Source organism: Anopheles maculipalpis, chromosome 2RL (assembly GCF_943734695.1).
Source record: "Anopheles maculipalpis chromosome 2RL, idAnoMacuDA_375_x, whole genome shotgun sequence".
Taxonomy (NCBI): Eukaryota; Metazoa; Arthropoda; class Insecta; order Diptera; family Culicidae; genus Anopheles; species Anopheles maculipalpis.
The window spans coordinates 37,556,716-38,097,536 of NC_064871.1; the positions used below are offsets into that span (position 1 = coordinate 37,556,716).

Consider the following 540,821-nt stretch of genomic DNA (forward strand, 5'->3'; position numbering starts at 1 on the left):
CGTTTGGCTCGCTGCTGCTAACTGCTGCTCAGGTCGAATCCGTTCCACCACTGGGTGCACCGATGCCGGGTTAATTCCATATCTCGCACCGCTGATAGCGAACTCACATTACGACCCGGCCCGATACGAATGCACGCGTATCTTCTGCGGCCGCAGTTTTCGAACTTCCGTCGCGGAGTTCGTTCGGAACGGGGAACACTAGCGTCGGTGCTTCGGCAGACAGGGACCGGCACTAAGCGTGACACTTTTGGGGCGCCCCGGGTAAGGCTGCTCGCAACGATTCGGTTGGTAATGACACTCGCGAGAACATACCCTGGGATACGTTTGGTTACGCTTTACACTTTACACTTGTAAGCGGATGGTGCAGGTGCTGTTGGTTGGTTTGGAAGATAAGAAATGGTTTTGAGAATCAGGAAGTGATTCAAATAAATATTTTATCAGAACGATAATAAAAGGCGTGAAATAAGAAAACCGTTCTTCAATGCTATAAAATAATTTGGATAAATTCGGTCATAAAGCAAGATATTAATTGCTGGAGCATTCTGATAGTAAAAATCAATGCCATCCCTTTCCACACAGTAATTTGCACATTATCTCTTTTTTTTCTTCTCTTTCATCATTTTTTCCCTCACTTCCTCGATCACTCTCGCTTTCTTTCTTCCCTCCCATATGTCTAATTGCTTGTTTGTTGATTTTTTCTTTTTCAGCACTCAACACACTAGGTATTTCTAGAGGAATAACATGTTCACTTCACTCGATTATACACTGGGCAGTTTAATGGCAATTTCTTGGTAATGTTAAACTTTTAAAGACACACACAGACACACACACACACATAGCTGCATAAACATAGTTTAAATTGAATCAAAGATCAAACGACACAACCAGCAGCGAATAACGTGACGCGTACCAACCGAAAAAGGACGATCTGCTCGCGCCAGCAACAGGGCGAAAGCGACCGGGCCGAAGATTAAAGCGCCCAAGCACACGCGATCTCTTGCTGCTCTAATAATGCCGGACACACTATTATTAGACGGGGGTTTGCTTACTCCTCCGTTTAGGTTTGGGTACGCTTCACTTATTTACATTCTCCTTTCGCGTACTGGCGGACACAAACGCTCCCGTACACGTACGATACACACACACACATACACACGAACGCCGGGCGATGGTCACATTTCGCAAGGGACAGTGGACTGCGATTTCCCGAGTCCCACCTGTTTTAGTGCTCGTTAGGCAAACGGTGGATGCTCAAATTTCTTTGCGACAGAGATAGCGAAGCGAGATTTGAGTTGAGTTTGTTGTGGCGAAAGAGACTTTCGCGGCACTGTCACTCCGTTTTGGGTGTGTTGGAAAAGCGCCGGATAGGATCGACGAGTAAGTGGTGGCAGGGCGCGAATGCGTTTGCCCGATTTGACAGGTGGTGCTAGAGCAGAACCTAGACCAGCATTTTTTTTTTTGGCGATCCTCAGCTTTGGGAAGGGAGTAAAAATAAAAAGGAAACGATTTTGAAAGGCCACTGTCACGTTATTTTTTTTATCTTCATCCATCCACTTTCACAACCATTCAGGTCAGATCCACGTAGAATCACTTTTCATATGTTCTATAACTGTTGAAACAAAACTTCTTTTGAGATTAATTGTCACATCCTCCATTACCCTACGGTGGGCCCCCGTCCGGATATTGTGGTGGGGATCGAAGCCCCGGTTGCGATAAACACGGAACACACAACACCAGCTCGGTGACGCCACAGACGACGACGACGACGACGGCAACACTTCCTCACTCGACAGCACCTTTGGGTCGACTAAAAATAAAGTCTAAAAGAAGCTGCAGCGGAAGTCGCACCCGTCTGCTCGCGCATGCCCTAAGCGCTCTCGTGTCGCGGCCGGATTCTCTCATCATCTGGCCACGATACCGACACGCTTTCCTTGCTGTATCCGTACACCGGGACCGGGCGGCATTTAACCGTCTCGCCGGAGAGAAGCGCGTTAATAATAACCTGTATCAGCGTGCGCCAGCCAGCACCGTGGCGTCGTCCTCCCGGGGAATCGATGTGATCGCTCGAACACAACCGGGGAGCGCGAGAGCAACCAGCAGGTGGTGTTCATCCCTTATTTGCGCTCCCACAACATGTTTGTTCGCCCTCTCTCACACACACACACATTCTCTTCTAGATATTCTCTTTTCTCAACGCACACGTTGCGAGCCTGGGAGGATCCTCTCGCCTGTCTGTCTGGCACGAAGGGATGATGCTTATGGCGCGGTTAAATCGTCCTGGGATGGCGGTAAGTAACAAATGTGAAACAAACCGGCCCCGCGGCTAGCCCGATCGATAAATGTCAGCCAGCAGCGAGATTTTTCGGATCGGAAATTTATAGACATTCCTCGACGCGCCACGGAAACCTTCACTCCGGTCCCAGCCACCAACATACATCGTGGAGAGATAGAGAGAGTGAGAGAGCAAGACAGAGAGCGACAGTGAAACGCATCGGGCAGGACAGGTGTGTAATGTGAATGTTGCGCACCGTAACGGGTTGTTGTAAAGATCGTCTTCACCGATCGCAAGGATAACATTTGCCTGTTCGAAACGATGATGATTTATTGGTAGTTGAACTAAAATAACGAAATATCACTCGCAGGGAGAGAGAGGAGGGGGAAAAAATGGAACAGAAAACAAATTCCACCGATTCAAGGTAATGCACAACGTGGCAGTTTGGCAATTATAGTATGCAATGCTCCGTTCGGTCTTTTGCAGCCGGGTAATTATCACAGGTTGTCATTAAACCGTTTTCTTTCCAGATTTTGTGCGAGACGAATGGCATGTTCGCATATGGTTTTCCGTTACACAACAAACTTTTCTGCTAAAATTAAACTAGAACGTGATCTTTGCCGGCTGAATGGAGTCACATTTCACCGCTTAATGAGTGGTCACATCAAGGCCACGGCGGTATGATTATGTTAATGTTTGGATACGTAGATGGCAATCATTTTTTCGATGATGGATGTGAAAATGGTCGATGACTCGATGCGAAAAACTACAGCAACATTACAACATTAGTATTTGATTAGGTGTTATTTTGCACTTCATGTCAAAACAAACTCTGGGATTATTTCTATGTTCTGTAGAATGTTATGTAAAAAGGACCTATTCCATCCAGCAGCACAATGGTGGGCCCAAAAATGAAAAGAAAAATTTAAGCATCTTGAGCAAAATATGTCTCTCAAGCTAAATGTAAATAATCGAATGACCCTCGAAGCTATTTATCAATTCTTTCCGCACGGCCCTGCCCAGCCGTAAACTGATCGGTTCTCAAAAGTACGGTTTGAGGATACACATAAAGCACTTCAGTTTCAGCATTTCAATTGCCATCACCATCCACGCCATCCACGCTACACGCGGCTATAAAATTGGCTACCCGTAAGTCCTTCGCACAACATTGAAGGGCACGATCTTGAAGTGTTGTGTTTGGTTGGAGCAAGTCCAAACAATTACAGGATATAGCCTGGACGCTCCTGCTTACCAGCTATACTTCAGCTCCGAGAGGATGTTGATGACTTGATGGCAAAACAAGGAGCAAACGAAACGGCAAAGTCAAACTTTGCGTACTAATGCGCTTACTTTTCCATCGATGGAAGCAAGTATGGAAATAGGAGAAAAGAACAATAAAAGGAAACACACTTTTGTTCGAAACAATAAAAAAAAAGAAGCTTTCTCCATTTTTCTAAGAAAACCCAATAAAATTTGAGGGAATAGACGGTTAAGTGGGAAGGTGTTGAAGGAGCGAAAAACTTTTTGTTCTATCGGTCAAACGGTGCATCCAGTCGGGATGTGTTGCGAAGACTTTCTTTTTGTGTTTTCTTTTCTATATTTCTCTTTCATCTTGACAGCCGAACGAGCGTCTTTTCGCCGCCGGCCAGCTTGGCCGGGTGAGATACCACATCCATCCATCCATCCGAGCCGAACCGTAATTCAATTAACACTAATCAATCAACGATCGACGGCTGAAAGAAGAACGTTCTCGCCATTCTCACGTGTTTGGTTGTCTGTGAATGAACGTCTGCGTTAGGAGATGTTTTTTTTTCTTCTCTCTGTTTTGTTTCACTCTGTTAGCAGAGATAATTGGAAACGGCCCGACTTGAACCAATTGAACTTCAATAGTAAGTTTTACCATCAAACCCCGGAGGCTCTCGCTCGTGGACTAGCGCCGCATACGCCGCGGATCCAAAACGCTTCCAAGAATCATGAAAACATACGATTTGGTGTTGATAAAATGGGGCAGCTTTTACTGATGGTTGGCGCTGGCTAGACGTGTAACCACACCGCTAGCAGACGCATTTTTTCGCTGGTCACTTTTATGAGCCTTGAGGCCCGTAACTGGACAGTCCCGCGAGACCAAGGCACGATAAACACCCAAACCGCGAACGATTTCATACACTTTCGTCGCTCGTCAGTGGCCACGGTTTCGTGTTGGGTGGCAATGGTGCGGTACAAATGACCGGATGGTAAGGAGTATTTTAAAGAAAACGGATCGCTGATGACGAAAATGGCATTTGGAATTAGAAGGCAACGACTTTGCGTTCTATTCTGTAATTGTTCTAATGAATATCTTGACTGCTTGACTTTGTGTTTTTTTTTTAATTTAATCCAACGAACGGCATTCTAAAGCCAAACATTTAAAATATAACCCCATCATACGCATGCAAGCATGTTCCATTCCCCCCCCCCCCTCCCCTCCTCATTTCGCCAAAACACGTGGCGCACGCGCATCATCGCACTAACCAAAACTAAACCGCATGGACGCTGGTCGAGTTTTTTGAAAAATGTCTATTTTTACCATAACACCCAAGCCGGCGGAAGGTTGGTTACGACGCGCGTTTCACTTATTTCGGGACATGGGGTTTGCCCTTACTTTGACCACCCGAATGACACCCTACCCGTGCCACCTTCCCTACTCCTGCGCCATCCATCCAGGACACGGTGAGGTCGCAAACGTTGTTGTTGAGTGTGCAATATTTTTCGACCTCATCAGAACGCGCATCCGTCGTCTGAAGCGTTAGGAATTTAGAAACTCGTAAAACACTCACCCCCAAAACACCCGCGCTCGTGTCCGCCAGTCGCTTGCTTCCCCAGGGGGGGAGCGAAACGATCGCTAAACAAATGATCTCCCAGACAAAACGCGTGTGGTTAAACCTTTCATCGGGCGGTTCATAGTGGGCCCAACGGGATGATTAAATACTCAAGTCTCTGCCTAGTTGGCCAACTCAATTGTTTGTAGTTCTTTTCTTTTTTCTTTTGCTTCTTGCGAATCGCATGATAAACGTTCATGCTGTGAGCAAATAATAAGTTTGTTGTACAGAAAAGTGGAGCTGCTGAATTCTGGTTGAAATTTAGCTACTAAAAAGTGCACCGGAATTTGTTATGTTGCCGTCTGCATCCGTCACGAGTCCGAAATTGTGCCAAGGCAAACAACAACAATAGCAAAAGAGCTTCCCTTAACTAAACCTTTTGCGTACACAGTTGGAACAATGCAGGGTCCAGTGGCATGATACGGTAGAAGGCATTGAATTCGAGCATACAAGATATGAGATTTGCCCCAGGGCGTCTTCGTTTGTGGACAGTGCGTGCAGGATTATGGACCGGTTTTTGTCATAAGATAAAAGTAGCCTGACAATCGTGTTGGCATACGTAGCTTGCAACACCCAGCATTGAGCATGGGCGCGCACCGTTTATCGGTTTTGCTTCAGTGTTATCCGCAAAATTTATGATCGATAAGCCTGAAGGAATCTATGACGCCGCAAAGTGTGATTGATCATGGTGGGAACTGTTCGCTTTAAGATGAGAGGGTAGAGAAGGCAGCAAGCAGGTGGTGTTGGTTATGTCATAATTATAGTATCGGCTTGGGAGTGTTTAAATCGCTTGAACGGTGCCTGTTAACCTTCAGTTATGGGGATTTTGAGGTAGAGAGGGGTTTAGCACATCTCTTGCTAGGGACTGTTTTACGAGTGGAAGTTACATCGAGATGCCAAGCGTCATGTAATTGTAACAAGTAAAATATATACTAAGATAAGATACTTGAAATGAATAATTTTACTCGAGATTCGTTATTTTTTCTGATGCTTAATAATGTTTTAAGTGTATAACAAAAAATAACTCATTTCTGTCACAACTCTACTAGAAAGACTTTGTTAAGATTGTAAGCACGCATTTTAAAACAATTCTATTGCTTCTACTGCAATATTAACGAAAGATAAACCAATAATTAACTAAATGATAATTAAAGCAAAAAAAGTTCATCAAACTTATGGTTTTTTTTTTGTGACAGCAATTCACTATGGTAGATTTTTATTAAATGAAAGTCATGATAAAATAGCGTTGCACAAATGTGTAATTTAAAAAAATAAATAATACTTCTTTTTCATCGCAAAAAAACAAACAATAAGCCGAAGTGTTACTAGATCCTACTTGGAACATTAAAAATAAATTGAAATAATTTAAGTCACGTGCTGGAATGTTCAATAAAAAGTAAATAAATAAAATATATAAGAGAAATACAATCATTTTTCAGATCCATTGGGGATGCTAAATCGATGAACATTTTTTATTTCAAACTTCTAATACTAATATTTTGCCTCTGCATCAAGCATTTAGCATTTTAATTTTACATTTTCATTTTCAAAATTTATATTTTTTTGTAAGATATTCTTTGTTATTATTTAAAAATATTTGAAATACAATTTATTTCATTCTTTTGAAAACCAAATCGAATTACAATCAAAAGGCATGGAATGGCATGGAATAGGTAATATTTATGGAAAAAAATCTTATTTGCTTTGTATTTCGTAGAAGAGCTCTTGCTTTACATAATTTGAATCTTCTATAATTTGAAACGTCTACAAACATATAATTTCAGTACGACAGGATGGAGGTTTTATGAGTTTTTGTTTCACAAAATTCCAAATTTTACTTTTAAATATTCCTAAATATTTTATCTATATGTGTATCGTATGTTTGAACAAAATTATTGTCATGATCACACGACAAGCTCGTGGCAAGACACTGAAGATGTTTAGTGAAGACACACGAGGGAAAAATATTACATCTGCAGTGTCGGCCTTGACGAAGCATTATGAAGCTTCACCACACGCCCAAAAGAACATACCACCAGAGGAAAATGTTACAATCAACGGCTTAATCCCGTTTCTATTAAAATTCCCATCTCAAATCACTGAACTGAAACAATCGCCCAACAGGGACGACCGAACAACATTCGCTAGATCAGGACGTCCTTGCGGCAACCGTACGTTGACACAATCGAACCACCAACCTTACCGAATAAAAACACAAACGCACGCACACCGAGTAAGCAAAAGCTATAAAGATCAAAATAAATCCGACGCACTATCATCGAAGGATTTAGTGAGATTGTGAGATTCCTGAGCGTTACAATCTGCCCCGAGGACACGAACGATTTTACGTACCAGCGGGAAATAAGGAATTAATGTGAGCTGTAACCCTTAAAGCTGTGCCGATTCATACCGGTCACAGCAGCATAATTGTTTGCCACTGGTGCTAACCCGGCAGGTACAGTGCTTCCTTAAAAAGTGGCAACAACCGAATTGTCCGATCCATAATTCTCCCTGCGTTTTCAAACGACCGGCACAGAACTTTCATCCACGATGTTCCTTCCCGTGGTAAGACTACCGTGTCGAGTCCACTGCTGTCGCGAAAATAAAATTAAACTATTGTATTAACTGCCTCCATACACTGTACCGTGCGTGTTTCGTATGCGTCACTCCCTCTTGCTCTACATCATTTCAATTGTTCTTGTGGTGATGTCCCTTTCTTTCGCCATTTTATGAGCAAAACATACCACGTTTAGCAATTGTTTCCATTGGTGGAGAGAGAGAGAGAACGAAAGAGAATACAGGGGGTTTTCCTTACTTTCTGTTCTCCCCCCGGTCGTGTATTGTTTGCAGCATTATTTTTATGCACCTTATTCATCGCTCCGTCTGCGTTTGCACAGCCACCGCCAAGGGTAGTGGTGAACACATGCACACGATGTACGTGTGCCACAGGAGCAACCCCGCACGACTGAACCGCAGTCGGCGTTGGCGAACAGTGTGCCACGGAGGAGCTGTGGCGAGCGCATCCGTTTCGTTCTCTTGCCGTGGGGGATTTTACAGCTTTGCCAGAGTAAATCTGATTAAAAGCAGCTTCGTCCGGTTATTATGCGGGTGCAGTAAAACCTCTGGTGGAGCTCTGGTTCTGTTAGTTCTTTAGCCAGTGCTAGTGGGTGGGTGAAAATGCCCATTGCCCTGACCGGCGTGGCACCGGGATCGATGACGTTAGTAGAGAATCCTGCTGCACGAAGGATAAATTGCTTACGGTCGAGATCAAGGGTGAATCACAATGGGTATCATCACCGTGCAGCAGAATGATTAACTTCACTGTGTACGATCACCGGTATGTGGATCATCAACTGCAGTGTGAAAAGAGGTGATTCATTCGCATGGTACCGGTGTATTCTGCCAGATGAAATGCATTTATAAGCTTCAGATAACATTGCTTTGATAATGAAACTACGAAGGAGTGTGAGAAAATAGCAGACACGAGGCACTGGTTGATCCCTGCAGACGTAAACATGTCGCAGATTATACCAGTTTCTTCAGAGCAGATGCTTGAAATGTTAATTATGGACAATCAGTTTTTGTAACCATTTAACATTCTGGTTAGAAAACGTAGAATGTAAAAAATACAGAGTATTTCACAGTATCGGAAACATTTTTTATCAACAAAACAAATGCTTTGAAAAGCTCGTTCAAAAATATAATATAAAATGATAGAGTGAATAAGTCTCCTAAAGAACTACTAATATTCTTACCATAGAGACCATACGTCATTTAAGAAAACTTGTATGAATCATTCAGAGATATTAAAGATTTTTTATTTGTATGAGAGCATGACGGCTCTCCGCCGCTTTAGAACATTAAAGAATTTTTCTCATAAAAAATTTATGTTTATAAGTTTTAGCCGAAATCTTCCAAAAAGGAGATGCTTTATTCGTAACAAATGTTGCTAACACTTGTAAGAAAATCGACTCGAGAGTCGTTGTGTATGGTATTAAGTAATTAAAAAAGGTGACAAAAAGAAAGCAATCTCCGTTTTCTTCAAGTCTACTTGTAGAGTCTTGTCTGAGTTCGGTCAGTGTGCCAATTTCCTGCGGTCTTAGAGCACCATTAACAAGGTGACGAGCTCAGATCATGGTCGGTAATAAATCTTCTTTAAACTGCAAATGCTTTCCTTTATCGTTCTGAGTATTTTTCAGTTATTTATTTCTAACGGAATTAACGCAACCAACCTGTCAAACATAGTTGAACGTAAAAATAAAACATTATTAAAGCAATGTTTCAAGCAACATAAACGATTCTGAAGTGAATTCAATTAACTACACACACATATGATTCAAAAGAAGGGTTATTTGACTCTTGACTACAGTTTGATGTGCTGTTTGTGTGTTAATCTTACGCAAAACACCCGGAAGACTTCTGCCTGGAAACTGGCACGATGTAAAGATTATGTTTACACAAAAGACTAAACCCTGCTGTGCCGGTGCAAGTGCTGTTGATTGTCACAATGCAATAAAATCACGATCATCGTCACGTTTTTCACTCCAAGTCCAGTTGCACCGGCCTGTTTGCTGCCATATTTATTGAGCAAATATTGACTCCGTGTCGGTTTGCTGCCTCTGAGTCGACAGGCGATTAATGCAACCGCTGCCGGTGTAGCACCGTCTTCTCTGCATAATGATCTACCGTGCGACAAGAAATGGCTGTGTTTAATTACATACATTCTCGCCTGCCAGACGCAACGAATGGTTTTAATTCGACACCGAATAAGTTAACCAGCTACTAGCACTACCACTACTACAATCTGGTGCAAAACAGACGTACTACGGTTCGGTACTACCACAATGTTTTGCCCACCACAAGTAGTTGCCAGCGTTTCAGATTTACGTCCACCAAGAACATCGTGCGAGAGGCGTCTGTCTTCCATCTTCAAACCCTCAAGCAGGGCTAGTATGTTTGCCCGGGGCTTTGGTCAACCGTAACGCGAGCTCCGAACCGTCCGGTGCGTCAGCGAGTGGACAGAAAAGGCCATCGTGCTGCTTTGCGCTGGTGCGCGGTTTTTTTTTTTCGCGCCGAGCGGCAATTAATTTAAATCTACAAGAAAAGTGACGATCTACTTTCATGAAGACGGGAGCAGAAAAAAAAAATAAAAACAAAACCTCACCTAGCGTTGGGGATGGGGATGATGTTGGTGGGCACCTTGCCTCAAACACTACCATTTACATATGGGAAACGAAACAAAAAGATTCACGCATAAACGGGTTGACCAATATCGCTCGTACCGCTTCGTACCGCGGTGCGGAAGACAAACGATCTCCCCGGAAGAAGGGAGGGGACAGATAAAAATACACAATCTAATGGTTTTGGCCTACTGTATCGCGCGAGTCGTGACATCTTCACGACCACCACCGGCGTCCTGCCGGCATCTCCGGATTGGCGCAATCAGCACATACACTTTTGCCTTGGTCGGTGCGCACGCCTTTGCTGACAGATGAGCGTCATTTTGTAATTTTATAACCATTCCGTTTGTACGGTGAACGTAGTGCCCACCACCAACGGGTGAATCTGTCCATCAAATGGCTTTCGGACAAAACGGAAAGGATAACGTTACGCCGTTTGTCATCAATACGGTGGGCGATACCAGGTGGATAAGCTTCACCGGCGACAATGCGATGACCACGTCGACGTAAACGCATGTCGTCGATACAACCGTTCAGTTTCGGTGTCTGATATAATGACACAAAGTTATCGGTAGAGAATTGGATGTTCTAAGGCTATAATTTTTAAATCATATTATGTACGTAGTCCGATTTAACACGACGTGATAATCCGAAGCCTGAAGGTAACAGTGTTTCACCACCAATGGTCCCGGAGGACAGCATATCGCAGATAAAGTGTCCGATTCCTCGAACGATCAGTGTGTCACGCTACCCCCTCCGTTTTGATACATACTCTATGCTCTAGAGCTCTTCGCGTGATAATTACACAACAAAGACGCGCGCAACCAAGTTTCAGTGATTTGTTTTAGATTTCAGTTTGTCACGAAACACAAACTGCTGGTGCTAGTATTTTTGGCAGCAATAATTATTCGCCCTGTGGTTCGCTGAATGCGGGCAGGAGTGGTAAGCGGAAAGGAAACGCCGGAGCCGGAGGAGGAACAAATAACTGCGGAAGGTGGGCTTTAATTGCTAAATTAAGCTTGTGCTTATGAAATGTTAATTTACTCATGCTTTTTAACTTGCAGAATGGGAGACAAAGAGCTAAAGCATTTGCTTTGTAAATGTAATAGCTGCTTCTATTGGCGTAATTGTATGCTTTGTTTGTGTTATTGTGATTTAGTTTTATGCTTTAAGGTTCGTTAAAGTGAGGCAAAGTGTTTTGAATGCTTTCACGATTGATCTGAATCAACTGCCAATTTAAAAGATTAAAACTAGTGTTTACACTACGCCATTATATTTACACTTGTAACACATAAGCCATTCCAACCACAATGATCGTTTTAATGCCTGTTTTATGTCACAGTAACGCATGTAAATGTTGCCATATTTTTAGTGCTCGCCAAAGAAATGTGCGTTTGTGTGAGATAGAATTTAGAATGAAATAATTATCACTACATGATTAGCTCGCTAGCAGCGTACTGGCCGGCAAAAGGGCCGATCGTGACTACGCATCCCGAAAATAAATACCATTTTGCTTCAACAACTGTAAAACCTTGCAAAACGATGAACGAGCAGAGCCCATTAATTTATCTCGAATACTCCATTTTCCTAGCTTGGGTTAGGAGTGGTTTTTTTTTATTTAAAGAGCAGGAAACTAAATTTATCTTCACTATGATACACCACCACCCATTGGACATGAAAGTTTGCGCTTGACTTTGAACGAAACCTGTCCGATCGGATGCTCGGACGCTATTATGCTTCCACGAAATGCTTCCTTGTGGCAACAGCAGAGTTCTATGATCTGTGCTGAAAATTGACGAATATTTTAGAGTAGATTTCGAGTGATCTTTCATCAAACGATTTGCCTGTACGTACGGTGAACTGTGTTTGTTCGAGCTCACCATTTCATCCCAAGGTTAATGTACAAAAGAGGTGCTTGTAGGCAATCACTATCAGTTAGCGAAGACAAAGTTAGAAGCAAATTTTGTCATGAATTATCGTACGGCTTATAAAGTTTTTTGTTGATAACTTTATGTTCAAGTGTTACACTGAAGACGACTTTTTCACAAAACCAAGAACCGTAAATAACATATCACCCTTCCTACATTCAATCGAGCCCTCTCTGAGTGACATTTGCCACATTCGTTACACCGTTTGACAGTTTTCATCGGTAACAAACGGCCTGAAAGGGGAAAATGATTTCCCACAACACTGTAACCGATAACCGGTGGCAAAAAGCGTTAAGCACTGTGCTGGGTGTCAGCTGTTTGATCGTAAATCTTTGCCCCATTTCAACCTTGAGACGTGGATTTAGAGTGCCGGGCTAGTACTGCCCGGGAGTGGATTGCGCTACTGCTATGAACCGATGCTCGAGCAGCAACGTTAGAACGTGGGAAACACGTGGTCACCTGCTGACAGCCTGCCGGGAAGACCCATGATAAGCTAATTCATTTTCTCACAAGCACGGCTCACATTGCCGACTGTTGTGCGTGTGTTTTTCGAGAATGTCCAGTCGGAATGTCCGGTTCACCGGAAACCATTATGGGTATGATTTAAAAAATCAAAATGACACAAATCTTAAAACCCTGCTGAAGCGATACGACCTGTCGTTACCAATGTAATGGCATCAATCTCAACAGTATCCCTTTTCAAACACTGCCCAGTAGTCGAAGGAGTTCCTTAGCACACGCATTTTGTTGAGGTGAGGACCTTTCTGGTAACACCAACACACAAAAAACCTTCTCAAACAAATTCCTTACAAAACGGAACGTGAGGGACACGTGGGGCGAGAATAGCAGGGAAAACGAGCGTGCAAACAAATTATCCCTTCCCAAAGAACGAGCCCGGTTTAATGGGCCATTTTGGAGAAATTGGTTCGTTTCACCCTCGAAAAAAACCTCTGTCCGCCGGAAACGTTTATCCTCGTTCGTCGCTTCAAACAAGGATTCGGACCAAACGCCCACACGGCGCCATCTGTCGGATCTGCCGAAAGATCGAAACGTCAAGCGGTGGGACGTTTGTCGTAACTCGTAAAAAAAATGGGACACTTTTTCTCAGGCCGTTTCTCTTCACGGTAGGCACAGTAGGCCGACACGCACGCGGGAATCACGATCGGCCTATACGTATCCCATTTCAGTTTTGTTAGCTATATAAAGAAAAAAGCCACGCGTTAGCACACAGCCAAGCATGCTCACTGTTGTGGTTTCCCTTGAAGGCAAACTGAGCTACCAGAAACTGGAGCGCTTGAGCCGAACGGACAGAAGGGGCAGAGCAAAAAAAAACTTTTCACCCAAAATGTTTGATGCATCCAAAATGAAGCACCGAGGTAGCAGTATTAAGCCGGTATCCAAAAACGTGCCAGAAGACGTGACAAAAATCAACATCCGGTTGAGAAGTTGTTCTGTTTTCTGTTTCACAGTTTGGATGATGTGCGGTGATGACGATTCTTGGAGCCAAAGGATATGAGACATTCGGCCATCAATGGCATTCCGAACAGGGAAGGTTTACTACCAGGTTAACGCATTTTTAGCGTGCCTATCGAAAGCAATTTGTTTGTGTTAACATATCAGTAAGATTTCGTCTTTCGACTTCTTAAGCAATTTTCTGATGACATTCATCTACTACAAACTACTATAAAAAGTTCAACAAATCAGTTCTAAAAAGCAAAAGCAGTTATGCTTATCATACAAAAAAAGACAGCAGATTTACAACATCTCACATTCAAGGTTTCAGTTTAGTTTCAACTTTAGAAATTTAATGATCCGATTGCATGCTGGGATGGCAATAAAATTGCTCCACTTTATACGCATAACTTTATGAGCTAATTAACCTGCTGTGGTTGCAGCTTGATGTTGGATTTTGCTGATGCATTAACAGGTTGTCCGGTGAGAAATTATTATCAGAACTCACCAAATGCGGAGTCTTCTTTTTTACAGGCGGTTAAATAGAGTATTAAAATAACTTGTTAATCTTATTTTAATGTTTATTTAATTAATGAACGAAAAACACATCAAACAAGCTTGATAAGCCAGTTTCTGCTGCAAATGCTGTTTGAATGCATTCAGTGGGCCTAGCGTGCCTGATTTTAAAAAGGCTATAAAATTACTATACTCAACGTACATCAACTCAAAGCCATTCATAAGAATAATATTAAATTTTTTACACAAAAAAAATCTATTCGAAACATCATTAATCATACAACATCCTGCACTTGTAGGCACAGAAAATTAGAAAGCACATACAGGGAAACTAAAAATAAATCAATAAGCCACGTACAGCCTAGCCAGTTAGCAAAACAGGTCGAAAAAGTTGCTTGTAATATTTTCCATATAGTCAACGGAACGATATGTCGAAGCATCTTTCTACCTTAATCAGGCTCTATAAAGATAGGCTTCTAGGAATTTGCTTAATATCACAACGTCCATTGACTCTTTTTGTACTTTTTGTCAATGTTTTTTCGCCCATCCAAAAGAAAATTGGTAATCATTTTCCCCACCTCAGCTTGTCCCTTTTCCTTTTGCTATCTTCCCTCTGCGCCTGCGTCACTGTACGTGCATACATGTCCTTTCACAGCGAGCGATCCTAAAGAGGAATATTTATTGGGAGCAGCCAATGTTGTGTGTTCGTTACTGGCCCTAAATAATATTAAAGTAATATGGACGTTATTTGGGGGCATTTGTTTTCCCCGTTTACCGTAGTAAATCGTTTCATTTTACGTAAGCCAAGATTGCGTTTAGTTAATAATAGAAGTATAAAATATTTTTTAAAGTATGTTATTTAAATTTAATATTGCTACTTTATGCCGAATCCCAAAATGAAGTATTCCTCTGCACCAAACTACACTCGTAGCTTTCCATACCCAACTCAGTGATGATAATTTTCATTGAAGAAGCGGATGCAATTTATTACCACTCTACTCGGCATGGGCATGTAATTGAAAAGGTACCGCATCATCGGCAACAGCACGACCGAAGTGCATGAAATGCATTGCTCGCGAACGTCATCGTAGATCATCGATGTTTTGCGAGGCGAATAATGTCGTTCGACGTTCGCAGTCAAAACCAGTTCACCAGTGCCGTATGCTACAGGCACAGCATCCCTACCCGAAAGCATCAATTAAAGCGAATGAAACCTTGCATTGCCTTTTGTCTTCATCGGTTTCCACTTCTCGTCCGCTAAAACATTTCGCACAACCTCCCCAACTAATGACATCTTTCCGTCCGTGGTGCGTGGAGTGGTGGTGCGTATTTCAAATCATCTGTCCGGTGAAATAACGATACATCACCCACCCGAAACCCCATTGCTCCTGGCAGGTCGAATCGAAAAGCTAGTCGACAGTAGCGCAGCGTAAAAAAAAAAAAAGAAGTATGCAACAGTGCACGTGGCCATCGACACACACGTGGAGGTCGTTGTCGATACATTCTCGATACCTGCACTTGGTTGCTGCGAAACCATAGCTCAGCTATTCGCTTATTACTTTTGCTTCTGCGACTGACTCTACGGTGCTGATGACGAGTTGCGTACATTCTAGTGGAAAGGTGATTTTTTTTGTTATTTGCAAACAATTCCCCGAGCGATTTAATTCAGAAGTTTCACTAAAGGCATTTGCTTTTGTCACACTTGTGTGATCGTTACTAGTTTGTATGGAGTCGAAGAACGTATTTCAATCAGCCATGCCTTTTCACCATCAGAGTTTAAAAAAAAATGTTTTAAATATTTAAAAAAATAATAATAAAATAAAGTAGGAAAAAGGGTTGATATTAATCAAACTCTTTCTATCGTTTTTATGGCTAAATTATGACAAAATTCAAAAAATAAATTTTGCAAAGCGTTTTTTTTACGGCAACTCATAATCTCTTCATGGTTTTCTCTCAGAGATGAATATATAAAATCTTTTTTTTTCCAATTACCAGTCTATTAAGCATCATTTTACCATAAATTGATCGTAAATTCAAAGCTTATGGGCACAAGCAATCCATGTCACGAAAAGTTTCATAAAATTTCACCTGTGCTTTAAGCAATCACATGTTCATCCTTTTCCCATCTCTTCAAGAGGGCGCATTTTGTCTTCACGCTTCCAGCGCCTCAGTTTTAAGCATGCCTTATTTGCGGAATGTTATCCGTGTATCACCATCAACATCATCATCCTCGTCGCCGTGCTGCTTCATCGCGACGTGAGCTCATCATTTGCAATGCTCATCTCGCCTCATTCTTCCCATCCGGGCGACAAGCGAGCGACCCAGCACAAATGGGTACACAAAATGTTGCTCAACCGCTCAGGTGTTTAGCTAACAGGGGGCGCCCCAAAATGGTCGTTTGTGGCACCAAAGACAGGTGGGCGCGCCCATCGTCTTGGCACGATGATGACGTTACCCCCCGCCGCCGGTGTTTTTCTTTTCTTTTGTTTTCCATCTTTATCGGTACGGCTTCACGTAAGGACATACCGCTGCAGACGCTAGAAGAAAGCAGGGTTGCATGTGAAGGTGGTCGTTCCGAGCAATAATTACAAGACAGTGCCCGGTGAGAATCGTTTAAAATCGTGTTCACTCGAGTGTACATACATAGTCACGGCGAAGGTTGTTTTGTGCGGAGTGTTTCACTTTCATCTGTTGTTTAGTGCACTGTAGAACGGAGAATTGAAATCGGATCTAGAAAACGGAACCGGACAATCACTGTTATGTGTGTATGTGAATGTGAGGTTAAAGGGAAAGCGATCGATCCACGTTTCATGAAAAATCGTTTCATTTCATCGCAGAAAGATATTCGAGAACGTAACGATCTTGCGGCGATCGTAATAAAAGTGGGTAGAGGGTTGGGCGTGAAATTTGGACCATTGGACAGCTTAATGTGGTTTGACTTGAGGGGGCATTGAGTTAGTTTGCAGATGCAGAATGTTGGATAATTACTTTGAAATGCTTTTTAAATAATCCAGCGCGGTGAAAGATGTAAATAAAAAAAACCTTTTCAATAATATTTCGACTATTAAATTTCCACGTTTGAATAAAAAGAATAGGAATCTTACAAAATCTTTTCACTGTTTTGTAACGATTACTCTAGTTTCAGCTTCATAATAGCTTGAGGAATTTGTAAGAAATTCTGAAGGAAAAATTCTGGCCCTGCTTCTTGATATCTATTATTTAATATCTTCGCTTCGGAAAACGGGCTCGCCCTGCCCTCTCATAGCATAGTGGGAAAACAAACAAACTTCCTCCAATACTACGTTCATTCCAGCATCCAGCAAGCAGCAGAAAATGATTTCCCATAAACTAGATAAACAAATAAATACTCTTCATCATCCATCCACCTAGTGTGTGTGTGTGATGCTTCCTCCGCTCACGATCTCCGCTGATGGGTCACGACGATGCCGTTGAAGCATCCCTGTTGCATCGGAAAGTGATTTAATTACCATCTACCAATCGACAGCGCACCGCACCGGCACAACAACCAGCCGCATAAATCCCTCCCACTTCCCTCCGGAAAAATAACCAAACACTCACACAACAGCAACTTGATAACAAACGAACGTTAAGTGGGCAGAAGCAAGAACTACATGTTGCAGACTACAGAAAAGAAGCACCATCAGCCACCGGAATGGATACAGTGGGGGGGGGGGGGGGGAAACACCACACACTAAACGCCATTCACTTCAGCCATACGTTTTCAATGACGACTATCCGGACGCTACCATCCAGGGAAGGGAAGTTGAGCACAAAACTATCAGAAAGTGATTTATTTTGCCTCGGCACTAAGAATGCATCTTGAGAGAGGACCATTTGCATATCGATCGAACCACACGCTCCACAAAGCATGCAACGGTGCCGGTGTGTTGCCGCTCAATAATGCACATCCATACACACACACCAACACGACCAATGTGGAAGCATTCCGACGTTGGTCGGGTGGAGCAGGTGGCTTCTTACAGCGACGAGTAAATTAGCCATGCGAAGCTGAACTTATAGGATCACCACCGACACCGTTACCCGGGCTGCCCCCATTGCAAGTGACTTTCCGCGTTTTTTTTTTGTTTGCAAAAAAGAAAAAACGAAGCTTAGACACGTTTTAAAATTAACATGTAAACTTTTATCTCGACAAACAACCCGCACCCACACCTAGCTACCGGAGGGGGCCAATTATTGCGGTTTCTCGGTGGGTTTAAGTGATCAAATTTCTACCAAGAACTAGGCAAAAAGGGCAGCACGGTCGATATATAGAGAAATTTAACACGGCCTGCCAGTGGCCAAGTGGTGATATTTCGAGCAAGTTTCTTTTGGCACAGTGGAAAGGTTTCCCACTTTCCCGGAACTGCCTCCGATGGATGACTTTTCTTGCTTGATTGAGACAAACCTTCCCCGGAAGGGTAGGAAAGTAGATGGAAAAGGGCAAACACTACTACTTTGGCAAGCTTTTGCCGTCAATCATCATTTTGTGTTCGCTGGCAGGGCAGATACGAAATACTACGGGGGGTTGGGGGGAGGAAGTTAGGAAGGAAACCTAACGAAAGATGCTTTTTTCCTGTGCGTTGTCAAGATGTGTCCTTTTGCTCGTTGTCTCTACTTAAGTAGTACATGTGTATGTGTTTGTTCCTGTATGGTTGCCAATTTTCACTAGTTTCATAAACGTAATGTAATTTTTTTCCGAACCTTCATCATCCACTGGCTTCGCTTATACAATAAAAAATGGCACTCAAACACTTGCGTCGTTTTTTTTTTGCAAGATACTTCTTTTATACATCACTTCCATCACTTTTTCGACCAACTTTAGAGAAAAACCTCTCAAATGCCATTCGAAGCTTTTCCCTTCGCTTCTAATTACATTAACGAGATTAGCGAACGGTTCACATATTCGCTTACTATCGACTTGCTCGTCATGTCTGTGTGCGTAAATCGGCAGGGCTCCTCCTTACACAAAATCGCACACACACATACACACATTTGTCATACACGTGGAACGAATAAGTATTTAGTGTCTTGGTTACTAGCAATCGAGGGTTTCTCTGCTCATTTTACAAGCTGTCAAGCCAATATCCTCCCGTTTCCATGACAACATTCGTAAGAACACTTCACACTTTTCAACACACGTACGCACACACAATGCACACGCAGAAGGGCAAAAAACTATGGGGTGGCAGCTTGTTGGGGTGGAAGATTGTGGTAAAAAATCGAAACAAGAAAGCTCGCACAGAGCTAAGAAGTGTCACATTTGTTCGGCATACACATAGATAAGCGAACGGGGAGCTGTTAATCGTACCCGAACAGGGGAAGATGATAAAAGAATCGACACGTTTCTTCGTATCGAAGGGTGTTCTTCAGTACACTATACACACACACGTGCAGGCAAGTACTATTTGCAGTGAAAGTGAAAAATCACAATTCGTTTCCGACAGCAACATTCATCACACACACACACACGGTGCGGGAAGCGAAATCGCAAACGCTTCGCAAGCTCCCACAACTGACAGTTCACTATCGCGGTTACTTAGATTAAGCGCGTTCGATATAGTTGCTTTTGAATGGTTTCGTGTGATCGGGCGTCGTGTGGCAAGATGACACGCGTACGCGTCATCGCCAACCGGTGACAATCGAACATGATCGAAGCACAGCGATAATTGCTACAAGAAATGTGTGGAATTTGTCTTGTATTCTTTTTTTTTCTTTCCTTTCTTGCTTTTATCACTCTGGACACCGTCACACACATGAATTGCACTACGAACAATGTTGCGTGATAGCTTTTTGTTTTGCCACCCGAAGAGCTTAAAGATCAATCGCACACAGTCATCATCCGGAACTGCACGCTATCCTTCTGTTAGCACTTTCTGTCTAAAACGTGAAATTCTTGGTGTTGTTATCTACTAGAGAAAGATATGGGAAAACATTGCCAAATGTCTGTCGCCAAATGTTGAAGTCGAAACGCACCTCATGTTCGTGTGTTTTTGTTTCCGGTTAAGAAAATTTTACTAAGCAACCACATACACACACACATACACACTTCCGATGGGTGGAATAGGACGACCCCAAAAGGAAGCCACGGTCCGATCGAGACAGTCCAATAACACAACCTATGTCTACAGGGTCCGGATAATCGAGCAGGTTTCGGATGTTAAAGGGAGCGTGTCACGGCGTCACAGTTAGTGACATGCAAACCCAACCCATGGGGAGATAAACCAAAGAACCAACGGACAACAAGAGCTATCGCGCGCGCCCTTACCAGAAGGGAAAGAAAGAAAACGCACCGCGAACGCAAACGCACTCCGGTCGCTTCGAGCTCTAGCACCAAACTGGTGGCCGGCCTCAGCCAACCCTTGCGAGCTCTATTGTTATTGCCAGCCCACCTCACCACCCATGTTTGAAGTGAGTCCACCCTTCCCCCCCACCCCCTCTCAATGTACGATTCGAAACCCGAAGCCCACCTCGCGTCCCTCCCCACTTATAGTCGACACAGAAATGCCGGGGCCCGAAGTGAAGTTTTGAACCGAAACGGCGGCCCGAAACCGTCGTCATCCGTGGACGGCATGGCATCATCGCGCGTCTCGCCACGCACGTAGAGAGAGATCCCACTTCCATGCTACCATCCCCCCATGTAACACTAACACACACACAAACCCAGACAAGCGAGAGAGCGAGAGAGAGAGGCACGAGCTCTTCGATGCGTGAAGTCATTCGACGTCGTCATCTTTGCACCGGAAAGGGGGTGGGAAAAACAGGGTTGAAAAGAGAAGTAAAACTGTCGTTCGGAGGGACAGTCGCGTCATCGTTCTCTCATGCCTGTATCACACATCTCTTTCTTGCTTTTGCTCAACGAGCCTAGCCGTATTGCCTCTTCATTTATCTTTTGCTGCTTGGATTTCCTTTTTTTTGCAATGTTTTCCCTGGCGCGTCTATTTTGCTTGCTTTGCACTAAAAATCTCCCTCAACCCACCCATTCATATTTCTTGCAGATTTCGCTTTCACGGACAGGTTGGCAAGCGGTTGGTTCCTCTTGCGCCGTGATTCACACAACTGAGCATCCCTCGAAGAAACAATAAACAACGGTGGGTGATTTTTGCAAATCCCGGCTCTATCCGTGCGTGTACGTGGTTCGCCAAACTTTGTGTTTGGGTTTTGGCTTTTGTTTTGTGCATATTTTCCCTTGTGGCACGTCTGCGTGCTCACGAATTCCTCTTGAGCCGTGACTGTGGCCCCGCGTATGGTTGAGAACCATTTTATGGGATAGATTCATGGTACTATGAGCGTTCTGTTGGTTTTTTTTACATACATTTGACATTGGATAGTAATGGTTGTTTTACTGAAATATTTTCCATACCCATAGCCTATATTACAAAATAAAATATGATACAAAACCTCAATTTTTCTTCCATTACTTCGACATATTTTGTCCCAGAGCGTACTAAAATCAACCCTCATCGCCTAGCCAAACGTGCACGTGCACAAGTGGTCGAAAATGTTGTCTCGCGCCAAACAACTGACACACCTGTATGAGTTTGGCACGGGCCCGACGACGGCTCGTCTGAGCAGCGTACATCAGTAGTGGTGTATTTGAAACCCGTTGCAAAAATTCCTCCACACCGAACCACACAAAATGAAACCGAAAGCCTTCGATTTCGCTTCGGAAAATGTTTTGCGCCACTACACACGCAAACGGCCCATTCAGTAAACGCAACACATCCGAAGCACATCCCTCGGGAACAGGTACGCTCGTTTGGCTGTATGTATGTGTGTATTTGTACAGGCAACAAGGGTGTCTAAAATTATTGTCGGGAAAATTGTCCAGCCAGCTAGCATTTTCATTCACTCTCAGCATGTCCTTTCGTGTCTCTACACTCACACAGGCTCCCTGTTTGAAATCAGGCGTTTGTGTGTGCGTGAGTATGAGTGTATCCTTGTTGGCAAACGCTCTCATACTGGGAGAAAGTGACCGTATCACGATGGGAAAATGTCGCGTAAAATTCCGTTCATTTCGTAGGTGAAACACGAGCCTTTCTTTCGTTTTCACTTTCACGCCTCTCGTGCTGGTCATGCTGCACCAATACCAGTTACCAAGGGAAAGTACACTCATCTTTAGCCAGTGTATGGTGTCTATTTTCTATGCGTTTTTGTATTGGCTGGATGCCCGAAAAACGACCCTTCTAAATTGTGAAGATGTCCTTGAAGAATGTTCTTTAAATGGATAAAGCAGAACCCCTTTTTCTTTCAATGGAAAGGTTGTTGTGATGGTACGGAATTGCTTAACATAACTTGTCGATTGGAAGGATCGTGTCGCTATTGCGACGTACGTGCTGAGACGTATGAGGTTTACAGACAGTCTGTTTGACTGGCGAAGAAATGACGACGACATAAAGTGATTTGCTGATGCTGTAGAGCATGTTTCTCCTTCAATATGTTAGAAAAGTGGTGTTTGCTTACCTTGAATCTAATTGTGGAATTTAAATCGATGAAGTTTTTATTAAAATTGAAATAACAGTGAAAGAAATTCATGAAAAATGATTGAACACGGCTAAACATATTCAAACACATCCAGATTTTCTGCTTGTCGGTAAACACAGTGCATATTGTGCGCCTGCTAGTATGCAATGTTTTGTCGCTTTCGCATACAAGGCGTTACGCTGAAGCGTTACAAACCCTTCGAGTGACAGTGTATGTGGAAGATATCAAAATGTATGTGTGTTTGAGAAAGTTTCTCGCTTTTCAATGGCTTTTTGAGAAACTGGCGCATACACGGGGCAAAGGAGAAAAAGCCTGAAATCGCAATTGTTGTGGGGCTACGAACGGCAGCTGTTACACACGGTCGTCCTCGGGGCAACATGCGGTCACGTCGTTTATACGTTTAGTTTTAATATACGTTGTATATGTTACCTAAAGTTTAAGCGTGTATTATCTATCAGTATTTTTACGTGATATCAGTGGCTACCCAAGAACAAAAGATTTTCCTCTCAAAGACATAAAAGCAATTTTGAGATTTTTTACAGTTTCACATCGATTTCAATAGTTTCAAATTACCCGTGGCCGGGACCCTTATGAACGAAGGCGATGAAAAGGGGCTTGGTATATTATTGGCGAGCATTTCGATTGATCTAGAGCGTAATACATCGTAAATGCATCAAGCAGAATCGGGGTTGAAATCCCAACCAGACCGTTCCACAGTAATGAGGAATGACTGTTCAACTACTTGATATCAGCAAGTCTCGTAAGCCATCAGCATCGTAGATGGCCGGCGTGACCTAGAAGGTCGTTAAGCCAAGAGGAAGAACACCAACCAGTGCAGGCAAGGCAAATCGATGGAAGAACCCTGATTTGATTTTCCTGATAGCCTTGGAAAACAATCAAAACTACAAACCACGCTCTCAAGCACACCTGGGATGTGATGTCCTCTCATGGAATGATACAGATTTTCACTAAAAACTGGACTTAATACTTGGATGACGGAACAACTATCAGCGAAACGTCTGACTCCACCTAGGAAGGTGTGCCCTTTAACGGTTTAGAGAAGTAAATGTCTCCAAACCAGTGTGAATTGTATATAGTTAGTAGATTAGCGCTAAGCGATACGACCAGGCCGTCCTAAAAAAACGTAAAAAAAACTATACTATGGATATTTTTTCGGGAAAATCTGTAATTGGACTCATAACTTACCTTTCCTACACTTACTATTTTAATGATCGTTGAACATTGATCGAACGTTCCGATCAGAACAAAAATAGTTATCGCCGATTTTCCGCTGGAAAGCCCTTTTTCGCTGATTAACTGGGTGGAGGGTAGAGTGATCGAGGGGAGAGACGGACACACGTTTCAAAGACGCATCCAACTTTATGCGGAACGTAACGATCGAACCAAAACTGAATGAGTTATCGCCGATTCTCCGCAGAACAACCCTTTTTCGTGGAATAACTCAATCTGATCGGAATCACCCCGATCAGATTGAAACCGATGGAGTGTCTTCGAGTTTCCATCAGCTAAGGGAGTTCTTAAAACTCCGGAAAAATTTCTCCTGCAGCATTTCGCGTTCCACCAAGTTCTTAGGGAAAAAACACATTTCCCCCTTTAGCCTCCAAAGGCGCATCCAACGGTATGTTGCACGCCTTCATCGGACCAAAAATGAGCGAGTAATCACCGAATTGCCACAGAAAACATTTTTTTCGCAGAATAACTTGAGGAAGGGTGGAGCGATAGGGACAGTATGTTCCATAGAAAAATGCGCGGTAAAAAGACACATATAATAGTGTGTGAAACGCCCCAATCAGAAATAAAATGTCGATTTTCCGTGAGAAAACCCCTTTTTCGCGGAATAACCGGACGGGGGGGGAAGGGGGGGGGGGTGGGGAGGGGGGAATGAATCGGGATGAGGTGTTCTACAAAAAGATGTGTTCGACGAAGGGATGCGCGACTCAAAGACACATCCAACAGTATGCTGCACACACCGATCAGATCGAAAATAAGCGAGCTATCGCCGATTTTCCATAGGAAAATCCCTTTTTCGTGGAATATCTAGGCGAAAGGGTGGAGGGATCGGGTTGAGGTGTTCTACAAAAAGATGCGCGGCCCAAAGACGCATCCAACGGTAGGTCATTCATCCTGATCGGACGAAAACTGAGCGAGTTATCGCTGATTTTCCATGGGAATGCTGGGTTTTTCCTCCATAACTGGGCGAAGGGATGGAGGAATCGGGTTGGAGTGTTCTACAGAAAGATGCGTGGGCCAAAGACGCATCCAACGGTAGGTCATTCATCCTGATCGGACCAAACCTGAGCGAGTTATCGCTGATTTTCCAAGGGAACGATGGGTTTTTCCTCCATAACTGGGCGAAGGGGTGGAGGGATTGGGTTGAGGTGTTCTACAGAAAGATGCGCGGTCCAAAGACGCATCCAACGGTAGGTCATTCATCCTGATCGGACGAAAACTGAACGAGTTATCGCTGATTTTCCATGGGAATGCTGGATTTTTCCTCCATAACTGGGTGAAGGGATGGAGGAATCGGGATGAGGTGTTCTACAAAAAGATGCGCGGGCCAAAGACGCATACAACGGTAGGTCATTCATCCTGATCGAACGAAAACTGATCTGATTTTCCATGGGAATGCTAGGTTTTTCCTCCAGAACTGGCCGAAGGGGAGGAGGGATCGGGTAGAGGTGTTCTACAAAAAGATGCGACGCCCAAGGGCGCATCCAACGGTAGGTCATTCATCCTGATCGGACGAAACCTGAGCAAGTTATCGCTGATTTTCCATGGGAATGCTGGGTTTTTCCTCCATAACTGGGCGAATGGATGGAGGGATTGGGTTGAAGTGTTCTACAAAAAGATGCGCGGGCCAAAGACGCATCCAACGGTAGGTCATTCATCCTGATCGGACGAAACCTGAGCGAGTTATCGCTGATTTTCCAAGGGAATGATGGGTTTTTCCTCCATAACTGGGCGAAGGGATGGAGGGATTGGGTTGAGGTGTTCTACAAAAAGATGCGCGGGCCAAAGACGCATCCAATGGTAGGTCATTCATCCTGATCGGACGAAAACTGAGCGAGTTATCGCTGATTTTCCATGGGAATGCGGGCTTTTTCCTCCATAACTGGGCGAAGGGGTGGAGGGATCGGGTTGAGGTGTTCTACAAAAAGATGCGCGGGCCAAAGACGCATCCAACGGTAGGTCATTCATCCTGATCAGACGAAAACTGAGCGAGTTATCGCTGATTTTCCATGGGAATGCTGGGTTTTTCCTCCATAACTGGGCGAAGGGGTGGAGGGATTGGGTTGAGATGTTCTACAGAAAGATGCGCGGTCCAAAGACGCATCCAACGGTAAGTCATTCATCCTGATCGGACGAAAACTGAGCAAGTTATCGCTGATTTTCCATGGGAATGCTGGGTTTTTCCTCCATAACTGGGCGAATGGATGGAGGGATTGGGTTGAAGTGTTCTACAAAAAGATGCGCGGGCCAAAGACGCATCCAACGGTAGGTCATTCATCCTGATCGGACGAAACCTGAGCGAGTTATCGCTGATTTTCCAAGGGAATGATGGGTTTTTCCTCCATAACTGGGCGAAGGGATGGAGGGATTGGGTTGAGGTGTTCTACAAAAAGATGCGCGGGCCAAAGACCCTTCTAGTGATATGCGAAACGTCTACATCGGACCAGGAATGACCGAGATATCGTCGGTTTTCCACGGGAATGCTGCTGGCGGTATTTCCCGGGGGTTACTGGAAAATCCCCCTTAGTCCCCTACTATAACAAAAATCACGTTTGGGAGGACTTTTTGAAAGATATTTCAAGATCGAAACAAAAATGTGGATAAAAAACTTAAAATTTAAAGGCGTCCTTAAAATATGCCGGAAAAATATTTGTCATCTCGGAAAGAAAAATATTGTTGGCCACTTTTTAAAATTTCCATTTGCTACCTCTTCGGATTCATGCTCTCCTGTTACTCCTGGTCGAATTTTGCCGCATAAAAATATCCGGATTTTTGCCACAAATTTCCGACCAGGAGTAACAGGAGAGCATGAATTCGAGAAGGTAGCTTGGGTCGGCCGAAAATTTCCAAATTCAGTTTTAAAATCCAAAGTCAGTTTTAAATTTTGGTTTGAAATTTTCAGTTTGGAATTCAACTTTTAAATTTGCCTCGGGATTTTAAAACTGATTTTGGATTTTATGATTGAATTTGGAAATTTTCGGCCGATCCGAAATACCTCCTTGAATTCATGCTCTCCTGTTACTACCAATCGCTCCTGGAAGGAAAATTGGTTTGAAATCGGTGATATCGTCTCTGGGCCGCACAATGTTTTGTGACCCCTATCCCTCCCCCTCGCGCATCAAGTTATTCCCATGGAAAATCACCGATAACTCGCTCAGTTTTCGTTTGATCGGGATGAATGACTTACCGTTGGATGCGTCTTTGGCCCGTGCATCTTTTTGTACAACACCTCAACCCGATCCCTCCACCCCTTCACCCAGTTATAGAGGAAAAACCCAGTATTCCCATGGAAAATCAGCCATAACTCTCTCAGTTTTCGTCCGATCGGGATGAATGACCTACCGTTGGATGCGTCTTTGACCCACGCATCTATTTGTAAAATACTCCAACCCGATCCCTCCATCCCTTCACCGAGTTATGGAGGAAAAACCCATGGTAGAGGAGTTCTGCTACCTTTTTACGATCGTACCTTCGGACAGCAACGTAAGCAGCGATATCCGAGGGCGCATTGTTCAGGGGAATCGTGCCTACTACGGACTCCACAAACTCCTGATCCTTATCCCGAGGACTCCAACAACACACGAAATATACGATACACCGCACCTTGACACGTCCGGTAGTCCTCTATGGGTAAGAGTCTTGAAGTATGCTGACGGAGGACGTCAATAACATTGCCATTTTCGAACGGCGAGTTCTAAGGACTATCTTTTGTGGTGTTTGCGAGCAAGGCGTGTGGCGAAGGAGAATGAACCACGACCTAGCTGAGCTGTTTCGAAGTGCTGATATCCTGACGGTAGTCAAAGCTGGTAGGATAGGATGGCTAGGGCTAGTGATGACTCATGCCCCGCCAAGAAGGTATTCGTCAGCGACCCGTTTGCGAGCACAGCGAGCTCGTTGAGCAAATCAAGTGGAGTCAAATCTGTCGGAGATCGGATGCAGCCGTGGATGGAGGACTGCAGCCCTAGACTGAGGCTCCTGACAATGGATTGGCATCCTGGCCAAGTCTATTGCTCAACCCTATGCAAGTCAAGAAGAAGAAATTAGCTAAAAATCCGATTATATTGCTTCCATGAATAGCCCATCCAATTTCCCTTCCGCTTAGGACCTGCGGAAGACTACAACCGCCACTAGAGTTCATGATGCTTTCTTAGTATCCCAAATACTTACCAACGTCGTATTTCGCACCCTCTAAATAATTTCTTTCCACCCTTGGCATCCGCCTATGTTTCGAATTCTTGAGCTGTGCTTTAGTTTTGTAATTTTTTTTTCAATACTATTTCTCTGTTTTATTTGACAAATCTTTCAGGTTCTTAATTTTCGTTTATTCATTCAGAAACTATAGTCCATTCGGTATATGATGGTTCTTTGTCGCAGTTGGTACCGGCTCACACAACTAACTGCACACACACATACAAACGCCTACTGCTCTGCTTTTCCATCCTCTTTCTTCTCTACCTTTTGCCTCTCGCGTACTCTGCTCAATCTGCTGCAATCCTGCGTATGTGCGGCATATGCTGCTGGGGAGCTAAAATCCTTCGCTTACACATACACAGACAGGCTAGTCCGGAAGGCTTCCTCTTGCTGCCCCTCTCCTGCACCTTCTCCTCTCCATCCCATTTTCGTTTTTTTCCATTCAGCGGCTGCGGCTGTACCGTTCAACTGGATTTCTTCTTACAATGTACTTTTTTTTTTAGTAATTTAAACTCTGCATTCTACTTAATCGGCATACTTCTTGATCGGCTGCATTGCTCCAAATGGGTTCCATTTTTTATTATTCCTCGTGTGCTTTCTCTCTCTCTCTTTCAAGTCTAACTCTTTACCGCATTTCTTATTTCTTCACATTTTATGCTTACACTTTGTTTTTTGTTTTTTTTTTTTACGTAACTTTCCTTCGTTTATTTTGTTTTTTTTTTGTTGTGTTGTTTCCTCTCTTTTTCATCCTCACTTATAACTGTTTGTGGCTGTTTGGTTGTTTTCTTCCACTTTCGTTTCGTATGTGTGTGGTGGTGCGTTTTTTTGCTTTCTTCTTCTGTTTTGTTTTCTTTTTTTTTTAAACTTGTGTTACTTACTTTCGTACAAGAGCTTTGCTGCAAATTTAGCTAATCATAGTTTGTTTTTATCATGTATTTTGTTTGTTTTTTTTTTTTGTTCGATTTTGTTACATTTTAGTGTTTTTTACTTGCTGCTGCTGGCTTTTTTTTGTTTTTACTTTATGGTTGTTCTGTTGTTTGTTTGCTTTTTGTTTTTAATTCTCCGACCAACAATGCTGAAATCTGTGTCTTTATGAGTGTGTGCATGTGTGGGGGGCTGCTGTGTGGTAGAGAGGCAAGAGGATTACGGCAGCGGAGGCGATGGCAGCGATGGCAGCGACGGTGGCAATTCTATCCCCCCATTGTTTTGTTTTGTTTTTTTTTTTTCATTTAAGCCTATACGTGTCGGTGTGCAACGAACGAATAAACCTTTATCCGTGTACTGGTACGGATGTAGCAGCAGCAGCTAAGGTTTTGGTACGTGAACGTGTGATGGCTTTAGGTTAGGTTAGTGTTGTGTGTCTGTGTATGAGTATTGTGTTTCATCCTTGTGTAGTCTTGTAGTGGATCTCAGGTGCGGGTAGGTTTTTTATGGTTTTTAATAATTGTATTCTGCATGCTTTTATTTGTTTTTTTTTTTTAGTAGTATTCGGCAAACTAGTCTGCGTAAAGAGGCGTCATGCTAGTTTGCAGTAACGAAATAGACTCATCCATCCAAAATGGCTTTTTTTTGTTGTTGTTTCCACTTTTAGTTTACATAATAATTGCATACGACATAGTCGCGTCCATTTCTTCCAACTACCCGTGTGTCCTGGACACCTGATTAAGAGACTAAGCAGAAGAGCGATTCCACGCTGTGTGTGTATGTGTAATTCTGTTTCTGTGTCTTATCTCTTTATTATTTATTTACTTAATTACTTTCTTTATTTATCTGGGGCGTGGGCTTGTGCTTGGTACACTAGCTATGTCTTCCATGCCAAGTTCAGAACCATTTAATCACCTCTCTGTGTTCTCTGCTTTCATTATGTTCCTGTTGCTCTTTACGCTAGGTGCATAGTGGAGTTTTTTTTTGCCTTTTCCCAATGGTAATCCTCTCCCAAAGGATATAATCTTTCGTCGCGTTTGTGTTTGTGTCGCATTATTAATCTTTATTTATATAATTATTTATTCTTTTCATTTACAACAATCGGGCAGTTTTATGTGACGCGTTGCTTGTTATGTATGTGTTCTCCATGTGTCGTGTGTGTGTGAGTTTTTTTGTTATTTAAATATGACTGTTACTACTTCTTACTTCACGCAACTATCCGCTGGCATGTCTGCATGTTCCTCTGTCAACTCTATCATAGTCCTGCGATATTTAACGTTTATTAGTTCACTGGCTCTCTTCTACATCCACCCTCAACCCACCATAATTATCGTTTGTTTTATTTGATTTCATGTTTGATGGTTTTTTTTTTGCTGTTGCTGTTGTTTGTTCGTTCGTTCGATCGATCGTTTTGTTTGTCTGCTTCTCTATTATAGCGGCTTTTACTGCTTTACAATTCAAACACTAACAAGACTTAGGCTGATTTACTTTAATTTATTCATTTTTGTGTGTCTTTTGCTTCGTTCTTCCTGCTGCTGCTGCTGTATTTCGCCGTACTACATTATTTTATACTTACTCTCTGCTTTATAAGCGATCAGATAATTGGAACAAAAATGGTATAAAAAAAACAGATTATTTTACTTGCTAAACGAGCGCTACTACAACAATACCGCATCTTCTCGCTTCATTAAATCACACACACGCACACGCACACATGTTGTCACATATTGTGTTTTGCATTGTTCTGCCGCTTCATTGGGATAACAAACTATGGACAGTTCGCTGTTTGCACACACAAAAAAAGAGACATGAAGGAAGGGGGAGAGAAGGGAGCGAAGAGTTGTGAGCAGGGTAAAAATGATTTTTATACATTTAAAAACAGCAACAATCAGGATCAACAATGCCCTCCCCCATCTTTCACACAAAAATAAAACCGTCAATTTTTCCAAAACAAGCCAAACAAAACAAACAAAAAACCCAAAATGAAAACCAAAGCAGACAAAAAGAGTGAACAAAAACCAGGTCCGCGTGTTTTGTTTTTTGTTTATTTAATTCGCTACTTTTTAACGTTATCCTCTCAGCATTCTGCACTGCTTTGCGTGTGCGTGTGTGTGTGTTTTATTCTTTTTTTACTGTCTTATGAACTTAACAAATGTTGTTTCCTTTTTTTTTGTTGAAAGATGTATTTCTCGTTTCTATTTGCAACTTTCATTGTTACTCTTATCCGATGATCTTTACTTGGTTTTACCTTGTCCTCTTTTTTTTTGTATTTAAATGTTTTTTTTTTGTGTATGTGTGTTTTGTCTTTAAAGATTTCATATTGTGGCATTTCGCGAATTTAAACAATTTTAAATTAGCTGTACGAGTTTGTGTGTGGGTGTATCTGTGATTGCTCCTTTGTGTTCCGCGGGTGGGTATTTTCTTCTGCGCTGGTAGTAATATAGTTACAGCATCGTCGTATGTGTGTATGCTTATGAACTGCACATGCTCACTCTCCACGCGTCACGCGGAGAGATAAGCATATTCATCTTGCGGTGTTCTTTGCACCATATCTCGACACACTTCGACAGCCTTTTCTGTGTTAAATATTTCAATCCACACGCACACACATACACGCAAACACGCTTTCTCTCGATTTTTATTCTTTCCTTGTGTTTTCATTTCTTTTTATTCTAGTACTATAGGTTTCCCTTTTTCTTTTAAATTATGTGTTCCGAGCGTATTATTTACTTTATTACCTCCACTTTCTTCTTCAGTAACTAACAACGAATTGATTTTAAACATTTGCATCGTGTGTTCATTTTATGTGTATCTTTATGCACGTTTGTGTATGTGTTTGTGTGTGTGAGAGAGAGAGAGAGAGAGATTTCTGCATGTCCTGTCCTGTATATGAAAGTGTCTTTGTTGTTTTCTTGCCATCTAAATATCAATTTATTCGTAAAACAGAGAACAATAAAATGTGGGAAAATTCGGAAAAATCACCCACTAAAACAAAAAAAAAAAAAGACGAGTACATCCTGCAAACCTCATCGGGATGTCCTTAATCCACCTCTCTCGTTCGCAGTAACAGCAAATGACGTAGTGTCGGTAACATTGACTTGCTCTTCTTTTTTTTATTTGTTGCCCGAGATGCAATTGGGTAAGCGCGCTACTCTAGCACTGCAACCGATTCTCTTCCGGCCAGTTGGCAACGACAAATTCTCCGGCTAAAGAGGTTAACATTGGGGAAAGGGGATACGTCGTAATTGCGTTGCGTATGCTTGTAACGAAGACATACGCCATACATCTATGAGATACAACATTACATATTAACGCGTTGCGGTGTGTGTAGGTGTGCGTGGCAGACTGTAATGGATTAGGGTCATCCTACTCTCATCCTAACACATTATGCCATTGAAAATTCTAGCAGAGTTGCCAATTGTTTTTCTTATTGTAGGCAACACGGACACACGTATACCGCATTTATCCTCTGCGGGCGCACTAAGAGAGGACATATAAAATGATGGCATTTCTATGGCGTGTTTTTTTTTTTTATTGATGATTGACGCTGGTGCTTGGCAGCAAATAGTTTCCCAACGTTACCCAGAGGACGCACACAATCGGAATCGGACAGCAGACCAATATCAAGTGAAAACATAATATAACAATTTTTTTTTTGTTTGAAACAACCGATAAAAACCATCTCCTAACCATACACACACAAACACCACACGGCCACACAATTTTCTTCTTATATCATAGTCTAACAATTTGCACTATAGCTCTCGCGCTATACCAACGTCAGCAGGAAAAGCGTCGGGATTTTATAATAATAATAGTAATAGTGATATAAAAAAAACCACAAACGATCTGAAAACAGTACAAAACAATCCCCAGAGTGACGTAAATAGAGGGGAGGGGGAGGGAAATGGTTAAACCGTTCGACAGGCCCACCTGTGTCTATATATATATAAGTGTGTGTATGTATCTTTTAAACGATTATTTGTCGTACTTTGTACAACCACGTGGCGCATTGGCGCTAGGCGAAGGGTGGTTTGATTTTCGGTCCATTTCTTACTGATCTACGTTAAAATTAACAACCAGATCAGAAATTGTGTGAGTGAGTGTGTTGCCTTCAAGTTTGTTTAACAAAAAAATTTCGTGTCCTATATGAAAAAGCGAACTCTTCTCGCTAAGCGTGATGTTGTATCTTTATACAGCATCGCGCTAAATAGCTTTGATTGTAGAATAAAAATTAGAATTATACCATCGGCATTGGCATTAAAGAAGCCAACAAAGAACAAATGCACAAGCACGCTTCCAAAAGTATATGATCATTCCTCACACGCGATGATCACCGAAAGATTCAGAGCAATATGAAAGAAAGCACACCAGAGACCGAAATGTCAGCATATCCGTGACACCCAAAAAAAAGGTCTTTCACCTTAGTCAAACGAAATAACAGCAGCAAAAACATCCACCCGACAGAGATTAGTAACGAAACGAAGGAACGAATCCCCCACCGCATATGACACACAAACTACGCGCTTACCAACAGAAAAATCTCCTCACAAAAATTCGAGTTTAAGAACACCAGCGAGCGCTCATGGGCGAATATGTGTGCAAGACAATTTTGTTGCTCCTAGTAACAAACGTACGCCGTCATCATCGTCATTCTCAACTATGGTTTTGAATTCCATCCCTTCTCATTGCCCTCCCTCAAATTACCATCATTATTTCGATTCGGGTGTGTGCGTCTGTGAGGTGGTGTTTTCTCTTCCACAGCAGAGACAGTGTTTATTAAGCGCCGGACAACAACAATGCCGGATGTTTCCACGGGCGCTACCAACTATTTTCTTTACCGGACGTTCGCCAACAAACACGGCAGTTTGCACTCACACACACACAATAACACAACAAGGACCTAGCGCGGCTCGCGTTGCGTTGTGCCTACTAAAACAACATACACGCACACACATACACACATATGCACAGGGTTTCCCCCGGTCCTCGGATCTCCGATTCGCAAGGTGCAAAGAAGTTTGCTTCCTTCTTGGCCAACACAACTGTTTCCTGGGAAGGTAGCGGCGTCGTCGTCGGCGGCGGCGGTGGTGGTTGCGTGCGCGCGGAATCATTATCGATCCTATTGATGCTGTTCTTCCGTTTGCTCGGTCTCTTACCCTAGCTAGCTAGCGTTCTCTGCCTGCATTTTGCACAGCTACTTCTTCTTCTTCTTCTTGCTCCGTCTTCTGGCGTGCTAAAACTGCTTAACCGTCGTACTACTATATTCGTTCGTATTAATGCTTAATTTATTCTTGTGTTTGTGTTTGTTTGTTTTTTTTCTTCTTGTGTTTTGCTCGCAAACTATCCACACGATTTCTTATATTGGTTTATTATAATGTGTGTTGCACCGTTCTATCGCTCATACTATGTAGCGTTGCACAATCCTTCTCGCTCCCTCTCATCTTCCGACCAGGCTCCGTGGTTCGAAGTGTTTTTGTTTGTTTGTGTGTGTGTGTGCATGTGTTTGTTTTGGGGTGCGTGTGTTTGCCCGTGAGCATTTTTTGTTATGTATGGCTGTTTATGTATAGAGTATGTATGTGTGTTCGAGTGTGTGTGTGTATGTGAGTGTAAGTGTAGGTGTGTGGGGAGGGGGAGTTGGTTTTTGTTTGTTTTTTAATTAATCTTTTTAAATATAAATTTGTTGACCTAATAGTACGTTTCTTGCTCTAGCCAGCCGCCTGGATTGCGTCTCAAGTAGAAGCGACGAATTTCGTCATACACGAAGATGGACAAGCTGAACGGTAAAGCTGGGAGCCACCAAACGAATCTATTTGTAGGGAAAAGGAATTAATAAGTGACCATTAGTGACACCGGAACACACACACACGCAGATAGCTCCTAGGGGGCTCCAATCGTTACTTACTTCAGTGGGAACATGCGCAGACCCTTGTCCATGCCCGGCGTGTAGGACAGGATGGCAGCAAGTATCGTTTCGAACACGAGACCAAAGTTGAGGGCCCAGTTTCTCATGCCCTGGTGGAAAATCGAGTTACGGCGAGTCTTACAGATGATCAAATCGGCCCACTGGACCACGACGATCGACACGAAGAACGCGGTGTGGCAGGTAAACTCGAGGGTCTTGCGATCGCGGTAGGTCTAATAACGGGGCAGAGAAGGAACATTTTATTAATCGATTGTTATTGCACTTTCCATGTTGTGGTATGTTGTGATCGAGCACTTACCCATTCCTGACCGTACGAATCAGTGAGATCGTTAATGGCTTTCGAGTCCCAGCTCTTGCGGAGACCGAACAGCTTCAGCGGCAGGAATCCGTTCTCAGCCATGATGACGAAGTACACGAAGAAACCGGCCGCTGCCTGAATCATACCAATCTGACCGTAAGCCATCGAGATAAGTCTGCGCGTGTACATTGTGAGGAAAGATAGAAATTAAGGGTTGATTGGAGGGAGGGGGGGGGGGGGAGGGAAAGAAGATAAATAGTCATTAAAATGTTGTTCCAAATGTTCACGGTAATTAGTTAGTAATTATTATACGGATGAGTTTTGTTGTTTTTACGAAGCTAATGTTAGTGATCAGATATTAGGACACGTTCACATTCCAATACTCGTTGGTTGGACATTATTTTCTCTTCATGTTATGTTCTACAACACCAATCAACGAGCATGGAAAATAAACGAGGCGCCCAAATTCCAAAATACCCCATATTAGTTAAAAGCATTAAATTAAAGCAAACGGTTAAATACGGGCTTTGCAAGCGGGCTTATGATAGTTAACTTAACCGAATAGCATCATTCCTTAACCAACTACAAATCATACCACTTATGTCTTAGGACGAAGCGCAAAAAGCGTGCAAGGGCAGTAAAAAAAAAAACACTAAAGCAGATTTAATTACACTACAATAGGCTATCTACAAGCATTTGTACAAAAATATGATGTCATCGTAAATCGGTTTACAAACACTCTTGATGCTTTACTGCTAAAGAGTTCCAAATGTAAATGTACTCACGATGACGTAAAAAATAGGAAAAAGCACTCTATTACAATGTACAAAAATACAACATATATTCCAACAGGAAACAGTTTACAAATAGCAGATTAAATAAAAAATTGAGTAAAGCAAAGACAACGAAAAATGAGTTGCCTTTTGACAGAGTAAGAAAGAATAGATTGAAGAGTTTTAAAAGAGTAATCGAATATAGGATTGAAAAGATTCTTCCAAAGAAGCTTTTACAAGAGTAAAACGGGTTAGGTGAAGTAAATATAAAGGACAGTGAAAGAGAAAGAGCGAGAGAGAGAGAGAGAGTAGTTGCAAGGTAAAGAGAGTAAAGGGAACAAAAACACACTTTTCTCATACGAAATACTCACTTTTTGATCTGGTGACATTTATAGTTTGAAATATTATTGACAAAGGAGGAGCAAGGGATGAAGTGGGTATTTAAATGGGAGGGTGGATTTCCGGTCGATAAGAAAAAAAATTGAAGGAGTGAACGAACGAGGGTTATGTTTATATATGTGAAGAGTTTGTTCTATGTTGAATTTGTTACAATTTTCAGCATATACTTTCTATGTGTAATAACAGAAACAAAACGATACTAATCTAAATTGGGAAAGATCTTCCACATGAGATCGATAAGTATGCTGGGATCTGGAGCTAATAATTTTCTAGCAAGAAAATATACAATGCAAACCAAGGAAGTGTGCCTCCTTGGACAAACCAATGGACAAACGTTTGAGAGCACTTTCGGGGAGAATCATTGAGTAAACATCTAGGCAAAGGCTACACTATTTTTCAAAAATAAAAGTAAAACAAAAACAAAAGAATGCAACTCCCTGGAAGCGTTCGGGGTTGAATCAATTTAAGGGGAGAACATTGCTGCTTTATCTAAAACATCAATACATTAACTCACATACGCACACATACATACACACATATACACAGCAATAAATTAACAAAGTTGGGGAAAGGGTAGGTGAGCTGAGAGTTTTGTAAAGTCGGGGCGGACCTACATCGTTTCAGAGGGTAACGGCCGTATTACAACATTACATCTAAAAGCGCAGGAAACAACATTAACAACATACACACAGAAAACACTGCACGGGATATGTTTCACTATGGTTTTAACATGTTTGATGGGAGCTATTTTGTTTTATCAAGGATTCTCACACATTCGGTGGGTTGCGTCTTGAATGGTAAATCAAATGCATCGTTGTGGGTATCGTCTGCTTTATCTTAGTGCCACATCAGCAGCACTTGATCGACGGTTAATTTTGAATGTAAATTTGATTTCCATTTCAGTAGGGTGTTACACGTGTGATCAACTAGATTGTGATGCCTAAGGCAAATCAACATGGGTATTTGTGTTGGTGTAAAAACGTTAGTTATGAAGAAGAAGAAAAAAAACCCCATTGCAAACGATCACTATTATAATCATTCCAAACTGTTCTAAGAAAAAAATAAATCAAAACGCGATATGGTCGCGATTCTACCGTACTCAGCTAACACAACAACATCTAGAGTGTGAAGGTGAACGCAGGTGATCTCTAAATCAAAAATCAAACCATCATCTCAAACGAAAAGCGTTCGTATCGGAACAGAAGGCATATAAATAACGTAAAATAGTAGAAAATTGGAAGTGAAAATAAAATACAAATAGACATAGCTAGACCAAAAAGGTAACAGGAAAAATGGACACATTGCGGCAGTGCCGCGATAGTGTTGAAGAAGTAAAAGAACGTAATATCGAGATATTAAAACAACAGGACAGATTTGCTAATAGAGTCATTCTAATCGTTCACACTATAACATTCTAGGACACAAGGCCAACACTAGTGATGGATAGTTAGAAATGAGGTAGAGAAGAGCCAATCGTAAGTTGGTGTTTGTTGAATAGAGAAGAGTGTGGAAAACGGTTAAAGCATTCCAACCGTACAGCTGGAAGAGAGGAGGAAAACGATTGCCCTTAACGGATCCTTCACGAAGAAAGATCCCGGTCATCAGAATGTAGATCATTTTAATCGTGTTACGGTGAATTCATTTACAAGTCAAACGGCAAGGAAATCTTTGTAAAATATTCAAGACAGTGGAAAAGTTGCACTGAAAGGGATAGAACCAACCGCATACCGCAGGAAAACACTGTCCCAAATGCATGTTGGTGGTTGCTTTTGTAAGTCACCTCAACAACAAACAGAACGGTTGCCACAACTCTCGAAGGGTAAGTGTCCGGGGGTGGGATTTGTTTGGCTTAGCAAAAACAAAGTTCAAAACATGAAAAACAAACATTCATGTACGAAAGTTAGAAAAACAAAACAAAAACATCAATTAAAACATACATACAAACGAGTAAACAAATAAAAATACAACGAAAAAACTAATACTTGACCATTCTGGTCTGAGTAGAAGCAGCAGCAGCAGCGACAAACTACCACCAACAGTATCATCAAACTCGTCGTACGAATTCGAAAAAGGCAAACACGTGCATCAGCAATGTACGTGTATACGGAAAAGAAAACATAAAAACAAACAAGAGACATGTAAAACAAACGAGAAAACATGTAACAAAAAAAAACGAAACAGAAACAGACAATGTAACGCGTGTACATAATCATACAATACAATATATTTATATATCATTTTGTGTGTGAATCAACGGTAACGCAAAACGATGATGAGTTCAATTTGGTGGAACGTTTATACAAGAACGTGGCAAAACGTATCCTGACCTGCGGTTGACCAAGTTGTCACGATAAGGATCTCTCGGTCGACGCTTCATAATGTCACTCTCCGGTGCTTCGTAGGCGAGCGAAATAGCCGGTACCTGCGGAACGGGAGTTGCGCACGTGTTGCGGGTGGACATTGGCGGGAATGCACACCGCATGGTTCGCATGCACACACGAACACGCACACACACACACGCACACACACACGCGCACACACATAGGGGGAAAAAATGAAGTGGTTGAAAATTTTACATGTAAGTAATTAGTATGAGGTAAATTAAACGTAACGAAAATGTAGAGTAGTAGAGCGATAAGATTTAATATGCTGCATTTGTAGCACGAGGGCCTCCCGTCTCGGTCTTCTGACCGTCACGATGATCGCGCATCGAGACCACAATGATTTTACAGCGTGCGATTGATTGAGCGATGATGCACATTCTTATTGTTGCCGTGTACTGTATGAGTCGCAGCGACCCATCTGACCCACCTAAGCGATTTCATTACAACTAAACGATTCGGTTTTATCACCAGAAAGAGCGAGCAGCTAGCTAATAGATCGTTTGAACCATAATAAATGTACTAAATAATGGATCATAATGAGAAGTAAAGCAAACACTATTGCAAGAGAGATAGACAGAGAGAAACATTTTGTCCAAGATGTAGAAAAATAGGAACGATCAAGACGAACAGATCTGACCGTTGCAGTGTCTCAACTATGCAGCAGTAGATTGCGTGGATTGCAGTTGTATCAAAGAAAATTTAATATTCAACTAGCACAAATTGAGTGGATGTTGTGAGAGAGATAGCAAAAAGTTACAAAAGAGTTATACATATTGTTGTGAAGATAGAGAGGGAGAGAGAGATAGAGAGAGGTCGTATTCTATTCTAGCGCACTCCGGGGGATGGATGCAGTTAATCTAGGTAATACAAAAACTAAACTCGAACCAGAACAGAAAATCAGGTGTATCACTAATGTTTCGTTCCAACTATATCAATAGGAGAGGTTATCGATAGTGTGTATCAAGAGAGAGAGAGAGAGAGGAACGTAGTGCTAAGAAGATCCAAAACAGAAGTTGACTGATACGAGCAGAAAACGGTAGTAATGCACGATTCACGGTACACGATCGCTGCCGTAAGAACAAAAACCAAACACACGCACTCAACAAAACAATTGTGAAGGCATTTGGATGTGCTAAGTATTTCTCGGTATGTGTTTGTATGAACTCGCCTATAATTGCGAACTTGACTTGATTTATTGTTTAGTGTTGAGGGTTGAGTAGGTATGAATATGTTACTAGGATCAAGAAAAAGGAGGACCGCAGCATGAACGAATGATCGAGATGGTTTCGAATGATAGCAGGAAAACTGTCCCGTCAATGCAAGGACATACACACGAAAATGGGTAGCGAATGTAAATTGATGCAAAAAAAAAGGAAATCCGAAGTGTAAGGACGCAGGAAAGGATGTACATTAAGATGACAATTTGTTGATGAACCGGATCGGATTGAGACATTTCCGTGGTTTTTGCCTTGTTTTGGGTAGGATGAAGAAGGAGCAGGAAAGTCGAACTTACCTTGGTTGTGGTTTTATGGTTTTACTTTTCTATTCTAATTAAATCGCATAGCGATTTTTCTTTTCCAATTTACTCATTTTTTATCGATAATATTAAAGCGAATAAAAAGTAGAAACAGTGTCCAAGGGGAATACAAATCGAAAAGTAGATTAAGTAGCGTTAGAGTTAAAACAGAAACAGTAGAAGGAAATAGGAATAAAGAGAGAGAGAGAGTGAGTGAAATAGAGCAAAAGGACTAAGAAGAATAATGCAACGGACAACAATCAATGAAAATCTTGAATGTTTTGAAATGTCAATATTTTCTTTGATCATTTCTCGCAGCACGTAACGAGAGAGTTAAGAAGTAAAAAAAAATACTATCCAAAATTGTCAAAAATCAAACGGAGCTAGCCAATTTCTAAGTTAAACCATTATAAAACCATATGCCCAACACCCGAGTAAAACACGAGCAAAAAATAAAACTTACGGGAAGGATAATAGCTTAGAGAAGGATTATTACAAAAAAAAAAACAACACGCGCACACGAAAACAACAGACACGCACACATAATATTAGACAGACAGACAGACAGAGAAAGAGAGATAGAGAATGAGCTAGAGAAAATGTCAAAACTAGTAGAAGGCGGCTTCTGATCGCCTGCAAATTTGGCTTAGAGGCCGGCACAGATTAGAACAATCAGTTTACAACAACACAAAAAAGAGATATCACGGTTAATAGAGTATTACAGAGAGACACACACACACATGGTAGGATATATTTGAAGAAAGTAAAAAAAAAGAAGATACAACTGGCAAGCGTATCCCGTTGATATCTGTGCATCTTCCTTTTCCTTCGCGGAGTGCGTCAGGATAAGTGTTTTGCCAGAAAGCACGTGAACCACCTGGCCAGTGTGTATTTGGGGTGTGTGGTGGAGTTTTGATTTTCTTTAAATCATTTTTTGTTTTGTTTTGCTTGACTTAATTTTGTGATACCGGGGGCAAATGGATTACCTTTCGTTGACCAATTTATCAGTGAACGGGTTACGGGGCTGGCGTTTCATGATATCGGATTCGGCTTCCTCGTAGGCAAGTGAGATAGCGGGAACCTGCGTACATCACACACATACACAGTGGACATACGAACAACACGCACATACGCACACAAACATAGCGCAAGGACCGTTGCAGTGTGTGGTGTTAGGATAGATCAGTGCACGTAAACGATGAGCGGGCGATTCATTTGACAGGATGAGAGATGCGTCGTAGTACGAGTTTTGTATGAAATGGCGGTAGTGTTTTCGTTCGACAAACACACACACACACGTACACATGAAGTTTGTGAATGTTTTTTTTTTTTGGTTGTTGTTGATTTTAGCACGAAGCGCACGCACAGGAACACGGTAGGGCAGAATGGCAGGTGCCCCCGCCAAAACGTTAGCAGGATACGATGATGCGATGAGGTAGGCATTAGGTATATAGAACACACATACACACATCATCGAAAGACGTTCGATGGAATGGTAGAAATTGGTTTGAGTATGTGAAAAAACGCGGTACGCGTCCACACGACAGATCGAGACGATATTGTAGGGTAGTGTGTTACACACATAACATTTGGCACGATTAGTTAAGATCGATAAGAAAAGAAGAAGAAAAAGATTGATTGATTACTAAGCGGGTTACATAGTAGAAGGATGTTAACATATTTATAAATCTTTATCGGCAGAGAACAAGTTCGATAGGAGGACATTTTCTTTTTTAAAACCGATAGTGGGATTTTTCGTTTCTTCATTTGGCGAACCTAACCAGCAAAACAATACGTTCACAAAAGCATTGAAATTTGACGACTAAAAAACAAACGGGTGGATAGATTTCATCGCTTGGACACTAGTGAGGGCATTGAGTGTCTTCTCTTTCAACGTTGGAGAAGCATGATGGACCAATAACTTTATAAAATGATGACATGATCGTAAGCAGATCTTACAAAAAAAAAAACTTTGATAGGAAAATATGCAAAGGGAGGATATGTGGCACGGTAAAGTTTAATGATTGTGAGCGAATGCACGAATGATAGCTGACTGCTTTTTGAATGAGTACTAGGTTTTGGGCAGGACATTTCGAAGGACAATTGTGGGATAGAATAGAGTGCTAGTCTGTCATGGTGTTGTTCGTGTGTAGTAATAGCAATGAGTGGGGTTTTAGTTTGTTTTGTACATCGAATGCATGGTGGGTTTGCATCCGCAGGGGATTAAACTGTTGTAAGATCTTATCTTCTTAGCTTAGCCTAAGTTAAGGGCTATAATATCAATCATATCGTAACCATGTTATAGAGTAGACGCGTTAATGAAATGCTTCCTTATTGTAAGCAGCATTCACACACCAACCCACTGGACTGCCGCCAGAGTATAAGATATTTAGTTCCCAATAGCATATGGAAGATAGGTTATGCGGATCTTAATTTAACTCCCTTGGTTCATCTCAGACCGGGTGCATAGCTTCGTTAGTTGATATATTAAGGTGCATTCTCTAGAACGTTAGAAGCATCGTTGTTTTGGTTGGTTGGTTTAAGCAGCGGTTCATTCCAAGGTAAAGGTTTCGTTAAAGTTTAGTATGGAAAGTTTATCAAATAATAAACCCAAAGTAGAAAAAAAATCAAACTAAAAAATAAATAAGAACCTTTCATTGACAAGTTTATCGTTGAAGGGGTCACGCGGTGGTCGTTTCATGATATCGGACTCTGCATGTTCGTAGGCTAGCGAAATGGCAGGTACCTAGATAGGGAGGAGACGTCGTTTGGGTTCACAGTGGTGTATATGAATGGAGGAAAAAAAATGAAATTAAACTATTTTATCTCTGATACTGAATTCCGTGTTCGTAGCTTATCGCATATTCCCTTATTGTCCTTGTGCAGCATATCGACATTTTACTACACAAAAGGTAAACTGGCATTGCACTAAGACTCGGGTATTTTGGTCTCCCCCATCACAAAATTCCACTAAACATCGACGTGTCTGGCTATTTGCAAAAATAAACAATTATTTCTACATTTGTTCATTGGCAAACATACCTGCTTTTTTGTTCATTCGACAACAAATAACTAGCCTTGAACTGTAGCTAGCATCCGTGTATATATATTAATAATTTCAAAAGCATATCAAGAGCTTCTCTAGCATCTGGCTTGCACCATTGCTTACTACATGGCAAGTGACAGTCTAGTTGTAGAATGCAATATATATATATAGTTAAGATAGGTATATATAATAAGTAAAGTTACAAATTGAAACTATAGAAAGGGCAAAAAAAAACATATGGATAGCGATAGAGTTAAATGTTTAGTACGAAGATTTGTAGAATTAGAAAAAGAGTAAGAGAAAAATAGAGAGAGGCGTAGAGTGTGATTTATAAAGTAAAAAAGTGAGATAAAGAAAGATACACCGCAGCTGTAAACATCACCGGTGTATGTAGATATAGTAAAAAAAAGAAGTATGAAAGAAATAGAGAAACTCGATCAACTAGCTTCGTGACAGCTAGGTAGCTGTCTAAATAGTTAACTACGTAAATGAAAATTAATGTTTCAAAATATATAGAAACAAAAAAATAGCAGTATAAGAGACAGTAGTAAAATAAAATGATGAAAAGAATAATTACGCAACCAATCATGGTTACCTCTCGTTCACCAGCTTGTCTTGGTATGGATTACGAGGCCGTCGTTTCATAATATCGGACTCGGACTCTTCGTACGCCAGCGATATGGCCGGCACCTAGAGCAAAACAGAATGCACGTCGGGTTCGAGAATTCGAGGGGGGACACGATGGTTTTGGCATGGAAAACCCCATTGCAGATGTTACCCAACGAGGGCAAACATTATGCAAAGAAATAAAAATGTACGAAAATAAAAAGAAATAATTGTTAAATATATCTCTCAATATAGGCTTCACAGTACAAACAGTAACGCTGTCAGAACCCGAAAGGGCGTGTAGAAGCAACCCGTTTAGGAATGTTAGGTAGAATGGGTAACCGTACGCTAAGGTAACAAATCGATTCTATTAGCTGTTACTGCCATCATTGTAGTTGGGCACTGCCAAAGAACTGTTTTTCACGATACAATGCGTAAATCACCATCATCGTCCAAACGGTGTTTGAAATGGCTTAAAAATACTTTAAGATTATCGCTTCCTCGTTAAACCACATACGCAGTCGCTATGGCGGATCATTCCGCTCAACATTGTAGGAAGAAAGTAAAGCAACAGCCAGAAGGAAAGTGGAATCGAGCAAACTTACCATGTCCGTGCCCAAATCGATACACAGAATAGTGACGGTGCCGAGCGGTAGCGGAATGTCGCACAAGATGAATGCCAGGAAGGGCGAGATTTCCGGAATGTTAGATGTCAGCGTGTAGGCGATCGATTTCTTCAAGTTGTCGAAAATCAGACGACCCTCCTCGACACCAGTAACAATCGAGGCAAAGTTATCATCGAGCAGAATCATGTCAGCAGCCTGGAAGAAGTGTGAAAAAAGTTGCAATACGAGGTATTAAACAAAAGCCTTATCTTAGACATCTGTCTGCGAGAATGTCCTGCAATTAAGCCATTACCTGCTTCGACACATCCGAACCAGCAATACCCATAGCAACACCAATGTCAGCCTTCTTCAGGGCAGGCGAATCGTTTACACCATCACCAGTTACGGCTACAATAGCACCCATGCGCTGGCAACCCTCCACAATGATCAGCTTCTGCTGGGGCGAGGTACGTGCGAACACAATTTCCGTATGGTAGCGCAGAATTTCATCCATCTGGTCCGACGACAGATCGCGCAGTTCCGAACCGTGCACAACAGCGGCCTTTGCCTCACGTGGGTTCACCTCCGATACTGGGATGTTCAATCGCTGGGCAATATCCTCAACGGTTTCGTTGCCCTCCGAGATGATACCGACCGACTTAGCGATAGCCTTGGCAGTGATCGGGTGATCACCAGTAACCATAATGACCTTGATACCGGCCGAACGACACTTGGCGACGGCGTCCGGGACAGCAGCACGTGGCGGATCAATCATGGACATCAGTCCAACAAAGCGCAGATTTTCGACCTGGAAGTTTACTTCGTCCGAGTTGAACTTGAAACCGACAGGGTACTTGTCCGATGGCAGTAGGAAATCACAGAAACCGAGCACACGCTCACCGAGACCGCCCAACTCCAGGTAGGCATTGTTGAACGCTTCCTTCATCTCTTCGTCCATGAGCTTCTCCTTGCCGTTAATGAAGATGGTCGAGCAACGTTCCAAAATACGCTCTGGGGCACCCTTCATCACCAAAAGATAGCGCGGATCGCTCGGGTCCTCCGTTTCGTGAATCGATACCTGGTACTTGTTGGTGGAGTTGAATGGAATTTCGCACACCTTCTTGTTGCGCTTGCGGATGTTCATTACGTCTCCGAGGGCCAGTTCCATACACTTCAGGAGAGCAGCTTCGGAAGCATCACCGCTCACTTCCTTCTTCAAAATTGGAACTCCATCTTGACCTCCCTTGAATTCAGCACGGTTGCACAGTGTAGCGATGCGCGACAGGGCCTTGAAACCGGGGCTAGTGCGATCGTACTGCACACCGCTTTGATCTTCCGTGGTATCGGCTTCAATGATCTGATTGTCAAACCACATATGCGCGACGGTCATCCGGTTCTGGGTCAGTGTACCAGTCTTATCCGAGCAGATGGTCGAGGTCGAGCCGAGCGTCTCTACGGCTTCCAAATTCTTTACCAGACAGTTCTTCGAAGCCATACGCTTGGCAGTGAGCGTCAGACACACGGTGACGGTGGCGAGCAGACCCTCCGGTACGTTGGCGACGATGATACCGATCAGGAAGATGACAGCGTCCAGCCAGTGATAACCAAGGATGAAAGCGATGACGAAGAACGTCACACCGAGGAACACAGCGACACCCGTGATCAGATGAATGAAATGGTGGATTTCCTTTGCGATTGGAGTCTCACCAGTGTCCAGACCTGAAGCCAAACCGGCAATACGTCCCATCACGGTGTGATCGCCGCAGCTGATGACAACACCCTTAGCAGTTCCTTCAACAGCGTTGGTCGAGAAGAAGGCCAAGTTCTTGGTTTCCAGCGGGTTTTCATGAGTAAAATCGGGTCCACGGGACTGAGGCTCGGATTCACCAGTCAGCGAAGAGTTGTCCACCTGTATTGGATTAAAGCAAAAACCATAAGTCAAAGTTTTGCATACGTAGTGTTTCAAATGTGTGGTTACTTCAAGCAAAGTCACAAACTGGGTTTCAATGGCCCATTTCAGAACACATTCGTTTCACAATTTGTTGTAAACCTAAAATTATCACATATGAGCAACATATGATTTCTTCACAATAACTTACATTGTTTGTAAGAATTAATGATGCATCACCAATTCTTGCTCTGAATGTGTTTCTGTCGGTGCCTCTCAAATAAAAAAGCAATATTTCTCGTGTCATAACGCCAGAATTAATAGGGGTGCAAATAAACATCCAGCACATATTGTTTTATGCTTTTGCAACAGCCAACATCCCTCTTCACTCTAACGTATTAAACAGCTGGATCCTGCTTCAATGAAAACCAGCACATCCTACGGACCGGGTCGCATTGAGTATGTGCGTCCGTTGCACAATCAACTCATTTCCATTCTGGTTCTGTTCATTCATTCAGCAGATCGGATTGGCCGTGCTCGTGTATGTGCGATACATCAAACAGTCAGAATGGAATAGATCGGGGGGATTCCAACAGGGTGTGATGGAAGCGCGGTGAAACCAATCAAAACGAATCATCATAAAACCCGACAATCGGGGTTTTGCTGCCACTGCAACACAATGACCTCCCCCCTCACCGGTAAACACGCACGACGCAGCCGACCGAACCATGGTAGCCTTCTTCCTTCCTCCGAGTGAGTGTTGTTTTCCGAGAGAGCATCGCTTCAATTATTTTGTGTTCCACATAGTTTCCTAGCATGATTGAAACGTTTCGCGAATGCCGCAATTGAACAACTAACCTCACCATTTCCGAGTTCTACACCCATTCTCCTGCCCCTTCGTACGTACGCACAAACACACATCTGCACTTGTTTTTCCTAACATTCCATCCTTACGAAAAATGACCTCAATTCAAAGGAATTAAATTTCATTATTAATGAACGACGAGTGGATGGGCTAGATAAGTTCGCTCGCGGTCTGTACCGTCCACCATGTGTACACCGAGCTACAACCCATTGCTTCATAATACCAAACCTCACGGCGGTCGCATTTTCAATGGCACAAAGCGAATGCCGAAATTTAACCGATTTGTGACCTTTACGTTGATTACCACGACCACGGTTTAGTGTGCAGTAAATGTTACCTTGAAGTTGCGCGCTTCAATGATGCGAACATCAGCCGGTATCCTATCGCCGAACTTGACCTCTACAACATCACCGATGACCAGGTCTTCAGCGCGCAGCGTCAACTTCTCACCCTCACGCAGAACGGTAGCGAATTGGGGCACCATGTTCTTGAACGATTCCATAATTTTCGAACTTTTCGATTCCTACGAAGATATCCGAGATGATAAAAATACAAAAATTAGCATTAAATATACAGAAAGATTCCGAAATGAATAATTGTTATTGTTAACTTTTCCTTACCTGGTAGTATGAGAAAATGCCGGTAACTATCACGACAGCGGCCAGCACAATACCGAGATACAGGTTATCATCGGCCGGTTCCTCGACGGTACTGGCCTGGATCGAATAAGCGATGAAACATAGGATGGCACCGATCCACAGGAGCAGAGCGAAACCGCCGAAGAGATTCTTACAGAACTTTACCCATTCGGGCGTCTGTTTGGGTGGGGTCAGGGCGTTTGGTCCATCGCGTTCCAAATTCTCCTTGGCTTTTGCGTGACTCAGACCCTGTAGAGAAAACGGTGAAAAATGATAAATAAGTAAAGTAATACGAATTTCAAGAGAAAGAAATTGATTTCGGAACGTCGGGATAACCGACAATCATTCAACTCCACCGCTGATTGTTGGGAAGATGCTTCATTCAATAGGACCCATGGTATTTGGTTGGAAGTTAGTCATGTACACAGCAAAGTGATAATACATCTCGCTAGATAGATAATACCAAGTTGCAAAACAATAAAGTACCTGTCCGCTTTTCACTGGTTCAAAACGTTTACTACCGCCATCAACCAGGTCAAACCTGCAGCCGGTATCATAAACCGGTACGATTTAAGATAGGTTTGACGGCTAAGATTGATGAAATACAGCTTACGGCACAGCGTGATAAGATGATTTTACTAACTCATCGTGCGATGTTAAGTTTGCAGGTAGACCGCAGAAAATTGTCTGCAAATACTTCTGGTATTTACTTTATGATTTGCATGATTTACCCACCAACTAAGTACAATTCCAACGCCCAGTAAAGAACCATATTCCATCAGCGAATATACTTACATTTTCCGGATGTGTCTGTAGTCGCTGATACAGTTCCTCCGGTGTGATCTTGTGGTAATCGATGTCGAGCTCCTGCTTCAGATCATCTAAATCGGTTTTCTTTTTTGGTGGCATTTTGCGTCTTGACTGTTAGCCCAAACCGTCGAGTATCCGGATGACGATAGATTTGAAGAAAGAAAGCAATAAAATATAACGATTAGCATACAAGCTTTTAGATCACTCCACTGAAATATTGTTAATCGAACAGTACGACTGAACACCGAGACATTCTTGCTCGATCGAACACCGGACTTCGACTGACAGAGCACGGAACGATTCCGAGTCGTTGGTATCTCATCGTTACCGCCCGAGACGCATCATTAGTGCTCGATAACCCTTCATGATGGTATGCTCATATGATCGATAAGATACCGGAGTGTGTCAATCAAATCGTTCGGTAAAAGCTGTTAACACCAAGCAGATCCGTACGTTGGCCAAAAAGGCATGCAGAGAGATAGAGATAGATATTCGACCTTCTTCACTTACCAACACCAGATCAAACTACGATTACTTATAGTACTTATAATTCAACAACCACTACTATGATTACTACCACTCTCACCGTATTACTAAATACACGTATAACCGTTTTACACCCGTCGTAGTTCACTTGTGTTTCGTTTGCAATCATGAGCCGAAGAACGTAAACGTAACGTAAAATATACTAAACAATTATTAGTTTGAACTCAAAACTAGTATTCCTATCGCAACACGAGAGCCAAGCCTCGCAAATGGTCTCTAGGGCGTCAGGTTACAAATAGGAGGTAGCATCAGAGCTGACATACTCTAGAATTACGTCACACAGTACACGCACCCATTAGAAGGTGTTTGCATTTCTAGGATTGGTCCCGCCAATAAAATCCCTACTGGCCTTAATATTCTGGCCTGGTTCAGACGGCTCATACAGCACCATACCACGCCAACAACGCACACACAGCGTCTGGTGTCCTCATCACAAATTCAAACATGTTCATTAATGGATAGTTGTTCTCTAGCATGCCGCTAACTCGTACGATGCCGGGATGGCACGGCTCGATGAAAATGAGTTCTTTAACCGTGCAGCATGTAGCGCTATAGCAATTCAATTGTTTCAATGACTTGCGAACGATATTTACAACCTTTTGAAAACTAGAAGCGGCCCTGCGGTTGTAAATCCAACAACTGGAACACCAAGTCCAAGTGCAAGAGGTATTAGTGTCCGCCAGAAGTGTTTGGAGATTATAACCAACTATCGAGCGCGAATTGGATTAGATGTGCCGTCAATAAACACCATAGTTGATAATAATGCAATTCAGATACTGTCTTTTGTAAGGTAATCTTTACCTTTCAAGTGTTTTGTGAGGAATTTCGCAATACAAATAGCTCCTTTATTAACGTCACGCGATACATAAAATCTTTAAACCCCACAAGTATTGCTTAAAGTAAGTTATAATACGTTAACTACAAAGCGGAAATCCTTACCTTTTCATGATACTCATGCAACAAAAATATAACATGCATAAAACTAGGATAAACAAACTAACATTCAATAATCGCACACATCTATATACATGGTTACGTAAATGATGTTTTCTAACATGTATTCAATCAAACACGAAGTAAATGGTGGATGAAGCTCAATTACACTTAGTAAAATAAATAATAATTGACATGGATTCATTTTACCTTCGCCGCTTGTTGTGTTATTGCACATTAAAAAACAGTTTTTTCTACCTATTCTTTGTAAGTTTAAATAAACAATACCATTATTCACGAAGTAGTCAAATTTTGTGGGATGACTCGCATGAATGAAATGGTCGGTCGTCTGTCAGGCGTGACGTGTTTCGGAACGGAAATTGTTCAGGTCAGTGTCTAGGCGAATGTTTTATTACTATCATTACTACAGGCCTGGGGCCGATAAATGAATTGTCAATTATTAACCGACGTCATACACGTCAATTATAGGAAGTTAGTCTTCCACACCCGAAATCTATTATCACAATCACAAAAAAAAAAAAAATATCGAGACACCAATTTAGTATAAACGCCGACCTAGGAACTCCATAAAATTGGCAGTATAATGCCAAGTTACATAAGTAGCGTACCGCGCCACATTTATGGATGCCCTATACGCTGGGATTATGTGCCATTAGGGTCCATGCCGTTGTAACGGCACGATAAAAAGAGAACAGACTGTGGTGTCATTTGTCCGTGCACCAATTCTAGCCACGGTATGATTTGTAATGTGTATGAGTCTTTTTTCTTTTTTTCTTTTTTTTTGACTGCTAAGTCCTAAGCCCTTCAACATCGACGACGCATGGGACAGGCGCATGTACGAGATTAGGCAAACTGCCAATCGTGGCATTTGGTACGGTATGAATATCGTGTTTGGGGTTTTTTTTTTTGCAACAGTTGCCCCAACTAAGCCTGGACAGTCGTCCGAATGATCTGCCGGAATTTAGCTCTGCAAAGCAAAGCGCTGCTACCAGTGACGGGTAAGGGGCGCAAGGTGTAAAAATGGGCGAAAACATACAAAAAGTCGTACATGAAAAATGACTCCTTTCGACTGTGATGGATACGATAGTACATCATTGCATCATTACAAATAATTGCACATTTGCACTGCTAAGGAGAAAAACAGGTGAGACAATAAATTGCCGAAGCTTTGTTAAGTCCAACGTGTAAGCATGAAAAGTTATGTAAATAGTGTTAGCTTTAAGGTTGGTTTTAAGTATCGCGAAACGTAATGTTTGTTAGTAATTATGTATAAATAGTAAGAACTTTACTGATAACATAATCAACTACATTTAATAAATGATTACTTTTTTGTGCTAGTGTTCAGTTGTGCAGTGATGTTGGTTAGTGTCTAGTGTTTTGCGTGTGCGTATAAAACAAATTAAGCATGTTGTTGTTGAAAAAAAAAAACATAATGTCAGTACTACCTTGAACTGGCCATCGGCTGTGCGATTGTCATCCTTAAGTGGGGCCACCGTGGCCACACGGTACGAGTCCGTCCTACCGGTCTACAGATGGGATTTGATGATGAATGATTATGTGTTCGTTTGTGTGTTTATTCATGAGTGTGTGTGTGTTTTTTTATGCGATTCGTTTATTCGTAACACAATGTCCAACAAAACGAACATTGATTGGATTGTTGCGTGCACGTTTTTTTTTAAACGATACACAAAAAGACATTTGTATGCAACGATAAGCATTAGCAATCCGACAAGAGATTCGTAATATTGTAGAAAAAAAGCAAAGGCAATAAACAGCAAACAAAAGATGGTAAAACAAAATTACACAACACACACAAACATCAGTCGAGCGCACAGATACACAAATACAGCAGAGCAGCATACGCAGAGATCACACACGGCAGAAGGTACACGATATCCGCGAATGCATGCAATATGTTGTGGGACGACACAAATCAGCCAGGCATAATTTTAGGAATAAGGAAACATGTAAACAAAACAAAACAAAAATGAAAATAAAATAAAAACATATTAGAATAAATTGAGAAATGAACCATGGGAATGGCACAAAACATGCATGCACGAAGTATAAAACAATCGGAGAGCCTTTTGTTCGGTGAGTAACTTACAATCAAACAAAAATCTGAAAAAAAAACCAACCGTTTATGTGCAACGAATTAGCGAACGAACTTAATATTTTTTAAACATAGCATTATTTGATGTCCTATATAGAAAAATGCTAACAAAAATTAGCGAAAAATACTTCCAACAAAGTATCGTGGTTTCGCATAGCGGGTGGTGTAATATATTTGTGGAAAAAGGTTAAAGGTAGAAACACTTCCTATGACATTACTCTCTTCCTGCTCCATTTATAGCTGAGTACCGCAGTCACGTAATGTAACTGTTTGTGGGAAGTGCGGGACACACAAATCTATCCGTACGGTACAATTATTGTGCTGGTATGCACGTAGCTAAGTATGTGGAATTTATAAAACCCTTTTCCGACAATAGCTGCAAAGTAATTATTATAACTGACATCGATCTACCAAGGAACTCACCACGGTGAGCTGCTTCAAAGATTGGCGAGTGTTTATGCAGTGCCAGCTGCTCCACTTTTTCGGTTGGAGCCATTGCTTACGGGCAGGAAGGTCGGCCAGACGTAAGGAAGGTTGATTTTCCGAGAGAACCCATTACAAATCGCTCAAGAAAAAAAAAGAAGACCGTTCCTATAATACAGTCTACGTGCTCTGCGCCTGTAAGAGCGGACATGCGCAGTCACGATTTTCAGGTTATATAATCGGGAGAATTGCTTCGATCGTCTCATTTTCTGCCGAATTTTCCCATGGTTGAAAATTATGTATAATACTGGTATGTATGTTGAGCACGTTTCCGCTTCGAGCAAAATGAACAAACGTATTTGCTGGAAGCATATCACAATTCCCATATCGGTGTGGTACATACCTAAAGGATGGATCGTCAGTAAGGGATAATTTTTAGCGGTGACCTTAGACTGTACCACTCTGTTCATTGTTTGAAATTCTTATGGGACTTAAGGTGTCGCCATTGGGAATCATGTGTTTGTGGAATGTGGAAAACCAGAAGCAGGGCAAACACCATTCCTTGGAAAAAAGCCCATCCACTTTGTTGATAGTGTTGAAATTCTGGTTTGTGAGTCAATGCCGATGACAATAATTACATGATTTCCTTTACATACTAAACAAAAACTACATCACTCATCAAACAGTACCATCAATACACCTACGAATGTGTCGTAAGTTTGGTGAGACGCTAGCAGCCGCACTGCAATAAAACCACTACCGTTGCACACATCGCAACTGCGTCCAAAGATCGGCTTAAGGTCAGTGTCGTAAACTCCGCCAAGCAGATGCGCAGCAAAAAAAAAAAGTAATAATGAAGCGGTACCATCTCTCGATTGCGAGATCAACATCACCAGCACCGGGCTTCAAAATTAAGATGAGGGTTTCAATTTGTTTTCGAACGTCCTGAACTTATGTTAAAAAATTTTATTCCTCAAAATCCTCAAAGTATTATGCGACCAAGATCTTTAAAGCGGATCATCGTCATGTTCTCTCACGGACATGGGCCTTTAGACGGTGGTGTGTGTTTGGATGAATATTTCCACGAGCTCTGATGACCGATTGGCCAGGTGCCAAACGCACAGTTAGTATACTTTAACACCGGTGTGAAAATTAGAAGAAAAAAAAAGCATAAAGCAAACACGTATCGAGCTCAGAAAATTGTTGTCATTTTTCTTCTAATAATAAACGGCATCATCGGCTAGCTCAAACATAGCGAAGGAAAAAGACATTTGCACGCGCCACATTCTGTACTGGTTATTTATGATTTATTAAGACCAGTTTATTCGATTTCTAATTTCAATGTCAAATTAAAAAAAACTGTGTTTATATGAAGCTGTTTTGATGGAGGCGCCCAGTTTCTTTTAGATTTGTTAAATTTTTATACCATTCTTTATGAATGAAAAAAGGAAAAAAAACTATTTATACGGACTGCAATTTGTTATTTATTGCATGTAATACTATAGTTCAACAATCGCTTCTTACATCTCTGGAAAATTACCCGTCATCAGTGTTGTTAGTGCACAACCAAAGGTGCTTTAACACATTTGTGTCAGTCTCTCGTATTAATCCTTCTATCTTACTATAATCCATGCTCAAACAACCACTTCACTCATTAACATCTACGTTGATAAACGTGCCACCATCCAAGATCAACATCAACAGTACCGTCAACTGTTACAAATGACCGGAGTGTGAATGCAAACAGCAAACACATGCTAGAGAAGCCTACCCTAACGGCGCAAGCAGGTTCGTATTGCTACACCCTTCTTCACTAGGACCGGGTTTCATCAAAACACACCATCCGTTGTCAAGTGCCGAACCATGCCACAAAAAACTAAGACGACCCAGTTTAAGTTTGCCGCTGCCTCAGAAAAAGATCGTACAAGCGTGCTGCGCGATGAATTTACGATGGGATTTTTGCGCTTTACAGCCCTAAATCTTGACAAGCATGCCGAGCCGGGGGACTCTGATAAGGAATGCTTTCCCAGCGAATGTACACCTCCCCGGACAAACCCGTGTTGGTAGACACGGGTAAATAGCGCCTATCGCCAGGCACGACCATTTTCCAGTGGTTGTGATCTTTGTAAAATCCGGATGATGATGACGATTCGCACACACGGCAAACTTGTATTGTTTACGTTTCCTGGTTTGGTCCGCCAAACTGCTCGTATCAACTCAAAACGGGGCAAAACGAGCGATTGAAAATTTGTGAGCAATCGGGTAAAGAAACCTTACAACAACACACACAGCGAGTGATCGAAAATTGCTAGTAAAACAGCAAAGAAACATTACCATCACGTTGAAGCATTTGCAAATCAATCAATGGCCACGTGTTCTGTGTGGAAGGGTTTTGCTGATTATTTACATTTTGCAGAATGTTTTTTATACACCGATCCTCACCAAAGCCGGGTGCACACATTGTTGAGTGTTGGCTGTAGTACGGCAGATGTTGATCGACCTTTCTGTCACGACAAGTAGTAAAAAGCCAGATGATCAGCAACGGTAACATATTGAGCGGTCACTTCTCGTTCGTAGTTTAAAATGTACACGGAGGATGTATGCGCGAAACATCCTCTCAACGCATCATCATCATCATCCGTCTTAAGGTCTAAGATTAACTGAGCCGCTGTTCGACTTACGCTTTTGCCCGATGGTTTGTTTATTTTTCGTTTCACTAATAAAACGTTGCACATACCATTCGACACTAGGCGCAGGCATTATGAAGCTGGCTGTATTTAGCTGTACAGCTTGATCACTTCACCCCGTATGAAATCCCGGATTGCTGGCAGCATAAAGGCACTGGTGGAGCATTTTCGCCCAAGTAAAAGCCATAAACCGTGTAAATACCCAAACTAACTTACATCAACACAGGGGCTGGGCGTACGATACTCGGCCTGAATCCCGAGAAGCGCTGCTGTCTCACATCTTAAATGTTAAATCAGCACTTTGCCAATCATTCTACTCCACAGTTCCAGTCGTAGCTGACTGATTCTTGCTCCTGGACGAAGGAAGCACCAGCAAAAAGAATGCTACATTGTAGCGAAAGAAACTGAATCTTGGCAAGTGGATTCGTTAGCGTGCTCCGAATAGGAGGAAAGCATCCACTACCTACGATGCACAAAAAGCCATTCACGACCGGAAACCTCTTCAAAAGGTTCAGCCACAATCAACCGAATTAATCTCTTTCCATTCCCCATCATCGTTTATCCGTCGCTCCATTAAAAGTTCCACCCACGTGACGGCTATTTGAGCAACCCTTCGTGCGGAGGGGGCATTGGCAAGTGTCCGTCACCGTACTCGTTTGCGGTAAGAAAGGCAGAAGTTTGAATAAACCTGTTCAACGCAAACAGAAGCCGTCAACCCTGCGCGGCGGCTGTCGTGTATCCCGAACGCGAAGGAATCTATTTCCGTTTCAATCCGGTTGCTTCCGGTTTCGATGAGAAGCACCATTAGAGTTAAGGGCAAGTGTGTCAATATTTGAACAATTTGCCATTAATAGGTACTGGCGATGGGGTAGAATCTACTACCAAAAGCGTAGTTTTCGTGTGTCAACAAAAAGAAGCATAGGCAAATGCTACCTTACACCACAAACTAAATATATTTTATTTATTAGTTGCGTGTTCGTTGAGGCTTGTCTATTTGGAGTTGGACAGGGCAAGGCAAGACGTAAAACGTACCTACTTAAAAAAAACCCAAACGTTTTATTGCCCTACGCCATAAAAGTAACTTGCCGTCTCTGTTTTGTACGATTTGCATCTGTCACATCAGGTCTCTCTCTCTCTCTCTCTCTCTCTCTCTCTCTCTCTCTCTCTCTCTCTCTCTCTCCCTTCCAACCCAAAGTACATATACAAACAACTTCAATCGGTCAGTATCGGTTTCAGGGTGTAAGGGGGCGGAGAAGAGTGGCAATGTAGACAAAGCTAAACGTGACAAGCAAAGTGCGATAAATGGTGCCCTACGACAGGGTGGGTATGTTGACCGGTAAACGTGCTATTTGTTCGAAAATAACACCACTTTTAAACGATAAAACAGTAATATGCCACTTTACAATAAACAAGTCGATTTTAAGTTGCATCAGAATGGGAAACTTACTTAAACGAATTCAAAATTATTGTTTTAATCGTTCGTATAAGGAGGCCTTTTTTATTTATTTGGATAATTCATTCATTATTTCATGGGTCTCTAACGCTGTTTCAGCATTGAAGCATTCATATTTCCAACCAACTATTCTTATGAGTAACTACTGCTGATCGTTGGAACTGCATTTGAATAAACATGAGGCAAAACTTAATCTCGGAAAACTACCTCTCTGTTTAGTTCTGTCCTTCCCCTAGGTACAAAAAACACACACTGCGCAAGGGAATCAAGCCACTCGTTGCACCACATACTGAATGTGATAAACAAGATCAAGTCCAGATCATGATCGCCCTGCTACAGGTAACGAACCGATATTTTATCGTCTGCTCGGAGGCAAAATGGAAATGTGACTGTGGTGGCAGGAAGCCTCTCGCACTCCATGAAAAGCTCTAAATTAAATCTCAACGTTTGCATCCTTCAGCCGGCGGATGTGTGCAATCTGATTCGATCGCACATTTCGCGGCCGCCGGGGGTGAACTCGGCTGGCGGGCTTCATGTCGCCTTGGTTCGATTACATCGGAGGTAAAAAAAAAACACATTCCAACACACCAACACCCATTTAGAGCAGTTTATTAGCATCAAGCCGTCACCCGACTTGTACCCACCTCCCCACATCGGCTCGCTAGGTTAGCGGCAATGTCGAGAACGCTTGGTTTACATCAATGGGACGTGATACATCCCACACCTCTGTGCTCACAGACGAACCGGCGAACGACTGTCATCTTCAAAGTGTTCAGATTTGAAAATTTATGAAATCGTAAATCTGCTTCCACGGAGAAATGGACTTTTTTATGACGAACATTTGCTTTTTTTTTAGCAAATGCTAAAAATTAAACAGTGACCTACGTACACAGAAACAGACAGACAATGCAGCTGGTTCCAATCAAGCAAAGGCGAATGAAAGTAAAATATAGCTAAGCAACTGTGGTCACTTTTTCGCTCAGCAATGTCCTCCAAAATGTAGACAATGAATGTACGAAAAATGAACATTTGCGATGTGCTTGCCGGCTGGTGCATACACACACACGATCAACAACCTTTTTCTATATAGCTTCACGGACCCGCAGCTAGCGATCCGGCTAGACCACAGTACACCGTCATCGAGCAAAAAGCGGTTTGCGTTCGCATGGCCATCCGTTCTGCCATCATCATTGACCCACAATCAAACAAAACGTGCTTCGATAATCGAAGTGGTGGGAATAGGAGCAACCGTATGGGCATCATCTGCACACATACACACACTAGTGGCCGATGGTTCGTGTTTCGCGGTCCAATCTATGTCCAACGAATCGTAGCGTCCCGATCGTGAGCGTGAGCGAAGGTGATTGATTTGCTGCTGCTGGAATGTTGTTGTGCGTCGGTTAGTGATTTGCGTTAGAACACTTGACACCATGAATGGGTATTTTTGTTCATGTAGACTGGTGAACAGATTGTCAACGAGCTGTATGAACTGTTGTCATGCATTAATTCATATGTATTCGTTATAGAGCAAGTGTGGGAAATAGAGTAGCTCGTACTATAGTCCAAATATTAGACTACAATTCGTTTCAAACATTTGCAATATTGGTTGTTAATGTGTAAAACGTTCACGAAAACTCTGCTCAATTTTTGAATGCTCGTCATTAGAAACTTGCCCCAACAGAGTTGCCGCATTGTTATGTAACATGCTTGAGTATGCTGCAACATACTTCAACGCAAATTGGTCCATGAAACGGCACAATTTTTCGGAACATTTCCTACAACTTTCCTGTTTCAAACTTGATTACAGCGGTTGATTTCTGTGGATCGATTAATTGCTAAGTTCGTTCGACAAATTCGTTGTACTACCGAGTTAGTTGTGTAATAATTTTCTTGCATTTTCAATGTTCTTTTTCAGATTTTGTGTGTGTGTGTCCAAGACTCTCACCCTCCGTAGTACAGCCACGGACTGGAACCTACCTGAGGCATTCTGCTCTCTAATGCCTGTCGAGAAGCGGGAAGGACACTACCAGCTGTAAGTGTGTATAGCTAGCGCTATCACACACCACCGCAGTGCAAATTTTACAAGTACGTACGTTAAGTCTCACTATTACGAAACATAAGATTTGTGGACAGCGAAACATAAGAAAGAAAGATAAATAATTGTAATGAAATAATAGACGCACACACATACACTTAAACAATCGACATGTAAAGCAGAAATATATATTTCAAAGCAATGTTAACATTGACAAGTAGTGTGGCCACTCCACACAAGGACGACACGCATACAAGCGCAGGGATGGCCACGACACGACACAACTTTATCCTCCCCAGTGTTCGTGTTGCGTGTACGGAACGAGAACACACGCCGTCGATCGAAACAGTTGCGCAACGCGACGTTTTCTTTTCCATCGGTGCCATACGCCTCCGCGCCGAGACGGTTTTTCTCTTTCCACCATCCCCAGCTCATCTCGAACTGGTGAAGGTGAGAAATTGAGATGAAAAACAGGAAGCGGGAGAGCTAGAATACTCGCAGCTGGCACCTTAAAAGCTCCTGTTGGAAAACCCATTTCCCGCTCGACCGATTCTCCGTATTCACAATCACGGTCACTCATCAGCGCCAGTCTCTCACGATTGCCATGTGTTTCCACTGAGGAAGGAACAGCGCTTACCCAGCTCTGCTCTTCGAGTTAGCGTAAAAGAGAATTTGTTACCTCGAAAAATGGCACCTGCCGACGGAGAGGAAACAGAAAAATAACACAAATACGTAACAGATGGGATGTACCCAGTACCGCAAAAGATATTCTGCACGTACAAATATTGCCAAAAATATTATTCTAACATGTTTTTAAGCAGACGGGAAGGTTGCTGTAACCGGAGAATAGCGACAACAGCCTGTAGATGACGTCTAGTGGCCAATATGGCCAAACAAGTCAAAGAGGAAGCTCAAAGCGTCCAGATAGAGAAGCTGTTCAACACTTTGGCGACTTAGCAAACAGCTGAACATAGCTATGTTTTTAGCATTGCTCAAAAATAAACTTTGATTTAGGATTGCCATTCGACTATGCCAATGGCTTAATATTTTTCCGTGTTTTTGGTCCGATTGTAATATCTGTTCTTACCAAAAGATCATATGATCCTCAAACCCATTAGTTCCCAACTATTTTACCACGAAAATATAATGCTGAATACGGTATTTACTGTTTTGCAGTAACAATAGAAGTGGCAGTAGTAATAATAGTAGTAGAAGTAATAGCAATCGTTGAAGGTGTTGGTAACAGTTGATGATTATGAATGATGGCGCATACATCCGGTGGAACGGGCAAAAGGTTCACGAATAGTGTTTCACTTCCTTTCAATCGCACCTTACAGCAAGCACTTAATCCTTTTCCATTCTTCAATCGCTCTCTCCACGCACTGTGTCAATTTTTGGCCCAGCCCGCAATACTACACACGTCCTCCTTTTCATAACACTTCTAGTGCACGACGAGCATCAAGCAATTCACTATTCCATGCGCACATCCTCTCATCACAGATCTCGCAAATGTCGTACAGTATAACAAAATGTTTGAAATTAAAATAAAAAACTCTAACGTCACGTAAGAAACTTTAGTACATTTTTGCTTTTTTTGCCCTCTCGAAAATCCACTACACCAGACGAATCACAAGATACACCCTTGCCGTCGCGTTAAGCAAAAGCAAAACATTATATTTATCACATCTCGCTTCTTCTCGCCGTAATTAACCATTCTTTCTTTTAGCGTTGTCGCATGTTTTTTAGCACTTTTAAATCCGTTTTTTTTTTAATCGAGTTTTGCTCTTCACACGGAATGTATTTCTGAGTTGTTCGGTGTGCTACTACTGCTCGCGTCGCGGGAGACTACAGGAACCGCTCAAATGTCGGTGGTGAATCTATTTTCTGCCCTACTACCATATTTTTTTTTCTGTCTGTCCAAGGTCTGCTCAACCCGAATGAAACTGCGACACGGGGACGGAGGTGGACATCACACACATTTCACGTTTTACTAATGTGGTGTGGACAGTTTTCTGCTATGCATTGCTTTTTTTTTCTCCACTATAGAAGAAACATTCTAGAATAGCTTTAGATTTTCAACGCCCAAGGACATCATTATGTAAAGCATGACCAAATTCTACTCCCTCAAACTGCATAGCTGGCTCTCTGCTATGCCTACCGGAAAATTCCACTATTGTTTAACCACGAAATTCTGGTATCTTTTTGCGGTTAGCTCAACGTTCTCCGCGATCGATCGAGTGGGTGTTGTAATGCTTCAGAATTCGCAAAAGCGCGAAGCGTATAGTGAAAGAATGTCGACTGGAATGAAACCTTCACTAGTTGGTAGCGTTTGCGTCCCAGCCGCGAGACGCGTTCCCTGTCGTTAAGTCGACCGATACACGAAGGATCCACCGTCCTTCAGGATGAGCGAAGTTGCTAGTTCACCAGGAACTGACGGGGTAAGAAAATTCATGCTCTAGATAGGGAGTGCAGAGAGAGAGAGAGAGAGAGAGAGAGAGAGAGATAGAGAGAGAAATACAAAGGAGCGAGAGATATCGTCCCTTACACTCTCGTTAAAATATTTTGAGTTCTGTGCTCTCCTCTCGAACAGCACTCATTTTCATGCACCCATTTCCACCATTTTCCGTGAGTGCCCCAGGCAGGGGAATGCTCTCTCCGGAGAGAAAATGGAGTTCTCTCCATTTGAATGGGAAGGATAACAGTGTTTTTTTTTTATTGAACCATATTTTCACCTTACTCTAACTGTTCCTATGTCCTTATGTCGTAACCGGATGGTTCCGTGTTGGAAGAAAATTACAGTGACGCTCAGGTCGACATAATTAAGACATACAATTTTATTAAAAGAAAACCATCACACACACGCGCGCACGCACGCACGCACGCACACACACACAAACGCACGCTCGTACTCCTGTTGTAGGTCATATTTGGAGGTCATAAGGTGTAGCTACTTTAATTTTGGTGTGCGTTCCTTTACTAAATGGAAGTAAAAAAAAAAAAAAAGCGAACTGAGAGACTCAACACACTGTAGGAGGCGACCCCAAATTGGAAAGAATTGATCATGTGTCCTTGCTGTTCTAGGGATGCCATTCTTGTATATGGAAGAGCAACACCAGCGCTCACACTTGCGTTCACACAGCGTCCATCATTTTCATCCACTACACAGTTAGGCGAGAGCTCTGCTGAGTTTTCACACTGTTAGACACTTTTTTGCTTTTAGCACAAGTCATAGTCCTCTCGTAACAGTTACGCGATACTGCTTGGTTTGTATTTTTTCTTTTAATCAAACTGTACTGAGGACGTCGTCCAGTACCGTTGGTTAACGACCACGTCCAGTTGAGGGCACCTAATGGCTATCTATTACAGTAGCGCACAGACGCAACGTGTGTCACGAGCTCACGGGTCGATCTGCAGCAGCACCTTAGTACGCACCTATTGATATTTAGCTGAAAGACTCTTCTTCACGTTGAACTTTATAAATCTCCGCCGACCGGACTAAACGAACGAAAGGCTGGTTGGAGGTGGTGGTGGTGGGATTGAGCGGCACCAACAGCCACACACACGCACGCACGCACACACACGCTAAGGATAGGTGTGTGCTCGAAATACACACACACACACAAACGCGCGCACTTGCTATTAGGCGCACACCCAACTAAAACACACTCACACGACGCACGCACGCACACTCACGCGCACGGTACGCGCACACGAAAGCCACACGCCACAACGGAACACACGCTCACGACCAGCACACTGTGCGCTGAAGGGCGGACCAGTCCTGCTCCGGGGAGGGGGGTTGTGGTCGAATCGAGAGAACACCAGTAAAACGCGACCTTCTTCGATCAGGCACGGCGCTCAACTGAGCAGCATCAGTGCGGTGGCTTTCGTTTAAGCGCTTTCGAGCCGGACTGGATGCGTTCGGCGGTGCTGACGGTGGTGGACGGAAAAGTTACAGCGGCAGAGCGGGTAGGACGAAACGGCACAAGAGAACTATGGAACGGATTTGGGAGAGAGCGAGAGTCAAGTGTCTACTACCAGAAACCCCCCTCCCCTTCCCCCCTATTAAAAAGGGTAGGGGGGGTGGCCCATACCAACATCCTTTTCGATGGTTGGCCACTACACACATCGTAGAGAATCAATTTTTATGCTCTCGCTCTCTTACTTTTTTTTTCTTAGTTCTATCTCCCTCTCTCTCCCTCTCTTGTGCTTGTGCTCTTTTCTTCTTAGTAATCCACCTCCTGAGCCTCGTGTCTCAATCTAACCCACCACCTCCACCTAACCGTCCACAGGCAAATGCATGCACACACCGACATACTCTCTCTTGCGCTTTATCACTCGTAATCGAAAGCTTTCTGGAGCGCGGAATTGAACCGCGTGAACGACGAGTGCGCCAGCTGTATGACGTCATACTGCGTCACAAAATGTGTATGATGTTCGAATATTATACTCTAGGAGCATTACATTCCCTATTAGTGTCAGTATAAGTATAAGCAGATTTTATTTGCTTTTTTGTAACATAACTTTTTTCGAATAAATGCTAAGCAATTTTTTTAATACAAATAGATTTCTACTTTCTAGTACTGTCAAGCATTTGTGAGAGATTCTCCACGCTCTCGTTCGTGGCTACAAGTTAGGAGAAGGTATAGCCAAACAAAGCTTTCCGTGGAGAAGAAAAAAAAAGCTTTCGAAACACCAATATGGAAGACAGAGGTTTGGCTCGCGTCAGGAAGTTGGCATCGAACGAGCAATCGTGGCTCCACCAACCAACGAGCTGGTTAAGAATAAAATTGCATAATCTCATTTTCCACTCCAAGCACCAAGCGCCTCCATCACTCGCGCTACCAAAACAGCTCCTTTAGGTTATTAAGAAATCGAACATACTTCAACTCACCCATACAATTGCATCGGTTATGTGAGTTGCATGTAACAATCAACACACACACACAAAGACGAGGCGAAAAAAAAGCAATACACGAAGCAAACGCTAATGGGAACCAAGAGCGTACAAGTGACTGCTTAGCCTAACCGGATAAGGCACCGTGTGGAGCAGCGGCTTATCGCTAGATCGCGAGCAGTTCGTCCCGTACGTAATCCACATCTGATTGCACAATAGCAATACGGCTCGAACCAGCAGATTTGTCCACCGGCAAGCAGACATACCAGTGCTGTCCGGATGGGTAGTGACAGAAGAGACACTACTTTCAACCAATCTGGGACTATCGGGAGGTGCTGAGGGGCAAGATTTTTTTTTACGGTCCCACCAAATCGATTTGTTCTGTCAGTTGAACATTAAAAAGAAGCGAAAAAAAAAACAATGCCAGCACTGCACGTAGTTGTGTCAACCTTTACCTAAGCTTTACCATTTGAGCATTATACTTAGATACCGCATCGACAAGATAGGACCGAAGCACCACGGATTGGGAGGTCGCCCAAGAACATGGGCTTACACAACACAACAAATTGCCACATTTGCACAGCAACAACAGGGCTAGGGCAGGGGCATAGGCCCAACAAATTCGAGGGAAAGAAATAACAGCAACAAAAACACGCCAGGCAATCGGAAACTGTCGCTCTCTCCAACATGTCCTTGCTCTTTCCACATAACACTTCCACAAAAGGGCTGGGACAGTGTGCTGTGTTGCTACCGCTACCATGTTCCATTTACCGCATTATTTGTCTTCTCTCAGGGGTTCCTTTTTATAGAACAACATATCAAATGTCATGAAGGTAGGGATTAAAAATTGGATTTTCCCTTCATGCCCAACCCCATCGCCGTACGGATATCCGTCCTGATTCGGTTCTAATGCTGCTGCTGCTGCTGCTGCTCCGGAATGCCATTTTCGCTGTCCTTCTGCGCGAGAATGCCGGAGGTGTGTTTGTGTGTGTGTGCCTATGTGTTTACCATTGGATCATCTCACAATCCTTCGGTTCTGTTCCGTTCAACAGCCAGAACACATTGGAAAGGTTTGCCACTTCGTGCGGGATTTTTTTCCTACCCTAAACCGGCACTCTAGCGCGGTAAAATTGGAAGAAGTTTTATTAGATTTCCGCTTGCTTGCGTACTTCCGTGTCGGTAAAAAAAAATGAACAAAAATGCTTGGCACATCAACCAATACCACCCGATGACACCTAACGACAAGACAGGCCAGGAATTTGATCTTAAGAAATCATTAAATGTAAAACTAGGAAGAATCGATCAAATTTTAGTTTGGAAGGCTACAAATTATTGTTCGAATACATCAACGCATTTGACGCTCACTTTCACAACATGAGATAATTTTTCCAAAAATTTCGGAAGGTACGGCTATTGGAAGACGGTAACAGAAGTCGAGCCGGGCATGCAAGAAATAACCAATAGCGAACGAGTGTATTCTCAATTTTCATGTGGATAATAATTTTCACAACTTTGACCCATTCGAGCGTACAGATTGGCGAACGGCAAACAAACTATTAGCACCAGTACTGTAAACCACCACCACAACATATTATCGCTAGTATCATGATCGTTGGCAAACATCACCACCTCTTTTTCACTGTCCTTTGTGCGTAGCCATCTCTCTCGCACAATCCTCCCAATGATACACGGACCAAGCTTGTCAAAATTGGCATAAGTTTAGCGAGCGATAACCAAACACCCAATATCGTTACGTTCATTAGAGCTGTGCAGGAATTCAAGCAAGAATTCGAGCACGTGTTTTCATTACAACGTTTTCTCCTTGCTCGCTAGTATCGGGGCTGAAGATTAGCAGAAAGGTTTTTCTATGCCTTGCGATTATCGTGCCTCGTGTCATTATTATTTGGCGAACCAAAATCGATTAACGTGTCCGGTGTGTCCGTCCATTGGTCGCCTACGCGTCGTCCAAGTTGAAGATAGCGACAGCTCGTAGGCTCTCGATGACGCTTACTCTTCTCTCAACATGACGCGCTATCGATAGACTTGCGTGAGGCAATACTTAATCAAGCACTCAGGGTTTATGTTATCATCCATCTGCAGTAAACAGACGCTAAAAAATTAATGCGACTTTTGTTCAGTTCGCCCCATTTCGACACCTAACGAGTGGCCCTTGAGATTAAGTCGCACACACGGCGCTAACTTCGCTTGCCTTGGACTATACTTTGCACCGTAGCCCCGTTCTACTGCAGTGCATGTGTGGCCACTTAGCACGGTTCGGGAAGCATAGAAACACAGCGGGATTAAGGCAGCAGTTGCAAAATTAAGCCACTGGCCGAAACAACCACCATACCAAGCAGCGTATGGATTCGTTTCGCTAGACTCTATTCTAATAGGCCTCTTTTCCACAACTCCCGACAAGACCTTCGGGACTAGCACAAATCCAGAAAATGGACACCGTTTCTAACAAGGAAGACATAAATATTGAATTTCACAAGCAGTCTCCTGCCTGCCTGCCTGCCTGCCACGGGATGCATAGCATTATGCCATGTGGTGCGCCAACAGAACAGTGTCGTCCCATATTTACTGTACAACTATTCGCAACAAGCCGCACCGCAAGAAATATGGTCGGCTGTTGGTGTGCTACCGTCAAAGCGCGTGTTTCGCTTGCCACTCCAAACCGGCCACAGTTTTCAATTATGATGATCGCACTGATTGACCATGCTCGAGAACTTTATTCTGCCTGGTGCACGTTCCGGTCCCGCGGTACCGCGTCCCGCCCGCCAAGACGTTTTTCGACGCAATTTTCGGTACATATTTCAGCTAACTCGTTTTCAACGGGACGAGAAGCACGAGAAAACTTCGGCCTACAGCAGTGATGAGGATTTTGTATGCACGTTTATGCCTGACATAATTTAGCTCCGAGCAGCCGCCACCGTATCACCGAGGGAAATTGGCGCGCAAACCGAGGGCACACATGTCATGCAATATACATACGCATATATTGAGCGGAATCAGCAAAGGCTATTATTCAATTCCTCACGAAAACGATGCGACCAGTTAGCGGGCAGTAATATGTCCGCGGATACAAAGGTTCGTATCACTACGCTCCGCGCAATGGACGAACGCAGCTTTGCAAACTCGGCCGTAGTGTGAAGCAGGGAAAGGCAACAAACATCTGCAAGGTTGGACTTAACCTTCAATTTTCGGTTCCTACTTGTTGGTTGACCCAAAAAAACTTATCCCGAATAATCTACAAGTGATAACATGGTTCTTGTATTTCAAAATTAGCCATCTTACGAAAGGTAATGGTTTGCTACACATTCGATCGTTAGTTTTGCGAAAGGGGAGGCGATCAGTACGAGATTCGATACCCGATCCTGCCACTACCGTCTCGGCGACACCGTTTGTCTTAAAAGTAATTTGAACTTCATAAAAAAACACCATGACGATCGCAATATTTCACCAGCAAGAGCTTAAATAATGCAGCAATGATTTGACACTGCAATGGAACCTTAGCGCCTGTGCTCAATCATTCGTTGTTAGGGTTTGCAAAAAGGCAACGACTCCAACAACTGACGCAATAACCACCGTAAGAGGATCGATAAGGATGAGGTATTGGAGCATTTTCCTTCCACTAGTGCTCCATTAGCCTCCACCACAGCTTTTCCTACTGACGCGTACCAGTGCAGATAATGGAGTAAAAGTACACCTTCATTCCCCGCTTATCAGTGTTATCTTATCAGTTCGTATCAGTGCAACACTGCAGTAGCGCTCGACAGCAAGTGCGGACACAAACACACATGCAACGAGGCGCTTCACTGCTGCAGCCAACGGTGCCACGTACACCTTCCTCCAGGACGTTCCAAACTTCCTCTTCCGATGCCAATTATCTTTTCCGTCATACAACCATCGCCCTCCGAGGGAACGCTAAGGAAATGACGTAGGAAATGAATGCTCTCATTCCGGCTCTCTTGTCAGTTGATTCTTGTACGAGCATACAAAACCCATGATGCACAGGCATGCATCTTCCCTTCCAGCTCCTAAGTATGGGTGGCCCCACATATCTTCGGCGTACCTTGGCTGGTTGCCTTGCATGCGAACACATCAGAGGAAGATACGGCACGAAACGTCCTGGAACGGATGAGACCACTCGACGATGACTGAGCTGCTGTACTAATGAAACATGCTTTCCAAGCTGCGGCAAGCGAGACGACCATGCTCCATAAAGCATCACCATTACCATCATCGACGTCATCACCGGCTATATTGGCAGGCAAATGTCGAACGGGGCCGTCGACTGAATCCCGCATGCTCAGGTAGAAGCAGAACAGGAAAATTGCCATCGATGCTGATTCTTTCCCCAAAGTTAGGGTTGCTCAACAGCAACATATTTGTTTGCTTCTGTCAGCAAACTTCCATCTTATTGATGATTTTCCCAATCGTTACATATGCAAAATTGTTATCATCCCACCTCGTATACAACCATCTTTTTTTTCTGACGGGTATTGTCGTCACCGGCACGCTGTCAGGGTACGCGGGGCAAAAACCCCAAGATCCCCGCATGCATTACTTGGTGTGTCTATTTCCAATTAGTTCTAACGAACCTTCACGGTCACCGAACGTTAGCATAGAGCGTCCGGCTATATGTAGTACACACTCACACACACACACACACACCTTCATGTACATAGTGTGTTGAACATAGTCCGGTTACTTTTCGCGATTCTCTCGGAAGTGTGATAAACGATCTCATTTAGATCCGTACTACTGCTGTCCTTCATTCCCTCAATCTCCAGCTTCATCTTTCTCGACCTGTCTCTGCCTACACTACAATGCAAATGGTAAGTTGTGCTTTAACGTCTGCTTGTGTCTTAGCCACATCCGTGGATGCCCTCGATGCTCGCACTGCTAATAACTAATTAGCTTTCATTATCCACTGGCTACTATTTTTGCATAAACAACAAACACCTCCAGCACCGAAGCGTGCGGATGTATAGTGCTTAACACCTAAAGCCTAAAGTCCACTTCATCTGTCTAAAAAATAGTTCGGAGCACATGTGAAGATGTTACATTTCGAGCGCTTGACATGATCGCGCATCCGCCGCGTGTGTGTAGCTCAGCGATTATGTGCAATAAACCAACGGATCTAGGCGTCAATTAGCATTCGTTTGAAGCCGTGCTTCTGTCAAACTGTGGCCGAGGTCAGAATCACACACGGTTCTCTCGATGAACCTTTCATATGTATGTTTATGTATGTCGTGCTCGTCAGGGAATGAAATACGATTCGTTGGTAATATTAACGTTTAAGACTTTTCAATAAAATCAAAGAGGTGTATCGTGTAAGCAAAGATATTTCTTTAAAATTCTACCTTCTTTTCCACTTGTCTTGTCTTAACGACCTGTTAGGGTTATGTCGAGACTTATTGATGCCACGCAGGATAGTCGATCACTACGTTCGAACGGTCCAGATGGGATTTGTTGCCCAATCTTGCCGTGTGAAGACCGGCACCACTATCATCACTACCGCGCCTAAATTCTACCTTAGGTCTGCTTTTTATCGTACCTTCGAAACGTTTAGATATCAAGGCCCAAGACCAAGACGAACTGCAATTGGTCATTTCCGTTGGCTACGACTGCGCTGCTTGAACCACTTCTACACAACCGTACCCATTTCGTCCAACTCGTCCAACCCCAAAGAAACAAAATTCTGAGACCGACAGTTGTACCACACGTACGGAACTCCGCAACTCTTTCCTATCCCCTTTCCATTCCCTTCATTCTTAACCATACTAGTTTCGATTGGGCAGTACCATCGTTTAAGACAATTTACTGCTAGATTTTATCAATTTGAGCATATACCGTGGTTTAAGACGCGAAAGACACATTCGTGTTGAGATGGTTTTGGAACAACGATTCCATTCCTTCGAAGACCTTTCTCTCACTCGTGCGCCACAAGTGTGCAGTAATCGTTGCCCAGCTTTGCCAGGGCTGGGGATCATTCGTACACCGGCTCATGTTTACGCTGGAAATTGTCATTGTCGCACCAGCATGCGAACTGTTGAGATGAAACTGTGCTAATAGGACGTCGGCGGGCAAATTACAATGGTCGATAATAATGCTACTGAAAATGGCAAGGTTACACGGGTAAAGCAAACTGATCGTACGATCAATTCCGTACGGGTTATCTAAAGGTTGAGACGTTCCGTGCTAAATTGTACAGGTATCATCAATCGTGTAGGAAACGCACCCCCTATACGATGGAGGCGCCCAGCTACTTGTTGCTATAATAACTGAAATGCAGCTTTGTGCACAAGGCATGTAATTATTTTAAGCTCAGCCTATTGCCAAAATGTATAATTCATAAGGGGCGGCCCGGTGGTACAGACAACGGCAGCACCGGTCTTCAAATGACAGAACCGGGGTTCAAATACCATCCGGACCGTCTCCCCGTAGTAAGGACTGACTATCCTACTACGTGTTATCGGCAAGTCCGTCTAGCGAGCCATTTGATGGCCGGGGGGAACCTTAGAAAAGGTCGTTAAGCCAAGAAGAAGGAAAATCGCTCCTGCGAAATCATTTATTTTATTTTTACATTTGATTATTACGGTCCAGTGCCGTATTGTCAACTGCGAAATCATTTATCAAATGAAAAATCTCATTACTTGTGTTAAATATTGAACAGCCATAAAGCATATTGAAGAGTGCAATTTAATACGAAAAAAAGCACATATTGTTTATTTCTTCGAATCATATGCCTACTCATACGATACCTTATTATCGACCACGCGATAAATAGTCCAAACGAAACTCGTGCACGGTGGTGCTTACACTGAAAGCTATCAGCCAGCTAACAGAGAGACCACCGCCGTAGGGGGGTATGTTTTCTAAACAAGTAATCCCCCAAAACAAACAGCTCCACAAATACAGGTTTGATCTGGTGAAGGGCAGATTCTCGAAATAAAAAGCAACCGGTTCGTTTAACCGCGAGCAATGACGGTTGACTCAATCGGCGTACCGTCAAGAATCGCAATGGATACGTCATCCTACAATTACACGTACATGAGGAGGGGATTTTCTAAAATGCAAGTGCAATTGATAAGAGGCAAATTGGATCTATTTAACATCCCAAAATTGCAAAACGTTATGCTTTAATAGTGCTTAATTGAATCTCGTTTTGAAAAAAGATTTTTAAAAATCAATCGACGGACGAAATGAAAATAATTCATATGCATAGCGAGTTTCAACCGGTGCTGTGAAAAGCTCTCGCTCTATTTTACAGCTCACTACTACTTCCATCGCAAATCACCGTAATCCGCGTGTGGCGAATGCATCTGAACGATCAACGCCATTCCGTCTGGCAATGTGAGCGAACCATTGCAAACCCAAACAAAACATCCTTTCAAAACATCGGCTTTCTCACCCTTCGCGAGGCACCCTGAACCAGGGATCAAGCTGGCTAAACCAGTTCGAACCAGACATCCTTTTTGCTTCGCCACGCTCGCGTCTGGCTCTTCCATGGTCGCTTCACATGCCCAAACACACCGTCGTACCGTTGACAGCCTATGTCGAATGGGGGTTGGCTTGTCAATGCGCCCCTTTCGTGCGTGGCTATATCACTCGCCTATCTGCAACTCAGCAACCTGAATGCGGTGGTTTCGTCCGGATAAAAGAAGCACTAATGACCCATTTCTGGTTACGGGTTATCTTTGGTCCGAGAACAGCCGCTCGTATGGTTTAAAATATCGTTCGAAAAATCGTTTTCCAAAACTGGACGAATCCGGATGGCGCATAACATCTTTAGATTACGCTGGTTTCACACGGCTGTATCTGGACTACACCTGAGAACCTGATTCGTTCAGATGCATTCATACGCTATAAACGGTAGATACGCAGATCATGCCCACGTTGGGATGATATCAATGAAAGGCCAGGTACAAATTTGCCCCAATAATTGCCTGTTACCAACGTTAATTTATGACGTCAATTAGGGTTCTGCTGGGTCGATACACTTCTCTGGCAGGCAGGCAAAACTTGACGCTAGTGAAGCATCCACTAAAATTGTAAGAAACAGTCAGCCAATAACGTCATAACGTCAACCATATTCACTTTGCCACAATTCTTGAAACTGTGGTCTAAAAATTCACACATCAAGACCCAACTTCGTTTCCAATTATTTTTTCGCATATTCTGCTCCTGATGGCAGAATTGCTGTGTGACACTTACGCTGGTGATGGACCATGGTAAAAATAGTCACATTCTCTCCCTTTCTGCTTATTAAAAAATCATACATTCTATCTCTCTAGATCTCTCTCCCTCTATCTGTCTTCTTTCCATCTTGGTTGCACCAACATAAACACAAGCCTGTATTATGTCCTTCCCGGCATGCTTGTATCTTACCCCTTGTGCTTGTGAAGGCAACAGTGTACCCAGTGTATCGTCATCGATTTAACAACGGGCGACCCTGCCAAATCTAGAGCGCACAAGCATTCGTCGGACCTACGTCAATCGGACGCTGGTCGACCAGCTGCCCGAGTTGGTTTGGCCACGCTCTGGTCCGGTACGTCACAAAATATCGGATCAGCACACGTTAAAACCAGAATCGCAGACTCCCAAGGCATGTGGATTAACCTTGGATTTGTTGTTGATACTCTACCACGACGACCGTACAGCTGTGCCGGCGGGGTTTCCCTCGGGTGGTAAAAGCAGCACCAGCAGCAAACCTCTAAGCCGTAAAGCACCGGGGAGGATGATCACCCACTATCAACGGACGAGCTCTGACCAGCGTGTGTCGGAGCATCTTGATCCTCACATCCCGCAAGCGTGATCGCGCACTCTCACTCACTTTACAACCATTGGAGGTGTTTTATTTTCGGTCTAAAATGGTACAGCCTATAAATAGGTTTGTCTGCCGGATAGCGTCCCTGTTGAAGAAGATGCCGGGGGTTTGTTGTTTGTAATGATTCGCCACCTCCTATCTTCACAGCTTTTCAGCTTCGGTTGGCACAGTTCCTTATCCTTCCTCCAAGCAGCTTTAATGAGTGCACAAACATGGAGTTAATTCATAGCAGTTGCGTTAAGCAAACACCTCTCTCTCTCTCTCTCCCTCGACGTTCAAAGAACGGTCCCTCCTAAACTGAGAAACCATTCTTCACAATCTACTATCTGTTTTTTTTTCTGAACCAGCATGGCTACCATCGGGTCATTCCTCGCGTGAGCCGTAACACGCTTTATCATGCCGTATTTTTATCGCTATGCGTGCGTTACACCTCGGCTAGGGTGCGTAATCGATCTTTCAAGTTGCACCAAAAATTTCAACCCCTTACGGTGAATTTTTTTTTTTTTTGGCGGTTCTGTGCTTTTGCCGCACCAGTAAATGAGGAAACATTTATCAATGTGTCCGAACAAATGTACTGTGTGCTGGTGTTTGTCGGCGTCGAACTTCAATGTTTTGCCATTTATTTCCAACCCATAACCGAGCTTCATTTTGCACTGCATCGCTTTAAACCTTCGGAAAGACTATCAGATAAGCCGATAAAAACGGCGCTCTATCTCTGCCTTGAATTCTTTGCCATTTAAGCGCCTTTGCCTACCGCATGCGCATCACATGTTGCCGCAATGTTAGCGTTCCCGTCAGAGGACAGCAACGGCAGATACCAAGCAGAAAACCAACATACGAGTGGGTTCCCCAACGATGAATCATTGCGTGAAAAATTAGCCGGACGGTATCAGAGAAAAGATGATAAAATTATTGTTGTAGGAAACATCTCCGGTTAACATTCCGGTGAATAAGTTGAAAATTAATATATTCTCATTAATGCATGTTTAAGATAATATTCTTACGATATTTCATTATTCAAGGTGAATCGTTCAGTTTTTAGCGTGTATCAACAAATATATACTTTACTGCAATTTCATGGTGTTTTCCGTACCGGTTGTGGAGCCAGTTCATTTGAAACATCATATGACTATCGTCCCTCCCCCTCCCGACACAAACACACTGAACGCAGATGGATAGAAAACATCACCATGCACCGATGAAGGCACACACCAACACACGCTTACAGACCGCTCATGGTCACACCGTACAACAAAAACGGCTTGATGGTGTATATATGCTGCTGCCTGCTCGTAGCATTACCTTCAATTTATCGATTTTATGAACCGTACACAGAAACGTGCGCCCGTGTGAATGCTTTTTCACCACCGGTAAAACTAGCAACTGCATTTGCCATTACATCCCCCACTACAAAACCTTTGCTGCATATCGATCAGAATGTCTGTGTGTGAGTGTTGGAAGGGTGGCAAAGTGGCATGTATGGGGGGGGGCAGTCTGTGCAGGAGGCATTTTCCTTGTAAAAAACCATTTGTCGGGCGCAATGCATCCGGAAACAGAACTTCTGATGAAACAAGCATGTTTGCGATGGTGGCAGCTGGCGACAAGTTGCCCTGTGCCTAGCCCACATCACACAAACACAGTCATATAGGTACATATATTCGCAAACAAATCGAGTGAAACAATGTGCACCAACCCATCAACTTATGCTACCGGAGACCGTTTATCGAGACACGGACATTAGCCAGGCGGTTACCCATCTGGCCCTACCCAGCAACGGCGGCAGGAGTGGTTTAAATTGTCCTGTGTGAGAAGATGGTAGAGCAACAACATACTGTACTGTAAGTAAGCCACAGGAACAATGACAACTGGCCGACGGAACACAAAAGTGGAACATTAGCTGAAGTTGGCAGCAATAAAAAGGCTTTCTGCTAAGATGTACACACGCACACACACACACACCCCGCACAAGCCTCTACACTTTTTCGCAAGCCAAATCAGACCAGGCGAGTACGAACAATAGGCGAAGAACAAACAGCTAGAGACAGGCTGTTGGGACAAGCTCCAACTCGACGCCACAAGTATCCTTGTATCCATTTTTTTTCAAGTGGAATTCAATCGTTAATACTTCTCTCGCTTCACTATGCTTCGCACTTCTCTTTTTCCCCACGAGGGAAAACGTTGATGACCTGCCGACCTGATCGAGTGCTACTCTAAGTGGATGTGTGCCTGTGTGCCCTGAATGCTTCGCATGAGGTTGAAATACGATTTGGCATTGTGTACGTAAAAAAAAGCATAAACGCGGAAGTTCGAATTGCAATTTTCCTTCGATCGCCCAAAAGCAAAGTTGGCGAACATGTGAAACATGGCGCACAGGAGCGTAAACATTCACAGCAACAATAACAAAAAATGTTGTAAGAAAAAAAAAAAGAAATTGGAACAATCTGGGAGCCGTTGTTCACAAGGCATGAAGGAGAGCAAGTGTAAAAAACCTCGGTCCCACTGTTATTCGCACTACCAAGTTACCACCAAGAAACGCATGCACAGTGGTACGGTGATTGCAATGGCGTCAGCGAGGAGCCTGCTGAAGCTGGTACTGGGCTGGCTAGTTTAGACTATATATGCCCCTTAGCAAATATACGTCACACCACCAGTGAACAGCTTTCGTCCCTGTTCAAGCTCCCGAACAGTGGACACGCTCAAATGGAAGCTCTCGTGTGTCATTCTCAACGAAGCGGATACAGGATTGAATAATAATGATGGTACATTTTCTTGGGCGTAACAGGATTTGAGGGCAGGTTAGGAACATACTTCCTTCCCCATTTTCTTCCCCCCTTTTCTCTCCGCTTAGCGTATTGATTGAACCTTACCAGATTCGTCCTATCCCAATCAGGTAACCAATGCGCGGAGGCTCGGCTGGAAGTTTGGAAGAAAAAAAAACTTATTTACGACTATCACACTTTCTGCCAGCATGGGTAGAAAATATCATACACCAAATAGTTGGAATCTGCGCTCCAGTCTGTAGATTGCCAGTTACATCATCGACTGAATTGGAGTTCTTCAATGTAGAACGAAAAACTTTCTACCAACTGCCTTGCTAAGAACTGACAAACAAAACGACTATTTTCCCATTACACATAATGCCCGCAAAATTCACCTAACAAAGTCACGGAAAACAGGATGAGAAATGGGTTGTTTTTCAGGAAAAAACTGCATAGAAAATTGTTTTTAAATATTTGAAAAAAAAATCAACCCTAGGGGGCTTGTTCTGGTGCTAGTGGGTGGGAGTGGACAACAGTTAAATTTACCTTCCCGCAAACTGCTCCCAATCATTCGAAAGCTTATTTGATGACGTCAATTAGAAAAGCTTCCCACAGGACTCGTCGATTTTTCATACCATCCCTTTCTTCTCACGCTCAGCTCCTTCAAAAACCACGCTCACTGTCGTCAGTCGTGCAACTCTACCTTTTGGAGGACCTCGCTCATTTACCATCCCGGAGAGTATTTCCACACTTTCACAGAGAATGCCAGTGAAAGCTCAAGCTTGTGTGTGGTTGTAAGTAGGCCATCCGAATTTGGTTCAGTGTTTGTGTGTGAGCAATGGGACACATGGAAAATATTACATAACCCTGAATGATACAGTCGGTACGCTCTGAGGATTGCTGCAGCAACGGGAGCAAAGCGACATGTACACTGGTTTCCGTCTGCTAGTTCCCGTTTTTCCCGAGAACACACATACACACTCAAACATTGCACCAATGGTCGGAAAAGCCGGGAGAAAGCACATTCGTCCGCTCAGAGCTTATCAAGTACCCTCCAGAAGGAGCATTCGAGAGACTTTCCGGACAAGGTTTTACACCTCAGAGAACCAGCGCATATCAGTCCAAAAGTGTGGTGTGCCAAAAAAAAAAATCGAAAATAAAAAGAACATCTTTTTCTCTTCGTCACAAAAGAAAACTTACATTGCAACTGAGTTACACAATAAGCTTTCACAGCACATTGCTCGCCGTGAAAACGATACCAGCTTTTCCGACACACTCACTCGGCGTGGTGAGTAGCTGAGCGACCGCAAGCTGGCTCTCGCAGGCTCTCCGTTCGCTTCCGGTGTACGAGAGCAGTTCGATGCTCTCGCCTCGCAAAAACCGGATCACGAAATTTTCGACCCAAGTGGTTACATAATTTGATGAAAAGGCGCTACTCGTCTTACGTACCATGTTTGCAAAGAGCAGCTTTCATTCCACACGAAAAAGAACCATTCCACTAAATTCTAACTCGAATTCCGGATCCTAACGAAGCTTCCGAGGTTGAAATACCGTCATCGTTACCCGTTCGAGTCAATCCGTTTCCATAATCTAGTCGTTAGGTATGGCTCAATGTCACCGCTGCCATTAAACTTTGCATCAACGACTAGCGTATGGCGTTCGACCCTAGGGCTTTAGGCCAAACTTGTTAATTTTTACTCCACTTCAAAGAAACATTATTCACGCCCCAGCTTGCACCCTCCCTGTTTTGCTGAAGAAGCTTCCCACATTTCCCCATGGAGCAGGTCCCACTGTATTCCTGTATACTGTGTTTCAATAAAAATGTGGAACATTTGGCATCCAGTTCGGTTATGTCACACTGCCAAGAAAATTTCAAGGATGTATGTAATATATATGGGAAAAAACAACACTAGAATAGGTTGGAGGTCGTGGCATGAGTCGTGGCAATGTTAACGGAAAGCATAAGTTGTGCTAGACAAAAATCCGCTCGGAAATTTAAGGAAGAAAATATTCTATTCTTGAGAGGAAAATCGGCCTTTTTGTAGATGGAAAGGTGTGAAGTTGGGTCACACTGTGATTGAATGAATAGCAGCAGCAAGTAATCTGTTACCAAGTGCCAGCTTGACAATCCAGTTACACAACAACTAGCGCAAAATCTGGACCCGAAAAATAAAGGCTTTGCGTAATGCCTTGCCCAGAATGTAAATGCGCAATGTAAATTCCCAGAAATTCTTCTAACACAAGTGTTAATTCTCTGGCACCACGATGATCGATAAGGAAAACTTTGAAACTGCCCTTGTTGCTAATTATCGCAACAGATTAGCTTTTGTCTTAGAGTTCTATTTCGGTGCCCATTATTATACGGACCATATCTTCTTCGACTTTATCCTTCGACACCTGTGATTAGGACAATTTGAACATCCAACACGAGGCCATCGAAATAATAGTGCGCGACTCCAGGAAGCAACAAGGCAATACACCATATCAATTTCATCAACCCGGGGCCCAGCAAATGGTCGTCAACATCCGCCAAGGAACGGGAGTATTGAATTTTTGACATCATCGCGTTGATTAGTCTGGCAAACAGTGTTACACAACCAACGGCATCAGCATCGGTCAGTCTACCATCGTTTACCCTTAGTCTATCGTCACTAATACACGCCTGACGTATGCAGAACTCCGCTCTACGAAAGATCAGCCCACGAACGTGTTTCGTCTCGCGAGCGAAAGAAAAGCCAAACTGGACCAACATAAGGAGGTAGGAGGACGATGCCCAGGAAGCAAAACCATGGGCCGCATATACAGACTATCATTTATGCATACAGATATTGCTTTCAATTGAAGACATCCGCGATCAGCGCGTCGCCTTATTGTCCAGTGTAGTCTTATTATTATCATCATCATCCCTCATGCCGTCCCCGCACAACAGCATTAGAAACAAAAGGTTTGCGAAATACATACTACTTTCTTCCACTGCCAGCTCGAACAACTGCCCAAAGGTGTGGTAGGACTCTCAACTTCAACAAACGCCCTTCAAACATCATTTTAAGACCATTGCAAATGCTCTGCTCGCCCGCCACGTTCTCGCTCTGCTCCTTCCCATGTATGTCCGTACCAGCAACCGCAATCATTCACATCCGAGAACAACTTTTTATGGCCTTTTCACGTGTCCCATTGTTGTTTGCACCATCTGCTGCTCCACTCCAGGGCAGTTCTCGAAATCACTATCCGCCGCCTGTTTGAAACCGTAGCAACATTGCTCAATTGCTTACTTTACACGTACTAACAACATTTTACACTTCAAGTTTGACCCCGCCTGCTGCTGCTGGTACACGTTCCCTGTGGGGGGAGGCAGTGAGTGAGGCGAAGGTACGACTGTATGGAGGAGGATAGTGTCGACTATCGCCTCCCTGTAGTACCGGTGGGCTGATGATAATTGTTTGTAAAGGCTCAACCATACCTTCAATGCCTTCCCAACCAGCAGTGAAGTGTGTGCAGCGGTGGCGTAATTGGTCGTTTAAGTTTCACCGTTCTCATTGTCAACGTTTGCCCCACTTTATACCCTACCATTACTACCTTTTTGCACGAAACGGAAGGATAGCACCGCCGTTCCACTAACATCTCTTCGTTGCATGCCGTGTGTGATAAATAAAAATCAATCTTGTCCACTTATACTCCCAAGAGGGTCTGTGGATTTGGAGGCAGTAGACAAACTGATGGTGGATAGATCGGTGGCAACACTTTTAAAATGGTTCAACAATGGCCGCTGTGGTCAGCCGCTATGTATTACTGCAAAAATCAAGCACAAATAATTTATTCTACACTTGTGCCTCTAACGTTTTAGCATATTCTATCCAGCAACGTATGAGTAATGCTGTGTGACAAGCAGCACGCTCAAATTTTCTAATCTTTACAAAAGATACACATCAGTGGTGTCTGATTAGGGTAAATTATCTCATCAGAAAAGTGCGTTTGAACAGCATCATCGCAGCCAACACAATACCACCAAACCACACACTACTATGTTGTGATGAAGCCAACAATTTCGAGAGTGACAAGTGCGACGAGAGCTCTTCTCTAAATTGATGCATCCGCACTTTTATCCGCCGTGGGTTTACTTCACTGACCTAACACCAGCTTCTTGGCCGGTTCTTCCCCCGCTAATGGTGATGATAATCGAGCAGTCCAGCGCGAGTCTGGAAAAGCAGTGAGGGGCACGAAGTGGAACAGAACAGCCGTCAGGATTGGCACGCGCTTGGAGCATGAAGCATTAGAAGAAGATGCTTTGCGTCGCTAGTGGCGGTAAAAGTTCGCCGCCACGCAATCATACTAAGTGCGATCGTAAATCTTCTAGCATTCTAACTAGCGCATTGTATAATTCGTTGTCTCTTGAATGTAGAATACGATAAAGGATGCCACCAAATATTCACTTCCGTGTATCATACTCTTGTTCTGCCAAGGTATTGCAAATCGGTAATCCTTTGTTTGAGGCATCGATTATCTTCTCGTCCCGATCATAACCTCATGTTTTTATGAACTTCATTTTATACCACTTTCCTGCACCAAATAGCAAGGCCGTGGAATTGCATCGGTGCCTTTAAAGACTGCACCACATTATATAACCAAAGCCAGACACCATCCGGCAAACATTAGGCCCACACACGTGAGCAGCGAAGAAGCTTTTTCCTTTCTTTCAACAAGGCGCGGCGGGGGCCCATCGAATGAGTTACGAATTTTCTTATGCCGTTTTGCGAATCAAGGACCCAACTAACTATACCCTGCAATCATCCGTTTGGTTGCATTGCATCCTGATGCATCCAAAAGATCAACCTACACTCGCGTTTGATTATCTACCTTTTTCTTTTCAGACTTGTAGAAAATGAAGCGGTGAAAGGTAGGAAAAACGAGGGCGTTTTAATTCTTCCTGTCCTGAGAAGCAAGACAAGAAAACGTGCCATCGTGCGTGAGGACGTGCGTGCGTGAGTAGGTGTATGATGGATACGGACAGACACATGGAGGGCTCGTTTACCAATACAAGCAGCACACCCCATTGCGCACTTTTCATCTGTGCAGTAAGGATGCGCGTCAAACGTTTCATTTTCTCTTCCTCGTTAGCGAGGAACTCATGAGTTCCTGCAGGATGTTCCACCGCTAACCTTCGCTGGTATTGGTGGATTAGCGATTACTGAAGGACACCGCCATTGAACACGCACGCATCGCTCTTTTGCTCTCACTAGAGTCACATTTCACACAAAAAAAAAACAATATAACCCTTGAGGAGTCGAGTCAGTCGAGCAAAAGGAGGCGCATGATTCTTCTGGTCTGTCCAAGTGCTCTAAAAAAAATCCCCAACATGTCTCTCTTCTAGTCGGCAGAGATAAGTTGGTTCGAAAAAATCGAAGCCTCATGAGCACAGCACGCTTAAAAAGCTAGCTCAATACCCATACAAACAACTCCTTCAAAGCAGGCACTCGATGTGTGCGTGGGAGTGACTGGGACCCCTCTGAAGCGCGACCCCAGCTTTGGTTAAAAGTACGAAACCTTTAATCGCATAACGATCGACCCGGGGGCACATACGCGCCTAACACTGAAAACCTTTTTACTCGCACGCAGTCATGTTACGCGTAGATTTTTCCTTTGTTTTTTTCTTTCCTTTACTAGGATTTTCTCTCCCTTCTCTGCGGACAGTTCGGTAAAAAAATAATGCAATTACGTCCCCTCTTGCGGACCAATACAAGGGCAAGGATCATTCGCACTGCGTACCCCAAAATAAAAAAAAAACTCCCGCAAATTAACAAGAACTCAAAGCATCAAGTTACGGTTGCGTAACTAGATATGGATTCGCTTTAAAAACACTGCATGCAGCACAAAACCGTTGGGCGGTATGCGTGCTATAAACCCCCAGCCCTCCCAACTCCTAGGAAGGTGCTTTGGCTTTGTAAATTTATCGCACCTCGACCTTGCAGATTTTTGGACCACGGTTGTGTCTATGGCTCTGATAACGGCAAGCGGCTGTCCCTTCGGCGATACCTGTGTCTGCATCGGAAGGGACAGTTCGATAAGCAACATACCCCATGCCCTACACACTCCTTCACCTACTCCTATGACAACACACGATCCAAAAAAAAAAAAAGACGTGAGTTGCGTGATTAAGGTGTCGAAAAGAGGAATATAGCCAGAAACACGTCATTACTGTCGGGTGCACGGCACCAGAGGTCCGTGCGATGAAAAATCGATAACACCGTTATCGGTTTGCTGTAGAAGGCAAGCAGTTTGGGATACTGCCACCTCTCGTCTAACATCCCCGAGCCACCACCTTCCTCCCTCCGGTGGGTGTCCGGTGTCTCGTTCAAGGCGAATGGTTTAATCCTTCGCACCGATCCGTATTCAAACCACTGGAACCGGTTAACTGGTTGCGCGTTGCCCAGCAGCGTAATGCTCTGCGCCACCCAATGCGGACAAATCGATTGCACGCACACACACACGCACACCATACGGCGTCGTGTGTGTTTTGTTGTAGTTATTGTGTTTGTTTTTGTTTTGTTTTTTTTTTTTTTTTTTTGTTGACCTCCCAAGGTAATCCCCATCGTCAAAGTCGCCAATAACACGAGGGTGACATTTTTACTGTGAGAAGCACCAGTGGAACATAATTGATAGATACGACAGACGACAGTCTGAATTGAATTGTTTTATATGCACCATACTGAAGATACATGCTAGTGTTCTACCGGGTACCGAACTAGTGCAAGAAGCTTTATGTAACAGGTCGATAATTCACATCAAGGACTTCCCCTAATTTGAGTAACAACCAATGGCACGGATAAGGCAATTATTCAACTAACTGTAACTGATCCGCAAACTAATTATTATTCTCCATCGTGCTTTATAATAAGAAAGGCAAACAAGGCCTCCTGCAGTGAATAACTTCGTACGATATAACAACTAGGATATCGATAACAACCAGGACAAAGCAGGTGATCGCAGACAGAGACGCCGCCCACAACGGAGACGGGTTGTCTGGCTAGCTACCCAAACCTTTTTTGTAATTCCTTTAGCCCTTTTTCCCCTTTCCAGTGTAGCACGTCATGGCACGATATTATAGAGCCAATGGAGTGAGACAAAACTAAACTATCAACATATCGTTCACACACCAGCTGTAAGGCGAATTTTCCCGTGAAATAGCTCTAGTAACGACGAACAAAATGGCAGTAATTCGATCGCTCCGAGCGGAAGCAAAACTGACAACATTTTTTAAAAAATCTTTTCCATTCTACTCCGGAACTCTCGTCCTGGTTTCTAATGTATAGGAACAGTAGTGAAGAAAAACGAACGGAAAACTATTTCATTCGCCAAACATTATGCTAACCTTTGGCTCGGTGTACATCGCAAGCATAATAAATGAGTGCTTATGATGTAACGGTTCACAATCGCCTCTTTACGTAACACGCCGGTAGTACGGTATGCCGAATGGCCGTCCTTCCTGCCTTGTCCGCCGGCACGTGTACGTTTTCCTCCTTCCCTCGCGTTGCTTTATTTGGAGTAAAAAATCAATAGCTAATAGAGTAAGTATGCGACTAGCCGGGCTCAGCCGTGGCATGTCTAAAAACTATTCTGTATTCGATTTGCTCTCCATTTGTGTTTCCAAACATTACTTTAAAAAAACGATAAATCTTGCGTTGTTAGGTGCGTGAAATTTAATATAAAAGCTCTTTATAGAATACATTTTATATAGTTTTAGCAAAGCACATTTCGAAAAAAAAATCACCAACAAAAAAATCTATACAAAAAATACTGACCACGTCGCCCTGTTTAATGCTCGTGCCGCTGTGCCACCACCCCCGAACAAGGCAGAAAATAATCAACTAGTGCGATGGAGGCTCACGTCCGTGTCAATCGCTTTCGCCTGTCTCCATTATCATCAGCAGGTTCGGTTGTTGTGCAGTTCATTAGAATGCAGAATAATATTTAGCAGCGGCAACGAGGTACGATCCCGGCCCGTACTGCACCAGAGCAAACCAGCAGCCTTCGTAACGAGCACGGCACGGTTTATGTTTTTTATACTTGATGCGCTCACTTCATCGCACGTCTTCGCGCGATGACGTCACCATTTTTTATGGATTTTATATAGATTTTTTTTCGTGCCAGTTTCGCAAAACTGCATCGTCGGAAGTAGAATGCATTGTACATAGAGTGTGAGAAAGAAAAAAAAAACGGTGTCATCGTGTGCGCATTGGGATGGAGTCACAAGTGTACGGTGCAAAAGGAGTAAAATTAATCTAAAGAGTGAGAACCAGACAGAATGTACCATTTGAAGCAGGTTGTGTTGCTTTTTTCCTTTCGTTCTTAATATTTCGTTAGTATTTGCTATCAGCGCAAGATATGCCGGAGATCAATAATGGGATCCGTTGTTACATAAGCGAGCGAAGGTGGTAACAACTCTTTCTTCTGCTGGTCTTTTGTTTTCCTCCTACAAGTACAGCGGAAGTACAAGCAATGTTGCTGCTGCCGGTCTACAACCGAGCGATACTATCGGCAATTCGGTGCCATACACGAATCAGCTCCTACTGGCAAATTTAAAACTGGTGTGGATCCCATAACTCTCCCCCCGCGCCAAAAAAAAAAAGGGGGGCCTTCGAAAAGACACATTGATAAGCAAGTGTTGTGTGCTTTTTGTGTTTCGTGATTTCCCGATACGTTTTAGTCGACAAAAAATAGCTCCGGCTTTGATTCCAACAACTCGTCGCTTACCAATCGTGTGATAGGCCCCTATTCAAAACTAACAAATGTCAAACAACGTCCAAAAATTATCGTTATCGATATTATCATTTGCACGTTATCAGTACATCCCTGGTAACGGTATCACTACCCCTTTTAGCCATGAAAACTTGCTAGAAGCCACTTTTCTAATCATTAAGGCTACACACACACACACACACACGCGCTCATACACCTGTAAAATCGCCCCTCTCTCGAAATGCAATGCATAAGCAGGAACCTTTTTTTTTTAAATAGCAGTTCAAAATCGATCAATCACAAGACATGCTGCGGTGGGACTTCAACATCTGCCGTCGGCCGTAGTTCCCCCCCTTTTTTGGTGCTTAATAATTAATACACACGCGAGCAAGCATGCTGTCGCTTGTCTCCTATACGCTCTGTGTTCAGTGTTTTACGGTGAGCGTGAAGAGTTTTATCTCCTAAATGATGCTTGCTACAATCTAGCACATGATGATGACTAACTGTTCAAAGCCGCCGTTGCGACTAATGAGTGGAAATTTTCAAACATAAAAAGCGACATAAAATTATAAACACGCGTTATCACCGGACCTATCACAAAACAGAAACATTTATGTCAACATTGACAGGCGAATGTGGTTTTTTTCTTCGCGGAATTTCGTTCAATTTTTTAACGCAACCCAATAATGCTGCATGCTTATCAGCAGGATGGCATCAAACGGACGATAATATCCCAATGGAGCCCATCCTGTACGCACGATCTGCCATAAATTCGACTTCTTTCTTTATCACCCACAATCGGGGGGTTATTCTTGTATTTCTTGCACCACTAGCTAGTATAATCTTTTACAACTGATGTACAGAAGCATGATTGAGCACCGTACTCAAAAAGACAGGAATTCATGAAAATGACGGGAAATATGATATTTCTTCATGAAAATGCCATCTCCATCGAGCGGAAGATTTCGTGCGAGACAGGAACATACACACACACACATGCAGGCTTAAACATTGGCGTACTTTCCAATGGCCCAATCACCAACGCGATCATCATCACGCGACTGAAACGCGTCATCGTGCCGTGTTTTGGCACCGGTTGTGAAAAACTCTATCCAACCGTGTCGCGACGGGACCGGGAGATTCGACGTGCCATAGATGCTGGCTAGCAAAAACACGTTTCAATTTCTTGCGCTTTGTAACAGCAGCAACAAAAATATACACACAGAAACTATTTTACCACAGTGGCGAGATGAAGCGGGCAAGGTGCGAAAGAATTAGTAAATATTAATTTTCTGATTGGCATTTTATATTAATCAATCTCAACCATACACTCGAAACAATTCGAACCATTTGGGTGTTTTTTTTTTTTAATTTCATCCGTTCTTCCTCTGCATGCGTGTATGGGTATGTCAAATGGTGAAAAATAACGTTATTTATAACATAAATATCTACCGGACCGGTGTACGGTGGGATCGCATCTAGAAGAAAAAAAACCTTCCTACTGGCGGTGCGCATAGAAACAAATCGCAAGACCATCAAAAGTCGACTGGCGCGATGCGTTTTGCTACCAGCATTGCACAAATTATGGCACATGTGTGTTGATGACGACGATCTTTGAGCCCGTCTCGCTCACGTTTGGGTCATGAATCAGAAAAAAAGCGCAACATCGCTATCGCTTCCGTACGTCATCAACACCCATCCCGTCATGCTGTTTACATTTATCACCTTGCTCAAATATAAACAGGATGAGTTAAATAAAAAAAATCCAAAAACGCGTATGTTGCTGAAGCGAAAAGTGAAACACTAAACAATCGACGCCAAGCAACGTCGCTAATAGAGAGCGCGCTGTGAAACGTCACCACAGTCGAACGGGGAGGGGGGGGGGAGGGGGGGGGGTTTCGTTTTTCGATTACACCGGCTTGATTGTCAATCATTTGATACATCATTGGACGGACGAATTGGTTTTAATATGTATTCCGTGGCGTTCGTTTTTTTTTTCTTTTTTATTCCTCCCGACGATCGCCGCCGGTACGACCTTCACAAGTGGAACTTTGACTTATTATTTTTGCTTTTTCCCACCCACCCCCTCTCCTACCACTACCATCGTCTCTATCACGCAACGTTTTCTTTTCGGCCGTATGTTGTTGCTCTATCATCATCACCGGTCAATCTTTGTACATTTCGACTATCTGTTCGTTTGGTGCCGTTTTGTGACTGTTTGATTCGCCTGGTAACAAACGATCGGGGTAGTACGGCCGCTGAAGCTATAGCAGGCTACAGCCGCAAAACGTACCACGAGAATGTGATAAATGTACAAACACCACGGACAACAGGTAAACGCTGTGCAGTTCAGTGAATGTGTTTGATGATCGTGTGACCGTTGAAGATGTACCGTAAATATGACTGACTGTGTAAGCATTGCATCGGGACGATAAACACCTATTTTGTTCATTAAATATTATTGCAGACTACTCTCACACCACGCAACAACTGATTTGAGCATTCTTGGTTTTATTTTCCTTATCGGGTCATGCTTTGTTTCAAGTACCAGCAGTATGAAACATTACAAAGCTAATATTTGTGGCAGTAAATGGCAAAGCAATGTTCGTTATAGAAAATTGCAAACAAATCTGCAATTCAGTCGGGATGCGCGCTAACATCAAAACACAAACATTCAAACTGTTGACATTATCGTACAAAAAAATCCCAGTCTATGGATTTTCCATGTCAAACGAGTCAAGTACAATCTGCTTCAGGTGATTTCTATCGATGTCATTTGAGCAAAAAGTTGTATTAGATCGAATACACGCCTTACAGCATCGCAATTATGGCTGATTTGTCAATAGAATTTGAAATATCTTTTATCCCCCAGTATTATAAAATGTTTTTAAATTCCTCAAAAACAATAAAAACACTACACAAAGGTAAATCATTACACATAACAAAATAAATCAGCAACCCACTCTCATTCAGCCTCATTTTACCCATGCAAGTGCTACTAGCGCCATCTGTTGCTCGGTACCCCAAGTACACACTACGCGCGTACGCACACGCAGCGCACCACTTGACACAGCGCTCGAATCGAACACACGCGTACGAAGCAAAAATCTAATCGATCCCTCACCGCATTAAGTGTTCGCATGTCGGTGCTTCTGGAATGGGTGGCAGTTTTGGAGCAGCTGGTGGGGCAAATCAGCATGTGATGGACTGGCAGGCTTGAGAGCTCTGAACCTTGAGCGTGCTTACCACCCCCTAATCATTACCCTGCTTCCTTCCTGCCAGCAACACACACCGTTCTCACACACAAACGGGCAATCTTCTAGTAAAAGTGACCTAAATAAAATCTATCAAACGTGCGCGCACTAAGAGCAAACGTGTGGCCACCATTCACACGCATACCAGCACGAAGACCCACCGTTTGCACGATCGGTGTTGTGTTCTATCGCAAATAAATATACGCGCGGCGGGCACTACTTGAAACTGCACGACCCAGTCAACATTTCCACTGCTGGTCTTATGCTGAGGATGTGTGGACACAGAGAAGAAGTAATTCGTGTCATGTGCGAAGAGAGCAAGTGTATGCTTATGCGATCCCCACATGTTTCAGGATCGTATTGAAGAAGGTGTGATGATCTGATGAATGTTAGTGAGTGACTTTAAAGCAGCACATCATCGAATATCACAGGATATCGATTCGTATAGTAAGATTACGACAAGCGTAATGAAATTTGTTCCTTTATTGTTGTTTAATTTGCCACAAATCTTTTCCCTTTTTCAGCATGAACAGCAACAACCAATCGTTTTTGCATCGCTTCTCTCAATCATCGGTCAATCACTTATATCACCAATGTAAACGCGGATGATTGACCATCTCAGCGCAATAGCAAAACAAAACGAAAAGAAAAAAAGTTGCTGAGATAAAAACATAGCAAACATAACAACACCACACTACACCCAACACCCCGACGTCACAATCGTATGCGATTAACCCATCGCAGTCGATGATCGTTTTGCACCAACAGCATGCGCGTCCGTTTAAAATTGGAAACCGGCGACATCGAGAGCTGGCGCTGGAGGTTCCCTCCAGCGGTCAACCGAAGGAGAGGACACACAGTTGCTAGGGTAAAAAAGACCGGTTCTTACACCCTTGTACGTCTGTTCCCGTATGCCGCCGCTGGCTCGAAACAAAAACCACACTCAACAGGTAACCGCCGGGTTTGGCCAGCCCCGGCCAGTTACCGATCCTGCTCCGATCTCCCTTTTCTGTTGCCGCTTCCCTGTGTGTATCCGTGTTGTTGTCGGTTGGAACTGGTTTTCCGATCGTTTACATACACACAAGCGTCAAACTCTTCCCTCCCTATTTATTATTCGTCAAACCTACACCCTAACCGCTGTGCGTCCCGACCATTTCTCAACGCCCCGGCGCTGTCCCTTCTTTGCGAGCGGATTATTTCAATTTCGCACCACTCATTTATATTTGTATTTCACACAAACCCGGCACGACACGGTTCGCGTTTGCATTCTCAAGGCACTCTCGACACAGCAGACACAGGGTACACGGTCTCCACTTCCATCATCCCCATCAACAAATGTCCCTTTTGTCAAGCAACGGAACACCACCGCTGTGTTATTGTCTGCTAATGCTTTTCGTGGGGATTTTTTGGGACACCTCCTCAGTAAGGGCCAGCTCCAGGTGGCAGAGGGTGGGTAGAAACGAAGAGAGACAGAGAGCAACAAGAAAAAAAACCCGCTGATCGCGAAAATCAGGTTTTACACCGTCGATCATTAAATCTTGGGGTTTCTTTTTCGTTCAGCAGTAGCAGCAGGATAACCCCGCAACCGAGCAGAGTTAAACATGCATGACGTCAAGATAGGTGAAACGCAACGGAATATTTGATTTCACCACCGACCGATCACGTGCAACAAACGACCAATAAAAACACGTGGATTTCCAAAGCTATCGAGTGTGGGTAGAGTTCAGAATCTGCAACGACTTAAAAATCTTCTTTCTGTTCCAAGACCCCAAACGACCTTAAAAGCACAATATTGGGGAAAGAAGACACGGAAGGCAAAAAGTAGCGACAAGAAAGACGATTTCGCTTCGCTCAATGCCACAAACAAGCCCGCGAATGCATTTTAACTCAGCCATGGTCAATGTCAGCCGGTGTAGGTGACTGGTGCATGCGTCGTTTGCTCCACAGCTTTATGGTTAGTGGTGAAGGGATGCTAGCTGCCATAACCACGAAGGATATCGCGCAATAAAAAATAGTGCAAAAAAGCGATACGGAATAATCGGAAGGAATTTCTAATTGAAAATTAACTTTTTATTGAATTATTCAAGGTAGAACATTAAAATGTAGTCATAATTTTTTTCCATTTGCTCTATAATTTGAACAGAAAAAAACATATAAAAATATTATTTGATTACATTCGTTATAACAATAAAATCCCCAACACAAAACATTCCGAGAGCAGTTCAATCTAGATCGTTACAAGCTCGAATATGGATGTACGGATCGTGTGCATCCGAACGTTTTATTACGGCGCCCACCAGCCCTAAACGGGGGGTTTTGTTTTGAAGGGGGAAGTTGATGATGACGTTGGGGCTGAATAGGGTTGTGTGTTTTCGTAAGAATGCGCAGACGCCGCACCCCACAGTAGCAGCAGTACTGCACACTTTCGCGGCTCACGATGTGTCAAACACGGTCACTGAAGGCGTGTGCGTGCAGTTTAGGTACGGTGCTCACTGCAATCCAGCCATACCCGTGCACAGTACAGTGAACAGTAACTGCTATCGGCTAGGTGCATTTAAATGCACTTTTGTAATTGCTGTTACCCGGTCATTCGTGTCTTTAAAAGGCTCATTTGAAAACTAACAAAAATTGAAGCGAATTTAACTAAAATAAAATATATTTCCCTAAATAAGCATTAACCGAGACTTCAATCGGCTTCTTCTTAGCTTCAATATAACAACTAAAAACTATTATGTTGCCATTCTAACAAGCGAGCGTACGACATTGACCACTCGCCACTGTACGCCAAACAGGCAATCTAGTTTATTCTGGAAGTATGATTCATGTGCTGCTGATAGCACGCGCGTGGTGCAAGCAGAAATGAGTAATGCTCGTGTGGCTGATTCCAGCGAAAACAAAAAAAAATGATTTAAAGTTACAACTAACGTGTAAGCGGTTTCATAAATTATCAAACAAATATTTACATAAGCAAGATCCGTGGCACAAAAAAAAATTAATAAAACAATCTTAAATAAGAAATGATTTCCTCTTTCTGCACAACAAAACATTCATCTTCCTTCTCACATGGCCCGGCGGTTACAACCGCGTGAGGAACTGCCATGTGGTTCGTAAATTATCAGATAACACGTATCAGGTGTTGGGTACTTCGGCTGTTCGTTTTTCGGTCGGTCACAAGCAGCAAAACCTGGGACTACCTCAATGATGTGATACTCCGTGCAAAACCCGGAGGTACGATAACGAAAACCACGGCTACTAGAATGTACCGGCCACTAGATGCAACAGACGAACGTGTCTGACACCTGCCCGAACCTCGTGGGTTGAGGGAGAAACCAAACAAACGGTAGTCAAAGCAACCGGGTGCGATTTTTACAAAAGTTTTGCTACAATTGAGCATAGATGTTTGCTTCATTTTATATTGCATTTTTTGTTTCACCACCAGCAGTAAAAGTGAACTCATTCATAACGACAAATGTCATCATCGTCCCAATCGTCCCACGACGGACGCAAGTCATTAGCAGGGTCATCAGCGTCCGGACAGTTATGTTGCTGCAGCAAGACGAACCCATTACTTCGGGCGTGTCATCTAATACGTTTCTCCATATGTGCGAACGTCATTAGTTTGATCCCGGATCGGTCAGTTCCCGCCGGTCGTCCGCCGCTATCGCTGACTTTACCACGGCAATGGCACCTCGAAACGACGTTAGACAAATTATGTATTCGTGCTGTAACAGCAGCACATACCTCACACACACACACGCATGCACACCAACAGAAACGCAGCTCGTGAGAAGCGCGTGTCGCGAACATGGGCGTAGTCTCGGGTGGCCCTGTGCGATCGGATCGCCTCTAATCGGTGGTCGCGGTGTATTGCACGGGTAAGCGCTATTTCTTCTACACCTTCATCAATTGACGGCGCGGGTGTTTTGCATGCTCTGCTGTACGGTCGACATTAGGCGCGAGACAGACGGTCGGAAATAATCATCCCATGGCATGCTACGGGTCGGTTTTTTGCTCGATATAAACTAGCGATGCTGCGCAGAGCGAAAACACACCACCACCATCAATGACTGCAACCGATCGTAGCAATCCCAGTCCGCCCTTTACTTCTTCCTCTTCCATCGCAGCAGGCCACAGGAAGGTCAACAAGATCCGAGTTCAGTTTTAGCAGCTGAACCCCCATCACATCTTTCGTACCACCCCTTTGCCAACCGCAACTAAATACAATTACACTTCTAGCTGTGGACTGTTGAGACGAGCTGCAATGAAAACGTACCTTTCTTACACATGTCCTCTCCCATGCTACATGCTTCTTCCTATCGCTCGTAACATAAAAGGCTCTCCGATTGTGCATACTAGCGCGGACCATATTATTCCGCAAAGTTCTACAAGGATAAGTTAAAGCAACCACTTACCTCTTCATCCATCGACCGCGCCATGCTTCTTGACGCCGATTGCTTAGTGTGTTTCTTTGCCCTTTGCTAATGAACCCACACACACACACACGCGCGCGCGAGCGAACACCCCAGAGGAAAAGCAACCCTTGGATCTACACCTCGCGTTCGTTCTCACCTCTTATGCTCGGCTCCGGTTGGAACGAGCCCCGTTGGAAAAAGGATAAGCTGCCCTTTTTTCCCCCGACGACGGATGATGTCCTTCACGCGTTCACGCACTCAGTAACACCCACCAGCCACACGCACACACGCGTTTCAAAATAACACACACACAATGTGGGGGGATCGTGCCCCGCCAGCGATGGCACCGACCCAAAGCGTACGTGAAGATGGAGCGCAAACGATTGCGACGGTATGGCTGCTTTACAGGGTCTTACTTGATAATGTTTTGCTTTGCCTAGCGTTGCACAGCGGCCGTTCGCTTTCGCTTTTCGTTCACCGTTGAATTTTCACCTGTTTTCCACACCACGGCAAGAAGACTTAAAAATCTAACAACACGAACGACCAAACTTTGGGAAAGAAAGGTACTGTCATGCCAAACACACGGCCCAAGGTTAATGCAGATCGATTACAGGTGTGCAGGGTGTGAGTAGAGCGGTTTACTTTTCTTGATTTCTTTATTTCGTTTTAGTTTGAATCTTCTGAAGTTTACATCGAGACAAAATGAGACGAAAAATTTGAACTTTTTTAATGAAACAGAACACCATCACTTTTGGAAATTGCTGTAAATAATAAAAAAAAATCTTCAATTTGTATATAAACCATGCTTCCTTCCACTCGATAAATTGAAGCACTGAACTCTGTACGCTGTAAACACTACATGCGACCATTTCCGAAGATTGCCGAACGAAGCCGATGCCTTTCGATATCGAAAGTTCCCTTTCAACGATTTTTGAACGTGCCGTTTTAGATTGACGAAATGTTTTAAAATAATGATTGCTAAATATGTAAATTACTGAAACTCTTTCGATGCAATTGAAAATTACATGAGCCACAAAACATAAGAATCTGAGAACTAATATTGAACTCATTCAATAGTTGTAATCATTGTGTAATGTCGTACGTTGACAAAGTGCTACCCATTCATTGAACTTACCAGCAGAACCGGTTATCGAATCTAATCTTAGCCCTTAACTAGTAAGGGCTGCCTATCCAGTTACTCGTAGTAACTATACCTCTGGTAAGTCGGCATATATGGATATGACCTCACAGGAAGAGGAGGAATTGTTGTACGCAATTTTCATGCTAGATTTTTTCAGTTGGTATGTTGTGAGTCATTACAACAATATAATTTCTTTCAGGAGCACGACTGGGGTTCTAATCCCATCTGGACCATTTAACTACATGGTAGAGGCAAGTTTAGTAAGCCAATAGACGGCCGGCCTGACCTAGCAGGACGTTAATTAAGAAAGAAAGAAAGAAAGAAAGAGAGAGAGAGAGAGAGAGAGAGAGAGAGAAAGAGATTTTTTTTTGTTTTTATTTTTTTTATTTTTTATTATTAATAAAGGACGGCCAGCCCGTATTGCTATATTATTGAATTTAAAAAAGTAATAATAACTTTGCCATATATTTTATTGTAATTAAAGGGACTTCCATCTCTTGCTTCTTTCATCTCTTATTTTGCAGTATTATTTATCCGTTTTACCGATGGAGTCTTTTTTACTTCATAAAGCGTGATTTGGCCTTATTGCTATGTAAGTAGTTTCTACGGACGTGAAATAATACAAGTCCCATTTAACACACAATTACCGAGTTTTTATTCAAAGTATTTCTTTGTATAGCATCATAAATAACTCTCGCCTGTAGTTGGGCATTATGAATCAAGCAAAAAAATCTTGGGCTTTAAGAACACTTTTAAGATAACCTACCGCAGGCCTACGTGACTGTACCAACTAACTGCCAGTTTGCTGAAAAGGTTAACAAAGCGCGTAATATTATGCTGAGAACACTCGCCTCTAACACTACAAAGATTGGAGCCACACTGTTCTCCAGACCTGGAGCTGTATCGAATCAATGAAGGTCATGCACGACAGACACAGTATTTGCTTGCATTGTGAATCGGGATTTTTGCAAAGATGTTGCCATCATAACCGGGCGTTAAGATTTCACGGTCATTGTAATACGTTCGCGAACAAATGCTAGCAAGTAGGAAATGGAGACCCGGTGTGTAGTTGAACACATTTACTATGCTTATGAGCAGTTTCATTTCCGCCCACAGAAAGATGAGCAAACTGGAAGCGGTGGCTTATCGGTCAAGCTAGTTTGTTGCGTTTGTGAGTATTTTCTCCACAAATCTCGCTTACCTTGGGGGGGAAAAAACCATAGGCTAGACCTGACCCGGAGAGCATTGGTTACGCACCGCAACTGCCGGACGAGAGTGTGCGGCCGCGTTCATTATACACCGAACAAGGAACTCCGGTTAGCCCCCGCCGATGTAGCGTTTCTAGGGCAGGGAGGGTGTAATCGGTGCAAACATTCAAGCACGCAAGGCTTTCGTCCGCCTGGGGTGGTGGGAGACAACCCGAACCGGCCGTCAGCTACTACTAAGAGTCTAGAGTTTTCGAGCCCGAACTGTGCAGCCTTCAGTAGCCATCGGACATCGCCGACGAGTGCAAGGTTTTCGCGTCGTCTTTCTAGCCACTGTGTAAGTGTAAGTTTTCAGTAAGAGATTGATGGAGATTTTCTAAACTTTTTTTACGGTCCTCACAAGTGAAGTAAAATGTTACCGCAAGTGTAGGAAGGTGAAGGGAGCAGTAAAGTATGTCAAACCCATCTGTTGCGATTGTTTGTGATGCATAAAGAAACGGGGAAGTGTTAAAACGTTTCAAGTTCACTGGACGTCCGCTGATGTGATGGACGGTACATACAAATGAAGCGTTACGGTAAAATACGGTATCGTCGCACGATGTGATCACCACTGCAGATATTCTGTTCACGTAATGCATTGATTTCGCTACGAGTGTACATCAGATGAATTTCCGTATCAGATCAAGACATTTTTTTCGTCTTCGTTTTTGCTTGCATTTAAGACAGTGAGTACTTAGACAGTGAGTATTCCACTGTTGTTCGCAGTTTTTTTTTTGTCAAAATAGGATACTAATGATCATGCTGAACTTGTGATCGTTCAAAGAGATCATTGTGACACAGCCAGTGTATTTCTAGCTTCTCGCATCTGTTTATTTCTATTTATCACACAACATAGGCATGAATCACACAAACCAAGCGGGCAGGAAGTGATGATCCGAGTTTTTGTTTGTTTAACAATTTTTATTTACCTTGCGTTAGAGTATGATCAGCGAAGCAAAGCGCTTGCACAACAATAAGATATCCCTCGGTCGACTGATTTTGTGACTGTACAAAAGTTTAGCCAACTGTTGATTTATTTTTGTTTATACAAAAAAAAACAGACATTTCAAGGTAGGTAGGGTGTCCAAATTACACTTTAGAAGAAAAATTAATTCAAATCCATGCTAACCGGGCTAGGTATCATGGCGTTGTTTACTTTGTGGAATGGAATAATCTAGCCACATCCGCATATATTGCCTAATTATGCACATCGGCCTGCTTTGCGCGGTTCCATACTCCATAAGCTTAAGCTTGTAACGCAGCACCAACCAAACAGGCCAACAAACCCGGCAACAGCTTAATATTCTCAAGGATTTGTAAAACTAAAAATAGACTACCACACTATATTCCGCGCTGGGAGAGAGAGAGAGAGAGAGAGAGAGAGAGAGAGAGAGTGAGATGGTAAGAAATTTAATGATCATTCTTTTTTTTACCAAAAACACGTCTCATTTTGCTTCCCGTGCGATCGTACGACCCAGACCGTATGATCGACCATGCATCGTACTCCTTAACCATGCTTTAACCAGATCCTGCAGGTTGAATTATGCACCGTACGTTGCACCATCCGCTTTGATTGGATTGCTTTTCATAGAGGCTGCACGCGGTCTAAGCACTCCTGGGGGTCTAAGAAAACGTTTCCGAGCCTTGTTTATGGTACAGCATATATGGTACGGAAGTTGTCTGCAAAGGGTGTCTGCCGGAATGGGCAGAATAATCCAACATTGACACATTCCGCTCACGTACGTGTACGAAACGGAAGAAAAGGACCAGCAACCGGTAAAGGCAAGTTCAGGGCAAGCGCGATCTTCTCTGCACGCTAAGCACACACCCTTCGCGATCACGGAACGATTCCTACGCAGGGGGTCGTCTCTGCTTAGCTCGCCGGACTGACTGAAGGCGATTATTATAAATTTAAAACGCGCTTTTAACATCGCCATACCTATCATTCGTGTACGAGCATTCTACCGGTGAGGAGAGTCCTGAATTTCGGAGAGCTTCTCGCCTCAACCAACAAAACGTTGTGCTGTACTGTTGAGGAACTGTTGGCTGTCTGTGTGTTACTGAAAGTGAAAAGTTAGTGAGCAAAAACAAACCAACAACCAACGTAAGTGCTCAAGTGCGTGCCATGGTAAACAATTGAAGGTGTGCTGATGAAGCAACTGTCTTCCCTTCACCTCTAGTGCCTGGCCAAAGGCTTGTTGTGGGGATTTAAAAGTGTTTTGTGCTGCTTCTGCTACCGTTATTATGTCATACTTTTGGAACCAGGGACATAGAAAGGTTGAGGGATGAGTTTTTTGAAGGTGCAAGCTCTATCCTTGGCTATGAAGGAAAGGCATGAAAGTAAATAGTTGCCAAGATGTGCTAAAGGTCAAGTGTGGTTTATTCGGTTGTAATTCAGCGCCGTCATAAATAGATAAACATTTCTTTTAATCAAACGCTGATTTGAACACTGAACTTTCAAAGGCAATTTATAGAGGCTTGAACAATTATCTCCACCAGTTGCTGTTAAACTGGCTAAATAACTAGTGATAAATAATTCATGCGGTTGTACGGTTACCTTTATCAGCAGCGGTTAATTGCCTCAGGGATTACACCACTCATCTTACAGTCCATCCCCAACAGACCTGCTTGCTGCGTTGCAGGGTACGATCGTTCATTCACTTTTTTGCTCTACGATTAGTGTGCCTATTTGCGGACCTGTTTCACATGCTTTGGATGGAAAAGTACCAGTATATTGATTTCCAAGATTTATTCACACATTTACACACACACATATCTAGCTGGTAGATGCATCCAACAACCTGTAACTATCGATCGCTATAAGATGCTCTATTAGATGCAAAGTGAATGTGCTCCTACAGGCGAAGGATGGGAAATTAAAGCATGTGCTTGGATCATTTCGAAACGAGTTTAAAACCTTTGTGCCTCTCATATCATCCCTCCTTGCCAGTTAGTACTAATTAAAGCTCATCTTTGCAATCTTCCGTATAACTCATTTTCTCCCCTTTAGATCTTATCCCACGATCGGACTGACTACCGGGCAACGTATTTTTTCCGCAACCGCGTTCCATCGAGCTTTAACCCTACCACAATCATGAAAACATTGCCTGCACTTTGTGTCGTCGCTGCCTTCGTTGTAGTGTGCAGTTTGAGCGGTTCCGTGCAAGCGACCGTCGTAGAATCGTGCGGCGGTAAGTGTTTCGTCGCTTGATCGGCCGTTGCAGTCCTTCGTACGGTGTGTGTTTTTTGACAAAAAATTTACCTTTTTTTTCTCTCTCTCTCGCCTACAGCCACCCGTAGCCTAGTGCCGATCGAGGAAAATGTCGTGGAAATTAGCAGTTGCGAGAAGGGACCCTGCAAATTGAAGCGACGCTCAACCGTTAGCATTAACCAGAAGTTCACCCCAAGTAAGTTATTTCCAAGGCATACGTACGTGCATGTGCGTATATTGATTGTAACTTATGATCATACTATGGACTTTTCTCTTATCACAGCTGAAGATGTCAAGAGCCTTAGCACAACTGTGTTCGCAAAGATCGTTGGACTGCCGTTGCCGTTCGTTGGTGTCGATGGCACTAGCGCCTGTCCGTATCTGTTCGCGGAAGACGGTGTTACTAAGCAAGAATGCCCACTGAAGGCCGGCGTGCCGGTGGTGTACAAACGGAGCTTCGATGTGCTCGAAATCTACCCGAAAATCCCCAGCATGACCATCCACTGGGAGCTACAGACGAAGAGTGGCCGATCGATCACGTGCTTCGAGGTGCCGGCCAAGATTGTATAAGACTGTAAGTGCGCGATTGGTCCGTGCGTGTCTACATATTTCGTCAGTGAATAGCAGAGCTGTACGGTTGGGTTAGCTTGCCGAGTGATAGGGTTTAATTTTACGAAGACTTTTTTATCAAACATAATGCACAGTGAAGTGTGATAAAAATTTTATTCGAATAGTAAGCTGTGTTGTTCTATAATTCCTTTTTTCGTGACGGTGAATGGCCTGGCTGTGTTGCTAGGTTATTATGTTATGCAATGATGACATGTATAGTCTATAAATGTGGCCGAGAGTACCACATTATTACGTGGTATAATACAAGATTAAAGATATGGAAGGAAACATCAAATTATTACAACATTATTTTCTAGTAATCTGATGAATTCAGTCTAGCTTAAAAGGTAGATGTCATACTCGTGGAAGTAATAGTCAAGACTCAGTGTTTGGTACAGATATTCAACGGTTCGATGCTTGATATCTGTTTAGGTACAATGTTGCTACAACTACGATCGACCAGAATACCAACGATCATGCTCTGTGCAGTGTTTATGCTGTCTCTGATGGTTATGGAACTATACAGCGCTGAGGTCTATGTAATGTACGAACGATTTCAGCAAATCAGTCCATCTGATGTATTAAACGCAGCCAAATTGCGCATTCGGAAATTCAACCGAACACTGACTGTGTTTAATGGAACCTTTGACTTGCTTCAAGATTTGGATGATAACTACGCTGTAAGTATAGTGTTAATAATAGCCAAAGTACTGGGCCTATTTTTGATGGTGACTGTTCTATTTTGCAGTTCACGATATATCTATCTTATAGTACGCTGGGGAACAATCAATTTATCCGGTCGCCGTTCCGTTTACCGATGCAGAAGGTGTGCACGTTTTTAAACACGACCTATCGCGATTATCGAGAGTTTTATCGTAAGATGACCAACTTTCCGGACGTCGGGGCTTGTCCAATGCCCAAACAGCAATACTACATTAGGAACAAAGTGTTGGATTCTAAGATTATCAACAATTACTTTCACCCAGGTCTGTGGAAAGTTGACATTATAATACTGAGGGTAGTTGATGAACATCCCGTATTCAGTGGGGAAGTACTGTTCAAAGTGTCACGAGAAGACATTCTTTGAAAAAATATGCTTAAAATTGTGATTAAATAATAATAGGAATTCAAATAAAGATATCGCTTAATAGATAGGTGTCGAATAGTTCAAATGGTTGTAGGATTTTGAGCCAAATGAATTTCATATTCTTGTTTACATTGCTAGACCTGATCGTTCTAGTAATACGGTCAGGCCATCCTCTAGAAAAAAGACGTGATCTGTTATGTTTTTCCGTACGTATTCTTGCAACCAATAACGTTTATCTACGATGGAGTACTCTGTTGTCAATTGGGGCTGCTGTAGCGACGCTCCTATGTCTTCGTCTGGTCTTGGGGGTTCTGCTGGCCGCAATGTCCGCTTAACAGCAACGATAACAGAGTAAATTTAATAAAAGATTATCGTGCCCTTTTGTATCCCTTCATAAGAGAGTTGAGAGAGTTTATGATTTAAGAAGTAGCAAGTAAGTAGAAATGATTTAACAGATCTTCCTTCATCAATGTTTACTCTTTCGATGGAATAGTAATAAACCGAGAACAGTCTTTTAGAGGTCTATGTGTAGTATTTGATAGCAGATTATCTTTCGTAGAACATATCGGCACCAGCGTGAGTAAAGCCCACAACATCATAATCGATCGATTGGATTCGTAAACGTAAACGATCGTAAACGATCGAACTCTTTCCGGGTTCAATCATTTACGCGATATTTTATTAAAAGTATGCCAGGCATCACTTCGGAGCCTGGGAATCTGAGCAAAGATGTTAGCAGTAAAGACTCGATACCTTAGCTAAACGGCAGAGTGTGTCTCTAATCATGCTTAATGCTACTCTTATGTCTAACGCTGTTGATGCTCCTAATCTTGTTAAATCCCTATCTTTTCACCAAACAAATCGTTCTCTTCGTCCCCGTGCTCGTCTTTTTTGGATGCGGTACGATTATTTAATGCATATGACCACCTATTTGACCATCACCTTTCATTAACTTCCTTCCGATCCAGATTCCGAGATATTTTTTGAAATAGCGAAACTATCAATCTATGTGAATTCTCTAATCTTCTAAGCAAACCGAAGAAAAATCTTTACCACAAGTTTTTTTAGGCAATTCATAGTCATTATCTACTTTGCTCTACTATTCTGTATATTCAGACAGTGGAAGCGTTTTGAATTCAGTTCTTGTTTGTAACCACGCTACGCTTTATTTCTGCTAACAGAATCGGCATTATTTAAATCAGTTTAAAACTCAAAACAACGACAAACATTTTCCTTGCTAGCACGAAAGCTCTATCTGATCGTTCGGATGCAGTGAGAGTTTATCTGATAATATGGCAAATAAAATGGTTAACAAGAGTAACACAGTGTGCCTCAACATGTTACATTTTATAAGTGTATGAAGCGAGTCGTACTATTCAAAGCTCTTGCGGCGTGCCATCAGCAAACAATATGCACTCGATTCTGCTCACAGTAACATTTGCCTTAGCCCTTTTTCTAATCGATCCGGGTGATGGATTAATTCGTGTGATTCTGGACTTTGATCGATGGGAAGTGAACAACGGGTCAGCATTCTTCAACATGGAAAAATTTCGCGTTCGAAAGTATAACCGTACGCTTTCGGTAATGAATGGTACTGGTGTGCTGCTGGTTGATTTGGACAATCGTTACACGGTAACTATTAATTAGTACTTTAAACTACTTTAAATGTATCAACGTGCGCCTTACAGTGTTTCTCACTTTCCTAGTACGGAATACACTTTGCCCGCAGTGCCCAGGGTAACAATCAGTTCAATGCATACCCAATGAAACTGGCCGCGAAACCGTTCTGTGATTTTATCAACGGGTACTATCGGGAGTATCAGCATCTGTTTCTTCAGTATACCAATCTACCGTTTGTGTCGCCCGAAGGACTGTGCCCATTCCCGAAAGGAACATACTGGGCGAAGGATGCACACTTCGACTCGTCCGTTATTCCGGTGGTCGTTCCGGAAGGGTTGTGGCGCTGTACTACCGATCTGGTCGATACGGTTACCGGGGAACTTGTCGCCCGTGGTTCAATGTACGTCCGGCTAAGTAAAGAGCTCATCTAACTCTTAGTGAGCTGTGAATAATCTACAAAAATAAATGGAAAACATTTCTATTACAACTATCTCAGACAAGCAACAGTTCTGCTTCTTCTACTTGGCTTAACGAACTTTTTATATAGTTGTATAGTCAGTCCTTAACTACGGGGGGACGGTCCGGATGGGATTTGAACCCCGGTCCTGAAGGCTAAATTATGTATTTAATTATCTGTAATGTGATTAAGAGTATGGGGTGGCCTGGTGGTGATGCGACAGCGGCAGGACCTGAAGCAAATCTCATCCGGACAGTCCCACCGTAGTGAGAACTGAATATCCAACTGCGTGGTATCGGCGTTTCAGGTTAGCCATTAGATGGCTATAGAGTGACCATAAGGGTCGTTAAGCCATGAAGAAGAAAAAAATTAAGAGTGTAGGGTAGACATTGCTGATTTAGAATAAATACCTATGGTATACGAGTTTGTTCGTAGCTTTACAAAGGAAAGTAAGCGAGGAAAAATATATCAATCTGGATTACATCAACTATATAAAACCTAAGTAAAGTTTATAAATTCTTTGGGAACGAATAACTCAATAATTCGAATAAATGATCAAATGAAAATAATAAAAACGACAGTGAATTTTCCATAACAGAGCAAAAATGAAATGGAAAATAACAGCTAAAATATCATATTTTGGATTCAGTTTTTCATGTTCGAAAAAAGATCTTTCATTAAAAAACTCTCGTTTTGTGAAGCATTTTTAATTATGTTATCTTTTTTATCTAATATAGCTTGACTTGATACATCTTTACTGGACAATACTACAACGAATAATTAACTACCAACTCCGATAAAAAAACCTGCAATAATAAAACCGCTAACAAGGTATACTGTCACAGTAAAATGACTAAAAGCCTGAACAAATAGACTAATTAAATCAGTATGCTAACAGCACTTCTCTGGGCCGCGTTTCAATCATGACCAACGCCTTAAAGCTTAATGTACTGGCCTTTGTCCTGCTGTTCTATACTTGGAAGCGTTGCGATGGATTGGTGAAGGTGATACTCGATTTTGATCGCTGGGAATTAACCAACGGGTCGAACATATTCAACATGGATTCGGTTCGTGTGCGAAAATTTAACCGGACGTTATCGGTACTGAACGGTACGGGATCGTTACTGGTCGATCTTGACGATACGTACGAGGTAAGAGGGAGAGAGAGTACTCCCGTAGTGTACACAAATCATGTTATAACAATGTCACATCTTCTTCGCACCAGTATGGCTTTAATTTTGCCCGTAGCGCACAAGGAAACAATCAGTACAATGCATACCCGATGAAATTAGCTTCCAAGCCTATGTGCGAGTTCCTCAAAGTGTACTACCGAGAGTACCAGGACCAGTTTCTCAAGTTCACCAATTTACCGTACGTACCAAAGGAAGGATTGTGTCCATTTCCGAAGGGGAACTATTGGGTGAAGAATGCGTACATTGATTCGTCCGTCATACCGCTCGTCGTACCGGAAGGATTTTGGAGGGCCAGCCCCGAACTGCGCAATGTCGAAACGGGAGAGGTGGTATCTACTGGATCGTTTTATGTGAAATTAACAAAAGAGTATGCTTGAGAAAAAACATTTAAATAAAGAGTGTATCGGATGGTTCATTGCAATTTAAATTTAAAATATTGAAACAAGTTAGAAAGTGTGAGTTAGACCTTAAAGAAGAACAAAGCAATCCAACTAACCGCGGACAAAGTCACCTTCACCGACAGTGCCGGTGTTCTGGTTGCCTTGGAACAGGACACCTCCAAAGACTCCCACATTCTACTGCTAGATTCCATGTCTGCGTCCCCGACGGTCGTTTTTTGCTAGATTCCGAGCCAACAGAGGTCAGCTTCGTCTATCACAAGCTCACAACATCCTTTCCCTTCGAAATGCCATGCACTTTAAGAACACCATAATCTCCCAACATTGGAAGATGGTGTTGGCACAATAGAGACCTCAGCATCAAACTCTGCTCTATCAAGCACAACACTGCTTCATGGGAAGATATCGATTCCAGCCACCATCAACGAGTTCTATCGTGCATTCGAATAGGACATACATGCCTGACCCATTCCGACGTCCTCAACAAATCCAGCTTTTGTGGCGTTGACATCACCGTCCGCTACATCCTCACCAATTGCCATCCACTACACGACACACCGGTCCACCTGCCAATAAGATACCGACAGCAAGACGAATCCTATCATCCGACAAACTGCGTCAAATCCTTATTATATAGATAAATTTAAGCAATAATTTTAACTATTTACTAACTACAATCGCAATAGTTTTCAATAATTAATAATCCACATCTACAATAGTCTTGTATTAGTATGAACCATTTTTTGTAGAGGCGAATGTAGTCTCAGAGACTCAAAGTATCTATTTCTATCTCTAAACGAAAAAAAATATTTAAGAAATATTAAGAGATATTTTCTACGCTAGATAGAAGGAGTAGCTATCTAGAAACGGGTAAATTAAAGCCACGAACCCAGGCAATGCAGATCAAGACCTCAGGAGGTTATTGTCTCAAAGAAGAAGAAGAAGAAGAATAAGAAGAAGAAGAGATTGATAAAGGAAAAATCAAAAACGCGCATCAGCATTGTTTTAATCACCGTGTTGAGCGTGGCTCTCTTACAGATCAATCTATTGTTTAATAACTGATCACTTGTTTTCATTACTATTTGTAATCAAACGCGTAGCAATATCATCTTTGATATGTAATCAGTTAACTTACTATTGAGAATATAATCACATCATTCCAGAGAGATGATTCCTTCAGAGCCACGAAAGGACAAATAATGTGTCATCTAATTATTATTTAACGATTTTACTGGCTGCTGTATTTGTCCTTGCTGTCCGTTTACGTAATATCAACAAGATCTCAAGAATACATCATTCGCAGGTAAACTATCATCCAGATTTGAATCATCACGGTGTACATGTAACTCACCTCATCACGCACCGGTTGGCGTGTGAATTTTATCGCTAGTGTAAAGCATGTGTATGCATTTTCTTTTAAAAAAGCAATATACGGTATAAAACAAGTGGTAACGGTTAGCATTTCGTTCCCGCGACAGCAAAACCATGCAATCATCCATCGTACTGCTGGCTACCATTGCCATTGGCTGTTTCTTTCTCGATCCGAGCGCAGGACTCATGAAGGTGATAGTGGATTTCGACCGGTGGGAGCACGTGAATGGTTCGGACATTTTCAACGTGGAAAAACTACGTGTACGCAAGTTTAACCGCACACTCTCGGTACTGAACGGAACTGGAGAGCTGCTGATCGATCTGACCGACAAATACGAGGTAGTTATCTTCCGTTGCGGTAACACAGTTCTTTCACACAGGTGATACAACGTAACTCGGGTTTCTGCTTTACATTTCTAGTATGGGCTTAGCTTCTCCCGTAGTGCCCAGGGCAATAACCAGTACGATGCGTACCCGATGAAGCTTGCCTCACGACCATTTTGCGAGTTTATAAAAACGCATTACCACGAGTATCAGCATATATTTTTAAACTTTACCAATCTGCCGTACGTACCGGAGGAGGGAATGTGTCCATTTCCCAAGGGTGAGTACTGGGTGAAGGATGCGTATATAGACTCTTCCGTCATACCGATCGTCGTGCCGGAAGGGTTTTGGCGTGTTACGACCGAGCTGCGGATCATCGATACGGGTGAGATTGCAGCACGCGGTCACATGTATGTGAAGCTGACTAAGGAGTATGTTTGAGGAATAGATAGAATAGCAATACAGAGTCAAATAAAACACTTTTTTGCTTCAGTCACTTGCCAATGGAAAAGTCTATTTTTTTTAAGAATTCAACAATGCTACCACTTCCCGATATCATTCAATGCAATGCACGATATCATTCTAATGATACGACCAGTATCTGGCGAGTCTAATGCTCTGCCAAATTGAGGATGTCAAGAGAAGAGCAACTGTCATCAACTTCGCCTACAAACAAAAGACTTAAACGAGACCAGTTCACGATAGGTGTTTGATGCATTATCTAAGAATTTATTTTATCAGGAATCCGTGGTGCTGTGTCTCAAACCACACTATCATGGAGTCATGCGAACAATCTGTGGACCAAATACTTCATGGAGAGCAGAACTGCCGTCAAGTAAACTAACTGCTTGTAAAAGAGGACAATTTATTTTTCTACGCTCAGGACACGCTTCAGGACAATCAAAACTCGCTAGTGTCGCTAGTAAGCTTTTAAAATATCTACTAAACTAACTAAAAACGCGTATTACTGCACACTACATCTTCTTTGTACTACAATCGATTTTAATCATAAACCAAAGCATTTCATATGTACTACAACATGCATGATTAACTAATTTTTTCAACGAACACGGGAAATCTATCTCTAAGCTTTCGGTTTCACCGTGGTCATCGTAACAATGCCGGAACAAACCTGATCACCCTTCATCAGCATCATTTCCATCTTCCATCGACCCTCGGACATCATCTCACTGTACGGTTCGGTATCGAGCACATAGTTCTCCACGACGTACTCGGCCACCGGAAGCGGACACGTGTCATAGTGGGGAAAGTTGCTCACCTGAGCCAATTCCTCGTAAAAGTACGTTTTGTAGATCGTACGCATCCAGTCGCACAGTGTCTTCTGGAGGTCCATCATCACCTCGTACTCGCTACCGTCCGCCAGTTCGGCACGAGCAACCAGTGCCTTTACGGTGTAAGTATCGTCCAACTCTTTCAGCTGCTGTATTTGCGCTCCCATCGAAAACTTCATGTCGGAGATCTTCTCGTAGGTGTAGTTGTAGGTAAAGTATTCGCCCGTATCTCCCATACGTTCCATCTTATCGATGTGCACATCATAGTTCTAAAAAGAATAGAAATTTCGAATAATTTTTTCTTTCTTTTTAAGTTTTTATATTTTTTTCATTACAAGACAAACCCTTCTCACACTTACCTTGTTTGCCGTGGCCCCGTATCCCAACACAATGCAGACGAATGACAGAGCAACTCTCCAAACCGTCATCTCCGTCGCCTTCAAATCCGTTGCTGCAACGGATTTATGTACAGAGAATCTGCATTGCACACCACTATATGTACTGTTGAGAGAGGTGACCTACTCGATGCGTGGCCGGAAATTTCATGTTTTTTTTACGATTAAAAACAGCATATCGTAGTGTGGTACGACTCACGCAACGAATGCACTTGATGTCTGTTCGCTCGACGAGAGACCGTCGAAAACGAGGCTCCTAATCGTGATGGAAAACAATCAGCAGTGGGACCTACCGGACGGCTCAAATCGATTGTTATCAGTGTGATTTAACGTGGTTTCAATGTCTATAACCTGCGGGCGCAATACTGGCCACTGGACTATTTGTGCGCGCGTTAGTCTTGTATCATCATTCGCGCGCGTCACTGCAAACAAAACTGGCAGTTTGGAAGTCATTGGTTTATCCAAATCTTGAGTGAATTCTGCGTAAACATCGAAGGAAAAATAAAAAATTGTGAAAATGAAAGTGTCTGCACGTATCCTAGTGGTGTGCTGTGTGGTTCTTGCAGGTTCCGTCGATGGGGGTGTGCTGCGTTGGTGGAACCGTTGGTGGAAATTCCATCACCATCCATTCGTCAGCTCCAGTCTCATCTTCGAAGACTGCGGTAATCAAACGTTTGATAGCTGATTAGGGTAGTGTTTTTAGCGGAAATTCTGTTGAAGATTGATTGGTTGCCGCTGCCAACATGTTTGATGTTGTAAGTGCCAGGAGAAAAGAAATATTAAGAAAACAACACTTTTGAAGTGTTTTTTTAAGCATTCTGAGTGAGTTTTATGATTGGAAAATTAAACAAAATTTTTTTTGTTATAGTTTTAGCTGGAAAAGAAAATTAGTTTTGTATTAGTACGGCTCAGAGAAGGAAATGTCTCCCAGCAAAGATGAAAGGAATATGTTACTTTTAAGTTATTGTAAGCAATACGGCCTGGCCGTCCTTTATGAATAACAAAAAACAAGTGTTATACTTGTAATAAGCAAAATGTTTCTAAGAAGATATAAAATGGGTTTGATGCATTTAGGCAATTGTGCCATTGGGCGTTTGTTTGACTCCTCTGCTTCCTGACTAGACGCAGAACCTGTGATTGATTGATTAATAATAGAACTGATAACCGATTTCTGGAGTTCTGTTGTTCCCATCAACTCGGTGCAAAGTACATGTGTGACTGATAATATTAAAATTTTACACGTAGTACGTAGTATTTGTTATATTAGAAAAACCTGGAATTTCTTTTTTTCCAAAGTGCTTTTATCGCACTTCGGTGTTCACAAGCTTTAATAATATTCTTAATCCTTCTGTGTGTCTTCTTGTTGTCTTTCTCCTATTTCAAACAGGCACAAAGTACGATGTCATATCTATTAATCTGTCCAGTTGTGCAACCGCACCCTGTACGATGCATCGTGGAGCAAACATCACCGTGAAGGCTGAATTCAGCTCCAACGGTAAGTGGGTCTTGTCCCGGATTGGCTTTCTTCCCCAAACAAACGAACGAACGCGCTCAACAAACGCGAAGAACAAAGCCACAACCTTGTCCACCGCTAGTAATTCCCGCCATTTCGTCCCATTCTCCAATGGAACTACATCGCAAAGGCCCACCTATTACCAAACGTCTGAAGTGGCGCTTCAATTATTTATTATATAGGGGAAAATGACATCGATTCTCAACGTTACCGGACAATCGTTTTACAATACGAAGCAAAATATTTGCCGAGTTGTAAGGTCTTGCCTTATTGATCTCATTAAGCGTATCGTTTTCCCACTAGGTGCAACGACGGATAGTGTGCTTAAGCACGAAGCGTACTTTATACTGAACAGTGTCAAGACGAAAGCCGTTATCACCCCGACCACCTGCGAGGGCAGCGTCTGTCCGCTGCAGGGAACGCACGGACTACTGTTCTCCGCTAACGTCTACGTCAATGCGGATCTTCCACCGGTAAGTTTTCGAGTGGGCACTGCTTACGTTGCGAGCAGTGCGGACTTAGCTCGGGATTTGCTACTTGTATCGAATGCACCAGTCACTTGTTCTTCCTTCTCTCTGTGACTGTTCAACAGATTAATGGAAAGCTTCGCTGGGAGTTAAAAAATAAATATGGTGATATGCTGCTCTGCTATCAGCTACCCGTTTGTATCCAGTAGTACCAGTGTCCCAGTGGCGCAGCAGCAACCAGAAGACATTATTCAAATGTAAGGCGTTACATTTCCAACCGAAACTGTATCAGTGAGATTGAAGAACCAATAGAGATTTTTGTGAATAATTTACTTTGTTTCAACTTTACTGTAGTTTTTATTTTTATTTGTTGAGTAAATATGCTTTTCTTACAAATGTAAAACATGATAATGTATGTGTCTATGTTTCATTAAATCTTTATTGTATGCTTTGCGTCAATTGAATATCGATAGAAATAGGGAAAATAATATGAGTTTTTTTATGAAAAATACGTTTACGTTTAAATAGAATAAATTCATTGGATTTGTATTCATACTGAAATTGATATCATTCAACGGTTCATTCGAGTATGTTGATTTTAAAGTTGACAAATAGAGGGCGCTCTAGTCATCAAGCTGAGTGTGGCAGGGTTCGTTGCGTCAGAAATTAATTTTGAATTCAAAATGTTAAGCTCACTGCCAATTCAGTTTGAAAAGAGCAACAGCACATGTGAATAAAAACGATAAAGTGAGATAAGACTTGTCTAGTGCAAGAAAACCTAAAATCACCTAAAATAAAATTAACGTTATTCATACGTATTTGCAAGTGTACCATAACTTTCATGGTGTCTTGGAGTATTGTGGCCGCTGTCGTTGTCAACAACGCACATGCTATCTAATACCCTTTCAAAACTTCATTACGCCTGGCTTCTAATCACGACGATCCTTTGGCAAGACCTCGTTGAATTATGCCCCTTTTACTGTGTAACCCATGATAGCCATAAAAATTATGGATCTCGAAATTCAGAGATCTTAAGCATAATAACGGCTTCAAACGGCAGGACCGGGGTTCAAATCCCATCCGGACCGTCTCCCCGTAGTGAGGTCTGACTACCCAACTACGTGGTATTGGCAGTCTAGTAAGCCATTTCGATGGCTGGCATGAACATAGAGATCGTTAAGCCAACAAGAAGAAGCATAATAACTTTGATTTTAGTCATAAAGATGTCCTGGAGTAACAGTGATAAAATTTAGTTATCTCAAGTTGAGTGGTGATGTGTTTAATGGCAATCCACTGCAAATAAATTTAGTCTGTCTTTTGTGCCATGCAATTTTTATTGCAAACTCTAAATTTTCTTATGCAAATTCTTATTGCACATACATGTTGATTGGACAATACGGCACTGGACCGTCATAATTAGTTATAAATAAAAACATGTTGATTGCCTGTTAACTTAAATAAGAACATGTACGGTTTTTACACCGTTTACTATAAAAAAAAAAAACAAACAAACATCCTAAACAATAAGTGCGATGGCCCCTTCAATCGCTTCAACACTTCAATCACCAGATGTTCATATTTTCTTTTCTTGAAGTTGTACAATCGTTCCTAATCTGAAAATCCAAATGTTTAAGTGTGAATCCTCTTGAACGTTGTGTCGCATCTTTACTAGTGGAACCACCGGTTTGCGGATATTTAAGCGATGAGTTTGCACACTTGCGTTGCACTCGTATTTTCGTTTCCCCATCTACCACCATGCAGCTGCTGGCGATTGTGTACATAATTTCCTTTGCCAGTCTGGCCGTTGCCGACGTAGTTACAGTACAGCAATGTAAATAGAATGGTGATATTGTTTCATAAGTGGTTAAAGATGGACTAATTGTTATCTACTTGCTTTCCTCCAGGTACGGAAGGATCGCTACCGCTGTCAGTGGATGTGACCGGATGTAGAGCGACGCCTTGCGAACTACCAAAGGGACAAGATGCGGCCGTACTGGTCGACTTTACAGCTGATCGCCATCTGACAGCACTCGTACCGAAGGTACATGCCAGTTTTGGGGGAATGACGGTACCTTTCGAGCTTCCCGATGATCGGAAAGATGCGTGCCAGTGGCTCGTGGGTGGTATGTGCCCTGTATCTCTTGATGAGGATGTTACGTACGAGCTTCGTCTACCAGTGCTCGCAGTGTACCCTTCGTTAAGCCTTACGGTGGAGCTGAAGCTTGCCGATCAGGACAATAAGGTCGTTACTTGCTTCCAGCTTCAGGCGAAGGTAGTCTAAGTGCTAAAAGTAGTAAATAAATTGAAGCCTTTCATTTTAAAATGTATTAGTTTGCTTTTATTATCACTTAGTTAGCCGCAACGACTTGAGCATCAACCAAGAAGCAAGTGACAGATTGGTCATTATTGTCCACAATATCGATTTCAATGACCAGACTAACCAGCGGATAGATTGGTAACACCGGAATCGTTAGACGGTAAGTAACGTCTTCGTTGGCACTTAACGGACAGCTGGAGCCCTCAAGCCAGGCGCAGGTATCAGCGAACTCAGCGGGTAACGGGTAGGGTGCGGTAATGCCAAGAGCAGTGGCCGTCGGGACAGTTCGCATGCTGGTCACAGCACGGTCTACCGTAATGATCGAAACGAGTGGTACAAAAATCTGTCAAAGAGAGAAGTCATGCACGCAACTTACCAGTGGTGAAATCGATGTAAGCGATCACATCCTGGCCACGAACCAGATCGCATGGCGGAGTGCTGCATCCTAAAATGTTCACATTGGTGGCCAGCGGACGTCCGCCGGTGCAGGCACGGCCAACGTTACCGTACACAACGGCCGGCACGAGTGCAATCAGAAGAATGGCACGGAACATTGTTGCTTGTTGAGTGATGTTTGTTGTGAAAGGTTTTCTAGACTTGCTGCTACCGCCAATGAGCTGCCACGTTTGACAAGGTAGCCAAATTTTGGCAGTCGTTTTTATACGCTAGCTCACAGTAACTGCAACTGAGCTGTTGTTTTTTTTTTACGAATTTTAACGCACCTTCGCACGCGGTTTTTTGGATCGGGTCGTTAGGTATCGATGAGTTCTCGCGTACGTACCTCGTCTGATAGGTCTGCCAATGAGCGAAAGTTTTTTTTTGTTTTGCGGTAATTTTATTTTACTTTTTCCCTTTTTTTATTGAAGTGAATCCCATGATAACCTACCTGCCGCGATAAGCTCAACGATAGCAGCGAACAGGTGGTCCACTTGAGGCACCGAATTGCAATAATTGTTGCTGGATTTGCCAAATCGACCAGTTATTTTACTTTTCTTGTTTCTATTGGAGCTTTGCTTTCGTGGCGGATGAGAGGATGGGTGCTGATTTCTTCTTTCCGCTCCCGGCTATTCGGTACGTTCGCGTACTTGCTGCCGAATCTGACTGACGTTGGGCCGATTGCATGATAACGCTAACTTCGTTACGCTACCGATACGGAGCGGTGGTCACTAGGAGATTCTCAGATCGTTTAGTCTAAAGTTCCTTCAACGTTTTATTGAGCAAAGCTTTACGTTAGTAGTTCAAGTAGAACAAGTCATTATCGCCCTGAATGGTTTCAATTGGAACAGTGTTAAATAGCACGCGTTTTGAGGATGTACGACACGGTCATGTATAAGCAGTATTTACAATACTGCTATGATGCATATAATGATAAAAAGCATCAGCTGATGCACCGGATGCCAATGGAAAAGAATAAACAGGTAAGAATAAGTAGTAGCATCGTATACAACTCGCTTTGCAAAAAAAAAAAAAATCTACGTAAATTTATTTAAACAGAATGGCGCAGGTACAGTTTAATGACTCAGATAATGTATTTTTTATATTGACAAAAAAATTGTATATATTCGCAATAGCGGAAAGCAATACGGCCAGGCCGTTTTTACGAAAAAAATCGTATTTTGAAAGGTAATCCAAAAGAAGTCAATCGATATTTGGTGGCCTAAAGTGAAGTATAAATGAGGCAACATGCATAATTAGTGTCACAAAGCATTTCGATGTACACGGATTTATGTGCTTTTTCGTTTAAGTTAGAAGCGTACTTCATATCGAAGTTTTAAAAGGATCGAGTACTTCCCTGGGTCAACTTCTATGAAGATGAGAACATTATCAAACAATAAGATTAAGGCCCACAAGTCTTCTAGAAGGTTTCATGAGTCCATAAAAATGCATCGTATTCGGAGCCCTAGACGGCCGCCTACTCTGCCAACCGTTAAATACACCCCGGTTAAAACGATAGCCCATTAACTGAGAAACCCCTTATGAAGATAAACTTCTCGCTCCTTTATTCCTGATGCATCACGATAACATTATGAACCATAAAATCTAATGCAGCAAAAAAAAAAAAAACAACACCCAATGCTGTATTGTAACGTCCTATGTACCACATAACCTACTGATTTGTATTGTAGGCTCTTTGTTTAGTTTTAGGCGTCTCGGTAGTTTAGGTGACAACAACGCCGGTCTTAATACGGCAGAGTCGGATTTCAAATCCCATCCGGACCGTCCCACCGTAGTGAGGACTGACGACTATCTAACTACATGGTGTCGGCAAGTCTGGTAAGCCTTTCGGTGGCCGGCGTGACCTAGTAGACCGTTAAGCCACGAAGAAGAAAGAGAAGAAGAAGTTTAGTTTTTGAATTAAAATATTTTTCAACGCGTGATTTCAGTCCGCCTCTATCGAATCTATGAAGTAATTTTTTACAATATTTTACATTGCTACATTTTACAGTATTTATGAAGCTTAAAAAATCCAACAGAATTACAATCCGCAAAGCGTTCCCTACAATTAGGCGCATTAAATATCTCACAACTAGGTGGCGCTGTAAAAATAAAATTTACACAATGGGTGTATCATTAATTTTTACTGGTTAAATTTAAAAACATAATCACGTACTCAAGACCTGCCGCCTTAACACGGCAAGGACTAGGGTTCAAATCCCTGTAAGACTGTTCTCCCTAGTGAGAACTGCCGTACAGACATGGGAAAACTTTTTTTTTTTAGGTTTGGGTGCAGTACAATTCGTTCTGTTTCGTGAACTGATCGCGTGCAACAGTTCTTCCGCATGCCGCACGTGCGGCGACAGTTCTATGTACCGATGGGGACAAGGGAGCTCCATTTTGTATTACGTGACAGAAAGCAATAGGTAATAAAAATTTGAGACACGTTTTTTTTTATTTAAGTCGATTGCTAACAAATTATAATTTTACTTAATAATAATCAATGTTATGACCCTTTGTCCAATATCTCGTCGTTTATTGTACCATATCTCTTTGTTACAATCAATCATTTACAACTCTCTTTCAGTTCTTCTACCACTGGACCAATCACATTTGTAATATTAGCTTTAAAATGATTAATGAACCTTACATTTTTACCCAAATAAAATGATCTAGAGTATATTTGAACTAGATCATATGAAAATATTGTATGGAGATTCCTTCCAGCGTTACGTTTTGTTACGATAGGGCGGAAAGGGGTAAATCCCGATTTTAGCGTTATGTAATTTATGAACCACCCCCAAGTGCTGATCCGAAATTAGGTCACTACTATGCTACCAAGAGTTTACTTGAGAGTTATTGATCTTTTTCTTCTTGTTTTGCTCTAGTAAGTCCAAGTGGTGATGGCACGGCCAGGCCTCCATTTTGTACACAGGATACTCAGTGTAGGGCTGCAGTATTCTACTGCAGTTTGCACCACGAGCCCCAATCATCGTATCCATCAGATTTTGACTACAGTCAGGATATTAACACCGCCAAACACGCCCTGCTTGCAAACATCGCCCTAAATAATCCTAAGCATCGATCTACATATGGTTGACACCTTTCTAACGCATTATCCAGATGTCGTATCTTGGGCCTTGATACGTTGGAAGCTCACCGTATGATTGCTGCCCTTCTCTTGGACTGCACCGATGCCTCCGATCAAATCTCTGCGATTCCTTCATACACCCCCACTCGTGTGCACCGTCTTCGTCCTCTCCTAACACCCCTTCATCGCGCTCCGCAGTCGGCCATAAAAAACTCTGATGCATGCCATGCGTCTGTTCAATTCTTTGTGCAATTTTTTTATTTTTATTTGATTTTTTCTCTCCCTCCATAACTTTGCTAATGCCAATTTCACTTAAGCTCTTGATGTGTTAGTCATAAACATAGTTGTGACACATAGTTTGTGTAGCATAAGAGAAAACATACATATATACATACATACCCATTATAATACAGCACAATACGACCGAACGAGAAATTAGCAAAATGATTTCTTAACTAAATGAAATCCAATCCTGTTTTACGTGTATTCTATTCCATTTTAATTTACATCACTACATTACATATCACGATTCAATTAAGCAACAACCACACGAGCATCCACAGCAAAGCACGTGAGTGTACGTGCCTGCTCGTCCAGCACACTAACTTCTACGACTAAGGAAACCAGCGGGTAGATCGGCAACACCGGCATGCTGAGAGTGCTGACAATGTCTTCACCCTGGCTGATTGGGCAAGCTGATCCCGAGAGCCAGTTGCAGGCAGCAGCACGATCCGGCGGCAATTCATAGGGGGCGGTGATACCGAGAGCCGTAGCCACCACGCGATACTGCAGTGTTGCGGCATTGAAAGCTGCAAGAGAAAAGGGCAATAGTTGAATGTATTTTTCGTTCACACAGTCCACATAACTAGGTACAAATAGCTCGCTACACTTACGTGATTCCCACTCTAGACGCATTCCGACATCACTACCACGAATCAGATCGCAGGGCATCTGCGAGCATCCGGTGATCTCCACACTATCTGGATGGGGACGTCCGTTTGAGCAGGGATGAGTCACCAAAGCCTCCGCGAGGCTACTGCAGGCAACCAGGGCCACTAGCAGAACAGCAATTCGGTACATCTTTGGGAGAAGTGGGTTCAGTGTAAACCTTCCTTGTATGTTGTTCCAAAGCTTGCTCTCTGAGCCTCGTCGAATGGTCTACTCGCTGGCACTCTGCACTTGACTGTCCGAGGATTGGGTACGCATGTTTTTATACCAAGGTACATCTGTCGATGGTGCAAATCACCTTGATGGGAAGACTAATCTTATCCATGCCGAAGTGCAGGTGTTCGGGACACCTGCAAGGTGTTGTGGCCCAGTTATCGTACGGAGAGGATCTCCCGTACTTCTGCAATGGACGAGATGCCTTACGTTTCTAATTATACGAACACCTGAACGGTAGCCCAATCAATCGCCTCGATAAGCGTCATCGACGGTAATCACGTTTTTCGTGGTGCCTTTACAGCTTGTGAGTCAGTTTAAAGTTCATAACAACATACAGGGGTTTGGAGATTAAACTGTTACGTTGTGTAAGAGAAATGTAGTCTTATCATTGCCCTGCATAAACCGATAACAAGTCAAACACTGCTTATGAGCGAGTAATTCATTGAGGAACAAAACATTCATTAAGTGAGATACCTTACTTTGGTTTTGCAAAAATTCCAGAGTCGTTCCGTGAAACTTTTCGCGAAGTGGGCTTTGCTATTTTAGTACATTTTTTAGTACAACACAATTATGATCGATAGCTTTTAGGTTCCGAAGACTTCCATCAGGCGTGTTTGCCCTGATTTATAGGGTATGTAATTACAAGCAGAATATTTTAATTGTCATAACGAAATTCGTTATGACAAGTAGACACAACTTTTTGTGTGATTTATTTGAAGATTTCCGATAGTGCTACTCGAAAAACTTATTGGTAAATTTTAAATAATACTTAACCTTGCTCTCGCCATCTATACATCCCTGACCATGGTATTTTTTCTTAGCTTTTTGCAATAATTTTTTTATTGGCTTTTAAAAACCAAAGGTCAAAAGAATTGACGTCAGACAAAGCGAGCTATATTTGAGTCAGATTGTGTGTTATGGTTTGTATTTGTTTTGAATTAAATGAAACATCTGTTCATATCGCGATAAGCGATCGAATATTTTCAGGATCAATAATTCCATAAATTGAGCTACAGATTAGGAGCGACCTTCTGAAGTAAACCACATTCTTTTTCTTGTTGGCATAACGACCCCTTAGGTCACGACGGCCATCTGATGGTTTACTAGACTTAATAATACCGTACTCGGATAGTCAATCCTCACCTACGGAGGAACGGGTCGGATGGTAATTGAACCCCGTTCCTGCCGTTGTTTTTTGTTTTTTTCGTTTATTTATAGAAGCTTTGAGTCTCTGAGACTACCTTCGCTTCTCTTGCCCTCAAAATGCCTCTTCATAATAACGAAAAAAGAAGAAGTACAAAAAAGAAGCGAGAATTCATACTCATTTCAATATAAAATGTTTCGTGATACAAAGTTGTATGCCAAAGGATTTATTTTATTCATGTTCCTACTTCCATTTTTTGTAGTTCCATTTTTTTTTCAGTTTGCATTTTTACATCATACATCTTTGCACCTTAAAGCAGCGTCACTGTAGCAGCAAAGCAAACGGCAACCTGGCCACCGTCGCCAGTAATTTCGAATTCCATGGTAACCGTGACACCCGTCAACGGAGCCTCTACCGGCGCATTACCCGTAAGCGTTACAGTCTGACCCGCAGTTAGTGGACAGGACTGGTTGATGTTGTTGCATCCATTGCGCAGATGTTCGGGTACCTCGTACGGCAGGAAAAGGCCCAACAGTGAAGCACGTACGTCCACGGTCAGAGTGTTGGTGGGGAAGGTCGGTGCAAAACGTACGCTAAAGTTGAAGTCCGACTGGTTCGGAACCGAGCAAGGCAGGCTACTGCATCCCGGTATGATAACTTCCTGTGGTCCAGGCCGATTGTTGGAGCCTTTTCAGAAAAAAAACACACGCTTTACATCTTATTCCTGCAGCAGCAAAACACTGTCGAAGCATTACTACTTACATTGAATAGTTTGCAAGCCTTGGGCAACTGCTGAAAACAACAGCACCACCGCTACGATTTGTTTGAACATTTTGATTTTTTGACGACCGTGCTACAACCGCTACCTTTCGGAGTCTACTGAGCACGCTTCAAGTGAAGGTGAAGGTGATAAACAGCTCGCATAGGTGCATAGCTCCGAGCTTAGAATCAGATAAGATAAGTTGTGTTGCATACTTCGATGGCGGCATGTACAATGGGTACCAAACCGCCGATTAAGAGGTTTTCCTCAAACCCCTTACCAATCCATTTTATTATGCTTTTAATTGTACTAATCATTCACACATGCTACCGAGTACTACATAGCAAAACGCTTTACACAGCCACAATCTGAGCAGACGAACGGAAGCAGAACAGTGGTTGTCCATCAGCGTCGGTAAGCTGGAGCTGCAAATCAACGGTGATGCCCGCGAACGGTGCCGCCGCCGGTGTGTTCAGGTGGTAGTTGATGAACTCACCCTGTGCCACCGGACAGCTGCCCACCTCGAAGAAATTGCATGCATTCTGCTGAGCCACGGGTAGATCGTACGGTACACGGAAATCTCCCAAAAAGATGTCGAGCGTTGCCTGGACTGTTGGCGTGGCACGGGGCGAAACGAAGTCACAGTCCATATCGACCATACCTCCGATCGGAATGACACACGGTTCTACCGAGCAGCCGATTACGCGAACATCCTGAGGAATGGGCGCATTGTTGGCACCTGTGGAACAAACGTCGTAAAGATGTTATAATACCTCCTTAATGAAAAAAAAAGCACGGAAAATATTATTCTGCAAAACAACAACTTACAAGGCCGCACCGCTAGTCCAAAAGCTAGCGCTGGAAGACAAGCAACTACGAGTAGAATGGTCTTCATCGTGGAGTATTGGCTGTCGAGATCACAGGTATCGTTTAATGCGCACTGTACTGCAGCGTTTGTTGTTATGCGCCGGATTTTTAACAGCAAAATAGCCAATTTCCAACTGATTCTTTTGTATCTTATCACGCAATGGCAATACTTTTTTATCGCGCAGCTCAACCCCTAAGAGCCCTACGAACGTCAGTTAACTATCAGCCAGGATTAAAGCTTTAGATCCAACAGATTAGATGCTTTGCGGGCGGAGCGCTCTCCGCTTCCGCCGATGGAGCAGAATGATTCAACCTTTTTTCACCAGAACCATACAGCATGACTAGGCTGATATAGCTGCGTAATGAATCAAAGCCGTGAATAAAATACATAAGATATCTTTATTTTCATGGTACACGAAGGATCACTATGTTGACACTAGCAATTTCGATAGTTGTGAAATGATGATTAGCTCAACGCTAAAAGCTTTTTTTCTGCGACTTACTTTGCGAATTATGACGGTGTATATGTTTTAAATATAGAACGAGTCATTTTTAATATAAGTTTATACGAAATCTTCATCGTAAAGTCACCCGCAAAAGAACCTAGGATATCCGAGGTTATTCTCTAATTCAGACCCATAAGGACCAGCGTAACAGGGATTCAAAAAAATTAAAAGTCAACCCAAGACCAGCGCTCCTTCCACATCACATAACTTCATCATTACGGAGAATTAATATTGTAAGATAACCCACGGTCTTATTGTGTTTGCTTGAGTGCTTGTCAGTGGTAGTTATAAAGCTCATCTCGGGAAGTTCTAATTTCTTTCTCGTTCATTCAGGCTAACCTTACCAGCTGTTTTGAGAACGCTTATTGATTCGATCGGTACTAAAAACAGCAAACGATTAAACGAAGTACCTTTTGGGCTATTTTAGTTTGACAATAAACTAGCCAATGAAGGCAATACACGTACCAGTGTTTTCTATGATTCTTCGGAATTATTCTATAACTTATTCGGTTAAATTATAGTTCATACCACGATGGCAGCTTGGCAAACAAAACAAGGATAACTTTAACAAGAATTGTGAATGCCACACTTCTACTAACTTTACGCAGGAACGATTCTAGCCGATGCTCGATAGCAGATCGTAGAAGTTTTAGCTGCTGATCGACTGTAATTCCTGCAAACGGTGCCACTATTGGTTTGCTTAAGGGATAGTCATGATATCGCAGTATGATATCGTTGATATCGCAGTCCAATAACTATCGTCGACAGCAGCTCATCATTAAAAGGTTACATGCAATCTGCTTTTCAGCCAGTAGATAATATGGTGCGCCCAAGTCTCCAAGGAAAATGTCCAACCCGTTCCAATAGTTGCACGGGGTGACACAAAATCAAGATCCATGTCCTTGATCCATGACCAGATCATCAATCTGTACAGTACATGGACATGGTTCTGCCGAACACCCAACATATATTCTGCGGCACGGGTGCTTTGTTGGGACCTGGAGCAGCAAGTATTGTATAAAATTTAAATTTTGGGATAGAATCCCATGGAAGATGATTGTTTGTTCTACTACGGTTCCTACTGTTGTTGTAACTTTTTGAGACAGAATCCGATCGTCAGCTGTGGGAGATTTTACTACAAGATCTACGTGTCTGTGCTTTCACAACGAACATTTGGTTGCTGTAGGTTATAGTTACTTATCTTATCACACACGGTAACAGTACATGCCGAAAGACTTTCATTACGCCTTCTCAATGCTTTCGATTAGATGGCGTTACACGTCATTGAACATCCCGTGTAATCACATTTTCTACCTTGGAGCTTATCGACATTTCTTTGTCCAATTTTATGATCCACGTTAGCAGGCAACATAATACAATTTTTTATTCATAAAGAACGGCCTGGTCGTCTTGCTGCTTTTAATACGTAATGCATACATAATGCATTATCTAATATTATTTTTATATAATCGGAGGTTTTGGGTTTGCTCATTTTACGCAAACGCTCACTTGTTTCTTCAGCCATTTTCATAGAAAATAGCATTTTCGTTAACACAGGAAGTAAATACAATTTTATTTGATTTTATTTTATTTTGATGGTGAATGTGGAAGAACTTTAATCAAAAGTAAATGAATCAGAAAGAAGAAAATTATTTTTTAAATCTTATCAATTGCAGTACTTTGCCATTTTACACATATAAGTCGCTACTCCATCCATCAAACAACAAGCATTAGAAAGGATTAAGAGAGTTCTAATCCAATATTTTACCAGCGTTATCATACAACCTAAGAACACAGAGTAATTTAAACAACCTACAAGCTAGTAACGACTGATTCCGTTCACCAGACATACCTACAATAAACAAGCGTACGTAACTAATACTGCTATCGGTAGTTTTTGGCCAGAATGTTTCCACAGTAAAACTATCCACATCGAAAACCTCATTCAAAACAATCGAAAACACGAACGATTTTTTGTGTTTGTTTGCCCTTTTTGTTTTCCCATTGCCAGATTCCAGGTAAAGCCGCAACTGTTGTGTAATCGGACACGATAATGGTAATTATGAGCGGGTTCGATGTGAAACAGTGGCCACGCTGGTACGGTTTGCACATCAGATTTGGCGTGTAATTGATACGCTAAAATATTTGCTCAAACTAAACGGTTCGCGTGCAGTTGCAGGGGTGTACGGAATTGCTGGAATACTGGGTAACGGGTCCGAAGGATGTTCGTGGCCATGGCTCGATGTTTGCGTGATACGATGATTTGGCCCCGCGGGAAAATCCTTTGCGCGTGGTTCTTTCGCAAACCGGCGTCCTGCTGCGTCCGGAGCGAAATGCTAATGGTGGTTTGAGGCACACGTTAAAGTCTTTGGAAGAAGTTTCTGTATGTTGTATATGTTCTAACGTTCTAACGTATATTCTATCCTGTCATATTACGCGTTCTTTATTTTCCAATCGGAATTCATTATTTTTATTAAACTGAACATAAAAGTGTTAAACGGATTGAAACATTTACTTGCGAAAATAACAGTGTGATTGTAAAATAAATGCAACGATGTTTTTAATAATAAAACGTTCGACGATCTGCCACGCAAAAAATAAATATTATTAAAATAAAACTAATTATATGGAAAAAAAAAGCTTCCAAAATTATTTGATGGTACACTCGAGTGTATAATATCTAACCGGGAAAGACCACTTGTAACAACTCGTTACGGTTTATGAATATGCATTGCCTTTCAACACACTTTTATGCCGATAGCGTAATTCGAAATTCTCGACAATATGTCGCTCGACAGAGATGAGCGATTTGTGAGCAGCTAATTTTCAATATTTATGCAAACTATATCAAGGACACCGAACTTAGCACTTCAACCGGGTAAACACTTTACCACTTTTCGCCCTTCACATTGCTTACGGACAGAAGGTGTTACAGTACGGATTGTACCAAACGGGTGCGTCAGCCTGATTTACCGTGGAACAAACGGACTTGGCTCCCGTCCAACAGTTTCCCCTTCGGTAGCGAGTGTGTATGTTGGTTTAAGCTGAACCCTTATCCTCCCATATTTCAAGATGCTGCTGATTTTGACGGCCTAAAAAGCACGCTTAGGTACAGCACATTACAGACACATTACAGCTAGACAGCGGGTAGTGAAATCCAAGCCTCATTTCCATACTTACATCTCATCCCGTGGTCACTGTGACCTTTTCTTAATTTGTTAGAAACAGCAAAACGACATAGAATGTGCATTTTCTGGCCACTGCTGGGCAGCGGTAAGCTTTAATTTTATTTGTTACTTCACGCCCACACAAACACAACCACACGCACGCACGCACGCACGTGCACACAATAACACTGAGTTCGTTTTGATAGGAGTCCGCACAAGACACTAACGGACAAAATGATCGTCTTGGTACCAGTTCCTTTGCTACCGATCGGTGTGACGTGCTGGTTTGTTTCCACCCCATTCCTAGTCCCTTTAAAACATAATACCTTATGTATGACTATATATATACAAGCCTAGGCTACATCACTTACATACTACTACAGCTTGTTTGCTTTATGCCACTTATCCAAATGTCAACATTAAGATTTACCAGTGCGTCAACGAGAGTACGATAGATTTAAATAAAACGCTTAAATGTACAACGCCACACGAAAACAGCTTCCCGCCGGAAGGATCGGAAGGATCAGAAAGCGGGCGCACAGTCACAGCAGAAGTTAACGGCCCGTTCCTCCCATACCCATAGCTCGCGCAGCTCGCCCGGCAATCCGTCAACACCGATGCGCCGTAACCGGTCGCTCTGCACGCACTCGCCGGTTCGCCGTCGCAGGATCTTTACCGTGAACGAGCGTGGCTGGCAGGAGTAGTGCCCGTACCAGCAGTTTTGCCTCGTACACTCTACCGTCCGCAGGAAGCGCGGAAAATACTCCGGACCCAGATCGATCCAGCGTATCTTCGCTTCACACTCCCATGGCCGTGGTGTACCGCCCGAACCGGTCGTTCGCGAGCGGCCCTTACCACCGAATGATCGTGCCGTACGCTGCTGTGTAGTGTCTTCTGTCGACGCTGCAGATGTTGTCGCCGGTTCGAGCTTGTCCAGGATGTCGTTGAACAGGTCACGTCGCGTTCGAACCTGACCGACCAGTTCACCGTGCGGAATTGATTCGGAAACGTGTTTCACCTCCCAGGCCGGTTTGTGGCTGAGCTCGAGCGAGTACTTATCGTCCACGTAGAACGGTGGAAACGGTTCCGCATCCCGCTTTCCCGCCGGATTCGATTGGTCAACGCCGTTCTCCGCCACCGGTGGCTCCTCGATGCTCATGTAGCGTGGGTTAAACGCCGGTCCAAGTATTTCGGTCAGCACCGGCGGTGGTAACTGCTCGCAGGCATTCTCCGCGGATGGTTTCTTCGACAGAAAGCTGTAACCATCGTCCTCTGGCATGGATTTGTCACGCTTCAGCGCACGCCCATCGCACTGTAGCAGGATCAGCGTCAGCAGCAGCAACATCGCGGTCAGCAGTGCTTTCAGAAACATGATATCGGTACGGTGTCGGGAATATAAATTGTTTTGCAGATCGCTCGGATCACCAACGATGCCTTATCATAACACAAACTTAGGCACACTCACACACACATACACACGAGCACCAGGGAAGAAATAATGAAGATGAGGCTGTCAAGCAGGTCTTTTATGTCACGCACTCTAGCTAATATGTTTGCACTTTAGTGTATTTCACTCGCGTTTTGTTTCCCCGGCGTTATTGCACTTGCTCTACTAATCTAGCTAGTAAGCAGCTAGTCGGCCGACATATGCACACTTAACAGCAAATCTGCTAAACTCTCCACGTCAAGCGCGCTGGCCCTTTCCCTTTCCGTGATCTTGTTGGTGCCAAATTTGATGGCAGACTGAGGACAGGCTAGCAGCGTTAATAAAGGGCAATGATATTGTGCGAACAGTTTTATAGCAAAAAGCAACCATCTCTCGCTTTTACCGCAGCAGGTGATAGCCACGGGTTCAATCGTTTGTCCTCCTCATACCCAGCAGGCCCGTTCGACCACCGGGGCCTACCTGTACCTGATCGTTTACCACCTCAGCTCTCTGTGCGTTTTGTGCCTGTGTGATTACATGCTCTGCCATAACCCGTCTGCCTGCGTTCCGCACGCTGGCCGGGGTCCATCCACCACTACCTGCCCCGCAATGTGCCCTAAGCTTGTCCCGTAACGGCTAGGCAAAAGGGGGCCGAACTGCAGGGTATGTAAACTTTTGCGAAGGGTGGGCGGTGTTTGTTTACTTTGCAAACGACTTTGACGTTTCGCTTTGAACTCGTCCCACACGGTTCTACGCGGGGATGCAACAGGTAGGCTGTATTGATCGCGCTCTGCGAGTACGTGGCAAAGCGTGGTGCTGATCAAACGAATCCCCACAGTAACACCACAGAACTTTTTCGTTTACGAGGGTAGCGATCGCGTGTCATCACGCCGGGTGCCCTACGGCTGCAAGGACAGTAGTGCGCGGAAATAATGGAAATCACATTAACTTTGTGGTAGTCAAATGCATGCGCCAAGCACGTAGCGAATGCTGGCAAAAATTTGGAAACATATACACCCTCTCCCGCTTGCATTTGCTCTCACAAGCGTGAAGAATTCAAGGTTAAACTTCTTTTCTTATTCTGCCTTTGTATCGTGGTTGTCTGCGAACTCCGAACCAAATAACAAAAATGAAAACAACAATGCTTACTGATAATGCATCAAGGAAGCTGAATGTTGTAGGAATAACGCGATACGGTACACTGGGCAGTAGGCTCACGTTACCGAAATTCTCTCATCCCGAAAGGTACACCTCCAGTCGGTGCCACTAAGCAAGTAAAAAGAAATGTCACCGGAACTGTCTGTCTGTTGTGATCCGATTAGTTTCGGCTGCTAAACTTCAATACACCCTAGACAGCGAGCGAAACACGGTATCAATCTCGCCAAAAAATATTGAATTTACTGATTTCTAGCCGATTTTCGACACCGCACCTTACCATTTCGTCCTGCTTTTCCTCTAAAAGCGTGCTGGCATGCGAGCGTGTTCACCACTCGCATCCATCCACGCGCCAGTGAGTGAAGAAATATTGACAGTGTCGTCAGGCGCCAGCATACACACACATCCCACACCTGCCGGCATGCCTACGGGATGTGGGATTTAAGGATAAATTTAATCTTCAGCACCATTACCGCCTACACCAACATCCCCTCTGGTTTCTAGTGCTCCGTAACTGGGATTCGACGCTGTAGAACGTGCCGGTTCTGTTCGTTTGATGCACTGAAGCTATCAAAGAGATCTTTCCGTAATTCGATTCCGATATCTTCTTCATTCCGGCAAATGTTCTTTTTGAAAATCGTGTATGTACGTTTCTTTTTTCTGTGCTTGCTTTACAGCTGCCTAAGTCGTGATGCGAAATTGATTTCCGTCTAGCAAAACTACACCCAACACCCGACCTCGACCCAAAGAGCGTCCCGATTTTAATGTAATTTTTCAAATAATAATTTTCAACGAACCCACACACTCACACACGTAGGTCCTAGCAGAATGTCAAGAACTGTGGAAGGTTTCATTAAATTCATTACTTTTCACACGTGTGCTCGAAAACAACCATATATACTATGGCTTGCTGCTGCTGTTCTTTTCTTTTCGTTGCCCGGTACCGGCGTTCTGCTATTTAATTCCACTTCTTCAATCTGATTTCTGCTAGCGAGGGTTATGCTTTCTCAGCACGGCACCGTAGAACCTTAGACCCGTGTACGATACTCTGCTCCACAAATCCGAACACGCTCTCACAGCAATTCGTGTGCGAATGCAATCATAGAAATTACATCCGGCTTCACGAATCGGTGCAAGTGTTTCGCAATGAAATTAAATGAAGTGTTCATTTTCGTTTTTGTGCAGTGATATTTCCCATTTGCCGTGGAAGTGAGTCCTTTACCCTTAGAAACAATGGGAGATACTTTTGCATTAAGTATTGCGTGTTTGAAGGCGTGAATGTTAACCACTAGTATTGGCTAATTAAATTCATCAGTGCGACGACGAGTAGTTGCTGTTTGCGAACCAATTTACCACACGATATTGCATCGGGAATCGTTAGGGTGGTGAAATGTGAGAGAGAGCTATAATTTTTTAGCTAATTGACGGGTTGATAAGCAAATTAGTGACCTCTGGTACTATTTTTTCACCAATGTTTTATACGTGTTTTTTATACATTTGTATTATTTGTCAATAATAAACACACATCACAGCAAATAAATAAGAATTAGTAATTAATTTGCCTGTCACTTAATTCAGTTACTGAATGAATGAATCTGCTTGTCACTTTATCAACTTTATACTTGATTTAATTTCAACAGAGGCTTAGGCTGTAGGACGCTAACAGCGTCGGACCCGGGCTAAAATTCCATCCGAACCGTTCTCCCACAGTGAGGACTGACTATCCTACTACATGAAATCTGTAAATCTAGCAAGCCTTTCGATTGCCAGTATGATCATATAGGTCGTTAAGTCAAGAAGAAAATCATTTCAATAAAGACCTACCACGTCTTTTCTGTGTTTGTAAAGGCCCTTTACGACCTCTACGATTAAAGAGATACAGTCTTAACTTAAAACAATGTACTTAAATAAGTTACATCTGGTAAGTGAAGTGATGTGAAGTTCCACAAATGTTGATAATACATCCTGGGACAGAAGGACTATGAATATGCACGGATTTTGTTTGACTTCACCAAAGTGATGGGAAGCGTACCTTGATCCCTTTGAATTGGATCCCTTCCCCTATCCTTTCCCGTAAATTGTACGCACTATCGTCCTGATTGTAGTTTGTTAAGCTTATTTTGTTTTTTTGATTGTTATACATTCGCAACGATGGCATCGACATGCGCCAGGCGCTATTTCGACCCCAGAATCGATAAAAATTGGTTTTGAAGATCTAAAGTCGTAACTGGTGACCATTCTGCAGTAACCTTACAAGGTTATTGTGGCTATCGGTTCCATGCGTTTCACTGGCGTCAGGGTCGCCAGCGACAACATTAGATCACTGAACCAATTGAATTAGGTTTGGACGACGTGAACTTGTGACTGGTGGCCAGCATTAAGCTGGCGGAATGCGTGAGTTAGATATTATTGTAGCTTCACAAAGTTGTAATGGCTTTCGGATTCGCGCGTTTTGCCAATGGTGGGACCGCCGGCCACAGCACCCACATGTCGGCAACGAAATGTAGTTGGTAACTCCACAAAGTATCTGCAACAGAGTGGGTTTTCTTGGGTGCCAGTTGCCTGTCCAAAGAGGCGCTCATCCGCTAGAACTAGAGAACACAACAACATCAGAACCATACCTGGCCGCAACAACATCCACAACCGAGCTTACTCGAAAATGTCATCATTACTAAATAAAAAAAAAAGTTGTTAATAATAAAGTGAATACATTTGCAATTTCTTTTAGTTTATTCCACAGTTTTTTAAACCCACTGCATGCAACAAATGTATGTTTTATTGTTTCGATTTTTCTGCAAGTTCCACTCTTAACGTTGTCTACTATTCTTCACTCGAATTCTTTTGATTTTATGTTTAGCCTTTCTCTAACTAACATGTAGTAGTTACTTCTTTCATTTGAATTTAAGTAATTATTATTAATGTTGCTCGAGGAAGATGTCCAATTCATGCCAGAATATGTTTGTACTACGTGGGGTATGGGCAAGTAGTTTAGGATATGTTTGTGTATTTGTTTCGCTGTTAATTTTACGTTTGTTAAAGTGGGAAGGTAAGCTGATTCTTGGACTATTGTGGCTATAAATGGATAATGCTTCTTGAGTCTGGAGATATTAGATGGATTTTCAATACTATTCAAAAATGTTTCAGTAAATGCCATGTATTTCTTTCCATTAAATGTCTGCAAGTTAAGGAGAGATTTCAGTAAGTAGTTCACAAATTTAAGCCACCTTTCGCTTATTGTTGCATGCTGACTCTGAATCCACCTCTTGGCCACATATGCATAGTATTGTCTAATACTAACGGGGCCATTTGCTAGCACAAAAGGACTGGCCAATCTGTGTTGCATCGCCCCTCTCGTGCGCACGCTAAAACAGATCAACCAAAACACATCTAGGACGTTTTTATAGCATTGCTAAAAGAGAAGAAGTAGATTATTCATCTACGTACTGACTGCTTTGACATTTAGAACAATATAATTCTTGAAAAAATATTTCTTGTAAAACAATGCATTATGGGTTAAAGCTTTGATGAGGCTTTCTATCATATTTTCTGTCTTTAAAACCGAATCATCAAATTGTAGACAATTTATATGATTAAACGCAAATTAATAATAGGAAATCATTTGTAAACAATATTTTGACATGTTCATCATAATCTGTCCTGCTTCACAGCAAATTTCACACGCCTCATCGTCGGTCCATCCGGTTCGAACAACAAGTATTGACACCCGTGACCTCCATTATAATAAAATTTGTACAACATCTCCTGAAGCACCGTAAAACACCCTTTACAGCTGTAAACAAATCCCGACATCACTTCAACACCCGACGACTCGCATAGCCCAACAACCCCTATCTATGCCGTAACGTTTCCGCAGGAGACTTTTCAGTTTCCATCGGTGCGCTCAATTAGCCTTCTAAAACATAGCCGATTCCGTAGTCCCCTCATGTTTGGGAACGAATTTTCCAATGCCCGAGGAACCTGCCGAGGGTGAAAAACAAACCACGTTATGCAACAGCTTGGTGTAGCGCAAGGGTGCGCAAGGATATTTTCACTCGCAACCCTCGAGTTTTTTTTTTTTTTTTTTGTACATTTTGAAATCATCGTCTTTCTATAGCAGCAAAAAAAAAGGTTTTCTTTGCTTTGCTTGCTTCACACGCTTTACAACTTTATCGAGTGGATGGAAAGACGATTTTGTACTAGGAAAATCCCGTATGGCACCAACCAGTTCCACTGCAATCTGTTGCACCGGATGGATATGCCCGGTCGGGGTCCAACATCGATACGCAACGCGGTGTGTGACGCCTCGTGGAAAAGTCAATTGATCGCGACGCTGATAATGATTATGCTAATGAGCTTGTTACCGGTCGTTCTGTTGTGCGAAGCTGCCCGACCAAAGCCAATCCTCGCGTTCGCTGTCAAGTGCAACCGTGCTCGTTACTGGTGCGAATTGTACGAAAACAATTCATGCAAACTTTTCCGTTTACAACCTGTTCATTACAGAAGATAAAATTACTTCAAGCCTTCTAGTGAATCGAGACAGCATTCCGCGGATGTCTGTACGTGTGTTTAAATAATGGTTTTCTTTGTATAAAAATTCTCACTGTTCGCTCCAGCTCTTGGGTTTTCCTTTAAGATTTTTCCCAGCAATGAAATCAGACAAAACGGGTGGAAAGCAAGCTGAAAGTTCCTGAAGGTGAGAACAATAGTTGATTGGACGCTGTCGACTTTCCTTCCTACTTCTCACACCAGCGTTAGTGACGACACAGCTGAAGCTACACTGTGGCAAAAGGATAATCGAACGCTCGGTTGGGATTAAGGCTTTGCAATGTGGCAGGATGATTTTTTTCTTCTCTTTGTTCCATTGCCCCCTTGGAATCACAAGAAGCCATAGTTGTTTCATTGCTAGAAGCAATTTCGTTATGACGGTCGGTTCGTTTTTAATCCTGCTTGATTCAGTGTAGCTAGCTTTAAGCTAGATTTTACTATAACTTATGGCATTCTGTGTAATATGCAGCATTTGTGAAGTAACTGTTTTGTAAAGAAACACATTCTTTGTATCGAGATGGTTAAATACTATCCGCACTATTGGTAACAACATAATAGCTAGCAATTGTAGACCTCCTCCCAGCTTATTAACTTCACTAAAGTGCTTTGCTAATGATCTCTTCAAAAGTTGGTCGTTCACGTGCAAAATGCATCATTTTTCTCATCAGACCAACACGACAGCTTCCATTAGAATGTTATTAAAAATTCCATAAATCCCAAACCACCATCACCACCACCACCAATGCGCGTAGCTCACCTAGGAAGAACTCCCTCCCCCGCCAACATCCACCGGACATCATACACTTCAAGCGCGGCTCTTCAATCCGCCACTACAGTTTTCCTTATTATTTTCACCAATACATCTGAGTGCTATATTTTTTTTCAGTGTTCTTCTTCATTGCCATTATCGCCTTTCGCATTCTTTTCCCGGCTGCGTTTGATCGTAATATCTAAGGTCCAAGCATATCGGCGATCCGTATCGGTGGAAAGTTTCAATTTCGGTGTAATTAATTATGACACACCTTGGACAGTTTTGTCCTACCATCGTTGGTGCCGGTGGTGACGAAACGTGGCAAAGAATATCGCTAGCTAAAAACTTATTCCTTCCAACGACCAGCAGGCATTCGATGCAACGCAACGAAGGAAAACTGCGGGACGCTTAATGAACGATCCGAGCCAGCACCTAATTACCACGCAGATTGGCATAAATTTTCATCTACATTCATAAATCAGACGCGCTTCGACAAACCTGTGGAATGTTTCATTTTTTCATGCTTCTTCAGGGTGTTATCAAATCAGGTCCGAGCGTGTTAATAGTAGCCAGGATTCGAGGGTTGAACTGGACGAATTTCAATGAAATGCACACTCAAGTAGCTCGGGCAAAAAATAAACCCTGTTTCTCCCTTTCGCTAGTGTTCCATTTCTCCAATCCGGAACGTTTACTATTCCCTGTGGCGCGGGCGACTTACAGGAATTTACCACAAATGTCACAAAAAGTCCAATCCCAATGAGATGTGGCGCAGTGGGGAGGGATTTATGTTCCACAACGGGAACAAATTGTGTTCACATACTTTGCGCCATGGGAACTCAACGAGGGAGATTACCGTACCGCAGGTCTATGGGTGCTGTAAGACCGAAAATACTTTGATGGTACGACGACATTCTTAAGATGTGGTATGTGTATGTAATTGTCCTTTCATCTTTGTCTGTCTCCCCCCCCCCCCCCCCCCCACACAAAAGAGTGGTTCAAAAATTGTACACATCTCTGAGGGAACTACATACTTCACTACGGCTAGCGATCTTCAGATGTCTGCTAGGGAAACTACAATTTGATAGGAAGAGAGTAAAAGAAGATAAAAATCTGTCACCCATCGTCACCTGATCTTCCCACCCTATGCTTCATTGTGCAAAATCAATTGTGAAAAGTTAATACACTCGTACACCGATTCGATGCGGCGTTGGGAGTCTGGTAGGGATTTGCCGACACCAATGGACAAAATGTTCGACCAGTGTCACACATTCCTTACTGGCACGTAACGCGTGTCAAGAATGTCGTAACTAATTGAGATGTTATTGTTGGCAGATTATCAAGCCACCAGGAAGGGGACACACATGCTGTTGGTCATGTACACACACACACACGGTACCGTTGATTCCGTCCAGATGGTTCTGTAGGGTTGGTCCAAAGCTCCAACAAAGAATGAATTTTTCTTCTCAGGTGTCTCCATGCGCTTACCGAGACAGGATGGAAAGAGAATTTCTTAATCTGATTGAAAATATGTCATCGTATTTCAGTGATAACAAATGAAAAAGGGAATTTGGTTGTGTGTTGGTCACGTGAAAAGCTAATAGTATTTGGAAGTTATGACGAGTAGGTAAAAATAACATGTAAAACCTTAAAAAATCCATCTCAAATAATGATAAAATTCATAGATCAAAATACAAGGATCTAAAATACGATGTAGAATGTTAACTTGAGCAACCATTTCCCACAGAACATATCACAAACGACCCATCAGGCGATACTTAAGGCGATAGAAAGGAAGAGTATTGCCAACATCACATATCGATTTAAATGGTAAGATTTAAACCAGAAACACTGATGGCTGCCTCAATAAATAATAAATAAGATGCACCTCTGTGTATGTCTTCTTCTTCTTCTTCATGGCCTGCTCAGGGTTGAGCACGTCGCGTAGACATGGCCAGGACGCCAATCCATTGCCAGGAGCCTCAGTCTAGGGCTGCATCCGATCTCCGACTGGTTTGGCTCCACTCGATCCAGCCAACGAGCTCGCTGTGCTCGCAAACGGGTCGCCGACGAATACCTTCTTGGCGGGCATGAGTAAGCCATCCTCATCACGTGCCCTAGCCCTGCTATCCTACCGGCTTTGACCACCGTCAGGATATCAGCACCGACAAACATCTCTGCTCTGTGTATGTATTTGAAGGAAATTTGCAAAGTAATGGAAGTAAAGAACTCATGCCTGCTTCTCAATACAGTGTATTAAAGATGGGGTTTGATTATTTTAGCATTTTTTTTAAATTATATGGTCGCACGAGTGATCATTCATTTGTTCGCTAGCTCACTTTGCACAAATTTCCGCACAGACACAGTGTTCGTAATATGAGAAATTTCAAAAGGAAAACTAACCTGTTAACAAACCCTTTAGCTTTAAGAGAATCAACTTAACATCAAGTGCTTCTCAAAGGGCTGGACATCAAGAGACGTATATAAGCCACGGTTAGGTTGTTAGACCTCACATCCGTCAAGATCAAGACTGTTCAGAGTCAGAGTCAAGACTGTTCGTTTGTGCGATCCATAATGGAGTACGCATCTGTGGTCTTCGGTGGACATAGGCTGCTCGCTCCATAGCGCGCTTAAAATCCATTCTGTGTAAATTCACCCGCTTTGCGTTGCGGACTTGAAGTATCCCGCATGACTACGCTCAACGATGTGTGCTACTCAGAGTTGAACCACTGGACCAGAGCACATGCAACACACGTAGGCTATTCGTCGCAGGACTTCTCGACAATCGGATCGACTCGCCGGTGCTCCTTTCTCGACTTTGTACGCCTCGCCGCGATCGTTCCGTGCTCGATCGTTACTCGACGTTGAGGAACGCCTTACTCGCTTTAGTTTATTGTTATGTGCCGTGAGTTCAATGTCGTTTGTAATCGTTTTGAGCCTGACTTGTCACGGACCACCTTTCTTTATTATATATGTTCTGTATGTACACTAATTAAATAATGTAAAACTATACGACTGCTTCAATGGGTCACTTATGGCCCGTTGAATTTAAGCAATTTATATATTACAGAAGAATTTAATAAACATTCTCCTAAAATGTCTAATCATCACTTCAAGTTAAGTTACTTCTTGACGATGCTTGTATGGTGTAGATTATTATGTTGGTGTCTTCTATTTTTGAGCCTCCAATCTTCATGATTTTTTACACCTAAAAATTATGCAATCTTTTGATTATTATTGAACTGGATACTAAACAACACGGCCAAGCCGTTCTACCCATATAAAAAATGGGAACGAAACATACCTTTCATAAGGCTGACACGGCAGACCGACACAGGTAACTGGTCAGGAAAAGATTCCACCGTAACTAATGTCCGTTCTCGGTTGCTGCATTTGTTTTGAAATAACTTTATTTCCTTAACCATTTTCAACACCCATTACAAAGGTGACAAGGCTACGAATGTTTGTGTAATTTCTTTTTCATACGATTTTTACTCGTTCAACCGTCCCTACACGGGTCGTTATGGATTTGCATTGTTGACCACATTGTTAAAATGAGCACACTTCAGCAATCAGCAGCATTTGAAGGATGTGTTTCAAGTGAATAAAAAGGACAATGTGTTTCATGCCTGTTCGTAGTAAATCTACCCATCAGTCAGTACAAAGCACAACTAACGTGTTGTGGTGAAATGATACAATTACTAAATTTCCCGTACTAAGGTAGCGTTTCTCTTTCATCTTAGAAGTTAGACACGTGGGCTGAAGAAATGAAAAGACATTCAGAAGAAACTGGTAACCAGAACGTCCTGGACTTCTACTCCAATTTCTACTTTATCTGGTGCTGCCTGTAACGATGCTTCATCAAAAAACATTCCAGATTCATCTTGGCACGTTCCAGATCCGGATAGCAACAAAAAAAAAAAGGGTTTCCCAAAAGTATCCCTGATGGACATTCCGTTCCGCACCACATATGAACCAGACCGATTTGCTTCCATGTGCAGGATGTCCTTTTTCGGTGTCTGGCATACTCTCCGGTCGTCTCTCTTCAACATCTCACCCCTCCAGTTTGAAGGGTTGAATAACGCCAGAGCTCACTAGCCGGGAGGGAAATGAAGTTATTAGTGTCGCAATTTAATTTTCACTTTATGCTTGTGTTTTGCCGTAATTAACTGTACAATGTTCGAACGGTGAGGAAATTCTAGCGGTATGAACACAGGACTAGGCCGGTAGATTCTATGGTTGATGGCAGCAAACAATGTGGAATTAATTGTTATTAAATTTGTGACCTTTGGCTCTATCCCGGTTGGCTCGCTCGCTCGATAGGTTTGCAGGAAGCGTTGCTTTATTAGCTGTGTTGCTTCATAATTGGAATGCTGTCGGAAATTGAGACAGTCACTAATGAACGTGGTGACTGTGAAAATATGTCATACTGTTTTGGATGAGCTGTTGATGCAGTGACAGGAGTGAAGGAGAGTTTTAATGGGAGCAGACTAGCGAAACACTCTGGGATTGGTCTATTTAGACTAATAAACTCATTGCTATTTGAGCAATTCTTTGAAAGGAGTGTTTCAGTATTGATGAAATGCAACTCCGGCATAAGGGAAATATATGTTTACTAAAATATTAAATATTTTAAAATATTGATTTATTGATATATAAATGTTATTAATAATAACGATTTATTATGATACAATTTTTCAATAAACATTTTTTTTATCGATCGATTATGCTCCTCACCTACCTGCAAGTCCCATTTTATTAATTACATTTTCATAATAATAAGCACGCTAGCAAATCTGTCCACTTACTCACGCTCAATTTTCTCATCTTACCGCCTCTTGTTGGTCGTCGTCGTCGTCGTCGAGCGATTTGTCAAAAATTGTATGCAAATTTTTAAACCAATTCCTAATTTCATGGTAGCATCTTGGTTTTGGCCCCTTAAACTGTTTCACTTCATTTTTGCTCCCCTTGTTCCACATCAAGCAACGCGTATAATACAGATTGTACCCGAAACAAAAATTACCTAAAATTTCAATTACTATGCAAACAACGCGATTAAATTACGCCCACTTCATTATCGTAGCGCGTTGCTAGTGCATGTCGGATGCGGCCTCAAGGGAAACAAAAATCATGGGAAAATGGGTGGGAATCTTCCAAACGTTGGGATGGGTACGACGAAGTGTTGCTGGTTGGCCACGGGCCAACATTTTCGTTCGGCTGTGCTGTTTCTGATCTTGTGGTTTAGCTTTAGGCAGCAGGCTGAAAACAAATTGTTCGTTCCGGATCGATGGAGCCGTTTTCAATTATCCACACCAGGTTGCTTTTTCTTGGCATGTGTCCGGCACGAAATGACCGGGCCCATTTCAACGTTGGTGACCTGTCGATAGTGCCACTGTAATCCTTACGGATGTAATCCACTAACGGCTGATGGTACCACCGCATCCATTATCCATTGTGCGCCACCAGGTTCGTGCATGTTTAATAAATCATGCCAAAAGTGCGTCACATCCTCGATGGCAAAAGCGAAATATGGGGGAAAGGGGGAACCAGTGTTGTGCTCAGCAGGAAGTAGCATGCAAAGAAAATATTCCACACAACGCCACTGCCGTGCCGTATGATAATAACAATAATAAGATAATCTTCTTAAGCGCAATATGGTATCGGTGAATCGGCACTGATGGGTAAAGGACATCCGACGGGAAGGTAATAGATGAAAAAGAATCCCACAAGTCCTTGGCAGGATCTGTACGGAAGCGCCATGGTTCGTACTCACCACCCTTCAGACCGAACAAAAGAACAATCTCTCCGCAAGCAAATATGCAGCGCGTAGATTTTGCGGAAAATGCGCTTATAATAGCGTTCCTGAGTTCGTACGATGCCATCGATGTTGCACGATTTTACCACCGTGTAAGTCCTCTTAGCATACCGGAATTGGAAAGAACATCGAGCCGGAGACATGTACATGTAGGTGCGTTGTCTCCCTAGGCGTACCGAAACGGAAGCGAAATGTTGAACGCATGCTAGAACGGAGCATGGCAATTGAACGGATTCTAACGGAAGGCAACAGTGTACGGAAGGGCAAGGGGATGAGACAGAATTTTACATAATATGCGCCACGCTGTACGGGTAGTGTACGAAGTTACGCTTATTGGGAGCTTGATTCGGTTTAGTATTGTAATGCAGTTGATCGATTTTTTTCTTCTTATACAGCTTATACTCTTAGAAGGCGATTTGAAGTGACGTTGGAAGCACGTTAAAAAGAAGAATTAAATTATTAAATATCAAGTGGCCAACATACATGCGATAATAGATCGCTAATCGATAGCTGAGGCGAATGGGACACTGGTCTACACACGACAGACAGGACCAGGTATCTAATCCCATCCTCACCGGGGATCCTCATCTCCGGTGAGCACGGGAGATCCTCATCTCCCGTGCTATCTGCGGCTATGTGCGAGGCGTACATCCGACTGAAACGCGAGGACAATAGAATTAGGTTTAAGATCAATGCGACGAAGATAAAATACCTGCTTGCCGGAGGCTCTGACCGTGATAGAGCCCAACTCGGAAGCAGAGTATCAGTTGACGGCGACGATCTCGAGGTGCTAGAGGAGTTCTGCTACCTTGGTACGATCGTAACTTCGGACAACAACGTAAGCAGCGAAATCCGAGGGCGCATTGTTCAGGGGAATCGTGCCTACTACGGACTCCACAAACTCCTGCGATCCAGAAGACTTCAACAACACACGAAATGTACGATATACCGCACCTTGATACGTCCGGTAGTCCTCTATGGGTACGAGTCCTGGGCTATGCTGACGAAGGAATCCAATACACACGCCATTTTCGAACGGCGAGTAATAAGGACTATCTTCGTGCTGATATCAGCCAGTAGTCAATCAAAAATCAATCAAACAGAAAAAAATGAGGTTTTTAAACTGATTTTTATGAATAAAAATTGTATATTATAGTGCTATGATCTGCAGAAAAACATTGACAACATCTCTTCATTTGGAACCTCAAATTTAAGATGTATTGCATCCTGTATCCATAATTATTTTGAAATTATTAACATTACAACATCTCAACATCAACAAATTAAAAACATTGACAACATCTCTTCATTTGGAACCTCAAATTTAAGATGTATTGCATCCTGTATCCATAATTATTTTGAAATTATTAGGCTCATGGAATTCAAAGCCTATACCAAACCGCAATCCAAGCTATTTAAGTCCTAATATTATTAAAGTATGTCAACTGTTACGATCATTCCTATAATTCTTAAACTATTATGATGAATGCATCATCGGTACATTACTGTTACCAGATGCCAGAACGCTGTACTCTACAACTGGCAAATTTTGCACAGTTGTTAAACCCATGTTTTCTTCTATGTGCAAATAAATTCGTACTTATGCGGAAGAATAGATAAACTCTGTTTCTTTCCAATGTTTCTCCCAGACCAGATTACGTACGCAACTTTTTCCACCTTTTTTGCAACTCACAGTCAGGCTATTTTTTCGTAGGGTCGATCCCTCTCTAGCGCTACACCTTTCTGAGCAATCTTCAAAAGTGATGGATTTTTGATTGCGTTATGGAAGGAAAATTCGGATTTTTGTTGTAAGTAGTGAACTCACTACCTATGGTAATGGTTGGTTCTCTGGACGACAATCGAAAGAAGTGTTAGGGAAAGAAAATTGAAAGGATTTTTTTTGTTGGGTAAAGGAAAATAGCTAGAAAAACAGAATTCTAAGCTATAGGAGCAACTAGCAACCGAAAAATCTTGCACACAGAAGTGTGTAGCATTTTTGCAAATCTTTACATGGGAAAATCCCGTGCTGAATTGAATTTTCCACCCCATTTGGACGGCAACATGGTATCGACATTTACACACTCTATTAAACCCTGTGAAGGTAATTTCATTTCAAGGGTATTTGTGATTGAAAATGATTTGATAACAATCATTCTTATGTACCAAAAAAAATGAGCATTGTCCAACGATACCGATACGATGAGTTATTCCTATTTACGTAACTGTTCCTTACGTTAATCAATAAACGGATTGGCACAGTTCTGATTTGTGAACACAACTGAAATGTGTCTCTCTTTGTTTTACTTTACCACTCAAAAAACATTCTTATGACATCGTACACATTGCCTAATGCTAAGGACCAAGGCCGTGCAATTGCGAACATTGAGACACAATGGGCTTTCCTGCAAATCCCTGCACCAACGACAATGCAACTAACACATTTTTTCTTTATCTTACCCGATTTAACACTGCAACGGCCTGCATCGTAACTGCAGCGGAAAGGAAAAAACGATCCATCCTTAATCACCTCACCAGTAGCTAGTGCCATCACCCAACGAAAGCTAATTCCTTCTTCACTACCTTACACACTTCTACATTGGACTAGGCCAAAGCACAAATCAAGCCAATTGTACCATATTTACTGGGCAGGTGGCTGTCAGCCACGAAGCCACAAATCCGCGTGATATATCGCCACATGTAAGGTGGCCACCGTTCGGTTTGAGTGATAAATCGATACATTCAGCACGCGTGCACGATACGTGATGTAGTGCAAACAAAACACACAATCATATTTCCATGATCCAACGCCGGTGTGATGTGCCGCACGGGTAGTCCCGTTACTCACCAGCTCAAAACTTTTAATCCGCATTCAATCTGGGAAGGCATGGGTTCGGTTCGGAAGTGCCGATTTTACAATCTCCGCCGAAAAAAATGCCCATCTGGCATATCCCGTCTGGGATCGGCATGTCTGAGTGCTGCCGGATTTACAACATCGCGTCACGTCGTCTGATGATATTTTGGACCATAAATCAACGATTTGCACTTCGGTTGCTACACGCTGCCTTTTGGCTTTTGTTTTGTTTTCTGCTGTGGTTGATTAATTTTTTGCTCTTCATTTTTTTGCTACTTTCAATGCTGTCGCGTGAGGTCTGATTGTCATTTTTTTGTGTGTGTTTGGCTGTCGACTGAACAGGTTGATACCTTGGCTGAGATTATAAGATTACGATACACAGGCAGGTATAAAAAGTATGATAGATAACGTAAATTCATAACCGCTTCCAATCGATCATTGCAAGTTTGTATGAATATCTGCTTTAAATTTTTAATTTTTCATTCACCAATTTTTGCTAAGCGACATTTATAGCTTATCACTTTTGCATTGGTTTAGAATTGAGGAAAAAATATTTGTTTTTATTTAACATTTAGTTTAACATCTCAGCGTTCTTCAGCCCTTGAGCCCTGCTGATATTGGAAATTGTTGACAAGGCATTTTCTTGTTGTGTTTATTGCCTTATCCTGGGCATCCTCGGTTATGCTGTTGCTGATATTATTACATACACTTTATGGTAATAAAGTCAGTCCGGTTTTGATGCTGGAATATTGCGGGAGGGAATGGATGGATTTCCTTCGTTCAGACCTGTTGCGATGAAGGGACTGGAACAACACAAGCTTAGTTAATGGACAAAACAAGCACACTTATTTGTTTGCCTGTGAACAGTGCGCTCCCGACAGTCCAGCGGTGACACCTCAAGCTCGACCAGGTCAGTATCACATTGAAGAATGATCAGCGAGCTCTATCCCATAGCAGCACGAGCGACTTCGCTAATGAACTGCACTCGCCACTTCCGAACCCAGCACCAGCGCAGCCTTCATTTCCACTGCCAGATTTAATCGCCTGACTCCATTTTTACGGCAATGTTGAAATGGTAATGGCACTACAAAATTATTTAAGACAAAGACAACACAACCTGTAACAAAATTGGAATGATGAAAAAGGAATAAGAATTGGAAGGATAATGGAAGGTATAATGGGGATAAGAACTCATAGAGCAAGACATATAGGTGAGGTCCCTGGCAGCCAGTAATAGTCTGATTCATGTGCCCAATCATATGGACAAGGGTATCAACATCAACGACATCAACAAGAAGGGTCCGGCGGTTTAGAATTTTACGCAGGACCACAGAAAGTGGTCCACATCGTGGAATTCGACACCTCCACCACACAACTTCGTTTGAGCAAGAGTTATACGCTGTAGATACAAAACAATTTGGCAATAGTTGCAACATCATTCGTATGATTTCCCGGTCCAAAGAGAGCCCATCGAAACAAGGCCGCAGGAACACTTGCACTAAGGACGAGAAAAGGAAACCCAAGGAAGCTCGGGTACAAGGGTTCTTGGTCGGTCGTAAAATGTCGTAAGTCTGCCTTGTCTTTGTAGTGGATTTCGCAACGAGAAGGGACCCAAATTAGCGAGATCCTAAACGCCTTGATGAACATTGAGCTAAGTAGTACAATGATTTGTATGGCAAGGTATTTCTGACTCTTAACAGCCTTTGAGGATATCAGCGCTTCTATAGCACTAAGGCTATCAGTAAAAATGAAGTACTGGTGCGACACCGTCAATAGTGCGTACAAGATGGCGGCTAGCTTTGCGGTGTAAAAACTACACGGCTGTCACAATTTGAAATATGCTCTGGTAGACTTGACGTGACTCTGAATGACCAAACTTGTTGATGAGAATTCAAATGGAAATTAAAATTCTATGCGCACAGCTATCCGATCTCCTGATCTGTTCCTCTGTATTTGCCGTAATTTTAATGATGCTTCTGATGCTTTCGAACCTTACATTTTTAACTCAGTATTTGTGAACAATATATATGTCTGCATGCGTCGCTGTCAGAGCTGTAATTTTATTTATTCTTCGCAGCTATCTTGTGGTCCGTCGATCAACAAGCTAAACTATTGAACTGTTCAAAGACCCGGAACTACCCTCGGGCGAAGATCATTTGGTCTTCGAATCCTCAAGGAGTCTGTTGTTAGAAGAAGGTTAGTTGATAGGACTCAGGAAGGACAGAACGGTTTAGTGCATGTGGAAAAGTCACAACCCGGGAGGAACTGCCTTCTTGAAGTTTGTGGTGGTAAGTTAACACACGCGGTGTTAGCCATTCGAAAATAGACCGTATTATTGCAATGCGAGAATAATAAAAAAAACATATATTTTAGAAATAGAAATAATTAAATAAAATTTGCTTTAGTTCGACAAAATAAAGAGCATAATGACAACTCTAAATAATTTGAAGGTTGAAGCTCATTACAGAACACATAATTATTCAAAATTCATTATTATTTAAGCAGAATTTTATTGTTTAATAAATCGTTCTATGAAAAGAAGAATTATTTCCTATTAGCAGCAAAACAATTAAATTAGTAGTAACATAATTTGTTAATCTAGAAAACTTTCAACTGAGAAAATCGGTCTGTATTGCACTTTTATTCAACTCCTTCATACAAATTTTTCTTGAAATTTGTGCTTCGTACAATACTATTTTTCTTACTTGAGAAAAATTCAAACATCGGTTACGGATGGTTATGTTGACTCGTTTGCTCTTAAATTGCTTCTTAAAATTCTATTTTCACTGTACACTTTTAGGTGAACTTTACCGGACACATGTACACAAATGAACAATACTCGGAAGAAAGCAGAATATTCATGAAAACATCTTTACATGAATTACTAGTGGGAAATATTGTAAAAAAAACCGGATTTATCAGTTTAAAGAAGCTGAAGGGACAAACACAATAGTGTTGGACACAATGTCATAGATTGTTTTAAGGTTTTTTTCATACGATAATGATCCAATAATGATCCGCTAATGCTGAAGATCTAAAACATAAATAAAATTTATTTGTTTGATTACAATACAACTTTCAAATACAAGAGCAAAAATCAAGCTTTTTGCTCTGATTTTACTCACGTGCTCCAGTGATCAATGTTCTAGCACTCAGATTCAAAATTCTTGAAGTTTTAAAATATTTAAAAAATCATTGATTTGTTTAAATGTTGTTTTTATAAAAATTAGACATTTTTTTCTGTGCAAATATATAAATTAAAATTTTTTTAAATTCACTTTTTTCCCATTTTTGTATTAATCTCATCATATAAACAAATAATTTTGATACCGCTGTAAATTAACTCACTCATTCCATAAAAACTAAAAACACAAAAAAGTTGAGGACTTGTGTACATATACATTCAATAAACAACTTTAAACGGTTTCCAAACAATTTGCAACCGACGTGTCAATTATCTCACATGGTCCGATTCGGTACAGTGCAATCTATAGTAACGCAGTCAGTTGCCAAAAAACTTCCTTTTACAACCTCGCTGAACATAAACCATTTTTCCCCTTTTATCCGGGAAAAGAATTACAGCCCACACACACACACATGCACACATCCATCTGATGACACTACACATTCGTGTCAAGGCTCACGACGACAGACCAGTCGATCTAAATACAAAAAGTATGTATCAAAAACCTCACCATTTTGCTTCCTTCTTGGAACCCTCGTTTCAGCGTGCCAACGGACCTGCCACCTGCATACCGGTTTGGCGAAATATCTCTAAAAGCATTCCCATTCTAGCGGCGGTCCCAATCCGATGGAATCGGGTGTTCAGATCGGAAGACCAAGGAAGACGATCCAATGGAGCAATTCCACTGTGGCGTAGCGTACGATTCGAGTTTCTTTCGCGGCACACATGTGCACCAAATCCACTTGGCCGTAAAAAAAAGGGTGGCTGAGTTTTTTCGCCCTTTATGACCGAGCTCCTGGAGTATGTATGTATGTACTGCGGTTAATCCGGACTAACCGCACCCACACCTTCCGATACTGCCGTGCACCGTGCTGTATGAAAGCGCATTGCATTAGTTGGTACAGTGCAATGATTTCCACCATTAAAGTCCTTCGGTAAGCGTACGTTGGCTTCTGGTTCGTCTTGTCGGCTTCTCCAGTGCTATGTACCAGTGATCCACCCGGCTACCATGCCCAGATATGTTTAGAATGGACCGGAATTACTTTTACTTGCTAACTTCTGCATACCGCTTCGGCATAGTCTATGTGGATGGTGAAACGGTATGAATAAATAAACATCTCCACAGAGTGCCGGCTGTGAGAGGTTATCTTCTGGTTGGGCGTGACCAAGATGGCAGGTCTGGTGACTACTACTAATTGTGTGCATATCCTTGAGTCAGAGGATGCGGTTCGGATCGAGTTTATCTGCAGGAGAGAAAAAGAGATCCGCTCACGAATTGTTCGCGTCCAAGACTCACTTGTTGCGTCTGCCATGCGCCATACCGATAGGTCGCACAGGATTGCTTGTCAGAACGGGTGTGAGGCATATTCGTCCGGGTTTTTGCATTCGCAATGACGTAGGCGTTAACGAGTGTGCGCAGTACGTATCGCCAAAGGAGTTATCTGCTATTGGTTGCGTGCTGTTTGGAGTATCCTTTTGCCGAGCCTTGTTCTATGGCGTAAAGGAACACTTCAGTTGCTACTATGCTGTGTAGTGCGAAGGACGCAACCAACCTGGTGCTGGTCGTGTATGAGGTTATTGTGTTTCCGTTATAAGATCTTTGAGGTTCTTACATTGGAATCGTTTGAAAGTGTACTCTGTCCAATAAAATATAATAGTGCTCGTGTTGAAAAAGGTGTCGTGTGCGTGAGTATGAAGCAGTGAATCGATAGTCTAGAAACAATGAACAGCTTGGGTGTTGTTAGTGAAAGCCAAGGAATGCTACTGCCTTCTTACAGTACCACACTTGACTATATCCAGAAGCAATCACAGCAACAGGATCCACAGTCCGAGCTTACTTCCGCCAGCACACCACCAGTGAGTTACTTTCAGCAGTTCTTCTATCCCGCCGACGGAGATCCACTACCGTCGCGAACTGTTCGTCCGAGGGAGTTTCCAAGTCCCCTGGACCTTTCGCTGCGTCCGACGAATGTGCCCATGACGCCTCCTTCGACACCATCTCCGCCGAGAAAACGTTTAAAGTCGTTCGACGAATCAACGGCCGTGATTCCCACCGTAGTGCCCGAAACAACAAATAGCTGGCGAAGCGCTAGGAATCAGTTCTCAGACACAGTGTGCATCGATGATAAGCGTTATTATGCCAACACTACGCTGAGTGAGCGTGAGCATCGTACGGAAGTGTTTCAGTATTTCGATGATAGTGCAAGGTCGGTTCCGTTCAAGTATCCTTCCGTCGATGGCGGTAGGTCTGACACCAATGCGGACACGCCATTCTCGAAAGATGGTGTAGATCGTTCACGTGCCAAAGGAGATGAATTTATTGATATTACTGGTGGCACCGAACATCAGGCGAAAGATCACTTGGACGATCACGATGAACGATCGACGAGAGATAAATCGGATTGTTCCAATATTGACGTAGAGTCCCTAGATAATGATGAGGACGATAGTAAAGAATCGATCAACATAATAGACAGTGAGGAAAAGGAAAACGAAGGTGCCGCTGTGTTAAACGAGGGTCAGCGTTACTTTGCCGACGAGCGACTGCACCTGCAGGCTATTGAAGGATTTGCACGCCTATTCGAACGTAGCTTTCCGTCAACTAGCAACAAGAAATCGCAATCCTCTACAGGTAGTGGTTCGGGTCCACGCAGCTCAGCGTCCAAGAGCGAACGGCGTCGCACGAAGGCACGACGGCAAGGTGCTGTAGACGAGGACAACACAAGTCCTGTGTCCGGTACGATCATCCGCAAGCTGCAGGATGGTGAGGAGCTTGTCGTACGGAAGGGTGACATCGATCCAGCCTTCAATGTGGTCGAGATTACGGATGAAGCGAAGGAGATCCTGTCAAAGATTGACAACAAGATCGGTTCATACCTGTGTCAGTTGTGTCGTGCGCTTTATGACGATGCGTTCGGCTTGGCACAGCATCGCTGTTCGCGCATCGTTCACATCGAATATCGGTGTTCCGAGTGTGACAAAGTGTTCAATTGTCCAGCTAACCTGGCTTCGCATAAGCGCTGGCACAAACCGCGAGGAATGTCTGGCGAAGGAAGGAAAGGAGGTGCGAAGGCTGCTGCCGTGCGGCAGTCAGAGCGAAGCGGAGAGGATGAACCGATTGAAATACTGGACAACTCGAACGATAACCACCAGCCGGTTACGGTGCTACCAACCGCATCGACAATCGAGGAGGAATCTTATCCCTGCGGCCAGTGTGGAAAATCATTCCGCAGGTACTGTGTTATGGGAATGATCTCCTTGTCTGGTTCTTCTCGTTATAAGATCCTGTTCTTTATTGTATTTGAATCGTATTTGCAGACAAAGCTACCTAAAGAAGCATGCCGCTTCGCACCAGATGGAACCATCACTCCTGCGCAACATGGATGTACGACCTGTTACCTTCAACTCCGACACGTTCAGTACACCCACTTCCTGCAGTTCGTCAGGTTCGACTGCTCTGGGTGCAGCATTTCCCACTAGCCATCACTTGTTATCTAACTCCGGACCGCCGGCTGGTTGTTTTGCGGCAGCTTTCGACAAGTTGACGCGTCCTTTAGTGGCGCCGACTTCTGCCACAGCTCTATTCCCCTTTGCCGCCTGTTACGGTAGTATGGCCTCTTTGGCAGTCGGGGGTGGAGGTGGTGCTGGAGTCGGTGGTAATGTAGCTCCGAATGTAGCGCACTATAATGAGCTTGAAAAACGTCGCTGGCAGTCTCTTGGTGAGCTGTATCTTCAGCAACGGGAGCGTCTGTCCGCGTTTCAGTACGTTAGGCAGCATCAGTACGAGGATTACTTGAAATGGTAAGCTTTGATGTTTGATTTGTCCTTAATTGTATGATACGAATCCGCATCGCTCCTGCAAATTGTAACTTTTTAGTTTTTTTTTGTCTGTATGCCAATCATTATTTATTGTTTATTATATTTTCTCGTTGAACAATGGGTTGGGTTGGTTTTCTAGACTTGGTTTTCTAGATCTACCATGAAATAAAAATTAGTTTTTGCTACTGTTAGATTAGCTTTAACACTGCGAATGAGATGATAAGTGAAACATTTTTCTTGGCATCGTTTTATACCTAGTTGTTATAAGTGTTAACCAAAACCGCCTAAATCTCAAATTAAGTTCCTACTTAAACTTTGAGTTTTCGTTGCTAAATTTTGTTTACACGTCCACTGCAATGGTCCACGAATACTACTACGCCAATGTGACTACAAATGTAGCGGCGTATAAAATAAAGGAAGCAAGAAACCTTCGGCCTAGTCCTTCTAGTACCAAGACAGATGATCAAATAACTAAGAACAAGAAGAAGGGATAACTTTCAATATTTTTCAATTGTCATCTGAATCTTCCTTTAAAAACTATTTTCTTGATATAAAACTGTTTTTCCAACATCATATTGTGGCTGTGGCAGCGGCAAATTTAGCCCCTCGAACGTCCTAAGCAAAATAGAACTTGGGGCGCCTCAACACATTGAATCTGTTGACCAAGGGGGAAAGTGCTTTGTGAATTCGGAGCCCCTTACCAGCTCGATACTTCCCGTGACTGCTTACTGCACTTACCATTAAACCCGCCACTGGATGCATGGTTATAGAAGAAAATATCTTTAACAGTATTATAACCAGGACAAGAAGACTAAATAACTAAGTTTTACTTTTAATTTTCAACTTAATTTACTTTGCATCTTTACAGCTTTCAACCTTTTCAGTTTGCGCGTGATAAAACCTGACCCAACATTCTGCGGCCAGTACCACGGCTGGCCGCAGCTCCTCTCTGGCCAACAGCACACCCAACTGCAACAGCACCACCTGGTCCCACTACTACAACACATAGCACAGCGGTCACAACTCCAACAGCTCCACCACCAGCATCATCTTCGCATCAACCGAACGCCACCACAACTTCCCCCAGCATGATCATCCCGTCCTCAAACCAACAATCCTTACCTCTAGCAAATGATCATATCCCAAGCCCACTCGGTCAATCGAATTCGGCCCTAGCGTCAGTGTTTGGGGCGATGCAGCAACAAATACCAGCCGTCGGGCCAACGCAGCCATCCCAGCCACTGCCAACTTTTTCCCCTGCTCGGACAATTCTGCAACATATCCAGCAGCAACCGACGGCATTTAGAAGTGAATGAACCCATCGGCTAACCGTCTGCTTCCGACTAGTCTAGTCACAATTCGACAGCAAAGGAAAATCGTTATTAGCTAATACATAGTGTCTGTTTTGTAGTTTTAATAATTTTCCCCTTCAAAACAAGCCGCATCGTTTTCCTTCTAAAATGTATCTATCAAAGAAAACATAAACGGATGCCTATCCGGTTTCCGGTCAAACTGTGAATCAAACAGTTTGCTATCATTCGAAACAACATGACTAAATAAACCACAGTACTAAAACAAAGTGGCGTACACATTGCTTACCTTCGTTCATGTGACAGTCCTAATCCAATATCAACATATGCTTAACCTGTCAAAGACAACAGAAGAAACATTCGCGTACCGGACAAGACAGAGCCCACAGACACATTGTCAAACAACCCTTAGTAGTTTATCATTCAATTTCCGGTCAGCGGTATAACTGGTTTCGTATTCCCAGCACCAACCGGGGAAAAGGTACATCGCCTGGTCGTAGTGCAGTTCAACGGATATCGATTCGTGATTGACATTTTTGCTGCCACTGACCACACACGACCAGTTGCGTTTTTTTTTTTTTTTTGTTTGCCACGAGGCAAGGGAGACAACCAACAGAAAAGGACACCGCACTGTTTAGTGATTTGATTCGATCGTTTTAGTTGTTGGTTTTACTCTGATTGCTCGGTTAGGATTCTTTTCGGAAGGGAAACCAGTATTACGATGAGCATGGGGAGAAGAAAGAAAGAAACAGGAAGCACAGTAGAAGAAACCAGTGTACTGGGTGTCGCAGGGAGAAATCAAATATTTATCGTACATTAGACGCCCCAGGGAAAACGGGACACGCTAGTCTATTCAAAGGAATATGTCTTATAGGACTAGCAAGAAACAAAATAAGGTAATCGGGAAATAAAACTGTCTTTGAAGAAGGTTTTGCTGCGGCTTGGTAAGTAACGTGGGAAAGATCTGCGGCTTCTTTATTTTTGTTTGATGATCATGAAGCGATTGTGGCGCGAGGGAAGACGACGGAAAATGAAATCACGAACAAATTGGCTTTTATAATGCATTTCCTATTTATCAAGGAGCTGGCTTTCCGTTTTTGTCGTAAGTGCTGGAATGAAGTGGGTGATAATCAACCATGATGGAATAACTATGGATAGAAGAAAGAGTAAATGTAAAAGTACTTTATAATTTGCGCAATATAGCGTAAAGCAAAAACAAATCTAAAACTTGACGTAATGACTTGTTTTGTTACTACTATTCATTACTTATTACTTATTACTTTTTAATAATTTTTTATGTTATTCATTATTTACACAGTAAATCACACACAGTACAGTCTGTATTTTTTTTCAAAAATATTTAAATTTTCTTCAAGCACATTTAGGAAATGGATAACCGAGTATGCCCGGGATAAGGCAAAGAATAAGGAGGAAATGCCTTATCAAGATGATTATAAAATTTACTCAACACAAGCGGTGTTGACAATACGGCACTGGACCGTCATTATTAATTATAAATAAATAAAATAAATTTAGGAAATGGAGACACCTGGTGGTTTACTAGCACACTTTTAGCAGATCAACTATTTAAATCATTGTTAAGATGGTTAATGTATCATTTCATTATTTGTTCTCAATAAATAGATTAATGCGATTCTTTGTCTCTGATAAGCACCAGAAAGTTGAATGAAGGAGAACGCTCCCACATAGACTTAGTCTATCGCACATTACAGTTAGCTCGTTCTTTGTCTTTCAATGTGTTCTGTATGAAGTTTTTTTTTCATATTTAGACACTAAAATAATATTCAAAACACAATATAGTAATATCGTCCTTTATGAATAGTAGTTTGCCAAAGTAACCAGGCGCTCGACCAGGCACATCCTGCCCGTTTATCACCAAGCTTCTAAGCCATTTCCTTTTCTTTTCATTTTCATTTCACCTCTCAATGGACAATTCCTTGGGAACCCTTTTAAAATTCCCTATGATACATCTCGACTCTTTCGTTACTGTTTGTCCGTTGTCTATTTGAATTCAACCATTCTCTCTCTCTCCCTCGCTCCCTCTCTATCTCTCTCTCTTTCTCTCTCTCATTGGCCTGCTTACTGCAGTGCACGTTGTCGAGAACATGCCTGGTAACCGACAAGTTTCATCTGATCATACTTGCTGTACTCCCCGATTTGGGAATAACAAGAGGAGTCGCGGAAGAATACCTTCTTGGCTTTACCATAAAATGTCTCAGTCCTCGCATCCTGCTGGACTTCACCACCTTCAGGATGTCCGGTTGGCCGTACAGCTAAGCAAGTTTGTGGTTTATCCTGTTCCTCCACACTCCATGCTCGAGCCTATCGCCAAGGATAGCCGATAGTATCGCCTATCGCCAAGGATAGTAGAGGATACGTCGCTCAAACACGCTAAGAGCTTTCCTCCATCCTCCGCTCGGTTGGTTCAACACTCATGGTCATAGAGGACCGCCAGGCGAATCAGTGTGCAAAATATCTCTGATTTCGTGCGGTCCCGAAGTTTCGTGGTTCTCAGCAGACGTTGAAGGCTGTAATATTCAATGGCTCCGGATTTCGCTGCCAACGTCGTTATCCGAAGTTATGGCAATTCCAAGATAGCAGAACTCCTCTACTATCTTCAGGTTTAAGCCGTCAACCGGGCCCAATAACGGCTCCTGAGTTGATAGCTCATTCCGATCTATGGTATCGTTGGCTACCTTGAAATCGACAGGTGGTTCGTAGAGATTTGAAGCTCTTGGCGCACTTCTGGAGGATCTGCTGAAGAGTGCAAATTTTGGTCAGAGGTGGAAATGTCTCCAAAAAATCCAGTTTGGAGCTGCAAACGGTTTTTTTAGGAAGTAGGCAAGTCTGAATAAAAGATTCTGGGAAAGGGTCTTATACGCGGCATCCCAATGCCTCCAGTAGTTCTTCATGTTCCCAGATTATCATGATCGGCTGGTACATTTTGATGGTAAGCCTTTTACACCGTTGAAGCTCGAGCTCCCTCGACTGAGAGAGCTATTCCATCAGTTGTTCGTCTAACTCTTTAACGTGCTGGTCCTGAAAGAGCGGGGTCTGCTATCTCCTCAGTCGTTTGTAGCTTTCCACATTCTGACGGATTTGATGCTTTAGCATGAGGACACGCGCTGTATTCATCAGATAGTTGTACCAGTCGATACATAATTAATTTTATGTGTGCGTTCTTCATCTCTAACAGCTAGATGAACGACCAACATCTTCCTTAGCTGAGTGTAGGCAAACTAGTAAATTTTGAGAAACAGAAACTCAGATACATTTCCTGTAATATCATAGCTTTACAGTATCCAGTGTCCTGGAGAACGCTTGGTTTGTTAAAACAAACTCTGTGTCTGACGGCTCTGTTCTAATCGTATGTCAAATCGTCGCAGGAGTACTGCTCAGTGCTTTACTAAGGTTCACATTGAAAGGTGTCGACTGGCTTACGCATTATTTAAGATTGCTGCTTCCTTTCTCAATCCTCATTCATCGCTACCCTTCTTCTGGGTCTCGAGAATATCTCTGCTCTCCTATCATCAATCCATTTTTATTTTCTTTCTAGTTCTCTGCGGTCACTTCCTCCACTAATTGTCCCTACAAGGCGCTCTGTGGTTGGTCGCAACGATCCTCTGTTGCATGCAATTGCTCGCTTTAGCCTTTCAGCTACTACTTCGACTTCTATACTTCCATAGCACTATTTTCGTTCCCGTTCCCTTGTTAGTTAATTAATAGTTATTTAAGCTGATAGGTTAGATTTTCTAGAGCCACGAAATGAACAAATTTTCAATAAATAATATTTATAATCATAAAGAATCAGAGTACCATAAAAAATATACTGTAAAGCTAACAAATATTGTATTTTCAATTATATCAATTGTATTAAAATACATTCTAAATATATATAGTCAATAACAAACACATCAGCCAACAAAAAACTACCAACCATGACGTGACCATGACATGTTGATTCACACTGTTGCAATCCATCAGCTTAAAGAAGATTCCACACGTCCGCGTTAAAAACTATACCGTAATTTATTGACTTTCCTAAATATTTATGAATCGTGCAAATGGTACTACTAGCGACCGATTCTCACGACTTCCCCCGTCTTTTCCAACCGATGCAAACCCGAGCCAGTATTTGCTGCATTTGCTGCAAAGTGAATCAAGCGAATAACCCCTGTAGCTGGCTGACACAAACTTGTCACAAAGATGGTTCGGTTGTTTGTGGTTTACGCGAACGTGAGGAACATCAACAGCAAAAGCACCACACACAAACACGCACCTATAAGCTCGACTGTTATTCCATTAAAATGACAGTCTTTACCACCTCGCATACCTTTCCAATTAAAGCCATTCACAGGCGCAGAGTGCAACTGCAACCCGGGCTCAGTAGCGAAACGCCATCGTTTGGACATCGTTTGTTTTTTGCATAATTTATGCCCCGTTGACATTGTGCTGTAATTTTTGCAATCCACATCAGTGACAGTTCGAAGAAGACACACGGAATTAAGTTCTTACAGAGCCGTTGAATAGTTTATGAGCAGCCAGGACCCTCGGGGTAAGGAGTTTGGGAGTGAGAGGTTTAATGATGTCTCCACGGCCTGGTAGCTAATTACCGAGGGGTTTTTTTTTGTGGGGGACTTGCAAGCCAAAGCCCCACATATGGGAAGACCTCGAATGGTTCTGGCCAACACATGGCTGTACGCGTGCATAGGTTGTCGAGACCGATTTGCATCCGGCAGCATAATTGGGGGTGGACAGTACCCGTGTCAAACGCCAGGTGGTTCAAAGTACACGCCTTTGGTGAACTGTTTCAAGGTAGGTCATCATCAAGCGCTTGCCAGCAGTATAGATGATTAACTTTGATAACTCAATCTTAACTTACAAGCTGTGATTAAACGAGGTTAAGTTTATTTTGGCATGTCGTATTGTTGTCTCGTTTTTTAGGATAATCGAATGCTGGCTCTTTTGGTTTGGATAGTTTAAAAAAAAGGATACGTACAGTTTATTTTTAATAGAACAGCCTGGCCATATTGTTTTGTATTAATCTTGCATGTTGTAAAATAAAACATTTCTGTGGTGTTCCGATATGATACATGGTAAACACTTACTTAAACTTATCTGTATTAAAAATTTGTTTTTATTTAATAATTGGCAATACAGTGACGACAAGTTTTATTTCATAATAGATTTTTTTATTCTAAGTACAAAATTATTCTAATACATTACATATTTTTCGGTTGCGTGAGTTAATCTGTTAATCCGATTTGAAATGTCTTGGTGTACTTTCGTTGCAATTATATTGGGGGTGGCGTAGAGGAGCATAGCGAGCTCGTTGGCTGGATCAAGTAAAGTCAAACCTGTCGGAGATCTGATGCAGCCGTGAATGAAGGACTGCAGCCCTAGACCGAAGTTCCTGACAACGGATTGGCGACCTGGATATGTCTTCGCCAATCCGTTAACCTGGCTAATCCGACAATCATGGGAGCAGAAAGTCGCGAAGTGGCCATACCAATTATCTACAAAAAATAAGTCAGTCAACTCGAGGATCAGACTGGGAGACCTGCATGCGCCCCAAAGGAATGAGAACAGGTGTGTGTACCTGAAAGCGGTAGGATGGAATATAAAAAGGGACGGATGCCAGGAAGGTGTTGCCAATGAGCAACTTGCTAAAATGACAATGGCGATTCTTAAACTCGACCAGTCCTAGCAATTGATACCACACCAGGTACGAGGGAAAAGCTGCAATTTGGTAGTTCAGGAAGCGCCTATCTTCAGCCTTTCCATAGCGATGACGGGGAGACAATACTGACTCAGCGGCAGTGCAGCAGATTACAGAACTCAGACGCCGTACAGGTGATTGAACTCGATGACTAAATTCAGATGGAGCGGGAAGGCAAGCCCAGACGGGATACGATACCCGATCCAGCAATGTGAAAACTGTTCGCTATTAAAGCCTCGATGCGGTATAGATTATGAAGCAATAATAAAACCAACCATTTCGATTTTTAAAACAACAGTTTGTTTAAATTTAAATTTAATTTCATGATATTTCAATTTCACAGCACCACCTAAATGTAAACGTTTCAAATCCACTAGCGCCACCTACATGTCAAATGTGGTACATTGTGCCATATTTTTCATTATATCCTATATTTTATAGCATTTTGAATCGACCGTTTCGGCGTGAAAGTGATGTGTGCTTTAAATCAGTGGTTGATTTTACTTTTTTATGAGTGAAATATAAGCAATTTATTGCTTTTTATTTTTGAGGATAGCAATATTGACCTAAACGTAATCAGTGAGGTGAAGCAAGGCATTCAGCGAATCACCTGTTCATTATAATTATTTGTTTTCATTCTACAACAAACCAAACCATTAAATGAAACCATTTAATTCCGCATAAATGGATAACTTTTCAAAAATGTTTTAAATAAACCAAAAGGAACCGCAACAATTAAAAGCTAACTAACCCTTTTCTGCCATGGATCTATAACTAACCGCCTTAGGTCCAAAACAGTTTCTAAAACACTCTTACACCATGAATTCCGGAAACGAATTTTAACCTCACAACATTTCACAGCTAATTGATAAAATTATCAATAGCACAGCTGATTCCATGTTTCCGGTTGAATTTTGCTTCAAATTCATACGCAGCATCCTGCCACGGTGATGCCATTTAATCCCTCGAGGTCGAAAACGACAAAGCGTTTGGACCGTGAGCCAAAATTTGGATGAATTCCAACGTACACCAATACCATGACGTCGCCAGTACTGTGGCTCAATTGCTACTTCCCCGGATTCTAAAGGCCAAGGTCACACCTCACATACACACACTCACGCACATACTTGTACATACACACTTCCAATTCATTTCAGCACACAGCGCGCAACCGTGCCAGAGAAGCTCAAATTTGCCAGCAACCAGAAAGAGACTATACGTATGTACACACTACCAACAACTCATGCAATGAAAGCTGCTTGCCACTTTCTCCCTTCCGGACCTCGTTCCGCTTGTTTTCCATCCATTTTCCCAAAATGGAAATGGAAAATCTATCCTATTCTGTGCCGAACTACTTATCATGCCGCATGCCGTCACATTATGCTGTACACGCATCGAACAGCGCTGGGGTCAGGGAAAGATTTAAGAAAATTCAAAACGGTTTGTTTTTCACGGCCAGGGCCAAACAACAGTTTCTTTAATCGTTTTTTTTTTTTTTTTTTTGCTAGTTGCGAAAACGTTGCATGAACAAGAAAAGAGGAATGAAACCCAGTGCCAGTGTAGATTTATTTACATTTATTTTCACGTTCGGGTACAGATAGAGAATACACAGAAAGTACAATCAATCGTACAAGCTTCTTAGCATTTCTTGCAATTATCAATTAGTGTATTTTGGTAAAATCTACCTACCCTCCCAAAGCGGAAACGAACGTTCAGTTTTATAAATACCCTTGCTTGATAGTTGAAAATTCCAACTTTCTGCTTCTGTGTAAATGTTTTTGTTTTATTCTCCAGAAAATTTCCCCCACTCATCAATGTGGTACAAACGCATGCGTCTTTCAAGTAGAAGTTTAAAAGCAATGCAAGTATGATAGACCATAATGCACTATATTCCTTAGGAAATAAAGAGGGCAACACAAATGTTTTAAGAATAAACGCTATTTATACACATGTTGAGCTAAAAGCTAAAAACTTTAAAACAAATTCAAAAAAAACTTAGCAAAAAAACTTTATACAAGTTCATCAAAATACTTCAGGCTATCCAGTGGGTTCACTTATTCTTTGTTGCAAGATCTTTTCATATCATTGACACCGTGGAATGTGTTATCCATTGGACGATATGCTGGTGTGGATGTGTACAGAGAGCAATACGTTAATCGTGGCACATTAAAATGTTACCAAATTCCATTTGTCCTATCAATTACACATTTGTTACTTAAATACAGCGTTTGTTTGCCTATTTTTTATTGTTTGTAGTCACATTTCCTCTATGCAATAAAATCATTATTTGGTCTACTAAAGTAATTGTACCAAGAAACTGAATGACTGTCCTAAGCTTATGACTGCTTAAGATTGGGTGTCGCCGCGGAAACAAACCGTATACAAGATCCGTCGTTTGATGAATCGATCACGTGAAGACCGACTGCTTCTAGAACCTTTCGCGCTAGATCCGTTTTAGCGTTTGTAAATTACTCGGGAAGAACGTTAGGCATTTCGTGGATTAAACCAGGAATAGTTCCTACCGGTGGACCTCTGCAATTGCCAGTGGCAGATCAAGCAGACCTTGGCGGTACGGATGATCGGGGCGAATAACATTTGAGGTCCTTTGAAGACTTATTGCCAGCAAACAATTTGCACGGTGGCAACGGACTGCTTCATTCTACTTCTGCCCATTAAAAAATGTACTGAGCGGGGGATGCTACTAAGACAAGCTACAACGAGTCCCAACACGAGGGGAGCAAATGTTTTCGTTCAATGGGGCCTAAAAAACACAAGCCTAGAACGATTCCCTGCAACGAAACTACTGCAGCGAAGCTTCCAACACGGGGCTGCAGTAGGTGATCGGCTACTCCGTACACTGTTAGATCTAGCGGCGTTCGGAATTACAACAGTCGGACATGTAACCTTTTTTATTCATAAAGGACGCCCAGGCTGTATTGCTTACACTTAGCTTAAAAGTAAGATATTCCTTTCCTCTTTGCTATGAGACATTTCCTTCTCCGAGCACCATATCCCGGGCACCATATCCCGGGTGTGCTCGGTTGTTCCGTTGCGTATATTCCGTCATCCAAATCCAACGTCGTGTTCATAGCGAGGGTCTTATCGTGTGAGGGCACCTTTTCGAGTAAGGCTCGGACAAGAAGCCTTGTCATCTGGATAAAACCAAAACAAGTATCTAAATGTGAAACTTCCGTAAATCCGATAGCCAAACACTAATGACTTGGCAATACCAAATCCAGGTTTGAGACCGGCCATCTTATGGCTTACGAGACTTACTGATGCCACGTCGTTGGATAGTAAATCATCATTGCGGGAGAACGATCCGGAAGGGATTTCAATCCTGATCCTGGCATGTGAAGACTCTCGCCACTGTTGCATTTATCAATCCGAAATAAAAAATTACCCTAAATTTATTTACATTCCTTTCTTGTATTCAATTCCATTCCATGTTTATACTCGGAGCTGGAATGCACAATGTATTGCACACCTTCCAAACTATTCCCATTACTAAGCACAGTCCGCTGTACTAAAGCTATTGGTTTACAATATTCTATCCCTGTTTACACATTTTTGTGGGCGGCAACCACACCGAAATGTGATCACTGACCTTTACATTATGCACACAGGCGAAATGATTTAGTGCAAGTATGCGTCAAGCACGCTACACAGGACATCCTGCAAAACGTACAACAACTGAACGGTGCATTTCATCACGTACAGAGTTAGCTTTCCTCTTAGTTGACCCTACCAGATCTGTGTGTTTGTGTGTGCACCTATGGGCGCATTCCAGTGCATCTAGTTGTTCGATGGTGCAAGGTCATTGGATAAAACACACAAGCTGTGAGTTGTTTATTACTACGGAAAACCAAAAAATGAATACACGTGCTTTCAGTAGAATTTTCAAATTTGAATTTATAGTTAGAGTTAGAATACTCGTACGACAAGAAATTATTTTCATTCTTCCTTAATCTCCTTCCGCTCCCACATAAAAACCTTTCTGTATGTTTGAGAATGAGGTTACGTTAATTATTTATTAAGTTACATTTGTGTAGCCACAAGGTAGATAAATTTAAAATTTCAATAAATATAAATAAACATAAATATAAATTAATTAACAATATTAAGTCTTTACCACGCGGAAAAAAATGAATTTAAACCAAACAACCAACCATAACATTCTACGTATGTTTGATAGGTAAAAGAAGGAAACGAACCATGAAATTATTGTTTAAATGAAAAATAAATACATTCACTAAAACCTGTTAAAGTTTGCTAATATATCGTATAAGATGGTCCAATTTTTCCTGCGACGCAATTCGCGAGAAGAAATATTTTTCTCTCTGTCTTTCTTTTTCCCCCCCTCTCTCTCTCTCTCTCTCTCTCTCTCTCTCTCTCTCTCTCTCTCTCTCTTTTGCCCTGTATCCCTAAGTACGATTCGTGTCAGAGATTTCTCGTCCCAACATCTCTTCCTGTGGACACGTCCAATCTTTCAAGTTTGGCACGCTGCCACATCCGTTTCCGTTCCGAGATGGCCATTACTTGTCTTTCTCAGTCCACTTCCAAAAACCCTAAGCGTTACATTAAGACGCACTACCCCTAGCATTTAAGTGGCTAATGTAGTTTTAGAAACTCTATACCTCTATAAATTAATAAGACAAACAAAACCACTGTTACAACACAGCCCGCATGCCACGCTTGTACCAACCAGAAACATCTTTCGATCGACGTGCAGTTCGTGGTTTGGGCACTTTTCTGGCAACTTTTCCTTGCTCCCAAAAAAGCGCATTTCGTAAGATGGAATCGTTCCAAATCGTTCCAAACGGGACAGCGTTGTCGAAGCGCATGGGCCAACCATTGCCAAACGCAGTGTATGTTTGCACACACTCTGCACCACACCCGGTCCCTGCACGCCGGATAGGATCCACCATTGCTCAGTGTCCTTTTGTATCCGAGCAAGCTGGCGTGATTTTTTCAAAACAACAACAAAACCGATGGAAAATATCGAAATAACAATCATTGCCCCTTCGCACTACTACCAGTACGTTGACACATGTCAGAACGATTTTAACGGCCACTGACACATGCTAACACTTGCCCCCTTTGCCGAACGAAATCGTGTGAACACGTACCAAACTTATTGTATATAGCAATGTAAGTATGTGTGTCTTTGTAAGCTCGAAAAGCTCATTCACGCACATACACACACATAGCACGTGTATGGAAAATTTTCAAGCTCAAGTTCAATCGATTTTTCCACCAACTCGACATCCTGGCACGGTGGTGCGCGACCTTCAAATTTCCATCCCATTTCGGTCATCCTTGGCCAGCGCACTAACACAACCATCGTCACGCAAACGCCAGCAAAGCTTCCTCCCCACGGACGACGATGAAGGGAACAAAGGGGTTCTCACGAGTACTGGCGAACTGGTAAGAAAAAAATCGATCGGATGGAAAAATGTCACGGCATAGTGTGATTCGTTTTCGGGACAGGAAACAGCAGCTTACTGGCTGGCATACACGCCATTAGCGCGTGTGTATGTTTTGGGTAGGTGATGTTTTATTTAGCGAAAGCTTTCCTGCGTGCGTGATAGCACGAATTGCCCGCGAACAAATTGTTTCAACTGTGTTTCTCTCGCCGGCCTTTATGCCTTTACGGAGCTTGGTGCCGAGCGCGGTGGGTTGCAAATTTATCGCGCTCGAAGTACTCGAACAAGCGGCTGTGTGTTGTGCGTCCGTTCAACATCCCTAATCGTAACATGGGAGGTGAGTAAAGTTTGCTGCCTCGAGATAACACTTGCAGGTTGGTAACGGTGTACAACCTTAGAGATGGGACAAGGTACTTAGGGCTGCAAGGGAGAAAGAGATCGCTACGGGGATGCATCCATCCAGTGGAGAGTTTCTGTAGTGTGCGTGTTCCTAGCTGGAGACGATTAAAATAGTTCACAGTGTAACGCCTGTCCTGTTTTACCAAGGCCAGACCAAGGATGTGGCGATAGTTTGTTCCCGAAAATTCTTCCATTATTTTCTCAGTGCAAGTTGACCACAAAAGGGTGTTAGCTTTTACTTGAAAGTTTGTTTGAAGGGTTTCTGAGCTCGCTTAATTATTAAGTTATATCGAAAGTGAATATAACAGCAAACTGTTCTTATTGAAAGTAAACTAAAACTTTTAAAAAGTCATCAATAAAAATAGCACATTGCTACAACAAAGGGTAAGCATCTAGATATTATTCCAATATAATAAAGTAGCCTAAGTTATGCTAAAGAAACTTTTAAATTATACAACTTTTGAACGCAATTTAAATCGACGCCCGGTTGCTATCGTTTGCACGCCGCTTCCCTTAGAACACATATCGATCCTGCCCTTACCCTCAGGGCGGTACGATTATTGTCTTTCCCGTTGCCACCTTACGTAATGACGCTTGGCACCCATCCCAGTGCCAGTAACAACGTCTCGATATTCACAAGCAATGAAAACAAAGAACTGCATATACGTAAAAACAAAAGCAAAACCTTCCTTGGAGAAAAATGATCGAGATGCGTCAACCAAAGGGTGAAATAAATGCCACTGTGTGGTACCGATTGCTGACTCAATTCCAGCGACCGACAGACACACATTATTCACGCGATTCGATCCATTAATGGCGTTCGTTGAGGTGCTGTTTTATTTCAATGAAGCACACACACACGCAACCGAGCGAAAACCACAGTGACTAGCGTGATGTTTAGTGTTATAGCCACATTTGAACTTTGTCCTGCTTGTGCTGCTGCAACCATACATACAGAAAATACTTATTTTATTTATTACCAACATTACAGAGGGAATATTAATACAAATATGGTTACTAAATAGACTAATGCCTTAATTCGATGGATTGCTTTGCAGTGCACTGTACGTCAGATGCTTTGCATTAAGGTAAGACATACGCGACCGGCTTCCCAGTTCCTATCCATTGACATGCAAATTGCAAACCCCCTTCATTCTTCCTCCCACTCCCTACTCGACTGCATACTAGCATCAAACTGCATCGATCAGCATCACTGCCGACTCGCGCCTGCAGCATCTTGCGATTACAAACTTGTGACACTTAATCACACCCTCGGATGGGTTTCGGATGAACCCTGCTAAGAGACTACATCACTGCACAGTGCAGCTGCGGTTTGCCTTTGTTTGTGTATTAAGGGGAATTAAGGAGCAAACAGTGAAATGCGGAGTAGCGAACGGAGAAGCAGCAGAAGAAAAATCACACACAAAACCCGGGCGAGGAACAAGAGGAAAAATAATTACATTTGCCACTGGCCGCTACAGCTGCGACTACGTTCCCGTGGTACCCAAGTTCTTCCTTTCTTCTGCTTCTCCTTTCCGCCCCATTTCCGCCTACGGTTGTCACCTGTTCTGGCGCGCACGTGCCCGCATATGCACGCGCACATGCGCCCATTGCAAGCCGTGCGCCAGCGCAGTGCAAACGATGCAACTGCCAGCGTCATCTTCGAGGGGGGGGGTTTTTTTTGCCAGTGCCCCACCGTTCAAGGTTATAATTGACCGTGCATTTTATTGTGATTTCTACCCTTCTCGTAAGCTATGGTCGCGATCCAAAACCCGCACCATTGTTTGCTGTTCGGTATGTATGGAACACATCGCGTTTTCTAATCACACTTTTTACTGAGTTTTTATTTTCACTATTGCCTTGTGACTTTTTTTATTAATGAAAATAAAATTAAATACAAGCATAACTCGATGGAAATGTATCTAAAACCCATTACTTACATCTTGCTAAATGGTCAAGCACACGGCAAACGTTTTTTCCCGCATGCATCGAATGCGGCATCCCACCGCCCAAAAGGCATGAATCGATCAACCTGCAACCCAGGGTTTCGTCCCAGGAATAGTCAAAGCTAAAAATAAACAATCCAGATGGGCGAACCGTTGCAACCGTTGGCCGGTGAGCGATTCGTTCGGGTTCGAGCTCGGATGTTTGATTTGTTTTTACTTCCGTTCCGCTTCCGATTTCTTCTGCTATCATTTGCTGTCAGCTGTAACCTTGTCAGTTTTGCGCGTGAGTACTTCCACGCCTGGTGGTATTGCACTTTTGTAGCTATTTTCCATCCGTGCTAGTGTTGCATCCCTTTACAAAAGCAAACTGGGAGGTTAATGTTAGCGACTATGGCTTTACAAGATGGGTGATGGAAAGCGCTCTGAAAGATCGTAAGGGAAAGAGTTTAAATACCTAAAGCGTGTGTTGCACCACAACGACGGTATAGTTAATTGATGAAGAGCAGAAGGATAAATTGGTTTGGTATTTTCACTTGTGAAGAATGGTCGTTAAAATTATGTTATAAGGAGTAATTTACGGATAAATTCTCACCGAGGTTGATCAATTATTTGCAGACCATTGAAACAATCAGCAGAATTTAAAAAGCTACAGATCAAATTATGTCTAAAAACGCATCATATAATGTCTTTTTCATATGTGTTTGTGTACAAGAACATATTTTTTGCCTGTTGACCAGCTTGATTCGCTGTTTCTATTCGAATCCATCATTTCATAAACATTCTATTCCAAAACCACAAAGATATGACCAAAGCACCTACGAACTAGCACAGGTAGCAGCTTCATGCAGCCGCTACGGCTGTACCCTTCGCACACTGTACGATACTGGGCAGCAAAGAGCAGCTAGCCAAGAAGAAAACCCCCCAAATCCCCAAACCATACGACTCACCACTTTTGCACGAGCGAAACCAAAAATCAGAGGTCGCCCTCCCCAACCCGGATCACGGGCACAAGGGTGCACGAGCTGCCAGTGGAAGTGGGTCGCTAATAAATATGACAGAGGAAAATTCAAGTTCACTGTCAAGGTCGTGCGCGATACGCAGGCGTGCCAAGCGCGCTCGGGAACATCGCATTGCAGGAGCACGCGAAACGGGCGAAACGAAACAAGAACGTCTACAAAAACCATAGGAAACAGCAAAGAGGGGGGGGGGGGAGAGCGGGGGGGGGACGAAAGACACACACGCCGATGAAACGCACACCAGCTCAAAAGATAGGGTGGCGCACAACCACAGCACAAACACTACGGCAGAGGGATGGGCTGAAACAAAAAGAAAACAAAATGAAATAACATCTTGGAGCACAGGGGGCGCTCCACCAATACCGTACCTACCACCAGCGGCCAGCGATGTGGCCAGCGCGGCAAAAGAAAAAAAACAAGATGGGAATGGCAACAACCACAACAACGGTTAGACACCACACCGCACACATGCACGGGCGAACTATTGCGAATATTATTCCTGTGGGAACATTCCAGCACGGGAAGACATCTTGAAATTGATCTACTCGATCATGACGCACCCGCCTTTTTTATTGTGCGTGTACTCCACTGTGTGCTAAGCGTTTGTGTGTGGTCGTATTCCTTGCTCGATCACTTACGCTGGGAAACGAAGCTACTTCCAATTATGGGCAAAATTGTGACCAACTCGCCTGTCGCTTGTGTTTTGCTATTGATTATTGGTGCAGATGTGTCTTCGTCTCCTTCAGCCGAACCTCGTTCGCGTGTGAGAAACCTTAATTACGTAGATCTTGTCCGCCACCAGATCAACCTCCAGCTGCGGGAGTTCGGGAGAGGGGGTTTAAAAGCAAATTAAACCAATCGTTTCCACTAACGTGCAGTTTCGTCCATCGGCCATAGAGTCACAGCGGGCACGCTGGTTTTTGACTGGTGCCATCATAACGGCACTGTTTACACACCGTGCATGATGAATGCAGTTTTATGTGCCGCATTCTTCGCTCTCGTGTCTTCTTCCTGCTGGCTTGCACGAGTTAGCATAGGTCAGGATGGCGATGGATGGAACCACAGCTGTCAAGTTGCACCGGGGTGTATGGTTGGAAGCCGGGAAACCGAAGGAACTGGCAATCTTAAGGCATCGAACCGGATGACATCATCACGGTGCGCATCAATCGCGTTTGTTTTATAACTTTTTTCTTGCTCCCGTACTTGCTCCCGCCACACCGTACGCGATCGAGACGATAGGAGATGTAAATGGCGATGTTGATGTGTGTTTTGAGATTTGCTCGATGGGAACGCTTACATTAGTATATAATTGAATGTGACTTTTACTGCTTAATTTCTGCTTACGAACCAACACGTAATAAGACATTTGTAAGAGTAAAGTATCGATTATTCTTTCGATTGCAAAAATTATCACTAATAACAAACACGTGTGCATAGGGTGATTCGTAAGAAATGGGGAGAATCTACGAATCATGTAAAACCAGCTAATAGTGCTCATAGAATTGTTCCGAACACTAATTTTGCGCTCCGATGGTTTCTTTACAAAATTCCCCAACATTTGTGCTGCTGCTGACACACCACCCTGTTTCATTCGACAATTGCACAACACACCCCGTTTGGGGGAGGAACGTTGTTCCTGTGTTCATCCCGTTCAACACCATCAACGAAAAATACATGCACGCACACACACGCACACACACATACACACTTTCGTGTGTACTTTGGGAGTGCATTGACGGTGTGTTTTATTTGTTACTTCTAACATTATCACCCTCTCTCACGCTCATGGCTTTACAGCCGCATTATTCTATATTAACTCTCTACCTCTCACTCTCTCACTCTCTCTCGTTCGACATCGCACTTGTTCTCACAAAACCCCTAGAAGGCTCCCCGTCGGCTGCCAACAGTAACGACCCTAGAATAAATCGGATACGGGGCTCTGGATCTGGCGCAACAGCCAGAACCGGGTGGCGACAGGCGGGGAGGCGAAAGCCAGCAAACAAAACAACAAACACTGGGTGGTGCGTGTAGATGTGGGTTACCCACACACACACACACACACACACTGGTACGGGTTGGGACGCATTAGAACGCAAATTGGAAATCAATTTTCGGCCGACGCATGCAGGGACGATGGTGCAAGAATTTGCAGCCATTTTCATTATTGCCGCGGCAGTCGAACGGTGTGGTCGGTTAGAAAATCTCGGGCTCGAAGGATCGGAAGTCTTCCCCGGCAGTGGTGTCACGGTTTGCCCGTCGTCGGGAAACACACAACAACAATTATACGCCCGAATCTGGAATTTTCCACCGTACATGGACAATTATAAATTGCGCTGGCGGGTGTATGTGTGAGCTTGCAAGTGTATGTGTGCATGTAGGAGTGTTTAAACTGCATTTTAAGATCCCAAACACAAAACAATTTCCCAATTTCACCAATTACACTGAGCCGCGTACGGGATGTTTCGAGCTCGAGCAAAAACCCTTTATTGTGGAAAATATATTAAATTTATTCGAATATGAAATAAAACCCACCACCCAGCACCCTTCACTTCGGTGGTGGATCAAAATTGTGGCCAAATGGAAGCAAAAACAACAACAAAAAACAGCATCCCCACCATCGCGTGTGACAGGCGCGCGCGTCGTGTTCGACGACGACGTTCGGGAATGTCAAGAAATTGCGTTGTACGAAAAAGTGTGCAAATTCCCTCGGGAACATCGGACGATACAGGGACACGGGGGAATGGTTCGGGGGGAAAACGGTGATAGGGTGTGCCGGTACGCCGCGTATGCGGGGGAGGAGGAGGTGGTGGTGGTGAATGATGATCGGCGGAGATGCTGTTGATGTGTTAGTGATAAAGCAAGCAGTATGCACGTGTATGTTGGTGTGTGTGTGTGTGTGTGTGTGTGTATGCGTACTCGTTATCCGTGTGCTGCCCCGTATTGGAGTAGGGATTGGATGTTGTTTGTTTTGTTCCCGCACTCAACCATCGTCAGCCGATTGGAGCAGAAGCGGTTGACGTTGTCTTCGCCTAACCCGAAAACGGCCTCTCATGCCACCGGAACACACCTGTGCGCAGTGTAGCGAGTTAGTGAACGACAATTAGTCGACTGACGTACATTTCTGCCAGAGTTCCAGCGTTGCTGGAACGATTTCGAGTGTGTGTTTTTCCTTCTTTCTTTGCATTTGTGATGTGCTTGTGACGATTACTAATGTCTGCATGTGTGTTACACCACCACCAAAGCTGACGTTACCCGTGTGTTTTAGAGTGACCGAAATAAATAAAACAAATTTGCCATCATCAAACGCCAAAACCAGCTGTGCAAAGTGGAACAAAAAGGAACAAATTCGGTGCTAATTGAAATCGAAAGCCACCACGGGTCGCAACATTTCTGCCGTGCTGCGATGAGTGCAAGTGAAACCGTGTGCCGTGCTCGATCGATCGATTTCATCATCTGATACGGTCTTCCACACCGCATCCCAGCTGACACGGACGGAATGCACGCGAATGCATATAAACGCCCAGCTCAGCTGCGCAATGCAAACGGTACGCTCGAGGCAGCTATATTGTTGCCTCTCTTTCGATGCAATGGGCTGCAATGTATGTGTGTGTATGTGTGTATAAAAGGTTAAACAAGAGGTAAGTGTATAGAACGGGTTGAAAATGATGAAAAAAGCTAAGATTAATTGATAAATAATATTATATTTGGAGGAATAAAATGGTTCTCTTTTAGAATTTCCTTTATGAGCATTCTTTATGGATTTAGTGAGATTATTTCGTAAGCATTTCTATTGATTTCATTGCAAATGTTCGACCGAAAACAGATCTATTTTGTTGTCAATCAATCCAAAACACGAACCCGGCCCCGATGCAACATTGTGCTGTATGCGCTTTCATTATTTTACCCTCGCCAGAAGCCCTTCGAACTGGTAAATTTGCATGCATTCTACAATCACCCCAATGTATGCTATGTATTTTCTGCTTGTAGCCGTAGTGGTAGTAGTGCACAATACATTGCCAACAAACCCGGTAAGGGTGTGTGCGTGTCGGTTGATATCGTCGTCGGGACAAAACGAAATGCGCACACCGGATCGGAACGCCGAACCAGTGCCGTTTTCCAAGTTCAAGTTCATTGTGTTTTTTCCCTCCGGTTCATTCATACACGGCAACGGATGTCTTGCGGAGTGTGCATGCCTGACTCCAGCTGGTGCTGGAAGCCGCGCGTATTTTGCCCTTGTGTGCACGGTGTGCGCTGAAGATGCAGGTTATTTCTTTTAGGGAAAATACACTTTTCGGTTCAGTTTAGAATGCTGGTTGCTTGTCCCAGTTGCTTACAAGTTTTTATAGTTTCATGTGAATGTGCTTTTAAGTGTGTTTAGGATTAACAAGTGACTTGTGATGATTATATAGGACGATTGAAAATTGTACACTCCAAACGTGTTTTTTATTTAATAATTAAATTTTCTAGCCTTTTTCAAGTAAGTGTAAATTTTCGTATTTTAAGACACTATTTTCTTCTCATTTAATAGTATAAAGTGAATGTGAGTGTGTTTAGTGTAATGATGAATGAAAAAAAACAAACAACGCTTCATAACTTTCAAACGCACAGCTGACCAGGCGGCTCCATCGCTTGCAACAACCCTTAAACACGTGTACAACTTCCAAAATTCTTTTTCAAGTAGAGTGAAAATTGCATTTTCTTCTTAAAACAATTTTTATGAAATATAATAAAAGGGAAAACAAAGCTGCGTCCTTCGTGGCACATTTTGTTAGAGGAGACCTTTTCGGCCAGTGGATGAAGATTATATTGTAGTCTCCACGAGAAAAATATCTCGTATCCCGCTTTCTGTCTCTAGAGTCTTCTCACTCTCTCGCTCTCTTTGTCCATCTCTTTGTCTGTTTTTCTCTATCTCGCTCTGCCATTGCTTTTCACCTATTTTTCTCTGCCATCATACTTTGAACCATCGTCACCGTGCTCTCGCTCGCACTTGATTATTCGATGCTCCCGGTGAATGATAGCGAAGAAAAGCTGCATCGGAAGTGCATTGCCGTGCTAGTAGAGGAAGCGCAACCCAGGGACTGCTTATCCGCTCTCGGTTGTTTCTAGCCCTTAACGACAAAACGCTATCCTAGTGCAAGGTACCGTGTTGGCGTAAATGGATCCAAGATGGCGTTGCCAAGTGAAAACTCTTCTTGTTTTGTGCTAGCGTCATCTAGCGGTAGTGCACTTGAAACGAAAATTCAATTTATATTTCTTAATTTATGGTTGAAAAAAAAAACAAACAAACATTGCAATCTACATAAAGGGTAGTCAGGTGTGAAAGGTAAACATCATTATACAAAACGACGTTCAATTTAGGTTTCCATTACCACTAATCGTATGTTTATACTACTTTTGGTGCTTATTGAAGTACTATTTGACCGATTTTTCGAGTTTTGAAACATCTCACGTTTGAAAAAATTTCTTTTGCAAACTCCTTGAGTCCTTTCCCGAGCAGCGGTAGGTTTCTAGCGCTTCCAAGACGTAATGGGCGATAGGGGCGATGATGACGTACGAAAATATGCCGCCCACAATATTTATCAGCGGTGTGACAACAAAATGCGCATATTCCAGTGTAGCTCGATGGTTGTATGATGTACTCACTGTACATGTGTGTTGGTATTCGTGACCAGCAATGTTGTTCGTGCTCATGAGCTGCAGTATGAGTGTGAATTTTTATTTTCCAAACAAAACACTAAACACTAAAATGAGGCAATATTTTGAATGATTGATTTTGTCAATTATTTTCGAATAATTTATCTGCAAAAACGCGCTGTTTCTCGGCATAAAAAAAGAAACGATAAATCTAACATATGATGCAATTTTCTGCAATCTATGTTGCCGTTCTCTGAAAAAAATCGATCTTGAAAGACATTTTGCATCAAAAAAGATGACGGAAGGTGAAAGATATACACTTTAAAGCGAGACAGCTGTACGGCGAAAGGATTGCTGGAAAGGGACAGCACATAATGCGAGAGGGTGAGAGACACACAATGTGGGAGACAGGTACACACATTCGTTTCAATCGCTCTAAATTATGAAGAAATGCTGCTCCTGATAAAGGTATTGCATGCTGCTGCCACTGCAGATGATGATGGTGATGATGAAAATGGGTTCCATTTTGTTTTTCAACTTTGCCAGTAGTGGTGTCGGTAGTAATAATAGTATCAGCAGTAGTGGTAATAGTTGAACCCTTACACCAGTACGACCAATGTACGACGGTGTGCAATCGATCGACGATATAACAACACGCTACAATGAGTGCATCGTTTCCACCACAAGCTCCATCCTCACTGCGTGTGATCTAATTATCGACGTTAATGACAGCCAAGCCCAACCACGCACACTCACGCAGAGATGGGACTAGGGATGAGGTACATACATATGCACAGTGCATGAGATTTGGACGCTTCCATTTTTGCCACATGCCAGGTGGGATGGATTAAAACAACAACAAAATAATCAAACGTTTTCGGTTGGCGTTTTTATTTTGTGCCGAGTGAATCTGTTGTTTTACGATAAAATTAATGAAATTGGATTTGGAAATCACTCTATAGAGTTATGGCTCCCTTAAAAGCTCAAACAACATACTTTATTGTTGAAGTAATCATTCAACTCACTTTATAGCATCCGGCTTTTAAGCTAGTTTGTCAATTGTGTGTGCAAAAAATCTGTTTCTCCTTTTTCGTAAAAATACTTTTGGAAAAATAAATTATTGTCCTACAAACACATGTGCCTTCGCTAAACGTTGTTGCGTGATTAACGAACATACATTTGACATCCAATTTCATTCCATAATTACAAGATTTTAAGTGGGCTGCCATACTCAGCAGTCTTATTTTCCCTCTTTTTTTTTACTCACAAATGGAACACAACTAAAACTCCTACTGGCGTGGCACAACGAGAATTTTTTTTTTCATTTATTTTAAATAGACAATAGATGTCCGTTCCATCCGGTAGCTGCACGCACGACGAAACGCAAAGCTTCGCTTTCAAACAATTCGCAGTTTTAGCATACGAGCAACACGAAACGAAGAAGATTTGTAAGTTTTTTTTTTTTGGTTTCCTTTACATTTGTCTCCCATTTTTTGCAAAGTTTCGTGTGTTTGTGTGTATCGGTACCCCGTTCCGGTCTTAGAATCTTTGAATTTGACTCCCTTTTTGGTGCGGGGTGGAACTGGTTTTCTCATGTACACAGTCGTTGCATAACAGGCCAGGCGTTGTAGGGTGTTGTGTTGACTGTTAACGAGTCATCAAACCAGCAGGCGATCAAAAAACTAAAACCAGAAACGCGGCATTCGCTCCCAAAAAAAACCGGTTTGCCGAATGTACGCTTTTTGCCGAACGTCTGCATAAATTAATGGGTCGCATTTGTTTGTTTTGTCCCAGGCTAATCGTTGTATTAAAACAACTCTCTTATAATTAATATATTCTTCTTGACTGAAATAATTCACAGAAATAAAATAAAGCAATGTTTACTATCGAGCAAGAAAGCATAAATTTGGAGCAACTAATTACGTTAAATAACAAAATAATGCTAGAATAAAATGAGCTAACGAATAAACAAACATAGAAAGAGCTAGACGATTCTTAAACAACAAGATAAAGTTGAATAAAAAAAAGCAGTCTTACAGTAAGCTTCTCAAACAAAGTGCTATACGATCGCCTAAAAGCTCCACCCTGTTCTAAGCTATTACGTAAGACTTCTTTATTTTCTGATCATATTTCTTAACTTCGCTTTCGCTTCTCCATTTCATTCTTAATACGTTCCATTTTTAACACATGTATGTATGTGTGCTGTTGCATTTCTTCTTTCTTCTCGCTTCTTTCCTACTGCTGTTAGCTACTTTACTGCCGATTTCTTTCGGTTTCACTTTATCTCACTTTTATTGCCACTACATCCATCGGCTTTTGCTGTTATCTTCTCTTGTTAAAACCAACATTAGCTTGCTCCTAAAATCTACCTTTGCTTCACTGATCGACTAGTAGCTTTCAATGTACGAATTATTCTAGTGTTTCCATGCTTTATTTCGTTTTTCTTTTCGCAACTTTTCTTACTTTACTTTACGACTTTTCTCTCTCTCTCCCACCGCACAGTTCGCCTTTGACTTTGAACTTGACGCCCAACCTGGTTTGATGCTGACAGCATGTGAAACTTTTATTTTCATTTTTACCTTATTAACTGCTTCGCTGCGTGTTCGTTCAAGCTAGTGGCGATCTTACCATATTTTATTGCAAACCGCTTTCGTGTGTGGTTACAAGTGTTGTGCGCTAACATGCAATGTTTAAGTCGTTTATTGTGTCTTCTCCACCATAGTGATTATTATTGTGCTTTTTCTTCTGCTTCGGTTGATCTGGGCAGCACTAAAGCATTTTGCTGGTGAAGAGATACGTGATTTTTCTCATCTTTTGCTTCGTCTTCGTCTCATTCGACCAGGTGGATCACAGAACAGTTACCCATTTCGCAAACTTGCAAAACTCGTTTCGTTCGTTTCAAGCTTGTCTATGACCCTGGTACATTTGTTTTATTGTCTACGCTAATGACGGTGTTTTAGATTGAATTTTTACATCTGATCTTTGTAAGATTGTGATAGAGCTTCAATTGAAGCATTTTGAACAAATGAAGTTAAACAAATTCTAATATTTTTCCTTCACCTTTTTATTATATCTTTTACAGAAATAAACAATCGAAACCTATGGCAACTTGAAGCCAATTATTTCGCTGGCTCCCCGGTGCCCATAGCTAAAAATGAACCAGTTACAAAAAATTTGCCACTCACCACATCACATCTACCACCGTGCGCCACAACATTTACATTTGTAAAACACAAAAATCAACCCCAACGTACACGCAAGCAAAAGGGGACACTAAAGTGCGAAGAAGTAGGCCATCATGAAGAAGTTTAGCGAAACCTTTTGGCGGCACATAAATTGCTGCGGGCAAGAAGAAAAAATCCCCCTTCAACATGACGTTCCACCGGGGGAGTAGAAACGATGTATCAAACGATCCCAGAGGGAGAAAGAGAGAGATATCTTCAAGCGAGCAATGGCAGCAAATTGCATATACCTTGAACTTGTAACGGAAGAGCGATGAATGGTGACCGCGAAAGAAGTGAAACCACTGTGGCGAGAACGGGCAAGGCAAGAGCTACCATCGTACCCTTACACATCCTTCAATGGTCACCGTTCCAGCGTCTTCAGATGAAAGCGAAAGACGCACAGAGGGAAACAGTGTGTTTGTGTGTGCGGCCCCGTCCACCATGCAAAGGAAAGAGCGAGCCAAATCGTTCCAGATGTCTTTATGTGCCACAACACACGGAGGGAAAGATAATGTGAATGTTGGGGCAACAGCTGCTACAATCCCCGACGGCACCGCCGCACCCGGCACCCGTGTGCAACGATCAGTGGAGCAAGAAAAACCAGGGGAACCAGATAATGTGCCATAGTTGTTAAACTTGAACTTGAACGTGAAACGACTGGTTTGATGGTAGCACCAACATGCGCAAAGCGCACCAGATGCGTTAGTATTGGTGGCAGCATGACGCTGCTCCATTCTGTTGCTGCTCCACGCTCCCGGTTCTGTTTCGCCTCGCCACAGGGGTCTCATTCGAATACACTGCCAACCAGTAACTTGAAACACGCACACACACACACCGCCAAAGCGAAGCTCAGAACGTGCCAAGCAAACACTTGTCTCCATTCGAACTTACCACCCTCATCCCCTGTGCCAAAACGTGAACACACGGGCACGATGGGGATGATTCATTTGCAGGTCTCCCCTTTCGGTTGGGACCAACAGTTGAGTGCCAAACGAGTGAGTGAGTGTGAGTGCCCACGGTTACATCACATCAGCAACGATGCGAATGGCAAAAAAACAATTGTCCAACATTGAATAAGTCTTCTAAAGATCTGATCACACAATGGAGCGCGCTGTTTATTAGGTTAAACGCGTCGAAAACATTTACTACCATACTCCTTCAACCTGCCCTGTCCCACCGCGCTCTAGTTATTGTCCCACCGCACGAACACACGAAAATTCCTGTACCAATTAGAAACAGCACGTGTATGGCCGGGCGTGAAACGTGACTCGTGAGTCACACGGCAACATCGACTATCGCTAATGGCACTGTGTATGGCGTCATGTGGGAAGCGATTGCGCAAAAACGTGAGTGCAAAATATACCTCCGACAGCACACACTCACTCCCCCTCACACACTCACACGGCTCACAAAAGGGCAGGAATCGTCTTCGTTCCGGTTTCATCACAAAGGGCGTCCCGCGAGTGGTTACGAAACGCTAATTTTGATATTCAATATGCAGCGGAGATCATACACAAACAAATCGAGCAAGTGTATCTGGTACATCGTATGAGCTGTACAGCGGAAAGTTTAGATTATTGCGAATTTGTAATTTTACTTGCACGGTGCCCTATTTCACCTTGTCATAAAATCTTTTAATCCGTTTATTACATAAATTTTATTGAGCTATTTTTTTTCTATTTTAGGAATACATTCTCTTATTCTCAAAAACGGAAATGGAACTCGTTTAAGCTAAACACGAACCTCTGCCACTGGGATACTCCTTGTGCTCGCTGTGTATATCGATTCGAACTAGTGAACACATCTGGTGGTATCTCAGTGGCAGGGCTGAGTTCATACTGCACCGAGGAATGCATCGCTGAAAGCAGAAAAATATTTCACCTTCACCGCCTCCCACCTCGTCATCCAAGCGAGCGCTCAGCCGACAACGATAATCGATCCATCCGGTTGAGTACTTCAAATCAGCACATCGAACTGTACAATGTATATTTTCGTGTGTCGGGGAAATGAGTGACCGATGGTGGAACTCGGGAAAACTCAAAGCTTTCCACGGAAAGCTTTTTCTAGCCTGCATGCCTTTCACTGTAACGATGCTTTCCATTTACCTCGATCGTTGATAAAACAAGGTTACCCTTGTCCCTAGCCGTTGCAAGTTGTATACAAATTTAAACCATCTATTGTGTACAATAGCATAGTTTTATATTATGAGAACAGTTTTCCTCACATTAGCTGGGATGGGGGCGTTTTCCTTTCCGATGCGGTTGCCACGAACGAACAGGTAGCTTAGAAAAATAGCTCAAATTAACCCTCGAGGATTTCAGCCAAAAAGTATGCAACCCGCACTACACACCGTTTCAATAGATTTTGCTTCGCATCAAGCAGAGGAAATGATCGACTTTTGGTTGTCATACTGGTATGGCTTCTAGAGGTGTTCTAGTATACATTTACTGCAATATACTTATTCTCGCTCCTTATGATTGACTTGAGCAAACTACCCGTAGGAAAAGGTTAACAGAACGAAGATAGTGTCCATTGCTTGCGCACAGCCATATCCCCCTGGTGATGAATAATTAATTTAACTATCCCAACCAAAATACTGCCGACCACCCTTCCCGCCACGGAACACCTCTGGCCGTCCCAAAAACGCTGAGCAAACAAGCCTGCCTACTTGGCAAGTGCAATTATTTTATGTAATTACGATTTATTTTTATCAACACGAACACACCATCGTGCACCATCACCACTGGGTGGGCAGCGATCGGGCATCACCAAGATCTATGACTTGTACTATGGAGCGCGAGGAGAGCGCTGCAAAACCCGGTCAGCAGCGTGGTTCGCTTTAATGCATTAGACGCAAGTGGTCGCTGTGCAGTGTGCAATGGGTGCGCAGCGTTGAATGCAGCAAGCCGCGCACGGGGCAGAGCGGCACGTAAATGGCATGTTTGTGCCAAATCTTCATCGCGACACTTTCGACCTATCACCGATGCCGAGGACGTTCTCATTCTCGTATACGTCACACGTCCCCCCCCCCCCCATAAATGCACCCCTCGCACACCCATCCTGGGGTGGCTTCATGTTGAACGACTTTTTTGGACGACGAAAGGTTTTCTCCTGGTTTACTTCGCGAACACTTCTCGCCTTTTGCATCTTTCTCGTAATATTGATAATCGTTATTAATCTATCGAATGAGACATTTTGGTGACATAGTATGTACGAGGCACGGCTAAAAGGCACAACCATACACACGCAAGCCGCGTGCTTGCATGTGTTGCAATGGTTTCGGATGCAAATTGTTCGTTGGGTGCTAATTCTCTGCTTTTAATTTGCCCACAACACTACACGGCTGTTGCAGGTCGACGGAGGTTATGAGATTTCGAACCGATGCAAACATTCTTCTGGCTTGGCTTGCACTTGGCAGAAAAGAGGGGGGTAGCAGAAATGCAACACCCAAACTAAACATCGAGAAAAGAAGTTTTCCTAAAAATATCCACCACATGTTGTTTGTATGGTTGGATGTGGGCGTGTACATGTGGTGGTGTTCGAACAAATTGCAGCAGCAAGCGAGTGTTAGGTTAGTGACCATTTGATGGCAACTGATAGTTCGGACTAAAATTAGTAATGGTCAAATCAAGCTCTATTTTCTTTGCAAATCCCCTTAACAAATCCACTGTAAGGTCTTTCCTCGTCCTTTTTGGCAGGCACTTATGTTCCCCTTAAAAAATGAACTGTAAGTTCTCTCCTCAACCTTTTTGGCAGATTTGAGGTGGTTTGAATTTTTTTTTTTGTGTTTGAAAAACTGATCTTTTATAGTCTACAAAGTGAGGTGGCTGTTTCCCCATACAATCTTAGAAAGACCCTTTGGCATCATGCCAGAAACTATAATTCTCACACATTGCTCCAGCCCGTTATTGCCAGATTCCATCTCAAGAATAATAATTGTCGATAATTTAGATTTTTGTTTCTCTTCCATTTTCGATACGATCAACAACCGCGATCGCTTTCTCCAGCCTTCACAGTACAAGCTGCAGCTAAATTTATGGACCGTGGAGTTTGCAGTTACTAAGCGAACGGTTCGCCAGTCACTACACCGCGAACCGCGTTAGTGCACGCTTTGTTACTGCTGAGTGATTTTCTCTATGCACCAGATAAAGTGCATCGAACGGCGGGATCTCGCATGCAGTGAAGGTCCCGGATCGTCCCAGTATTGTCCGCGGCCGAGTGCCGCAACGGTTTTATGCACGATCAGAAGCAGGGGGAGGAAAGTTGCCACCACTTTTTGCATGCAACACCAACATACCAGCGGTTGGTGTGCTGTTGTACTGCATGTGTTTGGTTTTTTGTTTGTTTCTGGCATCATACAAACGATGATATGTTTGATATCGGAGGGATACCGTATTGATGTAGAATGGCGGCAGCCTTAACAGCTGCATTCCGTCAGACGTTGAGTTGTTTCCACCCGCTTGGTAGGTGGAATTCCTGTCCGGAAGGTGAAGGTAGCTATGCGTATTGTTTCACGGTCACAGTCATATGGAGCACTGGTCTAGCTTTTCTAGCCAATGCCAGCAACAGTGCAAAGGACACATCGTTTATGTTAACTAAATCACTGTACAATTCTAACGATAATCATTTACACAAATTTGGAATAGTTTCACTTTTTTTCTCAGGTTATATTGTTACTCCAGAATGGTCTCGCGGATGCTCGTGGAAGATAAGCAACACTTGTGGCAAAACCAATAGAATCGACATACTCACAGGTGAGTGCAATCAAGCTTTAATTTATTTTTTTTAAATGTTTACACTTTAATGATACAATTTGCAAGCAAACCGTGTTTTCAGGAACGTTTCTTGATCAGATCGCGTTATTTGTTTTATGTCTTTAAAGATTTAATTCAATTTTTATTTCATTTATTCATAAAACATCGACCAACCATTACTGTTCTTGAATTGCCCAAAACTGCTGCTGTTATTGTTGCTGTTGTCATCTTCGTCGATAAGAATGTTCTTTGTAAAACATCCCATACTCGTCCAAACAAAATTATTCCTGAGACTACAGTCTTGTTCTCACTATTGTCTTCGTTTGCAGACACTCAACAATCTCTTGCGACAAATGTCTGCGAAGCATAACTCCCTGCACACCTGCGTGTCAGCGTGTCTCCGAGGGAAAGTGTTTCTGCGCTAATCCACATCTAAAAGGGCGTGAGACTATTCTCCACCTCGGTCGGTAGTTTCACTTATGATAGCCACAAAGAAATGCCACCAGAACACATTTAATTGCGATGAATAGCATTGAACTTCCCTTGGGGAAGGTTTGCTTAAGGGTAAATGGGGTGGATGCGGGTTCGGGGAAGCATTTTCCTACCTTCCGCTACCCCACACATCCACACCCATCCCTTTGATCTAAATGAACTACAGTTTACTGCACTTGTTGCCGATGGATTTAGTCCGCTCGGGGGCGTCGGCACTAGCTTATGCTGTCTGATGTAGTAGCGGGAATTTTGCTGCCCTTCCGCACCCCCCCATGCCTGAGGGCTCAAAATAAGGTATCGTACAGTGCCGTGTTCCGTTTGATTCACTCCATCGCGCATTGGAAACTAGAGTGAGCGCATTGCCTTTTTTTTTCGCTACTTAAAGCCATTTGGCAGACGCGCGAACGCATTCACTAAAGCGTTGATTGTTGTGCACGGGAGAGCCGGTGCATTGCAATATCGGTGCAACAGAAGCACTTGTTAACTTACGAGGGGAAGGATTCACCACCATGGTGGTGGGCTTGGTGGTGCAAAAAATAGTAATTGTGAAAGTACAGTAGAAAATGGTGTTACATGTTTACTTGCAAATACTTTCCGATTGTCAGTTAACACAATGTTTAAATATTAAATCCCACCCGGATCGGTTCCCCGGTAATGAGGACGGACTATCCAACTACGTGGTTTCAATAAGTCTAGTCGGTCATTAGATGACTGCCATGCCGATGTAGAGCGTTAAACCAATAATAAGAATATTTATTCAAAACAATAATACTACTATGGGGCGGCTGGGTGGTATATGCGACAGCGGCGCCGGTCTTTAAACGGCAGGAATGAGGTTCAACTCCCATCCGGACCGGCCTCCCGTAGTGAAGATTTACTATCCAACTACGTGGTATCAGAGAGTCTAGTAAGCCATTCGATGGTCGACGTGATCTTACGACCGTTAAGCTATTAAGAAGAACACTACGTGAGAATCGTATGAACTGAGGATTAAAAAAGGTTTAAAAATATTCGGCTAAAGTTTTGACAAGGAAGAAATTTTTTTTATTAAATATTCAAACCTACGTTTGGCTCTTGTAGTTCTAAAAGACTACACAATCATTTAAAAAAAACTTTCTAAAATTGTTAAAAGGAACAATTTTTAACTGATTAATTCATCAAACTGCAATTAAATATTGAACCAATCCCACAACATCGTGTGCGAAAATTATGATTTGGGAGATACGCCAAAACAACGCCTCATCTTTTGTTCGACTCAGTTGACATACATGGCCCCATTGCGTAAAAGAGCACTAAGAGTGACACGGACTCGCCCTCTGCGCCTGTCTTCGTGTGCGTTTTGTTTTTGGATGTTGGATCGTTTTCTTGTTCGCTGTTGTTCTTTTCCTCGAGTGCATCTCTTACCGTGTGCAACTCGGCTGCACATTAGATCATCGACTGTTCGCTTCGCAATCGTTCTACCCTTCTCAGCAATCCCCCCGAGGGGGGTTAGGGTTTTCCGGGGTCCGGGGACGGGACGTGGGAATGCAAGCGCTCTAAAAACCTCAAACGCTCTAGCCACTATCCCGTTCCTCACACCATTGCAACACCCGATGGCAAACCCGAAAGAGAAATGCATTTACGTTGACGAGAGCGTTTCTAGAAGAAACAGTACGATCGGATGCGATCGGTATAGAAATAGGAACGAGAGATCGAACGAGGGACAGTATTTTTTTTTGGGGAACAGTATTGTCTGATGCACACACCCTCCGCAACGTTCGCTTCTCAAAATGCAACGTTACGCACAATCCCTGTACGGCTAGTAGATCCGCTACGCAACGGAACAATACCAAAGCACGATAGAGAGAGAGAGACAGTTGAGTGCAGCGATCGAAAACGGGAAAGCGATAGAAGGGGAGAATGAAAAACCAACCCCCCCTGGAAGGAAAGAGAATAACGAAGAGAGATAGAGAGGGAGAATAAGTGTACTGTTAAGTTTCTAACTGCACATAGAGGCAAAACAAAAGGAAAATGAAACACACAACCGCGTTAGGCCTGCAACGTGCAAATGAGACGGAATTGGGTAAAATATGTTAATAATTGCATTTAAACAGCTTCTCTACCATTCGGGACCTTCTTCTTTTTTGCGTTTTACTTGCCGTGTACACTATCAAAATTAATGTTCCAGTTACACGATGAAGATCCATGTCCAGGTTCGGCGGGATATCAGCCTGTCTAATGAACCGTTGGTACTGGATTTCTCCACTTTTTCGCATACAATTATGATTCATTACCCGCGCCACAACACATTCGATGTCCTATCTACATTTTGCATCTATGAGATTATGAGATGTGTTCACAATTTTTGTAGCGTTGTTTCTTTATTTTGCTACTTGGAGTTTTAATACCGCTCAATTGCGCTCCAATTGCGCACGAATTTACCTCAGATTAAGCCACATTAGCTTCTGGCTGAACGGCCCCCGGAGTACATTTTATTGGTTGCGTTTGTGTGTTGCGTCTATGGAATGTCAAAGCCAAGGTGTGTTTTGATTTGTGTGTGTTGCATTTTAATGAACACGTCGCAGAGCAATTGTGGAACAATTGCTTGTTGCAAGTCAAAACGAGGGAGTCTTATCACCACTATTCGCATTACGTTTTTTTTTTTTGTGTTCGATGAAAACAACGCTACAGCATCAAACTTTTGCCTTATTATAGCACAACCAATCGTTTAAAAAGATTCGATTTTCTAACACAAAGATACACACCTTTCTCTTACATCTTACAAGCGCATCAATTTGCCATCGCTTCTACCATCAAACAGTCGGCAAAGAAGCGTAACGGATTCTCGGAACGCAGCAACGCACCGCTGGCGAGCTTTGTTTGGTGTGCCGCTGCATTGCTGCGAGCATCGAAAGCCAACAGCCGAGAAAGCATTTTCCACCCTCAACACTAGCTTTTTTTTTTTGCCTCGTACAGCGTGTTCGGATTTTTCCCCAAACCAGCAAAGAAAAGTGTACGAGAATGCAAAGGAAAGGCATGTACCAACGACGACACGCAAATTGAAAAGCAAATCGCACGTATTCGTTTGCCTTTTCCCGCGCCATCGGGAAACTTTCACCATCGGGTGATTTCCACCACGACTTTTTTTTTTGCACTGCATTTGAGTGTCGGTACAACCATGGACCGATTGCGAATTGGACCGAAGTATAGACCTTTTGCGGGTTTGGTAGATGAGTTCCACCATCACGAAGAGACACTCTTCAAAGAATTTTCCGAACCCCATCGTAAGTGCGCGTGCTGTTTTTGTATTATTTTTAGTCGCGCTTATCCTCGGAATGTTTCAGTTGGTATCGACGGCGTTCGTGGTTTGCGTGGAGCGTTTTCTCTTAACGTGCGAATTGTTTTGATATTTTTCTTCACACACAAAATGAGTTGAAGAATGGTTGCATTGTTCACGGCTCGATCGGTCATCGATCACGTGGATTCGGTGGTCCCAAGATTCTGAACCACCGTTTGAGTGCCCAGCACCGGAAGTCACATGAGAGTGTGCGGTGTAGACAGCTGAGAGGCAGATTCTTTCGACTGTTGTCGAATTCGGTTTTGACCGCTCGCAGTGATCGTGGTGCCCGCGTTCGGCCCTTTACGGCCCCATTGATGCAGGGAAGGGCACCACGACTGCTCTCTCCGTCTCGCTCAGGCTTAGGGGCAGGCAGTGTTCAGGAACCGTAGCTGTGTCTCTCGGTTCCTCACGGTTCGCGCGGTTCGCGTATCGATGGACGGAGATAAATCCGTTGTTCTGCGAACAGATAGAGAGCGAGAGAGAGAGAGAGAGTGTTTCGTGTGTGCACGAAATAGAGAGGTGGCTATTTAGTACGCATGTATGCGCGCACTTGAAAGCTATTTACCCGTTAGTGCGCGGCCAGGCCATTTCAGTGCTTTTCCACTTGGCACCCCGGCAAGGTGTGTGCCGTACGCTCCCACATAATACAATCCGGCCCCAGCACAAACACGCCCGTACGGTCTAAGGGAACGAGCGCACACACACACACCGAATGTGTGCATAAAGACGTGATCGAGAAGCATGGAGGCACCTGTAGAGCGCGCGCGAAACCCCCACAGGAACGGTTGGTCCGGTGGCGGTGGCTCAGCTGTTGTGTGCGCGCGTTCCCATCCGTCAGTTGGTCGCGATCACTGCTGGGATGCGCTCGTCTTGCTTGGCGCTACAATCGTACTCATCGTACCTTCGAACCGGATTGGGTAATTTTGGGCAACGGACTTGGATTCGCAAAACACCCTGACCTGCCCAACTGGATTGCGGGATGGATGCTCAGTAGTATCGGTCAACGGTTCCAGGAAAGCAGCTGCACAGGGGTTGCTCTTCATCCGGGAGGAACTTCAATTAAGCGCAGCACAATACGCGATCGTAGTGTCTGGTTGGCTGCGAGTGCAATTGCAAAGATCCGGGGCACCATCATTTGGGGGTTTCTCATTGTAACGTTCGTGTGTACGAGTGTGTGAGTGTTTTCTGTGACTGTTCAATTGTGGCCGCGAGGGCCACGTGAAACTATTCAAACAGGGCAGGGAAAGAAATCGTACAATTTCGCAACGAACGGTGGATAGTTTTTTTTTTTCGTTAGCGCTACTATGACGCACTGCTATGGACCCGCGATCCATTTTTTTTTCGGATGGATCGAATCGATCGTTGTACATGTGGATGTGTATGTGCTTGTATATGTGTGCGTGCTTGTGAAGCTGAAATCAACGACAGGATACAGAATAAGCTGGACAGGAAGTGGCCACTGTTGTAGCGTTTTTTGTTTAAGTCGTATTTTCTTCTCAAAAAGCGCTGACGTGTTGGACGCTTCGTCCTATAGCCTATGTCGTAGGGTGCACCCCGAAGGGGTAGACGCAAAAAAACAGCACACAGCAGCTAGCAAGATGTGTGCTGTGACACTATTAAGCATTCACAACTGAACGTCAAACGTCATCGTCAGCATCATTCGCTAGTTGGCAGATAGTAGTAGCAGCAGCAGTCGTACTTTGATTACCCGTGGTTGGTGACAGTGCTGGACATTCTCCACCGAAAACGGAAACCCCCGAAGCGATTCATAAACAAGGAATTGATGTCCCCTGCGCTTGATCTTCGTGATCATGCGTACGAGACAGCATGTCGAAGCTGGCACACACCTTTTCACAGTTGATGATATAACATGCCCGCACTGCCCACCCGCGTGGCAACGTGGACTAGAGGAACACAGTAAAAAAAAAACACCCAGCAAAAACTTCTTGATCTTTTGCTGCCGATTCAACGATTTTACAATCGTCACACAACAAGCTTGGCTCTCATCTGTGTCTGTGTGTGTGTGTGTTTGGGGTAGCTCGGACGACGTTTCTTATCGCTTTCTCCACCACCGAGAGTGTCGCATACTTAGCGGGGTTGAGTTTTCTCGCGATTCACAACACGGCGTCCGATACGCGACGTGTTTTGCCTTGTATTCCGACGTGTCAACTCTCCACTCTTTTGGTTGTGGTATGCATCGAAACCGTTGCTGTGTGCATCGTGCTGCATCCTGTTGTGTGTCGATGCAATTGTTTGTACACACACACACACACAGTTTGATAACGCACATACACTCACACACATTTGAAGTGCGATCAGATGAAATGAAGGCCACCGGGCTTGAGCAGTTCGAGCGTAATGCACCCAATTGCCATTGGAAAGTAATATTAAGCTACAAAATGTTTTAGAAAAGGAAAAATCCAACAAAGGGTAAAGAAACGACCGCAACAACAACACAAATAAGGTGGAAAAACCGAGCGAGAGTTGGACGGGACCGCGTGGACAAGTAGTTGGCGTTTATTTTCACTGCTCCACTGTTGCCTGGTGTGGTTCCGACCGTTTCGTCAATGTGGCTAAAGAACACAACGAAGGAGGAAGGAAAAAATAGGTCGGTGAAAAGTGCCTGTGCCTGTGGATGTGTGTGTGAGTTTGATGTATTTTTGTATGGCCACGATCGTACGGTGGTTTTGTTTTCGGATCTTTCGGAGCGCTACCGTTTCGGTGCTGTACAGCGGTGAAAAGCGGTACACCCGGGTACGTACGAGATTCGTCGTTCGATTGCACAAGGTCCCCATCGCCGGAGAACGGGCCAAGCCCGTGGGATGGAACGGACTTACGGCCGTAAGCGAGGCGGTGCAGTGCGTGTGCGGCCGTTGATCGCCGCTCATGTTTGACCAACCGTTTCGCCAGCGCCATGGTTTCCATGGAGTGTAATATATTTATGTGTATTCTGCGGCACGTGAGATATGATGGAACGGGTCGTGGGGGGGGAAGATCGTAGCGTTACACCTTTTTGGATCACGTCTTGATCTGCTGCTGTACGATGTTTATTTTCTCTCTCAAAGCGTGTCATTTTGTGTGAGTGTGAGCAGCGAAAGCTTCTTTTTTTTTTCTTCCCCACGGGGTGCGTTGTTGAATGGTTGAAAAAACAACCGTCACCACAATCGAATCGCTCAACTTGAGCTGGCCTGTTGAGAAAGCTTCTTTTTTTTTGCTGCTGGTACAAAACACTGGCATCTAGAGCACTTCTTAAGCCAGGAAAAGCTGTGACGGAACGAGCGGCTAGCAGCACTGGTAGTTAACACCGGAGCTCTAATTGAGTTCGCGAACCGTAATCCATCCGTGGGGGGGGAAGCTTATAGAAGAAAATTATGTAGAAAACTTCAGATTGAAGCTGGGGACATGGGCAGATTGCATAAACGCTCAATTGCAATAGGTGTTGGTCGTGTACGAACGATCATAATGTACGAAACCGTCGTACAACTTACACCACCGCTAACTAAACATCCAAATAACACTACGCAATTTCTCCTCATTTATCCAGCTCACCTCCAAGGGAAGCTAGAGAAAAGCAAAACGCAATGGATCTTATTACATCAGAACGTTCAAGGTTTCAATGGTGTTTCGCTGTGTGTGTGTGTGTGTGACTGTGCTAGGGCTTTTCTAAATAAAGCCCTAGCTCCCTAAACGTATTCTACCAACCGGGGGAGCTAGACGCGCTTACAGTGTAGCGGTAGTAGGGTGAGAAAAAAGGGCAGCCAACGTACGGCCAGGAAGTAGGAATGCGAAAAAAGCAGCCTTCAAACGGCGGTGGAACTCGTCATGTAGTCAGGCCGGTGTGCAAAAATTGTGCAATAGCAAATGAAGGTCAGTATGTTGCAGCTGCAGTGGCAGACGTCGGCTGCCACTTTACGCTGCTGCGAGTGTGTCTGTCAGCGAGATATGCCATCCGTTCGCGTTGGTGTATATTCGAGTACCTGCCCCGCTACCCCGAGGGGGGGGGGGATTGTTAAAACAAAAAAAAACCACACTTTTCAAAAGAGCAAAACCCCTTCGTCCGTCTAACATCCGCCAGCCGTGCTTCTTGGATGGACATGAGCCAATAGGGTAAAGCTACGTTCTGATAGCCGGTAGCCATTTTTTATTGCATATGGCTAGCGTGTGTTAGTGTGCGCGGTGTATCCGAACCAATGGAATAGCAATAGAATGCTAGAAGGATGCATTGTAACTAGCAAACTGGGCTTTTGTTTTTCTCATCCCATATTTTCATCCAATTTTTATTATTCTGCGTGGAATTTTTTAGTGCGGAAATGTATGCAAAAAACCTTCCACGTTTCAGCTGCCTAGCCAGCCTAACGCTCCCTTCCCGAAAATTTCCAACCATATTAATCGAAAAAGGTGCACGAAAGATGTTTGACTGCTGGTGTCTAGCTGTGTTAGGAGGGCATCGGGGTGTTCCCCATGATATGTGCCTCTCCCACCCACCATTCGCTCATTGAAAGCGATCGAGCTGAAATAAAAAAAAAAAGCGGGTTAGTAGTGGAGTTGCCAGGGTTAGGCTACACGCGTTACCGGTGTGGGGTGGCTGTTAAAAGGAAACGGGTCGAGATAGGGCACGTCGAACCGATGTGTGTCGGAAGCCGTCATCGAGAAGCCATTTGGGAAGTGGGAAGTCTCACACGGGGGTCCCCACGAGTGTATGTGTTTGTGTGGGAGGTCACATGGAGAGACACAACCTTGCACAAAGTCGTCCTAGATGTGGAATGGAGCCGTAGTGCCGGTGCCGGGCGATTCGAGGAAACACCTACAACATCGGTTTGGGAACAGCACACGATGACAACCGAACGGTGGCGATGGATGGTTTCCCACCTTTTATTTTTTTACTTCGCTTAGAGCTTGTGTCCAAAATAAGCCAGCGCAACTAGGGCACCACTAGACTACACTCGTATGTTGATGTTGCTTTTTTTTTTTGAGCTACCGGTTCCGTACAAAATGCATTGTGAATTATGCAAGGTGCAAGAATTTTATTGCACTGACCACGTTGACATGTATGTTTCTTCAGTTTTGTGTTTTGTGTTGAAATGCCCGAGTCATAAGAAAATTCGATAAATGATTATTGCTATTTAACAAGCCGCTCATCGCCTCGTTTTGCACTCGAGGATGGCATAGGAAGCGACACAAATGCAACCCACTTGTGTGTGTATGTGTGTGTTTGGCAAATGTCCCACCATAATGGATCCTTTTTCGAACATGCATTTGGCTGCTGCACGGGCTGCAAAATGTATTTGTCCTTCCTCACAATGACGCATCGTGACATTATGTAGGCGCGCGTGTATGAACGTTTCCTTCGTCATCGCACATCCTTCAAGTGTTATTGGCAAATGCTAAGCTTAGTGGTGGCCAAAGAACCTCCACCATTGGCAATCAAATTCCCTTTTGTCTGCTCGTTATGTAAAACTTGGCTCAAGTTTCGTCCTTCACATAAGGAACGCTCACAGTTTTGTTTCACTGTTCGGCCAAGAAGCGGTGAAATGTGTTTTCATGTGTGCCAAGTATCTGACACTACTTGAGTCATAGTTTTTCAAAAGACGTCAGAAGAGTTTGACAACGTCCCAGCACGCATAATAATAGCTAATCATTCTCCGTACCGAATGCTCGTTATCAATCAAGTTTACTACGCGCTCAACAATATGGCGGCTTGTTATCGTACCGAACGACTCGATGGCGAATTTCAAAGGTCGTCACCCAGATTTTATCATGACGCTTAAAAACAAACCTTTTTTTTTTTGTTTGCTGTTGAGGACGGGAAATTTGCAAGAATGTAACCATGAGAAGGCATCATGCAACAGATAAACGCCGATAGAGCGCCGGCAAAGGTGCAAACTGAGTGTGATAAGATAAGACACACGAACGATTAAGTGTGTGTGTGTGTGTTGTAGCAGCTAGACTTTTGAGCTGTATTTTTTGCTAGAGACCGAAATACACAAAACCGGACCTCACATCCGGATTGATCTGGTCGGATGGATTTTTTTGGTAGTTTTTTTTTTTAAATACATTTATTTGGTGGATGAAACGTGTTGCATGCCTCTAGCTAAAGCGGTTACAGGAACGGAAAGGTTATCAGGCACACACATATTAAATAATGGCCCAGTCTAGGGATGGTACCAGTGTCACGTCGTGCTGCTATCGCACGGTTCAGACAACCCTTATCTCCATTCGGTGGGAAAACAATGGAACTCTCAGCGCGTGTTTCGATGCACACTAGGCTAGGGACGACTTGCCGCCATTCTAATTATTGTCTCGAATATGTGTTGTGACACCAATCACACACACACACACACACACACACGCATACGCACGCTCACGGGTGAACATTTGTGGAACGCACAGGAACGAAACTCCCGTTACAATAACCGATCGAGGCGGCGGGACCTGTAAAATGTAGGTGAAACAATACCGCACCCCGAACTGGACGCACCGTATACAGGAGGCCGCGTCGGTTAGTGATTTCAAACCAAACATCAGATTTCGATTTGCCCATCAGTGTTCGCTGGCCGGGTTTGTGCTAGCGGTGTTTGTGATACCGTTCGGTCGAAAGCTGGCAACGGAAAATGAAGGAATTGATTTGGACCATCCTGTCTGTGGCTGGGTGGAAATAGAAACGGTGAAAGATCCACAGCCCGCACTATCGCGCTTGTGATAAGCGCCGGCAAGTGACGCGCTGCAAATCCCAACCCAATCTAGCCCAATTTCAGTCTTCCGGCTTGGTGGGTGGATGGAAACAAACGGAAGCTGGATAATTGGCCGGAGGGTGTAACTGTAGGTTTCGCAAGCCTTACGGCCTTACGTCATGCTGGAACTGGTGGCCAGAAGAGATGTTACGGACTTTTTCCCATGCTACCAAGAAACGCAGCAACGCTACCCCCCACCCAGACAACCCTTACCGTTGGGGAAGATCCGTTTGAAAGCTCGTTTTTGTGTGTATTTCTTCTAGCGAGAAAACAAACCGTTCGAAGATGGTGCGTAATTTTAAAGCATAATTATCATATTATGATCCATCTGCCGCTGAAGCAGTGTGTTGCTTTCGAGCGTAGTGGGTGAAAAGGCGGACTCATCCAACTAGAACACCGACGCGCCGCTCTGGTACCGCTAATCGTGTGTGTGTGTGTGTGTGTGGAGTCGGCAGCAAACGGTTTGCTTACGGTGAGGGAAAGAACATCAGACTGACATGTAACATGTGCATGATGATACAGCTACCACATTCCAATATAACCTAATAATCAGGCTACGGTAAGCGGGCACACGATAAAGATGCTTTGAAAATGTGAGCTGCTAGAAGTGTAAAAGAACAGTTTTTCCAACTTGCTTTTAGCAAACCACCCTGCTGATGTTCAATAAACCGTATCAAATGGCGTTATCGTGTAGCCGAATGTTATGTTCAAAGCTAGGCACACGTTTAGTGTGTTCCAAGCCAAAGGTGTAGTCGTGTACCAAACACATAACTGTGCGCGTTGTACTTATCCATTCGTTCAGCTGCACTAGTATGCAGGCGCAGTGCAAAATTTGCAGTGACCTTGTGACAGAGACACTCCAGACAAGGAAGATGCCAATGGCACGTTGTTTAATTTTTATTCAGTCATAAAAATGCAACCCTAAGATCACATTACATGAAATCAATTTGGCAATTTGGCTATATAAAAGCTTGCTATAAAAGGATGCGTCCATAGCTAGGTAGGATCAAACGAAACAGCTATAAAATCGTATAACGATTCACTATTGAATCATCAACAGAAATACAAACAAGATCTGTGTACTGATGCACACACAGCGAATACTTAAAATGCAACTTAAGATTGTACTGATGAGGTTGAGACTTGGCCTCACGACGACACACAGTATCCAACATGCTCTCTCACGAAGTAAACGAACTCATACAATGCATTGTTGCAAACCGGGTTGTGTTGGCAGTATAAATGGAATACTTTGTACGATAATACGTACAAGTGTTGCAAAATGCAGCTATGGCATTTTCTGCCCAAACACTTGAACCTAGACATAATTTTTCTAGATCAATGCTCTTCCTGGTGTTTTTAATCAATCCACCACATATTGAGGGGTTCTTTTAGATTTATAAAACAACGTATGCGTCACAAAACTTATGGCGTAACGTTTCAGAGAATAACCTCACACACTTCTTCTCAGGGACTCTGGGGTAAAAATGTGCGTAGAATGCAGTTTCGTGTTGCACCACTTGCAGCAACGCGAACCTGTGCGTGCGTGTGTAGGTTTTAGAAAACAAGAACACATTCGTACACTGTGCGATTGCTTCGGCGCGACTGGATGCTCTTTTGTCACATGGAGCTGAGCAGTCGAAGATCATGATAAGGCAGCAGATAGCGAAACGACTATATTTTTATCACTAGAATGATGCTTACGGTGACGGTGACGATGCAAGTGAACATATTAATAACGACACTGATGATGATGATAGTTCTGGTGGCTTACTTTCCTGTTGGTTAAGTTTTGGGGTACGTGTCAGAGGTGCATTTACATCGAGCTATTCCGTATTGAGGTATTTGTAAATGCACTATCTGGTACGACATTCCAGAATCGATATTCGTCGTAACGGGAAGAGCAAGAGAAGTAGCCGCCACCGTATAAGAGGGCAGATGATTGCCCCAGACGAGGGCACGGTGGAAATTTACATTTTAAACGTGCGCATGGTGAATCATCGATGCGCAAACTGATTGGCGCACAGCGTTAGGACGAGAGTGTTTGTGTGTCTGTATACGAGTGTTGAAAATGAAATATGAAATGATGGTGAAAACAAAATATGAACATTCTTATTATTATGGCTAATGACAGCAGCAGTAAAGCAACAGAGAACAGTAATAGTTTAAGCCCTACGGTGGCAACAGTGTGTGTTTAGCTTATCGAAATAAATTGTGCTACCAGCTCTTGGATTATTCGCACACATTTTTAACTCTATATATTTTCATTCAAAGAGCGTAATAAAAAAGAATTCTTGTAATAATGAAACCACTCCATAAATATCCTTTTAGTTGCGTTTGACAAGTTTGCAAATGAGCTAATAAATATCACAACGGTCGACATCATAAAACTGTTTATTATTTGACTATGTTTTCTTAAACTATTTTTCCTCCCTCCAAACACAACTGATCAAGAAACTATCCGAAAGAAACGCGGTAAGGATGCATCTGTGCATCTCTTGCATCAATTATTATCAGAGAATATTTCAAAGTATTATTCGCACGATTTCTTCGATGCGAAATCATCCAACAAAATGCAAATTAAATATAAGTAATTTCTATGCATTCTCGGCCACATGCAAAGAACCTTGTAAAACATTTCACATGAAATAATTTTGTACTTCACGAAGGATGCACATAGAAACTTTGGGTGTAATACTTTTGGGCAATTTGGCACCAGTTACTGGGTGCTCCCAGGACGCTGACAGTTGCAACGCTTACAGGTGGTACCCATTGGCAAGCAAGATAAATTATTTATAGCCCAACCGTGTTTCCCGCGCCAGGGACGAGATCGGGCTGCATCGCGATCCGTGTGGTTGCATCTGTTTGCATTCTGTAGCGCAGGTTTTCGACCGACCTTTCGACGCTGAACGACACATGCGCTCGTGCAACGGTGGCAATACCGATCGAACGTGCCGGTTCACTTTTGCGATGCGCGAAACCGCTGAATAATTGCACCATCAAAATCAGCCAAACAGTTAAAAACAAAAATTGAACGAAATTTTCGCAGCAGGAGCATGCAGCATGCCCTCGATCGATGGTGAAATAGTCTCGCAACCATCCCCCGTGGGAGATTTGTGTCGATTTCATTTTTATCGTTTTTTTTTTTTTGTTCCCTTCGATCATCCAGAACGTTCAGAACGTTGCTCGCTCGTGCGGTAGGAACCTGGTGCCAGTACGGCTGCCAAGGGCATCGGGTTGCTCTGACCGTAAGCAGATGAAGACATTTGAATGTCGCCAAAATGTGCTCAGTAGCCACGCGCACGTAGAATGTAGAATTTAGAACCATGCGGTAAGCCACCCGAACGGAAACACTTGCCCGATCCCGGTCAGGAGATTGTCCACTCGGCAATAAATGGGCTGTCAATCGTTAGACGATCCTTCCTCGTACAACAGCATTTGTACGTCCGGAACAGCAGAGGCAGTGGGCAACATTCCCGTTCGCGGTAAGTATCATCAGTAAGCGATTGATCGTCAGGCAGGAAGGTGTCATTTTCTCCAGCGGACCTGATCGTCGTCGTTTTCTGTCCAAGCGGCAATATACGCTCTGGCAGTGTGGTTAGCTGGTTGTGTGGTATTTTACATCTTCACAGCCACTATCCGCCCTGCCGTCGCGATAATGCCCGATCATTCGATCGAGGAGTAGTGCGTGAAGATTGTGAAAACCTTGCGCCTAAAGCTGTGCTTTCGCTACGTGCCACAAACGATCATCAGATAGCGTGCACACAGGCGCGTAAGAGGTGCGTTACGCAGTGTTTGAAATTTTCGTCGCTCGGTTGTGTGTACTAAAACGTTATATTTCAATGATTGAATCCAAAACAAGTGAACAAATTTTATCTTTAATGTTGCATTTATTCCAATTCGCAAGTTCGTTAGTGGAAGAGATATAATAACACGAGGAGAATAATAAAATTCAGTGAATTTTAATTCAGCAGAATTTAATACACATTATTATTCCATAAGAAAGAAATGAATAAAAATCATCTAAATTTTTTAAAATCTTTTTTAAGCTTGGAGATGATCAACAAAATCGACATCCATTTTACCGTTGTTTTACTGCGCCGTAGCTATAAATACACCACAATACTTGCACACGGCATTGGGCGTGTGTTGTTTACTTCGTATCCTGAAAGCAAAGCTCCAAATTTGCACTAGCAACAAACAAAACAATAACAAGCTATAAATTATCCGTTTTGTTTTTAAGTCTCTCTTTCTTCCAAATCGTGAGGTCGCGCGTGGTAGCTGTTTTTTTTTTTCGATTGCAGCCTCACAATCTGTCAAATATTCAAACTTGTTTCAGCGCTTACCAACCACCTTCTTTAGGCGCAAATTAACACATCGGATTGTTTACACCGAACAGCCGAAAACTGGCTCATGCATCGCAGACGTGAGGCGCAACTAAACCACGATTGTTTTGTTTGTCGTTCGACTGTTCCTGGTGTTGATGTTGGTACCAGAAAAAGTTTTATAGCCGGCTGGAGAAATAAGTTCATTCACATTCTCGTTGTGGTAGATATATTCAGGTTTCAATCATAGTTATTACAATTGTAAGGAAACGAAGATCGATCGCAAAATATACGTTAGTATTAGTAAAGATTGTCGCCATGCTGAAAATACTTAGTGGCTTAGTCACTGAAGAACCAACAGCAAAAAAGCTTTTGATTTGATCCATCTTACACGATGGTGCACGTGATTAAAGTTCTTTAGACGAACGTGTCAAAAGAATCCTTCAGTTCACCAGCCATTGACTCCATCTGGTATCATTCTTATGACGTGAAAGATAAATGCTTTCAACATTAGTGACGTTTTCGTATGGACTACGTTCTTTATCGTTCATAAAAAAGCTTAACTGGTTTGAAGGCTATTTCAGCCCAAACGCTAATAATAGATTGTACTCCCAACAGGTTTATTGAATATATTAAAATGTATCCAAAATAGAACCATCCCATGAACGCACAGGATCCTGTTACCATGCTAGCTGCACAAAGATTAGCCAAACCCGTATCAGATCCGGTCACATGCATTAGATTCAATTACAAACTGTGTACAAATTCTCTCTGCTTGTTTTGCCACTGACCATCGATGACTTGCATGTTCACATCTTTCACATCCAGCTCTTGTACTCTCTTTTATTCTCCACACCTTTCGATTTGGTTTTCATGAATGGACCGGATCTACCCAACCCAGCGGACGGTGACGATGGTTGAAGGTACACGCTCTGTACATTGATGACGACAGTCGCAGCATAAACCTACGCATCCGTGAACGATTACGTCGCATGCGTCATTTGTGGTTTGGTTGTTGGCCGTGTTGACCTCCATCTTATACTAGGCCGGACTAGACGCTAGCTGTACGTCACCAAATTTCATAATAAGCGGCGATTGATATATTCGGCACGTTCAGTACGATCGGCTGATCAATGAAAGGTACAGCATACGGAACACGTGGAGGAACGATGGAGGACATTGAGGGCAACAACAATTGATGACGTTTTCGATTAAAGACATAAATTTCTTCGTCTAAAAACCGCCCTTGAATAAAAATAAGTCAATTCGCACAATTCGACGGTTTGATAGTTCAAAATAATAATGCCCAAGCGTTATTAAACCACTACTCACACTGGATTAATTTTTTTCTGCAGACTGTTACGAGAGAAGGCGACTGCAGTTGATCCAAGCAATTGTAATGAGTAATTTAGCGTCAATCAGTTAATGTTATTTCACCCAACACCCTAAACGACTCAAATGATTCATCAGGCTCATAGATGCGCCTTTGTGGCCGTGACATAAATTATTTATCTAATAGTTAATGTGATTTCATAGCTACTACTGAAGCGAAGCGCACGTCAATATCATACAATCAGCGTGAATATCAATGTAGCATGGGCGCATAATGAAGCGATGTTGTACTATTTAAACGCATATGAAACAATTAATGCATCAAAACCATCCGAACCGGACCCGCCATACTGAGGATTGACTATCCTACTGTGTGATACTAGCAAGTATGGTAAACCATTCAATGGACTGCGTGACCTAAGTAGTTCGTTAGGCGAAGAGGAAAAAATGTATCAAAATATGTTTTATTGTGATAAAAAAATATGTCTATTCATCTGATGACACAGGAATTTCACTCTTCAACGACTTTATAACAATTTGACTAGTTTTGGGTTTTTAAAGTGAGGTAAATATTTTTTTTTTTTTTGGTGAAATAATTTGTACACTAAATTATTACAACTTTTATTGATCCATTGAAAATTGTCTGGATTTTCATTCTCATTTCATTCTTCGTCTTCTTCTTCTTGGCGTAACGACCTCTAAAGTCATGCCGGCCATCGAAATAGCTTTCTATAGACTGCCGATACCACCTAGTTGGTTAGTCAGACCTCACTACGGGGGGACGGACGGTCCGGATTGGATTTGAACCCCAGTCCTGCCGTTTAAAGACCGGCGCCGCTGTCGCATACACCACCGGGCCGCCCTCTAATCTGGTGACTGGTTGAGGGGAAGGTGCTTTGTGGACTCGAAGTCGCTTACCTCCTGGAGACATCACTTCGCAAAAATTACTGCCATTTTGATTGTTATGAAGTTAGTACAGTAAAATGTTTCCGTTAACGCACTGTTTAAAATTGAGAGGCAAATGTGTTAGTTTAAAAAACCGTTTTAGCCTGGTGATGAGCCTGGTTCTACCAACTAAGATCTAATGGTCTATTAATTAGGCAAGTTCAGTTCAAAATGACCGAACCAGTCATTTCAGGCTGGTTTTAAACAATTAAACAATTCGGCCGATGCTGATGCATGACTTTTACACAAACACATACAAAAATTAAAAATCTAATCTAATATTGATATTAAATAACATCATGCGCAATTCTACCTTAACCAACCAGTTTGACTGATGGTTTGTGGAACGATGATCAGATGATCAACGTATTTAAATTAGAGTAGAGTAGAGTAGTGCAAATTTCTCCCAAAAAAGTTATTGTTTATAACCGACAGACGAATAAAACTATAAGATCATATATAATATACAAGAAATAAAGTATAATTTAACAGTTTTATAAGTTACAAGGCTGCAGTAAAATGATGCTTTGATCATTTTGCTGTAAACGATTTGAATCTTCGAGGTTGCAACACATCAGGTAAAATTATTTATTGGTTCTATTTGATGGTTTTTCCATTTGGTGTATTGTATTGTTTAGTAAGAATTATCCACCATTGGTTTAGCAATATTGTTAGTTCTTAAGACTAAACGTAGGGGTTGGGGATAGATAGGGAACACTTATGAGGAAGCTGGAAAACGGAGGCGTAAATGGAAAGATGTTAAGGAAAGGCTAAAATCGAACAGAGCATAATTATTGTTGAAGCAACGAATGCCACGCAAGAACAGATCGCGGGCACTTATTGCCGTACGGCGAGATTCTACAAAGATGAGAGGGCGTGGGCGCAGTTGGTGCACGGTGGTGTAGGCGACAGCGGCGCCGGTCTTCAAACGGCAGGACCGGGGTTCAAATCCCATCCGGGGACCGTCCCCCCGTAGTGAGGACTGACTATCCAACTACGTGATATATCGGCAGTCTAGAAAGCCATTTCGATAGCCGGTCTTGACCTTAGAGGTCGTTAAGCCAAGAAGAAGAAAAAGAAGCATCATATGGTATTCGTAGGCATTTGCTTTGCAGCCCGCAAAACGGGTAAATTTCTTTTGGATGCGTTCGATTCGAACAATATCCGAAGCAGTCGTTGGGTCGGGTCCAAATGTTAGATGATTATTCTAGGATCGATCTAACCATTGAACAATAAAGTGTAAAAAACAACGAGTCAAATGTGTATTAAGATAAGGATACGAACGTAAAGAAATATGAAAGTGTTAGTCAGATCATAAAAATTACTTATTTGATGACCTCCAATTATTTGCACTGGTCGCGGTAGATTTGCACGCGCCAAAATCGCAGGAGTTCTAGGATTAATAAAGCAACATTGTAAAGAACCGGGGCGCCCTGTGGTAAGGCGACAATATTGCCGGTCTTCACACGACAGGGCCGAAGCTTAAATTCTATCTGGACTGTTCCCCTGTAGTGAGTGGTATCAGCAAAGTCTATGATCTGTGATGTTGTTAGCTGTAAAACGTGCTCAATTTCGTATAGAGATAAAAGATTTTTTTTAATTAGAACTCCCGGGTCGTGTTGCTGAAAAACAAATTAATTTAAGTATTGCTCAACACGTCAATACTGTTGTTACGGCAAATCTAACAAATCCAGTTTTAAGCCACTGTTTTAACTCTTCGAACTAGTTCACTATCCATAAACTGGACGCACACAGCAATAGTACTGATAAATTTTAGCATGTATGTACAATAACTATTACACACATGGATGAATCACAAAGAAAGCTGGAATGGGGCAAAAAAAACAAAAACAGTTTATACTTACCATATGCTTACCCCAAAATTAATGTGATTTTTTTTGTATTAATTTGCATCCATCTTTGTGCAAAAAAAATTGTATCACGTGTTTATGAAGCATGCTTTAAATGTTCCTGGAAAACGCTATCTAATCTATCATAACAAAGTCTACATTCCATTGCTTCCGAAAATTTCGCTCAATATCCGTCTCCCATTCAACAACCGTTGGCCTCCATTTGAGTACTGATGATTCATACGTCGTTCACCCCAAATGCACCCTTCCACCATCTTCACGTGTGACCTTGCCAAATGCAGCATCCTCTCGGGCGTCACACTAAGCAAAGCTCCAATCGAGCGGATCGGTCAGGCGGCACATAACATTATGAAGGAATAGCTTCGGCGGAGGCTTCCGAACCGTTTCCGGTTGAAAAGGGATCGCACGGATGGAATGTAACATACACCAACAGTGCACCGAATGCCAAGCCTTCAGCATCCAAAGTTCACACGAGCTGCCACGTCATTCTTGCGGTGCGGTGCGTAAACAGGCTGCTAGGCAGAGTTTAAAAACGAGAGCATAAAAAAGTAAACAAGACTTTTGTGATCCTGTTGGTATCGATCGGAGAGCTTTTACTTGGTCAGCAATCCGGCAGCTTTCCGGTCTGTTGATGTATTGAAGCCGGCACAGCATAACATACCCTCGAATCGGCCTCCTTCCCCCCATTTACCCCTCATTCACGCAATGCAATGCAATGTGCGTACATGCTTGAACAGTGTCCACTGCCGCTAAGCGTCGTGGCGAGTATGATTCATGGGCAGCTCCACCGCCAAACTCCATTGCCACCGTTCAATACCACCACGCTTCCCGCTAATGCATTCGCCTTCTTCTTTCAATATTTAGTGTGTAGATACACTATGGGCTAGGCACGTGACAGGTGTTTGGTCATGCAGGCATATGGAAATGCAAATTTATACGGTTCGTCGCTTTTTGAGAAATTGCTAAAATCATTCTAAAATATATGATAACGTTCAGTACCATGTGCAGGAGCTCACGTAAAATCTAAAAAAAAACATTCGTACCAATCTCGACAGACAGGATCCACCCTATGCATCACACTGGGTGCTAAACCTTTCAATCATAAAGCTGTTAATTGTAATATTTTCAAATTTATACAAAAACATTAGATTTAGTTTAGAAAAACTAATATAATTTTAGGTTTATGTACTTACGTTTACATACTTAAACACGAATAAATTGAAATGAAGTTACTTAATTGACAGACATATCGACCCTTTTCGCTCGATACACTCTGTAGTTCTAGCTTTTGTAAAATAGAAACGGGTCGTCTAAAAATAGCACCGAAAAGGCACGAGCCGTTAAACTACAAGGGCATCAACCAGTTCGGTATCCAGCAGAAATGATAATAGAAATAAATCCAGTTTTTAACCCAGATTGCAGCTTCCCCATTCACAAGATTATTTTATGAAAATTCGTTCAAAATCTAGCAAAGGACTCATACTCATTAGCGGCGAAGGTCACTACCGTCCCTATGTTACCGTTTTGTCCATTCACAGACCTTCGCCTCACACACGATGCAACTCCAAAAGAAGTCGAGCTTCTTACATACTGCCCCACCACTTTCTTCTCCCCTGAGCCTGCTTCTCTCGTTCAATACTGCTACTGGCTCCCCACCCATCCCTTTTACCCTGCTACGTTATCGTTCGTCATGAACCATGCCTTGCCTCACTGTGATCGCAATACCTCCGCAGTAGTACGCGCGAATACGCAACCTTCAAAGCTCCTTTGGAACGCCGAAGCAAAACGAAGCTGTGTGCGTGCGTGCGTATGGTCGGCCGTAAGTTCGGGGCGTAAAGCTTAGCGCAGTATCAAGCCGTCTTCAGCAGTCCATCTTCGATCGTGTCAATTCTTGATCTCGGCACGACACCGCGAACGGACACAACGATGACGCACCATCGCCGAACGCTTCGGAAAACGCGTGCGCCCGCTCGCTCAAAACGCGCACGGTCATCGACGGTTCGCTCATTTCGCATCGACTGGAAGAACGCAACGGATGTGCTGTGTGTGGCGAAAAATGTTATCCTTCGGCAGGATGCTGCCAGCTGACCCGTGAACACGCTGTTAGTAAATTGTGTCAACCCATCGGGAACAAGGGTGGAGTTCAAATGTAAGAAACGGTACAATAGTGTTAAAAATTCCTAGAGTAACATTAGAGTGCGTTGTTATGATTGTGCTTGTGCATCAGAGAGAGAGAGAGAACAAAAAAAAACTTTCAAAATCAAAAAGATCCTTCATAGTGCATCGGTAGTGTATTACAATTCAATATATGTTCGAATACCTGTAAACAGACAGGGTGATCTCCATCAGAATGAGGTGCAGACAATGGTGTATGTTCGTGCTCATATCGCTGGTGCAGTTCAGTGTGTACCTTCATCTAATACCAGTGGTGGGTGCAATAGTGGGTGGCGAAAGTGCGATCGACGGTGAATACCCTCATATGGCCGCACTTGGGCGGTCCTGTCTCTATCCTGACGGTGGCGGATGTGTCGGTGGATACGAATGGTTCTGCGGTGGTTCGTTGATATCGGAGCGCTTCGTCCTGACGGCGGCCCATTGCGCTCACGTCGGCATGTCGAATCCCCCGTCGGTGATTCAACTCGGAGCTAACGATCTGCTCAACCCGGCCCTGATCGTTGCTGTGCGGGCGATTGTACTGCATCCGGGATATGGTGGCATACTGTCGTACAACGATATCGGTTTGATAGAGCTGGCATCGCCTGTAACCACCATACAGCCAGCCTACCTGTGGCCGAGTGAGACGCTTCCGGAGAATGTACCGCTGGTCGCTACTGGGTGGGGAAAACTTGGCCACTGTAAGTTATTGTGATGAACTTCTAGTGTTTCTGCCTTTGGCATTCATGTTCTATGAAAATGCAGTGCTTATAATGGTGTCTGATAAGTTTTTCGGACAATTTTATGAAATTAAAGTTCCTCTTATACATTGGATGGTGCGACAAAATGTTACAAAACCTCTAAAAAATGTCCAGTTTTTTTTTTTAAATTTAACTTACTGAATTTAATTAGGCCTACGTCACGACATCCATACTAAAGTAAGCCTTCATTTCCATGCAAACCAGTTCCCATCACGAACTTCATCTACGATAGTGAAGAGAATTTTCAACCTTTTGCGGCACACATCAACATTCGAAGCATAGAAAAAGATTTTATTTTGAGATTTTTTACAATTTTATGAAAAATCGACAATACTGGATGCTAGTGTTGGAGCTGAACTATAATATTTTAACTGTAGAAAATGTGCTGAAAAGTAGAAACTTTGAACAAAATTAGACCAAAAAAAAAACTACAAAGAAGCAGCTGAATTTCATAGTGGATGTAATTTGATACGAAAAAAGCGAAAACTTCTTTGTGCACAGAATGAGTAGTTTTGTGTAATGTTATGGATTTTTTTTTAATTTTTAACTGTTAGAGAACTTACTTCATAAGAGTGTAAAAAGAAAATATATGTGTGAGGATTTTTTAGGCCAAGGAACTAATACTAAAATCTCACTGTTGGCGCACCATCACATACACACGTACACGTAACACGTTTGAAACTTTGTCCCAATTAATCTATCCCCGCTTATCGTTTCTATTCCCTTCCCTTTCGTTTTCCTTTATTAGCTAAAGCTTTAAAGAAAAGCAATTACTCAACATTTTTGTTTGACAAATTTTATTTAATATTAAGTATGACGGCACGTTGTCGCGTTGTCCTTTGTTTGACAAATATTGTCAATTTCTTACAAGAATATTTTTCTCCCATTTGCAGTTGAAGAAACATCGATGACTTTGCAACGTGTGCAGATACCGGTCGTGCCAAACAAGCAGTGCAACCAGCTGCTGTACCGCAACCGACGCCTCCGTCAAGGTGTGCTACCGACCCAACTGTGCGCCGGAGATCCACACGGTGGCAAGGATACGTGCGAGGGCGACTCGGGTGGACCGCTGCAGATGAAGCTTCCGCTCGCTGGTGCGAGTGGAAAAGCTTACCGCTACTATATCGTCGGAATCACGTCGAACGGTGGCATCTGCGGTACGGTTAATCGGCCAGGACTGTACACGCGCGTTTCGTCCTACATCGGTTGGATCGAACAGGTGTTGCAGATCACGCCGGACCACTAGCTCCAACAGGAGTAGTAACAGAGGATCGCAGCTGAATATCAACCACGACCCAGTGCCAAAGATACTTGAAGAATGCCTTACCAAAACATGCCATTTGCTTCTTGCCTTATGTGCTGCCCTGTATGTGTTCCTAATAGAAAAGCTTAACTTATATACGTAAAATCGTGCTGCCGATCAGCGGAGTAAGATAAAAACCATTTACCAACACACAAAGCTACCTAATCGTTAAGGCGGAGTATTGACTGAGGGGAAAAGAATATTTAATATTTGGGCATTTATAACATCATTCATCACAAATTGTCATTTAAATTTAGGCTTTTAACCAACAGCGTTACGTTGTTCGAATCATGTTGGTAGTTGTATGATGGATTTGAGTATGATTTCATTTCCAATCAATTTTTTTGTAATTTGCAATCATACAAGGCTCTGTTTTTTTAAATGTACAATCAATAAAGTATTTGTATGCAACACTATTACAAAGATCGTTACATGACAGTAGTAATAATGACTCACACTAGAAGGCTGTAGCAATTGAGGGTTAAGTTAAAGAAATTGTCAACGGGTTCTGGTATCCCTTTGGATGTTTTACGTACAAATACAATAACTTCAAAAGAACTGTTTTTTTATGCAAAACAATAAACAAATAAACAATCAATTAGAAAAATGAAAAATCACAAAAAAATCACCTTTTTTATAATATTGCAGTATTCCTGCGGCACACTTGCTAGTAGCAAAACATTGACATTATCACATAAATTTATTAAAGTACAAGCATGTTATAGCTATACAAAACAAATCATTTATTGATTAGTAGATGAACTCTTGTTACCCCATGTTGTACACCAACAAACTGATGGAACTCGCTATTAAATTATAGATAAATAACGGTAAGATTGTTAAGATGGATTGCTATTCAAGGTTCAAGGTTTCAAGTGAAGGTTTGTACTGAAGAAAAACTGTTATGAACTTAAAATTTTTATTTTTTTTTTAATAAGAGAGTCAACGTTAAAGGCGAAGTTTAGTAATTTTTTTTTCCTTTTTGATTTAGTTTTTCATTATCTTTGATCTGAAATACTATCGACTGAATAAGCCATTTACCATTTATGGGTTTTACATTTTAAAGATAGAAACTCTTTTTCTATATGACATACACTAAAACAAATACGAAGAAAATTATCACCTACACATGATAAAGCAAATAACAGCAATTTCAAATGTTTTATTTAAAAGAAGGTACCGCTGGTCCAATCAATGAGTTATCACAATTTGCTTTCCAAACCGTGCACTGATCCGCGATCAGGACAACCGTTTTAATATATCAGGACTAAGATATTAAAATAAATCAACTTTTACATATGTATGTGTGACAAATTTGATATTCGATTAAATCAAAATACCAAATAGTAAACCAACTTTGAGCTGTTTAAATCTATTATCAATTCATGGTGAACCGAATAATCTCTGGTTGCTTGCTTGCTGTTGAGTGATTTGTCTGAACCGCTGTAACGAGTGTGCCGCTGTACAAGAACAGTACCAAGTACAGCGTAAGGTATTGCTCAATCTTCTAATGAAATTGTTTGAGGATTTTCCTTTTAAATGAAACAACGTAACGTTATGAAACTAATTAAGTAAGGATGTAAACGTTTGTGAATGAAATTTTCGGACAGGACGACTCTGATCGACATTGATAACTGCTAACAAAGATCGGTGATGTGGCCGTTTGTAATCAATGACTCAGCAACATATTAAAGATTTTGGCGTATGAGTTACAGCATCCTAAAAATGATTTCATCTTTTTAGTCTAGGGCTGACTCAGTCTAGTGTATCTTTGTTTTTGTTAAAGGATCAAAAGGATTTGGCGGACCAGGTTTATAGGTGTCGTTCTCATGACATGAACATGTTACTGACAATCGAATGTTTGCCTGGACAGCAAAATATTATTATGTTACCGGTCTGGATTCAGATGAGTTTTGATAACGAATTGTTTGATAACCGTTGAACCGTTCAAACCGAACCGTTTGAAAGGCCGGTGTTGCGCTCTTCCCGTATTAACCTCAGATAGCAGAAACATTAAAGATATAGTGATATAGTTGATATAGTGTTTCACTTAGATGTATGAATACTTATTTTATATGAACACAAAACTTTGTCGAGAAAGCTTAAAATTATGTTCTAGTAAGTTGTTGATAGTAATAAAACACACATTTGATTTTTTTGTATAATGTTACTCACACTTTGAATTCTTTCGCAAATAAAAAATTCTTCTTACTCTACATGACGCAAATGTATGATATAACTTATAGAACATAATTTACTCTACAAATGAGAGAGTAAGTTTTATTATTGTACGTACATTTTTGAATCATTTTAGTAAAGGCTCCCTGCGATGTACCTTTTAAGACAGTCAAAATCTTAGATAACATAGTAAAAATAGAGAAAATTCATAACAAGATCAGAGCCAACAAACTACAACCTAAAGTTAAGTTATCTCTTCTAGTTTTTGTCTCCTTCTCAAAAAACAAATATCAAACAAACTTCACAATAGAGCGATATCCTCAACACTATACATAAATTGGAAAAATGATCGTCAAACGATCAAACATACTATGTTTGTGGTTGGTATCGATAGTATAAGAAAAATAAAAAAAGTATATGTCCTAAGAGACACAGTTGTGGAATGATCAAGAAAACCGCAATAGAATGAATGATAATTTTCCCGATTATCATTCATTCTATTATGATCTATTCATTCTATATGATCTTAACTGTTGAGACAATACTCGATTATACTCAATTATTAAATAAAATAATAAATGGCCTTAGTTTTGAAGAGGGTACTATTTACTGCTAGTTGGTTACTTTGATCCTGCAGAACTGTTTATTACTTTGGCCTCCATAGTCCTGTCATATACCCTACCTCAGTGTACGCGTTTAAGGTATTAATTTTTGTAATTCACTGGACAACCGAAGATTTCGTATCTTTATTTTTTTCTGTTGATCTTCTTATTATTTTTCTCGGCTTAACGACTTACCAGATCAAGCCGGCGATCAGATGACTTATTGGAATGATAGATATCACGTAGTTGGATATTCAGTACTCCCTTGGGGAAAAAGGTCCGGATGAGATTTAAACCCTGGTCCTGTCGTGTGGAGTCCGTTGTGTCTCTTCTGTTGGTCTTCTTCTTCTTTGGCCTGCTCAAGATTAAGCACGTCGTGTCGACATGGCCAGGTCTCCAATCGGTTTCCTGGAAACTGGGTCATGAGTCCGGCAACCTCATCACGTGCCCCAGCCAACGTATCCTTACGGCTTTGACTAGCGTCAGGATATCAGCACCGCCAAACAGCTCAGCTAGCTCGTGGTTCATTCTCCTTCGCCACACGCCCTGCTCCCACACACCCCCAAAGATAGTCCTTAACACCCGCCGTTCGAAAATGGCGAGAGGATTGGCGTCCTCCGTCAGCATAGTCCAAGACTCGTACCCGTAGAGGACTACCGGACGTATCAAGGTGCGGTAAATCGTGCATTTCGTGTCTTGTTGGAGTCTTCTGGATCGCAGAAGTTTGTTTGAGGGGTTGGGGGTAGGTGTGGCGTAATTGACATTTTCATATCCATGGTGATACCGAAGCCATGGTGATACAAGTATTTACAACAACTGATTCAGCATTCGTTTTGCGTTCAGCTCGAGGCCCCATTTTAATCGGGCCATTTCCACTCAGTTCGCTTATAGTAAGATCTGCCTCTGGATACCAGTACTCCTTTACAACTCTCGTCCATTTTATAGTGGATCCCCTACCGGGTAATTCATAACCGCCCCGCTCTATGGCTCCATGCCCTTCGCACCTGGACTGTTCGAAAAAAAAAATCCTTTTGTTTGTCCGATTCTTCATTTCTACTTAGGGTTACATGAATTCATTTCTACATACACATGAATGTTGATTTTCCACCAGAGCTAGTTTTTCTTCGATGCTTGTCTCAGATTCTTTTCATGATTTTCAACATCCCTTTAGCATATTTGTCCTGAGCTTTCAATAGCATTTGACAATGGAAAAGAAACTATTGTGCAACCGAAAAGCATGCAAAATTGAGTTAACTAGACAAGTAACAAATAGCAATACTATTTTACTTTAATTTTCCAAACTTATGTGGACTCACTCTCAATTTGATGTCTTCCAGTGGCCAAGGAGGAAGCGGCGACGGTACGAAATAAAGCAGGCCATGCCATTTAGCATGACTAAATATCCAAAGGCCTCTCAGGTGTGCAGAGCAAAACGAGAAAAAGAAGTCTTTATTCAAGTTATATCAAGTAATTCGAACGATATATATATACTAACAAGAAACTCTGTTATCTGTACTATGAAGACTTAAACCACGTGTTGCAAGTTGGAGCACGTGTTCATGATAGCGTATGAGAGATGTAATGATTTTTAAATGGTTTTTGAAAAAATACACGAAACAATTTTTTACATTTACCAGATAAAAATACACACTGTTTTGAATAAATGATTTGATCAGATTTTTCAAAAAATTTGTGTATAAAAAATGTTATGATACATTTTTCTCTAAATTATTTTTTTACACAAATAACTGTCGCCACTTGGTACAGGAACACTGCCGATGCTGCTTTTCCAACAAGGATTTGAACCTGAATCTCTGCTGTATTAGACCGACTGCATGATATGCTGCTCCACAACGGGATCGCCTCACACATACATTGAACGTAATTTTATGTACAGCCAAGATGAAAATCTAAACGCGCTTTCCTATCCACCCCAGAACGAAAACGATACCTATCCAATTTGTTGGCTCAAATGTTCGTGTCGAGTGGCGCGATAAAATAGAAACAAAATAAATTACCTGCTTCCAACGTTTTCCCATCGCTCGTGTCCTTCGTTCGACCGTTCCACACTGCCTCGCCTATAGTGGGATCGTTCTTTGGCTTGTTTTGTTGTCATCTCTGTGGCGCAGGAAACTGTCGCGGGTTGTGGTGTGTGTGTGAGCCTGTTCCCTTGCCAGTGATTGTTATTGTTGACGTAAAGTAGACCAACCGAATCCATCTTCCCGCAGTCCGCGCACTGGTAAGTGTATACAGTGTGCCTGTTCCGATGCAACCACAAACAGAAGACGCACCCCCATCCGGCGCAATTGTTGATATTGAACTTTCTCATCTAAAATAGAACGTGGCGCACGGGCAAAATTCACAATCGGGGGCGGCACACTCTCAAGACGACGTCGAAAAGTATCCAACAGCAGGAATGTGGTTCCGTATGGTGGTCCGCATGCACCCATCGTAGTACACTTCTCTCGCTAAACTTCACCATTCATGAATGCATTGCTCAGTGAACTGCCACAGACCTTAGCGATACTGTACGTAAAAGACTGCGGAGTATTTGAGTGTTTTGTTACCCTTGTTGTGTTGTGTGTAGTGTACAAAACGGCAGCAAACGGCAAGCAACCGGAGCGTACGAGCCGCGTAAGGATGTTCTCCAGCAGTGGACGGATATTGAAGCGGCTTGCGGTACTCGATTTTGATCACACCGTCTGCGAACACAACACGGACATAGTGGTGCGCGATCTGCTCGGTCCCGGGGGCGTTCCACCGGATGTGCAAAGCATACTTCGCTCGTGCGGCTGGATCCCGTACATGCAGCGTATCTTTCGGCTGCTGCACCAGCACGGATACAAACCGATGGACATAGCCTCAGCAATACGCGGTATACCGGAGGTACCGGGCATGAAGTCCTGTATCGGTAATCTGGTACGGCATGGGTTCGATGTGATCATAATAAGCGACTCCAACTCGGAGTTTATACGCCTGTGGAACGATTTCAATGACATCGGTCCGTACATACACACAGTGTTCACAAATCCGGCCCGGTTCGATAGCAACGGGCTGCTGGAGCTGAAACCGTACCACTTCCAGACGGAGTGTTCGCTCAGCTCGAAGAATCTTTGCAAGGGAAAGATTTTGAGCGAATTTTTACGCCGCCAGCACGACGAACGGCAGATAGAGTACGAGAAGGTGTTTTACGCGGGAGATGGCAAAAACGATGTCTGTCCGATGCTGCGGCTCGGTAGCAACGGGTACGCCTGTGCGAGACGTGGCTACACGTGCCACGATGCGCTACAGAATGCAATCGGCAAGCTGGAACATCCGTACGTCGCCAAGATACTGCAGTGGACGGATGGGCACGAGCTGAATGACCTCATATGGACTGAACTGGAGGACTGAGATATATATGTGTTCTGATGGCCTGTTTGGTATGCTATTGCATACAAAAGGATGCAGTGATTTTAAAGGTTTGAGACTCGCAAAAAGTGCAAAAACTTTTGCTAATTTCCTTTCATTAATAAAGAGAACATTTTTGGTACAAAATCTGTCTGTTTCTGTGGTGTGGGAAAGGAAGATGATGATGAAAAGGAAACAAGAAATCGGAAGAAGGGAGTTTGTTTACATTTTGTATGAGAAACGTCAAACGGGCCGCGGAGCTGTTTGTTGTTTTGCAGCATCTTCCTGCAAAGTGCACAATTATTATGTCGACGGCGGCCAAGTTAACTTTTGTTTCCGCCTGTATTGCCAGCGGTAGTCTGATTGCTTACGTACACTACAGTCAAGCGGCTGACCGGTAAGTTGAAGCAAAAATGTTGAAATTTCTCACATAAAACACGTATAATTCTTCCGCCGTGTGCATTGCAGGGAACGATTGCATGAAGGAGTGCGACGAGATGTGGAAAGACAGCGTTTGAAACACCTCACCGCTAGTGGAGAAAATGAAAGGAGCGGAGATTCAGGACCAATCCCATCCAGTGGAACAATTACAAGCTGATGTGTTTACTCGCCGGAGTAGTAGCCCAAAAATTGAGGTAGTGAAGTGTTGTAACCTAATCCACGGCAGAACCATGTAAAATATCGAGCCTTGGTTCAAATAAAATCGAAAAGAAGGTTTTTTCCCCGATATTTCGCTGCCCATGAGAATGTTAAAACGTGCTCTCTTTAAACCTTATTCCTGTATAACGAGCTTCATTATGTTACGATAACTACGGAAAGTGGCAGAGCATTGTTAACGGTTATCCTATTTAGGTTTCGTAAAATCAGGTTAATCACATCCGGGCCGTAGCCCTGGTAACAAAGACTGACTATCCAATTAAGTTGTATCTGGAAGTCTAGTAAGTCACTCGATGATGGCCAGCGTTACCTAGTACGTTAAGCCAAGAAGAAGAAATCGGATAAAAACCAAAAATTTGCGTAACTTGCGGTCTTCTGTAAGGAATGAAGGTACTTGGACGATGATATTGAAGACAAAGCTCTAACAACTCCTGCATAGACAGACACTTTGAGGGTTTTTTTATGTTTTGTTGAAGTAGGCTCAAAGAATCTACTAGGCTCGTTCCGTTCCTTTTTCAAAATCTGTCCAGTTCCGGAATAAGGAGCTTTACCATCAGTACCCTATTATTTAACAAATAAATTCCAGATTAGAGAGAGTCCACTGTAATTCGTTTGATCTCCATTTTATTTTCATCAACACAATTCAACTTTGCAAATATTCTTTTCGTATCTCATTTCATTTAACCCACTGTAAATAACAGCCAAAAACTTCAGTTACGATATTTCACCCGTCGGGTAGGTTCGTTAAACCGTAGCATCATCAATTAAAGACTGTGTACTTTTTCAAATAAATACAAATATGTACACAGGAAAGGGGAAAATCAGCTTATCGTCGTTAGCATAAAAAAAAAAACATCATCTCGATAGTATTTACACGGGCACACGGGTTGGTACGGATTAGCTGGCATGCTGTGGTAGCGAGGTAGGGCACACGGAAATTGAACGCAACCGATGGCACCTGCTGCCAGCCTGGTGACGCTTTTGATGCTGCACCGAGTGATTTTTCTGGCAAGCTGTCGTACAGTAGAACGTGTTCCAGCAACACTGAATCCTTGCCTCCTTTTCACACATGACACACTGCGGGTGGGATAAAAAGTTATAGCATGGTTAAATACGAATACGCTGCTGCAGAACACAATCGACTTACCCATTGTTTCTTCTTTACTTCACTTATTTCCTTGCGGTGTTGTATATTCAGCAATTCCAGCTTCAGTGCAAATCGTTCTTCGCTCTCCTGAAGAAGCTGTAAAGCTTTTGCCTTCAGATCTGCTGGGTTGGTAAAGCGGTCCAGAAGTTTTCGTTGCTTTTGTAGGGACGCAGCGATGCTAGACTGTTGACTTATATTAGCACGCTTCCTCGTTACCGGGCGTGAAATATTGAAGCTAACATTCGAGGCTAGTTCGTCCCATTCACTAGGCAAAGGTGGTCGCGTTTCCGTACTGTCCACCGTTTGCTGTGTGTTCAATACCTGCGGCACCGGCTGTCCGACGGTGGACGAAAAGGCAAAATATTCTCTGTTCTCAGACAACGATTGGTATCGAAGCATTTCGGTCATCGCTTGCTGGAATCCACGATGCTTCACATTAACCTGCAGCGTGCGGAGATCCGTATCGATCGGCTTTACACAATCGGCATTCACCAGCGCGCGCAAATGTTTGTCGCCAAAGAACCGCACATCGTACTTATTGTTTATGACTCGCACTACTTTCGCCGGCCAGTACTGGTAACTTCTTTGCTTGGCAAACACTAGCTCATGACGCGTTCGGCATGGTCGTGCGAACCAATCTGGGACCGCTTTGTCGGCCGAATGACGATAGCAGTCGGAACATTGGCGTATTTCTCGTACCTCATACATGCAGTCTGCTAGAAAATACATTGCCGCACTGTAATCCAGCGAGTTAACTGCAAAGTATAGGGTTTAAAATATTATAGGATTTACATGGCTAGAGATATAAGGCCTCGAGAAATTTCAAAACGTAAATGTCAGTTTCTCAGGAAATCAACAATTTTAAAGTTCCCGTTATCCTAGAGCCTTGCAGGATGGTCTGGCCTTACCTCCATGGATAATTCCTACGTTGTGCACAATATCCAGTAAATCAACATGAAACTCTTCCAGACTATTGTACTGTTCGTTCACGATCTTTGACTGCACATCCAAGAGCGAAGTGGGCGTACGCAGCAGCATGCTTTTTAGAACATCAATGGTTTTGCTTGACAGCACCGACTTTTGTTTGTCTCGAAAAAGTTTCGATGGCGAAAAAGTATCTTTTGGAAGCTGGAGAGATGATGATTATGCGTTATTACGATCGTGGGTCGTATTCAAAGCGATTTATTCCTACTCACCCATGATTTGTACTGCTCCACTGCGAACCCTAGTAAGTAGTTTAGTTCACGCGTACCCACATTAGGGGGTACATTGTGTGCACTGTTCTTCAGCACATGGCAGGCATAGCAGTATCGTTTTGACATCGTATTATTTTCAGTCGCTTCCCCTTCAATGTCGTCGCTGTCTGTTGACACTTCCGGTTTGATGATTGGTACGTTAAGCATTCGTTCCAGCCGTCTGTTCGGCGGTCGTACCATACACACAAACATGGGCTCGTCCGTAAGCAGCCCTTCTTTTACGTCTTCCTCTAGCTTAATGCTCTGATAGGAACCGTCCAAACCCGATTCATGCTTTACCACCGATGCGGGTGTGTTTTCCTCCGCCGCTACCATCTCATCCGAATCGTCATCGGCTGACCAACTCCCGTCCCCCTCATCAATCACGGTAACCGATGCAGTGGAAACCCGTCTGGCTGCTCTTGTCGGTGTTTGATGCGCGTTGTGCTGTTCGGAAGCGGATATTATTATCTGCTTTTCCTTCGACACAAACTGTCCCAGCTCGAGCAGCTTCTCGTCGGGAGATTTTATGCAGTGCTCGTGAAAGCTTCTGACACAACCTTCACACTTTACCACTCGGCCCGTATTGTGACATTCGTAACAACACCGGTCCGGTTGTTCGTCGGGCACTTTATTCATCGTTGGAATGGTGTAGCTCGGGGTCGATTTCGGTTTCCCACGTTGTTTTGCTCGTACACTCAAAACGATTAGCTGGTCTTCTAGCGCTGTTTTAATATGTCGAAGGGCCAATTCTACGCAAGAAATTGCACGACACAATCAGATTTAGAGGCAATTGGCGGAGCGTATTCGAGTTACCCGAGGAAACAACTTACCTTGGCTATCCAAGTGCAACGCTTTGCAGAGCTGCTTAACCAGTCGTGTTTGCTCCATTTCGCGTGTTGGGGTGGTTATGATACTGCTCCAAATAGCACTAATCACCCCGCTAGACGTCTTTACCTGCCAACTCTCGGACATTTTGCTAAGAAAGAAATCGGTTTGCGCTAGCTGTGCGCTTGGAAATCTTCCTCACTCGATAGTGTTGCTTCTATATGTTCTCACCATTTCGACGAAAATATCCCTGCACAAGCTATCATTGAACTGTCAGACGACGAAACGAACGAAAATATCACTTGCGCCACCTGGGGCAGCTTTGAAAAGTACAGCAGCTGCCCGATATACGCCATACAAGGCATCTGCCAGTTTAAAATTGAAAATTAGCAACATAAATTGAATTATTTAACAGCTTGTAACAATTTCTGAAGCATTCTACCATTCTGCATTGATAATAGGAGCATCCTGCCAAAAATGGGAGCGAAATTAATGGTTGAATTTTAGCAACTGTTTCTTAAAAAATTGGTTTGAAATCATAAACCAGGTACATCGAAATTCTTCGATAATTTAACAGCGACAACGACGCCAGTCTGCAAATCCCATCCGGACCGTTCCTCCATAGTGTGTGGTAAATCTAGTAAGGCCTGTGGCACAGCTCAATCGTTTCGATTTTTCGCATGACCCTGACCAAATTTTATATGGGAACAGACAGATACACAGGAAAAAATTGTTTCCAATCGACAGCGTATATCGAGGAGCTGCTGTACCCCCGGAAACCGGTAGTTTTGAACTTCGTGGAAACAGTGCATGCAGCATTGTGTATTGCGCCGTGAATTCAACCAAATGCAGAACGCGCGCACTCGAGGCATTTTCGTTTATTCGTTTATCTCGGATACGCACAGTTTATGGTCATAAAAAGAACACGTCGCTATTATCCTTCTGCCAGTGCGATAGTTTGTTCCAACCTGTTGCCAATCGCACCCGTAGCAGATGCTTTCATGTTCCTCGTACTGACCGATCAATTTGAACGAATCGTCTGACTGCAGTTGGACCACACTAAAGTTGTGATACATACAACCGCACAAGATTTGATTCGGCTCCCTGTGCGGATTCGATCGTAACCGCCAGACACCACCCTCTAGAGCAAGTTCCGAAACATTGGACTTTAGCTGACGCTCATCAAACAGGCGCACATTTTCGTCATAGCTTCCGGTGAGTAGTGCGTGATCCCGTCCAGCAAACGAAAGCAGCGAGGTGACGCCCGCTGAATGAGTTTTATTCTTTCCTTTCATAATTGGTTCGGCTGAGCAGCGTATGTCGTGCAGGCACAGAAAACAGTCGTCTCCTCCTGCCAAGATACGGAGAGCATAAGGTTAGTGGTTTTCCAATTTCCAATTTTATAGTAAATTTATTGACTTACCGCTAAAAACGACATTTTCGTTATGCCGACTAAAAGCACAGGTCCACGCTTCGAATCCGTGCACGTTCCAGCTGTGTATGGATTGTAGTCCATTCTCGGTGCTGAATAGTTCCACGCAACCGTGCGAATCGCTTGCAATGATCCGCTTTCCGTCGTGTCTCCAATCCAATGCCAAAGTCAACAGATTTCGGTCGATGGTTGCATCGCCACACAGCGCGACACTTGTTTGGTGTTCAAGCAGAGGTTGTCCGGTTTTATCAGTCATTGCGAACAATGCAAGCATTCCATCTGCTCCGGCTACAGCTAATTGATTCCTTTGGGCTGGGTTCCATTTTTGATCCAACACTGCCGATCGGTCGATTGTTTGCAGCAGCTTTAGGGATTCGTTGGTAGAATCCACGTCGAAACGGTACAACAGTATGCGTCCTTTCCTGCTTGCCAATGAGGATTGTTGGTCATGTTCCAATTGATAGGTGCCGCAAACGAACAAGTTTTCCCATCCTTCCTGTGGACACCATTCGACGGAATCGGCCGGTTGTTCGGTGTCATATGAAACCAGCGTATGAATGTTCAGTTTGCTCATTGTAATCTTCCAATAGTCCAGTTCCAGCGTTTCTTTAGTTCCGGATCATTTGACTGTAATGAGTCGGCCGATTAGTTTTTACGTACTTATCACTTAGCCATGTTTTGATAGAAGAATGTTCTAAACAACATAAAACACGTGCTATTCAGATCGTTCACCATGTTTTTCAGAAAATTTAACTGCATTTTCTACACCTATCTTTACTAGTCCTTACCATCTTTTACTAGTTCCTTACCAATCCATATTGGTAAGGAGTCCAATTGTTAGTCCAATTGATCTTGTAGATTAATGGCAAGCAAACACGTTTCCTTCTTCAACTTGAAACAGTTAATAACAGCAACAGCTGTGTTGTCATGTTACTATTTACACTGTGTCAAACAATTGTTCGTACAGCACACAGGACAGCGATATAAAATAATTGATAAAATATTTTCAATCTATCAATTAAATATATGCTCATTCCACAAAGCAGTATAATATGTATCATTATCATCAACCAGCTTTGATTTTATCAAAAAACAATTCTATCTGTTGATAAAAATAATGAACCAATTTTTAACGAATAAACACACAGTTTATCTCGATAGATCAAGGTAATACTCTGTTGATGGAAAACGAGTTTAATTTTTCACTTATTTCAGAGGAAATTTTCCCCAATTTTTGCATGAGAAACTCTTTCAGTTAGTTTTTAATCTGGATCTGGAGTTTTAGAATTTTTCGCTCAAAAGGCCCTACAAACTATCAAAGATCTAAAGACTGGGGTGGATGCGTAAACACTGTTTTGAAGTTGTACAGCAACCATTCCTTGACCAGCCTAGAAGTATGCTTCGGATAATTATTTTGCACAAGCTTTAAATTTGATCCATGCTTTCAAGTTATTTTTCGGAATACCCAAATACATATTTTAATCGATCGATCGTAGAATCAATGAACGTCAAGTTTTCTGTGCCATTTGCTCTAAAGGCACTCCATACCATTACATGATCGCCACAATACTGCATAGTCGGCCAGAGAATTTTTGGATTCAATTGATTATTTGGATTGCGCCACACATTCACTAATCTGTCTGACCCAAAGATATAAAATTCGCTTTTCATCCGCGATTATGATCATCTGCCCAAAACTCACTCGGTTTGATTTGGCAAGTAGATTTGGGCATACTCTAACCGCTCTTATAAGCTTCTTCTTTTCTGCAAAGTAAACTCGATACCCTACTGCATGGATAACATTATGTACTGTTAACAGACTGATTTTCATGCTTGTGTGCAGTGCCAGGCTGTCTACAATTTTGAGAGTGCTAAATTTAGGAGTTTGTTCTATTTCCCATAGGCGTTTGTGAAGTTTGGTGAGCTTATTTAAGTAGAGGAGTCCCCATCGATTTTGTCCTCTAGAAGGTAAAATCCACATTGTTTAAGATCGCTTTTTCAAAGGATTCTTTTCATTAGCACTGTATGGGAAATTTTTTGACACAGTGTATGTTGTCATGTTATTATTTACATGTTTTATGTTGACTCACCTGCGTTGTGTTGAATACATTTTGAATTAAAATAGAAAAGGAAACGCTTTAAAGATTATAATACCGTTTTTATTTAACCTTTCCTTATGCTGAAAATGACTAGGATAAATAATTTACCTCGAACACAGCGCTACCTGTTTGCTTACTATAATGACACTGCATTCGAAAAGATTTCTTATCATACAGTAGTAGCTGGCCGCTGACCAGCACTTATTCTATCCGTTGCGGTGCAGCGCTCCTATGTATACTAATTTTGCACGACTACCAATAAACACGAAGTGCACGAAACTAAGGTCCTAGAAGAGTGATCGCGCTTGGAATGAAAGATGCGTGTCCTCCTGCGATCTGTTTCCTAAGCCCAACGAAAAATGTAATTTTAAGCCAGTAGGAAAATAATTGCTGAGAATAGTTCCTTACGTAAAAGTGACGCTGCCAACTGCATTTAAAATTAACCCTAATTTAGAGTAAATTAAACGTTAAAATTAGCAAACGTTTTGCTCCGAAGCTGTGCCAAGGAGCTAACCTGGCTAAAGTACGAACAAGTACGGGGAAAATGGTTCCATCTTAAAATCTATTTTCCTTTGTAATCGGCTTGCGTCGGGTGCACTGCACCGGCCGTGGGAGAGAATGTGTACGGTAGTATGTGGAACTTGTACAACTCCGGCTGCATAATGTGAGGAGGGCCCGGTTGACTATTATTGCTGGTTAAAAATTCAGGCGGTTTCAGGTCGGTCCCGTTGAAGGGAATGTGTGACGTACTAGTGGCGTACAGTTGCTCCGGCAGTTGCAACATTTGACCGGGCTTCTGTGCCGTTATTAGCTTGATGTCCTTCAGGTTCGTCGTCGACAGCGAAACAAGCGACGTTTGCGACAGCGCATGGCTGGGTTCCAGATTGTACGTCGGATTTGTGGTTGGCGCATGGGTAAACGTTACCGTATCGCCCGGCGTGGACGGTACGCTAAGGCTGGTGGAGCTAACACTGCTGTTGGGCGAGCTGCCGGTTGCCGATAGGCCCAGTTTGGCGGCAACCGCAGCGGCACTGCGCTTCTGCCGTGCATATTCCGCCTTTTTTCGCTTCCGCTCGATCCATTGTTCCGGTGTTTCGTTTAGCAGACGTTCCTTCGCTTTGGCCGCATTTTTAGCTAACCGCAGGGCGCGTTGTTCCGGTGTTTCGTTGGCGCGCGAAATTCGCATCCGTTCAGCCAGTTTGGCCAATCTTACTGCTCGCTGTTCGGGTGTTTCCATTGCGCGACGTAACCGCTCGCGTGCCGCACTACGGGCCCGCCGTATGCTACGCTCGATATCAGTCTCGTTTTGCCGTCGCAACCGGTTCCGTTCAGCATTTTTCGCTAACCGAATCAGATACTCGTCACTTGACTTGCTGTCCGCATTACGCTGCATCCTGTTCCGATACTCTTCCTCCGTTTCGGCGGCACGCTTCTTTCGCATCCTTTCTGCGTTCTGTGCCATTCGTTTGCGATACTCGTCGGCCGTTTCTGCCGCACGCTTTTGGCGCATTCGCTCCGCGTTCCGAGCGAGACGCTTGGCACGGGCTTCCGGACTCTCGTGCAGAAACCGTCGCTGGCTTTTGGACAGTGAGTGATGGATGACGCCTAGGGGAAGCCCGTCACTAGCACCGTTTGCGGACTGCTGCTGGGGAGGGATGCTCGGTATTGCTTGCGGTAAAGTTGCGGTTGCAACGACGGGTGCTGCTGCTGTTGCGTATGGGGCCACGATTTCCTGCTTAATGTCATTATAGTATGGATTGATCTGAAAGAATCCATTCATATTTATTAGCTGGTAGTGTGTTTACATGCTTGCCCGATGGAACACATTCGCGGCCAGCGGGTCCCGCTACGTTTTTTTTTTTTGCTTTTGTCAAAGGATTCTTCGTGCAGTAAAAACACTTTTCAAAACAACTTTTCTTGTTCACAAATCGAATCGCACACAAAACAATTGCAGGTTGAGCTTTATTTTTAGCTACGCTTCTGACACATGCACTGCGTTTACAAGTGTGTGTCGATAGATTCGCATTCATCTCCACAGGTACAGAGTGGTGCTTATTTGTATGATTGCTTAAATTAAATGAAATAGAAATCGTTACTTGCAATTTTTGTTTGCATTGTACACTAAATTATGCAGTGTTTGTATTGCTATTTATTATTATCTATCATACCATTTAAAGATATTTTGTTTCACCTTATTTGCTCTGGTAGTTTTCGTATTGCTCTTAAGCAGTAGCAAGCATTAATGTAACTTACTCAACTGTATTCGATTTCATTTAACACCTAATGATGAGTCCCAGAAAAAAAGTTTTATGAAAGTTTGAAAAATGGTTAAAAATGTGGTGTTTTTTGAGTATTAGGACAAAAGGGCCATCCATACGGTGCAAGACGGCCATCTAAATAAAATAATCGAAAATTATGTAAAAATGAAACGTCCGATTACTATATGCTAGAGACAAATTGGGTTCACCAATTTCCCCTCTTTTGGGGGTTTAAAATAAGTTTCATAACGATCAAAAAGTACCTCCTTTTTGGTATTAGAATTTGCCTCCTAGGGATTGTAGCATTTCACGTATGCTATCGCTGTAAACTTCGTGTTCTAAAGCGTGTTTTCTCACAGAAGTGCTCCCTTCGGTCACGGATCTCATTGCCGATTCCATTCTAGACCTAGGCCATCTTTTTTTTGGGACTTATTCTGATTATAAGCACACACCATCCTGCTTCTCTTTCTCTCTGGACTAATGAAAACAATAGGAATCTGATTCCGTAATTAAATCCCAAGTCGTATAAATCGAAGATGTTAATTCCAATCCTAATTTGAGATCTTGTGTTTGTAGACATTTTTTTAAGTTCAACTGTCGTTAAAATCAGCGAAAAAGTTGCGGCACTCTTACCCCAAACAGTGGTGGTCCTTTTGCTCCAAAAGTTATTTTATTATTGAATTGGGATTTTTAGTCGTTTACTTGGTCGCTTAACTGAATTTTTACTAAAAAAAAAAAACAAAAAACTTGCCCCAACTTAGCTACCGTATGAACGAAGTTCTTCGTCAAAACAATAGCCCGTAAAGAGAGAATGGAACGTAATGTAATCACTGTAATCCATAAGTTTATTTTTCGTTACTTTGCTACAAGTATCGCATTGCGAATCATCTGATGAATCTTGCCTGATTGCATGTACATACACACTCATCGATTAAATGGTATAGGAATTGATGAAGGAAAAGGAAAACTACGTCCTGCTTGTTCACTAGAAACATCCATTTATTGTTTCCCCTAGAACGGCTAGCAGTGTAAGAGTAAACAAATAAAATTGTTCCTCGGCCAAATTGATTGCACACATCATCGGTATCTCAAACCCTTGGAAGATATTCCGTTGAAACGTAAATGATATATATATGTGAAAAGTTTAAAATTATCAGCATACAAAATAATCACACTATAATGCATAACGTTCAACCGATGCGTATCGGTTGAGTAGTAGGTAATTTAAATTTTCAAATTCATATTTGCTGCTACCGGGATGTAGGTTTCCTTGCATTATTGCATTGTTGCGGCCCAATTGGCTGCATACAGCAGCAGCTTTATTGGCTATAGTGCCGCCTACTTGTCTAAATTATTACCATTTTTTCACGACTTTATGAAGAGTTCGCTCTTCACCAGTATATGGCCTCATCAGTTTTTTTTTCTTCGCACATGCTGGATGTTTACTTGCTTTTGTACGCACTCGTTTGATCCATGTGCGGCGTACCGGATGCAGTGGATGTAGGAAACGGGTACGGCAGTATGTGCAGTTTGTATAGATTGCTGGGACAGTTCGGATCCGCCTGCATCACCAAATGTTGCCCGTTCAGTAGTTCGTGTGGTTTAAAATCACCACCGCTAAATAAAACCTGCGGAGTGCTGTAGATTTGTTCTGGTTGTGTGGACTGCAAGGCTCCGCTTGATGATGTCGTTCCGTGTTTCGTCGATATGGACGAACTCTTGCCAGTTCCCTTTGCATTCAGCGCGAACGAAGAAGTTGCTCCACTGCTTGTGCTACTGTTTGGAGGTTGCTGTGACCCACTCGTATGTAGAATAGTTTCCGGCAATGTGGCAGGTGTATGGCCCGGAAAACCAACTGCTGTGTGATGCTGCAAGCTAGCTCCATGACCGATGGATGTACCGGATGGTGCTCGACCCGACGGACCGGGGGGCCGAGAGGTACCATTTCCACTGGGCTCACCTAAAGCAGCTGCTGCCGCCCGTTTCTGTCGTGCGTATTCGGCCTTTTTTCGCTTCCGGTCGATCCACTGTTCGGGAGATTCGTTCAGGAAGCGTTGGCGTGCCCTGGCCGCATTCTTTGCCAACCGAGTCGCACGCTGTTCTGGTGTTTCGTTCGCCCGCGCGTAACGCATCCGTTCGGCCAGTCTTGCCAACCGTTCTGCCCGCTGTTCCGGTGTTTCAATCGTTGTCCACAGTCGCTCCCGGGTAATACGCATCCGTTCGGCCAGCTTAGCCAAACGCACTGCACGCTGCTCGGGACTTTCCATCGCACGGCGCAAACGTTCCCGTGCGGCGCTCCGTGCCCGCCGTATGCTGCGCTCCAGTTCAGTTTCATTCTGGCGCCTTCGTCTGTTGCGTTCCGCATTTTCCATCAGCCGACGCCGATACTCGTCGGTCATCTTGAATGCCGCGTTTCTCTCCATTCTCATTCGGTAATCTTCCTCCGATTCGGCTGCTCGCTTTCGTCGCATGCGTTCCGCGTTTTCGGCCATACGTTTGCGACTTTGCTCCTCCGTTTCCATTGCCCGCTTCTGGCGCATACGTTCCGCGTTCCGGGCCAGGCGCTTCTCCCGGGCGTCGTCACTTTCGTGCAAAAATCTGTGCTGGTTTTTGGACAAATTGGTTTGCTTAGGGGTTTGGTTCAGCGCGTGCTGCTGAGAGGACGTGACGCTACTGCTACCGTCGGTTACGGCAAGTGGTTGTTGCTGTGGAGGCTGTCGTTGCGATTGTTGCTGCTGCTGCTGCTGCTGGGTTTGCTGTTGTATAGGTGCAGCGGCATAAGCAGCGTTGACCTCTTGCTTAAACTCATTGTAGAATGTATTGATTTGGAAAAATCCATTCATATTTCGAGACGATACACCTCTAACATAACTAGACACTGGTGGAAGCGCTAGAAGAGCAAGTGTTTTCAAAATAAAGCACCCAATAATTCGCACGCCCGCACAATTCTACTGTCAACTTCACGCGCTTGCATCCGATCAATAACACTTTTGCGAAACTTGCATTTTTTTTACTTTCCCCTTGGCTTTGGAAATTGATCTTTTCTAAACATTCACCAAAAACTTTGCACCAGCGTGTATATACTGCCGTGTGCAATACTTCCGCTCGGCAAACGCCACAGTTGACAGACGGTTTACAGTACTGGACACAAAAAAAAACTCGTTCCCGTTTTGATTAGAATTAGTTTAGAGAACAACTCATTTCAAGGAATTAATCCTGTCTTACTCACTCCCTGGGATTTAATTATTTTAACAACTGTTTCGGGAGTCGAAAGGCACAAGGGCCTCAAAACTGGGCTGGGTGAGAGGTAACCGGTGAAGATATTTTAAATATATTTCTAAAATTAACTTAACTTTTAATGAGCGGAAGATGAGGCAAGGGCTGGAGGTTAACTTGGTTATTACCTCGCAGAACAAAGTCACGCCTCTCATAAGCTGTAATTCGATTGTGCTACGAACCCCAACATAATTTTCAAAACTGTATGTTGCGATGGTAAGAGTTTAAACACTCTTTGCGATTCGAGTGCTTAATCAAAGTTTAATATAAACCCTCTTTTTTATCGTGCAAAACGTGAAACACTGATTTTATACACGTTGAGTAGAGATTTGCTGTGATATTTCAAATTCTTTTATTTTACAATTTGAGTTGCGCGCTACGAAAGAAACTAGCAATGCTTAATGCTTTTCGTCGAATGCAGCATACTTCCTCTTGCATGTGTGTGTGTGCAATAGTTACATATTGATAAATCATAAAAACAAAAACAAGTAAGGACTCCCTTTCTAACGCCCTACACAGCTATTTCTACGATATACACCTTACTCGATGTACATGAATACAAATACTTTCGTATATGTACTTGACCGTCAGCTGCAAATCTATAGCAATCGGTCTCAATCGATTAGCGTATATCGGGGAGCTGCTGTATTCCTCTTAAAACTTATTGTGTCTGTTATAGATAGTTTTTTTTTATATTGCCTAAGGGGTTTGTTACGTTGATGTTACTGTTGTTGACTGTTTGCACATTTTTTAATTGCTGCCTGTTGCTCCTAGTACAACAAATGCACTATAGCTACACTGTCTAGAAAGATTTACTTACGATGTACACAGGGACATTTCAAACATCGGTTTTGCCTGCTCGTGATCTTACGCTAGGTTCGCCCGTTTCACCGATCATTTGCTCTTGTACTCCGTCGGATGCCCCGGATGATGCATACCAGGACCAGCCGTTGTTGGTACTGCACCGGGTGGAAGTGAGTAGGGTAGCACGTGAAACTTTAGCAGATTGTTTGGACAGGACATGTCCGGATGTAGCGTGGCCGAGCCCGGGTGGTGGGCGCCCGGCAGAAATTCGGACGCTTTTACCTCGTGCTCCATAAATGGCAGATGAGGTGTGCTGTAGATCTGTTCCGGTTGCTGATGCACGTGGTTTTGCTTGGGTGACGCTATCAGCTTAATGTCCTTCACGTCCGGTGGCACCCCATGGCCAAGGTCCGGCACGTAACCATGGCTGTTGCCTACCTGACTGAAGGAAAGCTCGGGCGAGGCAAGATTGCTGCTGTGTATGGCGGCATCATTACTGCTGCTACTGCCGGCCGAACTCGGATTGCCGCTCCGTTTGCGCCGTGCGTATTCCGCCTTCTTTCGCTTCCGTTCGATCCACTGTTCGGGCGATTCCTTCAGCAAACGTTCTTTCGCTTTGGCCGCATTCTTTGCCAAACGGATCGCTCGCTGTTCGGGCGTTTCGTTCGCTCGTGCAATACGCATTCTTTCGGCCAATTTCGCCAACCGCACAGCCCTCTGCTCGGGAGTTTCCATGGCCCGCCTTAATCGCTCCCTGGCCGCACTGCGTGCATGCCGGATGGTACGTTCCAGGTCAGTCTCATTTTGACGCTTTCGCCGATTGCTTTCGGCATTCTTTGCCAACCGCTGGCGGTACTCTTCTTCCGTTTCGTTGGCACGCTTCTGGCGCATTCTTTCGGCGTTGCGGGCTAACCGTCGGGCCCGGGCTTCTTCGCTTTCGTTTACGTACGCTCGACGTTTTTTCTTCTGGCCAGACGTGGGCGAAGATTTGTCCGAGCCGGGTAGTAAGTTGGTGGTGGGTGGTGCGGGCAGCAGGCTCATAGGCGGCCCCGGTATGTCGCTAAGATCTGTACGTAGGGGTAGCGTGTAGGAAAGAATGCCATGCTTGATGTCCGTATAGCAAGCGTTCGTTGTCGGATATGGTGCGTTCATAATGTTCAACTATCCGGCCGGACAGGTAAATATTGCGATGAAGCTGCCGAACTGCTATGGTAGAGTATGTTTTCCCGTCAAACATCTACCATTATGTGCGGATAGCTTGGTGTCCTTCTGCCCGAATCGTTCAAGAACTCGGAACCGTTTCAATCGTTCACCGAGCGAATATGTGCACCTTGTTTGCGTATTTGTTTACGCTGCTGCTTTGCTTTCATTGCATCGTGAGGCACCTGTTTCAACCTTTATATAGAACAGAGGTATTGTTAGGATGTTTACAATGTGGGTGAGTTTCACTCCGCCGCCAATATTTCGTATCTCATCACAGACACTGAACGACGAATGTTTTGATTCAATAATTCCATCTATGCTCGGCACAGCTAGTTCATGCAAAAACATTACGATTGATCGACTTTTTATCAGCAACTTGAACAGCTTAACATCATGCGCATCGTACCACGGACGAATCGTATATGCTACAGCTGTACTTAGCACCACCGTACTTACCGTATTCGTGATGAAATTACTCGTTTTCAATCTAAAAATGATCGTGCAAGCGTTCCAAACAAAAATCTCTCGTACCAACTTTTTGCCTATTTTGTTCAATGAAAGCATAAGTTTTTTTAACGAAGCTGTTGTCAAATTTTCGCCATTTTTAACGAAACTTTTACGAACGAATAATCCGAATGCGCTGCCCACTGTTGTTTATCAACAACCAGCCGTTTACAGTCGCTTGTTATTACTTCACACGCTGCAGAAGAGCGGAAAAAATGTACAATTTGCTTGAGATGCTTTTTTTGGTTCCACTTTCCGTATTGAATGCAAATCGATGGTACTTTAAATATGCATTTATTTCTTCATTTCAAGTCCCCTTTTTTAACGGGGCATTTCTACACAATACGTTTGTATATAGTTTTAAAGGCTACACATTGTTTCGTCTTTTATTACGCTTGCTTATTATGTTTTGTAGAAAAAAAGAGAGCATTTCACCAGCGAGATCCGTCTGCTCTCGTTGCAAAATCTGTATACATGCTGCTGCACTTTTGATGGGTTTTGTGGTTTTGGTATACTTCGTTCAGCTTGATGCAATGTTTGCTACCATATAAATACACAGTCTACTATGTTAATAGCTAAGGCTGCTCCCAAACTCTCTATCGTTAACTGATTACGCACACTGCCGGACTGTGCACCATCCATCCCATTCCCGCGGTCACGTTCCGTCCGTTCCACTATTCTGCTTTTGTACTATTGATTATGTTGCACCGTTACCGTTCGGTATCCGGTTCCGGCACAGAGTCGTCTCCAGAACAAAAAAGCCCCGAAGACTGCTTACGAATGCACTTGAAGAAAGAGATGAGAGACCGATTGGGTTGGTGTGGGATAAGTTTGTTGTTTGGCTAACCCCACCAGGCATGGTTCACTGTCTGGCGGATCGTTCCGTCTCTACCAAGCACTCGCGGACCAGAATGCGTGCGTGCACGATCAATCGTTTCAACCGTTCGGCTGAATTCCTGCTGCCGGAGTACGTCGGGCGCAAATCTCGCCCCATCTCCTCGATTACCATTAGCAGCTGTGCGTACTTCGACAGTCCGGCATTGTTGGGGAAGTGATTAAACGTGGTGACCGGTGCGACAAGATTCGCGGCACTGTTGTTTGATGCGACGGTTAATGCTAGCGCACCCGAGGACATATCGTTGACCGCCGAGGATAGGCCACTGTGATGGTTGTTGATATTGTTACTGGTGCTGTTGCTGCTGCTGCGATGATTAACCTGCGGAGTAATCGTAATGTTGGCCGTGTTGTTGTAGTTACTGCTGCTGCCGCTACCGCTGGTGTTGTGATTGGTGTGTGCATTCTTTATCATTGGTATCGGAGTGACCGTCACGTCGGTAAGCTTCGATTCGACGGCCTGTATATCGACGTAATCCATTGTAAAGAAAACGGGATTTTATATTATACGAAACAGGAAAAACAACAATCCGGAACGGCGCAGGCACAGATAGCACGCAATAGAGACCGACGAGGAGAAGAGAACTAAAACAATATTGTTGACAGATAAATGCATAAAAATGCAATCAAATCTATGCTACGCGTTACTGTCATTATGTCACTGTTAGGATGCGTTCTACTGTTGCTATAGCTAGGATTTTTGATAGTTATGCTAGGCATACAGCGTTTATCAAATGCATTCCGAGCTATGTCCTGATAAGCTGCCGCATAGTACTGATGCCTCACACTTAGCCTAGGATTTTCGATAGTTATGCAGGCATACAGCTTTTATCAAATGCATTCCGGGCTATGTCCTGATAAACTGTCGCATTGTACTGATGTCCCACCCCTAGCCAAGCTCTTTTCTGCGCTTCGCCAAAAGTCTTCGCAACAATAATTCATCCTTCTATTCTTTTCAACTGCCAAGACATGGATTAGACCTACTCAACATGACTTTATGTCCGGTATACCACATCTAACATATTTTGCTTTGTTTCTAATGTTCCCCATCAGTTAGGCTGCTGGTTATCAAGTCGAAACCATTTACCCTTTCATGTTGGGGTTCTCTCAAGATTTAATGCCTATGGAGTCCCCCAAGGAAGTTTTAGTTCTTGGTCCCATCCTATTCCTTCAATTTGATAATGACATTAGATCAATTCTACCTCCTAATGGTTATCTGCTTTTTGTCGATGACCTCAAATTTTCTACCCTATCCGTGGTGTTAATGACTGCTCTCCACTTCAATACCGCACACATCATGTAAAAGACCTAAACTGAACTTTGACGAACAATGTTCTGTTACTGTGACCAAAGCCTACAAATATTTAGGAATGATACGAAGAATAGCATCCGAATTCAACAATCTAGTCTGTTTTAAAGCTTTATATTGTTCGTTGGTTAGCCAAGTTGTTGAATGTGCATCCCTAATATAGACTTCTACCACTGCTACAGCTATCCCAAGATTACAACGTGTACGAAATGCTTTTACACGTTTTGCCTTCCCCAAATACTTTCGTCAACATGGTCCGTTGCCGCCCTACGCGGTTAGATGTCGAACGCTGACCTGGAATCGCTTGTATCCCGTCGAATTATCGCCGAAACATTATTCATATCCTCCATCCTGACCCACAAAGGCGATGATAATTTTTATGATTTAGAAGTAATAATAAAAATTTAATAGTAGAACTGTGCATTAAGATGATCATCCTCCGCTCGGATCATCCAAGACTCGTGTCCATATAGGACCACCGGGCGAATCAGTGTGCGATATGTCTCACATTTTGTGCGGTCTTGAAGTCTTCTGGATCTCAGCAGACGGTGAAGGCCGTAGTAGGCACGATTCTCCTGCACAATGCGTCTCCGGATTTCACTGCTGAAATCGTTATCCGAAATTACGACAGTCCCAAGATAGAACTCCTCTACCACCTCGAGGTTGTCATCGTCGACTAACACGCTGCTTCCTACTCGGGCTCTATCACGATTAGAGCCTCCGGCAAACAGGCATTTCATCTTCGTCGCATTAATGATCAATCCAATTCTTTGACAACACAATTGACGACACAATATTTATTCTAATTACACACACTTACTGCTTAAAACATGTAAAATTCACTAAAGGAACATAATGGCAGGAAGATGCTGCATCCGCGCTCTTACTATCTCTCTCTATCGACGCTTGTGGTGGTGGTTGGCAGCATTGCTGAGCTTCTTCAACTGTCGAAGGGCACACTTCGCTGCCGTACATTTGGCGATGCGATAGTTCCTGCCAATGCCACGGAATGTACCTTTGCCGAATACTTCTACCGTTACACGTACGCGTCGCCCATCTGCTAGTTTCTCCGGTTTGCTGTAGTAAGTAAGCAAATAAATTATTAGATAAAACTATACAAGTCAAACTAGGTTATTGTTAGATAAAACTATACAAAAACTAGGCCGTCCCCCGTAGTGAGGACTATCTAAACAACTACGTGCTATTGGTAGTCTAGTAAGCCATTTTGATAGTCGGGATGACCTTAGAGGTCATTAAGCCAAGAAGAAGAAGATACAAGTCTACAGATTAAAGGATTCCTTACCCAAATTTGGCCGTTTCCGGTTCCATTTCCAACAGTTCGCGTATTGGCGATTTCGGCACTGAGCTGCTAAATTTCTCTATTTCTGGACCCATCATCTTACGATAAACCTATTCCGAAAGAATGCAGGAAATTAACTCACTTTCATGCTTGCCGTAGTTCAGAGCATACAAATTGATTACCTTCCACACGGTATCGAGCGACATGTCCGAGTCTAAAAATATGGCACCGGCAATCGATTCAAACACATCGCCCAACGCTTTTGGCACCTCGACGTCTTCCGCTTCACCGATGCCTCTGCCAGCGGTGATGCCCTCCTCACCGATACCACCCCCACCCTGTGCATTCGGTGCACCAAATTCGCCCAATTCGTCATCTTCCCCTGGTAGATAATATTCTTCCTCCGTAATCCGATGACCGTTCTCCTGCTGGATGCGTACGAACCGATCAATTACCTCTTGCAGACCGGGTGACAGATGCAGGAAATATTTGTGAAACCCGTGCCGTACGGCAAGCGACGCAAAAATTGTATTGTTTACTAGCGCGGACCGTAAGTCGGTTAGCGCACCGGGCGAATGTTGTCGGCGATCCTCGTACAGATGGCGCGTTATCAGGTAATCGAGGATAGCATCGCCAAGAAATTCTAACCGCTGATAACAATCGGTTAGGCGGTTAGGGCTGTAGGAAGCATGTGTCATGGCTTGCAGCAGATACGACCGATCCTTGAAGCTGTAGCCTAGTACTTGCTCAAATATGTCGAACCCTTCTAAAAGTTTGGCAAGCTCGCGGGCCGTTGCAGTGGCACCGGTTTCGATGCCACCGAACGTTATGTTAGCTCGGACCATCGGCGAAGGCGGCGCAACCCAATGTCCGTACTCAGAAATTGTAGCGGTAGAGTGTTGGAGCGCATCCTGTTCGATCGTTCTGTACCGGGAGGGTACGGCCGCATCCTGGGTCTTTTGAGATGGCGATGAAGAGAGTTCCCGAATCGGTAGGACTCGTATACCAAGCCATGCCATAAACAGTAAGGCTCCGCGAGGTCCACATTCGATCAGGTACGCGCCAATCAGCGCCTCCACACAGTCGGCCACCGATTTGTCGGGAATGCTGTGCTGCGTTACCAGATTGTACGGAATGAAGCAGGAGAAGTAATCCATCTCGTCTTCGTTTGTCTCGTCGTTGAGCGTGTCTGCTACATCGTCGTCTTCGTCACTTTCCTCATCGCCGTTGCATTCGATGGTTCGATGGTCTGCCGTTTGCTCGAGCTCTTCCTTCCGTTTGGCACGGGCGCGTTCCTTGACTAGTTCACATATTTCTGCACACGACAAACGCTTGATATCGGGCAGATCGGCCAAATTCCAATGACATGCTGGAATCTACAATATACATCGTATCAAACAAAATTAATAGAAAATCATACCAAGAACTCTAATACCTTTGCATCGATCAACGTTTGCTCCAAGTCTTTGGGTACGTAGTAGCAGGGCGGTAGCCAGTTGTCGTGTGGTTCAAATTTGGCCGCAATCATACAATCGCCCAACCGTTTCCGTCTACCCAATCGATAAAGGTTCAGATTGGACACCTGCTTGGACCGCAAATGGCTAAGCTTGCCCTCGTGCACATTGTCGTACCGGCAGTAGAGATAAGTCGTGATCGCATACTTCAGAAAGGAATCGCCGATCGTTTCCAAACGTTCCAGATTGATACCATCGTTCGCGTTCGACATGGTAAGCGCTTGCAAAATGATGGCCGGACTTGGCCCGGGATGTTGATTCAAATCGGGCTGATAATCGAAGCTGAAACAATCCCCATCCGTCTCCATTAAAGTTGGGGTCAAATTGTTGGTGTTGATGTTACCATTGCCCGTTGCTCCATTGCGCATGGAATGTTTCGGTTTGTAGTTGCACGCCGTCTGTCCTGCGGCAATAGCCGGAAAAGGATCGCAAACCATAAGTTCGATCACTTTCGCCTCCGCTGGATCGGATCGTTCTTCGCTTTCGTCCAGAAAATTATCAAACTGTGATCCACCCCGAAGTACCGTATACCGCTCGGGGAAGAAACTTTCATTCAACACGTACAGATCCTGCAAACGGAGCCATCGTTCGCCATTGCTTCCATTGCGTACCAGCAGCTCGAACAACTGTTCCGGTTCCACGTACGGTACGAACTCCATGAACGGTAGCCCACCAAGATCGTCCATCAGAGCGCTAAGCGTTGCTAGTTCTTCTTCCTCCAGCTTCGATCGCCAATGGCACACGGATAGTGATTCGTTCCAGCGCACTAGCGTTCCCTGATGTCGGATAGCGTCTTTGGTGTGATTTTTTTGCTCCTCAAATTTCTGTTCCGCTGTTTGGCGTTCATCCGCACACAGCTGGTCCGTTGGCGAGTAACAGAACCCATCCACAGCGTTCTTGGAGCTTTGATAGAGCATATCGTTTTGACGCAAGCGTTGGATGATGCTCTGCTGCGTACGCTGACGCTGCAGATCACACTCGGAATCGATCGCTTCGGCAACGGTTTCCGATTTAAATTCAATCTTTAATCGTCCGCCCAAGTTTACCGCTGGATCCTGTTGGGTTACATTCTGCTTTTTGCTCGCTTTATTGTTTGATTCGATAGCCGTGTTGTTTGTTGCCGTTTCTGGACCTTCGATAGCTAGCAAAGTATTTGGTGGCTTTTCCGAACCATCGAACAGGTAGTAATCTTCATCCTCGTCATATTCATCGGACGAATAGAAATTCGCGCTACTGTTGCTAGTACAGTCCGAATCGTATCGAAGAAACGAAGGTGACGATGCACCTCTTCGGCCTGGAGCAAAATAAAGATTTTAGATCGGCTAAGCTGCCAATTATTGCACACCACTACCCTATGCACACTCTGTAAAAATTCTTGTAAATGGTTAGTACGCATTAATGACTGACGTCATTTTTTTCCCGAACTAATGAAGATTTCTGCTGAAGATAAGTTATAGCCCTGACGTCGTGATTGCGAAACAAAAAAAGGAATTGATATTTTTGTCAGTTTTGGCCAACCCTACCTTGAAAACACACGGATTGGGTGAGTCTTCGAACGTCGCTTAGTTGGACCCATATGAAATCTCTGAAAATTCTGCTTTGGTGTGCTATAATTGACGAAAGACCCTAATTGTTTATATACTAGGAAAGATTTACATACCCGCCTCATCATCGTTGTCATCACCGGTTCCCACTCCAGCCGCCATTTCGTTGGACCATGTACCGATCTCTAGCAGCAGCGCTCCATCACCATCAGTCTCTTTTTCTTCTGTCTTTTTGTCTACACTGACTTGTCCACCATCATCATCGGCTCCATCGATCACGCCATTTTCCTTTTTCAAACCATCTTCTTCGTCGGCCTCTACTTCCATAGGATTTGCCACTTCCGTTTCGTCCGGTACTGCCTGTGCTTCTACCAGTTCGTTCACGATCGCTTCTGATTGTGCTATTTTCTGTTCCTTTGTTTTGCGCAGCACGTCCGCCAAGTTCCAGCCAAAGCTTAGCATTGGCCACTGAAATTGGCCATCTCGAAGTTCGTCGACATTTTCCCACCCTAGACGCAAATCGCGCGCCACCTGACACCGTATCTCGTCCGCCAACAGTAGTGCATTGATGCGATACAGTACGCACGGTAAACAGACTGCAGCACGCCACAGTGAGGCGGGAAAAGGATGAATCGTGCAAAGTTCGGGGACTAGAATTTGTTTCTGCTCCAGATTTTCACGTTTCGCGCGCTTCGTTTCTTCTGAGCTTGTCGGTAGCGCTACACCCTTCCGGTTCACGTATCGTGGTGTGAGAAAGTTCAACCGGGCACTGGTATGATCCACGTCCAGTAGCGGTTGGCGCAGATTTTGAATGTGTATGCTGTACTTACGATGGTAGTACTCCTCGAACGTGGCGTAGTTAGACCCGGGGAAGGCACTTTTTGGCGACAGATGGTTACAGATTTCCGCCACATAAAAGTACTGTGGTTGGTCCCGATTGCGATACCAGGGCATTACGACGGCGTCCCGAAATTTGCTTACGTCGAACGTGTAGCCTTGGCGTGCCTCGTCCGGAATAAACGTTGGCCCACTGCGATGCACGTTGGTGGCAATTTTCTCCACAAATTCCCAGTCAACCATGACATCGTCCGATGGACCGTTGCCAACGCCATTCGGTACGGATCGTCTGACGGTCGGTACGATAAAGAAACAGTTTTCCGTTGCATTCGCATCGTAAAGCATGAGGCTCTTCTGCAACCGTAACACCTTGGTAAAAGTGTACTTTACGAAACAGTTTACCATTTCCAGCTGTTGCACGGACAGCTGCACACGCTGAGGACAAAGATCGAGCGATACTTTCACCTCGCCCGAACGGGTAAAGATGGGAAAAGAGCTTATCTTCGGTATCAGTTTCGTTGTCAGGATGCCAAACCCTTGCGGAGAGTCTTCCGGTGCGTAAATCTTGCGGCCACGCGTATTCTGCTCCTCCGGAATGGGACAGATCAGCTCCATGCGTATGTGGTACATGTACGCTACCGTATCCACATCCGGTCGACAGTCGTTAAATACGGAGGCAATCTACAAAAATGAAGGAAATATGTTAGAAAATCAAAATCTTACAATTCGACGAACGACAGGACACACTGTACCCTCTTGTAGTAATATTGTCGTCGTTTCGTTGTACCCGGCCGAGGGTCACTGTTTTTAGACAGTATCATCGCATCCGTCTCCTCTAGCTCAAAGTTTTCCCAATCGGCTTCAAATGCACGGAACGCTTCTTTGCCGTACGGCTGGAAAGAGTTGTCCAGCTCTCCAGCGGCGTGCAGCATCCGGCAGGTAATGTATGCAGCTAATCGGCGTGCCAACGTTTCGGTGGGCATTGGTAAACCCTTTTTTTTGCAAGGCAAAGAAGTAAAATGTGTTAGAATACATAGCAATACAAAATGGTCGGCGGTCATTCTTTTTGGGTTACCAATATGTCTTCCTTCCAGGGTGAATTAATGGGCAACCGGATGGTGTATTGGTACAGCTTTCTGCCTTTCCGGACGGTCGTTGCACAGCGCCAGATCGGTGTAAGCTTGGTGAAGGTGTCGCTTGGCAGTTTTGCGCAGTATTTGTTCAGTGTTTGGACGGCATTTCCAAGCCATAGGGAGGCTACCGGTCCGTTCGTTGTACTTACGTTCCCTGGTCGGTACACTTCGATACAGTGATTGAAGCACTCGGCATGTTTCAGTTCCCATTCGAGCGGTTCTCCATTGCGGCATTTAGCGAGCAGTAGCTGTAACGAAACGTAGGAAATTTTAGTTAATTAAACCGTTAAAAAATCAGTTACACGAACATTCAACACATACGTCAGCAGAAAAAGCTATAAAAAAATTAGCTATCCTCCTAATAAAGTGCTCAAGTTCTGCTTCATAACCTCTAGTACATCTGTTTCAGCTCTATCTTTCTCTCTACTTAGCTCACAGTATCTCATTACCTGGAAAACTTGTAAGACTCATGTTCATAAATAAGGCCTGACACAGGTTATATTATCGTGGTGTAGCTTCCCACACGTGTTGTTGCAAAACTAATCGAAATTCTAGAGCAGGGTTTCATACAATTGATAACTATACCAGTCAGTTTAGTTTAGTTTAGTCGTAAGAAGGATCCTATGTGTAATGAAAGAAGGATTCTATGTAACTACACTCTTGACTGTTGCGTCGATTTTAAAAACACGACAGAATCACGTTTAAATGCTTATGGTTATGTTTTAATTTGTAATTGCCTAGTTTATCCTAAGTTTTAGTTTAAAGTATTGCAAAGGCTTTTTTATTAATAAAAAAAGAAATAATGAAATGAAAGACAAACTTTTTCCACTTCTCTATAGATGGCAACTCGTTCAATCATCCGATCGGTACATTGTTTGATAATTTCTTCATCCGGTTCCGCCTTCATATCGCTCATTTTATCCGCCATTACAGCATCATCGTCCAGTGAAAGGTTGTCCATATACTCCGTTTCTTCCAGCTCAGCCGAAACAGCGGTCAAACGTTCCGGTGTGACGAACAGTATATGATAAGCACCCGGTGCTTTCGCACGACCCTTACATTGAGCGTACGATCGATAGTTTGAGGGACTGTTCCAGCGGATAACGAGATTGCACTTTGGCAGCTCGATACCTTCCTCCAGCACGGACGTCCCTATCAGCAGGTTGCACTCGTGCATTCGGAAGCGTTTTAACACTTCCTCCTGCTTGCGATGCTCTAGTGCAGCTTGCTGTGCATCCGTCTGTGGATTGGCCACCTTGTCGACCGTGTACTGTGGGTTGATGAAATCAAACTCACGCTGCGAGCGAGATACTTCGTACAGCAGAACGTACAGTATGCGTGCCATTGATCGATTGTTGCAAAAAATCAACCCACACAGTGCGTCCGTTGTGTCGGTAGACTTATGGTGCGGATTTCCACCACCACCGATTCCACCGCCAGGGAAGCGTTTTCTACGAAAATTGTACACGCGGCCCTCGTGTCCGTGCCGAGGCGATGCGATTCCACTACCACCTTCGGCGGGTGCCATTTCGGTAGCTTTATACTTTTGACTTAACTTTTCGGCCTGCTTGCGAGCGCCATTTAGCAACTCTCCCAACCGTGCGATCCTTTCATCAACGTCCAAAATTTGAGCTTCAAATGAGTGGTACCGTTTTTCAAGCTCGTTACATTCGGCGTTGCGGCAGAAGCAGTACCTCATTCTTTGCTGGTGGTGCACAATTTGTTGATGATGAAGGGAGGACAGCTGGCATCGTTCTTTCGGCCGGTTTCGCTGCTCTCCAAACCATGCCAGTACCTCGAGCAGTCGGCTAACTTTCGGCGTGGAGAACCGTTTTATACGCTCCAGCTCGGTTGAATGTTTGGCGAAAACTCCTGCAACGGTGGCTCGCGTTGTAACCAGCACGGTGGACACTAGTTGAAGCAGTAGGAAATGGCGTTCGTAAGGTGTGTGAATCTTTTCTCGCTCAATTGTCGTTAGCAGCTCCAGCGCACCACGATCCGCACCCCACGGACCGAACTCGTCCAACAGATCGAGATATTGGTGAAGATAGGCCAAGGGTGCTACCGTTGGATCGGGAATAGACCTTAACTCACGGCGCAGATCGTCTGCTTCCTCATCACAGTCAGATTTCCCCTCGGCGGCCAGCCTATCGCTCGAGCTTTCACTACTCTCTAGGTCGTACAGTGCTAATGGATCGTACCGATGGTTCTGCAGATAGGATATGTGATTTTGTACAATCTTTCGAAGATATTGACTAAGTTTGGATGGTTTTGTTGGGACACATTCCAGTATCAGTTCGGTCGGCTTTGTGCTGAATCTAAAACATTAACACAAATAAAACTGTAAGCCAACTATGACCCACATTGCGAAGGCAAACTAATCCTTACCTAAGAACGCTAGTAATGTCGCTCGCAGTTTCAATACGCGCTCCCAGACACCGTTCAAGGTAATGCAATTCCCAACACAACCGTTCGGGCGTACAACCGGCACCATGTAAAGGACCTGCCAAGCCGAGAATCCTCGTCCGGTGTTTGGGGTTGCTTTCTTTCGTATTTCGACCGAGACGGGAACATATTTCCCACAGTTCCTGATGGCCATAGCTTTTGTGACATTCTTCCACGATCAGGAGACTTACATCTTCAACCTGAACAATGCCTTGCTCTATGCTTTCCAACAGCTTCAAATCACTGCCAAAGAATAGCACATCGGCAGATGCCACATCAACTGTTGTAGTGCCCGTTTGTATACAATCAGGCTCGTGCGAATCACCGTCACCGTGTTCCGTGCCTACATTGATCACTTTCAGATCGGTTAAATTGGATACCATCGACGACAGCAAGGTTCGATCTGCACGCGGCGTTAGGTAAACAGTTTTCCGTGGTGCTTCCGGGTGGCCCCAACGCTCGGACCGCATCGATTGGATTAACTTCACGGCAAGGAACTCTTTGGCCGAATTGTGTGCCAAACACACGATCAGATTTTCTTCCCGAGCCATGGCCAGCAGCTCGGTTTGATAATCGCGTGGTGTAAGGGCCGTGGTGTGGATGTTGCCATCCGTCCAATGAAACAACGACATTGTGTTTGGTGTGGGAAAGGGTATACGCTAATACTAGCTAGTAAGTAAAAAGAGTTTGATTGAACTACAACAGTGTTATTGCACAAGTTTCTGGATAAACGGAATGTTTAGGCCGATGCGTTGTGTACTTTCAGGTATGAATTGTGTGCATCTTCAAGTCGAATTATGCAAATGTGCTGCACACAAACAAATGGTAAACATACTTAAAACACACCACAGACACTGGGCAGCGAGCCGTAGACAGCGTCTATTTTTTTGCTTGGGATTTTGTTGTGATTTGTTGCTTCACGCCGGGTACATCTGTCAGTGGGGAACAGCTGTCAGCCATGCGGTCTATTACCTTGACAGTTCTTAAATAATTATTTATTAAGGTGTATATATTTGGATGGTTTTCGAGTATATACTTGTGATGGGTCATACGTTTCTTTTTACCGATGGAACCGGAGCTAGGTCCGTTCCTGTAGGAATCGATTTCAACTCGTGAGTGTAATGAGTTCAGATTGACCTGTAGGTGAAGAAAAGTGTATGGTCATCCGGAACCCAATGCACCTAGAAAAGGAACGATTGCTGTTACTTTAACTCTAGCAACATAATTGTTGAAAAAGACCTATTTACTCGCATATTTGACATTCCTTTTGGTCTTGGTTTCATTTCAGTTTGTGGTTTTCTGATGTTAGAAAATTGTTTTCGGATCGTTTGAATTAGATTCTTTTTTACAACCTCGGTAATATTACAAATATTACAAAAATCTCAATTTATTTCATTACAATCCCTTAAAAAACCCCCTTTTATAATGCACTCATAATACTATCTATACTCTTGTCATACAAGGTTCTAGAATAACAATATAAAAATGTACACGATCATACAGGTAAGCATTCTGGAACCTAACAACGAATTAATCAATTTCCAGCTTTCGCAGCGTACCGCAGAGATCATTGCCATTATTTCGGCGCGATTCGTCAATCTTCCATCGGCTTGCATCGTTGATGTAATCACTAGATGCGAAAATATGATAAGGAATCTAGCTAATGCTTAGTTTAGTTGGATTTAGCTACTTACCGGTGCAATCTGATTCTGTTGAACCAATCTTCCTTGTGCTTGATGATCGACTGTTCGCCACCGTACTCGTCCGGCAGGGCAGCTTTAGGAAGGTGTGCATAGATCGTTTCAGAATTGGGCAGATGGAAATGTAACTAAAAATGAGAGAAAATTTATAATGCGTCACAACAATCAGCAAACGTCGCAGGCTTTCTTTCCCGTTTATCGTACCATCTCGGCCACACGTTTCTTCATGAACGGTTTCACCAAACACATGACCCGATCGAGAAAAGGTGTACAGTTGATCACATGAATGGCCTTCAGACGGACGGGGTGTGCTTCCTGTGTTTTGGGGGAAATAGTAAAATTCTCTTTCCAAATACGGGCGTTTTTGTAGTCGTTACCTGTGTGTATCGCATGTACACGCGCAATGTCGACAGTACGACCTTGGTCAAGTGCCGAAGCGTGAAGCCATTCATGTCAAATATCGGCACGTCTCCCCCATCGTTCATTGGAACGTCCGGTTGAATCATGCGAAGATCAGCAATGATGAAAAACGTCTTAATGACATCGTTGAAATCAAACTAAAATAAAGTGGAAAATGTTTTGCACGTTCAGCAACAACGTTGGTTCAGTGTCCTTTTCGCCGGCAGCCATACCCTATCAGGATCACAATCTACCAAACGATAGTAGATAAATTTATCCTCACATCCTGCCACAGACGGTAAGGGCACCATATCACTGGAAGTAATTTAAATTGTTAAATTATCCTCATCGCTGTTACAAGTGTGCTATTGCAAAAGAGCAAATCCCATACATTGATTTTAAAATGCTCATCACATTCGTGCTGAGCGGATCACGGTTATCGAATATGGCCGGATTGTTCTGGCGGATGGTGTAACCGAGAACGAAGATCTTCTTGGCGTACTCGAGATCGCCACGTGTTGAGTGAATATATCGCTGCAGTAGTGTTGGATCTTGGAAGGTAAATGAGAGACAAACATAACAAAGCTGTAAATATAACAATAAACCTAAAAACAACGAGCTGCTTACGTATGTTTTGTGGGAGATGGGGTTGTGTGGAAATCCAGTCCTTAAGCCGTTCTGCGCCCTCTTCTAGATTAAATTCCTTTTCGATGCCCATGTTTCACTCCGGGCCTTTTGGGGAAGGGAACACAAAAAGGGGTTTTAAATGAATACTTAGTTCTTACAAATTTAATTCGAGACTAGTGTAAATGACATTATACATCAAGCATAAATCAAATCCAGTAAGTTTAGTTTGTATTAATTTTAAATTTATATATTAAAGCATACACAAAAGGATCAATAAAACAATCTTACAGGGCTTCGATCCATATTCATTCATCACGAATCACTTAGTTTAATTTTTCAAATGGATAGTTGAGTATTGCAAAATCGTCGTGGAACGTTGCAATCGCATAATAGAACCTTACATTAAATTAATTTATTGGAAAATTGCAATGATTCAGTGGAGTTTCTGCAGTGCTTGTTGTCAATAGCTTGTTTATATCAGAAATTAGAACGGGTTGAAACGCAGAAAGTAGTAGCAAAAGTTGTTCTAATTACTGCTGCTTTTAACCACCTGCTTTGCTAAATTTCTCAGTCGCGAAGCCAATTTTCCTTCAGTGAATGCATAATTCCATTATATGATTGCAAAGTTCTACAATGTGCTTGCAGGATTTAAATACTATTTACATTTGATTATTACGGTCCAGTGCCGTATTGTCAGGATTTAAATACTAGTTTGATATATTTTCCTAAGTGATTGTACAATTATATAGGCCTCGGGCCACGGGAAAATTCAAACTGTTGAAATCAATGCAATTTCAGAATTTTCTCCATTGCCCGATGCATTCACCAGGTTCTTAAAAAGCGATTTCAAAGCATGGGAATTTCACAATCACTCATGAGAACCTTAAAATTTTTATTTTGAAATCTCACGTGGTTCGTGGCCTTATTATATGAATCGAAACCCTGTATATTATTTCTGTCCAGTAGCAACATAATCTCTGTGATCCTAAGGCCTCGGGCCACGGGAATTTTCACACTGTTGAAATTGGTGTGAAACTGTAAAAAAATCTTAAAATTACGATTTCAGTTTTATCTCCATTGTCTAGTGTAGGTTGTTTGTGTATGAACCAGGTTCTCAAAAAGCGATTTTAAAGCGAGAAAATTTCACAAACACTCATGAGCACCTTAAACTCTCATTACGAAATCTCCCGTGGCCCGCGGCCTCCAGGTTTCGATCCCAAATCTTTACTTACGGCAAACACGTGGCCACCGCAAACCGCAAACCATTGCATTTTAAAATCAACCAAATACAGTTTAAAATCAGGCAGAAATTCCCTCGATTAGCCGGCGATATAGGCGTTTCTCACTGTCAGATAAATCACTGGCGCGGCCAAGGTTAATGGTGGACCTGTTTTGCATACGCACGCGATCGAGCGAAATTCGTACCGGTTTGTTTGGATTTCGTACTCCGGTTCCATTGTGTGGCGTCATTTGTTTGGCCACCGAACGGGTTTAAAAGAATGGTAAATATTCTTTCAGCTTCTTCGCGAAGCAATCTAACTCGCTTACCGGTTTTCGAACATTTGTCCATAACATTTTAACGCGCACAGTAAATAGCACCGGTTTTCAGGTCGTTTTTTCAAATTTACTTTGTTTATTACGTGCCGAAAAGGTAGAAAAGATGGGATTGGGGGTTTTGTGTTTTGCAAACATTCACGTTAAGAAAATGTGATTTGAAATGATCCCATTTTTTTGTAGTATGAAGACATACACTATTGTTAGTGTGTTTTTAAACTATTGCTTTACCATACTACCTATAACGTAAGAATGATAAAGAATTAAGAGTTAACGAGGAATGTTCAAACTGTATCACTTCAAATAAGCCACCACAACGAACTCACATTGTTTAAGATAAGATGGCCGGGTAAGGTTATTCCCTACAAAAGGTAATATAAGACTCTCGTGGGAGCAAAGCAAATCTCTGTTCCCAGACGAAAAAACTGTAGGGTTGGTACATTAATATCATCTTTAACCTTCACCACTGTTTAGTAACTCGGTGGCCTTTTCTGTGAACGTATCGAATAGTGGTCCATTGTCAATCACCTTGCCGAAAGACGTTAACGGTGACAAAATGACTTTTGGTAAGCAAAAAAAAAAAAGAAAAATTAGGAGGCATGTTTCTCATTCTTTGGAACGGTATTCGGCACGCCACATGTTGACATGACGTGATCGTGATGACGGTGACCCGAGAGCAGCAGCAGCAGCAAGTTAAAGCAGCGTTTAAATCGTGATGTTTAGGTGCAAACTGTTTGGGTCTATTGGTTTAAGACCACTGTGACGCCCGGTATTGTGATGGAATGGTATGGTCCAAGCATCTTGTAAACCTTCAATGTTCCCTTTCTTTGAACGTGGGAGTAGTGGCTTTAACATCATCAACAAAATGCAATTTTTCGCGATCATTGGTAGAGAAGGAAAACTATCATTTAAAAAAAGCAATCTAAATCATGGGACGCAACAGCATGCAATCGAGCACACGAGCACGGAATCGGAACCACCGAAAGTGATAAATTGAGCAAACGAAGCATTTCACCATTCCATCGTTCGTCATGGTTCGATCGGTCGACGTTATCGCAAAGTACGAAAAGAGAGGCGAAAGAAAAGTGCCAAATATTTAGTAAATCCTAAATTAGTTTTGTTGGGCTGAGTGTTGTAAAAGAAGGAAAGGAGGGTGTGAGTTTGTGTGGCCTAATCAAAGTGTGATCGAAACAAAATCCATCAATCTGATCCGAGTGATTGACGGTCGTCTGATTACGACAGCTTGATGTGGTTGTCGAAAATGAGAAAGGTTTGATTCTAGTGTACAAACCGCCCAGCAGCGCGTTTGAAGCAGATCGTGGTGTGTGTTTAACTATCGGGTGACAGAGGACTTTAGTATCACCTCGACCTTCGGGGTCAATACGAACTACGTGGGCATGTTAGCTAACATTTAATCACTGTAACTGAGCCGTAGCCTTGCGATCAACTGCGCCATGTTTGATTTGCTACGGCATGTATTGGGGTTGAAAGTCAAAATGATTTGGCATTCCCAAATAGTGCGAGCCTATTATGACGTTCATCTAAAACAATATTACCAGACTTTTTTAAGCAATTCTTTGTGAAATGCTTCAATAAAATGAAATTAATATAAAATTAGCATTCTAAAATGACTTCGCAATGATTTAACTATTACAGCATGCAAACGCCGCAGTTGATTCCGCCACAGCTTCTCGCGTGCAGCAATTAAACATAATAGAGAAAAAGAAAAAGATGGGTGTATAGTTAATGGGGTTTATGTTTTCTGTCGTGCAGGTTAAATATGTATGCTAACATAACGACACGATGGATGTTTAGCATCTTCCAGCTAATGAAACGAGCTACGAAACGAAGTACGAAGCACAACCGGAGGGACACCTAGGTGTGCAGCGAACCATCGTTAATGATTACGAATGAGCCAGCGATATAGTAAACTTTTTTACGCAGTTTCGCGGAATTTTATTCCTTTTTTTTCGGTTGCATCTTGGTTACCTCCTACAATGGGCACTACTGGCTAGGCTGAACGGCCGGTTAAACGTATACCGATTAGGTAATGCATCCGTGCAGCTACGAATCGGTTTATGAAGCAAAGTTAAACCGTCTTGATGAAATATCTGATACGACGGTAAGATGTCAACTACTAACTAGGTTTGGAGAGTTGTTTTTTTTTTTTGGGCGCCACGGTATGAAATAACAAGCCTTTAATAAATACACCCATGAAACAGCCGAAAGCCGGTGGGAAACGCTGTAGAACGATTTCATTATCACCTGCTCCAATAGCGGTGCTATTTCACACTTGCTCTCGTTTTGTGTTCACCAAAATAAGATGGGAAAAAAATCTTCCTCAAAATTTCACGGCTCAAAGAGCGGCCACTAAAAAGCGACCAACGGTGTAATCAATCTGGTGGCTGGTCGTACACTTTCTTTCCTTACAAACACAACACAACACACACACCTCTCATCTGTATTGTGCCATTTTTCTCCCCCATTTTACCACCCGTTTGCTAGTGCTGTAATACACAGAAAAAAATAACGTCCATCTCTGGCGTTTTAGTGGTTAGTCGTAGGCACTAAAGCACCCGACCAGACCAGACCAGTGCGCGGGTTCGTCGCTTATGAATGTTTGCAGCACGCTGTTCGCAACGGTCAAGCTAGTTATAGGCATCAGCTTCACTCGCCTAGGCTAGAGAGTGTCGGTAACCGGGATGGTTTAAGAGAAATCTATCCGCCCGGTTATTTTAAGCTGTGTTTTGTGTGTTTTGAAGTCTTTTTTTGTTGTTGTTGTTGCTTTGCTCCATTCTTCACTTGCTGTTTATGACCCTCCCCGTTCGAACGAACCACCATTGTCTGTAAATGGAAAGCTGCAGCCGTAGATTGCTTGTCTCCCCCCTTATCGCTGGATGCAGTTCCGTGTACCTTGGATGCAGCGATCTGCTGCAATCTACTCGCCGAAGGAGTGTGTCCAACGAAAGGGAAAACGAACGGGCATGCAGCGATCGTCGACACACAACATGTTTCGTACCAAAAGGGTAGCAATAACAGATAAAACAGGTTACATGCAGTGTTTGAGGTCCGGTGTCTCTTGATACACTTCCTGCTTTTGCATTCGTTTGGGCTATTTCCTTGCACACTTAATGCAGGCTACATTCGAAGTCTTAGCCGAGGCTTTCCAATTGCTGCAATTATTAGCACACATCAGTGCTTCCGGTTGACTGATCGTGTGCCACCCACTTAGTTGAGATAAGTTTCAGTGATGTTGCTTAGAAAAATGTCTCTTTCTCTCTTTTAAAATCTCCGTCCTTAAATGCTTTACTTACACTGCACAATTTTTATGTTTATTTTTATGAATTAAAACTCTCTCACACACACACACACTTAATGCTGTACGATCGGCGAAAAACGACACCAACAAACAGTTTGAACCAACAAAACACGTAAACACACGAGCAAAACCCTTCGAGAAACCGTGTCCGTTCGGGATCGCGTCTGAGCGTGTTGTGAGACACAGAACTAAGCGACACGTACTGCCCACTTGATCATCAAAGAGATCACCATTCGCGTTGGGAGCTTTTCGCACCATAAAGCTTCTTTTGCCAAGACAAACATACTCTCTCTCTCTCTCTCTCTCTCTCTCTCTCTCTCTCTCTCGCACTCTTTCTTGCATATGTTTCCTGTGATAAGAGTACAGCTTTTACCGGAGGTTGCATAAAAACTGCATTAATGAGCATCACCCACAGTGATGTTAACCATCCGTTGCTCCGCTAGGATTGGTTGATTTAGTAGCGGAAGGTCAGCATAAACAATGCAGAAGCCGGTTTACGGATGGCGCGTGTATCAGGTGGGAAATGGGGTTAAAGGGTTGGCAAAAAAAATGCTACAGCTGAGCGAATTTTGGTGTTGTGCGGGTTGGATAAACATGCCACCTAGCTTAGTGGGAGGTGGCGTGTGCGTGCTGTTACATTGTGCAACAGCTTTATGCTTGAGTTTAAAAGATAAATATAAATCTGAAAAACTCTCTTTTGGGCTCTCCGTCTTTCTTTGCTACTTTTGGAGTGGAAAAGTAGCCAACATGCCCGAAGCGTGACCTTCAAGGTTGGTTGTGGTTGAAATGCGCGGCTGATTTGTGTTTCAGCCTTTGCTTAATGCTGGTTAAGAACATGCTTAAAGCTAAACCCTGATATGGTGTGTCGCTCTATCCAGTAGTAAGCATGGCATTGTGCGGAGCATGTTGAGTATTTGAGTTTAACCCTTTGAGCTTTCTTCAGAAGCTTTTGATGCTCACGCGGCATTATGGCCGTGCCCTTGGGTACCGATCAAGGGTGCTCGATGCTTTAGGAAGATGACGTTTACGATGAGTTTTTAATTGATTTGTGTGTGCCATGATCTTTCCATGCGTAAATTTACACGATGTGCTGTCGTTTAGAAGAGGACAAGAGCGAACGCTCAAACACATTTTGATGGGTTGAAAAGAAAATAAAAACAAATCAGAAACACGTGAGAAACTGTTTAGGAGAAGGCAAACAATCGTCTCCGTGGAATAATGTTTCTGCGTGCTGTTTTGAAACGGATCTATTAAACAAAAAACCTCCCGGCACGTTCACCTTTGGCCGTGTACGTTGTCAGTGAACTTGAGCGCGGCACATTGCAGTATATACATATTTATTAGAAGAAACAAAATCACCGTACGGGATGAGTGAATCATTTAACATCTCACGTTCTCACGTTCTTACCTCATGGAATCGGTGGATCGGCGATCAGGTTGTATTCAATTATACGTCAACTAATTCCATCTCATTAGATAGCCTAACAGCTTGCGCTGGTATATTTCCGACCCTGATCTCAGTGGATTTGTGAATCACATAGTAAAATAAGCGCGCTTGTTTCCGGTTTAGATAGTTCGTGTTTGGTAGTAATGAAGACGAATAAAGCTTTAATTTTGTTTTGTACATTTGTGTTTCTTAGTGAGGTTTTGTTACGCTATTTTATCCAATGCCAGTATAAGTTTTACGGACGGTAATAGTTGTCGATTGCATTATTATGTCATAGTTTGTGAAAGAAAAATAAAATCAATTCAACGTTCACCAAACCATTTTCCCAGTATCGTAACTGTTTTATTCGCTAATGACATCGATCAGCTGTAAGATTAAAAGTGTAAGATTGACCTAAATTATTTTTTCCCTTCAGGTGTTTAGATAGTGGCTTTATTAAATGGCTGGATTAAAAATTTACCTCTAAAATCGAAACACAATAAATAATACCTCCAACACGACACGACGTCTTGTGAAAAGTGGGAATGGTTTTAACCGATATTAACACCCAGGTAGAAACGGCTCGTAACTGCATCCTGTAGCAGTAGCAACACAAACACAAAGCGACGGTCGGAGAGGGTTAAAATGATTGATCCGGCGAACGATTAAGCAAGCTTCCTTTCTGTCTGCTCGTGCATGTGAAGAAGGTGGAAAGATAATGGAATGCCCTTTGCGGGTCACTTCACGTATGCCAAGGTGAAGGAAACGCATTTTATCGCCAACACGTGCATAGCGTATCGTTTGTGTCACTGTATCTTGTAGTATTGGCTCGTATCGTATAGTAAAGACTTTATCTACAGTCAGTGTAATGATGTATTTTGATTCGATTATTTGAAAAAAGGTTGAGGAGCTAAATAGCTACAGTCCAACGGGCCAACATTTTATATAGACTATTAGATTTTTTTGTAGAAAGAATTTCTACAACATATAACAAACATATTTCCAACATATTTCCTTATATTTTTTTAAACATATTTCCTTATATGTTTTGTTGTTGTTATAAATTAAATGTGAACAAAGTTTCAAAACGAATATCTAACAGATTTAGCGGAAAAAATCCGGAACTACCTCTTACGGAACCTCTTAGCCGCCTTCCAGAGGAAGATGCTCAGAAGGATCGTTGGCCCCGTATGTGTGGAAGGACAATGGAGGAGCCGCTACAACGACGAGCTGTACGAACTGTATGACGACTTCACCGTCGTGCAGCGAATTAGACTCGCCAGGGTCCGATGGGCTGGTCATGTTATACGCATGGCACCGGACGACCCAGCTCAGAAAGTCCTTTCAGGCCGTCCACACGGACAGAGGAGGCGTGGTAGGTCCAGATTGAGGTGGGAGGATGGCGTGGAATCATCCGCCATCAAGGCCGGAATAACAGAATGCCGGACGACGGCGCGGGACCGTGAGCGGTCTCTGATGCGGCAGGTCAAGCACGCAAAGCACGTTGTAGCGCCTGATAAGTAAGTAAAGTAAACTAACAGATTTTGGGAACCAGAATTAAAAAAGTGAAAATAATTAAATAAAAATGAATTTGCATAAAGAGTTTTAATAGTGTATAGTATATAAACAAATGTGTATTAAAAAAAAGTTTTTCGAAAATAATCGTATGTCCAAAATGCTGGTAACTTCACTACTGTGCACCATCACAATGGTAGGCACAACGGTCATCATAGCTCTACTACACTGTGTTTCAAAAGTGAATTGGTGCGGTTATAATTTATTTCGAGCTTTTAATAAAAACTTTCGTTGGAAATCTTATTTATCGGAAATAAAACGTGAAGGCACGTCACACTAAATTATAAAACAGTAAAAAATATAATCCCTTTTTCGAGTTTGGTTCGTTTGAAATTAAACTCATTCTAGCAAAGATCAAGGGTGTCGAACGGAATATATTTTAAATTTAAATTTTTAAACATTCAAACATTTTTATATTAAACAGAAAAGTACGTATCGATTGGTGACTTAACGTAAAATATGTTGTATTGTATTGCGAGGCAGTATTGTATATTTCACTCGGCAGGACCGGGGTTCAAATGCCATGCAGTCCGCTTCCCCGTAGTGAGGACTCAATATCCAACTACGTGGTATCGGCAAGTCTAATGACCCAATAAATGGACGCCGTGTTCTAACATGTCATTAAGCCAACAAAAAGCCACGATGTTGTATAATTAAAGGAAGAAAAAGTTGTCATAATATTTGTTTATTTGTTTATTTGATACATACATTCAATGGATAACAATGATCCTACGAACGATCTTAAGTGTAATTTAAATATATTTATAAATGTTGTCTAGTTTTAAGGCGGGTTTTGAACGATTCTATAGGTGTATTAAAGTCAAAGAGCTGATAGCTTTCATTAAATGCAACATATATAGCTATTAGAGGGTCTCTAGATCCATAGTTAGTACGGCTATGGATCCCTAACAACGGACGCGGTCGCGAGGCATATTGTGAAGCGTATAAATCGAGTCGTTGTAGCAATGTTGACCAGACGATACTTCCAGTGAGAATGTTAACAAAATTGTTATGTTAAACAAAATAACTTGGCATAACAAATAAGTACAACGGTGTTTATATGTTTATAATATATATTTGTCGATATTGAATACTGAATATTGCAATCGGTTCTCACAACATGTAATTAGATGTGTTTTTTATGTCATAACTACGGCATTTGGATTGATTCAGATTGTTTTTAACAGATTCACTTGGAATCAGATGAAATGCACTACTTGTAAAATCAGGTACTTTGATGATTGATCTAATTGGACGTTTTGGAAGATAGCCTTCAGATAATTAATATTAATTTATTTACTATTATTTCGTATTATTCTGTTGGTGACTCAATATACATTCATTAAGCTTCAATTTACATAACGACAAATAAAAAAAAAAATCACATAATATCGTCGCGATCGTAACGCACAATTCGTAGTTTATCGAATAACATCTTGGCCTAATGTAACATGCTGGGTAGGACACCACCTCTAAAACCATCATCGAACATTGCTGTACTTTATCGAATCAGAATAATTGTATTCTACGATGCTTATCGGCTACGCCGAGCGCAAATGATTGATGTTACTCGAATGCACCGGCTCATGAGAGCACGGTACCGTTGAAACGTTACAAGTTCGAAGGTAAGCGGGCCGATTATCTCAAGATGATTCGAGAGATGCCCGGTAAAACCGTACGGGCGCCGCAAATGCTGGAACGCCGCGGAATTCATATTTGTCGATGGAACAAAGCAATCCACACCGTCGTATTTGCTTAAACCAAACTGAAGCAATTTACCTAACCATGATTGATGGAGTTTATCGATTGCTCTAAATTTCTCTACAATCGCACGATTTATTGCACCACCGTGGTGGTAACCAATACGAACTAAAAGATCTTTCAGCTTATTCTGCTTGGCGATGATAGAGAGTGTGGTGAGGGAAGGGGGCAAGGTTTATGGGTGCACAACAGTACAACAGTGCGCATTGTTCCGGTACGTGCGAAAGCGATATCGATCGAAATGAGTCAAAGCGCCGTAATCAAACCACAATTCTGAGCCATTGATTATGCACATTTATTCGGTTATGCATGATAAACTTAATTAGGACAGTTCGGCCAGAGCAAGTGACGAGACTCTGTGCAGCGAAACAATCGCTGTGCTATCGCGATCCTGCCGAAGCTGCCATTAGGCGTCGGGCGTTCTTCGGTTGATCGGAATCAGTTGTGCCTTTAAACGGGTTGACAGTAGCGCGAAGGAAGAGCTAGTTCAAATAGTTTCAAAATGTTGCTTGCTTTCGAGCACTAATTTAATGTACATAGATAATAATAAAACAGATATGAATGATATAGCCGTTGAAGTGGAAACATTCTAAAGCACTAAAAGCATTAAATTAAAGGCGGATTGACGCTAGCAAACGTACGACATGCAATAAAGGCAAACAAACTAGATCGTTAAGTCGGTTCACCAAAGAACCATAGAAGGATAGGAGTGTTACCAAAGAAATTGCATCGTTGCAAAAGCGACTCCATCGGTAAAGTTTACTTTCGAGCTCATGTTGCCATCGCATCCGGACCGAGATCGTGCTGCTAGCTCTCCGGTAATAGCGAAATTTGTTTGGTGCTAAACTCCTTAGCTAAAAGTGTACTGTGCCAAGTGTTCGACAGTCAAACAAAGGGAGCGGACTGGCAATGATATTGAGCAAAGCGGGAATAGTGAACAGAAACGAGACGTCTGGCAAATGAAGTAGAACACATCTGTTGGCGGTCGGTGGTCAGTAGTTTATTCCATTTTATGCTTCACCATTTGGCATCGGGCACTGAACAGAGGGTATGCAACAGAGCGTTCCCTCGCCATTGGTGACTGATTCAAAGGGACGGTACCATTCGTTTGTGTTTTGCAAATGGGTTGATGGGTGAATTTACTGTGGCATTGGGAGTTTTTTTTTCTCATTGATTTGGTACAGTTCTTAAGCGTATTGAGCTACCGTAGATCACTTCCTGGACAACGTTGTTATTACCGGAGATTATACAAAGTATGGTCTGTTCTTTAAACAATGCGTGTCTTAAACATAGTAGTAGCTGTAGTAGTATTTTTTTAGAAGTTATATATATTATGTGTTAAACAATGTAACAATATAACTTTTCATATATTATGGGTTCGAATTTCGTGCACTCCGCATTTAATTATTTTATTTTTTTTTGTTATTTTAGCGTATACTGTCTTGAAATGTTCCTGATCAATAATAATATTAATTTGTGGGTAAAAAACTGAAGACAAAAAAAAAGAAACAACATTCTTAGAATCTAAAATAAACTAACTAAATTAGATAACCTAAGCTTAGTCTAAAAGTAAGAAAAAAAATACTGTCCAGAATTTAACTGTCCGAAAGACAGTTGTGAATTGTATCAACATTATTGTACTTGTTGTTGAACAATAGTGCTGCAGCTTTGACAGCATCTTATGTGATAATTTACATGAATTTTGTTAATAAATTCATCAATTTTTATAACTTAAACTATTCTGTGTAAATCGTTTATTCTGAACCACTGAGGGAAATATAAAATGATTTTCAGTATTTTGTTTTGTACGACCTGTAGTTTTTGACCTCTTGTAGTTTTTTTTTTACGGTGAACAGAAGCACACAACTACTCCAGGCAGGTGCTGCATATGTGAGAATAGCTCGAATGTGCACTTTATAATAGTTGTAATATGTTTTTCACGTTTAATTTTGATTTTTTTTTCAAAAAAAGGGTAAAGTGATTTAATTAAATTTTCTGCTCTTTCCACAATGTCTATGTAAGTTTTGAATGACAGGCATTTTTCTGAATGAACACGTAAGTATTTAATAGTGTCTTTCTGAGGTATGGTTCCACGAATGAATTTTAGTTCACTTTGAATTAATTGGTAATTTATGCAAGCTGGTGTTGCTCGTAAAGTACTATATTGCTTCAGATTTCTCGCAGTTCGATTTCATTTTCCGGAATTTTTTCGGAATTTACAGAATTTTTCATATGCTTTTAGTGATTTTTATTGATGAACTAAGAATGAGTCTGGGATTTTTAACTGCTGCTGTACTAACGAAAAGGACGGCCCGGTGGTGTAGGTAACAGCGGCGCCAGTCTTCAAATGGCAGCACCGGGATTCAAATCCCATCTGGACCGTCCCCCGTAGTGAGGCCTGACTAACCAACTATGTGGTATCGACAGTCTAGTAAGCCATTTCGATGGTCAGCATGATCTTAGAGGTCGTTAAGCCAAGAAGAAAGACTAACGAAATCTTCGGCATACAGGTAATTTGAGCATTTGGGATATAAATATTAAAGCAAAATGGTGACAGGATGATACCCTGGGGAGGGCCAGCTAAAGGTTCATATGGATATGGAACCCTGTTTTCTCTTTTAACAAGGAATGGTCGGATTAAATTGATTTTGTGTTTTGGAAAATTATCATCCGTTATCTAATCGTCTTCAAACTGTCGACATCTAGCCGATTTTGGCGTACAAAATTATTCTAATTTTGACGTAAAATAAAAGAAAAATACTAACGAAGTGAAAAAGACTTTTAACCGAAAAACCTTTTCAAAGCACAATAAAAAACATAGATGAAAAACAAAATAGCAATGATTCAATTGTAAGTTACGAGTTTTAGCTTCAATCGTTTAATGCTAAAGTATTTGTAATGCTGTATTTTTGATATAAGGATCGACTGAACCAAATTTGGTCGATATGAATACGGAGCTAAATAGTGGCCTAGATCGTAAATTCCTACTAGAAGCCTTGCAGTTTATACTTTCAAGAGTTTAAAGGGACGTCAATAAATCCGCTGATGAGCTTATGTAAAAAAAACGCACTGCGCCGTCCTTCGTCTATGTTGAAGGGATTGCAGTCCAAATAACAGACATCTGGTACGGGATAGGGTAGTGGTGCTACGAGACCAAGTCAGTAGATAAAAGAGCACACATGTCAATTTTCTTCGCATTGATATTATTATTAAACTTTCCACGAATAAAAGCAGAATAGCCCTGGTAAGAACAACTATTGACCCGTGTTTAATAATGTTAGATAATTACCTTAAGCCAAATTCATGGCCATGCTGCTTTTTGTTGATGCACACCACTAACTGCACTGCGAGTTTCAAAAGAAAAGCCTTCGAATTGCAGCCGTCACTGAGCGTCAATATGTCATTGAAACGAGTACTGGGCGTCTCCTTCTGTTAATAGAGATTATAACAGAAGTTTAAATATTTAATTTAAGTTTTATTTAAATAAAGTAATAAATGTTTCGTTTTTGGGCACTAAGAGTTGTACAAACCGTAAACGGTGCCGTATCCATTTTGTAAAACACTTCGATTCCTTTTACCATTTTATGCTTTGCTTTGGTCGATTAAAGTTGAAGTAGTTCCGGGTCTTCTTTGTTAGCGGTTGAATGCACTCTAATACACAAACTCTTTACATTCCACAAAGGTTTTTTTCCCTTATTTTCAAGCGCCTTTACCACACAGTGTAATGTGCGTAGGATTGTAAAACAAACGGAATAAATTTCCATCAAAAGGTAATGCACAATTGGCGAGACGGTTGTGCGAAAAAAAAAAGCAGAAACCTCGACCCGGAAACCTCTACAAACTGCAACGCTTTGGTACCGGCTTCCGAGTGCAGTGTCAAGAAGCAGGAGGAGTATATTTTTCACTGAAAGGAAAAAAACTTTTCCCACACCTGCAGTAAGCACCGCGAACTCCTGGAGTACTTTTTTTTGTTGTTTTGTTTTTAACTCTTGTGCGCGCTGACGGTGTCTGTCGGTCCACCGGGAAGCCCGACACAATGCCCAGCCAGTAGTGTCCATTGCAGTGCACGTTGCTGCCAAGGATGAGAAGAAACCATAAATTATGCTTCCACTCCAGCAACGTTCCATTTCGGCTGGTGGACCACACTGGACCGCACTTAACCGACCGAGACTTTTCTCTAGCGTGTCCGGTATGGTATGGGCAAAGCTCTGCGAAAAAAAAAGAATGTAAAACATTTCTTAAAACACAGCACAACCTGCGGATTTGAGACAGCGGTGTGAAAAGAAGTCGAAACTGCCGGCACCGGTAGCAAATAGGATGGCGCAGTGATACAGATTACGCTAGAGTAATTTATATGCTTCACCTTCGTTCGCTCGCTCGGCAACATTATTTAGCATCTGTGATTTGGTGTATTTTGCGTTGGTTAAAGTCGTAAAAACGTAATCTCTGTATCTCTTCTTCGCTTTCCCTTAGCCCGTCTGCAGCCCAGTCTGGCTCCTGCCCGAGCAACGCACCAACAAGCAACATAAAAAGGGCAAAAAAAAAAAACGTATTAACGAATCGGAGAGACGCTACTTTTGGTTTGATTTTTGTTTTTTTTTTTTCGGGATGCTCAGTAGCGTGACAGGTGTCTGGACGTAGCAAACACGCAACCGGAAGCACGGAGTCAGTTTGCCTGTTTTGTAAATTAACTGTTTCAATTAACGACTTTTCCACCGAAGCGGATGGACACCTCCGACATTGACCTCAAGGGTGGATTTAAATGGTGGCCCGTATGTAGGTGTATTAGACACTGCTAATTTGCACACCGCACAAGTCTACTTTGCCCGTTTTCTATGCGTTCCCCGGAAAATGGCAATATGTACGTCCAGCGCTCAGCTGGTCGAAGGTGAAATGGGAGGATTAAAGCATACGGCTTTGCCGATGCGTGCTGGTATGTATGCTGTGGGTACGTTTGCGACGTTGCGTATCGTGAAGCTTATGTGTGAACAGACACACTCACTCGCACACTCGCGGCACGGTCGAAACGGTAAGCTAATTTATGGCAATAGTAATTATCTGTCAGGACAGTAATGGGTAAGAATAGGCAATTAAACGCTTGCGGTCGATAGTGCCAATAATGAGCATTTGATGAGATCGCCATCGATCGGATTACCATCGGTTCGAAAGTCGCTCGATCGTGGGAAGCATTTTGTTGGCGTGTGTGTGTGTTATGGATGCGAAGTTTGGCCCCTTAGCAGCGTTCGATTTTAAGGGTAATCTCTACCATATATCTCGCACACCAACCCCGCAAATACTAATTATCTTTGTTCCCGGCTGTCCGCCGCCATGAACTAGTAAAATCTTCAACATTTAAATTTCTAATATTTTAATGCTTGAATGGTAATTATTTAGCAGTAACTAATTCAAAGCATAGTATGAAATTTCAAATTAAGCAACCTTAGTGCTACAAATTTTGGGAATTTTAAAACAATAAATATTTTCATTGGACTTAATGATCGATTTAATTGAATTTTGCAACAATTTGCTATCGATCGTTTGGAGCTCTAAATCCTGCTCTTTTAAAGAACCTCTCCGCAAAAACCTATAGTGAACAATCATAGGATCTGATACGATAACCGATACAGTCGGACGCTAGGCGAAACTTTCTAACCTCAAAGTGCACTTCAACACAGATAAGATTAGCACTGAAGAGTGAGAGAGATTCTAGGTCCTTAAAAAGCCTCAAAGAATCTTTCCATCAACACGTTTTGGCGCAAGGGAGGGTAAACGTACTTTACCTCCTGAAAGTTAAAAATAAATAACCAGATAATCAAACTTGTTGGGGGTAAGAACATCCCCAGTTTTGCTTCGACAAACTTCTCGAAAGGCTTTACCAGAGAATAGCTCAATGAACAGCACATTTTCCCGTGGCTTTTTCTCTTAACATCTGCACACCCTGCTCACCTGCTCCGCTGGTCGTAGAATATAGGCATCAAGGCAATTTGACCGAATTAGAATTCACTCTTGACGTCGAAAAACGGGCACGGCGTCCAAATTCATTATTCATAGCAAAATTGCGAGCACTAAGCAGAGGTTGCACCGAAGGTTCAAGAGGGGCAGAGCGATATCGATATAGCGCTCCCCCTTCTTGGTCAACATGGGAAAAGGGAAAAGTCATTAGTCAATAATTAGCATCGATAAAAGCGGTCCATTTGAAGCAAATCTGCTTCTGCATATGTTTTGTACGTCGGGGACGCCTTGAGAAACGCTCCGAGTGTGAGAAGCAAACGGGGTGTGAAGTTCTGTCGGAGGTTAAACGTTTCGGGAACCGTTTGTTGGGAAAGTTTTTTGGGTTTTTGTTTTTTTGTTTTGTCCTTCATCATCATCCCCTTGAATCAGAATATTGATTTCGGTGAGAATATTGAGTGGAAGCAATGAAAGTGGTCGTCGGCGTTGCTTATGCTACCATCGGTGCGTTTTGCGGGAACTTTCTTTTACGAGAAATGCAAATAGTCAAACGGCAACTTTCGGGACCGGCCGGCTCAAGTGGGGCCGCTTTCGCGGCTTTCATCGATCCGGAATGCCGTTGACCGTGATACTGTCGGAGACTCCTAGCAAAGGGAGTAAGGGATTTCGAAGCTACGACGCTTGAAAGGGCTTCAAGTGCCAGCCGTACCGAAAAGTGTATCGGAATGGAAGATTGCGTTTTTATTTACATTTGTATTCTTGGACTCCCGTACCTGGACATATTTAGGGTTACGTTTTTCTTCGGAGCGACCGGCCTTAAGTGCTCTCCGGAGTGAACCGGGTGGAGGTAGAATTTTATTGTTTATCTTGCAAATCCTTTTCCAATCGGGCAAGGTAAAATGGTTTCATTTTCGGTATGGCCTACAAGTTAAGTGGATGGAAGGATTAAAATGGCTGTTGGTTTTTTTTTGCTACTTTTTATCCAGTGACAAGTATCTGACAGTTTAGTGTAATCGCAATATTTAAACTGCACAAGGAGATGTTTCGAATAAATAAAGTACTTACGGTAATTAGTTTTCCGCGAAGTTATGAAAGTATGTTGCTTTTCTTTTGTTACCTATATTACCAGCATTTATCTTAAGCCATCTTGATCTTTAAAAAATATGTAAATCCTATGAAAGCTCATTGCTTTAATGTACATTTTTTTCAATAAAAAATTTTAATCGTAGCAATTAAAAATATCCTGTACTTCTACAATGTTATAACTCCAATGGAGAAAATTATTCACGGTTCGAAATAGTGGCTTGAAAGGGGACAGACTCTCCTGTCTACTGTTCAATACAGCATAGGAGGGTGTCGTACGAAGCGCGGGGCTAGACAACGACATCCGTGGCACGATTCTCTACCGGTCTCTTCAATTTCTTCAAGACGACAGCAAAGGTGTGTGAGGCGCACATCTGACTGAAACGTGAAGCAGCAAGAATTGGATTGATGATCAATCTGACGAAGACGAAATACCTGCTTGCCGGAGGCTCTGATGCCGGAGGCTCTGATGCTCTGATGCCGGAGGCTTGGCGACAACCTCGAGGTAGTAGAGGAGTTCTGCAACCTTGGGACTGTCGTAACTTTGGATAACGATGTCAACAGCGAAAGCCGTAGACGCATTGTTCACGGGAATCGTGCCTACTACGGCCTTCACCGTCTGCTGAGATCCAGAAGGCTTCGAGACCTTTTGTGCGGTCGCGAAGATGACCTTTTTGTGCGGTCTGAGATATATCGCACACGAGTCTTGGAGCATCCGAGCGGAGGATGCAAACCGGATGAGCTATCCGGACAACCTCACGGTAGCAACGACCGGCAGGATACGATGGCTGGGGGATGTTATGAGGATGTCGGATTCATGCCCCGCCAAGAAGGTATTCGTCAGCGACCCCCAGCTCGGCACGAGGCGTCGGGGAGCACAGCGAGTTCGTTGGCTGCATCAGGTGAAGGGAGATCCCTGTTGGAGATCGGGTGCCTACATGGATGGGAAGCTGCAGCCAGGGATCGAGTTTCCTGGAGATCTATTGTTTACCGGGCCATGTTACGACGAAGTGCTCTTGAAAAGTGCAGGGCAACATGATCATAATGATGATGATGATGATGATGATGATGATAGATTTTTATCTTCGGATTGACCATGCCCAGTAGCATGAATTCGAAGTCCACTGGAAAACAGTTTAAGGTGGTAAATTGATGGGACTCATGTCAATTATCACAACTCTCAATCAATGCTGAATATATGCAAATAACGGAAGAGTTTGTAGCATTGTAGGTTTGAGGTTTTTTTATTTTGGGAAAAAGCATTTAATTTCTACCGCTTATCGCGAATGTAAAACCAAGGAAAATAATATTGATTGGTTGCAAAAAATAGAGTGTCACTGTAATAGTCCCAATTGATCCTATCACATTCCACTAAAACTGTTGAAAAATCGGCCTATCATGTGTATTCCACGAGTTATATTTTTGATTTATTTATTATTTTTGTATTTTTTTATTATTTTTTTTATAGTAATACGGCTTACTGCCGTGTTGTCCACCCTTGTGGGAACTATGTGTAACATACAAAACATTTAAAAAAGCATTTCCTTCTTGTTATTTCCTATATTCCGGACATGCTCGGTTGTGGATGAGTGCTGAATGCATGAGTGTATGGGATATATGATATTTGTGGTTCGGTGATATTGATGTGATTATTGCATCAATGGTTAGTGGTTGTTTCCGATTTTTGGATATTATTGTGTCATAGCTCTTCTTTTGACAAGCACGAACTGTATGTTCAAACAGAAAAACTTGAACAGTTTTTCTTGATTTTGTATGAAGTATTTTTAAATAATGAATTCCGGAGACTTTGTCAAATATATTAACATGTTCTAGTTCAGACTACAGTTCATTGGGACAGATTAAAAACACATAAACGTTGTAAACAGGGTAATAATTACACATAACGACAACAACAAATTAACGAAGGATTTTTTTTTCTTCTAACGGAAGACCAACCACTGACCAGATCATGCACAAAATTATGAAGAAGATTATGGATTATGGAATTATGGAGATTTTATTCATCGATTTTAAAGCGGCAAATAATAGCATAGTCAAGGTATAAATTTACGATTCAATGAGCTTTTTTGAAATCTTGGCCAACCTTAGACTTGTAAGAATCACAAACATTACACGCCTTTGCTACCGCACAAAGCCTGCGTCAGGGAGATGGCACCACCAGCGGCCCTGCTAACAAACTTTGATTTACCCAGAGAGAATGTGCAGATAGGTGATGGTACCTACGAAATCATACAAAACTTTACCTATCTGGGCTCCGAAGTTAGCAAAGATAACAACATAGATGTTGAGCAACGCGCAAAGGTGCTGATTTTCAACCGGTCGTACTACAGCTTGAGCAAAACTTCGCATACTCAAAGTACATGGATGGCGATGGACGAAACTGGAACTGTGCAGAACCTTTATAGTCTCAGTGCTTACGTACACCTTTAAGACAGGAACTTCACTCATAACTGACGAAACGTTTATTGCCACATTGGAGAGAAAGATTATTTTTAAGTCTCGAAAGGGTGGAAGGTTAACAGGGGAATCACTACAATGACGAGCTCTACGAGACGTACGGTGATCTTACCAACGTGCAACAAATTAGAGTTACCCGTCTCCGATGGGTTGGTCATGTCATGAGAATGGTACCGCACGACCCAGTCCGTATAGTACTTTTCGTTTTGAAGAATTATTGAAGCAAGCCAAGACTTCGAAGCGGTTTAAGTGCCTGATAAGTAAATAAGGCACTACATTGGGGCGGCCCGATGGTACAGTCGACAACGGCGCCTGTCTTCATACGGCAGGAGCGAAGTTCAAATGCCATCAGGATCGTCTTCCCGTAGTGAGGACTGACTATCCAATTACGTGGTATGGGAGAGTTCTAGTAAGCCATTCGATGGCTGGTGTGACACTAGAGATCGTTAAGCCGAGAAGAAGAAGTAAATAAGTATTAACATTGTGCACAGGTAATGTAGAATTTATGTAGAATTAAAATCAACATTATACATGTCTCAAGGCTCTGTTCTGCTCATTGGTCAGGTCATTGCTGGAGTACTGCTCAGTTGTCTGGACCCTCTCTGCTAGGGTTCACATCGTATTGTATCGTATTGAGCGGGTTCAGAGGTCTTTCACCAGGTTTGATACTGCTCACTTTTTCTCAATCCACTTCTATGTGCCTTGCAGCTTTCTGCGCCCTCCATTCTCCTTTAATTACCCCTAATAGGCGCTCTGGGGTTGGTCGCAAAGACGAAGTCCTCTGCTTCGTGCTATGGCCTGTTTTAGCCTTGCAGCTCACGGCTTTAATTTTCATTCTTCGTTAATCTCCTTTCGCTCACACTTAAATACTTTGCTTTAAGTTTAGGACCTAGGTTAAATAAATAAATAAATAAACTAAAATAAAATAATAATAAAAATAAAAATGTATATCAATATTTTATTCATCGTTCACGCGCTTGCGTTACAAAAAAAGACAGTCAATAAAAAAACTCGCAACTTTACATTAACTGATCTTAACGCAGGCACCGTTTATTTGGAGCCGGTGGGAAAATCAACCAACGTAAACCTCACTGAATAGTTCATCATGAGCGCTTTTTACATAATTCAGTGCAATGATCGTTCATTTAATTACATTAAATTTTCACTGCTCACTGCACCGCAGGGAAAATTACACACAAACACACACACACACACAGACACAAGCCTGCACACTGCAAAACATAGCACCCGAAAGGTGCACTAGCAGTAACAGTCAAACACCATCACGAATCGATTCAATTAGTGGAAACTCGTGAACAGGCTGCAGCCCGGTGTAATTTACGCTTGTTGCCAGCTACTGGCTCTGGCGACTGTTGATGGTTGTTAATAATCGCTTTATTACGCAAAGCAAGTAGCAGCTGCAGGATGATAAAAACGGCGAGTAATTCCCAGCAGCTTTGCCAAATCCTCTCGGCGTGGGAAGTGAGTGCATTCAGTACTGAAGTACGTTTTATTTTTCCGTTTGCCTATCTGGTAAACCATTTCGTTTCCAGGGCTCTATTTTTTTTTTCAACACCATAGAGAGCTATTTTGTGCCGTTCGGTATTGTGCAGTGGCAAAAAATAAATCTATAAGCAAACGCATACTTACACTTTGAGAAACGTTTCACTTTATGGATCAAAATTACAGCTCACAAATACCTTGTTGCTTTACCAAGACGGTACCGAAATCAGTGCAAATATAGCGATAGATTATTGTAGGAATGCTCTTTTTTTTCTTCTCCTGGTTTGTTCCGTTCATCACGCTTGCATAAATCGCTGTTAATATATCCCCTCCATTGCAGCTATCCGTCGTTTTACAATTTCACACTACCTTCCCAGCTAGTGCAACACTGCTGGCGGCCAATACAAAAGCACTGCACTGCACTTTGGTGTGTGTGTGTGTGTGTGTGTGTGTGTGTGTGTGTGTGTGTGTGTGTGTGTGTGTGTGTGTGTGTGTGTGTGTGTGTGTGTGTGTGTGTGTGTGTGTGTGTGTGGTTTGTGCACCGTGCCGTGCTTGTGTCGTGCACTTGAGCAAAACAGTCCATAATTCATTCGCTGCCGCCTTAGGTTTTCGGTTGAGAATTGTATCGGGTGACGCCGGGCGAGGCGAGGTGCTGCAAGATATAGGCGCAAAAGGAAATCCTATTAAACTTTTCGCCATAAATATGAATTAATGCATGGAAATTCAACAAATTCATTTGCCATTTTGCGTTTTCCATTTGAACTGCTTCGCCCCGGAGTAGAATTCAAATTTGGAATGCGTGCTTGTGTGTGTGATCGTCGAGGATATGGCACCAAAAATGAGCATGTGGTGCAATAGGGAGTGAGAGAGAGAGGTGTTTGAGAAGTGTTTGAAATTATTGGAGTGAGAAAATCGAAAGCTTGCATAAGAATCGACAAGAACGATAATCTCTCTAGCCGCTCCGATGGAGACGCCTGGTTGCTCTGCACTGGGGAAGTTGTGGTATGAAGATGAAACTTATATCTGCGCTTCGGTTCTATCACCGAGCCACGGGAATAAGGTAGAATGTTGAAGCTTTTGCGTTTTTCAAGTGTGGCACATATAAGCGTGCACCACCACGTACATGCTGGTTTGGCAATTTTGATTTTTTAGACAAAATGTTATGTAGCAGAACAGCTCGGTTGGTGCTTAGTTTTGCACGAACCCGACATTTTACAGGCTGTTGGATTCAATGCTACAGGAAATGAGCAAACCAACAACCAATGGAATGATACGTATGAGTGAGTTTTCGTGCAATAATGAGAACTGCTAGAGAAATGGAAATGTTGCTATGTTTCACTGTTTAATCTTAATTAAACGGTATGCAAATGAAACGTTTTGTTTGAATGGTTATATATATTTGTATGTGCAGTGGATCGGCCAGGGCATTCTATTGTTATTGAAAAATATATTTAAAATAAAATATACATTTATTACAATATATTTTTTCATACAACTGATACTTCAGAATGCTCCAAACCCAGTTGGATGGTAATAATCTCACTATCCAACCTCGATAGCCAGAGTGTTTTGCTAACAGTAAAAAAAAGTGGAATGTGTGACAAAAGATTCACGATTGAAACGAATCAATATTCCGCTGCAATCAAGATTGATTCACTGCGATTCAATTACGAAACACCGTATCTTCAATCACACTCCATCGATCCCAGTGGCGGGTGATAGCGAGCCACATTTAGACCCGGTACCCGTTTAATGAACGCTCCAGCTGGTGAAACAATCGAATGTTCGGACCGATTGCAGGAGAAAAAACAAAAATATCTCGGCCATGGTGTTGGTGGAAAGGTTTTCGAAATTTGTGCTGCAACAAACTCGTTCTGCCACCGGATACTCTAACCTTACCCTGCGGTACACTGTAGATTGCCAATAGTTATTTGTTTTTATTTTATGTTTACCTACCTTTTGGTTTACGACTCTATTCCGCTTTTGCACCAATGGAAGCTGCGCACTGGAATGCATGCTCTGGTGCAGCGTGTTATGAATATGATTAAACATAACGCAGCTTACGCCGGACGCCATGTGTGGTGACAAAAGGTTGAGGAAAAGGGAAAGAGAACGGGAGAGAGAGCTTGCACAAAAAACAAAAAAAAAAACATTGTGAATTGAAAGTTACTTCCATTTGAAAACAATATTTGGCCTTTCGGTCAAAAAACCCCGGTCGACTTCGGACGAGAACGGTGGTTTGCGGGCAAGAAGGGTGCGGGCCAGCGCATGGTTGTGGAAATGTATAGACCCAACGGCACCCGACCAGCTGGCAAACGAAGAAAACGCGACAAATGTGGGAAAATCAAAAATAAATAAAAGTAAAATGTCACCGAAAGCGAGCAGCCAGAGCGTGAAAATGAGATAAAGTACGGGTTCCGGCGCGGTGGGGAAGGATGACTGAAAAACTGAAACCATGCCGCACCTGCACTCCACCATCAGGTTAACCAAACCCATGGGAAATGCATTTGCAAATAAACACACGAATTCCCCACGAAACGCAACGGATCTTGCACACAACCAAAAAAAAGGAGCGAAAACTCATTCCACACGCTCATTCCCGGTGCATCAAACAAAGGCATCGCGTGCACTGTTGCATTGCCGCTCTGTGTGTGTGTGTGTATTTGTTACATTTTTTGTTGTTTTATTTGTTTTTGGGTTTTTCTCTCGTTTCCTCGTTTTCTCTCTCTCACTGTTAGCGTAAATTTATTCTGGCCGCCTTGGGGAGTTGGGGTCGGCCGAACATGGCAAAAAAAAAAAAAAAACCCCAAACCCGAGTCGGAAACCAAAGCCCGAGCTTCATCATGGCGAACAATTTTGAATATTTTATTGGATTTATTTTCGCTTATACGGTTCGTCTGGCACGTGGCACCGGTGGCCGGCTGGAGCCCGGAGAGCCGGGGTTGCACTGAAATTAGAACGCTGGCGGGTCCAGCGACAAGAAGCGTCATGAAAGATGGATGGTGCTAAAGTGTTTTAAAACTTTTCATACCATGCGCTGGCATGAACGTTGCAACCTGCAATAGGCGACCTCATCATGCATTTGTGAACAGGTAAGCCAACCACGTGAGAAGTGGCAGTTTTGTGTGTTTATGTACGGGCAAGGAACGTCCGAAACCCGCCCGGAAATGGGTACGAGCGGCACACAGGATGGAGTTTATCCGTGAGTTTTTATGTTTATTGATCTTTACCGGGTTCGCACAGTGAGGCTCGGGATGGAAAAGCTTACGACGCCATAATTGCCAAGATTAACGCAATGGTACCGAATGGTACTAGGCTTCGAAACAATTTAGAAGGTTCATTTAGGGCTCGGGGCACTTCGTCGTGCGATGCAAGTCTGAGTCGTTTTGAAGCATATTTCTGCTAGTATCTTTAAGCGATACAAAACAATCTACTTTGTTATTTTAAAAATTCAAACCGTTCGACGTTTGTAGCGAAAGAACACGTGCGAGTATCGTGCTAGTATCGCTGGTATTTATCATAACGATGTTATTGCAGCGATACTATCTATTATCTTTCCACTTTAGCGGGAGGTAATTTACCAAAACATAAAGATAATTACATTCCAGTGATTGCCGCACGCAGCAGATAGATATCGAGGAATTAAATTGACATTGAGCAGTGATAATATCTCTATTTAGTATACTTGAATGAATGAAAGCTTCCTAACATCATAAACAGTGTACTGTGTGAGAGGAACACCATGTAAAGTAAATGTTGCGCAATTTGTTATGTGGACAATTGCATACCTGTACCTAGAAATAGTTATTCGAATATTACATTAATAAGAGAAATATTGTTTTCCCAATAATGTGCTAATAACGAGAATTGTTGATGAATAGAAATACTCCGGTACGTTTGCAAGGATTCTTTTGTTCTTTTTAAAGAATTTGTGCACGTGTGGCATGTGCAGCAGTAAAGCAAAGCTTTACGTGCTCTCAACGCACTATTTTCAATGCTTTGTTCGCAGTACTCATTAATGGATATACCCGTCGTTAACGATACATAGCTTTGTCGAAGCAGAACATGCATATAGAACTGCTGGCATATAGTTATTCTATTAGTAATTCTGTACAGAGAGCATCAAAAATAACTTTTAATTTAGATGTGTGACGCATTTACAGAGTTTTTCACACACAATGTGTTTATAAACATTTTGAAAGACGTTTTAATTTGGTTTTCTTTTGTAGAAGATTGACAGGCAGCAGAACTCCTAAAGAAAGAATCATGTATTTCGTTTCAGTTTAATAAGAAACACGCTTCTTAACACTGAATTATGTGCGAGTTGGATTTGATTAATGTGATTTTTGTGTAAGCATAATATAGATTTGAAACTAAAAGCCCTTCAGATTATCTACAAGGGCCTAGAAGTAAGTAACACTAAGGATAAGAACTCCGAATGGATCTGATATCATTGCGTCGACACGATCGTGGATGCATTTGCTAACATAAAGAATTTATGTAACACATCTAGAAAATAGTTTAAAGAGATTTAACCAAAAACCAAGGGTCCTACACATACTTTTTTGTAGTGCTTTTATGTGAAAACAAACGACAGTTTTCATTTTAAATTACACTTGATATGTGTTAGCCATGCGGTATGTATTGATGGGTACTATCGGTTGAAAAACTATTGGGATGCTACATGTCTTACCTTAAATGATGGATTGCGAGCTCAACCTGTTGCAGATTGATGAATGGGATGTATAATATCAAATGGATAAGCTGCTCTCTGGGACGAAGGACTCTGCAAAATAACAATGCAAAAGAACAACCCCTGTGGGGAGTGCATATTTATACGACCAGAACTCCATGTCAATGTTGCTATTTAACAGTAACGTAGAAATTTGGTATGTTAAAATATTTTGCTTTATATCAAAAGCATGTGAAATAATCAGCGAAGTAGTGTGTGTATGAAAAATCTACAATAATTGAGTAATAAGTAGCGAAAGTTGGGATGCATTAGAGCTTACCTGTACGTAAAACTAACTATTCAACATCATGCTTCAATCAAAGTCAATCGATTGATGGATTGCTGCTATAATGCTAGTCTTTTATATTACTGCAAAATGTCAGAATGCTCTAGCGATCGGGAACGAAGCACTAGAACAGCTTAAATAATACTTTAAAATAAAAAAAATACAAAAAATACTTTAAAATACTTTACAAAATTGTGAAAATACCTTTTTAATAAGTTAATCGAAACAACAGAAACGTTTAATTAAATTAATATTTGTTTAATGGTACGATTTTAAAACAACCATAGGAAATAAAAAATATGTTAAGTTTTTTTTCAATATGAACATCGGTTAATTTTATTGCTACTACCATATTGATTTTAAAATTGCTTGTTGTCCTCATCAACCTTACAAAGAAAAGTTCCTATAGAAATACATTTTTCAATACCTCCTATTTACAGGAAAAGCAACTAATTCCCTCTCAACAACCGACGTACAGAAAAAAAAACTAGGCACATTTCCGTGCCATCTTCCCCACGTGAGATGATTCTTTAGACGGGGTCCACCGGAAAGGAAACACGCCGTTCGCCTATCATAACAATTGCCCGACGCTCGAATGCTCAAGAAAAACAAAGCGCGAAAGCCTTTTCGCTGCAAAACGCCCCCGCGCCGGGGGAATGTGCATAAGCGTCACAACGGTTCGTTGAATGTGAATGGTGTCGCGTCCAACCAGCCATTTGTTGTGCTAAAGTCTTCCCATCCTGTGCGCTTATGGCTAAGGTTTGGTGAATGGGGTGATAGGGCTGAGCTGAGTAAAAGAAAACAGAGAGTTTTCAAATTCTTGCCTCGCACGGTGAGAGGCCCAAGCGCTAGCGAGGAGTGTGAAATGTAGCGTACATGAGCATGAGAAAAACTGAGCACGAATGGGAGTGAATTAGATGAGAGTAGAGCGTAAGGTTCACCGATCCGGCTCAACTGCTCGAAAAACGTCCACCAACACCGTGCCGCTTGTGAGCTGTGAGGCTGTACATAAATCACACACAAATCGACCAGTATCAATCAACTCTCCTGCTGGGCCGTAATTAATAAACAACGCCGTAAAAACGACATTTCCCTTCAATTCGTGTCTTTTTGACGGTGGAGCGTTACAGGTACAACGGTGTGAATATTATGCCTGCTGGCTTTATGTTCTGATCATTGCATAACTTTTTTTTTGTTACAGATCGATCGCCGTAAACTGTACGGTCGAGGCAGCACACCAAACGGATTAACCGGTCAATTTGTGGCAACATAACGGGTCTGTGTTGGTAAATGTCTTTTGAAGGTAGATGCAATTCGGAGCTTACAGTCAATCAACACCCGGGGAGCTTGCGAGCAAATGGAAATCCCCAAATTAATTAACTGAATTCTCATGCCACACCGTCCAAAGTTTCATCTGTCCAGCAGAGGGAAAGCGCGCCATAAGGGCAGGTTGTAAAAAAGTTGAAAACTCGTGTTGGGCTTTAGTTGGGCCGTAGCCAAGGGTGATTCCCAATGGGCGGTATGGTTTTAAGGTTGAAAAACAAATTTTCAATTATGAACCTTACGATTGTTCGTTTATCTCATATGCTTAGATATTGGGCGAGCAAAAACATTGGGAACTAAAAGGGCACAAAACAAAAAATGAGTGTTCCCTCAGAACTTGTTACCTTGGTGCTATACATAACCATTGCTTTGCCCTGCAGGGACACTCGTTTTCCTCATTAGAAAGGTGTTGCCTGTACACGGAGTAAGTGAAATAACGCAATAATAATTTACATCAATATACACGCCTTCACAGCAAGCATCGTCTGGTTTACCACCCTTATTCCGGTTCCGAAGCGAAACGAAACACGATCCTGTTATGAAGGACGAAGCTTTTGTCTGTTGGGGAAATATCTTACAAAGTGCTTTCCACTTTCCATCAGCATGTTGAATTACAATTACTCGTCGACCGCACTCCCGTTCCCAACGCCACCGGCGTACCCCGTGCCCGTACAGCCCTTCCTTATATCTCGGCAATATGGTTGGCTAAAGCTTGCCTCTTAGCTGTCCCGCACTGAGACAGAGAAAAATGATCTGTTTGATTAAATATTCAACAAGCTGCATGCGGCTGACCCGATAGCCCACGTTCGTTACCGGAAGACGGATGCTTCGGTTCACCCGGTTCACCGGATTGCTGCTGCTGCTGCTGCTGCTGCCTGGTATCCGAGCGAGGGATGAATCTTTGCCGATGCACACAGGATTTATTTGAACGTCTGTCGCTTTCCTAATGGCCGACGGGGGACGGGCACACGAGGTTTTCGTTGTGTTGTTCGTGGTGGTGGGGTGGAATACATTTCGTGATTGGCAGGGATCCAAGCGAGCACCGGGTGATACGGAACTACGGCCGGCGGTGGTCCGACAAGTTGGGATGAGTTCGGTGTCAGTAATTGATGGGCAGCAAGCCGGCATGCAAACTGAGAAACCTGTAAGTCAGTGCTACGGTGCCCGCAGCTATATCCGATAATCGGGTGATTAATCCTGGGACAGGTGAAAAGATGTCCTTCGTCCTGAGAATTGCCTTGCTAATTGGCGAAGTTCATTGTGCACACGCATGGCTATGAATGTGTGCGTGTGTGCGTGTGTGAGTGCGCTATTCTTTTCTGTCCAGAGCAAATAAACACACATCCAGGTAAGGCGCAGAAAGCCATCGGCAATTCGATTAAATGAAGATTTTGTTCTCATTCAGAAGATGCTTAAGGCAGCAGTGATATCTTTAACATTTATCGAGAGGAGACGGCAGGAGAATCTTTATCAACAAACCACAAATTACAAATAGACCAGTTTGACACGTCCGAAGGTCAATTTGCAGTATAATCAGCAGGCTTGTTCTTGGAAAAGGATAGTTGACGCTCATACAACTTATTGCAAAGTGTACACAATCGCCGGGGGGATAATATAAGCGAACCAGTCCAATTAGTATGAACTTTCATCTACAGTCATGTAAATTGATGTTTATTGCCTTAAGCCACTTCTATCTGCCAACAGTTTTCATCGTTGGAAGGGTAGGACAGTGTAGGATATGAGAAAGAAACTACTTCAGTGCACCAGGTAGCATCAAGAGAGGAAGAAGATGTATATTAACATACACTTTGGTCAGAACTATTTGTGTGCACTTTATTTTTTGCAAACTGATTACGATTGTCTTCATGCCTGTACTGTATTACATCTGAGTGATTTTTATGCAATTTATGGAGCGTAAACCCTTCCGAGCGAAACAATCTGCTAAAGCATTTATTACTTTTCCTATGTTGCGATCTTAAAAAGTTTTAGAAAGTCATTTCAGCGTCACTTTTCCAGATACACAAAATTCTTCAACTTGGACACATACACTGCGTCACTCGTAGCTACGCTTTGCAATCAAATAAAGTAAGTTTTTGATATTTTTCTTCTCCTTCTTGGCTTAACGACCTCTAAGGTCACGCCGGCCATCGGATGGCTTACTAGACTCTTGGATACCACGCAGCTGCATAGTCAGTCCTCACTGCGGGGGTACGGTCCGGATGGGATTTGAAGACCGGCGCCGTTGTCGCCGTTTTGTGTAATACATTTGAATATAAATTAAGTCGTTTTCGTAATGTCATCGGTCGTTTTGAATTCAAAACTATGTTCCTAAAATGGATCTACTGGGAATTAATAGTTAATTTAATCAGTTTGGTTTGCATTATACCTGGAAAAAGATATATCAAGCGTTCAGTACATTTTGTATTGCTGCTATAATTCGAAAAGAACACAATTTATTTATTTATTTATTTATTTAATAAATACAGTTATAACCTGTTGTTCAGGTTATAAGAACATAATTATGCTCAGTGTGACTGTCACGTTTTCTCAGGAAAAGAATAAAAGAGTATAAAAATTCTTTTCTCGACCAACAGCTCAGTGCATTTATCTCTTCCGAATAATCCTGCTAGCTTACTATCATCGCGTTTAGTTTATTCCGAAGTGTTTTTTTTTTCCTGCCACCTGTAAAAAGGGATCTCGGATACGAATCGAAACCTACCGAGAGGGTTGCATACGGTGACTGTTATTTTTCTAAATTCTCCTCATTACCGGAACCGTTTTTTTGTTTTGTTTTACTCCTTCCCTATAATTTGTTTCCATGGTCGAGATTAGCTCTCGTTTGGCAAAGCATTTTCATTGTTTTTTTTTTGTGGGTCTTATCTGTAAAACATCCTGCACGGTTATACGGCTAGGCATTGGCGTATGATGCGCGTAGAAGCGGCATTATATATTGCCTGTGTCAGTGGAATTTATTGTCTCAATCGAAGCCGGAAGCAAATCGGAAGAATCTGGGTTAAACTTGGCAAGCAGGTTCAAATATCGAATCGGTAAGATTCCGCTTCGAAGCGAGATTGATGGAGATCATTTGCATTGATTGTACGGCAACCGTGTTCGTAACCGGCCCCCGGGGGGTTTGGTTACTTTCGGCCCTTTCGGTTTAGAGCACTTCGCAAACGGTAGATTCATCTATCGGAGCGGTAGAATTTGATTTCGTGGAAAATAGATTGACTGTTTTGGAGGAAACCGTCCAGCATCCTGCCGAGATCCGGCGTGCTTGCGTCCATCGCCCACGACCGACTGCTGTATCGTTCCATTGTTGGGTCGTTCGGTCCGGCTGCGGATCGATAAATTAGATCAATGCAAAAAGCGGTCTCCTTTATTCATTCGCAATAATTTAATGTGCCCCTACGCTACGTAAACAAATGCCGTATTGATCGAGATTTTATCGCGAAACCCCTAACCGGGGACCGTCGATGGCTGCGGCAGAATCGTTCGAATGCTGCAGTAGTTTTATCTATGATGGAATGCGCAGCCCTGTCCTGGGTGGACAAACAAGCGCAGCGTTTGAAAAGATCCTTCTTCCAATGGTACTACTGCCCAGGAACGAACAGGCAACAAGTTGCTAGTTTTGTTATATTATGTCGGAAATGGAAGGAAGCTGTGGGCTGCAAAATTAAATCCAGCGTTGGATGTGTTGGGATTCAGACGATTGTTTACTTTAGCGGATTTAGATTAGAATTCATGACGCAGTGTGAGTGGTTTAATGTACTTCCACCAAACATTGAGCATTGTTTTTTCACACAATAACTCTGTTGAAGTGTAAGTAGTCAACTGTATTTATTATATATTATCATACCCGATTCTACTTTGGTACGCAGAAAAAGTACGCACCAAACAGCTTTCGTTTTTGTATGTATTTTTTGTACCACGACAATAACCATCCCCGTCGGACTGATAACGATGATTACTCTCATAGCAGGGTACAATTAAAACGATAGTGTTTAATGTGATGCAAACGAGAATCAGGGGAGCAGTGTTGCATTACGAAAGGATTATCCACTGGACACCCTGCTGCGTTGTAAAACACTATTTTCCCGTGTGTATTCGTGGCAATCTATCCATCGCACACGTTCAACTTTCCCTCTACCTTACTCTTTTTCTCTCTTTCTCTCTCTCCCTCTCTCTCTCTCTCTCTCTCTCTCTCTTTCTCTCTCTCTCTCTCTTTCTTTCTTTCGCATCGTATCCATTTTTCTGCTGCTTTCCGCCCGAGAAGGATTTGCAGTGCTAAAGCACCTTGTCAAAGAGCGGTACACTACACGGTGTTGAAATTTTCATTGCATGTGGCACATTATTGTTCGCCGAGGGTACTTAATTAGTTGATCATAGGGTTCCCCACCGTTTTCTAAACGAGTATTCCTGCCTTCGAACAAAGCTTAGTGAAATGTGTGATGTAAACTGCATTAATGGAAACCGATAGGCTAAAAATAGATGGTGACTGTTTCCTTTGTGCTGCTATCAATTGATCGATATTTTTTTCCATAAGTTTGGTGATAGGAAGCTATGAGTTACGAGCAGTAATCCGCAAAGCTAGAATTGCAAAATTAAATAATCAAAACGCTATCGAATAGCTTAACTTCATTAGTAGAATTTACGCTGCTGAATAAATTTTCTCTTGCTCTATTTTTGAAATTTGTAGTAGTTATCACCTAGTTGGTTTGACGATCGACCACTATTGGCTGCCACTAATGGTAATAGAATGGCTACCGTTATTATAAAATCAACCTCTTTACGATGATTGGTGGTCAATTTTAATTGATTCTTAAAATCTCGATCGTGAGCTTTTTTCGAGCTTGCAGTTGTTATAATTTTGTAATTGATATCAAAAGCTATCTGACAACACGGCATTGTACCTTCATAATTAATAGTAAATAAATCAGTAACGATCTGCATTGATTGTTACCTTCGATCGAAGCGGTGTGTACAATGACAGGCTTTTGAATTGGTTACACCCCAGCATAAGCTTCTTGGAATACAATTTTAGTTTACCTTATATCTGCCGTTTTTCCAAGGAATGAACCTACAGCTTTTTGTATCCATTTATTTTATTTATTATTAAGTATAACGGCACGTTGCCGTATTGTCAACACTATGTGTGACTGAAAAAATGAACATTAATAGTAAGGCATTTCCACCTTATTCTTTGCCTCATCCCGGGCATGCTCGGTTATGGATGTGGGGTTGTTGTCCAGGTATGTTTTGGTTATTGTGTGTTGGTATGTATTGCAGCGATGGAAGTTTTTAGCTTCTGGGTTGGCTATTGTGGTTTGGTGGCTATTGTGAATTTCTGTAGGCATTGGGCTTTAACATATAAAAACATTGTTATGACAGCACAAACAATTATTTTCCTGTGCACAGTCCTGTCCCCAAACAGTCCAACAGTGATAGTTCCAGTTCCAGTTCCAACGCTTTGCATAGCATTGATTTTTCGTTCGCTTCTAAACCAGATTTATCACGATAGCGAATTAGCTTTAGTGCTACCGTTCCTCCTAATGGACTTTCCGTAGCACCTATTAGTCAGCGCTCCCCCAGCTGCTCTTTGATAAAGCTCCATTTAGCGTCTTATTACTCAGAACTATCTTCGACGACACCTGCGATACGTAGATTGCATATCAGCCTCCCATAGCCGACGATTCCGACGAAGACACATTAACGGAACACTTCTTTCCGAGAAGGGACGTATTGTGCGATCGATTTTTAGGTTTAGGAGCAATACCGATAGCAATTGAATGTTTCTCTTCTCCAATCGAGATGTTCTTGAGTATACCATCTCACTATCATTGGACGCATTTCCATCTCCGTCTTCACTTCCCTGATACTTAAGAAGGCGTTTCCTTGCTTCACCGGGTTTCTGTCCATCCCGAGGCGAAAGCGTGAAGGGTAGTGCCGTCGGGTGCGGCGACAAATGGGTCGGGATCTTGTTTGTAAAACTATTTCAATTTGCCTGCTCAGACAACCGGTGTTGCATTCCCAGGGTGTCAAGCGATGTTTGCATCGTGGTGGTGCATCGCGGCCAACGCGTCGGGCGGGTCGATGTGAAGCGTTCCGGCTGCAATATTGGCACAGTACAATGCTTTTAGTGGGTTGGCTTCGTGGGAACAACAGGCTTCCCTGTCGGCGAGATACTAATACACTCTCGAGCAATGATCGCCCTCGCTGGCACTGTTGTGCTGATAGCGATGTTGGTTTCTCCATTTTCCACCTAAATAGGCAAGCTGCCTACTTGTACTGCTCGCGTTCAATCGTTCTAGGTGTCGTCGAGTGGTAATGAACTTTCTCCAAGTGGGTCGTTGAAAAACGGTGGTGGTGGGCCAATGCCGGAGCACAATGCCATTGTCCTGGCGCTGCTCGAAACTGTGCGTTGTTGATCGAGTACAGATGGACAGGCGAAATTGGTTGTGTTTCGTATCTATTACAAATTCATGCCGATTATTTCCAGTATGGGTGTTCCAGAGTATTCGTAGAACGATTGCATCTTTGGTGTGGATAACATCCAGTGGTGGTAATCCTTCATGATTGGATGGAAGATCGAATGTAATTTGATACAGTTCAGCAGCACGTTTTGCTGCGGTTTCCTCTTCAACTTCCCAACCTTAGAGCTAGTATATTTGACTGAAAGTTGAGCTTTGTGAGATTAGGGTTAGATAATCTTAAGTCAAGTTTACCATTTGTGATTTCGAAGGTATTTTTTATAGCTAGCACAACAAGGTTATTTATCACTACCGTTTTTTTATATTGAAATATATGGTAATGAAAATAATGGTCGATGAATAATTATGCAAAAAAAACTTTAGGTTCTTATAGTTATAAACTGTACACTTGGTTATTTATTAATCGCTGATTTATTTATATTAAAATAACGCAAACGAAGCTATTCGTAGTAAAACAAGTGTATAAATATGTAATTTTACGCAAAAAGATAGTAAAATTTCACTCACACATGCAAAGCCCGTATACAATCCAATGTCTCCCCAGCAGGGACAATGGTTTTAGTATCATCGCTGGATGAATTTGCACGCGAAACACGTACGTTACGCCACAAATTGCGAGAGACGCCGATATGATAAACTTAAAACGCTACCTCAAAGAGTTCTCAAACAGCGGTCCGTAGCGTAGAGCACACTATAATAGCGAAGCATCCACCCCTATGCAAATGCATTTACCGCCCAGATTCAATACGCTCGGTGCCTGGCACTGCCCGGCTGTCCGGCTGTCTGCAGCGGTTCCGGCGTCAAACGACTCTCGACCTGAAGTTTGCCCGGGATGGGTTGGTTCCCAGTCGGCACTTGTTTGACTCGGAGCTCACTCGTTCTGTTTCAATAAATGATGAAGTATAGCTTCTTGTCGCCCACCTAAACACAGCAGTATTATGACCCTGTGCTGAGCGCGCGGAATGCCAGATGAAGGGTTGCAGTGCGGCGTAACAGGGGTTAGTGTTGGGGTGCGATAATCCATTTCTCACTAAACCGGAGTCTAGCTGGCTTGATAGAGGGGACCTTGCATTTGTTGAAAGCTTATAGTATCGCCGTTGTTCCACATACTACAGCCTACAAAGTGTCCATGTATGTGGTTGAGTGTGCATATGAGAGAGAGAGAGAGAGAGAGTTGCATCTTTTTCCGTGATCGGAACGGAACCTAGCCAATTTGCGGAGTACGGGGAATTGCATGAATCTGAAGGTTTGCACCGTTGCGCTTTTGGTTCGGTCAGTTAGGCAAACTAGTCGCTGGCCATGCAATTATTCAATCGAAGAACTACGCCGACAAATTTATCCATGCAACAATGTGTTGAAGCAATACCGACGACCGGTCGGGGTAAAATTCGACTCATCATGTATGGGTAATGCACAAATTAAGTAGCCCTTCAGGCAATCAATAGCTGCCTACCGCTATGGACGTGGATTTGGCGCAGTAGCGTTCATTTTCGAATGACTTTCGGATGTTTCAGATCTTGCGTAGTGATCTTATTTTGGGGTTTGAGGCAGCATTGCGCCAGTTTTAAGAAAAGTGCATCTGGAATATACTGTATACGGTACACATACACCTTTAAAAATATTTATGTACTAATTTATACATTTGTTAGTATATCAATATAGTATGAAATTGCAACACAAGCTTTGTTGAAATTTATGCATAATTAAGTAGCAAATAGTTCAAAGTTTAACAATAAAATTTTATTTTAATTGACAGCGGCGCCGGTCTTCAAACGGCAGGACCGGGGTTCCAATCCCATCCGGACCGTCTCCCCGTGGTGAGGGCTGACTATCCAACTACGTGGTATCGGTAGTCTAGAAAGCCATTTTCGATGGCCGGGATGACCTTAGAGGTCGTTAAGCCAAGAAGAAGAAGAAACTAACTTCATTATAGTAATTTTTCTATTGAATATTTATTACATCATAACTTATATATAGTAATAAGGTTTTAAGTATTTTAAAAATGTAATTCTATTAGCGTTTTTCTCAATTTGAAATTATATGTTGATTAAAAAAAATCTCAGATTGTATTGTAATGTTATGCACGTGTGCAGCTAATTAATAAAGCACAAAGCACGAAGACAAAAATGTTTAGACCATGTGTTTGATTTTTGAAAAAAAAAAATTTTACATATTTGTACATAAACGGTACATGGTAACGACTGCCGATAGCTGTATACTCAATTGTTCCTGTTTATATGCACCATTGTTAACAATACTGCACTGTTTGACCGATTGATTAGTTTCAAATTGCTTTTTTATTTACTTAGCCAACTTTTTGCTAGCCATGATCAGTTCATTTGAAATATTTAAAACAAAATTCTTTTTTTGCATGCAAAACAAGCCATCAACATCCCTCGTCTGTCAACGGTCTCCGCCACCGTCCCACCGTACATTCTCCGTTCAGCAGTGTTGTTCTTTTGAAACATCGAAAATAACAACATTAATGTGTGTCTCTGGTGCACTTCGACTCTTAAAAAACAAATGGAAACGAATGCAAGCGTTCCCTTGTACGAGAACTGCAAAATGTCGTAGGGAAAATAATAACGACAGCAAACGACACGCATTGTATTGCCCCTTGTGGGGTGGTTGCTGGGGTTATGCCATTTGCCCGGCCGGCATGTATCATCGGAATTATGTTTCGAAAACTATCCCCTCCCTGCTCACTTCCTCATTCCTTTAGCTGCGTCTGTCAGTGGGATTTGTGCACTGTGTGTGTATGTGCAAAAACGGTGAAAATGGTGACCGTTCTCGATCTTCCCTGGTACCTCCTGATGATAAGTTTCAATAACGAAGGCATCAGAACAAAGGAATTAGCCTAATAGGTGGGCAGACGGATGTAGAGGAAAGGTACGGGGGATAGAGCGTTCGTTTTCTGCCACTGGTTGAACGACACAAAACGACGGGGAGGAGATGCTTTCGATAGCATTTCTTTCACGCATCCGTGCATGCATATGAACTATGCAGGCGTAATGCAAAGCGTTATGAATGCAAGCGCATGAATTAACAGGAATGAATGTGCAAGGGCCTCTCCCGATGCACAATGGCGAACGGTGCATTGAGGTGCTGAGAATTTATCCAGCTTTTCCATGCTGCCAATCATGTACACACCGACGAACGTTGGGATAATTTTTATTGCATTAAGCTGGCGCTGGGTGGGTGTGTGTGTGTGGGAAAAACTATTTAAATCATATAATATTAAGCATCGAGCAGCCGCTCGGTACAATTCATCAAAGATTAATGTGATAAAGAAGCACCAATAGTTTAATAGTAAATTATGTGTCTACTCATTTAACTTATATCCATATATAAAATAGTTTCATACATCTTACAAACATCGCTACCCGTACAAAGGTTTTGTATGCTTGCATCACTATGCCGCACTTCCTTCTGTCTGCTCGTCATACATCGCCAGGGAGATGAAAATTATCAATCGATCGTGCTAGCATGTTCCGCAGCACCTAAGGCGATGTAAAACGATTTCTCGGTCACATCCGAAACTTATGTACGCAGCTCTTCTTCAGCCACGGGACCAAAACTTTAAACGCAAATTTATTGACTGAACTTCCTGATTTCCGCCTTCCACGTGGCTTCCGGCGGTTAGGCGTGTGCGCCTAGGTGGAGAGACAACGCAAACGATGTCAGTACGGCTTCAAAGTTGTTCGACACACGTTAACATGGCGTTAGGTATGATGGCACCTTCTTAACAATAGCATCCTGCCACCATGCGTCTGCGATAGGTGTGCACGGACAAACGGGTGATGTTTCAATTGCAGACCAGTTTTGAAGCTTAGTCGTAAGACGACTGAAAGGCCGGATAGCATGTGGCTGTGTGTGTAGACGTGTGGTCTGTAAAGTTACAGGATGCATCCACAATGTGTGGTGGAATGCGATTCTCTTCGGTTCATTTCTAAACAAGAAGCCGAGATCTGTAGCTCATTCGACAGAGCGAAATGCAATTCATTGAGAGGAATGGTAATGATTTTATTTACATGCTCGTGTTAGTTTTCCAGCAAAGCTCATTCCACAAAAGAGGCGGCGAATGTGTTTCGTTACAGAAACCAAACAAACAAACAAAAAACGGCACAGAAAAAACTTTTACAATCTGCAAAAACACAAACACTAAACACATAGCGTTACAAGCACAAACAGGAAACTCAACCGTGCATGCAAAGGTGGCAAACAACAACACAAATGCTCAGAAGTTTGCTCGGTGTTGATACAGGAGATTAGTTGCGATCAGATAATTGTTTGAAAACGGTCAACCTTTGTGCTGGCGGCGCATGCCAATGCACTCGAGCAGTATGCGAACGGTGTGAATACGAATACGCCACGTACCGTTTATTTGCCTGGAAAAGTTGTAAAATTTATCATCAAAGGCTTCCCTCCTTGCCGTGTGGAAGACGGTGAAAGTTTACTTTCTTTTTTCGTTGGTGCAACATTTTAGATGAAGTTTTGAAATCACTTCAAAAGCGGCCCAAAGGCGGTGTAAAGGTGGTAAACATTGAGCGCAAGTTTGGTACAAAGGTGTGCGCTACAAACAATGTGGTATTAGTAACGGGGTTTTGCTTACGAAAGGCTCAGCTGGTTCGGTTCACTGCGATACATAAGCGATGTGAGATTTAACGAGATTTACCATAAAATAGTGGAGTGGTGAGTTTTAAATGGAGTAGGCAACTGATCAGGCTTTGGAAGTAAGACAGGGGGCGTTATTTGTGTGAAGTTAAATTAAGAAAGATTTTGTTTTAAAATTATTATTGTTTTCTTTGAATCGCATCTACAGGACGTTCGGGATAATTTTGACAGTTACATTTTTGTTTATAACTCGTGATGGAGTTGGCATAGGAAAACAAGCAATACGTCATTCGACAGCTAAAAGTGTACGGAACAAGCAGCAAAAACATCCCGAGATAAAAAAAATGCCAAAAACGAGTACATTGTGGAAGCGGATCACTTGCATCATGATGATCTGCGCCGGACGCGACAACCGCCGACACGGTTAACACCCAAAACAACCGGTGGCTGGCTTACTGCCCGGCGGACGTGCCACGGGTGCCGCAAACCAAGTTCCCCCAGGCGGTGATGGTGTTTTCCTGCATGTCATCGGAAGGGGACGCGATGCCGTCCCACTTTTTCGAGCAGGGGCTGAGGCTGAACGCGGACGGGTACATTTCCATGCTGGACACCGTCGTAAAGCCTTGGATCACGAGAGTGGCCAACGGCAGACCGTACGTGTTCCAGCAGGATTCCGCTCCGTGCCATACAGCCTCCAAAACGATAAAGTGGTTGGCTGTCAATTTCAACGACTTCACCGCGCCGAATGTGTGGCCTCCCAGCTCCCCGGATCTTAATCCAATGGGTTATTTCGTGTGGGGCGCGGTGGAACGGGACACCAACAGAACCTCCAGCAACACCAAGGCGGAGCTCAGGTCCGTTTTCGCGGCCCTACCCCGCGAAACTGTCGCCAGGGCTTGTTCCCGGTTCCGGAGACGGGTGGAGGCCGTAATAGAAGCCGAGGGCGGATATTTTGAATAAAATGAATAAAATACATGGTAAGCTACTATTTCAAAAACAAAAAATATTTCCCCGATCATTAATTTTGCCAAAAAAATTTTTTTCTTTCTCCGTAGGTGACTGTCAAAATTATCCCGAACGCCCTTAACTTAAACAAATTTTCCCTTAATATTTCAATGCAAACCCAATTGTGTTTTGCTATATAAATTGATTAAAAACTCTTGAAACAGTTTATAATCAACTTTCAGAGTCAATTTTCAATCCTTTCCGTCCAAAATTCATAGTTGATATTCTTGTAACAAATCAGTTTTCTAAGAACGTTCATCAACCAAAAGAAAAAGTTCCTTTTTCAACCATGTCACCTCGTTTGTTCACACTTGTAGACAAATCGTTATCTAGCCAAAAATTTAAATTCTAGATAATACCGAAATTTGCCCGTACATACAGAAGTGTTATGCAGATCACGGTCGCCCTGGCCCGTGATGCATTGCGATTGCCGTGTCAGTAGCAGTACGCTGAAGAAAATCCTAGCCTTTCCCGTACGGGCAGAATGTAAAGGAGGTAAGTGTGAGATTAAGAAGAAGCATGCAAAGAAAATGGTGTTAAAAATAAGTTTGCAAAAAATAATATCGCCGTACATTGCATCGGCAAGGAACTGTCGCGATCAGCTGGAACCGTTCGGTAGCTCTTCTCTTACCCGCTCGTTACCCACTCGTCTACCGTCCATTCACAAATGTTCTCATCTATCCGTAACTTAAGCGTGTTACATACGCCATTCCATGGCACGGAAGTGTATGGCCGTACGTGACTAGTGGTGGTTTGCATTGTTGCGGTTGCCTACGGTTCTACTATGGCTACGTTACGTGGCGAGATGGTAAACGCTATCCCACAAGTAATGCGACCGCGTGCAACGAACGCAACATGGATGATGCTCATTTTCGTTTCCGGTCACACGCAATGTTAGTTAAATTGAGTGTTAGGCAAAATAGAGAGAAAACTTTGGAACAAATCTTAAAACTAGATTGCATCAGATCGGGAAGATAGTGTGAGCATCTCGGATGAGTGTTTGCACTCTATCGATAGAATAGCGCTGTTCGAAGAAAACGAAACGACGTTACATGGTTCTGATTTTCTGAACCAATGCATTCGATGAATTATTTTGCGCACGACCATCACCGTGTAGCTGGGGCCAGTTGATAGGGCGAGTGTATCTGAAACTTTCCCGTCCAGTGGCTATTATGCCTTCGCCCCATGTCTCGGCGGCAACCATTCGCGGGCAGAGTTTGCTTCAGCCACAGTCTAGCGTTGTGCTTTTCGTATAGGTAAGCAGATAGAGCACGGAACCACCTACCCACTGCTTGCCATCCTCTCAGCTCGGCTTGACCGAAGTCGATGCCTTCCCGTACACCTCCTTCCATGGGCGCAGATGGAAGATTGGTGCACGGTGAACTGCACTGGCAAATAAATAATGGAAAAAGCGACACCGGTGCGGTGGGTACCACCGCTGCCCAGCGCATTGACACCACACTTTAATTAAAGAAGCTGGCGAAAGTTTCCTTCCCTCGTCACTCGCGTGCGCAAGGATTATCTTGTTTTGAGTTTTCGCGTCAATTAAATTAGGAAAAGTTTTTCCTTCATTCGCGCGACGAATCGGCGGATAAACCCATCTCTCAATCGCTGGTTGCCGCACTGCTCGGTGCTCGGTTTAATTTCAAAAGAAACATCCGGCCCACCATCTTCCACCACACTCCATTTACCCGTTTGCCGAAGGGACGTGCTTTGGTGGAAAAAGTTTCAAGCAGCTTGGTTGAGACTTTCTTTTTCTTCCTTGTTTTGTATATAGTTCCGTTCTGCTGTTGTTGTGAGTAAGCTCGTGTTTGTGGTGTCCGTCAGGTCCACGGGTAGGGTTGTAAGTGGCTACAGCGCGGGGCAGGTACGCGTTACCTTTGCACAGAGTGTTTGGAATCGTTTAATTTAGCGCCCAAACGAGATCTTTACGGTTCGCTGCAGCAAACTAACACTGTTTACAGGCGACGTTAGGATAAATAGGAAATGTGCCCTTAGGGCGTCCGACGCTTTTCAAAACAGGCGATGATCATGTTGTTGGTATCAAATAATGATCATTTTAATTAAATTAATGTCGTTAAGAGAAAATCTGTGATTGTGTGATAATACATAACAAAAACTTTAGTTTTGTTAATTTTATATCTAACTGTTCATACCATCAATCGAGAAAACAGTTGCTTGCGAGAATGCTATTTCAGTAAAAATATATTATGCTGGAACTAGACAGGCTTAAAACATGATTTACAGGAACTCACTTACATTCCCTTAAACCCTCTAAACTTTTATCAGTTGAGACAAGAAATACGTTGCCTTTAAAAGCTCGACAAAAGACAATTCCTTTCGTACATGTATTGTAACTTGAGTACGAACAACTCTATGATAGAGTCCTACAATCTTATGGATCGTATGAACGTCACGAACATTTCACAACGACAGCTCAACAAATCCTTTGATCATTAGAACTAACCTGTTCCCTATCCTAATAAAATATTTCCTAAAAATAATCCATCATTGGATAGAAACGCATCATCATCATCCAAGACCAAGATATATTTAGGAGAAATAATAAGGAATAACAATTAAAAGCCTCAATATCATATTAAAAAGTGATTCGGCATCTTCCTTCCGCAGTGTCTCCAAATTTATTACATTTTTCGTGCATACTAAAACCGTGCATATTCCTTCTTCAGCACAAACGCAAACGTCGTTATTGCTACTGTTTTGTGTGTGTTGTTCTTCAATTAGTTTCTTTTCTAACACAAAAAGGGGTCGAAAGATCAAAGCAGATGCTGTCCTTACACAGTGCGTTTGTCCGTCACACGTCGTGGAAAATTCGGTTCTCATGCGAACCTAAACCGACCGGCGTTAGAGGGAAATGTGTTTCATTGAATAATATAGCCTTTGAAATGCACTGTACCGTAACAAAGGTGCACGTGAAGAGAGGAATGAGCCCTGTGCGCTCGTTTCGGTTGGCTCCCTTACCGGGCATTGGAGTTTTGTTTCAGTTAACTGATTCACAGGGTTAAGTTTTAAGAAAATGGGATATATTGCTCAGTTTTTGTTTCCTGTTTGATGTTAAAAATTCAATTATAATTCAACAAAACCATATTACTTCTTGCACAACATTATTACAATTGATGAACTATGCTCACGCATGCTAGCAAAAAAATATTAATAAAGGTAATTAATATGCATTGTTTGTGATGAAATTGATACACGTCGCTTTGAAGGCATAAAAACTAGCATTGTGCCAGGATTTCGTTACCTATCTCACACAGTTCTTGCAATGGAAATTCCAATAAGCACGTATCCATCAAAGCATTGCTATGAAACGTGATTGTAGTTAAAATATGCATTTCCGAATTCGAAAATTCGTACACTTACTTGCGATTGATTGAATGTAATGAAGTTAGACGATCTATTTCAGCAGAATAACCTACAGAATTATGACCAAAAAAGTTATCACAACTCACAAGAGCATTAATTAATTCGTTATTTTTTCAATTCAACCCATAAATGAATTGATCTGGATTCATATAAAAACCAATCGAAATGGTACTTGATGATTATTTTTATTTTATTTTATTTATTTATTAGAAGTATGATGGCTTGCACCGTATTGTCAACGCCGCATGTGATTACTGTGTATATAATTAACAGGGCGTTTCCTGCCCATTTTTTATGCCTTATCTCAGGCAAGCTCGGTTGTCGATGTGTGTTGAGTGTGAGGTTGATATCTTAGTCTATTTTGATTGTTGTTGGTAGATGTATCTGCTGTTGATCTGATAGTTTTCATGCGGCTATTGAGTTGATGAAGGTTGAGTGCCTCCAATTTGTCTATTGTGGCGTGTTGTGGCTATTTTATTGGTGACATTTGGATTTTCTTGCCCAGACTAAAACACTAAAACAAGGATAATTATTTCAACAGCACAAACATTGATTTTGTCTGTGTAACGTGTCCCCAGTTCGGCCCAGCAGTAATAGTTTAAGCTCGATCAGGTCAGAATCGAATTTAAAAATGAAAGGCAAGCTGTATCCCGTAGCAAAGGACCTCCTGTTGCTACAGGATCCGATACTCATGAGGCTGAGCCCGCCTAAGTGGTTACCACTGGTAACCACTGGCTTAAGGCGTTAACGATACTCACGAGACAAAAATGGATCCTTATGTCAACGCTGTATAGGCGAGAGAGTTCTTGGGTAATTACTAAATGATCATCTCAACCAGTAATTAGAGGCTCTGTTAGCAGATGGTCGAGATATCGTGTTAAGAAAAACAAAGCACCAATTAATGCATGAAAATTAGCAGCATTGCTAATGAAACAAGTTGTTTATCGTGTCTTATTCGCTCGTGATCTCGAAATCCACAAAATTCTTATTGAAATCATGCGAACATACGCAACTTTTAACGGAACAATGAAAAACTAGGTGGGGCTCTAACCTTTGCAATTCATTTAGTTTATTTACCTGTAGCGACAATCGAAACCAGGACTATAGATACAGATATTGTAAAATCTCAGTCCTGGCTGCCGGAGGCTCTAACCGCGATAGAGCCCAACTCGGAAGCAGAGTATCAGTTGACGACGACGATCTCGAGGTGGTAGAGGAGTTCTGCTACCTTGGTACGATCGTTACTTATTTATTTATTTATTTATTTATTTCAAACGAAATATCTGCCGCTAGGGCTACATATAAGTTACTTAATTGCTAAATAATTTAAAAATTAAACTAAACTAAATACGCATAGGCTAAAACGGACGACAATCGATAGGCTTCGGTCAAACTAGGCATTGCAGAAACAACAAACAGAAAGCAAAAAAAAAACAGAAAGGAAAAAAAAAAAAAACTACTACACGGATGGAAAGAACGAATCAATGAATTGTAGGAGGAGGCGTTGGAAAGACTGATGGGAAAGATGAAAATCAAATAGGTGTGAAGCATTGTTAAACGCCTGAAAACATTGAAGTAGAGGATCACTGGAACCATACATCGTCCGTCTCGAAGGGATAAACAAAAAATTCCGCTGCCGCAGCACACGAGATGGAGCGTACATATGAATTCTAGATAAGAGAGCAGGCGAGTCAATAACGTTTCTTAGCAAACCACTTATAAAAGATGCTTGAGAGAAAGCACGGCGATCGTGTAGCGACATTAAGCAAAGTAACCTGCAACGTGCAGGGTACGAAGGAAGGATATTTGACGATCTGCCTAAAAAGCGTTTCACTGCTAACCGCGTAAAATTACGCTGGACTTTTTCGACTCTAGTGCTCCAAGTCTGACTAGTCGGGCACCAAACAATGCTTGCGTATTCAAGAATAGGTCGAACCAAGCTGCAGTACAGAGCTTTGAGACAAAGTGGTTCCCGAACATCCTTAGACATCGTACAGATCATTCCTAAAACCTTGTTAGCTCGGCTGACAGTGTAATCGATGTGATCACTGAATGTTAATTTATCGTCTAGGAGAACCCCAAGGTCACGAACAACATTCACACGATTTAGAACCGCAGAATCAAACATGTAATTGAACATAATACAATTTGTAGAGCGAGAAAAAGATATACAGGAACATTTATCAATACTTAAGGAAAGAAAATTAGAGGAACACCAGGAGGAGAAACTGTCTAGGGAGGATTGTAAGGACGAGCACGAATCAAGATCGGTTATACGACAAAAAAAATTTATGTCATCCGCAAACATTAAGTGAGCCGATGAAGGAAGAACATAACTAACATCGTTAACAAACAGAAGAAAAAGAAGGGAACTCAGCACACTACCCTGGGGAACCCCAGACGAACAGTGAAACTCGAATGAAACACATGATTTAAACTTAACTCTGCTTACACGATCATGTAAGAACGACTGTAACCAAGCCAGTAAACCAGGAGAAAACCCCAGACGTTTCAGTTTGGCTAAAAGCAATGTATGTGGTATTTTGTCAAACGCAGCTTTAAAATCAGTGTATACTGCATCAAATTGGAAGCCTCTATCAATGCTGGTTAAAGCAGAGGAAACAAAATCAACCAGATTAGTGGAAGTGGAACGACCAGGCATGAAGCCATGCTGAGTGGGACTAATCCAAGAATTGACTTGACCCATCAGTTGGGTGCGTATTACCGATTCAAATACTTTACTAAAGGCAGACTGATTTGTAATACCACGATAATTATGGATGTCAGCTCGATCACCCTTTTTAAACAGGGGCCTTATCCATGTCATTTTCCAAGCGTTTGGAAAAGTACCTAAGGATAAAGATCGCTCAAAGAGAAGAGTAAGAGGATAGGCAAGAGACTCACGACAATAAAACAAGGCTGCAGCGGGAATACCATCAGGACCTGGGCCATACGATGGTTTAAGTTTTACTAAAGCACGTGAAACACAATCAACACTAATAGGGAAAGAATCGACAGGTAATATATTCTCAGGAATATAGGAAAGACTAGCTTCCAAGCATCGCGTGCCCGATAATGGTTTCTCAAAAACACTAGAGAAATGGTTGGCGAAAAGATTACAAATGTCAACTGGACACTCAGCTTGCATATCGCCTAGGTACATATTGCAAGGAAAGCCGTTGTTTTTTCTACTAGAATTTATGTAACGCCAAAACGACCGTGGATGCACGCGGAAACGAGATTGAAGTCTCAGAACATACGCTCTATGGCGATATCTGTTATGTGATCTATATGCAGCGGCAGCAATTTTAAATAATCTTCGAGAGAACGGTGTACGTCCAGCCCGGTACATGCGGGCAGCACGATTACGTTCACTCCTCAATAAGCGCAACATGCGGTCCGACCATGGGGGACGGTGAGGTGGCGTGTAGAGAGGGGAACAGGAGTTAAGTGAGGAAATGAGAACATCGTTGAACTGGGATACCGCATCATCGATTGACGCACAAGAAAACAAAAAAGACCAATCGATAAACGACAAGATTGACCCAAGCCTACCGTAATCCGCCTTCTTATAATCATACGCTAATTCTTCATTCTCATTACGCGCACTAACGGAAGACACTTCCTTCTTTGTTACTAAAAGAGCTAGCTCAAGTGGTGGATGATGAGAATCAACACTCACAAGTGGATTTACCGCCTCATTAACTAAACACCCAGTGCAATCAACCGAATGCAGCAAAATAAGATCAAGAAAACGATCGTTTACGTTCGCCACACCATTAAGTTGAAAAAACTCCATAATATTAAATAAGTCCATAAAATGGGCATGATTTAATAAGCTGTTTTTTGGAATGAAATGCTGAAACGGTAGCAAACTTCGGACAACAACGTAAGCAGCGAAATCCGAAGGCGCATTGTTCAGAGGAATCGTGCCTACTACAGACTCCACAAACTCCTGCGATTCAGAAGACTTCAACAACACACGAAATGTACGATATACTGCACCTTGATACGTCCAGTAGTCCTCTATGGGTACGAGTCCTGTGCTATGCTGACGGAGGAAGCCAATACACACGCAATTTTCGAACGGCGAGTGATAAGGACTATCCTTGTGCTGATATCAGCCGGTAGTCAACGCCGGTAGGATAGGATGGCTAGGGCCACGTGATAACGATACCAGACTCTTGTCCCATCAAGAAGGTGCTCGTCAGCGACCCGTTTGGCACGAGGCGTAGAGGAGCACAGCGATCTCGTTGGCTGGATCAAGCGGAGTTTACCCTGTCGGAGATCAGATGCAGCCGTGGATGGAGGACTGCAGCCCTAGATCGAGCTTAGATTGAGCAAGTCAAGAAGAAGAAGAAGAAGAAGAAGATAATAATCTCAGTTCTCACAGATACCTCCAGACATTTCGGAAGGATCACCATGTCACACAAAAAAAAAAACAAAATAGGAATAATCAGACAAAAAGCATGAACATCAGTTATCACCTCGTACGTGCATTACAGATATTACTTAATCACAGCCTCATTAATTCCTCTTGCTTTACCAAACGAGCAGCTAAATCCCGCCCAAAGCATTGTATCTCACCACGCTTAGAAGGCATACAATTCAGGTGCACGCCGATGAAAAGATTATCCGGATTTTAACTTGCTCAACAAGTTACATCGATTGCTGGTCCAGCATTTGAATAATTTTCATCCCAGCGCAATGCCGCTTCCTGTGTATACACCACGGAGCCATGTTTTGCGAACACAACCCACGCGCAAAACGGTCAGCAGAATGCTTGACTCGCACGGAACGGAATCATCTCTCTTTAATTATGGCATAAATTTGAATAAATTGTCCAGTGCGTACGAAATTGGGCCATCGGTTCGAAAAACCTTGTTTCGTGGTCCATTCCGCTGCCAACGGTCAAAACTTCGCATTACACACCGGGCCTTGATGCACGATGCTGTACGGATGGGATGAACCTCTGTGGTTGCAATAGGACGAAACTTCATTACCACTCTCGGGCAAAAGTTTCGGTGGGGAAACCAGCCCGAAAAAGATATATTACTTAAGTTAATTGTTGGCAAATTATTCTCGCAGCATTCGCTTTAATTCCCGTCGCCCGCTGCGTTTGGTTCAGAAGATGGTTTGACCTGAATGTGGCAGCGCTACGTGTGTTTCTGCTGCGTGTGCCTGCGAGGGTTTGAGCAAAATATTCATTAGTATACGATGTGGAGCTGTCGGTACGCTTAAGATCACATTTAGTACTTAAATTTACATTTTGTTTACGCCAAAACCTGCCGACAAAATCTGTTGCAAAGTGATGTCTAGATTTCAACACAACAGAGGAACCCACCGAGCCCCACCAGCTTACTTTTGGTCCTTTCCTCAATATCTCTCCTCACGACCGGGAGAAATGATTCTCCGTGCACGCTCGGTACGATGCGGGGAGAAACGACCGTAACCCATATGATGTTTTAAATATTTTAGCATCAGAATCTAGCGAAAATATGCAGACGGTGACCGAGCCCAGGGAAGCCGGGTTTGGGGCTGAAGAAATTTCACAGCACCACAACGCGCTGCTGTTGTTGTAAGCACAGGGACTCGATCGAGCCGTCCGTCCTACCCAGTCCGTTCATCACATTCGGAGCATTAATAATGTACACCTTTCGTTCCCATCGGAAGTAAATAGAAATATTTTAAGGCAGTACCTTCAGCACGTGGAGGCTTTCCTTACTACCTGCTACACCACAATCTTTGGTGTAGCGTTAATGTTTTTTTTTTGGTTCTGCCCCTCCAGACACGATCTGTGCCTTGTTGGGACGTAGTGGACGAAGAAAACTAGCAACAACAAAAATACACATCACAAAAGACAAATAAAAAAGATCGCTTCCGCTTGCCCGGGCGGGTGTGTATCCTTGAACTCAGGGGCATCCACTGCGTGTCCGCGTTCATCGTCCGTACCCTGCAGGCTTTGCCCATCGGATTGACTTTTGCCGGATAGAGCAAGCATCGATAGCTAGGGGATGAATAAATTACAGAAATTATTCTCCAACGAAACCTAACCGCTTCGGTAAAACCACCCGGAACACCGCACAGGCCAAGAAGAAAGAACGCGGAACAAAAAAGTTTTGAAAAGCGAAGAAACAGCGTAGCGAAAAGTTCATACCATCCTTTCGGGCGCCACGCATCCAGAGGCCTGGGTGTTGTAAGATGGCTTTGCGTAAGTCTATTTTTACCATCGCCGGATTTGCCGTTTTAGGATTTCATAAGCGTTTTCCCCGGCGTAGGTGGTATGCAAAATTGTCCACAAATTGCACCTCCCGTGTGACACCAATAGGGTTCCAAGATGGTTTCTGTACCATTGTGGCGAATGGGGCGAGTGTTTGAGTGCTGATAATGAGCGAGGGAATGGGGGAAAGCCAGAATTACATAATCAGAAAACGACAAACAGGCGGGCAAAATAGATAGAATCCGACAATCCGACTGTATTTGACTGTAAGCAAAAGAGCCAAACGTAATTATTATGTTTTTCCTGTGCGTGATGTTGACCAAATATTCATGCGACCATTTGGTCCTGCAGCCATTATATCGCTGGACTCAGCGGATTTAACAGACCGTAGCAAATAATCTATTTTAAGTTAGTGGAACAATTTTCCCTGTCCCGCATTGTCTGCCTGTTAAAGCTTGCCTTTGTGTGTGAGTGACTAAGCTCAAGTGAGATCTTTCACTCACGCTTGGCATCGCCTGGAGCATCTGAACGTTGTACCTGACCGCTAGCAGCGATCCTGATTTAATGTGAAGTCTATACATACTAATTAATCATAAATTAGAGGAAAATTGTCTTAAATGCTTGTTTCTCGCTGGCAACAGTCCGCAGTCTTTGAGTGCGTATGTTTGTCTGTAACTATATAATGGAAAGCTGTGGCCGTAGCAGCGAAGAAAGCGTACTTCTCGCGTGAAGGGAAACACGAGATTCGTGTATGGAAAGCGTGTACAAGCGGGAAATTTATGATGTGCTGCGCCAAGTTCAAAGCAGAAAGGGAATCATTCGCGTAGGCTAAGCGTAGGTACGCAATCTAGGCGCTAGGCTTTTATGAAAATTTATATTGATAACGATAATGATAACAGGCCTACACCTTCCGGGGAGGGGTCGTTCGTAAAGCTCTCGGTAGGCTCGATAGATTGAAGGGGGCTGATCGGTTCGAAACAGTGGGTGGGCAATTGTGTCTGTTAATGTGTACGCTATGGTTAATTGCTTAATTTGCGGATGAGTTATTGAAGCAATCGGTTCCATTCAGCAAAAAAGCTTGCAGCGATTTAGCTAATTTTAGTGAATACGTTTATTTTTAAATTATTTCCATCAAAGTCCCATTCAAAGGTTTTTCTTTTATGTGAACAAATAAAGGATAGCATTGTATTAAGCCATAAAAACGTGATTTTTTGTTGTTTTTTGCCTCTGGCAAAATCATGTTCATGTCAGCAAAAGACATTGTTGAAATGTTCTTAACCTTTGTTTTGTGAATAAGGGAATAACTAGATATACTATCAAAGCATTACATATGTATAGAACATGTGCCAACATGTACTTTCTTACTTTTGTTTGAAGGAAAATGTTCAGCTCTATCGACTTGATAACTCAGCTATGAGCAAAATCAACATGCAGGTAAACCAGGCCTGACGGCCAGTACTCTACCACCATTATCAAGTGGTAGTAATTACATCGGTAGGCAATCAATTGTTTCACCCTTCACCCATCGACTACCGCCGCACAGGACGACACCTCAGGTCATTTCGCTTCCGTTACCGACAGATTCGCAGCCTTTCATCGTAATTACAAATCGTGCAGATGGAGCCAGCCCAGCCGACAGGCAAGGATGGTAACAGGAAATCACGTTTTCAAGATTAATCACTCGGCGAGCTGGAGGCTGGTCGGAAGATGGGAAGTTCGGAAAATTCCAGCATGCGAGATGGAATGTCGCACAGTAGAGTAGACTCGCATACAGGATCAGGGCATGTTTATACTTAACAACAATTAGCTATTCTGCAGCAAGATAAACATTGTTACTTGGCCAACGATGATGACAATGATGGCCACGGTGACCGCCGCTTCCGTAAAACCGTACAGTGTCAAGGGGAATGTTGCTGTCCTTCAAGCAGACCAAGTTGACTGTACCATTCCTTGCTGGTGGTTGTGGTTTGCCGTTGCGGTAAGCCACGCCAGTGTTATCTGACCAGAACACAATGCGTGGTAACGGTGTACGGTGGCGTGAAATGGAATCACGTCCCCTCTTCCTCTCCCGCTCATTCCCGAAGCGAGTTATCATCCGGAAGGAAAAAGGCACCACACAACGATAATACTGATGGACAGGCTCGTTCTTCGCCAGAGTACAAGGACCAAGACACTAGTCAACACAACCAAACCCGCGCGAGCTCCAACCGACCGTCCGTCGACGCTGTTGAATATTTAATCAAATAGATCATTTTCCGGGCTATCCGTTACTGGGAAGCGCGCGCTTCCGCAATGCTGCCGAATGCTGACCTGTGTTGACCGTAGCATTGATGAAATTAGTGTGTGTGTGTGTGTGATGGCAAGGATAGCGAAGAGGGGAGGAATGCTGATTAAAAGAATAACAAACACAATTCCCCACCAGCGGTCGACGGTTCGATAGAAATGTAAAATTGACGATATTTACGTATTTGTCTGGTGAAATCGAATTTCGGGTCTGGTTTTGCGTGGCGTATATTACGATAAATATTTGTTTCCTACAGAATCATGCTGCCAGTGTGTAATATAAAGTTCGTCTCGCTATACTAAGTTCCAGGCCCCCAGCCAGGGAACGCCCCGGCCTCCACCGGGTTGTATCCTTCGCTCGGGATGAACATGCCGTTCTATGTTTTCTCGGGAGCATACACAGCAAACGTATGCAGGAAGCGAAATTCGCTCATGGCCACTCCATGGCACCATGCCCATTGGTGGTATTGTTGTTCCTGTTGCTGCTGTTGGAGGGGTACCTTTGGGAAACGGATTCCATTTGGCATGTGGCGAAGGTACGGTTGTTCGTGCACATTCGGGAAAACCTATCCCCGTGTACATGTTCACGGATGATTGGATGTAATTGAAAGTGGAGAAAACTTTGCCCGACCGCTGTCATGGCTTGTCCGGCGTTGAAACCGGCGTAAAATAATTAGCATCCGAATTTGTGTACACTGTTCGGTGTTAGGCATGATTTTAATAAGCACAACATGGACAGAGATTTTTGCGCCGCCGCCACTGTTGTATATTTTACTCCACCATAGTTGTTTTACAACACCTCCATTAACATGTTCATTTACTTGTGTTTGTGTGTTCTTTCTGCTTCTTTTTCTTCTTTAGAATAGTGCGGTCTTGTAACATGAGCTTATCTTTTCCCGCACCAAAGTGAAGTGCTATCTTCATCTGTCAATGCTAATTGAATGGGGGTACCTGGTAAAAAATAATTAAGTGAAAATCATCGCTCTTTAATGGGTTTCCCGCACTTTAATGCTTCACCACAGTATCTCCCCCCTTGATATTCCGATTTGTCGATGGGTACAGGAAATGGGTGAAGCAAGAGATGGGCAAGGACAACAAAAAGGAAGAAATAAAAAACACACTCGAAAAAGAAAGTCCCGGCATCATCTAATCCTTAGCCATAAGCCGAAAAGTAAGCGCTGTTTTTCATTGCTGTTTCTTTTGTCCCATTTCCGCCCATTTGGTGTCTGTATCTGTGTCTTTCAGGCATTTTTTTTTTTTTTTTGGCAAAGGTCGCATACACAAAACAAGGCGCGTTTGCTCTCGAAACGTTGCTGAGCAACCGAAAATTGCTGTGAACAGTACACAGCTGCTATACACAGTGCTTCGAGCAGCTGTAGTAAACAGTCAGGCTCCCCTTTTTTCGAGCAGTCCGGTGCTCCTGTTTGCTGTTGTAAGCTAGCTCTCTGCGCTCTTTCTCACGCGCTCTCGTTCTCTTGAATTTTCCAGGTGGAACGGAGGCAGTGCGTCAGTTGTGCGCTCACGACATCGAGCTTCCGGTGACGGAGTCCAGTTTTGTTCCGTTCAGTACCGTGTTATCCTTGACCGCGTTCGCGTTTGCGAGGGAGTAAACCGTGCCTCTCGTTTAAAGGAAGCATCTGGCCAGTCTGGTGGGTGTTATTGGATTGGCACGGTGGCAGAACACACCGCCCCATTGCTTTGTGCGCTTCGTCATGCGTTCTCAACGATCACGTGTGACGCACCGGTTCTAGTGTGTGTGTGTGTGCGTGCGTGAAGATGTCTGCCATCGTCTGTTTTTCTGCTGGTCCTTGTTGATATCGTTTTGCAACTCCCAAAACGCACGGTGTATGTGTGCGTGTGTGTAGGAAGGCGGAAGTATAAATAAAAAGAAAATGTTGCAATAAAATGTGACAGCTCTCACTTTCGCTGATGCCATCAGAAAAACGTACCAATGTCAACAGTCAGCGGCAATGTACCGTGTCACCGGTCGCTGAGGCCAGACAAATCGACGACTCGCAGCTTTCGGTGTGGAACCGCTGGCCATGCCTACCGTGCTGCCAACCGCTGTCCCCGCCTCGTCCTGTTTCGCCGTGTGAGAGGTTTCGGGTGGAAAAACAAGTGTCAAGATCCGTTGTGTAAACAAAGGCATTCGCACGGCGTAGCATTGTTTTGAGTGGTGTCAGTTAAATAGAGTGTACGGAAGTGACGGAAATTAGCACGCCCAAGCATTACGCAAAGTAAAAAAAAGCAGTTTATCTTTCTGGTGTCGATAAAACGATGGTGAAAACAAAATTTGAAGAAAAAACCCAAAATATTACCGTGATATACGCAGAGTGAAGTGCAAAAGAGCAAAAGTGTGCGTCTGTGTGTGATAGTTTCCAACCGAAATGAGCTTATATGGTGCAATAAATAAAAAAAGTAATTAAAAAGTGTACCCACTAGAGTGCACTTTAGTGAAATAATTCCAATAACCATCCTATTGTGGTAGTGAAATTGTTACGAGTGGCAAATTGTTCCCTACCATAGTGTGTGCTGTGTCCAATGCCGTACTACGTTCCAGGCATTGGCATGGAGAGCATTTTGAAGCTGTATTTTCATTTCACCCGCCAGTACGCTGCTGCGTGCGCCTAGTACGCCTTCCGTAAAGGCGTATCACCCTGCCCGGGCCAATAGCGGATCAGAACGGGGGTTCGAATTAGCATAATAATTCAACTTCAGCTACTGTCGCAACGGTGTGCGGTACGCAGCGGAACCGGAACCGAGGAAATATTCATCCGAAAAGGAGGTTTTAGGTGTGCGGTGTATGAAATATCGGTCACATTACCGCTAATGTTGCTGCCTGATCCTTGGGACCGCACCGAACCCTACCGTAGTGTCGCACGGGCTGGTCAGGGTTCGCCTAGGAGGCGTTGGTGCACAAGTACGGTGCGATAGTGGCGAAGAACGGATTTCTTTCACTTGGATGCCAACAGACAGCACCAGCAGCAAGTACTGTACTGGTTCAACAGCACGGTCATCGGTTCCGTAACCATGAGGTATTCCATCGCTGCGAAGTGGAAATTTATCGTCTGTGGATTAATTTTGGCAGCATCCTTCATTACCGGTTCCGGCACGAGTAGAGTTTTTGGTAAGATTGTTTTGTGTGTTCCCAATCGGTGGACGGTGACGTCAGCGGCGAAGGAACGATTCTTTAAGCGGGCAGCCAGAATAGAAATATTCGAGTAGAGTTGCAAACGACAGAACGACGAGCTGACAGTTGATGAAGTCTTTGCCGACAAAATGACGAGCTGCTTAAAAAAGCTATTCTCGATACTTTAGTTGCAATTTGTTGCTTCGCACCAAACCTCAAACCAAGTGCTACGAATGTGTTTCAATGTGGCACTACTGCGTCGCTTAAAGCACAATCTGGCGAAGATTTTCGGTTTATGCAGCAAGAGTAGCAGCAGTAGCGGCAGCAGCAAATGAAATGCTACAACAATTCCCCGATGCGATAAAACACACTCCACTGGGAGGGAATCGAGAATCAAGAGCACATGGATGGTTGCCGGATCCACCGTAGCCGTTACCTAGAAGCACTTCAGGTCGGTACACGTTGGAAGCAGGGAACCTGCCCTTGCTTGCCGAAACCTTTCTCCATCTTCCGTTTGTCTTTATTGGATTTTTATTAAACGTTCTCCTTAAACTTTGAAGCATCTTTCTAACGTTATTACGTGCATCATATCTTGAAAGGGATAGGCATTCGATGCTCTGGGTTTTGATGATGTGTATGTCGATGCTACTTATTTCTGTGCGTCCTCCACATCTGCCCCTCCCAGTTACTGGCCGTACCCCGTTAACCTTCGGGCCTTGCGCAGCTTAGTGTAACGAAGTATTGGATGGATAACGAGCCGGTTGTAGCAAAACAAGAGTGAGCTCCTCACAGGTGAAGTATCCTTTTGGTCGGTGAAGCTTGACACAGGTAGTGTTTGATCCGATCGTATCGCGTCCGCGCTAAGGGATGCCATCAGTTTTATCGATTGTTCATTATCGACGCTGTTACTGTTTGGCGTGGTAATTTAAACGGATAAACGTTCAAACCGATAGAGCTCCAATCCAATGCTTTTTTCCATACAATTTTTTCTCAATTTCAATCGTTTCAGTCGAAATTTAATAACATTTTGACAATTTTCTTGGTACAATGACATTTTCATAACTTGTGAGAATGCGTGAAATCTTGGCTCGCTTATTTCTGTTATTTTGAATACCTGAAAAGCACTCTAGAGATGGCGTACGATTCTTGAATGGCTAAATATAATGTTCAATTATTTATCAAAAGTTCTCAAAACCGAGAGATCGGTATTGTGACTGTTAAATTGGCGATTCGTTCCCTTCCTAGTTTGGACGTTTCACTGTCCATTTGGCCATGATAGTTAGGTATACAAGGATAGCATGCTTTGCCAACTTGGTTATAATAATTTAGATCTTTAAGACGAAAGTCACACATCTGCTGTATCTAAGATTAACAACAATAGAGCCTACAGGTAAACTTACCACTATTTTCAGAAGAATTAGGAAATAGTGGCGAATAATTAGGACACACATAGTATGAAACGAAATCTTCAATCGTAGGTTTTCCAATGTTTTGGCCATTGCTAATCATAATCTACAGTTCGTTTTCTATCTCGCCCGTCTTATGTATTTCATCATTTACTTACTCCAGTGGAATTATCCCTTTACTCCACATGTCCTTCGACAAAACACTTAGTCATTAGTCAATTACTAGAAATAAACAATATGCGAAACTGCAACGCCCGAAGGTTGTTTGTCGTGGGACTCCTGGACAACCGTATTAACTCACCGGGACAACTGTATAGCCTCTTAGCCTATACATTCCACCGAGATCGCTTCGCGCCAGATCGATGCTTGACTTAGAGGATCGCCGTACTCGACTAGGCGCCTCTGATCCGTTTTTATGCATATGCCATGAATTTAACGCCGTCACCAAGCGGACTTGTCATGCTCCAAATTTTTAAACTACATTCCTGATGTATAGTTGGTCACACATTTATCTGCGTTATTCTATTTCGTCCGCGTTTAAATTCATATACTGTGCACTTGTTTTGATATTTCGCTGTAAGAGGGCCTCACGCGGTCCGTTGAATTTAAATAAAAATAAACAAATAAATAAACATACCTAGTACAGAGGCTACAAAGAGTTAGATTAATCCATAATATTCATGGACATAGAAAAAATCATACATAATAAGAGAGAAGTATTTTTATACGTTGTTTGTTGGTGACTTCCATTATGTATAATATTTGTAGTTTCAGAACTACCTTCATCGGCAAATTTATTTTTGTGTTTGAATTTTTTTTTTCTCTCAACAACGTTTTTGACATATGAGGAGTACTCAGAAATTTGAGAAAATTAATAATCAGCAATTTTTCAATTCTTTGAAGATGCTTATTCATCATCAATTCAACCGTATTGTTGTTGATATGTTGATGTTGATCCAATAGCATCCGACAGATAATCAATTGGCAGTAACATTCGTATTTCTTTCATTTTCAAAGTATAACTAAAAGTAAGAAAAGATTCTTTCGCTTTGATTTCGCATTGATTATCGATCCTATAATACAGTTAGTTCTGTTTTAATATTATTGTTAAATTCTCTTCATTATAGATTAATTAGCGTTTAGAGCCGTAAACTGAAAGATAATTCTGCTTAGATAGAACTTGCCTGAAGAGATAGAACCTAATTGTTTACGCTTCTACTGTTCAATTTGGGCAGCAAAAAACCTAAACCGCAAGGATGATTTAAAAATTCAATAACCCATATCAAACACGCAACATATTAAAAGCATATGATATATGTTGCCAAATGTGGCTTTTTGTGTTTGTCTAAAGCCATGACAATGTAATCAAAAGAAAGGTATGGCCGTACGCTAGAAACCCTTCCGTACAACAAAGGTTAATCCATGCTGAGCTCAATATTTCCCCCAACAAGCATACATTTCATTCCTGCTGGCGCGTAGCGATTGGCGTGGGTTCGCTTTCCATCGGTCTAATATTTCAATATTAGTCAAATATAATCGATTGACTCGCGAGGTTTCGAGAGCAAAATCAATTGGAAGCTAAACCTCCGGTCGCCGTAAGTGTGTTGTTCGGTGTGCTCAGGGCAGCTACTCCACACGCTTCACCCCCTTTGTTTCGCAACACACAAACACATAAAACGAGTTTACGCAAAAGATGAAACACATCATCAAATTTCCAACATGCAGACGGCAGAGTCTGGCATGACAACAGCACCATTTTCGTCCCCGGTGGGAGGAACGATACATCCTTGTCAATATTAGCAATTTAAATACACATCGCCCCAAACGCTTCGATTCCACACGGTCCCCGATGCTCCTCGGGCCGCAGCACGCAGCGAAACGCAAACGATCCGCCACCAAATACGAGTGGGAGTTTTGGGGCCACTTTTCGTGTACTAAAATGTACTGGCAGGGAAAAAAGGGAAAGCAAAATAAAAGGAGCACATTCAATACAACCCCTTCGACCATCGGGGCAGCTTCTACTCCTAAATTTCCCCCCTGTTAAAACCTTCGTTTACTTGGCACTTCCCTTAAGGTCCCTCCCACCAGTTGAAAACCCCGCCCGGGTGGGAAAGTTTATTCCGGACATTTAAACGAGCTTTTCAAACCATCCGTCCGAAATCGGCACCAGCAGCGGCAGGGCAGCCGCTGTATCTCGGTGAAGTGTTTCGACAATTTATTCGACGATACATTACAAATGATTGATTTCGGGACCAGTACAACAAGGACGACCGTGTTTGGGGGTTTCTTCTTTTTCTGCTTCGTGCCATGGTGAAGATGGTGGGGATCGGGCCATGTTTGGCCGTGCGCAAGCGAGGCGGAAAAAAACCCCATTTTCATTTCCTTTGCTTCGTGCCAGCTTTCTTGCGGGCAAAACCCCCTACTTTTGCGTGGGTGGAAGGGCCGCTTGCTGGGCAAACAAATCACAACTGAATTAGGATGAATGGTGAAGTATTTGGTTGAATTATGGTTCACAATTTCGGGACGCATCGTCTACAGTTTGGTGTCGTCCCAAGGTTTTGAGGGTTGAAATGAGCGTCTACCGACAATCGTTTCAATCATCAACCCTTACGAAAAGAAGTGGAGGTACGATGGGTTCTTAGTTTCATTCTCGGCTGGAATGGAATATAATTAATGTACCGCTTTTTGTTTATGCCATTTTTAAGGGAGGTGAAACATTTTCTGATGAAAACGATTCAATGATCTCGTTTCATTGTTACGAAAGGGATCATTTTTCTTTTCGAAAATTGTTCATAACTTGTGAGTTCATTTCTCAAATATGCAAGTGTTGCTGGTCGGCAGAAATGTGTGAAGTTTATATTCTTCTTCTTGGCTGAACGACCTGCTAGGTCACGCCAGCCATCAAATGGAATACTAGACTTGCTGATATCACCTAGAGTTTGATAGACTTTGCTTCACTACGAGGAAAAGGATGGGACTTGAACATCGGCTCTACCATCGGACCGACATGTTTATAAAATCTTGAAAAAAATATAATTAATTGCAAAAATTATCTGCTTACACTTCACGAAAATGACATCATTAGTAGCCAACAACAGTGGGCAGAATAACTTCAATGGTAAAAAAGCATTGAAGTGTGCCAAATGCAGTAAAGGATGTAAGCTACCATCATTTACATATTTTCCAGTAAATTTGTGCATCGATGTATCCGGTTTCCGGGATCCTTCCACATGTACACAGCTGACAAAGTTTCTTCCTCTGGCAGGAAGGAACCACTTGCAGTTTAATTATTGTCCCACTAAACGAGTACAATAACAACTAAAGTAACCTTTTATTGTAGACCAGTAAGTACGTAGCATTAAAGCATTTCATTACCATCAATCGGATGTATCCGATTCTTCCATCTTTCGCCACATAATTGACAAATGGCTTACGACACGAATCTGGGACGCTCATTTGCACCTTCTTAATAATCCAATTAATTTAACCCGAGGTCCTTCGGCAAACAAGATTATCCTTAAACCGAAACGATCCCGACTCCATCCCTCGTGCCGTTTCCCAGTATTCCTGCTGCCCTTATGATTTGGTAATTTGATTCTAGAGAATTTTCCATTCAGCACGGCAACGGAAGACGCAGGAAGCAAGTGGACGAACAAGTAAGTCTGTGACCCGTGTTCGGCGAACGGGCTCTGCACCCCAAGCTAGCCATTTGCTCCCACTTCGGAATGGCTACAAAATGGTACCAGCGTGCTTGTACTCTCGCTCGCCGACGTCGCCATCGTCGTCACATTGTCTCCGGCATCCAATCAGGGTGGACGAAATATTTATAATCCTACAACCGATTGATACCGACCCGTCCGACGAAACTGGAGGAGCTTTGCAACGATGTGTTTTCTTCGATCACTGTGTGAAACGAAAGGTTAGCAATAGTAGTAGGTTTACTTTTCTATTTTTTGCCCGGGTACGTCATGTCGTGTGTCATTCCAGTTTGATAAAATGTCACAGCCGGTTCGGTGCGGATTCTGCATTCGACAGGTCTTGGTTCTGCAACGTCAAGCACCCGGTACCAGTCGTTGGCCCACGTAAGCCTTGCCGCTGCTAGCGGTGGCATTCAGTTGATTTTATTTTTTGCTTCATACGAACGCGAAGAAAACGAACTAAGAACAGTTGTCTGCTCCAGACGCGCTCTGAGCTACTGCTTTCGAGATCGAACGTCTTAGTTTTGCCGTTCTTTACGAACTCTCGAGGGTTTGCGGATGTATGTATGTGCGCGTTTGTGTGCATGTGTCTATATATATATATATTTCCCAGTGAGAAGATTCGTAAAAACTGATAACACTGCGCCGTGGCGAAAGGAGAAAGTTTTGCCCCTGAAAGAAATACCGAATCCCGCACAACCATCGGCCGCGCGAATGTGTCGCCTGCTGCTCCAGTACTTGCTGATCGAAGAAATCTGTGTTCTGTGTTCGCATCTTTCGCGTTCTACCGCGGGTACCCGGTAAACGACGGCCACCGTAAGCCAGGTCAGAACAAAGAAGCACTCGCTACCGTTGCGTGTTAAGGGGGAGGTATATCGGCGAGAACATGGGGCAAGTTCCGATGGGAGATCAGAAAAGATAAGTTTCACTTCAAACAAGTTTTGCGAGCAACTCAATCAACCGGTTAAACGAAACCTTTCCACTTCAGACGCAGCCGAGCCGAAAAGGCAGTGACGCTTCTTGAGCCGGGGGTTTTTTTTTCTCCTGATTCTCCAATGTGCGTTCTTTGCGCGAGGTGAAGTCAGCTGTGAGCAAAAAGCTGTTTTCGAATGACTAAGCATTCGCGTAAAGCACTGCGTGTGTATGTTGTTGGGCGTGTTATTGAAGCTTATCCCGAAACTTGTCCCGCTTTGGCATGCCCAGGGTGTGTACCACCCACAAGCTCAAGCAGTAGTTGCTGCTGTTGCTGCTGCTGTAGGAGAAGTTGTGCAGATCGCTTCTGAAACCGGGGCTGGTGAGGTTCGTTTTATCAAACAATTATCTGATCCACTTCCTAATCGTAGTGCGGAGTGTGTTCAAACTTTGGCTGTCTTTGCTGTCTGCACTGATTTAGTGTTAGGATTTAGTTTGGTGGGATGTGTTGTTTTTCTTCTTTCCTATTTTTGGAAGCGTTGTATGCACTCGATCAGACATGGGCAAAATTTGTGAAACGATGGGTAGTTTGTATGGCGATTGGTTACGTGAAAAGATTGCTGAAATAATGTAACCATGTTGGGCGAAGTTTGAACTCGTTATGATAATGTTAAGCATGGTTATGTTGTACAAAAAACCGGTCGATTTTTTTTGGAAACAAAAGTTTCACGTAGCTTTTTTTAAGCGTATCATATTCTACATTGGGTTTAATTTTTCAAAATGAATCCTTCTTTTTTCTGGGCTTTACGACCTATCGATACACGCCGGCCATAAAATGGCTTGTCAGGCTTATTGATATCACATAGTTGAATAATCTGTCCTCACTACGGGAGAATGATCTGGTTGAAATTCTTTTTCAACATTTTTTTATGCTAAAATATAAATAAACTACAAAATTTGTAACTAAAAAAATTTGTCTCCTTATTGTATAAAGGACTTTAACTGTGACTTAGGACTTTGGCGCTAAAGTATTAAATCTATAATTGGTAATTCCCGCTCAAAAAAAAAAAATACTCCCCAAATTACAAAGAAAAACACAAACATACCCGGTTGTATTTAGATATGATGTCAAAACGCGTAAGTAGCTCAAAAACGAAACTCACTATTAAAGCACTCAAAACAGTTTTAAAATTTACTAACATCCAGTCCAGTGGTGTAGGTGACAGCGGCGCAGGTTTTCAAACGGCAGGACCGGGGTTCAAATTTCATCCGGACCGTCCCCCTCTAGTGTGAGGACTGACTATCCAACTACGTGGTCTAGGCAAGTCATTCCAAACCAAGCCAATCCAAGAAGAAGATTTCCTACTGTTTCAAAACCGTAAAACAACTATAGAATACAAATTGTATTTAGTAAAAGTTTCTTAAAAATGATCCATTCATATCCGAGTTGAATAAACGCCTACGCATAACGTTACAAAAAAGTGCAAACCCTACAATTGATTGTTTTCGTACCACGTAACACTTTGAGAAAAATTCCAAACAACTGACATTGATTCGTTTTCTTCAATTCCGCTTATAAGACTGCCTATAAATCAAAGTGAAAGTTTCATTCCATCACACGTGAAGTCATATGCTTGGTGAAAGGGTTTCCTCCAGATGAGATAAGTTTTTATTCGTTCAGGTTTTTTCACACAAAAAATGGTAGCAACATAAAACCGATACGGTAGCGCATCGCCTTTTTTTTGTGTGGAGCTATATGCTTGTGTTAGCAAAAACCAACGAATGATCCCAACAATGGATCACAAGAAATATCTTTTCCAGGTATTACTGGTTTGTGATCCCGACTTTATGTGTTTTTCTTGATAAATTCTATCAAACTAACAATCGTTCTTGATGCGCAAAGAAAGGAAATCTAGTGAAAAAAAAACATCGATTGATATGTAATCTTTAGCAAAAAATGCGTCTTTAAAAAAAAACGAAGTTTCCAAAGCACCATTACCATACAAAATATCAACGAGAAATTAATCGCAAATTCGTTTAAAATTAAATTATGATTACATATCGTTTCATGCTTAACGAAACGAAATCCCTTCCACCTGTCAGTATTGCTGAAATCTGTATCAATCAATGTATGCTCTCAGGATAAGTTTCCCATTTGCAAGGGTCTTACAGCTTCGACAGATTGTCTTTCGGCAGAAAAACTATTTCAATTAATTCCAAAAGTTATCAGTCATTAAGTTGCCATTCCCCGACCGTAAGCCACCGATCGCCGCAAGTGGCTCCATGCCACGGCAATGGAGTGGTAAACAGAAACCAAAACTTTCTACCGTACAGGAATCTTCGCAGGCTTTCCGGTTCGAAGCGTCTGCAAGCGATTATACCCCATTGGATAAAGAATGAGGCACTGGAGAAGGGATAGATTTTATCCCTGTATCGGGGTGTAGCGTTTGCTGGCATCAACAAAACAAAAACACTCTCTCCCCGTGCGAAAGGAAATAGCCGGGATAGCGTAACGTAAGGGCGTAAAAAGAAACTTCCCGACAAACTAATAACACCACACACACTCACGATCGCTTCTTTGCAATGGAATGGATTCGATCGCAGGCGACAGATTTACAGTATAGTGCAAAATTCGGTAGGTTGGGCTGCGTTGGATATAAACTAGGCGGGCAAAAAAAAAATGGAAACCGTACAAAATTCAGACTGTGTTGGTGTTGCTAGAGATAGCTGGCTGGCCGTGTGTATGTTTTCGATGATAACAGTTTCTTGACGGTAAAGGGATGTAATTTTCGGAATAGGTAACATATTGTTCACGAACAATGGTGCTGCCTGCTGTCGAGGTGTCCGTTTTTAATCGATTCAAACACAGCAAACTGTACACCGATGTCTGGCAAGAGGGCGTAAGTTAGCTTCAATCTGTGTATAGGCCTCCGGCGGGTATAATGTGTTGATATTGAAATGTGTAATTATATCCATTATTATTAATATGCGTGATGGTGGGCTGTTAGCGATATTAATAAATAATTGCAAACATGATGCTCATTACAAAACTCAATACAAATCATTTGCCTCTGTTTTGCAAAATAAAAATGAACACAATCTGATATCTGATAGTGCTTTTAATTCATCGTTTAACTTTCGTTCCCGGCACTCACATTGTGAAGCCCTGTTAAAGTTAAAATATATTATTCCAAAGCAATAAATCTAAAGCTGTTCCCGTGTTATCCGCTTTGTTGGCTGAACCACGATGCTCCCTCAGCTTTGCACCGAACTCGAACATTAAATTATGCCGGGCGGAAAGCCACGGCTTTAAATTTACGCATGTTTGATGTCACGAAAACACGAAAAAGAGAAATCCCACAGGTCAAGTGCAACACATTTGCCATGACGGCCATTAATCATCGTACGAAAAGTGGCAAGCAATCGGTAAAGCATGCGAACGCAGGGATAGAAAAAATAAAACCCATTGAAACGGCAACGCGTTCGGGCCGCGTTCTGTAATGGACATCATCATTTTTCACCCAGCTCCCGACGGTCGTTCCTTCGTTGCGTTTGCGTACATTTTGTGCCACGGTGCGACCAAACAGTGGATAACTCTTTGTGCCCATATTCGTTCCCTTATCGTTGCAGATTCTGAAAACATTCCCGTGATCAAGTACGTAGCGGTAGCTGGGAAAAACATTACCCTCGACTGTCCGGGCGTTAACGAGCGTTCGCTGGTGGAGACGCTAGTTTGGCGTACATCCCATACCATCGCCGAGTACGTCAACGGCTTACCGTTGGTCAGCAATCAGCGGGTAAGTGTGGTGAGGCTGTTTATCGAGTGTGTGTGTGTGTGTATTATGTTGGGAGGTCGCTATCGACAATGAGCAGGTAAGATACTGTGGGTATTAAAGCTGGACGAAACAGGATGGTTTGGTAATGAAAAACTTGGATCATCTCCGTTAATCTGCTTACGGTGATGAAAATAATGGTCGACACACACAGTCATGTTTGACGCCAATGTGAGACAATTTTACGAGCTTTTTTTTTCAAACAAGCACAATTTAAATCTAAAAGAAATGTGACTGTCGTATCTATATATCTTAAGGATTGATTTTTCGCTTTAGTGATTATGAACTGTACTGCATCACATTAAACTTACAGTTTTTTTTTTGTGAGAGGCAAGGTATTTTAATGGTTGAATTTAAGTACCAATATTTGCTAACTATATTAAATGTTTTTATTTACCTTATGATTAAAAATATACTAAATATATAGTATACTATCTTGTGCACATGCTCTATGTTTATTTCAAGCACTGGGCGCCTCCATTAGCGGTAGATTTTCTTGTCAAACACCAGGCGTCTCCATTGCTGGTGTTCTAAATTCGTTAAAAGTTTGCTAATGCTGCAAATGGTGTAAAATAACTAAAGATGCAATATTTTTAGACATCATGCTGCACATATACTACAAATGATAAAGCAGAAAAAACTAACGAAGTAAATTCATCCGGTAGCATCATGAATAACGAAAATGTTCATTTTAATAACATGGCTAAAGAAGACATATAATATTCTGCTTCACTACCTTTTAGTTACCCACAAGTTAGTAATGTAACACAAAGATTCACATTTGATATTGAACAAATCAACCCGTGTTTCAGGAGCACCGCAAAAGCATCAGAGTTTAATTTTTAGGTTTCTTAATTCTAAGAAATAATTTCAGTCCGCAAAAATAAGTAAAACACGACTGAATATCGGATCTCACTTGAACAGTTTTTGCTTAACAAGAAATAATTATGCTGCTACGTACTATGAATAAGGTTTAGCAAGCTTTTACATGATTGGCATGACCCAGCATATCGTTACACCAAGAAGAAGAAGAAGAACACTTCAATGACTGTAATCGTTATTGAAACATACAAAGTGTTTGGTTTATTGTCCAACGGTTCAGTAGTTGTTGTTTTTCACATAAGGAAAATTACTTATCCGAATGTGCTCACAGAGAGAGTAATCTAAATAAAGCTCGTACAATAATATCCTGGGCAATTCTTTTCATGCGAGCATCATTTAAGCTCGCGTCCGTTATTACCGTTGTTTACTTTGTTTTAGGATGCTCCGTAGCACCTTGTGGCTTTCCTATGGTGGTATTATTGCACCGTTTCTTGAACAACGCAGTGCGTATAAGATTAATTAGTGCGTCTGCAACACTCGGCCAGCGAATATCCTAATGAATAGAATTAGTCCAATCGTCTACGTTTCACCAGCATCCTTACGTTGCGCTGCTCAATCACAGCGTACCTTCAAAACACACTTCATCCACGCAGCTTAGTGCTGCTTGAGCAGCTATTAACGCTCAAAACCATAACCTATAAGCTCGGCCCAGCTCGGCTACCATGCGTCCCATTCATTACCGAGCTAAGCTGACGGTTGGTTTGCTTGGGCGGAATTTCGCTCATTTATCCCAGCCAAAGACACTGACAAGCTTGCTGACCCTTTGCTTCAACGGACGCCCCTGGAACGTTTCTGCAAGAAAGCAACAACAACAACAACGGCAATAAAGAGAAAAACCCCTCGACACATCCGCATTCAGTGAAATAATGATGTAACTCATCATTTCGCTTCACATTTTGCCCCGAAACAAAGGTGCTCACTTAGTTGTGGAGCCCGAGTGTAATGATGATGTTCGAGTGTAATTATCGTCAGCTTTATCGACACATTTCTGCTCACACTCTTATCCGCTTCCTGTTCACCCTGGCTGCGGATTCCGTTCTGGATGGGTTGCGTCGTTTTTTGTCACCTGCCGGGCGTTTCCAGGCAGTCGATGGCAGTACCTGTGCAATACACTAATTACTACAACGACTTCTTTGTTATTACCCTTTGGTTCGTTTCAGCTCACACTAGTGGCTGATAATTTCAGCTTGCTGCTCAGCCCTGCCACCGCGTCCGATACGGCCGAATACAGCTGTCTGCTGAACGACCGGCACAACCCGGAAGCCATCGTTGACTTGCTGGTACAAGGTAAGCATAGTACAGCATAAACCTTTTGCGTGTCAAGCGACGGTACGCTACGGTACCGGGCTTATGTGGTGGCATCGAGTCACCCTCATCACAGTCCACCCAACCAATGGGCGTATGAGCGGCCGGAGTGGCAGTAAATCTCCTGTAACGTTTCGAAAGCACGTGAGACACGCGGACAGTACAGATTGTCGGCATTCTTCTGGCCACACCGGCTGACAAGAAAATGTATCATTTTCTTCCGGTTCCAGCAGCGGTTCCAAAGCTAACGATCTGACTTCATCTTGGCACAGCAACGACCTGGCCCCACCCTTGTTTTCTTGAACGATGCTCGGTTTTTGTTTTTCAGCCCTGTTTGCTACGTCTACATTCTTCTGCCTTTGCTTCACAGATGTACCTGACCCGCCCGGACGTCCGCTGGTCGTAAGCTTCACGTCACGTTCGGTCGATTTATCCTGGGCCCACTCGCAGGACCCTCGAAATGCACCGGTTACAAATTTCATCATCGAAACACGGTAAGGACAAACGCAAAGGAAAACCATTTCGTCGACATTATGTTTAGATTTACACCGACTTTCGTTCCGAAGCTCCCGACGGGACGGTTAGCCCGTTACGTCGTCTTCGCCGTCGGCCGGGAATACTTCCGGGAGCTGCTAGAATATTTATTTTACAACCTTTTCCTCTTCAAAACAAAACAACAAAAAATAGTCCCACTAAAACCACGGTAGCACATACCTTCGCAAACAACGAGTTAAGTGTAAGATAAATTGATTCCACTGGCAACTGGTTTTACCGGCCAAGCCGTCCTCCGCTGTGTGCTGCTGGTGCTAGTGAGGTATTTTCTCAGGCGCCGAGATGCCCTTGCGAGGCTATAAATTTCCTTTCGGTATTGATTTAGGCAAGATCAGTGAGAGAAGGTCCTGAGAATTTATGGTAAAGTACGGCCCTGGTGTGTTTGTAGAATGAGTTGTCTCGTTGCGTTGAAAGGAGTGGCAGATCAATAGCCGAAAGTAAACACTTGCAAAGAAATTGGGTAAGAAATGTATCCTCTTTTTTTCACTTGACGTTGAATGTGAAGGCGTAATAAATGAAGACTTTACTGCTTTTATTATGGAAAATGTAATCCATCATTAATTTTAATCATTCAATTAAATTACTTTCGATAAATGAAGACGTATTATTTGTTCCGTTAGAACATTGAATTCTTTCCCAAAAGTAGAATTTTTCATCTAATTTCCTCATTAATGTTCAACTTAATATTGAACATTGAAAAAGCTTTAAAAAATTTTGATCACTCTATTTATAATAATTCTGGTATGACTATGCTAACTGGAATGCTAACAGAAAACATTTAATAGCAAAATTACGATTGCTGGTTCCGGTTCATGTTTAGGCTCATTCTGTGCTCGAAACAAGTCTTAAAAAGATTTGCTACTTTATCATGACACGTTGGAATTGTTTGAAATTCTTGGAAATTTTTCATGGACAAATATCGTGAAAAATTCATCCCGACAAGGGCATCACTTTCGTTCATCGTTGCCACTGTTGCCCACCTCCCTGAAATGTCCCTACAGGGCATAAATATAGCAAACCCGATGGTTCGTAAGCCCTGGCAAATCTGCATCCCGAGCGAATGAGCATTAGCAAAATGGAAACTTTGGAACAGCCCCACGGAGGACGGAAAGTTCGTCCGGATCTCTTTTGTTATTATTTTCCACCTGGCTCACGAAGCAAAGACAAACAAAGCTCGGGAAATGTGATCCCCTAGAACACGCACAATCACGCACATTCACGCACACACGTACATACGTTCGGTGCGCAACGCAGGACACATGTCCTCCGTTCCCGAGGCCAAAATTTGCTGAGCAGAGGTGGCAGATGGGAGGGAACGCGTTCTTAAAATGGAGGATTATCAAACATTTTCCACCACCGCTCAGAAGCAAACGTTCACTTTCTTCACTACCGGTTGTGTCGTAACAAAAGTTATCTCTACCGTGCCCGCTCAGTTTTTGGCAAAAACCGCAACGCCAGGATGAAGCGGTTCGGTGGAACGGTTGGGTGAAATTTTTAATCTTCCCATAATACCTCACCGTTCTCAGCTTTGCAACGCGATAGGCTTTCGGTTTATGTGTCTCGATGAGGGTTTTTTTTTGCTTCGCGTATGTTTGCTTAAGTTTTGCGTTTAGTCGGATGAGAGAATACTTTTTTCTAGTTCCTCCCTTTTTGGTGGTCTATTCACAGGCGCCCAATACTCTGTGGTTTACTTGGTTGTAAATGTGTCATATCATATGGTAGGACAAATCAAGAAGCGGTTGAAGGGTGGGCAGTTGTGGTGTTTTTTTTTTTTTATTTTGTTTTCGAGTACTGCTGCGAGATGAAATTTATGACCGTTGCTGCACAGTACTGCGGATTGGGAATGTTTGCATGAACACATGCAATCGATTTGTGGCTTGTTTGCTTATGGTTAGAATATTGTATCGCAACACTAGTTCGTTAACTGTGAAATGGATAGTGGATAGTGGATTTAATGGCCGACACAACACTGAGTAGAAAGATAAAAATCGTTCCATTATCGAATATAACTTTAAACACAAAACGAGAAAAAGCAAGAGAGATAGAGAGCGATACAGAGAGAGATAGAGAGAGATAGAGAGAGAGAGAGAGAGAGAGAGAGAGAGAGAGAGAGAGAGAGAGAGAGAGAGATGATACAAAAAAAAACTAGACTAGTAATCATGAATAAAAAGCAAAATGAAGGATCATTTCACAAGTGTGAAAATTTAAGATTTTTATTTTATTTTATTTTATCTGAGTATGACGGCTATACAATATAAAAAATTTTAATGAAGTAAAAAAATCATTTATCTAGGAGGGCAGACTTACTAATACTAACTCCAATCATGGAAATAGCAATACAAATTTTGATTTTTTTTTAAGGAACAATACATTGAGCATAGGATTGAATTAAATGTATTTTTAGGTTTTTGCTGTTCGGTTAGCTCGACTTATTGATATAATTTGCTAAATAAATAAATAAATAATTTTCAAATAACATAATGTTTTTGGAGAGCCTGTTAACATGTATGTAATTATTGGATTACAATTATTGACATTTGAGACAGTATTAAATTAATTATGTTGAATATTACTAAAGATTTGAAGACTAACGAACCAACTACGTTTCATCGATAAGTTTAAAAAGCCAATTGATGGCCAGAGAGAAGTCCTAAGCTCAGTAAGAAAAAGATCAACTCAATCATTTAACATTGATTTTTCGACAAGTTTTTTTCTTCAAAAATCCAAAAATTATTACGTCACGAAAGCTGCTTTAAATTAATTTGTGATTTATTAGGTTGACTTCGAATGTAATATCCAGTTTAAGCAAAATTTGAACTGTGCACGACATTATTGAATTTAGCAAATCAGGGCTTTAAATTATTTCATTGATATTATTCACCAATTCAATTCACACTAATAACAACAGAGTGAAGAGGTTTAAATTGCTAACGATTTGGTCCATGTATTGATTTCAACGTAATCGATTAATATTGCCAATTTAGACCATAAAACATTGTTAAGCTAGGTTTATTACCAAGCAATGATGCAGCGATTTGATGCAGCTAAAGTATAAGTATTTATTCCATCATTTGTTTCAGAATTGGCGAAAATGGTGACTGGGAACAGGAACCACCGATACACACGAAAAGCAGCCAGGCAGCGTACCAGGTGACAGGGCTGCAACCATTCACCGTTTATAGCTTCCGGGTCATCGCCGTCAACAAGCTCGGTCACAGTCAACCGTCAAAGGAATCGTACTACTTCGTAACATTGCGTGAAGGTACGTACGCACCAGTCGAACGATCGTTATCCTAAGCTAGTGGTGTCTTTGCCCAAATATTTCTTCGCACGCTCCACCATAATTCATCCACCCGTACATTGCCAGGCTCTCTCCAGGTGGCATCCAATTAAGCTGTTCAAATTGGTAACCTCGTCCGCTACGGCCGAGGCACACAATTTAAATTGACCCAAGCACAGGAATGTCGACCACGACTGTGGGACGGTCTCGCCTCCTTTCGCTGAGAATGGCGAACCGAAAACGTGGCAAAGTAACACTTAAATTCCGCGCGTACAGGAAGCGTGAAATGTCTGTGCTTATGAAGGCGTCCTATGCCACGGTCGTAATTGTTGAATAAATTTAAATACATTGAATACCTGAACCAGTCGTATCGGGTTCCAGCATGAGCGGGGGGAGATTTTTTTTTTGCTTGATCTTTTCAAAGCATTTGATGTTTGGCGCGTTTACCAGTTGAAGCAGTATGGCCGGATGAACGCTGTAGAGACGTGCTGCCGAGTTGTACACAAAAGCTCGACCGGTGCGATCTGTTCGTTCGGTCGTAGAAATGTTCCATTTGGAAGGATGGACCGATTGTTAGCGCGTCTCCGATGTCCGTGAGGCCCGGCAAAACCGTCGTAGCGTGAAAATCAATTAACGTTGCCCGTAAGTGTCAGGCAAAGCTGCTTAATTTTCGGCTATCTGGCCCAGTCAGAGCCAGCTCGTTTCCGTTCGGTAGAAAATGGACGACAAAAACTCATTTCAATGGAATTGGAAAATGGTTCATTTGCTGAATTCTTATTTGTTAAGCGTTCACCTGCAATATAGCGCTATCGTGTAATGAGTGTTTCGCGAATGTTAATGGGCAGTTTAACAAATTAAAAAGAATCTATGGTACTTTTTTTTATTTGCATTATTCTGTACCATTTCCAAACCATCTATCAAACATCGCGGCTTCGAAAATCAAACGTTTGTTCAAGGTAAAAATTCAATTAGACCGTTTCAAATTGATGAGCTCATGTCTTTAATATAAAAAGAGAAAATAGTTTCACATATTCCGCATAACTACGAAACAAACCAAAACAAAAACTTGTATGCTCTTCTAACACCCAGTAGTACATTTAATTAAATTTAATTAGCGTTAAGTACGTTTCAAGTTGCCCCAAAACGAGAGAAACAACAGACAAAAAAAACTACACTAAATGAGCTGGTATTTTGGGATAATTTTTCCCTTCCGGACTTGCTGTGTGGCGCATTTGCGGTTGTATACCACCGGAAACCACATCCTCGACGAAAGCGGAAGTACGCTAAAATAGATAGTCCACCGGGACCTGTCCTAATGATCAAACTTACCTAATACCATTACCGGCCAACCTAACCGAGACCCCACACTGGGCTGCTGTCGACTCCGAACCTTTGCCGGACCAAGCACGTTGCCCATAATAGCGATGAACCATTTTTCATTTACGTATTCCATTTCGCTTGATATTGATTTTTTTTTTCTTTCGTTGTTGCTCTCTTTTCAATTTACTCTTCGTTTCCAGCTCCGACGGGAAAACCGGTAACAACAATCGCGCACAACACGTCCGCCACCTCTGTATATATCTCCTGGAAGGCACCACCGCCAGAATCGATACTCGGCGAGTTTCTCGGCTACCGGATAACGTACCGGCCCCGGGACTACCACACGGACGACGTCAAAGAGATCTACATTCGTGATAGCGCCGTCGAGGTGAGGAACGACAAAATTCGATTTGTTCGTGCCGGGTTGCTGGCGCCAGCCGGTCGTCTGTCCTCGTGGATAGGCAATGGGCCGGGCTAACGGGATGAACCTCGGGCATTGCGGTGAGGTGGGCCGGTAAGACACCCGAGCAGAGAAAGTGAACAGCTTTTCGGTCGAAGTGCACCGTCCGCGCACTATACACAAACACACACACACACGACCATGAAGTGCAGCTGCGACTGCAATTGCATCGAAGCGCACGGTGATGCACATAGCTGCTCTGCGCTGGGGCCCCATAGTTCACTAAATTATCCAATTTACAAACCCATGCTCGTATGCTCCCGGTCCGTCGTGCCCACATGGTTTTCCGCGCTCCAGAAATTGGAAAGTTTTCCATGCTTTACCTCGGAAAAAGGACTAGCTAATGGCAAAAGTGAAATAGAACGAAACGACGAGAAAAAAAGAGTTAATTTCTAATAGAAATTATCACCGTTTTCGCCTCCCCATGACATAAGTGTAAAGAATAGCCCTTTTTACGTGTAGGACGGACTCACACACCCAACTCTCACGGCTGCCCTCCTCCGAAAAGTTAATGTTTTTAGTTCGGCTAATCCATTTTCCAACCGGATGGCAAACCCAATTCGAACAAGTGCAGCACTAGTGTCTCGGGGTCGAGTTTGGGAGCTCATTTTTACATGAAATCATTTTGGGAAAGGGACACAAAGCGTGTCGGGGAAAAATGGGGATTTAGTTGGCAAGCAGCGTTTTTCTTTTTATCCTCCTTTTTTGGATCGTTTTTAATAAAGATTTATCTCCGTACCATTTGCTTGCTGGCTTGTGGGCCCATCGAACAGCATGTACTACAAAGTTTAAATGCTATTAAACTTGTTCATTTGCCGCTGTGAAAACTTTCGACACAAAACAGCTGAGAGTAGGCAGTAAAATGACTTTCTAATAGGTGCACATGATGCGCCACACTGATCCCACCGCATGGATAAGATTCTGAACAAAGGTTCGGACTTACGTAGATTAGGTACAAGCTACTAACCGATCAGTTCAGTTCAGACTAAAGAGAGTCTCCGATAGTATTTGGCTCAACAAAACGTACCACATGAGTAAAAAAGTCGGCTGGATTGTATCTTCTATACGTGGCATTGATGATTGTAACGCTAATGGGTTAAAGTAAATTATCAAAAAATATTTTTTCTATTATTATAGAAGAGATGTTTAACAATCTTGAACAAAGGCTTTTTAATTGTTCAGTCATAGCTATGAAATGATTATAAACTGTTTGTTTGATATGATCAACTTTAAATACTGTTTTGGATGTTAAAAGAACACATTAAATTGTGCTTTTTTGCGGCCTGTATTACTTCGTGAATAAATATGATTTACATTTGTTGGGGTGCATGTTTCGAAGTATGATCCAATGGCTTTTTACTTTACATTCAGACCATGTAGACTTCGTGGGCCTTCGAACTGTGCTGTGCTCAATCAACCATATTCTCTACATTCCATTAAATAGCAATTATTGGATTGTTATTTAGAAAATCTAATCTGAAATCGCTTTGTTTTTCGACGTTGGTCATAAATTAAGGTCACTTTTCAAATCTTCAGGTGCAATATATACGTTGATTATGTACTTTCTCATGTATATTTTTCACTCGTTCCTAGGGTTTTTGATGCGTGCCCGTATATTCTTACATGGGTATGGAAATACATCCACTTAATTAAATTTTATTTACGCTACATCTGCCATGCAAGTTAAGTAATATTATCTGAGAATAATTTATTTATACACCCTGGTTAGTTTGCATGCTAAAACAAGTAACAGCTTTACAGAGTTCCTTAAAGTGTTCATAAACTTTCAAACGAGCAATTCACTCTATGGTCTAGCATACCAATTAAAATTAAGAGATAAGAACCAAAATATATGGGCACTTTACAAAAAACCTCGTGACGAGAAATAAAATGTTTAGACACACTTAAAAAAATCCCAAAACGAGAACAAAAATATTTGGGCATTCAACAAAAACTGATTTGAAAACTAAATTTGAGGTAAACAATTTATAAACAAAACTATTCAGATTCTGAGATGTTGGCCCTTCACAGCTGAAAATGGAACCATAATCTAAAGAAGTTTTACAACGATTTTATAATTGAAATAAACCTTAGTGACAGCTTATCGTTTATTTATTCTTCTGTAAGGCGACGAAACATGCATTTTTAGGGCTGCCACCATAAGCAGCTTCGTATGAAACCATTTGATCGCGGAAACGCAGTTGTAAAAGGGAAGAAAAAAAAATTAAACCACATTTTCTATGTACACATGTTTCGCTTGTTCCATTGTCGTAGCAAAGTGTTAGTTAAAAATTAATAGGAACCACACTCACACAAATACGCTACAACGCAACATTAAGAAAACCCGTCGTCCAACGGCACGGAATTCAATTAAACTTTACACCCCAGCGTGATTTGCGATCACTCATTGTTTGCTGCTCATTGTTAATTTTCCTCATTTTTCTACGGTTTTGCTTTTGCTTCTTCTTTTCCCAAAACTTTTTGCTCTATTTCAACACGAACCCTTGCATTCGAGCAAGACTTTCCACGCGAGAATGTTCTACTGTTCGCTAGGATACCGAGCTCCGGTTCGATACCAGCATACCAGCAATTCCTGGTACGCTTCTCGGCAAGTAAGCTTTTGGCGTCCGTATTTGCACAAAAGTCGATGCTCGACATGGTGTTACCCGGTGGTGCTGGTTTCGTAGCAATAGGCATGGCCGTCGAACGATACCCCGCACAGTACCCGCACCACGCTTCCCGTGTGCTTTGGAGCAGAAAATGCATTCATCAGCAAACAATGCATAATAATTCTGTTTACACACGTAAATGCACCCTGCATCTGTGTCCCCACAGTCCACTCCCAGAGCGGGTGGGGTAGTGCAGTTGCTGCAGCCCGTGTCCTGAGTGTACGATCGAAATGCTTCTTTTATAGAGCGTACCTCGCTTCCATCGTGATGGGTGTTGGCCTTGCACAAAGATCTAGCTTTCTGCCCCTTCTAAATATGGTGCTCTGGACGAGTTTAGATAGCACACGAACTGCCACCCCACTAACGGGGTAGAGCGAGCGCAAGGGCCCGCCTGGGAACGGTCCCGGAACAGGAACGAAATCCTTGAAGCCGGTGTTGAGAAGCCAGCAGTGTTGGGCCGTATGTTTTATGGTTTAATGGCTTCCGTCGTGCAAGTGGAAAGTCATGTTTTCGGGAGCTTTCGACATCGGGTCCGATGAGTTGCCCTCACCAAAGGTAAAGTACTGTCGCAGGTCGCTGGAGGTGATTCGTACGGTGTAGCAGAAAATCATAATTACCACTAATTTAATGGTGCAAATTCTAACCGAACTGTAACTGCAATTTCGACCATTGCGGTAGTACGGTAGTATACACACCTCTACCGCCTAGCAAAAGTTCACCCGGGATGGTGATAGGTGGTCGATTGGAGAGGACGAAGAGAGGACTGGTGTAAGTTTTTGGGGTTTACAAAAAAAGGGGGAGGGTTCAACCGAAAAGTACGTAGCAACCGTCAGGACGATGGCCTCGGTAAAAAAAGGTTATGCATTAATTTCTCTTTCTTACTCGTACTACCTTCCTCTTTCGCTCATGACCTTTTTCTGTTTACCCAACACCGTTACAGAACCACGAAATTCATAACCTCGAAACGTACACGCAGTATCTGGTCTCGATACAAGTGTTCAACCCGGAAGGATTAGGACCGCCGACGACCGTTCTGGTTATGACAGATGAAGGAGGTAAGTGTAAACCTCATGGATGTTGTTGTTTGGTTGCCTGTTTTTTCCTCTTCTATCTTTCTTCGAGTGTTGTATTTGTTCAGTCTATTCCTTAACGACGCGTGTGTCCCTTGTACCGTAAAGAACCATCCTAATGGAAGCAATTAGAAGTGCAGCTCGAAATGGTTTTGGGTATTTTACATGCATACAAACCGCTTAACGTCCATCATCGGTAACATGGGAAAGAAAGCCGAGTCGAAAGTACATTTTATTCACGCACACGCACACACTTTACTGATCCGTCACCCTTCTGTTGCATTTTTGGTTAAACAGAGCTATTATGTTAGGCACTTAAACGTTATTCTTGAATATTGATTTTTTTTGTCAAATATACTTAAGTTTTCATATTCATATCAAAGCCTGACGATATGGTAGCAGCGGACATCGCACATTTGTTTAAAAAAATCGGTTTGAGCCTATGGGTAATTTTGTCTTTATCTTAGCTTAACGAACTTAGGTCACATTGGCCGTCTAATTACTTACTAAAACTAGCTGATAACAACTTAATTGTATAGTGAAGATCGCCAAAACTGCCTAAACTAAAATTTCTAAATACAACTCCATATATCCGTAAAGTTATTACTTTGCTTAGATAAGCAGTGCAAGAAACCTAATGTAGGCGAGAGATAGAGAAACGTGAAACCAATCAAACTTTTACTTTGTAGTCATTTAAATCTGAATCGATTGTTGAAATTTGTATAGTCTTTAAACGTTCTTGATTTTTATTTATTTTTTTCTAAAGGAATCTAGGAAAACAAATTTCCTTTCCTAGGAATCTATGAAAGGTTCGGATGGCGGTAGAAAAATGTTCAAACAAATAAAAATTTTTGAAAAATTTCCCATCAAAGGTAGTCATTTAACATTTGCCATGGCCGGCAAAAACATGCATTTGGGCATATTTATGGGTAGCTTTTTCATTTTATTTTTTAATTCCTCCTCAGTTTTCATGACTAAATTATTGGAGAAGATCGCACGCTTGAAGTTAGCACAGAAATTCTCGATAGGACGCAGCTGGGATAGAACGTTGTGTGGGTTAACCGACTTAGGTACCACATCGATGTTCTGCCAAAGATGGCTTTGAGCAGTGGCTGACGCCAGATCCGACCGAAACACCGTGTCTTTGCCCTTATGGTGTTTCTTAATAAACGCCGAAAACTCTGCCAGGCATTTCGTACTAAAAATTTCCCCGATCATGTTCAATTCGTAGCGAAAGAAGAGCGGATTTGACATCCCATTCTCGCTGAATGTCAACCACATCAGCAGGTTCTTGGAGAACAAATGAACTTCCTCTCGGAGCAAACCCCCTTCTTGGGGGTAGTAAAATGCGAAGTGCTCTGAAAGTCATTGCCACCCAGCGATCGCTTCCTTCCGCTTCCTGACATGTACGTTCATGTTCGCCAGGTACCAGTTTCCTTCGAAGTTTCTTGTCACTCAGGGTAATCGGCCGTCGGGTCCGCTGGTCTGATTGGTATCCAATAGGGTCAAGATGTTATAGATTCCGTAACGAGCGTACCGGGCGTTCACAAAGTACCGCACGATATACATTTTTGACGCGGCGAGGTCCCGTTCTTGAATTGTGCATACTTCTGGACAGAGTTCCTGTCAAATTTTGTCCACTGGCTCTTGGATTAATATGCGGTGCGACTGAATTCATGAAAATTAGGTAATTTTGGTCCATTTTGCTCAATGCAAACGTTGCTCGCTTTTCATATCAATTTTGTTTTAAGGTGAACAATTGAATTGAATTAATAATACAAATGCAAGAGTATCGAACATACTGGGAAAATGATTATGGTGTACAGAAATACCTTTGAAATTATTATTTTTATTTAAAATAATTCTAAATCTACGGCACGCAATGCTGCTATGCTAAAGGTCATGTAATATATAGTTAGCAGCATATTTCCAACATTCTTGCTGCATATTAACATGCAAATAAATTGTTTGCTGTCTCAAGATCCGGATTTTACCTAGCATTCTACCATACCTGCTTTTCATCGTAAGATACGTCCGATGGCTCCAAAAGTGAGAGGACAAAAACATTTTCCAGCACATCTTTCACGTGTTAAGCGAAATATGCTATTCATCGTGCATCGCGCAATCAGCTGGAAGGGTGAAATTTTTGTTTTACCATTTTCAAACATTCTTTTCCCACCCAACTGGACATAGCACAGCGGAGAAGGGAAATAAAATTCGACAGTACTGTCCAGGATCTGCTTGCTTGTTTGGGAAAACAAAATCTTCCACAGAAATAAAATACGGGATGCTTAAAAAACATTCCGCACAAAATTGGACGACACAAATTCTTGTCCGTTGCGGAATATCTCACTAAAGCGTGCTACCAAAGCACCATGAAAAGGCTTTTTATTATACTTTTTTTTTAGCATCTGTTATTAATTTCACACCTTCGTGTGTACCTTAGGTGTTTGATCGGATGGTACGTATCGGTGGTATCGTATCGAGAATAAAAAAAAAGTACTGAGGAACGTTTTTGTTTACATCACACTATATTTTAGTGTGGAATAGAACTAAATGGATGTAGCGTTCCCAATTTTTTTTTTCCAGCTATACGACCGTCCGGAGCTTATGGAATGCTTTAGAATTGTGCTACCCGTCCAGGATCGGTACACGAAACATCGATCGTGTACGCTGTGTATCTGCATCGGTAACGGGGAATTCGATTGACGGTGAAACGTTACCTTCCTTTTGCAATGCTGTTTTATCGAACTAAACCATTGCAGGCTCTTTTTTTTAATGCCTCGTTATTTTTGTCTTTCTTGTTGTCTTTTACAATCATTCCGTTCCGGAAAAGTGTCAATGAGAAATAGAGACATCCGATGGCAGGGCAAACCTTACCCTACGGGGTACGGGACAAACAGCTTTTACAAGCGCATGTTTGAATTTTATGAGCTGTTGTGCGGATGGGTATGCTGGGTTTTTTTTTGTTTTTTGCTGCTTGTCCATCCAGCAACGACATAGCAGCGACATGGAATTTACAATTTTATGTGATTGCACGATCCAACAACGCAAACGCAATAACAAGATCATCCGAGTACGCAACAAACCGGTCGAGGTGCTTGGGTGCGGTAGAGAGATACCGGAGATACGAGAGACAAAAAAAGATGCAGCTTGCAACGAAAACTGCAGCAGTGTTCCATCATGATAGTGCAGCATTCGACCCTATGGGGCCCTGTCCGTCAAATGCTAGAAGAATGCAGCGTTCTGTAGGGCAGCGATGCATCGTGAATTTTCCATTTTGGTTTATTTGCTCGCTGCAGCACATGGCACCGATCGCGGGATCATTCGTAAAAACCAAAAAAAAAGGTGACCAAAGATTCCCTGGATCAGTGGACGTTCATGGCCGAGATAAAATTGACCCGTCGTGTCAAAAACGTTTGTTTTGCCAATCGTTTGATTCTTCGTATCTACACGCTTTTTTTTTTGCGTGGAATGAAGCAATGAACTGCTAGTAGTATGCTGCAAAAAAAAAGCGGATCGGCAGAATATCTTTGCGTGGAACCTTTGGGGGTTTGGGATTACGCTTTTAATTTTCGACCCCATTCTGTCCGTTGCATATGCAAATGTGAGAAAAACAGCCGAAGATCCATCATTGGGATGGATGGATCGACGACGCCGTATCCAAGTCACAGTTAACCGTTAGTTCGTTAGTGCATGGAATCGTTGCTCGTTCCCACTAGAGCTAGGCAATACTATTGCACTGCGATCGTGGAGCATCCTGGCACATTTGCATCTGGCATGACGCTTATGCAATCCATCTGTTATGCAATTTCTTCCGCTGCGAAACATAATCATTACGGTCGAACAAAAATATCTTTTTCCATTCGCATGCTTTACATCTGCCCCTCGCAACAGTGCTCCGTACCGGTGACAACCCGCCTGGGACAAGAAGTGGAACCTTGGTACCAAAGCAAAGTGCAAAGAACGCGCGAACGCAATCGGCCGGAAGGCATGCAATGCGATGGCAAACCCCCCCCTCGTCCCCCAACCTAAAACAACCGACAAACCGGAAGGGGTGTGTCGTAGAGCATTTGGGGGAGGGGGGTTCGGATAGTGGTTGGTTTGCAGCAAGGTATAAATGCCTGCACTGCAGACGCTTCTAATGTTGAGTACCGTTTCGGGCGTGAAATGATGTCAACGGTGAAGGCAGTAGTAAAAGTTGAAAGCAACATCAACATCTTCCGCGCGCGCCGCATTAATCCTCGGGATGTGTAACAGTTTTGCAAATTTGCAGCCACGAAAACTCCCATCCCACGACCATGTCTCGCCAGCTAGGAGGCAGAGGGGGGAGAGGAGGGGGGGGGGAAGATGAAAAAATGGTAGGCAAAGGCAAGCATTGAAGTCTTGCGCTTTGTCTCGTTTCTGTTGGAGTGACGTGTTGTGTCCTCGCCGGTGTCATCGTCGTCCTCGTGCATATGTTGAGCGATGAAGACAAAGGATATGCTTTTTTTTCTTCTTGTGCCACCTCCCATCATTGGTACAACCCTTGGCAAAAGGCGAAGGGGGGAGGGGGGGGGGCGGTAAGTCAAGTTGCCAGGTTGTCGTGGGGAGGGGGATACGAATAAATGGTTCATCATTAGCAAAGTACATCTCCCAATGGAAACACTAAACTCAGACGAATGAAATATGGACAAGAAGGCACATACAGCATCGTCATCATCATCCTTGGCTCGATGCAATGACGTTAAAAGGTTGGGCACATCGTGAAATGGCGAATCCCGGTGGACGACCATCACGGATTGCACGACACGCCAACTTCCCGGGCATGTTCTACAGCACGCGAAGATACTGGGTGATGCGAAGAAAAAAAAAAGAGGAAAGAAAAAAAAAGCCCCTACCTTGAAGGTGTGCAACCTACTACTACTACTTCTACTATTGCATCATGCACCAAGATGAAAACCAGTCTCTAGATTAAGAACGACGACTCAATGCTCCATTCGGCGTGAGCTGTTACCCCGCAGCAAAACATCCTGCCACTTGAAGCGGTGTCTCCTTGTGCCATTCGCCTGCACTTCAAGTGGACCAAGTGGGCGTAGAGACAGAAGAAATAGGAAAAAAGCTATACACAACTGACATCCATATAATGAGCTTTGTTTTCCATTCGAGCTATGATTGCAACGACTAGCCATCCTTCGCTGCTTTGCTAACGATTGTAAGGAAGGGATTAAGAATGGCGGAAGCTGGCTTTTCTTCTTGGTGCTCTCGTGCTCGTTTTGCTCCAGCAAACAGTACGCAGGCACGCACACACACACACATGCCAGTTTAATAGGGTCTTGTGGGCTGGGATGGGAAATATTTTCCTACGTAAGAAGGATATCCTCCTTCAGTCACAATCCGATCACAGAACTAAGAAAATTAATTTAAAAATACTGCTCTATTCATTGGCTAAAAGAAATGGGAGCTAGTAGTAGTAGTTTTCGGTTGTATTTTGGAATTTCGACAACAGCAACGTGCAGTCAAATGCAGCTAATTAACCACGACAGAATTCAATTCGAAGTTATTGCTTTTTTTTTTTATCCTTCTCATAAACTTTATTGAAACGCGCACACACGAACGTGACAAGGAAGCAGACTTTGAAGGCGCCCAGCCACACACCAAACGTCTCAACACGCATCAGGGCCCAAGAATTCAAAATTCCTTGAACTGGAATCGTCACGGTTTTGACCGTGCCAATAAAAAAAAAAATAAAAACGTTGGCCGAGCTGGATGTGCACAGACCTCCCCTAGACTCATTGGCAGCCCGTTAACGGGCGCATCATCGATTCCACTTTTCGTACTGCGGGTTGCCTAATAGGATTACCGCGGGGATGGTTCACCGTAGCGGGCGCTCTACTCTGCACTGGTGTGAAAAATGCCCCTCTCAAACACTTTCGGTACATAAGACACGGAAAAGCGAGACAGGAGGTGAGGAAAAAAACACACAAACCCAGAGAGCAATCATCTTTTCCATCGAAGCTGCAAAATAGTATTCTGCAAAAAAAAAAAAAATGTTTGAACGAATTGAACTTTCTACTTTACCAACCAACTCATTCCATTTTGCTGCGGTGGGATCTGGTTGGATAAGTTTTTTTTTCCTTTTTTTGAGTCTGCCGAATTTTGATTACCCTCAGATCGTAGGATTGCCTCCCTGGGGGATAGCTGCCCGTGTGGCGCAGCGAAGGTGGAAAAAGATTGGGCATTCAATTATAAAAGAAAATTATCACATTTCCACATCTCCCTCTCTCTATCTCTCTTATATGCCCAATGTGTGCTGTCTTCATCTCGGAGGGTAGCTTTCATGAAAACTCGCTTCGTTTAATTATTATAATCGTTTTATGTGTTTCTGTTGGAATCGTATAGTGGTGAGAGGGGAAAAAGAATGGTGCATCTTGGGATCTGCGGTAAGAATTTCAAACCGAGTTCACGAGCTAGCATATAACGAGTCTCTGATGGTTGGAAATGTAAGCAAATTCTAAAAATACATTCGCTTTTAGCTGGAATCAATTTATTATTTTACCCCTTTAAGTACGTAAAAAATGTGTCTAACATGTGGGGTAATAATAAAACTTCAAAATCGGATGAAATAATCACAATCGTTTCCGATGGACGTTCATTTGACGGTATAGTGTTTTACGAATTGCAAACATATTGTAGTTCATAACCTCACCACCAGAGACCGCTCGGTGCGTTTGCACTCGGATGCGAAGCGTTTGCTGTTTGTTCACCCTGTGTCCGGGAGTGGCATCAAGCGTTGAGCTAAGCACGATAAACATGCAGCTGACAGGCTTACTGTCAAAACAAATATGGCTTTCGAGCAAGCTCGTACCGTAGGCAGGGTAGTGTTTAAATATGCTCAAAGTTTGGTGAAAATGCGTACAAGAAAATGTTTCAACCGTAGTAAATAAAGCGAGAAAGTTGTTCGCTCAGTTATATGCCTGAAATCGTGCGCGAAACGCGGTGTCGTGCTTTTTCACACCATTAGCAGGAAAATACAGCGGGTGAAGAATAAGAGTAAGAAGAGCCAAGCATTGAAATCGATCGAAACACCCGTGCCGCCTCCCCGTACGCTGGAGAGCACACCATACGAGAGCAAAAGGAGGAGAAAAAAAACCCGCCCCGAACCAGAACCGTGAAAAAGTTTGCACTGGTTTGGCACCCTCTTCCTCTTTCGCCGCAAGTAAATCACACATTCCGCATTTCTACCGCCGTGCAAACCGTCGTAGATGTCCCTGCCTGTACCGTGACACCGTTGTAACGCTCAATTGATGGCAATTGAAACTGTGAACGAAGCATCCGCCGAGAATTAGTGTGGGGCGTCCACTTAACTGACCTTACCCCCTGCAATTGACTTTTTTTCTTCCTACTGCACTATAAACTGATTACTGGTGGTGGCCGTGCTCTCGAGAGAAGGAGCATTTGGGGAAATTTTTGTGTGGATCTGCTGATGCGAGACATATGTTTCAAACGTGTACAATGAAACGAAAATCGAAACCTGTGTCTTGTGCAAGTTTGGCACCGCTTGCCACCTCTGCCCTGCTGCAGACCGTGATGCGTTGGGAATAGAACAAAGAAGCCAGATAATCTGTAGGGTCGTAGGAAAGAAAATTCGGCAACACGACGATTGTGCTCCAGCTGTGCCAGTACCACCAGACCTCAGACCGGAAGTGTGGTGGACAAAGGGACCGGCAATAGGAGTGCGTGGTTGGTGTCGAGTGAAAAAAAAAAATTGCGAAGAGTTGCAAATTTACTTCCGAATACCGGCCTACACAGACGCATACGAAGCTCACGCCCTACACCTTGTGTCCCGGTGCGAAAGGGTCCCACTCGTTGTGAAAGAGAAGGAAAAAGTAGCATTGAAAAGAATTGAAAATGAAGATAATAACTATTCACAACATGTTCGCGGTTCTGCGTGCCCTATTGATAATGGTCGCTGCCTTCGCTAGCTGCACTGTCTGGGCACTTCCTACGGAATCGACGGTTCCGACACGCTCGAATAATTTGCCGCTGGAAATAATCTCGACCACCTCCACCACTGCCAGACCGTTAGCATCGGAAGCATTGGAGAGCACACCGCCTCTGGCCGCAATGGAGCACGAACCGTACCCACCCTCCTCCATCCTCCACCCGTACGATGCCGGCGACGGTAATAATGGTGAAGATGGTGTGTTGGATGAGCTCGAACAAGACTTTGAGGAGCCCCGAGTACTTCCGCTGAAATCTTCCTCCACGCCGGCAGTGGTGCGTGTAGTGCCGATAGAGCAGGCGGCAAGCAACGATGAACCGCACACTTCCACACACGATCCAACATTTTCGGCCGATGACGATATTGGTAAAATAGCACTTTGGACTACCACTCGGGGTCTATCTTTATTTTGGAATTTATTTGGATTTGTATTTGTGGTGGTTTATGAGTGTAATAGGGATTACATCAATTTAAATTACCGATAGACGTGAAATAATTTTGGTTTCACCATTTTGGGATTAATCTTTTCCATATTTTGATTATGTTTCTCAGAACCGAGCCCACCCCAAAACCTGACCGTGCTGGAGGTAACCTCCACCACTATCAAACTAACTTGGCGCGAACCGGAGAAAGCAAACGGAGCCATCCACGGATATCGTGTGTACTATATCCATCAAAACCAAACTGATCTGCACATGCCAATCCTAAAGCTGAACGAAATGCAGAATTCCGTCTATCATTACACTCTTTCGAATTTAAGTAAGTAATCTGTAGGACAAACTGCTCCACTGCAATGCTCCTCATAATGGCTAATATATGCTTTCACTCTATTTTTATAGAACCTTTTTCCGAGTATCGCATCTTGGTGACGGCATTTACGAAAAAACACGACGGTAAACCGTCCGAGGTGACGCAGCGTACCGACGTCAGTGGTCCGAGTGCACCGAAAGTGGTCAACCTGACATGTCACTCGCACAACGCATTGTACTACGGTTGGCGCATACCGCAGACGTTTTACAACACGATCGATCTGTACATCATCAGCTATCGGAACATTGCGTACCACGAATTTCGTGAGATTCGTATCACAGTCAACGCTTCCATCATGGAAACTTCGGTACGTTTGAATCTTGCCGCTAGGGTTTGCAATGTAAGATGAAACTGATTTGTTTTGTGTTTCTTTTACTTTTTATTGCTAGCTGATCATTCCGAACCTTACGAGCAATGCGGTGTACGAGGTGAAGGTACGTGCAGCATCGGCCAGTGTGATTAATCCCAAGCAAATCATTCTCGGATCGTACTCGGAACCGCGTAAGGTAAGCCTGTTAAAGACGCTTTTGTTTAAAAAGTGAGTTGCATGTACAATTATTTGAATGTTTTTTTTTTTCCTTTGCTTAGATATCTCTTCAGCCGAACTGTGAAAAGGCTCCTTTAAAATCTCAACGACAGGCGTACGATGATTATGATTTGGCTGTACTGGCTGGGATCGTGTTTAGTTTCACCGTTCTGCTGCTTATCGTGCTGGCGCTAATACTGTGGAAGTAAGTGACTTATGATAATTCTTAAACTGATCGTATTAACATTACCAAAACCATTTCAAGCATAATTCAAGCATATCGTTTAAATATTTGCACTTGCCGGCATAAGTTATCAATGCACACACGACACGCGTATGATAATAACTTTCCGTATGTTGAGGCGTAGCGTGCCAACTTGCCAAATCAAGCGTTGGTACGATTACGCGTGACAAGTTTAGTAAACAATTATTAGACGCGTGCTGCCGCCGGCTCGTGCCAGCAGTTCCGGGTTTTACTTTCGTTTTTAGATTCACCCTCGAATGTGGTATATCGGTGCATACCATTGCTTATCGTTCGCAGTGCGGAACTTTGCGTGAATTTGGTGAACATTGTTAGCATTAATTTGAAATATCAATAAATAAGTGCAAGGAAAAGAGAACCTGCCGAGAAGGAGAAAGATTGAGCCTGTAATGATAGAAGCAGTAAGAGTGGCAATGGTCTGCAATTTTGTCACGGAGTTTAGAATGGGCGAGAGTTGTACCACTTGCGACTGAACACTGCACGCGTATCCAATTTCAAACATTGTCCGGACCTGTTCAGTTGAGCAAACATGATCCGTCTTGTGTCGTGTTCGTAAACAGTGCGATATGATAACTTATGGACGCATGGATCCACCTATGAGTGATGAATTCTACGGATATGTGTATTATTTTCCCCAGCTTACAGGGTTTAGATCTATACAATGGATACGTTTTTGAATCACTGAGGTGAGTTTTTCCAATCGAAAGCGAATTGTTTTAAGCTTCTTACTGAAATGATTCTGCAAATCCGCTATTCGCAACTGCTGCAATCTAATGAATGCTGCAATCTAATTTGAAACTATTTGAAAATACTTAATGGACCGTCATAGTTAATTATAAATATTTGAAAATATTTTTTTTTATTCGAAAATTACGAATTGTTCGTTTCTGATACTATATTTTACACCAAATAGTTAGTTGTCGTTGCACTCTATTGTGCAATTAACACATTTCATGAATGGTATTTCAAGTTTATTTGAATTTAAATCAATATATCAAAGTTCTTCCGAATGACGTTAGAACGTGCTCGTTGCTCGATCATTACGATCATTATTAGTTGTCATAAGAAAGATAAGAAAAACCACCACCTTTGCGAATCTCAGCTTCGGTACTTCTCCCATATCTCTGTTTCTGCTGTGGAGAAGGCGAGCGAACATCGCGAACGGCACATGGCTCAGTTTTTGTGTGACATCGCGCGCTTACGTACAGGCAAGCGAGTATCGGCGTCCGGCAAGTGAAACCGGTCGTTCGGTTCGACTGCTAAGCGATACCACCACCCTAAACAACAACAAAAACGACGCAACGCAACCGTCGGGCAGTAGTGACAAGGACGATCGTAAAAACAACCTTGTACCTTCAGAGCGCAATTGAGAACGCGAAAACGTTTAACGGTCGAATCTGTCCGGAACATAGTGTACTGAAAAAATGCGTGCGATTTAAATCGCAATTTTCAGCTTTGTGTTTTTAAATGTTTTTGGTAGTTTACATATACTGCCTTCCGTGCTTGTGCAGCTGTGACTACGACCGAGAAAACTTACACAGAATCAGTAAATAATCGCGATACTCTAATAGATGGAAAGCAACTCAACATTTATTTGCGTCTTTTATATGCGCTGTGAGAGATGAGGGAAATATTTTTGCATTTATCAGACCATTGTGCCTGTATTTAGTTTTGAGTGAGTGAGGATCATTTTCAACTGTCCAGTTCATGCAAACCGCAATGCCCCCTTGGTGTGGATGGATTAGGTGAGTTTTAAAACCCGTTGCACGGTGGTGGACAGTTCGTGGATTATTCTTGTTATGTGTCCTAGAAATAATGGCCTGTTTCAAGTTACTATCAATCAGAATGTACGAATGCGTTCTAACAGTGCAATGACGACGATCACATGATCTCCATTATTATTTACAATCGATTTGTAATCTGTGAAAGATACATACTCATACATTCTTCGCTTCGTCTGGCTAGCACACAAAAGATCACACCTACAATTCAGGTGGCAAAAAAACAGACTTATTGACTAAGCGCAAAACCATTTGTTCAAACACCAATGTGTTCGCTAATCGTTTCCCGTCACGTCAAGCATTTCAATTACGATGGAATGAATAATTGCATCAAATGGTGATGTATGATTCATCAACAATTTATTGGCCTTTCAGCGAGAGAGAAAGAGATAAAAAACTCAAATATCATTATATAACGTTATCTCACCTGGTGCCAAAAGCTAAATTAGCGTTAAATAATTACTCCGCCACCAAAGCGGTCCTGGATCAGGGGTCGACAGAGTTTGAGATTCCAGTCAATTTAATTCTTTTTTTCTGCGGATGGTTTAATGCTACCTTAACGGTAGTCTTCTTACTATCTACGAAACTACAGATATGTAACTAAACAGGACTATCTAATCGTAAACAAAGTTTGGAAGCAATTTGCTTTCATGTAATGTGCATTTATTTTTCACTTATTAAACAGTCCCAGAAAAAAGCCGATGTAAAAATAAATAACTGTTTTATAAAATTTTTTATTATGTAAAAATGGAATAGTAGATCAGATGTTTCATTGCTATATGCTAAGGGTAAATTTGGTTCCCCAATTTATCCTCCTTTGAGTTTTAAACATAGTTTCAATGACCACAACAAAGTACCTTGCTGGTATTACGATTTACATCCTTGGGCTTCTAGCATTTCACGTGTGTTTTCGTGTCACCGAAGTGCTCCCGTCGGTCGCGGGACCTCACTGCCGATTCCATTCTAGCTCTTGCCTATAATTTTTTGTGACATATTCCGCCTTTAAGTACACACCGTCCTGCTTCTCTCTCTCTCTGAACTACTAATGAAAAAAATACGAAACTAAAACTGAAAACGAAGCTAGGATCGTTCGAGATGTTAACTCCAACCTAGAATTCAAAGTTTTTTATAGCTCAGCTCAATTTTTTATACCAGTTTTTATCATCGAAGAATGTGCGGCACTCTTGCCCCAAATAGTGGTGCTCCTTTGTGAAAAAATAACTAAGCTGTTTTTTGATTCGACGTCTATTTATCTCAACTTTTTCATGTAATTCACATTTTTTCTAAATATTTTGTTTCTTTGTGTTTTGTGAGAGTTTATTTAAAGAAGTTTTAACATATATTACAAGATTAAACTCTATTTTGTTGATCACCAGAGAAAAGGCGATAAAAGTGAGAAAAACGACTATTTCTCATGAAATTTGGTATACTATACATAGTCACATTCACTTGGACGCCTAACTGAATTTTTACTGAAACAATACTAGGTGGCTCAGTTACCACTATGTTACACTTGTCCCAACATTCGCTAAGAATAATGTGAAAATCTTTGATCTTTTATAATAATATACGTATACGTGAGAAGTCTTGCTCATTTTTTTGAATCAGCTTTCATATGGCTCGCTTAGGTAATTAAGCTAATACGTCTTTCTTTTTTATGACTCGGCTTGTTGTACAGTTTGTCACCCCTGGAGCTGTATAGTTGTGTCCCCTTCAACATTCAAGATCAGGGCAAATGGTCGGAAGTGCAAGATAGGAGCATTACGGAGAGGCGAAAGACGACGTGGTTGTGTTGGACGCATTAATTTATGGGTTGGTTCGGGAAGTGTAGGGCAGAAACATTACCCTCGTTAGACACTAGGGCACACAGTATGATGCCTCTTTCCTCGGTGGGCTGACACACTGGAATGGAAAATATCACACACAAAGATATTCCTTCACGCATTCCGTGGTACTTTTACTGCTGCTTTGTTAGATAATATCGTAACAACGATCAAGTTCTTATCAACCATTCTCTTTCTGTTCATAAGATCGCATCACTTACAAGGCCGGTGGCAAGAATGAGATTGCAGAGCTCGGAATTGCTCCCATATGTTTTCAAAAATAAATTACATTCCATGTTTGTTGCACGGCCAGTGGCGGTAAAAGTGAATTGTAAAATAGTAACTAACAAATAGAGAGATTTACATGAAAATACTGCAAAAGAGCTACGAATCACCATTATGTGCGCGTATCGGTCAAAAAACATACATTACATGAAATGTACTTTCTGGTGTGGTTCAATAAGGCCTCGCACAATTCTAGGCCTTCTCACACAATATTTTGGTGTTGGAATGATGACCAACTTCGTATCAACTTGTCTTGTATTGATTTCCGCATTGTTTTTATTTTTTAGGAAGTGCTTCCACGCTGCATACTACTATCTGGACGATCCACAGCCGTGTCAGGGCGCGCAGGCCGGTCTCATCGACTGGGAAGGGCCGAGCGAAGTAGGTGGCGAAGTACGCTGTCCCGTTGCAGTGGCAGACTTCGCTAAACATGTCGCTCAACTGCATGCCGACGGTGATATCGGCTTCAGCAAGGAGTATGAAGCGATTCAGGGTGAGGCACTTAACGATGAGTACCCGTCTGAGAATTCGCAGCACCCGGAGAACAAGGGCAAGAATCGTTATTTGAATGTAATTGCTTGTAAGTGCAAAAGCGATGTTTAATCAAACGAGTAAATGCTTTAAGGTTTGCATAATGCATTTGTTTATAGACGACCACAGCCGGGTGCATCTGCGCCAGGTGCCAGGACAGAAGAAATATCTTGACTACATCAACGCTAACTTCATCGATGGTTACCAGAAGCCTCGCGCATTCATCGGTACGCAAGGCCCGCTGCCGGGCACATTCGATTGCTTCTGGCGCATGGTGTGGGAGCAGCGTGTTGCGGTGATCGTAATGATAACGAACCTCGTCGAGCGAGGCCGCCGGAAATGTGATATGTACTGGCCGAAGGATGGTACCGAAACGTACGGCATCATACAGGTGCGGCTGGTGAAGGAGGACGTAATGGCGACCTACACCGTCCGAACGCTTCACATCAAGCATCTGAAAATGAAGAAGAAAAAACAATCGCAAATGGAGAAAACGGTTTATCAGTATCACTATACGAACTGGCCCGATCACGGCACACCGGACCATCCGCTGCCGGTGATAAATTTTGTGAAAAAGTCTACGACCGCTAACCCGCCCGATGCAGGCCCGATTGTGGTGCACTGTTCGGCGGGCGTTGGACGTACTGGGACGTTCATCGTGCTGGACGCAATGTTGAAACAGATCGAAGCGAAAGGTTCACTGAACGTGTTTGGCTTTTTGCGATACATTCGTGCACAGCGAAATTATCTAGTGCAGACGGAGGAACAGTACATTTTCATACATGACGCACTGGTGGAAGCGATTGCAAGCGGGGAGACGAACATTAGGATGGAAGCGATCGGTGGATTAGTGAATCATTTGGATTACATCGATGCACAGTACAAGGTATGTTTCGCAAAACACATTTTAACTTTATTTCTTTATTAATTTATAAATTTATTTATTTATTGACTTACAAAATTATCTGGTCACATACAGCCTGTATAACATGACTTATCCAATTCAAACCTAATCTAACCTAGCGTTTTCGCTCAACTGAAAAGAAATGACAAACAAACATAAAAACCATCAACATATTCGATACATAAAACTAGAATTCAAAGTGTATAGAACGGAAATTCGTCGTTAAAAGAATCCAGGGCTTCAACGTTCAGGGACTGTGAGATCGATCTTATAGCGATAGATGAATAGAGCCGTCCTCCTTCTTTGCTTTCCAGTTCCAGTATTTCCAGTTTAAATAATAACCATCTCGAACGGTATCAGGAGCAAACGATGCTATCAGACTGCTATCATAGTAGTCGATAGTGCATAATCTTCGTTATGTTCTCTTGAATATCTCCAATTTTGTGGATTATGTTTTGTTGTTGTGATGATCAGAAAATACTCGCAAATCCTACTAAAGAACGGACTATAGTACAATACAAAGAATTTAAACGAAAAGGGGTCAGTAATTTTGTTGGACACACGTATTATAAAACCAAGGTAACGTAGGACTTTGGCGACTAGTACCGCTTGGTGGCTTTGCAAAGATAATTTGCTGTCTAAAATAACGCTAAGATTTAGCTTTAAGCAGTCATGAATGTTCAAACAGATTGTTAGATCATCGGTAATTTTTTGGCTTCGGGGGATGTGCTGAAGTATGTCTCTAAAATATTTCCTTGGGGAACGCCCGAACAGTTTGAGAATATTTGTGAATGCGATGATCCGATTTTATTGTTATGCGTCGGTTAGTCAGAAACTATTTTATACACTCAACTAAGTCACAATTGACGCTATATTTGAGAGGTTTCGCTATGATTGGTTATTATATGTATTAATTTTTCGATTCGAACCGTTTTTTCTCTCTTTTTCCCTGTCAGCTTATCGTCAGCTATCAACCGAAAGAAATCAATTTGACCTCCTCGTTGAAGCCGGTAAATGTAATCAAGAATCGCAGCTCTTTGGTTCCGCTCGAAGGTAGCCGTGTGCATCTGACACCAAAACCAGGTGTTGAGGGAAGCGACTACATTAACGCCACCTGGTTGCACGGATTTCGCCGGCTGCGTGACTTTATTGTTACCCAACATCCGTTGATTGAGACGTTTAAGGATTTTTGGCAAATGGTATGGGATCATAATGCTCAAACAGTGGTGCTGCTGTCCTCGGTGGATAATATGGTAAGCATATAGTAGCTTGTAAATAAATTGAAAATTGAATAATGACGGTTTTAACTATGTTCCCTCGTTCTCTAGTCTTTCTTGCAATTTTGGCCTAACGAATCGGAACCGATCGAAAGTGATTACTATCGCATTCGGATGGTATCAGAAACGTCGGAAGATAATTACATCGTGCGGAACTTTGTCATACAATCGATACAGGACGATTACGAGCTGAGCGTGAAGATGCTGGAAAATCCGGCCTGGCCCGATATGAACAATACACGTTCGATATTCGACTTTGCCGTGCGCGTTCACGAACGCTGCAGCGAGTACAGGAACGGACCGATCGTGGTTGTGGACAGGTGAGTGTACAAGTTTAACACTAGTAAAACCATACCAGTCATTTTGTTGTTTTGCGGTCTTGATATTGAAAATAACATAGGTTTGTGGCACTTCGACTGGACCAGTCAAACTGATTCGTTATTTCGAGGACGGATGTCTCGAGTTCTATTCAACCGATTTTTTATTTTTTATTTTTAGTAATAATCATGAACTTTATTTCCAACATAACATAGTTTTACTCATCATTGTGGTGTAAGGGAAAGATTCAGGAAAAATATTTATTAAGAAAAAGCTATAAAGATTGATAGAAAAGTGTGTGTTTTTTTTCGTTTATTTATAGAGGCTTTGCATATCTGAGAATACATTTGCCTTTCCGTAGAAAAATGTAATGCTACCAAAACATAGGCACGACACCAAAGTACAATGAAAAAAATAATTCACTGTTTATTTTTATCTTCAAATAATGATTCAATTAATTTAATTTCATAATTCAATTTGACGAGGGACGAGACAAATTTAATAAATTGTCTCGACCGTTACACTACAAATACGAGTAAAAATATTTTCTGTTGAAAAAAAAGTATATTTCAAACGATTAAAAAGATAAAAATCGTTTATATAAAACTCGAGATATTCACCCTTAAAAATGACCAGCCATTTTGACTGATGGCCGGTCATAATATCACTCTTCTAATATTGATTGTTTTGGTGTTAAGAGTGGATTTTAATATGAATTAAATAAGCGTTTTAAACAAAAATGTACGCTAAATACTGACGAATTCGTTGCTGTGCTTAGATACGGTGGGTTCCAGGCATGCCAGTTTTGCGCCATAAGCTCGTTAGCCATGCAGCTCGAGTACGATCAGACAGCGAACATTTACACCTACGCCAAACTGTACCACAACAAGCGGCCCGGCATCTGGACCTCGTACGACGACATCCGGCAGATTTATCGGATACTTTCCTACATGCCTAAGGAGCTCGGTCTGCTCAAATGTACTGAGTTGCGCACCGAGTTCGACGATGCCGCGATGATGACTGCAACACCGGACCTGTACAGCAAGATCTGTAGCAACGGTAGCATTAACAATCAGCTTACGGGCGGCACGCCGGACGGTGGTGTTGGGAATGGTACCGCGACCACCACTACAACGACAACATCGATTAATCCTCCACCAGGTATGACGATGCCGGGTGTCGTTGCAGGCACACCGAACTCCGTTTGTCCACCGATGGTAACGTTAGGTACGGGTGGAACGACACCTCCACCACAAACAATACAGAACGGCGGTACGGTGATCGTAAAGATGAATGGAGACGACAATGACGAACTGTCGGTTGTGGTAGCTACCGGCAACCATCACCTTAATCTGGACCACAATCAGGCGTAAACCCGCTAGCCGCCAGCCAGCCAAATGCATCCTTAGGGTGTACGTGTGTGTGCGCGTGAGGAGGGAAAACAAAAAGTATTTATTTGCATTTTACAGACACACATTTCAAACTTATCCGTTTTACGGGGGCATGGGTTTATAATTGTGAGAGTGGCGCAACGCTGTTTCATTCGTTGTCACTAACCCTTGACCACTACTTTACCGGTTAAAGGCATCGCTTTCGTCATTATTTTACAACAGGACCGGAATGTTGCTTTTGTACCGTTTATAAATACGACCAATTTATCGCTAAGTTTAAGAGCAGTATTTAGTATACCCGCGTATTCGTAACACACGCACACAGGTGCATACGCGCGCATTCGTGCTCATTTTTGTACGACAGTACGAGTGACGTGATGGAAGCGCCGCTGCGCACTTGCTGTGAGAGATATTACCATTTTAGTACTCGTTCATCCTTAAAGGATTCGAATCGCGAACAATTATATTCCTGATAATAACTGCGTAACACTAAATCTAGTCGTCGAAAGTTTGATAAGAAAAACGCGAAACAAACGCGCCATAATTGCTGACCGCGATTGTGCTTCTGATAGAGGATTGTTTTTTTTTTTTACACTAGCTAGCAACTAACACCGTATACACTCCAAATTATTTAAAAGAAGAAAAACAACAGCACACTTCTTGTCTCGTCTCGTTGCCAACAGACATGTCTGAGCATGTATTACACACACTGCTCCTCCATTGATTGTATTACATTTTCTTCTACTTTTACCCATTTAATATTTACGTTGAGGAAAATTTCTATCGATAAATAATCATATTGATTATATGATGAAAGCACAGTGTTTTTTCTGTTTTATGTTTTTTCCACTATTCCGTACGACGCTCATAGTGTCGATTCTTAGGGTATGATAGATACTTGGCTAAAACCATGTACCACTTTCTTCCGAGCGTTAAGTTCGCATTGTAAAAAATAACACTGATGAATGAAATGAGTGTTGTTCGCATTCGCCAGTTAAGCACGCTTAAGTTTAGCTGCTTAAGTGTGTTTTTTATGATATGTTTTCACTATGTAAATAGCATTTAATTTAAGGTATACAGCTAATAGGCGCATTATACGTCTGCCGAAACTTGCTGCGAAAACAGTAATTTAATTGTGGTTCTGTAAACGAAAAAGAACACTGACAAGATCAATCAAACCCAGGACTTGGTTGTGCGCTATACGTAAACCGTTACTCCGATGATAAGGGGCTGTAAGAAATCGAAATGTTAAACCCCACTACATCTCATTGGGATGGAGTAATTAGGGCTCCAGTTAGCTACCAACCGTAAGCCATACATAATTTACCATTGACAAACAAACACATACCGATGCGACGAATTGAAAGGGGTAAAGAATGTGTAATTGTAAGCAAATGAAATCATACGAAAGTCCGCAAACGATGAGATATAAAGACTGGTTTTCTAACTGCTTCTTGCTCTGTTGACTTCACATCAAGCAAATCTAGGAAAACGGGCGAAAGACACACACACATACACACACAAACACAACAGCAGCACAAAAACAAATAAAATCGTCACACCATGCAGATTGAACCGAGTAACAAGTATTTAAAAGAACAAAAAAGCGAACAAAGAACATTATCGTACATTAGTGAAAATTAATGAACAATAACATAACAACTTAACGAAACGAAAAGAAACTTTTTAGCTAAAAAACAGTGAATGCAGCAAGTCTTTTGCATATTCTGGAATCACGAGGGAAGGATTTGAACGGATGTTCCTAATATAAGCAGAACATTACATTCAAAACATAGAGACGTGTGCGTGCGCCCGAGTGCCAAACAAACAAACCAGAACCGCAGGAAACGTAGACTCATTTTATTAGAAAATCAAAAATCACAACAAAATAGAATATTTCATCCGTTGCTCTAACCCTTTTTCGATGCATCGATTTGAGCTCCTGCATGTCTGCATGTATTACACAAACATCTTAGCGTGTATGATAAGACGCAACAGAACAAAAGGTGCGCGTGAATTGTACGGTTATTATACAATGTGATTAAATCTAGTTTCTATTAGGAGGACCGTCGCAATTTAGACTCATAAGAGTTGCGATTGACCAGGTTTTTTTTCGCTTCGTTTTGTTCAAACCACAACCATCATGTCTTATATTCGAAAAGACTCACAGCATTATTTCCCTGTGCCACCCTTGCGTACTGTACCGGTTAGTTCCCTCTATTTCTAGGAGTACAATGAAATTAGAATAGTTTAGAGAAAACGGACGGAAATTAGAAACGGACGGAGAAATGGACGAAAATTAACATTAGCTTACGAAGTAGCACGAGCATTTCCTATCATCTCTAGAACAAAGATACACCCAATCCGTAGGAAATGCCGTTCGTTCGACCTTATCAAACGCGCACGATAAAGTTAGCAAAACGGCTACAGCCAGTCGATTGATTTAAATCGAATCATGCAATCAGCAGTTATAGTTCCTTGTTCGTACTAAAAAACAACAAACAAACCGATCAATGAATTTTTTTTAAATCATAAAACCACTTTCCTTCCTACCCGGTTCCCTAAAGCCGAGGAACCGAGATGCAACTTCACGTGATCGTGTTCAGATCGTGTGATTCTGTAACTACATTCCGATGTACGATCCGTGGCTACCATTCCATAAGGCACGTGGAACACAGTATTAGTAGGAACTGAAGCCCCCTCTTTCCTAGCCAAGTCAGTATTCCGGTAGATACAGTACAGTTACACGTCCGTTCGGGATTAGAAAACAAGAACACATTTTTCAGGAAAATAAGGAAAGGCGTAAAGGTATGCGACCGGCAGTGTAGAGGGCAGTAAACAAATAAACAAATAAACAATTCACAAGCGCGCGCCCAATACACTGTAGCGTATAATAAAACTTCTTCAAAAGTATCGTAGCTAAAAAATTGCGACATTCGGAATCTAGGAAAATTTTGCAGAATTTTGCACACCGACACAATCCGGGACACAATCTTCCGTTTGTTGAAGCGTTGGTAGAAGATGTAACGGGAGGGAATGTAAAGTAAATTTAAAAATGTCTCATAATTATTAAATGAAAAAAGAGAGGACACTCTGGAATGGTGGTAGTGTGTACGACAAAACAAAAAGAAAACCAAATTTAAATTAGGCTTGAAATAAACAAAAACGATAAAAACGAAGGAAGAGGAGTGAGGTGCAGTGAGTATAGTAAGATCGCAGTCGATTTGGTAGAGAAGCATATAAGCAAATAAATGTCGCCGCGAAGGGCAGTTAAAGGGTAGAATGTGGACTGAACCGGTAGGAAGAAGCATAAGTTAGTTTGTTTGTACACCAGCAGGCCAAACTGTTCGATTTAACAGTCTGAACAGATGGACCCGGGAAAGTGATGAAGTTTTTCCTTTTTTTTATAACTACCGCTCAAGGAAAATATGCATTTATGAATTTAACGAGGTTATGAAACGAACAAATCATTTGATCATCGAGACACGCTACCGTAGATAAAATGGGGTGGAAAGACTAGAACTGTGGCTGGAGGAGTAATAGGAAGTTATTCGACTAGAATAGAATTTAGATGGACATGTGGCTGATGCCATACCTGAAAGCACAAACAAAAAACCCGGGCAAATCGCGCTGGGTTTGCCGACGAAATCGCACGCGCAATAATCCTTGCCCGAGAGAGTAGTGTACCAACCCCGGGGGGAGTAGTAGAAGCGTGCCAGATCGAAGGAGAAAAAACCCCGGGCACAATGGAGAAGGGTGGAATGCTTCTTCCATTTTGGCGGTGCAGTAGGAAATCGAAATAAATATATGTAATATTTTATGTGAAAATTAAAACACAAACTGATAATACAAAACCGTACCCAAAGTGTGTTAGTGTTTGCGCACGGTCCATTCATTTCATGTGAGAAAAAATTATCATTGTAGGGTTTTTTTTGTAGCTAGAGTTTTTTAGCATGTTATTTCAATAATTCCAACATGCAGCATGTTGGAATTATTCGAAATAACCACCCTGGACATCGATTAACGCCTCAATCCCGCTCCGGAACCTGGAGCAAACCCTGACAACCGTGGCGCTGGGTTGCGGAGTCGCAAAAATGGACTTCCTTTTCACCATTAGTTTCGCCTTGGTGTTCCAAAACGATCTATTCATCACATCCCCTTCTGACGACACGCATCCGAATTCCATTCCGTCTGGGGAATGGGATTTCTTCGCGTTCTTCCTACGCCTCTCACGACCTTTCTCGGAGAGCAACTGACCACTGCGGCGTTTGTACGAGGAGTATCGAAGATGCTCGTTCCAATCCAAAGCCAAAGCGGACGGTACCACACCTGTTTCTTATAGACCAGCCATGGCGAGAGTTCCAGAGCAACATAGTTGCCAGCAGTTGACATCGTAACATAGTTGACCAGCAGTTGACAGCAGTTGACCAAGGCCTAAATCAAACTAATCGCAAAGACGCTGTATACTGATTTATGTGCACTATGCTCTCACAATTTTTTGTTTGGTTTATTTTTCGCATGAAACTTATTAACTCAATCGTACGGCGGCCCTTAACTTCGCGGAACGACTTCTCGGATTTTCAGCCACTTCAGTGTCCGTTGGCACCAGCACATGCTTATTGATCTGCTTCCAGTTCGGGCGCATCATCTCCTGCATCGTGTCCGTTTCGTGTGCCAGCGTGTGGCTTATGTACTGCAACGGAACCTTGCTGGCAACGTCATCCACTACGTGCCCGGTCAGATGCCGCTTCACAATCGTATCCTCCAGCGAGTGAAACGTGATCGTAACCAGCTTTCCGCCGGTCCGTAGTAAGTGTTTTGCCAGCACCATCCCATAATTAATTTCGTTCAGCTCGTTGTTGACGAAGATTCGCAGCGCTTGAAATGTTTTCGTAGCTACGTGCGCTGGCCGGCGTAGTTTATCCTGGCGGAAATCGATTGCTGGGCCGGATTCCGGCTGACTTAAGCAGTGCGCCACGATGCTCGCTAGTTCGGCCGTCGTTTCGATACGCTTCACCGTGAAGCGTGCGTTTACAATTGCTCGAGCAATCTTTTTGGCCTGCTTTTCCTCACCGTAAACCTTCAGGATGCGTACCAGATCCGGTTCCTGTATGCGAGCCAGCACATCGGCCGCAGACAGTTGCTCCGGATAACGGTCACTATCCATGCGCATATCGAGTGGACCATCGCGTGACAGCGAGAATCCACGGGACGCTTCATCGAACTGCATCGATGAGCAACCGAAATCGAACAGAATACCGTTAAAGTAGCGCTGCCGGTCGTAACCTTCGACTGTGCGCAGGAGTGCCGGAAGTTCGGAAAACCTACCCAGCAACGGTACGATACGGCCGGGAAACTGATCAGCCATTTCACAAGCCAGCCGATAAGCCAATGGATCACGGTCCAGGGCGATAACCGTCGATCCGGGTGCTGCTTCTAGTAGTGCTCGTGTGTGACCACCGGCACCGAAAGTCATATCGATGAACACCTGCTCGCGCTGGGGTTCGAAAAATTTCACCATTTCTGCGGCCATCACTGCACGATGAAGTGTTGTTGCTTTGTTGCTGCTGCTGGCAGTCGAATAACATCTCTCTAATACGTTTAACCTAACTACACTACGTAAGCTGTGCCACAACATCGTTCTGTGTGCTAATCCTTCCGCTGCAGAATCTGTAAGAACTCGGTAGATAACACTTCCCGGCACTGTTCACCGGAGAGTCCAGTTGCGGTAGAATTTAGACTGCGCGGATAACGATTCGCGTGCACGTCGTTTACGATGTTCTCCAGCGAGCGGAACTGTTTTTGGAGCCTGTCGTCCTTTACAGCGACAATATTGGAAGAGCCTAAGACAGCGGTCAGCTGATCTCGCAAATATTGACCCAAGTCACGGCCCACCTTACTTTTGTCGAGAGGCCACCGCTCCAGCAGACTAAGAAAATTCTTGTAGTGCTGGGACATAATTCTCTACACACGTGCTAACACGATGGGTACAGGTAGGCGGGTCTGTAAAAGTGAAAAAAAATGCTTTAAAACTTGCATTGCAGAAAAATATCGACAGAAAACAACTTACTTTTGTTGTAGTCTTGATGAAACACTACATTTACTAGCAATTTTTCGATTTGGTAAAAGATTACGCCAGAGATGAAATCTGCTTGTTTAGAAATGAGAAAAAAAGTGCAATGCTTTGTTTTGACGACCGCACATTGAGCGAAGTGTAGGTTGACGTAACGGTCATGCTAGGTGACAGTTATTTGAAATAATAATCCCGGTCTAGTCGGTTTGTCGGTTAAAAACTAGATCATTCAAATATATAACAGTTTGATTTCAATTTCGAGCTTAAAAAACATTAAATTTCTTAAAATGTTTTGGAGAACCAAACTTATCCGCAGGTAAGAACAGTTTTTTTTATTCCCACATTATGCTTTGCATTCATAAATCAATTCTATTTTATGCATAGCACGTATCATCCCTGTACGCAATAAACGAGGTGCTGCTGCAGGCGCAATTTTCCGTATCGCGCTAGCCGCTCACATATCGGAAATGGGTAGCTAAAGCATATAGCAGCGATACAATTACATCCGACATCTGAGACCTGACCGGCCGCCACATTATGACACGCGATCGGTTGCTATTTGGCTGACTACGTCACGCTTCACATCGAACCGCGACGTTGGCAAGCGAATTTCACAAAATCTGGGACGTCTTCGTCAACATCGATATCCGATATCCTGCGGGCCGGATGATCGAATCATCCAAGCGAACGAATCGTCGTGACCAACAACTGTCGCCGATTTCCCGTTGGTCGGTGTTTGTTCAACCGCATCGAAGAAAAGTGCTGGATGCATTCGGGCATAGAAAAGAACGGGCCATGCGAGTGCCAATGTTCAACTCAGGTTGATTAATATATTATTACTATTACCAGTTCCCCCAACTCCTTTGGCACCGACAAACGGTTGCTGACGGTTCCTGTCAGGGAACGATTTTTCAAATGCAAATCCTCCCAGATGAAACGATCGTCACTAAACTGTCGATCACATGCAAACGGAAGATTTTGTGTCCGTAATTCCCCTTTTTGAAGTGCTATTGTGATACAGGTATGGAACGCATGTGCCGTTTACCTGATACTTGCGTGCGTGTGTGCGTGCGTAAACATTATCTATGCATGAATTCCTAGGGCAAGTTGGTTGCAATAGATGAATCACGCAGCCCTTGGTAAAAAGCGCGCCAAAACAGATGACAGTTGCACCGGAAAGTGAAGAGACGGTCAGTGCGTTTTAACAAAGTGCAGTTACAATTAGTTTATTTTGTGTGTTGAGTGTTGTAATAGCAGGTGAAATGGAACGCTTGGGTAAGCCAGAAGATAAGTTTATAGTTTTGATCATATACATTCTGAAGTTCGAACTACAAGCAGCGTGTCTTAAAAGTGTTTTGTTTTGATACCAAATGCAGTTGTAAGTTGTAAACAATCTGCACTTTTTGTACCGTTGTTTGTTTGGGGTGGCCTTTACAACGGGTTCGGATCCCATCGAGAGCATCCTGCTGTTTGCTAAACTAACTATCCAGTTACTAGTAAAATAAATCAAATAAGCCTGGACTGATGGCCCCAAGGCCTCTTGAGAATGTAAAGCCAAAGAAGAAAAAAGGAAGAAGTTTGTATTACATGATTAATCTTTATTTCAATGACCACCTCATATCCGGGTATGTTTTGCATCTTTATTTTTCAATAGCACTTAATATAATGGAGTTGACAATACGGCACTGGACCGTCATTATTAATTATAAAATAATATAATGGAGTTAGCAGCTTGAAATTTTTTAAACAATTTTTGTATCATATATCACAAAAACAGTTTTTTGTACATTTTTATGGGAGTTTGTGTTTTGTAGTATTATAAAGCTTGTAGCTTTCGATCTACTCTTCGTATTTGCATGAAATTTTCATGAAAGAGGACACTATTTGATGTTGATCGAATAACATTTAGTTGAGGAATTTAAAAATTATTATTCTTTTTGTTTTGCACTTCGAAAGATGTATCGACGATAAGATGCATCGACGATAAGTAATTGTTCGCTGACCAGTTACTTGCGCTGACGCTTTTTAATTGAAAATTTATCAATCTTTACGTTGTAAAACTCACTTCTTCTTCGTCTTCTTTTTCTTGGCTTAGCGACGTTCTAAGCTCACGCCAGCCATTGATCAAAATGATTGTATAATATAAAATTTTGCTAAAATGTTTCCCGTTTTTCTTTTACTTTATTAATGATTAATCCATGCCTTGGTGATCAATCGCTTTAATTTGCAGTGGATTTTTTTTTTTGGTGGCAGATGCTTGTGTTAGAAGAGATTTAATGCTTGATTAGGATTACGGATACGGGTGAAAATACTTTTGCCAGTCTTCACTTACGTATGCCTGGGTAATAGTTTAACTAAAGCACTAAAGCAACCAATAAGCCATTCGTTTGAATTGTTTGGAACTACAACCAGGGCCTTGAGAATGATAATCCGACATTTCTGCGCCTATTTTTATCGTCTGTATTACCTGGCTTTATAAAAGTAAATAACAATAATACGCAGAACTATGTTGATTGTAATTATTTACTTTTCACATTTATAAAACGGAAAATACATATTTTCATACAAAAAGTATGTTTGATGCTTGATAAACTACTTTAAATGAAGATGTTATAAACAATGAAAACAAAAAATAAATAGAAGAAGATTTTTTCAATTCTCAGCCAACCTTCATTAGAAAGACACCGAATAGCCGCATCTTTTTTGAAATTTTCATGTAAATATGACGAGCAGATCAAAAATTATTAGCTTTCTTATCCGGGAAATGGCAAGCTCCCATACAAAATATATGACATACCCAGATAGATGGTTATAAAAGAAAGGTTATATTTTTGGTAATTTTAGAACGAATTCTCTATACCTTTCCCCAATATATCACCATTAACGTAAATTAGCCGTAAGTTTATTCTAACATTTAGCTACAGTAGTTCTCAATGTTGTAGTACATTGTTGAGACCGTACCTATAATTTAGCATATTGCATTCCAAGCCCTTATAAGTATTCTCAACGTTTGATCATCGGTGGTATTCCATCGGATCATCGTTTCGATACTCAAAAATACGTTCGTCCTTGCACACCCGTTCGGCCATTGGCGGTGCACATAATCAACCATTTCCTGCCACTGGAACGGCCACTACGCAAGATTAATGCACCACACGTCACCATCGCCTTGTGCCGTGTCTCACGTGTCCTAATGCTCGAGCTGGGGAGCGTTTTTTGATTAATTTTCGATCGCATCTTCCATCATCCCCATTCGAAATGTGTGCTCCTCCTGCTCCCCCTGTTCACTTCTTTGCTTTGTGGCGCATTGGAAGAAGTTGTACGATTAAACCTAATTTTAACCACCAACCTGTCGCGTTACATTATTGTGGTGTGTGACCCGCTTACGATTGCAGATGAGTTCGAGAACCAGGGGATTGCTTTACAGATAGCAAACATGAACTCGATTCGTTGTGGACGATGTTTGAGCAATTGGTATGATGAGTTTTGATGTTCCTTTTACAAATTTGCGAAATATCTTCATGTAAAAGAAATTTAGATGTAATGACAAATTGTCCATTCGATGGTCAACCACAAAATGATTTAAAAAATGATAAAGATACGCTAATTTATCTATAAATTCAAGTATACTGGAATAATGTTACTAACTATTTTTGAGCAGAGATCGACTTTAAACTGCATTTGAATGTTGTAAGCGTTATATTCGAATTCAAATGTTGCCGTATATGCCCTTTACAGTCCTTTTAATTATTTAAACTCAAGTAAAATATTTTCAAGGCATCAAATCAGAAACATCTAACACTTCTACTCGTTGACGCTGTAAGGGAACGGCCAAAAACACGAAAGCTAAGCTTAGAGAACAACATTTTTCATCCTAGCCGATGTGTCCGATTTGCGAGGAGATGCGCCTACCACTCTTCCCCACCAAACAGTATCATTTCTTCCCTAGCGTAACCTTTGATAGGAGACCCCATTACCTTAACCCAGTCTTACCCACGAACCCCAACACCCTCTGATCATCATCTGTCTCGTTCGATTCAACAAACCCCATCATAACCCTGCGATTTCCTGGTTTCACACGATCGGATGGCCGTCAGAATCGGCAGATGCAGATAAAGCAGCATGATTGCGAATGACACTCTCGGTCCGAGTCGTTGCGATCCAGTTGCGCACAGTTACCGAAGCTTCTTGCGCGATTGCGATGCTCCACCGGCTCCTTCGGGCCCTTCGGTCCGTCCGATGGAAGCAAACGTCACACCCTCCAACAACCCTTCTAACCCACACATCGGCTATCGGCCACGCTGCGTTCGATTTCGATTTTCAAGCTCACCCAACGGCGCTCAGTACCATCGGAACACTGGTCGACATCGGAACGGTAGCACTAGAAGCGTCCCACAAGTTTGTGAAAGATCTAGCAGTACCGGACGTTGCTGAGACTGTACCACGTACGAAGGCACCTGGTGAACGATACAATTGTACAGACAGTATGCTGAGCGGTGCAAAGATCCTGTCCGGCACGGATGTGGCCAAGTGAGTTGCCGGCTTTCAGCTCTATTGCTTTTTAGGATCCTATTATCATCCCGTGTGCTCCATTTGTGTGTATGTGACATTTGTGCGTGTGTGTGCTTTTCACAGGGAAATACGAGAGCGGCTGAAGAAGGAGGTGGCCGAAATCAGGCGCCAGGTACCGACGCTTGTTCCCGGCCTAGCGATCGTACAGGTCGGTGGGCGCGAGGACTCGAATGTGTACATCCGGATGAAGATTAAAGCGGCGGAAGAGATCGGTATGTACGCTGAGCATGTTCAGCTACCGCGTTCTACCACGCAGGACGAGCTGTTGGCAACGGTAAGTGTTGTGTTCGCCCTTTGATCGTATTCTTGATAAGCCACAGAAGCAGCATTGCGGCAGGCAACTTCCAAACCATTTCGATGCAGTTGTTTCCAAAACATCTCCGCCAGCAGTGGGGAAAATGTATGGGGAAGCCGAATGCATTCCATCCAGGGGCTCTATCACACTTCGATCCGCTAATTTCCTGCGTAATGAGAGCGTGTAGCAATTTGATGGAAAATCTGTTGACACCTTCTCAGGCCGGCTCGACAGTTTGGTTAAATTAGATTACCGCCACAAGAAGTGCAACGGGGAGGTGTGTGTGTGTACTGCATTTCGGTGCTGCGTTCCCTTTGCATGGTAACAAAATTAATGTTGTATCAGACATCGCGATCATCCAAAGGCGGAAAACATGAGTTAATCCGTCGGTTGACATTAGACCGATCGTGATTACCACTTTTTCAGGGAGCTATGCTTTGCAATGTAGTATATTGCTGCGGGCGACATTGTTGCACACAGCTGGTCAATTCGATTAGCTCGATCGATCTAATATTCAGTTTGTTTGCGATCGTTTGGATGAAATACGTAAGATCAACTGCTGACGTACATATAGCTGGGGGAACGAAGTGTAAATATATTCCCATCAGCGAGTTTACTCTAATCACAAGCATATAATCGTCAAGGACACAAGCACTATCGTAAGAATGATTTTATGGGAAAGTGAAAGTAACGTTGTAAATGTAAAACAGGCATCCGGTATAGACAAATGGTTTTTTCGTGTGTTTCGATTTTTAAAAAGTAATTTTGCATAACGATCCTCTCGATCATACTATAGTCACGTATTTTATTCTTAGGTTGATACTGAGCATATAATCAAACCCAATCTAGTTGTAGAACGGTTGAATTATTTAGGTTGACATAATTTAGTAGGAGTTTAAGGGCAGTCAGGTGGCCGAGGCAGTAATGGCACCGATCTTCACATAATAATCGAATCGGTCGGTAAAAGGCGGGTATGGAATCCCTTCCGGACTACTTCTCTCAGCTCAGCTCAGGACTATTCCAACCTCTTTTTCTTGGCTTAACGATTTACTAGCTTACGCCATCCATCGAATGGCTTACTAGACTTAGAGCGAAACGGTCCTGTCGTGTGAAGACTGGCGCCATTGTCGCATTTCCACGAATAAAACGATCATACAATTAAAATGAAGTTAATGTAAGTCCGTAATGGCAGACCAAGAGGTATTAAATACAAAATTTTGCTGGTGTTTAAAGGTAATGAGCATAGCAATATTTACATGTTTTTTTTAAAATAAATTTAAACGACGTTATCGACGACCAGCAGATTCCAGCGTCCTATTAATGGTCTACTATAGAAAAGGCACAATGTTACTGAGCCGGGCCCTTGTCCCGTTCAACGGTTTGAGACCGGAAGATACCTCCGACTCAACCTTTCAAGACCGGAGGATGCCTCCGACTTGAAGAAGTAATTTCGGCTAGTATCCGACCTAGTTTAACTGTTTTCGTTCGCTCGCCTGATTATTATATCTTTTTGGTTGATCGCATGTTTGCCATTAACATTTTGCCGCGTCGGTAGCATACGGCACATCGATGCGTAAACAACACACAAAATGATCGAGAATAAATGTAAAATCAAATATAATTACTATATAGATTATGCTTACTGCTAATGGGATATAAGTAAACTTCCTTGATAGAGATATTTTACGTTAAAGAATCCGGTTGAATGACTGAATCATCAATAAATTTATTAACATTTGATTATAAAGTTAGAAGAGGTTGTGTAATCTTGAGCGGAAATGGGAAATTGGGAGATTATAGTTGAAAGCATGGTTTGAATCCTGAATATGCTCGTAATCAGGGATCATTCTGGCCAAAAATCGAACGATGAGAAAGAATAAAGATGGGAGGCGTCAGTAAAGATATTGTGGAGACAACGGGAAGGAACATTTTAGGGGTAAGGAAGAGCAAAGAAAAGTGCGTTCCTTCCGAACTCTAAGGAAAGGATACAGCCAATGAAGTAAGAATGCGGGGCGAATGTTTTCTCAAGCTCACTTAAAAAAATGAAGTACAAAAAAGAATGAAATAGATCGATTTCAATCAGCATCTTAATTACATTTAACTAACCAATAGTGGGACACAGATGAGTTTGGATAGTTTCTATATTCGATCACACCCCAAGTGTCCTTGAAGCCTTGATTTGACGGTATCTCAAGAGATCGTGCGTATCGATCCAGCGTATAGGACCGTGATTTGGATCGTCTTCTATAGTATTGTGCGGAGTATGTGGCTGCCCGACCTACTTTATTGGACGCAGTTACAGGAATTGTTAGATCGCCGAATATTCCTATCTGCTTGGGGGCAGGGATAATACCTATCTAAGAATAATTTTTTGGGTTTTTCCGAGCGAATGGTTTAGTAGTTTGATTTCTTTCCTCCCTACAGTCCTATCCTATTGTTTGTCCATCGAGTGTTGTATATCGCTTGTATGCTGATGAATGAGTGAGGAAGAGTGAATGAATGTATGTCCGAGTTCTCTCGGGATAAGGTGCCACGGTTTTCACCGGAATCACGGTTTGGAAAAGGAAATGTCTCCAAACCAATGTGTATTGGCAAAATACTGCCAGGCCGTCTCTTATGAAATAAAAAAAAAACAACTTACCAAGAGCGATTTTCTTGAAAAGATGTGGCATTGGAAAATTTTGAAAAACACCCTTTTCTACAGCAAGATGTGCAAAATTGAAAAACCCAAAACAAAACTAATGGCGAGCAACAAGAATAGCACTACTACCTCAGTAAACTTTTTTTTTGTTGTCGTAAATTATAAGAACTCACATGCAAACAAAAACATCCATAAGAAAACCGTTCAATTATCAGCAAAGTTTGACTACCATGCGATTAAAACCGTTTAGCCAAACATTTATTGCGTCAGTACCAGCGTTTGATGTGCAAACATACGGCACGTCATAAACGCCAAATAGTTCAATTAATTGTCCAGAAAATGAGCATCTCCCGGTGTCGATGAGCATGGGTCCTCACGAGCATGCCAATTTTTTAGCTCCTGCTGCACAGCACATAAACTAAGTGCGCGTTTCAAAAATAACGCCACCATAAACCAATCACGCGAAACAGTTTTTGCGATCGTGCCAAAACCTGAACTGAACATCAGCCTCATGGTCGTGTGCCCGAAGTGCAACTGCATTCCATGTGCTACACCAATGTGCAGTATAACGAATGGGATCGATAGTAAATAGCATCTGTCCATGGTTTTGCCTCTAGCGATTGTCCCCTTATCTGAAATTAGTGCCAAGGGCAATCTCGATCCAACCCTAACGTTTGCTTTGCTTCACACCAGGTCAAACGACTCAACGAGGATCCCTGCTTCCATGGCATCATCGTACAGATGCCGCTTGACTCGGAGACACCGATCGATGCACATCTCATCACGGACGCCGTCTCGCCGGAAAAGGATGTCGATGGGTAGGTGTATGCTTTTGGGCCATTCCTTCACCATTGTTGTAACATCTTTGCAAACCGATCTGTTTCCAGACTGAACACCATCAACGAGGGACGTGTTGCTACCGGTGACATGTCCGGCTTTTTGCCCTGCACACCCAATGGTTGCATGGAACTGATAAAACGCACCGGCACTCCGATTGCTGGCTCGTACGCGGTGGTGATCGGACGCAGCAAGATCGTCGGAACGCCGATGTCGGAGTTGCTCAAGTGGGCCGATGCCACCGTTACTGTGGCTCATTCGAAAACGAAGAATCTTAATTTGCTGATCAAGAAGGCGGACATACTGGTGGTAGCCGTCGGACGGCCGGAAATGGTGCGGGGCGCATGGATCAAGCCCGGTGCCGTTGTAATTGATTGCGGCATCAACTCTATCCCGGGTGAGTACCTCGGCTATTCGTTATGAGATTTTGTATGTTATTTTTGAACATGACTCGCTATTCCGGACCTTTCTAGCATCATGTGTTGGACATATATAAATTTGGTAGTTAGGCACCAGCATCCTTTGCTTGATCTCGCAAGTTGGATAGTCAATCCTTACTACATGGGAACGGTCCGGATGGGATTTAAACATCGGTACTACCGTATGATGTCTGGCGCCATTGTCGTCTCACCATCGGCCCATTATGATAACTATTGCTTATATTAAGCTGTGATCAAACCCTAAATCCATTTCACCAAACTTAAGCTACTAATATTCCAAACCAACTTGCTTTGAAACGGTTCGTAGCGCTTCTGACCAATCCATGTTGCACGTACAGCCACCAAGTACCGATTACAGCGGCGCTGGCTGTACAAATAGATTAGAATGTCATTATCAGTCTGGCTGCTGGACACACATGATTCGGCACTCAGCCGAATGTCCTCCTCGTAACTTTCACCGATCGTCGGTTGCATTGCCGTTTCAACAACCCGTAAACGGGAGGATCAGTTTCAACGTGTACCATTTGGCAGGCCGCTGCGAGCACCAATACATGCAATACATTGTCTCGTTTTACCTCTTACCTCTTATTCTTTAGACCCGACCAAGAAGAGTGGCCAACGGTTGGTGGGTGACGTGAAGTACGAGGAAGCACTGCCCGTTGCCTCGCACGTTACACCGGTACCGGGAGGCGTTGGACCGATGACGGTCGCAATGCTGATGCAAAACACCGTTCAGTCTGCGCAGAGAGTTGCTCGACGATTGATCGAGATGGAGTTCCGCTGGTGCCTGAAACCGTTGCCCCTCAAGCTAACCGAACCGGTTCCCAGGTGCGTCAGTGATTGTGAGCTTGTGTGCGTACAGTATTTTCTAATGCTTCTAATTTTTCAAATCCCATACACACAGTGATATCGACATTGCGCGTGCACAGGAGCCCAAGGATGTGTCGATACTGGCGCAGGAGATAGGTTTGATCCCGTCAGAGGTATCGCTGTACGGTACGAAGAAGGCAAAAGTATCGCTGAAGGTGCTGGAGCGTCTCCAGTACGAGGATGATGCGAAATATGTCGTGGTGGCGGGGTAAGTTGCTCCCCAAAAACACACAGATCGCGTGATGACCTTGAAAAGGGAACAGACAGAAGCTGTTAGCTGCCTGCAGCAGTTGATTAGAGCCACTTAAAAATGCTTTTATCATCGTGTTAAGCTACACGACCTACTGCAATGTGGCTGTTAATCGAAAGATCAACCACGTTAAAGCCGTGCTGTTATCAGAAAACGCTGCGCAAGGAATGATCACGGATCTACTGTGAATATTATTTGGCTGACTGTTAGATTGGTTCTTCGTCTTGGTTATTTCTTAAGAGTGCGTAAGACGCATTTTAATACAATCCAATATGTCTAGTATTATTGGTCGATTGTATTTGTAAAAACATGCTTTCAACCTCAGCCTATTAATAGCCTATCTTCTACTTAATCACGGAATTCCTCTTGCCCGCTAGCACCCGGTGTTGCGGTGCTGAGACTAATATTTTTTCAAGACTTGTCATTGTGCTCTGTGCTAGAGGAAGATAATGGTTGTCCATTACGTGATACGTTCGCTGACGTTAGACGTCATGATGTTTATGAGAGACATGTTCCTGGTTACCGAATAATTTCAGCGGCAAAAGAATGCGTTAGAATGATACATTATTTTTTCGTCCACTCCAGAATAACGCCAACCCCTCTCGGTGAAGGCAAGAGCACCACTTTGGTCGGTTTGGTGCAGGCTCTAACAGCGCACAAGCGTTGCAACTCGATTGCCTGCCTGCGACAACCCTCACAAGGACCAACGTTCGGTATCAAGGGTGGTGCAGCCGGCGGTGGCTACTCGCAAGTGATCCCGATGGAAGACTTCAATCTTCATCTGACCGGTGACATTCATGCGGTTACGGCGGCGAACAATCTGCTCGCAGCCCAGCTGGACGCACGCATCTTTCACGAAGCGACGCAAACCGATCAGGCCCTGTACGAACGTTTGGTACCGGCCGTGAAGGGTTCTCGCAAGTTTGCCCCTATTCAGTTGCGCCGGTTGAAGCGGCTGGGCATCGAGAAGACGGACCCGTACGCGCTTACCCCGGACGAGATCCGACGCTTCGCTCGGCTAAACATTGATCCGCACAATGTCGTGTGGACGCGCGTGCTGGACGTGAACGATCGGTATCTGCGCAAGATCACCATCGGTCTGTCACCGACGGAGAAAAATTTGACGCGTGACACCAGCTTTGCGATTTCTGTGTCGAGCGAGATAATGGCCATCCTGGCACTGGCTACCGGGCTGGAAGACATGAAGCAGCGTTTGGCGAAGATGGTGGTGGCGTTTGACAAGACCGGTGCTCCGGTGACCGCGGATGATTTGGGCGTTACGGGCTCGATGATGGTGCTGCTGAAGGATGCGATCGAGCCGACGTTAATGCAGACGCTCGAAGGTACACCGGTGCTGGTGCATGCCGGGCCGTTTGCCAATATCGCACACGGTTGCTCATCGATCGTGGCCGATGATATCGGTATGAAGCTGGCGGGCAAGCGCGGTTACGTTGTAACTGAGGCCGGTTTCGGCTCGGACATAGGTATGGAGAAGTTCTTCAACATCAAGTGCCGTGCATCGGGCAAGGTGCCGAATGCGGTCGTGCTGGTGACGACGGTACGAGCGCTTAAAATGCACGGCGGTGGTCCGATCGTGACGGCCGGCGCACCATTAAGACGCGAGTATATGAGCGAAAATCTCGATCTGCTAGAAAAAGGACTGCCGAATCTGCTGAAGCACATCGAAAATGGTCTGAAGTACGGTGTACCGGTGGTGGTAGCGATCAACGCTCACGGTACAGATACGGCGGCCGAACATGAGCTTGTACGAAAGGCGGCGAAGGAAGCCGGTGCTTTCGATGCGATCGTATCGAATCACTGGGGGAAGGGTGGAGAAGGAGCGGTCGAGCTCGCCCAGGCCGTCATCGATGCGTGCAATCGTCCGTCGGAGTTTAAGCTACTGTACGAGGTGGACATGCCGATCGAGGACAAGATCATTCGTATCGCTAAGGAGATGTACGGTGCCGGTACGATCGAGCTGAACAGCAAGGTCCGGGACGCCATCCGTCTCTACACGGAGAAGGTACGTGTGATTCCGACCAGATCGGCAAACGATGCTCTGGGACAAAAGGTTTTGATAAGTACGGTATATTCACAGGGTTTCGGAAAGCTTCCAATTTGCATGGCCAAAACGTCCATGTCGCTGACCGGGGATCCGAGCGTGAAGGGTGCTCCGAAGGACTTCAAACTGGTCATCAACGACATCTGCCTATCGGCTGGAGCTGGGTTCATTGTGCCAATGTGTGGGGAGATATCGAAAATGCCGGGTCTTCCAACCCGTCCATCTATTTTCGACATTGACCTAAACACCGAGACGGGTGAAATCGAAGGACTCTTCTGAGCACTTACTCCCTTTTGCAATGATACGAGGAATCACATGTTCAACACTTTTTAGTAACGACCACCGGTGATCCGGTGGGACGTACGGCAATTTTCAAGTGGAAGCTTATACGTATGCTTTCTTCCCGTTTTTTTAGACTATAGAACGTAATAAAAACATCATTGACGATTGTTCCTAATCTCGTTTCTGGTTGAGATTATGTTATTTTCATCTTCATGATGACATAGATTGGTTTTTTTTTATAAGATTGCTTGCTGCTAATAAATTGCTTCTTTAGCGCTAGAGTGCGCCATTTACATCGAAAAAAATAGCATAATTGTACATCCGGAAAGCACTTCCAACGGAAATAAATAAATATTTCAACTTAATGCGCTTCTACGTTGCTCCGATGTATTATGGCACTTTGTTAATAGCAGGCTTGTCAAACTCCGCGTACATGATGGCTCCTTTTTTTCTTTTCTATTTCATTGAGCGTTTAATCGTCTCAATCAATAATAAACATAAAATTAAACATTTTGTCACGAAATAGCAAGCAAAATAAATCAAATGCATTTTTTATCTTTAATTTTTTATAATCCATAAAAAAGAAGAACTGCAATTCGACATACCTGTTTTATAGCAAAATGTATTGACAGATGCATTGAAAACTGTTTATTATGCATTTTCGCAGAAAGCAAGTGATTGCTAGTGCGGCCCAAATTAAGAACTCTCTTGGCACATAATAGTAATAAGAAACGCGATGGAGGACATCAACGATAACGTTGATCCTTTGGTGGATTTTTTCGATTTTTCCAAACCATTCGAACGGAAAGTAATAAGAAGTCTCCGTACAGACGACACGAGACGTTCGACAAATATCGATATACAGACTATACCGGTGCGGCATGTTCAGGGTACCGATTATGCGAAGCAAATCGCCAGGGAAGAAGAGGCCAGAATCATGTCGGTAAGTATGAGTGTTTTTTTTTTCATGCATACTTCCCGGACGATAATATTTTGATTCTATCCAGGATTGGGTTGATCAAACGATGAACAAATCATCTGGCTCCCGGCTGGACGACGTAGACGACGCTTGCTCGATAGCGGATGAAGACGACGAACACTTGGGCCAGGTACGGGCGAAGGAGCTAATGGAGCCGATCTTTAGCCGCTACAACCTGACCGTCACTCCCAACAAGCTGACGATTCACCGGTCGAAGGAACTGATTTTAAAAACGATACGAGAAAACCCGGTCGTGGTGTTGCAGGGTGCGACGGGATGCGGCAAAACGACACAAGTCCCGCAATACCTGCTGGAAGATGCGTACAAGCGACGTGAGTGGTGTAACATCGTTGTGACGCAACCGCGAAAGATTGCCGCGACCTCGATCGCACGGCGGGTCGCAGCGGAACGTTCCTGTGAGCTCGGTTCGCTGGTTGGTTTTAAGGTGGGCCTGAAGGAAAAGATCAGCGAAGACACGCGCCTAATGTACGTGACGACGGGTGTGCTGCTGAACAGACTGATCAATTCGAAAAATATAAGCAGTTACACGCACATCATACTGGACGAGGTGCACGAACGCGAGGTAGATATGGACTTCCTGCTTATCATTGTGCGCCGTCTGTTGACACAGTCACGTCACACGAAGATCATCCTCATGTCGGCCACCATTGAGTCGTCCGCGTTTGCGCAGTACTTCAAGATACCGGGACCAAACGGTCTGTTTGCCCCGCAGCTGGCCGTTGGCAATCATTCGCAGCATGACGTGACGGTGTTTTATCTGGAAAATTTGGAAAGGCTACGGATCGACTTTTCCATCAAGTATGAGCAGCCGGAGGTGCACGAGAAGATGTACTTTGTGGCGGCGAAGGTCGCGATCGTGTGCGATCGCTACATTGACGAGTGCGAAACGGCGTCCAGCATCGAATACAAACCGTCGATCATCATGTTCCTGCCCGGTATAAACGAAATCGAACGAATGGCGGAAGTGCTGCACAACTTCGTGGGCGACAACAATCCAAACTCGCTGCAGACCAAGTTTACGATACTGAAGCTACATTCGATGCTGCCGTCGGAGGAGCAGGCACTGGTGTTTCGTCCACCACCGCCGGGACACCGGAAGGTCATCCTTTCGACGAACATTGCGGAAAGCTCCATCACTATACCGGATGTGAAGTTTGGTAAGCTTGGTTCCGATTGGTTTTTGTAGGTTTAGTATCTCGCTTGGGAAGACCCCGGTGGTAATTTAACGTGGTAGAACCTCATGGTAGGTTTCAAATTAGAGACGTGCACAATGAGTAAGAGTGATTAAGTGAGTTTGATCGGGAATCGGGATGATTCAACAAAATCTCGCTTCCAGTACAGTGAGAAGTACCCGTTCACTACAGTGAGTAGTGAGATTTTGTTGGATGTGTAGGTTTCTAATCTCTAGTTCAAATCCCATCCTGATCTTTCCCCACAGCAAGAACTGACTATCGTTTTGCTTTGCGTTTTACAGTGATCGATTTCTGTTTGCACCGTGTGCTTGTTGCTGATACGTTGAACAACTTTACCACACTGCAAACGCAGTGGGCCTCGCGTAACAACTGCATACAGCGAGCCGGTCGTGCCGGGCGTGTGATGAACGGTCGCGTCTATCGGCTTGTGAACAAACACTTCTATGAAAATGGTATGGCCCAATCGGCCGAACCGGAAATGGTACGCTGTCCGCTTGGGGCTGTGGTGCTGAAAACGAAACTGCTCGACATGGGACCACCGCACACCATACTAGCCCTAGCCATGTCTCCACCGAATCTGTCCGATGTGTCCAACACGGTGTTACAGCTGAAGGAGGCCGGTGCACTGCTGCGCACTGCCAAGGGTGTTTATGATGTGCAGGACGGTGATATAACATATCTCGGCCAGCTAATGTCACTAATCCCGGTTGACATCTCGCTGGCGAAGCTGGTGGTGCTGGGTTACGTTTTTTCCGTGCTGGAAGAAGCTATCATCATAGCGGCCGGTTTGAACGTGAAGAACGTGTTTTGTGCGATGCGTTCCGTCGAAGCATTGCGCATCAAGCGCTACTTTGCCAACGGTTCAGCCTCCGACGGTATTGCAATCCTGAATGCGTACACCTGGTGGCGTTCGGTAAAGGAACAAGGTACGGGCGGAGATACAGTGGGCTGGTGTCAGCGGTACATGCTCGATCTGAAATCACTCACCGAGATGGCTGAGCTGGTGCAGGAGATAACGTACCGGCTGAAGAATGCGAACATACAGGTCGTTGCCGGTGCGCGGAATGCTCGCTGGAACGATCGCGAACGAACGGTCGTGCTGAAGGTGGTAATGGCGGGCGCATTCTACCCGAATTATTTCCTTCCGCTGTCGTCGAGCGAGCGCGACCTCGGTGATCGGCAGGTGTACACCGAGATTGGTGGTCGCAATCCGTTCCGGACGGTATTTTTCTGCGGGTTTGATCATTACAACTACATTGGACCACTGTACCGCAATCAGATCCGTGCACTGCTCACCGAACGGAAAGCGGACCCGGAATGGCAAGCGCTAATGAAGGTAGAATTCGAGCGAAACACCAACAAGATATTCGTCCAGTTCGAGTATCCGCCCCATCTGCAGCCCGGTCAGAGTCAGATTCGGTACGACGAACGTAACATGGTGGACCGCATCCATCCGGGTGTGTACGAAGCGATCAAGCTGCGCCAAGTGCGCTGCAGCAATTCGGAACTGTTGGTGATGCATCACAATGATGCGGTCACCTTTGCAACGGAAAAAGGTCTCGGCGTGTGGAAAAACAACGAATGGCATCCGCGAAGCATCGAGATCCCAAACGTGCAGCTATCGGTTGAACCACCCATCTACTGCAAGGAGCTGATTGCCACCGTTACCTACGTGCAGGATCCGAACAAATTTTATCTACGTCCCCATGGCGATAACAACATTTACAACGACATCGAACGGCAGCTGAGCGAAAGCGCTGCATTTTTGCGTCCCTTTTCTGGCCAACAGTTACCCAAACAGCGTGACATTGTGGCTGCTCCATTGCCGCACAAAACCGATAAAGCTTTGGGTCGTGCTAAGCTACTGAAAAAGTACACGATCCGTGGCGTCCCGAGCTGGGCGGTCTTTTTCATGGATTTTGGTAGTACGGCTATCATTCCGGTTGAACAGTTGCGCCAGCTGGAAGGTACACCGCTGGCCACGCTTACAACCATTCCCGATCGTGTGTTCGAAGCGTCCCTGGCACAGGTACAACCGAGCGCAATACGATCGCCGAAAGACGTTTGGACGGAAGATACGATCAAGCACTTCCGGCAGCTCGTACTCGGCAAACGGTTGCACGTTGAGGTGTACTCTGTGGTAAACCGGATGTCGATGGTGGTGTTGCGCCGTGCAAAGCAAGATTCTGTCGAGCAGACAATTAATAAAGAACTGATCAGCCTTCATCACGCCCAAGAGTCGGAGGAATCGTACGTGTCGAAGATGAACCACGAGAAGCGGCAACGGGTGCAGTGTGAGATGGAGTTGGATTCCATGTACGCGCTACAGATAAAAAACGATGACTCCGAACAGCAGCGTTACCTGGAGGATGATGATCCGGGAAATTTGCATCTGCCGCGCGATCTGCTCAAAGTTCGGCTTAGGCTGCGCGGTCCGTACAGTCCACTCGAGATAAAGTGTAGTTCGACCGTGTTTTCCGGCTACCGAAAGCCGGTCAGTATTGAAAAAGCTTCGCTGAATTCGGTGCTGCTAGACACAAATCCGCAGAACCCGCACAGCAAGCTGCTGGTGGCGGGTTGCGTTAATGAAACATCCGGCAACACGTTGATCGCTCGGCAAACAACCATGATGCCAAACATTCCCGGCTTGCCAATACTGATGGCACTCATCTTTGCGCCTACCTGTCAGCTGAGGAAGGATCCGGAGCAAACGCGCATTGTTGGGCTGTTGGCCGGGCTGGGCATCGATCCGTACACGGGCAATTCCATCTATCCCGAGCATGATATGTCGCTGGCGGTAGACATTTGCATTGACGAGGAGGACATCGGAGATGTAAGGCGGGCGGGCTCCCGTTTAATGTACTGGAGGACTATATTTTTTTGTTTGGTTCTTTTTTCCGTTTTTTTCTAGATCAATGCATTGCGTTATACAATGGACTCTATCCTGCACAGTGGACACAATAAGCAAACACAGCTATTTGGCGAGTACAGCATTGAGTCTCTGATGGGAAAAGTGAAGGATTACCTAATTAAGTAAGTTTGCTCCGTTTGTATCCTTCGGATTATGCTATGCTAACTGTTCTTCTCCCGTTTTTATAGAATCCTTCAACGTGAACGTGCGGTCCAAGAAAATCGGGGTATGATGCACGATTTCCGATGGGAGACCGGTGGTCAATTTGCTGGTTCAAGCAAAAAGTCACCACAGAATTTAATGATTGACATTTATTCGAAAGCTATCTTTCCACTGTACGACAAGCTAAACCTTCGTCCCTTGCCGGCCAGCAAAATAGAGTTTATGCGGCAGCATTGCGCGGAGTTGCATCTAATAACAGAATCGTACGTATATAAGCTTGCAGATCGCGTCCTACTCAGTTCTTGTGTCCTTACACTCATACATTTTCAACTATTGTTTTCTTCTTGCTATTTTCCATCTAGGCGAGTGTCGTTACCAAGAGGAGGCATATTGTGCCAGCTGTGTGACGTGAATCTCGAATCGGAGCACGCCTTACGGATTCACTTCTGCTCCAATCTGCACCGCGAGCTTGAGAAGAAGATTCGTTTCCAAATTTGAGGGAGTTATTTCATTTCTGCGTACACTTCATTTTGATTTTCATATTTTTTCTTTATTCTTTATAATTTTCCCATCATTATTTTCACAACTATTTTTGACAAACAATATGCTTAGCATACGTAATGCTTTATTTACATTTGTATATCGATAAATTTTATTGTTGTGTAAACAAATTGCATTAGTTTTGAACTTAAACTGAGATAATATTTTCTTCCAGTTGAGGTTTGATAAAAAATAATAGCCAGAAATCAACACTCCTCCAAAGGATTCCCCGAAGTGATAGAGTTAAAAGCGTATAATAGATTATAATAGATTCATTGTTTTCAATAATTACAAGATTTTTTTTTACAAGAGACCCAATCTCCGTCAGGTCACCCTTCACCTGATCCAGCCAATGAACTCGATGTGCTCCCTGACGCCTCGTGCCGAACTGGGAGAAGCTGGTAAATACCTTCTTGACGGGGCATGAGTCCGGCATCCTCACAAAATGCCCCAGCCATCGTATCCTGCCGGTTTATGCTACCGTCAGGATGTCCGATTCTCCGTATAGCTTAGCAAGCTCGTGGTTCATCCTTCTCCTCCAAACTCCATGCTCGAACACACCGCCAAAGATGATCCGGAGGATGCGACGGTCAAACACGCCAAAAGCGTTTGCATCTTCCGCCCAGATGGTCCAAGACTCGTCTCCATATAGGACCACCGGGCGAATCAGTGTGCGATATATCTCACATTTCATGCGGTCTCGAAGTCTTCTGCATCTCAGCAGACGGTGAAGGCCGTAGTAGGCACGATTTCCCTGAACAATGCGTCTTCGGATTTCGCTGATGACATCGTTATCCAAAGTTACGACAGTCTCAAGATAGCGGAACTCCTCTACTACCTCGAGGTTGTCGCCGTCGACTAACACGCTGCTTCCCACTCGGGTTCTATCGCGATCAGAGCCTCCGGCAAGCAGGTATTTCGTCTTCGTCGCATTGATCATCAATCCAATTCTTGCTGCTTCACGTTTCAGTCAGATGTACGCCTCACACACCTTCGCTGTCGTCTTGCCAACGATGTCAATGTCATTCGCGAAGCCAATAAATTGAAGGGACCGGTAGAGAATCGTGCTACGGATATCGTTGTCTAGCCCCGCGTTTTGTACGACACCTTCCAAGGCTATATTGAACGGTAGACAGGAGAGTCCGTCCCCTTGCCTCAGACCCATGTGAGATTCGAACGATTCCGACATCATGTTCGATACTCTCACTCTGCACTGCACCCATGGTAGCCTTTGACAGCCGGACCTGCTTCCAGGAAAGTGGTGCCGCTGCATTATGATCCATAGCTCATTTCGATCTATGGTATCGTAGGCCGGCTTGAAATTGATTAACAGGTGGTGCGTAGGGATCTGGCGCTCTCAGCACTTCTGGAGGATCTGCCGAAGAGTGAAGATTTGGTCGGTTTTGGATTTGCCTCCAACAAACCTTGCTAGGTAGCTGTCGACGAAATCTGTAGCAAGGGGTTCAAGTCTGCAGAACAAGATCTGCGACAGGGTCTTATAGGCGGCATTAAGGACTGAAATGGCACGATAGTTCGAGCATTCCAGTCTGTCACCCTTTTTGTAGACTGGGTCAATGACGCCCAGTTTAAACTCCCTCGGTAATTCTTCCTGTTCCCAGATTCTCTTGATCAGCTTGTGCATTTCGACGGTAAGCCTCTCCGGCCCCATCTTGAAGAGCTTGGCCGCCAGTCCATCACTACCAGCAGCATTGTTGCTTTTAAGCTGCTTGATGGCGCTGGCAACCTCATCCAGAGATGGCGGAGGCACTTCGTCTTCTGCACTGTTGCTGTCACTGATGTTGTTGCTGTTGTTGGCCTGTTCTGCTATTTGCAATTGCAACCGCTCCTGTCTCTGCTCCGTTCAGGTGTCCACCTTTCGATCACCTTCCACTTGACTGTCAGAAGATTTCCGTCTGCGTCCCGGCATATCGCGTTTTTAGGAGCAAATTCACTCCGTGCCTCTTTCAACCTCCTGTAAAACGAGCGGGCGTCCCTCGACTGAGAGAGCTGTGTCAGCAGCTTTTCATCTGACTATTCTAAGCGGCGCTCCTTGTCCTGGAAGAGTAGGGTCTGCTGTCTCCTCAGACTCCTCGTTTGTAGTTTTTCACATTCTGACGAGTTTCATGCTGAAGCATGAGGGCGCGTGCTGCATTCTTCTCGGATAGTGCACGAGTGTGGTAAGTCTGTTGTTGCTGTCTGTGTGGTAAGTGGTCAATTTTCAGTTCGGCTGCGGTACTGATGGCTCGTTTCACCATACGCCTGTGGTCTCCGAGGGGCAATGCGGGATTGTTGTCCGAGAGCGCTTCCCCGAGCGTTGCCGCATACCCCTCTGCCACATCAGCTTGCCTCAGCCGATTGCCAGATTGAGCCTTGGGGTAGGCTTGCTCCGTTGGTTGTTGACCACGGAGAGTTTCTGCCGCAGCTTTACTATTATCAGGAAATATACGTGCAGGAACGTGGTCGATTTGGGAATAGGTTTGTAGTCGTGATCTCCAGGTGTAGCTGAACCGAGGGGCGTGCTGGAAAAAGGTGCTGCGACTGCTCATGCGCTTGGAAGATGCAAAATGGATAAGCCTGAGGTCGTTGTCGTTTGTCAGCGCTGAAGCTTCCAATTGTTGGTTTATATGCCTCCTCCCGTCCGACCTGAGCATTAAGGTCTCCGATGACGATCTTCACATCATGTTGTGGGCAACGATCATACTCCAGTGGGAGTGGGATCACCCGTTGTTGCATCGCACCTAGCACCATGAACGCCGCACCGAGCTCACGCGTTTCTCCATCACTTTGGTAGATTGCGCAGTTGCTACGGTACTGGCGCACCATTGTACCCTTCCAGCGCACCTCCTGAAGTGCTACTATCCCGAAGCCGCGGGCCTGAACCTTATCTAACCGGAGTCAGGTGCTTTCATCAGATGTAAGGGATCTACAATTCCAGTTTCCGAGCCTCCAATCGTAAGTCCTTTTTCCTTGTGGGGGTCTGTATCGATTGGTCCGTTGCGGTAATATCCGTTGCTAACTTTTCGTTGCGTTATTTGTTTTCTTGGGGTGGCTTGTAAGGCCTCTCTCCCAACCCGGTGCTGTCAGGATATCTGCACCGCCAAACAGCTCAGCTTGCACGTCGTTCATTCACCTTAGCCACACGCCCTGCTCGCACTGCCCGAATCTTATAGGCAGCATTAAGGACTGTGGTGGCCCGGAAGTTATTACAGTCCATCCTGTCGCCCTTTTTGTTCACCGTGTGTACGACACCCAGTTTCCACACGTTCGATAATTCTTCCTGTTCCCAAATCCTAACAACATAAAACAGTTCGGCCGCCAGCCCATCGCTGCTAGCTGATTTGTTACATTTAGGCTGTTTGATGGCGCTGATAACTCCGTCCAGGGATGGAGGAGGTACCTCGTCATCTCCGCCCCTAGGTTAATGCTGCACCGGTAGTTGAATAGTCAGTCCTCATTAGGGAGGAATGGTCCAGATGGGGTTTGTACCCCGATTTTGCCACTGTCGCCTTAACAACAGGCACCACCAACATCTGCTCGGATAATCATTCATATGCTATATATGTTTTAGATAGTAGTATTAATTACTAGGACATAAAATTATTCACTACGTAGTTGGATCGCCCTACAAGCTTGCATTTGGTGCCGTGTCATTCCATGATAAGAGCAGCAAGATTTATCAGGATTCTGAAGCCTTCTATTGGTTAAAATATAGCAACTGAAACCCGATTGGCTGCTATTTCTAATCGTAAAAAGTTATCTAAGCTGTATCCTATCGCAAACGAACCTTTTGCACGGTTCATGAAATGATGCTGAATGAAATGAGAGATAAAAGTCTATTACATGCTTGTGGTTGTTATGTACACGATCCATTAGTAGTAATTACATTATTAAAATTTAGTATCAATTTATGACATTATACACACATGCTTTCAAACATTGACAAAAAAGGATACATAACTACATAACTTTTTAATGTACATGTACTTCAAATTGAAATCAGGCACTTTATATGCAGCTGGCTGTGCCTGTGCGTATCGTGATTGCGTCTTTTGCAGGGAAGCGAATATTCCACGAAAAATAAAGACCCAACTAGTCAACGAACCTTTGATAACCCGGGGGGGTTGTTCCTTTGAAATAATCGGGCATCGAATTCGCCAACCAGGCAAACATCCCGTCCCTTGCAACCCGATGCTAGTGTGGGCATAGATAGATCCATATTTTATCTTCTGCTCTATGCGAAGTATCCGTTTTAATTTACATAAATTTTATATTTTCCCCCCATTTGGGACAAGAAGAGGCCTAGCAACACTATTTCGGATCGTTTGAACAGTATTGAAAGAGATGAAAGGATGAAATGGGCAAGGAGAATGGGGAATAAAAAACATTCGCAGAGCGAACCACAAAGTCCATTTAATCTTCGTTCGTCGTCTTTATTAAAAAAAACCCTGTCACAGCCGAACCTAACCTAACAGGCAGTTAAGCATTGCGGCGCAAATTCGTTGTATCATCAAAAGACACAAAACTCATTTCATGTTTCGTATATAACTCTCGCACATAAAAACACACTCTAACTTGTTTGACATCATTTGTAGTGGACGATGCAGTGATTAGAGAAACATCGTGCGTGCCTTTACAGTTCTTTTATGCCGGTTGAGGCCACAAACATTAAGCTACAATTTTATCCAATAATAAAAATAAAGCGTATTTACAGCTAAAATTAATACAGCAAAACAAGCCAGTTAACATTTCGAATTGACGCCATTAGAACCGATGGGACAGCTCGTCGTCGGTTTCGTCCAGTTTTTTATGATTAGGACCTTCCACGATTTCGATGCTCTTGTCCATACCGTTCGCCATTGGATTTAACGAGCGCTGGCGCAAATGTTCCAGGAAGGCAGGATTGAGACTCTCCTGGAAATTAAAAGGCAGCCGAAGCATATTCAATTGTTATCTTCTGCACTCTGTGGTACAGGCTTACCTTACGCTTCGGTGAGAAGATGTCCCGGTCCATATCGTTGAAATCTGATTCTTCCGATTGAAGGCTATCGAGGGAAGGGACAATGCAGTGGCATTGGATGTATCACACCCGAGAATGCAAGTTAATCGTGTTTAACTGCTATCTGCTGTTTCTAACTCACCTAAGATCATCGTAAACTCCGCCACCGCCCATACGCCCATTGAACTCGTTATCGTTCAGCACTGGGTTGGATCCTTCGATGGAGAAGATATTCGTCGTAGGAACGTTGCGCGCCGGTTTCCCATTCAGCTCGGACGAAATCGAACCAAAGTCCGTGGCGGACAGTGCTTTCAGCTGTCGGTTAAGGCTACGAATCTTGATGAAAAATGCCACAAACAAAATCAAGCACAGTACGGCTAGAGCCGCCGATACCACAATCAGGATTATCTGCAACGTTTCGTCGGCCTCGGTCAACGATTCCGGCGTCAGTGGTACATCTTGCAGGGAAAGGTTGCGGAGACGGAGGGTGGCCTTCAATTCGGTGACGAAGGTACGATCGGAGGAACGCTGCTGTATACGGCTTGCCTCCACCGCCTGATTGTCCTGGATGAAATGGGTCCGGACGTCCGTCAGGGCGCTGCTGCTGGAACCCCCTTGCCGCTCACTCTCTAACGCCTGATCGATATCGTCAATATTGCACTGCATACCGTACGCTGCGGTCAAATGATCGGTAAGCTAAAATCGTAATAAAAATGGAATGGTTATTGTGGGATGGAGGAAGACGCTTGGAAGATGGTCTTACAAACTCTCGCACGTCCGGCTGATCTATCTCTTCGACGCTGTTCAAAAAGACAAATGTCACCCGGTTCGATTCGGACACGATGTACACCTTCGCCTGTACCGTGTCGTTGTGCGTGTCGTCCTTATCGAACGCAATAATGGTGAACTGATAGTGTCCCTTCTGGTTCGGCAGAACCTTTTGTATCAGCGTCAATTCCCCGGTGGATGGATTTAATCGGAATGGCAAGGCGTCGGATGGCAGATTTTCACCTTCTGCTTGTTCCGACCCGCTCACCACCTCGTACCGGATAATTTCATCCTCGTCCGGATCTTCAGCGTACACGCGAAACAGTGGCTTCGGTACCCGATCGTTAGTGGTGATACCGGCCGCGTAAAAGCGCTGCTGAAATACCGGCGGATTATCGTTCACGTCATTCACCTTGATCCGGACAACCAGCAGCGAGGGGGACGAGTCGACGAGCGTTGCCGGTGGACCGTTCTCATTATTGGTAGCGACGATTCGTATTTCGTGAGACGGTATCTCTTCCCGGTCGAGTAGCTGGTCCAGCCGAAGCACATTCGTTTCCGGGTCCAGTGCAAACAGGTGGCTCGCGTTGCCGTACTTCTCTGTTCGGGGTTCGGCGATAGGATTAAAGGAAAATTGGAATCAAAAGCGTGCGGATGAAATTTAAGTCTCGTTGTCCTCGCTGCTTACGGTCGATGAAGTAGAACACGTTAGTCTGTGCGCCTGGCGGCAGGCCAGCGTTCTTGGGATCCTCAGCGAATGGAAGTTGCCTACGCTCGTCCAGACCCTCTTCATTTTCTGGGAAATTAAGCAAAGCATTTATTGATTAGTTTGAGGTAGGTCTTTTGATGTATGTAACACTTTAGCATAAGCAAACGGCTTCAGTAAACTATCCATTGGCTAGGCTGGTATCGCTAAAGATCTAACTGTTTACCGTACATACTATCTACAAGGTACAAGTGAATATGCTTGCTTCTGACGTGTTTCACAAAAGATGTGTCTTTACGAGGTATGAGGTAGTGATTTATTTAAATTGATCATGAATGTCATAACTACAAGGCAACATATTTGCCAGAAAAGCACCTAGACAGCTGTGTGGCGAAAAATGGTAATTCTATGCACAGAATTCCATGGAAGTGAAGCTCGGGAATTGTCCCTATTGCGGCAAGGAATAGGGATAGGATCTGCTAGCTTTGATATACGTTGAGCTAGTGAAGCTAAGTGAAACTATTACAGGGAAGGCATTAGATTTTGAGAACTTCTGAATAATGCTGTGTGAGCTCATACGAACTTTTGATCCGATTGTGAAGCAAATTTTACGTATTTTAGCAGTTTTTGTTGCCTTTCGTACGCTCTTATTAACGGAAAGTTGATCTTGCAAAAGACAAGCACCAAAGCATCGCTCCATCAACCACTATTGCTAGGAAAGATTGAAGTCTTCTAACGACAGGACAGGACAGGACAGGACAGGACAAGACAGGACAAGACAGGTATCGGCAGTTTAGTAAGCCATTCGATGGCCGGCGTGACCTTAGAAGGTCTTTAAGCCAAAAAGAATCCTGATGAATTAGTATCAAATTATTAAATTTGAATAAGGATTCATTAGTGTAAAATATCGATATTCGATTGTAAAATATCGATCCAATATCAAATATTTTTTTCATAAATAATTACCGCACCACATTAAAAGTGAACATAATACGTTCTAGAAGTATGTCATTTTTTAAAATTAACAATTCAGTTAACTGTCTTGTTTCAGCTGCTCAAAACCCAATTTGTTAGTCCAGCAGCAGCCATTACCTGTAAAATCCGTATCGAAGGTCGGCTGTAGGAAGGCCGGTTCGCCCGTCATATTGATAAAAACGATGTAGATCGTAGTTTCCGACTGCTTGTCGCCCCCATCTCTGGCAATCACGGTAAGCTAAGGGACGGAATTGTGTGTCAATAATTGCGATGCTGGCATTAGAATCGCTACCGGCATTCGGCTCGATGTAAAATGGTTGTGTGTACGTACGCTGTAATTTTTCGGAAACGCCAGCACGGCTTGCTCATTTTCCAACACCAGCCGGCCAGTTTTCTCGTCCAGCTTGTCGACCCGGAACACCTCGTGGTCTCGGTCGTTATCTGCGAAGAATCGGTTCATTAATGTGAGCGAGCAATTTGATTTGTTTGCATGATTTGCCGCTTACCGTTGGTGCTGCGAAGGGAAAACGTAACGTCACCATATATGCCACCATCATCATCAACCGCGACAAAATTCGGCAAATTAGATCCATTCGTATCGACCAGCGGGCTACCATTCTTTAATGATTCGTATCTTTATGATAATATGCAAAAAAATAAAAGAAAAACTTGCCATGAATCGACTTATCGCTTTGTTCAAAATGCGGCCTCATACTGGCAGCAGCTTACTTCAGCCGAATCTGTGCATTCCGGGTCGGGTATGTGATGGTGGGACTGTTGTAATTAAACGGTGTAACCACCAACTCGTAATCACGCGTCCTGCATTTGCTTTCGGCTGGTTCGGGAAGCTCAATAATCGGATTGTACTCAATGCCTCTATCGCATGCCTGTAAGGAGAAGCAAAAATATCGTGTTTTTTTTTGTGTGTTACGTAAAGGGTTAATGTGTTACGGGCTGTTGATGCATATAGATAACAGCTCGACCAAATACCCACCTCTACTTTTAGAGTCCATGTTCCGTGGTAACCTTTTAAGTCCTGTGCCACTTTTAGTGCGGCACTGTACTCGTCCACATATTCCAGGGAGAATATTTCCGTTTCCCGTGCTATTGATGGCGAAAAGGATTAACGTTGTCAGTATCAACGTTCGGGCACTGTTTATGAATGATGATGCGACATTCAGATGTATCGCATGCCATTTAAAATAATGCTTTTGAATTTATTGACTTTTGGAAGGATGTTTCAGAATTCCATGCAATCGCGCCACTAGAACGTTCAACGTTGTTCTTGAGCGCAAAATGATTTTTTATCTCTTTGTTAAAATTAACGAAAAACTTAAAATTTATCGATGGAACATACTTTGAATAAGAAAGTTTACCTTCTGGCAGATCTGTAAAAACTATACCTGGTAAAATCTGTCGCACATAATAATTGATCTTAGCATTCGCGGTTTCCTTATCATCAAGATCAACTGCAGCAAAGTCTGGCCGTATAGTGTACCCCTGTTTGCTGTCTTCCGATATTTCCAACTCGTCTGACGATAGCTCAGGAAGTTCCGGGTAGTGATCGTTGATATCAAGCAGCGTGACGCGAATGTTTGTCGATACACGATTTTGGACTGTTTTGCAAAGACAGAAAAGGGCGCCAGTTTGTCATAAGTGTTTTTCGTGGCATTTAACAACACTCATCATTTTTTTTTTACTTACTGCCAAACCCTCCTGCATTATCCACCATGACGATGTTGATCATGATGCTTTCCAAACCACCATCACGATCGAGCAGATCGTTGTTTTCCTTCACGTACACCCGGCCGGTACTGTCGACCTCGAAGTACCGCTGAAGCTGCGGGAAATCACGATAGTTGATCTCGTACGATACCGTATGGAATGGTACATCACGATCGTGGTCCTTACCCTCCACCAACACTATCTCGGTGTTGGAGGGTATTTTTTCAAACTTATACACCTGACCATCGTTCGGGAGCGGATCGTGATAAGGTTGCTTGTTGTTCGTATCCATCAGATCAATTTGGAAAACGTGCCAACTTCCCCATTTCCAATCCGACACGGTAACATTCTGCATCACAAACTCGATCGGTGGTATGTCGCAATCAATCGATTGTGCCGCTTTAACTCTTATGATACCGTTTTGATCGATATCCATCCAGTCTTTGTGGGCAGGATTCAAGGGTCTGTAGAGATTGGGAAGAAAAAAACAAAACAGAATTAAGGGGAGGGTTTTTCTTCTTCCTCCTGACCGGCTACTGCTTACTCCATTGTGAAGGTCATTTCGTTATTGCCTGGTCCGTCAATGTCGTACGCTATTATGTTGCCGATAGTGACTCCAGCATCGGATTGTTCCCGCACCGATCGTACCACCGTCAGTGTGTCCTCATCGAAAAAGGGACGATTATCATTCTCATCGTCAATTTGTATCGCAACCACCGTTTCTACCATGTTGGGCATAATGGTTTGATTTTGATCGACAAGACGAATCGTCAGGAAGAGTGTATCATACATTTCGTAATCTACCTCCTGATTGAAAGCCGGATTCACCCTTATGGTTGCTTCGGTTCGCTGTCGATTTACCTTTACTTCGTGTATATAGAAACAGCTAAAAGCGGTCAATTTATGAATAAAATTAATTATTGTTAAATAGAAAATGATAGTCAGTAAAAAAGATTACTTTTCGTAAGTTTCAGGTTTCGCACGAACTCCACTCTTGGTGCCATAGCTGCTGCTCCAATCGATGCTAAATACTAGCTCCGCCTCCGTATCTGGATCCGTGCCGATAATCTGTGCGACTTGCTCCTCACCAATAATAACCTCACTTTCGGCGACAGAATTTTCCAAAATGTGCATCGTACCTCGAGGCTAAAACAGTGCCAATAGTAACATTTACATGTAGAAATAACTAATATTGCAACACCAAATGACTCCGAAGCTAACATACCAAAGTAATCTGAGGAGGTTTGTTGTTTACATCAAGCACGGTAATGGTCAGCTGTGAAAAGATCTGATGAATTGGTTCATTTTTCTCGGTCCTCAGCGTATCCTCGCCCTGCAGCTGTACGATCACCTCCTGCGCAATGTCGTAGTCGAAAATGTCTGCTCGTTTGGTGGTAAGATCAAATTGATACATCGGATCACCGGATATCGGATCGGTACCGACTGGCAACTGTACGACTGCCAAACTTTCCGACAGACGTCCCAAAACGATTAGCTTGATGCTGTCGTCTATATCACGATCGGTAATGGTGACCGTTACCAACCGTACGTCGGCGCCGACCGTTTCTAGCACGCTAGATTCATAGATTTCCTGACTAAACTTTGGCACCTCGTCATTCCAGTTACGAAGCCGTATCGTAATAGTTTGAGTGTTTTGGTGGGCAGGTTCGATCGGCTCCTGGGCGGTTACGTGGAGCAGAAATGTTTGTCGCTCAGGCAACTCGTAATCCAGCTTGGCAGCGTTGATAATATTAATTGTAAACGATACCAGCTGGTAACCATTCTCTGGGATTATTGTAAAGGAAGTCGTTGGTTGCTGTATGCTGTTTACCGTTTCTGCCAACCGTACTTCGTACCGTGCATGTTCACCTAGATCCCGATCGTTGATTGTAAATTGATCGAACTCTAGCTCCATTATGGTGTTTTCCCAAATTTGGAGCTCCACCGGGTACATAGCAATCTCGGGCAGATTATCGTTTTTGTCCTCTAAAATAATTGCACCTTCGCTGGATGTGTTTAGTAGCCTGTTGTGACATTTGTAGGCTATAATCTATGGGTTGGAGATAGTTTTTAAGCAAACGTATGCTAAAAATGTACTCAGGGTGATTAAAATACTCGAATTAGACCTACCGCAAATGAGTACAGCTCGTTCTGTTCCGCGTCGCGATCGATAGGGTGCACAGTTAGCAGACCATCAGTTTGTCCAATTTCGAAATATTTCTGATCTATAATAAATGAACCGTGTATTCAACGTAAGAAAATGCCGCTTGTAAAAAAAAAGCAGAGTACATACATTTAGGATCGTTGGTCGTAAGTTCGTAGCAGATCGGTTTGTTCAGACCAGTGTCTCTGTCGATGGCGATCACGAGTGTTTGGAACATTTCCTTTTCCATGATGCGTTCGGTGGTGAACGGTCGGCTAAAGATTGGTGGCCGGCTATCGACGTTGCGCACCTGCACAATCGTACTCATGCTGAACGAGTGTGTTCTGTCGAGATCGTACACGGTGGTGATGAAGTTGAAAATCGCCTTCTCAGTGTAGTCTAATGCTTTTTTAATTCTGTAAATATGATTGTTTAAAGTGCGTTAGTTTTCTTCTTGCAAGCATGTGTGCTTTTGAAAACACAACGAAATTTTAGTAGAATTTTTTTAAAACCCTTACAATTTATTTTCCATTTGAATTCCCAAGAATAGGCGCAGCATGGATTTGAGTTTGGATGGTTGGAAATTACCATGCATCAAATAAACGCCATCATCAAATATTAAATGACAAATGCTTATGTTTAGAACGCCACAAGGCTTTTTGTAGCTAATGAAGGAAATTCGTGCGTAAAATTAGGTTTATTACTCCAATATCATTACTAGAACGTAGCTTACGATAAAACCTAGATCAAAGCCATTTCTTGGATAGACACGTTCAGAGAAATTGACTAGAATGTACGATGATATTAATTACTGTGTGTTTAATTAGCATGTTGAATTGTTGAGGAATATGTGTATAAATAGTGATAAATAGAGTATTTAATTGAGTAGTGCATAATTTTATTTTAAGTGCATACGTGGAATTTGTGAAAGGCTTTACTGAGGAGATAAATACAATGTAGTTTATGGTTGTACACAGGAAACATTAATTAATACTGTATCCTGTAACATCCCATTAGGTTATGCCATAGGCATTTTAAAGTAAAATGTTATTTTGTAGAAGAACAAGTCGAAAGTTTAGAAAGACAGTGTAAAGATATATTTATAAAACTAATTTCATATACGTTTTTAGTTTAAAAATGCAGTCTTAAATTTTGGAATAATAACCATCCTCGAACAACATTGTTGATATATCAAGACGGACCCCAGAAACAATTGTCCTACTCAGCAGCTAATCATTTTATAATTAAACATCAGTTTGACTGATAGAATTTTTTTTAAATTGACAAAACGCTTGCCAGGTACAAGTTTAGAAGGATCTTTGTTTCTGTTAGTTAAATACATAATAAGCGAATCGTTGGATATCCGGATACTTTCAAGTAAAAGTTATTGCACTGTGTTGTCATTCAGTTTTGGTATGGCATTAATAACAACCATAGTTAAAAATTACAGTATAGCTCTATGCAGTATAGTATAAATCGCAAGCTAAGCTAGTGTTCAACTTGGACGACTACTTTATTTTTACTCTTCACTACCTTAAACAAACATTTTTAAATGAACAGTCTATTTTAATCTGTTTCCACTACATTTATTTCAATCTTTTGTCGGTTTTGTCTACCTATTAGCCGATATTTATCGCACAAGACTGATGTTAGGAGACCCCTTCTCTAAGCAATGTAGTCATGTTTACAAGAAATCACTTATAGTATAAGACTTGATAATCACTTTCGACTCAATTGCAGCACGTTTTGCAAACACTTTTGCTCACCTTTCTATAACACTGTCATTCAGGATACTCACTTCAAATTGTACTGCTTGTTATAATTCGGCTGGGGATGCGTTTTAGCTGCGACCACGTACTCAAAATGTTCCCCAGCACCGGACGCATCGTCGATCGCAAACGACAGCTCGTTCGTGCTTGAATTGCCGATCCCGTTCACCTCGAACCCATCCGCGTGGTACACGTTGAACAAACAGTCGGAAACGAAATCGTTGCGCTGCTCCTCAATTTCGCAACTGCCTTCCGCCGTCATGACGGGAGCATTGTCAAGAATGTTTACCAGCGTCACCAAAATGGTGTACGGTATGGCGGGATTTTCCACCACTAAAAGTATGATGTTGCTGCGCTTGTCAACCTCGTAGTCCTGGCGCCGATTGATGTAGATACACCAGCGGCCATCGTTTGCCCGCTTCAGCTCTACCTCGAGATTGGCAGGCGCCTGTCTTATGGTGGGTTCGGGTGGTCCTGAAGAAAAGCGTGGCCCGCGTCGTGAGTGCCCATCTGGCGCTGCTTAATGATGCTCGGTTGCTACTTACCTTGGTAGTTGAGGCACAGCAGTACGAATGGTGGTTGTATCTCTTCCACCATCCATACATCTTGCTGCAGCAGCGTGCCGTCGAACGCGGCCAGTGATATGTTTTCCGCATTATCCGTTTCAAACTTCGGTTCACCCCACTGCTGACCGTGTACCTCTACTGCTGTGGGGAGTAGCAGCATCAACAGTACGGACCACAACAATGCCGACCACTGTAAAACAGTCGGCGAAGGTAATTAGAGATGGTTGAGAGGGGGGGTTGTGGTTGTTAATTTACGCAAACAAACAAAGGCGCACATGCTCATGAAACGCTTTAATCTTATTTATGCGACCCACCGGGTAAAACTACCGAAGGAGACATAAAACATGCTGTTAAAGTCATGTTTATTCGTTGTATATCATTCGGCAACTCGCCTGCCACCTGTGCGATGCCGACGGTGACGGTTTTCATCAATCACTGTGTGAGTGACATATGACATCGAAATGATCAGATATTTCAAATGATGAAGAGATATATTGTCGAACAACTGGCACAACACATACACCAGATAGCTTTACCGAGGAGGAGTTGGCTCATCAGTGAACTCAAGATGCTTGAATTCGCAAACCCAATTCAAGCGATACGGTCAATCCAAAGAAGCGTCCTATCACACTGCATTTGATACATGTAGGCGGAAGCGAACGGTCGTAAAGATTGCTGTCAATTGCTGGCTTTTTGTGATAAAGAAAACAACCCGTACAACAATAGACCGATACTTTCAAGTGCCCACTGGCTAGTAGTCACCCATTTAGTCACCCGGATCTACGGTTTCTGGTTGTCGGTTATCGATGATAACCTAAATGTTTCATCAAATGGCTTAATTTACAAATAGCTTTTGCACGAAATTACACCAATGAACAACACTTGTTTAGGTTAAATTCGAAAAACCATATAAAATCGTAAAGTAACTTGGAAAGAATTTCACTTGAGAGTTTATTTTCCTTTCAGCAACCCACATCACATTACTCTAAAGCACATTGGGAAATTACCATGTCGGAATAGCTACTACCACATTTCATTGCTACGCACACGCACTGCTCACATTAATGTGGGACAAGCAACACAATTTGATTACAGTAAATTGATGCACTGAACACTGAGCACTGGGGCGTAGAAATAGTACAAGCAACACTTCTTTTCTTACAAACACAGAGAGCCCTCCGGGAAGGTTTCGTTCACGATTAATCATGTGCCTGCAAAAGACAGGTTTCGACTGCTGGCTCTAATGGTCTCACTCGATTGCCATCGATTGCTCTTCCCCCAAGAGGCCGCTAGATAACATCCGTGCTATCGGTGATAAGAAACGTCGATTGCTTTTCACTATTAAAAACAGCCTCCTACAAGATAAGATAACGACGCTGGTTGTCGAATACTTGGCGCTACTTGCTGCAGATGATGAGATGGTGCAGAGGTAAGTTTAGTTTGAAGATTCACCCATACAGCAGTGCTAGGGCAAGAAAGAGAAAGTTTATGTGTGTGTGTGTATTTTTGTCTCATATCATCCACAAGCTCAATTGTGCCTTATTTCCCCTGCTGATGGGTCATAGGAAGTTATGTTGACTAGGAAAAGATGCATCTCGTACTGATACGGCAATTTGATATCAGAGCAATAATATCTTCCATTGCCGACGTGCCATTTTTTTACCAATTAAGAAACCAACAACCAGCTGTGTTTCGAACACTATGTATTATTTTTAATAAAAGCGGTTGTTGAATGCGTGAAATGCGGGCTGGAATGCAGTTAAATGCGGTGATAACTAATTGCCCGTGATAGTAGATCCCAGCATGCATAAAGTACATCACCAACAATAGCCATTAAGATACTCTAGGGCACTTTTTTCTTTTGCACTCCGCGAAAATGTGCTTTTATTTAAAGTTTTCAACAAACAGCACTTGCGGCAGGCCAATTAGCAGGAGTATAAGTTTTACCAAACCAATCCTTGCTAATAAGCTCGTTATGAAACGATTCATAATTATAATTCTTTTCACATTGTTCTTGCCCATGATCTTTTGAAAGTTAAGACAGTACATAAGGATTTATCTTTGTAGCAAAAAGTTTGGAGTAATTTAATTTAATGTGATTGCAAATGATTTTTACTAGACAACCTTTACTAGACATATGTTGATTTCAACATCTTCTTTTCGATCTATTTGGCTTGCTAATACCATGATTAGTTGGATAGTCAGTTCTCACTACGAAGGAACAGATCAGGTGGAGTTCCAGAACTCCAGTCGTGACGATATAAGCAATAAGAAAGATTTTATACAGCTCATCAATTTGTTCTTGCAGTTATTTATTTTGACTTTTGGCGGGAATATTCCTTAAATTCTCTATCAAATCTTTTTGACTCATTTCACCATAAAATTGAAAAAAAAAAAGAATTCGGTTTTAGGTCAAATATCGAACATCGAGGTGTATTAAGTCTCAATCTCAATTTATCAATTAAGATAAATTATGCCATCGATCGCGGGGGCTGAATAACTTCTCTTTAGAGAACATTGCAAGAATATTCCATCCAAAGGAAAACGAATTATTAATAGCTACCGAGATTTTCATTCAAAAGGTGAATTTTTTGAAGAAGTGGATCATAGTTGAGTGTACGCTATCGGTGCCTAGGAGCATGTAGGACGTGCTGAGGGCGATAAATTTATTGACATGGTCAGCCACTGGGCGTCTCCATGATTTAGAGCAGTGTACACTAAACGGTTACAATTCGTTCTATTGAATGGAATGCTGCTACCGATAGAAATCACACAAAGTCTTGCTAAGTAATATCAGGGAAGTTAGATATGAATTTATATTCCCAGTAATTTATATTTAAGTCTGCAGCACATTTCCTTTCAAGAGGACACGATCAAGTACTGTCGATTGCCTGTTTATTTATTTATTATTATTATTACAGGCGTGCCATATTGTCGTGATTTTTCTCGACAGGGTGTTTACAGGTGATTTTAGTAGTCATTTCCTCCGACTGATGTGTATGTATTTATGTTTATGTTATTTATGCATGTATTTGTTTTATTTCGCCTAACAATTTACTATTCAATCGTGATCATTTCTGCTCGGTCTAGGGTGAGGAAACCATATTTAGCGAAGTGCATTATGATTTTTTATTGTATGTTTTCATTCTTATTTAAACGATAAATTTTTTTAAAAATAATGATAAATCTACTTTTCTTATTTTTTTATTTTTTTAAAAGTATTACGGCTTGCGCCGTATTGTCTATACAACATGTGATGACTATGCGTATGAACAAGATTACCAGGGCATTTCCTTCCTGTTTTTGCCTTATCCCGGACATGCTCGATTAATTGACTTTAATGAATAATTTTTATTTTCATTTAATTTTTATTTAAATTTATATTTGCATATTTTATATTTATATTTCTTATTATTTTATAAGTTTTTTTATAATATTTTAATTATTTTATTTTATAGAATGGACAGGCCTTTCTACGTCAATTGAATGATTAAAAGCTATTCTAAACACATTATCCTCTCAGGCCAAAAAAGCCAGTATTAGATTCAATTTTTAATCGTTCAGAACTACTAGACTTAATACATTTTTATCACTGGTAATATTTGAATTAAAATAATAACTTGAAAACGGTTTCATTTACATCATTAGCTCAGATTTCGTTTGGAGCCGTAGTGAAATATAAACAAAATTAGATCAGATTTCTTTATAGCAATCATACTTGAAACGAGTTAACTAACGTATCATCATACCCTTCTTTGTAGTCCAAATAGTAAACTCTATGACATTACCTAGGGTAGGTATCTACTACGTACCACAACGATCGGCCAATGGTTTCAAAGGATGCTTAACCAGCGCTTAGTTTGTCCAGTGCCATTATAATTGGGTCTGATTATCTTATTAAATCACTTACCTTTGTTTTGTACATCCGCAAACCCGGCCAAAGCAGACCATTCTACGATGGGTGGTATCGTTAAGTAGAAAAGTTACACCACCTCCCCGTTCCGTGAAATAACATCACACCTCTTAGCGTCTCAGCATTCCCTCAGAAAACTCATTTTAATTTCAACTCTTGTTTTAAGTTTTCATTCTAAGAGCATGAAACAACGAATGAATTTGGCCGTCCCGACAGTCAAACTCAATTAATCTCAAGCATTCGAATAATTGAATTACCCTTTGCGCGTTGTGAGCGTCTGTCGACGCGTCAGTGACACTTGACGTTCACATCCGCCTTTATATGTGACGGATAGCAAGAATCTGGGTAGCGCCTTCTTTTCACATCAAATCCACGGCGAACGTACCATCATCGATCGGGCAGGGGGTGTTGCTTTGGTTCGTACAGCTCATGCACTCTCCGATAAACGTCCCAACGCTTGCCCGGCACAGTGCGATGGAAGAAATGCTTTTGTCTGTACCGTACCGCCAGTTGACGATGGCGCTCTTCGCACATTCCAATTAGGCCCTTTTCAAGAATCCCAAATAACCGAAAAGTCCTGGCTCTTGAGGAAACGAGCATGACATAAGTTTCGCTGTGCAGGTGGTGGGTTGAACTTTTGAGTTTAATTTCTTTCCGAGATATGGGAAGGCAGCCCACTTGAAGCTAGAATTCTAGGCATTGATGCCCAACTCACCATTTCAGGAGTGAATTTTTGTTTTGCTTAAGGTTGCCGTGGTGGCATAGTTTTCGTAGAATATTGTATCCCAGTAGAAAGGCGGAACTTTCCAGTGGAAGGATAAGTTATGCGCGTTTGGGTTGGCGCGCTAGGTATTAGTTTTAGTACGAAAAGGAATACCAAAGGCTTGATGAAAAATCATTCTTTTATTTAGATTTTGAATTTGAATTTGGTAACTATATTCTCTATTTATTTAGCAGTATTTTTCAGCAGAGCAAGTATTTTTCAAAAGTAATATTAATGGACATTCGCCACACATAAGACATCACGTATGATACATATGAAATGAACCAATAATTTGGCAAACATTCAAGCGTTCAAACTATCCAGTTTTTTAGTATTATTTAGATTCGCTTTTCTCGTAGATCTTTGAGTGATCTTTTACAATCATATTTTAGAAATTTTGCTCAAGTGTTAATTATTTTTCAAAACCTTGTCATCTTGAAAACACGATTTGTTATGTGCTGAAGGCACAACAGTAAAGGTTGAAGATTAAAATAAGAATCATAGATAACATTTATTTATTTATTTATTTATTTATTTTTTTACAATTGATTGTTACGGTCCAGCGCCGTATTGTTAACACTGCTTGTGTTGAGTAGATTTTCACATATTGATAATGCATTTCCTCCTTATTATTTGCCTTATCACGGGCATACTCGGTTATGGTTGTGGTGATGGTGATGATGCTGATGATGATGATGATGATGATGTATTGGTGGATGATGTGCGTTTTGATGGTCCGGTACTATTGTTATGGCTATTGTAATGATGGCGGTTGGTTATATCCGAATTCCGGCTATTGTGGTGTTGTGGCCGTTCTATTGTTGACCTTTGTGATTTGGTTTCGACTGTAACAAACAAATAATCACTGTTAAGACAGCACGAACATTTATTTGTCTGCGTACCGTGTTTTCCAGTGCAGTCCAGCAATGACATTCCAAGCTCACTCTAGTCAACGTCCAATCAAAGGATGATCGACAAGCTCTATCCCGCAGCAGCGAAAGCGACTTCACTACTCCCGAGACTGAACCCGCCAACCACCCCGAATCCGACGCCAACGCTGTCAAACTCAATGTGTCAATGCTGGACTGGAGTAAAGAACACTGTACTGTGGACAACGCCTGCCTCCCTTTTACGGCAATGTTGGAATCGCCCTCGAGTGCTGTTGCCCAGTCATCGGATCACCCGTGTCACTACAAAAAATAAACTTAAGACGTAGACAACAAAACATTTAACAAAAAAGGAATTGGGGAATACGAATAAGGATTGGAAGGATACTTGGGATGTGGAATCATAGGACAAGACCGTTGTCTCTGGCGAATCGGAAGATGGTCCTCATGTAGGGGAGGCCCTTGGTAGCCAACATTTCTCTAATTTCTGTACCCGGTCGTCTGCCGATATTCTCGACTGCGCTCAACAACGAGGGTCTTGCAGTTTCAAATTCCACGCAAGACCACAGGTGATCCACATCGTGGAATCCATCACCGCAGCCACACACTTTTGTCTGAGCCAGAGTTATACGCTGTAGATGAGCATTCAACGCAAAATGATTCGACATCAGTCGAGACATCATCCGTATGAATGCCCGGTCTACAGAGAGCCCATCGAACCAAGGCCGCAGGGACACTTGCGGAGAGATCGAGAAGAGAAAAGGCCCGAGTTCATCCGCCTTCCACATGCTCTGCCAGCGAGACAGGAAAAGTTGCTGTATAAAACAGACAGGAAAAGTCTCCGCAGGAAAAGTTGCTGTAGAAAACGAAGGAACCGAGATGGGCCGAGATCGGTCGGTCGTAAAAAGCGCCTTCTTGGATGCCTGTTTTGGCCAGTGAGTCTGCCTTCTCATTGCCGGGAATGAGAAGGCAGACTCACCGGGAATTCTACAATGAGAAGGGACCCAAATTAGCGAGATCCTATACGCCTTATCGAACATTGAGCTAAGCAGTTCAATGATTTTTATGGTGAGGAAATCCTGACTCTTAACAGCCTTCGGAGATCTCAGTGCTTCAATAGCACTAAGGCTATCAGTGAAGGTGAAGTACTGGTCCGAAGGTCTCGGTGCTATCATCGATAGTGCGTACAAGATTGCTGCTAGCTTTGCGGTGTAAAAACTACATGGCTGCCTCAATTTGGAAAAAAATCAATTATTTAAGGAAAAAAATAGTTTATTGAGTCGTTCTTGCTCGCGAGTTTTCCACCCACTAGTAGAATAAAATATAATATATTTCTGCGCTAGTTAATGTTCTTACCATTTGTTGACTGGAATGGAACAAAATTTTTATTTTATTTATTTATTTACAATTGAATATGACGGTCCAGTGCCGTATTGTCAACACCGCTTGTGTTGAAAAAAAAAAATACAATTATATTGATAAGGTATTTCCTCCTTATTCTTTACCTTATCCCGGACATAGTCGGTTAAATGGAACAAAATTTAATGTTTTCTTTTAAATAAAACACTCACCACAGAAAGGTTTTACCTCATGGACAGATATGGGGGTTTTAGAATTCTATTAATCCAAATGGCCCTTCCACCCATTCGAGGGGGGGGGGGGGGGTGGGGGGGGTGGGGGTCTCAATCTTTACATTCCCGCCATTATCACAACAGCGTTGCTGGTGAATCGGTACGTTGCTGAGTAGGGATGCCTAAAATTCGGGCCTCAGCACATTGATTGTGCTGAGAATCCCCCGAATATAGGGTCCATTGCCACAACGTATCCGTGCCTTCGGGTGGTAATTCAGCAGCTCGCATACCATCCGGTACCTACAGTCACAATGATGGTCGACAGACTTCCAGACTAAAAAGTGGTTATGGAGTCACCACGGATTGGCGATGGGTCTGGAAAACCCTACCAGCTACAGACTTTCATCAGACCAACGCTCGATCATGTATTTGCTGGTGCACAACAAGTTGCCACACGAACTGCTCCTTGACAGGATGAATCGGGCTCCTTCAGTCTGTTTAGTCTGCTCCCATGTAATGACTCTGGGGCACAAGTTTGCCCTGTGCGCTAGGGTGTCTAGCGCTTGAAGCATACTGATGCAAGCTATGGAAACCATCTTCCCAAACCACAACCCCAAGTTCCCTTCCCTCCTCTTATCTTTTGTAAGTCACATTAGCATACGTAAGAGGATTCCCTTCTTACGTTTGTTTGCAAACTACATCAACCACCTTATTGGAAACAACGGAATGTACGTCATCCCTACATGTACCCAATTTTTCTTTTGCAAACTAGTTTTTGATTGTATCAAATTAACAATTAACAATTTTTATTAAAAAATGGAACAAAACGTAATGTTTTTTTTATAAAAACAATCACACACGCCACAAATAATGTATTGTTGGTAAATCATAGATTATTTATTGCATTTTATTTTCCACAATATGAGACATATTTTATTTGAAAGAAACTTTCATGAAGGTTGTCTCGTATTTCGTTTAAGGTGTTTGCCAATGAAAATAAAATTTAAATAAACGTTCACAAATAACTTTATTAGCAAAGATCATGTTGACTGTGCGTGACGTTCCACACAAATTCTTTTATACTTTATTCTTATGATTCAATTATTCGCTACCATAATTCTGCCTTACGATTGTGTATGACGCTAAACGCTAGTTTGGATGGTGGCGAGATTTGCGTTAATGTACCAATTAGCCCTCCCCGGTTGGCACGGATGATCGCGTGGCGTTGGTTTAATATTGATTGAGCAATTACGCCAGCGTAAGCTTTCGCTGTCCGGGTTGGGTTTAATTATTGGAGCGGTTTCTTTACGGTACGGGGCAGCAGGCGCGAAACCATGGCAACAGCTGGCACAAAAGCAATAGAATGATCAAGAATGGTGCATTAGCGGTTGAATGGGACAGGTTTCGTACCGTCCGTGTGTACCCCGTTTCATAACTTACCTATCACAATCGCACCGATCATGACAAACGGCGGCAAACACCCGAGAGCCATCAGATAGGGAAACACGACGTTGCCGATGATGGAACCCGTCCGGCCAAACATCATCGTTAGCGAGACCACCATTGTTCTGTGTACCGAACCCATCGCCAGGCAGAAGTGAAAATGAAAAAGGCCAATGAGGGAAGAGCCAAGAAGCGATCAAAATAGGAAGAAAAAAGAGAAAACCATCAACAATCGACCGCAAGCTCAAATTGGAAATGGCCGTGAGGCCGGTTGCCTTTGTCCTAATGCTGCCAAAATACTGACCTCATCGATGTGGGAAACATGGCGACAACGGCACCTACCAGCGCCGTCGATGCTATGCTACAGATGGTGATGTAGCACGACGATAGGATCAGCGTTACGAGTGAGCTTCGTGCCCAGTACAGAGCGGTACCACAGGACCCGGCCAGCACCAATCCGTACGCTAAGGGAGTAAAGAGAAAAAGTGACCAAAATGAGAAGCTGAACACGATTGAGCAACCCCCTTGGCCTGGTTAATGTGTTTGTTATGGATGCTAATAGCTCCACTAAATCATACGGCCGTTGCCCGGAGCTTTCGTGTTTCGATTTCGATTTGTCTCACCTACTTCCAACGCGGGAACCAAGCGACAAATGAAGCCATGCGAACAGTGCTACAATCTGTAAACGGGTAACCTAAAGGAGGGAAGTGGCGGGCTGTGGGGTTGTTGTTTATCATACTCCATTTCCGTCTGGTCTCGGCATGGGGAAAACTTTCGCACGGTGACATCTTCGCGACATCACGTACGTTGGCGGCATCATTGCAGGTGGCAAGATTCTCAAGCGAACATAAACTTTCGACCACCATCATCAACGCCCGTGGTCCTCGGTTTGTGCCAAAATCCGTAAAGTGATTTATAAGCAGCTACTGCCGCAAGGGTTTTACCGGCACGGCACGGGAACTGGGCAGCGTGAGGTTGGAGCTTCGGTTGGTATGGTTAACCTATCGCCCTTCGATTGGTGAAGCGAACTGAATTAACCTAAGGCCTACCACAACCAGGAACGGGGGAGATGAGGTTTGGTTTGTCAAAACGTTCGTGAGGAAAACCTTCGAACGTGTCGGCAAAATTGCTTTACTTCATGCAACGTCTTGGTGCGGTTGCGTGTGTGTGTGAGGAAGCGTGCAATTCTACTCAATTGTGCTGGTTCTTTAGTGAAGGTGTCGGCATGGAGAAAGTTTTCTTGCGTTGATTGACACGATGTGTGGTGTTCGACAGGCAATACGGAGCGATTGGCAAGTGTTGCAAGAGCAACAAAGAAATTTCACCATCAGCATCTGAGGTGCGGAGTGACAGAACTTGAATGACCACTTTAAGGAACTTAATAGGGCAGTCAAACAACAACAAAAAAAAAAGGTAACTGTTGAAATGAGATCTTTAGGATACCAGTCAAAGGCTAACTTTGTACTTAATCGCTTCTTTAAAGATAACAATACATAAAAAAGAGATTCAATCAATATTACTCCCAAAAAGTTCTTTTTGGCAGTGCAAGCAAACTTTGTACACAAACATAAATGTCGGAAAGCTTCTCACAGAAACAAGTAACGCAACATAGGATTTGTCGAATCAATCACAGTCGAAACTGTTTTGGCAAACATCGCCCAAAGCCAGAACCAGGGTATGACGGGTTAGTGTTGTTGTCGGCGAGTTTGTTTTCTTCCCTCTTTGTACTGATACAACCACCATAATATACGCATTTACTAGTCGCTTCGTGAAATTTCGAAGAATTCGTTGAACATGGTAAAAATACAAAACAGCAAAATTTTCACCAGAAAAGCCACATTTTGTCTAGAAGATGTTGATGGTGTAGAACCAACAATACATCCATATGTATGTGTTGGACCCACAGAAGAAGAAAATAAAGCATTTCAGTACAGTGGGTTCTATTGTTGATAAAACCACACCATGACTATTTATATCAGCATTCGTCAGCACGAGGAAATTTTGGCTAAAGGAAAATGTTTTCAACTTGAAAGCAAATTCAAATGTAGCCCATGGTCCTTCTAACTTTGTACTTAATCGCTTCTTTAAAGATAACAATACATAAAAAAGAGATTCAATCAATATTACTCCCAAAAAGCACTATATAGCACTATCGGACGGTCAGTGCAGAATATGATGGTGGGGTGGCGAATTTTCACACAAACAATTGTTTGACGCTTCGCAGGTTCTCGATAAAAGCAGTACAAATTAAACAAAAACAAATGTGCGCCATAGGTGTCCAGTTTTCTGCAACAATAAATTGGGTGTTTTTTCTTTTCATGCACTTCTTTCATTTTCACGCAGTTATTGTTTGTTTTCCATTTTCCATTTTAAATGTTACAATATAACGGCAACAATGGTGTCCGTTAATTAATGCAAATTAAATAATAAAAAATCGTACTAAATGAAGCAAATGAACTCTAGCAGGGATGACGGCTTTCGTTACGGTTGAAATATTTTGCACCTTTCGCAACCGTATTCGTATCTGTTTTATAGCCAATTGCCCGTCGGCAAAGAGGAGCTGCAGATTTGGCAAGGAAAAATGGAAAAAAAGGAAAAATGGAAAATATTTTTTTATCGATTTTAATCCATCAGCCTTCAACGGTACGACGGCTTGATGAGATGTTCTTGTGAAATCCGTTTCATTCTTTTGATTACTTCAGCTTTTGCTGCTGTGTTGGGAAAGAAAAAGGAGGGAGACCGAAAAAAGCTGCATCAACAGAAAAGAGCGTTAAGTGCAGATTGAGATTCAAAGACAGTAGGTTATCTGTGCCAGACTGGCTGAATGCCTAATACACACGACTGCACGAAAGAGTTAACTGCCCTGCCAAAAATGGTAAAATCGGACCAGATAATGGCACCAGTGGTAAAACGCACATCACCGGCACCAATTGAGCACGGGCATCGAAACATCGAAACGCACTAAATGTCCAGTCAGTCTGGTAAACGTTATATGCCTCACGTTGCCACTTACTGAGTATGTTCCGGTTGCCGATGGAATTAATCATGACGGTCGTAACCGCGTACGCTCCGATGCCGACACATCCAATGATTAATGAGTACAGATAAACTCGACCCTCGGTTGTCTGCATGAAGCGTTCCGGCGTTGTTCGAGATGATGCGTGAATGAAAGGACAAGAAGCAGATCAAGAGCGTTAGTAAATAGCGATACAGGGGGGTTAGTTTTTTGTGTGCCTCGATATTATATCACTTTTATGGTCGGTTTGAAGGCAACACAATTACTATAGCCAATTTGCCATCCCGACACAATAAATAACTGCATCATTCAACAGTGTAGTGGAAAAATGAAAAGACAAATAATTATAAAGAATGAAAAGCCCTGTCAATCAGCGCCTTGCTAACGTACCGCGGTGCACTTGAGAACGTCGTCCAGCGGCTCCATTGCGACCGGATCGGGACCGTGAAGCGCTCTAGATACCTCATACTCCATCCATTGTTGTTGTAACTGCTCAGTTTTGTTGACCTTATAGGCTAACATTTCGCAGAGCGTTGCCTGACCAGCGGCCATGGAACCGTACGATGGTACCATCGCACCATCCAGAAGTAGATGCTGCTCGTGCTCAAACTCCTCGATGATGGTGAACAGTTGCGGGACCCAGAGTCGGAATGTGTTTAACCTAGAAATAGATACGAGCGGGGTAGTAAGCTGTTCGAGCCGAACACAAGCAGTAAACACCCCATCTAACCAACCAACCAACTAACCAACGGACCACTTACCCGAGCAGTATACCGAACTGAATACCGTACACCAGACAGGCATTCTTCAGATGTGGCTTCTGGAACATTACAGCTAGCTGGCGGAACCCTTCACCCACACCACCGCTCGACGCTGGCTGGGTGGTTTTGGCGGATGATGGTAGTTTACCGGACGTCGGTTCGCTGCTCGATGCTTGCCGCAGCTCATCCACCAGCTCCACGATCTACAACGCAAGAGGCAAGGTGGTGAACGGAAACGTTCGGATCACTCTCAAGCAATGGTATGGAAGCGGTGGTACAATGAGGGGGTGAAATCGCTCATTTTGAATTCTCCTACTCACCGGAAACTCTTGCCGGCTCCCGGTGTTGATAGCGTACAAGCGCCGGAAAATGGCCATCGCTCGCTCGTTCTGCCCTTTGGACATGAGAAACTTGGGGCTTTCGGGAAGGAACATCACGCTGATACCGCTCAGTACACCCGGCAGACAGCTTACGGCCAGGAAAATCTGCCATGAATGTAGCTCTGTGGAAAGGTAAGGGATACGGGAAGCGTGTGCCATTTACTTCGTAGCAGACAGTTTGAGTGGGTGTGTCTGTGTGTGTGTGTGTGTGTTTGTGCGTCGTTCCCAGCAAACTGAGCGATGAATGTCATTTGTCAACTGGAGACTCACTCCGGCTAATGCCTCTTTTGATTAGCCTAAATCGGCATGTCAAGGCGAAACCATCAGATGCTGACGATGTAATGCGACAAATATGGGCTCGTTTATGCCCATGTCCTCGCCTGACACTGCAATAGCAGCCAGCACAGTGCCGGCGTCAGCACCATAACTCAATAGGCTCATCCCGGCGGGAAATTCAATTGCGCGTCACACCACAGCGGCAACACAGGTAAATTAAATATTCACACGCGCGCGCGGTCCCATCGCTTCCGGACAGTTTTGCGGACCATGGCAGGGCGCTAAATAGCAAGGCGCTAAGTGTGTCGTAGTTGATTAGAATTCAATTTACATCCTAATGCCGCTCGAATGGAGTGGTTCAGTCGTCGTGGCCCGGCAACCCTTCGCCCCGACTTGTGCCACGTTCTAGGATTTCATTTAGGCGCCTGTTCGGTTGAAAAGTGTTTGTAGTACGACACGGCACCTTAGAATTCGTTCGCTCCCGTCCGGAGGCAGCGACGCAGTTAGGCTTCTTTTGATTTCAAAGAAACATTGAAAGTAGATAGGATAATCAGCACTAATTAGAGTACAAAGATTCGCTTAGCCGTAGGACGGTCCGATTGACACTTCCGGGAAGTTTGGAGATATCCATATCCCTCCATCATGCGACAAGACGTTTGGGTCCGTAAAGGAGTGGTTGAGAACGAGGGAATCAAGTAGCAGCTTGGTAATGGAAGCAAAGTGTTGATTCGAGTTAATGATAGAATTTTCCTTCTTCTTGTCCTAGCCTTACGGTGCATGTTTTGGGCAGATGTGATAGGAGTGCTATTTTTGGAGATAAACAAATTAGTAAATAATTTCTACTTTGAAGCACGCTATTTTCTTTTGCACTAAAATGTCTTGAATGCAGGTAACCTGATACTTGATGTAGCAAACTTTGTTTCTTCTAATGCTTCTTCAGTTTGTTCTCAGCAAGAGATTACGGAACGATCATAGGCGCTATGGTGAAACGAGTTGAAGCGATCGTTTTTACCAACATAGCAGGTGTATTGATTTATAAGCAGTTCACTCCAAACACAAACACCGGAAACAGCGGCATTTTGTCTGTTTCACAAAATCAATTTCTCTTAGGGCGAAAGACGTCATAGACAGGGGTTGGAGAAGTCATTTGAACTCGTGCCATCGAACCATAAGCTCCCGATCGTCACGAATCGAAGTAACGTATTCCTCGAATCACTTGATTGGATATTTAGCTCGTTTCATTAGCAGCAGCAGCAGTCGTAGAAACCAGGGAACCTGCAACCTGATAAAAGACACGGCAGTTTTTAGCTTTTATTTCCATTATTATGTCCGTCCCTCTGCCGGTTTTTTGGCTTTTTATTTGGTATTCACCCCGGTAATTTAATTCGCCTTCCGAGCAGGTGACTGTAGGTTGCGCTGAAGCTGAAGTTCGAAACTTAGCAAGAACGGAGGAAGCATCCGTTCTTAAGCGATTGCCTGTTTACTTGAGCCAAGGCAATAAAGCTTCTTTCGTTGGGGGATCGTTCGGTTCCTATTATTGAGCAACAGTGTTTCATTTCTACGAAGTGTTTGATACGTGCTCGTTTCGAGTTGTGAAACTCCTGGTTTAATGGCCCGGAGCGAGTAGTATTACGTTATAATGGGATCTTTTTAAAGTGCCAACAATAATTGTTGAAAGCGTGAGGGAAGAGTGAACTGAATTTCGCTGTTTATGGAGTGTGTTGCTCGGGGAATGTGCTGGCAAAGTTTTGAGTGGTAAGGTTAGGTTGCACAGCATGAATTGTAATATTGTACTCGAGCAAATGAGGGGCAAATGTGAAGCGATTTTGATTTTTATGTGAATAATATACGCTGAGTAACTTTGTTTTCTATACGCTTTTTTTTTTAGTTGGACTGTAACATGTGAGCTGTTAGACATTATGTATTCTAAACGAATGATCCATTACAGGGCTTTGATCGATAGAATAGAGCTTTTGAATCACACTCAAAATTTTTTTCAAATACCTTGCAATCATGTAGTGTAATCTTTGATTCAGTTAGGAAAAAAAGAAAAGAAATTAAACTGTGGAATACTTGCAATCAGCTCCGATGCAACTTATTAGAACATTGAATGCAAGCATACCAATTAGAACAGTGGGTTAATCAGTGGAATAGATGATCAAGGTGACTCTTAGCTAACAAGAAAACAAACAAAAACAGATCTGATCACATGTAGCTCCCACGAGCACCAAATTTCAAGAATGCGCCAAGACATCAAGGAAAATTCCTTCAAACTCAACCAAGCAAATTCAGTTTCCACAAGCATTGCAAATAATTATGCACAATGTCAACAGGTTCAAGGAACAAACTGAATTACATGTACATAATGGCTCACACTGAAACATTAAACAAAACATGCGCCTTCGCCTACAGCCAACAAAAATTAAGTAAAAAAAATGGATCAAAATACAAGAAGAATTTTCCCACACATCCATTAACCTCAATAATGTTTGTTAAAGGAACGATTTGTCCCCAAAACATCCGTATAAAATAAAGAACCATCGTTCTAGCAGTCAGTCACGTAAAAGAGGTCATTCATAGACAGTCAGTCGATTGCGAACAACACTCAGAATGGTCAGTCCGGAATAGGCAGTCGTGGGCTAGAAGTCGCAGATACGTAGTTGTGAATAAACAGACGATATTTGAACGCCGTGGCTCATCCAAAACAAAGAAAGTGTGTTTTCCTAGGAAAAAGCGAGTGTTGTAAATATCACAGTGCCAATGGTGCCAACAATTTACACGGTGTGGGATCTTTTTACCATTACATGGCAAATGTGATTCTCTTTACCATTACAGTGCTCGTTTTTTATCATTACGCCGTATTAATCATTTGGACGGGATTGTAAAAAAAAAATAGTTGGAAAAGTTTTTATTTAATTATTACTACTTTATTTGGTGGGATGAGATTTTGCAATATCCCACAATCAATTGGAAACATTTCACTATAACTTTATACACTTTCTCTATATCTAGAACAGATGAGATACTGGGCGCCTCCATGGGCGAATATTGAGGAAAAAAAACTGCACGACTGTTTTTACAATATGTGACACAATAAAATTGCACATTAAAGCTTTAAAACCCCCATCGTTCTAGTTGCTAAAATATCAGCAATCTCATCTTGTTAACATTTCCATAATGTTAGCCCTTAGCAGAGTATTATCGACCCATTTCAGCTACCAGAAGACTTCGGCTCGGGTTCACAAACATTTGTCCATTTTTGGTAGCTTTTAGACGGACTGCATGAACCGAGAATACGAATTTTCAATCGCACACCATTGTCTAGAATAGCAAAAGTCTCTCCGATAATCCGGATGAAAGCAGACTGGGTAATCACTCACTCACTCAATTCCACACACAACCACATGCACTGAACGGGGTTTTCTCCCCATCAGCTCTAAACTAATCCCCGGTCTTGACCGGTCAAACAGTGCTGGCAAATACTGACGGACAGCTGGAAGATGGTAATGATGGTCACATCATGACGTTGGTAGGCTAAAGCTACTTACCGAGCACACCGTCACCGAGAACCAGGTTCCAGGACTGTGGGATGATAAGCCAGGCCAGGGCGGGGAGCAGCATGTTGGCAGCACTGTAAAACACTCCCAGCACTATCATCACGCGGGATCGATGCTGCAGGCTGTGAAACTCGGACAAGTACGCCATCAGCACGGCAAACGGTCCACAGATGCTGTTTTGGGCAGGGGAAACGATAATACCGATAAGAAGCAAGAGGAGTGTTAACTTTGCGTGGATGAAAATGCAAACGGCACACATTCGCTGCACGTGGCCCACATCCGCAAGTGGCGCTATCTGCTGAACGGAATCTGACGCACACGATCCCTCCCCCGGAAGTAGTCGAGCTTTAGTGCAAAGAGATAAATTACGTTTACTTTTGCTAGCATTTATTCTTGCCATTCGCAAGCATTCTTCGCAACCACTCTCGAATCGTATCCGATAAGGGTTTGAGTACGATAGAATCGTGGCAGATTTTCTTACCTTTTGCCAGCGATGACATTTAATCACGGGCACGATGGTCGTGAAAAACTTTGCCACAATCCAAACACATCTCGACGAAAGGAAGAGTGGCAAATGGGGGAGAGAAAGAATGGGGAAAGCGACACTCATCAAACGTCTAAATCGATTGACTTTCTTCGTAATGTAAGTGAAACGAATTTAGTTAGTTTATTTCTGGTGCCGTAAAGAGAGAAGCGTAAAAATTCAAGCGCTCAACTCAGTCAAGCTAGATTTTTTTTTTCACTTCCTGTCAACAACCGAAAATCAGGAGTTCAAGATGAGGTTTTTTGTTGTTATTTTGTTGGTACAGTAGGAAATGGGGCAGTGTTTTCAGTTTCACGACTTCCGCAGCGCTGCGTACTGAGAGTTCTTATTTACTGCTTTTCACACTTTTACACTTTTTAATAGATCGATTACGCTCGTTGCGAACGAGCTTACCTCGGGCATCATTTCGCCCTCATTGTACACTCTGCAAATAGCCAATCTTTTTTATTGATCTCCCTTTCCGGTTGTACCCTAGGCGTCCGGAAGTGATTGCATCACACAACAGCTCTAGCCTTATTTAATTGCTTCTAGAATCGTTCATTGATTTGTTAAAAGAGTGAGCATAGCCAACAGCAATGTGAGCTTGTCCGTGTGCTTTCAGTTGGGAGTTAGCACGTTAGCAGTTAGTAATTTCCATACCACACAGATAATCTCAACCAATTGTACCCAGGTTGGTCAGTAGCACCCCATTTCACACGTTGGTTCCCAATTGGTCAGCGGTGAACGATAAAATTCCTTACCCGAAAGAGAAAGCTACTTACACAAAGCCACCCATAAATTTGAAAACCATTATGGCCACCATGTTCTGGCTGAGGGCGCACAGGACGTTGAAGGTGCTGTCCAGAAGAAAGCCCACCACCAGCAACCGTTTCCGACCGTACGTGTCGGACAGGAAGCCCCAGAGGAAGGCAGATGTTATCATTCCTGGAAAATGTAAGCAGGGAGCGAGTGAAACAATCAGTTCGTTGTCGGAAGTCGGATTTAGTCGGCACTACAAATTGGAGCTGCTTGTTACTTGCATCCGAAGGGGTTGGCCATGCTTACCAGTGTAGGTGATGGCATTCAGCATGCCCTTGTCAGCGAGGGAAAGGTTCAGGTCACACTCGGCGCTCGGCAGCACGTAGGACATAGTGGTCGTCTCGAATACCGTCGTCATGCAGCACGGCATCGCCACCAGCAGCAGCAGGTAGTTGAAACGACCGTAACCAGTGGCGGCAATGGCCGTCTCGAAGTCGGCCGGTGCATGCACTGTTGCACCAGTGGAGAAAAGAGAGTGAGAAGTGGCTCCTAGTAGAGCAGGCGAGTGAAGCTTTTAATAATAAACTGTTTATTAACCATGGCATCGCCACAGTTTCTTTGCTCGTGCTCAGCTGTGAACCCGGTCCCGGTGGTCGAGTCTGTTTTGAACGCACGATGGACGGAAATTAATTTACCATGGCTCGGTTGGGCTAGGTGGGAATGGTTTGCAGGTTTGCTGAGCTTGATCTTGGTACAGAATGGCTACGAACTAGCAGCTAGACGCCAGAAACTTTTACAATATCAGCATGCTGGTTAGATTTTTGACGTCAAAACTTGGGGCATGGTTCGCTGTACTCGCACTAGCTAATGCTTACCATTGCTACCATTGGGAGCACAAAGGGTAACTAACATAGGAATAGCGTCTAACATTAATCATTGTTGAACTTCATTTAATATAAGCACCGAGGTAAAGTATACTATGCATGATATAATTATTAATAAAAAATGATCCTCATCTGCTGTAGGATGCTAGTCTAATTTGGTGTTGAAATCGCCCAAGCGTGCGGTTGTGCAGTTTGGAGGCTTTGTAAAATGAATTGCAAATTGTGTAAATTAAAGACAACTTGATCGAATTTCTTCGCAATCATGCAGACAACCCAAAGTTATACACTTTGCAGGTCTGTTTTGCCCTGTTGATGGTATGCAAGAGGATCATTCGCAAGCTACTTCAATTATGCAGCTGATTGTCTATTGCTACCGGAGTGCCTAAAGCTATCATCTGGGCGTGGCTAATTAGAATTAGGCAAGGGTCGATGAACCATCAGTATCCTCCGGCCCGTACAGCTGTTACTCGCACAATCGGAAAACGGAAGCATTAGCCTCGCAGCAACCACACTGACACTTTAATTTAACGATTATGTTCGTCCTGTCGGCACCATTAACTTTAAACTCGTAACAATATGCCACTCACTGCTGGTACGATCATGAGAGATCGGCAAAACGAAACTGTCACCGTAACACTTACCTCCATCCCCACCAGCCACACCATCGGGCGGAATATTGATTTCCATCACTTTCGGCTGCTTATCCTTCGGTGGTTCCATCGTTTGATGTGTTGATGTGCTGATTCGTTCCGTTTCGATTGACACTGAAGCGCAATTTCAAACTGATTTCCCCGCACGCACCGTAGTACTCTAGTGCGTCTTGCTGCTTGTGGATGAAGGCGATATCGCCGACACAAATGAATTGCTCATCGTTCACCGGCTGCTACACCGTGTGCGTGCAACACTTTCCGGATGATTACTGGAAGCTGGGTAGATGCTGCGCCAATTGTGCCACTCACTTGCTTGCCCTAACGAAGTATGCCCGTTATCTACAGCTAATCCCACACGGTCACGGTGCAGCAATGTTTTGCCAACGTTAGGGGTTGGTATTTTTATCCCAACCTGACGCTTTGGTCGTTAGCAGGCTGTTGGTGGTGATAACGATTGGGCGAAGCGATTTGGTCCGGTCGGCGTGCTGGACGGTTCCCGAAACATGTGCCTACCGGATGGTTCCGCCGAGCAACAAACAAACATTTGCCTCTAGCTCGCACTCTGCCCCGCCGGTGCGTGGCGATACAATAAACGAGGCCAAGATTTCGATGTCACCACCACTTTCAGCCTGTGCTCGACGGAAAAATACTGATGAAAGCGTGAGATTTCACCATCGCGCCAGGTGTTTACAAAATTCCGGTGCGTCATCCGTCATCGGTGTTAGGTGAGTTGCTATGGAGCTAACCGTGAGGGTCCTTAAGGATCAAGCACCGTTCCGAATCTGGCTTATTTCTTTGAGAATAAAAGAGTTTCCTTCGTTTGTTAAAATGGGAAAGTTAAAAGTAAGCTAAAAATAGCATAACTCTTATCAGAATGTAAGATAAGTTGAAGATAAAGTTGAATGTGTACTGTGTGTTATTTTTAAACTGTTTTAGATTCTAGTTCGTGTTTTACTGGCAATCAATCTGCAATTATACTAGGCTGAGCTTTTTATTCTTCTTGTCCAAACGAAAGCTATACACTTCTAGAATATTATATGTAATATTTATGAAGTTAAGATCACACCAATGTTTCATGATCATTCGTGTGACTGTAGTGGCAGCGGCGATGACACGGTAAGATTTACTATCTAATCACATCCGGACTCCCATCTTTACGTACGTCCATCCATCTACGGGAGAGCAGAGTCAAAGGGTGTGCAAAGAAAGTTTTATATTTTCTATAACTGTTTTTATTTGCAAAACGATTAAGAAGCTACTACGCGATTTATGGCTGACTGATAAGAAGAGCCAACGTAAACGGATGGTAATGAAACTATTTTCAATAAAATGTGATATTTACTGATTTTACTGTTGTTTTGTTCGACAAAATGTATTGTTGAAATGTAATTTGAAAGATGTTTTAGCTTACTTTATAGAGATGAATAATTATCTTGTATTCCCATAAAGAACCTGCAGGATGTCTATCGCAAGGGTTGACTATTTAGCCGGCTAGCAATAATTTATTTTCATCATATAATTAATTGTGATCCTATTTTTAAGGTTTTAATTGAGTACAATGTAAATAAATAAAAGTGTCTGTTTATTTTTTTTGTTTTTGCATTGTAAACGTTTTCGCCCGCCAAGCATTGGCGCCAAACGTGGAGACACCGGTGCCTCCACGTTTAAGCAAATAAAAACCAGTATGAATGATGGATTTTCAGGCTTCGTGTTACAAATATTTTGCACATACTACTACTCATGGTATTTTTTGAAAGATATGAAATACGAAAAAATGTTCCGTTCTTTATCCACCGAGCGCTGAAGCACACAATCTTGAAGACGAATTGAAGGTAACGTCGCTGAACCGCAAGTTCATCGGTATAAGCTGTTTAAAGGAATCACAATAGCTTAAGAGTGTGTGATTTCTACTGTGCGGCCAGAAACTCCTCTACGCCACTACAAAGCCATTGCATTATTCATCCCACGAACGGACGCATCACGGATGGATGAACCGGATTTACTCACTCCCTCCCAGTGATGAAAACTTGTCATAATTCGCCCCAAGAGGTACACTGCACAGCCATTCGTCTTGTTTTTGGTCGCTTGCTCGTGGCCATATATGATTGACCTTTTCTTTTCGTTTTGCCTTTTGCTTAGACTTTGGGCTAATGTGTGTGTGCGACTGTTGTGATACGAAATTCTCTCGTTAGCCGTTTACCCAGCCCGTGAGGTGAGGATCTGGCCAGGTGCAGCTCTGTCAAGTGGTTCACTTTGTAGCAAGATTATTCGATGGTGGTGCTTGGCAGCATGCCAAGAAAATAGTTTTGCACAACAATGTCCCCCCTGCTGCATCATCCAATCTCGAATAGAAGCACTCCAATTTGATTGTCTCTGTCAGCACGTATCTGCATTCTGGTCCGCTGGTCTGTTGTGACATATTTTTGCTATGCAGCAACGAGCGCAAGCAAAACATTGGTTAAGTGGGCAGATATAGCAAAAGCGGTGGTTGGAAATAGTTGATTTTACCCAAGCCCGATTGAACGAAGAATGTATGCCCAGTGGGTCCGGTGTTTCTACAGTCTTGGGAGCTTACAGTGAATGGTCTTAAACATTGTTGCACTTGATGGGATGCAACAACTGTTAAATTATACTGCAGGATTCCCTAGCATCCACTGCACTAGCTATTATAAACGATTTTTCATAGATCAAATTGTGTATCGTGTACGAAGAAGATGATTAATCGTGTTTCGTATGCCCGGTCTACAATCGATTGCACCATCATCCGTACGGCACGGCAGCTCGGTGTTTCAGTTCGTGTACTAACATTTGCGTAACGTAGCATTATGAGTCACAATACAGAAGCTTAGATAATGACATAGATGTTATACACAGCCTCAAGCATTATTATTACGCAAGTTAGGGACGAGTTCTGTGTACGGAGAGGAAAAAGAAAGTCCCATCATAAAAGCGAAACATGATAAGCTCATCATGTCTGTCTGCCAGCATCTTTACGTTCGGCAGAAAAGCTGAGCATGTCGGAATTAATAGGGCGAGCCCAGTTTTTGCTGAGCCGGAAACTTTCTATCCGAATCAGCACGAACTGATTTACTAGCTCGGTCAGCTAGCCAGCCAACCGTCCCAAACCGATTGATAAGAATTTTAATCAGAACCGAAGCGGCTTTTCTAACGCCGCTGGTGTGTTTCAATAATTGTTAGTCACCTTTTTTTGTGTGTTGTTGCTGGTGTTGCTGTCGTCGAGAAAGGTATAACAACATTGCACACATCGTCGCCGGGTATGTACCGAAGAGTCATTGTTATGCGTTTTCTTTCGGAATCATGTGCACAGCCAGTAATATGTTTGCTCGTGTACCTTCGTTAAGCGTCCCCCAAAGTTCGCACTGAATAGCCCCAGGCGTGTGTTCTGATGGACGCGGGTACTCTGTTGCCGACCGGTAGTGACATGATGTCTTTTCGATTATCACTAACCAAACAACTGGACCGTCCCGAGTGTGATGGGAAACGGGTATGAATAAACCCGTACTCCGCAGTGTACAGTATAGAATGAAACCTTCCAAACCAGGTAGAACGTACCGATGGCAAGCCAACAGTCACACACACACATATACGCTGGCCTGCGTCCCGTCGGTATCGGACGAATAGCGTGATGTTGATTGTTATCTGGAACTAGCCCACTTACCACTGGTCCGGAGATGATCGCCACACGCTCAGGACATTTAGCCTTTTTTTGTGGGATGGGAGGCAAAACTTTATCTGGCGCGTATGACACGGTACAATATAATTTGCATATTCTATCTTGGAGCGAAACCAAAAAAAAAAAAAAGCTGGCTCTGCCTTGCTCGTTGACGTTCATTGACTCCCGTTTTTCTCCTTTCGGAAGACCCACATCGGCCGAAATCCCTCGCGTTGACGAACGAGATGAGTTTTGCATCCTTGTAAGGGTAGAGAGAAGATCGACATTCTTTTTTTTTTGCCAAAGGAAATTTCGGTTTACCGACCTGAACGAGTTTCTCCACGAATAGGAGCGAAGTTCAATAGTAGGGTTTCGATACTGAATTTGATGCGGTTAGCATTTTCTTTCAGAATGGTCCAGTTCAGTTACGGCAAAACTGAACGGTGTGTGTGTGAGTGTGTGTTTTTTTTGCTTCGTTGATGAGATGATGTAAACAAATTCATGGACGGTGTGGTATCAACGAAAGCTTTTAATGGAGTTGATTGTGATGAGGAAATTTGCGATAGTCCACTCTGCTGACGCACAGGGTGATGATCGGCGATGATTAGATTAACGTGTGGTTGAGGTGTAGAACCCTAAAACCGGGTTCTGGTCGGGGTGTTACCATTTTGGCAAAGTTATCTTGGGAATTATACGATTTCGCTTGACCATCCCGGACACGGAAATTGTGTTCCTTAATGGTGGGCTCTACCTACAGAGCATTTATGGACGAATGAGGCAGAATAGGGCAGACAATTTAACGGTAGGTTCAATCCAGACACATGAAAATATTGTCACGTGAATGAGGATCCATTCAACGCCGTAATAGGCTACTACCGTGTAATTAGGCAATGACAATTGTCAACAAAGTTGACATAATCAAACGCTTTGTTGGAAACGTTGTTTATTTGAAAATTGCTGTACCGGGATGATGGAATGTAGAATTGGTTTTTGAAATATATTTGATAATTATATAATCTACTCGCCAAAGCGTGATACAGACAGGCAAACAGCAAACAAAACATTCGCTTCGATGGAGGCGCCCAGTACTTTATGCATATTCTATCGGATGCAAGGTGCTCCAGGGAAGTGTATACTGAATGAATAAGTTAGCACAACATTTATAGAGAAATTCGAAGGAATTTGGAGATCATTCAGCCAAATTGTGGTCATCGAAGTGAATACCATTTCAATACAATTGATAGTATAGTAGAGTAGCTGCTTCCAGGAAAATTTTGATTTATCAAAACTTGTCTCTGAAATCATATGCCAACAAACAGGGTAAACATGATTGAATGAGCATTCACAAATCTTCAGGATGGCAATCACATTCACCATTTCAAATATGCTTGGTAGACAACTGAATGACACCCACTGTGCACGGTTACAGGACAACCACTAAATTACAACTAGCAATCGAACGTTAAATCAATCAGTCCCTTAAGCGTCTTTAAGCAGAACAAGATTCGACAACGGTAAAGCAACCACAACATCAAACGAAGAGAAAATCGAACTCCATTCAGCTCCAGAAGCAGGTTAGTCGAACGTTTGCTTCACATAAATTATGCAGAGGTTTATGTATATGCTGTCCCCTTTTCAGCGAACGGTAGCAGCTGTTGTCCTGTTTTGTGTAGTCTTGCAAATCAATCGGGAGAGAACTATTGGCATTTGTGAAAGGGTGCTCAGGATTCTTGGAAATTCTCAGGATAAATTTCATTCAAGCATAAAAAAGTTGTTTCGTTTTAAAAATACTCATATAATTGGGGGTAAGTTGAACGAACCTACGTTGCAATCAGTACAAATGTCTTTATTACTGGAAGAGAAAAATAAAAATTCAAAAGCCTTGTTGTAATTCATACTTGAGTTTCGGATGGCATATAAAAAAAAAGAACAACAGTTTTCAGTTCATCAATTCACTATGCTTTGTTGTATTGTTGTTTTTTTTTGTTGTTTTTTTTTTCGTCTATGTGAGCTTCAAACCGTTTTTAACCTAACATTTGTCACAAATTCTTCTAATTCGGTTTTGCGTTCTCTCTTTGTACGGATTCCCTTTATCGCCTTCTAAATTCTAACTGGCTCAACAAATTCTATCCACTTCTTATCCACCTGTCTGTCCGCGCTTTCTGCTTACTTTCGTCATACACATAGGCCAGTGGGGCCAATAAACCCAACACAATCCTGTTCTATGGGACCGGCCCAAGAGAACCGTGCGCCCATGTTTGTACCATCACTTGATTTTCGTTTATTCCATCGTTACACGGCCATACTAGCTACTACAACTAGCTTCTGCCCGAGCTCTACTTGTACAATATGGATATCTCTCTAGAAGAAGGATAGTTCTTTATCAACTACATCACCACCATACATCGCATTAAAGTAATGGTAATGGTTCACCTTCCAATAAAATTCGCAAGAACACGAGCGATCAACATGATCTAGGCTATAAATAAACTTTGTTCAATAATCGTCTCACTTGATAGGTTTTTCTTTTGTTTTTTTTTGTTGCGTTTTATCCACTAAGAGCATTACTAGCAGCACTAACAACACCTGTCCAGCCACCCGAATATTTCTTCTCTATGCTGTACCGCCGGTTTAAACTTATTTTCAACTAATTTAAAATCCTTCTTTAGAAATACCACTTCACCGCACCACAACCTCTAAGTGTTCCCCAATCGGAAAGCTTATCATCAACGACCGTTCATTGACTGTGTACGCCGAAATAAGCAAACCAAGTGAATGTTTCATCAGTACCATCCAGTTTCTCTTCTATTCGGCTGCATCGGTTTCTGGAATAAGCCCCTGGGGATTGTAAAAACAAAATAAGAGCAAACAAAACGGTTGCAGGTGATTATACTAGCGCTACATGATTGCAAACATGTCAGGGATTAGGTAAGGGTGTTCTTTTTCGGAGAAAGGTTGCCCCTCGTCCACAAAAGCGAAGCAATCACGAAGAGCGAAGTTCTTTGAGCTGTTTGAAGGTGTCTTTTTGAGAAGGTTTGAAGTACTAATTGTAGCTGGAATAGATGCTTATAAGTTTTCAACCAGATTTATCGTTTGTGTATGGGCGTGTGTATGAAAAGAATGTTTTTTATTATACGAATGTCTGCCTAAATGGGTTCTTCAGGTTATTTTGAATGTTTCATGAAAGGAACTATTTTTTGGAAAGTGTTATTATTTTGTTACTTATTTTAAACAAGATCACCATGTAATGGATGATTCGAACTAAACCACATAATTGTCATAAGTTAATGATACAAATAATTTTATTATGATATACTTTGTTATTCCTGCTTTGTGTAAATTTTTAAAATTTCAAAAATCGTGAACATTACATGAAAAAAAAGCCAATCATTTTTATCTTTTGATTAAGGGCAATGTGACAAGTTTTTGTTCAGTTTTTTTAAAAATTTATATGTCTTTTATTTGAATGATTCCTTTTTTTAAATCCCATTTCCTGTTAGATAATTTGCTTTAATATGGTCCAATTCAACCGATAAATACGTTCTGCTATGATAGTTTGTAATTGACTGATACATGGAGCCAAAACCTTGCATGCTATTAGCTCGTTTAAAAAAGGAACGATCAAACGACAAGAAATTTCCATTTATCCCTCATCGAACTAGCGGTCAGTTCCAATCATCTCTCGATTGAAGCCCGACACAATCACTGGTTCGGTATCACCTAGCTACTAAAGGACTCTAACGTTGTTAAACGTAATACATATGTGTGTATGTGTGTGTTTGTGTGTGAGTGTCCGGGGAAAACCCACATAGGCATTGGTTCGGGTGGAAAATTGTAATCGGATCGAAAAGTCTTCATCGACTCATCGGTTTTTGTTGAGTGTCGATGTTCTGTGACGGTAGATCGTATATTGTTTTTTTCTTCTTCTTCTCCTCCGATGCGGAAATGAAAATTGGTCATGGTTGATGATGGTTAACAAAAAAAAAAAAAAAAAAAAAAAGCAGACAGAATTGAGAACGAATATATTGGATCAATCAAAACGGTCACCATCAAAACGGATGGTCAGTAGTTCGAACGAGAAATTATTCCCGGCTGAACACCTCCAAACTGATGGTCGTATGTCAACTTACACTCGTACTGGCAGCAACAGATCGGTTTGTGCGCTTGTGTGTGTGTGTGCGTACGTGTGTGACCACCAACCGGCCATTCGTCATCTTTTTCACTGGCAAAATCTCGTCTCTCGAATGGTTCGTCGCGATGGAACCGAAGCGACGGTCGTTTGCCGGTGATCGTGGGCTTAATCGTACTGCGGATGTCAGGAGAATTCGTGACTGTTGGAGGAGCTGTGCTGCAGCTCGTTCGAGTTGTGGTTCAGGTGCAGGAAGTTGATGGTCTGCAGTTCGGCAATGTCGGCAACCGGCTGCTTGTCACCACCACCGTTGACCGCACTTTCTAGCACGTTCACGCTCAGATGAGCCGGACGGGGAAGGCCTGTTCGCATCCTATACTCTTCCGTGCTCGGTGGCCGCCATCGTACCGAAACGGACCGTTGTCGATCTGGGCGTCATGAAACGGGAACGGAAAGGGAAACAAATTTACTACATGCGTGGTACATATTGAGTTAACGTGCTGGGTTTCAGTAAAGCGTTTAATATTATAACCCAAATTAAATTGTTGAGTTATTGAAATCTTCTATTATTCTTCACAAATCGATTTTCTGTGCCGGAATAGGCGAAAGAAAAGGTATTTTCTTTTTTCACAGAATCCTTTCTTTTATAGGGCCTTCCATAATTCAAAGATAGAAGGCAAAATTGTGCCCTATTCATAGTAAATGGTCGTTGGTTTATATTTTTTTTTTTAAAGATAGCTCACTCCAAGGACTTAATTTACGGCCGTGAATGGACGTGTAGGTTTACCAAAGGCCATGCCTTTTTAAGTATTTCACCGAGCCCTGAACGGATCTTTAAGGTTTTCCTTTCCTAACAACCAACTTGATTAATGATGTAAAGTTGAGACCTAAATTTTTGACAAATATCGATTAGCGGGACCGGATTCTGGAGTTTGAGGAAGTGAAGAACAAGAAAACAAAGTTTAGGTCAATGCTACCCATCAACAAGAAAGGAAAGCTGAAACCACCCAAAAATTGTCAAGGGCAAACGGTTTCGCTCCAGTTTGTTAAGTGCTTATCGGTTATTTACCAATGAATGATCCTTTTAATGATTTATGAACTTAAATATGTATCTTTGTTGATTAATCGGTAAAGCATTCACTAACCCTGAAAATAAAACGATGTTTTTGTTTGAGTATTTAATTAAATATTCTTTTGAAATATTTTGTCATTTTTTATCACACCCTGACCGGGCCAAGAAACTCACAAAAATAACGAAAGCAGGCTAATAAAGTTGAGTCGATGAGTTGTGTACACCCGTTAGCGATTAAACATTCATCAATCCCACTTCAGCACCTTCATGAATAATCGTACATGACAAGCAATTGCAGGTTCTCAAAGCGATAGTTATTGTTGTTTACTTTCTTTCTGCTTCTAGGCAACTTCCAACCAGCCAGCCGTTTTTCTCCATTGATTTCCACCAGATAAAAAAAGTAGGAATAGATAGCAAAGGAGAAATAACTGGAAAAGCTTCCAATACGATTCGCCAGCACACGGGTGCGTTTTCCGGGTAGCGTTGTGTAACGCCGTTCCCGGAAGGTTTGGTTCTTGTGAGGCGAAAGCTAGTGCAGGAAAGGCAGGAATGAAAACCCAATTATATCATAGATTTCGGGAGAATGCAGGACTTATCGACACCAAAAGTTGGTTGATAGGTTGATTGAGATGTGACTGTGTGTATGCGTAGGTTAAATACACTGTCCCGGGATGGATTCTATAAGGGGAAGGTTGTTTATCGAGCGTGGCACAAGTTCGGGGAAGGCAAAATAAAAAATAAATAAAGACATGCAGGGGTAAATGGTCTTCTTGCGATATCGAACCAACCAAAACACTTTGGCCAGGTGATGGAGGAACAGTTTTCAGCAAACCCCTCGGAGGTTTAGCTTATGCTCGTTTGAAAAATGTCTTACACGAGCGAAAGCACATGTAAAATTCATCAACCAAAACCAAATATACTGTCGGTGACACACGTAGTACGTGCAGGTACTCGTACAATCGACAGATAGCATGTCCGACCGTAAGGGGTATTCTGCCGGCGGATGATATGGGTAAAAATATGACTGGGTCCAGTTTGTTGGCTGGTGTCCTTTCATAAATTTTCCCCGTACAAGTGGTCGGGTCAAAACTTTCTTCTGCTTCTGTAATGGTTAAACCGTTCTCGGGTCATATTTCACCGTTCCAAGCTGGTGAAGGCAACCCTCATAACTATCGTTTTAGTACTAAAAAGACAAGTTAGCAGTGAGGTGCTTTATACAAAACACTCGTACTCTATCACAAGCCTAGCTCTGTTCAATATTCTAACCAGCTATCGGGTGGACGATTTTGGCTCCCTTACACCGTAACGTACCCTTGGGAGGTGTTATTTTTGGTTCTTGATTTTGCCTGGATTCTGGACGATTTGTGGAGATTTACAGCGGGTGAAAACTTGATTGAATTGTACAGGGGGGTTTTTTTATACCAGTTTCCCGAACCCAAAACAGGTTCTCGGCGCTTAAATAAGCCTCCAGCTTAGCGTGAATTACTTACACGACCGGTACCGGCCCAGCTCGGAGTTGGAATTTTTGTTTAACAGCACACCCTGGGGCACGCCGTCCCGCATACGCGAGTTGATGAACTGCAGGCAGCAGAAGCATATAATTTCCTGGAAATACACCCGGAAGCTGGAACGGAAGAGAGTAGGAAAATGAGATAGTAAAGAATGGTTAGAGCATTTTTGCCCGGGACAGGTTGCATCCGGAGCACCCGTACTGCCCTACCTACCGGCCATTCATCCAGTAGTAGATGATGGGGTTAACCATTGCGTTTGACATGGCGAGCCAGTAGAAGCCCAGATAAAGCTGCTGTACGTAGCTCGACGACGTCATCTGGTTGTTGTGGTACGCGTACACGAAAAACAGATGATACGGCAACCAGCAGATAGCAAATATCGTTACCACAATTATAAACATTCGCACAACCTGTGTTAAAATTGGAAAAGGAAAATAAAATAAGCAAACGTTTTGGTCGGATGTTCATAGAAGTGTAGGGTGCTGTTCAACAATATTCAACGATTTGTGGGCTGTCCAAACAAGTTGAACCCTATTGCTCCAACGGGAAATAAATGTTACATATACATGTATCGATCAGGGTTCAATGTGTAGCGCTTATATTTTTGATTGACAATTTTTGAAAATACTTCCAACAGTTTGTTTTCTATCGACATTTTTGGAAGAAAGTGCTATTTCCAGGATTTTTTCTTGCCCATTTTTTAAACCACTTCTGGGAATGTGGCGGACACGCTTGACCGTGGACACAAATAATATTTTTAACACTGGAAGCTGCCGTTATGGCCCCAACGGCCGTTGCTGTTTGCATGCTAAGCAGCTCCAGGAAACGAATCCCGGATAAGCTACGGATAAGAAGGAAAGCAGAGAAAATGTTTTTTCTTTTATTTACTGCTTCCAAAAAAAAAAAGGGAAAAATGATAGAAGCCGCCACCGCGCCTGGGGCGAAAATTTCATCATATTCCACCCCTCCATTTGCTTTTTAGCTTTCAGTCCAGGCTCCAGGACAAATAAAACGTTAAAGAATGCAAATTTTGCAACTTCCAACATCAGTGCGGGAAGATAGGTGTAGCTAGAAAAAATGGCACACTCCTTCCGTTACCATAACCCTAGGATTTTGGTTCCTTTGCGTCCGTACTTCTAGTGGCGCGGATCGTAGAAAACATCGTGTAATAGGGACAGCAAACCAAGAGCAAAGCAAATGTATTAAAATCTACGTTTTCCGTAGCTACATGGTGTTACATTTTAGATTGAAAGGACTTGGGAAACGAGTTTAATGGAGGACTGTTACGATAAGTGGACCTCCAAGACTTGACGCTCCAAAATGTCAAATGCACATGACATGGTTAAAAATGAAAGAAACACAAAGACAGGTAATTTTCATACGAAACCTATTAGCACGAAGCTTTAAGTGGTTGAGGGCGCATCCTTCCGCCGAAAAACTGGTACAAGATTTGACCTATATAGGAAGGTGCACGTTTATGTATGCTGTACGCATTTTGTTTCTGTTTTGCATTTTAAATTATAAATTTTACACTCACAATTGAAAAGTTTATGGACAGCAGGATTTTAAAACTGCAAAAGGCATCAAAGGGACTTACATTGCGTGAATTAACAACAATAAAATATATAATAATATTCTCATAATTTTTGGTAATTTTATGTGTTACATGGAAACATATAATTCATCTACGTGAATTTTTTGAACTATTTTTCCTCGTTCACTTTTTGAGTAACAGCCAAAAAATTAACCCCTGATTTCATCATCCGTCGTTGTGTCGTAAAATAGTGTTATGCACTTTTTCTCGCTTTATCACTTCTGTGTGATATAGATTCCGATACGAACATCAGCATTATCTCAGGTTTATGGTAGGTGCTAAACAAACTGCCAACAAGATGGTACTGAGACTTCCGTACCCGAGGGGAAACTAATTTTGGTAACATGTTTTCCCTTTCGCATACTGAGCGAAGCGAGCGAAAGTTAGTCGTGCCAGAGAGTCTGTTAGATCATATGATATGATTATCTTGCGGGTAAAGGCCATAAAATGGTACAGTAGTCGAGCTACTCGAAATTATTACTTCCCTGCAAGTGTCAGCAATTGTGACGCTTGTAAGTTTTTCTTGCCAACGCGAAATGCGAAAGCACAGTAAAATAGAGATCGTACCATTGTACCTGTCGCCGGTAGGTTGGTAAGACGCTACCGAAACCTACAGACATAAAGTTCGAAACGAACTTCGTTTCTGATACGAGGAGCAACTGGAAGTAAACAACATGACAGAGTTGTTGCGAGACACTTTTTTTTTCGAACAAAATGTCATAACGTACGTACAACGTTCGGTGTTTGTGCTGTTATGTTTCGATCGGACCGGATGCAATATTAATTGCAAGGTGGCAATTTTGTCATCCTTTGCGAGTTGTTCAAGAGTGCACTCTGACACTGAAATACGCGCAAGACAAAAGCGTCAAATGGAAAGAAAGTTATGGGTTTTCCTGCATTTCCTTTTTTTGTTATTGTGTTTTTAGTTTTTACGTTTTAGTTTTAGCAAATAAGTGAGTTATACGAGAAGGCTGTACAAAATATAAAGAAGGACTGAACATGAATTTGTGTGCTTGTTTTTTTTTAATGAAAAAGTATGAAAAACTTATTTAAAGAATTTTCATAAAAATACTTGGGCAGCAATATTTCATTCGAAACAATTAGAACTCCACCCTCAGGAACTCGGTCACTGTCGGAATGTACTTTTCATGAAAGAAGACTTTCGCTGCGAAAGTTGCTAAGTGGCAAATTTTCTAGATGCAGTCCTGTAAGTGTTGGTAAACCGTGAACAGCGGTAAGTCTGTTTCGATAACTATACAAGAGAGCCGTCGAACAAACGAATATTTTATGATGTTCTGATAGAACGGCCAGCCTGTATTGATTACAACTTATTTATAAATAACACACCATTTACTTTAGTTGGAAGACATTTCCTTCTTCGAACCGTAAAAGGGTACGTTTTATCGGGAGAGCTCCGATGCTTCGTTATGTGGTGTTCCATCATCCTTAAGAAAATTCCTGTTCATAGGAAGGGTTTTTATCGTGGGGAGACACCTTCGCTAGCTCCATTGCCACTGAAGATCCTCCGTTAACCATTCCATTGTGGAATGTTTCCTAGCATCTGGAAAACTTCATGGCTAACTCCTATCCACAAAAAGAGCATTGCCTCTCCCAGATTTTGTGCCATAGTGTTCGAGCTGTTCAACTATGGCCCCTAAGAGCCTTTGCTCGGAATCATATTAGCTTGAACCAGCATGGTTTCGTATCCAGACGACAATATGGTACAAAACAACGTTTATATATAGAGAGGATCCACTTGTCCTTTGACAGAAAAAAAAAAAACATTATCATAGGTGTTCGTTAGATTTTCCGTTGTTGATCATTATGTAGTCCATGAGAAACATCTTGTCAATTGTGAGGGGCTCAAATCCAAATCCGATGAATCGCAGCATGGGACTTTAGGTGCGGCCTCTTTGTTATTTCACGCTAAACAAGGGACAGCGTTTGATTTGTGCTTCACAGGACCCTTCGCACATCGTACGCATTCATATTTTCTTCCATTCATCCATTCATACATTCCTTCATCACTCATACAAACGAGATACAACACGTACAAAACAGACAAACATTTAGAGAGAGCAAGAATAAGGCTTCACAATAGTCATTCATTCGCTCGCAATTTAAACATTTCATAAATTAAAGATCATTCTTAACATTGCAATGCGGATTGAGTAGCAACGTACTCGACAAAAGACCGTAAAAGATGATCTATTCGAGGCTGCAGCCTCAGAATTTGGAGTCAACTTGTACTGTACGCTGGAGATGCACGTCTAATGAGAAACGATTAGATCTAAACCTAGACATAATTCGAATGAACACACGATCTCCTGAGATGCTAAACAAATGTTCAAAGACATTGGAGGGGGGATCGAACATAAATCTCTTTAGAGTTCCACAAACTCCGCTTGTGGCACGCAAGTGCTCGTGATGTGGGCATAGCCTATCAAAAAGGTCCCTTCCGAAGCACCCCTTTTGATCAATTTGCCTGTTTTTTCACTGTCACTTCAATGTCCTTGCCTGTGTGGCCGTCCGTGCCAGTAAGCGAGCGCAGTTCCAGTACCTCATCGAACAGGCTGAAGAGAATGAGTTTGGTGCGGGTTATCGAGTGGTCATGTCTCGGCTCCGCGGCAGCCGTGTGCCGCCGGAGACTGACCGCTCGACTCTAGAGCGGCCGTTAAGGCAGCGAGCAGGAAGAATCCGGCAGTTTTCTGCCGTGTGTACCAGGACTGTCTGGACCGCGGTGTGTTTCCTATGCCGTGGAAGAGGCAGCGCCTGATGCTACTACCAAAGCCTGGCAAACCTCCCGGGGAAAGCTCCTCGTACCGGCCATTGTGTATGCTGGACGCACTTGGCAAGGTGTTGGAGCGCCTGATCCTTAACCGGCTCAACGAACATCTGGAAGAGCCAACTTCACCGTTACTGTCGGACGCACAGTACGGCTTTCGTCGTGGGAGGTCCACCATCAGTGCCATCCAGCGAGTCGTCGATGCTGGGAGGATGGCCATGTTCTTCCGCCGCACCAACCATCGCGACAAACGCTGCCTTATGGTGGTAGCATGTTAGATGTTCGCAATGCCTTTAATACTGCGAACTGGCAGTCCATCGCAGAGGCATTACGCGACAAGGGGGTCCCGTCTTCACTACAGCGAATCCTGCACAGCAACTTTCAGGACCGAAAGTTGCTAATCGCGACAAACGAGGGCCCCGTCGAGCGAGACATCAGCTCCGGAGTTCCGCAAGGGTCCATCCTGGGCCCCATACTTTGGAATATTCTCTACGATGGGGTCCTAAGTGCACCACTGCCGCAGGGAGCCGAGGTTATCGGATATGCCGACGACCTGATTATTCTGGTTCCGTGAACAACACCGCAGACAGCTGCGGCTGCAGCAGAGGAAGCCGCACTGGTAATAAGCGACTGGCTGACTCGACACCACCTAGAGTTAGCACCGCACAAGACGGAAATGACGCTGATCTCCAGCTTCAAGCGTCATCCACAAGTCTCCATTGCCATCGGCGGTGTGGTCGTGAACTCTTCCCGATCCATTCGATATCTGGGCGTGAGGCTGCACGACCACCTATCCTAGCTGCCACACATTCAGCATGTAACGGAGAAGGCCATGCAGGTAGCCGCGGCAGTAACGCGACTAATTCATAACCACCACGGGCCAAGGGCTTGCAAGTCCCGTCTTCTTGCAGCAGTGGCAGAATCTGTGGTGCGCTATGCGGCTCCTGTGTGGCGGGACACGCTGGAAAAGAGGGAATGCCGCAGGCTTCTTCGCCGGGCCCAGCGTACGACTGCTCTTCAAGTTGCGAGATGCTTCCGTACCACCCGGTACGAGACGGCGGTACTGTTGGCCGGTCTCGTGCCGATTTGCCTGTTGGTGGACGAGGACAGTCGGGTCAACAACAGGCTGCACCAGGTGCACAGTCGCTTCACCAGGTGGTCCCTCCGCACTATCCCAGACACCAGGCACCAGGTGCACAGTCGCTTCACCAGGTGGGCCCTCCGCACTATCCCGGACATTAGGGCATGGCAGTCCAGGAATCATGGCGACGTGACGTTCCAGCTGTAACAGGTGCTTTCCGGTCACGGATTTTTCCGCGAGTATCTGTGCCGTTTTCGCTTCACGTCGTCCCCAGACTGTCGTGGATGCCCTGGGGTGGTGGAGTCGGTGGAGCATGTTGTGTTCTGCTGCCCACGGTTTGCTGCGGTTCGGGAGGATCTGTTGGGCGTCGGGGGACCGAACGAGGTCACCCCAGACATGAGCAGTCTGCTCCAGAGCCCCGAGCGTTGGAGCCAGATCTGTGAGGCGGCAGCGCGCATCACTGACGAACTGCAGGACGATCGGGACGCTGAGAGGTAGATGCTGGCCTCACAAGGCCATCTCTCGCTAGCTGCCAACCGGTCCGATCCAAATACAACTCGGCGTAGCCGGAATGAAGCGCGGCGAGGTGGACGGCCACCATCTCCACCCCCGTCACCGACAACGGCTGCTCGACGCGAAGCAGCTCGACTGCGGGTTGCTTGATGGAGGGAAAGACAGAGGGCAGACATCAATGTCCGAAGTCTTTTCGAAAGGGAAGATGTCGGAGTATATCGAACAGATTGGGAACACTCAAAAAAGTATTAATGTGTTAAATATAATATTTAACAATAACAATGGGCATTGCAACAAGCAATCGACAAACACCACCCCAGAAAAAGAGCCCTCGCAGGCAAGCACTGAGGTTGGTTAAGGCGAGGAATTTGTAAAATCTATAGGATGAATAAATTCCGTTTTGAAAAGGCCTGGGTGTCCGTGTATTTTGATGGGATTTTCGTACTCCTTGTCTGAGGAGATGATGCAGCCAAGCAAATGTTACATATGTATAAGATTATCTTATAATAAATCCTCAAAGTCAAAATTTTCACCGCTTCTATCGTTCATGCCATTATTTTGTAACTTCTATGTAAGGCCTATTCACAGAAACTCTGACTTTCATGCACACTTGTGATTGCAAATGGTAGTTTTAAATGGTTCAACCATTAAGCTGGATTCTGCTTCAGCCAAACCACAGTGAGTGTTACCACACGTTAAGAGCGGATAATAATGATTAGTTAGTTCCTCGGTTGTTAGCCATATTCTGAAGCATTTGCTTCAGTATATGGCTAAGTATACCGGTAGTTACTCATTATTGCCATTAGAAGTGTGTTACTAGGTTAACATATCCTTTAACCTGAGCCACAATTTAGTCCATTTTGAAGGATGTATCTTTGCTTCATTTTGGTTGAATCGATAAGCGTGCTTTAACCGTAATCTTTTTGTTCATGAGTAAAATATGGAACTAATCAATATGAATATCTCATTAAGCTTGTTGTTCTCAAAACAGCCAAATTGAGCGATTTTGAGGCATACCTTAACCATTGAAGCTCCACTTTCTATTACTGGGGGTAAAACCATCCCACATAATTAGTTCATATAATATGCAGAACAAGTATTAATTACATGGACGTTGTACGAAGAGTTTCCATGCTTGACCAGCAAAAACAAGGTAATAAAACAGTCTACACCCTGGCCGATGAAAAACGCACTCGGCCGTTATAGTAAATGATTAAAAAAGTTTTAAAACCAAAGTCATCTAATTTTTTTCACTGCTATCTACTCACCAGCAGATCGGGCCGTGCTTGTCCTTTTCGCCTGAGGGCGAGAATCTCTTTGAATACGAAAAGCAACCGCCATTTGTAAGACGGGCCTTGAGACTGTTTTTACTTTACACCTCATGGCTGGCAGGCATATAATGAGAGCGCATTGTACGACATTAAGGTACTTGTAGGAAGAAAAACGAAAAGAAATTTAATTTCAAAACATTGTTTGCTTCTTTTTCATCTTTTGCCTGTACCTTTGCTGTGACATTCAGTACAATTTCCGACCAGTTTTCATAATCAGCTTTCCTAGCCGAAACTCTTAGAAACAGTTGAGCGAGGTCAACAGCTAGTTAAGAAGCGGTGTCTGGATAATTGTTGATGTTTTTTTTCTTCTCATATTTCTATTGTCAGCAAAGTAATAATCATTTTGTTTTTCTTTTTTGAACATTCAAGCATGAGCATGAAAAAACTGTAATGTAAGTCCCAAATGTGAGCTTAAATGGATGGACCGATTTGGAAGTGTTAATAAATAATGAATGAAATTCATAACGAATTGAGATTGAGAGGATTGATTGAGAGGAAAACTATTGAAAAAAGCTTGTGGTTGCAGAAACGAAACGTTGCGAAACATTCCGCAAGAAACTATTCTTGCGTAAAAAACTTTCTTACCCGTCTACTATCATTTGGGTTGAACATTTTACGGATCTTGAATACATAGGCTTTGCATGGTTTTAAAGGGGGATATAAAAATAGATAAATAGCTCCATAAAGTTCGTCTTACACTTCCTGCAGGAAGAAGTTTCCATCCTTGACGCCGTTGAAACCTTTCACACGAGTCGTTGTTAAGTGCTGCCTTAAAACTATTGCCTACTCCCTCTCTTTAACAAATTCTTCAACACATTCTGGGAGGTTTTAAGTGGTTAGTTTATGGTTTTCCGAACAATTCGATACCATTCAGCTACATTGAGAGCCGTCTGGTAACAAGCTTCATTCAAGAATGTACAAACATAGAAAACGTTTTTGCTGGACGCCTCTGCATCGTCGTACGTTCTTGTGCGAAAACGTATTCAAGCATCTTCACTCACTTCGGCAGATATTTTCAGTCTTTTCCCATCTCGCCTCACCATCATCTTTTAACAAGAAAAGCTACTTCGAAAGCAGCTGACATCAACCTCTGCTAATTCACGATGACATTTGTGTACAGCTTACTTACAAGCATTGCTATAAATGCCAAAAGTAGGGCATTTATTGCTTATAACGCAACGGTGCAACGGCACTATGAGAGCGGAACGCTTGAAAGGAATACAAAAAAATGAAGATATTATAATAAAGAGCTGTGGACGTTGTTGTTCAAAATATGCAGGGGACAGTGCAACTTAAAAGCAGTTCTTATCTGTCAAGAATTGTTACTTTCAACTATATTGTGCACAAACTTTATATTTTATGTGCAATATCCATGAGGTTTCTAGATGTTCTGATGAGAGGGAAAGAACATGTTGCTTGACCCAATTAGATGGTATATCTCAGTCTTTTTGCTAATATCTTCAAAGGAGCTGTAAAGATGTATAATTTCTATTAAAGTTTGTTTCAATAAACATTTTGAGGGTTCTTAAATGTATTCAGTTTGCTCTAAAGCATCATCTCCATCATCATTTTTGACATCAACACTACCTAATGATACCGCCTACTTCTCGAAAGTTTCATTTACATTGCAAACCATTTTCCTGCGAGACTCGTTTGGCAATGCGAACACTTCTTCACTGTTTTCTGTCTCTTGTGTTCTGTTTGTCGTCCACCTGCCGTCCATCTAGCCACCGTCAAACGTACCTGATTGAGACAGATAGAGTGTCAATTTGTTTGACGGCCAACTAACCGGTATGATTTCATAATAATTTATTTATCAAAACCGGCAACGAAATCCAACCCAGCGCCGTAACCCAACTCCTGGTAACAATCGGACCGTCCTAACGTTGACCGTCAGTCATTTAATTTATCTCACTAAACTCTCCGCTTTTTGTCCACCGCCACGGGACCGGGATGCCGGAAGCTTTGTCGCACCAGATTTTGGGGATTTCGCTTTCACTGATGAAGATTGTCACGTGCCGAAACGTACGGTAAAAGCTTTCGATCGAACGATGCCGGGTGGCGTAGAGTGTCTGCTTTTGCATTTGTGACTGACCGTCGGGAAGTGGTAATTGATTAGTGCGCGGCCAACCACACGGTGTGACGGTAAGCTCTGATGAAGGATCAGGAAGGTTTAGTGTAATTTGATTTCGGAAATGAATCACTCTCCAGCGGTTCGGCCACCCAAATAGACGTGCGGCATTCAGGTCGGTTCGACGAAATTAGATACCACCACACGTTTAGTGTGAAGTGAAAAATCGATTTCCTTTTGACTTTTCCAACACGATGCGACGATGATGCGGCATGATACGCTGCTGACAAGCTTTTTAATGCTCGGTACCTGTACCAAACCATTTTTCATAGCACGATTGGAAATAATCGTGTGCACTTTGCCAGTCATAGAAAATAAATGTTGTCAAATCGATAGCCCTTATAGTGGTCCGGCAGGCAAAACTAAAAGTGAAATATGATTTCTTACCAACTAAGCGTTATGAAAAAATCTAAGTTCAAGTACAAAATCTTGATACTTTGTTAAAATATTTTAATTTTCTCCGAAGAGCATGGATACAGTATGATGTACTGCTTGTTATCAAGCTACACCTAACATGAACTTTAATACACCGTGCAAACCGTATGTAAATTTAGAATACCATCGTCCATCCTCGATTATCACACGTTTTCAGTATTTTTGTGCCCTTCTTCATTATTCTATGCCCACCCACAGCCGTATTAGTGACCCAACCTTGATGCTGTAGTATTGCTTTATTTTCCACTAGAGCATTAAAATTCAAAAAAGGAATGTAAAATTTAATTTCCATTCAACGCGCGCTTAGGGGAACATCCGGTAGGGAGCGTATCAAGCTCAAAATTCTAATCATCCGACGTCGGCAGGAGGGAAGTTAGTAAAGGAACACAACAGGCAACCCAAGGAAACTCATTCAAAAACACAGTTAATAAAAAAAAGGTGAATAAACGAACCTTAAGAAAGAGGGGAAAGGAAGCCATAAACGAAAAGAAGGAAGAAAAGTGGTTCAAAATTAAGAATTAAGATTCGTTTCCCAAATAATTTGTATCACGGGGGTGCCCAATCTTACCATTTATGTTGCACGGCGCATTTTAAACGGTGAGGGCTTCAATACGGAAAAAATGGAAGCTAAAACGTTCAGCATGTGCTTTTGTGTTTGAATGGCAGTGTAATGTTCCATAGCAATGGAATTAATCCCGTATATTTGCACGTTTTATGTGACCCATATATTGTGCTTCGGTCATCGCCGGTTGCCAGCGAGTTTAAATATTGATAATTGCCAGAGCAAGGTTCGTGAACTGCGGTGTGCGTGGCCTTTGATTTTACATTTGATTATTACGGTCCAGTGCCGTATTGTCAATGCGTGGCCTTTGAACTAAAGATTATAATTTACATGTTACCGTAAATTAAACAACTATTAAACGGCAAAGGAAAGCGGTTTATTTCTATGAACGATTCGTTTAAATACCGGAGAAAGGTCAGCTTACGAGCGTGATAAAAAGAGTTAAGTGTTATTTTACTGTTTTTAATCGATTTTCTTCCTTCAGTTTCATACTTTCCCCAAAACCTTGCACGCACGATTGGTTTTGCTGATTGTCAATCGATCGATTCGATACAATTGGTTTGCTTTCATTTCGTTTTGTTCATCTAATGCCAGACTTCAGGCAGCGCAGGAATCCATTTTTAATGCCATTCCGTCCGCCAGCGCGGACAAGAAACATGTAGAAATAGAAAAACAGCGGATGCCGGAGTGTTCCAGAAGGGGCTTTCATCAAGGAAAATAATACCCAAATGAGTTAAGCAAAACTACACAAATGAAGAGAAAACAAATAACTATACGCCTGTGCAAAAACACGGATTTCTTGATCAACCGGAAGCAAGTGTAGATGTCAACCCGTGGGAAAGAATTCCCCCACCGTCACTGCGTCAGCTCATACATTCCACTAGCTCACTTACCTTTTTTTTCGATTTCATCGACTCAAGCTGCCGTTCGGTGTGTTCGCCAATGGAGCGGCTGCCCCACAGCTCGCGGCCCATCAGTGAGTAGCAGACGATCATGATCAACATCGGTATGCCGTAGGTGAGTATCAGGAACACCAGGTTGTAGCTGTCACGATGAATGGTCGGCAGACGCGTAGAGGGAAAACGGAAAAGATTGGGAAAGAAAACAACAGTGTGAGCAAAACCGAGAATGAAAGTGCTGTCGGAGTAGCTAATTGAGTTATTGTCCAGAAGCACCAGCTTAATTGAAAATCCAGCGCTACCGGGAAGCACGGTAGCAACCACCACGGTACAAAGTGATGTATGTAAGCTTAGCATGAAATAGCGGATTGAACAAAACATAAAAAAAGAAGCATGAACATGTCGTATGAGAATGTGCTAACGGACGAAAACAAAAAATCGTACCAACTCGCTTGCGTTGGTATGTGAGAGGCGAACAACTTCGACAAGGGAACTCTTCTTGGGGAAGATTATTGAGTTAGTGAACGAACGAACGAAGAGGTGGAGTATGATTTCTGTAATGAACGCTATTACTATTCCAGCATCCATCGTGTGGCATTAGTTAGGGAAACGAATGATTCGGCGAAAAGTAAATTAATGTGTCCTGTGACGCTTCCCAGCAAAACGTAATAATCCCATCAGAATAGATGATGTCTTAACATGCGAAATAGAAGCATCAATAACTTTACTCTTTTACGCGAAAGCGAATGTATGGCTTCGGCAAAGAGCTTTTAATAGTTTTAAAAATTACCATACAATGGTCACTACTTCCTTATAAAAACGAGGAAAAAGCTTTTCTCTATTACCAAAAACAAAAAAAAAAAAGCTAACTCATTTAGCATAATTAAAACGTCACCCGAGTCATACCACCTTCATCGAAAACTGACACTTAATAATCTGACCGCTTAAACACAGCGTTCTCCAGCTGGTCATTATTTTTCGTGCCGCAACGAAACTTTCATTCCCTTTTCTTCGGTCTCGGTGTTTCAATTAATGCAGTTTGTTCGCCTTTTGTTTCAAAAAGTGAACTGCAGCAGTGTCGCCACCGTCGTATCCACCGGCAGCAGCGTGTTGGTTTTGCAATTAGTGTTGCAGCTTCTTATTTGGGAATGATTTCATTTCGCCATTTTGCGCGAGAGCAAGGTAAGGTGAGCCTGGTAGTGAGTTAAAAGTTACCAAGTAGCTATTAATTTGCATAGCACCAGTTTGCGTTGGTAAAGGATTGTAAGGCAAGCGAGCAAGCGAAGATTCCGTTCGTGGAGGTTTTTCGGTGGGGGATATTGTTTGCTTTTTCGTAAGAAAGATTGATATTGTTACGACGGAAAGGGCTGAGCTTCTCGGGTTGCAACGTTTCTACGTTACAAGGTACAGCGCTATGCAATGGTAAATTTGCATCTTTCATGCTTCCTTGCGAGCTTTAAAAAGTGCAACACGGAAAAAGTTCATTCGTATCGTATTGCAAAAGCTGTAGAAGCCAGAGTGCGATCGATCGTTTTCTGCCAAATTGGTCATCTGCTGCACGAAATAAACCGCCCACAGGTACCGATAGATGGCATACATACGGTACGAAATTGCAACGGGCGCAGGAGATATTAAAAAAAACCCACTCCTACATACACACACACACACACACATAAACAAGCAGCAATCATCCTGTCGACCTATAAACAACCAAGAACAAAGAACACTTGTTTGATCTTTTCTCGTCCCAATCAAAGACAATATCCTCCGGAAATTTGTACCGAACGTTGATGAAGAGAGCGAAAAGTTGTTTGGTTTAGCGGGGGGAAAAAAACGGTCACCGGATGATAAACGTTCATTATTGTGCTGCCAAAGTTGTGATGTAAATCGCACTGTTTGACATCGGACAAGATGGAGGCAAGATTTGGAAGTAAACAGTTGTTATGCAATGTTTGTTTTTTAGTTTCCAATTCGAATGGCAAAAGTAAAGCATTTTATTCTGGTGCGTTACAATCGATTCGGTTAAAAAAAAAAACAGTCCTCTTTACAACCAATCAAGCTGTTCAGCTAGAATGTAAATTTTACTCTTGAAACGGAGTGACACGACGCCTAACGTTTCCTTCATGCAAATGCTTCTGCTTTAATGAACGCTTCCATTTAAGCGACTCTTAATGACGGTCCCACTATCAGAATTCGCGGATGGGTGCGTCTCGTGGCAAGTTAAGTAAGCTATTTAATAGGTTCAAAACTGCTCCCGCTTCCAATGGCAACAGACCCGGGTTGGCGGGAAGTTTGTTTGGAAAACATAAGCCTCATCCTCAAAACTTTACGCCGAAAGCCTGCAGACTGCTTGAGCGTGTTGAAGTGATTCTTGAGCATCCCAAGAATTGGTTCTTTATTTTTGACACGAACAATCACTTCTTTCGTACGGTTTCTGGCTCAAGTTGTGTTTGTACGGAAATATCAACATCTTCAGATTCATTGATAAATGAGCTGGATAAGATGAAGTTGTAGCCGGTTGGCCCACCGTTTGAAAGATGGATTCAATTTACTTTCCTATTTCTGTGAGCTCGTGTAATCAGCTTTCGGTGAATGGTTTGCTAATGAATTATTGTCAACCTGTAAAGTCAGGGGCGGTGTAGAAATGTGTCTTGTAATAATTTTTTCGAACCATACTCTTCCATTTTTTTAAGATGTTGAGACGGAGTCATTTAATGATCTGCACACAGATATCGTAATGAACAAATAACAAAGGTATGTTTCTTTTGTCGTGAAGTAATAATTGTATCTTTGCGATGCAGAATAAATTTAAAGACTACACATGCTTTTAAGATTTAGATGTAATCGGAGAGGAGATCCCATCCCAGATTTCATCCCTTTTCCTGTCGTGTGAAGAGCGGTGACACTATCATCATTACCTCCGGGTTGATCTTAGAATACGTATTTATTTTATTTTCGTTTCATCGTTAACCTGATTAGACTGCTTCGGGAAGAACGGGTGTTGAAGACATTCTCGGAGATATGTTCGCCAGATTTTCAATTTTCCCAAGTAGTCAAAACACCTAGGCGGGTGGTGATGGAGGCGATTCCGGCCCCAGCGGAGGACACTGCAGGTTCAGAGGGTTCAAATCCCAGCTGGGCCGTTCTGCCTTCAATAAGTATGGTAAGAAAATCATTCTACAGAGTGTCCTAGAAGGTTGTTCAATCAAGAAAACGAAAAAGTACACAGGCTTCATAATTTGTAGAGCAACTGAAATACGATTAATACCAAAAAAGACAACATGCATCACTTGACATTCAGTTGGATTCTTTGACCTTTATTCTTGTGAGCAATTCAATCTCAACAGCCGCCATTTGAAAGTGTTTGGATCAAAACACATCACATCTGTTTTATTGATATCCTACACATCGGCAAGACAATTTACAATAATTACATTTTCAGCCCACTATCTTTGCGCTTACATGTAGGCGACAGAATTCAAAAGCCACACAATTGGGTGGCCAGACAGGAGCTTTTCCATCAACTGCATATTCATGAAAGATACTCTCCAGACCAAGGCCATACTGATGATATACTTGGAAGAATCGAAAAAAATCTTACAAACAAATACACCTCCTACATAGTCGTCCCAAGCAATTGATTGCATTGCCAAGTGGAAAAAATCAAAATTGATTGCTTAAAAAACGTATTCCTTTTCAAGAGCCCTTAGAGAATGTAGTGCATCACAGCATTATAGCACTAAGCTAAGGTGATAATGATCAATAATAATAAGAATAGAACGCCTTATGCGAAAGTAATTTTATTTAAGAACTTGCCAGTAAAGTGAGTTTCGATCTTTTCAATAATTGTGAAGCACAATTCCATTTGGGTATGATTAAATTCTGTCCTTCGGTTATTAACATTCGCATTTTTTTTTTCTGTAAAAAGAGCTATGGACGCGTTGAACCTGCGTACGGTGCAAAACACTATCAAGAAATGCCACAAATAATTTCGACCCCATACCTTTGTTGCGTTCATTTTAAAACCAACCATTCCATAGCCTCGTCCAACAAGCAGAGAGATCATTTTTGGGACAAATGCGTTTCCACCATTCGTTTGTGTTGGCATTCAAGAAGAATAATTGACCATCCGTTGAACGCGCTCATCACCTTCACCCATCAGTACGGGCGAACAATGCGATGGAAAACTTTGAAGCCGACAAAAAGTTTGCTAACTCACGGCCAATTCCTCTGTCCCAACGTCAAGAACTTTTGCGGTGATCACGTTATGAGGTAAGGAAAATAGCGCCGGTTAACCGCACACTTTGCTGCGTAGGTATTCAACCACCCGACCGGCAAGCTGTGGGGTTCGTAGAGAGATGAGACTAGAAACTGAATAATGGTCGAGTTTTAGCGGCTTTGTTCTTGGGCAGTGGAAGAATGTGGCCAGCTTAAAAATGAAGCCATGCGACGAGTAACACAATTTAAAATTTCGTTGATTGCATTCAAAGTCCGGAGCGTGGCATTGCTTTCAACATTGGTCAGATTTGTTTTGCACCTCTGTTGAACAAATACACGCTTTGCGAGAATAAGGAAAAAGGAACCTCCGGATGTGATGTCAGTTTAGCTTTGCTGGATGATCTGATCACAAATAGATTATCTGTCATAATATTTCTCCCCCGTTTACAGTGTGCCATACGTGAAAAGGGGAAGCATGAATTGAAATGAATCCATTTTGCAAACCATGATGGCGCACGGAATGAAGCTGTCACGGTGCTAGAGCGTGTGATTGATGCTAACGATATGGTGCGTTTCGGATGGGATTTTATTTTCCATTTAACCGCCTTTAACCACAGAAAGGAAGCACGAAACAAAGAATCGTATAATGAGTTCTCGCTTCACGCTCTTGCAGCCATCGGTTCGTCCAACCCTGTCGATGGAGCACAAGGATGAAATCAAGGAAAGAATGGTAGTTCATTGTTTGTCGATTTCCTTCCGGTCGATCAACCGACCGATCGATTTGGAAACGTTATCCCTCACTCGAACAATGTACAATCAACACCCGTAAGAAGCGTGAAATGAAAAGCAAACCAACAGGTCTCTTTAAACAGGCTTTCACAAACGAATATGCTGTGCTTGGTGCGGGATGAACCGTCGCAAATCGCTGTGCTTTAAACGATACCATTTTATGATGTATCATTTTTCTTCCGAAACCAGACTACAAATTCTGTTTGGTGAGTTTCATTATCTCACATTCTGCTCCGTTCGTATTGTGTTGATAATATTGTGCCGTAACGCGAGGTTTCTTTCCGATGACCCGAGTGAAATGTATTCATTTCATCGTACTACCATACCATTGGATACTTTTTTTTTCGCTTGTGACCCAGGAAATCGGGTCGAAAAAATATCTCTTTTTAATATGGAAATGTGTCACAAAAAATATCGACAGAAGGGATATAGTAGTGAGGTGATGCGATAAAAAGGTCAGCCCCGACAGGGATCGATAGAGGGTAACGATGGCCTGATAATACCGATGTTTGAATATACGTATAAAAATTTATCAAGATAATTTTTAATAGGACCGATGCGACGCTCTGCGTTTCCCTGGTGTATCGCCCGAGCTGCATCCCAACTGTCGTTAATTTTCATGAAAGCTTTTTCGTCCTACAGCAGTAAAGCGGTGTGTCTTCTTTCCCATTGGCGTTTCCGCATGCCCGATGGCCTTGACTGGAAGTGATGCTACTTTTGTTTTTTTTTTTTTACTACCATCGTCAACCAATGTTCCACACGCTGATGGAGCGTGGCTCAAATCTGGGCCCGAGTTCAACTTCCAAATTCACCCGAAATTGAGTTTCGTGACGGTATTAACGAAACTCAAATAACATTACAACACGCGGCACATAATGTGTCCGTGGTGGCGACGGCCCAATATTGGAGAAGACAGCAGGGAAGATGCTGTGACGAACAACACGGACTGCTTATTCAATTATCCACCCGGATCATGTGCACTGATGTTGCGCGAAATGTTTTCCACACAATCGGAGCCGAACGAGCAAAAAAAAAAAACAAAAAGCGTGCTGATATTGACATGCGGTCAAAGAGTTCCTAGACGAAGTTGGACGCGAATCTGTTTCTGTGATTATTTTGTGGGATTTTGTTTACGGCACATTCCGCAGAACAACGTGAGAACAAATCAACCCCACAATACCTGGGCATTGTCATGCAGGCTAGGCGTCTTACGGAGCTCGCCTGACGCACTTACATTTGTTTACTTTAACAATATGGTGCTCTGGCTGACTGAGTGAACTAAGCAGGATCCACTGGGAATGGTACCATATTTTGCTGGCTCACCAAAAATGACGGTCTAGCAGCAACTACTACTTCGAGGTTTTATTTTTTTTCTTTCTTGTGTGTGTGTGTGGGCGCACGTTGTGCTCATATTATGGCCAATGTTATGAGCATAATTGAATTATGCCGAGAGTTTTGGCTGTGTTCTGTAGGGATTATGACGTAATTGTGAATTCATTAGCTCATCCGGATGCCACGTGTCGAAGGTGTTGGCCCGTAGCGTGGTGTGCATGCATTCATTCGCATAATAGATTCTGCAAACTTTGTACGATGCTGCCGAGTTCATGATCCGTCTACGAGTCACCAGGCATGGTTCTCACTTAATGGGAGGGCTTTTGTCAGGCTTATGTGGTTTGATTCGAGTGCACGATTCAAACCGCACCAATTCAAAGCAGATTATAGTGTTGGAACGTTTCATCGTGCATAAGTTTTACGTAGAAAACTTTACAGAGTGAGAACATTTACAACTTATTTGTTCTGTAGTGTTGTAAAATTCTCATCCGAAGTTGGCAAGGGATTGAGCAACTGGTTTAACACACTTTCGCGATTTCATATGTGTACACTAAAGTGCATTTGACGTTGCAAAGACAGACGAACTCGTTTAATTTTTATGTAGGGAAATAATTTTGACAGTATGGAAAATACTCAACTAGCAATACGGCCAGGCCGTCCCTCATGAATAAAAAAAAAAAAAAAAAAAAAAAAAAAAAAATACTCAACTGTTTATGATGATGATAGTCCCACCTCTTACCCCAACAATGGCTTGAGAGGAATGAATTCATCTCTAGGATAGCTTAAATTATTGTAACCACTGAAAGGCCAGAATCACGAAAATCCAGGAATTATAGTTCCATCTATCAGATCAGATTAAACCATTCAGTTTGGTGATTTGGACGGTTTACAGTTGGTAATTTAAGGGTGGGAATTTAATTCCAAAATGCTTACATACAATCTACATGAAAAGGTAAAGATGCGATCAGTTGATTGTGATCTACAACGAGTTGCTGCAACCGTAGGAACGAAGGTCCGTCTATTGACGGCTGTCGATACATCAGCGGTACACAAGCAAGACCGATTTTGAAAAAAAGCTAACACTATAACATTTTCATTATTGATAATACTTTATGAAATACGTAGAATTTGGCACGATTTGGCAAAGAAACGAACCGTTTAATGAAATTTAGTACCTTTGATTTTCACGGAAAATATTAAACTTTCATCAAACAACGCAATGTGGTTTACGTTAGAATTTGTCTTCCTCCCCAGGGACAGGTGGTTGCAAAGGAAATAAAAACTTCCCCGTCGAATACTGCACGATTGCAGGAAATAAAATCCCTCGGAGAGAAGCTTTCCAGTTTTTTTTCTTCGCTTCCACACATTGCTGCTCAGTATTCTCATACCATCGCGCCCAATACAAAGCGTAGCGGTTCGTCAACATGGTGTTAAACTGTTTCTTCCATTCCAACCACGGTTGGCACGGTAGATCAAGTTTCTTGTACTGCTACCGTTCCGTGAAAGGTTTTTGGGTAAATATTCTTTTCAGCCATTTTTTAGCATTTAACAACTTTTACCTCAGCCCGCATCAGCTTCTGACAGTCGGTAATTTATTTTGCAAACTCACAGTCTTCAGGGACGGTGGGTATAGTTTGTGTTCGTGCGAGCGTAAATTTACCACCAGCAGGCTGATGGGCGATCGGAGCAGAAAAGGATGGAGAAACGAAAGAAAGGAATCCCTTGCCATGGGATGGTACTTCATTCTCGACAAGGAAACTTTAGGTTATCCTGCATGCTGTCTTAACACTAGAATGTTTCGTGCCTCAAATGTAGGATTTCCGGTTTTTTTTATTACTTCTCCTCGCATCTTGCTGGTGCTGCTTGCTCTTGGGGAGGAAAATTCAATTATTAACATTCGAAAGATTTACGCACCAATCTAACCACTCCCCCTTTCCATTCTGAAATCCAACAATGGCATTCGGAACGCGTCCAAATCACGATGTATTCATTTCTTTACCACATTCTACAATGCGACGCAAACTGCGTTCCATCATTTCGAGCCCTCAGTTCAGCGAATTGCTCGGTTGGAAGTTTGGCGAGCGGTCATCGGACATATTGTCAGCCTTGTGTCGTTTCTGCTTTTGGGTAGCACTCGGTGACACACACACACACACACCATCACTCGAGTGACAATTCCGTTCCCTATGGCTGTATCGTTCAGACCCAACACGGACACGAACGCGTTTGTTATTCGAGTGGAAAAAATATGTTTCAGGCATCATATTTTAAACCATGGCTGACCTGCTGCACTGCCAGCTGACGTATGCTGTGCTCGTTCGGTTCGTTTTCGACATTTTTGACGTGCCTTTTCAGTGAATAAATTTGTGTATCATTTGGTTTTCGTGTCCTGTCGAACGGTGGAGCGGCCGAGGGTAAAGTTTACCGAAAAGTAGGAATAGATTTCAAAGTACAACACGTTTGAAATGATTTGGGAATATTTAAGCTGTTTGGCAAAAAATTGTCAAAGTGTTTTAAGTTTAGATTTTGCAATTGTTTAGAATTAAATTCAACAGTTTGATTACTTATTTCCGAATCGCGTTATATCGAAATTTATTCTGTGTTCGATTATAGAAACAATTTTGATAATCAAACACAGAAAATGTTGCTACAAAGACACGAAACCACCCCCCCGCAAAACTCTGTACTTAGGCCCGGCGAACTGAAAAAAAGCGTTAACCAAACGCTGTTTATGTTCCATTTTTCCAGCCCAATACGCCCATTGATTGTTGTGTCGTGACCAGTCGGTGCCCCGGTATGCAGATTTGCTGTCAAATGCTGTGATGTTGACCAGAAACGAAACAGTGAGCAGCCACAAAAAATTTCCGGTCTCCGAAATGTGCTTCGGAAGTTCGGTTCGGCTAAAACTTGTCACCAGGCATTAGGGGAGGGTGGGCGGAAAACAAAGTGATACAAAATTTTGCTGTCGCAAATCAGAACTGGTGTCGGAACTCTTATCGGTGGAGAAAATGTATGAAATTCGAATGAAAAAATAAACACTGGATTGATGTGTCTGGGTGTAATGGAATCGTACATTCGGTGAGCTACACTGGGCTGTATATGTGGCAATACTTACATGTAATCTGCCATGGATGTAGGATATCGTCCGTCAGGCCACAGCATGTAGCATACGGTGCGCGTTTTACCATTATTATATCTTTTGGAAAAAAAGCACACAAAAATGGGAAAGGTGTGAAAATAGACACTAGGATATTAGGAAAGCTCTGTTGTGGAGAAAAGTAAACGTAGTGAAACTGCCATTCATTCTCTATTACTTAAACTAATAACTTTTTAGAAATACAGATTGACCGTTTCGAATAAACAACATAAAATTAGAAACTAAAGATTTGACACTTTTGTTATTGCATTTATTTTTAGCTCCGAGATTCTTTTCCAGCAAATCTCGAAATGGTTCAACAAAATCACAATTAAACCAGAATTAAACTGAACAATCCTTTTCGCACTAATTCATAGGAACAGATTCATCCGTGCTGCGCCAGCTTTATATAATTTAATTCAACTTCTGCATAGTAAACTATCGAGTTTCATCTCCAGAGCTAGCATCGAAATGTGTCCTATTCAATTTTATTTGATCCCTTGCCGTTACTCGGTGCAGCTAGTGCCAGCCTTTGCCCCTTCTCTAGCGTTCTTTGTCTCTCTCTCTCTCTATCTCTCCATCTCTCTGTCTCGCTCTCTTGTGGCTTTCTGTTCCACGCCTTACTTGTTAAAACTTACCGCTTCGTCATCACAGTCGAGTACATCAGGCACGGTGCCGCCAGGACACAGCTCAACGCCCAGATGATTAAAAGAAAGATCCGGGCCTTCTTCCTTGACGTCCGGTGACGCAACGGATGCACTATCGCTATGTACCTTCGATTGAGCAGGACGCAAAGCAAGCAGGATGTTGCCGATGGAGGAAGAGCGGGGAAGCGGGAATGGCCGGGTGTGGTGGAAGAAAAAGATAAGAAGAAAAGAGCCATGAGATGGGATAACATTGTACCAGGCTGGAATGCGATCCTTTGAAGACAGCTGCCAACCTTCGTCCCACGGTTTGCCGGATTTAGCATTACGCAACGCTGGCAAGGCTGGTTGACTGGCGATCCCGTTTCCAGCATCACATTTATAATCGAAAACAGAGTTTAGTGATTGTGTTAGCATTCCAGATTGGGAGGGGGGGGGGGGAGCTGCGATGTGGAAGTGACGTCGAACTGCAGCACAATCCGTACATCGCTTTACTCGATTATGTTTAGTGGTTGGTTTTTTCTTGTGCGTTATCCGAGAAATTGCACGAAAGTGTATCGAATTGCATGCGTTACATTTCGCTTTCCATACGGTGAACGCAATTACAGTTGCATTTAAAAGTGCTACACTGAAATCTGATCAGCAAGTTAATGATCCCTTTATGAAGCATGCATACATTATAAACACATCCACACATCGCAAAACCAACAATAATTGATTTCTCGAAATTCTTCGAATATCCATAAAGCTATAGCAGTGAAACGTTCGCAATGGTTTAATCGATACTTCTTCTTAGTGTGTATGAAGGGAACATTTTATATCGAGCAATATTTTCGCTCCTTATTATACGCACTCTTATTGACGGCACGTGTTCGAGATGTATTGTTCAATAATGCTCACGCTCGTATTAGTTGGAATAACCACTCCTTTTCTTCACAAGAATTCGACTTCCTGTCAAGACATATTACGATCTAAAGGAACGAAACACGCGAACATCCTACGCTTCACCAATCCGCGGATATCTTTAAAAATAATCTACACAACAAGCCCACGCTAATGAAATTCGATCAAACCTCACCACACGTCCGTGCACGCCAGGTGAGCCGAGTATTCGAGCCACCGCTAGCGATAACGTACACGCTACAAGCAGACGCACTCTCGCAAGCATTATTCAGACAGCGAGAAGAAAAGAGGCATATAAATTTCACGGTCGTGCAATTGTGCGAAATTCCAGCCCCAAATGCTTTGTGCTTCTATGTTTTTTTTTTTCAGACTGTGCTACCGGGCGAAGGGTTTTTTTTGCTAGGGCAACTTTCACGTCAAGCGTGTGTGTGCGGTGGGAATTTTGAGCATGATAAAATCGTCACTGCGCCTCGTCTGATAAGGAGTAAGAGTCAAAAAAGCCTCCTAGCGACACATTATTTGGGACTAACCGCAAAAGGCGCGATAGCGACGCGTCAGTTCAGATATATTTGGACCAGGCTGTGTTTTCGTGCGTACAGTCTAGAGCAGTGGTAGGTAAACTTGTAGAAGAAAAATGTGTAGATTGCATTAGACCAGAAGTCTAGTTGTTAAATATTGTGGGCAGCATTAGAATTTCCTTGGTAAATTCATGTTTGATATCTTCCTACTTTATTGTTTACGAGCATGTTCTATGAATCGCGTATTTAATTTTTGTTTAAATTGTAAGCTATAAATAGAATAAAATACGTAATTGTTGGATTGCAAGTCGAATTTTGTCGACCACTGATCTAGGGAAATGTGTATGTTGCATGCTGTGCTGCTGCCAGGAACACACAGCCTTCGTTTGTTTTCCGGGGCTTGTTTACTTTCGTCTTATCCGGTCGGTGGGAGCGATGCGTGAGATGCCTCACGCAAACCATGACCTATGCAGTACGCTTGGATAACATTCACAGTCTGTTGTGGTTGGGGAGCTTCACCGCAAAGAGTACGATGTTAATGAACTTCTACCGTTTGTTGTACTGGCGCCGTCCCAGCGCTGGCCGCCATTGTCGATAAGACATTCATTGCGATCGTTGAAAAATATTATCACAGATTTTGAGGTTCTTCTCCCTCACGCAATTCGTGCGTATCATTGACCTTTCGATGCGTAATGCTTCTGGGTCGTATAAAAGAATTTGAGCCCATAGCTATTGTCGGCATATTGTGCGAAAAGTTGACGCGTCTCGGTTGCTCGTGAAGTTTCCTGTGTATCGCGTATCCTTGGTATCGTCCTTGGTGCAAGTTGTGAGACGCAAACGTCCGGTGTGTGTGTGTGTGTGTGTGTGAGTGTGCTAGCAGAATGGTGTTCGATAAGAAGCATTTGTTGTTGCTGCTGGATCGGCCCCGGGAACCGGTGTTCATGGGCAAGGGTCGCGTAGTGTTCGACGTACCGGACAACTATCTTACCGATCGGTATCGACCCATCGGTCCCGAAATCCAGAACCGATTCGGCGAGAACGCAGAGGAGCGCATCCCGGTCCGCAGTATTGCCCTGCCGGATCTGCGCATTCCAATGTCGCTCGGACGACAAGAACAGTTTTCGCTCTTTATTCCACGCCATCGAAAAATTGCGGCACGCTTGATTGACATCTTCATGGGTAAGCAGCAGGGGCGTACCGGTGGGTAATGGAAGGTCACTGTACAACATATTACTTTCTCCTATTGCACACCATCTTTGCGAGTGGTCCCGAATAGCTCCCACCATACAGCGACCTTGAAGCGAAACGCTCATCCACCATCAAGGGCATGGATAAAATATTAAGATAAATTGCTTTCCTGTTGTAGCGCTGGACCATGCATGGCCATCACTGTTTCGTAGCACATTCTGCTGTCAGCTGTGTCATGCTGCTTTCCAGAGTACACGTGAAATTGCTTCCCAGTATGCCTTTCCATTGCCACGTGCTTTCGTTTGGTCGCAATTGTGACTAGGACAAGAGCTGGACGCTAACTTGTTGGTTATTTATTTCGAGCATTTGGTCAAAATTGAAGCCTCTGTCTATTATTTCAAAGCGTCCAGGAAGTCATGGAGATATGCCAGATTGACGATATTATTATGAGCAAATGATTGCCTGTGTGGGATGAATGAATTGGTGGGTGTATTATGTACACAATGTTACTCAACAACAAATTACAGTCAAATTTTAATCATAAAATCAAAATCTAGTTTCCTAGAATGCTGCGCAGTGGTCAGTGTCATTATAATACATTACATATGACCTTAACATTGGATGTAACTAAATCCACGGAAATCAAAATAGCTTCCTGGTTGTTTGATAATTCAAATGCTAACGTATCAACGGTCAAGCATTCACCCGTCGTTTTAACGTTGATTAATTTTCTTAACTGAATGTTTGGTCTCCAGTTTATTTCTTACTTTAACTAATATTCAATTTAAAAATATTCACTTTTAAATGGGTGCCTGAAGTGATATTAATATTCACCTGTACCTGCAAACACCAGCAAATATCAATCCCAAGACAAATTATGCAGATGCTACCCTACGTTTCGCAGTGGTTTCCAGCAACAAGCAATTCATTTCATTCTTCGACACTTTTGATCGATTTGTTACTTACTGTCATGACGGCTTTTCATTTGGCATCGATTATGTCCCTGCACATTGATTGGAAATGCCTAGCCGGAGTACAGAGAGCATTGTGAACAATTTTCCTAGAGCACCCTGTGGTTTCAACCGTTCGTTTGCTGCTTTCCTCGGGTGTAAGAGTTCCATGGGAAGGTGCCGGAAAGAAGCGATAATGTATGCAAACCACGATACGCTTCCTATTTTCGTTCAAAACCCTTCGTGACGCCGACCACAATCAATAGTTGGTGTCGGTTGTGCTAGCATTCATTATTCACAACACAGCCTCTACACACCACGGACACCCCGTTGGCCGACATTAGCGCAAAAGGGCATACGGTACGGAGCACCAGGACAATAAATAGCAATCGGACTAATCAAACGTCTTACACTTTCGGTATCGAAATGGCTTTCCACTAGATTGCTATCCGTTTTGTTCCAGCTATATTGGAACATCCTCGATTCCGTTCTTCCCTCTTTAATTTCTTGAAGGGGTTAGCTAATTAAATCCTGTTACGTACGGCCTCTCTGACACCATACCCAAGCAGGCAGGCAAAATGAAACTGTCAGTCAAATCAGCTGAAAAGTGTTCTACATCTAGCACATAGCCCCACATACACACATGCAGACAATCCTGGTTGTGAAGGTTTGAACATCAAAGCTCTGCATAACAGAAGAGCGATATAACCGTTTGCAGGCAAAAGCTTTTCCGCGCGCATACAAGTTCACGTGTTTCACGGGTCGTTTGGTGTGCAAAAAAAACCGATGATAAACCGTTAGCACTTTAGCGATAAGAGACACTCGGGGTTAAAAGAGAATCATTATTTTTTTTTTTTTATTCATAAGGGACGGCCAGGCCGTATTGCTTACAATAAACTTAAAATTAGTATACTCCTTTCCTCTTTGCTGGGAGACATTTCCTTCTCCGAGCTGTGAAAGGGCACCTTATCCCGGGTGTGCTCGGTTGTTCCGTTGCGTAAGTTCCGTCATCCAAAGCCAAAGTCGTGTTCCTAGCGAGGGTCTTATCGTGTAACTTATCCCGGGGTATGTCAGGCGTTTCCATGCACGTGGTCCAGATGGTAGCGGGGGTCTTGATCGTTTTCCATTTCGAAGATTCCTGATTGTGTCCAATCTTGAAGTCTTCCTCTCCCTTTCGCTGGGATGTCCATCCATAGCATTGGCCGCTGCAACTGCTTCCATATGGTACCCAACCCTTCACGCATCGTACTCATTCATACATTCATTCATTCATTCATCCATTCATCCATCATCATTCATACAAGCGAGGTACAACATATATAAGACAGACAAACAGTGGGAGTAGTGGGGGGGAAGGGGATCACACTAATAATCCGTTAGCACGGCAGAAGAGAAAGATTACTCTCAGGTAGACCTCGTCGCAGTCTCCCAGCAGGTCCCGAATTGGAGTATCCGGCAACTTTCCAATGCCCCGGACTGCGTCTAACAAGGCGGGTCGAGCAGCCTCGTATTCCACACAAGACCATAGAAGATGATCTATGTCATGGTATCCAAGGCCGCAGCCACATACTTTGGAGTCGACCTGTCCTATACGCTGGAGATGCGCGCCCAAAGCGAAATGGTTAGACCTAAGCCTAGACATCATTCGAATGAACGCACGATCACCTGAGATGCCGTGGAACCAAGGCTTCAAGGACACTTGGGGAGTGATCGAATAAAGAAACCTCCCGAGCTCATCGGTGTCCCACAAACTCTGCCACCGAGCCATGCAGAGAGACTGTGGGGCACGCATGTACTCGTGAGGTAAGATAAGCCTGTCGAAAAAGGACCCTTCCGAAGCACCCTTTTTGGCCAATTGGTCTGCCTTTTCATTGCCGAAGATTCCGCAATGTGCAGGCAGCCAAACAAGAGATATCCGGAATGATTTCTCAAACAATGAGCTTAAGACCTTTAATATTTCTTTTACGAAGTAGTCCGGGCTCTTAATAGCCTTCACAGATTTTAATGCTTCGACAGCGCTTAAACTGTCGGAGAATATAAAATATTCATCTGGAGGACAAGCACTTATAATCAACAAGGCGTAAAAGATTGCGGCGAGCTCCGCTACATATATCGAGCATGGCTGGCGTAGTTGGAAATATGCCTCGGATACAATGTTATATACGCCAAAACCGATGCCCTGCTCTGATGAGGATCCGTCAGTATAAAAATGGTTGCTGTTACAATGGCCATACTTTTCCACAAAAATGCTGGGAATTGCTGTCCTGCGAAGACTATCGGGGATAGACTTGATTTGCTCTCTCAACGAGGTGTCTACTCTAAACCGGGAACTGCAGGACCCTGGTAAGCTGGCACGATTTGAATTAGCTTGAGTGCTAGGGTGTACCTGTAAGGAAGTAAAATCATGAAAGGTTTTCATGATTTTACATTTAGAACCTATCTCATGCAGTGTTCGAAAGTTCTCGATTATCAATGGGTTTGATGCTGTAGAGCGTACGAGAAGGCGAAGCGACAGTAGCTCAAAACGGAGCGGAAGCGGCATCACTCCACACATCACTTCGAGCGACATCGTGTGGGTTGATTTCATACAACCCAATGCGATTCTAAGGCAACGGTACTGGATACGTTCAAGACGGATCAAATGCGACTTGGATGCCCAATGGAAGCATATGCATCCATATTCCAAGACGGACAGTATCGTTGTCTTATATAGCTTAAGGATATCTGATGGGTGTGCACCCCACCAGAATCCTGTAATTGTTCTGAGAAAATTGATTCTTCTAGTGCATTTTTTGACGAGATAGTCAATATGTGCCCTCCACACATTCTTGCTATCGAACCAAACGCCTAGGTATCGAAAAGATCTGGCAATGGATATCTTTTTGTTATACATATGTATATCAAAATGGGGGTTTATCAAATTATTGCGTCTATTATTCTCTGTGTCGTAGAAAAACGAGAAAATGAGCATTTCTGTTTTCTCGGGCGAAAACTCGATACCTAGGTTTCTGGCCCACACTTCTAGGTTGTCCAGTGTGGTTTGCAAAGGCCTTTGAAGATCTGCGATGTTGTTGCTGGCGACTGATACAACACCGTCGTCCGCCAATTGCCGTAAGCTGCATCCGGGAGCTAGGCATGTATCTATATCGTTGACATAAAAGTTGTACAGCAAGGGACTCAGGCAGGACCCTTGTGGTAGTCCATAGAAACTGGCTCTTCGAATTTTTAGATGGCCGTTATCGAAATTCATCGCCTTTTCCGAAAGGAGGTTAAATACGATGTTATTTAATTTCGGGCTTAAGCCCGCAGCTTCTAACTTTTGACACAGCACATGTACTGACACTGAGTCAAAAGCCCCCTTGATGTCAAGAAATAGAGATGCCATCATTTCCTTTCGGGAATGCGCCAGCTCTATTTCGGATACAAGAAGCGCCAAGCAGTCGTTGGTACCCTTGCCTTTGCGAAATCCAAATTGGGTACTTGACAAAAGGCCGTTTGACTCGAGCCAGTTGTCCAATCTAAAAAGAATCATTTTCTCAAAAAGTTTTCGCAGACACGACAACATCGAAATCGGTCGATACGAGTCGAACTCTGATGCGGGTTTGCCAGGTTTCAACAGGGCGATAACCTTCACCTCCCTCCATTCCAACGGGACGGTATTAAGCTCCAACATGATGTTGAAAAGCCTCAATAGCCGTTTCTTCGCCAGATCTGGAAGGTTATGGAGCAACTTGTTCCTGATACGATCCATTCCTGGCGAGGAATTGTTGTTGGAGTACAGTGCAAGCGAAAACTCGACCATTGTGAAGGGGGAATCCATTGAGGAATCACTACCAGGAGCACTCTGAGTGAAAGGAGGTGCTTGAGCGAAGTCTGGGCAGATTTTCTGAGCAAATGGCTCTAGCCATGCCCCGGAAACTCTTTCGCTCTCGTTGGACGCTCTGCTATTTCGCATCCTTCTCGCCATGCTCTGTAGCGAACTGAGCGAAGTGGAAGGACAGAGGTTATTTACATACCTCCTCCAGTAGCTTCTCTTTTTTGCCTTAAGCAAGTTTTTGCACTTGCGCTCCAGTCCTCTATATTGATCATATAGATCTGTGGAGGCAGTGGCTCTATACTGGGCAAAAGCCTTCCTCTTCGCTGAGAATGCCGCTTGACAATCCGCATCCCACCAAGGAGTAGGGGGTCTAAAGAAATTCCTTGCCTGTGGGGGCGGCCTTGTTTGGGCACCAAGGGCGCACTCATTTATCGCTAAAACGAGATTTTTGTGCTCCTCGTTTGGAGAGAAACTGGGTTCAATACGGCGCAGCCAAGCAGACATTAGATCGCCGTATTTCGTCCAGTCGATGTTCCTCGTCAAGTCACATTCGACGGGAACTGGATCGGCTGAACGAATCCCATTGATAATAGAGATCTTGATTGGCAGATGGTCACTGCCAAGCGGGTCTTGGATAACCTTCCATGTTGAATCCAACCCTAAGGATGACGTACATAGAGATAGGTCTATTGCGCTATTCCGTGCCATAGGTGATGACACCCTAGTTGCTTCACCAGAGTTTAGAATAGTCAACCTAAATGTGTCGCAGAAATCCCTTATGATTGGTGCACGGTTATCATCGTGCAAGCATCCCCAATCTTGCCCATGAGCGTTAAAATCGCCTAGGATAAAAAACGGCTTTGGTAGAACCGTAGCTAGCGTTTCAAGATCCTTTTTGATCTTCTCAGAGTCAATGTTGGCTCCCGGTGGGATATAAATAGAAGCAATAGAAACGTCAAGATTTCCTAGCTTTGCCTGGATCGCGACATATTCGATGCCCTCGGGTGTAGGGAGGGGTACTCTGCTGAAGCTGTGACTACTTCGAATACCAATTAATACTCCCCCACCACGCCTATTACTAGTTGGGTCAAAACGATCTTGACGTATGATGTTATATCCCGGGAAGGTTATTTGTTTTTCTGGTGAGAGCCAAGTTTCGCTTAGGGCAAACACATTGCAATTATGATGCCCTAATAAAATTTTTAGTAGGTCTATTTTTCCAATAAAACTTCTGCAGTTCCATTGTAGTATGGTAGCCATTGGACATATTATTCGTCCATACGGACCATCATACTAAGACAAGGCCATTGTTGCAGCCATTGTTTGACCATTCCTCTTAGGAAAGGGAAAGCCAAAGGGATCATACCCGCAAGTGGTTGCGGGAGGTGGAGGGACTCGATCAGAGATTGGAGAATCTCTGTTAGGCTAGGGATCTGGGAGAAGGATGTGGGTTCACTTGGGAACGCCAGGTTTTTGGGACTCGGTTTTTCACGGGATTGGGAGGGAATACTACGAGAATCACGTGTGGGTTTGTCCCGTGGGGGGAGTGGCGTTGTTTCCACGTGACGCCGTGGTGCCTTTTTGGGTAAAGATTGTATCTTTTTTAAGGTCTTTTTTGTTGGCAACCTTGGGAAGATCGATCGTTTTACTCCCGTGAGTGGAGCCAGATTGGGCAACGATTCGTTTTCCGCTGCTACTGAGAGCGGGTCGAACGGATTCACGCTTGGGGCCGTCTTCAAAACATCGGCGTACGATCCCCTGGCACTTTTTATTGTGGCCCGCTTGTGCTCTGCCTGTCTTCTACGGTAGACAGGACAGGAGTTTACCTCGTGCCATTGCTGATTGCAATGCAGACACTTTTCGGCTGCGGACTTGCACTCTAATGTGGAGTGCGCTCCTTTGCACTTACTGCATTTTGTTGCATTCGTGCAATAAGGAGCGGAATGCCCAATCTGACTGCAGTTAATGCAAGTCGCGATTTTAGTTACAAATGGTCGACGGATTGGTACTCGAAGTCCCTCAAAAAGAAGGGAATTTGGCAGGACTGTACCCTCGAAGGTGATTCGGAGCGAGGATGTCTCGCGATACACCTTCTTTCCGTCAACCAAGCTTGAAGCGTACAATTTTTTTACCTCAAGGACCTTGGCACGAGGAGTTGATTGGTGCAAAAATGCCCCCTCTCCGTATTTTAGGATGTCCTCTAGGGGGTATTCGAAATCATCTACAACACCGATGATTTCCACCAATCCACCGGGTATATATACCCGGTAATCCTCCGTAAAGGACGGGTCGGCCGCTATCATATTGGCCTGTGCCCGGTCTTTTGCAGAGACCCGCAACTTGTTCGGACGCAGCCGAAGAACATCCAGGACCCCTGGATATTTTTTATAGATCGATGCTGTGATCGATCTTACATCCAGGGGCTTATTCCTGGGCATGAAGAAAATATCATGCACCCCTTTATAGGATGCATGATACGCCCTGCTTCTCGGTTTCGGCTCCACTGCGGGAGACGCCGACGAGGCCCCGTGAGACAAAACCGTTCTTTTCTTTGCCGTTAGTCCTGGATCAGAATTTTTGCGCTTCACTGTAATGAAGCACGTTTCTGATCCATCGTTCGGCTCTACCTCCATGGTAGAGCCGGTGCTAACGGATCAACACAGAACAAATGAGAGGGAGAGGGATGACACGATACGTAAGGATAACTTACCGGACGGCACTTAGTGAGAGAAGTAGTACACCGCGCAAGTAGCGAGAGTACTTATACGCGGCACCGCTCTCTCACCTACACACACAACACTGCACGGGGACAACTACGCACGGAGAGCACAACTGGACACCAAACACACGGTTCGCTTCGCACTTGTTTCACTCTCTCACTTACGATGCGTGATTTCTGGGTCAACGGCTTTGCTGTTATCGCAATCTCGCCTATTTCGTCGCCTAGGAGCGCTTTAAAAGACGTCTTAATCGCTCGGTGGTTGGAGACGGAATGAGAATCATTATTTAATACTTTTAGAAAGGTGAGGAAAGGTTTTGTTCGTGCTGTGTGCTTGTTGAAGGCTAAGTTAAACAGATTTATTTGAAGCGGTATATGGACGGAATGTTTAATTACGAATTATGAGATTCAACAGGGAAAGATTATGTTTCATGAGGTGTGGAAAATCAAGATTTCCTATTGAATAGATTAAACAACATTGAAAACCTTCCCCGCATCCGTATTGCGCTTGCATTGCTAGGTTTGCAATGCTAGGTTTGCTTGCTAGGTGTTGCGTGTGCTACGGCAACACGAACAAATACCCACATGCGCGTTATTTCGTTTGATTCCAGCACCCTGTTGAGTGATAAATGTGTGGATTGAAGCGGCAACTTTTTCTCCTAGGCGACTGCTCGGCCGTATTCCTTGACAGGATCTGTTTTAATCCTACGCAACGATTTGAGGCGCTACGACGAAAAATCAATTACCGTAAAAGCTTCTCCGTGACAAAATTTGTTGATATTAATATTGCTGGAACAGCCATCAACCTTTCATCTGCCCACATACCCTCACACAAGCACATAGTCTCACCGTTTTCAGCTCATATGTTCGCTTATCTTGGGTCCTTTGCGGAAGAAGAAATATAAACGCTAAATCAAGACTCGGCCTAACTTTTTCACGCAACCCTGTAGAGCTGTTGAAGGTCTCGAAATCAAATCTATCCTTCCCAAGAAAAAAAAAAACGTCCCTTGGCAAGCCCGGCCCAAAGACTGTGCGATATTGTTCAATTTTTGCACCTTCCACGGACATCTTTGTTCCTTTTCAAATCTAGTTAAAAGTTAACAAACCCAGCCCGACAACTTAAGGTGAAGATATTCCAATGGATCTTGGGTACGTTCCCGCACACTTTCCCACACTTTGCGCTTTGGACCTACTTACTCGGGAAAACATTTATCTTCGGTGGACTAATGTTTGCGAGCAGCAGTGAGATTTTTTTCCATTAGCTGTGCTGGTGTACCCGGGCAAAAGGACATAGGACGTTACATAGGGCAAGGCGAGTTTGCACAGACAGATGAGGTTAAAAATATCGACAATTGTTTGCCGAGCAATTTAACCATTTTTTGTGTTTGTTGCTGAACATTTTCAAAGAATCTTCCAGGAAGGGTGGAAGAGTGGATGTTTCAATATCGGTACTTACATTAAATGTACGCAAGAATTAATGTTATGAATGAAGTTCCATGAATGCATTTTACACTGTATAGCAGAGGGTAGTTAATTTTCATTAATCCTGCTTTGTCTCGCTCCTATCTAAACACTGCGTAAAATTTAAAATATTTGGTTTCCTTTTGTGGATCGCTTCCAGGAATGCGGAACGTAGAGGATCTGCAGAGCTGTGCCGTGTTTGCACGTGACCGCATCAATCCGTACCTGTTCAACTATGCGCTTTCTGTGGCGTTGCTACACCGCAAGGATACGCATGATCTCGATCTGCCCACCATCATCGAGGTGTTCCCGGACAAGTACGTCGATTCGAAGGTGTTTTCGCAGATTCGCGAAGAGGCGACGGTTGTGCCGGAAGGGATGCGGATGCCGATCGTAATCCCGAAAGATTACACCGCTTCCGACCTGGACGAGGAGCATCGGCTGTGGTACTTCCGCGAGGATATCGGTGTCAATCTGCATCACTGGCATTGGCATTTGGTTTATCCGTTCGACGCTTCGAACCGTGCGATTGTGGACAAGGACCGTCGGGGCGAATTGTTTTACTACATGCATCAGCAGCTGGTGGCACGGTACAACTTCGAGCGGTTCAGTAACCGATTGCAGCGCGTCAAGCGGCTAAACAACCTACGCGAACCGATTAGTGAGGGCTATTTTCCCAAGCTGGACTCGCTGGTGGCTAGCCGGGCATGGCCGGGGCGTGTCGATTCGAGTGTGTTGAAGGATTTGAACCGTGAGGCGGACCAGATAAAGCAAGATGTGGCCGATCTGGAGCGCTGGATTGATCGTATCTATGAGGCGATTCATCAAGGATTCGTTGTTGATGTGAGTACGCATTACTGTTTACCGTGCAATCCTTGGCTGGCTAACGAAACGGGTTTGTACTTGATTAGGAATCCGGAAACCGCATCCCACTGGACGAGCAGAAAGGAATAGACCATCTCGGTAACATCATCGAGTCGTCCATCCTGTCACCGAACAGACAGCTGTACGGTGATATGCACAACATGGGACACGTCTTCATTTCGTACGCTCACGACCCGGACCATCGGCATCTCGAGTCGTTCGGCGTGATGGGCGATGTGGCGACGGCCATGCGCGATCCGGTGTTTTACCGTTGGCACTCGTACATAGACGATATCTTCCAGGAGCACAAGAACAAGCTGCCACCGTACACCCGTTCCCAGCTGACGTTCGACGGGATCTCCATCACCGGCATTACGGTGCAGCCCGAGGACGGTCAGCAGAACACGTTCCAAACGTTCTGGCAGCAGTCGGACGTGGATCTGTCACGCGGCATGGACTTTGTGCCGAGGGGAAATGTCTTTGCAAGGTACGTAAAGGCGTAGTGCGAGGCGGGAAGACTGCTTTTGCTCTAGGCACTCAACAGTTTCCCAGCAATCGACTAATTAACGTTCTCACGTGTGATGCAAAATTGTCGTCTTGGTTGTTGTGGTACTGCGTAATAATTGTTTCTATGCAATTTGATTACTGCTAACGAGTTTCTAAGTGGATAAATGCTTACAGCTATCGGCCTGTGACACCGATTCCAGTGAAAAAACGTATAAACATACGCGTTTGAGTTGACGTTGGGCAAAAGCATCGCAAATAATCCGACACAAAAACGCCAAACATTCACATCAAGCCATTTCTCACTAATCCCCGTTCTTGTTCGTGTTGTTTGCATGCTTGCACATACCGCCACTGCTCTTTGCATCCCCACTAACCGATACCAAATGTCGGGTGTCATCAAATGTGTTTCATTTTTCACCTCCGGCACCACGGTTGGTTGGTTGGATCCATGCCTGCCCATATGGTTGCCACGTACGCTTGTTCGATTGAAATTTAATTGAATTAACATGACTTCCCGCTCGGCACGGTGGGACCGGTGTACGGCGGAGGTATGAAGCCACTTGAAACGCTTCCATCATTTCTATATGCACCGACGGGGCTGGAAAAACTGTAATACCAGGAGAATGTAAAACGAAAATTCCGGTACGCTCGAACACCCGGCCGAATGATGGATGTGCAGCGAAGCGTGCCTGTCAGGTTCAGTAGCTTTCAACGGGAATAACATAACCTAACGTACCATTTGCATGGCTCGCATGTTAAACGACCATTTAGCGTTTGCTGATCGGTTGCAGCAAGGTTTATACGCTGCATAACACACTTTTGCACTGGGCGTATAAGTACGTGGTTCGTATTTTTTGTACGAAAAATAAAAGGAGTGCTTGACTGGACCGAAACATGATGATGGGAATAGTTTGCTGGGTAAATATTGAAGCACAATAAGTCTGATTAGCGTGCAGGGTAGTAAATCATGCTTTTAGTGGAGATAGCCCCATGGAATGAATAATCAATGGTTCAAGAGCCAGTCAAATACGGTTGTGAGAATTATACATGTTTATGATTTTCAATTAAAATTTTACACCTTTTTTAACAATATAAAATGTGTTTATCTAATGAATGATAATGCACGCTGCTGTTTATGCTGAATACTTCAATTTTTACCCATCGTCTAACACTCGTTATGTAAAACAAATTTGCTTACCTTGCCATGCTGTTAATGCTGTTGCATGATTACACCCAATTCTACCAACATAACGCTGGATGTTCTGGAATGCTCACTCTGACCCAACCAAAAGATTACATAAACGCACGATGAATAGTTGTTCCACGTACCATAATCGAGCATCGTTTCACAGTGTTTTCAAGAAAAAATATTATTCAGGCCACATAATACGTTTACTTTGTGTGCATATAATAGCTACGCGTCCACAAAATGTTTGCGCCTTCGGTTCTCGCGATTGAGAAATAAAGCAAAGGAAGGTTGGTTGGTGAATGGAAATTAAGTTGGCGAAAGTAATTTAGCTCGGGAAAAAGGCGCATCACAGGCCGAGGATGGAAAAAAGTTTCTTCGCTTTTAATTACCGTTTTTCGTGAACACATACGAAAAGCGATGCGAATGGCGAACTAGCAACGTATGCGAGTGTACGAGTAAGCTGTGCTGTGACATAATCTTGGAGCTGCTACTGCGGAGCTGCGTAACAAACTACGCTCAGTTTGAGAACAGTTCAAGAATCGGCCCTACCGTGTCGTGATTTGATGCATTGTTTTTCTCTGAGGATTGAGATTTATGTTCACTTGAAGGACTTCTACTCCGGTATATTACTAAAAATTTGTCATCAAGCCACTTACATTTGGAAAGCGTAATTAAGTATTCGCCCAGATTTGGTGCTTTACATAACTAATGCGTGACACTTTTTTGGCTACGGTTATTCATTCACGTTGGAAACTTTGTCTCTGTCGAAAGGTTCACCCATCTGCAGCATTCGCCGTTCGTAACGACCATCATGATCGAGAACGAGTCGGACGCCCAGCGCATGGCATTTGTGCGCGTTTTTCTTGCCCCGAAAAATGACGAACGTGGCACACCGATGGTTTTCCGCGACCAGCGGCTGTTTATGATCGAGCTGGATAAGTTCCTCGTTGCACGTAAGTATGCGCTGCTTTATGCCATTCATTTGTGCTTATACATGTTTTCGTCGTCCTTGCCCTTAGTGCGACCCGGCTCGAACCGAATCCGCCGACGGTCGAGAGAGTCCACCGTAACTATTCCGTTCGAGCGCACGTTTCGCAACCTGGACCAGAACCGCCCCGAACCGGATACGCCCCAGGAAGCTGAGTTTAACTTTTGCGGTTGTGGATGGCCGGCCCATATGCTCATACCGAAGGGACTGCCCGAAGGTTTGCCGGCCGATCTGTTCATCATGGTGTCAAACTACGAGGAGGATCGTGTTGTGCAGGATCTGGTCGGTACGTGCAATGATGCCGCATCGTACTGTGGTGTGCGGGATCGTCTTTACCCGGATCGGAAGGCTATGGGGTATCCGTTCGATAGAGCTGCTCGCAGTGGAGTGGATAGTTTGGCCAACTTCCTCACGCCTAATATGGCCGTCCAGTCCATTACGGTTGTGCATAATGATCGCACCGTAAATAGGACCGGTTAAACAGATGCATACACTAGCAGGGAGCAATATATAGTAGCCTCAAGAATACTTTTCAAAAAGCTTTTTACCCTTTATCTCAAAACTTCTTCCTAGCAGTTGTTTCGATTTCAATTGGCTGAAGGCTGCATCAACACACGTTGCAAAACGAGAGATTTGAAAATGAGAATACCTTTTACGACTGTACTGCAATACAGTAATTACTTGCTTTAAAAGTGCCACACTATCTTATGAGCACTTTATTCAATTTATAAATTGCTCGGATCAGTTTAAAATCGCAAAACAAAATAAATAATTCTTAATGACCATGTACAATTAGTTTTCTCTACAATCGTTATCAATAATACTTGCCAACCTTTTCTACTATCCGATAGATTATCATTTTTGCCAACATTGATGTATCGCTTAGATCAGTTTAACACATATGTAGAGTTATAGGGGCCGCTCGGTGGTAGATCCGACGACGGTGGCGCCGGTATACACATGGCATGACTTCTTCTTGGCTTGACGACCTCCAAAGTCACGCTGGACATCGAATGGCTTACTAGACTTGCCGATACCACGTATTAGGATAGTCAGCCCTCACTACGGGGGGGGGGGGGGGATCTGGATGGGAATTGAACGCTGTCGCCAAAACTACCGAGCCGCCCCTCATGACTGGGTGCTCAAATCTTAACCGGACCGTTCTCCCGTAGGAGTGACTATCCCACTGAGAGGTATCAACAAATATTTCGATAAGCCTTTTGGTGGCCAGTATGATCTAGTGGGTCGCCAACAAGAAAGTGTAGAGTTCTTTCGCTTAAATACCTGTTCTTTCGAAAAAAAATATTATAAAAAGATGTATTGGCGACTAATGGTATGCAGCACCTTCGTTCAGCATCTTAAGATATCAAATACATTTGAATTAGATACTGCCCAAACATCAGTCTAGACCAGTTCAAATATCATGGTTACTAAACTGAAAGACATTGAACAAAATCAACAACTTATCAGATGGTTAGTGTCAGTGAACTCAAAAAAATGTTTACTTGCTTATTCTTTATTCATGCCTTAATACTCAATATAATAGCATACAATAAAATAAAAACACTTTACAAAATTAAGACTTCAAGCATAATAACTCAGTCAGAGTTATGTGTGTAATAAAATGAGTGCTTAAGACATGGTAGGTAACATGCTTCGATAAACTATGACTGTGCAATATATAAGCACATAAGAAGCGTTAAACTTTGATTGGTAATTTGTAACACAAGCTCAAACCTGTTTCACTAGACTATATCAATGGCCCAATTGTCAATCACGACTGAATAGAGCAACTTGCTTCGTATTTTTGCAAAAATGTATTTCAACAACTTGCCATCAATATTCATGATAACCACCAAATGTGTAGCTAGGTTTAGACATTACGAACAGAAATCGTCACTATGAGCAAGTGAAATCTATATGGTAATGGGATGCTTACAAATTCCACTTGTCGTACCCGCACCCGTGCAGAATCACGCACGCTTCAGAAGTGTCGCATAATCGTTCAGATTGCTAGCGAAACCACTTCCTTTCCTCGCAGCACTGTAAGTGAATGGCAACGTAACCGAAGACAGCTGTCACCGTACGATAGCAATCGACCGAAAGCATGCCGCTTCTAGGTGACATTCGTTATTTACCGACAGTAGACGATCGATTGCATTATCAAAATATCGCAGTCGAGCCTCGAACGTGAGTATGCGCCATCGGTGCCGTCAGGTTTTTGCCGAAAGTTTTGGGCTCCGTTGACGGCATTCCTTAACACGGCGATAGCTGTTCTATTTATCATGGTAGGGCGGGTACAGTTGGCATTTTATTCGATCCGAAAGCGTCTGACGGATACAGCCCGAATCTGATCCGACTTGTACGGTTTTCAAACTTAATTTTCAACCTAGCAGAATCGAATGGTGAAAACTTTTGTTATTATATTACGAACATTCAATCATCGCACCGGTGCACGGCAATCAGTGCGAGTTTTTTTTTAAATTCAATTCCTTCCCACGGCACAATACACCAGACATCCGATACTACTAGGAAGATGCCTTAAGAGTTGCACAACTTTGCAGGGTCATTTCAACGCAAAATGTGTCGTTACTTTTGACAGCATGTCGGTAGCAAGCTAGTAATAGATGTTCAACCCTTCCAACGATGGTTGGGATTGTGTCAATAAACACAGTTAACAAATAAGATACGAAATTATAAAAATCCCCCCCCACAAAAGCAACTTACCGATCGAAAGAGATTGCCACGAGCGTAAACACGGACGATGCGACGGACATGTTGGCCATGAAGTTGTTTATCGTGCAGTAGACCGACCCAAACGGCCAGTCAGAGTTGAGCATGAAGATAAAGTTAAACGAGCAGTTCAGCGAGGACATCAGCAGGTCGGCCACACTCAAGTTCAACAGGAAGTAGTTTGTTACGGTGCGCATACGACGATGGGCTGTAAAAAGGAGATACGGACAAATGAACGTGCAATTAATTTCACTCTTGCCATTCAACACTGCAAAATTCTTGAGCGGTGGCGGTGAAGGAACTTCAATAAACGAAATGTAGATTACATGATTCTTTTGTTACCCACGCTTTTTCCATTAATTAGCTTCAGGTTCATCTGGCATTCGGCGATGTGCTCGTACGCAGTGCCTTACTGTGTATACGATTAACGATTCTCGAAATTCATTGAACCATAAAAGAGTGTAACGATATAGAGGGCTTTAAAAAAAACAGAACAGAATGTGGATAAGAGCAAATTTATTTTTAATTCTATTTTTGTTAAACCTTCTCTATTCACTCTCAACCAACCAAAAACCTGTCCTCATAGATCGGTACTTGCTGCTGATGTTCCATTTTTGCCCTTTTGTTACTTGTGCTTAAATTTCAGTGTTCGTAAAAAAAAGAAAAAATACTTACTGAAAAAAATGGTGAATTATAAGAGTGCTGACATGCTACACTGCAATGGTGGAATGGAACGTGTACATTTTTCTTGGAACACAGATTCGTTCCCGTTGTTATCCTAAAGCAAAGAATACGCAAAAGCAAACTAAAGTGCATGATGGTACGTGCTACATGTGAACGTTAATAAATTGCACACAAAAAACATACAGACCAAAGGGCAAGCTTGATGCGCCGTTTACGTTCAGGTTTTTGCAAACTGGAAGCAACTGCACATATATTGCTGAAGTTGGGAAAATTGAGAACCCAACAGCTATTGTAGCAAAAGTTTATTGTTGAAGTATCACGACTATCAGGTTACACCGTGCGTACAAACATTCAAGTTGAGGCTACAAATTGCCCCATAAAGAAACTTATCAACAGTATACGATTTGCACAGCTTCTAACACAGAAATGTACAACATTTTTGACAAGGAAGTTCATCAGAAAAGTAAATATGATTTTCCGATTCAAATCAAATTTTCCTACTCATCAGGATTCTTCACAAACACGCATTCCGACTTTTGCTTTCTGTAGTAGTATCGCATAGTTTTGCTATAATGAAGCCACAAAAGGAATAGTTTAACAATGTTCAAGTTAAAGTACTTCAGAAATACTTTTCACATTCATCTACGTGTCGTTGAAATTCCGGATAAACTTTTCGAATGTTTGCACCTGTTTGCACCGATACAAAGCACTATGGGACGGTTAAGAATAATTTTTAAATAATAAAAACAGATTATGCGTACTCTTAACCTTCTTTTTGCTATGAAACATTATTAGTCAGTTAAAGAGTTAAGTGCATTTCATATAAGTATAATAGAATGTTTGCAATTTAGAACCTTCGAGTCAAGCACAATTGCTACCGGTAGTCAAGTACTGGGCGCCTCCATACCTTAAAAATCTGTTTAGTTGAATGATCAAAATTTATTACGTCTAATTACATCTTGTGTAAATGATTTGTAAAGTAAATGATAAATAAAAATACTTGATTTTATAACCGGGTTTCTCCCGTTTTCAGCCATTGTACTTAGGCTAAAGGTTGATTTTCCGTAAGTGGCAAAAAACATGCTCTTCAAATCAAATTTTACAGACTAACAACTTTGAGCACTGTCATCATCAGCATACTAACAACATGCATGAAACGATCAGAGTTTCAGAAAAGGGAAACATACAAAAAAATCAACAATCGAGCTAACGAGATGATAGTCCACGCTCGCTCTCTACCAGACGGCACACCTTTAGTTTGGGCCGTGCGGTGTTGCCAAAAGTTCGACGTCGTTAACAGCCAACCGTGCTGCTTGTCAATCGAATTTACTTTTGTCGTTGAGCAACTTTTTTCGTTGTTGTTCCATTTTATTTTTATTTGGTAAAATTTCTTTACCGGATTTATCGACTTTAATCGTGCACGCATTTTTTGCTTTACCGTAAAAGATCAAATTATCCATGTTTCATTTTATTGCAATTTTCGTAAAATTTTCACACAAACGGTGGAGCTTATTAGTTTTACGATGGTGTAGTTAATAATTAATTTTCAATTATTTTAATCTTTTTTTTTGCGCTTGGTGTAGCAATATGTCGTTATTTGATCGATATTGAGCATGTCATAACTTTTTTGTTTTTTCTTTTTATTTTGGTAAAAGTTTCACGTTTTGACACTGCCCTGCAAGATAGTGTAACGATAATTTTAAAACAATTCTCGTAAAATTGAAAAGGTCAACAAACCCCTCCATTTTGTAACAATTAAGATTGATGATTCTCTTATCCTTCGTCACGCTCGTGAATGAATACAGCTGTCCCTTAACGATGAATTGATCCTATTAATTGACCGTAGAATGTTTCTAAGCAAACACGTAGCCAAATAGACACGAAATGGTCCTATCCGGGATAATTGATTGTATTAAGGATAAGGTTGTAGCATGAAAGTCTTTTCAACACTGCGTTATTTCAGCAGTTTCATCCATAATGTGGTATCTTGTTTCAAAAAGATTAAAACAACGTTGGCCTAACATTAAACATAATATGCTACGGCAAGCATCTAATGTGGCTCTGCTAATAAACCTACCATCTGAGGGTGATGTTACCTTTCTAGCGTGTTGACTAAAGGTTTGGTTCAACTTTATCAAGCAACGTAGTGAATCTTACCACTTTTTCCTGTCTTCTACGATAGGTGACAAAGTTTTGCAGCCCTTGCCCAATTAGACCGGGTTGACAAGGATGCCGTGAAACTATGCTATATGATCTGTTATCTTCCACTCGGTCCCGGGCTTCCGATAACGACCGCTTTTGCAAAAACTTGAACGAACATCCCATTCTTACTTTGAAAAACCAAGATAAATACAGTTCGTTCCAACCTTTGATGTTTGGAGAAGCTTCGTTTCTTCACGCAGGCAAGCCGATAGCAAAGCATGGTTATGTGTCTGCCAAATTTATGCCTACCCGTTGCCATGATTGGTTGAGCAAAATTTGTTCCGAAATGTTAGTTGAGCACGAAAGCTGCCGGGCAGATTGAATGTGTGAACCTACTTGAAACAGTTTAAAGTAAGACGAATTAAAGTGTCCTCGATTTAGCTGAACTCTAAGGGACGCGCAGCGTAAACGGAATGTAGCGTTTGAATAATTACACGCCACACTGCATTTTATTATTGGTAAAACGCATGCCATGCAGCGTCACAGATTTGGCATTACAACACCAATCACTGATTTAAAGCAATATTTTCGTACGGAGAGATAACATCCACTATCATCCGTTTTTCGGAGGTTTTTTTTTTTTGCATGTTGGCACACTTGCCACCAGATAAGGGCATTAACAATGCATTTGCAATGTCACCGAGCAATTATGTATCGATTATATTCAATTTAGCAAATTATCATCGATCTCGTGTTGACATTGCCTCCGAAATCAATTACCATCACCTCCGGTCCGGTTCTCGGCCGGCAGGAGATCGTTCCGATAAAATAAATGATGACATTTTCACTACCCATCGTCTTTACACCCACCAGACCAGATGCAGCTGACCCTAATTAGCGAGCGATGCAGTTAGTATCCTTTTGCTCGAGTGAGCCAGCGGTTCTGTGTGCAGTGAGAATGAATAACAATGGAGCTTCATGAAGCTTCGACATCGATGTTTAGCGGATGCGTGTAATGGCTGTGCATCAGTTATACAAATTAAATTTATCTGGTAGCTTATGAAATTATCAGCCGTAGATATGGAACACGGATGGATGGGCTCTTTAAAATAGATGATGTGCATCATTGTTTTATGACCCGCTTTCCACGCTGGACTTAAACATTTAGCTTGCAGTAATTATTCGGCAAAAAAAAAAACACAAAATATATGTTTTGCAAGCTTTCGTTGACTGCCAGCAGATAGTCAATCTTGCAAACGTCCCTATGATTCTGTTTCTGGCGTTTGAAGACTGGCGCCGCTGTTGCCTCTTTCACCGAACCGCTCAATACCTACTGGTCGTAAAACTGTGTCTTTCCGATCGAGATTAAGCAATGAAATGTAAATATGCTTTGATCTATTTATTGCGCTTACGAAAACAAACTGGATGTGACATCCAAAGTGACAATGATAAGCAACTTTAATTATGCTAATCTTCTTGTTTGTCTTTAATTTTCATTCTGCTTTCTCTAAATCAATGCATTATCCTGGCGCGATTAACAGAACACGCTGCTGGCTCCTGGGCACACGGATGAGTGTGTAAAGCATGCCAAACTTTAGCTGCTCAACTTTGCTAGACAACGTTGAAGGACTATGCTCGCTAGATTGATGCTTTCTAATTACTTGTTCCATCCAAAAGCGCAAAAGCAAATTAATAGATCGGATAAATACCGACTGCCGACTGTGGCACTGGAAATCCACTTACCGAGCACGATCCACAGGACGATACAGTTGCCGGTGATGGCCACGAGGAGCATCGCGCCAAACACTACGCCCCAGGCGGTCTTCAGCTGCCAGGGCAGCTCGTAGGGGCTTTTGGTGGTCGGGAACAGGCATTCCGTGATGAACTCTCTGCGAACGAAAGAAACACACAAACGGGTGAGCATCTTGTCACACACCTTCTTATTGGGGTGTGTGTGTGTATATATAGGCGAGTATGTCCTTTTGTGAGTATGTTTATTTGAGGAACATCTACGATTACCAAAATAGATGCCCCTGTGTTAGAATTAATCATCACTAGCGTTGTACGTCGGACAAAGCATCGCTGACAGACGGGTGGTTACCAAGACATGGTACGTTTTCCATTGGCAACCACAACCAACAAGCCGATTATGCTGGGGCGAAGTTGTGGTGACCCGTACGCCGTGCAACCCATCTTCGGCTTGCGTAGCAGCACGAAACACATTCCCATTTGATTTGATGGTTCGCTGTAGTTTCTGCCGGTCGAAATACCCTACCAAAACCCATTCACATCACGTCCGGACTTAACCGCAAAGACGACGATATTTCTGTCGCTCAATTAATTTCCGTTTAGTGCCTGACATGGATAAAAGCAAAAACCGGGAAGATGTTGCCACGTGTTCCTTTGACATTGCCGCACGAGCTTGAGCAGCATTCGATAAGAACGCTGGTGGGAACTTCCGGTGCTACAGCCGTCATTCGCTGCGCCCATTCTTCGTTTGGGCGTGTGTGTTTGTGGTTGTATTTTGCTCTGGCGCATATTCGATGCTTGTGTTTGCTGGAGCTACTACACAAAACCCTGCACTCCCTATTCAGCGACAGAAAACATGATAAAGCTATTTTGCTGGCTGGAATGTATCATGAGTCGCTCGCCTCGCCTCAAGCACACACAACACCACACGCGGGTGTGAAATGGCTTTAGACCGCGTTACACAACCAATGAATGTAAATAAATGGCAAGCAACTATTGATTTGAATTATTGCCATTAAAACTATAATTACTTTCCATCGCATCGCAGCATACGATAATGTGGTTTGACTTATTTAAGTTGAATAGTTTTCCCGGCAAGTCATAAGGTTTTCGTGGTATCATCAAAAAAACTTGGCCTACATTTTGCTGGAGCAAAATCAAATTGATGAAATTGAATTCATCAGACTCATAGTGTTGGTGAGGTTTTTTTTTATTAAAGTTGGGTTAGGTTGTTGGTCCGTGTCCTTTGCAGTATGCAAAGCTGTTTTTTTTCTTTCTTTGTACTGCAAGTCATCCAACTAGGATGGTTAAATTTATGCCATCTGAAAGCGATTCAAAATAGCCGAATGCAAAAAAGCACTCCACGCCTTGCTTACGTTGATAGGATTTTTGAAATAGTGATCTTGGAACCAGCATGAACCCGAACATTGTGATAGAAATATTCTGTGATAAAGAAGCAGTTCTTGTTCTCACAACAATAGCCGGAAATTGGAAGAAACCAACCGACATCGATGCAATAGCTCCAGCAATATAATCGGAGCAACAACAAACACACCTACCTCTGCTCCCTCATCATCAAAAGCTTCGCATTCACCTCTCATCCACAACTTAGCATGCCCGAAATTAGCCAAACAACAGGAAAGAAATGCCTTTGAACATTCATAGGACGTCTATGGCACGCAATGTTGACAATGAAATAAAATATACAAAATGTATTTCTTGTTCTACTATTTCTTCATCTTATATACTGGTTCAAAAACTTTTAAAACTCTCGGTATGCCGTTTCTGGACGTTTAATGTCTTTTCCTTGGCACGAATGACCCGTGATTGGAAAAGTTCTCAATGATGCATTTTGGAGAAGAATATTGGCCTGATCTAATACCGATTTCTTTTACCGAACTGTATCTTCCTCGGCTCAAATTGGTTCTTACAATAACAATCAAGTGATGACAACATATGAAAATTATAAACATGTTGTAGAACTATAGGCTTGCTGCAGCGACGTAATTAAAACTTGGTTGATTTTAAATGCAAAAAATAAAAATAAAAACAGAGAACAATACGTTATGTGTACGTAAGGATTCATTTATAGAGGAGTGCGAAACTACTCCAAAATACGTAAGAGTTCATTCCAAGTACAAATCACATAAACTGCAGTCGCACAGTGCTCGAAAGCATTGCAAACACGCTACTAAATAAACTATAATAAATAAACACGTCGAACCAATCGAGCAATTTTACCTTAACTCACTTGTACGTCCCATTGTTGCTGACACTGCCAACGCGAGAAGCGATTGAACGTTGGCTTTGCGTACGGTTCTGATAGCTAATAGTCATTGGTTATGGGGGTTAACCCGTACCCGAATGCATCCCATTTTGCCGAAGGATCGTTTCCAGGGCCGTTGATCTGCATATTGCATACTTTTTTCGATATGAGCCTGCTGCTCTCCTGCACGTTGCAAAAACTGCACCAGAAGTGGTTCACGATGGCAACCGTCCAGGGAGTGCTGTCATTGAGAGCAGTATCGTGCCTGCCTGTACGTACCATACATGCATACGTGGACGTATGTACATTCGGTATCACGCTCGGACATGGTATGGACATTTTTGGCTTTCCCAGCTACGTTGTCTAGGAAGCCAAAAACCTAAAAACCCAATGCAGCACCGGGAGTCGTGAGCTGCTCGTGGAAAATTGACAACAGGGTCATACATTGAAATATCGCTTCGGGGAGCTGTCGATCGAAAGCGTTTCGTTTTGCAGCAGCACCATCAACAATCGCAATATTATGGCATGGGTGTGTGGTGCGGAGAGTAATGTGCTTAGTGAACTAACTGTCGCAAACTGTCGACTGTGTGCTGGGTGAAGGAGCATTTACGGTACCTCATCAATTATTCGGTCCATGCCGAGTGTACATAAGGCTTCGTACCGACATTCTCCAACACACATTTTAATTTAAGCTATTCTTATTTCGAATGTGAAATTCCCGTGTGGGAAACGTATTGACGGTACTTGCTGCGGTGAAGCTATGGAGCAAATGGTACTTGTCTAAGTGATGCCGAGACCGAACTATATGCCGTCGAGGTTTACCTTATCTGATAGAGTGCGTTCTTTGTTCTCTGGGGAATTTAAGACGCTTGAAAGGTTCACATTTGATGCTAAGATATTTCGCTTTTTCATGTGTACGATCCTTATATGCTGGCAATGAATAGCTGCATGGAAGAAACGATGTGTGTTTGATGAAGCTATTCATATAATGACCAGAAAAAAAAAATTGGCAACAAAAAAGCCTGATGAAACTCGACATAATGATATACAGAAATGAGTTCAAAATAACATTTCTAGCAGCTCATGTAGAAAAATTCTTTTTTCTGGATCTATATTACACTTCGGTTTATTTTGGGGGGATAATAATTGTGATATCTCAGCGGATAACCTAACGCAATGTACTGAACACGGTAATCCTGTACGCACAACTTTATTGGTTGCGACTTAACTCATTCGCGTTTTCATCAGACTGACTCACTCCACTCGGTCACAAATAAATTTCATAATTCCCTCTCTTCTCTCACTCTCTCCTTATCTCTTCATTCCCTCTCTGTTCCCCCTTAACGTGGTCCGGCGAACAGCCGCAACTCGCTTGCCTCGCTTCTCTGGTCCGTCCGACCACACAAGCCGCCCGCTTGCATTCTACGGTGGGTTTCGCGGAATTCTGGCCGGTGTCGATGAGATCGAACAACAATTGCGGGTGCCGCCGTTCCAGACAATTGTCGCCAAAACAGATGCCACTCGGACAGCCTTCCGTTCGCTCCTCACCCCGCACCTCTCTCTCCTTCCTCAGCCCGCCATTCTCGCCCGTTCCTTAGACCGCGCATCTCGCTCGTTCCATCGAAATGGAACATCCTCCCGGCCAGGTTGATGCTACGGATCTATAACTGGAAGAAGAGCTAATTTATGAACAGGACGTTTAAACTCACCACTCCTTGTCTTCACATCCACTACCCGGATCAATCCGTCCTCGCCCGGGAACACCCTTGCAATGCGTCCCAGCTTCCACAATTGCGGGGGCGTATTATCCTCCTTTATTAGAACCAATGCTCCCTCCTTTACGTTGTCCTTTATTTTGGTCCACTTGTATCTAGTTTGCAGTTCGCACAAATACTCCCTTTGCCATCTATTCCAGAATTGCTGCCGCAGTTGTTGGATTCTCTGCCATTTATTCAAGCGACCTTCAGGCATATCTAAATAGGATGGTTCTGCAACTCCAATCAAGGGACGATCAATTGTAAAATGAGCTGGAGTAAGGCATTCCAAATCGTTAGGATCATTTGAGTGAGCATACAATGGCCTTGAGTTTAAGATGGCTTCAATTTGGCATAGAAGCGTGCTAAAATCAGTTATTGTTAGAGATGCAGATTTATAAATCTTCTTCAGTACACTCTTAACACTCTTGACCCCTGCCTCCCAGATTCCTCCAAAGTGAGGGGCACCAGGGGGTATCATTTTCCATACGATCTCCTTTTCTTGGCAATACTGGAAAATGCCTTGGCCTGTCGCCTCCTTCCTAAACATCTCATACAGCTCTCGTAGTTCATTTTTTGCTCCGACAAAATTTGTCGCATTATCACTGAAGATTTCTTCAGGTATTCCTCTTCTTGATACAAATCGTCTCAAGGCTGAGAGAAAGGCACCAGTTGATAAGTCCTCCACTGCTTCCAAATGGATCGCCTTAGTCACCATACACACGAATACACATATGTATCCCTTTATTGCCGCAACACGACGTATACCGGATTTCAGCATAATTGGCCCAGCAAAGTCAAGCCCAACTCGTTGAAAGGTAGGAGCAGCTGTTACACGGTAGCTAGGAAAATCACCCATCTGTTGTTCCAAAGTAGTTGGCTTGCTTCGGAAACAGGTAATGCATTTATGCAGAACCATTCGAACCGTTGATCGCGCATTGACAACCCAAAATTGCTGACGAAGAATCGCAATCACTCCAGATGGCCCGACGTGCAAATTTTCACGATGAATTGTTGCAATTAAACGATGTGTAATCACATTTCGATTTGGAAGAAGAAGTTGATGCTTGTTTCCAAAAGCCAGATTTGCATGTCTTATACGACCTCCTACCCGCAGTAACTCACCATCCAAAAAAAGGTTAAGGTCTTGATAACGTTGCAACGGTTTGCTATTTTTTACGGCCGAAACTACTTCCGGTAGATCCTGATGCTGAATTGCTCTAATGATCCAACGCATCGATTCTCGCAATTCGGGAATAGTAGGGTTTGGATCATTAATGCGTTCGCCCTTGCGACGCTTTGTGTTTTGTTTGAACCGCACGATGTAGGCAAGTATTCTTTGTGTCTTTCTAAAGGATTCATATTTCTCCAAAATTGGGAGAACTTTCAGCGGTACGATAACATTGCAGATAACCTCGTTGCGCAATTCCGGAATTTCATCATCATTTAGTTCATCGATGCAAACATTTGGTATCTCACAAGTACGTAAAAACTCCGGACCATTCCACCACATCTCATTTGAAACCAGTAGCGACGCCGATTGACCCCTTGATATAACATCCGCAGGGTTTTGATGTGTCCGAACATAACGCCAAATGAACGCTCGGTTCTCGTTGATCTCGGCTACACGATTTCGTACAAAAACATTCAGGCACTCTATCGGCTTTTTCAACCATGCCAGAACTATTTGGCTATCCGACCACAAGTTAATCGTTTCGAAATTAAAATCCTTTAATGCTTCCAGTACCTTTTTCACTAGACGACAAAGCAATGAAGCTGCAAGCAGTTCCATTCTAGGAATTGTCACGTTCGATAAAGGGGCAACCCGAGATTTGCTGATCACTAATCTCAATTGCGCTTCACCATTCCTCTCTATTGATCTTATATAGACGCAGGCTCCATATGCCTTCAAAGAAGCATCCGCAAATCCATGGATCTCTAATGAAACTGCATTTGTACTTACTACATGTCGAGGAATTCGAACTTGATTTTCTGTTGGCAATGCTTCCAAAAAATTATCCCATTCTTCTATCAACGGCTCAGAAATTTGATCATCCCAGTCCAACCTTGCTAACCATAGCTTTTGCATCAAAATCTTTGCCAACACAACCACTGGAGAAATAAGCCCCAATGGGTCAAATATTTTTGCAATGGCAGACAGAACCTCTCGTTTGGTAGGTGTTCTGCCCTTAGACGGTACCTTTGTCAAAAATATAAATTCATCATTCATCGGATTCCACATCAAACCTAACGTTTTGATGATTTCGTTAGCTTCACAATCGCCGATTTTTGTTAGAGCATCCCGATCTTCAAATGGTATCGATTCCAAAAGCCTTTCATCATTCGCTGACCATTTATGAAGTGTCATACCCGCCTTTCTAAACACCTCAATGAGTTGCACTTGTGCAGCATGGACAGTCTCGATATCATTTGCCCCAAACAATCCATCGTCGACATAAAAATTCTCTTCAATAATGCGACTGGCTAAGGGAAAACCTTCTCGTTCATCTCTCGCTAGCTGCAACAACGTTCGCGTTGCTAGAAAAGGTGCTGCTGCCGTTCCGTAGGTCACCGTGGTAAGCTCAAGCACACGCAGTTGTTCATTCGGCGAAGCTCTCCAGAATACTCGTTGTAGCGGGCTGTCGCAGGGATCCACCTTTATCTTAGGGCCGGTCATCATAACGTCGTTCAAAGACAAGCCGTTTACCTTCGCCGAAGCATCGAACACCACACGGCACTTGGTAGTGTTCTTGGCCGGGTTCAATACAGCATGATGCGGCAGATACCACCTTTTCACGGAGCCATCGTCCTCACTTTCATCAACCACTCTACAATGCCCTAACTCCTCGTATTCACTCATAAACGCTTGATATTGTTCACGTAACGATGGATTTTTCAACAGTTTTGTTTCCAACAAATAAAACCTACGCAGCGCTACACTTCGCGAACAACACAATTGGCTTATCGATTCCCTTAAAGGCAACTGCACAACATACCTGCCACTGGATTCACGATAATGTGTCTTCACAAAATGTTCTTCACATATCTCGTCTTCCACCTTCACGGAACGCTCACTTGTCACATCTTCAACTTCCCAAAACCTTTGCACTATTGTTTCCAAATTTTCTTTTGTCACAACATTTGTGTACACCTCACGCTCTTTGTGTATTTCCGCAACACGTCCACCTATCACCCATCCGAAATGAGTGTCCGTCATCATGGGAAGTGTTTTTGCCAATTTCACTGAACCAGATGCCATTATTTCCGAAAGACAATCCATTCCCAATAAAATGTCTACACAACTTGGATTGTTGAAATATGGATCGGCCAACATCGATTTATCAGGCAAATTCCACTTCGACGTATCGAAATACACAGAGGGTATTCTACCTGTTATTTCACGATACACAAAACATGTCACGTCCATAGCAAAATCACTACACCGAGATTTCACTGTAAAAGTACACCTTTTCTTCACCGAAGATTCAACGTTGCCAATCCCCTTAACCGGTACGTTCACGTTTACCAAATTTACGCCTAATTTCGTTGCAAGCGCTTCAGTCACACAACTGATTTGCGATCCACTGTCCAACATCGCACGACACAACAACACCTCTTTGTTTGGTAATTCCGCGTAAAGCAAGACGGTTTGCAAGAGAACAATACTTCCCGCCGCATCGGTATTGTTCACATGCTGGCTCGCGCTCACTTGTTCGGGTTCCCTTGAAACCGGTTCTGGACCGTTGTCCCAATGCAATACCGTGTTGTGTGGTCTGTGGCACCTGTTACATTTCAAATGCGATTTGCAACGATTTCGCCAATGTCCCGGTTTTAGGCAAATTAAGCAAAGACGCTTCGATCTAATAAAACTTTCCCGATCCTTTCCATGCAGTCGCATCAGCTCAGAGCACTTGAACGTTTCATGGGCACCCTTACACAATTCACACACAACTACACTGCACACGGTTGTAGCTGCATTCGATCTCATAGGCGTAACACCACTTGAGCTGGGCCCTTTCGAAACAAAACGTCCCCTTTGCCCCGCTGCAACATTTCCTTGGCACCTTTCTAGAACCGACACTCTTTCTTTTAGGAAGCACAAGGTTTTTTCATAACAAGGAAGTTCGTTTCTAGGGACACTCGCTTCCCATAGTTTCTTTGTTTCAATATCTAACGCATTCGCTATCAAATGTATCACCATCGCACACGACAGACCAGTAAAGTTTTCACCTAAATACTTTAGATTTTCCACGTGACTTTCAACCGATTCAACCAAACCGCGCAAACCTACATAACTTTCCTCATTCACTTTTTTCAAATTCAAAAGTCCACTAATATGTAAGTCTACCATACGCCGTTTGTTATCATAACGTTCGGATAACAGTTGCCACGCACGTTCATAATTACCGTCGTTTATTGTTTTCTCATCTATTACCTTGGCAGCCTCACCACTCAAGGCCTTTTCAAGATGATACAACTTGATACGCGAATCTTCACTACTTTTGTCAACAATATCTTTGAATATTGTTTTAAACCGCGCCCACTCCTCATACTTGCCACTGAACGAAGGTATTGGCCGAGGAAGCGGAGCATTCACAATCACTGACGAAACGCTAGGAGCAGGTATCAATGCTTTTGGTGAAATGGACTGTGCCGCAAGGGCTTCAGATGCACTTTCTATTTCCATCATCACCTCCTCATGCAATTTCACTGTCTCCTTAAACTTGTCGTCATGCACTTCACTTTCGTCATGTTTTATGATCTCACCATAATGTTTGTTGTGTTCTTCTAAAGCACTATCTGCCTTCTTCCCGAACACTTTGCACTGTACCGCGGTCAGCGCCTTTCCCTCTTCCTTCGCCTGCACAATGTTGTCCCTTATGCGAATCAATTCGCCATACGCAAGGTCACGCATGTGCACATGCGGCCTTACAGCAACAATTACATCCACCCAACCGGGTTGTGGCGCCGGCTTTACGGTTGGAGTGCGAGACGTCCGAGGCGTTCGAGTCATGATGATGCGATTTTTACCGATATCCAAAGCACAAAGGGTCAATATCCGAAGTTCGAAGGACCAATGTGATATCTCAGCGGATAACCTAACGCAATGTACTGAACACGGTAATCCTGTACGCACAACTTTATTGGTTGCGACTTAACTCATTCGCGTTTTCATCAGACTGACTCACTCCACTCGGTCACAAATAAATTTCATAATTCCCTCTCTTCTCTCACTCTCTCCTTATCTCTTCATTCCCTCTCTGTTCCCCCTTAACGTGGTCCGGCGAACAGCCGCAACTCGCTTGCCTCGCTTCTCTGGTCCGTCCGACCACACAAGCCGCCCGCTTGCATTCTACGGTGGGTTTCGCGGAATTCTGGCCGGTGTCGATGAGATCGAACAACAATTGCGGGTGCCGCCGTTCCAGACAATTGTCGCCAAAACAGATGCCACTCGGACAGCCTTCCGTTCGCTCCTCACCCCGCACCTCTCTCTCCTTCCTCAGCCCGCCATTCTCGCCCGTTCCTTAGACCGCGCATCTCGCTCGTTCCATCGAAATGGAACAATAATACTTTGGGAAACTGTTTTAGCATCTTAATAAACTCTATCATACAGCTCACAATTACTCTCTCCACTCAATGTGGTTACTATATTCCTATCGCATTGCTCTGTTGACTTCAAAATTCTTTTTCCGTCCCAAAGCACCGCTTCATAAGACGGCGCATAACAATTCGCTCGGGTTCATCTCAATGTCTACGTAGCGAAACGAATGGCAACGAACTTCAACACGTAACAAACAAAAGAAAGGAAGAAAACGCTTTCAACTTTCACGAGTTTGATACTGTAATCCAGGCCGAAGTTGGAAGTGTTTCAAACAAACGGTGTTACTCGGTCAGGCTTGTGTTTATTCGAAAACTTGACAGATGTAAAGAACCCTCTTCGGCTTCGCAGTTTTACTTCAGATTTTTTTTTTGGATTATTTGCCGATTGAAATGGTAAAGGACTGGATGAATAATGTATCGGTTTGGGGACGGTTTGTTTTTCCTTCGGCATTGTCTGTCATTGCATCCTTCCGGCAAACTTGATCCGCTTTATGATGCGCTTGTCACATGACTTTTCTGCGTATCAACTAAAGAGCTGAGCTCCAAAAAAAGTGTTTTTTCTCAGTTTAAGTTGTAAACAAATGATTTTTTTTTTTACAAATTGCTGTAAACAAGCTGTAAACAAATGCACCACCGTAATTAATTGCATACACAACAATTGACCAAAAAGAATGGTTATAGAAATTAAAGATTGTTAAAGGAGAGCCAACGTTCTACAACGTATAAAGACAAAAGATAGCTGGAGAAACTTTCAACCAAAGCAAAATGCTACACCGCTTTAAATGCAAAATCTTCCCCGTCTCTTGAGCGCGAAACAGGATCTTTTATCAGAAGTCAATCATCATGGCTGCATTATATCTTGACATGGTTCAAATTGCGATAAATCGTGCCCTAATCCTAACGTTGTTTGTTCAAGTTTGTAAAGCGCAACAATACACTTGGCTGAGCGTAACCGATTTGCAATTTTCACTATCGCTTAAACATTCTTCGGCGCCATCGTTCTGTTTGCGATTTGCAAATTAATTTACCTCTTCAAGCAGTAAAAACTCGTTTAATTCTGAAAATATTCACATCATAAACAAACTTTACGTCAACAGATTCCAAAACTAAGCGCACGACGAACACATAATACCAAAACTGCACTTAACCGTTCGACACTGGTAGCCTCGTAACCTTCACAAGATTGCATAATTTTTCAATCAACACAAAACCTACACCAACATGCTTTTCCTTTGCAGTTTCGATTGTTAAGATAATTTCCGATAAATTATTCAACAACCAACACAGCCAAAGCATTACAACAACCTTCCCCACGCCTTCGCTTTACCGGATGTACGGGAGATAGTTACAAGGCAAGCCTTCTTACCTTAGCGTTAGCAGGTCGGCTGACTTTGGCACGTATCCACGGCTTCTGGTAATCATTTCACCCAACACGTCCAACACTTCCGTCCGATTCAGTTCGCCGATCACGGTTGTATTGAAGTCGGTCGACCAGGGAAACCGCAGAACGGTCGCCTGGGTACAATTTATCAACAGCTCCAGCTCGACCGACTCGCTCATTTTGGGCAGCGTGGAGCGTGTTGTACGGTGTGACACGGAGCGATGGTCGACGAGGTTACGACGGGTGCTTAGCTTTCGCACCTTTTTTGCCAAGCTTCCGGGTAAAACACTCACTCTTATCACACAGAACGCACCTCAGCATCCGCCGCCCAGCCTGTCCGGTACGATCGCTCCGAACACCGAACGGACCATCATGTCCGGTTTGCTGCGGTTAACTTTATACGCCGAATGCATAGCACAAAACATGACACAAATCAGTTCCAGCAACACGTACAAAACACGATTGTATCGCAATATGTTTCCCTATTTTGCGGGCAGCCCTGTCTTGTGCTTTACTTTTCTATTTTAGGCCACTACTTCTTCTTTCTTTTTTTTTTTTGGTCTCACATGGCAAACTGCTGACTAGATAAAAGGATCGGATTTAACTTTTCAACATTTCGGTCACTGGTGCACACACTCACTAGAAACCGGGTCACTGGTGTGCTGAAATCGGAAACCAAAGTGCCACTCAGGGAAACTTTCTCTCCTATTTTTGCACTGTGTCACTGTGTGCTTTTAGATTTATTTCATTCACAACCCTGCTTTCACAAACACACGCAAAATACAAACGACACACATACACACTGCTGGTGAGTTTGATTGCACGTTTTGTCGAGAAAAGTTGAAATGATTTGCACTGTTAATTCTATTGTTAATTTTATCTTTTATTCAGAAAGAGTATAATAGAAGGATTAGGGTTTATTGTTTCTGATTTTTCTCTCATTTTTGGATAGCTCGTTGCGTGCTGTTTATTTGTTTATTTATATTTGTACTAATTATTTTCTAAATGTCTTCCTTAAAGACTTAGCAATGTTAACGAATTAACGTCAAGAGAAAGATAAGGAAGAGGAAGCACGAAGACGGAAACAAAAAAAGTGACAACGGAACATGATAGTCAAAAAGATGCTGAGAGCTGTTGAATGCCTCTTGCGCTATAAGAAAAGGATCATTCTGACCCTAACGCGTTAGCCTAGCAAGGATATGAAGGGGAAGGAGAACGCACGTGACGGGAAAGAGGCATAAAAAGATATCGAGGAAAGAAGGAAAGGTGCATCAATGGAATTGTACAGAAGTTCAGCAAAATAGGAGGAATGGATATGTGAATGACAGGTCCGCAAAGATTCCAGGCCTAATAGCCATTAGCTTAGCTATCCCCAACCAAAGTACAATACCTTCAAACATAATAAATCACGAACATTGGATGAGTAACGTGTAATGAGGCACAACATGATTTTAGCTTTGCCGAGAATGAAATCCAAATGACCACTGGACGTGAGTTTCGTATCAAACACAGATATTCTTGAATACCCGAAACCTAAGAAATAGAAGCTACCCAATGGATGTCGATGCTACATATTGATCTTGTTGTGAGCACGACCAAATCATATCACATTACACTTTTGAGGACAAAGTAACAGTCCATTTGAACCACACTAGTCAGTGAAAGCATCGAGGAAATTTTGAAAACGACATCAATCTCCGAAGGAGGGATTTAAAAAGGAAGACTTTCAGGACATCAACATGTGGACACCGTCCGAGTAAGGCACCAGTGGTGGATTTAGCCTTTCGGCGGCGGCTTAAGCGTAGTGAAAATTGGGGCTCTCCATCCATCCATCACATTGAATCTACTTTCGGTAAGTAAGTTGATTTTTGTTACTCATTTGAAGTCATGTAAGCGAGTTAATATCTATTCTCTGCAATCAAATATCTAATATCAACATCTTTCCCTACAAATACTATGTCAATTATCGTTGAACATTTATCTAGAAAGGACAAAAACTGCAGAGAAATTAAGGTGGACGTATCGGTTTAAGTTGGTATTAAGCGGTATGCATCACGCCATGATCGGACCAACTTAGCGAGCTATCGCCGATTTTCCACGGGCTGTTGTGGTCCCAGAAACTCCTGGAAAATTCCGCAAGCAACATTCCAGGCGAGGCTCCTGGCGACAGCCATTTAAGCCGCAATTGTTAGGCACATTGGCATAGCCATCAAAATACAACAGTATTAACAAAGTACTCAAAACACTACCTTAGGAACTCCTGACGAATAAAAAAATAAACCAGTAAACGAAACCGGAATTCTAGCTTCCCATTTATTTTCAAGTATAATAAATTAAAACAATGTAAATAATTATCAATAATGGTAAGTAGAAATAAAATTACTGTATGTACTCGGATTGACACAGTAGAATTAAAGCCAGCTACAATTAAAGTAGAAAGCATTTTAATAATGAATTTTATCCAAATTGAACTAATAGATGAGTATGCGAAAAGGTTATGAAAAGGCGTTTTGGTTGAATGTCTTCTATTACAAGAAGTTTCTGCAGTGATTGAAAGCCATTTTTCTCCATTTTCTAATATCAAAGTTGGGTTTTTTTTCCAAATTTGCGATGTCATGTCTATATTTCCACATCGAAAATGAAATAACGTTCAGGGCTCGTCAATAGCAACGCATAGTGAAGTTTCCTGTAGAAGAGCTTAAATGTGCGTAGATATTCAGGCATATCCCCATGGTTTATGCGTTTCCCACGCAGTTAACGAAATGTATTGAATGACAGGTCCACATTTGCGACGAATATTCAAGCGTAAATGTAGACGATTTGTAGGAACTTTTCCTAATTTGGATTGGCCGATAGCACCAAATTATGTATGAATAAGAATTTGTTCTACGATTATCAATTAAGGTTGAAAAGGAAAACCTGGAAAGAAAAAGTATTTTATTTTTTTATTGGTAAAGTATAACTACTAGAAATACAGTAAGGCCGCTACACGCATTAAAAAGCAGCACTTTTTTAAGGGAATCTTAAGTTAAACGTTCAGTGAAAGCTTCTTGAGCAGTACTTAGCAAAATTTTCTATGAACACTTCAAGCTTATTTATTTAGGTTGGAACTTGATGTCTGACCGTCTTTTAAATGCTTAGCATTACGGCCAAGTCGTTCCTTTAGGATTAAAAAGGACTAAAATAATGCTCGCTTAATATGATGGCTTCGACTGCTGATAATAATATCAATTCTAGTCCTCTTCAATTCCATCAATTGGAATCGAGGCCTCATTTTATTATGAAACAATATGTCTGAATAACGCATCTTCCCGATCATGACCAGCACGAAATCGATTGAATCAATTAAATTTTCTCGATGCGCCATATTTGCGAAGCTCTCCATCGTGTATTGGCCGGAACGCAAAGAAAACCCTCACCACGCTTGGTTGGCACTGAGCGGTGATCGTTTTTCCGATCTTATATATCATGTCTACCCTTTTTCCAGTCACTGAAGCTGAGACAGATTCTAAATAAATAAAACTCCGTTTAGCAGGCATCCGGTCCGCACATAGTAGCCGGCTTTTGTCGCCGGCTATTTGCTTACCTTGGCTTGGCACAATTCTGTTTGTTATGAACGGTTAGGTTAAGGGACGGGATTCAAACCTAATTTCCCTCAGGGTAAATACTTTGCTCCGAAAGGCAGCTGCTTATCAAGGTAAGCAAAGTTGCTACATTTTCCCATCACTCATTACATTACCGTACAATGTAGAGTGCAATTATCGTCCAAGCTTCGCATTCGAACGCTAATTAGGAGTTTGGCGTAAAGTGGCAAAATAAATTCATGTCAAAATAAATGTCTGTCGGGTACATCGCACCTTGCACGTAATCAATGCTTTAATTGGCCATTAACCTAGGCTGAGTGTGAGTGCGGAGGCTTGCATGGGGCATGATCCAAATTGTCGCTCCTTCTCATGCAGCCATATACGGTTGAAAACAACCGACAACCGAATCAATACAGCACGAACGGCGCACATCTGGATGTTCCTTTTTGTTTTGTTACGAAAAGTGTCTTCCGAAAGAATGTGTTGAACGTTGAAGGGTGCTATCAAGTTGCCATTCTTCCAAGCAGTAATCCAATTAGGTAAGCATCATGGTAAATTACATGCAGTATATGTATGTAGCAACTTTGACAAACCCTATCGAGCGTGAATACGCTAAAGAAAGTCGAAAAATCTAGCGTGAATTTACAGTTTTTCAGCATACACTTTCAGCTTCAACACAAGCTTCAAAATTGGAAAACATTTTCGACCCGTCCACGGTGACGGTAGTGAACGAGAAGGGCGGTAGACGAGAAGATTACTGATAAAAGTAAACTAATGAAACCTGATGAATCAACACATATTTTCAACAATTTTGTGTTGGTTTTCTGGTGGATGAATTGAAAACAAATCACTCAAACCCACAGTAAATTAGGAAAGCTCACCTCGAAAAGCTCAAAAAGTTGTGTCCCTAAATACATTCACCCGCTTCGCTTGCACACTCCCGTAGAACGCGCACATCGGTACGGCAAGGCCATTATGATTTCCCGCTAAACGCTGCATTATCGTTTGCCAAACAAACAAATTAAGTGATGTTTTACTGCCGTTACTTCCTAGCCACGATAGCCCGCTTCGTGCTCCAGAATGTTGAAACGCTGGACCCGACCTGCATGACTACACACACACACACACAAATACTTTTTTGGTGTGCGTAATTGCTTCCAGTGATTCGTAGGGAAGCAAGGATACGCTGCCGTGCCGCAACCAAATCGCAAAGCGCACCGATCATTTACTGTACTGGCATAGTCGCTGGTTTATGGATGCTTACCGTACGCCATTTATCGTGCAGGCCAACAACAACAAAAAAAGGCGTTTAACCGTTACCTTGCTGTTTGTTTACGAGCCCTCGAATCAACCAGGCGATTTATTGCCTATTCGCACCAGCTTTGGTTGGAGATTGAACAGAGACGGCAGCCGAGCGGTGTAAAGCCTTCCCACATCGAACCTCTCCGCTGTATGCTAATGGCGTTCGGAGTGGTAGGATGAATGACATACACACACTAACACATACACACACACACACACATATCTGCGGCCTCACACATATGGTAAGGATTTATGTGACGGACGAGCCCAGTTAAGGGAAACTCGTAAAATAAACCAATCGATGATAGTAAACATAAAGCCATCGTGTATGATTTAGTTTGTTGATAAGGTTTTAACCTCCCCAGGGAGGCTCTATGTTGTGTGTCGTTTTATTTAAGTCACCGGGAAGCTTTCCTTTAAGGGGGAAAAAGGAAGAGAAATCCGTGGCATTTGAATCCCACTTATGATGGCATTAACATGATTTAGTTAATATTATCGATCGGTTTAACGGAATCATGGGATTGAACTTAAATTTTGGAAGGGAGTTTACTTTTCTGAAATAGTAGAATGTAAAGTTATAACAGCCAAACTCTTTGCAATGATATATTTTGTTTTTGGAACAGCTTTAAAGCTTTATTTTTGCAAAATTTAAAATAAATTTCATTACACGAAAACAACCATGTAAAGTATTAATCTGCAAGCGAAGAGACAATATATGAAAAGCCTTAAACCAAAGAAAGCTGTTGAACGATTGCTTTCGACTACATTACCAACTTTTTGTGACATTGCAATGTGGCAAAAAAGATTTTAATGAAGCTTTTTCTCGCTTTTTGATACAGCAGGCCTAAGCCTGTACTTATATATTTGATAAAACAGCCAACATAAATAAACAAACAAGCAAACAAAACGCAACCAACAGCATTTGAACGACCTTTTACGACGAAAAACTTTTTTGCCTTGTATTTTTTGTTGTTTGGTTTTGTTTCGTTGATCTCATCCCCAAACTTCCCACCGGCGCTTTATGGCTCGATGGGTTTTGATGGGTTCTAGCGGGTACCGTTCTGACGGGCGCAGATAAGCGAACTGGTTAAAGAAACTTCATTTCGTGCAAAAGGTCGTATTTGCACAATTTTATCATCTTCACCGCTTTCATTCGCACACTGCCACCAATTTACTACCCGTGGCGTCAATGCGTGTGACAGAATCCCTAATACACTCATCAGGCTGCGGTTAACGGCAACGCCGGCTGGTTGTCAGATTCACTGCATTTCGCTTGAAAATCGGACGGAGAGCCGGCTGCTGGGCGAATGATACACAGCAAACAGGTTTCATTTTGCTTCCAGTCGTTCTTTTTCTTTTTGCACAATCGTAAAGCAAGTCGTTACAGCCGGCGTTGATGGGTTTATTTATTTTTATTTTTTTGTAACACATTTACACACTACAGTTGACTTTCCTTTTTGAAAGGCAAAATCATTTTGCACTTTGGCTACACTTTTGTTAAAAGTTATTTTTTGTGTGAAATATTATCTTTCGTGAGGAATCTGTAGAAACGCCGTTTTTAAGTTGGAATGAAAGACGGAATTAGTCTGTCTAGCGAGGTCAGACAGCCAACACTTAGACAGCAGACCTACGAAAGTTGAGTGCCGAGTTGTAGACTCTCCTTGTTTAAATAATAAAGCTACTAAGCCGTTTGCTATGGATAAGTACATATTGTTGTTGTTATTGTGTTCTTCTTGTGTTTTTAAGAATTAAGAACAGTTTTTTACGGTTTAAAATCAGTTTCACAACACTATTACAAACATGGGTCGGGAAGTTTGTGCATTATTGTGTATTAACAAGACAATAATAGCATTATGTTAAGGGGGAGTCCAAAAATTACGAAACACTCGAAGATGGGGGAGGGAGGGGTACTCTCAAACTTTACGATTAGTTGCACAAGGAAAAGGGGGGGTGGGGTATCTTTGTGTTACGTAATAAAATAATGGCATTTTATTTATAAAATCGGTGTTAAGACCAACGCCGCAGATGCTTCTACCACCAGGACCAACTAAGGTGGGTAACAAAATCACGATTTTAGCGTTACGTATTGCGTGAACAACCACTAAGGTCTATTTAATATACAAGTCTCGTATTAGTCATATAAGCGTATTAGTGTATTGGTCATGGTGGCTTGTTTATTAAAGCCCAACCAGATTTAGAGCTTTAACACTGTAACGCCGGTGAATTGACCACTGTCAATTATCTCTCAAAAGAAAACGTATCATTGCATCTCACACGTTCAACACATGATTGTAGTTTGGTGGGAAACAGACTAAACTGTCCCAAATAAGCTCTCTCTCAGCTCTGCTCAATTCGAGCGCCTGTCGGATAGTTTTTCACTGAAAACCAGATACCAATTCGAACATATTGCTCATTTTCTCATATCTTTATCGATGGCCTGGCCGTATTGCTACATATTGCTCGAACTAACATTTAAATTTCAATATATTCAAGATGTATTCAGCAAAACTACCATCTTACATTTCACTGTTGTTCCTAAAGCTGCCAAAATCTTTCTGTTATGAGACCTGGATTGACCTTGCATCCTCTTGACAAAATGTCACTTTTCAAAAAAGTGAGCTTACACTTCTCACTAAAGTGAGCTTACACTTCTCACTATGGCGAATTAGAAAATGTATTTTAGCTTCTTATCTTACCATACTTGATATAACCATACATATCTAACCAACTTGAATAACTTGAAAGCACTTTTAGCTAACAAGCCTCAACTGTATCTAAGAGCATATGTAAGAATTTCAAAGACATTGTTTCAAAAATAAAACTTAAAGAAAGTGGTCATGCATTCACATTATCCATTTAAGTGATTACAACCTGCATCATGCCTGAAATGTCAAAATGTAAAAAAAAAACACCACGAAGTGCCACAGATGTGATTCAAATGTAAGATAATGCTGCATATTTCACTCGCAGCGCAGTCCGTAACCAACTCCTGTGTGTGGATTTGTGTTTTTTCTCTCCCGAAATTGATAAGCATGAGGAAAAACATGTCCAAACCACATTTCCATTCAAGCTCACACGCCACCATTACACTAGCGATGTGTACTCACACAGCGATGTTAATCTCATGCTCACGTACCGGGGCACGGATGCGAACGGTATCATAAATTCACCATCGAAAAAGCTATCACAAAATCAACCGAATGGTGATCAAATCATCGAAGCCGAACCTCAAACATCAATCAGTTGCCGTTCCCGGTATTTCCATCTAACCAAACGAGACGAGCCAACGGAGTCAAGGAAGATTTAGATTTTTTGTTGTTGTTCTCTTCCATCTACCATAACTCGTGCCGGCCTGCACATTTCACCACCACAGACAGTCATTGTGGGGAAAGAAAAAAGAATGGGTCCCTCTTGATCCTCTACATAAAACAGAATCAGATGCGAATCCATGGTTTGGTTGTGGTTGTTCTATGAGGCGAATATCATAGTCAGGATAACCCGGAACAGATGCATCCTGCCTTGATCGAAATTTTGTAGCCTGGTGAAGCGTATTTGATCGGTGCGGGGCATCAGAAGGTGCTGGAAATAATCATACCAAAGTGTGTGTGTTTTTTTTTTTAGTCTTTTTACCATATCTTTGATGGCTTATTTCTTTGGCGGAAGGTTTGCGTGCAAGTAGAGTAACGGTCATCGTAAAAGAAGCCTGCCCGTCATATCATAAAAGCGAAGGAATTGGAATTTTTCCTACAGCTTCCATTCCGATTCCACATCTCCACAAGCGAGCGGGGAGCGGGTATGCATCGGTGGGTCGCAACGCACCGAGAAATGTAAAAACGATGTAACGAAAGCCACACAGAACCAACCCAATAAACCGAGCTCTCCAGAACGAAGCACCAGCTACGAGCTTTGCGTTTATTTTTGCATTTTTATTTGACATTCATTCCATGTCCATTTCATACATTTTTCCGTGCGTCGATAGGTGAATGTGTATACGTCTGTAGGAGCTTGAATACAAAAGTATGTAAGGAATATTCATGCCGGAGACCTTAAACTGACTTCACTGGGGTAAGGTAAATCCGCTTGTCCACCGGTACACGTACACCACCAGCCCCACCCATACTAACGACAATTTGTGCGATCAAAATCTTCACCATTCCACCAGCAGCTGGTACTAATCCGATGAAAATTTCCCAACCGGTGGACCAGGAGAAAGTTCATCTGTAAATATCATCCATACCAAAGCCGTCGACACAACCGGAATGGGAGCGGGACCAGCTGGCTGGCCGAAACAATCCTACAACCCAATGTGCGATTTCGTTCCCAACCCGCACAAACCACACACTCAACGACCACTATAACGCACTTGAATCCGGGGATGGTTAAATCTCATCCGAACGCTCCATTTTGCCGGGTATCATACTTTAGCCTGATGCCGTGCTGTAGGGCCTGCTGACGAGCACTGTGGACCCTCGCGCCCAGACCAGCTAAATTATAATGAATGGGAAAAGGGCGACACACGGATTGCAAAGAAATTTGTCCGGGTTTCATAAACGCCGTCTTCGTATTCACATGCTAGCACATACACATGCTATAATCCATCTGACCCGGTCGTAACATTAATTATGAGAAAAAGCATAACAAAAGCATATGCATCTGTTAATGGCATTTTATCTATCTGTGCTTGTGTTTTTTTGTTTGCTTGTTTTGCTCTTCATCTGTTGGGAGATGGGCAAAATTGAATAACCCCATTGTGATGTAGATCACCTGTCGAGCCGTGTGAAATTTAAGCAAATTTATTCATAGTTTCATAAAGTACTGGGCGCCTCCATCAGGATGACATTTTCTTCTCACGTTGTTTTGTTTATTTCTTGCTTTCACTTGTGCTGTACAGGACTTTTCCGTATGGTACCGGCCATGCAAATAAACTTTACCGCAAGTGACCTTTTTTTTTTGCTATTGGGATGTGTTTTCTGTTACGCCTCTCTGTTACCTTTCTTCCTACAAACAAACGTTGATTGAACGTGGCGAAAGGCTAAACTTTTTTTTGCCGGCCATCCCGACGATGGTGTTTGCATTTTCAAATAAGGTAATCCCTGCTTTCCAATTTTTTACTTCCTTTGCACCTGGCCTAAAAATTAAAACTTTTGACAGTAAGAAAATTAAAACCGAAACCACCTTGCGGCAGCAGCAAAGTACCAGTTTTGCTGGATGAGTACGCCTAATGGTTGAGCACCAGCTTCGCGTTCATTAAAGTTTAATTTATACATCATCTCGAGTACACTGTAAATGGACACTGAAAGCTACCGGGCAAGCAAAGCAGGCTGTTCACAGGGCAATTTGTACCGAGTAGCGATGCAAAATAATGCCGCGAAAGGGAAAACGTTTAAATAACTCATTTCAGCAAGCTTGATTTGACCGCAGCGTGGAAGTTTGGCGGGATGTCAAGAATTTAAATAGATACTTTGCCGCTAGAAGAATTCTGACCTCCTTTCCGCGAAAGGAAAATATTATTCTTGGTAGTGAAAAATAATGCGCATTGATGGTAGATTGCATCGTTATCTTGGGTCTTGGGTTGCTGTAAAAAATTGCTTTTATGTGATCTTTCGTAATTGCTAGCTATGTTTTAATGCTCTTTTTTTTCTGTACCATCCATATGCAAATATTCATCTTCCAAATGCACTCGATGAATAATGCATACTTATTACAGGTGGTTTTCAAACTTTCCATGCTTTTATGGAATGGAAAATTTTCCGTCCGGGCAGTTTGATAGTTAAGATGCATAGATTTGTTTTCATTTGCAGCAATCTTATTGTTAGTGTTAAGGTTGAAACTACTCTTAATCAAACCCAACTCAGGCCGTTCTGTTTAAAACTGTGCTGATGCTATTGTTAATATGCTCATCGTATTTTGCACGCTTATTATTGTTAGGATGGAAACTGTTCGATATGTAATTTTAGTTATTTCATACGTTAGACCCAGCATAAAAAAACTAAAACGAAAAATACGCATTTCATTCTTACCCATTATAAGCGAGAATTCGGAGCTTTTGTTTACGCAGAAAACGTTTTCAGCAAGGCAGTTGAAAAAAAAAACAAATGCTTTCTTCCCGTCAAAAATACAAACCTCTTTAGCTATAGACCACAAAATCCATTACCCGGGCACGACGGAAACAGTAAAATGAAGTGGCTGCAGTCTCACTCATGAATCATTCAAGCCTTCCCACCAGCAACGGTGCCCACACAACATGCATAACGACGATGCTATCGTGTGTGGGGTAATTGCTAAAAAATTACCACCAGCGCTGCCAACTCCATCGAAAACCGATATTCTCACCATAATTTCAGCTTGACGGGAGATGAGAGAAGCGGGTTTAGTGAAAAAAAAAAATTAAGAAGCTAAATGTGCCTGTCCCATCAGAGCAAATCTGAATGAGTTTTGCTTAGCTAAGTACATATATGGCTTAACGAAAATCAAGAGAATTTTTGGTGTTTAGTAAATAGAATTTGTTGTTTGTTCTACAAAATACATGTAAGTCCTCTACTAGCAATTAATTAAAGCCACTTTCTTCGCAATAGAAGTTCGAATCCTATCCGGTCCTTTCCCTCATCCATGTACGTGGTAATAACAAGTTTAGCAAGCCATTCAATGGCCGGCGTGACGTAGTGGGTCGTTTAGCCAAGAAGAAGATGAGCCGTCAACGACTAATACTGCCAAACCAACTCACTGTGTTGACACTGAGGGTAAATTGAATTCATTGCGGCGCTTCATCGCTTTCCAATGTCTTTGTGCAAATAAAAATCGAAAAATGAGAAAAATTAATTAAACTTCCTTACAAACACTTCTAACGGCAGAGCAGAGTAGCGACGACACATGCTTCCAAGCACCTACCGAACCACCGCCTCGCCAAGCGTCACACCCGGTTGAATTGAGTTGAATCGTGGCACACTAGCCCCCAGGACACGTTGGCCATCGTAACTTGTTTGCAGTGTTTGTACGGGCAACATACGGGCAAACATTTCAGCTGCTGGAAATGCTTTAACTTTCACTGACGTTTGTTGAACTTTTTTTTTCCTCTACTCCTTAACCACATGGTGGCACCCTGTTACCGGGCATTACCGAGGCCAGGACGAGCAAAGGGGCTCAAAACTGTGTGCAAAACTTTTGCCTACCGAAACCATTTGCTTACGCCAAACGGGACACCGTCACGTGCCTACTTACGGCTGTGGCTTACGGATCGGTATGAAAGTAGGGTGATTATTATTATCGAGTGCTTGCCCTTGGGAAGATACTGCAAGAAGGAAGGTTTTATTCCTCTTTTGCTTGGAATATTGTACCGTTTACGCAACAAAAGGAAATGTTACATCAATCAAAAAGCTTTTGGTTTTGTTTGGCAAATCGATTGGAAACTTAATGTGCTTTTTCCTTTTTTGTGATTCTTCTCAAAGTTGGGGCATACGTTTTATGTGTGATAAGGCTTTATGACAATGCGGTGGAAATTCTAAAAATTAAAATATAAAAAAAGAAAGAAAAAATCATATACATAACTTTAACTTTTTTGTGCTGAAAACAAGTGATAGGGAAGGATAAAACCAAAACCAATATTTCTCATTTTCCAACACATTAAACGCTTGGCATAAATGAATCAAGATTGTTCGTTTTTGCACATTATAACTCCCTCTAGATGACAGATATCAATCAATAAATTAAGCTTGATCATCAGTGCACATCACTGGTGGAATTCACCGCGGGGAAATTTTTCACCACACTCACACACGCACACACATTTCACTATATACAGCGTGCACAGTAAAGGTAATCGACCAGAAGCACAGCATGCAAGGATATGTGAAAATATTTTCACAATATTGCATTTCCCGAGCATTCGATTAATCTTTTCTCACACGGTGGCCTTCCTTCGTTCAATCACTATCACGGGAAACTCTTTTATTTTTGCGCACACATTTCCACTCTAAGTACCGTCACTGCTATTTATCCTGCTGTTCTTTCGTGCTGACATTCATGATTTACCTTGCGTGTCTAATTTTTCTTCTCGCCTCACAATGCCACACATGGGACAGTTTCTTCTAGAAAATGAGCATTAAAAGCAACAGCCAGCTGGGTGCAAATGGAGAGGTACGATGGTATCACGACAATAAAAACCACCCAAAGGGCTGAAAGAACTGATCGAGATTTATTCCTTGATGGTTTGGTGAACGTACGTACAACATCAATTGACGCCACGGTACGATGGAGGCGCCTGGTTGGGATTAGTATTCGAATTCTAGATGACACACACCCACATATACACACACACACATCACCCCCCCCCTCAGATCAATACCCTCCTACTCTTTCTTTCTTTCAGGATAGCTCACTTCACTTGCCATTGTGCTTTTTTCTTTAGCTTTTATTTCCTGTTTCAGCAGCGGTTTCAAGAGTTGGGCACACTTTCTATTCGCCCATTTTGGCAAACAAATTGATTAATGAATTCCTTGTGGCTTTGCGGCTTTGTGCATAATCCAAACCAATCGCTCCAAACAGGCCTGTACAAACTCCCGAAAACATCAAACACTCGCACACACGCGCACAAGCACCTTTTTTTTTTTTGGAAAACTTTTATTCAGCGCCTGCGAAGCGCAAATTTCAAAGCTTGTTCAAATCACTTTATTATTTGCCGACGAGTTTGGCAGTCAAAGATTGATAGTGTGCCTTCGAACTTTCCGCCCAGTTACGCTTCCCATGCAAGGAAGGTTCAGCCACCGTCGACGAAGGCTACCGTCAGACTGAAACGCTTCAATTCTTTAACCCACTTGATCCCTGCTAACGTACGCTTGCGAAGCGACCTGTTGTATCCTGTTGTACCGTACCAGTACCACGTGCTTTCTCGTATCAGCTTCGGCCTCACACTCCCCACACAACTACCCCAAACGTTCATGCGCAGTGTACGTAGCGATGGTGGGAGAGTTTTACTCCTGGACTGTATTATGAATGGAAACTGGGCTGGCGAGCTTGCCCAGGTGTGTTGAACCATCAGGCGAAAGAACAATCAAAATGGATACGGTAAATGTTGAACCAGAACAAAACAGTGAACGAACCCTGCGCTTCACTGTAAGTCATATCTTGATGGATCGGAAAATCCATTACGGGGTTAAGTTTTGGCTACCGGACTCGATGGCAGAAAGTAAAAGTTCAAATGAAGCGAAATGTGAGACGTGTTAGCGTGTCAGTGGAGACCGATAGATACACCATTTTGTTCCGAAAACGTATAAAAAAATGAAGATTGAATGATGAAATATAAGGTTTCAAACGTTAGATTCAGTCGAGCATTGTTATGCAATGAATTGCTGTCGGTAAAATTGTGTGTTTCTAATAGGTTGGAACAAGTTATTCAGGAAGTAAGAGGTGAATAATCGAGATTTGATAAGATGATTTATTTATTACTCCAATATGACCCACTTCGAATGCCCTGCTTATCCCAGGTATGTTCTTGACCAAGTTTTTGATGATTCTGGCAATGAACGAAACTCTGCTAGGTGCCTATGGTGCCTAGTATGCAGATGTGTATTTAGCGTTTGTAAGAAAATGGCAGGCTTAGTTGTATTGTTTAGCTTCGATTAGTCAATTCTACAACTGACGTGTCGTTCTATTAATGTATGAGCACATATTAATTTAGCTAGTGCAATTGTATGTACTGTATTGAAACTTATAAACAAAATAAATAGTTTTTCAGTTAGTATTCATAAGATTTTTATTAATCATATAGGACGGGCCTGGCCGTCCTGTTGCTTACAATGAAATCAAAAGTAAGATACCCCTTTCATGTTTGCTGGGAGACATTTCCTTCTACGAGCCGTGAAAGAGCACCGTATCCCGAATGTTACGACAGTTTTGAGAGTAACGGCTGGTGGTGATTTAAATTTGACAGGAGAAATGACAGAACGGAATAGGAGAAAAGGAAGAAGAATCGGTGACAGCGAGAAGCACGGAAACAAGGACGGTAAAAGGGTGCACCGATTTTGAAGTTGAGTTTTGATTTGGATTTGTTTGGAATTTGGTGTTGGGCGGTTTAAATTGGTACGGCAAATAAACGGTCCCGGTAACGGCGGAATCAAAACCTCCTACAAAACACTCTATCAGTTTCCGCGGCTACACCGAGTGTGCTTGGTTGTTCCATTGCGTAATATTCTGTGATACAAAGCCAACATTTTTCAGTTAATAAATAATAATACTCACGAACAAATTGAGTTAAGATCTGCATTTTGTGAAGCCCGAAACGCTGACAATCTAACCACAGATAAATTATGTCAAGGAAACTAGTTATCGTAGGTTATAAAGGTATAGCCATAAGAAGATCGAAGGACAATTGCACTTCGATTATTAGGTTTTTTATACGTGTCGGTGATGATCCAAAATACTGGAAATGCTCGTAATGCTTTGCAGTAATGTTCAAAATAGATACATTCTTTGAGAGACTCCGAACCGTGAAAGAGTAATTTATTCTGCGTGGGCTCGGTCGTTTCATTGATTTCTATTCTTCTTCGTCTTGGCTTAATGACCTTATAGGTCACGCTAGCCATCGAATGGCTTAGTCAGTCCTCATTACGGGTGGACGACCAGTACCGCTATCATCTGTGCCACCGGGCCTATCATCTGCCCCTATTATACCATTCTTGATGTTATAGTAACATCATTATTATTATATCATCCAAATTTTGAATACTGTTTTTGAGCGGATGCCACAACCCACAGGATTGTAATAGAGAACGGCCGTATTGCTTTTTATTTTACCTGAACATTGTAGGATTTAAAAAAATATATTATTGTTGCTCAGGAATGACGCTATTGTTCCTGTGTTTTATGTAAGCAGAATAAATTGACTTCAATCCGTTATTTAAGTAGATTTGCTCCTTCGTTTTCCGTTACAACAAGATATTTCTTCCAACCGCGCCAAGGTTGGAGCCTTGAAAAGCCCAGTAGATGACGCTAGTGTAAGTCAAGCTTGAGCTTCGGCTTTGTAAGCAGCTTTACGTTCTGTCCAAAAAGGTGTTTTCTGTGCACGTAAAACTGAGCTTTTTACACGAATGGTGCTATGGAAAGTAAAACAGCTCCATTTCTTTCTCGAGTATTTTATACACTCTTGTATAACATTGGAAGCGACTGGACCAGAAACAACACAAGGATGTTTCATACTTAACCCCATAAAACTAAGCCAAATAAGTAGGATTTGATATTTTATTAGGTTAATTTACGGCTCCTTCTTAACTTTCATTATTTTGTTGTTAAATGGAATAACAGACGTACTTCACAAAACGAAAAATGCAAGATGATCGTCAAATGCTTCTGCCTTGACTCTACATATTGAATTGAATTGATTGAATATCTGCCTTCCTAATGGGAGTTTTCACGCGTTGCGAGAGTCGGTTAGCAAAGCAATTATTCAAAAACCTTTTATATTAACAAATGCTTTACATTTAGTTTCCATGATCATTTAAATTATTTTCGGATAGATAATGCCACAACATTGTAATTTTACAACAGAAAAAAATGTTTTAACAAGATTCTCAGAGATACATTTACTGGAAGCTGGCCAAAACACTGAAGTCATAATAGAAACTTGTTCGATTAAATGTCCAATATATCATCCAGCCACTGTTGAATATCTTCCTTTGTGTCATTCGTTGAGCTAGAGTTTGGCTTTGTCGCGACTGGTTGAACAGTTGGGACAGAAGTAGGCATAACTTCAGCGACCTTTTCTCTCTGTTCTGGATGAATTTCCAGTTCACTCATTTTTGTTTCTATAGGATTAATCGATATCATATCTACAGGCACATGTTTCGTCACTGGACTCTTAATGGTGGTACTATCATCCTTCGGTTTTGCAAACGCACCAACTAAACACGGCGTTGGTGAAGGTTTCTTCGGCAGAGGCATATTCTCCTTGTTACTCCGGGAAACTGGACCTGACTGTGTATGCGAAGAGAGCTGGTCCGCAAACTTTTGCTGATATTGCTTTGTATTTATCTCTGCCTTCTGTCGCATTAAGTTGATTTCCAGTGTGCTAAACAGTTCAGGGTCATAGCCGTGTCTTTCGTAGAACGGGATACACCCCAAACTGGCGTTCAGCAGTTTAGTATCGATTCGGAAGTACTCACTGTAGTCATTCTTTTCATCGTCTCCTGGAAGTTCCGTGTCCGGTTGCAGCCAACGTTTTTCCGAACTGAGAAGAAAGTGATTCGCACTCGATGGAGGAAGTTCGAGCAGCTTCTCAAAGTCTGCTGCTTGCAGTTGCCCGTCGTCCGCGTCACTGTCGCTCGAAGGTAAATCCCGGTCTTTGGTCCAGTTTTGTTGCAGTTGACGCTTACCGTACCGATCGTCGTAGACAACGAGTGGTGCGGTGTGTTGCACTTCAGGTGCCTTTTGTTTGCTCTTTTGCTTGGTCTGTTTTGGCGGTGGTGGTTTCTTGTGCAACTTGTCTTGCCGACGTTTTGCCTGAAATTGAAGGTACTCGTAGAGTTAATCATTTCAGTTTAAAAAGAAGATAGGATTTCTCACCGCGAAGGCAGCTTTATCCATATTGTATCAATGAAAATGGTTCGATTAAGAGATAAAAATAAAACTGAACAAGAGCAGAACGAGATGAATCGCCTCTATTGATGTTAGAACACAAAAACAAACAGTTTTGAAATGTCAACAAACACACCTGCTGTCAAATTCCAGGGGTTGCGCACTAGGTACGCACTAAATGAAAAAACTTTGAGGTTGAAAATAAATTTGAAATTAATTTCAAACTCGCTGAAAATAATACTTTTTTCACATAAATCCAAATAGATCAGAATGTAAAGTAAATAGTATTTCTTGTATTATATTCTCGTTTTACATTTCGGTCATATGTAGAGACCTTGGCCAGCCACAAAGGTAGTGCTTATGGACATTTCAATGTGGATTACATTTTGAAAACTACAGTAATAATCGTTACAAATTTCCAACGGTTAATATCGATTTAACCCATTTACATTGCATATTTTATTACCTATAGTATTTATTTCTCATAAATGGATAGAAATTATTCTAATAAGTAGTACGGTACAATTTTATCATCTGAATTTCCTTTGCCATGAAATATCTTCAATGCACTTTACAAAACACTGTTGAATGCCAATGTATTTAAAATGGGTTCTATTTCATTTATCTATTTAACACTTTGAAGCTTTATTAAATCGTAAGTATATTTTTTTTTTTCATTTAAACAGTATGATCCATAAAAATATCAATTTTAGGCGAAGCAGTTTTTGTAAGTTAAGCTCTAGTTATAAATAAAGTAAAATATACAAAAATATTTACTTTTTTAACTTTATTGATTTTAAGTATTTTTAAGGATTTTAAGCTTGCGCCGTATTGTAAACACTGCAGATGAATACAAAAATACAATACAATACACAAAAATATATAATGCACAAAAAAGTTTATTTATTTATAATTGATTATGACGGTCCAGTGCCGTATTGTCACACAAAAAAGTTATTTGGTTTATTTTTTTATGCTCCAACATTATTTAATCGCTTAATCATTATATTTTTTACGGTTTTAAAATTTCTAGATTAGCACCATTTACTGGTAGTTTGTGAAAGTGTTACACTAATGTTTTATAGCATAAACATTAGGCGCAGACACAGCTTAGTTATTAGGGGCAACATTTACAATGTTGCAATTATGAGCACAATACCAGTTACCACCATAGAGCATACATAGATGCTCTATCTATGTACAAAAGAACGTAAGGGTAACATCAGCGTGCGTGACGCACCCGAAACAACCCCGAACCGAAATTCGTCATCGTCGTCGTAACTTAGCAACAGTGAGCAAGCGACCGCAGAGAACGAAGAAAGGAAGGAGAGAAAGGCAGGTGTACCTCCCTCCAACGAGAACTAGATTGCTCGATTGAAGATTGTCAAATTAATATCCAGAAGCTCATACGGGAACGGTTTTACATTAATTATGAATTTTTTATGCAACAAATTCGGAAATTCTCGACTCGAGCATTATTGGAGCAAATCACTAATTTTTTTTTAATTCATCCAAAGGAATAGATCAGGGAGGGGAGCTAGCTAGAAAGGATGCACGAAAACGAGCACGGAAGGAGGATAAGGAAATAAAGAAGTTAAACAGATTAGAAAAATAGTTAAAACAATAATCTTTCCCACCAACAGAAGATATCCTTGATGCAATCACGACAGGAAGAGGAGAACGAGTTTTCGTCCCCGTTCGGTGTGTGGGTACGTATAGATTAATGGATGAGAGTTAGGAAGAAACATCAATGGCATTAAGGAGAAGGGAGGCAGTATGGTATGCTTGACTATGTGTGCAGCGAGATTCTAAGGATTCCAGCTTGGTTTTTTTCGCAATAACTGGGCAAGAGGGTGGAGGAATCGTGTTGGAATATTATCCAGAAAGGTGTGCAGCCCCAAAACGCATCCAACGGTATGCTTTTCATTTCAATCGGACCAGAAATGAGGGAGTTATCCTTGATGTTAGACGAGAATATTTTGATTTTTCGGAAATAACTGAGTGGAGGAGAAGGGATCGGGTTGGGGTGTTCTACAAAAAAATGCGCGGGCCAAAGACGCATCCAACGGTAGGTCAATCATCCTGATCGGACGAAAACTGAGCGAGTTTTTGCTGATTTTCCATGGGAATGCTAGGTTTTTCCTCTATAACTGGGCGAAGGAGGTGGTGAAATCGGGTTGAGGTGTTCTACAAAAAGATGCGAGGGCCAAGGGCGCATCCAACGGTAGGTCATTCCTCTCGATCGGAGAGAACTGAGCGAGTTTTCGCTGATTTTCCATGGGAATGCTAGATTTTTCCTCCATAACTGGGCGAAGGGGTTAAGGGATCGGGTTGAGGTGTTCTACAAAAAGATGCGTGTGCCAAAGACGCATCCAACGGTAGGTCATTCATCCCGATAGGACGAAACCTGAGCGAGTTATCGCTGATTTTCCATGGGAATGCTAGGTTTTTCCTCCATAACTGGGCGAAGGGGTGGAGGGATCAGTTTGAGGTGTTCTACAAAAAGATGCGCGGGCCAAAGACGCATCCAACGGTACGTCATTCATCCCGATCGGACGAAACCTGAACGAGTTATCGTCGATTTTTCATGGGAATGCTAGGTTTTTCCACCATAACTGGGCGAAGGGGTGGAGGGATCGGGTTGAGGTGTTCTACAAAAAGATGTGCAGGCTAAAGACGCATCCATCGACAGGTCATTCATCCCGATCGGACGAAAACTGAGCTGATTTTCCATGAAAATGCTGGGTTTTTCCACCATAACTGGGCGAAGGGATGGAGGGATCGGGTTGAGGTGTTCTACAAAAAGATGTGCAGGCTAAAGACGCATCCATCGGCAGGTCATTCATCCTGATCGGACGAGGAATGGCCGAGTTATCGTCGATTTTCCATGGGAATGCTGGGTTTTTCCTCCATAACTGTGTGAAGGGGTGGAGGGATCGGGTTGAGATGTTCTACAAAAAGATGCGCGGGTCAAAAACCCTTCTAGTGATATGCGGAACGTCTACATCGGACCAGGAATGACCGAGTTATCATTGGTTTTCCACGGGAATGCTGCTGGTGGCATTTCCCGGGGGTTACTGCGAAAATCCCCCCTAGTCCCCTTTTATAAAAAAAATCACGTTTGGGAGGACTTTTTGAAAGATATTTCAAGAACCAAACAACGAACGAATGAGGATAAAAAACTTAAAATTTAAAGGCGTCCTTAAAATGTGCCGGAAAAATATTTGTCATCTCGGAAAGATAAATATTTTCTGGCCACTTTTTAAACTTCCATTTGCTACCTCTTCGGATTCATGCTCTCCTGTTACTGCTGGTCGAATTTTGCCGCATCAAAATTTCCGGATTTTTGCCACAAATTTCCAACCAGGAGTAACAGGAGAGCATGAATTCGAAGAGGTAGCTCGGATCGGCCGAAAATTTCCAAATTCAGTTTTAAAATCCAAAGTCAGTTTTAAATTTGGGTTGGAAATTTTCCGTTTGGAATTCAACTTTAAATTTTGCCTAGGGATTTTAAAACTGATTTTGGATTTTAAGATTGAATTTGGAAATTTTCGGCCAATCCGAGCTTCCTCCTCGAATTCATGCTGTCCTGTTACTACCAGTTGATCCTGGTAAGAAAATTGGTTCGAAATCGGTGATATCGTCTTCTGGCCGCGCAACGTTTTGTGACCCCGATAACACCCACCCACCCAATTGTGACCCACCCAATCAACAAGTTATTCCCATGGAAAATCGACGATAACTCGGCCATTCCTCGTCCGCTCGGGATAGATAAGCTACCGCTGAATGCGTCTTTGGCCTGCGCATCTTTTTGTAAAACACCCCAACCCGATCCCTCCACCCCTTCGCCCAGTTATGGAGAAAAACCTAGCATTCTCGTGGAAAATCAGCGATAACTCGCTTAGGTTTGGTCCGATCAGGATGAATGACCTACCGATGGATGCATCTTTGAGCCGCACACCTTTTTGTAGAACACCCCAACCCGATCCATCCAACCATTCGCCCAGTTATGGTGGAAAAACTTAGCATTCCCATGGAAAATCAGCGATAACTCGCTCAGGTTTCGTTCGATCAGGATGAATCACCTACCGTTGGATGCGTCTTTGGCCCACGCATCTTTTCGTAGAACACCTCAACCCGATTCCTTCTCCCCTTCGCCCAGTTGAAGAGGAAAAAACCAGCGGTTTTTTGGCAAAAATATTCTCCTCGACAAATGCAATAACATAACAACCTTTTAAAAGCACAGGTAGCTTAAGCCGGCCATTGTTAAAGGAAACATATTTTTGAATCATTTTATTGAACGTCTTTGGCTCCTCGCCAAGCAGTTCATACAGTTAAGATACGATTATTGTCTCATTTTTATCAACAATCAATAAAGAAATAAGTGAAGAGTAAGTTAGATTAAAATGGTTTCACAAAGGTAACAAAAGATGAACACTTAGCAAACTTACATTCAATGTGATAGTGTGATAGCTGCCTCATCACACTCCACTTAGGGCCTCCGTAAGTCCATATCCTTCACTGGCTTTATAATGTTTGTAAAGCACCGTGCTAGACTACTTTAAAAATGTTTAAGGTAGCTAATATGCATTGAAATTTGCTACCTGAAAGGTATGTTAAAGTGCATTAACTAGCTTTTATGTATGTGGCTCCTATTATATGAACGAACCCGGCGTAATAACGATTAGCGATAGAAAAACACAGCAGAGATTAAAAACGGATTATTGCTTGGTTATTTGTTCATCTTCTGGAAGTGTAGTAGGGTGTCCGTTAATCCCTATTTAAAGAAAAAATCACCTCGCACTTGTTGTAAATCCTTTCACAAATGCTTGTTTAATGAAGTACAGGTAAGGTCATGTAAATCATGGCTTTACCAACGGTATCGAATATTAATAGAAAGAGCACTGTAATGTAAAGAGAGGCAATCTGATAACAGTACCCGATTTTCGCCTGCTGGGACTGGTTATCGACATCCCATCCAGACCGTATACAGATTATTCTGGCTACAGATAAAGTAAGGCCAAGTAAGTCAAAAATAAAATGCCAGGAGTTCTCAAGGTTGTGCTGTCTAAAAGAAGATATAAAGGCGATGAAGTTTATATTACAAGACAGAATACTGCTTTTTTCCTCGTATTAGCTTTTTAAGGATGTTAGCAGTCTTTAATGTTGCTACTGATGGAGATGTAAAACATACTTTACCTTAGATACTTTACTTTACTCCATAGATATGGAGATGTAAAACATACTTTAAACAAGCATCAGAACTGCTACAGCGTTCAGATAATACTCGCAATGTATGTGAGTAATTGTTCAAGACATGTACAATTAATGAAGCATTGCTGAGCTGTACACAAGCGTAAAATAAATTCCCAGGAAAACGCACAATGCTCTTGGGAGCAGATAAAATCTCAAACAGTCACAAACGTCTCTAGGGTGCCATAATGGCAAATTGTGGGCCCCAGATCAATGCAGAGTTCTAAGGAATTGAATTATTTATCAATTTGTGTTCAACTGATTACAATTTATTAACGGCATAAGAAATATGTCATTTCCTTTCATTTTCGCTATTAGAATTGTATGATTTTGCAACATATTAGTCAACACTTTTCACCTCTAAAACCGTGGTTCTCAACGATGGTTCTTAGAGCAATAGTAGAGCAGAAGTTGGAAACTAAAAGCATGTTGTAGCTTTTCGTCCTTTACTTTCATCACATAGTTTTCCACATCATGTCGCGCGACTTCAAGAGATTTTTCTCTCCATTTTATGTGTAGTACGCTCGTCAATGAGTCGCCCGACTGCATTCTGGTGGGTGGTAACCCGGTGTACGGTACTTGGCGCGTGGCCAGCGTCTGCTTGCTGGTGTAGATTTAATTGGCAGCCAGCGATGGCGCTAGCGTAATAGGATCAAGAGATTTACGGTAAAGTAGATTATTGATTGAAATTAGACGCCATTGGCCAAGCATGGTTGAGCTTGTCTGCCTGTGAGAAGAATGTATGGTAATAAAGACAGAGAGAAAGAGGATACTAGGACAGAGAGAAGCGGATATGGCACAAGGGCTGGCGGCAGTAGTAATGCGAAGATAAAGCACTACCGGATGAGATGCAGGTTTTAATAGGATTCTTGTTTGGCTCCAATACTACCATTGCTTTACCATTGCTGGTACTATTCAGGAAATGTTTTCCAATTGATGCCGGGGTAGGTTAGTTAGCTGTCTAATCAGTTGCTTTACTAATGACGATAATGAACTTGCTACAAAAAGTGATGAGCCGGAAGCTTGTAAAATCGTTTGTGTGGTCAAGAGAAGGGACAGTTTCTACGACATTGATGAAATCGATAAGGATGATAGGAACTCAAAATTCATCCTCACTTAATAACCTATAAAGCATCGAATATATTGCCAAAACGAATGGGAACTTCTGATGTTGCAAATTGGCTCGAGCAAGAAAGTATGCAAATAAATAGACTGATTTGGAATCTGGGTGCACTAAGGCATCAAATTGTGAGCTTCAGAAACCATGTTGCTGTACGGACTAGATGGTTTTGAACGTTGGCTAGTGAATGGCACGAAATCTAGGAAAGTTAATTTCCTGGCATTCCAAACATTTATGGGTTATGGAGATCCGAAAGAGACTTATTTAGGCTTCGTTTAGAGGTTGAAATGAATCCCTCATAACGTTAGCAATTGGTAACAGGGAAGTAGAAAAAAAAATTGGGAAAAAAATCAAACGGTTACTTTTGAAATTCATTTGCTGTTATTTAATCTTTAAACTCATTAAGGTTCAGCGAATAAATTTTCACAAATTCGTGTACATGAACAATCCTATATGTCTTCATAATTCATAAGGATTTTATTTAGACGAATTGATTATGCTTTCTTAGAAAATCATGCAGCTTCTTGCCAAAAGTATGGCCATGGCTCCATGTAACGTTGACTTGAGCTCCATCTACACTTGACAAGATTAACTCCTTCTGTCCATCTAATTCCATCAGTTCTTTTCGCCTGCCTTGTTGCTACCGCTCCGCCAAAAGATCACTCAACTGACATACGGCATGAGCTTCCTTCGCTAAAAGACTCTTTCACTAGCTGTAAAGAGCTGTGGTAAAAGTAGAGTAAGAAAGATGTTGTTTTTAGTGCATCGTCATTGTCGACAGTCGCACAATCCAGACAGCATCATTACGCTGTTTCGAGGTTCGTTTCGCGTAGGCAGCATTATCACTGGAACGGAAGCTTTCAGGTGACGCATCACTGTTGTCTCTGCACGGTAGGAAATTGTTTGAGACCTTTGCCCCGTGACATAGGCAGCAAAAATATATAACACAAACAAAAAAAAGCTTTACGAAAAGAAGTTAACAACGGGACATGCATTGCTTGGCTAGCTGTAAGTGACGTCTTCTGCTGGAGGGTGGTAACTAGAAAAACAAGCATCAAAACTTGAAAACCGAGCGACACGGGTGTCCCGATTTCACCCGGTGTCGAGCCGGAGGAGCAAAGCAAACAGCTACATTCGGACGGCTTCTTTCACTGCCTGGAAAGAAGTCTAAGACATGGTCTTATTAGGAAGGACCGAGCCACCCAGCCCGGACAGGTTATGTTTTGCGTCTATTGTTGTGAGACGCGAAGGTGAACGAGGACGGTGCCCGAACGCGGTTTGTGTCGTTTTGATCGCCGACGAGCTATCCCCGAGAGCGTGTCTGTTGAAGGCTAACGCAATGGGGCGTTTGTTGAAATGAACAAACAACAACCGTATGAAAAGAGGTGCCACCAGGGAAAGCTCGCTAGTCGCCATTCGGTCACTGGGAAATAGTTTCTTTATGCAACGAATGCAGAAAGATTAAAACAGATGACGTTGCTTTTTAATATTCGTAATATAATCATAAATTAGCAACACGGCCTGGCCGTCCTTTATGAATAAAAATAATAATAATAATAAATTAATTATATATTTAGATTTACTCCAACACTTTATCAAACTGTATTAGCTCAGAGCGATTAAAGACTATACTTGTAGAATGGATGGCTCCTGCAGGCTATACAATAATTTAGCAGCCATTTATAGGAACGCGGACACACGCACACTGTCCCCACCGCGGGGCGTCAAAGCTGTTGCCCAAAATTGAATAACGTCTAGCAGTTTCTTCAGCGCTTTCCTCGAAGCACACGCGTTCCCAGGACCATCAAAAGGGCAACGGGAAATGGGGCGAACGGAAGAACGCTTTCGAAGAATTTAAACAAATCCTTTGTATCGTTCGTCGGCCGGGCTCTCGTTCGCCAGCGATTGCGATCGATTTTCCACATTGCTTCGAATGCGGGCTCTAGTACGTTTGGTGGTGTGTGGTCAAAGAGTGGAAAATCTACAGAAAATATCCAGCATCGCTGAAATGTGTCCTGCCAGGTTTGTTTGTTTCGCTTTCTTTTTCTACCTTTTTTTTCTGTGCCGGATATTGATGTTTTCCTGTGGTCACCGCGTTACGCGTGTGCTGGGATTTTGTGACCGATGGTGAAACCCCTTTTTCCATCGTGCCCTGCTCCTGGGAAGCGTGGAACGAGCGGGACAAGCATCCGTTTGGGAGCTGTCCATTCTATTTGAACAAATTTCCCCCCCGGGGGTGAGTAGAAAGCAAAAGCAAATACTGTCACCCGCCCGGATGTGCCCTGGATGCGTTGGTGCGGGCTTTTGGTTTCCGATGTGACCAACGTGGACATTGCTACCTACCTGTTGCACCGTGTTCTTCCAGGTGGAGATTATGCTCCCGATGGCCCCGTTCGTGCTTTTTTGGTTTGTTTTTATTTTGAGCACGTTCTTTACCACTCACTGGTCGACCGTTAGGTGTTTGTCTTCGGAAGTTTGTTCGGTCTGTTCGATTCGAAAGGCGATTGAAGAGTGCCACACTTTGGCCAAGTGTTTTTCTACCCATTTCGCGCCCAGGATAAGGCCTACTTGGGCTCTGGTGCATGAAGAGGAACCCTGCTGTTTGCACATTTTGTGCAGAAGCAATTTTTAAAGCAAGCAAACCATGATTTCAATGCCGGCTTTTTGTTCCAGTTCTCGGAAATGTTGATTGTAGTAATGTGGAGTAGCTAGCGCGAGTGCTTATCAGTGTGGGCCGCTCCGATCCAAGCGGGTCGCTGAAATGGTCATTTGCTTAGGATCGGTCGGTTTAAGGAAACCATTACGATTGAGTAGATGAAACAGCTAATTGTGTTAAAATAATCGTGTGCTTGAGCTTAGTGATGGAATAATTACAGTGTCTACCGTTCCGAACGGACTCTTGAAACCGGAACATTTGCCAGAAAAATAAACCACGATGAAAATTGGTCAAAGTGTCGTGAATTCTCGGAATGGTTGAGTGTAAAGTAGGCACCATTATTGCTGGCAGCAAGACAAGAATCAGGGGCAAAATTGGCATTGAGCATATGTATTTTCCAAATGTACCAACAACTAGAAGATGTTAGCAATATTCATTTTGCTGTTCTTCCTGACTCAACGTCCTACTAAGTCAGGTCGGTCGTCGTATGGCTTAATAAGCTTGTTCATACCAATCATTACTATGTCAGTCAGGATCATTCTTACGAGTGAACGTTACAGAAGAGATTTGAACTCCGGTGGTGCCGTTTGAAAATCGGATAGAACCACCCGTTGGCTCATTGCTCCACGGTACTATGCTGAGTGTGACATTCCTGGACATTCCGGCTGTACGCTGATGCCTTGACACGGGCCCGAGGTGTCGAATGCAACCGCAGTATGGGATAATTCACTTCAAAAATGCATGCACTTAAATAAAAAATAACTGAATTTATTGGAAAACTAGAGCAACATGAATTTTAAAAACTAGGCATATCAACAATAACGTTAGCCAGACAGCAGGGAGGACAGTTCAAGTGAGATTTGATACACGATCCTGTCATGTAAAAAATTGGCACCACTGCAGCCTTGTGAGTAGTGTTGTGAATGACTACCTCAATCTAATGAGGTGAGGAGGAGCAAATGCTTACTCAAGTGAGGCGAGAAAAGAGGTACCTCTTATCTCACGAGCTGAGATAGTGTCAGACGCATATCCGAACAGCAAAAAAGAGATACCTAAATGAGGTACCTTTTTTCTCGCGAGCTGAGATGGTATCCCACGTACATTCAAACAATAAAAAAGAGGTACCTCAGTTCACGATGAATGAGCAGAGGGCTCACTCTTTTTAATAAGGCGAGTGAGTGAGGCTCAGTACTGCTCATTTCACAACACTACTTGTGAGGCGATAACAAATTTCAAATAGTTTTATCTTTTATTTTATTCCGAATATGCCATAAAAATTGGAAAACGATAGATCTATATAAATTAGAATCTTTCGTAACATAAAAAGCATTGTAAATATTTTCAGCATAATACTTTACAATACTTTTTTTTTTAATTCCTGTTGAAGAGCCACACTTCTATTTTACTTTATAATACTTATAACAAATTTATTATGCATTTGCAACACTTATCTGCATAAATCCTGTGCTATGATTATACATTTAAGAAACTGGTTGTTCTCGGAAAACTGGCCAAAACTCAATTCATTCTAAATTGAATACAGTGTGCATTCCATGCGGTGTTCCACGCAGAATGAAACGTTAACATATCACACGTTTAGGGTCATTTTTTTTAATTCCAAATGAAAAGAACTGACATTGTTGTTGTTTAGGGTAAATGTATTGAAATCAAATGTTATGCTATTCTACACTAAAGAATGGTGAGTGGCAAATTGCATAAACTTGCGCTTAACTCGCTCTTTTCAAGTGTGTTCCAGCATCTAATAGGTTAATTTGGTCTTATGCTTTTAACTGTCAGTCTTTTTGATAAAAATTTATAAAAAGTTTTATTACTAACATAACCTGAATATCACCAAAATTTGTAACAGACATTTAAGTATAAAAATTAATAAATTGAAGCGTTCCGTTGTACATTTTTTTAAACAGTTTACAATTGAAAACTTTAAGGTAAACACATAAAATGGAAAACAAATGTATACCCCAGGACTGCGGTGGAGAGATGAAAAGATCGTCTCCATGCCTACTGCAGGACCATGAACGTGTCTTTCCATACCTGCTGTAACGCCGATTGGAAACGTGTCATGTCACACCCGAGTTGGTTGGTTCAACAAATAGATAGACGAGCCAATGTACTGCTACTCTTCAGAGAGCTACACGCTACCTTGAAGGAACGGACCCATGGGATAAGAAACGTTTCGTTCCGTTCGGTTCGGTTCGCTTGACATTCTTGGAATGTTTTTTTTTTTATGCATAAATGTTGGCACAAGGAAGCTATATTTATAAACAATTGCTCATTGGCCAATCTTGTTTATTCCACGCCATAGTCGTCGTTGTCGTCGCTGAGGTGTATAACAGGCATGCGAACCGTGTAAGTGGCCATCCTGAGCGTGTAGTAGCGCAGCCTTAGATGATCTTAAGTGAAGGCGAACCAGCTACAGGATCCATCTATAGCTATCTTTATACTCGAGTCGCTTCCCATTTCGTTTATTCGTCAACCGTCAAGGAATATCTTGATGGTTGTTTAGGGTTTGTTTCATCATAAAACGACCAAATTATTCAACACGGATGGTTACAGATATTATCGCTGAAACATCTTTTAACCAATATTTTGGATGATTATTCTAGTCGCTCTAAAATAAGCAACATGACAGCAGTTCAAGGTTGAAGATTCAAAATATCTTTTCGCTTTTTATATCTCGTAATTCCGAGGCAAAGATAGAAACCGTTTGTAGATGTGTAACTGTTGTGAATGTTGAAAAGCCCAAAATTTTAAGTTTCATACATAACTGCATAAGAATCATTTCAAATGAAAATATTAATAATAGCAATACGGCCTGGCAGTCCTTTATGAATAAAAAAATAAATGTTAATAATGGTTGCTGTAAACATAATTAATTCAGGAACTTTTCCTACGAAAGTAAAGGTAATGGTATTTGAAGTAGAGCAAATAGGATGCAAATGGAAAAGGGTTTAGGTTTGTTGGTAGTATCATAAATACGAGAAAATTATTCTACAATGGTATGAAGTTCCGTTGAAAATAGCTTTCTTATTAATGTTTAAGTCTCCTTATTTATTATAAGTTTCCTATAATATAGGAAACCAATCGAATTTACAACCATCGGACTTGGGTGAAATAGTGAAATGAAACATCATACGGTTTTTAATTGTGTCTTAAGCGACAACAAATTAAGTCGTTCCGGCATCTATCTGTTGACTGATTCAGATGAACTCCGCGAGCTTAATCCTTCCGGCTGGTGGTCTAATTCTTTATTTATACCCATTTTTGTGGCTGATGTTGCTGTCACTGTCTTACTTCCAATTCTCATGCTAGAGTGTGTTTTGGGTTCTAGGTTTTGCTGATTCAAATAAATCAACTGAGTGTGTCAAGGTTCTTGGCTTGGACTTCCTATTGACCGATGCACATTATTTCCTATGCACTTGCGCTGTCGGCTTACCGTTACAATTGTTTGTGGGTTTAATATACGTGCGTCAATATATGGGTTTTTGTTTATCGGGTTTTTCTTGACCTACCTCAGCTTGGATTGTTTTGCTGATCGAGCTTTCTGTGTGGTTCCTGTACTTCATGTGTGTCACATAGCTTGAATGTTTTTGCAAGTGAGTTGGATATTTATTTTTTTATTTTTTACGAAAGTTAATTGTGGAAGCGTCGTCTCTCTAGTAGCTCCGTATGTTTTTCTAGAGGTTTCAATTCAACGTATGCGTTAACCGTACTGTAAAGCCTATTATACACTGTACCACACTGTAAATTGTCGAACAAAAGCAGGTTGTTATTTTTGCAACTGTAAAGTTTATTATACATTGTACTGTTATAAAATTAGTAGTATCATAAAATATAAATGTACTTTGCCGTATTTAACTACAACAATTTAACACACGAAGAGGAAACTAATGATGGAAGCGAGCAATTTAGAAAACTTAATGCAGTTAACAGGAATGATGTGAGGGAAAATTGTGCTTTCGAGTAGAAGAAAAACTGGTACCAGTTTTGAGTAGCTGGAAGTTTCCTGGAATTTTTTGATCGGGCTAACGAACAAGTAAGGGTGTTGAGTCCCGTGACTGTCGAACCACCCTACGTTATGATATATTTAATTTTTGAGTCCAATAACCAGTCACCTTTTCTAACTTTTGTTAAGCAGCTATTAGCGTGCGCTTTATTCTAACGTTTGACATCGACTGACCTGGACTGACAAGAGTCCGGTCATGTCACCGCTCACACCAACACACTCTCTAACTCTCCCATCTACCATCCCATACAAACATACGGACCCGAACAAAGGGTTACATTATTATTTTTAGAAATAAATAATAAGTAATTATATTTATGTTTCTTTTTGTATTCACTTAACTATGGCAATATTGTTTCACTTTATAAGCAAAATAGAAAGAGCTGTGTTAGTAACGAGAAATCAAGTCGCAACTAACCAATTTTATCTCCGTCCTGATGAGATTTAAAAGAAATTTCTTTTGTTAAAACATATTTTCTTTTCCTGAGAAATTACTTTTCAAAATGGTTCCATGGAATTCAGATACTTTTAACAGTTGTTTTGTGTTTGCTATACAACGTCATGAGTTAAGATGATGTTCATGAGTATCATTTTTTACGTGAAAGGTGTAGCTGATAAAAAAAGCTAATTTAAAAGGAAGCAAAATGTTAAAAGTTCTGTTCATCTATTGTTTAACTTACTGCTGCTAACCTGCCTGCGAAAAAAAACAAAATTGGTAAATATTTATATTTAAAAAAATACATAAGCATCGTGATCAACAAACAACAGTTGTACTGTTTTGTATTTCGTCTCCTACTTAACCAGACTCGATGAAATGGAGACGCGCTTGGTATTTCACGCTGGTTCGCCTAGTTGTCTTTTCCCAAAACCCTGGATCTGGATATTGTCAAGGCAATAAAATTTTACCTTCGCTAGTGCTATAATACCTCCGGACATCCTTTCCTAGCTTGAAGAAACTTGCAAAACATTCTCTGTCCATCGTAGAAGCATGATCTGATTGAGTAGGAAGCTTCCACTGCCTTCAGCCCTTCCGGCTGTTGGGTATGTGCGCGTATACGTGTGCCTGTATTTGTGTGTTCCTTATTGGGCTATGAAATTAATTATGCTGTCATCTTTGACTGACACACCCTGGAGGGCAGCTAGGCAAGTACTAGGCATTAGATTTTTTTTAAGTATGCTTGTTTGAGGATAGCTTCATCTTACGCTTGGGCAGTTTGGCAAGCTGTTTGTTAATTTGCTTTATTCAGTATTTTCATAGGCTGGAGAAAAGCTATTCTGTTACATCTCGATGGTGAATCAAAACTCAAGAGTAGAAGGTTTTTTTGCTCAGTGATTCAAGCATTTTCTCAAGGATGTACACTAAAATAATTCGACCGATATTGAAATAGAGTTGTCTCTTTTTCACCTGATAAAACTGCATTTAAATTGCCATTTCAAATACAAATATTTTGGTATCAACGAAACTTATAATGCGCTCCAAAACATAGAAAATGACTGTTGAACTAGCTCATTAACTTTTCTATACTCAATAGTAAAAGTGACGGAAACGCTTAAATTACTTACTTTCGTGGGTCGAAACTAATGTTCGGCTGCCTGTAGCAATCTTGGATTGATTTGCTAGCCACCGTAATTGGCCGCGGGATGTTTGCAAAGGATGTCTATCCGACCATTAGTCAAACGGTTCGTGGGCTGCAAGGTTTAGGTGTAGGTGTGGTTGGACTAGAACGGTAGCAGTTCATTGCAGGTAAGCTGTTTGTATGACTGAGCTTTTATCGGTTACGTGAAATGGTCATCGATAAGATTGCTTTTATATTAACAAATGGATCCAGTGCTTTTACAATACACCTTGATGAAGGTTGTTTAATAAATGAAAGCTTTGTTTTATTTTGGAGGATGATTTCTTGGACATTACAAGAGCACTGGTATTTAAATGCTTTAAAGATTCCAAACTATTTTTTTTCTATATCCAGATTAGTTCCCAGTAAAATTTCTGCCTGCAAAACAAAACGATTTCACTGTCGAAAGGGCAACAACTAAGAGCTAGAGAAAAGCACACACGTACACAGGCGAAAACCAATCACGGTTACATTTCACATTCGACCATTGCATTGAACTGACGGCTGCACACTATGTTACCGATCCATCCTTCATCCAACCCGATTGATTGAATGCAACGGCATGCACAACAAGGGTTCGTGCACTCGATTTTTCTGGGAGACAGGTTAGTCAGGTATGTTGGCCTGCAAAAACCGAATCCAAAATTCATTCACATTTGAAAAGGTCAGAACGCCTGTACCCTCAGGTGGTTCTATCTTTGGTCCCGCAGGGTCATATTGCAATGCTGCGTTACTCCCTGTCACTCAGAGGGGGAATGGATAGCGCCCATGGTACGTTGTGCGGGGTCATTTCCGTTACTCGGACAAGGCTTGCTGGAAGCATTTTGATTTAATTAAATTCTCTCCCTGTTGCGCTTCGGTGCGTTGGTCAGCTACAGGAATTTAATTTCACAAAATGCCGTCGTAAGCGCCGAGGTAGCTGGGGAAGGGTGTAAAGATGCGCGCGGGATGGTGTAGTACAGTCAACTCTCCGGGTACGGTTGATTTCCTGCACACGATGTCCTGTGCAGGTGAATCAGTACTTTATGTATCTCTCTTTATCTCTCTATTTAGCTTGGTGCATCAGGAGTGATGCTTCTCTTCTTTTTTTTTTTTAATGATGAAATTATTTCCACCACCAAGCCGAACCCACATTCGGGCTCAAGAAGAATGAAGAAACACCGGGCGTCTCCATTAGCCCGCAAGAAGTGGAACGATGGGTTGTGATCTCTGAATTCACTGCATCTCTGTGTTGCACTGTACCCTGTATGTTGTCGTTTTCTTAAAATGTCCACACAGACAATCTAGCTGGCCAGTCCAAGATTGCATTGGTTCTGTATAATTCGCTTTAGTGCCTCCCACCTGGACGGTGAATGGTTTCCCTGCCAGCTACTGGTATTTCTGTGTTTTTAATTGGCTATCTTAATTAAGGTAAATAGATAGCTTTGCCTTGCCCCAACACCTCAACCACCGCCGGTGCTACATTGCAGTAGATTGCATTGCACGAACCCCGTGCTTCTTTAACCGAGATGGAAATGAAAAAAAAACGCAGCAAAGCAAGCGCGATCTACGTGGCTCAGTTTCCGAGCCGGTGTAAACATCCTGCACTGGAAGTAATTCTCAGTTTTCGCTTTGATCTGCAGCGCATTGCATTGGGCAGTGAGCAAGCGAAGCGAAACAATTTGCTTGGCTTTGTGATTCAAGACGATCCGACCGACCGGCGATGCAGGATGACTAACGCGATTGTGATGACCGCAATACTAATGCCAACGGAACTGGCATAAATTCGATAAGAAGCTGGAAAGTATAAAATTACAAAAAAAAAAAGTTGCACTTTTCAGTACTGCGAACGAATGATGAAAACTCATTAGTTTATTATGATAGTTTATGTGGGAGCGCCAGGCAAAAGAGAAAAGTGGCAGTAAAAGAAAATGAAAATCTGATGGCTGTATTAGTTGGCTGAGCTGTGTGATGATGACCACAGGAGTTTGTAATTGATGCCACTAGAATTTCACCATTTTAAAAGTGATGTTTAAATGATAAGATTTACTTTGTACTAAAAAACCTTTTTACTAAAAAATAGAAGTATTCATGAAGTGAAATTCCTCGCATTGCATGGTTTATCAAAGATTTCAAAGTGCAATATCTGTAGTATTATTGACTAGTACACTAACGAGTAGCGGTAGTGAAGAATTCCTCAGCAGAGTTTGAGTTTAGTTATTTATAGAATAACACTTTTTTTTGTAACCGTGTGTTACAAAGGCATTTTAAAATTGCTTTACTGATAACTGGAAGTTTATTTTTATTCATAAAGGACGGCGTATTGCTTACAATAAATTTAAAAGTAAGATACTCCTTTCATCTTAGCTGGGAGACATTTCCTTCTTTCTTGATTGTGTCCGATCTTGAAGTCTCGTTCGTGTCCTTCTTCTCCGTGTCGCTGGATTATCCATCCATAGCATCGGTCGGTGCAACTTTTTCCCTGTGGTACCCAACCCTTCACGCATTGTACTCATTCATACATTCATTCATTCATTCCTCCATTCATCCGTCATCATTCATACAAGTGAGGTACAACATGTATAAGACAGACAAACAGTGGGAGTGAAGGGGGAAGGGGATCATACTAATAATCCGTTAGCACGGCAGAAGAGAAAGATTACTCTCAGGTAGACCTCGTCGCAGTCTTCAAGCAGGTCCCGAATTGGAGTATCTGGCAACTTTCCAATGCCCCGGACTGCGTCTACGAGCAGTCTCGTATTCCACACAATACCATAGAAGATGATCTATGTCATGGTATCCGAGGCCGCAGCCACATACTTTGGAGTCGACCTGTCCTATACGCTGGAGATGCGCGCCCAAAGCGAAATGATTAGACCTAAGCCTAGACATCATTCGAATGAACGCACGATCACTCGAGATGCCGTGGAACCAAGGCTTCAAGGACACGGTGTCCCACAAACTCTACCACCGAGCCATGCTGAGAGACTGTGGGGCACGCATGTACACGTGAGGTAGGATAACCCCGCTTAGCCTGTCGAAAAAGGACCCTTCCGAAGCACCCTTTTTGGCCATTTGGTCTGCCTTTTCATTGCCGAAGATACCGCAATGTGCAGGCAACCAAACAAGAGATATCCGGAATGATTTCTCAAACAATGAGCTTAAGACCTGTAATATTTCTTTTACGAAGTAGCCCGGGCTCTTAATATCCTTCACAGATTTTAATGCTTCGACAGCGCTTAAACTGTCGGAGAATATAAAATATTCGTCTGGAGGACAATCACTTATTATCAACAAGGCGTAAAAGTTTGCGGCGAGCTCCGCTACATATATCGAGCATGGCTGGCGTAGTTGGAAATATGCCTCGGATACAATGTTATATACGCCAAAACCGATGCCCTGCTCTGATGAGGATCCGTCAGTATAAAAATGGTTGCTGTTACAATGGCCATACTTTTCCACAAAAATGCTTGGAATTGCTGTCCTAAGAAAACTATCGGGGAAAAACTTGGTTTGCTCTCTCAACGAGGTGTCTACTTGAAACCGGGAACTGCAGAACCCTGGTAAGCTGCCACGATTTAAATTAGCTTGAGTGCTAGGGTGTACCTGTAGGAGGTAAAATCATGAAAGATTATCTGATCCTCACGTAATCTTGATGTAATGATTAGGAACATTTGGGAAATCTAAAAATTAAAAAATAATCAAAGTTTTTCCAGAAATCAGTTGCATACTATATCAAATTTAATTAAATATTCAACGAAATGCTGTTGGATGTGGATGTAGCTTAGCAACAATATTTGTGAAATCCATTACATGATTGTCATTGGCATTTGGTGTGATAATTTGCTGCATGTGACACTGCACAGCACAATATACAGTAGTTTTAGATCAGAATGCAACTGCTCTCATGAGCCCAATAATAACACATTGTATTGTAGACAAATTCAAAATTCAAGCCATTCAAAAAACGTAAAAATAAAATACATAAATAAATAAATAAATTAGCTATAGATGATTCTTCAAATGAGCATGGCCGGGATAAGGCAAAGAATAAGGAGGAAATACCTTATCATTATGTTTATAAAGTTTAGTCATCACAAGCGGCGTTGACTGTACGGCATTGTACCGTCATAATTAATTGTAAATAAATTTAAAAAATCTATCGACGATCACTTTCAAACAGAGCGTTGGGATACAAGTAATAGTGTGCGATTAAAACTTGTTTCTAACGGCAAAATAAATTACCAGAATATGTGAAAATATATATAAGAAACTTATGCAAAATAGACCTCCTTTGTAACACGAGTACTTAAAACATACAACTTCTACTAGGTCACGCCGGTCATCGAATGGCTTATTAGACCTGCTGATACCACGTAGTTGTATTGTACGCTCTTCAGTATGAGTGAACGCTCTGGATGGCATTTGATCCCGGGTTTTGCCGTATGTAGACCGGCACCCTTCTTTTATCATACTATTAGATTTATTTGTATATTCGAAACGCTTTCTCGCAGTGATAACCTTCCATTGGCTAAAACACCACCAGCTAGTACATAGTTTATGTTACTGTTTTTATACATTACGAATTTCCCAATACCATGTAGATTCAAAAAACAAAATCTGTTGCTAGTACGATAAAAGATTATGATACAAAAACAACAATTCAGATGGTTGATTTTTGTTTTTATATTTAAAATAAAACGACACAATATGCGTAAGATTACTCTGGCAAACCTCTTACTGGTAATAGTGCATATTATGATGAAAATATGATGAATATTGTTGTTGGTCTTCTGTTATTTGCATTTTTTTTTAGTAATATGCACACTCAAATTCGTGTCGTTTGCTATCAACATAATACGCTTTGATGATATGGAACGATGCGAGCGACATTGTTTGATCGTGAAGCTCGGCTGGGTACGTTATTGAATTTACATCCATAATCGGCCGATGGTCTTAACCTCCCATTCTTTGTTCGTTGTAAAATTGCGGTTGCACTATGCAGGATGGAAGGACTGCGAATACATAAAACAAAAACAAAAAACAAAAAAAAACATGCACAAACTCACACCCACAACCTACGTAACCCACCAGACTGCGGTGGATTAATTTACAGCGTAGCAATATCGATGAGTGTATCCGCTTTTGTGTATATGTGCGGATCGTTCAATGTTCGAAGCTGTAGGTGATAATCAGATAATGGAACAACTCGGCTGCATCGACAGAGTGATAACAGAAATGGGGTTTTACCGAAGCGAAAGATGGTGCATTCTGCGATGGACCGGATGTATTGGTATGGACTGTATGGATGCGACGGTTGATGTAATTGGAAGTATGGATGCATTGGAAGTATGTGTGAGTGGGTGTGTTGTGGGGTTTGTCTCTTGATCTGATGGCATGGGATGACAGGTGGATGAATTACTTTCATCAAAAGCGGAAAGCTACTGCAGGTTTTGCTGGTCGTGCAGTTGCGGCTATTTTCGTTCACAATTTCCTGTACTAGAGCTCTGAATTTTAGTAGCACTTTGCGTAAATGAAATAACAATAAGCTGGCTCGGGGTAAATTGAAAATAAAACCATAAGAAACCTATGCTCTATGCTTTAAGATTAGCTATTAGCTAGCTCGGTGCCGGTCATCAAACGACAACACCGGGTTTCAAATCCCACCCGAACCGTCCCTCTGTAGTGAGAACTGACAATGCTCATTATGTTGTATTAATAAATCAAGCAATAAGACCTCAGGCCAGCCCGTTTCTCAAGGGAAAAAAATACTCCAATATTATGAAAAAATAAAAAAACTTCTCGTTTCATTGAAAGTGTTGCGCTATTTTACAGTTCTTAAAATCTCAAGAATATTAGGCAGCTCACAAAACAAAAATCAGTTACAACTAAACATCTACAGAAACAGCAACTGAGGAAATGGATATTTTTTGGTGAGATTGCATAACAAAAGAAGAAAAATGTTGTATGTATGTACAGTGGGTTAAAAATGTATTTAACCCACTGTCGCTCAGGAGTCTGTCTAACATTTCCACGCACGAGAAAAATCCTTCGAACCAGTTTAAGATCTCGTTTTAAAATGTTTTCTTCTTCTTCTTTTTAATATCCAAAGCACTCAATCTATAACCAACCCTCAAGCAACGCTGGTTACATCAATAATAAATCAAACATGTCGTGTATCGAACATTTTGTTACACTACATTGTTGTTCTCTTTTCCTTTGGTACCAACTATCTCGAAAGCCCTTCGTCTGCCTTTTTCGGGAAGTCAGTACAAGGCAATGATCCGGAAGGAATTAGATGCTGTACTCTTTCGGGGTAATTTTCTTCCTCTTGCCTTAACGACCTTCCCATCAGAAGGCTTACTAGACTAGTCTAGTACCACGTAGTTGCTTAGTCAGTCTTCACTATGGGGGAATGATCCGGATGGGATTTGAAGTCTAGTCCTGCAGTGTAAATATTGGCGTCTCGCTGTAGCACCTACCACCAACGGCCTCCCGGTATAAGGGTAATCTTCTTGGCTTAACGACCTCTAGGTTACGGCAGCCATTGAATGGCTTACTAGACTTGTCGATACCACGAGAACGGGGGAACGGTCCGGATGGGATTTGAACCCCAGTCCTGCCGTGTAAAGTTGTCGCATCACAATCTGGCCTCTTGGTATTAGGCTAATATTATACGTAAAAAAGAAGTCATAAAGTAAGGCAAGAAGATGCTACTGGATGAAAATAAATCATTTTAAATCTGTAAGTAAATGATTAGCATTTTTCTATAAAATCTCCATTTAAATGCAATGTACACTTAATGCATTAATGATAAACTATATCAAACGTATTTTAAAGCAGTAGCAGTTGGAATTTTTCAATCATAGCACAAAGGCCAGAATAGAGTGGCTTCGGAAGGATAAAATGAAAAAAAAACAACCACCAACTGTTGTTAAATCCTATCGGTAAATTGCACCGAAAGCTGTAATGGAAGCCAAACACACCAAACTGGCAGCCATTGTAATAAAGCGTTCTGTGAAGCACAATAATGGTATGGTGTGCATCGTTGTGTTCGTTTATTTTCATTTTTGCCAGAAAGCGCATTTAGCGAATCCTTTTAAGCAATTCAGCTTGTTTCGCTTCTGTGTATGGTTTGTTATTTTCTTTACGATTTTTGTTTAAATTGTTCGTTCATCTAACCGTTTATTATTCGACAGACTTTCTTCAGTAGCGTTCGACAGACTTCCTTCAGTAGCTTGAGAGGTTCGGTTAAGCTTTTGCAGTATCGAGGTTGAAGCAAAAGAGTAGCAAAACAAGTGGGTCGGAATAATAAAAACGAAAACACATCAAAACCAATATCAGCAAAACGATGAAGCGTCGTAATCTAAGTCCCATCGAAACTCGGAGACGCTGCCCGAAAAATGAGAAACAAATTAAAAAGTCGGTTTCGATGATCGTTTTAAATGGAGCTCCACCCTTGTTACGTACGGGCGGCTGCCTTTTCTGGCCCGGCGGTGGTTGCGTTACCCATTTTCTCGCCAGCAGAGAACGAAATAAGCAAGAGGGGGTTCGTTTTTTGGATCGTTGCTTTTTTTCTCTTGTTTGCTGCTAACATAATCAGTAAATGATTATGATTACCCGGTTTATTTTATGAAAGCAGATTTGTGGTGGCAGTTTTTTGTGACACCGACCGAGTTCATTGTGCGTCGATTTACCTTTAATGATTTTTGGGAGTGACTTGACTTTTTGTTTTCTTCGGTTTGGATTATCTTCGCCGATCGGACGGAGCAAAGGTTCGCTGATTGGTAAGGGAAAGAAATTTTTAAAGTATTCAAAACGATAGAACTAATGTTGGAAGGTGAAGAAACACAGCGTTAAAAGTATTTTTATATCGTGTCACTGTAACACTCGCTCCAACCGTGAGTAGATTTTTAGTAGATAAAAAGGATAACCTGCTTTCTTTGCGCCACATTTACCATGTAGTAGAAGATCAAAGGGGGAACATTTTGATGGATGACTTAGAATGGAAACAGGAGAAGGAAAGAATTGAGTTTCAAATCTGTCATAAACACACACACGCTCAAAGTTGTCGACCGTTGTGCTGCCGTACCATGGATACGACAGACACCGGTAAGCCATCTTCCAGTGCGACATCGAAGATTGATGGGTTGACGGTGGGTAAGGCCTAGATGAATTAAGGACTGGAACGCTGCTGTAACAAGCAGAAACGCACGGAGAAACAGGATACCAGAAGCACCACCGCAGGCTCAGCAATCCAACCAACAACAATATAGAAATGATGAGGAAAAACGTGTTTTTAATTTAATTTCGATCGGTAATTGTTATGAAATTATGTCCCAAATCCAACGCTTGTTTCTCACCTGTCCCACCGATATAATCCGCCACGGAATAGTTAAAGATACGCACCCAGATTAACAAAAACCGTCGGGTTTATTTTTCCAGCTTGCACATTGTACGCGCTGGAGTAGATTGAGCGAGAAAGCACCAAAAACCGAGTCTGAGACACGCTTAGCAAGCACCTGCGTCCACGTGTTAGTAGACGCGAAATCGAATTAATGTGAAATATTTCCATCCAGGGTGAAGAGTGTTGAATAAAAAGCAAACTTTTATCATCCTGCACCGTATTAAAGGACGCAGAACGAGTTCGTGCAGGGATTGGAGGATCGCCGAAACTTGACAATAACAGTAAAACACACTCGCATTAAACGGTCCGAGTGTGGCATTTGCGAAGGATACCGGAAAATGGACGTGAAGAATGATATCCGTAAAATTTCAACACCTAACTTGCAAAACGTAAAAGTTCATGCCCGAATAATGATGATTTAGAATGTGTCGTTCCCTCGCGTACCTTCTCCTTTGCATCTCTGCCTTCGGCTTTGCCCAGCTGGTGCGAGAGCCGTTGCTGAGAATTAACTCACCACAACCTTTTGGCGACAGCTGCGTCATCGGGATCGAACTTGCCGAAGCCGAAACTGAACATCCCGCACCAGAGGAGGACTCTTTATAGGGAGGGGAGATGAATTTGGTCAAATTTAGTGATCATTTCTGGTGGGCAGTCGATCCCTTTGTTGTGGGAGTTTGTTGAATTTATAGATTACGGTAGAAGGCGTTTAAAGATTTAACATTGATAAAGTTATGTAGTTCATAAACAAGTGAGAGGAGTGCAAGTTTTTTTTACAAATGAAAAGAAGGTTGTTTGTTTTATTTTTGATAAGAGACAAATATTTCTTGGTTTGTTTATGTTTTTTTATTTTCAAAAATAGTTTCCATTTTGTATCAAACAATATATATTTTTTAAAATTATTCTAGCAAAGAAATATAAGAAACAAAAGCAGAGCTAGTTGGAAGATGTTATACACATTTCCTTTTTGATTTGAACAAATACACTCGCATTTCAGTTATTCAACTAGTAGAAAAATATGTCAACTAGTTTCTTAACTCCGTATAGAGTTCCTGCCACTACTATTAGTTTATCCCACAGCTCATATGCAGGAAATTGCCTAAGGCAATGACAAGTTTTTGCGTTGGCAAGGATATTTCACAAACACAATTTGCATATATCCCTTGTGCAGTAATGTTAATTAATATATACTATTTTAATATATATATTTATATTTGTAATTGCTAAAAGTCTCAAACTACTGATCGATAACTGCTTATGCGTGTGGAGCTGAGAGTAGAACACAACGCACGAGCACCTACCACTGCTTAACGCATGCTTTTATGTGTGTTGTTGCAGTTTGTCGCCTAATATATGCTCCATTTGAGCAATACGGCTAGGCTGATCCTCATGAATTAGGAAGAAAAAAACGTTCCAATTTCATTAGGTGTAGTTAGTTTCATTCTTCATCAACTATTTTATGTGGAAGATGCAGCTGAAGGTTCAAGATGCCACAGTAATCTCACCAGATGCAGAGAAGATATTTTTTGCGGGTAACGTTTCGTCTCAGTCTTCGAAATATCTAATGAGTTTAGAAAATGTGCAACAAATATGTATTTTTAAAATTTATAAATCCTAATTTATAAATTAAATCTTGATCAAACCATGCCATCCAAAAATACGCTTATTTGAACACAATGCTGCAGGTATAAAATTTAATGAAACCTTCCGCGACTGAACAACACTCAATTTAGACCACCAAATAATCTATAAAAGAAAGACATATCAGACAACAGAAAACAAAGGAAAACAGTTTCAAAACACACCAACCGAAATACAGAAAAAGTTCCCTTCAAAGTTTCGCCAAAAAAAAACTTTATCTTGCAAAGCGAACGGTACGCCTCACTAGATGCATCATCGTGCCAGACACCAACATAGCGGGGAACGGACACAATGCTAACGCTAATGAGTATCGAGTATAGTAGACAGGTATAAATTAACCGCACCGTCAGTCCACCAGCAGGATGTGACCTGGAAAAGCTGATAACCATGTACAAACACACGACACAAGCGGGACGATCTGGGCCAGCGACCAGCTCGCATGGTCCAGTTTCCAGCGTGCCAGCCGCTTAATACTCTGGCGGGAGGAACCTGCCTGTTGTTGCTGCTGCAACCGAAGGTCATGCAAAGACCACCACGTTCTGGGTTGCATTTACGCGCGTTTCCATCCCACTGGCTGGACTACCCATCGAGTAAATCTTCATGACTGTGTGCTGTTGAATTCACGTGACGTAGCTGCTGCTTTCCCTGGCTGGAAGCTTTAGCAAAGAGGAGGAGAGAGAAAGAGGGAGAGAGAAAAAGTGAGAGAGAGAGATAGGGTGGTGAAGCTAGCTTTCAATATACGTTTATGCAAGCTGACGCGTATGCATGTTGGATCTCGTTATTGGTTCATGGTCGTTGGCCTCGTCCCGAGCGGCACTAGTTCGGTTCTTGTTCGGAATAGCAACAGCCAGACGACCAGGAACCCGAACGCAACGACCATCGTTCAACAGGCGAAATGGCGCGAATGTGTATCGTTTTGCTCGTATGGCTGGCAGGGTGGACTAATGGCTGGGTTGATTGGACCGCCACAAAAACGGAATACGTCACTCGCTGCCGGGCACCACACATTCGTGGCACGTCTGGCCGAAACCATGCCAAGACCCAAGAACACGTGCACGGGGAGCATCGCCTGATGATATCCGAAGCAACGAATCTCGCTCTCTCCCTCTCTCGCGATGGAATTGGAGAGCTTTTTTCCCAATTGCTAGGAAATGGTTCACCGTTTTCCCGGGAGACTTGTTGAGGGATGATGAAAATCCCGAAGCTTGCTTGGAGACGATGCTCTCCGAAGCTCGGCTTCGAGCCGTCACTCGCTCGCACTCTTTCGCTCGGTGGCAACCAGTTGCGTCCGTGTTCATTTCCATCGACTAATCGCCCGGTACGATGGGTTCATTCCGGTGTGCAACACGTGAGCACCTGTGGCGGAAATGAGCACACAGCCACCACCGCCAACAGGTGCTCTCCATTTGTGGTACCGCGAGGCACACGAAAGTACCGCGATGTTCGCCTTTAACACCCTGTTGCGCTATGTTGTGTCCGTGTGCGGTGCGTGCCTTGCTGCGTGTGTATTTGTGTAGCCATTGCGCAATGCGTGCGTTCCCGGGCAGACCGTTTCGAGGTATCTCCTGTTGCGCTTCGGAACGAGGAGAACCCACTCATGAACGCTTCGCTCCGGTTATATACCTTCGAATGCGAATTTCCGTGCGCACCACGGCCTTGGCGGTGAGCAGGAGGGGCGTGAGATTTTTCCCGCACGATCTTCCTGCAACAGTTGCCTGCGGGTGGGGCGTGTAGGATGGGGTGAGGTAGGATATAAAAGTGAAATATGAGGCTCGCTCAAGCTCAGTCGCGTACGAAGGACTGCCCTCGGTGGATCGGTCACGGGCCCGGAGAAAGAAAATTGCCACCCCAACCCTAGTTTGGCGGACTATCATCGCAACGGCAGTGCTGTGTGAGAACGAGAACGAGGTAACGCGAAGAAACCACCATGGGCTGTTAGCACACATTACACAGCATCCATTCGACGGGTGTAGTTGTAGTTCGGTGTGATTCCTCTGAGGTACTTAAATCTCAGCTCCATTAAACGGGCTTGTGTCGTGTAAAGGAAGCATGCAGTACACTGTGCAGTGTTGGTGACCATTGCGGAATAGAATACGTAAAGACACGGTGTCAATGTGATGAAATCGTTTTTTCGTTCTACAACAAGATCGCAACGAGCAGTGTTGGTAATTTGACTTGCACAACGGTGTACAGTGCGGGAAATTTGTGGGTGCAGTCAACTGCAGAGTGTCGAGTAACTTTATGGAAACCAAAAACCCAAATGACCCGACTGCCGATGAAGAGGGATAGAAGAAACTATAATTAATATTCTTATCAGGTGCTTTACGACCACGATAACAGTAAAACGATTATTTGAGGTTCAAAACATTTGGCCATCACGAGAGAAGTGTGTGCATTAGTGGACGAGTGCTTTGGACGAGCTCCATGACGATTTAAATGCCTTGTGCAATAAATTTCACCTTTGTGTGCATGTTGGTGTGTAACTCTCGAGCGCAACTAGTGGTCAATCGTTTCTTACACTCATGCATTAACCGAAGTTTATCCTCGTGTTTCTCCATACATCAACGCCAAGTGGTTATGAACCAAATTTGTGTGGTGTGTACCAAACTAAAACAAAACTAACTGCATGTATCAAACTAACGCGTAGTGAAGAGATAGGCTAAGCTAGTTGATAAGAGAGTGCGGAGCAGTAGACAATCTTGGACCGTACCAGGTGCTAATTCAATCATCTAAACGGACAAGGGCCGCAGCCAACTTAAGTCGCCAACATGTATGTAAACACGAGACTCTAATGTAATTTTGTGTAAATCTTTTCTCATCTTCTCTGCAACATATGGATCCATTATCCAGGAAACTAATCCTTGTGAATAGTTTTGCCCCAACTAATATCCTAATATCCTATCCTTTTTTCCAAGTGACCGTGTCACTGCTCTTTTACTATTCACTATTTACTAACTTTCCTCATCAGATCGAAAAAATTTCTTCAATATTTCGATCAGTTTCATAAACTTACTACCACACATTTTAATCCTATTAATATCGACAGGGAAAGAGGTGAATTGGGAAAATAATTCATATTTAATTTTCTAATGCCTCTGCTTTTGTGGTTAAGTCGCACAGGACATCTGCTGGTGACAGCTACTCTAGATAAGATAAAAATAATAACTCGGGAAAAATAAGTCATCCAGTAACATAGCTGCCCAGTTTTTTTTCAATCGATATACATGGGTCGTTTTTGCTGCACTCTCCAAATGTGATTGTGAACCTCGAAAACCTAACCGAAACACGAAAGAAGTATTTCTAGCTTAGGAACTGGGAACTTGAAACACACAAACACACACGCTGGACGATGGGTTCGATCACTAACCTGTTGGTAATTGCGGTTAGAAAGTGATGCCATATCTTTCCGTCCTTGGCACAACAGTTCAATCGAGCGACAGAAACAAAATGTCCTTCTCTACTCGAGCGAATGGCCTTGGATGCAGTGGGATTTTTGCGTGTGTTCAATATTCAACCAAAGGTGCCTGGACATTGGCTGGGAAGCAGCATTCAAGGTTGTATGCGTAGAAAGTAATATCCCAAGGCGACGATAAAAAAAAAATAAAGTTTTTAATAACAAATGACAATTTCCATAACGACCCTCCAATTGCAAATAAATATTGGGATGGTATTTAAAATACTGGGTAAAATTATTTAAAAACAGTTCATTCGAATGCAGTTCAATGAGTTCTGCCATTATGCTGAGTGTATGTTTAAATTTCATAAAATGGCAACAGCTTGATTGAATGGTTCGGGTTTGATGTTTGAAATACGACCCCCTCATTTTGGGCGGTAAGTTTACACAACCTAGCATACTCGGAGTCGTGTGATGTGTGGAATCTATTGTCCTGCGAGGGACAATGATCAAACCATAATGCTACACCAGTTGCCATCGGATCCCGTGCGCTACCACCGTGCGTCGAAAAACCTCAACCCATTAAGCCATTGCACAACTTTATGGTTATTTGAGCACCATTAAAACCGTGTTCCGCAAATTGTATGCTACCACGCGCAAGCAGATTGTTGTAAAACTTGTACTGCTGTCATGGTTTGTGACAAGAACAAAAAAAACCCAAGCACAACTTGGGGAATGACCTAATTAAGACTGACAAAGTGCTTATGGTGCTGCTACTGCTACAAGCTAAGGTGTTTTTGCATGGTACGTCGTTTATGATTGGTGTGACCTGTGTTGGCAAATAGTGAGTTGCAGGCAGCTTAAATCTTTTATGCATTTTTACCACCTATTTTAAAAGCTGTGGAAAGGAAAGTCTTTCCCCAACCGTGCAAAAGGGGTTCCTCTAGCATCGCCACTTTATGACCGCACAAAGTCGAGAAAATACATCATAAAACATTGAGTCAGTGTACGTGCCCGTGGACGTCTTCGCTACTAGCCTTGGCGTCCGTTTGCCTTTTATGTGCCACGCTACCACCCGAATCCTTCAGCTTTCATACCCTTTTTATAAGCCCAACACTTCATAAGAACTTAAAGAAAGTTGAAAAACAAGCCACACTCTTTGCATCGCACCGTTCGCCACATTCCTAGCAACACGGCAGAAAGAATCCTTCGACAGGGACAGCAGCCGAAGCCGAGGCATCTTGGCGAATGAAAGTTCCGCCCGTAATCCGGTAATCTCGGAAATCGCACAAAATGATCGCAACAAAGAACGGTTGGCCCGATTGGTCGAGCAATGGAATTCATTTTGCAAATCTCTAGCAGCAGAAAACAAGGGCAACCTTTTATCCGTTGTTTGACCCTAGCTTTCTTGCGTTTGGGAAGAAAACACGGTCCTAGACGCTTGAAATTCCACCGAAGCGGCTAGCGCCCATTCAGTTGCAAACGAGCGCGTCGATGTCTGGCATGGATAAGATTAGATGAAACAAATCCATCGAGAGAAATGTGCGAAGCACTATAACTCAACGTTTCAATGGGTGTGCTGGACAGATGATTTTCCGGCCAAATGAGCTGTGCGCGCTCAGCTAAGCCCATGCCATGCCAGGCATGCGAAAAGGAGAGTGGCAATGATGGAAAATGATATCGCGAAATCAGATTCCGGATGCAAAATAGAAAACCGCCTAAGAAGCCAACGGCAAGCAAGAAAGCTCAAAAGACAAACTTTCTTCCTACCGAACCGAATGGATGGCGGCGTGGAAAAGATGTAAGAAATAAGCTGCTACGTTTATTTTTTTCCATTAACAAACCATATCTCTCTTCACGCAGAGATCGCTATCATATAGCCATGGTATGGGAGGGTGGTCCAGGAGTAAGGGCCACGGTACCCATTTCCATTGCTGATGATTAATGTTAATTGTGAAAAGTGCTTTGAGATGGAGATGGAAAATTTCAACCAGCGACGGGTCGAACCGGTCACGTGCTTTAGGACGAAGGCGTCCTAATCCCGTTCCCTGTGCCATTTTAATCCCTAATGAATTCGCGCGTCAGCTTTTCGTTGGCTGCAACGCCTGTCAAGGTGAACCGAGCGAGTTACGGCTGTTAAGATTCTGATGGACTTGATTCTCAGGAGATAGAGGAGTGGAGAGGGAGAGAAGATGAGAAGGAGAGCATACAATGTTTGCCACTTTTAGGGTTATTAGAGGTGATAAAATAATTCACTTTGTAAACGTGCTATCCAGCAACTGGCGTACAATATGCTTGCGGAATTTACAACTCAATAGAATGAGACAAGCGGAACGATATAATTAGAATAACTGTCTGGCGTTTCATTTGTGCTTTCAATGGGGTAGTAATGTGTTTTGGGATGCGCTTATATTTCATTCGTATTAATTACCAATAATTATTAATAACCATTTAAAACGAGAAGCCAACAGTAATTCATTATATGCGGTTTTTATACGACAGGACCTTGGTTCAAATAACATCTGGACCAAGTTTCGCTGTAAAGAAATCTGTCTATCCTACTACGTGGTATCAATGGTATAGTAAGCCATCAGATGACCAGCATAACACAACACATCGTTGGGCTAAGAAGAGAGAGAGAGAGATATTTTTCAAAGTTTGAAAAAATAGAAATACTTGCCATTTTTTCAATGCGTTGCAAATGTTACAATGCGAAAGAAAAGTGAACCGTTTAGATGTAAAAAGTTAGAGCAGCTAATTCAAAATTGCTGTTCTTGCTAAAGTGGAAAAGCTTTTGTGTCGAAGTTTTGCCTTTAATAAGCTTCCCTCTCTCTTTCTCTGGAAACTGGGATGAATACATTTGAATGCTACAAATTCAATCACTATCATTGAATCGATAATGGAGCCTAGAAGAAGAAGTATGGCTGATTTCCATCGGAAGGACTCTATTCACCTTTTACTCCTCACTCAGCTAGCAAAGACCCGTCTATGGACGGGAAGCTTAAATTCATCCACTTTCGGTTCGAGATGGAGACGCCTGGTAGCCCTGGGAGCGCTCGTGCTTGGAAAGAATAATTTGGCACAATTTTCGCACGCCTGTGGGTTGACAGTAGCGTTGCGAACTGTGATAGAGGCAGGGCGAAGAAATCAGTTGAACGTGACGGACCGATGGCCAGGGTAGGAAGACTGGGTGCCAGAAGGTGGTCATAAAATATGCAAATTGAATTAATATGTTTTATGAATGCTGTTTTGATTTAGCTGACGATGTCTGGGCTTGTGTTTCGTGCATGGTAAGAGCAAAATGGTCCTCCCGAAAGTCCGGGTAAGGCGATGGGGGACACGCACCACCACACACATTTGCTAGGTAGCTTCTAGTTTTTATTGCCATCCCGGATGCGTCTAGTCTCCGGTTTCCTCACAGGAAATGGAGTACGTTGCGTGTACGACGGTGAGAAACCGTTTTAGAGGAGGAAAAGGACGTGAACATGTCAGTTCGGTTGTCGAGAGCATTTATGGGGCACAACCGCTGTGGATGGTTGGGAATGGCTTTAAAAGGACTTTTTTATGAGAAAACAATGCTTGAAAAATGGCTGACGATTGCATGCAGCAGGTTACAGGTCGACAACTGGAAGCAGCCATCTAAACGATGATATTATTTTCGTGCATCAACTTCGTGACACTTAGCAGAACTTTCCTGCTACCAAACGAACGGATCATCGCTTTTGGCTTTTATCGATTGATATTTTGCCTTTCAGGCACCATTCAAACGGATTCAGCATCGGTTCGGATGAGGATTTATGGTAATGTAATGATAATGATTTAGAAAAGATGACGAAACTTGGCGTTGAAATTGAGCTTAAGCATAGCATAGGAATTATTACCACCCATGCACATTCATTTCGGTACATACTGCCAGAGCAATTGTTTAAAGAACGATCAGTTTTGTAAAGCGAACTAAAACACCGTGAGCAGAATGGTAAATTACAAGCCCGTCTATGCCGGCGTGTTCCTGGCATTTAAGAAAGTAACACCATGTTGACAGCTATGTGCCAAAAAAGGGATACTTCATTATGCAAAGTCAAGTTTGTGTGCTGAAGGCTTCTGCTATAGCTATTATAGATGTTGTGGATATACATTTATTTGTGCTGTGTCGAGAAATCGCTTCCAGAAAGATTATGGAAATTGGGTAGAACATAATTTAATGCTGCTCATCGTTCTGCCATGCATGGCCATTGTTAGAAACTTTGGAAAAGAAAGCAGAGGGAACAGTGTTTTATTGTAGGAATCTCTACAAATGCTTTATAGTTATGGAGTGTTTTAATGTTTGTTAAATACACATACTAATATCTTGTTTTTAAGAAAAAATCAGTCAGTCAAAAATTAAATTAATATTAAGTAAATTAAATAATATTCTTGCGTAAATAAAAAAAAATTTTTAACAGTTTTTGCAGTGCTGTTAAAATGTCCTTTGATCAAAATGTGAACTGCTAAGCTTGCCATATACATGCTGCAAAATGTTTGGAATAAAGATAGCAAGCGAGCAAATTCAAGTGGATTATTAATTATCTGTTATTCTTCTTGGTTTAGATTTCTCGCAGCATTCTATGCTTTAGAGCAGAGTATTTTTTAAAGAGTCAAGCTTTTCCACAAAAACTCATAAAGGGGAGGAAATTCGAGAGATGTATTACAAGCTGCGCTGTTTGGCCCGTTGGAATATTATTTGAGGTGAATTTAAACTAACATTCAAACGCACAAAGCAAACATCATCCATATATGCTGTAGTCAGTAGTCTACGGAAGAGAACTCGTAACTACGGAAGAGTACGCCACACATATAGGATTATGCGGTCAATCGGAAGTGCAAACATTGATAGTGGCAGCTTTCCACGAAAGTGAAGGCTATCAAGAACATAGACGTGAAAACCATGCAGCACTTGTACACTTCACTCTAACGCTTAAACCGTGCTTAAGTGTAATGTGAAAATAATAAGGACAAATTCTTGATGTACAGTATCTCACGCTTTTAAACACTCCGAAACACAGCACAAAACAAAATGTCAGTAAGACAATTTTGGCTGTTGAAAATTGTAGCAAAAAAACCATTCAGTTTTGCTTGTACATGTTTTCCAGCAGCATCTTCCGTGCCAACGCGATCGCCTAACGTAGCGGTGGTGCTTGACATTTCACAAGACAGCGTACAGCATCTTGGGAGGTATACGAACGGAACGGACTTTCGTTTGATGTTCCAAAATCTGCCTTCTATTCACGCCAAATGCACACCAAATTCGAGGCACAAATACGCTCTGAAGATGAATTAAACCCGACTGGTCGTGATGTAACAAGCTAAACGTCGTGCCCGTGTGCCCAAGCGTCTAATAGAAATACAAGAAGGCGAGAAAGACGAGCGATTAGGAATGCTTTCTAGTATTTGAATGGAATTTTGTTTCCTTGCCTTCTTTACTTTGCTCGCTTTCCTTTGTGAAAATAAAACAAAACCCCGTAGCTAAACGCCAGCTCGCTAGGACAACGAAACCGGCGATATGGCGTTTTCTTTAAGCGCTTTACTTTTGTCGGTTATGAAATATGCAATGCCCAGAAGGTTGGGAATATCTTCAAGGCGAAATAATTTTTCTCATTTTTCGATTCATTTAGGGTTGTTTTTTTTAACAGCAAAGTATTTTCTTTTTTTCCGCTATTGATTACAAGCAAAACATAAAAATAGGGTCTTGATTCAGCAATGCAAAGAAAGGGAAACCCCATAATAAAAGTTGCTAATTTCAAGAATGAATGATGTCTCTAACCCTTTAAACACGGTATGGTTTGCTTGAAAACGGGAACAAAAACCATGTTTTGAATTTTGAATCACCTGAGTTTTCTATACTCTTTTACGAGAGAGCTACCACGGTGGCCGGACGCAAAAGAAGACAAAAACACTCCCGGGAGAACTCAGGCCCCTCTTCTGTGGATGGTGCGAAATCGAACCGGTTGGTGTCTCTCTGGTCCGAAAAGCGCACACAAAACAGGCTAAAAATAAATCAAAGCATCGTTTTGCTTTGCTTTCATCGTGCTTCCTTTCACCGACGGCCAAACCTTTCAGATGGTGTCGATGGTCCCATCCAGAAACTACGTGTCCAAGCTCGCCATGCCAGCACGTTTGCGATCCACCACGGAGGAATGCGGGCGAAAGGTGGCCCCCCAGGAAAGGGAAACTTTTCCCTCGATTCTCCTTCGCAACCATCAACGGACGAGGAGGATAGCGTGACGGATTTTTTTTTTTTTAGCAGTCCCTTCCCTTCCGTCATTCACACCATTCACCCTCGTATGTTGCGATGCTTCGCTGTTGCTCTTATTTTGTGAAACATTCCACGGGTTCGGATTTTTGTGTGCTGCTCGGTTCGGTTGGGCTGCTGCTGGCTGTCATCGATGTTGCTAAAATTAGCTACATAAATCATCATCCCACTGGAGCGACACTGCATATGCGTGTGTGTGTGTATCAGGAAGAGGGAAAGAGATGGAGGGAAATCGAAATAGAATGTTAAGATGAGATGGAAAAAGGAAGCGGTAGGTATTAGAAGCATTAGGAATGTGGTTGTAGTAGAATAAAGAAAATCCGCCCATAAGTCATATAGACGTGCAGAGGTATGTGTGCGGTTTGAAATCGATCGATGTTTCCACTTCGTAAATGGTGACAAAGTAATAAAAAAAAATACTTGCTTTACGATCCTCCCTGCAAAAGCTTGTTTTATATCTTTATGAAAGCCGTTTTTCTCTCTAAACATAAACGTTATGTTTACAATCATCGTTCTGAGCTGTGCATCGTAATAAACGAATCATCAGTTTCGAGCGTAATGTATGAAGCAACAGGAGTGCTTTTTGCTGCGACGAACAAAGTTTAGGCTTTGCCAAGCTTTCTGTAGGCTAGTAACTCACATAAATCCGTCTTAGCTATAGAAATAAGAAAATATAAAAGACTTTTCGTCCTTAAAACGGTTTTTGAAATTAAAAAGTGCATGAATTCTCACCTAACATTGATAAAGCGACGATCCGTTAAGCTTGAATTACAAATTCTACACATCTGAAACGGAGCAAGGGGAGCCATAGTTCTAGCACGTTTTACAATACTTTAAAGTGCAACGCTGTATTATGCTCATTTACTAAGCTTAAACTATAGTATTGGCGTACTGTGCTTTTCTAGCTCAGGCTGTGCTGTTCTAAATAATGCAATTCATCCACCAACATCCATCGTGAAAACCGTAGCTCCGATATCCTGCCAAAACTTTCCGCCTTCAATCAACCGTTAACAAAGTTTTCGTAAAACGTATCATGCGATCTGTACCACCCTCGCCCCCAAACACCGGAAACCTACGTTCGTTCTGGTCTATTGAAGCGCGAAAAATAGTACACCAGCTCAAGCCGCCGGAAAACTCATAATTGCAAGCACGGCTCGGCACCGCCATCGTTACCATCGTTACGGACCTACGTTCATTATGCATCGTTTGCCAAGATTCAAACGCCGCACGCCAACGCAGGCAACAGGTTCTGGCCCACCCGTGCAGCGTAGTGTGTGAGCCCCGTGAAACGGTGAGGCGGTGGGTGGGATGTAAAACTTCTTACACGGTGCACACGATATTTAAAGTGCTCGTAAACGCAGCCAAGCGTAAGAGTGGGACAGTGTAGTGCGTGCGGAGGTGGAGCGCTTCACGCGATGCGACGTGGGCACGGTTGATTATGGATTGTGGTACGAGTTGAGGTTTGTATCACGCTATTTGAGTTTCGTCTAGCTGACTGAAGCGTCCAGCAGCGTTGTGGTGTACCGTAGCAGAGAATGGATGCTTCACGCTACATCACGAAGTAGGTAGACTTCTCGGACAGCTAGTACCTCCCTTTCCATTGTGAATGTTGCTGTAAAAAAGGGGTCGATATGCTTTATTTAAAGAAAAGGCTTTGTAATAAGTCGTTTAACTGCAGGTGTGTATGAAAAGGATTAAAATAGGCTTAGAATAGGAGAAACATACTATCGATTTTTGGAGGACCAAGAAATGTGTTATTTAAGTATAATTGATGGCTATTTTCAATTTGCTGAAACATTTTCCAACCCCTAAATGGACACGAAGAAACGAGGCGCATTAAAGGTTTAACAGCTTTCTCTTTCTCTCTCTCTCTCTCTCTGCCTAAAAAGCCGTGAAAGATTTCGAAGATGTGGTGTATCCTAGAAGCTCATAAATCGCTTTCGTCCACTAATGGGGAAGAGATTTAATTTCTTTCGGTCCGCCGTCCCCGCATCAATACACCCGATCGGTCATCCACCTAGAAAAAAGGCACCGTAAATTGATGAAACGTTTCCACAGGCTTTACCATGAGATGAGATGGATGCAACAAAAAAAAAAAAAAAAGAAACACGAACATAAACGAACGGCTATGCCACACTAAATTCTAGAGATTGCGTACCGTAGCGTACCGGTTTGCCAATCGTCAAGATGGGACTGATGGAGGTCGGGATATTTGATATTTGCTCCGGGAATACCTTTTAGCGTTTATTGGGTGAGTTCAGGTTACCTATCTACTAGCGAAAACTAGGGAAAGGTAGCCAACATTTCGAAATATTTTGACCAGGATTGATGTAACGATGCTACGATTTTGAAACCCTAAAGGCGATTTGCTGTTGTGGTACATATTTTTATGAATTTTATGCTGTGTTCTGTAGCCGGCAAACAGCCACAGTCCCAGACTATAAATCATGACCGATGGTTGTGGGTTGTTCTCATTGGTTTGCGAGGATGATGCGAAATAGAAGGAGTAAAATACCAAGAAGAAGAATCTCCATTTAAAGTTAAAGAACGTTTATAATTCATTTTTATATAGTTGAGGTTTTGATATTTTCTTAAACGTTTGAGGATAATCAAACGTTCCAAAACATGAAAACAAGTTTCTGGAATGAAATGTTTTGATAACATTTGTTTCTGATAAGTGATTTTTCTTCTTCTTTTTTGGTTAACTGTTGAGTCTGTTATTTTGATACTATTAGATTTTTTGCTGACTTGTTGTGATATAATGTGTTTTGCTAGTTTGTTTATGTTGTTTTTTCGAATAAATCGGATTTCTTTTTCTTCTTCTTGGCTTAACGACCTCTAAGGTCATGCCGGCCATCGAAATGGCACTCTAGACTGCCGATACCACGCAGTTGGTCAGTCAGTCCTCACTACGGGGGGATGGTCCGGATGGGATTTGAACCCCGACCCTGCCGTTTGAAGACCGGCGCGGCTGTCGCATACACCACCGGGCCTCTACACCGTGTATATGCGCCTCTAATAATTCGGACGTTTTTCCTGATTTTCGTTTGCTCTTTTCCCTCATATTTCTTTGAAAGCCTTTTAAGGAGATTCTTTGACAAATTCTAAAATTCGGATTGAAACTACATCTTTTGCCTAACATTTTAAGCAACTGCTTTTTGCTTATAAAAAGTTTGGAATGAAAAGATTTAAATTTTTGTGTTTTTAGTATGGTGGCTTTGTACCTAATTTAAAAGCCTTTTTGTACCGAAGTTAAGGGATATACATTTCAATCGAAAATAAATTTAACGCTTGCACGGTACAATTTGTGATGAAGCCCTTTTTTTTAACTTCTCCCTCTTTAGCCCAGCTCTCAAGGATGCTAATGATAAACTCAACAAAACTGAAAATGATCATCATGATGACAACACAGCAGATTCTTTAAGCAGCGTATTTCAGTTCTGAGAAAATTGCTTCACCTCAACCAGTCCCTGCCACCTTACGCAAATGCGACTCACGTTATCGAGCGTTAGATTAATTGGAAAAGTTTTTAAATTCATTCGTCTACGCTTATTGCCCAGATTGCCATTTTTTGATGTAATTTTAAATATTCCATTATGCATGGCAAGCAGAACCAAAAAAAAAAGTTAACAAATCCTCAATTAGGCTGTTACGAAAATAATATTACAATCATAACATGAGTACACCAACTGACACATATTCACGAACGACATGCAGAACAGGATGTGTACGCGTGTGTGCACCGTTTAGATTGCCTTTCCTCCTTATTGCTTGTGTACGTGTAGCTTCCACGTTCTTACGGACTCCAAGCATACCTCAGATACAAAGTTTTACTTCATCTTGGCTGTTTTTGGGGGTCGTCCCTCCCCCACAGGTTGCTGGCACACCACGGCAAAAGAATGTAAAATCCGCAACAAAAAGTGACATTTTTCTTAGCCACGTTTCATCCAGTTGCTTCCATTATCTCGCTGTACCCTTTCTATCCGACGACTACGTCCGTACGTAATCCGAGCGGCTGAACTTTTGTGTCTTTGGTGTCCTAAAAATCTTCAACTTCGTCCCCCCGAAGCGTACCATCCCCGTCGCAACTTGTGAGCTAAGTTTTCCGCTTAGATGAGGGATGCCCGGACCCGGATGGATGTAAAAATAAGATATTTGCTACGAATTCAAAGAACTTGTGTTTTCAAATTAAATTCCATGCGCCGGAAAAATGCGCCATACACCGGCGAGCATCCCCTGGGCGCGTTCACTGCTTGTAGGGAAATGACCGGTGTCGGTAATGGTAATGGAAATGCGACCCATCTTAGCATGTTAGCTGAGAAGACGGGAGAGGAAACTTTTCACTAGCAAAACTCACCCTGTTACAAAAGGGGAGCTGGTAAACTGTTTTTAGCTCACACCCTCCCAAGAAACGGCGTTGAAGCGCAAAACTGATCCGAAATGGAGAGATCAAAATACAAAATAAAATATCAAACTGAAGTCGCCCTCCGTCGCCAAAAATATTCGAAGCAGAGCGTACTATCTCCCTGCCGGATGGTGATGGGTCTGCAATTGCCTTGGTTACCTTCGACGATCTTTCCAGTTGTTTTTGTATTTGTTTTGTATTTTGCAACGTGAAAACAGGTAGCTTCTGCCGGTGGGTGAGACTCCTCGCTCTTGATGCTGTCTTCATTTATTGTTCGAAATGGTGGGGCAGGAGCAAAAAAGGACTATGTTTTATTTTCTCGTGGAGCGTTTGCCAGGGATGCAAATACTACTTTTCTTTTGTTCGCAAGTGGAAAGTGAAGCAAATGTATAGGTCCCTGTTCGTTCTCTTCAGAGCATTTTTTTAAGAAAATAAAATAAAGGCAATAAGAAATTGAGTCTAAGAATCAACCATTGTTATGGTGAAACTTCAACTTGGTGAAGAAATAAACTGTTTTGTCATCGCTTAAAGGATCGCATGCTGTTAGCAGCTCTGTTGGAACGTTTTCTCACACAGTTTGCTTCATACACCTCCCGTCACTGAAACCAGCAGCTAGGTTTGTCTTGCGCATACCAAACACCACAGCCAAAACGTACGATTGTTTCTTTTGCAAAACTTCTTTTGTGCGCGCCACAACATCATCCAGCAGACACGGTACCCGCTGGGTTTTTGGATAAGTAATAAAATAAATTTAATAACACCGACCGGTCCATTGCAAACCTTGTCACCGCGCGATGAAGCTAATATTGATTATCTTTGCCCACCAAATTCTCGTCTTGTTTGGGTCAGGATGGAGGAAAAAAAACCCCCAAAAACCGTACACCCCTACGGCGTTTTTGTCAGCATGCCAGCACAACGTGCTGCAGCGAGAATATTCAATTATAATTAATAAAACCACCCTGGCGGAACAGGACCCAGTCCGACCGAGCAAGCTACGCTAAGGGTTACCCCGATGCTGGTAGGGTACCATTTTCTTTCGCCTGTTGATTTTGTTGGGTGGTGGAAAATGTGTTTTGTTTTATTTCGCTTTCTCTCTTCCACACACACACACACACACACACTTTCTCTGTCTTTCTGTCCCACGCATTCTAAGTTGTCCTTGGGCTGGCAAAATCATAATGTTATTTAGCTAAAACTTCGTTTTCGTGAAAGGTTTCTTTGAACAATGTGTTCTTTGACAAAACTGCGGAGTACTGTGTAGAATTGGGCAGTGGAATCCTTTCAGCCAAACGTCCGAATGTTGTAGAATTTATTTGATCTGAATGTGACCTTTTGTAGGAATTGTTTCCATCTCACTGAGCAATACATAATTCATCTTGAATTGATTAACGACTCTCATCGTGCAGGAACAAACCTTAGATGAAACTTAACTGTAAACCCGTTTCTTTTTTATGTAAAAAAGTCCCTACGCCAACTTGAAATCAGTTCTAAGGAAGCATTCAACACCATTTGAGTGTAGAAATAAAAACCGAGAACCCCGAGATTTGTGCCAAACAAACGGTTTCTTCTGTTTGATTAGGTTCCAATACTCTAGACATAGGTCGAGCATAGAGACAGCTTTCCATTGTAAGTTTTTGCTCATTGTAAAAAAAACACGAGGGATAAAAAGATGAGGGAAAGCGAATGTACATCTGCTTGAATCGGAAAACGGAACAGGCTCCTGCTCGATCGCTTGGGTGAGTGCCATTGTTTAAAGTTTACCCACTAAACTCCCCCCCCCCCTCCCCCCACCCAGAGAAGCTTGCTATCAACAGCACAATCCCATATCCTTCGAAAGCAGTTCAGTTTGTGTAACAGTGTTCGCGCGTTAAAGGCAAGAAAATGGGACACGGAATCGGGGGTTGGTAGGGGCGAAGATTGGTTCAACGGTGAGGTATATGTTACACCTCCTGGGAAACAAGGCACTAGCCTGGGGCCTACACGGCAGAATGGTTTCAATCAAGCCTCAAACAAATGACGTTTGCCTTTTTGCCATTCACGAATTTTCCCATGCGACAGGGCAGAAGATGGTGGAAATGGAAAAAAAAAAAACGAACGCCCAAAAGAAGCGGCACAGCTAAAGCGGCAAAAACCTTTCGCTTTCGCTGCACAACTTGGAAACGTGTTAACCATACACAAGTAATGGTATGGTGGTGTTGGTGCGCAGACACACGTACCGTTTTACCGTGCTCCGTGCAGACAATGAATGGATCGGTTTCTGCTCCGTGGCATGGGCGTACGAATCAACCGAGCTTGTCAAGTGACCGGGAAAATTGGAAATTGAATTTCCCGGGTAAAGTTTCGCGATGTCTGACATTTTCATTGTTTGAATGATGACATTTGAGGGCTGATGGCTGGATGATGCGGGCGTGTATGTGTACTTGTGTGTGTGTGTGTGTGTGTGTGTGTGTGTGTGTGTGTGTGTGTGTGTGTGTGTGTGTGTGTGTGTGTGTGTGTGTGTGTGTGTGTGTGTGTGTGTTTGTTCTTGTTTGTGCCACTCGAATGGAACTGTGAGCGGAATACCTTCATTTAGTGGCTAGGCAAGCGACTACTCTCCATGGAAAAACTTCGGCAATTCCCCATTTGCTGATGGATTTAATTCGGTGCTCTTTGGTACTCGTTGTTGCAAATCAAAACCCATAATGAGAAAAAATCGTCTACGGAAATCCAATCGCCACTTTCCAACTTTATCTCATCCGGCTGGGAAGTTCATTATTATTCTTGTTACTTTCGATACACTTGTTGCTTTTTTGTCCCGGCACTTAAAAAAAAAACAATATTAAATGGAAACAAAAAGCAAAGGAATTAACCTGCAAACCAAAAACCAAACCACACGAAAACCATAGCATTTGAAGCAATTTATCAAATGCTTGGCTTCTTTTAAACCTTCAATCATAATCAATTGTTGTGGAAATTGTGTCTGGCTGACGTATTACATTATGCTACCCGTGCCTTTGTGCCTCGTGAGAACGAAACTGTGTCCAGGTCAGAGAAGCAAGTAACGTTTGAAAGACGCGCCACATCGCAAATGCGTAAAATATCACACCCACCTTCACAAATAGGTGGTGGTTTAATGGGCAAAGCAATAGAAACATTTGCCGCTGAGACCATCTGCGTCATCTCAAGTTTGCTAAGTGATTGCTGTCGTATCAACGCAAGCTACGAGCTACGCACATTATCACAAGCGGTGGGTGTATTGTGCGGAAAGAGTGGGAGAGTACGCAAGAGCAAAAAAAACCGACACAATACAACATTGTTGACTGCTGAACGGTGTTACAACAATAGCAAAGGCAAATAAGTAGCGATGAAAAGTACATAAAATGGTTGAATCGAGCAAAACCACCCCTACTGCAGCTTCATGCGGTCATTTGGTGATCGGTTTGATATTTTTCGGTTAGAATAACATCAACAACAACGAAACATCTGCTGTGCAAAATGTAACGAAAAATGTTCCTGATGAATGTAAGAGTATAAGTTGTGAAAAAATAAAATAAAATAAAAACAAATCACAGCTCACAGCAATCAAGAACAGTTTGACAGCTTTCATATATTTTTGCAACCGTTCACCTAAAATCGGAACGCGTCCCTTTGTTGCAGCTTGTTTGGTTTTGTTTTTGTATTTGCGTAAAGTGTAGACGTCGGTGTGCTCTTTCGCTTCCCCATTGTTTGTTCGTAATAAATTGGAAATCTTCACCAGCCACCCTGACACGGCCAGAACGCGCAACAATCCGCTTTACGTCAGGCGCCATGGTGGCGCATTCAATCTTTACCCATCGACGAAAGCATACTGGTGTCGACCGTTTGCCAAATGGTTGGATCCATTTTTCACCGTCTCCAACCTTCTATGCTGAGGTTTTTTTTTACGTTCGTTTTGTTTGAATATGGTAGGGTAGACCGTGTATGATGCACAAGAAAGAAAATCAAACATCTTCTTACACACATACCCGTTCCATGCCATTGGAAAGCTTCCGTTTTTTTTCCAAAATGTGTGCAAACGATTTGATTCGATTGAAGGAACGGCAAAGCGTGGCAGAAAGTGGCCTTCAAGGACATGGCGCGCACAAACGATCTCTATGGAATCAAAAACAACGCGCGTATCGATTGTTTGTCGCTGGCAACAGGTGGGAAATCGCGAGCAAATAGAAAGCGTTTTAGTTGGCAGCGCTAGAGAAAGTTTCACGAAGCGCGTCTGTAAGAAGCGGAGTGTGTTGAAGTGTTCGATACGTGTAGATGATTATATTTCTTCAATTTTCCATCTTCACACACACATACAAATACAGGCGCAAATCCGTATCTTAACATCCAGAACGAAAGGATTCATCAAAAGCGTCGATGGTCGCGAGGATATTTATTTACATTGCCTTTCATCACAACTCACTACTCCACCTGCAAAGAATTTATTTGCTTTCGCTTGGGAAGACACTCTATACGAGTTTATATTCATTTTTGGCTTAGTGTATTCAACACTTAAAACACTTTACGGCACGATAACGGCTGAAAACAGTACGTCCATCAGTCCAACGCGAACCGAAGAAGGTCACAAGTTCTTCAAAATAAAAACTCGCTTGTATAGTTCAAAAACAGAAAGCAAAGGCGAAAAAAGGCAAAAGTCGTTCTGCGGACAAACAACCATCAACAGTTGCGTGTTGTATTTAACCATGGGCCACCAGGCGCCTCCATCGATGATTTTTTGTCCCATTTTCTTTGATTTTCCGCATACGCAATACGAACTTATCTACTTTCGTTTTTTTCTTTCTTGGGAGGTAAAAAACAGTGGAGGAAACTGATGGTATAAAATTGAATGCTCATCCGACAGCTGGCGTCTCGATCAGGGACTGTCAGGTGCCATTAGCATAAAATTAATCAGTAAAAAGTAAAATGAAAGCAACTGACACACACACACACACACACATCTACCAATAAGATCACCAGAAAAAGTCAAGCCATAGCATGGATTGCCAACAGGCAAAAAAAAGTCAAGAAAAACAATTTAAATTTACATCAAACGCTCGTTTTTTCACTTGCTCATTTTAAATTATTGCTCCAATGGCAATATTGAATGGTGTCTTAATAAACACATTGTTTAAAACAGGGAAGCGATTTTTACAAAAAGATATTGAGTTTTCTCTCTGCTTAAATTTAAATTAACTACCCTGTGACTAAAATTACTAATGTTCTTATTTCATCTTTTTTTTTTAAGCTTCAACCTTCTTGATCACGCAAGACATTTATTAGCTTACTACACATTTTGTTACCAAGAAGTTGGATAGTCAGTCCTCATTACGAGTGAACGGTCACAATGGGGTTTGAACCCCAGTCCTACAGTGTGAAGTACGACGCCGTTATGACCCTGCAACGTTTAAGTGAAAAGTGCTTCTTTGAAAGAATGATCCATTTTTCTAGGATTTCGGTTTTACTTCTTCACAGTTTTAATATTTGGACACCCGTCGATAGGGAAAATATAGCACTACGTTCAAACACAGTTTGAAGAATTTGTTTTTAACACCCAGTTAAGAAATAACATTTGAACTAACAATCTGGCTTGCAAAAAGAAAAACATTTAGAACAACTTTATAAGAGCAATACACTCAAACTTTGTTAATTCGATGCCGTAAGCAGTCTGAAAAGAATGGGACACAAAGTTGGGAGGGACAGTTTTCCGGTTCGATTTGCAAAACATAACCTCTCATTGCACTCGTTCCCAATTTCATCGGATCCCGTTCCGTTTGTGGACAAAACTAAATTGAGGTGCTTACAGGGTGACTTTTCCATGCCGCTCGATCGAACGCTCAATCCCACAGCCTGCGGCTCGTTACGCTTCTGGCGCACCGAGACTGGAGCACGCTGGTGACCGGAAAAAGGGAGGAAAAGTTTCCGGAAATGGGTTAAGTTTGCAACTGACGTTGATCGGAAAATTTCAACCGATCGATTTTGTTTTCCTTGCCTGCCGTGTTTGCTTTCCTCTTCTTTGATTGATTTCGGTTTTCTGTGGTTTTCTCAATCGGTAGGACGGTTCAGATTTGACTCACTCTTCAATGGATGGTACAGGAAGTGGTCATAACTAACTTTTGAAACATTTTTCCTTTCTCTTCCTTTTTTTCAATTCATCCCTTTTTCGTTATTGCTTTCATCACATCAGTTATCTTGTCCGACCATGATCGTGATTGCTGGTTGTCATTCTGGCACGTTATCATCGGAATTTATGTACGAGTGGACGCCAGTGCAGCATAAAAAAGCAAACTCCTCTTTCTAACGTTGCACACCATCCCATTCGGCTAGCTGATACGAACACATCCAGGTCCGAGTTCCCGATGGATTATACGATGGCAAATGCTTAGCGCGTGGGTGCTATGTATAACGAAAAACGGCAATAAAAAACGAGGATTAGTGAATGAATTGAGTGCTATTTATCTACGCGTGGCGACCGAGCACCGAGTGGTCTGTAAGCCATCTCGACGAATCAATCGCGATGTACAGAATGTAGGACTCCACTGTACCAACATTGCGCATTGAGATATCAATGCCGGGTTGCGCGAGAATTACCTTTGCACACATCCACACCAACACCACTTTATTCCGCTATTTCCTCTTGTACTGCTCCACAAACGGAAAAAGCGTTTGTCCCAAGTGTTGTATTGAAAATGGTGCCACGAGGCCATTTATCACCCGCCCGGCTTTGGTGGGAGATGGGTAGGTTTCATAAATTTTCCCTCCCGAACCTTTCCCAACACGGCTTTTTGAGACAACGACAGCCACGATGACGCCCTCATGGTAAAACAGTGGCGCCCTGTACTGGTTGGTCCATCGGATCGTTTTTGGAGGAAGCCGGGGGTTAGCGGCTAAGACAAATGACTTTGTCGGTGAAAAGTAATGGCCACCGGGGGCCTCCTTTTCTCACCCAATAACAATAAACATTGCAGTGGAAGCGCCCTGTACAGCGTGTCTATGTTTAGGGTTCCGTTTGCTTTTTTTCTCTCGCGTCCGGTTTTGCTCACGTCCATGTCCTACCTTCAATTGGAGGCGCCCTTTAGGTTGGCTTTGCTCATGTAAAATTCATACCGTATAAGACCAAACTTTTCCCGTGGCGGACCGTTACCATCTACCTGTATTCATCCCCAAGCAAGGGGGAAAAAAACTTTCTGTCTATCAACGGAGATGGAAAACGTGTGTGGGTGGGTGTCTGCTATTGTTCGTTCCCATTGAATGGAACGCCCACACGGGAGAAAAGTCAACAGGCAAGTTTTTCCAGATGATCGCCAAGGACGGACGACGCTAACGATCCACCAGGTGGGACTTTGGGCCATCTCAAACCGCACCCTAGAAAGGTCGGATACGATCGAGTAGTGCGCGTGTGATTTGGCTGTAACTGTTACTTTAGCTATTGTTTTGTAGCTTCTATACACATGCAAGAGATTGGCCCATGTTTACCTACTCCCATCGGTTGGCGCCTGTCGTGTGAAGGACAAGGTGAATTAACTACACGTGGGCAAAAGTTTTAATGCAAAAAATAACCCCCAAGGGTTCCCCCTTTCCTAAACCGTCAATCGATAAGAATAGGACAATGATACCGTCTGTTCTTCTACGGTTTTGAGATCCTTTTCTCTCACTCAAAGTGGTTCGTGGAACAGTTGAGCATTGGGTCTTTCGCTTGATTCGCGCATCGCTGATTCGTATGTAACATCTTCTGTGCTAACAGTTTATCTTGCTGGCAAAGTTTGGCACCAGGGTAAATGTTTTGTTCGCAAGCATTCGAAAACACTATCGCAACACTTCGCTAGTTGGGTTGTGGTGAGGTATGTTGCAAGGTCGAAGGTGACACTTTCCCAAACACGTATGAATTGATGTTTTTTTTATAAAATATCTTTATTTCAATATTTTGAAAAAGACTTTTTGTTTAATTTTAATTTACTTTTATTTAATTTTTATTTACTAATAAGGCCTCATGGCTTTTAGAAATTTAATTCATAGCCTAAGAATGGCAGAGGGAAGATACGCAGATAGCAGTGAAATATGGATACTGGGATGCAAAAATTAAATAAATGATAAGTATCATCTAAAGCCGAAAGCGCTCGTACGAAAGAGTCAATCTGGCCATGGCGAAACAGGATAACAATAGACTGGCTGTCTCGTTTACAATCATCTGTTATTTTTAAAGCCATTTATTGTGTTAATTTAACAGAAATTGTGATTTATTTCTCTTTATATTGCAATATATTTCAATTTCTTTATATTATGAACACACATAATGAACTTGAAGCTAAAGCTAGCCCTAATCTCAACTAATAAGGTAGCTCTACCTGCGATACGAACCTAGGGAACGAAGGGTAGAAGGGAATGAAAGGCTGATTAAGAAAATTTATACTCAAAGTGGTGGGATGCACAGTTAAAAGCACACATAGCACGCAACAGAGGATCTTTGCAATCCAAGTACGAAGGGAACGACGAGGTGCATCGATAAGCCTCGAAGAAGTAAAGACGAACCTTTATTGAAATATCCCCAAAGTCTCCCATCTTCCACAATTGCTCATACAAAACAAACAATTGTAAAAACAATACCAATCGTCTAGCATGGACAGTTATAAGGGACGGAAAAAAACTCAATTATTTTTGACGTCCAACCTGGCCAAACTTGGCCAACTGGAAAAAATGTCGCTAAGCACGTGTGGCACTCGTACCACCACAGACATCAATTTGTTCAAATCCATTTGACTTGATCACACCGCTTATGATGATGGGTGACGATGTCGATGGCCAAGCGACCGGTTGCGGAGTGTGCAGGCATATAAGGATAATTGCCCATTTGTACGGGTGAGCACCCAAATGAAATCGATCGAGAACCACTCACACCCCGCAGTGGCCTAAAGTACAAGACATAAAGTAAATGGGCGACACATGTATCAGCGATCCAGGCTATTCTTGCGTTTTCGTTAGTCTGGTTGGCGTGTCCTTCGGTTCAGTTTCAATACTCGTTACTCGTCTGTCGTATTTTGTTACGGGCTGTTTTTTGTTTCCCTTTACACAATATTAGTCAGGCAACATTGTCATTAAACGGACAACCATGCTGTCCGCCGTCCTGGCGCGCGCATAAAGCAATCCCTGCGCTAATGAAGCATTTAATTTCCTTCCATTCATGATTAATTACTGTAATGCTTGGTGTCGGAAAAAATATATGTATTTATACAGTCACCGCACAGTACCACGGTCCATCTTGTTACCATCGGGGACGCTTACGAGGTTGTTATAATCCGGCTTCGGAGTGGGACAAATCTGAACCTAGCACTACCAACGACACATGACCATACTGCGTTAGTGTGCTTCTATTTGGCGTCAATTAGGGACTGCTTACATTCGGGAGGCAAAGTGACACACCCGGCCAGAGAAACGTGTTACGGCTCATTAGTTGTGTTTCGGGGCGGATATATATACATCCGAATAGAAGCTTTACACCAGATTAGAGCAATGAATATGACCTGCTGGCACAGCTGTTGCCAAATGGAAAGGCGAAGAGGGAGATTACTTCTAAGGTTAAAAGCACCATCACTACACTTCACAACATAGACTTTGGTCGCTTGACAGTTTGTTGCAAGGTACAATTCTTAACTTTGTTCTTCGTGCTTGCTCGACGCCTTGGAGGGAAAGAAAATACAAGTTAAAATATACACAAGTACGAGATAAAAGATAATTGAGGTGGCCCTTCATTGGACCCAGTAGTAGTAGTCATAAAAAAATCCAATTTTCTTTCCGATCGTTTAATTTTGTCAGTAAGAAAAGAACAAATACGATGCGTAAAGAATCCAGCAAATTCATGACAGAAAAAAACCACTTACATTGAATTCAAAAACAATACTTTAGCAACAAAGAACTAGAAACATTCAACAACAACATATTTTTTTAAAGTGAAGTTGTTACTTTTCACCATTTTTTTCCGGGAAAGCATTATAAGACAAGACTTTGCATATTAATTCTTTTCCAACGTGAAGAAAATCATGTTTGAACAAGTTTCCTGAAACAAATACTTCTACAAGCATATCATCTATCCACAAGTATCACGTTTCATGATGTTGAAAGACAACGAACACAACCCCCGAGTTTGGCACCACACACAACCGAAACAATCGATTGCCGCAAGGCAAATCACTGATAAGTGAAATCAGTTCCAGCCACAAGGCCAAACAAATGGGCATCAAAGGCATCAGACATACACTGTTTCCTGTCGTTGTCGTATGTGTGCCTGTCTTTTTTTTTCTCACTGTATGCTGGTGAGCAATTTGTTCCTTGCTGTGTGTTACTAACGGCAGAGCGAGAGAAACGTTCCATTCGGGGTATAAAGATTTTTCTTTTAATGATTACGCGTTTCCTATCTAGCTAAGGATGGCAAGCGTACACGAGAGAAGAACGATATGTGGGGACCCATGTGCCTCATCGGATAAGATAAGGTTGGCATGGCGTGGGGGGAATATGCAAAAGAGAAACATGACAAATTTCGTACAGAAATTAGAGCTTGCGATGAAAACTTTTTCCCAACCAAATTCTCTCTATCACACCAGAAGACGTAAGTAAATCCTGGGCATTTTTGCTAAACCGTTTTCAAAACGCATAAAGAGACACATGTTAATGTCAAAAAACGAAAAGAAATTTCAATACAACAATGCGTAAGTGGAAATTGCACCCATCGCTGGTGTTTTACTTTTTTTTTTTTTTGCTGAATCATTTCCCACTAGGAAAAGGTCAAATGTATTCCGGTTTATCTCAACACTCACTGAATCTTTTTTCGGTTCGTTGTAGCTTTATTTTTCGCATCTTTCCTCCCCGTGATGTGACTCAATCCGGTTGTCCATCTGGTGAAATTCTCACCAGCAACCGGGCTGGAAGCGCCAACGAAGCTCACCGACACGGGACGCGGTAGGGCGATGGACGGATTGAGTCGTGTTTGTGCACGGAACCGAAACTAGCGAATGTAATGTGGCGCACCGGGAAGGGAACTGTTAGTGTGTGGGCCTGGGCATGGTACACATAAATCGGGTTTCGAGGATCCACTGTGATGCGTTTATTTTTCAGGGTTAAGAGTTTTCTGGCACGGTCACGTCACATTCAGAGCGTTTTGCGGTGGATTTCCATCAAACGATGTGTTTTGTGGAAACAAATAGCTAGAAAAAATGGCTCACAGGGGTTTGCGGGCCCGGCGTGCGATGACGATGAAAGGAAACCTGAGTGTGCGTAAGAACGAATGCCTGGAGGTGCTAATGTTTATTCATCGATGTGTCCAGCCAAAGTGACCCGAACATGACACTAATAATGATGGCTCTGTCCGTTACGATGAGTGCGGAAAATCGTTGCCTCGCCCGAGAGAAGAGTGGTTTCCTCCGGTGGGTCAAATATCTTTCATGGCCAGCAACGTATGACGACACACCCGTCAAGTGTAATGGAGACAACTCAGCAAAAAGAAAAGATACATGTCTTGTTGTTCGGTGGGTTTTTTTTCACTTCATTGCAACTGGTATGTTGTAGCTAGGAAACGGATTTCCGCAATTTATAAGCATCCTTTGTTTAGTGTTTTTGAACTGTTTATGCTAAAAGGACAATCAAGTGAGCAAAGGGTTCGGAGAAGCATATGTTGTGTTTTTATGGTTGACCATTCTAGCCCAATGATGTGTGTCGTACATCAGCAACTAGGCATCCTGTCTAAAGAGGATGTTTGGAGAGAAACTAGTAAGGAGAAAGAGATCTTAAAATAATTTTGTTTGTTGTTTGTTATGTTTTTTAGGTACCAAAATTAAATTCGATATTTATTTCAGGATGTTACAAAACGCTAGGTAAAATTTTTATTCCATCCACTTGATGCTTATTTCCAAATCTAATTTTGATTGTTATTTTCCTATGAGCATATTACGATACAAACAATACAAACATTAATGAGGATCGAATTTTTCCTACTACAAAACGATCAGCACAAGTCATAATAACATGATGGAAAAATATCAATCGATTTGTCATTTTCACACCCCAAAAAATCCCATCAATCGCTCCTCAAATGGAAAGAAAGACAAAGTACCAACACGAACAAGCAATATATTGAATCAGAAAATGCATCGCCTCTCCATCAAACCTGAGCCTCATCGTACTCGTCCACCATCGACAGACTAATACGTGCTAATGTGACAACACTGACCAAATCCATAAATTTTATCCCCGACAAGCATCACCTTTTTTTTCTCTCTCTCTCTCCACGATGGAGCTCTTCGACAGCGGCAAAATGAGATGAATCGACGTACGGTTAGTCCAGATAACGATAATAATAAAATAAATAGTGCAGCAAGACAAATACTCTCTTTGCGCAGAATGGACACCACAACAAAGCCGACGAATGGACTGGTTTCGGTTTGATAAACTTTCCTGCTGAACTTGCTTTGCTGGTGGCGGCATGCTGGTTGAGCGACTTGCCCTTTCCTGATGGTCATCAATTTCGTTCAAGTATACTTTTCCTCCATGTACCAATCTCTAGAGAGCTGAGGGAAAGGCCATAACAAACAACAGGAGGATAGGTCAAACGTGACGAACTGTGAAGATGAGGCAGTTGTTCAAAAAGAAAACGCTCATCCTGCATCTCCAGGCACACACACACACACAGCAATGTTTAGTGGAAGATAAGCAATAAAAAACTGCTCGGACGAAAGATAAGATTCCAATGTTTGGAGTGTGGTGTCTAAGCAAACCGCAAACCAAGGAAATAAAAGGAAAGCAAACTACACAATATTCATACATTGTTTCACTTTTCTTGAGCAAAATTGCTGGTACTTCCGTTTGGCATATTTCTCTCGAGACATGCATCTTTTCCTGTGCCGTCATTGGGCTCTGGTACTTTTTCATGACAGCAAGTATTTTGCATTCTCATGATGCTGTCGAGCGAACGCAAGTGGCGGGTAGATCTTATTTCATATTGAAATACCTTACCTTCGAAACGGTTGTGCTTGTTGCATGTTACGGTCGTGTAGTTATGATCGTTACACTTCATTCAATGGGTTTAGACCTTTCTTCATTCTTTCTGGTCGTGCTCGACCAGTGTGGATCCACATGCTGGCTAGAGTTCTTTAATCCCAACGCGTGCCAAAAATCTATTACGTATTGTTTAGGGGAGTGAGCTTGGGAGACAAGAAAAAATAAATATTTTCGTTATAAGCGATTGGTAGAGTGCAGAGGGATTCGCAATGGTTCATGTAATAGCTTTTACCTAAGCACAGGACATAGCTTCTGGGCCGAAATGTGATTTTAGTTGCTTCAAATATTTATCCTTAGTCAACCATTGCTAGTCGAGTGTACTATTTTCATACCTCTGCTCTGCTATGATAAGGAGACGCTCGGTACGTATGTACGTGAGACGCATGTTTGATTTCGCTTCTAACACTAATTGTTCATCGGCGTTGGGACTTTGGTGCTAGGACTGGCCGTATCTAGTAACCATCTCGCCCAGATGAACCAGTCGTCGTACCCTTTCATCTTTGAGGTAATCCGCACACGTACGCACACTGCTGCTACTTACCTGCACGTCATCCGCAGCGTTCGTCAAACGAGTAAGAAGCTTTGTGATGTGCGTGCTGGGCTACATTCGAAGGATTAGGACTGTTGCTTTGTTGCCTACGCGTGTCGTGGGCAGACCACACATAGCGTTGCCACACCAAACGAAAGAGAGAGAGAGAGAGAGAGAGAGTGGCCTACTGCTAGAAACCTTCGCAAGTGAAAACATTTTCCAAGAGGAATTTGATCTTCATAGCCAGCTTTATCGTTAGGAGCTGCCGTTCCGGGCTTATGGTTGGGATTGTATTTTTCCCTCTTTCTTTTATGTGCCATACATAATACTTCAAGTTGGCGGCATAGAGAGCTTCTTAGTGCGTTCGCACCGCCAGGAAATGTTAATGCACCCATATACTGGGTGGCTGGTGGGTTAACCTTCATCGCTCACACTCTCATCACCATGATCAACATCATCATCATCACCGGCGCGGCACAGTGCGAGCAGTTTGCCATTGCTGGCGGTTGGTGCTTCCAACTGGAGTAAAGTCATCAATATTTATTGCCTCGTAAAACTAGGTGATCAGGACTACAAAAAAAAAAGAAAAAAAATCAAGATCCACAGCCAGCAAAAACGATGTGGTGTTGTGGTAGACCTTGGGTACATTAAAAGAGGACGGCTGGCCTTGTATCAATTCAGAGTTTAGCGTAGGAGATGATTTAAGACGAGAAGCCTGTTGCTTGTTTACTATAATTTTCTTTAAACTTATCCATCAGCTCACAAACAGCTAAAGCAAAAATAAAAGCGACAAACACATCTACCAAATCCTCCCATACGCAGTTCAGCACAAACATCCACCTACATCCATTCACTACGGTCACTACACAAAAGCCTCTTATGCTGTACGTTGTGCAGCTTAAGTGACCAGCAGTAGCTGTTAAGAAATAACCAATTCCTCTCGTCCGTTGTTTTTGTCAAGCGAAACATTTCGAGGAAAATATCCCCTCTTTGTCGTAGATAGCTTCCCGTTTCCATGACCGAATGGAAACGCGTTGAAAGACTTCCTTTTGTGACTGGCTGCAGCTTAATGTTTGCCCACGCAGAGAGCAACAGACGCTACTGCCCGAAAGGTACCGGGCGATATGCTTTTAAAAAGCGTCATGTAACGGATGCCAGGTTTGCGTCCGGCTGAATTGGGCGCTATTAAGTAATGAAGTATTTACAACTGCCTAGACTCTTTCCTTCCCGTGCTCACAATGTGTCGTTCACGGGAAGTGAGCAAGTTCGTTCAATTACGATTTTACGATTGTACCATAAACGGGAAGGTATTATGCAATTTCTTTTCCACTGTGAGGTTGCGACGAAATCTGTGAAGGGAAATGGTGCCCGGAAAAGTGAGAGCTGATTGTTTGGGAGTGCAATCAGAAGGAACAAAAGCGAAAGCGATATAATCAGAGATCGAATGCTGAGAGGTTTCTGTTAATCGAGGATTATCGGTGAAGAACTTTAAGGCTGGAAATTGTATAATTGAACATTGCACACTGTGCAGTTTGAATGTTACTGCTAAACATTTCAAATTGGCTCAAAGCTTGTGCTCAATGCTTTAAAAATTCATGAATTCTCAACCGCAGCTTATACTCAGTGAAATGAGCTGCAATTATTGAAACTTTTTTTGTTATACTTGTTAACAGTAATCTATTATGAGGTAAGATGATTGTCAGAGCCCATTTTGTGAACACAAGGCCAGAGTAAGATTCTCAACATTATTGATGAAATCATCATGAGTATCGTTGAGTTGGGGACACATCATAAGATGAAGTTAAAAATTAAGGAACGAACAAAAAAATTAACACGAACAAATACTGAACCAGGCCTTAGGTACGTTACGCTTAGTATGTACACATATTATCCTAGATGCAACATGCACCAAAGAAATTTCAGCAAGAAAATCCCAAAAAAAAGTTTGTTGACGGCAGGAACCAAGGAAAAATGATTCCGTTTCAAACGCTCTCGAAACGAATGAAACTTTATCATTTATACAATTCTCATGCCCTGTAGAATCACATCGAATATTGTGAAACATTAGGAAAAATTTCGCTTGCTTCATCATCCCTTCATTAACGATAAATCATTCTTTCCATGGAATGTCCGATGTGAGTAATATAAAGCTTCATACGTTTTTTATTACGTCCATCCGTAGTGTAAAATACCTGAGAATGTAAAAAAAAAACGATGATTCTCACTATTGAAATCAGATCTAAGTACAGTTACATTTGTGGACATACATAAAAGTTGGTACGAAAAATCACTTTTCACGTTAAATTGAGCTCGTATACTCTTCTTTCTCAGAAAATGCGATGAACGATTGAAGAATGTTAGATAAACGCAAAACGAGGGAAATCGAGAAAATGTAGATAATTTTGAGCGAAATAAAACCGACATGATCACTCTGGTTTCGTTGGTGCCTGGGCGGTTTTTAATTTCAAGAGCTTTTAAATGTTCTACTGCAGATTTCCTAGAGTGCTTGTCAGCGTACTAACGAGAAGTGGATTTTTTTTTGTTCTTAACTTTTTACAAATCCAATGATAGTGTGTTACAAACACCGGAACGTGTATTTGAATGTTGAGTGTACTGAAGGATTATTTCCACTCCGACATTTATGTCCGGTGCGGTGGATAATATTCGAAAGATGTTATTCATGTGAACGAGCTGCTCTAGTCATGCGGACCATTGAAATAAATGATACGAAGTTAGTTTTTTGCTCGGTAGTAGACTAATGCTTTCGAACATACTTTCATTTGTACGAACAGATAAACTTTTGTTGAAATGAACCTGCCAAACACAGTGCACATGAGCACCTTTTTACTTTACAACAAAGCTCCTGCGTGGAAAGGCCGCTCATAGAACTACAAGTTTGCCCCTTTTTTTCCGCTGCTCATTGGCTATCAACGAATTCAACTTCCATACCGTGCTTGTTAGTGTTGCTGTTTATTTGCTTTATTTGTGTTAACTTTTTCGCCCGTCGCTTGTTTCACCATTTAGCCAATTAGCAGCGACACTTGTTGAACGAGCTGCTACTGTCGGCTGCAGACATTGTCGGTGGGCCATAATTCTTCCTGCCCGTCGCTCGATAGCGCGACAGGGAGAAAGCAAAACGACCGTCCAGTACCACCATGCCGTGGGATTGTGAATTATTTAGAGTTGTGTTCTGGAGCAGCAGCAGCAGCAGCCATTGCTAGCCTCCATGGTTGAAAATCGCGTGCGGAAACATACGTACCAGTTTACCGGGTGGATGAAGATCCGGGTAAACTGGTAAATGACCTGCCAAACAACCATAAATCATTCCATTAGTGGCCTGTAGTACAGTTGCGCTTTCGGCGGTGGGAGACACAGACGGGTGCTGGTCGTGGTGAAGCTAGTTCGAAACTTGTACTTATCATGTTTTATGGAGCTCATTCGCTGACTTTGGTCGTTGGAGGCGTTGGTGTTACCGGAACACAGCAAAGAGTGGAACAAAAAATCAAGCACATGCTCACTAAAATCACCACCACCATCGGGCGAAACGAGCTTCCTTATGACAGGGACGAGCTTTAACTGAACGGCGGCTTCACAAAAAACCTTTGGAGGGGAACCTTTCAGGGAAAGCTTTCAATGTGTCATTCAGGTGACACAAAACATACGTTTAAAAATATCAGCTTTTACGTTCATTATTTAAATTAAACAGTCTTAAATTATTCTTTTTAGTCGTCCGCCAGCTAATGAACAAAAAACATATAAAGTAAACGGTTCAACGTAACCATTGTGGCGAGTGAGATAAAAATAATTCCAAAAAATGCCACACCAGTAAGTTCCACCCGTTAAGCCACAAGCAGGAATAGAATAAGAAAAATATTCACCATACTTTACTGTTAGAGAAGCAGCAGCACCGAAAGGCAGTTCCACCGTCAGTCGCTTCAAAGCTCATGCATCAGACCTCTGATGGTTTCAGGCATGAGCGCTGCTAGCAGAAACAGGCACGCGACCAGCCATGAAGTAACGTTGGAAAAATATTTTTCCAACTGTTGCACAATCCCTTCCCACCTGCTCAGGGAAGCTCCACAAACACACCACGTGAAGGTTCTCGTTTTAACTGATGCCTGATGATGAGCTCGCGGGAGATTGCTTTTCTATGGCCCCGAGCACTCACATGATCCTTTTGGTGCGGTTACATTTCGTTACCGGCAAATCGTGTCCTCCCTTCATACTTTTCCTAGGCTAGGATCGATTTTTGTGCCAAATTCTTGGCTGCTTTCTATCACGCTTCTTGTGTGGGATAATATTTCCAGTTTAATGATTTTTGCTTCAGCTCGTTCGACCTTTACCTTTCCGTGTCAAGGTTTAATTTCCTAGGCGGAAACGAACGCGGCAACGTCTTTGACAGTGAGTTGGCATAAGATGGAAGCAGAACCGCTTGCAACCTCCACCACAAGTGCTTTGTGATGAAGTTTCGCAGCAAAGCTCCCTCGGCTCGACCCTCCGTTTGTATAGAGAATCGTGAGTTGCATCTTTTTCTCCTTTGCGTCCTTTGCGTTGCATCCATAGCAAAGTAAGGGATTATCTGAAGCAGAAAGCTGTATAGTATTACAAAGAAAGGAGCAAAACATTGCAGGGCAAACAATTTCTACAGAATGAACTATATAGCAAAGTGTGCAGTCGCTCGTTAAGTACATCTTTTGAGTAGAATAAAAATAAAATGACAAAACGCGAACAGCAACCCAGGTTAGGTCGCTTACGGGTGGATAGCAGTCATGCGGTTAGTGTTTTTGTTTGCAGCAAGTTGCAGCGAGAGTTTTGCTTTCTGTTTCCTGCGACGGAAACCTTCCGGTAATTCGGCTCCTGTTGATGGATTAGCAGCCCTAGGGCCTGTTGGGTTGCGGTTACCATGGTTGAGGGCTCCAGAAAACAGACTTTATAGAACACAGATTTTCATCGTTACCCCGCGGCTAACAGGTTAACTAGTTTCGTAAAAAAATGTTTGAAAATTCTATATAATTCTGTTGTGATCAATTATGTTTATACTGTTTAATTATTCATTATTCATTATTTAATCATTCACTGTTCAAGAATTGTCCATTCCCATTACTGAGAGCCTTTACCGAACATCACCTCTTTTAAAAATGAATTAATCTATTTATCGTTTACATCATAGTATCGGTAGAAATATGCACTATGGACTATAATAAAACAATGCTACATGTGCCGATTCGTTCATTGTTGCTTCACGTTTGCTTCACATTGCCGCATTACTAGTTACGCTGTACGTAACTAGAATCTAACTTTACTAAAATGGTTTTGCTTTTCATTAACTATATCAAAATATCGTTTACAATAAAAACAGATTAATTCCAAACAAATGAGAACCACGCTGATAAAGCTATTGAAAATTATATGAAGCTGACATAAAAGCCATCACCTTCTCATCCACTCCACCACTGCCAATCGACCGAAAGTTATGAAATCGCAAAGATAAATTCCACTCGATTTCGACCCAATTTGGGCCAATAATCGAAACGTCAATCTCTGGCAATTTCGGTGCCGAAATGGGAAGTGCCGAGACAAGACGCAGCTAGACATCTTTCTTTGCAACTATACTACGCGTGTCCAGCGAGTCGAGAGTATCATCCCCAACATCATGATTACCATTTTCACCAGTTGATTCACCAAGGACATTCCGTTCCGACCGAGCAAGAAGAAGAATCGATAAATTTTAGTCCCAAAGTCATTTCCTTTCGTTGTGTGTGGTGAGCTAGGTGGAATCTTCGCTCACCAGGTCCTGCGTCCATTTGCCATTAGGAAGGATCAAGAGGTTAACGTTTTAGCTGACTGACAGCCATGAGTGACGGTTTCAGATTGGAAGAAGCGCAACGCTCAACGGTGTCTGTTGGTCGAAGTTTTTGTTGGTGGGTGTTGGTTAGGAAGCGGTGTTTTAAGTTGACAGCACGACGGAATAAGTGCCGACGGAAGCTATTGTGTCAAAGCATATCTCAAGCCGAAAAGTTCCAGTCTTATACAAAAGTATAGTGGGCAATGTTTAGGGCACGTCGTAAACTAGGCATTATACGGTTCAGAACAAAAATAACTCAAGCTGTATTTGAACTAATTCATCTCGGAATTTTTGAATACGTCAATAACACAAAGTGTCGCAAACTGTGGTAAAGTTATAATGCTATTGTAATCAAAGAATGAGATATACAAAACCAAAAATCATCAAATTCCTACTAAAGATAAGATGCAAAACGAATTACACGCAAGAAAAAACTGTGTCTCATTCTTGTAAGAATTTTTTTCTTTGTTTTATACTAAAAAGTACCACCTGTATTGTAAACGTTCCCTTTGCTTCAAGATGTTCCAATCGATAAAGCTGTCCAACATTACCATAGGCCGCATCACCTCGCATCGGTAAATCAAACTTGATCCGTGACCGTAACTCGGGCTAAAAACAGCCCTCGTCTGGCGGTTACAGAGCAGGATGTCGAAAATTTATTCATGGGAAATTTGTTGAAATTGATTTACAAACGGGCAGCACTGTTGGCGTTCAGTGTTATTGCCCCGAAGAAACGTTAAGTACTGTTTGTTGGCTGGCTGGCTAGTTGGCGAGCGCATTGCTGTTTCCAAAAAAAGAAGCATACTGAGAAAAAAAATCTGTTCGGGCCTGGTCTTGCCGGAAGCGATGCCAAAATCTTTTGCAAACCCTCAAATAGCACGAGCTCGTTTGCTCTGAATTGAATTCAACAGATTGTTGGCGCCTGTTGAAGCTAAACGTTTTTCCCTGCAAATCGTGGGCAACAACAACAAACGTGCAGCAGCAAAACATGAACGCTCGAAGGTAAAAATGGTGCAGCCAAAAACAGGGGAGCGGGCGATTATGGTAATGGTTGAAACTACGGCACCGGCATCCGGATAAGCCAATGCTCAACTGTTCTTCGTTTGTGTTCGGTGTGTGGAAATGTTTTCGTGCAAACTTACGGATATCGGACGTTTGGAGTTTATTTGCTATCCCCGTTTTCATTTCCTTTATCCTCGTGCCTTAGCCGAAATGGTCAAGGGTTGTGGAGAACGTGGCGGTAGCCATTGTGACTACACTTTACCTCATCTAAACGTTCTGAACGGTGAAACGGGAAATTCAATAAAGTTTGTTAATTTAACTTTCATCCAGAACTGATTTCTACAAACGAGTTAGGCGATTCGTTTGGATGGTGAAGAGTGAATGTTGTTTGTACGTTGAGGTTCTTTTAATATCAGTTTAAGCCTATGAGTTGCCATCAAATTACGAGCGCAGAATGTACTAAAGTGTAAAGAAATGAAAATGTACCATACGAGTAACTTTTAAGCTTCTTACCATAAAACCATGTCAAGCGAATTATTCTTATTGTTCACGGCATGCACACTAGCCAAAATCGAATAAAAAAATGGGTAGATGTTAACGCGCATACGTACAGAAGCTTCATTTAATAAAAGAGAGCACTCCATTGCGTTTGGTTTACCCGTACGGTCTACGGAGCAACAAAAAGCAACAGCAGCCAGAGCTGCTGATAGCTCAGAAGGAGGGAATAATGGAGCAGTAACCACGAGCTTTAAGAGGGAAAAGCGGGGAACCGGGAAGAATGGCAACATCGTGTGCACACGTATTCATGTATGTGTTCAAACTTTGGCTTTTCTTACAGCCATCATCAACACTCAAGCGCCGCCTGTCAACGCCGAAAAGGGGGAATGGTAAAGCAATGGCCCGGGGAAGGTGAGTGTGATCGGGGGTGTAATTCTTCAGGAGCGACATTTCAAGGGACCACAAAACGGGGAGACCAAGGCGGGCCACATTTTCTCACTTTAAACCCGACACATTCACGCACACACACACACATACACATTTACACACTTGTTGACACAAAAGCACACCACACATGCAGAAGGAGGGAAAAGCGAATTTCCATTGTTTTCCCTATGCTCGTCACCGTTATACTGTCTGGAGGAAAAAAAAAAGCTGTTCCGAAACTGTCACCGCGACGAAAGTTAAGCTCCTTTTATGCTTCACCTTCCGCTAACGTTTTACCGTACCCGGAATGGATGGATTGTCTCGTCGGGACTGTTAATTGAGTGACGTGAGTGACGTGCGGGCGTTGCTCAAATCCGTTCGGCGTGTCGCTACAAAATTCAAACAGTCAACAAACGGGTCGGGACGAGTGCTTTTAAACGCTTTGTGCCCGGCAACATCCAGCGCTGGTAACCTGATTGATGGCAAAAATCGTAGTGCTATCTGTTATCAATCCCTTTGCTACCTAAAATTCCGCGACCAATCTTTGCGGAACCATCTTCAGAGCAGACCGTAAAGTAAGCTTTCGTGTTGTTTTGGCCCGTGGTTTGGGTGTGGTAAATAATTTTAGCGAAGGAGTAAACGTGGGCACCCGGGCTAGAAAACACGAAAGACGACGCTTTGAAAGAGGCACCACTTTTTTGAGGTTAAGTCCCGCTGTCAGAGGATGCGCCATCAGTCGTGCGGTTGAATGGGGTTGTTGTGGGAAAACAAAGAGATAGATCGTGAACGGGTTTTGTAAGAAAAGCGGAGGCGGATAGCAAACACTTGGCGGAAAAGCGTAATTACAAAATTCAACAGCAAACAGCGAGCAATGGTGAAACACTAGAACACGCCTAGGTTTGACAGGCTTGCAAACTGTTGACTCAACTGTCACATCAGTGAATGCTGTGCAAATGTGTGTTAAATTTCGAATAATTATTTATACTTACGGCCTATCGGCTAGAGTAGTTGGGGTTTATTTAATAATATTCTGTTTGTTTGAATACGTCCCACGTTGTGTGTCAGTGATTGATTCTGTCCCTATATTTGATCAAATGTTACATGTGTTATCCTTGAAACAAATATACATAAGATGAATGTATTAAAAAAACTCAGATAAAAGCTCAGTTTTATCATTTAACTTAAGTTAAACTGCATCCAAATTTCAACCAACCCCTATCGCCTTTTCAATAGCAATTCAATGTACTGTTTAACACAGTACATTTTGGTTCCTCTTTTTTTTCTTAAACACCATTAGTTGGTGCATCCCGCAAAAACATTCCGTTTGTTTTTCAATGTTCATTGAAAAATATGTTTGTTCGCGGTAACATCAAGCCCGAATACATAGTGTAAAAAATACCACAATATGCACTGCAAACACACTTGCTGTTGGCTATGATACGTGCAGTTAGGATGGTGTAGTGCATGACAAAGGGGGATTTCCTGTTTCTGCACGAACTTTTTTTTTTGTTTGCAATACGCTTTCCATCATGCCAAGAGATACAGACATGATGGGAAAAGCTATCAACAAGTGCATTACGTGTGGCCGCTTGTTGCAAATGTAGAAGGTGGAGGAAAACGTTCAAGCTCAGTACATCTGTGTGTGTGCGTTTGTGGTAGATTTTTTTGTTTTATTTTTCTGCTGTTGGTTGATGGGCAAACAACATAAAAAGTAAATGTATAAATAAGGTCATGTAAAAATAAAACACTGAGCACTTTATTGATGTGTATGAGAGAAGTGAATTCATAACAGGATGTTTCATTGGCACATTTGTGTATTATTTGCGCACGGTGAATTCATTAAACTAAAAGGGTTTTTTTCCGGTGTGTAGCTTTTTACTTTTGTACTTTCAATATGTCGTTTTTTAATGGTATGTTTTAGGCATTTTTCATCTATTGCTTCTCATTGTTTTTGGTGCGCATAAATATTGCTGTGATGTTTTTTTGGATTTACTTTGCTAGTGTTCAATAAACTAAGAACCAAGAAAGGAATATACTAAAACTTATACTAAAGGTGCAAATAGATTTTTTTTATTTATTTTATTTTATTTATTTACGGTTAATCATGAGGGTATAACAGGTCGGCTGATAATTGTCTGGCCTGACACATATAGGGCGCTTGTAAATTAAAATCCATTTTTTTTTGTATTAACCTTGAAACGAGTTCTGTCAAAATTTGACAGCACTCGGACAATAACCTAGTGAGCTAGAGCATTTTGTGTGACGCAACTTTCGTGTTTTGAGTAAACATGGACAAGTAGGAATTTCGCGTGTTGATAAAATATTATTTTTTGTAAGGGAAAAATATAGTTTAAGCCAAAAATTGGCTTGATAAGGAGTTTTTGGACTCTGCTCCACCAAAATCAACTGTAAAATATTGGTATGCTAAATTTAATCGTGGTGAAATGAGCACTGAAGACGGTGAACCCAATGGACGCCCAAAAGAAGTGGTTACAGAGGATAACGTTAAAAAATCAACAAACTTATCAAAAGCAACCGAACCATAAAGTTGATCGAGATAGCTGACACAATAAAGATATCCAAGGAACGTTTTGGACATATCGTTCACAAGTATTTGGGTATGAGAAAGCTCTGTGCAAAATGGGTGCCGCGCGAGCTCACATTTGACCAAAAACTACAACGAGTTGATGATTCGGAGCAGTGTTTGGAGCTGTTTGAGCGAAATTCTAGCGAGTTTTTGCGTCGGTATGTTACCATGGATGAGACTTGACTTCATCACTACACTCCAAAGTCAAATAGATAATCATCTGAGTGGGCTGGACGCGCTGAACCTGCTCCAAAGCGAAGAAAAATGCAACAATCAGCTGGCAAGGTTATGGCGTCAGTTTTTTGGGATTCGCAAGTAATAATCTTCACCGACTATCTTGAGAAAGGAAAGACCATTAACAGCGACTACTATATCAAGTTATTGGAGAGTTTAAACGACGAAATCGCTAAAAAAAACGGCCACATTTGAAGAAAAAACATGTTTTGTTTCTTCAAGACAACGCACCGTGCCACAAATCTGTGAAAACAATGGCAAAAATTCGCGAATTAGGCTAAGAATTGCTTCCTCACCTACCGTATTCCCCAGATCTGGCTCCCAGCGACTTTCCTCAGATCTCATAAGGATGCTCGCTGGGAAGAAATTTTCGTCGGATGAAAAGGTGATCGCCGAAACGGAGGCCTTTTTTTGACGAAAAAGAAAAATCCTTTTTCAAAAATGGCATAGAAAAATTTAAATCACCCTTCAAGGGAGGTATGTTGAATAAAAACAAAATTGCAAAAAAAATATTTTTACTATTGTACGCCAAACAATTATCAGCCCACCTGTTAGTGCCGTATTGTCAACACTGATTGTGTTAAATAAATTTTATAAACATAGTCATAAGGCATTTCCTCCCTATTCTTTGCCTTATCCCGGGCATATTCGGTTAGAATTAGAAATTTAAACGAAGATACAATGGTTGAAAAATTGAAATGTGTAACCTTTTAAGCAAACGAGCTTAACTTTTAAGCTTTACAGCATAAAGGTTTTTAACTTTAACATTTTAAGCCTACAGCTTACAGTTTTCTTATGAAAATAATAAAAATAAAGGATTACGTAGTTGTTCAAGTAGTTTTCCGTAGAGGAGAGATGAGTGCAAATTGTTTAAAATTTCAATAAACCTGTTTGGGCCAGAAACAGTCAGAAACAAATGTTTGATGTGCGCCTTTTCCATTGTCTTCTTTTTGGATTAAGGACCTCCGAGGCTGTGCTAACCATACAATGTCGAACTACGTTGACAGATATTGCGCATTTGAATATTCAATCCTCACTACGGGTGAACGGTCCAGACGGGATTTGAATCACGGTTCTGTCGTGTGAGGAAAAGAGCCGCCATCGCATATCTCCCGATATGTTTGAAGTGCTAAACACATACGTTATGAAATACCTCCATGATGTACATCGACGATGATTAATATTTCTACTATTGAATTCAAATAATATTTTGTAAAGCATACTTATTGTAGAATACAATAAAACAGAAAAGTAACATCTTTAAAAATCGAAAAGGTCATGAAAAATTCTTGTTGCTTGAAAACGCTTTAACTTGTCCGCGTTGCTTCTTGAACCGACTGGATCAAACGGAAGGTATAGAAACATAAAACAAACCAAAACAGCTTCTCGTTCATGCGATCGGAAAGAATTATAATGCCAGCTTAAATGGAATTCCATCGCTTGGAACGTGCTCGCGACACTTGGTTCGTGCTTTGATTTGCGATCCAACAATAGCGCTCGTGCATTCTCCGTCCTTCGGTTTTGCTACGCTTCGATGCAGCTTCTGCTTTACAAGAATCCCAACACCCGAAAAAAAAAACGCTAGAACGTGGTGTGGTTGCAGTCCAGGCGTAACAAGTGTGTCAACCGACACGCTTTTAACGTTGGGGCCTTTTTTCTCGGTGCATTGATTTTGCAGAAATAAATTGAAAAAGTCATGGATATGAAACAGATTCTGCTTCAATCGAAGGAGGAGTACACTTTGGCGAGGATTTACATGTTTCATCTTGGAAACGTGATAACGGCATGATGCTACAATTTTATTTGTACGGCATCATTTAATGAATTTGAAAAAAAAGTTCACCTATAGAAAAATATTTAAATCTTGCTTAAGATGCACAACTAAATGATTCCTTACACCTAACGAAACAGCAACGTAGTACATCTTTTAAATAATAAATTGTCTTAAATCCATGAAAGGATTATCTCAGAGAATGTCTTTGAGCCATAATGTTTTCTCGTTAACGGGTTACGGTTACAATTTACAGGTTTTATACTACATTCTCTAAAGTATTCAGTCAACTCATCAGCTGAACGATAGGATGTTTCACGAAAACTACACTAAGTCTCTACCTAGAAACTCCTGGCAACCAAGCATTAGATACCCTCAAGCGCATCCTAATACAAAAACTCTCGTTCCTTAAAATGCTTTCCACAGCACCAATAGAAATCATAGCAACGAAACGTGAAACATGATCCATGGACAGAAAACAAAAACTTACACTGCTGTTTCGCCTAACCCTACGCAGCTTGCACATTAGACAAACTTTCGTTCATATTGAATTCACTGGTATCCATTAAAACATGCAACGGAAAGATAATCCCACCATTGCCACCCGAACCTCTTGGGAAATGAAAGCTAGTGGTAGCTTTTCACCATGGGCCAGCTAATTATCTATCGCAGGAACCGGAAAACGGCCACTGGTCGTAATCGCCCAGCATTAACCGAGTGCTAACGACTCTTCAACTCCATGCATAAAAGGTCGGCAGGTATTGGGACGCCCTTTCGGATGTAGCTGGACGCTCGACGACAACCGAAAAAGAAACGCAACGGTCGCCCAAGGGTTCGAGTGGTACTGAGTTCAACGATGTTTATTGTGCCTGTATGTGTGTGTGTGTGTGTGGTTGACTTAATGGATATGTAATCCTGAGGCGGATGTGAACAACGCCGAATGCTTGAGTGCAATGAGCGCAGTACTCGAACTGTAGGGGATGGCGGCACTGACCAGCCAGCCCATTAGCCTTCGTCAGTGCCGATGGACAGTTTCGGAAGGTTTCTTTCGGGTTCGGACCGAACAACTCCATATCCATCCCGACAAAGTATCTACAAGGGCTAGCAGGGGCTGGAAGAAAGTAAACGTGAGCAAGGTATCGACCCCATGTAGTACTGCCCTAAGTGGTTTATTTTTGGGGGTAGAAAGCATCCCTGTACCGTTTTGGCTTTTGAGAAGGGAAAAAAAAATCTACCCAAACATGTGGTACAACACACACGTGGCAAAGTTTTGCTTGCTTTTGCAATTAGAGTAAGGATCTCGTATCTTACACCTTGCCTGCCACCGAACGTCAATGAAACCTTCCCCCTCGTTTGTGAAACTGTCTTGTGAGATCCTTCCGAAGAAAATAAGGGAATGAATCCGCTTTCGGAAACAGTGACTGTTTGTGCTTTGAAAATACACTTAAAAGCTCCACGGTACGCCATCGGTGTATGTGTACGTTTGCACGTGTATGTTTTAACAAAAACAATGCATATTTAATTACCCTACGCCGTAGACGAAGAGCGAAAATCCTAGAAGCTTTCCGTGGGCACACTATTACCCACTCTTACCCCAAGCGGGTGTTACAGTCGTGTGTTGTGAGGAAGGAATGCTTTTTCTGTTGTTGCGGAGCTGTAACCGACTGAGGATGATTACGGTAAAGGTTCTGAGCGTCCAGTTTGGTTGTATAGTGAATCTCTTTCCGGAGCGCTAGCATATCCGACTCAGGCGCGCTTCTCGGGAACGGAAAATTCATCGAGCGGTAGGGAACAGATTTCAAGAGTTAATTTTCCTAATGCACGGATAAAACCACCAGCGTTGGGTGGTTTCGTTATTCTTGTGTGCCCGTTCTACACATGGCACGGGGACGTAGCGCCATGGCTGAGTAGCTATAATTGCAGCGAAATGGAGAATGTGCCATTTTACTGCGCTGTTCCGGATGCAGTCGAGATTGGATTGTTGCGCTAAAATTAATCGTTCAATGTGCATTATCGTCATTTGACCCAGTTTTGTGAAACTTTCCCATTCGTGCAGGAACTTTGTAATCTTGTTTGCAATCGGAACTTAATCAGGTAAATCATACTCAGTCCACGCAACAGCATGAGCGACATTCGTTAATCGTTAAACAGACGTGTGCTTTACGTGCATTTTGTGACGCGTAGGCTAAGTTTAATCGATTGAAGCTGTTTCAGTAAATGAATTCATTTTTGGGTTTAAAATACAACTGAACTAAACATGTTATAAGCTGAGAGTAGAACAAACCGTTAAGAGACGTCGGCTATGTTAAACTGAACAATAAAGCGTTGAAACTGTACTGCACTTTTGCACTGTTCCACTGTTGAACTGCTGAATAAGCATGAAGATATGCTTCTGAAGACGATCATTTCTTGTACCAATTGACGATCATTTGTACCAATAAATAGGAATACCACATAATCTGCTGTTTTTTCCATCTTTAGGGGTTTGATTTGATCACCAAAATTTTTAAGAGAATTTCGTTTTTTACTTTGTCAGACTAATATTCTAGTCTTTTTAATTTGAATTTCAAATAAACAAAAAGCTTTTTTCTGACAAAAAAAACTACCCATAGCTTTTAGCGCTCACTTCCAAAACATTATTCTTAAACCACCTAACAATTAAGCTGCTTGTTTGCACGTCAAGGATCCATATCGTTCACATAGAAATTCACAAAAGCACAACGTCCTTCTTGGAACCAGCAAAATTAAAACAACCTGAGGCCATTTGTTTTTGTCAGTTTTTAAACCTCTCCTTACAAAAAACAAATTTCTTGCTTTCAGTTGGGTAATGCTCTACAGTTTCACTGTAAGTAAAGCCATTTTTTCCCCTCGTTCAACTGTAATGCACCATTTGTGTAATAACACTGACGATCAATTGAATAATACACGCGGTACTTATGCTCTCGACACGCATGAAAACACTTTCGTGCATGAATTTTGAGTGTCTTTTTTGCTCACTAGTCATTGTCGCATTCTGCGTTGTCGTCGTCCTCGTTGTCACCGTTGTAAGACAATTGAAAAGAATCTCTCAAAACGGGGATGGTGGGAATCAATCTCAACGTGATGCTATCATCAAGCCGTGCTAATGAAGGAGTATGGCATTGTTTCTCATACCACCATCATGCGCTTAACGGTAGCTCGCACGGGGGAAGGTATTTATTACAAGAACATACGCTAACACCCACTGGAGCGAAGGACAAAAAAGCACGAATGGTTGATTTTTGGTGTAAAAATATTGTGGCGATTAATTTTCTGCCTTCGCCACCGTACGGTCCTTACTACTTAGCTTAGAAATATGAATTCTAAAACCACAGATAGCATTTCCCAGCAACCAGTATGAGATGAAGGAAGGCCCTTACCAGAACCTAGCCTTTTACATATATATATATAAAATCCTCAAACCAAAGGACTCACGGGACCGGTTCGTACTAGCTCGCTGTGAGACACAGTGATTGGCAGCGAGAAGCGAGCGATTGGAGAAGGAAAAGGAGAAAAATAATTTTTATTTTTACACCACCATCATTACTTTCCACTTCATTGCCATTTTTTGCAACATCCCTCGCCGGTACAACCGCGCCTGCCGGTTATGAGTCTCCTTGGAGACTGATTACATTTATTATTTTTTGGTGAAAAGAAGGTTGCGCCGGTTGGGAGCAAAAAAACAGCAGGAAACAAAATCATGTGTTTGTATATGTATATATACAAGCGAGAGGGAGGAAAACTCTTCTAAAACTTATGTGTTGATCTAAGCTTACCTGTCTCTTTTTTTTTTGTCTCCCACACGAGAACACCCGGCCGACCTGCATCGCTCCAACACCACCGCACACTTGCCTCCCATTCTTGGACAGGAAGTACGGTTTCGCTTGTTTCATTTATGCTTCGAGCTTGTCGAACGGTATGAGGAATGGTTTGATTTTTTCATTCTTCCGGTGCTATTTGTGAGTCGCAGACACAAGATGATGCCTCGTTTCGGGAAAAAGAGCAACATTCTGAGGGTACGTTGGGGTATTCCGGGTGGGAAGCACTGGAGGGAAGACAGGATGGTGCAGTACGCGAACAAACCAGTTAAATTATTTTCATCAATCTACATAGTCCGCCTTTTGCGTCGATGTTCGGTGTAGTCGATGTTCAACGGGTGTAGAAAAGATGGTGAGGTTGGTTTCGTTTTCATTTCATCAGCAGATGAATTGACATTAAATGTCTAGTAGGGTGGTTTCATTTGCAATTAATCTAGAGCTTTCACAAATAATGTAGATCAAATACAATTAATCTGATTGCTTTTTTCAAGTACGAGTAATTTGATTATTTCTGTCTTCAATACTGCGAGGTCGTCCACGACACGTTCTTTTTTTTTTGGCTTAATGAACTGCTAAGTCACGCATGCCATCCAACGACTTACTAGACTTTTGGTATCGCGTAATCCACATTACGGGGTGGACGGTTCGGTTAGGACTCGAACCTCAAATTTTTATAATTTTTTAAAGATTTCTAAACACTGAACGAACCGATGCCATTGGAAACAAAAAATTGGAAACAAAAAAAATTCTTCTAATAAGATACACAAATGTGCTCAAGATGCTCTCTGATACTTAAATGTCTATAAAATTTGGGTTAAAAAAACAATTCATAGGAGGGTGTTTTCAAAACGAATTTAGCAAAACGAATGCTAAACTTCTTTAAAGTAATTTGATTAACCTAATAATATTACCCTTGAAATAAATCAACCAAAAACTCGAAGCATTTTACAAACACACTCATGAAGCTTTTTTGCAGTGCTTGAGATATTGTTCTTATTACAGTTCAAGACCACATTTTAAACTATAAAATCAGCTTTCTGAATATGGTTCAATACTTAGAATATATACATATATCGAGTATATAGAATATATACAATCTGATAAATAGAAAATCTAATGATTAGACTTGTATGTTTTATATGATTATCTCCTTCACCTTCTTCTTCTTCTTTTTTCCATCTTCTACTTCTTCTTGGCTTAAACAGCAATGTCTATTGAATGGCTTGCTGATACCTAGTAGCTGGAAAGGCTTCATTACGGGAGGACGGTCCGGATGGGATTTGAAGTCCAGTCCTGCCGTGTGAAAACCGGCGCCGCTGTCACCTTTACCTCAGAGCTGCTCCCCCTCCCCCCCCCCTCCAGTTGTGATCCATAACCATTGTTATTATCAAGGTTTTCATAATTAGTATCACTAGAATTTATTTTAATATTATTAATTGGTGATAACTTGCTCGCCTCCAGGGCTTTGCTTAGTTAATGTTATTGTTGATGGTTGATTATAGTATATGATGTTAAATATGTTGCTACAACTCTGTAAAGCTGTAGTTCATCTTATGATGCCCTATGAACACATGCGTTAAGGTATTGCATTTTTTTTTTATTTCGTAATGACGGTCAGGCCGTATTCCTTAAAATATAATCTTATATCCAGCTTAACAATTCATCAAACTTATATCCTATTTTGAGTGTAGACATTTCCTTCTCCCTCAATTCAAGTGCGCCTCATCCCGGGTATGCACGGTTGTGGATGTTGTTACTGCCAGGTGTGGTTCTAAAGTTGTCCTCTCTATGTCTACTAAGGGGTTGTCGCCTCTGTGGAGCAACGTGCCGTAGACGCTATCAATTGACTCCCAAGAAAACCCCTTTTGTTGCGGATAGTTTGTGGTAATTCGCCATTCCATGTCGTTGCAAGCATTTAAATATTGTGGCAGGCGGCCCCACCATAGGCAGAACGCACGAGTCCGAAAGCCACTACAACTTTGTGAAGCTACAGTAGCATCTAACTCACGCATTCCGCCAACAGTAAAGCCGCCAGTCACAACTACACGTCGTCCAAACCTAATTCAATTGGTTTAGTGATCCAATGTTGTCGCTGGCGACCCTGACGCCAGCAAAACGCAAGGAGCCGACAACCATAATAACCCTGTAAGGTTACTGCAGAATAGAACCCAGATATCCCGCAAACGACCATGGCATATCTGTCGCCAGTTACGACCTTAGATCTCCCAAATAAATTTTCATCAGATCCCCTAAATCAACTAAACAAAAAAAAAGAAAGAAATCCATTCTGCCTTTTCCATTCTGCAACAATTGTAATTTCGCTACAGCAGAAGCATCCTTGAATTACCACAAACCACAATTTTGAACAATAAAACTGTGCATGTCTCGTATGCGTCACATACTTGGAGTCTATTTATCATTTTTTTATTGAAATTATTTTTATTTCATGCGAATATCTGCCCTCTTGATTTGCAATCGTTTAAAAATGTAGCTAACCAACAATTTCACTTTTCGAATGTCACCAAAGTGTGTCAAACCTTGAAACGACACAATTCTTACCACTGTTTCGAATCAAAACAAAAATGTAAAGCGATAAAAAAAAACCAAGCTCTACCTGTAACACTCTAGTGTATGATTATGGCAGTAGACACGCCATCAAAGTGAAAATTTGAACCACGCAATTTTGCCTTTCGCAGTGCTAGTGTCGCATATTGGTTAGCACACTTCAAAGCCGAAACAAGAGGATCACGGGACAAACACATGGCGAAACTAGATAGCTTTTTTTGCTAACATTGACTCCTGGTTCGTTAAAGTGTTGTTATTACTTTGCTCTTTTTTGTAAGAAAGTGAATATTCATCAAACCGTCAGGTTGAATGTTTCACACGAAACAATGCAAAATGTATAAGGACGAGGAGAAGTGCCTTTTTTCACCACTTTACCATTTGCGGATGCTGCAGGGCAAGTTTTCCCAGCATGCCCGACCCAGGTTAACGGTTGAGCAGCGAAGAAACACAAATTGCTTGCAATCCGTCGATGCTCGTCCCGATGCTCTCTCGAGCTGGCTGTCACCGCGAACCGTTTTACCTGTTAAGTCGGTTTGGTGTGGAAGTTTAGCATTTAATTAAAAATTAAAATTGCTTCACCATCGGCTGCTGGTCCTTACGGTAAGTCCTCGTCACGGGGTGAAGTCAATCAAGTCAAGCGCGACTAAGCATACTACGCACGAAGGAAGACAAAGTGTCAGACTTGGTACGCTAAACCAGAACCGTTAGCATGGTTTGCATATTACCTTACCAGAGCACGACTCAATCGGGAACGCGTTATCTAGTGGAGGAAAACGTAAATAAAAACAAGCATTAGAAATTGAGATTGCTCAGAGGGTGTGTAAAGAGGCCATCATGTTATCATCACTATGCAGGCACAAAATTAGAACTTATCGAAACTTCACAGAGCTCACAAAAACTTCTAACAAGGTTCGTTCTTGTTCAAGCCATGAGACGATTCGAAATTGCAAAATTGTTAGTGAATGTCTTCCTAAGTTTGCACACAAATCGTTTACGCATTTCATCGTGTAAAACTGCTGTAGCATTCCCAGCATCCACTATCATGATAGAAACAAAACTCTCGGTCATATTTCAACCCACTCTCGCATGTCGCACAAGACTACTTGCGCGTCGGACAGCTGGCAATTACAAATTCATGAGTGACGTCAAGACAACACCCGCGTCGGATAGAAATGACGTTTAACGTTGCTTTTTTTTTCAAGCAAAAATCTACACTTTCCTGTGTTGTTGTAACGTACAAGCGTGAAGCAAATGAATTTCCGAGAAACACTATTGCAAATAAAACACACAAAAATCCTTCAGCGCATAACAATCCGGAGATGGCGGGGGGTCATTTGTGTTGTGTTTTTTGTGCCAGGCGCAGACTTTTAAACCCAACAAGATGCTTTATATGAAATTTGTGAGGATGATTCCAAGTAAAGGTTGAAAAAAATTTGTTTTCAAAACTAGTTTTACTTGCTGGATGGATGATGAACAGGATGATAATGAAGATGTTTCCTGACAGGCAACGTAGACAGCAGAAGATTAAGTGAAACTGGAAGAGATTTAAGTAATGAAAATAAAAATGCTTTATTCGTTAAGTTGTTTGATTACTATTTCACATAGAATTTTAAAATAAAAACATTAATCTATTAAAACAGTTTCAAATGCTCAACATTAAGTAAAACTGTTTTAATTTATATCAATAATCTTACACTCACGTTCCTAAAACCGTTATTGTAACCGATTTATTTATTTATTTTAAGTATGACGGCTTGCGCCGTGTTGTCAACACGCATGCATTGACTGTTTTTATAAATTAGATTACCAGGGCATTTCCTCCCTGTTTTTTCCCGTTATCCCTTATCTCTTAACCTGTTTATTTGGCCTTGAAACAAGTATTTTCATAAAATAAATATCTCTTTGGTCATTTCGCAAATTAACTGGAACTTCTAATTTAATACCGAACTTTTCCTAATCCATGACCTACGCCGTTGAACAATTAAAATACTGCAGTCAATTTTGAAAGCACCATAACCGCACGAACCGGTTCGATTCATATTTCAAACAATGAGGCAACCTAATTTTGATCCGATTAAATGATTCTAATTACTTTTCAGCGCTAAATCTCGCCGACTGTGTCAAAGTACGACCCAATATGGTATAAGCCTCAGTTTTCCACCAGCAAAGTCGTCTTGCAGCATACCGTTCCGGCTAACAACAAAAGGATCGGTGGAACTAGAACGTCTAATTTTGATGCATTTCTATTCATTCGCCCTGCATTCTGGGACAGCAACGGCAACCATCATTACCGACTAATGCGCACTGTCCGAAATGGGTGTAAATTCTGGTGTTATGTTAGCATTAGCACGCTTCCTCCACCTTATCGGACGGAATAGACCATGGTGCTGATGTAATCTAAAATTAACCAACGCTGGCTATCTTGTGCGGTGTGAACTGAATGCAGAGGTCAGGGAGAGGGAAATAATTTTCGCTCCGTACCTTGCCTTCCCCCACCGTGTGCGTGCTGTTCCATGGTCACGGTTCGTACGTCGGACTTTAACGATTGTAATCCAGATTAGCTTGGCAAACAGTACACTTGAAAGGCCTCAATTAAACAACTTTCCCACCAACGCGTTGGGTTCTTAAGTACCGGACGACATTTCATTATCACTTAGCTTCCCACGAGCCGTTCGATGATGGAGCACTAGCTAATAATTAATAGTGAAATTGTTTGATGATTCTCTCCAGGTACCAGGAAATCCCTTTTGTTGAACCCAAATGGTTTGAGCCAGCATATCCGTGAAGATATCCTTGAATCTTGAATCACACTGCTTTCAATAACACTGTTGATGAGAATGAGCAGCCTCTCGTGTCCTTAGTAAGCCACCAAACCGTTGGGCAGACAAAGCGAAAGCACAGAGTGAAAAGCAGTATCAATCGTCCCACCACACCAACCGGCTTACCCGTTCGAACCAGGCCGGTTCTGGAAAGTGTATCGATGTAAAGCACATCCGTAGTCTGGTTCAATAAATCGAAGACACGATGTTAAGCGTGTTTGTACCAATGCTGCACCAAGGGAACGATCTTTATTAATAGCTCAGTCTCATCATACCTGTTGATTGAATTCTCTTTCGCTACCAGGAAATGCTCTCCGATACGGCAAAAGATGCTTCCTGGAAGCTTCGAACGGAACTCGGCAAGAGGCTCCTTTCCCTTCGGTGGTAAAGAAAATTG

General features: G+C 42.6%; 34 protein-coding genes and 1 pseudogene across 41 annotated transcripts in view; 16 read left to right on the top strand and 19 right to left on the bottom strand.

Moving 5' to 3' along the window:
* The window catches only part of LOC126559307 (uncharacterized), a 116,388-nt gene extending 105,995 nt beyond the window's left edge, over positions 1 to 10,393 (bottom strand). Inside the window, exon 1 of the mRNA XM_050215443.1 lies at positions 10,390 to 10,393. The gene's annotated coding sequence lies outside the window, so the exon portion shown is untranslated. The remainder of the gene's footprint in view (positions 1 to 10,389) is intronic.
* LOC126559348 (uncharacterized) overlaps positions 1 to 117,288 on the bottom strand; it is a 164,006-nt gene extending 46,718 nt beyond the window's left edge. Inside the window, exons 1-2 of the mRNA XM_050215495.1 lie at positions 117,166 to 117,288; positions 116,713 to 117,090 (exon numbers count right to left, since the gene is read on the bottom strand). Coding sequence (XP_050071452.1) covers positions 116,714 to 117,090; positions 117,166 to 117,235 — 447 coding nt within the window. The 5' untranslated portion in view covers positions 117,236 to 117,288 and the 3' untranslated portion in view covers position 116,713. The remainder of the gene's footprint in view (positions 1 to 116,712; positions 117,091 to 117,165) is intronic.
* LOC126556906 (sodium/potassium-transporting ATPase subunit alpha) lies at positions 34,688 to 92,477 on the bottom strand. 7 transcript variants are annotated; one of them, XM_050212456.1, is made up of 11 exons: positions 91,931 to 92,029; positions 51,774 to 51,854; positions 48,814 to 48,939; positions 48,001 to 48,267; positions 47,718 to 47,903; positions 44,941 to 46,536; positions 44,628 to 44,843; positions 38,798 to 38,892; positions 35,299 to 35,473; positions 34,980 to 35,212; positions 34,688 to 34,883 (listed from the first exon to the last, which is right to left on the bottom strand). In XM_050212456.1, exons 1-11 carry the CDS (start codon positions 91,952 to 91,954, stop codon positions 34,763 to 34,765), a joined length of 3,120 nt encoding a protein of 1,039 aa, XP_050068413.1. In that variant the 5' UTR covers positions 91,955 to 92,029; the 3' UTR covers positions 34,688 to 34,762. The 7 variants fall into 7 exon arrangements, with proteins under 7 accessions (XP_050068413.1, XP_050068415.1, XP_050068414.1 ...); XM_050212458.1 differs by lacking the exon at positions 38,798 to 38,892 and adding an exon at positions 41,357 to 41,451; XM_050212457.1 differs by lacking the exon at positions 38,798 to 38,892 and adding an exon at positions 43,022 to 43,116.
* LOC126559254 (ecdysteroid-regulated 16 kDa protein) lies at positions 97,410 to 98,098 on the top strand. The gene is made up of 3 exons (XM_050215383.1): positions 97,410 to 97,506; positions 97,606 to 97,722; positions 97,810 to 98,098. Exons 1-3 carry the CDS (start codon positions 97,410 to 97,412, stop codon positions 98,094 to 98,096), a joined length of 501 nt encoding a protein of 166 aa, XP_050071340.1. The 3' UTR covers positions 98,097 to 98,098.
* LOC126567104 (uncharacterized) lies at positions 98,573 to 99,222 on the top strand. The gene is made up of 2 exons (XM_050223337.1): positions 98,573 to 98,815; positions 98,884 to 99,222. Exons 1-2 carry the CDS (start codon positions 98,573 to 98,575, stop codon positions 99,220 to 99,222), a joined length of 582 nt encoding a protein of 193 aa, XP_050079294.1.
* On the top strand, positions 100,633 to 101,273 carry LOC126559173 (uncharacterized). Its single transcript, XM_050215291.1, has 2 exons — positions 100,633 to 100,854; positions 100,929 to 101,273. Exons 1-2 carry the CDS (start codon positions 100,633 to 100,635, stop codon positions 101,271 to 101,273), a joined length of 567 nt encoding a protein of 188 aa, XP_050071248.1.
* LOC126559161 (uncharacterized) lies at positions 102,223 to 102,869 on the top strand. Its single transcript, XM_050215278.1, has 2 exons — positions 102,223 to 102,450; positions 102,525 to 102,869. The coding sequence occupies exons 1-2, from the start codon at positions 102,223 to 102,225 to the stop codon at positions 102,867 to 102,869; spliced, it is 573 nt and encodes a 190-aa protein (XP_050071235.1).
* On the top strand, positions 104,355 to 105,026 carry LOC126559599 (uncharacterized). Its single transcript, XM_050215770.1, has 2 exons — positions 104,355 to 104,600; positions 104,682 to 105,026. Exons 1-2 carry the CDS (start codon positions 104,376 to 104,378, stop codon positions 105,024 to 105,026), a joined length of 570 nt encoding a protein of 189 aa, XP_050071727.1. The 5' UTR covers positions 104,355 to 104,375.
* On the bottom strand, positions 105,667 to 106,725 carry LOC126567105 (uncharacterized; annotated as a pseudogene).
* Positions 106,790 to 108,461, top strand: LOC126559243 (NPC intracellular cholesterol transporter 2). The gene is made up of 4 exons (XM_050215372.1): positions 106,790 to 106,934; positions 107,660 to 107,767; positions 108,089 to 108,258; positions 108,378 to 108,461. The coding sequence occupies exons 1-4, from the start codon at positions 106,790 to 106,792 to the stop codon at positions 108,459 to 108,461; spliced, it is 507 nt and encodes a 168-aa protein (XP_050071329.1).
* LOC126567106 (NPC intracellular cholesterol transporter 2-like) lies at positions 108,842 to 110,549 on the top strand. The gene is made up of 5 exons (XM_050223338.1): positions 108,842 to 108,901; positions 109,010 to 109,123; positions 109,847 to 109,856; positions 109,925 to 110,083; positions 110,157 to 110,549. Exons 1-5 carry the CDS (start codon positions 108,842 to 108,844, stop codon positions 110,531 to 110,533), a joined length of 720 nt encoding a protein of 239 aa, XP_050079295.1. The 3' UTR covers positions 110,534 to 110,549.
* On the bottom strand, positions 110,593 to 115,181 carry LOC126567107 (uncharacterized). Its single transcript, XM_050223340.1, has 4 exons — positions 114,989 to 115,181; positions 114,636 to 114,904; positions 110,946 to 111,234; positions 110,593 to 110,878 (listed from the first exon to the last, which is right to left on the bottom strand). Exons 1-4 carry the CDS (start codon positions 115,173 to 115,175, stop codon positions 110,601 to 110,603), a joined length of 1,023 nt encoding a protein of 340 aa, XP_050079297.1. The 5' UTR covers positions 115,176 to 115,181; the 3' UTR covers positions 110,593 to 110,600.
* A 179-nt stretch (positions 117,289 to 117,467) lies between the features above and the next one.
* On the bottom strand, positions 117,468 to 118,137 carry LOC126559337 (NPC intracellular cholesterol transporter 2-like). The gene is made up of 2 exons (XM_050215483.1): positions 117,992 to 118,137; positions 117,468 to 117,902 (listed from the first exon to the last, which is right to left on the bottom strand). Exons 1-2 carry the CDS (start codon positions 118,056 to 118,058, stop codon positions 117,517 to 117,519), a joined length of 453 nt encoding a protein of 150 aa, XP_050071440.1. The 5' UTR covers positions 118,059 to 118,137; the 3' UTR covers positions 117,468 to 117,516.
* A 4,089-nt stretch (positions 118,138 to 122,226) lies between these two features.
* On the bottom strand, positions 122,227 to 123,075 carry LOC126558737 (protein trunk). The gene has a single exon (XM_050214795.1). It carries the CDS (start codon positions 123,073 to 123,075, stop codon positions 122,227 to 122,229), a length of 849 nt encoding a protein of 282 aa, XP_050070752.1.
* A 20,058-nt stretch (positions 123,076 to 143,133) lies between these two features.
* LOC126557328 (zinc finger and BTB domain-containing protein 17) lies at positions 143,134 to 146,220 on the top strand. The gene is made up of 3 exons (XM_050213052.1): positions 143,134 to 144,660; positions 144,746 to 145,228; positions 146,115 to 146,220. Exons 1-3 carry the CDS (start codon positions 143,150 to 143,152, stop codon positions 146,149 to 146,151), a joined length of 2,031 nt encoding a protein of 676 aa, XP_050069009.1. The 5' UTR covers positions 143,134 to 143,149; the 3' UTR covers positions 146,152 to 146,220.
* Positions 146,221 to 178,344: 32,124 nt separating this feature from the next.
* On the top strand, positions 178,345 to 179,427 carry LOC126567108 (uncharacterized). Its single transcript, XM_050223341.1, has 4 exons — positions 178,345 to 178,450; positions 178,511 to 178,524; positions 178,973 to 179,180; positions 179,243 to 179,427. The coding sequence occupies exons 1-4, from the start codon at positions 178,345 to 178,347 to the stop codon at positions 179,425 to 179,427; spliced, it is 513 nt and encodes a 170-aa protein (XP_050079298.1).
* Positions 179,428 to 196,060: 16,633 nt separating this feature from the next.
* Positions 196,061 to 197,871, top strand: LOC126558724 (serine protease snake-like). Its single transcript, XM_050214782.1, has 2 exons — positions 196,061 to 196,565; positions 197,519 to 197,871. The coding sequence occupies exons 1-2, from the start codon at positions 196,061 to 196,063 to the stop codon at positions 197,869 to 197,871; spliced, it is 858 nt and encodes a 285-aa protein (XP_050070739.1).
* A 5,418-nt stretch (positions 197,872 to 203,289) lies between these two features.
* On the top strand, positions 203,290 to 204,101 carry LOC126558873 (pyridoxal phosphate phosphatase PHOSPHO2). The gene has a single exon (XM_050214952.1). It carries the CDS (start codon positions 203,349 to 203,351, stop codon positions 204,099 to 204,101), a length of 753 nt encoding a protein of 250 aa, XP_050070909.1. The 5' UTR covers positions 203,290 to 203,348.
* A 270-nt stretch (positions 204,102 to 204,371) lies between these two features.
* LOC126567109 (uncharacterized) lies at positions 204,372 to 204,696 on the top strand. The gene is made up of 2 exons (XM_050223342.1): positions 204,372 to 204,495; positions 204,567 to 204,696. Exons 1-2 carry the CDS (start codon positions 204,404 to 204,406, stop codon positions 204,694 to 204,696), a joined length of 222 nt encoding a protein of 73 aa, XP_050079299.1. The 5' UTR covers positions 204,372 to 204,403.
* A 956-nt stretch (positions 204,697 to 205,652) lies between these two features.
* On the bottom strand, positions 205,653 to 208,124 carry LOC126557310 (uncharacterized). Its single transcript, XM_050213029.1, has 5 exons — positions 207,971 to 208,124; positions 207,099 to 207,889; positions 206,811 to 207,030; positions 205,903 to 206,657; positions 205,653 to 205,832 (listed from the first exon to the last, which is right to left on the bottom strand). Exons 1-5 carry the CDS (start codon positions 208,110 to 208,112, stop codon positions 205,653 to 205,655), a joined length of 2,088 nt encoding a protein of 695 aa, XP_050068986.1. The 5' UTR covers positions 208,113 to 208,124.
* Positions 208,125 to 208,843: 719 nt separating this feature from the next.
* Positions 208,844 to 209,973, bottom strand: LOC126558441 (diphthine methyltransferase). The gene is made up of 2 exons (XM_050214462.1): positions 209,389 to 209,973; positions 208,844 to 209,316 (listed from the first exon to the last, which is right to left on the bottom strand). The coding sequence occupies exons 1-2, from the start codon at positions 209,969 to 209,971 to the stop codon at positions 208,844 to 208,846; spliced, it is 1,056 nt and encodes a 351-aa protein (XP_050070419.1). The 5' UTR covers positions 209,972 to 209,973.
* Positions 209,974 to 212,058: 2,085 nt separating this feature from the next.
* LOC126567110 (uncharacterized) lies at positions 212,059 to 218,980 on the bottom strand. Its single transcript, XM_050223343.1, has 4 exons — positions 217,969 to 218,980; positions 217,574 to 217,629; positions 215,201 to 216,702; positions 212,059 to 213,298 (listed from the first exon to the last, which is right to left on the bottom strand). Exons 1-4 carry the CDS (start codon positions 218,873 to 218,875, stop codon positions 212,059 to 212,061), a joined length of 3,705 nt encoding a protein of 1,234 aa, XP_050079300.1. The 5' UTR covers positions 218,876 to 218,980.
* On the bottom strand, positions 216,303 to 383,867 carry LOC126567112 (synaptic vesicle glycoprotein 2B-like). The gene is made up of 12 exons (XM_050223345.1): positions 383,789 to 383,867; positions 382,570 to 382,812; positions 382,287 to 382,449; positions 380,973 to 381,154; positions 377,089 to 377,270; positions 376,769 to 376,971; positions 376,398 to 376,668; positions 376,005 to 376,116; positions 373,296 to 373,455; positions 372,989 to 373,116; positions 372,829 to 372,892; positions 216,303 to 216,314 (listed from the first exon to the last, which is right to left on the bottom strand). The coding sequence occupies exons 1-11, from the start codon at positions 383,865 to 383,867 to the stop codon at positions 372,837 to 372,839; spliced, it is 1,779 nt and encodes a 592-aa protein (XP_050079302.1). The 3' UTR covers positions 216,303 to 216,314; positions 372,829 to 372,836.
* Positions 220,404 to 220,925, bottom strand: LOC126559237 (GATA zinc finger domain-containing protein 12). The gene has a single exon (XM_050215367.1). It carries the CDS (start codon positions 220,914 to 220,916, stop codon positions 220,404 to 220,406), a length of 513 nt encoding a protein of 170 aa, XP_050071324.1. The 5' UTR covers positions 220,917 to 220,925.
* LOC126559626 (endoribonuclease Dcr-1) lies at positions 222,641 to 231,149 on the bottom strand. The gene is made up of 9 exons (XM_050215795.1): positions 230,461 to 231,149; positions 228,893 to 230,390; positions 228,015 to 228,320; positions 227,692 to 227,931; positions 226,219 to 227,620; positions 224,480 to 225,852; positions 223,227 to 224,420; positions 223,048 to 223,154; positions 222,641 to 222,821 (listed from the first exon to the last, which is right to left on the bottom strand). Exons 1-9 carry the CDS (start codon positions 231,147 to 231,149, stop codon positions 222,641 to 222,643), a joined length of 6,990 nt encoding a protein of 2,329 aa, XP_050071752.1.
* On the bottom strand, positions 232,035 to 233,337 carry LOC126558721 (alpha-tocopherol transfer protein-like). Its single transcript, XM_050214779.1, has 7 exons — positions 233,244 to 233,337; positions 233,008 to 233,167; positions 232,850 to 232,931; positions 232,595 to 232,774; positions 232,422 to 232,532; positions 232,212 to 232,345; positions 232,035 to 232,147 (listed from the first exon to the last, which is right to left on the bottom strand). The coding sequence occupies exons 1-7, from the start codon at positions 233,332 to 233,334 to the stop codon at positions 232,048 to 232,050; spliced, it is 858 nt and encodes a 285-aa protein (XP_050070736.1). The 5' UTR covers positions 233,335 to 233,337; the 3' UTR covers positions 232,035 to 232,047.
* On the top strand, positions 287,214 to 326,620 carry LOC126556747 (tyrosine-protein phosphatase 99A). 2 transcript variants are annotated; one of them, XM_050212217.1, is made up of 16 exons: positions 287,214 to 287,356; positions 297,006 to 297,172; positions 299,251 to 299,377; positions 299,766 to 299,889; positions 303,028 to 303,209; positions 304,748 to 304,935; positions 308,617 to 308,731; positions 317,283 to 317,489; positions 317,570 to 317,847; positions 317,930 to 318,046; positions 318,129 to 318,271; positions 322,505 to 322,797; positions 322,868 to 323,634; positions 324,609 to 324,905; positions 324,981 to 325,249; positions 326,026 to 326,620. In XM_050212217.1, exons 1-16 carry the CDS (start codon positions 287,260 to 287,262, stop codon positions 326,618 to 326,620), a joined length of 3,966 nt encoding a protein of 1,321 aa, XP_050068174.1. In that variant the 5' UTR covers positions 287,214 to 287,259. The 2 variants fall into 2 exon arrangements, with proteins under 2 accessions (XP_050068174.1, XP_050068175.1); XM_050212218.1 differs by lacking the exons at positions 287,214 to 287,356; positions 297,006 to 297,172; positions 299,251 to 299,377; ... (2 more) ...; positions 304,748 to 304,935; positions 308,617 to 308,731 and adding an exon at positions 316,627 to 317,096.
* LOC126558363 (probable methyltransferase-like protein 15 homolog) lies at positions 331,167 to 332,276 on the bottom strand. Its single transcript, XM_050214365.1, has one exon. It carries the CDS (start codon positions 332,274 to 332,276, stop codon positions 331,167 to 331,169), a length of 1,110 nt encoding a protein of 369 aa, XP_050070322.1.
* Positions 332,288 to 332,602, bottom strand: LOC126559503 (ubiquinol-cytochrome-c reductase complex assembly factor 2). Its single transcript, XM_050215671.1, has one exon. The coding sequence runs from the start codon at positions 332,594 to 332,596 to the stop codon at positions 332,288 to 332,290; it is 309 nt and encodes a 102-aa protein (XP_050071628.1). The 5' UTR covers positions 332,597 to 332,602.
* LOC126556892 (C-1-tetrahydrofolate synthase, cytoplasmic) lies at positions 336,898 to 344,957 on the top strand. The gene is made up of 8 exons (XM_050212438.1): positions 336,898 to 337,241; positions 337,347 to 337,557; positions 340,913 to 341,037; positions 341,107 to 341,453; positions 342,093 to 342,324; positions 342,401 to 342,574; positions 343,202 to 344,639; positions 344,715 to 344,957. The coding sequence occupies exons 1-8, from the start codon at positions 336,913 to 336,915 to the stop codon at positions 344,955 to 344,957; spliced, it is 3,099 nt and encodes a 1,032-aa protein (XP_050068395.1). The 5' UTR covers positions 336,898 to 336,912.
* Positions 345,898 to 350,724, top strand: LOC126567111 (probable ATP-dependent RNA helicase spindle-E). Its single transcript, XM_050223344.1, has 6 exons — positions 345,898 to 345,903; positions 345,968 to 347,117; positions 347,435 to 349,986; positions 350,065 to 350,186; positions 350,253 to 350,489; positions 350,589 to 350,724. Exons 1-6 carry the CDS (start codon positions 345,898 to 345,900, stop codon positions 350,722 to 350,724), a joined length of 4,203 nt encoding a protein of 1,400 aa, XP_050079301.1.
* On the bottom strand, positions 355,460 to 365,496 carry LOC126559642 (cadherin-23-like). The gene is made up of 20 exons (XM_050215812.1): positions 365,422 to 365,496; positions 364,394 to 364,604; positions 363,878 to 364,322; positions 362,230 to 362,495; positions 362,067 to 362,161; positions 361,162 to 361,986; positions 360,895 to 361,082; positions 360,481 to 360,822; positions 359,916 to 360,400; positions 359,615 to 359,827; positions 359,206 to 359,315; positions 358,941 to 359,098; positions 358,718 to 358,845; positions 358,543 to 358,652; positions 358,329 to 358,449; positions 357,219 to 357,326; positions 356,526 to 357,130; positions 355,905 to 356,458; positions 355,745 to 355,808; positions 355,460 to 355,677 (listed from the first exon to the last, which is right to left on the bottom strand). The coding sequence occupies exons 1-20, from the start codon at positions 365,449 to 365,451 to the stop codon at positions 355,528 to 355,530; spliced, it is 5,208 nt and encodes a 1,735-aa protein (XP_050071769.1). The 5' UTR covers positions 365,452 to 365,496; the 3' UTR covers positions 355,460 to 355,527.
* Positions 383,868 to 391,695: 7,828 nt separating the features above from the next.
* On the bottom strand, positions 391,696 to 449,231 carry LOC126557840 (tachykinin-like peptides receptor 86C). Its single transcript, XM_050213743.1, has 9 exons — positions 449,032 to 449,231; positions 438,039 to 438,184; positions 433,464 to 433,677; positions 415,627 to 415,761; positions 414,968 to 415,048; positions 405,508 to 405,658; positions 394,396 to 394,592; positions 394,162 to 394,295; positions 391,696 to 392,027 (listed from the first exon to the last, which is right to left on the bottom strand). The coding sequence occupies exons 1-9, from the start codon at positions 449,223 to 449,225 to the stop codon at positions 391,786 to 391,788; spliced, it is 1,494 nt and encodes a 497-aa protein (XP_050069700.1). The 5' UTR covers positions 449,226 to 449,231; the 3' UTR covers positions 391,696 to 391,785.
* LOC126557306 (phenoloxidase 2) lies at positions 417,904 to 431,216 on the top strand. Its single transcript, XM_050213026.1, has 5 exons — positions 417,904 to 418,232; positions 427,349 to 428,031; positions 428,100 to 428,539; positions 430,520 to 430,701; positions 430,768 to 431,216. Exons 1-5 carry the CDS (start codon positions 417,935 to 417,937, stop codon positions 431,214 to 431,216), a joined length of 2,052 nt encoding a protein of 683 aa, XP_050068983.1. The 5' UTR covers positions 417,904 to 417,934.
* Positions 449,232 to 465,554: 16,323 nt separating the features above from the next.
* On the bottom strand, positions 465,555 to 466,505 carry LOC126558702 (uncharacterized). Its single transcript, XM_050214755.1, has 2 exons — positions 466,485 to 466,505; positions 465,555 to 466,421 (listed from the first exon to the last, which is right to left on the bottom strand). The coding sequence occupies exons 1-2, from the start codon at positions 466,503 to 466,505 to the stop codon at positions 465,555 to 465,557; spliced, it is 888 nt and encodes a 295-aa protein (XP_050070712.1).
* Between the last annotated feature and the right edge of the window lie 74,316 nt (positions 466,506 to 540,821).

Excerpts from the sequence above, each read along its gene's own strand:
- LOC126556906 (XM_050212456.1), bottom strand. The coding sequence starts at position 91,954 with ATGGCGCGGTCGATGGATGAAGAG. Across the intron at positions 47,904-48,000 it reads GCATTTTCTCATACTACCAG|GAATCGAAAAGTTCGAAAAT; the intron begins GTAAGGAAAAGT and ends ATATCTTCGTAG. Across the intron at positions 46,537-47,717 it reads TTGAAGCGCGCAACTTCAAG|GTGGACAACTCTTCGCTGAC; the intron begins GTAACATTTACT and ends AATCCAATACAG.
- LOC126558363 (XM_050214365.1), bottom strand. The coding sequence starts at position 332,276 with ATGTTGTGGCACAGCTTACGTAGTGTAGTTAGGTTAAACGTATTAGAG.
- LOC126567108 (XM_050223341.1), top strand. The coding sequence starts at position 178,345 with ATGGACCGATTGCGAATTGGACCGAAGTATAGACCTTTTGCGGGTTTG. Across the intron at positions 179,181-179,242 it reads GCCCCAGCACAAACACGCCC|GAAGCATGGAGGCACCTGTA; the intron begins GTACGGTCTAAG and ends AGACGTGATCGA.
- LOC126556892 (XM_050212438.1), top strand. The coding sequence starts at position 336,913 with ATGCTCCACCGGCTCCTTCGGGCCCTTCGGTCCGTCCGATGGAAGCAA. Across the intron at positions 342,575-343,201 it reads AAATATGTCGTGGTGGCGGG|AATAACGCCAACCCCTCTCG; the intron begins GTAAGTTGCTCC and ends CGTCCACTCCAG. Across the intron at positions 344,640-344,714 it reads TCCGTCTCTACACGGAGAAG|GGTTTCGGAAAGCTTCCAAT; the intron begins GTACGTGTGATT and ends GTATATTCACAG.
- LOC126567111 (XM_050223344.1), top strand. Across the intron at positions 347,118-347,434 it reads TATACCGGATGTGAAGTTTG|TGATCGATTTCTGTTTGCAC; the intron begins GTAAGCTTGGTT and ends TGCGTTTTACAG. Across the intron at positions 350,490-350,588 it reads TTGCATCTAATAACAGAATC|GCGAGTGTCGTTACCAAGAG; the intron begins GTACGTATATAA and ends TTTTCCATCTAG.
- LOC126567104 (XM_050223337.1), top strand. The coding sequence starts at position 98,573 with ATGTTGCTACAACTACGATCGACCAGAATACCAACGATCATGCTCTGT. Across the intron at positions 98,816-98,883 it reads ATTTGGATGATAACTACGCT|TTCACGATATATCTATCTTA; the intron begins GTAAGTATAGTG and ends TCTATTTTGCAG.
- LOC126559243 (XM_050215372.1), top strand. The coding sequence starts at position 106,790 with ATGAAAGTGTCTGCACGTATCCTAGTGGTGTGCTGTGTGGTTCTTGCA. Across the intron at positions 107,768-108,088 it reads GGCTGAATTCAGCTCCAACG|GTGCAACGACGGATAGTGTG; the intron begins GTAAGTGGGTCT and ends TTTTCCCACTAG. Across the intron at positions 108,259-108,377 it reads TCAATGCGGATCTTCCACCG|ATTAATGGAAAGCTTCGCTG; the intron begins GTAAGTTTTCGA and ends ACTGTTCAACAG.
- LOC126559237 (XM_050215367.1), bottom strand. The coding sequence starts at position 220,916 with ATGGATTACGTCGATATACAGGCCGTCGAATCGAAGCTTACCGACGTG.
- LOC126557328 (XM_050213052.1), top strand. The coding sequence starts at position 143,150 with ATGAACAGCTTGGGTGTTGTTAGTGAAAGCCAAGGAATGCTACTGCCT. Across the intron at positions 144,661-144,745 it reads TGTGGAAAATCATTCCGCAG|ACAAAGCTACCTAAAGAAGC; the intron begins GTACTGTGTTAT and ends TCGTATTTGCAG. Across the intron at positions 145,229-146,114 it reads TACGAGGATTACTTGAAATG|CTTTCAACCTTTTCAGTTTG; the intron begins GTAAGCTTTGAT and ends GCATCTTTACAG.
- LOC126556747 (XM_050212217.1), top strand. The coding sequence starts at position 287,260 with ATGAGGTATTCCATCGCTGCGAAGTGGAAATTTATCGTCTGTGGATTA. Across the intron at positions 287,357-297,005 it reads CGGCACGAGTAGAGTTTTTG|ATTCTGAAAACATTCCCGTG; the intron begins GTAAGATTGTTT and ends TTATCGTTGCAG. Across the intron at positions 317,490-317,569 it reads TTACACTCTTTCGAATTTAA|AACCTTTTTCCGAGTATCGC; the intron begins GTAAGTAATCTG and ends CTATTTTTATAG.
- LOC126558873 (XM_050214952.1), top strand. The coding sequence starts at position 203,349 with ATGTTCTCCAGCAGTGGACGGATATTGAAGCGGCTTGCGGTACTCGAT.
- LOC126559337 (XM_050215483.1), bottom strand. The coding sequence starts at position 118,058 with ATGAAGACCATTCTACTCGTAGTTGCTTGTCTTCCAGCGCTAGCTTTT. Across the intron at positions 117,903-117,991 it reads TGGACTAGCGGTGCGGCCTT|GTGCCAACAATGCGCCCATT; the intron begins GTAAGTTGTTGT and ends TTTGTTCCACAG.
- LOC126559642 (XM_050215812.1), bottom strand. The coding sequence starts at position 365,451 with ATGAAATGTGGTAGTAGCTATTCCGACATG. Across the intron at positions 364,323-364,393 it reads GCTGTGCCTCAACTACCAAG|GACCACCCGAACCCACCATA; the intron begins GTAAGTAGCAAC and ends GCTTTTCTTCAG. Across the intron at positions 358,846-358,940 it reads AATGCACAGATTCGGCTGAA|ATACGAATCATTAAAGAATG; the intron begins GTAAGCTGCTGC and ends ATTATCATAAAG.
- LOC126567106 (XM_050223338.1), top strand. The coding sequence starts at position 108,842 with ATGTTGATTTTAAAGTTGACAAATAGAGGGCGCTCTAGTCATCAAGCT. Across the intron at positions 108,902-109,009 it reads ATCAAGCTGAGTGTGGCAGG|ACTTGTCTAGTGCAAGAAAA; the intron begins GTTCGTTGCGTC and ends AAGTGAGATAAG. Across the intron at positions 110,084-110,156 it reads CGTAGTTACAGTACAGCAAT|GTACGGAAGGATCGCTACCG; the intron begins GTAAATAGAATG and ends GCTTTCCTCCAG.
- LOC126557306 (XM_050213026.1), top strand. The coding sequence starts at position 417,935 with ATGGTGTTCGATAAGAAGCATTTGTTGTTGCTGCTGGATCGGCCCCGG. Across the intron at positions 418,233-427,348 it reads CTTGATTGACATCTTCATGG|GAATGCGGAACGTAGAGGAT; the intron begins GTAAGCAGCAGG and ends GATCGCTTCCAG. Across the intron at positions 430,702-430,767 it reads GGATAAGTTCCTCGTTGCAC|TGCGACCCGGCTCGAACCGA; the intron begins GTAAGTATGCGC and ends CCTTGCCCTTAG.
- LOC126559161 (XM_050215278.1), top strand. The coding sequence starts at position 102,223 with ATGACCAACGCCTTAAAGCTTAATGTACTGGCCTTTGTCCTGCTGTTC. Across the intron at positions 102,451-102,524 it reads ATCTTGACGATACGTACGAG|TATGGCTTTAATTTTGCCCG; the intron begins GTAAGAGGGAGA and ends TCTTCGCACCAG.
- LOC126557840 (XM_050213743.1), bottom strand. The coding sequence starts at position 449,225 with ATGAGCGAGTCGGTCGAGCTGGAGCTGTTGATAAATTGTACCCAGGCG. Across the intron at positions 438,185-449,031 it reads GCCGACCTGCTAACGCTAAG|AGAGTTCATCACGGAATGCC; the intron begins GTAAGAAGGCTT and ends TTTCGTTCGCAG. Across the intron at positions 394,593-405,507 it reads CGATGAAATCGAAAAAAAAG|GTTGTGCGAATGTTTATAAT; the intron begins GTAAGTGAGCTA and ends ATTTTAACACAG.
- LOC126559626 (XM_050215795.1), bottom strand. The coding sequence starts at position 231,149 with ATGTCGTTGTTTCATTGGACGGATGGCAACATCCACACCACGGCCCTT. Across the intron at positions 227,621-227,691 it reads GACAATATTACTACAAGAGG|ATTGCCTCCGTATTTAACGA; the intron begins GTACAGTGTGTC and ends TCATTTTTGTAG. Across the intron at positions 222,822-223,047 it reads CCGGAAACGGCCAAATTTGG|CAAACCGGAGAAACTAGCAG; the intron begins GTAAGGAATCCT and ends TACTTACTACAG.
- LOC126559599 (XM_050215770.1), top strand. The coding sequence starts at position 104,376 with ATGCAATCATCCATCGTACTGCTGGCTACCATTGCCATTGGCTGTTTC. Across the intron at positions 104,601-104,681 it reads ATCTGACCGACAAATACGAG|TATGGGCTTAGCTTCTCCCG; the intron begins GTAGTTATCTTC and ends TTACATTTCTAG.
- LOC126567107 (XM_050223340.1), bottom strand. The coding sequence starts at position 115,175 with ATGTACCGAATTGCTGTTCTGCTAGTGGCCCTGGTTGCCTGCAGTAGC. Across the intron at positions 114,905-114,988 it reads GCGTCTAGAGTGGGAATCAC|CTTTCAATGCCGCAACACTG; the intron begins GTAAGTGTAGCG and ends TTTCTCTTGCAG. Across the intron at positions 110,879-110,945 it reads TTACATCGATTTCACCACTG|ACCGTGCTGTGACCAGCATG; the intron begins GTAAGTTGCGTG and ends TCATTACGGTAG.
- LOC126559503 (XM_050215671.1), bottom strand. The coding sequence starts at position 332,596 with ATGTCCCAGCACTACAAGAATTTTCTTAGTCTGCTGGAGCGGTGGCCT.
- LOC126558721 (XM_050214779.1), bottom strand. The coding sequence starts at position 233,334 with ATGGGCATCGAAAAGGAATTTAATCTAGAAGAGGGCGCAGAACGGCTT. Across the intron at positions 232,932-233,007 it reads ATGAGCATTTTAAAATCAAT|TGATATGGTGCCCTTACCGT; the intron begins GTATGGGATTTG and ends AATTACTTCCAG. Across the intron at positions 232,533-232,594 it reads TGTACATGCGATACACACAG|GAAGCACACCCCGTCCGTCT; the intron begins GTAACGACTACA and ends CCCAAAACACAG.
- LOC126558724 (XM_050214782.1), top strand. The coding sequence starts at position 196,061 with ATGAGGTGCAGACAATGGTGTATGTTCGTGCTCATATCGCTGGTGCAG. Across the intron at positions 196,566-197,518 it reads GTGGGGAAAACTTGGCCACT|TTGAAGAAACATCGATGACT; the intron begins GTAAGTTATTGT and ends TCCCATTTGCAG.
- LOC126558441 (XM_050214462.1), bottom strand. The coding sequence starts at position 209,971 with ATGAGCAAACTGAACATTCATACGCTGGTTTCATATGACACCGAACAA. Across the intron at positions 209,317-209,388 it reads CGAAAATGTCGTTTTTAGCG|GAGGAGACGACTGTTTTCTG; the intron begins GTAAGTCAATAA and ends GTATCTTGGCAG.
- LOC126557310 (XM_050213029.1), bottom strand. The coding sequence starts at position 208,112 with ATGTCCGAGAGTTGGCAGGTAAAGACGTCTAGCGGGGTGATTAGTGCT. Across the intron at positions 207,890-207,970 it reads GTTGCACTTGGATAGCCAAG|AATTGGCCCTTCGACATATT; the intron begins GTAAGTTGTTTC and ends TTTCTTGCGTAG. Across the intron at positions 205,833-205,902 it reads AAGTAAAGAAGAAACAATGG|TGTGTCATGTGTGAAAAGGA; the intron begins GTAAGTCGATTG and ends TCCCACCCGCAG.
- LOC126559254 (XM_050215383.1), top strand. The coding sequence starts at position 97,410 with ATGAAAACATTGCCTGCACTTTGTGTCGTCGCTGCCTTCGTTGTAGTG. Across the intron at positions 97,507-97,605 it reads CGTCGTAGAATCGTGCGGCG|CCACCCGTAGCCTAGTGCCG; the intron begins GTAAGTGTTTCG and ends TCTCGCCTACAG. Across the intron at positions 97,723-97,809 it reads TAACCAGAAGTTCACCCCAA|CTGAAGATGTCAAGAGCCTT; the intron begins GTAAGTTATTTC and ends CTCTTATCACAG.
- LOC126567112 (XM_050223345.1), bottom strand. The coding sequence starts at position 383,867 with ATGGAACCACCGAAGGATAAGCAGCCGAAAGTGATGGAAATCAATATT. Across the intron at positions 382,450-382,569 it reads GAATGCCATCACCTACACTG|GAATGATAACATCTGCCTTC; the intron begins GTAAGCATGGCC and ends TACATTTTCCAG. Across the intron at positions 381,155-382,286 it reads AAATTTATGGGTGGCTTTGT|CATCTGTGGACCGTTTGCCG; the intron begins GTAAGTAGCTTT and ends TGCCCAAAACAG.
- LOC126558737 (XM_050214795.1), bottom strand. The coding sequence starts at position 123,075 with ATGTTTCTGAAAGCACTGCTGACCGCGATGTTGCTGCTGCTGACGCTG.
- LOC126558702 (XM_050214755.1), bottom strand. The coding sequence starts at position 466,505 with ATGGATAAAGCTGCCTTCGCG. Across the intron at positions 466,422-466,484 it reads TGGATAAAGCTGCCTTCGCG|GCAAAACGTCGGCAAGACAA; the intron begins GTGAGAAATCCT and ends CTTCAATTTCAG.
- LOC126567109 (XM_050223342.1), top strand. The coding sequence starts at position 204,404 with ATGTCGACGGCGGCCAAGTTAACTTTTGTTTCCGCCTGTATTGCCAGC. Across the intron at positions 204,496-204,566 it reads TACAGTCAAGCGGCTGACCG|GGAACGATTGCATGAAGGAG; the intron begins GTAAGTTGAAGC and ends TGTGCATTGCAG.
- LOC126559173 (XM_050215291.1), top strand. The coding sequence starts at position 100,633 with ATGCACTCGATTCTGCTCACAGTAACATTTGCCTTAGCCCTTTTTCTA. Across the intron at positions 100,855-100,928 it reads ATTTGGACAATCGTTACACG|TACGGAATACACTTTGCCCG; the intron begins GTAACTATTAAT and ends TCACTTTCCTAG.
- LOC126567110 (XM_050223343.1), bottom strand. The coding sequence starts at position 218,875 with ATGAGCCTGCTGCCCGCACCACCCACCACCAACTTACTACCCGGCTCG. Across the intron at positions 217,630-217,968 it reads ACCAACAACGGCTGGTCCTG|ATTTGCAGCTGACGGTCAAG; the intron begins GTATGCATCATC and ends CGATTGCTATAG. Across the intron at positions 213,299-215,200 it reads ACGAGTGCGTACAAAAGCAA|AACACACTACCAGCTAATAA; the intron begins GTAAACATCCAG and ends GGCAAGCATGTA.